At 38.7% G+C, this 461,505-nt stretch overlaps 12 protein-coding genes and 1 long non-coding RNA gene across 24 annotated transcripts; 6 read left to right on the top strand and 7 right to left on the bottom strand.

Moving 5' to 3' along the window:
• Positions 1-91,577: 91,577 nt before the first annotated feature.
• Positions 91,578-96,623, top strand: tm4sf5 (transmembrane 4 L six family member 5). The gene is made up of 5 exons (XM_084107651.1): positions 91,578-92,336; positions 93,850-93,930; positions 94,394-94,539; positions 94,758-94,950; positions 95,959-96,623. The coding sequence occupies exons 1-5, from the start codon at positions 92,166-92,168 to the stop codon at positions 95,974-95,976; spliced, it is 609 nt and encodes a 202-aa protein (XP_083963777.1). The 5' UTR covers positions 91,578-92,165; the 3' UTR covers positions 95,977-96,623.
• A 5,642-nt stretch (positions 96,624-102,265) lies between these two features.
• LOC311078681 (uncharacterized protein) lies at positions 102,266-110,222 on the top strand. The gene is made up of 3 exons (XM_084107650.1): positions 102,266-102,411; positions 107,337-107,435; positions 108,879-110,222. Exons 2-3 carry the CDS (start codon positions 107,354-107,356, stop codon positions 109,049-109,051), a joined length of 255 nt encoding a protein of 84 aa, XP_083963776.1. The 5' UTR covers positions 102,266-102,411; positions 107,337-107,353; the 3' UTR covers positions 109,052-110,222.
• Positions 110,223-110,601: 379 nt separating this feature from the next.
• On the bottom strand, positions 110,602-118,971 carry mettl3 (methyltransferase like 3). 2 transcript variants are annotated; one of them, XM_084110271.1, is made up of 11 exons: positions 118,241-118,971; positions 117,707-117,894; positions 116,391-116,846; positions 116,132-116,307; positions 114,274-114,487; positions 113,069-113,256; positions 112,487-112,525; positions 112,272-112,380; positions 111,812-111,877; positions 110,940-111,052; positions 110,602-110,826 (listed from the first exon to the last, which is right to left on the bottom strand). In XM_084110271.1, exons 1-11 carry the CDS (start codon positions 118,341-118,343, stop codon positions 110,715-110,717), a joined length of 1,764 nt encoding a protein of 587 aa, XP_083966397.1. In that variant the 5' UTR covers positions 118,344-118,971; the 3' UTR covers positions 110,602-110,714. The 2 variants fall into 2 exon arrangements, with proteins under 2 accessions (XP_083966397.1, XP_083966396.1); XM_084110270.1 differs by having other exon boundaries at positions 117,707-117,897; positions 118,241-118,952.
• Positions 118,703-121,707, top strand: pop7 (POP7 homolog, ribonuclease P/MRP subunit). 2 transcript variants are annotated; one of them, XR_014605566.1, is made up of 3 exons: positions 118,709-118,821; positions 119,889-120,435; positions 120,499-121,707. XR_014605566.1 is itself a non-coding variant. In XM_084110284.1 (2 exons), the coding sequence occupies exon 2, from the start codon at positions 119,898-119,900 to the stop codon at positions 120,342-120,344; it is 447 nt and encodes a 148-aa protein (XP_083966410.1). In that variant the 5' UTR covers positions 118,703-118,821; positions 119,889-119,897; the 3' UTR covers positions 120,345-121,707. The 2 variants fall into 2 exon arrangements, 1 of the variants encoding a protein (XP_083966410.1); XM_084110284.1 differs by having other exon boundaries at positions 118,703-118,821; positions 119,889-121,707.
• A 109-nt stretch (positions 121,708-121,816) lies between these two features.
• epoa (erythropoietin a) lies at positions 121,817-142,739 on the bottom strand. Of its 3 annotated transcripts, none has more exons than XM_084110283.1 (5): positions 142,395-142,739; positions 126,792-126,922; positions 126,567-126,653; positions 126,276-126,440; positions 121,817-123,354 (listed from the first exon to the last, which is right to left on the bottom strand). In XM_084110283.1, the coding sequence occupies exons 2-5, from the start codon at positions 126,900-126,902 to the stop codon at positions 123,202-123,204; spliced, it is 516 nt and encodes a 171-aa protein (XP_083966409.1). In that variant the 5' UTR covers positions 126,903-126,922; positions 142,395-142,739; the 3' UTR covers positions 121,817-123,201. The 3 variants fall into 3 exon arrangements, with proteins under 3 accessions (XP_083966409.1, XP_083966408.1, XP_083966407.1); XM_084110282.1 differs by lacking the exon at positions 142,395-142,739 and adding an exon at positions 132,396-132,504; XM_084110281.1 differs by lacking the exon at positions 142,395-142,739 and adding an exon at positions 131,974-132,418.
• Positions 142,740-143,534: 795 nt separating this feature from the next.
• ufsp1 (UFM1-specific peptidase 1) lies at positions 143,535-144,495 on the top strand. The gene has a single exon (XM_084110410.1). It carries the CDS (start codon positions 143,625-143,627, stop codon positions 144,360-144,362), a length of 738 nt encoding a protein of 245 aa, XP_083966536.1. The 5' UTR covers positions 143,535-143,624; the 3' UTR covers positions 144,363-144,495.
• A 543-nt stretch (positions 144,496-145,038) lies between these two features.
• On the bottom strand, positions 145,039-148,162 carry LOC311078725 (endonuclease domain-containing 1 protein-like). The gene is made up of 2 exons (XM_084107701.1): positions 147,712-148,162; positions 145,039-146,436 (listed from the first exon to the last, which is right to left on the bottom strand). Exons 1-2 carry the CDS (start codon positions 148,027-148,029, stop codon positions 145,855-145,857), a joined length of 900 nt encoding a protein of 299 aa, XP_083963827.1. The 5' UTR covers positions 148,030-148,162; the 3' UTR covers positions 145,039-145,854.
• Positions 148,163-155,599: 7,437 nt separating this feature from the next.
• On the bottom strand, positions 155,600-156,993 carry LOC311079355. Its single transcript, XR_014605396.1, has 3 exons — positions 156,522-156,993; positions 156,224-156,255; positions 155,600-156,067 (listed from the first exon to the last, which is right to left on the bottom strand). It is a non-coding gene; the product is annotated as an uncharacterized lncRNA (long non-coding RNA).
• Positions 156,994-158,590: 1,597 nt separating this feature from the next.
• Positions 158,591-163,953, bottom strand: LOC311080356 (endonuclease domain-containing 1 protein-like). Of its 6 annotated transcripts, XM_084110276.1 has the most exons (5): positions 163,804-163,949; positions 163,422-163,523; positions 163,221-163,324; positions 162,369-162,616; positions 158,591-160,011 (listed from the first exon to the last, which is right to left on the bottom strand). In XM_084110276.1, exons 4-5 carry the CDS (start codon positions 162,552-162,554, stop codon positions 159,412-159,414), a joined length of 786 nt encoding a protein of 261 aa, XP_083966402.1. In that variant the 5' UTR covers positions 162,555-162,616; positions 163,221-163,324; positions 163,422-163,523; positions 163,804-163,949; the 3' UTR covers positions 158,591-159,411. The 6 variants fall into 6 exon arrangements, with proteins under 6 accessions (XP_083966402.1, XP_083966401.1, XP_083966404.1 ...); XM_084110275.1 differs by having other exon boundaries at positions 163,221-163,523; XM_084110278.1 differs by lacking the exon at positions 163,221-163,324.
• A 213-nt stretch (positions 163,954-164,166) lies between these two features.
• Positions 164,167-178,002, top strand: LOC311080352 (interferon-induced very large GTPase 1-like). Of its 2 annotated transcripts, none has more exons than XM_084110266.1 (6): positions 164,167-164,261; positions 164,729-164,788; positions 164,948-165,047; positions 171,800-172,060; positions 172,168-172,428; positions 172,561-178,002. In XM_084110266.1, exons 2-6 carry the CDS (start codon positions 164,765-164,767, stop codon positions 177,246-177,248), a joined length of 5,334 nt encoding a protein of 1,777 aa, XP_083966392.1. In that variant the 5' UTR covers positions 164,167-164,261; positions 164,729-164,764; the 3' UTR covers positions 177,249-178,002. The 2 variants fall into 2 exon arrangements, with proteins under 2 accessions (XP_083966392.1, XP_083966393.1); XM_084110267.1 differs by having other exon boundaries at positions 164,205-164,261; positions 164,740-164,788.
• An 11,334-nt stretch (positions 178,003-189,336) lies between these two features.
• On the bottom strand, positions 189,337-192,983 carry LOC311080357 (endonuclease domain-containing 1 protein-like). The gene is made up of 2 exons (XM_084110279.1): positions 192,345-192,983; positions 189,337-190,414 (listed from the first exon to the last, which is right to left on the bottom strand). Exons 1-2 carry the CDS (start codon positions 192,636-192,638, stop codon positions 189,848-189,850), a joined length of 861 nt encoding a protein of 286 aa, XP_083966405.1. The 5' UTR covers positions 192,639-192,983; the 3' UTR covers positions 189,337-189,847.
• Positions 192,984-197,909: 4,926 nt separating this feature from the next.
• Positions 197,910-222,089, top strand: LOC311079890 (interferon-induced very large GTPase 1-like; the record flags this gene model as incomplete). Its single annotated transcript, XM_084109612.1, has 6 exons — positions 197,910-197,933; positions 204,707-204,996; positions 215,436-215,500; positions 216,441-216,701; positions 216,805-217,065; positions 217,183-222,089. The coding sequence occupies 6 exons, from the start codon at positions 197,910-197,912 to the stop codon at positions 221,874-221,876; spliced, it is 5,595 nt and encodes a 1,864-aa protein (XP_083965738.1). The 3' UTR covers positions 221,877-222,089.
• Positions 222,090-231,494: 9,405 nt separating this feature from the next.
• Positions 231,495-438,697, bottom strand: nlgn2a (neuroligin 2a). Of its 2 annotated transcripts, XM_084110269.1 has the most exons (10): positions 437,840-438,697; positions 427,206-427,262; positions 349,535-350,351; positions 332,480-332,533; positions 300,631-300,780; positions 243,395-243,580; positions 240,451-240,716; positions 238,230-238,389; positions 237,448-237,814; positions 231,495-236,240 (listed from the first exon to the last, which is right to left on the bottom strand). In XM_084110269.1, exons 3-10 carry the CDS (start codon positions 350,004-350,006, stop codon positions 235,409-235,411), a joined length of 2,487 nt encoding a protein of 828 aa, XP_083966395.1. In that variant the 5' UTR covers positions 350,007-350,351; positions 427,206-427,262; positions 437,840-438,697; the 3' UTR covers positions 231,495-235,408. The 2 variants fall into 2 exon arrangements, with proteins under 2 accessions (XP_083966395.1, XP_083966394.1); XM_084110268.1 differs by lacking the exon at positions 427,206-427,262.
• Positions 438,698-461,505: the final 22,808 nt, after the last annotated feature.

The raw sequence follows: 461,505 nt of genomic DNA, 5'->3' as shown, positions 1-461,505 counted from the left end.
ATCAAATGCCAAGACTGTCCAGGATTTAATCAGTTGAACAAATCACCCTTTAGTCGACTAAAATATCATCTGCCACCATAATGAAGACCACGTTGATCTGCTCAAAAGATCTTCCTCCAGCAGTGTATCCCTCAACCACAAGCACAGCAGGAACAGGGTCTTGAAAGAAAGAACGGACACGATGTTGCCAGATCCACAGTCTCAGTCTCAGCAAAACTCTCGTCTCGTCTCGTACAGCAGAGCGATCCTGTCCAGAGCCACACTGTATAAAAGAAAACGCACAGTTAATCTGACTTCTCTTTGATGATCCGCAACCAAACAACTCAGGGACACAAAAAGTACAAAAGAAGAGTTTTTGTCCTCAAAAGGATCTGACAATACGGTGTACACAAGTTATGGATGCACACAAGTAAACTTAGACTTGTTGAATTTCAACTAGAAATACTGTTGTGTAATTCTTCTTTCAAAAGTTTACTTGAAATATAAAATATTAAAACGTAACTTAGCAATATTCAATGTAACTAATATTTTATGTAACTGTAGATAAATTCACAATTGATTATGTTATTTGTCAGATTATTTAAACCACTATATTGTGGAAAAGGCGACTTCTTGATTAAATCCTATAACATTAGGGCTTTTCCTACAACACACTACAATCTTTTGTCCCTGGTACATATCAATACATTACCTTCAATAATAACAACATCCATATTATATATAGTACACGATGCCATCAAGAACAATGACAAAATGTAACAATGACAATCATGCAGCAACACATTTCTTCATATAACCAGGCACAATCACAGCAGTTTGGTGATTCACCACATGTTTTTGTAGCTGGGAATACTGTTACATCAACGCCCCCCTTTCGATTCTTCATACGAATGAAATTTAAGCATATGATCTCATAAATTTGCTTTATAAAGGCAACCTAAACATGATTCAATAACAAAAACTAAAATAAAGTGCATTTTGAGTGCAATGCTCTGTTCCAATAGAAGAAGATAAACTCAATCTCACTAAGCACAAATCATTTCTATTATTGTACCAGTAAATCAGGGGAGAGCGCGAACGCAGTCCCCCACTACCAGAAATTATGCAGTCGAGATTCCCACATTTGGGGAATTCGCAGGGGTCAGCACAACCGGAGTGCAATGGCTGAGCCTCGCCCTGGGTGAACCACCTTCATGATCATGGTGTCTCCCCTGCCAGGTAAGTATGAGTTCTACACGCTCCCTGTAGGGGAGACACTGAAGGCAACATCATTCTCAACCACGGTGAGGCGTCACTTCACTACACATGGTTCATCACAATCTATTCTAAACCCTCAATCTATTCTCTAAACTCTGGATCTTGTTAAATCATCAGTCCTGTTGTTTTTACAGTCGTACCGTTTATAGACCCTTTTTGCAATGACATCACAATTATGGAGGCTGGAGGCAAAACAAGGGGAAAACTGGAGGCAGTCAATACAAACCAGCACAGATTCGGCTACATAAGGAGCACAAAATGTCATCTTGTTCATGGTTCATCAAGTCAAGTCACCTTTATTTATATAGCACTTTTTACAATACAGATTGTATCAAAGCAGCTTCACAGTGATAACATGAAAATAATACAACAAAGTTTGTTTCTAGAAGATTGATCATCGTTAGGGGTGTAAGGGTTCACAAAATTCACGGTTTGGTTCAATACGATACACTTGTGTCACGGTTCGGTATGTTTTCGATACAGCAAAAAGAAAGAAATGCCGGAGAATTTTTTTTTTTTTTTTAAACTAACAAAGTATGATATATATATATTTTTTACTTTGAGCAATGATGAAGCTATAATAGACTCTTCTTAGGAGCATATAAAACAAAACAGCTCCTTGGAAAAAATGAAATGTAGCCTACTATTGTAGTAGTTATAAACAAAGGTCTATTTTAGTTCAGATTAACATTTGAGGGCATACATTTTATTCATAATGTCAAAATAAAACCAACTTAATGTTACTTGAAAGCATTATAGCCTACTATTCCTGCCAAACTTCCATGGATGCAGCTAGTGTTACTACAGTAAATCCATGGTGAATGTTGCAGATCTGTGGACACTGGATAGTTCATTCATGGCACAATGTTTCTTCCTGGTTTCCACGCGCTGTTTGATCCATTAATAACAGAGAAATGTGAATGTTTCTCACTAGATCTCGCAGCGATGTTATTACTTCTGTGGTGAATTCAAATTATTTCTTTACTGGATCTCTTAGCGCTGTGTAATAACTAGGGATGCAACGAAACCATTATTTCAGAACCGATCCGATCCGATACCAAAGATTCTGAGTATCGGCCGATACCGATCCGTACCGATACCAGCGCAGTTTTTTTAATCAAGTAGAATTTCTATAACTCGGTGTTGAACTGATAATAAGAACTGAAAAAAAGAAAAACAACAACAAAAAATATATGATCATAATCTGACATAAATGCTATTATAAACTAGATTAGTGGATAATTCAGCAGTAAAATTTAGTCTAGAAAAATCACGAGCGCACAATAATTGTATAAAATTTGAACATTTAGTGAAAAAAAAAAAAATGTTTAGTGGGTAACAAATTAGAGACAATAAGTGTAACACTAAATCTGGTCAAACTTTACACATTGCTCTTTGTATTGTTGTAAAATACATTCATGAAAAACAACAACAAAAATAAAAAATATAAATTATTTTATAGCCTGCAATAAAATTGAGACATTTTTTAAATGTATAGCACAGCTGTTTAATGAGGTAGCAACATAATAGATAGGACAGAACAAGAACGGCTATTAATAATCTTTCATTGCGTCACTGCATTATGATATGAAAGGCTCCAATATAGTGCGGCACAAAGCGCTTATGCGCATCCCGAGCGCAGAATGATGCGCTTTAAGCAACATGAGTCACAGCGCGCAGCGCGTCGAGTCCGCATTGAAAAGTCTAAAGCACAAAGAAAATACATATTGATGCGTAGTGTATTATACAGTATCTATCTATGCAATAGTCTATTCAGCATTTTCTTTTAACAGTTTTAAATTTCAGTTACTGTGCACGTGAAGAACAAATAGTGCTCTGACTTTACTCCAGTGTTGTGATCTAACAGACACCCGTAGAAAGTAACATGATTAAGGTACAGCAATAAAGTCCAGCAAGATAAAGTTGTTTTATGCGAAACCATAGACCTTTATCTACAGATCAAGTATAATAATAGTAACATTGAATCATCTTGGAGAGAGTTTCATCGTGTTAACTGTCGTAACCGAACGCGACGCGCTGTTTGAATGCTGAATGGAGAATGACTGACAGCGCAGCTGAGGGAAACGTTTACGTGATCTTGAATTTAACGACTTAAATATTCATTTGTACCTCACATTATACTATATAATGGCTTCAGAACACTTATAATATTGTGCACGAAAACTTATGGTGCTTTATAATGTTTGTGTGCCTTTTGTGGGGCTTAACAATAACACTGAATAGTATACGCACAATATCGGATTTGGATCGGCCTTGTCTGACCGATACCCGATCCGCCAAAAATGGCAGTATCGGAGCCGATACCGATACTGAGTATCGGATCGGTGCATCCCTAGTAATAACAGTGTTGCTTGATCAAGATCGGCTCGCGCTGCACTGGTCCAAACTGATAAACGGTCCGTCAACCACACAATAACGAGTAGCTCAGTTTCGTTTCGCCCATTTGATGTTGAACAATGTTGTGTTCGCGCCGGCGTGTCTTACATTATGAGCGCGCTTGCCACATGCGACCCGCATACATTTGAAATAACGAAATTTTGGTCGGCTGGAAAAATGGTCCAATGAACCGTTCGGTTTGAAAATGCGTACCGAACACCGAACCGAATGGTTCAATACGAATACGCGTACCGTTACACCCCTAGTCATCGTCCACCTTAAGTAAGGCAGATCATCACGATACCCTCAATCTATACTCTAAAGTCTAAATCATCAGTCATTGTCGTTTTTACAGTCGTACTGTCTAGGCTGACTGTTGACAATTAGACCTTCTGATTGGCCGAGAGTCTACATTCCCTGAACACTCGACTGTAGATCTCTCTACCAATCATACAGAAGATTTGACTTGATTCCACCAATCAGACAAAAGACACGTTTTGCATGTGAAACGGTGTAGTTACCGCATCTGCCAGCAGGGGAAAATGGGACTAATAAGCCAAATTGTGACCCACTGCTTTTGCACACAAAAGTTTATCATTGAATAAAACCTACTGTTTAACATGCAGTTAAAAAAGATAATGCTACATAGTGATGTTGCAGACTTTGTAACTATTAAGCAAGCATCCCAAACCTAATCATCATTCAACCTTTACTCGTATACTATATGATCACCAACAACACATTTAAAACACCCATACACACCAACATACACTACTTCTATTAATCTCTACTGTCACACAATGCTAAATACAATTCTTTCATTAACTACTTTAGGGGGGTGCACCGTTCCCGGAAGTACTGCAATACCGGGTCGATGCGTGGAGTGGACGGAGCAAGCCCCTATTCCATCTCCCTGATCCAAAAATCAATTTAATATATGGTGCCCGGGTAGGGCACGTATCAGATATTAAACTGATAAGAACAGATACTACACTTGATCTTAGCCAAAAGGCCGAGAAGCGATACCCACAAATGGTCACCAGTAGCAACTGCACTCTTTGAAACACCAAATCTGATGATGGTGAGTATTTATTTATATTTATTTATTTCTCAATTGTTAACAATACTCAGATAAGGATTAAAGGGTCATAAACCCCCCTTACTTTAGCACCGGTCGTTCACACCTCAGATTTGAAAAAGGCTGAAGAAATGTGTGTAGAAAGCTGTGGTGAGGGGGGGAGGGGAGGGGACAGTATGATGGGGGGAGGGGTTCAAGACAATAACACAACTCAATAGACCTGCAACACACTCACTACAGACATGAAAGAACATTAAAATGTGATTAGAGATAAAGATAAAACAGTGGGGGTTTGGGTTGGGTACTACGGGTTATTTCTCCGCCCAAGTAGCAGTGCTTCGCCTTCTGAGAATATAGTTCCCAGTATGTATAGGGTTAGAAGATGGCTGTCTCTCATGTGACCTTGTTATTTGTACACGTTGTGACTATACAAATCACAACATGTAAATAGGAAAATGTTGGCGTTATTTTGTCACTTATTGGGAGCAATGTGCTAGCTGGAGCCGTTTACCGCCAGTCTTTGTGCTAAGCTAGGCTAGCGGTGAGAAGCACGGAGATGAAAAGGGTATGTATGGACTTATCAAACTCTGGGGGATACGGTGAATAAGCTAAAGTCCCCAAAAGTCGGCGTGTTCCTTTAAGTATAAACCGATCGACTCAGCTAGATTTTTGCCCCTTACTCTGATTTCTCGCGGCATTTAAAACACATTAACCCGCGTTCTTTGGGCTTATTGAAGTGCGCATATGTGAAGTGCATCCAGACAGAGAGAGCACTGGTAGGAGGACATTTATCGCAAACTCTGACTCATTCTTGACCCAAGAAATTATTAAAACTTGTTCTCATCTCGTGCAGAAGTACAGTCAAAATGCTGCATCTGTAACGGCATGAGAGGATATTGTGTGTCCTTAAATTTCCCGTTGACATGTTGAAATAGTCAGATTCAAAAATGATTAGGATCTTTTTTCTTACCCCACTATACCGGGAAATAACCTGATTTAGCCTATTAATAAACATTCCACCTTTGCTAGCAAAATAAAAAAAGATTCTCATATATAAACCGAAGTAATAAAACAAGCAAATTAATGAGTAAATAAGCAAGTTAATAATCAAATAAGTTAGCCCCGCCCCCCCTCACGATAATATCTTGTATCGCCGATCTCACAGGCTGACGACAGGACGATATGAAAATGGAGCATATCGCCCAACACTACTGTGAAGCTGCTTTGATACAATCTGTATTGTAAAAAGCGCTATATAAATAAAGGTGACTTGACAAGGCTCGGCTGAGCAGCGATGGGCAACGCTAAATTAAGCTTCACTTCATAGAGATCAATAGCATTGATTTAATGCACTGACGCCATTCATGGGAAATACCCTTAAATGTTGAACGGATGATACCACAAAGATTTCGCTTTTCTTGGATATGGCAAAGCCTTTTTCTCTTTTTTTTTCATGAATCTATGACTGTACCTGAAGGACAAAGGAAATCGCACACGTTTAGGCTTGTTAAGTGCAAATCCACGGAGCCTCTGTACAAATCACAGTGATAAACGGTCGTGTGTTATCATCAACTTATTTAACATTTAATTCACATGCACAGTGTGTAAAACAAGGGGGTCATACCCTTATGAAAAAAATAGAAGAAAAAAAAAACGTGAATATTGCGGTTGCTTGCATTCCTCTATTAATGCCCGTTGGTAGTACTGTAACTGTTGTTTAGTGTTAAATTAATGTAGTTGGGTTAGGTGGCTTAGGTTTTATTGTGAATTTATGTAAATTTGTTGTTTTTGTATTTACTTATATACTTAAGTATATAATTAAACTTTTAATATATTGTTCAATTTAAAAAAATAATTCTCAATAAAAAAGCCGTTCTTTAATGTTACCCACTGTCATTTCTCATTTTGTGGCTCTTTGATTTTTAAAAGCATCGGTTCAGGCACTGGTAGTTTTAAAAGTATTGATTTGGCACCAGAATTGTAAAAAACCCAAACGATACCCAACACTAGTGGGGTCACACTAGATTTAAAAAATGTGACCATATATTAAGAAAAACTCTTAAGCACCTTCTTTATCAGAAAAACATTTACTTCCCGCCCCTTCTACTTTGAATGTTTAGTTTTTTATTATTATCTTGATTCTTTTGTTTAATAGAATAATCCACTGTGTCATCAAGTCCATGTCAGAGATACTACTGTACCAATTCATAAATTAAAAAGAAAGATTAATTTTGAGAGCATCACAGCCTTCAAATAAATGAAGTAACTCATTAGAAAATGTGCACATTTCATTTCTATTATTGTACCAGTAAATCAGGGGAGAGCGCGAACGCAGTCCCCCACTACCAGAAATTATGCAGTCGAGATTCCCACATTTGGGGAATTCGCAGGGGTCAGCACAACCGGAGTGCAATGGCTGAGCCTCACCCTGGGTGAACCACCTTCATGATCATGGTGTCTCCCCTGCCAGGTAAGTATGAGTTGTACACGTTCCCTGTAGGGGCGCCACTGAAGGCAACATCGTTCTCAACCATGGTGAGGCGTCACTTCACTACACATGGTTCATCACAATCTATTCTAAACCCTCAATCTATTCTCTAAACTCTGGATCTTGTTAAATCATCAGTCATGTTGTTTTTACAGTCGTACCGTTTCTAGACCCTTTTTGCAATGACATCACAATTATGGAGGCTGGAGGCAAAACAAGGGGAAAACTGGAGGCAGTCAATACAAACCAGCACAGATTCGGCTACATAAGGAGCACAAAATGTCATCTTGTTCATGGTTCATCAAGTCAAGTCACCTTTATTTATATAGCACTTTTTACAATACAGATTGTATCAAAGCAGCTTCACAGTGATAACATGAAAATAATACAACAAAGTTTGTTTCTAGAAGATTGATCATCGTTAGGGGTGTAAGGGTTCACAAAATTCACGGTTCGGTTCAATACGATACACTTGTGTCACGGTTCGGTACGTTTTCGATACAGCAAAAAGAAATGCCAGAGTTTTTTTTTTTTTTTAACTAACAAAGTATGATATATATATTTTTTTTACTTTGAGCAATGATGAAGCTATAATAGACTCTTCTTAGGAGCATATAAAACAAAACAGCTCCTTGGAAAAAATGAAATGTAGCCTACTATTGTAGTAGTTATAAACAAAGGTCTATTTTAGTTCAGATTAACATTTGAGGGCATACATTTTATTCATAATGTCAAAATAAAACCAACGTAATGTTACTTGAAAGCATTATAGCCTACTATTCCTGCCAAACTTCCATGGATGCAGCTAGTGTTACTACAGTAAATCCATGGTGAATGTTGCAGATCTGTGGACACTGGATAGTTCATTCATGGCACAATGTTTCTTCCTGGTTTCCATGCGCTGTTTGATCCATTAATAACAGAGAAATGTGAATGTTTCTCACTAGATCTCGCAGCGATGTTATTACTTCTGTGGTGAATTCAAATTATTTCTTTACTGGATCTCTTAGCGCTGTGTAATAACAGTGTTGCTTGATCAAGATCGGCTCGCGCTGCACTGGTCCAAACTGATAAACGGTCCGTCAACCACACAATAACGAGTAGCTCAGTTTCGTTTCGCCCATTTGATGTTGAACAATGTTGTGTTCGCGCCGGCGTGTCTTACATTATGAGCGCGCTTGCCACATGCGACCCGCATACATTTGAAATAACGAAATTTTGGTCGGCTGGAAAAATGGTCCAATGAACCGTTTGGTTTGAAAATGCGTACCGAACACCGAACCGAACGGTTCAATACGAATACGCGTACCGTTACACCCCTAGTCATCGTCCACCTTAAGTAAGGCAGATCATCACGATACCCTCAATCTATACTCTAAAGTCTAAATCATCAGTCATTGTCGTTTTTACAGTCGTACTGTCTAGGCTGACTGTTGACAATTAGACCTTCTGATTGGCCGAGAGTCTACATTCCCTGAACACTCGACTGTAGATCTCTCTACCAATCATACAGAAGATTTGACTTGATTCCACCAATCAGACAAGAGACACGTTTTGCATGTGAAACGGTGCAGTTACCGCATCTGCCAGCAGGGGAAAATGGGACTAATAAGCCAAATTGTGACCCACTGCTTTTGCACACAAAAGTTTATCATTGAATAAAACCTACTGTTTAACATGCAGTTAAAAAAGATAATGCTACATAGTGATGTTGCAGACTTTGTAACTATTAAGCAAGCATCCCAAACCTAATCATCATTCAACCTTTACTCGTATACTATATGATCACCAACAACACATTTAAAACACCCATACACACCAACATACACTACTTCTATTAATCTCTACTGTCACACAATGCTAAATACAATTCTTTCATTAACTACTTTAGGGGGGTGCACCGTTCCCGGAAGTACTGCAATACCGGGTCGATGCGTGGAGTGGACAGAGCAAGCCCCTATTCCATCTCCCTGATCCAAAAATCAATTTAATATATGGTGCCCGGGTAGGGCACGTATCAGATATTAAACTGATAAGAACAGATACTACACTTGATCTTAGCCAAAAGGCCGAGAAGCGATACCCACAAATGGTCACCAGTAGCAACTGCACTCTTTGAAACACCAAATCTGATGATGGTGAGTATTTATTTATATTTATTTATTTCTCAATTGTTAACATTACTCAGATAAGGATTAAAGGGTCATAAACCCCCCTTACTTTAGCACCGGTCGTTCACACCTCAGATTTGAAAAAGGCTGAAGAAATGTGTGTAGAAAGCTGTGGTGAGGGGGGGAGGGGACAGTATGATGGGGGGAGGGGTTCAAGACAATAACACAACTCAATAGACCTGCAACACCCTCACTACAGACATGAAAGAACATTAAAATGTGATTAGAGATAAAGATAAAACAGTGGGGGTTTGGGTTGGGTACTACGGGTTATTTCTCCGCCCAAGTAGCAGTGCTTCGCCTTCTGAGAATATAGTTCCCAGTATGTATAGGGTTAGAAGATGGCTGTCTCTCATGTGACCTTGTTATTTGTACACGCTGTGACTATACAAATCACAACATGTAAATAGGAAAATGTTGGCGTTATTTTGTCACTTATTGGGAGCAATGTGCTAGCTGGAGCCGTTTACCGCCAGTCTTTGTGCTAAGCTAGGCTAGCGGTGGGTGCGTCAGACAGAATTACGGCACGCACGGAGATGAAAAGGGTATGTATGGGCTTATCAAACTCTGGGGGATACGGTGAATAAGCTAAAGTCCCCAAAAGTCGGCGTGTTCCTTTAAGTATAAACCGATCGACTCAGCTAGATTTTTGCCCCTTACTCTGATTTCTCGTGGCATTTAAAACACATTAACCCGCGTTCTTTGGGCTTATTGAAGTGCGCATATGTGAAGTGCATCCAGACAGAGAGAGCACTGGTAGGAGGACATTTATCGCAAACTCTGACTCATTCTTGACCCAAGAAATTATTAAAACTTGTTCTCATCTCGTGCAGAAGTACAGTCAAAATGCTGCATCTGTAACGGCATGAGAGGATATTGTGTGTCCTTAAATTTCCCGTTGACATGTTGAAATAGTCAGATTCAAAAATGATTAGGATCTTTTTGTTTACCCCACTATACCGGGAAATTGTTTACCCCACTATACCTGATTTAGCCTATTAATAAACATTCCACCTTTGCTAGCAAAATAGAAAAAGATTCTCATATATAAACCAAAGTAATAAAACAAGCAAATTAATGAGTAAATAAGCAAGTTAATAATCAAATAAGTTAGCCCCGCCCCCCCTCACGATAATATCTTGTATCGCCGATCTCACAGGCTGACGACAGGACGATATGAAAATGGAGCATATCGCCCAACACTACTGTGAAGCTGCTTTGATACAATCTGTATTGTAAAAAGTGCTATATAAATAAAGGTGACTTGACAAGGCTCGGCTGAGCAGCGATGGGCAACGCTAAATTAAGCTTCACTTCATAGAGATCAATAGCATTGATTTAATGCACTGACGCCATTCATGGGAAATACCCTTAAATGTTGAACGGATGATACCACAAAGATTTCGCTTTTCTTGGATATGGCAAAGCCTTTTTCTCTTTTTTTTTTTCATGAATCTATGACTTGACCTGAAGGACAAAGGAAATCGCACACGTTTAGGCTTGCAAATCCACGGAGCCTCTGTACAAATCACAGTGATAAACGGTCGTGTGTTATCATTATCAACTTATTAGGGCCCAAGCCCTGAAAGGGCGAAGGCCCTATTGTTTTCGGTAGGATTATTATTATTATTAGGGCCCAAGCCCTGAAAGGGCGAAGGCCCTATTGTTTTCGGTAGGATTATTATTATTAGGGCCCAAGCCCTGAAAGGGCGAAGGCCCTATTGTTTTCGGTAGGATTATTATTATTATTATTATTATTTTGTCAACCTTTCGGGCACTTTTGGGGCCCTTAACATGCTCGAAAACTCTTGAAATTTTGCACACACGTCAGAACCCGCGGCCATCAGGGCCGGACTGAAGCTGGTACCCGGGCGTGGCAGGGGGGCTCGACAGCGCCCCCTGGAACGGGATCCAAACACGTGTCCATAAATCAAACACGCTTGCATGTAATAATATGAAACTCGGTACACATATAGATCTCATTGGGCCGAACAACTTTCGTGCTCTAAGTTTTACGCCAGCCAAACAGGAAGTTGGCTATTTAGCGTTGTTTGGAAACGCATGCTGTGGAATTTAATGTACTCCTCCTAGGGAATTCATCGATTCGCCTCCAAACTCGGTGTGCATGAAGTCAAGACATTGAGGATGCTAAATTGCGGACGGATTTTTGATATCTCGAACGGTTTGGCCGTGGCGAGGAAACAAATTTATGGCGAAAACATGAAACAGGAAGTGTGTTATAACTTCTGCATACATTAACTGATCTTGATGAAACTTCAGCAGTGTGTTCGTTGTAAGAGGCCGATCACATGGATGTGACTATTGTGAGTCAAAGTTATAGCGCCACCAACAGGCAGCAGGAAGTACATCACTTTCAAAATGCTTTGAAATCAGTGTCTTATTTTTACCCGATTTGCTTCAAACTTTATGCGTACAATGTAGACACACGGCAGATGTAAACCTGTGAAAGGATTATTGATATCTTAGATACTGTTGCCGTGGCAACGCATCAAACTTTAATATTATTTTTTGATGCTTTTGAGACTCTTAACATACTTGAAATTGCATGAAACTCAACAGACACATCACATTTATTAGCCCGTAGACATGTGCAAAGTTTCAGAAACGGGCGTGGTGGAATGGCTCAGTAGCGCCACCTTTAGTCAAAAATGGGGGCTTAGTTTTTCCTAGAATCACAAAACTTGGTATGTGTATTGTTCTCATCAAGACGGACAACTTTCTAATTTACATGAACCATCTCCGACCAACAGGAAGAGAGATATTTTGGTTTGAATGTGGATTTTCTGAAGAATTTTCTCTCCCTCTCTCTGTGTCTGTGTGTGTGTGAGGGGAGGGGGGGATTTGACTATTGCTTTTATATTGTTAATCAAGGTTTCAGGGGCTTTTGGGGTCCTTAACGTGCTCAAAAACTCTTGAAACTTTGCACACAGGTCAGAACCCACGGCCATCAGGGCCGGGCTGAAGCTGGTACCCGGGCGTGGCTGGGGGGCTCAACAGCGCCCCCTTGAACGGGGTTCTAAAACTTGATCCATATATCAAACACGCTCGCATGAATTAATATGAAACTCGGTACACATATAGATCTCATCGGGCCGAACAACTTTACCCCGGTCAAGTTTTACGCCAGCCCAACAGGAAGTCGGCTATTATGGGTTGTTTGGAAAACGCTTGCTGTGGAATGTGAAATACTCCTCCTAGAAAATTCACCGTGTCCCCTTCAAACTCGGTGTGCATGTAGTCAAGACTTTGAGGATGCTAAATTGCGGACGGATTTTTGATATCTCGAACGGTTTGGCTGTGGCGAGGAATCGAATTTATGGCGAGAAAAGAGAAACACGGAAGTGGAATAACTTCTGCATACATTAACTGATCTTGATGAAACTTCAGCAGTGTGTTCGTGGTAAGAGGCCGATCAGATGGATGTAGCTATTGTGAGTCAAAGTTATAGCGCCACCAACTGGCAGCAGGAAGTGTGTCACTTTCAACATGCTTTTGACAAAAGTGGGGGGGTTAGTTTTAACTACAGTAAAGAAAAAACAGTTTGTATATTGTTCTCATCAAGCCGGACAACTTTCTAATTTACATTCAATAGCTCTGGCCATCAGGAAGTCAGATATTTTGGTCTGAATGTGAATTTTTTTGCAAAATCAGCCTCTGAATTTTTAGCCACTCCTCTTAAACTATTTATTTTATTCGTACCAAACTTTTTCAACATGATGAAACTACATTAAATATGCTAAATTGTGAATGGATAATAAATATCTCAAATGGTTTTGCTATGGCGAGGGATTAAAGTAATGTCCAAAAAGGAAACACTAAAAATCTTCTAAAAATGTAATTATATACCATTTATTTCTATATAAAAGAATACAAATATCACAACTAAACCCATTTTATTCTGTTTTTGCAATTCAAGAAGAATGAAAAAGTTAAAACAGGCTATTTAGTGCTATTTGGTTCAACAAAAAAGCAAACATAGGGCTATACTGCCCTCTTGTGTCCAAAAGGACATCAAAATAGTATATAAAACTTTTTACCAGGTAGGCCAATATTGTATTTAAATATACATTTATTAGGTATGTGTCTGAGGATATTTTCCCACCGGTTAATCGACGTGTGACACGAGTGGGTGCTTTTAAATCGCTAATATAATAGTGAAAGAAAAATAATGATAATGTTGCACACACAAATCACACACATGTGGGAAAGAATGATGCTTTTAAACAACACTAAACCGCCATTAGGTGTCGCCAGGCATCCATCTTAATAAGCGAGTCATTGATTCATTCGTTCAAACGATTCGTTCGAATGAGTCGATCATGATTAAGACAGATGTTTATGGATTGATCATTCAATCTTTGAGTCAACCGATTCGTTAAAAATGCTGAATCGTTCAGTTATGAGAAAACACGTGATGGTTCTGCCGTGATCTTTGTTTAACTATTTTCGCTGCTGAAACAGAACAAAAACAGTCAACATTGAATCTAAAATGTAAGTGACTTAATTGTAACTGTTTATTAACCTGTTGTATGAAATCTAGGGGTGGGAGAAAAAATGTATTCTTAGATGCATCGCGATGCGGACGTGGACGATTCTGAATCGATTCACAAATGTCAAAAAATCGATTCTCTAAAAAAATATTTTTCTAATAACGTAATATTGACGGAAGGCAAAAGGCGGAACTCTAAGCGGACGTGCGTGCAGTCTGTGGCGCGCACATAACAGAGAAGTTTCTTCTGCTCACCAAGGCTGCATTTATTTGATTAAAAATACAAACAAAAACAGTAATATTGTAAAATATTATTCCAATTTAAAACGGCTGCTTTCTATTTTAATATATTTTAAACTGTTATTTATTCCTGTGATCAAAGCTGAGTTTTCAGCATCATTACTCCAGTCGTCACTGTCACATGATCCTTCAGAAATTATTCTAATATGATGATTGATACTCAAGAAACATTCATTATTATTTTAAATGTCGAAAACAGTTGTGTACAGTCTTTGATGAATAGAAAGTTCAAAAGAACAGCATTTATCTGAAATCTAAAGCTTTTGTAACGTTAAACACTACCGCTCAAAAGTTTTGGGTTAGTAATAATTACAATTTTATTTTTGGGGGAAATAAATAAAATAAATCAGTACTTTTATTTATGAAGGATGAGTTAAACTGATCAACAGTTACAGTAAAGACATTTATAATGTTAAAAATATATATATTTGAAATATATGCTGTTCTTTTGAACTTAACATTCATCAAAGCATTTTGAAAAAAAAAATCTGTACACAACTGTTTTCAACATTGAAAATAATAATGAATATTTATTGAGCATCAATCATCATATTAGTATGATTTCTGAAGGATCATGTGACACTGAAGACTGGAGTAATGATGCTGAAAACTCAACTTTGATCACAGAAATTAATTACTATGTAAAATATTTAAAAATTGAAAACAGCTGTTTTAAATTGGAATAATATTTCACAATATTACTGTTTTTGTTTGTATTTTTAATCAATAAATGCAGCCTTGGTGAGCAGAAGAGACTTCTCCTAAAAACATTAAAAATCTTACTGACCCCAAACTTTTGAACAATAATATATATATATATATATATATATATATATATATATATATATATATATATATATATATACACACACACATATGTATGTATGTATGTATGTATGTATGTATGTATGTATATATGTATATATATATATATATATATATATATATATATATATATATATATATATATATATATATATATATATAGCTGCGAGCAGCGATGGAGGGCCCAAGCCGGCGGTACCGCCACCCCGGTGCCTTTAGGTAACTAAAGGCACCGGGGTTGCGGTGCCACCGGCTTGGGCCCGTAATCGCTGCTCGCAGCTATATTTATTATTATTTTTTTGTCAACCTTTCGGGCACTTTTGGGGCCCTTAACATGCTCGAAAACTCTTGAAACTTTGCACACGGGTCAGAACCCGCGGCCATCAGGGCCGGGCTGAAGCTGGTACCCGGGCATGGCAGGGGGGCTCGACAGCGCCCCCTGGAATGGTGTCCGAAAACTTGGTTCATATATCAAACACGCTTGCATGAATTAGTATGAAACTCGGTACACATATAGATCTCATCGGGCCGAACAACGTTCGTGCTCTAAGTTTTACACCAGCCAAACAGGAAGTCGGCTATTATGGGTTGTTTGGAAACGCATGCTGTGGAATTTGAAATACTCCTCCTAGGCAATTCTACCTATTGCCACAAAACTCGGTGTGCATGAAGTCAAGACATTGAGGACGCTAAATTGCGGACGGATTTTTGATATCTCGAACGGTTTGGCCGTGGCGAGGAAACAAATTTATGGCGAGAAAAGAGAGACACGAAGTGTTATAACGTCTGCATACATTAACTGATCTTAAATGAAACTTCAGCAGTGTGTTCGTGGTAAGAGGCCGATCAGATGGATGTAACTATTGTGAGTCAAAGTTATAGCGCCACCAACTGGCAGCAGGAAGTGTGTCACTTTCAACATGCTTTTGACAAAAGTGGGGAGGTTAGTTTTAAATACAGTAAAAAAAAATTAGTTTGTATATTGTTCTCATCATGCCGGACAACTTTCTAATTTACATTCATTAGCTCCGGCCATCAGGAAGTCAGATATTTTGAATGTGGATTTCTTTGCAAAATCGGCCTCTGAATTTTTACCCACTCCTCTCACATACACACACACACACACACACACACACACACACACACAGACACACACACACACACACACGCACACACACACACACACACACACACACACAGACACACAGACACATGCACACACACACATATTCCAACATTGCAATCTTGACATCACAGCCTGTTCATTATAGCTTTAATAAAATATAATAATAAAATAGTCAACCTAACATATAAAAATTACACTGCTCTGTTTAAATAGTCAGTAGTACAATTTATATGATTCATGGTAAACACCGCCCACTGTGATGTTTCCAAGCACATTTTTGCGCGTGTGAAGAAGATTATATTGGAACACAAGTGAAGTACAAAGGCTATAAGTGTAGGCCTATCATAAAATCAGAATAAGGTAAGACAAGTAATATTTTTTGTCTTTTTATATATATATATATATATATATATATATATATATATATATATATATATATATATATATATATATATATATATATATATATATATATATTAGGGCTGTAACGGTACGTGTATTCGTACCGAACCGTTTTGGTACAGGGCTTTCGGTTCGGTGCACGTGTGTACCGAATGACTGAATGCAATATTTTGTGTGCGGAACATAGGTACATTTTCGTGTTTCCACACGAACATATTAAGTGGCGGAAGTCTCCGCGTTCAGCGCAAATCCCGCCCTGCAGCTGATTCTAATGTTTTTTCCTATTAGACATTCTCTGGTTTTACCAGTGTTTTACCCGTCGTCACTGTAACCTAAACCAATGAAATAGACTGCAGGGCGAAAAAAAGCTTTTCCGCTTCGTGTGCGCGCCGCCGCACTCTCCGTTCCGTGGTGTGTGTGTCGACGACCCGCTGCGCTCTCTGCTCAATGTTCGAGTCCCTGTTTGCGCTTTGCGTTCTGCTCTGTCGTTAACGGCCCAAACACTTCAATCATGTACCGATCACGCACTGGAAAAGCAAAGTCCGCTCAAATAAGGTGACATTTCTCAGTAGTAACTAGACTTCTGTTTGCTGAGCAGCTGGTATAGTCATGCTGGCAACAATGGTAAAATGACCTGCTCTGATCACATGCTCTGGTAATAATAGCTTTGGACTATATTTTATTTTGATAATGATTAAAAAAGTGAAAAAAAAATCTTAAATTGATTATGTTGATTGATTATTGAAAAATAATAATACATTAATATATTTGTTTAATATTATTTTAATATAGGGCTATTTTCTGTTCCTGCACTGTAATCATAGTTATTTATTTATATTTTTCATTATATTTTATTATGTGATATTGGTTTGAGACTGAGAGTATTTTATTTAGTGGAGAACTTTGCAGCAGTATTTTATTTCTTTTTTTATTTTATATCTATTTTATTAAAAAGTGTTTAAAAAAGTGTAAACAACTTGTAAAAAAAAATTATAGTAATAAACAACCTGCAGTTTAATGTTTGCATTTCTTTCCCTTACTGTACCGAAAATAAACCGAACCGTGACTTTAAAACCGAGGTACGTACCGAACCGTGATTTTTGTGTACCGTTACACCCCTAATATATATATATATATATATATATATATATATATAGCTGCGAGCAGCGATGAAGGGCCAAAGCCGGCGGCACTGCCACCCCGGTGCCTTTAGGTAACTAAAGGCACCGGGGTTGCGGTGCCACCGGCTTGGGCCCGTAATCGCTGCTCGCAGCTATATTTATTATTATTATTTTGTCAACCTTTCGGCCACTTTTGGGGCCCTTAACATGCTCGAAAACTCTTGAAATTTTGCACACAGGTCAGAACCCGCGGCCATCAGGGCCGGACTGAAGCTGGTACCCGGGCGTGGCAGGGGGGCTCGACAGCGCCCCCTGGAACGGGATCCGAACACTTGTCCATAAATCAGACACGCTTGCATGTAATAATATGAAACTCGGTACACATATAGAACTCATCGGGCCGAACAACTTTCGTGCTCTAAGTTTTACGCCAGCCCAACAGGAAGTCGGCTATTTAGGGTTGTTTGGAAACGCATGCTGTGGAATTTAATGTACTCCTCCTAGGGAATTCATCGATTCGCCTCCAAACTCGGTGTGCATGAAGTCAAGACATTGAGGATGCTAAATTGCGGACGGATTTTTGATATCTCGAACGGTTTGGCCGTGGCGAGGAAACGAATTTATGGCGAAAAAATGAAACAGGAAGTGTGTTATAACTTCTGCATACATTAACTGATCTTGATGAAACTTCAGCAGTGTGTTCGTTGTAAGAGGCCGATCGCACAGATGTGACTATTGTGAGTCAAAGTTATAGCGCCACCAACAGGCAGCAGGAAGTACATCACTATTAAAATGCTTTGAAATCACTGTCTTATTTTTACCAGATTTGCTTCAAACTTTATGTGTACAATGTAGACACACGGCAGATGTAAACCTGTGAAAGGATTATTGATATCTTAGATACTGTTGCCGTGGCAACGCATCAAACTTTAATATTCTTTTTTTATGCTTTTGAGACTCTTAACATACTTGAAATTGCATGAAACTCGACAGACACATCACATTTATTATCCAGTAGACATGTGCAAAGTTTCAGAAACGGGCGTGGTGAGGGGCTCAGTAGCGCCACCTTTAGTCATAAGTGGGGGTGTTAGTTTTATCAACAGCAACAAAACTTGGTATGTGTATTGTTCTCATCAAGACGGACAACTTTCTAATTTACATGAACCATCTCTGACCAACAGGAAGAGAGATATTTTGGTTTGAATGTGGATTTTCTGAAGAATTTTCTCTCCCTCTCTGTGTCTGTGTGTGTGTGAGGGGAGGGGGGGATTTGACTATTGCTTTTATATTGTTAATCAAGGTTTCAGGGGCTTTTGGGGTCCTTAACGTGCTCAAAAACTCTTGAAACTTTGCACACAGGTCAGAACCCACGGCCATCAGGGCCGGGCTGAAGCTGGGACCCGGGCGTGGCTGGGGGGCTCAACAGCGCCCCCTTGAACGGGGTTCTAAAACTTGATCCATATATCAAACACGCTCGCATGAATTAATATGAAACTCGGTACACATATAGATCTCATCGGGCCGAACAACTTTACCCCCGTCAAGTTTTACGCCAGCCCAACAGGAAGTCGGCTATTATGGGTTGTTTGGAAAACGCTTGCTGTGGAATGTGAAATACTCCTCCTAGAAAATTCACCGTGCCCCCTTCAAACTCGGTGTGGATGTAGTCAAGACATTGAGGATGCTAAATTGCGGACGGATTTTTGATATCTCGAACGGTTTGGCTGTGGCGAGGAATCGAATTTATGGCGAGAAAAGAGAAACACGGAAGTGGAATAACTTCTGCATACATTAACTGATCTTGATGAAACTTCAGCAGTGTGTTCGTGGTAAGAGGCTGATCAGATGGATGTAGCTATTGTGAGTCAAAGTTATAGCGCCACCAACTGGCAGCAGGAAGTGTGTCACTTTCAACATGCTTTTGACAAAAGTGGGGGGGTTAGTTTTAACTACAGTAAAGAAAAAATAGTTTGTATATTGTTCTCATCAAGCCGGACAACTTTCTAATTTACATTCAATAGCTCTGGCCATCAGGAAGTCAGATATTTTGGTCTGAATGTGGATTTTTTTGCAAAATCAGCCTCTGAATTTTTAGCCACTCCTCTTAAACTATTTATTTTATTCGTACCAAACTTTTTCAACATGATGAAACTACATTAAATATGCTAAATTGTGAATGGATAATAAATATCTCAAACGGTTTTGCTATGGCGAGGGATTAAATAATGTCCAAAAAGGAAACACTAAAAATCTTCTAAAAATGTAATTATATACCATTTATTTCTATATAAAAGTATACAAATATCACAACTAAACCCATTTTATTCTGTTTTTGCAATTCAAGAAGAATGAAAAAGTTAAAACAGGCTATTTAGTGCTATTTGGTTCAACAAAAAAGCAAACATAGGGCTATACTGCCCTCTTGTGTCCAAAAGGACATCAAAATAGTATATAAAACTTTTTACCAGGTAGGCCAATATTGTATTTAAATATACATGTATTAGGTATGTGTCTGAGGATATTTTCCCACCGGTTAATCGACGTGTGACACTAGTGGGTGCTTTTAAATCGCTAATATAATAGTGTAAGAAAAATAATGATAATGTTGCACACACAAATCACACACATGTGGGAAAGAATGATGCTTTTAAACAACACTAAACCGCCATTAGGTGTCGCCAGGCATCCATCTTAATAAGCGAGTCATTGATTCATTCGTTCAAACGATTCGTTCGAATGAGTCGATCATGATTAAGACAGATGTTTATGGATTGATCATTCAATCTTTGAGTCAACCGATTCGTTAAAAATGCTGAATCGTTCAGTTATGAGAAAACACGTGATGCGTGATGGTTCTGCCGTGATCTTTGTTTAACTATTTTCGCTGCTGAAACAGAACAAAAACAGTCAACATTGCATCTAAAATGTAAGTGACTTAATTGTAACTGTTTATTAACCTGTTGTATGAAATCTAGGGGTGGGAGAAAAAATTTATTCTTAGATGCATCGCGATGCGGACGTGGACGATTCTGAATCGATTCACAAATGTCAAAAAATCGATTCTCTAAAAAAATATTTTTCTAATAACGTAATATTGACGGAAGGCAAAAGGCGGAACTCTAAGCGGACGTGCGTGCAGTCTGTGGCGCGCACATAACAGAGAAGTTTCTTCTGCTCACCAAGGCTGCATTTATTTGATTAAAAATACAAACAAAAACAGTAATATTGTAAAATATTATTCCAATTTAAAACAGCTGCTTTCTATTTTAATATATTTTAAACTGTTATTTATTCCTGTGATCAAAGCTGAGTTTTCAGCATCATTACTCCAGTCGTCACTGTCACATGATCCTTCAGAAATTATTCTAATATGATGATTGATACTCAAGAAACATTCATTATTATTTTAAATGTCGAAAACAGTTGTGTACAGTCTTTGATGAATAGAAAGTTCAAAAGAACAGCATTTATCTGAAATCTAAAGCTTTTGTAACGTTAAACACTACCGCTCAAAAGTTTTGGGTTAGTAATAATTAAAATTTTATTTTTTGGGGAAATAAATAAAATAAATCAGTACTTTTATTTATGAAGGATGAGTTAAACTGATCAACAGTTACAGTAAAGACATTTATAATGTTAAAAATATATATATTTGAAATATATGCTGTTCTTTTGAACTTTACATTCATCAAAGCATTTTGAAAAAAAAAAAAATCTGTACACAACTGTTTTCAACATTGAAAATAATAAAGAATATTTATTGAGCATCAATCATCATATTAGTATGATTTCTGAAGGATCATGTGACACTGAAGACTGGAGTAATGATGCTGAAAACTCAATTTTGATCACAGAAATGAATTACTATGTAAAATATTTAAAAATTGAAAACAGCTGTTTTAAATTGGAATAATATTTCACAATATTACTGTTTTTGTTTGTATTTTTAATCAATAAATGCAGCCTTGGTGAGCAGAAGAGACTTCTCCTAAAAACATTAAAAATCTTACTGACCCCAAACTTTTGAACAATAATATATATATATATATATATATATACATATATACATATATATGTATGTGTGTGTATGTATGTATATATATATATATAAATATAGCTGCGAGCAGCGATGGAGGGCCAAAGCCGGCGGTACCGCCACCCCGGTGCCTTTAGGTAACTAAAGGCACCGGGGTTGCGGTGCCACCGGCTTGGGCCCGTAATCGCTGCTCGCAGCTATATATATTTTTTTTTTTTTCTATTATTTTTCTTTCGCCTTTTTGCCACTTTTGGGGCCCTTAACATGCTCAAAAACTCTTGAATTTTTGCACACGGGTCAGAACCCGCGGCCATCAGGGCCGGACTGAAGCTGGTACCCGGGCGTGGCAGGGGGGCTCGACAGCGCCCCCTGGAATGGTGTCCGAAAACTTGGTCCATAAATCAAACACACTTGCATGTAATAATATGAAACTCAGTACACATATAGATCTCATCGGGCCGAACAACTTTCGTGCTCTAAGTTTTACAAAAGCCCAACAGGAAGTCAACTATTATGGGTTGTTTGAAAAACGCATCCTCTGGAATTTGAAATACTCCTCCTAGAAAATTCGTCCAATCGCCTCCAAACTCGGTCAGCATGAAGTCAAGACATTGAGGATGAAAAATTGCCAGGGGATTTTTGATATCTCGAACGGTTTGGCCGTGGCGAGGAAACGAATTTATGGCGAATAAGGGACACAGGAAGTGTGTTATAACTTCTGCATACATTAACTGATCTTGATTAAACTTCAGCAGTGTGTTCGTTGTAAGAGGCCGATCACATTGATGTGACTATTGTGAGTCAAAGTTATAGCGCCACCAACTGGCAGCAGGAAGTGTGTCACTTTCAAAATGCTTTGAAATCACTCTCTTATTTTTACCCGATTTGCTTCAAAATTTATGTGTATAATGTAGACACACGGCAGATGTAGACCTGTGAAAGGATTATTGATATCTTAGATACTGTTGCCATGGCAACACATCAAACTTTAATATTCTTTTTTGATGTTTTTGAGACTCTTAGCATGCTTGAAATTGGATGAAACTCGACAGACACATCACATTTATTAGCCAGTAGACATGTGCAAAGTTTCAGAAACGGGTGTGGTGGAATGGCTCACTAGTGCCACCTTTAGTCAAAAATGGGGGCTTAGTTTTTCCTAGAATCACAAAACTTGGTACGTATATTGTTCTCATCAAGCCGGACAACTTTCTAATTTATACTCCTTAGCTCCGACCAACAGAAAGTCAGATATTTTGGTTTGAAAGAGGATTTTCTCCCTCTCTCTCTGCCTCTAGCCTACGTCTCTGTGTGTGTGTAGGGGGGTGGGGGTGGGGGATTTGTCTATTCCATTTAATCTTAGTTTTTCAAGGTTTCAGGGGCTTTTGGGGTCCTTAACATGCTCAAAAACTCTTGAAACTTTGCACACAGTTCAGAACCCACGGCCATCAGTGCCGGGCTGAAGCTGGTAACCGGGCGTGGCAGGGGGGCTCAACAGCGCCCCCTTGAACACGGTCTGAAAACTTGGTCCATATATCAAACACACTTGCATGAATTAATATGAAACTCGGTACACATATAGATCTCATCGGGCCGAACAACTTCCGCACTCTAAGTTATTAGCTCCGTCCAACAGGAAGTCAGCTATTATGTGTTGTTTGGAGAACGTTTGCTATGGAATTTGAAACACTCCTCCTAGAAAATTAATTAAATCGCCACCAAACTCTGTGTGCATGAAGTCAAGACATTGAGGATTCTAAATTGCGGACGGATTTTTGATATCTCGAACGGTTTGGCCGTGGTGTGGAAACGCATTTATGGCGAGAAAAGAGAAACACGAAGTGGTATAACTTCTGCATACATTAACTGATCTTGATGAAACTTCAGCAGTGTGTTGGTGGTAAGAGGCCGATCAGATGGATGTAACTATTGTGAGTCAAAGTTATAGCGCCACCAACTGGTAGCAGGAAGTGTGTCACTTTCAAAATGTTTTTGACAAAAGTGGGGGGGTTAGGTTTACCCACAATTATAAAAATCAGTAAGTATATTGGTCTCATCGAGTCGGACAATTTTCTAATTTACAATCATTAGCTCTGACCAAGAGGAAGTCAGATATTTTGGTTTGAATGTGGATTTATTTGCAAATTCAGCCTCTGCATTTTTACCCACTCCTGCTAAGTGGTTTATTTTATTCACACCAAACTTTTTCAACATGATGAAAATACATTAAAGATGCTAAATTGTGAACGGATATTGAATATCTCAAACGGTTTTGGTATGGCGAGGGATTAAATTAATGTCAAAAAGGAAGCAGGAAACATCTCATAACTTCTAAAAATGTAATTATGCACCATTTATTTTTATATAAAATTATACAAATATTAGAACTAAACCCATTTTATTCTGTTTTTGCAATTCAAGAAGTATGAAAAAGTTATGAACAGGCTATTTAGTGCTATTTGGTTCAACACAAAAAGCAAACATAGGGCTATACTGCCCTCTTGTGTCCAAAAGGATATCAAAATAGTATATAAAACGTTTTACTAGGTAGGCCTATTGTATTTAAATATAAATTTATTAGGTATATGACTGTGAGGATATTTTCCCATTGGTTAATCGATGTGTGACACGAGCGGGTGCTTTTAAATCGCTAATATAAAAGTGAAAGTAAAGACGTCCGCACAGACATTGATAATGGTGCACACACGTTGGAAAGAATGATACTTTTAAACATAACACTAAACCGCCATTAGGTGTCGCCAGGCGATCGTCTTAATGAGCGAGTCATTAATTAATTCGTTCAAACGATTCGTTCGAATGACTGAGTCATTCATGATTGAGACAGATGTTTATGGATTGGTCATTGAATCTTTGAGTCAACCGATTCGTTCAAAATGCTGAATCATTCAGTAATGAGAAAACAAGTTGCTGTGAGATGCGCGATGGTTCTGCTGTGATCTTTGTTTAACTATTTTTGCTGCTGAAACAGAACAAAAACAGTCAATATTGCATCTAAAATGTAAGTGACTTAATTGTAACTGTTTATTAACCTGTTGTATGAAATCAATGTCACAGTTTCAATCGTGATTGTATTCAGGAAATAGTTGCCTACTCGTCAAGTGAGGTTGCTTAACTCTATCATATGTTATAAAATATATAAAAACTCCATATTTGTAATTTTTATAGTCAGTATGTTGTTAACTGGGTTGCTTTTTTGTGTGCTGCGCTCATTTGTTTACAATTCTCCTGGAGAAGCTGCATGAGCCTCAGCAGTGCAACCTTGTTACCATTGATCAGTAATACATTTATTATTAACTGCTGATTGCAACTTAAAATGAATGCAATGAAATTAGAATAATCTCTCGTTTTAGTGATTCCCAAGTTATTTTTTTGTTATTGACGTTCTAATCAGGATATACTCTGGTCGGGCAAGTAAAATTCTCTTTCAGGTAGGCCTATTGTATTTATATATAAATATATTAGGGATGTGACTGTGATAAAATTTTCCCACCGGTTAATCGACGTGTGACACCGCTGAGGGCTTTTAAATCGCTAACTATAGTATACTATATACTAGTAAAATACAGACGTCCGCACAGACATTGATAATGGTGCGGAGTAGAGCGAGCATTTTCAATGTATTCCTATGGATGTAGGAATTAACTAAAACATTTTATTTATGTTTTTGTGTCCACTGTTCAACCGCAACCGCGTTACACACACACACACACATTCCAGAATTGCAATCTTGACATCGCAGCCTGTTTATTATAGCCCTAATACAATATAATAATAAAAATAGTCAACCTAACATAAACGAATTACACTGCTCTGTTTAAATAGTCAGTAGTACAATTTGTATCATTCACAGTAAGCAGAGCTCCACTGTGATGTTTCCAAGCACATTTTTGCGCGTGTGAAGAGGATGATTTTTTTCCATCGATATTGGAACACGAGTGAAGTACAAAGCCTATAATAAAGAATAGTTTAGCATCCAAATACATCGCAAATATTGAAACTTTTTGATTCTAATGAGAGGGTTACGTGAGACCAACACTGCTTACTTTTGTTTTTATTTGTACATTAAATTTAAAGGATTTGTTGTGGAATATTTTGAGTGTATCATAAAATCAGAATAAGGTAAGACAAGTAATATTTTCTGTCTTATATATATATGTGTGTGTGTGTGTGTGTGTGTGTGTGTGTGTGTATATATATATATATATATATATATATATATATATTTACATTTACATTTACATTTAGTCATTTGGCAGACGCTTTTATCCAAAGCGACTTACAAAGCAGGACTAGATTAAGCGAATCATCATGAAGAGGCAAAAACCAAAGCTACGCAAGGAGTGCTCAAGATACAAAGTTCAGGCATTATTCAGAGTAGCATAAGCCCGATAAGTGAGGTTTTTAGAGGGAAAGGGGAGGGTTTTTTTTTTTTTTTTTTTTTTTTATGTGGTTAAGTGCTCACGGAAGAGATGGGTTTTCAGATGCTTTTTGAAGGTTGTCAGGGATTCAGCATTCCGGATGAGGGAGGGGAGAGTGTTCCACCAGCATGGAACTGTGAATGAGAATGTTCTGGAAAGTGATTTTGTGGCTCTCTGCGATGGAACCACGAGACGTCGCTCGTTGACTGATCGTAGGCGTCTGGTAGGGATGTAGACTCGTAGGAATGAGTTAAAGTAGGAGGGAGCTGAGCCTGTGATAGATCGGTAAGCAAGCGTCAATGCCTTGAACTTGATGCGAGCAGCGAGAGGTAGCCAGTGCAGAGAGATGAACAGAGGAGTGACGTGGGCCCTCTTGGGCTCGTTGAAGACAAGACGAGCTGCAGCATTCTGGATCATCTGTAGAGGTTTAGTTGCACTTGAAGGAAGACCGGCCAGAAGAGCATTGCAGTAGTCAAGCCTAGAAATTACCAGGGCCTGGACGAGAAGTTGTGTTGCATGCTCAGTTAGGAAAGGCCTGATCTTCCTGATGTTGTGCAGTGCAAACCTGCATGATCGAGCTGTCTTTGAAATGTGATCTGTGAAGGTCAGCTGGTCATCAAATGTTACTCCAAGATTTCGGACCGTCCTTGATGGGGTGATTGAAGATGAATCTAGCTGGATAGTGAAGTCGTGCTGTAGAGATGGATTGGCAGGGAGGACGAGAAGCTCAGTCTTTGGCAGGTTGAGCTGTAGGTGATGTTCCTTCATCCATGCCGAGATGTCCGCCAGACAGCTTGAGACCCGTGCAGCTACTGTGGGATCATCTGGTTGAAATGAGAGGAAGAGCTGTGTGTCATCAGCATAGCAGTGGTAGGAGAAGCCGTGCGCTTGTATGATGTGTCCCAGTGATGTGGTGTAGATGGAGAAGAGGAGGGGTCCAAGAACTGAACCCTGGGGAACCCCTGTGGTCAGCTGATGCGATCTGGATAGCTCGCCTCTCCATGCGACCTTGAAGGACCTACCTGTGAGATAGGACTCAAACCAGTGGAGTGAAGTACCTGTGATGCCCAGTGATGAGAGGCTGGACAGAAGGATCTGATGATTCACAGTGTCGAAGGCAGCAGACAGATCCAGGAGAATGAGGACTGAAGATTTGGAAGCAGCTTTTGCGATCCGTAGGGCTTCTGTGACTGATAGTAGTGCAGTCTCAGTAGAATGGCCTTTCTTGAAGCCGGATTGGTTGACATCCAGCTGGTTGTTTCGAGACAAGAAGGATGTTACTTGGTTGAAAACAGCTCTTTCAAGTGTCTTTGCAATAAATGGTAGGAGGGAGATGGGTCTGTAATTCTCTACAGTTGATGTGTTTAGTGTTGGTTTTTTAAGCAGTGGAGTAACCCGAGCTTGCTTGAATGCTGTAGGGAAGGTGCCAGTATGGAGGGATGAGTTTATGATGTGTGTGAGTGCTGGTAGAAGTGTCGGAGAGATGGCTTGTAGAAGGTGCGAGGGGATGGGGTCTAGAGGACAGGTGGTAGGATGACTGGAGAGGAGAAGTGTAGATACTTCTTCCTCGGTTAGCGGAGAAAAGGAGGACAGAGGGACATTGGCTGAGGAAGGGGTCGGTCTGGGTTCCTGTGTGTGTGGAGCCGAGAACTGACTGCTGATAGTTGTAGTTTTGTTGGTGAAGAAGTTCGCAAAATCGTCAGCAGTTACGGAGGAGGTGGGTGGTGGTGGAGGTGGACAGAGGAGAGAGTTGAATGTCTTGAAAAGTACTCGTGTGTTGGAGGAGCTGTTGATCTTGTTGTGGAAGTATGAAGATTTTGCAGCATGAACATCTACAGAAAAGGAAGAGAGGAGAGATTGATACATACCCAGGTCAGATGCGTCTTTTGATTTGCGCCATTTCCTCTCCGCTGCCCTGAGTTCAGTCCGGTGTTCACGAAGAACCTCAGATAACCAGTGGTTGGAGGGAGTAGCGCGTGCTGGCCTGGAGGAGAGAGGGCAGATAGTGTCTAGAGAAGAGGTTAGAGTGGAGCATAAGGTATCCGTTGCGGTATTCACATCCAGAGATGAGAATTGTGAGGGTGGGGGAAGAGAAGATGACACGGCAGAGGAAAGGTGTGAGGGAGAGAGTGAGCGCAGGTTTCGCCTGAAAGTGACTGGAGGTGGGGTTGGAGGTGCAGGGGTAGAGAGTTGTAGACTGAAAGTAATGAGGAAATGATCTGAAACATGGAGAGGTCTCACCAAGATGTTCTCTGTGGTGCAGTTGCGTGTGTAAACCAGGTCCAGTTGGTTGCCTGATTTGTGAGTACCTGTGGTGATGAGTCGTGTGAGATCGAAGGAGGCTAGGAGGGAGATGAAGTCTGCTGCATGCGGCTTTTCGAGATGGATGTTGAAGTCACCGAAGACTAGGAGTGGGGTGCCGTCCTCAGGGAAAGTGGACAGCAGCACATCCAGCTCATCCACAAAGTTACCCAGCTGACCTGGGGGACGATAAATGACTACAATATGGATCTTAATGGGAGTTGTAAGTGTAATAGCATGATATTCAAATGAGTTGTTGTTGCATAGAGAAGAGAGCGTGGAGTATTTGTAATTGTTAGAAACGAGGAGCCCTGTACCCCCACCCCTCCCAGACTGGCGAGGGGAGTGAGAGAAGGAGAAATTGTTAGAGAGAGCAGCGGGGGTTGCTGAGTCTTCTGGCCGGATCCAGGTCTCAGTCAAGCCTAAGATATTAATAGAAGAATGAGATGCAAAGGCTGGAATGAAGTCAGCTTTATTGACTGCTGACTGACAATTCCATAGACCCACGGAAAGAGAGAGAGGAGTGTGTGAGGATGAGAGAATGGGACGCAGATTGGCAGTATTGCGCTGCCTTTTGCACGTGATGAAAGGGCGTTGCCGAGAGATAACAGGAATGTATTGAAGGCACATGTTGATTAAGGTGAACAATAAGATAAAAAGAGTGAAGGAAAAAGGGAAAAGGAGATACTTAAGTGCCTTTCTGGTGTCCTTGCTCGGTGGAGTCGCGCAGGTAGAGTCGCTGGTCTTTACCCGAGTCGGTCTTCACACGAGGAGGCTGAACACGAGAGCTGAACGCTTCCGCTGACGCTTCCGCGACAGCGCGCAAATTACACAGATATACAGATAATGCTTTCACCGCTTGAGTGAGTACAGCTGTTTCTCTCGGGCAATTAAGTCTGAATAGCGTGAGAATGCGCTGAATCGAAACTCTTCAATAGCAAAGGCTTAAGTGCAAACTAGAAAGCAATATTAATTTTCACTCGCGGCTTCTGTTTAATGTAGCAGCGCGTCTAATTAAAATACAGAATTATGTGAAACTAAAAATACAAAATGAACAGAGAATCGAAGAAGGGCTTACCTGGACTAAAATACAGCACTAAAATAACAGAACAACAGAGAGATCCAGAAAAACACACTTGCGCGCTCTTGCCGTGTCTCTTATGATGAACGCTGGTCCTGGCGAATGAACTGAAGCTTCCTTATTTATATCTATTCGTACAGATGCTGTTTCTCTCGGGCAATTAAGTCTGAATAGCGTGAGAATGCGCTGAATCGAAACTCTTCAATAGCAAAGGCTTAAGTGCAAACTAGAAAGCAATATTAATTTTCACTCGCGGCTTCTGTTTAATGTAGCAGCGCGTCTAATTAAAATACAGAATTATGTGAAACTAAAAATACAAAATGAACAGAGAATCGAAGAAGGGCTTACCTGGACTAAAATACAGCACTAAAATAACAGAACAACAGAGAGATCCAGAAAAACACACTTGCGCGCTCTTGCCGTGTCTCTTATGATGAACGCTGGTCCTGGCGAATGAACTGAAGCTTCCTTATTTATATCTATTCGTACAGATGCTGTTTCTCTCGGGCAATTAAGTCTGAATAGCGTGAGAATGCGCTGAATCGAAACTCTTCAATAGCAAAGGCTTAAGTGCAAACTAGAAAGCAATATTAATTTTCACTCGCGGCTTCTGTTTAATGTAGCAGCGCGTCTAATTAAAATACAGAATTATGTGAAACTAAAAATACAAAATGAACAGAGAATCGAAGAAGGGCTTACCTGGACTAAAATACAGCACTAAAATAACAGAACAACAGAGAGATCCAGAAAAACACACTTGCGCGCTCTTGCCGTGTCTCTTATGATGAACGCTGGTCCTGGCGAATGAACTGAAGCTTCGTTATTTATATCTATTCGTACAGATGCTGTTTCTCTCGGGCAATTAAGTCTGAATAGCGTGAGAATGCGCTGAATCGAAACTCTTCAATAGCGAAGGCTTAAGTGCAAACTAGAAAGCAATATTAATTTTCACTCGCGGCTTCTGTTTAATGTAGCAGCGCGTCTAATTAAAATACAGAATTATGTGAAACTAAAAATACAAAATGAACAGAGAATCGAAGAAGGGCTTACCTGGACTAAAATACAGCACTAAAATAACAGAACAACAGAGAGATCCAGAAAAACACACTTGCGCGCTCTTGCCGTGTCTCTTATGATGAACGCTGGTCCTGGCGAATGAACTGAAGCTTCCTTATTTATATCTATTCGTACAGATGCTGTTTCTCTCGGGCAATTAAGTCTGAATAGCGTGAGAATGCGCTGAATCGAAACTCTTCAATAGCGAAGGCTTAAGTGCAAACTAGAAAGCAATATTAATTTTCACTCGCGGCTTCTGTTTAATGTAGCAGCGCGTCTAATTAAAATACAGAATTATGTGAAACTAAAAATACAAAATGAACAGAGAATCGAAGAAGGGCTTACCTGGACTAAAATACAGCACTAAAATAACAGAACAACAGAGAGATCCAGAAAAACACACTTGCGCGCTCTTGCCGTGTCTCTTATGATGAACGCTGGTCCTGGCGAATGAACTGAAGCTTCCTTATTTATATCTATTCGTACAGATGCTGTTTCTCTCGGGCAATTAAGTCTGAATAGCGTGAGAATGCGCTGAATCGAAACTCTTCAATAGCAAAGGCTTAAGTGCAAACTAGAAAGCAATATTAATTTTCACTCGCGGCTTCTGTTTAATGTAGCAGCGCGTCTAATTAAAATACAGAATTATGTGAAACTAAAAATACAAAATGAACAGAGAATCGAAGAAGGGCTTACCTGGACTAAAATACAGCACTAAAATAACAGAACAACAGAGAGATCCAGAAAAACACACTTGCGCGCTCTTGCCGTGTCTCTTATGATGAACGCTGGTCCTGGCGAATGAACTGAAGCTTCCTTATTAAATATAGCTGCGAGCAGCGATGGAGGGCCAAAGCCGGCGGCACCGCCATCCCCTTGTGCCTTTAGGTAACTAAAGGCACCGGGGTTGCGGTGCCACCGGCTTGGGCCCGTAATCGCTGCTCGCAGCTATATTTTAACATTTAATTCACATGCACAGTGTGTAAAACAAGGGGGTCATACCCTTATGAAAAAAATAGAAGAAAAAAAAAAACGTGAATATTGCGGTTGCTTGCATTCCTCTATTAATGCCTGTTGGTAGTACTGTAACTGTTATTTAGTGTTAAATTAATGTAGTTGGGTTAGGTGGCTTAGGTTTTATTGTGAATTTATGTAAATTTGTTGTTTTTGTATTTACTTATATACTTAAGTATATAATTAAACTTTTAATATATTGTTCAATTTAAAAAAATAATTCTCAATAAAAAAGCCGTTCTTTAATGTTACCCACTGTCATTTTGTGGCTCTTTGATTTTTAAAAGCATCGGTTCAGGCACTGGTACTGTTTTAAAAGTATTGATTTGGCACCAGAATTGTAAAAAACCCAAACGATACCCAACACTAGTGGGGTCACACTAGATTTAAAAAATGTGACCATATAAGAAAAACTCTTAAGCACCTTCTTTATCAGAAAAACATTTACTTCCCGCCCCTTCTACTTTGAATGTTTAGTTTTTTATTATTATCTTGATTCTTGTGTTTAATAGAATAATCCACTGTGTCATCAAGTCCATGTCAGAGATACTACTGTACCAATTCATAAATTAAAAAGAAAGATGAATTTTGAGAGCATCACAGCCTTCAAATAAATGAAGTAACTCATTAGAAAATGTGCACATTTCATTTCTATTATTGTACCAGTTATCAGGGGAGAGCGCGAACGCAGTCCCCCACTACCAGAAATTATGCAGTCGAGATTCCCACATTTGGGGAATTCGCAGGGGTCAGCACAACCGGAGTGCAATGGCTGAGCCTCGCCCTGGGTGAACCACCTTCATGATCATGGTGTCTCCCCTGCCAGGTAAGTATGAGTTGTACACGTTCCCTGTAGGGGCGCCACTGAAGGCAACATCATTCTCAACCACGGTGAGGCGTCACTTCACTACACATGGTTCATCACAATCTATTCTAAACCCTCAATCTATTCTCTAAACTCTGGATCTTGTTAAATCATCAGTCATGTTGTTTTTACAGTCGTACCGTTTATAGACCCTTTTTGCAATGACATCACAATTATGGAGGCTGGAGGCAAAACAAGGGGAAAACTGGAGGCAGTCAATACAAACCAGCACAGATTCGGCTACATAAGGAGCACAAAATGTCATCTTGCTCATGGTTCATCAAGTCAAGTCACCTTTATTTATATTAGGGATGTCCCGATCCGATCACGTGATCGGAAATCGGGCCCGATCACGTGGTTTCAGACTCGATCGGAATCGGACGTTACCTCCCGATCAGGACTCGGATATATATGTATATATATTCTCATTATTATTTAACACATCTATAGTTATGCGGTGGCACAGAGTTACGCCGGTTTCACACTGCACGCGTTAGCAGAGCCAAGCAGCGCAGGAGCAGTGCGTATGGTGAGCAGGAGCAGGACACGCGCGTTTTGCTTTCACACTGGCAGCGTTTGTCACGCGCGGCTAAACCGCGGGTTGTATACAGACAGAGTAGCCTACTCTATAATGGATAAGTTGGCATTGCTTTATTTCGTTTTCAAATACATTTAAGAGAAAATACTTGTCAAGAAGCTTATTTTATTAATAATTTCATAAATATAACTTTTGGTTCATCTTTGTTTTTATTGTTCTGGCAAAAAGTTTGTTTTTGGACATTTGTTTTCTTTTTAAATTGATGTTGGTCATTTGATCGACTGTTTAAAACACAATAGATATCATCAATGCACTTTTTGGATAAAACTGCTGTGTATTTTGGCCATGATCAATGCATATCACTTTTAATTCAGCGTAAGCGGCGCAGCAAAAATAGACTCTGCGCCGAAACTATCGCGGCACTGCTGCTTCTGCTCTGCTCCTGCTACGCGCTGCCGCGCCGCCTCTGCGTGCGGTGTGAATGCTCTAATCCGTTAACATGAGCGGCGAAAAAAATACGCGCTGCACGCTCTGCTAACGCGTGCAGTGTGAAACCGGCGAGTGCAGTTCCTAAAAGCACATTACTGGCTTTGCAAACACTGTGGCACTTTATTTTTTTATTTGTTTACATGCCTGCTGGTTGTTTTAAGTTGAGGTGCTATTTGTTTATATATTAGACTTTTTTTTATATTTACTGTTGCACTAAAGTCCAAAAGTGAAGAATTTATGTTATTTATTACTTGATTGTTCAAGCTACCTCACAGAAGTGCTCTGTTTGTTAACAGAGTTGTTGAATGTTAAAATAAGGTGAATTAAATAAAAAATAAGGAACATCCTGGATCTGTTTTTTGCTCTTCTTTATTCTTTTTTTATGTGCAGAAAACGCGCGCATGCTAGAAACAGAACCGACGCCTATTTTTCACGCGACACGCACGCGTGTTGGAAGCGTTTCCTGGCAAAACAGAATAGGAAAAGATGTTCATGTTTCTATGTAATTTTGACACGAATACATATTAATGAATGACATTTTGATGTTTGAAAGTTTTGACATAAATACAATAAATGTAATTAAAAAAAATATGATCGATTTTCAAATATTGCACCTCTCAATACAGAACGAATTATTCTGTAGCCTATTTTGCCGTCAACACTGCCGACGTTGTCTTTGCTGCTATATATTTATGTTTAACATGAAGTATAGGCCTTCCACAACTCTCTCCCCACATGTCAAATATATCACCAATGAGGCTTATCATATGTTACCAATATTAAACATTGTTTAATATAATCGCTGTTCATATTTTTATTCAAAGTTCAGAATCAAGATAAAGCTCTTATGTTTCTTATGATAAATAAGATAATGCTGCTAAATTGATAAAATATTTCATATTTTGTTCAAATGTTTAATATATCTGCTGTTCATATGTTCATTTATTAGTGTGTTATATGATTAGATTGTTGTCCCGGTTTTAAAATAAAGCACAGCAATGATATTTGAGAGTGTTTCTCCCTTTTCAGGAAAAGTATCGAAAAAGTATCGAAATCGCAATACTTGACTTGGTATCGGTATCGAAACAATAATTTTGGTATCGTGACAACACTAGGTGTAAGGGTTCACAAAATTCACGGTTCGGTTCAATACGATACACTTGTGTCACGGTTCGGTACGTTTTCGATACAGCAAAAAGAAAGAAATGCCAGAGAATTTTTTTTATTTTTAACTAACAAAGTATGATATATATATATTTTTTACTTTGAGCAATGATGAAGCTATAATAGACTCTTCTTAGGAGCATATAAAACAAAACAGCTCCTTGGAAAAAATGAAATGTAGCCTACTATTGTAGTAGTTATAAACAAAGGTCTATTTTAGTTCAGATTAACATTTGAGGGCATCAATTTTATTCATAATGTCAAAATAAAACCAACGTAATGTTACTTGAAAGCATTATAGCCTACTATTCCTGCCAAACTTCCATGGATGCAGCTAGTGTTACTACAGTAAATCCATGGTGAATGTTGCAGATCTGTGGACACTGGATAGTTCATTCATGGCACAATGTTTCTTCCTGGTTTCCATGCGCTGTTTGATCCATTAATAACAGAGAAATGTGAATGTTTCTCACTAGATCTCGCAGCGATGTTATTACTTCTGTGGTGAATTCAAATTATTTCTTTACTGGATCTCTTAGCGCTGTGTAATAACAGTGTTGCTTGATCAAGATCAGCTCGCGCTGCACTGGTCCAAACTGATAAACGGTCCGTCAACCACACAATAATGAGTAGCTCAGTTTCGTTTCGGCCATTTGATGTTGAACAATGTTGTGTTCGCGCCGGCGTGTCTTACATTATGAGCGCGCTTGTCACATGCGACCCGCATACATTTGAAATAACGAAATTTTGATCGGCTGGAAAAATGGTCCAATGAACCGTTTGGTTTGAAAATGCGTACCGAACACCGAACCGAACGGTTCAATACGAATACGCGTACCGTTACACCCCTAGTCATCGTCCACCTTAAGTAAGGCAGATCATCACGATACCCTCAATCTATACTCTAAAGTCTAAATCATCAGTCATTGTCGTTTTTACAGTCGTACTGTCTAGGCTGACTGTTGACAATTAGACCTTCTGATTGGCCGAGAGTCTACATTCCCTGAACACTCGACTGTAGATCTCTCTACCAATCATACAGAAGATTTGACTTGATTCCACCAATCAGACAAGAGACACGTTTTGCATGTGAAACGGTGCAGTTACCGCATCTGCCAGCAGGGGAAAATGGGACTAATAAGCCAAATTGTGACCCACTGCTTTTGCACACAAAAGTTTATCATTGAATAAAACCTACTGTTTAACATGCAGTTAAAAAAGATAATGCTACATAGTGATGTTGCAGACTTTGTAACTATTAAGCAAGCATCCCAAACCTAATCATCATTCAACCTTTACTCGTATACTATATGATCACCAACAACACATTTAAAACACCCATACACACCAACATACACTACTTCTATTAATCTCTACTGTCACACAATGCTAAATACAATTCTTTCATTAACTACTTTAGGGGGGTGCACCGTTCCCGGAAGTACTGCAATACCGGGTCGATGCGTGGAGTGGACGGAGCAAGCCCCTATTCCATCTCCCTGATCCAAAAATCAATTTAATATATGGTGCCCGGGTAGGGCACGTATCAGATATTAAACTGATAAGAACAGATACTACACTTGATCTTAGCCAAAAGGCCGAGAAGCGATACCCACAAATGGTCACCAGTAGCAACTGCACTCTTTGAAACACCAAATCTGATGATGGTGAGTATTTATTTATATTTATTTATTTCTCAATTGTTAACATTACTCAGATAAGGATTAAAGGGTCATAAACCCCCCTTACTTTAGCACCGGTCGTTCACACCTCAGATTTGAAAAAGGCTGAAGAAATGTGTGTAGAAAGCTGTGGTGAGGGGGGGAGGGGACAGTATGATGGGGGGAGGGGTTCAAGACAATAACACAACTCAATAGACCTGCAACACCCTCACTACAGACATGAAAGAACATTAAAATGTGATTAGAGATAAAGATAAAACAGTGGGGGTTTGGGTTGGGTACTACGGGTTATTTCTCCGTCCAAGTAGCAGTGCTTCGCCTTCTGAGAATATAGTTCCCAGTATGTATAGGGTTAGAAGATGGCTGTCTCTCATGTGACCTTGTTATTTGTACACGCTGTGACTATACAAATCACAACATGTAAATAGGAAAATGTTGGCGTTATTTTGTCACTTATTGGGAGCAATGTGCTAGCTGGAGCCGTTTACCGCCAGTCTTTGTGCTAAGCTAGGCTAGCGGTGGGTGCGTCAGACAGAATTACGGCACGCACGGAGATGAAAAAGGGTATGTATGGGCTTATCAAACTCTGGGGGATACGGTGAATAAGCTAAAGTCCCCAAAAGTCGGCGTGTTCCTTTAAGTATAAACCGATCGACTCAGCTAGATTTTTGCCCCTTACTCTGATTTCTCGCGGCATTTAAAACACATTAACCCGCGTTCTTTGGGCTTATTGAAGTGCGCATATGTGAAGTGCATCCAGACAGAGAGAGCACTGGTAGGAGGACATTTATCGCAAACTCTGACTCTTTCTTGACCCAAGAAATTATTAAAACTTGTTCTCATCTCGTGCAGAAGTACAGTCAAAATGCTGCATCTGTAACGGCATGAGAGGATATTGTGTGTCCTTAAATTTCCCGTTGACATGTTGAAATAGTCAGATTCAAAAATGATTAGGATCTTTTTGTTTACCCCACTATACCGGGAAATAACCTGATTTAGCCTATTAATAAACATTCCACCTTTGCTAGCAAAATAGAAAAAGATTCTCATATATAAACCAAAGTAATAAAACAAAGCAAATTAATGAGTAAATAAGCAAGTTAATAATCAAATAAGTTAGCCCCGCCCCCCCTCACGATAATATCTTGTATCGCCGATCTCACAGGCTGACGACAGGACGATATGAAAATGGAGCATATCGCCCAACACTACTGTGAAGCTGCTTTGATACAATCTGTATTGTAAAAAGCGCTATATAAATAAAGGTGACTTGACAAGGCTCGGCTGAGCAGCGATGGGCAACGCTAAATTAAGCTTCACTTCATAGAGATCAATAGCATTGATTTAATGCACTGACGCCATTCATGGGAAATACCCTTAAATGTTGAACGGATGATACCACAAAGATTTCGCTTTTCTTGGATATGGCAAAGCCTTTTTCTCTTTTTTTTTTCATGAATCTATGACTTGACCTGAAGGACAAAGAAAATCGCACACGTTTAGGCTTGTTAAGTGCAAATCCACGGAGCCTCTGTACAAATCACAGTGATAAACGGTCGTGTGTTATCATTATCAACTTATTTAACATTTAATTCACATGCACAGTGTGTAAAACAAGGGGGTCATACCCTTATGAAAAAAATAGAAGAAAAAAAAAACGTGAATATTGCGGTTGCTTGCATTCCTCTATTAATGCCTGTTGGTAGTACTGTAACTGTTATTTAGTGTTAAATTAATGTAGTTGGGTTAGGTGGCTTAGGTTTTATTGTGAATTTATGTAAATTTGTTGTTTTTGTATTTACTTATATACTTAAGTATATAATTAAACTTTTAATATATTGTTCAATTTAAAAAAATAATTCTCAATAAAAAAGCTGTTCTTTAATGTTACCCACTGTCATTTTGTGGCTCTTTGATTTTTAAAAGCATCGGTTCAGGCACTGGTACTGTTGTAAAAGTATTGATTTGGCACCAGAATTGTAAAAAACCCAAACGATACCCAACACTAGTGGGGTCACACTAGATTTAAAAAATGTGACCATATAAGAAAAACTCTTAAGCACCTTCTTTATCAGAAAAACATTTACTTCCCGCCCCTTCTACTTTGAATGTTTTGTTTTTTATTATTATCTTGATTCTTGTGTTTAATAGAATAATCCACTGTGTCATCAAGTCCATGTCAGAGATACTACTGTACCAATTCATAAATTAAAAAGAAAGATGAATTTTGAGAGCATCACAGCCTTCAAATAAATGAAGTAACTCATTAGAAAATGTGCACATTTCATTTCTATTATTGTACCAGTTATCAGGGGAGAGCGCGAACGCAGTCCCCCACTACCAGAAATTATGCAGTCGAGATTCCCACATTTGGGGAATTCGCAGGGGTCAGCACAACCGGAGTGCAATGGCTGAGCCTCGCCCTGGGTGAACCACCTTCATGATCATGGTGTCTCCCCTGCCAGGTAAGTATGAGTTCTACACGTTCCCTGTAGGGGCGCCACTGAAGGCAACATCGTTCTCAACCACGGTGAGGCGTCACTTCACTACACATGGTTCATCATCACAATCTATTCTAACACCCGTTTCACACATACTCTGTGTGCAGTGTGTATGCGGTGCAGGAGCAGCACGCACTGTAGTGCTTTCACATATGCTGCATTTGCACGGCTGAGCTGTACCACAAACACATACTCACTATTTTTATTTCAAATCCATAAGTTATCAGCAACTTTTATTAAAAAAATGTTTTGTCAGCATTGCGATTCTCTTTGTACACATATACACTCTTTAATAGAAGTATTCACGTTTAAACACAATTTTAACAACGTATTATTTAATGTATTAGGCTACTTCTATATAGACTTATATATTAAGTTGCTCAAGCAAGTGGTAAAACATTTAACCATGTACTTGTATTAAAATCGCAAACATTTTAAATTAAAACTTAAAATTGACAAAAACAGCCGACTCTCATGCCTTTTCTTTTGCATTTAAATTTTAATACAATAAATCTTGCATGTCACAAAGAACTTGTTTTTCCACCTCCACGAATGAGACGAGTGTTGTTGTGCTGCGGAGCGAGGCGAAAGTATAAACAAGGCTTTACAAAAAAAGCCGTGCACACCGCCAAGCGAAATGGGGTCTTGTGCACCCAACGCGCACGACCGCCCACACCGCAATGACGTAATTTTTGCCGCGCGCACCTTCGCGCTTGTGCGGACCAGGGGGGCAATCATTCGGAAAAAAATTTAAGCTTCCTCGGGCGCCGCCATTGATTAGCAGACCATCACCTGCTGTTAGCATTCCATTAGCCGCGTTTCCACTGTCGGGCCAGTGCGAGCCAGGGCTTTAAACGGGCCGTGCCGGGCTAATAGCCTCGGGCTAATAGCACCAGGCCTGCATTTCCACTGTCGGGCCAGAAGCTCCACAGCGCTTCACTAAAACACGCCCACAACACGCCTCTCTGGAACAACGTCACACTAACCCATCATTTCACCAACAAATGGAAGTTTTATCAGAAAACTAACCAGAAATCACTGGAAACAGCGTTGAAAACAAACATGATAAAAGCGGCCGTTTGCTGGCATTTTTGTTTTGTTTACTTGAATATTTAAAACCCAAGGATCGATGTTTTACCACAGGTTTACAATAAAAAGTGATACATTGATCATAATGAATTAATTTATGTCAAAATTGCACATTAGTCACTCAGAAATAAATTACCGTTAGGTCTATTTCACAAAAGAAAGAGGACACACTTCTTCAGTCGCGTCTGTTTCTTTATCTGGTAGTTACAGGACATATTTACATCACATTTAGAAAGAATGATCATTTCTACAAATATATGCCATACGACCTGGAGCTTTAGCACTCTCTCGACTCCCATACAGATATTTTCAGTCAGAGAAACAGAGGAAGCTCCCGAAAAAAAAGTTGCTTTATTTTATGATAGTCCGGTATAAAGAGACGAGACGTAGGCTACTGACAGATAAAATAAAAACATGACTGTGATAGCCTTTAATATTGGTCTGATTTCTTCAAGCATTCACTATGTTTTTTTTACTATGCGTATCTTCAAGCGTTTACCATGTTTACTATGGTAACGGTTAGCGCGCATAGTCTTTTGCATCACAAACAGAAGGCATTCAAAGCTGGCCCGCTTTGGCCCAAGGTATTCGACGGGCCAGAAATCCTGGCCGTTGGCCCAGAGTAAGCCCCGCTCAAGCCCCGGAAGTGACAGAGGAAACGCGACTGGCCCTGGCACACACTAGCACGGCCCGGCCCTGGCCCGACAGTAGAAACGCGGCTATTGACTCCCATTCATTTTGGCGTCACTTTGACAGCGAATAACTTTACATCTGAGGCGTTTAAAGACTCAATTTTTCCATTATTTATTTCTAAAGAAACACAAAAATGTATAAAAGGCTCCATTACCTTGTATCTTACATTATGGCCCCGTAGAAGCCGTTTTTGTAAAAATAGGCTAACGATTGCGTCATAACCACGCGACTCTGTCACACAGTAGAGAAATTACCGTATGGACAGGAGGAGAAGCTCGCGGGCAATCGGGGGGACGTGGAGGCAAAATGACAAAATAATTAATCAGAATACTTATAAGTTTCTCCTGCTCCTAGCTCATGGACACCTCCTACTCACACTCTTCGTCTCTGCAAGTTTCGGAAGGGAATGATTCAGATTTCTCTTGGCACAGCTACTAGAAGACAGACGGGCTGCTCACGTCACATCTACGTCGTCAAGCTCAGTTTGAGTCTGCGCAGTATGGTCAGCCATCAGGAAGAGAGAGCTTCTAATTGACTTCACTTTTCTCTGTTGAATCCAATGGGGTCACTGTGTCCATTTATTTTACTGTCTATGGTGCAGACGCGTCGAGTATAAACCTAGCTTAAGAAATTGCCAAAACTGCATAGCGCCACTTTAAAGCATGGGTGTCGGAACCACTGTATATGGGTGGGACAAGACCCACAGTGCATATGTTTGTTCACTTTTCAGAGCGCCGTCAGTCAAATCCATTCCACTTGAGGAATGCCCTAATAAATTAAACTCCATTCCAAGTTTTAGCCACAGCGTTGATTTCCACGCTGCTGCTTAAATCCATTCCACTTGGCTCATTCAGTGTTGCCAACTTAGCACCTTTGTCGCTATTTTTAGCGACTTTTCAGACCCCTTTAGCGATTTTTTTTTAAAAAAGCGACTAGCGACAAATCTAGCTACTTTTTTGACAAACCTCAGTAACCTCCAAATGTTGCCAGCACAGTCCTGCGAGCGCGAGGTTTGTGTTCTCCTTGCCGTCACACACCTCTCTCTGCGTCTACCCTGTTCAGTGAATGGCTGAGAGAGGAGCAGCAGCACGGAACAGATGTGAATAGGGCTGCACGATTAATCCTATTTTAATCGCGATAACGATATCTGCCTCTCTCGATTAATAAAAAAAAAATCGTCGCTCGTTTTTAATCCTGAAAACGCTTTTTTATTAGACATTTGCATTATCTTGCATTGTAAACAAGTCCCCACTAGCATTGATGTTTGTGGTTGCCAGATCTGAATAGCTTAAATCTCCCGAATTATCCAAACAGAGCTTTTCTCTTACATTTTATGCCCGCCGTGTTTTACTTAATCGGTGCAATCTGGCAACCCAGCGCGCGTGCTCTACACTGCGGAAAAAGCACTGATCTCCACAGCGATATTCTGTTTGCATGAAATTGTTATACAGCCAGTCTGTTTCTTATCAAGCGACTTGTGCTGTTTGTGTGACTAAATCTGTTTCTAAATGAGTTTCACTGTTCTATTTTTTGAAGTTTAAGTTTTCATTTAAGTTTAAGTTTAAGTTTTTACCAGTTTTCATGATGTGTCGTGAATCAGTTGAAAACGACAGCCACTGCCCGTTTTCAGTGTGTATCAACAAGTAAGTTAACGTTAGACTATTTTTCTTTGCAGTACGAATTTGCTGAGCGATCTAGGTCTGTACTTTGTCTCATTTTCAACCGAAATGTGTCGCTTAGAAGATCGAATGTGAAGACGCATCACAAAGCGCTCATCTAACGTTAAATCATGCCATTTGTATTGACTTGCTGTCTGAGGAAGTTGTAGTTGGTTAAATGAAGTCTGATGGTTTGAAATTAACACCCACTGTCAAATCACTGGCCAATTTGGCATGTTATGTTTACTCACTTTGCTGGGGAAATTCGTGTAAACCAAATCTGCTTGGATTTTGCACAAATACTCGTGCAAAACCGTTAATTGTCTCTTCTCTTTCTCTGCAGTTTCTCAAATGAGAATAATCGTGATTAATTATCACGATTATAATTTTGAGCAAAATAATCGTGATTATCATTTTAGCCATTATCGTGCAGCCCTAGACGTGAATGAGCAGTGTTGTTTCCACGGACTTATCACTTATCTTTTGTTTTATATTTAAAGAATTTAGTTTGACCATTTTATTTTATTACTTGTGCTTATCACTTGTAATACTCACTATCACAGTGCTTTAGTTCACCCAGTTCCCGAACTCTCTCAATTCAGATAATTTTACACATATAAAAAAATAGTCATTCAAGCTCTACTCATTCTATTGTCTGACAAAAAAAATATAGTAAATGAGAACAGCTTTATTGGACATTCGGTTATATTATATTATATTATGTTAAAATACAGTATGTGAGCATGATTTTAATGAGAAAAAACATTAGGCAGGCAGAACGCAAGTACGCCGCGATGACGTCATGAATATGCTAATTGACATATTACGTCATCTAGCGACATTTAGCGACTTTTAGGGGAGGCGTTAGCTACTTTCCTTTGAAAATAGTTGGCAACACTGGGCTCATTCAGAGTCGCACCAAACCCTTACTTTCCAGGCTAGACTGTTCAAACATTACAATGCTCATAACTTTCGGTAACTCTATAGGGACGTCCAGCGTGACGTCACGCCATTTGGAGCAGCCATCTTGACGGAATAGAAGATGCTAAACCGCTGGTGATAATACAGCTCGTCGCGAAATATTCATCTCTATCATGCCCGAGCGATGCTGTGATACCGATCGCCTGCTAAGCTTTTGTATGCACCTGAGAGTCCTGCTGTCAGACTGTCTAAAATGGATAGTTTGTTCACAGGGGCGCAAGACGACGTAAATATGCATCTGATGAGTTTTATCGAGTTGATGTCAATAGCACGCGCTCTCTATAGGCATATTCATATTTTGCCGCTATGTGAAAAAATCCAGCAAAATGCGCCGACGCGTTTGTCGACCCCAGAGGATTAACTTTAGCCTAACCATAAATTGTGATTAAAATATATATATGATCACTCACATCAAGACGCCGCTGCGGTGGTGGAGTCCATGCAGGAGGAGCAGCGTTTGGCACTGCGTCGCTTTTCAGCGCGAGCTGTGTGGAGAAGCCAATTTCCACCTCTATTGCGTTGGAAAAGCAATTCCGCGTAAAATGCAGGTTTTACACTCACGGTCTTCCAGGCCAAGTGCATGCAAACACTGGCGCCTAATTTCCAAGTCTGCTGGAAAGCTATGCGGTCCAGCAGTGCTGTTGCACCCAGCAACACTACACCTACCACTGTACTAAATACAGATAAATCTACGCTAGCTCATCCAAGGGCGTGGTGAGCTCGTACCAAGGGAGGGCGTGGTGAGCTGGAACCTGCCTACGTCACGCAGTACCGCTTACGTCACGCAGTACCGCAACATCCAATAGGAAAATTCAACTGCAGTAGCCACCGTTCAACCTGAAGAGGGCAGCACTCAGACGTTTTTACACCATATATTGTAGAATTAAAACACTTTATACCCAAATGTCAAAAAAGTTACTCGAATCAATGAACAGCACTAATAAAGCCCCATACTTACAGATCATTAACTAAAAAAAGTTGGTTTAGGGTTTAGTTACCCTTTAACATCGTTACAGGCACCTCGCGAGCATTCATTAATTCAACTATTTTAAAAGACTGGAATAAACACCAGCACACCCAAGCAATCTTTTTTTATAGTCAATTTAATTAAAAAATGTAAACCCAACAGGTATGAAATGTCAGAAAGAGAAAAAAAACTGTTAATGGGAAGATGAGCTGCAGCTTAGTGGATAAATATATTTAGCCTATTTTTATTCAGATTGCACAGTTGGAAAGAAAATATATTTATAGGAACATTTCAGCAGGCTCAAGATAATTAATACAGTGACCATTATTCATTATTTTAATCAATTCGCAGCCATAAAACATGTGATAATCCGCATTCTCATGTATGTAGGTGCGCTGAAGTATTCCGTCAAAATGGCTGACACTCGGCTAGGGGTCACGTGACTGGGAGATCCCTATATCAGGGGTGCCCAACCCTGCACAGTTCATCTCCAACCCTAATCAAACACACCTGCCTTTAATTTTCAAGTGATCCTGAAGACCTTAATTGGTTGCTTCAGGTGTGTTTGATTAGGGTTGGAGATGAACTGTGCAGGACAGTCGATATATAAACTCTATATTAGAAATACACAGTTTCTTACTGCAAGTGGCGCATAATGGCTATTGACAAATCGTTAGCGAGCGCAAACATCAACATGTTGCTTCTACAATAATGTGTATCGAACCTCTGCCCTCGTCGGGGAAAAAGTACTCAGCCTAAAATCAGCTTTACCGTGTCCTCTTCTATAATACTGAATGTTACATTTGACAAGAAATGCCAGCAAACATTAGAGAGAGTTGTAGCCTAAATTTAACAAGTAATAAAATCCAAATCATCATCACAAAGAATTGCATCATCCCATAATCGATGCGTCGTTTCAGCGGAATATGGCGACGACTGGCAACAAAACCAACTAAATTTAATGTAAGACGACGCATCATGACAGCAATAAGACCAAAACACGTTAGTGACAGACACTTACACATATGTTGATAATAAATCATATCAATTAAATGCATTTAACAGACCGTATTATGATTTGGGGGGAAAATTTTACTTGTGCAGAATTGCAGCAAATGTGCATGGTTGCTAAGCTAGTAAATTTACAGACTGATCAGTAAGTTATAACGTTAATTCTGCAAAATAACCGTTTTCTCCTCAACTAAAGCTGGACATATAAAACATTGGCAGCCAGAATAAATTAGTCACGTAACATTTTAAATAACTTACCCAAACAGCAAACACCTCCAAAGCTTTAGCTTCTTGGCTGATGCTGTGATCCAGTGGAATCGCTTATAACGGCTGTGGTTGAAATGCTTTAAAAAGCTTTGGCTTTCAGCACAAAATTAAGCTCTTGAGTAGGTCTTCCTTTAAAAGTTAAATAAAATATTAAGTTAATCGTCAATCTTGAAAACGGCGTGGATAATAAACAAGCAAAGATGTCATCCTCCATGTTGCTTGCAGTTTTCAAAGCGAATAGCGTTATTTTATGTGTTTTTTCCCCGATCGAGTTCCTCACAGCGGGCGGATCTTGTCATAAACTTAATAGTGATATCAAGCCCCACCCATTTAGAGGAGCGCTATGATTGGTCAATTTTCCTGTCATTTGAAATTAGTCTCTTGTTGCCACGCTGGACCACCAATCACAGCGCTGAACGCAGACAAATACTATTATGGAGAAAACGGACCTCTTAAAAGTTACAACTTTCACACTACTAAATATTCTGTATAATAATCTAGTTGGAATAAAATAGCAGACCGACTTACTGATTCAGTAAACTCGTTTATCCGAATATTATGTGTATGAATTATTTGGTGGTGGCTCATCAGCACGAACCTCATTAACTTGTCGACACATGCATTTAAATTTCAGTGTACCTTGAGATGTCACACCAGTAATCCACCATCAACAGGCCATATTATTGTTACTAGCCTTTCTTCTGCCCCCTGAGCATCTATTATATTCATAAATGCCTATGGTTTCGGTGCAGGGGCGGCGTTTGCTTATGGCAGTTCTCTTACGAGAGTTCTCTCGTACTGCGTTTTATCAAAACGCTACGGGAAAAGTCTCTTTTCACGAAACACTGAAGCAAAAATTATCCTTTAATTTTCATATATGTAAAACGCGTTGCGGCAGCAGCAGACAGCTGAAGCAAGACGGCTTGTCCGCTCATTGGCTGCTCTGCGGCAACTGCATAAGCCTATCGAGCGCAGGCTGATGCAACATCAGACCAATGAGGGCGCTTCGCGCCCTCCTCGCCACTTCCCGCCGAGACGGGCGTGGCTTACCTCTATAAAAGGAGCTCGAGAAGGCTGATTCACTTCATTTTAATCTCTTCAGCGAAGCGCACGCATCGCTGGATCACGAGGAAGCACGCGTCGTCTGATGCAAGCACTTCAGCGGGACGAGCCCTTGAAGCCGCTGGCCAACGCCGCCTTCTACCGCCGTACCTGCTGCGCTTTCCGACGCCATATCCTTTACATTCTTGTTCTTGTGTTTGTGTGTGTGTGTGTTCGCTTTGCAACACACACCCCTAAAAGAGCTGCGTCTTTTTCAAGATGCCTTCTCATGCAGCGCTCGCGCTCGCTGACGGCGAACGCCTTCACTCCGAGCCAATTGCCTACGGTGACTCTGAGGACTCACCGGGCATCCTTCCGAGGCTGCCCTTCCTGGAAGCGGATGGCGGGATTAGTTTTTCTTTACGTTACAAGAAAAGCTACCCTGCCTCTGCACGCGTCATTCACCGGCGAAGGAGAAAAGAGTGTTCTTAGTCCCACCGTTGGTCGGTCTGACCTCTTTTCTCTCACATTTCTCAGTTCCCTGTTCGGCGACTGGAAATATTATTGCAGCAAGTGACGCCGCTTTCAAAGCCTGTATCCCCCTGTGGCTCAGTGGTGGAATTATAGGTTCTCCACGCGGGAGACCGGGGTTCGGATCCCGGTCTAGCGGCATATATATTTATGCCGCCAATGCTTGCTCTGTAAGTCCCCTGAAGGCGACTGCAGAGATGCATTTTGCAGCCAGCGAGCGCGTAGTACCCGCTTGCCTGCAACCGAACACCGTTTCTACGGTTCCCGCGCGTCACTGGCGAAAGGAGAATGGAGTGTTTTCAGCCCCGCTGAAACTGGGCGATTTCCGCTCTTCTCACATTCTGGCATTTTGCAGGCGTCTGAAAATGCAAATCACTCTGTCTGTTCCCCGAGAGGCAACTGCAGACGTGTTTTTTGCTGGCCACGAGCACGTGGTACATGCCTGCAAGCAAACGCCAGTGTGGATAATACTCGCGCTGACTTTGTCTATATATCTTCACTGTGGTCCAGTGGCAGATTCTTAGACTTGCGCGCGGGCGATCGGAGGTTCGAACCCCAGGCCGGCCGGCAGAAAATATTTATGCCGCCGAATGCAAATCACTCTGTTTGTTCCCCGAGAGGCAACTGCAGACGTGTTTTTTGCTGGCCACGAGCACATGGTACATGCCTGCAAGCAAACGCCAGTGCGGATAATACTCGCGCTGACTTTGTCTATGTATCTTCACTGTGGTCCAGTGGTAGATTCTTAGACTTGCGCGCGGGGAATCGGAGGTTCGAACCCCAGGCCGGCCGGCAGAAAATATTTATGCCGCCGAATGCAAATCACTCTGTTTGTTCCCCGAGAGACAACTGCAGACGTGTTTTTTGCTGCCCACGAGCACGGCCGATGATGCTATATGTGTAGAGAAGATGCCCACTGCTAGTGCCCATCCCTACACACTAGCACAGCCCTTCACACAGGGCCCGCGCTCATATATTCGACTCGGGTCGATCACGCACGCAACATAGTGAACGTGCCCACTGCCTAGTGCCCACAAACACTATGTTCTGCATGCCTTGTGGTTTCTGTAAAGACGAAACCTGTGTGCATTCACTCTGCTCAGACAGACAGTGCACTCATTGCAGTAACTGTGCCCGCTCTCCCGCGCCCACACTTACTCACGGTATTTCTGGTGTCCCGGCCACGGCCGATGGTGCTATAAATGTAGTGTCGATGCCCACTTCTCAGTGCCCATCCCTACACACAAGCACAGCCCTGCACTTAGGGCTCGCGCAAATAAAATCGACTCAGGTCGATTGCGCTCCCCACATAGTAAAAGTGCCCACTACTCAGTGCCCACGAACACTATGTCTATCAGATCACAGGCTCTCTGTAAAAACGAGACCTATGAGCGCGCGCGCTGCTTACACAGGCAGCGCGCCCAAAGCAGTAAATGTGTCCGCTCCCAGCCCACATCTACTCGCACACATGAGTCCCACGGGACTCGCGCAGCCCTCCCTCACTCAGCCAAGCACTGTTGTAAGGTCGAGGACGAGCGCTCCGCCCGCTGTATTAAGCGCGCCCCCCGCCTCAAATGCCGCAGGCATAACGCCTACGTTTGTGAGCCCCGTAGCACCTCTGTCGCACGGCGAACAGAGCGCGCTCTGTATCCGGCCCTTAGCCAACCATGCAGATGCATGGGCAGCGCTTCCAGGGGTTTCGGACTGGGTCTTAGGCATTATAAAGAGAGGCTTCTCGCTACAGTTTTTTCGACGCCCTCCGCGCTTCACAGCGCGCGTCGAAACTTCGGTACCGCTGAAAGTAGCACACCTACTTCGCGCCGAAATATCAAAACTGATAAGCAAAGGGGCGATAGAGCTTATTCCCCGAGATCAAAGCGAACAGGGGATATACAGCAGATACTTTCTAGTCCCCAAAAAGGACGGCGGTATCAGACCCATTCTGGATCTAAGACGACTGAACAGAGTGTTAGTGAAACGCCGTTTCAAAATGCTCACGACCAGCAAAATTCTCGCGCATGTTCGCCGGGAAGACTGGTTCATGTCGATAGATCTGAAGGACGCGTATTTTCAAATACAGATAGCGTCACATCACAGGCGATTCTTGAGATTCGCCTTCGAGGGTCAGACATACCAGTATACAGTCCTGCCTTTCGGCTTGTCCCTGGCACCTCGTACATTTACGAAATGCATGGATGCAGCGCTCGCTCCTCTCAGACTCAGAGGCATGCGAGTGCTGAACTACTTGGACGACTGGTTGATCCTAGCCCAATCACGATCTCAGCTCGTAGAGCACAGAGCCATTTTACTCGATCACCTCGAGAATCTTGGTATCACGGTCAATTGGGCGAAGAGTTCACTGAACCCCAGTCAAACGATTTCGTTTCTGGGTATAGTTCTGGACTCACAGTCTATGACAGCGCAGCTGTCGCCACAGCGTGTGCTGAACATTCAGCGCGCGGCGAAGTCTTTCCGCCGCGGCGCTTTCACCCCGCTCAGGAAATTTCAAAGGATGCTGGGTCTCATGGCCTCAGCATCGTCAGTTCTCCGGCTGGGCTTGCTCCGCATGCGCCCGCTGCAGTTCTGGTTGAAAGCGCGGGTACCGCGCAGAGCGTGGGTGTCCGGTCAATTACGCCTCAAGGTCAATCAGGACTGTGTCACAGCCCTGGTGCCTTGGATGGCGAACGACTGGTACCAATCAGGTGTAAGCCTGGGGACTTCCTCGAGGGTTAGGATGGTGTCGACGGACGCATCCACCTCGGGATGGGGAGCGCTGCTCGAGGGCAGACCGTTCTTCGGCCTATGGTCGGAACGAGAAAAGCTCCAACACATAAACTGCCTAGAAATGCTGGCAGTGCACAATGCGCTGACGCGTTTTTGTCCCCACATCAAGGACCAACACGTCATAGTCCGTTCGGACAACATGGCTGTGGTGTCCTACATAAATCGCCAGGGCGGTCTGAATTCCATATCCCTGTACAGGCTGGCGAAACGCCTCCTACTATGGGCTCAGCACAACTTACGCTCGCTGAGAGCAGTGCATGTACCCGGGCTTCTGAATGTGGGCCCGGACAGACTGTCCAGGAACAACGTTCCTACAGGCGAATGGTCTCTACACCCACAAACAGTCCGGCTGTTGTGGGAGAGATTCGGCAAAGCGGAGGTGGACCTATTCGCGTCCCACGAAAACGCTCACTGCCCCGCATTCTTTTCAAAGACCGACAGCGCGCTGTCCCAAAGGTGGCCGCGCTGCCCGCTATACGCTTTTCCCCCCGTTTCCCTCCTGCCACAGGTGTTGGAACGGGTCAGGAAAACAAAATGCCCAGTGCTGCTTGTAGCACCGTTCTGGAAGAACCAGGCATGGTTCCCAGTTCTGATGCAGTTAGCAGACATCGCTCCATGGCCAGTGCCGTTGAGGAGAGATCTCCTCTCGCAGGCCAGGGGCTCGATTTGGCACCCACACCCGGAACTGTGGTCCCTTCATGTGTGGGCGCTCAACGGATACCCGTTGGTCTCGCAGAGGGAGTCATGAATACCATCACTGAGGCTAGAGCGCCGTCGACCAGGCGGCTCTACGCTTCAAAGTGGTCGGTTTTCTCCAGCTGGTGTACAGCTCGGAGCCTTTCACCCCTCGAATGTGAGGTAGCGGAGGTTCTCTCCTTCCTACAAGAGCTGTTGGATAAGGGCAGATCCCCTTCCACGCTCAAAGTGTATGTGGCGGCTATTTCAGCGTTCTCCGGTTCAACGCTGGGTCAGTCACTGGGAAGGAATGATTTAGTCATCCGCTTCCTCAGGGGAGCTAGGAGACTGAATCCACCCAGACCTCCTTCAGTCCCTATGTGGGACCTTTCTACGGTCCTGGCGGCCATGAAAGGTGCCCCTTTCGAGCCTATCCAGTCTATCAGCCTCAAACATTTGTCTTTCAAAACAGTGTTTTTGATGGCTCTCGCTTCAGTGAAGCGCATAGGCGATCTGCACGCGCTCTCTGTGAGCCCGACGTGCTTGGAGTTTGGTCCTAATGACTCTAAAGTCATACTCAAACCTAAGCACGGCTATGTGCCGAAATCCCTCAACACGCCTTTTCGGGCTCAGGTTATTTCCCTGGCTGCCCTGTCGGCGTCGAGTGAGGAAGGGGACTCGAGTTTTCTTTGCCCTGTTAGGGCTTTAAGAACTTATATGTTCCGCTCTGCTGCCTTCAGACAGACAGAGCAGCTCTTTGTCTCGTTCAGCGGACGTTCCAAAGGAACGGCTGTTTCGAAACAGAGTCTATCCAGATGGATAGTTGACGCCATAGCGCTGGCTTATACTGCCAAGGGCATTCAATGCCCGTTGGGAGTCAGAGCGCACTCTACGAGAGGCGTTGCCTCCTCGTGGGCTTGGTCCAGCGGGATTTCCTTACAGGATATATGTACGGCGGCAGGCTGGGCCTCTCCGTCTACATTTATCAGGTTTTATACCTAGAGGTTCCCGCCTTACAGGCTAAGCTTTTGTCGGTGTAATCTATTTACAGGCGCAACGCGCTACCGACTATACTGGGCAGAACTGTGTAAGACCCACGTTTTCCCACATTAGTGCAGGCTCCCTACCCTGGCTATGTGATGTCATATTCGCGTCTGTGGACATGTCTATATAAGGACGGAGGAAACCCCTCCTGTCTTTAGACTCTCCCTGTGAGGTCATGTTAAGCCTGCGGACGCTACAGTATAGGGAATTAAGGCTCCCCCCCTTATTCCCTGACTCTGTGTGAGTCTATCTGGTGATTATGCACTGTATGCCTGAAATAGCTTCCGGTGATCAGTGTTTTTATCCCAGCACGCACGGCGTTTTGCAAGGGGTTCCCGTAGCGTTTTGATAAAACGCAGTACGAGAGAACTCTCGTAAGAGAACGTACTCGGTTACTAACGTAACCTCGGTTCTCTCTAGAAGAGGGAACGAGTACTGCGTTCCCTTGCCGTGCGTTTGGTTCACTCTGGTTCGCTTCGGCGATCAAAATCAAGTGAATCAGCCTTCTCGAGCTCCTTTTATAGAGGTAAGCCACGCCCGTCTCGGCGGGAAGTGGCGAGGAGGGCGCGAAGCGCCCTCATTGGTCTGATGTTGCATCAGCCTGCGCTCGATAGGCTTATGCAGTTGCCGCAGAGCAGCCAATGAGCGGACAAGCCGTCTTGCTTCAGCTGTCTGCTGCTGCCGCAACGCGTTTTACATATATGAAAATTAAAGGATAATTTTTGCTTCAGTGTTTCGTGAAAAGAGACTTTTCCCGTAGCGTTTTGATAAAACGCAGTACTCGTTCCCTCTTCTAGAGAGAACCGAGGTTACGTTAGTAACCGAGTACGTTTTTCTTTTCAGACTGTGGCGAGGGAGGCGTGGTTCAGCGAGGTCTGCGACGGGAGAGAGAGAGTGGCGAGACGAGCGGCGGTATGTCAAGTGCAAAATGACTTACACCTGTGTCTCGTTGCAGTAATTGGCGTGGGGAGACCAGTATATAAGCCAGACTGGAACCAGCCATCGAGGAGAGAGGGCTGAGGACTTGTGGGACCGTGAACTCTGAGCGAGAAAGACGAATGCTGCCGAGTGATTTGAACTGTTGAATGAGTATTTGAGTTTGACGCGCATGTGGCGCGATTAATTGTTATACGAGTTTATTTAATAAAATACCCACGAGCCTCAGCCAGCCGACCCCGGTCTCCTTCCTTCTCACACTCACAAAACAAGGGAATTACAACACAGACTTTGTGACTTTTCCTACTCTTGCTATACTTCATACTTCAGTGCAATAAAATTGCTTTCAAATTTGTTCTTATAATATTAATTTGATAATAAATCCAAAGGCAAAACACGCGATAAGTGACCATTCACGATGAGCGCTGCTCTTATGATCTTAACGCCAACTTCTCTGATTGGATCCCACTTCAGAAAAAAACGTGTTTTTATTATTATTTTTTCGATTTATTTATTTCGATTATTTTTTTTATTATTTCGACAACGTCGAAAACACAATGGCAGATTTTAAATGAACACAAATGTATACATTATTGCAAAAGTATTATAAAAAAAATTGTGCGGAGTGAGTGTGCACGCAGTTTATTGCATCACTTAATCGCGAGTCTTTTTGATTAGCTAGCTGTCAGATACTGAGTAAAAATGAAAAGAAACAGGCCTATTCAATCTTTCCTGGATGTTTTTTAAACGAATAAATTAAATAATAGCAATCAGGAGAATGGAAGCAGCCAAAAAAAAAAAAAAAAAAAAAGTGGTTACACTTAAAAGTGCAAAACTGCACTGCAACAAAAGGTAAGGCATGTGTTTTTATATTTAATGCTGTTCACTGTTAGTTTTAATTATTAGTGTAATAGAGTTAATAGTGCATCGTGCATTTTGTTTGGTATAGTGTGAGGTATATCGTTCGGTAATGTCGTTGTTCTATGTAGGCCTATGCCCAGAGGGAATGCCATACTCTTGGTTTTTGTGAAACGCCGCCACTTTTTCGGTGTGTTTTTCTTTTCATCTTTGCAAAAGATTCTATAATTTTTTTTAAATCTTTAATCTATGTAATTGCAGTGGGGTTGACAAGCACTGAGCAGAACTTTCTAAACAACCTCTAGGAAGAAAATACACAATCACTGGACAGGAGCTTCCCTTAATTATCTGTTCTCCATCCACCAGTGTATGATGTATCTATGGACAGAAAGGATTTGAGAACCACACCTTTCAGGAGATGTGGGATCTCTACAGCCAGTATTGTGTGCAGAAGGACGGCCAGATGATTTCAGCAGAAGTCAGAGAACACATGCTTTGACAGGAACACGGTCCAGGATAAAAAGACGGCTTGTGAGGAAGGTCGGTGTGGGCAATATCTTGGCACTAGGGCTGATGATATGTTTCCACTATGTTTTGTGCTCGTCATTAAAGTAAATACAATTTCTCTGTCTTCAGCTAAAAGGAAATGTCATCCCATCACCTCGACACCAACAGAGGTGCAGTACCTCGACCAGATTAATCTGATCTTTGGGAAGTACAACGGCCAAAGTTTTAAATGGCTGGTGGAAAATGATGTAGGCTACATTAAGTAAGTATGTTGCACTAAACAATCAAAATTTTCATGATTTATTTTTCCATAAATTAATTATCTTACTTGATATTTTAGTGTCCTAGATCTTCACATCAAAGAATGCCCCCAGCCTGACAGAAAACTGAGCCATGGCGACTGGATGAAGGATCTCCTGCTGAGATATGTGCAGATATTTCCACAGGTCTCCCGCCACCACAAGATAAATGTGGACAGGGCCATTTATGGGCAGGGCTGCTTCAGGTCGTTCACGTTCCTGAAGATGTGGCAGTGGTACAGCATGCACAAGACCCTTCAGGCTGACCCGCAAGCTGGGACCGACCATGAGTGAAAAATGGCACAGCAGGCGCACTGGTGATGAAGGAGGACATCACCGCCAAGTCACTGAAGCGCTTCAGGCGGTACATTCTTGACAAAGAGGCAAGTTGCTTAAGGTGCCTTTAGTAGAAATCACAGTGCAACACTTCACCTGTACTTCACAAGAAACCTCCACAGGACAGGGCCGGCTCGTGCTCATCAGGGTCCAAAGTTGATGGCGTTTGGGCGGATGACGCTCTGCTGGTGGAAGCTCTCGCCTCCTTTGAAGGTATAGCCTTTCAGTTTAGTAATGTTTTGAATTATTAATGTGATCACAGCATGATATGATTATGCATTATTATAACCATGATCTGATTATGCATTATTACAATCATACAACAAAACAAACAAACAAGGAAAATATAAACATACAAAAGTTAAGGACTGGTGAGCTAACTAATCTAAACTACAACTCAGTTAAAACTTTCCAAACTCCCGAGAAAAATAATAAACACAAAAGGGTCTTCCGGGTCAGCTTACTTACCTAGGCTTTCCCTCTATTCTAATATAACTAAACAAACAAAAACTCACCATCCTGTACAAACGAAAAGAAAAACAAACTCCAAAACCACCAACAGGTTTCCTGAGGCTTTCTTGAGCTCCTAAATAGGCAGAGGCCGCAGGGAATAATCATCATTATAATTATATTATTATTGGAGTGAGAATGTGTAGACATTTTTGTCTCCTGAGTGTAACTATTTTGTGTACTTAGTGTAAAACAGATTTATTAAAGGAATTGGGGGGGAAATAGTAAAATTCAAATAAAAATACACACTTGCACCAAAATTTCTGCAGTTGGCATTAACACAGGCAACATGATAAATAAAAAAAACAACAACTGTAAAATACATTTCCATAAGGACGCACAAGGGTTAATACTCCTAAGCTCATCATGGCCTCTTGTATTTGTCACGGTAAAAATATTTTCTCCCCGTGTGAATCATTATGATGATTATAACACTACAGGTTTCCTACAGGTGTGTTTAACATGGATCCATTGTTGCCCACCTTGAGCATTTTAGACAAGTGTGCCACAAAATAGGCAACAATGCCTTCTTAAGGCTTCAAAGGAGGCCAAGGCACAGGCATCTCGCAACACATGCTTTGACAGGAACACGGTCCAGGATGAAAAGACGGTTTGTGAGGAAGGTCGGTGTGGGCAATATTTAAGCACTAGGGCTGATGCGTTTCCACCCTATGTTTTGTGCTCGTCATTAAAGTAAATACAATTTCTCTGTCTTCAGCTAAAAGGAAATGTCATCCCATCACCTCGACACCAACAGAGGTGCAGTACCTCGGCCAGATTAATCTATTCTTTGGGAAGTACAACGGCCAAAGTTTTAAATGGCTGGTGGAAAATGATGTAGGCTACATTAAGTAAGTATGTTGAACTAAATGGAATCAAAATTTTCATTTGTTTTTCCATAAATTAATTATCTTACTTGATATTTTAGTGTCCTACATCTTCACATTAAAGAACGCCGCCAGCCTGAAAGAAAACCGAGCCATGGCGACTGGATGAAGGATCTCCTGCTGAGATATGTGCAGATATTTCCACAGGTCTCCCGCCACCACAAGATAAATGTGGACAGGGCTTAAGGCAACAAAGGAGGCCAAGGCATATCAACCGTCCCAAACCACAGACGACAGCGAGCTGATGGACGAGAAGGCGGCTTACAACAAAGGTAATACCTTGACATTAGGGTCATAGATGTTTTTTCCACCTTATATTTCCACCGCAGTCATGATAACCTACTGTTGTGCACTAGAGCGTCTGTGCTTGCGTGTTATCGAAGGCCTAACAATTTCTGGGTCAACTGATTATCACGTTTGGGAAGTACAATGGCTAAAGTTTCAAATGGCTGGTGGAAAATGATGTTGGATACATTAAGTAGTAAGTATGTTGCACTAAACAGAATCAAACTATGTTTAGTATGTTTTTCATGAATTAATTATGCTTTGTCATATTTTAGTGTCCTTGATCGCCACGTCAAAGAGATCCGCCAACCAGAGAGAAGAGCCATCAATGACGAGTCGGTAAAGGATTACCTCCTAAAATATGTGCAGCCATTCCCTCTGGTCTCCTGCCATCTTGAGATGCATGTAGACAGGGCCATTTACGGACAAGACCGCTTCAGGTCTTTCACGTATCAAGAGATGTGACAGTGGTACAGTCTGCACAAGCGCCTTCAAGCTGACCCTCAAGTGACCACGAGCGAAAGATGGCTCAGGAGGCGTACTGCTCTATTAGACAGTGGCTTGTCATGAAGGAGGACGACATCACCACCAAGACCCTGAAACGCTTCAGGCAGTACATTCTCGATAGAGAGGTAGGTTAAGGTGACTTCCGGTGACAGCTGTGATTGTTACAACACATGCTATGTAAATACAAACTTCAAAGCTGAAACTCCCCTGTAACAAAAAGCTGTTCAGAAAAATAGCGAAACAAATCGCAATGGCCAGGGCAAGAAAAAGAGAAAATCAATTGGAAAAAGTAACCAAAACAAACAAGGAAAATGGAAACATACAAAAGTTAAGGACTGGTGAGCTAACTAATCTAAACTACTACTAGTTAAAACTTTCCTAACTCCCGAGAAAAATAAACACAAAAGGGTCTTCCGGGTCAGCTTACTTACCTAGACTTTTCCTCTATTCTAATATAACTAAAACAAAAACTCACCATCCTGTACAAACGAAAAGAAAAACAAAACCACCAACAGGTTTCCTTATAGGCCGAGGTGAAGCGCCACCAGCAGCTCTTAAATAGGTGGAGGCCGCAGGTGTTGGGGAAAAATCATTATATTATATTGGAGTGAGAATGTATTTTACTGTTTTGACATCTCAAAGGTTGAGCTGGACAGTTGGGTGTGCCTGAGAAAATGCTGGAATTGAATGGCATTTCACCAGCTGAGTCCCATGGGTAAAGGACGACACAGAGAGAGGGCTCTTCTATCATGACAGTACCAGTGCAAAGAAGAGGCGACGGGTAATGAAATCAGACCGAATGTGGTTTTACCCTCCTGAACATGTTAGCAAAGTGTCTGAATACATTTTGGTCCCAAGTTTATAAATTTTACTGGTAGTCCACTGTATGAAGAATGTTTGGGTATAATGTGTCATAGCTGATGTAACAATGTGTAACAAAATGTAACAATGACAATCATGCAGCAACACATTTCTTCATATAACCAGGCACAATCACAGCAGTTTGGTGATTCACCACATGTTTTTGTAGCTGGATGAAATGAATGAAATTTAAGCATATGATTTCATAAATTTGCTTTATAAATGCAACTTAAACATGATTCAATAACAAAACCTTAATTAAATAAAAGTGCGTTTTGAGTGTAATGCTCTGTTTCAATAGTTCAAGATACACTCACTCTAAACACAATTTCTATTATTGTACCAGTTAATCAGGGGAGAGCGCGAACGCAGTCCCCCACTACCAGAAATTATGCAGTCGAGATTCCCACATTTGGGGAATTCGCGCGACGTGCAATGTCTACGTTGACCGTAGACAGTTACGGCCCGTCATTGGCCCAGAGTCTACGTTCACTGTAGACTCTGGGCCAATCGGAGAGCCGAACTGTCTACGGTCAGCCGGCGAACCGTCATTGGCCCAGAGTCTACGTTCACTGTAGACTCTGGGCCAATCGGAGAGCCGAACTGTCTACGGTCAATCGGCGAGCGTAGACTACCAATCAGAGCGAACAAGTGATGGAGAGCGGAATAAGACTTTTCAGAATTTGAAGGTAAGTGACAATGATATATTATCGTGTAAAAAAATGACAAATATGATTGTATTACGTCAAAGTACAAGCTAAACGTGATGCATGACTATACTTAACTATTTATTACGTGATGTGTGAGAACGAGGCGTCCGCCAGCATTACCGTTTCTGTTAATTCTGTTAACTTAGATTGCAGTCTTTTGATCGTATTACTTTGTTATTCATTCTATATGTTAGATTGCAGTCTTTGATTGTATTACGTTGTTATTCATTCTATATGTTAGATCGCATTCTTCGATTGTATGACTTACTACTGACACGCCCAATTTCCATAAATGAACACCTTGTAAAAAAAAATAATGATTAGCTCACACAAGGTAAACAATAATAAACGCCTGCAAGGGTGCAAGGGTGTGTAGGATTACAAATGTAAGAATATGTTTAAGATCTGCTGATCCTACATGCTTATATAATATCACATGAAAAGTTGCTGCCCTTCCTCTCCCAGTCTGTGAGCCCCTCGTCCACGCAGCCCATATTGCCTGCTGGTCAGGCGTCCATCCCGGTCACTCCGCTTGTACCCATCAGGCCAGCTGTTCAGCCAGCCTCTGGACAGAACCCTGTGGTAGGAACGTCGCGGTCTCGATCAACACAGTACAAGAGGAAGCTGGCAGATCATCCCACAGGGCTGGGGGTTAAGCTGACGAGGGCGCAGCATCTCCCAACCTGCAGGGTGTGCGGGCAAACAATCCAGGGACACAAAAAGTACAAAAGAAAGACATATTGCCCTTCGATCAACCGTTCAGCCTCCAAGGGACTGGAGAACAGAGTATTTAAAAACTACGAACATTTTGTCTCTGTTGTGGACGGATTAGAGGAGTGAATGGCTGGCCCGTTGTAAATAGTGTATATAGTTCTTGTGTACAAGTTACATGTATATCTTCACAATGTATGCGTAAAAGGTTTACATTGCTTTTATTGAAATAGTTTTATCATTCAAAAGTGTCATGTGTACAAGTTACATGTGTATATCTTCACAATGTATGCGTAAAAGGCTTACATTGCTTTTATTGAATATTTGTTTTATCATTCAAAAGTGTCGTGTACAAGTTACATGTGTATATCTTCACAATGTATGCGTAAAAGGTTTACATTGCTTTTATTGAAATTGTTTTATCATTCAAAAGTGCATAAAAGGTTTACATTGCTTTTATTGAAATTATTTTAGCATTCAAACGTGCATAAAAGGTTTACATTGCTTTTATTGAAAATATTTTTTATTTATTATTATATATATATATATATATATATATATATATATATATATATATATATATATATATATATGTAAGGAATAATTGACGACAGGCCGTTGAATTATTAGAAAAATAATGCACACCCGAGGTGGTAATGCGGTCACGACGCGAAGCGGAGTGGCCGTTACACCTCGGTGTGCATTATTTTTCTAATAATTCAACGGCCTGAAGTCAATTATTCCGCTTATACTACAGTTACCACACCTCGAAACATTGTTCAGATTATGTATTTCAAGACTTTTGTAAAGTTTTGTCATTAAAACGCTCTTGTATGTAGGACTAATTTCTTACGCATCTAGTCCAATGCCTCCGTTGCTAATTCCAAAACGTCATTTTAGAGTTAGTAACGGAGGTTTGAGCCACTGATAGCAGACTAAAGCTGGGGACACACGACTAGCTGACACATTCTCTGACTGTTTTCATCGCAGCAGCAGATTTTAAACACGACTTTGAACACAGACTGAACGCGCTGAACACGCGTTTGGACATGATCAGTCATAAGTATCAAATTACATAACCGGCCTTAGTGTGTCCCCGGCTTTATGCAGTTATTAATGCAGCAGTTATAGAGAGAGATGTTGCAATAATGAGACAGAAAAGCATTTGCGTCAATATTATTATTTATTTATTAATTTAATTCGTTTTAATTAATTCGTTCATTCTTCTTTTTTTTTTCATTGACAGATGGCAGTAGACTATAGCCAAATAAATGAAACACAAAGCCCAAGTGGGCCTATCAATAATTATTTATTTGTTATTATCTGCAATAAAAATCCGTACTGCAGGACTATCCATTTATTTAGCCTATATTCAGTTTAATTTTCTATTTATTATAATATAGATAGGACTATATACTTTATTTATTAAAATTAAACTGCATGTTTCTATTGATTGTGAAGCTAGACATTGAAAATTGCAGATCAAGCGCATGGGGCTGCATGTTTTTTTCTTGTTATGAATTGTATCCTATTTTCCGTTATTACAGTTAACTACGCGAAGTGATATGGAACTGTAATGCGGTCAAGACCTGCCTGGAACTACTTTAGCCGTGCGTTTCCCTGAAAATAATGCACACCTTAGAACGTTCGTCAACCAATCAGATTCAAGCATTCAACGGCCCTGTAGTATAAATATATATATATATATATATATATATATATTCTTAATATATTCTATGTAACTAAATAAAGTGATCATTTGTTTTATTGTTAAAAAGTGTCCTTTTATTTATATGAATGAGGCAACTTTTGAATAATTACATCAAATCAAACTTCCATCATCATTGTAAAGGAACAACTACATGCTTCTATTAAATAATGAACATCCACAGTAAACTTATGTAAATACTTTATTGGTGGGGAAAATTGGGGTTCATAGAAAATGAATCATAATATTAGTTTATATAATTGTACAATAACGCAATCACAATGAATAATTAAGTTACTAAATTACTTAAGTTCATGTAACATGAATATACAAGTAAAGGAGTGATATTTACATATTAACCGTATTTCATAATCAGTTGAAATGATCATCTTAGACATAATTGAAAGGATGACATCATCATAATACGTAGTATTGGTGATATCATTAGTCGGGGATTCCATCGCTCAGTCATTGGTCGGGGATTCCATCGCTCACGTGGAGACCTAGAATGTAAACAGAACAAAACCATGTGATCAGTCGTGGATTACCATCCAATCAATTGCACTACAGGGGTGGACAAAGCCCAGATTGTATCAAAGCAGCTTCATAGTGATAACATGAAAATAATACAACAAAGTTTGTTTCTAGAAGATTGCGTCATCGTCCACCTTAAGTAAGGCAGATCATCACAATATACTCTAAACCAGGGATAGGCAACTCCAGTCCTGGAGGGCCACTGTCCTGCAGAGTTTAGCTACAACCCTAATTAAACACACCTGAACAAGGCAATCAATGTTTTCAGGATTACTAGATAGATACAGGCAGGTGAGTTTTATCAGGGCTGAAGCTAAACTCAGTGGCCCTCCAGGACCGAAGTTGCCTATCCCTGCTCTAAACCCTATCTATAAATCTATACTCTAAAGTCTAAATCATCAGTCATTGTCGTTTTTACAGTCGTACTGTCTAGGCTGACTGTTGACAATTAGACCTTCTGATTGGCCGAGAGTCTACATTCCCTGAACACTCGACTGTAGATCTCTCTACCAATCATACAGAAGATTTGACTCGATTCCACCAGTCAGACAAGAGACACGTTTTGCATGTTAAACGGTGCAGTTACCGCATCTGCCAGCAGGGGAAAATGGGACTAATAAGCCAAATTGTGACCCACTGCTTTTGCACACAAAAGTTTATCATTGAATAAAACCTACTGTTTAACATGCAGTTAAAAAAGATAATGCTACATAGTGATGTTGCAGACTTTGTAACTATTAAGCAAGCATCCCAAACCTAATCATCATTCTACCTTTACTCGTATACTATATGATCACCAACAACACATTTAAAACACCCATACACACCAACATACACTACTTCTATTAATCTCTACTGTCACACAATGCTAAATACAATTCTGTCATTAACCACTTTAGGGGGGTGCACCGTTCCCGGAAGTACTGCAATACCGGGTCGATGCGTGGAGTGGACGGAGCAAGCCCCTATTCCATCTCCCTGATCCAAAAATCAATTTAATATATGGTGCCCGGGTAGGGCACGTATCAGATATTAAACTGATAAGAACAGATACTACACTTGATCTTAGCCAAAAGGCCGAGAAGCGATACCCACAAATGGTCAGCAGTAGCAACTGCACTCTTTGAAACACCAAATCTGATGATGGTAAGGTTTTTTATTTTGCTCAAGTTCTTGTATAGCATGTAATTGTTAACATTACTCATAAGGCTTAAAGGCTAATAAAACCTCTCTTACTTTAGCACCGGTCGTTCACAGCTCAGATTTGAAAAAGGCTGAAGAAATGTGTGTAGAAAGCTGTGGTGAGGGGGGGAGGGGAGGGGACAGTATGATGGGGGGAGGGGTTCAAGACAAGAACACAACTCAAAAGACCTGCGTGACTCACTACAGACATGAAAGAACATTCAAAGGTGATTAGAGGCAAAAATAAAACAGTGGGGGCTTGGGTTGGGTACTGAAACCCAGAGCCAACATGGCCGGTATTAGGGCTGCACGATTAAATCGCAATGAAACCGCACGCAATTTGGCAAAGGCTGCGATTATTTTATGCACAGCTTGTCAATGCAGCACAGATGATCAGTAGTAAATGCTGCTCCATCTGAACGGCAGAGGGCGTATCATGCAGACACGCCAAATATGCCATAAGAAAAAATTACTATTGATTTTTTGGTTTTTATTGGTAAAGTATGTGTTCAACTTTTTTCTCCTATTCTTCCGTTATCCTGAATGGCAGCGCAGCTGAAAGGTTTGCTTGAGCGGCACCCTCTACTGTACACGCATGAATTTGCATTTCCTTCAGCCTGAGGCTTAAAGTCCCCGTGAACCGGAAGTTGCAAACGACTTTTCTCCAGTGTTATGACGTATTTCCCAGTGAAAAGGAATATTGAACAGAGGGCAGGGTTTTACTCTAGCGCTCCTCCTCTCCATCTCTGCTCATAGCAGACTAACGGTTTGAGGGGAGTGGTTAAGCGTTGCCCAAACCAATTCCTCAAACCTACGTCATCAGAGAAGGTCCTCCAATGCAGAGGGGAGGGGCATTTTCAGATTTTGATTAAAGATTACCATGGTAAATTTTTTTTTTTTTAAATATTTTCTTGCACGGATTAATTGTTCACCACAAGACTAGTAATATGCGCTAACAAAGTAAATAGGGTCAATTTTGATTTCATGGGGACTTTAATATTTCACTTTTGGTGTGAAAGTCTTTACATCTGCCCCAAAATATAACTTTGTTATAAAAAAAACAAGCCCAGTCCAGGTAAAAAAATAAATAAATGTACGCAAGGGTAACGTAATGCATTACTTTTCTAAAAAAGTAACTAAGTAACGCAATTAGTTACTTTTAAGGGAGTTACGCAATATTGTAATGCATTACTTTTCAAAGTAACTTTCCCTAACACTGCCTACCCTGGGTGTTGAGTCATCATCGCACTTAATTATTTTATTTTTTTGTATTTTACTTTTTTTTTTTTTACAGATAATGTTCAATTAAATACACACAAGCACAGGCATAAAAGACACAAGCATAACGTAAACAGTTGGGAGTTAGATTTTAATTGCAAGTGCTTATAGTGATACTTCTCTTATGTGGTATAGGCTATAAGTTACAGTTAACTGTGCTAGCTGGATGACATTACTCAAACAGAACATTAGCCACGTCAGCCAGGGCTTTAAACGGGCCGTGACAGGCTAATAGCCTCAGGCCTGTAACACCAGGCCCAAAATCTGCTGCGTTTCCACTGTCGGGCCAGAAGCTGTGTAGCGCTTTACTAAAACACGCCTCTCTGGAACAATGTCACACAAACCCATCTTTTCACCAACAAATGGAAGTTTTATCAGAAAACTAATCAGAAAGAAATCACTGGAAACAGCATGATCACAAAACAAACATGATAAAAGCGATTGTTTGCTGGCATTTGTGTTGTTCACTTGAATATTTAAAACCCACCAAGGATCGATGTTTTACCACAGGTTTACAATAAAAAGTGATACATTGATCATAATGAATTAATTTGTGTCAAAATTGCACATTAGTCACATAGAAATAAAGTGGTTTACCATTAGGTCTATTTCACAAACGAAAGAAAGCACACTTATTCAGTCAAGGCCGTTTCTGTTTAGGCCTATTTGGTAGTTACAGGACATATTTACATCACATTTAGAAAGAACGATAATTTCCACAAATATGCTACCAAAAATACGACCTGATGAGCTTTAGCACTCTCTCCCAATAGGCTAGTTATATTTTCAGTCAGAGAAACAGAGGAAGCTCCCGAAAAAAAAGTTGCTTTATTTTATGATAGTCCGGTATAAAGAGACGAGACGTAGGCTACTGACAGATAAAATAATAACATGATTGTGATAGCCATTATGATTTGTCTGATTTCTTCAAGCGTTCATATTTACCATGTTTACTATGGTAATGGTTAGCGTGCATAGGGTTTAATATTTTTTGCATCGGTTATAAATATTTCTACCTTATACGGTGATCAGAGTCCACATTGGATCACAAACAGAAGGCATTCAAACATGAAAGTGAGTTTTGAGGTAAATTATTTTAAAAGACTTTAATGTAAGTCTTTTAAGTCTTACACACAAAGTTTTTGTAGAGAATGTAATTGTTAAGGCTTAAAGGGTCATAAACCTCCCTTTAGCACCAGTTGTTCACACCTCAGATTTGAAAAAGGCTGAAGAAATGTGTGTAGAAAGCTGCTGGGGGGGGGGGGGGGTCTCAGTTTGTGATATCAATGTAACAATTCAGAAAGGTGGGAACGAAGCACAAGAGAATAAACTGAGTGACTAACCCAATGCAAGGTTTATTAGAAACCAGAAACCAGATTAGACCAATAAACACAACAATTGAAAAAAACCTATGAAAGTGGGGAAAATAAACCTTGAGTTCACACAGTATTTTCAAAAGATGTATTTGTAACATCAACTCTTGTAACTGTATGCAAACCATAGCTCTTTTGTGGAACACTTCTCATGACAAACACCTGACTGGTCAGACAGTTTACCCGTGATTACGGAGTGCTTGATTTGATGCACCAGAGCAAGTCCTTCAAACACAGAGTGTCAGTACTAGGGGTGTGCACTGTGCACGAATATTCGATCTGTAATTATTATTCGAAAAATAAAATACTAATTGAATTTTACTATGTTGCTTTGCTGGCCGTAAATGCTGTGAATCCATGATAAATCCAAGCACTAGCTAAAAGTTATAATTAAATGCACTGGGTGGCGCTGTGGAGCGTGTTTGATTGTATTTGATCACAAAATGTCATTGTCTGCCTTGTGAAGTTTGGAATTACTTGGATGAAAATGATCTTACTAAATGATATTACAAACTGGAATTACTTTTAATCAAATTAATTAATGATACTGAGTTATCATAATATCACCACCACAATGAGAAATCACATGAAATCCAAACACCAGTCGAATGTGATGACAGCTGGCCATCACTGCATTCACTACAGGTAAGAGCAGCTGCTAATAGCCTATAGCTATGTTTGTAGTGTTTATAATGTTTGTAGTACGCCTGCCTACATTATAACATTTAGCTTTATTTACCAGTATTATTTCTGAATGCTATAAAATGCCATTTATAATTGACTTATCTGGGGGGGTTTTCCTCTCAAAAACAAACAAAAAAATATTTGTAGTGTATTTTTTAAGCAAACAGCAAATGATACTAGACTATTAATTGGTTAAGATTCTTACTGTCGGTTAACCGGTTAATTAGCATCCCCGTATATATAGCTAGACACTAGTCTACTGTTACACTACATACTAGTTTACCTCACACTAGTTTACTGTTACACTACACACTACAGTTTACTACTACTACTACTACATTACATAGGCTACTACAGTTTATGGTTACACTACAGTTTACTGTTACACTACACACTACAGTTTACTGCTACACTACAGTTTACTGCTACACTACAGTTTACTGCTACACTACAGTTTACTGCTACACTACACACAGTTTACTGCTACACTACACACAGTTTACTGCTACACTACACACAGTTTACTGCTACACTACACACAGTTTACTGCTACACTACACACAGTTTACTGCTACACTACACACAGTTTACTGCTACACTACACACAGTTTACTGCTACACTACACACAGTTTACTGCTACACTACACACAGTTTACTGCTACACTACACACAGTTTACTGCTACACTACAGTTTACTGCTACACTACAGTTTACTGCTACACTACACACAGTTTACTACTACACTACAGTTTACTGCTACACTACACACAGTTTACTGCTACACTACACACAGTTTACTGCTACACTACACACAGTTTACTGCTACACTACATAGGCTACTCCAGTTTACTGCTACACTACAGTTTACTGCTACACTACACACAGTTTACTGCTACACTACATAGGCTACTCCAGTTCAAGAAGAGTGGAGGTAAGTGAAAATATATCTGTGCTAAACTTAAACTTAGCCTTTATCTCAAACACTGGAGAGTAAAATCTGACATTTTATTATGTTTTAAGCTGAGAGTAAGTGCAAAGCAATCGTGATCTCAGAGAAGATTTGAAAGTACGTATGCAACACAATATTTAGCAAACAAAACAACCTCTAGCACACACAAAGAAATACCATCATATAAATAAATTCTATTATTAGACCAGTATATCAGGGGAGAGCGCGAACGCAGTCCCCCACTACCAGAAATTATGCAGTCGAGATTCCCACATTTGGGGAATTCGCAGGGGTCAGCACAACCGGAGTGCAATGGCTGAGCCTCGCCCTGGGTGAACCACCTTCATGATCATGGTGTCTCCCCTGCCAGGTAAGTATGAGTTGTACACGTTCCCTGTAGGGGCGCCACTGAAGGCAACATCATTCTCAACCACGGTGAGGCGTTACTTCACTACACATGGTTCATCATCATGATCTATTCTAAACCCTCAATCTATACTCTAAACTTTGGATCTTTTTAAATCATCAGTCATGTTGTTTTACCAGTTGTACTGTCTAGGCTGACTGTTGACAATGAGACCTTCCGACTGGCCGAGTCTCTACATTCCCTGAACACTCGACTGTAGATCTCTCTACCAATCATAGAGAAGATTTGACTCGACTCCACCAATCAGGCAAGAGACACGTTTTGCATGTGAAATGGTGCAGTTACAGCATCTGCCAGCAGGGGAAAAGAGGACTAATCAAATTGTGAAACTGCTTTTGCACACAACAGTTTATCATTGAATAAAACCTACAGTTTCACTTGAAAAAAGATGATAGTCGGCTGCATCATTACACAACACATACTATATACTAGTAAAGGTAGAATGATGATTATACTTGGAATGGGACGCTTGCTTAATATTTACTAAATTCTATGATCACTCACAACAATTTTAAACATCTATACACAACAACATACACTACTTCTATTAAACTCTACTGTCACACAAGACTTAGCTCATTTCTATCATTAACCACTTTAGGGGGGTGCACCGTTCCCGGAAGTACTGCAATACCGGGTCGATGCGTGGAGTGGACGGAGCAAGCCCCTATTCCATCTCCCTGATCCAAAAATCAATTTAATATATGGTGCCCGGGTAGGGCACGTATCAGATATTAAACTGATAAGAACAGATACTACACTTGATCTTAGCCAAAAGGCCGAGAAGCGATACCCACAAATGGTCACCAGTAGCAACTGCACTCTTCGAAACAGCAAATCTGATGATGGTAAGCTTTTTTTTCTTTTTTTCTGTTTTTGTAGAGAATGTAATAGTTAACATTACTCAGATAAGGCTTAGGCTAAAGGGTCATAAACCCCCCCTTACTTTAGCACCGGTTGTTCACACCTCAGATTTGAAAAAGGCTGAAGAAATGTTTGGTGGGGGGTGGGGGACAGTATGATGGGGGAGGGGTACAAGACAACTCAATAGACGTGTGTCACACTCACTACAGACACAAAAGAACATAAAAATGTAAAGCCCCTTTCACACAGCGCGATGATCCCCTTCTGTGTGAACGCAAACACGACCCGGCATTGATGCTGGCATCGATGTCGGGTTGGGGACCTAGTAACATTGCCGTGTTCAGTCCCGGAACGCACGCTGTGTGAACAAAAGCCGTAATAATGCCGTGTCGTAGTGATGACGCTGAAGCCGGGACTGTTCGCCAGCTGTGAAACGGTACGTAATGCGCAAGTTTATGATCAAATCAGAGAAGAAAAAAAAAAAGCACAAGTGTGGTTTCTCGAGAGAGAAATCGCAGCTCATAAGCAAACTTAAGACGGCTTTTTACGGGTTTACGGCTTTTTACGTACTCTGATTCCGGAAAATCACTGGCAGTGTGAATGAACCAAAATAAAACTAACCCGGGTCAAATCCCAGGTCACTTTATCCGTGTATTTGACAGAATCTCTGTGTGAAAGGGGCTTAAGTGAAACAGAGTTGGGGACATACTTTTAAAAATAGGACCATATTATGACAAACTCTTAAACACTTTCTTTATCAGAGAAACAATACTTTCATCCATCAAAAACAAATCAAATAAGTTTTTTAAACTATATACTAGGGGTGGGAGAAAAAAATAATAGATGCATCACGTTTCTCTCTCCAACGATTCTGGATCAATTCTGAAATTATCAGAACCGATCCAGAATCTTTGGAGAGAGAATAAATTTTTTTCTGAGCTTAGTTATTAATGCCTGTCTATTTTTCCACTCATGAATTTTGTCTTTAAGGATTTAGTGTGAGGTAAACTAGTATGTAGTGTAACAGTAGACTGGTGTCTAGCTATATATACGGGGATGCTAATTAACCGGTTAACCGACAGTAAGAATCTTAACCATTGTTTACTCGCTCTAGATTACTCGCTGGATGTTTCTTGTTTTTCGACATCACTTGCGCGATTAAAAACATTGTGTGAAAAGGAGTGTCTTCACACACATCATCCTCAACAACAACAAAATTTCTAAACATAACGCGAATTTTCCGCTCGAGTTGAAATTTTTCAACTTGGTCGGAAGACGCGATTGAGGCGAATAGAGCGTTTGCGTCATTCGCGCCGCCTGGTGCGAATTCGTGTCTATTCGTGTCTTTGCATTGACTTTGTATGTAATCTACTCGTGCAAATAATTAAATTCACGTTTGGTGTGAACACGCCATAACAGTAAACTGTAGTGTAACAGTAAACATGGTAACACTAACAGTAAAGTAAACTAGTGTAACGGTAAACTGGAGTGTGTGTAGTTAACCATAAACTGTAGTGTAACAGTAAACTAGTGTGAGGTAAACTGTAGTGTAGCAGTAAACTAGTGTGTAGTGTAAAAGTAAACTGTAGTGTATAGTGTAAAAGTAAACTGTAGTGTGTAGTAAACTGTAGTGTTTAGTGTAAAAGTAAATTGTAGTCTGTAGTGTAACAGTAAACTGTAGTGTGTAGTGTAACAGTAAACTGTAGTGTGTAGTGTAACAGTAAACTGTAGTGTGAAGTGTAACAGTAAACTGTAGTGTGAAGTGTAACAGTAAACTGTAGTGTGTAGTGTAACAGTAAACTGTAGTGTGTAGTGTAACAGTAAACTGTAGTGTGTAGTGTAACAGTAAACTGTAGTGTGTAGTGTAACAGTAAGCTGTAGTGTGTAGTGTAACAGTAAACTGTAGTGTGTAGTGTAAAAGTAACCTGTAGTGTGTAGTGTAACAGTAAACTGTAGTGTGTAGTGTAACAGTAAACTGTAGTGTGAAGTGTAAAAGTAAACTGTAGTGTGTAGTGTAACAGTAAACTGTAGTATGTAGTGTAACAGTAAACTAACAGTAAACTGTAGTGTGTAGTGTAACAGTAAACTGTAGTGTGACAGTAAACTGTAGTGTGTAGTGTAACAGTAAACTGTAGTGTGTAGTGTGACAGTAAACTGTAGTGTGTAGTGTGACAGTAAACTGTAGTGTGTAGTGTAACAGTAAACTGTAGTGTAACAGTAAACTGTAGTGTGTAGTGTAACAGTAAACTGTAGTGTGTAGTGTAACAGTAAACTGTAGTGTGTAGTTTAACAGTAAACTGTAGTGAAGTGTAAAAGTAAACTGTAGTGTGTAGTGTAACAGTAAACTGTAGTGTGTGGTGTAACAGTAAACTAGTGTGTGTAGTGTAACAGTAAACTGTAGTGTAAAAGTAAATTGTAGTGTGTAGTGTAACAGTAAACTGTAGTGTGTAGTGTAACAGTAAACTGTAGTGTGTAGTGTAAAAGTAAACTGTAGTGTGTAGTGTAACAGTAAACTGTAGTGTGTAGTGTAACAGTAAACTGTAGTGTAACAGTAAACTGTAGTGTGAAGTGTAAAAGTAAACTGTAGTGTGTAGTGTAACAGTAAACTGTAGTGTGTAGTGTAACAGTAAACTGTAGTGTGAAGTGTAAAAGTAAACTGTAGTGTGAAGTGTAACAGTAAACTGTAGTGTGTAGTGTAACAGTAAACTGTAGTGTGTAGTGTAACAGTAAACTGTAGTGTGTAGTGTAACAGTAAACTGTAGTGTGAAGTGTAAAAGTAAACTGTAGTGTGAAGTGTAAAAGTAAACTGTAGTGTGTAGTGTAACAGTAAACTGTAGTGTGTAGTGTAACAGTAAACTGTAGTGTGAAGTGTAAAAGTAAACTGTAGTGTGTAGTGTAACAGTAAACTGTAGTGTGTAGTGTAACAGTAAACTGTAGTGTGTGGTGTAACAGTAAACTGTAGTGTGTGTGTAGTGTAACAGTAAACTGTAGTGTAAAAGTAAATTGTAGTGTGTAGTGTAACAGTAAACTGTAGTGTGTAGTGTAACAGTAAACTGTAGTGTGTAGTGTAAAAGTAAACTGTAGTGTGTAGTGTAACAGTAAACTGTAGTGTGAAGTGTAAAAGTAAACTGTAGTGTAACAGTAAACTGTAGTGTGTAGTGTAACAGTAAACTGTAGTGTGTAGTGTAACAGTAAACTGTAGTGTGTAGTGTAACAGTAAACTGTAGTGTGTAGTGTAACAGTAAACTGTAGTGTGTAGTGTAACAGTAAACTGTAGTGTGAAGTGTAAAAGTAAACAGTAGTGTAACAGTAAACTGTAGTGTGTAGTGTAACAGTAAACTGTAGTGTAAAAGTAAATTGTAGTGTGTAGTGTAACAGTAAACTGTAGTGTGTAGTGTAACAGTAAACTGTAGTGTGTAGTGTAAAAGTAAACTGTAGTGTGTAGTGTAACAGTAAACTGTAGTGTGTAGTGTAACAGTAAACTGTAGTGTAACAGTAAACTGTAGTGTGTAGTGTAACAGTAAACTGTAGTGTGTAGTGTAACAGTAAACTGTAGTGTGTAGTGTGACAGTAAACTGTAGTGTGTAGTTTAACAGTAAACTGTAGTGAAGTGTAAAAGTAAACTGTAGTGTGTAGTGTAACAGTAAACTGTAGTGTGTGGTGTAACAGTAAACTGTAGTGTGTAGTGTAACAGTAAACTGTAGTGTAAAAGTAAATTGTAGTGTGTAGTGTAACAGTAAACTGTAGTGTGTAGTGTAACAGTAAACTGTAGTGTGTAGTGTAAAAGTAAACTGTAGTGTGTAGTGTAACAGTAAACTGTAGTGTGTAGTGTAACAGTAAACTGTAGTGTAACAGTGTAACAGTAAACTGTAGTGTGTAGTGTAACAGTAAACTGTAGTGTAACAGTAAACTGTAGTGTGAAGTGTAACAGTAAACTGTAGTGTGTAGTGTAACAGTAAACTGTAGTGTGTAGTGTAACAGTAAACTGTAGTGTGTAGTGTAACAGTAAACTGTAGTGTGAAGTGTAAAAGTAAACTGTAGTGTGTAGTGTAACAGTAAACTGTAGTGTGTAGTGTAACAGTAAACTGTAGTGTGTAGTGTAACAGTAAACTGTAGTGTGTAGTGTAACAGTAAACTGTAGTGTGTAGTGTAACAGTAAACTGTAGTGTGAAGTGTAAAAGTGTAACAGTAAACTGTAGTGTGTAGTGTAACAGTAAACTGTAGTGTGAAGTGTAAAAGTAAACTGTAGTGTGAAGTGTAAAAGTAAACTGTAGTGTGAAGTGTAAAAGTAAACTGTAGTGTGTAGTGTAACAGTAAACTGTAGTGTGTAGTGTAACAGTAAACTGTAGTGTGTAGTGTAACAGTAAACTGTAGTGTAACAGTAAACTGTATTGTAGTGTAACAGTAAACTGTAGTGTGTAGTAAACTGTAGTGTGTAGTGTAACAGTAAACTGTAGTGTGTAGTGTAACAGTAAACTGTAGTGTGTAACAGTAAACTGTAGTGTGTAACAGTAAACTGTAGTGTGTAGTGTAACAGTAAACTGTAGTGTGTAGTGTAACAGTAAACTGTAGTGTAACAGTAAACTGTAGTGTGTAACAGTAAACTGTAGTGTGTAGTGTAACAGTAAATTGTAGTGTGTAGTGTATCAGTAAATTGTAGTGTGTAGTGTAACAGTAAACTGTAGTGTGAAGTGTAAAAGTAACCTGTAGTGTAACAGTAAACTGTAGTGTGAAGTGTAAAAGTAAACTGTAGTGTAACAGTAAACTGTAGTGTGTAGTGTAACAGTAAACTGTAGTGTGTAGTGTAACAGTAAACTGTAGTGTAAAAGTAAACTAGTGTGTAGTGTAACAGTAAACTGTAGTGTGTAGTGTAACAGTAAACTGTAGTGTGTAGTGTAACAGTAAACTGTAGTGTAAAAGTAAACTAGTGTGTAGTGTAACAGTAAACTGTAGTGTGTAGTGTAACAGTAAACTGTAGTGTGTAGTGTAACAGTAAACTGTAGTGTAAAAGTAAACTAGTGTGTAGTGTAAAAGTATACTGTAGTGTGTAGTGTAACAGTAAACTAGTGTGAAGTGTAACAGTAAACTGTAGTGTGTAGTGTAACAGTAAACTAGTGTGAGGTAAACTGTAGTGTAGCAGTAAACTAGTGTGAGGTAAACTAGTATGTAGTGTAACAGTAAACTGTAGTCTGTAGCGTAACATTTACATTTACGCATTTGACAGAGGCTTTTATCCAAAGCGACTTGCATTGCATTTCAGTACAAATTTTACATTCTTATCAGTTCTGGCTTTCCCTGGGAATCGAACCCATGACCTTGGCGTTGCAAGCGCCAACTGTCTACTGTTTCAACTTGAGCGGAACAGTAAACTGTAGTGTGAAGTAAACTAGTATGTAGTGTAGCTGTAGTGTGTAGTGTAACAGTAAACTGTAGTGTAATGGTGTGTTCACACCAAACGCGAAGTGTATATTTGCATCGCTTTACTCGCTCTAGATTACTCGCTGGATGTTTCTTGTTTTTCGCATCACTCGCGCGATTAACAACGTCGCGTGAAAAGGAGTGTCTTCACACACAACAACAACAACAAAATTTCTAAGCATCATGCGAATTTTCCGCTTGAGTTGAAATTTTTCAACTTGGTCGGAAGACGCGATTGAGGCGAATATCGAGCGTTTGCGTCATTCGCGCCGCCTGGTGCAAATTCGTGTCTATTCGTGTCTTTGCATTGACTTTGTATGTAATCTACTCACGCAAATAATTAAATTCACGTTTAGTGTGAACACGCCATAACAGTAAACCAGTGTGAAGTAAACTTTAGTGGAACAGTAAACCATAGTGTTTGAAGTAAACTGTAGTGTAGCAGTAAACTGTAGTGTAACAGTAAACATGGTAACAGTAAAGTAAACTAGTGTAAAAGTAAAGTAAACTAGTGTAACAGTAAACCAGTGTGAAGAAAACTTTAGTGTAACAGTAAACTGTAGTGTAAACATTGTAACAGTAAAGTAAACTAGTGTAACAGTTAGGGGTGTGCCATATCATACCGTCCACGATAATACCGCTATAAATTTTTACATGATAAAAAAAGTGTCATATCGCGATATTACTGATATAGCGAAGCAATGACGTATGGCACATTACGTTCCCTAGCACGCACAACAACACCACCTGTCTGAGCGTGAGAGCAGCAAGTCAGCCTCCAATGACTATCAAATCAATCATTTTAAAACTTTCGCCAAGACGCAATTTTACCAAACGCGCGAGTTCTCTCTCACTCTCAAAATGGGTTGCACAAGTCAAGCGTCGATACCCCACTCTTGTGTTTAGCAATCAGGACATGACGGAATTGTCTTTTGTCACTTGCATCGTAACTAAAGTTTATCATTTTCACTTCTTTTTAAGTCTTAATCAGTTTAAACATTTGCGATTTTAAACTATTCAGTACTCTCGCGCGCTCTGTTTACTCTGCGTGTATACATACAGTAAAGCCGTCTCTCAAACAGCTCGCGAGTAACAAAAGTCCTTTTTGCGGATTATATCGCTTTAACGGGGGAAAAAACACGCAAAATTGGGTAAAAATTCCGGTCATGGTTAGTATATTCATAAACAGTCGGTTATGTCTGAAATAAGCATAAAACGCATGTGACAGTGTGACAGACAGTATAATGAAAACCGTAATGGATCCGGGCACTAACTCTAAAAGTGACAGCAGCCATATGTGTCTGTCATTAATGTTGTCGTCAAAACAACAAAAGATAGCTTTCATTGTAAGGAATCAGAATTAATAGTCTATGTAATTAATTTAGTCAGGACTCAGGACTATCAGTGTTATTTTACATTTGATTACCCATTCAGTTTCTGTAGCATTTCTGAATACTAGTGTTAGACCTACCCAAAAACTTTTCTCTTTATTTGTATCTTTATTATTTTGTATGTATATTTTTGCTACTTTATCAATTTAATTCAAAGATTGAAATCAAGCTTCCTTGTGTTGTGTAAACTCTTAAAAACAAAATTACCCAATTGTAAAAACACAATGAGTGAGCAAACATTTAGGTGAGATAAATGTAATAAAAAAAAATTGTCTACATTTCATTAGCGCAAATATTCTTGAAATATCGTGATATAATTTTAAGGCTATATCGCCCACCCCTAGTAACAGTAAAGTAAACTAGTGTAACAGTAAACCAGTGTGAAGAAAACTTTAGTGTAACAGTAAACTGTAGTGTAACAGTAAACATGGTAACAGTAAAGTAAACTAGTGTAACAGTAAATCAGTGTGAAGTAAACTTTAGTGTAACAGTAAACTGGAGTGTGTGTAGTTAACCGTAAATTGTAGTGTGAAGAGTAAATTGTAGTGTACATTACAATTGTACCGTAAATTGTAGTGTAACAGTAAACTAGTGTGTAGTGTAAAAGTAAACTGCAGTGTGAAGTGTAACAGTAAACTGTAGTGTAACAGTAAATTGTAGTGTGTGTAGTGTAACAGCACACTGTAGTGTAACAGTAAACTAGTATGTAGTGTAACAGTAGACTAGTGTCTAGCTATATATACGGGGATGCTAATTAACCAGTTAACCGACAGTAAGAATCTTAACCAATTAATAGTCTAGTATCATTTGCCGCTTGCTTAAAAAATACACAACAAATATTTTTTGTTTGTTTTTGAGATGGATAAGAATACAGATAAGAGTACATTTACATTTATGCATTTAGCAGACGCTTTCATCATTTAGGACATCATTCAAAACTGCAAAGTAGGGATGCAAATTATCGATTAATTAATTAATCATTAATTGATTGACCTTATCGATCGATTAACGATTAACTGATAAGCGGCTATTTTCCTGAGAATGTAAATTTCTCACGGTATCAATAGTGTCTTTAACATAAAAAGCTAAATATTGCTTATAGGCTACTGAATAAAAATGCATGTTATATTGCTCAATTGATGTTTTATTGTAACAGTTGGGATACGGTACAGATAATGGCATTTATGTAGTTTAACAAAAATGATCTACAGAAAATTAAAATACATAAAAAATAATTGTGCACTGGCTCACCTGTTGCATGTGAAACATTAAGCAACATAAAATAAATTTTAAATAAAAATCTACATGGGTAGGCTTAGCCTACAATATTAAGCCTACATATAATAATCTATCTGGTAAACTACTTGAATGAAAAACTTGAAACATTAGCAGCAGCAGCACTTATAATCCCCCTTGGTCTGAGAAAGGTAACAGTAAGATTACTAGACCTGTAAACTTCAAATATAGAACTGAACACAACTTAAATCATCCCTGAGGAAGGTGACAGTAAAATTAGAGGGCGTCCGACTCCCTCGTTTACACTGTCAGTGAAATGTGACCAAATTCCGATTTTTTGCTCACATGTAAGTAACACAGATCCGATGTGTTCTATGACAGTGTAAACAGGAAAAAAACGCATGCATTCGGATATCGAGATCAGTTTCAGGCCTCATTCATACGTGGAAATAAATCGGATATGTGCCAATGCAACTGTCATGTAAACAGGCAGATCGGATTTTCTGAGGCATTAGGCAACGTCTCCACGGTTTAATGACGAGAGAAACCCACGCGCATCTGCAAAGGGACGGATGACCCGACGAAACGTTGTGTCGTCGTAGGAGAGGAATGTGGACAAACGTTGACACAACATATTGTTGTACACAACAAAATTTCGGACCCACTGCTCCTCGTTAAAGCCAATATTTAAAGCCAGTATGCTCCGACCAGTCCTGAGATCTCTCTCACACACAATAACTGAAGCATATGCGCAATGGTGGCACTTTTCGTCCTCCTTCGCCTCGAATTTGAATTGCTCCCACACTCCACTCCGTTTTGACCGCCTCATGTTTGGTTTCTTTTTTGCCGCCTCAGGTTTGTGTCGGGTCTCTCGCCGCTCGCGAGAATCTCGTGTCACGTTCGCAATGTTCAATTAGCCGACAATTAATTTATTTGAGTAAATTCTTGTTGACAATTAATCGATAATCCGTTTCCATCCCTACTGCAAAGTGTTTACTTTTATTTCTGTATACTCTAGGGGTGTGACGAGGCACTTGGCTCACGAGAAGAGACACTAGATTGGTTACTGTTACACTACATACTAGTTTACTTCACATTAGTTTACTGTTACACTACATACTAGTTTACTTCACACTAGTTTACTGTTACACTACATACATTACATTATGTATGTAGTGTAATGTACAAACACTCTTTACATTAGTTTACTGTTACACTACATACTACAGTTTACTATTACACTAATTTACTGTCACTACAGTTTACTGTTACACTACATACTAGTTTACTTCACATTAGTTTACTGTTACACTACACACTAGTTTACTGTTACACTACACACTAGTTTACTGCTACACTACACACTAGTTTACTGTTACACTACACACTTGTTTACTTCACACTAGTTTACTGTTACACTACAAACTAGTTTACTGTTACACAACACACTGCAGTTTACTGCTACACTATATACTAGTTTACTTCACACTACATTTTACTTTTACACTACAAACTAGTTTACTTTACACTACAGTTTACTTTTACACTACACACTACAAACTAGTTTACTTTACACTACAGTTTACTGTGCGTCAAATACGCTGTGCATCCCCTAAGATCAGAAATATTTTATTAAAATATAGCATTTCAAACTTAATATACACTTAGTGTACTAAGCTGGGAGTAAGTGCAAAGCAATTGTGATCTCAGAGATAATTTTAAAGTACGTGTGCAACACAACAAACTCCAGCAAACACACACACACAGAGAAATACCATTACATTGAATAATCTACATTTCAATTCTATTATTGAACCAATAAATCAGGGGAGAGCGCGAACGCAGTCCCCCACTACCAGAAATTATGCAGTCGAGATTCCCACATTTGGGGAATTCGCAGGGGTCAGCACAACCGGAGTGCAATGGCTGAGCCTCGCCCTGGGTGAACCACCTTCATGATCATGGTGTCTCCCCTGCCAGGTAAGTATGAGTTCTACACAGTCCCTGTAGGGGCGCCACTGAAGGCAACATCATTCTCAACCACGGTGAGACGTTACTACGAAGTCCATTAAATTCAAAACAATCGATCAGGTTTCCAAAGTCCCTTTCAAGAAAAGTCTGTTTACTCAGCAGCCATATTTGCAACATCTCCGGGGAGCTATTTTGAGAAGGACCTGGAGCATCCTGAAGAAGGGGGCGGGGCTACACATGTCGCTCCACCCCATACTTACTCTGATTGGCTTGGCCGTCTTTCATAGGCATACACAAGAAATGCGTTCGGAGCAGTCTTCACTTTAATGCACAGCACAGACAATACAACATTGGCCTACATCCCGCATTTGGCAAGAGAAATGAATTATGAAATGCTGATTTGCGGTGGACATAAATCCTATACTTAAACTAAAGTAGAGAAACATTTATAAAGTATTACTCCGGTAAAAGTAAGGTTTCTAATTCGACAGAAGACCAACCTAAAATAGGTAAGAGCTCAGTCTGACATTGTTATGAATTATTAGGAGAATTATTAGGGGGGAAAGGCACCCAGTTTTGCTTGCCTTTTTGTGAGATTATTAGATAGATTTTTTATTTTTTTTTTAAACCACAGAAATAACCTATATAATAATCCCATATCATTTTGTGGAATAGATAAATTGATGTGTTTTTACTTTGGTTACCATTCTTCACTATGTTTTTTTCGCGTCTTTGCATTGACTTTGTATGTAATCTACTCACGCAAATAATTAAATTCGCGTTTAGTGTGAACACGCCATAACAGTAAACCAATGTGAAGTAAACTTTAGTGTAAAGGTAAACTGGAGTGTGTGAAGTAAACTGTAGTGTAGCAGTAAACTGTAGTGTAACAGTAAACATGGTAACAGTAAAGTAAACTAGTGTAAAAGTAAAGTAAACTAGTGTAACAGTAAACCAGTGTGAAGTAAACTTTAGTGTAACGGTAAACTAGTGTGAGGTAAACTGTAGTGTAACAGTAAACTGTAGTGTGTAGTGTAACAGTAAACTGTAGTGTGTAGTGTAACAGTAAACTGTAGTGTGTAGTGTAACAGTAAACTGTAGTGTAACATTAAACTGTAGTGTAGCAGTAAACTAGTGTGAGGTAAACTAGTATGTAGTGTAACAGTAAACTGTAGTCTGTAGTGTAACATTTACATTTACGCATTTGACAGAGGCTTTTATCCAAAGCGACTTACATTGCATTTCAAGGTACACATTTTACATTCTTATCAGTTCTGGCTTTCCCTGGGAATCGAACCCATGACCTTGGCGTTGCAAGCACCAACTCTCTACTGTTTCAACTTGAGCGGAACAGTAAACTGTAGTGTGAAGTAAACTAGTATGTAGTGTAGCTGTAGGGCAATTCCACGCAAAACTGTCACATCCATAACGCCAACACAATGCCATGGTATTTAGTTGGCGTTATGGATGTGACAGTTTTGCGCGGAATTGCCCTGTAGTGTGTTGTGTAACAGTAAACTGTAGTGTGTTGTGTAACAGTAAACTGTAGTGTAAAGGTGTGTTCACACCAAACGCGAAGTGTATATTCGCATCGCTTTACTCGCTCTAGATTACTCGCTGGATGTTTCTTGTTTTTCACATCACTCGCGCGATTAACAACGTCGCGTGAAAAGGAGTGTCTTCACGCACATTAACAACAACAAAATTTCTAAGCATCATGCGAATTTTCCGCTCAAGTTGAAATTTTTCAACTTGGTCAGAAGACGCGATTGAGGCGAATATCGAGCATTTGCGTCATTCGCGCCGCCTGGTGCAAATTCGTGTCTATTTGTGTCTTTGCATTGACTTTGTATGTAATCTACTTGCGCAAATAATTAAATTCGCGTTTGGTGTGAACACGCCATAACAGTAAACCAGTGTGAAGTAAACTGTAGTGTAACAGTAAACATGGTAACAGTAAAGTAAACTAGTGTAACAGTAAACTAGTGTAACAGTAAATCAGTGTGAAGTAAACTTTAGTGTAACAGTAAACAGGGTAACAGTAAAGTAAACTAGTGTAACAGTAAATCAGTGTGAAGTAAACTTTAGTGTAACAGTAAACTGTAGTGTGAAGTAAACTGTAGTGTAACAGTAAATTAGTGTGAGGTAAACTTTAGTGTAACAGTAAACTGTAGTGTGAAGTAAACTGTAGTGTAAAAGTAAACTGTAGTGTGTACAAACTAGTTTACACAACAGTTTACTGTTACACAACACACTAGTTTACTGTTACACTTCACACTAGTTTACTTCACACTACAGTTTACTGTTACATTACATACTACAGTTTACTGTTACACTTAATACTACAGTTTAATGTCACTACAGTTTACTGTTACACTACACACTAGTTTACTTCATACTACAGTTTACTGTGCGTCAAATACACTGTGCGTCAAATACGCTGTGCATCCCCTGAGATCAAAAATATTTTATTAAAATATAGCGTTTCAAACACAATGTACACTTATAAGTGTACTAAGCTGGGAGTAAGTGCAAAGCAATTGTGATCTCAGAGATAATTTAAAGTACGTGTGCAACACAACAAACTCCAGCAAACACACACACACAGAGAAATACCATTACATTGAACAATCTACATTTCAATTCTATTATTGAACCAATAAATCAGGGGAGAGCGCGAACGCAGTCCCCCACTACCAGAAATTATGCAGTCGAGATTCCCACATTTGGGGAATTCGCAGGGGTCAGCACAACCGGAGTGCAATGGCTGAGCCTCGCCCTGGGTGAACCACCTTCATGATCATGGTGTCTCCCCTGCCAGGTAAGTATGAGTTCTACACGCTCCCTGTAGGGGAGACACTGAAGGCAACATCATTCTCAACCACGGTGAGACGTTACTACGAAGTCCATTTAATTCAAAGCAATCGATCAGGTTTCCAAAGTCCCTTTCAAGAAAAGTCTGTTTACTCAGCAGCCATATTTGCAACGTCTCCGGGGAGCTATTTTGAGAAGGACCTGGAGCATCCTGAAGAAGGGGGCGGGGCTACACGTGTCGCTCCACCCCATACTTACTCTGATTGGCTTGGCCGTCTTTCATAGGCATACACAAGAAATGCGTTCGGAGCAGTCTTCACTTTAATGCACAGCACAGACAATACAACATTGGCCTACATCCCGCATTTGGCAAGAGAAATGAATTATGAAATGTTTATCCACGGTGGACACAAACCCTGTACTTAAACTAAAGTAGAGAAACACTAATTAAGTATTACTCCGGTAAAAGTAAGGTTTCTAATTCGACAGAAGACCAACCTAAAATAGGTTAGAGCTTAGTCTGACATTGTTATGAATTATTAGGAGCAAACTTGATCTAAGAATATCAGAGGGGAAAAAATAGCACCCCCTTTTGCTTGCCTTTTTTGTGAGATTATTGGATTTTTTTTTTTTTTAAACCACAAAAATAACCTATATAATAATCCCATATTATTTTGTGGAATAGATACATTGATGTGCTTTTACTTTGGTTACCATTCTTCACGATTTTTTTTGGTTTAATATATTTATTTATTTTTACTTTCAACAAAGAAATTAATTTCCTGGACATACTTAAAAAAAAGTTTACTTCATCTTTATACACAGATTCAGATTCTTTAGTGCCATGTCAGCATTCAAAGCTATTTTCATGGCAAAAATTAAATTACAAAAATACAAATATCAACAGCAAGTCATATTATACAAGAGTTTTTAAATTAACATGATAAAAAAATCCAAAACCTTTTCAGGCATAATCTTACTAAATAAGTCCTTAAGTGAGGTAACTTCATAAAAAGAGCATTCTACTTGTATTAAGTCCAGGACAATCTAATAAAACGTGTTACAGAGAGGGGAATCTTACAAAACATGCATAAAGTTGGGTCTTCACCTTTAAGCAAAAAAGCATGGGTCAAACCTGTATGAGCTATACGACATCCGGTGTAGACCACTTGATCAAGTCTAGTTTTAAGAGTGATAAATAGTCTGTTTGTAATTTCCGGATGAGTGTCATATAGCTTATTATTCTTGCACATATTCCACTCTTCTTGCCACTTATTTAATATGTATCGATTAATAATCGGTCTAATATCTGAGGGAGGAATCTGACATTCATTAACCTCCTGATTAAGAGCTTCATTAGCAGCTGCATCAGCTCGTTAATTTCCTGAAAGTCCAACATGGCCTGGAACCCAGCAAAAGATAATACTGAAGAACTGATTTAGTAGATAATCCACTTTGGTTAAGATGCAGTCCACTAAAGGATGATCAATGTTTAAAGCGTCCATTGCTTGAAGGCAAGATTTCGAGTCTGTAAAAATGATAGAATCCTTTTATGTATTTTCAATATGTTCCAAAGCTAAAAGTAAAGCACGTGCTTCAGCAGAGAAAATTGAGCACTGTTTTTCATCTTTATGTACAAAACCAACAACTAGAAATATACTGTTACATGCCAATAGTTTTCAGCCTGTTTCTTTAAAGGGATACTCCACTTCTTTTGGAAATAGGCTCATTTTACAACTCCCCCAGAGTTAAACAGTTGAGTTTTACAGTTTTCGAATCCATTCAGCCGATCTCTGGGTCTGGCAGTACCACTTTTAGCATAGCTTAGCATAGATCATTGAATCGGACATGACCATTAGCATCTCTCTCAAAAAAAATGACTAAGACCGACGGAAAATGAAAAGTTCCTAGCCATTTCAGCCTAGAAAAATATCGCAAGTTACTTTTTTCTGTCCGTCTTGGTACACGATGTAACTACAGAAGAGTCAAGTTTTAGATAGGAAAAATATCGAAACTCTTTGGTCATTTTTTGAGAGAGATGCTAATGGTCATGTCCGATTCAATGATCTATGCTAAGCTATGCTAAAATTCGAAAACGGTAAAACTCAACTGTTTAACTCTGGGGGAGTTGTAAAATGAGCCCATTTCCAAAAAAAGTGGAGTATCCCTTTAAAAAGAAGTTTACCAATAAGTCAACACACAAGAATAAAACGTATTTGTGAGGATAGTGATGAATATGAGACAAAAAACCCCCATCAAATTATATTAAATTTTAAAGATAGAAATAAGGAAAAGTGGCTCTCACAAGCAGAACAAAAGGTACAAGCTAGAAGTCGTGAAGATTGTCTACATTCTAATGAAAGTACGAAGATATCATCAAGGTCAGGTCTTATACTGTACAACATATGCACCAAAAACTTTCAATATAAATAAGGTGGTAAAAAAATACTGACATATTCTGCAGGATGACCCATTCCTAAAATATACATTTAAAGATGTATATTCACTTATTGCTTACAAAAGAGCAATAAATATCATGGACAAACTAGTTAGAGGCTGTTGCCCAAAGAAGTCTTTAACCAAGACTGTCACAGCAAAAAACCTAAATGTGGCAATTGCATTAACTGCCAATATATCAAAAATATTAAAAGTTATGACCATCCCATAAAAACAATCTAAATATTACAAGCTTCATCACATGTAATACAAAAAAAAGAAAAAGGCATACATTTAATACAACACCCTTGCAAAAGTTTATGTCAGAGAAACATCTCATCATTTAAGGGATTGTATCACTGAACACAGGAGTTCAATTAAAAGAGTTTTTTTAAACTATATTTGTACATTCATATTAAGAGATATTAAAATGCATAAATGTATTTTTTTTTTCTTTTGTCATTGTACCTTTTATTTTGTTTTTGTTTTTGTATCAACATGTTGATTAGAAATTTACCATAAAAACAGAGGCTATATTGGCCTGAGGGTTGTTCCATAAAAGACGCTTAGAAAAGCGGGGATTAAACTCCAAAACCGGACTTGAATGAGCCTAACAAATAAGTTGACATGAGCCTAACAACATATTGAAGTTCACGCAATCTCACTAATTTGATCCAGGTTTATCTAGTCTAGATAATTGCGTGTGCACGCGTTTCTTAAGCAGCCCTAGAGGTCGATCGTGGATCAAATCGATCCACCATCAAACAGCATATATTTTGTGCTGTTTTATGCGTTTGTGACATGGTTTTTTTTTCCCCTCAGTGCAAAACTTACATTTTACAGTTATATTCTCCATCTGTAAATGTTAGAAAGTCATGCAAATGTATCCATTTTGCTGCTAATCTTCATATTGAACGAGCGCTGCTGCGCGTATGCGCGCCAAATAGGAGCGCAATAATTATGACTAAAATATACATTTTGCTTGGAAAATTAATATGCGATATTTTATAACACTAGAAATATCTTCTAATTATAATAATTTATCTTTAGGATGTTGGATAAGTTGCCGTAAACTTCTAGCGAACAGAAGTACTTCAGTGAACAGAAGTAGCCTAATTTTTTAAGAAACTAAATATATAAAGATACAAAATATAGTTTTGGGTATAGGACCTATGCTACTTAATAAAGATTATGTATACTTATTTAGAATGCTGAGAATTACAGCTTTTAATGCAATCATTTTTTGGAGAAAGCAAGAATCCCCAGTTTTAAATGAGTGGTTAGATTTAGTTTCTAAAGTACACTATGGAGAGGATAACATGAAATTAAGAGCAAATGTATACATTTTGAAAAGATATGTGCAACTCTAAAATCAAAGAATATTCCATAAAATAAAGGAATATATATTAGCCTACATAACTACATTTTTATATAACCCTCCCTCCCTTTTATTTCTAGTTATATGTTATTTTATTTATTTACTTATTTAATACTGAATATTTGATATTCAAATAATATTACTTGAATAATTAGGAATTATGTGTCATTATAAGAGTTTGATATAAATATGTGAATGTAAAATTTTTATTAATATTTATTTATTGTTTTTTGTCTTTTCCCCCTTAAATCATATGTAAAAGTGTCTAACTATGTACTTTTTGGTTATTGTTCTAATCATGTGTTTTTTAGGCTCTGTGTTGGTGGGTATTATCACAAAAGAAAAAAAGTAGAAGGAAAAATAAGGAATATTTATTGGGGGAAAATATGATGTCTTTAAAGGAACTGTCAACTTGTATAATTGTGTTAAATGTAATTATTTATTTTTAATTTTGTGATTTTAACTTCTGCTTTAAAAAGCTTTTTTTTAGATTGTGTTCTAATGTTCTTCTAATAATCATAAACATGTACTACAGCTGCCAAACAAAACCAGAGAGAAATGTATTCATAAATCTTTAAAACAATCTAATTAAATCTTGGGCACAAAACATTCAGCCAGTAAAAAAAGAAAACCTGTAGTATCCATCCATCCATCCATCCATCCACATACATACATATACACATACACATACACATACATATACATATACATATATACATATACATATACATACACATATACATACACATATACATACACATATACATACACATATACATACACATACACATACACATACACATATACATATACATATACATACACATACACATACATACACATACACATACACATATATATATACACATATATATATATACATATACACATATATATATATACACATATATATATATATATATATACATACATACATACATACATATATATATATATATGTCTAATTTATCATTGTAGCCTTAATTAAGTTGATTTTCTGTATACTGTGTATTTATTTTTGGACTAATAGTGGTTAATAAAGTCCAATAATGGTATGAGAGAGTGTCAGTGGTAATATCATTGTGTTCTTGTCGGTCAGTGTTAGAGGATCTGTGTAACAGCTGAGGCTTAGCCTGACAGTTAGCCTGCCCTGGACCAGACTAGTTTCCCAGCATAAGTTGCCAGGGTAACTGAGTTTGAACTATTTTAAGTTTTCTTTATGAAACAGAATCCACCGACAATAAGTCTGACTAACCAAAATAAGCCTGGCTTGTATTCTAATCTTGTTTTATGGAACAACCCTCTGATATGTGATCACTCACTTGACATGTGATTGTGATTGGTGGATGCCACACCACCTGACTTTTTCCTTGGTTATCCATAAGTGTGAATTTTGTCCTTGTTTGTATTTAAATGAGCTTTTGTGCAACAGTAATCTTTTAGCACTGATGAAGGCCTGTGCGGCGAAACGCGTTGGCAAAATAAAGAGCAAAATCTTTTCAGCTCCATTTTATGACTATTTTGATCTCTCCATTTTGCAAGTGTTGCTGGTATTGTCCCAAAAATTATCATTAAATGACAAAATTATGTATGAACTGGATTTAAGTGAGCACTCAGATGAAAGCATAAACAAGTAGCATGACATTTAAAATTATTTTCTCTCCCTGTATGCGAGATGCCGTACAATAATAAACTGAACCGGGATCAACAAAAGTGTATTTAAGGTATGCTATATTAGTTTAAAACAATAGCATTACAGTATATTAAATTACAGTATAGCCTACAAGTTAAGTGGCTCATAATTACAAATATAAAGAGGATAATAAATTAATTGGAAAATGGAAAAAGTAATTAGTAAAACAGCTATTGGCGTTTTTGCGATCAGATATTGTAGGTCCTTTTCTCACTGATTCCAGAAAGAAGGGTTATTGCTGTTACAGCGACAGGCAAAAGTCCTAAAGATGTCAGAGGCAATAATGAAAAAACTACCGAAGCACCAGAGCATAAATTTCACCGTTCTGTTAAAGGGGTAGTTCACCTAAAAAAAATGACAAATCTGTCTTTAATTACTGACCCTCATGTCTTTCCAAACCCGTAAGACTTTCGTTCATCTTCGGAACACAAATGTTGATGAATTGTGAATAAAATATTTGATATAAGATTTGCGAATAAAAGTCTAAATTCAATCTGTTCATCATATTAAGCAATCAAGTCTCTCGAGAAAATTTGGACTAAACCACTCAATTCATGTGGATTAGTTTTACAATCTCTTTATGAACTTTTTGAAATGTCAGTCAAAGTGTCCGTTGTGTAGCTGTCAACAGAGGGACAGAAACCTCTCAGATTTCATCAAAAAGATCTTAATTTGTGTTTCGAAGATGAACGAAAGTCTTACGGGTTTGGAACAACATGAGGGTGAGTAATTAATGACAGAATTGTATATGTTTGGGTGAATTAACCCTTTAAGTCTGAATTAAAATGTAGTAGTCTGATTTTTATGAAGTGACAGTTCTATATGAAGTGACTGTAGCTCAGCTTTATCCATCATCATTCACACGAATTGAGCTACAACTGATCTGGGCATTGTGTGCATGACTTAACTAACTTTCATTAAAGTATAATGAAAAATTGTATTGATAAAACCTGAACTTCCCAACAAACAAACAAAAACAAACAGGACAATGTTTTGGGTGAACTGTCCCTTTAAAGGACTCGCTTGCAGAAGCACGTGACAAGCAGACGTCTCTTCCTGGTTGCTCACACACACACGGCCACTAAAAAAAGCATAACCTATTTCGAGGAAATCTAGTAGTGTCCGATTGTACAACTACACATTCAGCAGACACATTATTCAAAACGACTCACAGGAGCGACATAACAAGCGACAGTATCTTGCGAAGTGATAAAATACAACATTATTCAGAGAAATACAAGTTAGATACAGAAAGAACCAGCGTGTGGCGTTTCGAACGTTTAGAATCAAAGAGTAATTTAGCGAAATAATTAGATCAATTGATTCGAAGCTTTGATAAGCATCGTTTCTCCCAACTCTAACGCGAAACATATTCAAAAAACAAATGATCTATAGATTGAAATACGAAACAATAGCAACACAATTACATGTAAGCTCAAAATATTCTATCTTTTCACCACTTTAGGGGGGTGCACCGTTCCCGGAAGTACTGCAATACCGGGTCGATGCGTGGAGTGGACGGAGCAAGCCCCTATTCCATCTCCCTGATCCAAAAATCAATTTAATATATGGTGCCCGGGTAGGGCACGTATCAGATATTAAACTGATAAGAACAGATACTACACTTGATCTTAGCCAAAAGGCCGAGAAGCGATACCCACAAATGGTCACCCGTAGCAACCAGATTCTTTGAAACAGCAAACATGACGACGGTGAGTATTTATTTATTTAAATTCTAAACGTATTTGTGTCCAAAATATAAAAGAGTACACAGTTATTATATAAACACTTGATCATATCACGTAGTTACAACGTAATGATAGTTTCTTCAATGAGACAAGAGCGAGCGGACATGCTAATGAGGTGCTAGTTCTCCAATCAGAAACCTGGATACTTGAGCGCTTTGATAATGGATAATTTTAAGTTTTTTTAAAAAATGAATCGCAAACGTATCAAATGGAGATGAAAATAGCTTACCTTAAGACAATGACAGCAGAGGTAACATTCCCAGAATCTATAAAGTTAATGTAAAACATTGCCTGCAGTTACGGTCTGCCCCCCAGTGGACAAATCAAGAAATGCAACTGCCTTCACAAAAGCTCCACATTGACTAGGCCTGCCTATACTATGAAACCCATGTATATAACACATAACATTCATAATACTTTGAAAGGGGAATACCTTTGTACACAACAAGCTATAACTAACTAAATAAGAACAGATATCGTGACTTTTTTTCTGATGATAAACAAGGCACATTTCCCCCCAACCGTTTTGACATAGCATCAATAAACATTGCAAACATTTCGCCTGAAGTTCACATTCACGTTAACGTTACATGCACACAGCCAGCCCATTCAACAACTTTCAAGTCAGAATATTCAGAAAAGTAACGTTACTCAACTGTATGTTTTCCTCGCACAAAATGTTATGAGCCTAATCATCGACGCTACTAATTATAATCGGACCCGCAGGCCATGTCACATACATCAACTCATTGGCTATATTTTATCTCAAATAACGCAATATAGACAACATCCCGATGTAAATAACGTTACATAACGTTTCGTTTTGAAAGTTGAAACAACGTGTATATGTTGAATTTCACAAGTAACGCTATCCAGTTAACATGTTAGGCCTAACTTGTTAACTGGATAGCGTTAACTTACATGTAAAATTCAAATAGCAATTAGCAACGCCAAAAACAACCGATTGAGAACAAACCGTTGACAAAACATGTCAAATTACATTTGATCTCGATTAATGTTAAACAAAATGTTTTAAATTACTCACCTTGCTTCCATTCCGAGCTGTAACACTTGTTAAACTACGCATACGATGCAAACCCTCACGCGACCGCTGCTCAAGTGCGCCCCATAATGACGCGTTACAAATTTACGTGATATGTAACGCGACCAGTAAGGTCAAATATTTCCAGTTTCCACTTACTTTAGAATCCAAAAGATTGGTGTAGCCTACTGTTATGTTATTAAAAAATATTTTATGTAATGTTTATAAATTAACCAGCCCAGAAAAATGTAAAATAAAATTATTATTGTAGAATCAACATGTTGATGTTTGCGCTCGCTAGCGATTTGTCAATAGACCTTACGCGCCACTCGCAGCCATCTTAGAATTTTGTCTTTGAACTTCCGTTTTTGCGGTTGGTCTGTATATTTCTATGGTATCGCTGTCGAAGAGTAATTAGTTGGTGAAGCAGAGTTAGGCTACTTATTAGAGTTAACGAAAGTTATCAGGAGCATTATGTTTGAAACGGATCTCATAACACATTTCAGTAGACCAGGAAGATTTTAAAACGAGCGGTTCATTCATAAAGGCTGATTTATATTTTTTTGTATAATATAAAAAATATGTAGGCTACACGTAAGTTTTCATTAATACTTCTGCGTCATTATCCACGTTGACTTGCAATTACACATGTAGAGGGAGCATGTGAAACCTGATGGAGGGGTATAGCAGTCTAATCACAGCGCTTGCAGTCCGCGTAGAATTGATGCGTTATTACATTTTTGGAGAGGTGCATGTCAGAGTGCGCATAGGCTACGCGTGCTACACACTGCCTACAACGTTGCTACGGTGTGAGTTCGTTAAATTGGGCTTAAATCAGTTAAATTGGGCTTAAATCCGTAAGATCTTACCTTCATGCTGTGGAAATACAAACAGGAAGACAGAACACAATGGGTCTCATTCATGAAACACGAGCAGAACGAATTTTTGTGTAAATCGTGTGTAAAGTGGTTCTGGCGTAAATTTTCGGATTCATTAAAATGTTCGTATTTCCCAAATGTTAGTTGGTACGAAAGAAATCTACACCTGCTCCCAGCCACGCGTAAATAGTACGTTTAACATCCGAACGTTTTGCTCATTAATAAACTGCATTTTAATTCAACGTAATCGGGTACATATTTACACAGCATTTTGAAAAAGTATTATATATAGTAATTACATACGGTTTTTCTTTTTACTTGTATTACGAGAGCCAGTAATAGCATCTGCAAACGGAACACAAGTCCACAAGTTTTTTTTATTTTTTTATATTCAAGCTGTTTTTTTTTTGTTTGTTTTTTTACAAGTCCGCAAGTTACAAGTGTTGCAGTCAAGCTTCATGTCGAACCATTTTCTTTTCACTTCTGGGACTGTTCGATTAAAAGATGAAACTCCATTAACTGCATCTGTAATATGCTGCCAAGCATTTTTACCTAAAGCATGTAGCCTATTACCTAAAAAAATCCTTTTTTTTTAGGACCTGATACGCCACTATGTACGCTTGAAAATAAAATGTGGCGTTTTGAATGAACTTCTGATAATAAAACTTCAATTTCTGCATCTGAGAAATTTCTCTTCTTCATTCGCTTTTTTTTTTTTTTTTCTTCCAAAATTATACATGTAATAATACAATAGCATTCGCTTTTGAGAAGACATGTTGAAATCCTTCGTTTCGTGTCATAATATGATGCCCATATATAGCTGTCAGTCGGTTTTAATTGGCGGGATTTATGGTAATTGAGAATGAGCGTGCACGCGCGTCCCATTTACGAGTGATTGGAATTCATTAACCCACACACACATTTCACTATCAAATCTGACGTTTACGAAGTATTTGTGAATCAGGAGAAGAATTTTCGGGAATGTCTCTTTACGCGCAAATCACTCACATATTTACTCGTATATTTACGAATGTTTCATGAATGAGACCCAATGAGTGCAGCAGTGAAAAGGGGCGGGGGTTCATGCAGTCACCACAACATAAGCCATGTTCCCATCACCCTTATGCACATTTTGAAGTAACGCATCAGCAACTTGTGATGGAAACGGCAAATTTCAAAAACAAAAAAATACCGTCATTCACAAAAAACAACAACTTATGCTGGCTTGAGGTGGTTTTTGACTTGTGCGAAAAAGAATTAATTTGAATAATGGAAGATGGAAACGCATTTGCCAAATAAATTCTGACGTTGTGAACATTAAACCCACGTGACTAATCGGCTGTTTCCGTTGATGATCTTTTATTTACTGTTGGTTACTTGTTACTGATACCACCATCATCCGCTCAAAGCTACTTAATGGAAATTTTTTTGCGAACTTTGAAAAGATTTGCTTCACATTTGGATGTAAACCCAGCTATTGTCTTTGACCCAAACCAATGTGTTTTAGTTATTATAACTGAAGACAAACTTGTCTTATACATGTGACAGTATTTCTTTTATATTCATATTCCATGCAACTTGTCTGAAAAGGAAATATTATTTGGTATATTTTATAAAAATATTATACTGGTCAGTATTTTCAAGTTTTTCACTGTTTCAATACAACCTTTAAGGGTAAAGAACAACTTTAAGGGTTATTCCAACAAACAGTTAATTTATTTATTTAAACGTTTTAATCATGCTTGTTATACATCAGTAAAGATGGTCAAATGAATGAAGGAGAAATTACGAGTAGAAATATCACTGGCCTTACAATAACCCAATAAATGTGGTCATATAGTTGCCATTTATAACACAAGATGTTATGAAATAGGCTGTAAAACAGGGCCTTGTTGTTCTGTCATGGCTTTACTGTAACTCTTGTCTTCACATTGATCAACCAGACTCAAGCCACTTATCACACATTAGTAGTGATCTATAAAGCAGAAACTTCATCCACTGCCCACATTTGTGCTAACAGACCATAAATGGCACTGATAAAAGCACTGTAAATATTGTCAAGTCTCAAAGGGCATTCGGTGGTATCAGTCAGAGTCTGAGCCGCGCTGAGAACAACACAACCTTTGACAATTTCTCTTGATTTTGAATTTTAATACAGATTCATCACAATGTGTACTGGAAAGTGTGCGCGATTAGTGGGACTAATACTTCTACCCTCGGCTTTTTTGTGTATAATAGCCAATATACTTTTATTCTTCCCTAATGGGGAAAACCTGAAATCTAACGAGATTTCCCTGCAGGTCTGGCTTATGGGAGGTGTTCTTGGTGGAGGACTATTTGTGAGTATTCAGTCTTTCTGGATTTGATGGTCATATCATTTATGTGTTGATTAAACTTGGCTTTTTCCTGAGAAAACTCATTTGGAATTTATAGGAACTTAGTCAAATGAATAGAACTGACTTATGGTGAATTCAGGTTGATTGGGACACTTTTTCCCAGTCATCTCAATGGCAAAATGTGTCCCACTCAACCTGAATTCACCCCTATGTTTTAGACAGGACATCAGATACATCAAACACACTGACTACAGGCCTCTGTGCATATGTGCCATTTTCTTTGGCATAACGATCGATAAAGAGAAATAGAATTGTTGAATAATTTGTGTGTTATTATAAGAAACTGCACTGTAGTTAGGGAAATGTATCTGAATAAAGGAACCTTTGATTTGAGGAACAAGGATGTGGCGATTAAGTACTATTATTAGAAACAAGAGCCTATTACGCATGCAGAGCTTCACTGCCCACACCCTGAAAAATTGGTTTATTGACATTGTAACATCCTGGATATGACCATAATGGATTAATCCGGAGTAAAGTTACATACTCTGTTCACATCAATCAAGCAATAATTGCATTTACACAGGATCATGATGTGTGCAGATAGAAATGTTACAGAAAATGGTTTGGACTGAGTTTGATGTGTAAGTTAGTGCATTTTGGCGCGAGAAAACACTTAAACTCTTAAAAATAAAGGTTCCAAAATGGAGTTTTCTCTGCGATGTCATAGAAGAGCAATTTTGGGTGAATAGTTCTTAAAGGGACAGTTCATCCAAAAATAAAGATTCTGTCATTATTTACAACTCACCGTCAAGTTGTTCTAAACCTGTATGTTTTTCTTTGTTCTGTTGAACACGAAAGAATATATTTTGAAGATGATGGTAACCAATTAGTTGCTGGCCCCTATTGATTTTTTTTCTTGCATACTATGGAAGTCAATGGTGGGTGAGTAAATGATCACAATTTTTTTTATTTTTGGGTATACTGTCTCTTTAAGAACTGTTCGCCCAAAATTGCTCTTGTATGACATCGCTGTGAAAACCCCATTTTGGAACCTTTATTTTTAATAATTTAAGTGTTTTCACCCACAAAATGAACTAAATTACATTTCAAACTCACTCCTAATTTTCTGTAATATTTGTATTTGCACATAGCATGAGCCTGTGACCTTTTCTTATAAGATTTTAATAATTAAAAGAACCCTTTTCTGTAAAGAACCTTTTGTGCAATGTAAAGATTCAATGCATGGTAAAGGTTCTTCAAGGTACTTATTTCAAAGAACCAAAATAAGTAGATTTTGATTTGCTTAATGATTAGACAATGGTGTACTTTCTTGAGTGCAGGTCGCCTCATATATAAATATATATATTTAAGCCAGAATGTAAGTATACACTAAGATATGATAATTGTATCATTAAGAGATACAAACACTCTTTAAAACTGCTTTACAGCTAATCTTCTGACCTTGACGTCACAGTTAATGATAAGGAAATTTCCACTCACTTTCATTCATCAGATGATGTGTCCAAGCTGCTCAGCCATCAGAGCCGGGGGCAAAGGCTGCTGTGGGGCAGGTTGCTGTGGAAACCGTTGCCGTGTAAGTAAAATATGTAAAATAACTATCACATTTAATATTCATCAGTATTATTGATCTGCCTGCATTGACACCATTATATGAGAACTGAACTTAGCTGGACGATGACATCATGGTTGCCTCCAGAGTGGATATATATATATATATATATATAAATGTAAATGAACTAAATTAATAACTTTTTCACAACAAAAATGAACCATCACTGAACTTACTTAAGCTGGACTATGATGCTATTTTCCTCTAGACACAAGCTCTGTTGCATTATTTTCCTGTTATCTCTGTAAAGCTGCTTTAAAACAATCTTTATTGTAAAAAGCGCTATATATAAATAAAGGTGACTTGACTTGACTATCATTCACAACAAGAAACTCACTATAGAGGAGATGTACAATGTGAAAATATTTCCAGCATAATAAGGCTATTTTGATTGTTCACAATTTCATGCTGTTTTTGTTTTGTACAGATGCTGAATTCTGTTTTCTCGTCTGTATTTGGCATTATTGGGTCGGCCTACTGTGGTTGTGTTGCCATTGCAGCACTGGCTGTTGGGCCAAAATGCCAAGTGGTGAAGGACGGAGATTGGGAATATCCCTTTGAGAATAAACCAGAGTAAGAACACTTAAAACCTAAAAGAAAAATCAAACGAATGCAATGGAGTAACTTTAGTTGTTAATATAGATAATTATAATACTACAGTCAGCAGGTTTAATGTGATTTTAAAGTCACTCAAGGGAAAATTGCAGTTGATTGTGTGTCCACTAGATGAGGCCCTTCTCCTGCACTCCATCTAAAGCTCCTTCTCTCTTCTTTCCGTCTCGCTGTAACAGGAACAGCAGCAGTTACCTGGTGGATCAGACTCAATGGTCCAAATGTGTGTTTCCCGAGAATATGGTTCTCTGGCACATTGTGCTGTTCTCCATACTTCTGGGTCTGGCTCTGCTACAGATGATACTCTGTGTCATTCAGGTCGTGAACGGATGCGTGGGCTGCCTCTGTGGAGACTGCCGAAAAAGAAAATCGGTACATTTTACATAAACATTGAAAAAGCATTTACATTAACATAAATAAAAAATAAATAAATAAAAAAGTTATACAGAATGTAATTTCTTGAGACAAAATAGAGAAACCCTTTTTTTACAGGAATTATTCAAATTATTATAATATAACCAGTATTATAACCAGTGTTGGGGAAAGTTACTTTTAAAAGTAATGCGTTACAATATTGTGTTACTCCCTTTACAGTAACACATTTTTTTCGTTACTTTTTATGGAAAGTAATATGTTACGTTACTTTGCTATACTTTTCCTCAACTGGGCTGGTGAGAAAAAGTAACAAAAGTTATATTTTTGGCAAATGTAAAGGGTCTTTCACGACAACATTCAGCAATGAAAACAAAAAATAAACATGTGATGTAAAATCACAATCATTTTTGTTTATTAGTATGGTTGAATTGGATAATCGAATGTCAGCGGCAAAGACATTAAAGTGAGATTAAATTCATAAAGTATATGTTTCATTTAACATATAATTATTGCAGATTTGTGTAATATTCTGAGTTTGCACTTCACTGTTTTTAGCCATTTTGAGGAATGCTGAATCTATTTTTGTGCAGGTGAGATGAGTAAATGCTCACATTTAGTCTGGAACATACAGTAACTATCATGTTCACACACAACGCCTCTTACTCATGATTTCACTCAACATGTACAGGAGAGCTGTCAGTCAATAAACAGGAAAACAAAGTAACTTGCATTACTCATTTGAAAAACTCAGATAAATGTATTTAATATACAGTTTGAGTAATCAGTTATTTTCTTAACTGATAAAAAGTAATCGATTACGTAACTCGTGTTACCCCTAACACTGATTACAAACGGTTACCATTTAAGTCTTTGAGGTCAATCAAAAACAGACAAATCCAAACCTTTAAGACCTCTGAAATAATGACCTCTTCAACACTGAAATAATTAGATGTGTTTTTCATATATTGGGCTTTGAGACTGATCTCTTTTCTCTGTGTACAACAGGATGAAGGAGGTCTGTGAGATCTGCCGAGGAGGGAATTACAACATCAATAAACAAAACAACGATCTTGATCTGGAATAACAGGACAAGAGCTTTCACACAGACTGCTTATAAATAATGCAATAAGCATCTCTAAAAAGGGTTGTTGTGTGTAAATTTAACCTTATTTTAACTTTATTCTGTATTTTTCTAGTACTATTGTAGCAGTAAATTATAACTGTCAATCAATTAAAAAACTAATTAAATCACGTTTTCTGTAATTAATCGCACCTAATATTAACATTTGTAATATATATATTTTATTGCATTACATAATTTCACACTGAATCTCCAAATAGAAAAACATAAAGACGGTATATTTTAAATATTTGTTTAATGGCATCTTTTACTGAATGAAGGCCAGTATGATTGCTACTGATGTCTCTTTTAAATGGATTATTTTCTCCATTTCTTGGGTTGAAATGAGCAAATTTTATTGGTTTTGTTGTTTTTGACCCATGTAATCTTTTGTATTTAAAATATCAAGCTCAAAACTACCATGATTTTGATAGAAATTGTGTGGAAATTCTTTTATTAAAACAAAAACGTATGCATTTTGGATAACAAATCAGGTCCTAATGATCCAAAGCAACTGTCTTTCACAATAAACATGATTTGCTGAAATGTATTATGCTTCTCTCATGACCCATACAACTTAGTTTGGTGGCATAAATTATTAACTTAAAATGAGCAATGTCTATCTTTAGACTTGGCATCAGATTGCATGAGAATAAGATTTCCTTTACAGGTTACAAAAATACCCATGAGTGTTTTCTTTTTCTGGTATATTTGGCAGGAGGCATCAAGTTTGTTTCCATTGCATTTGGGTTGAGACTCTGACAGCATGTGTTGGCTGTTTTCCCATTTGCTTTTTAAATGCTTTGATAAAGCCAACATGTTCAATTTTGCTTTCCATCTCAACATCTGTGCCATTCTCTATATTCTTTAAAATCACTGCTTTCTCTGTTGTTACCCTATTGTGACACCGGATCAAACCGGATTTTGCAGCACAGCAAAAACTGTAGGTCAGTCCCCCCTGTTGGTGGAGGCCAGATTTGCAGCTGAGACAACATTCATACATTGAAACCAGGGAATGTTGGTCCATTCTCAAAAAGAGCGTGAGATTCTTTCACAGCGCTCAACAATGTCTACTGTTATTTGCATATGAATATAAAGTCTATAGACCCTGTGTTCACGTTGTAACCACAGCAGTCCTCCACTCTAATTTCCACGTAATCCTGTAGCTGCACAAACACCCATTTGAAGCCCAAGATAGGATAAAGGCTGGAGAATCTCAAAACCAGCTTACAGATTTGATGTAGACATACTACACATGCCTCAGCCACAAGTGGGGAGAGGCAACAGCATGTCCTAGTACATATTACTACGTCAGCTTAATGTATAGACAACCTGTTCAAACCAGCCAGAGTGTTCCAGGAAAGGATGTTCTGTTCTTATGGCCACAGAGATCATGCATGTAAACACACGCACACATGCACACATGCACACTCAGACACAGCCCTATAATAATTGCATGACATTTTTGTTTCACATATAATTAGACAAAAAAGGGAAGGAAGCGGTTGTACTAAAAGCTTTGTCACGGACCCATCCAGACTAATTCAATGACCGTCCACCAATTAGACACAGAGAACAGACACAAAACACTAATCAACCTCAACAATGGGCCCAGACAATAGCAGACCAGAAAAGCGCTGGATCAGAGCTTGTGAACCGATGTTACGGAATTCAATAAAGTACACTATGTAACTTTTGGCCCTCTAGCGGTTAAAAAACAAAACTGCATGCATTTTGCAGAGGAACATTGTTTTGGTTGTGCTTCGGCTCTGTGTGACTGTGCGGATGAATATGATTATACTGCTCATAAAACATTCACTATAGGTTTCAGAGATATAACCAGTTTAGATGGAAAGGATCTCAAGCTGACTAGCTAAAGTCGTCACTGTATCTTTACCCGTTAATACACACGGCACTTCCTTGAAAATAAATTCGAGGCCAGCGCTACAACAACCATAATGAAATGAGCCTTCACAATAGATAATGCTTTACAATGAGCTCTGTTGGAGAGAAACAAATCTGAGCGCATTTATCTGTTCAATAAAATACCTTACTCACCTGATGAGTAATAAAAACACCGTAATCTCTGCATCGCTTTTACAACATTTCAAATCCTTCAGTTCTTGCCATCTCCAAAAAGCCAAGTCAATGTTGATTTCTTGTTTTATGATTCTTCGAGCTCTTCCCTACAAGTTGGAGATTTAGCTGCTCCATTTCAACTTTTCTCACTTGTTGTGAAACTAACCTGTCACTCTCACACCAGACCCACGTCAAAGTAGCCGGAGCAACTTCTCTCTATTTACGGATGTGACAAAGACGTACGGGCGAGTGACGTATGTACGCATTTTCCCGCGAAAACCACCTCGACATGGTCTAAAATATGAACAATTATAATAGGCTTACCATAGTAAATCAGGGTAGGACAAGAAGAATTTATGATGTATTGACTTCATTTTCATTTTGAACAAAAAAGTTACATTTAAATTTACCATTTACTCCATTAATCCTGATGACATTAAAGAGGATTTGTCTAAGTATGTCTCTAAGAATGCAACATACATGCACAAACTTGGATCGCAATCCTGATGGATCAATGCATGTTTTTCTCAGTATGACTCATTAACTAAAATGACAAGTAACATCTGTGAATTTAGGAATTTGACGCTGACTTGTGAGCTCACACACGCCCCAGGGAATAATGTGTGAAGGGGAGGTGGATTGTTGACATGAAAAGAAAAAATTGGAGGGGCGGTTTTGGGGAGGGGGTATTTTAGTTGAGAACAGGGTGGGAAAACTGGTCAGAAGCGATCTGAGCTGGATTAGGGCAGATATTCTGTGCACTGAAGCCATGCAACAGCTCTCAGCCTCAGACGTCATGCCCACGGACCGTTGGCTGAATGCATAAGGCACACAAAACTGGAAACACTTAAGGAGTTTCGAAGTCGTCATCTGATTGGTTGAATTCTTCAGGATGTCTGGGAGACGTGTGTGTCGCGTTCTTAACGGTCCGCCTGGAAACATAGATGCCGGGAAGCCAAACCCCCTCATGGAAGAAGAACGCCGCCGTGTTTGCAACCAAATGCAACTAAAATACAACTAAATGCTGGATTTTGAAAAGTATGTGAAGTATGTAAAGTTCGCAGCATAGACTCTTTAAAACACGTCCAAGAGTTTTACACACTGGTCTGTTAGGGACATCGACGTTACGCCTCTAAACATGACGCTGAACAACAAAAACTGTGATTGGTTGCTTAACGTGTCAGTCAGACGGCTTCTAGCCCCTTGGCCAATGAAAGCTGCGATGGAGTCCAGACCTTCTGCCATCGTCAGTCTGAAGGTCTGGCTACGTGAGATAGGCAACAGCATGCGTGTAAGCTCTGCAGGAGAGAGTAAACACTCATGAAATCACTCATCTTCCTCTGAGAGTGTGTATGTGCCAACTCAAAGACAACCCTCAGGCGTTTCATTTGTTTTTAGGTTTCTGCAGGTTTTTGTCATTCTGTTATATTCACACTTTTGTTAAATGCTTGTGCTTTCCTAAAAAACTTAAGCACAATTTTTTTTTCTTCACTATAGCTTATTTACCTGTCATGGTATTTTGAAAGTGAGTATCTATCAGTGATTCTTTCCACTGAATAAAGATACATCTTGCTGCTCTATTCCTGTACTACAGTTGATGGCATTGATCTAAGTAATTCATCTTCTCTCAGTGCCACACAGAACAAAGAGAGTTGATTAGATTTGGCTACACCATCAACATTAAAGGTGGAAACACCATGGAAAACCTGACATAATAGTTAGAATATATGGCACATATGGCATTTTTTCTTCCCCCCAACCATTAATAATGAATCTTAATTATTTACTGTAATACGGACTTATAGAAAATAACAGCCTTGCATGCTTTCAGCAAATAACAGATTATAAGTCAAATCAAATATTAAAAGTTGTAATCCATAATTAATTTACATAAACAGAAACAGTTTCTTTGCTTGCCCCATGCATGCATGATATAATGCACTGCTGTCTGTAATTGTGACCTTGATTGTTTCATCTCACTTCTGTGATAGTTTGCACAGTTGCTATTCCTAGCCTGTGATATCTGACCTCAACAACACCATTTCATTAAACAGCCTGCACGAGGGCCAAAGAATCGCTCATGAGGTATCAGTCAAATCCCAGTTTAAACATGTTCTTTACTTGCGGGAGCAAGGTTTTCATAGGTTTAGGATTCAAAAGCCAAGCATTTTTGTAGGTGTGCAGGTGCTTGACTCCCTTTTTCAAATGAACAAAGTTATAAAAGGATATTTGGTTTTAAAAGTGAGGAAGGAGAGAGTAATATAACAGAAATTATTTAAATTCTCAGTTTGTTAAAACCTTATTCCGGTCTGAGATCAGTTTTCATCTGGATCTGGGTACTTTGTTATATAAAAGCTTAAAATGAAAACTAATGAGTGATTTATCCCACTCTTTCAGGCACTGGGTTACAATTCACTGTCTGCTATGTGTCGGGTCGAAACGTTGCACATTTTAATAAACTGATTTTTGGAAGCAGCAGTGACAGTGTGCCCATTTTTGTTCACTCTAGTGCTTTTTTGATCGCGCACCTGCCTAAGATTTTTTTTTGATGTGCGCATACTTTGAATGCTTATGTGTGTCAGTCACTGAAAATGCTTCAGTTCAGATCTGCAAAATTCTTCTTCACACACCTTCCTTGTCAAAGTTAGGAAAAAAGGGGAGGAGTTAAACAGGAGAAACAGGAGAAACAGGTGAGACGAGAGAGAGAGAGAGAGAGAGAGAGAGAGAGAGAGAGAGAGAGAGAGAGAGAGAGAGAGAGAGAGAGAGAGAGAGAGAGAGAGATAATTAAATATGGAACATAAAATTGGCTTCATTCAGAGAGAATTTTTTTTTGGGCCAAGTCAAAAACAATGAGGATTTTAATTGCTTGGTTTTTTTGGAGTGTGTTCTAAAGGGGATTGAGTTCAGAGTGCAGATCAGACCTCAGCTAATGAACCGAAGAAATAAAATCCACCACAACTCATAAAACAATTTTCTGCTGTCCGATTTGGACGTTACACAATGAGAATTCAAAGAAAAATCTCAGGGTTTATTTACCCTTTTAACACTGTTCCTGAGTCAGCCTCCACACTAACGGCTTCAGAGCTATAGGACAAACTCAGACTGCTCTCTGATCAGTGGCAAACAGATTAATGCTATTGGTACCAAGTCGCACAATACTAATGACCATCAATGGGGGGCCTTGGCCTTCAACCCAGACTGTGCAGCAGACTTGCTGTTCAGAATTCTAATCCGTTTCTCCTTTGGAATTGGCCTCTGTAAATTTCCACTGGTGAAAACAGCAAACAGGCTGTCAAAACGAATAAGGGCGTAAATACACATTTCCCGGTATGCTGGTATGCGTTTCTTGAAAGTGTAAAGATGAGCTTTTTTAACTCATAAGAATTTTCCATGCTATAGGCTACTATAGCCTATATAGATATATGATCCGAAGTATAGTGTTAAAATTAACACTTTAAGTGTTAATTTGACACTGCGTTTTTTACTGTGATTTAAATTAGATTTAGATTCGGAGTGTTCAGTGATGCTGGGTGTCTGAATTTAAGAGCACTGATGCCTAAACGTGTAGTTAAAAAAATAAAAATGGCCAAGAGTTATGATCTAAGATGTTTGTAAAAAAAATGTCTAAACAATTTAAAAATTATTATAAATCCAAAACACTAAAACATCATAATGGCTGTGAGGGCAGTTTGTGCATTACAACATTTAAAGTATAGGCTATACAGTATGAGAGAAAAACGAGGGGAGGTGAATATTCTCTCAATGACTTCTGAATGCATGAATGTGTGAAGTGTCACTACAGCACAAAGGATATTCAAAAGAACTATAATCCCATCTATTGCTATCATTTGGGTTTGTATTTCTTTACATGTCCACTAATTAAATTAATCATGCATGTGGTTGAAAAATATATAGCATTTGCAATTTTCCTTGCACGTGTGACACCTCTATATAGTTTCATGAATCGATCCTGAAAAGTGAGAATGTTTCCCCATGCGTTCCTGGAGACCTGCCAGCACACTATAGCAAACTGAGTGAAAGAGGAGGAGGAGGAGGAGGAGGCAGGGCGTGCTGCTCAGATAAGCTATTTAAAGCTGAACGTTCAGTGTGCTCAAAACTAAAAGCTTTCCATGTTGTCATACTGAACGGGTTCTGCCATCGCCAGTGAACTGTCAGCGAGTTGGAGAACTATCGTAAGTCACTTGCAATTTGAAGAATTGTCTGCGTGACAGCGACAAAGTTCGTGCAAGAACCAATCGGTGAGTCCAGTTGATTACGTTATTTTTTATTAACATTATTTTAAAAACACCGAAATAGCGTACAAATTCCAAAGTAAATTCACAGTCATATAAGGGTAAACACAGACACACTGAAGGTGTGTGTCAAAAGTGGGAGTGTCAGTCTCACAATACTGTCAAACTTCAACTTGCTTCAGGGACTGCAGGTTTGTCATTTTAAAGGAAAAACAACGTAAAAGCCTGGCCTGATAATTAGTTTAAATGTATAGGCTAGCTATATTAAATTTAACAGACAATAACCATAATTTTACTGTTAAACTACTTGTAATGTGCAGTATAGCCTAATAATATATATTGCTTTCGACAATAATACACTTTTACAGTAACATTTTTAAAAGTGTGTTTACAAAATATGAGTCACTTTGTATTTCACAATGAAAGCTGTTTATTTTTTATAATTATTCATCTACAGAGTGCTACATTTGCTACATACATGTTGTTTAGGTAAGCTACTGCTTTGTTTTGTCTTTGTAGGTAACACTGCATTGCCTGTGTTTATTATTGCATATAAAGTCTAATTTTGATTAATAGGTCTATTCATTCATCACGTGACCTTATATTTGATCATCTATTTTATTTACGGGAACCAAAATAAATCGTTTACAAGACAATTTTGGCAATCACAGCTTCTATTTATTTTTTAACAGTATAGCTTATAAAAAAGATTCACAGAAAATCTGACAGGTTGAATTCCCTGAGGGTTAAATTCATTATTAAAACAATAAATCAATCCACGAACTCTTTGTCATTCAGGCAGCATTACATTTGCTCGTTAGACGTTTATTCATCACTTGGCACACTACTTAACAGCAAAGAAGGTGCTCAGGTAGGCTAGTCCTATCTTACTTTTCCCTTAAAGAGATTTACTTTTCTCCTGAACTCTGGCTGATCTCTTGCAATGAGATTTTATGTAACGTAGCTTACTTTCCAGCGAATGATGCGTCTGGACCAAGAATAGCCTTGATGTTTGCATATGGAAATCATCAGAGATTTTGTAAACATTCTTTAATAATTAATAATTGATATGCTTTCGCCTGTACACAGTCCCCTCTCCCCCCATCGCCCGAGTGGACCACCGCGTGCCCCGAGCCGAGCGTCACGTACTGCACATACACACAAAATACTCAATGGGAAAGCGCGTGTGCGCGGGCACGCGGGGGGTGGGGTGCACTAATAAAAATAAAGGTTCCAAAAGGGGGGTTTCGCAGTGATGCCAACTTGCCAAGAACCGTTTTTGGTTCTACAAAGAACCTTTTAGTGAAACGTTCTAAAAAGAATGTTTTTATTATTGTGAAGAACATTTTAATAATCTAAAGAACCGTTTCTCACTATAAAAAACCTTTTGTGGAATGGAAAGGTTCTTCATGAAACCATCAACGCCAATAAAGAACCTTTATTTTTAAGAGTGTGGGGGTTGACAGAAATCAAAATCACAAAATTAAATAAGAAAATGAAGATCCTTCACTCAAATGTATGATGATCCTGCATGGCAAGAACCTAAATCACAGCAACTTCAATCAAGTCTTAAACCCCTATTTTTAATATATATTTTTTTATTTACCATTTTTGGTTCCCCAATTAATTAGGGATCAGTTCTTAAAATATATCTTATAGTGTGAAGAACATTTTCCCTTTTCCTCTATAAATAACCCTTTGTGCACTGGAAAGATCCCATGAATGTTGAAGGTTCGTCATGGAACCATCCCAATAAAAAAAAAAAAAAAAAAAACTTTTTTTCTTTTTTTTTTAAAGAGTGCAGGCCAAGAAAAGGGCTGTCAGCCTCTTATTATATTCTTACACCATTTAAGTAATACAGATACTGACACAAATATATTTACAAAAAAATATTATGATTACCTAATTTATTCAATTAAAGCTTATAGTTTTATATCTGTAAAAAGTACAACTAAATTGCAGTATTAATGTGTAAACCTGTGGCGGGATTTTAAATAAGTGTGAATGCACTTGTTATCCTTTTCTTCTTTAACCTTGAGGAAAAACTTTAATGAACACACAAGCTTGTTGAGAAAAAAGACAGATTTTGATGGTCCACTTTAGACATTCTCCTAAATAACTAAGTAACTTTGCAACAACATGTTAACTAACTCTAATTATTATTAGTAGACTGTCTACTTAAAATCTGCTAACACTTTATTTTGATGCTTCACCAACAGACATTATATAAGTAACTTTGCATCTACATGTCAACTTATTCTACTAACCCTAACCTTACAGACCACTAGTCTACTAACACTCTAATGATAGTTAGCTGAGATGTAGTTTCAAAGTTACTAGTAGATTTTCTTAAGTGGACCATCACAGTATAGAGGAACCAAAAGGCAATATGTGGTTGTAATAATTAAAAAAAGGCATTCAAATAAACCTCTGGAATTCTACGCAATTCCGAGAATACTCTGCGATTTCAAGAAAAATGCTGTTGTGCTCTAATCAATGAGAGATGAGACTGACAGCCTTGGTTTGTTTCTGGGGGTGTATAATTGGATGTGTGCATAGTGTCTCATTCTCAGAAAAGACTCTCAGATGGAGGTAAAGAGGAATGAAGAAGTGTCGTAACTAGAGATTACCAAACCATTTTAAGCAGCAGTCCTCAGAGTGTGCTTAACCTATAAAAGACAAAACACAGGCATACAGATACACAAACACATGGCTCGCAATGTTTAGTAAATGACATGGAGAGGTCCATCATGTTAGGCCACAAGTCTAGATTAAACACCCTATAAGGATGTGTATGTGTTTGCATCTGCTTTGTAGGACATGTATACAAGTGCATGTCCAAGTCACAAGCAAACAACTTAAAATTGTACAAGTCTTGCGTCATTTCTGGGTCTCCAGGCAAGAACCTTTCCAAAAATAAGAATTTTCTCCATTCTAATGCCTCCTCACCCTCTTTTTTTACCAAACATTTTTCTGGGCCTTGTCACTAATGCATTTTGCCAGAAAATGAACACACAAAGAACTAAGAAAAAAAACAAAACTGAAATTCCCCCGACGTGCCCTTCCACATTAATTATGTTTTGCGTGAGTTATGAACAGGACTGAGAGGAGAAAAGAAAAGAGAGGAATGGTTACGGATAAATGCATATCGTATGATTGGCACAAGACGTAATGGAAAAGTGTATGTCTGTGTGCGCGCCTTTACTGGAACAAAGGGAAATTTAATAAAAATAACATTCACCTTTGCTGTTCAGCATCAGTATTGGAAAATATTTTGGACAAAATGTTCTCCACAAACGCTCAGAGGTTCTTGGGTTCTTGATGAAAACCATCTGAGGTAGTATAAAAGATTATGAAGAGGTTATTTCGACATAATTTGGCATACGCGCATAATTTCATCAGCAGTCTTTATGCCTATAACGAAAAGAAGACATTTTTGCTGAAACCTGAAAAACTGAATTAAACGCTGAGTGAAACCAAACTATTCTTTCTTATCATTTTGACTCTTTAAATTAAAATCTGAAGATATAAAACTGCAAAATGATCATAACTCAAATTCAAACATTAGCAGTGGCTAAGTGCATTTAATCTGAATTTTGTCCTCAAGCATATAGATAGACTTAATAAGCTGACAAGTTAATAAGTTAATAACAAGTTAATAAGCTGAACGAAAACATGCAGATTTCCAATGATTTATGAGTTCATAAATCATATAGGGGAGGGTTGGGTGGGAACAGAGTTATGCATGACAGTAAACGTCCATATTTCTGTGGCGTGTGGTGACATGGTTTTGTGACAGTCGTTCTATTAGTTCATTATGTTTCTGTGTGAGAGACATGCAGCTGGATGGAAAACATCTTTCTGCCCTGCATTGCATTGGATGCTTGACAACTATGATCCAATGACCTATTACACAAGCTCTGTTGTAGCTTGTGATCCCACATCCCATTCAGCGTGTCTTTTTTGTTGTTGTGCAAACTTGCACCCAAGAATATTATGCAGGTCGGCCACTATAATGTTCCTTATTACATTGGTTTCTGGAGCAGACAGAATTCATAGAGCATATAAGAAGTGTAAAAGCCAAGTCATTAAAAATTAACCATTAACCCTGTATACTACAAACCAAAGGCCATGCAAAACCATGGAAAAAAGCTGATAAGAGATGCATTGGCCACTCAGTCACATAAAGCTCTTGAGATGTGTTTGTTTTTGTCTTTGGCTATAGGTTCTGATAAAAGTTAACTGAGCCGTACAACTAAACCCTCTGTAAACTCTCATATTCAACAACTGCACGGTGCATCACTTCAAACATGAGTTTATTAACAAACTATTGGTGCGTTCAAGTCGTGTCGAAAATATTGTATTTATGAGTTTATGCACAAATTCAAAACAGAAACTGCCATTATAAAGCTTGGAAGAGCCAGGACATTTTTGAATATAACGTCTGAAAGAAGAATGTCATATAGGATGGCCATAGGGCGAGTAAATCATGGGGTGATTTTAATTTTTGGGTGAACTGTCCTTTTAAAAGTGATTTACAAACTGCCTATCATTACAAAATACCCGTCTCCATCAGGGAACTTGACCTGGCGCATAATTCCCAATCAAGGATTTATTAGATCGGATGTCTCCGGTCAATCTATCCAATGACGTCGCTCTATGGGATTAGAGATTGAGTTGAAGTCTGCATGCACACACGGCTGTAATGAGATTATGTATAAAACCCATGGTCACTGGGGAGTTTTAGAAAACTAATAAACACAACAAACTGCAACTGTTTACAGAACAGTACAAGAAAGGAAAATTGCAATCGACATTTTCCCACTGCTGGTTCAGAAAGAAATGCTATTAGGTTGGGTTGTTATGAATGATAGAGTAAAGTCTGCAGGCAAGGGCTGGTTTGTCTAACAGGTGTTTCTCTTGTCTTTTAGCGCCACCTGCTGGTGAAATGGGTGTAAAAATGCTGCAGTGCTTCCCCTTCTACAGACGCTGCAAGGAGAGGTGCAAAAGACAGTGCCCTCCTGAGACGGGTGAGATTTATCATTATCAAACTTCATAATGCCAAATTGTACTTGAGAATGGGCAAATGATAAACTGGTAGCTTAAAATACAAGCAGTGAAAACAGTGTTTTCTAAAGTGAAGTGTAAACCTGAAAAACACACATAGCAAAAACAACTTCATTAGGCTACAAGTTCCAGTGTCACTTGGGTAAATGACTTGTATCTGATTTTATTACTCGCACTGAATGTAGGCTCAAAGATGCACTAGTTTTGAACACCAGTGAAAAACAAGAAACAGTTGATTTGTGAGGAGAGCAATCACGTTTATTTTCTAAAATCGATAAAAAAAGTGAACACCTCAATGTTGCAATAAATCAAGGTCGACACAAAGCTTCTTAAACGTCGACTACAAACACTCAAGTCTTAGTAAAGAGCTAAAAAAGGGCAATATCCTTAGAAAAGTTCTCTTTAATATAACGGATAAATAATTAATGTTCAGTAAAATTAAATGGTCAGAGCCTACTTACACTGGACGTGCTGGTTTCGGTTTCAGTCGTGTCCTCATCTGATATATGAAACACTTGCTAATGCACTCACATTCGCATAGAGCAGCCTTGTTGACACGTTTGGGTAATCGAGATATAATACCTCAAATGCCTGGTAGATGGCGATGTCGCTTCTTTTGTAGATGAAATAAGCTGCTGCAGAAAAGATTAAAGGGATAGTTCACCAAAAAAATTAAATTCTGTCATTATTTACTGACCCTCGTGTCGTTTCAAACCCGTAAGACTTTCGTTCATCTTCAGAACACAAATGAAAATCTTTTTGATTAAATCTGAGTTTTCTGTCCCTCCGTTGACAGCTACGCAACTATGCTTCAAAAAGTTCATAAAGAGATTGTAAAACTAATCCATATGAAAGTTTAGTCCAAATTTTCTGAAGACACTCGATCGCTTTATATGATGAACAGATTGAATTTAGGCTTTTTCCACATATAAACATTCATCAACTCACACATCAGTTGTGGAAAAGGGAAGCTCAAGCATGTTCGCTTGATGTGTGAGAACCAATCAAGCAGGTTCGGTTGAGCTTCTGTTTATGTTCGCTGATCAATGTTAATACGTGAATAAAAGACTAAATTAAATCTGTTCATCATATAAAGTGATCGAGTCTCTTCAGAAAATTTGTACTAATCCGCTCAAATCATGTGGATTATTTTTACGATCTCTTCATGAAATTTTGAAGCATCAAATTGGTAGTTGCGTAGCTGTCAATGGAGGGACAGAAAGATCTCAGATTTCATCAAAAAGATCATAATTTGTGTTCCGAAGATGAACGAAAGTCTTACGAGTTTGGAACAACATGAGGGTGATCGAGTAATTAATGACAGAATTTTCATTTTTGGGTGAATTAACCCTTTACGTTCCATTCATGTTTTCTAACTTATATTTAATTTCTACTTGTGTGTTCAGTAGTAGCAAGTGAAGAGCTGAAGCCTCGGTTGACCTCAACCACCTCTTGGGGCAGTGAAGGGGACAGCGCCAGCAGTCCAACTTGCCCACAGGCCTATTTTTCCCACAAGGCTCGGCTCTCGCTTCGGCACCAGATGGATAGCAACATCAATGCAGTGGACGCCACATACTAACTTTCTTCTGCAAGTGATCCCTGGAGAATCCTTGAAAGCAAACCAGATTTACCGCCCCAGTCCAGTTTAAATCCCTCATTGGAGATTGTTTGAGGGGAACTGGAGGACGAGCCATTAGTAGGAACGAGCAGCATGAGAGTTTGGACACTCACGAGCGTCAGCTGTATGCATTGTAACAATGTCAAGATAATAAGTGTTTGATGTTCTCTAACAGTAACGGTACAGCTGAGTGTAATTTGGTAAAGGGGGAAATTGTGAAACACATTTTTAGGGGCAACGTTTACATGATCACCAAGTGCTTTTTTGTTTTGTTTAGCCTGTAGCATCTGCCCTCCACCATCTCTGCTATATATGCATCTACACTATCTGAACTGGATGCTTCTGGTTGGTTTTTATCAGAGGAGACTCTGATATCTTGAGGCAATTGAGGGTTTTGAGCCTCAGGAATTTGTTTAGCAGATTATTTTGCCTCATCAAATGTCAAATTTAACCACGCTTTGCCTCGTTGATTATAAAGTCAGTGCACTGTAAAAGCAACTGAATGTTTTTTTCTTTCACATAAACGGAAAGGTTTCTAAAGCTTATTTTGCTTTCTATGCAAGTTCCATTTTCTAGCCCTTATCAAGCTGTTCATTTTTATGATGTATAGATTTCAGGACTTTCTGAAACAGACCCCGTCATAAACCCATTTTGTTTGAAAAGTGTTTGTTTCTATGTAGCGTAAAACTAATGTATAATTATAAAGTTTTTCCATTTTCAACATTTTTAAAAGGTTTTCTCATTGCATGTATAAAACCAGTCGAGTGAATGGTGAAGATGTTTGTCATTGCTTCTGTTTCAACATGTTTGAATAACAGGTTTTAGATTGTGCATTTGGCCATCTTCACTTTATCATGTGCACGTATTAACATTTGTGTTTTTGTTAGATGTTAAATATGTATTTGTACACCCTAACCCAGAAAAAGAACAGAAGACATGTTACACCTCTGAAGTCACAATTAATATGAAAGATATTTTTGTATGTTTTGTATGAAACAATGTGTAAATACATTTTCTAAAGAAATAACAATTGTAATGAGTAAAAAGACAGCAACTAAACTAAATTATAATAGAATAAAAACACCACATGTACTTTTGCTTTCATTGATGATTGTAAAACAATAAAACTGTCAAAAAGAAACAAGTTGTTTTATGCTATTCTTTCAGAAAAGTTGTCTTGAAGTCACCATAATTCAAATTCATAATCTTTAATCAAACTTCCCCTCCTTTTGACAATATTTCTTCTCTGATGATGCGTTTACTGGAACGAGGGAGGGGCAACCTGTCACTCACAAGAGATCGACCAATCGCAAACCACAATTATTCAATGATCCAATCAATTCCTGAGGGACAAAATCAAGCCCCGTCCTACATTTTTTCTTGTATAAGACAATAATTTACTTGGATGTAGTCACAATAGGGAAGAAAAGACTGTCGGAACTTCCATTTCATGCCGACTTTAAAGAATTATCTGTGAAATTAATCAATCTGTAAGGAAAGACAACTAAAAATGTGGTTCAGCATTTTTATTGAAAAAAGCAAAGTGGTACAAAAATTCCTTTCAGTCTTGAATCCTGTGGCAGAGTTCATCCAGCAGCTGTACATTCTCTCACTAGTCCAGTCCTCACATGTTTTTAGGTTTGCAAATGACTCCGTCGGGGTAGCGCTTTTTAAAACGTGCCACTACTTCAGGGTCTAAAAGGTGAATACCGTCCAACTGATTACCAAGAGTTACCCTGGAAAACAAACAAGAAAGATAACAAGTGAGTTAGTAAGGAAGACAACAGCACATCTGATAACACTTATAAGTGATTTGGAAATCAAGAAAGCTCCTGAATGTCCGACTCACCAGTTGGGCTGCACATTGTGTGGTCTACCAAACAATTCAATCTTTCTTGTGCCCGGAGACAAACGCTCAATCATTCCATAGATTTCATCTGGTTTATGACTTGTGGAGCGGACCTTTTGTGTAGACGGATGAAACAGATAATTTAGTGTACTGATCATCACAGACTTTTAAAGTGACCCTAATATGCTTTTTCAAATATTACCTTTCATGCAGTGAGTAATATTGCTTTATAACAAAGTTATTGTCTCCTAAATTAAATAATCGATTCTGATCTGCTGAAACGAGTCGTTAGCAATTCAAGTCTCACTTCCTGTTACAAACCTACGTAACAATGTAACACATTTGCATAATGCCAGTCTATGGTGTTCATTGGCTGCCCGTGAACAGCGTCTACTTTGACCCTCAAACACTGTAGTTGTAGCTGAGACTGGAAGAGTTTGGTTTGTGTTGTTCATGTCGAGAAGACGCTGTTTTCAGCGCTGAGAATCCACTTTGATGCACTTTATAAAAAACAAGGACTCGCACTGGAATCGATACGGAAAAACCGACGCCATCGTTATTGTTCGGATATTCAGATATGATAATGGGTGTTTAGTTTCTGACATGCGCTCGACCAATCACAACAGACTGGACCGTCTGACCAATCAGAGCAGAGTAGACTTTTGGAAAGGAGGGATTTAGAGAGACTGAATCTTTGAGAAATGTGGTGATGTACAGTGTATATTATGAGAAAATGAAAGTGTTTTTTGACCTTGGATGCATGTAAACCTGTTGTAGGAGACTCTAAAACAAAATTAGGAACCTTTAAAATAGCATAATAGGGGCACTTTAAATTCATCACTGCTTTATCAGTAATATTGGTTATGACTGACCTCTGCCACTATAACATCACAATCAAGACCTCTGTTAAAACCTTGTGGGTTTCCTTTTACTCCCACCTGAACAAACAAACAGAAGAGATCAAAGAGATTAAATTGATCAAAAGCATCAAAGACTGACATTGCAACAAAAACACATCACTGTTTTCAGCATAGATAATCAGAAATGTTTCTTGAGCAGCAAATCATCATATTAGCATGATTTCTGAAGGGTCATGTGACCCTGAAGGCTGGAGTAATGATGCTGAAAATTCAGCTTTGATCACAGGAATAAATTACATTTTAAAATATCTTAATAATATTTCACAATATTACTGTTTTTACTGTGTTTTTGATCAAATAAATGCAGTCTTGGTGAGCAGAACGGAGTCCTTTCAAAAATATTTTACCGACCTCAAAAAAAATCTTCCTGACCCCAAACGTTTTGAACTGTAGTGTATATTCTCACACGTACCAAGCAATGCTCTTTGCCGTGATTCAGCCAATGTCCAGTCCTTCCGGTACGAATGATCCTCTGAAGCTGGTTAGTCTTCACCCAGATAATCTCATCCACACGCTCATAGCTGATTGAGTGACAGAAACAGATTAAAAGATTTTGTTTACTGATTTAGTTCCATTTAAAGAGATCACCATATCACTTCACATTTTTCCACATGTAGAATCTCCTACCCCCATAGGCTCAGACACTCTCTGCCCAGCTCCATAGCTCTGTGAAGACAGAACATAAACTATTGTTGACCTGCATTTGGATCGTTGCCAAGCATTACATCACCTCCTTTCAAACCGTTCAGATCATTTATTCATACATAACATACATTAAGCTCTTTTAAGAAACGTTTTAAGAAATTGCTTATCATGTCTTAGTGTTAGATGCGAATCAGGGTATAGTCTTGTTTTACATGTTGTTTTAAATTGTTTGTTGTATATTGTATTATTTGTGTTTTTCTTGTCTTTTACTCTGTTAGCACGTTGGGTGTGAGAAAAGCGCATTAAAAAATAAAATGTATTATTATTATTAACTCCTCTTATGGCATGCATACGATAATGAAAAATGTATTTAGACTCAGTTTAATCAAGTGTGCAGAGTTGTTGAAAGCTGTTGTAACTCTGATATATCAAATTCATCTATGCTATGATCACTACTTTTTGTATTCAGGTTTACCTTTATTTAGTGACGCGACATGGTTTGATTACACCGAGATAAAAGTGTCTCAAGAAGCTTTGTGTGCCCCGATCCCCCAGAGCCCGTACCTTCCTGTCACCCAGAGGAAGAGGAAACCGTCATCCTGCAGAATAGGAATGTTGAGTTTCCTCATCTCGTCGTCTGTGAGCGTTCCGTAGGGAAGCTCCATGTGAATGTCCCACGGCGGGTCGGCCATCACCACTGCAAACTTCCCCAGGATGGACACATCCAGATAACGGATGTCACAGCAAATCCACTGAGATAAGGTCAAAGGGCATGGATCGGTTATACACTACCGCTCAAAAGTTTGAGGTCGCTACGATTTTTTTAATGCTTTTGAAAGTCTGATCAAAACTACAGTAATATTGTGAAATATTATTACAATGGAAAAGAACTGTTTTCTATTTTAATATATTTTGAAATATAACTTCATCATCATTACTGCAGTCTTCAGTGTCACATGATCCTTCAGAAATCATTCTAATATGCTGATTTGCTGCTTACGAAACTTTTCTGATTATTATCAATGTTGAAAACAGTTGTGCTGATTAATATGTTTGTGTAAATGTTTTAATTTTTCAGGATTCATTGTTAAATAGACCCCAAACCTATGAATGTTGGTCTACACTACTTTTCAAAGATTTGAGGTTAGTAAGATTAAAATGTTTTTTTTATTTTTTTTTTTTATTCAGCAAGGATGCATTACATTTATCCAAAGTGAGAGTAAAGATTTCTATGTCAAATAAATGCTGATCTTTCTATTAATCAAAGAATCCTGAAAAAATCTGTCACAATTTCCACAAAAATATTAATCAGCACAACTGTTTTCAACATTGATAATAATGAAAACTCAGCTTTGATCACAGAAATAAATTATATTTTTAAAAATACATCAATATTTTAAACTGTCCTTACTGTATTAAACTCAAATAAATGCAGCCTGAGCATAAGAGACCTCTTTCGAAAACATTAAATGATTACATAATCTTACCAACCACAAAGTTTTGAACTATAGTGTGTCTTAAAATAAAAATGCAGTTTTAACCATTGAAATCAAAATAAATAATTTTTTGAATTTGCGGATAAATACGAGAACAAGCAAATGTGCAATAGAAGAGGCTCTGAAAGCAATTACAGATTAGAAACACATCAAGAGACTAAGCCTAATTCTATATTACTATATTATATTGGTTTTGGGGATTTTCAGTTTCAAATCAATTTTATTATAGCTTGACAGAAGCAGTGGAACAGGGCAATTTGTCCGATACTGTACCTGTGAAGGAAACAGCTTGCCAACGTTGCTGTCTTCCTCGGTGGAGTGCAGTCCGAGCTCAGCGGCCCCAGCCTGCAGGACCAGGGCATCACCCTCGGCCTCAGGAGGACTGTCAATCTCATAGTGCACATATTTACAAGTGTCCATGTGGAAACAAGTATTCAGGAAGGAGCAGTCGCCCAGGCTTTCGTCTGTGTGTTTGTTGATGATTCGCCTAGGAAAGTCACATCATAATGAGCAGGGCTTTTACAGGTTTTATAAAGGTACATTCGAAGGGTTCACCCTAAAATGAAAAATCGTAATTTACTCACCCTGGTGTTGTTCTAATGCAGTATGTCTTTCTTTCTTTTTCAGACCACAAAAGGAGACATTTTTAAACATTTCCTCCTCACACTTGTCCATATACGCATCCAAATACAGAAACGCTCTGCAAATAATCAACAAGCATGTCCCAGCCAGGTTAGTCACTTGTTGTGAGTATTTGCAGCGTTTCTGTATTTGGTTGAGCTCTCTTGGCCACCGTAGGATTTTCATTAAACAGTATATTCAATTTTGGTTTGTTTTTCACCGAACCCTATCGTAAACCCCCAGAACACTTGGAATATATGGCATTTGTCGCATTAGACCATTCTGTGATACTTTTGCGTCTCTTCTTAAAAGCTTGACGCTGATTGCTATTCACTGCCATTATATAGACGAGAGGGACTTTTTTTTTTATTCTCCTTTTGTGGTCCGAAAAAGAAAAAACATAATACGGCATTAGAACAAAACCAGGGTGAGTTAACGATGACCAAATTTTCATTTTATGTTGAACTAACCCTTTAAGACTATTTAAAAGACCTTTTTAAGACCATGCGAAGACATTTTAATTGAATAAACTGAAGTGAACACAATGTCAATATGTTCTCTAAATGTAAATGTCTTGGGAGAAACGCATTGAGCTGTATTAGCAACACTTCAGACTTTGCAAAAAACAACTTACAACAAATATCCGTTACTATTCAATTTATTTTACAAAAAAGTAGCTTGAATTGCTCTGCTTCCAACCACTAGAATATGGAAATAAATTTTACATGAAACTATTACAAAATGACATAAAATATGAAGTCTTGTTTTCTGTGAAATTGATCAAATCAGTTCATGATTAAAAAACAAAAAACAAATATCTGCTAATGTGCTCAGAAAAATCAACATAATTCAAAGGGAATTTTTCATAACTCACTGGCAGATATTTGCTCTTGTTTTAAGAATAAACTCACTACATTGTGTTCAATTTTTCAAGACTTCATTTTACATTTGCATCTTGATTCAAAGATGTTTAGATATTTGTTTTGGAAAACAGGACAACAAATACTGAGGAAGATTTTTGCAATGCATGCAACATTTAATACCACATCTTTATGAATTTAAGACTTTCTGCACTGATTTAAGACCTTTTTTAGGCCTTAATTTGTGTAAGGGTGAATTAGGCCCGCAGAAACCCTGTCAACAAATAAAAAGGCAAAAAAAAAAAAAATAGTGTTCAGATCCTATTATTGTTTAATAAAAAAAAAACAAAAAAAACATGATTATTATGATTACTATTATCTCTAAATTTATTAAAACTATTATTTTACTTTCATTTATATAAAATGTATATGGCGTTTAGTTATTTACATTTATGCATTAAGCAGACGCTGTTATCCAAAGTGACTTACACAAAAGTGTAAGAGCCAATAATAACAGTAATATACAATGCCAGGTTTATTAGACAACTAGATTAGGAAGCAAGAGGAGAAATGCAGAGAAGAAATAGAATTTGTGTGAGTGTGTGCATTGTTGTTTATTATGGTTTAATACTGCGTGAGTGTGAACTGACCTGAAGTGCAGCTTGGTGCAGGGCTGTGGTGTGTCCCCCGACTGCACACACTCTTCTTTAGTCCCGTAATCACAGAACTCCTGCACTTGAGCTCTGCCTCGCGAGCGAAACTTCTCCACGATCGACTGTTCCTTCGCTGAACTGGTGTTCAAAAGCTCTAGGATCTCTTGGCTCACCTGACGCACAAGCATGCATACATAAGACTCCACATACATACAAATAGTCAAAGCTTGAGTGATTTGCTACTTAGGTATTATGCCTTTTTGCTTTGCTGTTCCTTAGTGGACTGCTGGCTCAGTAGACTCTCGATCTCCATGTCCAGGTGAGAAGCTTGCACTTTATTGCTCCGCCCTTTTTTCTCAGGTCCGCCCCCCCCGAGCCCAGAGGATCCGGTTAGCTGGGAGTTTGAGGCAGGAGCCAGTGAGATAGAGGACTTCTTGGGAGGGGAAGATGGAGCTTGAAGCAAAGGGGAGGAGCCTGGGGCTCTTTTTTGATGAATGATGTCATCTCCTTTTCTTTTAACGGCGGTTCTTTGCGGCTGGGCTGCGCTGCCAATCATAGCCCAGAGTTTGGTGTGGTCGACAGAAGTGACGAGGGTGGATGAGGAAGAGGACGAGGAGGCAGCGATGGATGGCTGACGAACTTCGATTAGCTCTTGAGCAGAAAATTTGAGGAGGAGACTTTGGATGCAGGCATGGGAAACTGCAGACTCAGACTGTGTAAATAAGGAAGAGTGAGAGGGAAGAATTAAAGAAGAACACAGGCCCTGTTTACACCTGTTATAAAGATGAGTTTTGGTCGATCGAATCACAAGCGGACGACGCTAAAAACTGGTGTAAACGGGCTCTAAAACGTTTTGAGTTTGTCCACTTTCCACCACTTCCAGAGGGAGTCGAAAACACATTCGACCGGATTGCTCTCGTAGTGTAAACACTCATGTGGACGAATGTGTTCAAACAGCCACAAAAGACTGTCTACTCTCCGTCTGCTGACCTGATGCGTAACATTATGGGAAGCGGCTAGACAGACGGGATTTAAACTTTGTCGGCTGGAGACCCAAGTTTGGTTTGGAGATCAAAAACGTACCAAGCACAACGTTCTCTCACCATTCCTGATTTCTAACACACACTCACAGCGTTCGGCTGATCTTGTGACTGTCAGAGCAGAAACTAAAGCTGATGCTTTCCAAATGTTTTTCCATCGTCTCCGGTCATGATCATATGTAAATTCTGAAAAAGATCTGAAAAAGCCCATACATTTACCACCCATAGACCCTTCCCTCGAGGAAATCAGGACAGAAGTGGTTGAAAGTGAACAAAAGAGACACCAGGTGTAAACGTATATGTGTCTTCATCGTCTACTTGTGATCCGATCTACCAAAACGTATCTTAATACCAGGAGTAAACAGGGCCATAGAAACACAATTACACAGATATAAGTGTGTCTGGAGCATTCACAATAAAATGTGTGACTCAATTTATGTTTCTCATAATCCATATACTTCACAGTTCTGACAACTTTACTATTTTTCTAAAATGTGGAAAACAAAAACAAAAGCACGTTCACAGCTCTTACAGTGTTTAGTTGGTTGGTGATTGCTAGGGAATCAGTAGGCAGAGAAAGACTCAGCTCGGACAGGTATCCCAGCAGTCTCTTCTCTAGTTCTGGATCGGGAGGCTGTTCATCTTCCACCTGTGGAGGACTCTGGAGAGCTGGTCCGGGACTGTCGCTCCTCACAGATCCACCCTCAACACCTCCAACCTCTGCTAAAATAAAAACCAGAACTAAATGCATATACAGTAGGTGGCACCATATACTCACCAATTCACTTACTGCAGAAATAATGGTTGAAACCTGGTTCATTCTTTCTTTGACACACATTCAAATTCTCAATTAGTTTTTTTTTAACATCACTTATTCTGTTCTGACAGAATCCTGTGTGTTCAGCACTTAAAGGCAAGCAAATAAAGCTGATTGTATCAACATCAACGTGGTAACTCTCATCACATTTCTGGATAGTTATATTTTATTAACAAGTAAATCAAATACCACTTAAGACACAGTTAATCGTTTTGCAGATCTCACAGCATGTAAAGTTAGTCAACACACCAGTGCCCAGCTGAGTTGGGTCTTTTCTTCTCCTCTGCAGCCTCTCTCGCAGGGAATCCAGCTGCTTTTTGTGCGCCTGGATGTGACTCCATGTGTCCGACATGGTTTAAATGAAACTAGATAAACAGTGAATTAAAAAGACCTTACAAACGAAACAGATTTCATTGAGTTTAGTTTACGTCTAGTAATCCAACGCTGAGTGACTGCACTAGTCATACACACTACGCGGATGAACTGGATAAATTTCAAAATAAAAGACACTCACAACGCAATATTCCCCATTTAGTAATGATTAGTTTCATACTGGTACGGAGACAAATATAACCTTTTTTATACGTGTTTATTTTATTTTTATAGTAATTTATAACTATAAAGTACACGGAATAAGCAAATATATTATTTTCAAAAACAGGATAGTATTATGTAAACAAACAGAACGGCTTTAAGTATCAGTTCCTGTGTGAGAAGCGAGAGGACTTCCGGTACATGAGGAGAGACAGACCCGCCGAAACGAAGATCAGTTTATTTACCAGCTATTTAGCGTAGAGCTGAAAAACAACAACAAGCTATTCTAATTCAAGGTACGATTCACAATCAAAAAAACAAAACGACAATATAATTGTATGTAGCATATCGATTAATCCGTAATGCTAAAAAACATACACTCAAAACATACAGAACGAACAGTGTATAGATTCACAAACGAAAGACTCGTATGAGTCGGCTCGTGTTCAGTGAGTCAGTAACATACAGCGCGACTAGCCGAGTCCGATTCCGGAATGAATTATTCATACGTGCCGGTTCTTTTTAATGAATAAAAACCGTACAGCGCGAATTAAGGGCTGCGTCCGAAATCGCATACTTGAGTATGTACTTATTTTGAATAATTTAGTAATTACTTCAGGACCGCTAAAAAAAAGTGTTCTATCATGTAGTATGAATGTGTGTAGTATGAATGTAATCTGGATGTACTACATTCGCCATGTTGTCATTATTATGTGACCTATCAGCATCAGTTCCCTTGCTTCACTGTCATTCACAAATCTTCTTCTGTGGCCTCATGGGATAGTGAAGTATCCATCCTTCAGAATCTCACCAGAAGTAGTTGGTCATCTGGGTACTTTTCGTCTAATCTTTTATGAGTAGGCCTACTATGAATTCGGACATACTTTTGTCACATACTGTGTTTCCCTACTATATAGTAGGGAAGTATGCGATTTCGGATGCAGCCGTGTAGTACATCATGGATTTGCGTTTTAGTTCGTTTAGTTCAAATAAAAAACACAATTATTCAGAGCTTTATTTATATCAGAGTGGGTCGAGTTGGACCGGTTAAATTTGGTGCCGTGACCAGGATGGGAGTGAGGTTTAGGAGGGTGAGTGTACCGGACATAGGCCAGTATGAGCTGTGTGTGTGTAAACCTCACTCCCCTGATCTCAAGAGGTGCGCTAGCTACTTACACTAGCGGCTGTGGTCTTTAGCTACCTTGTTAGCGTGCCCACCTCCCATGCTGGTTCGAGTCCCCTCGAGTTGGACCAGTTACACAATGCCAGTATGCACACAAATGTCTTCTGTGTCACTCTGTGAAGAAATCACCATTAAACATTGATTAACACGTCTGATTCTCTTTGTACATCGCTTTTCCAGTGATTTGTCATGGCCGAGCCACGCAGCCCAGTGTCCGCTTCTGTACCCCACATTCCGATGGTGCTGCCCGCCCCTGAGGGCTCGTCTCTTGAGATGGACCCGATGGAGTACACCCTCCGCAAGCGTCTGCCTCGCAAACTGCCCAAACGACGGAACGACATCTACGTCAATATGAAAACAGACTTCAAGGCCCAGCTGGCGAGATGTCAGAAACTTCTGGACGCTCATAGGGAAATCTGCATCCACGGTCTGGGACTGGCTATCAACCGGGCCATTAACATCGCCCTACAGCTTCAGACGTCCAGCCAGGGTGCGCTGCAACTGGCCGCCAACACATCCACCGTAGAGCTCATCGACGACCTGGAGCCCGAGGATCCAGATGAAGCTGGAGAGCCGCTTACACGCACCCGTAATAACTCGGCCATCCACATCAAGGTGTTTTATCCCAACCCGTAGAGCCAGGATCAGTATCAGTTATCAACACAATAAATGGGAAATTCAAAGACTTCATAAACATTAATTGTAAAGTTTGTGGTGTGCTTTAAAGGCGTTGTCTGTTTTATTTGGTACGTGTTTTGGTCCGGTTCAGACTGAAGCTAAAACTATTAAGCCTTGCATTTGAGTTTGCATATGAACTTTATTGCTTTGGTGTACCAAGAAGTAACAAGGGAATGTGCCATTTCATATGTTTCCACTTTCAGAAACAGTTTATGTATTTATTTGTGTGTGTGTGTGTGTGTGTATACTAATGACCATGCAGCAGTTGTGCTGGCAAGTAAAAAGACATTGTTGGACCTTCCTGCCTTTTCCCCCCTCTTCCTGTATACATTATACCTACATTTATCAAAGATAAAGTCATGTGCTCCTTCCTGCAAAAAAATCAATAATAATAATAATATCTATGAAAAAGTTCAGTCAGGATTCTGGTCCCATTATAGCACAGAAACTGCACTCGTTAAAATGACAAATTACTTCTAGCTTCTGACCAAGGCAGCATCCCACTTAATCTTAGTGCTGTGTTTGACATTATACATCAAGACGTACTCTTAGATCGATTACTGTTATCATTTTGTTTATTTCAATGGAGAATTATCCAAGTTGACATCAGTAAATTATGGAGTGCCACAAGGGTCTGTTTTAGGCCCTCTGCTATTTTCAATATACACTCTTGGTAATATTATTAGAAAACATGGAATTATTTTCCACTATGCCGATGATTACGACCAGATGAAATCTCTAAATTATGTGTTTACTGGATGACCAGTAATTTTCTTCTATTAAATTCGGATAAGACTGAAGTATTACTTATTGGACCAAAAACCTGTACAGAGAATCTTACAGAATACAATTTGCATCTAGAAGGATGTACTGTTACTTCATCCTCTACAGTTAAAGAACTGGGTGTTATATTAGACAGCAACTTGTCTTTCGATAATCATATTTCAAATGTTACAAAAACAGCCTTCCACTTCAGAAACATTGCTAAGCTATGGCACGTTACCTGTTTCTGATGCAGAAAAGCTAGTTTCTGACAAATTTTCAATATATTGTAATCATTACGATCACAACTTGTAATAATTGCTTTAATGAGCTCATTGTTTCTGCCTAAATGAATACATGATGTTAGTTAACTGCATGATTTGTATTATCTTATTAACTGTACATTTTTGACATATGGACATTTCGTTGACAGTCACCTCTGATAACAAATGACTCTAAATTGTAATGTAGAAACATGTATTTTCCAGTGAAGCTGCTTTGAAATTATATGTATTGTGAAAAGTGTTATACAAATAAATTTGAATTGAATTGAATACAAGGATACCTGATAGCTGTTGGCTGACCAGTAATAGATAAGATCTTCTTTCAAAAAGTATTACTCAAAGTGTTTGTCCAGCCATTCTTGACCAGACTATAAAAGAGCAGAAATTGTGGTGGTAAGGCGAAAAGAATGACACAAACTGTGTTCAAAAATATTTAGTGGTGTGACTAAATTCCTTCAGAGGAAACAGCATGACAAAAATGCAATACTTATACTCCAGTTACGGCTTAGGCATAATGTATGCCTATATTCACTCTATCATAGCTATAAAAAAGTACTTGCATTCACATCAAATTCACCTTGGAAATTGATGTATTTACAGAATGGTGAGCAGTGTATTCTCAGCAGAGATGCTTCATAAGACGAAAAGAAAAACTTCCTCTCTCCTTGTTTTTAGCTAAGAATAATACTTTGTATTTGAATACCAAATAACATTGTGATGAAAGAACCACACAACAGCAAAATAACAGGAAAAAACATCTACAAACATACTTTGTTGCACCCAGACAGTGACTGACTGACAGATGTAAAAAAAACAACAGGCTATTTATGAAAAACACAAACAAGTTAAACAGAAAAAGAAACAAAATGTCAACCTTACGATTATTTCCCAAAGGAAAGTATGCAGCGTTGAGCGTGAAGTGGAAGTAATCTAGGATGTTCGTCATACACTAATCAATATTTTTCCTGGCACCAGCGTTATCTGTACAAGGCCGCGCTCATCGGCGTAATTCAGACATGAGCAAACGCAGAGCCTCATCAGCTCTCTCACGAAAGCTTTCAATTCCCCCGACACAAGCAGCAATCTAGTCCTTCTTCCTGTTCACCCCAACTGACCCGTAAGAATTCAGCATTACAACCTTCCTCCCCTGACATTTAAAACATTCCCTGCAGCATTCTCAAAAAGTCACACACACATACACACGGAAATGAATATAAAACCTACAGTGCATAATTAATATTGATAAATAGTCTTCTCAATCAACAGTTCATCGTTTGGAGGTGCTTGAGGCCATAGTGGATGGAGGAAGAGAGGTTTTCTCTTGAATAGCTTCAGAGAAGAACCTGCAAAAGCCAGTGATTCCAGCTCTAGGAAATATATATATAATCTATATAAATAATGACAATTTCATAAGCAATACAAAACACGTTTAAAGAGTCCCAGATAACCCTTCCCAGTCGAGTTGGGAAAGTTGCATCAGTCATATGGGGAAAGAGGAGTGATTTCTTGCAGTTTTATGATGTCTTCTGATTGATTTTTGCCGGGTAACGCAGGTGGGTTTGCAAATGCTCGACACACAGTGAGTAGACAGCCATTGGGGGCGCTTAGCATTCTGGGGGATGTATTCTTTTCCCTTTTTGAGTAAATCTTTCAAAGTGCTACAACTCCCAGTCATTCAAACTTCGGCGACATATCCTTTGTAATAGTCCATATCCTGCCTCCTGATATGAGGAGCTTCAATTAGTTTGACTCTTGCCCTGAATTGTGTATCAGCTGACACCTTGATGGCAGACAGGTGCACTGGCCAGCAGAAGACGCACTTTTCCCCGCAGGAAGTTGACGTGGATCTGAAACAGCTCTGAGATTGAGGATACTTTCTGCGTCTCCTTGTCTTCTCCACCACTGGTTGGAGGTACATATTCCTGAGAGACAGAGAGAAATGAAAGCGTAAATAAACGTATACAGTGTAACTCAAATCAGGGTTATTATCAGTTGCTAAAACTATTAAAGCATTTCTGTTAATTGAAATAAAGCTGAAATAAAATAAAATATAAATAATAGTTGGAAAAACTTGGATTAAACGAAAATTTAAAATGTTGCCTTTAAGGGACTCCTATTATGCTTTTTAATAATACTTTCTTTAGTGTTTAATGTTGCTGTTTGAGCATAAAAAAGGACAAAAGCACAAAGTCCCTCCAGCGGGAGTTATATCTATATCAGTGTCACTGTTTCTGAACTCCCTGAAACGACTCCATTGTAGTCTTGAGTTTTCTTCCAGGAACGAACACGTCACAATATTCCTCATTTAGATAATTCCCACCCCAAGGCATACGCAGAATAAAGGGACGAGGCCGGGTTGAGTTAGTTATTAGTGTGTTGAAACTAGCATTGGCATTTCCTAAACACATTTAAGCACACTGCACTTTTCAGAAGGAGGAGCTTCATAGAGACAGGAACTAAATAGAGCGTTACTGACAGACTGGAAAAAGAGGAGCCGCAACAATGGAGAATATGTGAAAAACAAGGTGTTTTTAAACATTCAAGCAATGAAAACCTCTTCTAATAGAGCCCAGAAACAAAATCAAGACGTTGTAAAAGGGTATAATAGGTCCTCTTTAAGTTGAAGCACTAAAATGATTAACTGGAAATAAATAAAAACTAAAACTAAAATAAACTAAAATAAAAATAAACCAAAATAGGTTAAAATTTTTTTTAAAAAAATGCCAAAAGCATATAACGAAATTACTAAAAAATTAAGCAAAACATTTGCATGAAAAGTAAAATTCTATTATTAATATTATAAAACTATAATAAAATTAAAATAATACTGACTCAAATATTCTGTGACAGTTTTAAATTTTAGACATTCAAGATTTTAAATTTTAAGCAATCTTTCTGTATTCACTGTAAGAAAAGTGTAAGAGGTACTGGTAATTTCCTGCCAGAATATTTTTCATTAAGTTTATGTACATTTCCTTTAACCATAAAACACAACACAATACAATGAGTAATTAAAAAATTTGCACACACACACAAAACAAAAAAATAAATCCGGACAAATTCCTTCATATAAAGACAGTACCGTTTTACAGTACAGTTGGACCCTATTTTTACAGACTTCCTAGAGTATAGTCCCACAGTTGCTGCTTGTTTTTATGTAACACTATGACACAATCAAAGTGACGAACATGCTCTCTTCCTGAAGCTGACATAAGTTTGTAGTACACTGCACTTGATTAGCATAACATCCATTTTCCTGTTCCCGTAGCTTGAGTAGTAGAGCATGACATGACGCAAGCAATCAAAGCCAAGGTCGTGGGGTTTGATTCCCAGGGAACAGGCAAGCTGATGAAATGTAGATGTAATGTATGCATATTGAATCAAACGTATAGCTTGAATGGACTGTACAGTATGTTGCTTTGGAAAATACATCTGCCAAATGCAAATTCAGTTCTAAGTGTATTATCCTAACCGTTACACTAATGAAGAATGTAATTTCCAAAACTAACAGTACCGTTCAAATGTTTGGGGTCAGTAAGATTTGTTTTTATTTTTTGGTGTTTTTGCCTTTATTAGGATAGGACAGTAGCAAAGGTGGGAGAGAGAGAGGGGTGACGGGATCGGGAAAGGTCCACGAGCCGGGACTCGAACTCTGGTTGCCTGAAGCACAACGGCGCTACATGTTGGCGCACTTGCCCACAAGGCTATCGGCACCGACTGTTTTGTTGTTTTGAAAGAAATTAATACTTTAATTCTGCAAGGACATATTCATTTGATCAAAAGTTGCATTTGATCAAGATTTCTATTTCAAACAAGTGTTGTTCTTTTGAACTCTGTTCATCAAAGAACCTAGAAAACTAATTTTTCTAACCACAACAGTTTTCAACATCGATAATTATTCTTGAGCATCAAATCAGCATATGAGAATAATTTCTGAAGGATCATGTGACACTGAAGACTGGAGTAATAATGCTGAAAATTCAGCTTTGATCACAGGAATAACTTACATTTTAAAGTATATTCAAATAGAAAACAGTTATTTTAAATTGTAATAACCCTAGGGGAAAACAAATATACTAAAATGTATTTAAAATACATTTATTTTATACTAAGTATACTACAAATACGTTTACATATTTATGTAAATTCCCTGCCATTAACCTTTCGGTACACTAAATTGGTATACTTAAAGTCTGCTAAATTTTGTATACACTTAATGCAGTTTAGTTATCCGGGAATAGGTCCAACTAAAGAAATACTTAAGTATATTTGATTGTGCTAAAGTGCAACTATTGCAAATACTTTAGGTGAACTTTAAATATCTTGCATTTAAAGATTGATAGTATACAGAGATCATACTATCCTTCCTAATAGTGATATTAAAACAGGCTTAATATTAATAAATGTGCATTGAGAAGTGCTCCAAGTAAAGTTTAATTATAATATTTATGTCAGTCATTCTCAAGCAATATGTCAGTAAACATGTTAATGGTTTGTAGTATACTTAGTATGAAATAAATGTATTTTATTAGGATACGACAGTAGGAAATGTCAATGTGGTCCATGAACTGTTTATTCCACCAACATTCTTCTAAAAATCTGATGACAGAATTTTCTTTTTTAAGTGAACTATTGCTTTAAAGATACATGCACGAAGAAAGCATGTTTTTCCTTCCACTCAAAAATGGGCATTAACAACATGATATAATAAATGATCTGTGGGGTATTTTGAGCTGAAACTTCACAGACACATACTGGGAAAACCTGAGACTTATATTACACCTTGTAAAAAGAATCTAATAAATGTGGCCTTGGTGAGCAGAAGAGACTCTGTGTAACTCACCGGTATGCTGAGACTTCGCAGCACTTGTCTGATGCTGACAATGTTTCTAATAGTGGCATCTATGTTGGATTGTATCACGTCAGTCTGATTAAATGCCTGTAATGAGCTGATGGCCTCGTTCAGCACGTGAATGCCTGACTGGACCTCCTGAGCTTGCTCCTCTATCTGAAGCGACATACAGAAGAGAGGAATATTAATGCAGTGTTAAACATGTTATTTATTATGGTATTGATTTTGGAAATGACTATATTATATTATATTATCTTCACAACAGTAGCTTCAAGTAATTACATTCATCGCTTCCCAGACATCAAAATCAACTCTGGTCAGAGGAACAGTGAAGTTTGTTGCACTGCTGCAATCATCCTTACAAGCTCTCTGCAATAACAAGAACATTCACACGCTGAGAATTAGCTTGACACTGTGTAAGATTAAAATTGCACACATGGAACGCAAGAAAGTGTCCCATGTGAAATTCTAATGAACAGCTTTAGCCGTCATGTGAATGTCACTCACCATAGCAGCTTCTGCATCCCATGCCTCCTTAATGTAGTGGTCGAGGACGCGCAGGTCGCAGATGGGGCGTAATGGGGAGGACAGGCCTGGACGGGTCCACTCCAGCACCATCAGCAGTAAGGCAAAGAGTCCTGACACACACAGAACAGATGAAGATCAGTTATAAACCAATTCAATCTTTAGATGAGATTAAAAAAAAGCCAGCACTTTTACACTTATACTCTCTAGCAAGAGACTATAGCATTCAAGTCAGGACAAACAGATTCCAGGGGTGCGTTTCCCAAAAACTTCGTTAGCCAACTAGGTTACCAACACAGTTGAGCAATTTGGCGTTTCACGAAACCATAGTACCAAAAAACATTCGCAAACGTACGTAGTCGGAACAACAGCTCTTGATCTGTGGTTAGAAGCATAGTTTCTTGTTAAAATGACATATGGAAACTTGGGCACAATAAGAAAGCTTACATTCAGTACACCCATATCTTTCATCCCATTTAAATATGTATGTAGATTTTAATCTATATATTTTAGCATGTCAACAATCAGCACTGTTTTTTTAAGGAGTGCACATGTGACGTTGAGGGAACCCAAATCAAACATCAACTAAAGCAAAATGACAAACATGCATTCATACTTGGTTACCAAGTTTTAGTTCTAATTACTAAAGTTCTTTCATTAAATAGTGCTTGATTATCATAATATAATGCTTGATTGACTGATGTTAAGAGCTGTGGCATAGGGGTTTCACAGTATGACTAATTTTATTTCACGGTAACGATATATTTCACAATATATTTATTTATATATGTAGTTATTCTTGAAAAATCAACAAAATAGCTTTGTATAATAAATAAACCCAAATACTTTAGAAATGAGAAGTACTTCACCTTGTTTGACTTTTCTTTTTCTTTTCTTTGGTAAATTATTTCTTTGGTAAACTATTTTGATTGCTAAATATAGTAAACAAAACACACTGATCAACTTTTAGATGAACTGCCCCCAACTGATTGATATTAAATACAACTCATTGGTGCAATTAAACTTTAAATAAAGTGTTGCTGAATAATTTTTCAATCTCATGTTATTGCTTTACTTCATCCATCAGCTTATAATTTCTGAATATTTTATAATGAACTATTCTATTCATAATAAATTACTTCCTTTTAATTTTGTAGGATATTAGTAATACTAGTTTGTGTTCCCCGGTACATTTTTGCCATGTCTTGCCTAAACCGTAGCCTACGGGTGCTGCACTGCTCTAGTTGGGTGCTGCGCCTTTCCCCCCGAAAATATCACGTTAACAACAACCCTTTAGAAAACGTAATTCCTTTGTGGATCCTCTTGATCTGCTTTCTCCATGTTTCTTTGACAAATATCAGTCTCACACACACTGCACGTGAGTTAACCACGCCCACTTATTTGCATGTCGCGGTATACACAGAATAAAAAAATCTGTTACGGTTGACATTTTCTACCGGGGTAACGATATATATACCGTCACACCGCCCAACCCTTTGGAATTTTATATATATAGTACATCAGTCTAAAAAATGTAATAGCCAATGGCGATTCTATTGCCAAGGTGTGTGTAGAGGGTTGTATAGACGCCAGCAGTGACTTCAAGACTCTTAAGGCAAATTCACAGAGCATCGACAGACACAGATCAACGGCACCGTCACTTCTCAGACATGACAAAACCCGACAAATGGTGATTCAACGTTCAATCAGTGAAAACAAGTGCCAACCAACAGCAACAGCCGCAGACAGGGGAAAAACACTGATCCCACAAAGTGTCAGTTGCTGGTGGTCATCGTCTGTGGAATGGCCTTTAAAGGCAAATTCACACCGCACCGACAGACGAGGACAATCCCGAGATTACACTACGCCACTTCTCTGAAAGACACCAACAGATGCCATTATTTTCATGATGTGTGTGCAGTAAATAGCCATCTGTAAATAAACAAACCAATGTAAAACATTACTGGGGCAAACAAGTCAATAAATAAGACCCGTAACCAACATTTTGACCTGTAAAAGAGGTCAAGATTTAAGCAACTGAAAAAAGAAGAAGAAGAAGAAGAAGAAGAAGAAGAAGAAGAAAAAATCATCAGGAAAAAGACAACACCCACACAACGCTCGACTATTCTGTCTATCTGGAATAAAGAGACGGATTACACAGAAAGAGTGTTTGTGTGTGTCTGGTCTTTAATCCTCTATCACATGCGTGTCAGAAACCTAGCGTCTGAGTCAAAGCAAAAATGAAATGATAAAAATACATATTTGCAGTGGCAACAAATTGTAATTCTAATCTTTTCCTATCGTCCCTCTCTTTACTCTGCCGAGCTCAAGCCTTGAGGCTCGACATTGCTTGTCCACTTTTAGGGCAGATAAGCACTGAGTGAATAAGGATTCATCCTATGCAGCTGGCCATGTGATTGAACAACATTTATTTCTTATTGGAACATTTTTGAATGCACTCTTTCAGCTTTAGCAGGCTATGACGCAACAGGACTCTGATCAAAGCGGATGTACCCTCTGGAGATGCTCTGATCTTGAGCACATGAAACACTCAAGGTTGGGCCAAAATTTTGAGTAGAATGTCAATGATCAGAATTTTCTTTCTTTTCTTTGCGAGTTTTTCTGCTGGCCTCAGCTTGACAAATCACTTTACTGCTGATCTTGGCAGAGAATGGCGTCTTGTCACGAAAGCAACAGAGGTTCTGTTGACAGCATGACCTATGGAAAAACCAAGAACTCACTGTAGAAACACAGAGTGTGTCTGAATGCTGCAGAACGCACGTCCACCAAGTAATCAGCCAATCCCTAACAGCTACATTTCATCTGACCAAGCCTCCAACATTTTACAGTCTCGTAATTTAATTACATGTAGCCACTTCTCCCATAGCTAAACATATGGATATTATCTCTGTAAACAGACATGTCCATCTTTCATTCAGTTAAAGTGACCCAGCAACGACGAGGTGCTGTTGCAGGCCCCCCATACACATTTGTTTTAGTCACACTATAAAAGTTAGGACTCAGTGGGAGTCAGTTTACCGAGGCTGCATTTATTTGATCAAAAAAATATAGTAAAAAGTAAAAACGTAATGTTGCATTGTATATTACAATTTAAAACAACTGTTTTCTATCTTAATATATTTATGTTGGCTTGAGAAAGTAAACTAAATTTAAACAGTATCTCCTTCTAGGAATTTCAAGCTACAACCACCCAAACTCGGGTCAGGCCTGTTCTGACTTGGGTTGCTATTTATTTTCTAAATGATCAGACTTACGATTTTCATTAATCGGACGATCAAAAATGTTATAAAACTTTCAAACAAGGCTTTGTCAAGCCAACATAAAAGTTTGTCCCAACGAACTTTACTGACCCCAAACTTTTGAACAGTAGTGTACACAGTACACACTATTAGTGGGTTATCATATACAAATTTAAAGGAATAGTTCACTTTAAAATGAAAATTCTGTCATCATATACTCACCCTCATGTTGTTTCAAACCTGTATGAATTTTTTTTTCTTCTGCTGAACAGAAAGGAAGATATTTAGAAGAATGTCAGTAACCAGGCAGTTTCTGGGTCCCATTGACTTCCATAGTAGGAAAAAAATATACTATGGAAGTCAATGGGACCCAGAAACTGTCTGGTTACTGACATTCTTCTAAATATCTTCCTTTCTGTTCAGCAGAAGAAAGAAATTCATACAGGTTTGAAACAACATGAGAGTGAGTATATGATGACAGAATTTTCATTTTAAAGTGAACTATCCCTTTGTGAGTTATAAAATGTAATAAAAAAGTCTAAATAATTGTCAATAAGAGTGAAATCAATATAATTGAGAATTTTAGTTTAAGAGGAGGAATGAAGGAAGTTGATTATGTTTTCAAGGGGCTACTTAAATTACAACAGTTAAGCCATGAAAACACTAATTATTCACTCGTTTATAGGGCCTTAGATTTAAACAGCCAGAGGCAAGAGGTTGAGTTAAAGAGAATCTCTCAATGGAGAATGTGCTAACTCTCCATATCCTTGCACAAACACAAGGCTTATATACCTCACTGAATGACTAAAGGATAGCAACAGAAAGAGGGAGAGAGACTATATCACATGCCTTACTCTCCAGCAGAGGGAACCGCCAACTACACCGAGTGTCTAAGGGCTTGAAGTTAGGATCATAGCCAATGTTAAAGGTAACAGGGGAAGTACCAACACTAAATGCCAACAAGTAGAGTCTATTTTTTGCCTTGCAAGAGAGAGCACTGTCAAAGTGGTGACTTTTACCCTTGGTAAAAACCAAGGACCTTGACCTAAATATGTAAATTCGATTTTGTTCATTAAATACATTGACTGTGTGAACACTTCATTAAAATAATAATATTTCATTAAATTGGACTTCGGCTATGGAAATTCATTGATGCAATTGTACAGGAAACTACAATTAAACCTAGAATGGTTTAATTACAATCTACAATGGTACAATCTACAATGGTTCTTAAAAATTAAATATCGTATATATACATTTTTTTGTGTACATTTCCCTTCTTGCAGGGAAAACCACTAGAGAAGCCATTTGTGAACATCCGATCTGTCTACAAGCTTTTTTTTCTGCAAAGTCACTCTCATTTTCAGAATGAATTTGCTAGTCTATTCTCAACTTCTGATGATGCAGCACTTTTACACAGAGTCACAGAGTGAGTCAGCTCTCGTTGTAATGTAAAGCTCATGCTTGTAAAGATGCCAGGTCATGCATGGGAAATTCCAACACAAATTCATTACAAGAAATACTGATAGCTCAAAACAACCCCCTTTCTGAATAATACCTTTCATGTTTAACAATTAAAATGCAATTTGATTGATCAATAGGAGAATATGAGCATTTGAATTACATTTTTTTTTTATTTCGTATTATAATTCCAGTGATGATTTGCTCCACCATTCAATTCACTTTCACTTACATGCTCACTTTCGTAGTTTCAAATTATTAACAATACCAGTAAAAAAAAAGAAAAAAAAGAAGAAGTTTTTTTTGGTCTATATTTGTATTTTGTCCTATGCACTGATAAACAGTAAACGATTAACGAATTAACGATTAACAAAAACACTGATTTCCACTTGTTGCTAAGCGCACATGTAAAGCCAAATTTTGTAAAAGCGTAAGGATCTTACCTGAACCGTGAAACATTCGCAAAGCAACTTGGCATTTTTCAAACACATGATTAAAAATGACAAATATCGCGCAAAGACAGCTCGACTGGTGGCGCAAAAGACATGGAGAGACTGGAGCACAGACGCATCCAGCCCTGCGCGCTGCTTCAAGTCCTCTGTGGGACGCACACGCGATCAAATACAATGACACCGTCCCTTCCCAGGAGGCACGTACTCAGATCAGTCAGGCTTATTGGCAAGCTTTCTATGAATGTAAATGCCCCCTCTCTCCACGAAAGCGATTAAGCAGAAAAGGTGGAATGCTCTCACTAATGTCAGAGGTGGAGAATGGACCAGTCATCCACGAGACAGCTACAAAATGTTGAAGCTCAGGTAGAAAAAAAAGAAAAAGAAAAAAGGCTGAGGTCGTTGAATTTACTCACTGGTTATCTGCATCTCAGAATCCAGTCCTCACAGGATCCTCTCCGTTTTGTCCATAGCTCCGTCTATAGCCCGTTAATTGCAACCAAAGCTTTTTAAGGTATTGTCAGCACTCATCGGTTCCGTAATGCTTAGCTATTTATTTATTTTCAATCCATGACTTTGAAAATAAAAAATTAAATATAACAGTCTCGTGATACTTATCAGATCAACTTCCTGTTTTGGAAGGAATTAGTCTTTCATTGTTACTCACATAATATCTGGTTTCTCAAAGTAGTCTACAAAATAAACAGTGTACTAAAAAGGGCTTCCTCTCAATGCAATTTCTACAATGATCTTTTAACTGCATTTTCCACTTGGCATACTTCCAGGTAAGGTGGTAATACAAAGAAATGAAACAATAGTCACAATTATGTACCCCATTTATGCTTTGTATTAAAGGTTGGTAATTTTGTTCAGGGATCAGGGAGGCAGATCTTCATATTCATAAGAAGAAGGTCCTGTCCACATCGTTCCAAAGTTTGGGATCAGGAAGATGTTTTAATGTTTTTGAAAGAAGTCTCTTCTGCTCACGTAGGCTGTGTTTATTTTATCCAAAATATTGTGAAATATTATTACAATTTAAAATCACCGTTTTCTATTTGAATGTCTTTTAAAATGTAATTTATTCCTGTGATCAAAGCTGAATATTCAGCATTATTACTCAAGTCCTTAGTGTGATCCTTCAGAAATCCTTATAATATGCTGATTTGATGCTCAAGAAACATTTCTTATTATTATCAAGTTTGAAAACAGTTGTGTACCATTTTTTTCAAGATTCTTTGATGAATAAAGTTCAAAAGAACAGCATCTGAAATAGAAAGCTTTTGTAACATTATAAATGTCTTTACTGTCACTTTTGATCAATTTTATACAGGGGGACTATCTTCACATAAATTAAAAAGCCAAAAACCCAAGAATTAAATCTAAATGGGTAACATTCAGGAAAAAAAACAACAAAGAAAAACATTCAGGGAAAGTTGTTTTGTGACTATAAAAAAAAAGAAAAAAGAAAAAAGGGGGATAAATTAAAGTTTATCCTAATCCTGGATATATATTAGCGGTCACCTCACCTGTGGGACATTTCTTCCAGAATCCCTTCACCACATCAACTCCATTTCTTAAATGTATATTAATTAAGTACCAGGAGAACTTAAACATCACCCTCCATTGTGAACAGCAAAATCTGTTTACTTTTACCACTCTCCAGGATTAGGCTTTAGGAATCAATAAAATCTGTGCTGATCAAGTCAATCTAATTTGCAGACCGAATTTTGAATTTCTCAAAGTTGTTTCAGATGCCATTTGGAGTTTAACATGAATGGAAAAACATTATAAATCCTTAAATCTTACAAGGTTTGTCAGTGTGAAAAGTTTTCTACAATCTAAGATCAATATATATATATATATATATATATCATTTATTTTTGGCATTTTGCCTTTCTTGGGATAGTATAGATAGACAGGGAGTGAAGTGGGAGAGAGAGGGGGACAGGAAACGTCCACAAGCTGGGACTCGAACTCAAGTCACCCAAAGCACAACCGCTCCACGTGTCAGAGCGCTGCCCACGGGGCTATTGGCTCCGACAGCAATAAATATTAAACTTCAGATGTGTTTAGTAGCTGGCACAGAATAGTGTAATCCAGGAAGATACGAGTCTATCCAGGAAAACATATTAGGTCTCTGGGAAGACAGAGAGTGTCCAGAGTTCAAAGATCCTGATTTTATCCTGAGGGATCAATAAAGTTTATCTATACATATCTAGAGGGCATTCAAAACAGAATCTCTATGTATTTTGTCTACTACTTGCAGCCAAAATTGGCTGAATTAAAATTATGTTCATGCTGAGTCAATTGGAAGTTCCCTTTTAGTGTCTCCATAGTTTAATTGGTTACTTTTATCTTGCATGCTCTTTCAACCAGGTCTGTTTGTTGAAGGGCGACAGGGCTGGATAGAGGTTGTTTGGGCAACAGTTGTACAATGTATATATTAGGATATGAGGCCCAGCTTCTCTCAGTTCTAAGGATAGTCAATATGAAAACCTCTCTATATGTATAAATGTTTTCCAAATATAGGAATATTTTATGGTTAACAAAATACATTATGAATAATGTAATATGAATTATTTCATATATCATATTATGAAATAAATGTTTTTCTCCAAAACACGTTGGCCACAATTATTGGCATCCCTAAAATGTTTTATGAGTAAAATATCTCTTAAGTACATTCCCATTCATATTTACATTTTTTTAGCACACCAGGGTGACTAGGAACATGAAATTGTCCAGCCATGACTTATATTGTCCAGTATGTAAATATGAGGAAACACAAAGGTAAAATTCCCTTAATCATTCATCACAATGTGTAAAACCAAAGAATATAGTTCTGATGTGCAGCAAAAGACAGCTAAGAAAATAGCTAAAGCATTGAACATTATCATTTCCACCATCAGGGCATTAAAGGGATAGTTCACCCAAAGATGAAATTTACCCCATGATTTACTCACCCTCAAGCCATCCTAGGTGTATATGACATTCTTCTTTCAGACGAACACAACCGGAGTTATATTAAAAAATGTCCCGGCTCTTCCAAGCTTTATAATGCCCCATCAGTCCATACCCCAAAAACCCATTTGTTCGGAAGCTCTAGGAATGGAATCAGTTCAGTCCGCACCCCACAGAACCTCGAGTTTAATTACACATCAAACTCACTACTCCACCACAGACCCAAGTCATCAAATCAAATCAAGTATATTTGTATAGCGCTTTTCACAATACAGATTGTATCAAAGCAGCTTCACAGTATTAAATTAAAATAAAATAATACAACAAGGTTTGTTTCTAGTGGAATTTATTGATTGATAAAATAAAATTAAATATCCCCAAAATATCCCCAACTGAGCAAGCCAAAGGCAACAGCATCATCAGCATGGGAACTAAAGATGTTACAAATCTGCCTGCAAGAGGATGCTTGTCTATATTGTCTTAATGCAAGGCGAAGAGGAGAGTTTGAGTGGCCAAAGACTCTCCAAGGATCACAGCTGGAGGACTGCAGTTAAGTCAAATTAGTTTGAAAAAAAGTCTCAAAAAGTCTAAAAAAAAATGTTTTTTTTTTCAAACAGCACCTACATCACCAAATGTTGTTTGGAGGGTTTCAAGAAAAAAAAAAAATCCTCTGCTCTCATTCAAAAACAAACTCCAGCAAATTCATTAGCCAGACACTACTGGACCTTCAACCAGGACTGGGTTCTATGGTCAGATGAAAATAAATAAATAACCTTTTGGCAGCAAACACACTTTGCTTTGGTGCAAAGAAGGATAAATAGTACCCCATGCCCACTATTAAATATAGTGATTGATCTTTGATATTGTGGACCTATTTTTCTGCCCGAGGTCCTGGTCAATTCTGACAATCACTCTATGTACTGATGTGCCAAAACATTATGACCGGCTGATATGCTGTTGGTCCTCTACATGCTGCCAAACAGCGCCAACCCACTGATGGATCGAACTTGTTGAGGCTCAATTGGATTGAGACCTGGGGAATTTGGAGGCCAGGGGAACACCTTGAACTCTTCATTCCTGATCGTGTGGCAGGGTCATTATCCTGCTGAAAGAGGCCACTTCCTCGGAAACACCATTGTCATGAAGGGTTCTTCAACAATGTTTAAGTATGTGGCACGTGTCAAATTTACATCCACATGATTTCCCAGCAGAACATTGCTCAGAGCATTGCACTCCTTCCACTTTCTTGTTTTCATCACACAGTACATCCTGGTGCCCTCACTTCCCCACTTAGACGACGCACACGTTCACAGCCATCTACACGATGTTCAAGAAAACAGGATTCATCGGACCAGGTGATCTTTAAGGTCACAAAACTCTGGGCTTTTGATAGTACCTAGAATATCTAAGTCCACTAAAGGAGGCAGAGCATTTTCACATTTGGCTCTGAAACATTAAACTCTGGAAAAGCCTTCCTGATAATGTTCGGGGCTCAGACTCGCTCTCCCAGTTTAAATCTAGATTGAAGTCAATCCTGTGAAGACTTCAGATGACGCAAACTCTGAATCAACATGCACCAATGCTACATTTTTCTAAATGTCATAATCATTTGTTAATAAACAAGTTTTCATTACTTCAGTGAGCTCATTGTTTCTGCATGAAATTATTACGTTTAAATTAATACCCTTTTCGCTAACTGTGATTTTGTATATGTACATTTCTGAAATAACTTAGACAGTTTCCTCTGATAACAGATCACTCTAAATCGTAATGTGGACTCATGCATTTTCTGTAAAGCTGCTTTGAAATGGTGTGTATTGTGAAAAGCGCTATACAAATAACCGTGAATTGAATTGAACTGAATCTTCTTCCACTGATCCAAGGTCCAGTTCTGATACTTGCGTGCCCATAGTAGGTGCTTTCAACGGTGGACAGGGGTCATCATAGCAGAGTCCTGCATGTGGCCGGCTACCTGACGGGTGAACCGCTAATCTTTGATGTAACGGGTGAAATAATATTTACGTTGTCATTTGCGGTGCGGGTGTGGGTCGGGAATCAATAGGCACAGGCGGACTCTGGGTCCAATAACCAAGACTATTCCGACTCAATTCGGTACTCATTGATAGGCAGCTGCTTTTAAACGCTCCCATAATTAGATAGATAGATAGATAGATAGATAGATAGATAGATAGATAGATAGATAGATAGATAGATAGATAGATAGATAGACTATTCAGAAAAGCCTAAAGCCTTGGAGTCATTGTGTTATCTGTCATGGCTCTGCAGTTCACAAAAATGGTTCACACAATTTGGATATCGCTGTATATTATTTCCTCTGTTTTAGTAAACATCACAATAATAAAGTGATTGGATACACATAGACAAGATCTGTATTGCCTACAGACACTGTGTTTGTTGTCATAGCTAGAAATCTTTCGGAATCACTTGTCGTCTTGTTTGATCAAACCACTGTTTGCTCTGCCTGAGCCAAACCGAGAGCAGGGAGAGACAAGGTACGTGCTGTGGAACATGTGTCATGGATGAGGAGGGGGAAAGGGGGGGGCAGTCCCGGCATAGTGACTCCGAGGCTTGGACCCTGTCATTGATTTTGCCATGATTCAAAAAGAGAGGGGGGTTATGTGTGGGAGGAAGACCCAAGGACACCCCCCCTCCCCTTTACTAGTAAACAAAGACAGCCAGAATTTGGCAATGCAAAGAAAGAGAGAGAGTGTGAGAATTAGAGGGAGATCTGCATAGTAAATAGAGAATGACTATGCGTCCACTGTCTTGATTCCTGAATGGGACGAGAGCCAGATCAGGCTCCTTGTTTAAGGTCCAGTGGCGCGCCACAAGACAGGAAACTCACATGAAAGAATGGGGGACGGGGACGTCGGAGCCACTAAGGTGGCCTGTCGGAAGTTATTGTTTCTGAATAAGAAGCATCCAAAATAATCGTGAGTTCATGGGGTAGCGCTTTCTTTGTTACAAGACAAACTGTTTGCTCACCCCCACACACACACACACACACACTGGTTTCCATGTTTTATGGGGACTTCCCATAGATGTAATGGTTTTTATACTGTACAAACTGTATATTCTGTCCCCTTGCACTAACCCTGCCCCTAAACCTACCCATCACCGAAAACTTTCTAGAATTTTTTTGATTTTCATAGCATACTTCATTTAGTATGATTTATAAGCTATTTTCCTCATGTGAACCAAAAAAGTCCCCATAAGGTCAAAATTTACTGGTATTTCTATCCTTGTCCCCATAGAATACCACGCATGCACACACACACACACACACACACACACACACACATACATACACACACACATACATACACACACACATACATACACACACACACACACACAGTATTTAAAAAGTTGGTGTCAGTTTTTTTTTTTCTTTCTTTGGAAAGGGATTAATACTTTTATTCAACAAGGATGCGTTAATTTAATCGCAAGTGACAGTAAATACATTTATAATGCTACAAAAGATTTTCAAATACATTTTGCTCTTTTGAATTTTCTATTCATCAAAGAATCCTGAAAAAATGTCTCTTCTCACAAAAATATGAAGCAATACAACACTGATAATAATAACTCTTGAGCGCCAAATCAGCATATTAATCTCAATTTAATTCACATATTTGTAGAGCGCTTTTCACAATACACATCGTTTCAAAGCAGCTTTACAGAAAATGCATGAGTCCACATTTCAATTTAGAGTGATCTGTTATCAGAGGAAACTGTCTAAGTTATGTATTTCAGAAATGAACATACAAATCAGGCTTGGAATGGTTTCTGAAGGATCATGTGATACTGAAGACTAATGAAGATTAATGATGCTGAAAATTCAGCTTTGCATCACAGAAATAAATTACATTTTAAAATATATTAAAATAGAAAACAGTTATTTTAACTTTTAACTTTTTTACTGTATCTTTGATAAAATAAAAGCTGTGGTAAGCATAACAATATTTAAAAAAAACGTACAGACCCAATTTTTAACAGTACTGTGTCTGTGAGTGTGTGCGCGCTCACAGCACATTGTTATCCCATTTTCTATCCCAACTTTAATGCATCACTCCAAAGCATTATGTTAATGTATTGCTGTCAAAGGGATAGATACAAATGTGAAGGTCTTTCTCCGTTTCAACATAAGGGTTTGCAGGCCAAAAGAGAAAAGCTGCAGATGATCTTTGGCAGCGTTCACACACACACACACACACACACACACACACACACACACACACACACACACACACACACACACACACACACACACACACACACACACACACACACACACACACACACACACACACACACACACACACACACACACAGCCTGCTGCTCGAAACAACCTGATCATTTCAGGAAGACCCCTTCCTCCCACCCTGGACCCTGCTACCCACCCCTTCATCTTCAGCTATAAATATCACTCTGCTCTTTCCTAGGTGTGGGGATTTTAATAGACTGGAAAGAGCTTCATCAACTGATACAATCTGCACTTTACAATGATAAGACGGACAGCTTTTACTGGCTGAAGAATACTGGGATATTTCTAGCTTTGGCCTTTGCTCTCTCCAGCAGAAAGGAATAGAAATCTTTGTTACCTTTGACACTTCCATTAAAATGATTTTTTTAAATGAATTTAATTCATTCAAATGGCTTCTTCAATAAATTTTAGTGTAATTTCAAACAACCTCCATATCATTCACATCTTAACAGATTTCTTTCCCAATGCCTATGATTAGCCTTTTCTACAACTCTACTGGTTATAATTAAAATGCTATAAGATAGTTTTGCTCCAGCAATTGTTAAACAGCCACTGGATCAAACTTTTTTTATAAACTCTCAGTTAGAAAGTTAGTCACATAGCGTACATTTCCTTCAACACCAATAAACATATGGTTAAGAACATTTTAAAATTAGTTGATAGGCTTGTGTGTAATGCACCACCACTGACATGGTTATTGTTGTTAGATTAGTACTCCTTGTTCCGCCGTTGCATATTATTAACAGCAGATGCATACTAATCATGTCACTATGCCAAATTCACAGTTAAACCATTCAGAGTATTACCGACAGCCAGCCAACGGACAAAAAGAAATCCTGAGGTCATTTCATGAATGAAGACAGCGGTACAACTGCTGAAGTTAACCGAGAAACCAATAATGCAGTTACAAGTGTCTTACATAACATTTCATAAATGTTCATTATACACATCAACAAAAATGTTACACCTGTGAGCTTAGTAAGGTTTTGGCAACAGACTGTTTCAAAAAAACGTTTTGGCAACACCTAAATGAATAATTCTATATGCTTTTTTTATTTAACTATTTGCATGCTATTCTTAAGCATTAAAAAATGCACACATATTGTCAACGAAATCTCAGAAAAGGACCCAACAAGAAAAATTTGAATGCAATGACTTTGCCAGCCTCCACTCACCTATAGTTATCCGTACAGTCTTGTGTCCCGCTTGAATCATAGCTACATACACACAAACAGTTTGACCTCTTTAAATACAGGGTTTTATTTTTCCATCCTAACCACAGTATTTTGCATCAGGGACTTTGATGCAAGTTTTTAAATGTCTTCCATATCCAGATTTGTGTCTGATCTTAAGTGTTCATCTTTAGTCTATCTCAAGTCAAAACATTCAATTTCAGGCCAGCATTCACATTTCCCTTATCATGCATTGTTTATCGTAGTCTATTCTTTGACCTTGTGATCTGTTTTCATGCATGCTATCTACCTGCTTAGTCTTGACCTTGTTTTAGTAATGGTTTAAACCCCTTTGGTTTCAATGAATCTTATATCCATCCACAGATGCCATTGTTATAACCAGGGCTTGACATTAACTTTTTTTGCTCACCAGCTACTGTGACTAGTGGTTCTCCAAAGTTACTAGCCACTCAGCATTTTCACTGGCCACAATTTTGACATGGGGCAAAACTGCCATATAGATATTTTTAATATTATCTCATTATTTGGCAGCCGGTATATTAGGCTGCTATCACTTTAATTCCTGACGCATGGATCCATTATACCATTACACATGCATTTTCTTTCTTAATCTCAACTGTTTACGTTCACTTAAAACATAACTGACTGTATTCACGTGAATACTTGCCAAGACCGTTTAAGCAGCGAGAAAGAACTCTATTTAGTACTGAGAGTTGGCTTTATGTGCGCGCACTTTGAGTGTGAGCACAAAATCTACGGGTATGAGTAAAATAATGTGTAATATGCGCAATCTCACGCCGAAATTCAAGCCCTGTAACACCAACAATACTCATCCGGAGCAAATGAAATGAGTGAGTGAGGGGAGGCGGGTATGTGTGTAACTCGCTGTCGAAGAGATGAGAGAGAGCGAGAAAGCGCAGCTGATATCGTCTATCTATTCTGCAGAAAATGAGTATTAAGCGTTTCATATATTTCAGTATCGATATGTATCGAAAAATGTATCTCTTTGACAACACTACATTGCACTTAGTTTATTATTTCAGATGCCTTTGTAAAGACTACAAAATAAAAATAAAAATAAAAATAAAAATGAAAATGTTATATATAAAATTCAACCCGCCAAAGTGGATAGTAGGAGTGACTGAAATCCACCAGCATTTGGTGAGTGTCAATGTCAAGCTCTGTTTACAAGAGAGAAAATGCTTACTGCTAAATATATGATTGTTAATGTTTCAAGAATTATCTGAGTATCAGATTTTTCCTTAATTTCCAGCATTTTTCCAATATTTGGTTGCTGAATTGTACCGTTTCTAAATCCAGCTTCATTTCTTTGTAAAACAAGTCATTTCATTTAATGATTAAATGAAAAAATGGCCTTCTCGTATGTACAGTGCCTCAGAAAAATGCAAGGACTAATCCTACATAATAGGTCAAAAACAATGTGTTTACCAAACCACTTGTTTATACTCATACAGGTTGTTTTCTTTTCCTTGACAATGGCATCCAGTCTACCCAGAGATATTTTGGGGTTTGTTTCTGCTTTGGGACCATTATTGACAGAGTGATGCATAATAATAGTCTACTCTTTCTGCCACCAGTGTCGTTTCTCTGGTTGCATATGTTTTTGTTTATGTTTATGTTCACGTGTATGGGAAATGGACAGTTGGAGGATGACTCTATTTCTGTCCATTTGGAAACAACTTAGAAAAACAAAAAGACTGTAACCTCCAAGATTGTTTAGAGATCATGTGTCTTGAATAATGCGGTTAAAAACAATGTATTTGACATCTTATTTGTTCCCCTTGTTGTGTGGCTTATCTTCCTAACCTTATTCAAGACACATGATCTCTAGTCTAAACAATCATGATGCATTACAACAAATCAGATGCAATACTCAACCTAGGTTGGCATTTATTGCACAACCAAATTGTCTCGTTAATTAACATATGTAGCCTAATAGAACGTAGCTTACCTTATTCATAGCCTTGGCCAAAGTTTGCAGTTCACTCCACAGCCAAAGTTAAATGTGTCTAGGATATACTTCCAGAACACTGGCTCCCTCTGCTGATGGTTAGCGCTACAAACGCTTGAGGCAATAATGGTGCCTGCATAATTAGGGCAGCCTTTTGTTAAACATACAAAAGAAAAAAGAAAAAAAAAAAGAAAAGAAAAAAAGAGCAGAAATGTCATCCAGACCATCAAAAACTTAAAATAGAAAATTAACAATAAATATGAGATGCATAATATGATATACGCAGAAGAAATAATATTTTTGCCAAGTTGTGCGAACTTACAATCTGAATCTGAACCTACAATGAACCTTCAATCTGAACATACAATCTGTATGATACAAAATTCATATTTCTTTTGATGAATTGTTCAAAAAGAAAAAAAGCCTTCTTTGTAAATACTACTCTACGTCCGTGTTTCCTTATTTGATAATAACTGAAGATTCATAAATCTAAATTAGCTGTGGCCTATCGTTGTGTTTGACCCTTTTCACATTTCTGAGTTTCTCAGAAGCAGAAGTTGTCATAGCTGGGTAAACTTTAATGAGAGAATAATTACTACATGAATAAAACATAAATCAATGAGAGAATTACATTTTATATTTTTCATGTTCCCACTTGCTCAAATACCAAAATGTAAAATTCCCAATAGTGTTTTCACAACAAAAGAGGAAAAAATAAATAAAGAGAGATTGATAACAGCAGTCAGAAGAGAGAGAACTTTACCTTCAAAGCCGGTGTAGGCCTATTAGAAACACCCTCACATCGGCGTTAATTAGTTTTTTTTGTAATTTGATGCAAAGTAGGCTATTAAAAACGTAGGCTACAAACTTTGCAGGATTATCGATGCTGATGACTGTTACGCGTCATCACAGTCTGTGAAAAGGCAAGGGTCCAATGTCCAAATTCAAAACCGTTTTAATTTAAAACGTTGTCTCGTCTTAAAGAGCCAACAGTACTTTTTTAGTTTTACAATACTCAGTTTTGTATTTATATACGCTATTAATTTATTTAATGTTCATTATTATTACCCTTATTGTGTGTAAAACAGAAAAGACTGAGGCGGAACTGTTTCCGCACGAGCTCATACACCACAGGGAAGACTTTCGGAGATGGACGTTTGTTACAAGATGCCATAATCACATACGTTCATTCGTCTTGTAAAATATCGTAGCTTATACACATGTACTTCCATGGAAGAGACCGAGAAAACTGAGTGTATAGATTGGGGTGGACATGTTTGTGGACAAATAACAGCCAACAACGAAACATGGGATAATATGTTAGTAAAGAATGCTCATGATGGACTACCTCAGCCGTCTTCAGACTGTGACAGATGCTCAGTGATATCAGGAGACTGTCTCTATTATCATTATGGTTGTGATGGCAAGGACGACAGAGGCTGGGGTTGTGGATATAGGACTATTCAGACCATGTCTTCATGGTTGTGTCTTAATCAACCTCAGAGTGTGAGCCTTAGGCGCAGACACCCACCTAGTCTTCCTGAAATACAACAAACTTTGGTGGAAATAGGGGACAAACCTGATTCATTCATGGGATCCAGGGAGTGGATAGGGACATTTGAGGCCAGTCTTGTTCTTGACCAGCTCTATGATGTTCCCTGCCGCATAGTGCATGTGCGGTACGGAAAGGAGCTTGATCAAACCGTTGAGGATCTTCACAACCACTTTCTTACCCGTGGGTCACCTGTTATGATGGGAGGAGACAGGGATAATTCCTCTAAGGGGATCTTAGGTGTGTGCACCGGTAAACAGGAGAGTTATCTGCTTGTTATGGACCCTCACTACTTTGGCTGTCCCTTGGATAAAAACTCTGTGCAAAGGCACGGTTGGGTTTCATGGAAACCAGTTGCTTCTATGGATCAGTGTTCTTTCTATAATCTTTGCCTGCCTCTTAGTGCCAAGAAGTGACTGTTTCTTGTTAGATTCTGAAAAAATAAATTTTCATTGTCTGTAGTAACCTGTATGTGAGGATTTTTACAGATGTCATACTGTGACTGACTACATTTACATAATTTGTAATTTTTCTGTTTGACCTCATCATGTGAATAAATTATCTAAATGAAAATGTAATGACTTCCATGATAATTTTTTTCTTGCATTATCATGCACTTCAAAGATAATTTGAATACCAAACCATGATAACGAACTGATAAATGAACCACATGGGACACTACGTTTTATTACTACATTTTATTTCAATTTTTTTTCTCTCACAGCTGAGACTCTTATAACAGCATCTTGATGTTTGTCTCACTGTTTTGCTTACATTTATAGCCATTTATTATTTTTAAATTATCCAAAATGTGACTTAGTTTCACATGGAGGCTATAAAGCATACTAACATACTGATTCTAAAGAAAAAGATCAAAACATAAATGAGGCCCAGTTTCTTTGCTTAAATGTTTAGCACATAGATATTGTTAATCTCAAAAAAGCAGTTTGAACTACTTTGTCCCCAAGGAATAGATGAGTACATCATTGTCATATATACAGTATATATATATATATATATATATATATATATATATATATATACAGTATATATATATATATATATATATACATTTTGTAATGTGTGGATATATATTACAGGGTTTCTGCGAGTTTTAAAAAGTATTATTTTTTTTTATTTCTCACTTGCACAAATTAAGGCCTTAAGACAGTCTTAAATCAGAGCAGAAAGTCTTAAATTCATAAAGTCATGGCAATAAATGTTGCATGCATTATAAAAAGTGAAGATCTTCCTCAGTATTTTAGTCCTGTTTTCCAATACAAATATTTAAAGAAGTTTAAATCAAGACACATTTACTTGGGATGCAAATGTAAAATGAAGTCTTGAAAAATGTGAGTTTATGCTTAAAACAAGACCAAATCAAAACTTTTCAATTAAGCTGATTTTTCTGAGCCCGGTGGGAAATATTTGTTCTTGTTTTAGTCATAAACTTCATTTTAATCAATTTCACAGAGACTGACATCTGAAGTAAATTTATCCTGATTTAGGAATCTTTAGATATTTGTAATGGAAATAAAGACATAAATACTGAAGGAAAACATAACTTTTTTGCAGTATGATCAGAAGGTACAGTAAAAGTTATTTCCATATTGTAGTGGTTTTGAGCATAACAATTCAAGCTTTTTTTTTTTAGTAAAATGAATTAAAAAGTAAGGGATATCTGTTGGAAGTTGTATTTTCAAACTCTGAAGTGTTGCTAATACAACTCACATGGACATTTAGAGAACATATTGATGTATTGTGTTCCCTTCAATTTACTCCTATAATATTCTTTACTTGGTCTTAAAAAGGTCTTAAGTTTACCTTCATAAAACCTGCAGAAACCCTGTACGATATCTTGAAATAATAATGATTTAACCTGGGGCAAGGCCTTCATTCAGTGAATCCTTACAAGTCTGGCACACAGTCATTGTAAAAGATCTGGAAGTTCTTGTCCACCTCCATTTTGCCCTTGAGAAACTTCTCCAGATTCTTGATGGGAACCTCCACTATGTGGTTGTTCACACGATCATTGAGGCCATAGGCACCAAACGCCGGGAACTTGTACCGCTCTGAGTAGGGAGCGTTGTGATCGTAATCCGTGCAGCAATAGGCCGTCCACACGAACTCTGGGATGGCGACACGATCTTGGTTCTCACGTCGAATCATGTTACCTGATGTTGTGACCCCAGTGATAAGATAAGCCTTTCCGTGGCAGTAGTTGTTGAGGCGTTTGCGGGTAACCTCTACCTGTGTGCTCCAGGGACCAAAACTGAACTCTCTTATCAGGGGAACCACATTGGTCAAGGTGTAGGTGGCGGCCTTGTCCAGCGGGTCTACCTGATGCTCATCTGGGTTCAGTTGGCCACGTTCATACTGGACCACGTCGGCGTAGTCTTCTAACACAGCCTGCGTGTCTTCAAAGTTTTTGTGCATGAAGGTGGACTGGGGGAAGGGTTCCATGTTACTGCTTCCTTTATCAGTTGCCAGCTGTGAAAAATAAGAAACACAGGTGATGTAGATCTAACATATGTAATCCCTCCGGTCCTACTCACCCCACTCCGAGCGGGACTCGAACCGGCATGTCCGGCGCGCTCACAAGGTCTCTCTAATGGCGCTTTTCCACTGCATGGTACAGCTCGACTCGGCTCGCTTTACTTTAGCTCGGTTTGCTTTTCCACTGCAGTTTAGTACAGCTTCAACGTGGGTGGGATTATAGACTGATTGCGCCAAATCCAAATGACGCAAATCGAATGACACTGGTAGTGACGATTCTCTCTGACCACTCAGTGATCTGCAGTGTTTACACGTCACATTATAGTATCGTACGGGCGGCTCGCTTGGAACCTCAACTGAGGTGGTACTAAAAAAAGTACTAGGTGTTAGGTACTGTTCACAGTGGAAAACTCCCCAAAAGTGAGCCGTACCAAGATCAGGGGAGTGAGGTTTTCATGCACAGCTCTTACTAGCTGGCCCTAAACCTCACTCCCTACCAGGTCACGGCACTAATGTAACCCTACATTGCCCCGCTCCGAGAGGGATTCGATCCGGCATGGGAGGCGGGCGAGCTAACAAGGACGCTAAAGGCCACAACAACGATTCGAGATTTAGAGACCTATAGGCATGAAGAGAAAGAAGACTAAACCCCCTTGCCAATTGTTATGATTACAATTAACTAAAACCCAGATCACATTCATAGAAGAGCCTCTAAAGGGACATGGTGATGGAAAACAAATATGAGATGGGAGGAAAAAAAAATATTTCGATTTTTGCGTTCTTTCGCAAAACTTTGCATCCCCCTGAAAACTTTTTGAGTTGTGAGGGAACGCAAAACTTTTAAAATACATTTTCTCTCCATTCTCATATTTTTCCATCACTGTGTTCCTGTAGGGGCTCCGTACATTCACACATTTCAGAAGATAAACATTTTGTTTTGAAACAGATTTAATATATATATATATATATACTGCTTTTTATATTAACATATTTAAAAATGTAATTTATTCCTGTGATCAAAGCTGTATTTTCAGCATCATTACTCCAGTCTTCAGTGTCACATGATCCTTCAGAAATCATTCTAATATGATGATTTGCTGCTCAAGAAACATTTTTTTGAAACTATTATTATAGTTGTTGAAAACAATTGTGCTGATTAACATTTTCATGCGTTATATGAAAGAAGACACAGGAAAGTCCTAAGAACAGTCACTTTTGATCAGTTTCATACAGAGGTTACTGAAAATGCTATTCTTAGCACACACTCACCTGTGGTTCAAACATCCAGGGAACGTCTACCCGCTTCTCCCCATCTGATTTCTTGAAGATGTATGCTGAATAGATGGGGATGTGTTTTTGGGGGTTGTAGAAGGTGATGAAGCGAGGCTCGTCCACAAACCGCTGGCAGATCTTTTTTAGAGAAGTACTGAGGTAACCTCGTGGCGGAGTGCCCATATAAAGAAAATCCTTACAGCGCTCGACGTGGGAGAAGTCCTCCACCACTCCAGCTTGTGATCTTAATATCAAGCACGTCAGTGGGATCAACAAGGATCCAAACCAGAACCCGCAATTGACCATGAGCTTCATGTTGTTTTAAAGAGCTTAAACTGTTGTCTTTCTTCTCTGTGAAATGTTCTTTGGACTGATGTAAGTAGGAGAGTAACACAGCAAAGACTTTCAGGAAAAAACGTTGCTCCTTTTTCTGTGACTGGCTTATTCGCTGTCTCCAGTCGACTGTCTTTATCTCGTTTAAAATCGACTCTTCACTGGTAGGTGGAGAATAAAATGAGAGCCATTGAAAATGCTAAGACAGAGTACAAAGTACATGCAAAACCATGTTCAGAGAGTCTGATCTATAAAACTTGAATGTAAAGCATATTGATAAGACAAACTTCAGTGTGCCTTTATCCTCGTCTACATGCAAATCAGGAAGGTAAATTTGCTCAGTGCTGGCCTAATGTTCACTGGCTAATGTTATAGTCAGACAGCACTGAGCCTAAATAAGACGTGATGGAAAAATGAATTTTAATTTAACTGACGTCTACTTTTAGACAAACGTTTGATGCAATGAAACACTTAATCTACGCAAGCACAGTGAAAAGAATAAACTATACTCGGGGACTTTTCCTTGTTCTCCTTTCAGTACAAAATGTCAGCAGTTACTCTACAAATACCATCAAACAATAACAATAGAGCAGACTTTAACTTTATGAGTACTCACCTGTGAATTGTGTAAAAAATCCAACAATTTGAGTAATTAAAAACATATATATATTCAGTTTTCCAGCATCTTTTGCATATTTTAACCCTTTCCAGCAGTGACTGTATGATTTTGATCCATCTTTTCACACTGAGGACAATTGAGGGACTGAAACACAACTATTAAAAAAAGTTCAAACATTCTGTAATGATTTAGTAGCCTAAATCAACATTAGAATAACATACTGATATTCTAACATTTCATCATGTTGAGCTATATAACAATGATTTGTTTTATGTACATTTGCTCACCTCTACATTTGCGCATCTCTGTCAAGTCGAAGTTTGTCACGGATGTCGAGCTTTCGGCTTCTCGAAAACGCCACGCTGATATTGAGCATCGTTTTATTTCTCCTTTTGTTCCAAAGTCTGCTGGCCATGGTCCATAATGTTTGAACGAAACAACAACAGCGTGAGCATGCCGCTAGACGTAATGCAGTTGTCCACGTCTGTCGCCATGGTTACTATGGCAGTATGAGCGGAAACCAGGGATAACGCGGACATTACGTCATTGACAGGTCGATAATTGTACAGGGACGAGACATTATTTAAAACTGGAATTTCTCTGAAATTAAAAATCTTTGGGAACTTTTGGGATATTGTAAGTACTCAACTACAGGAAATATATCACACTGTGCAAAAATCTTACATATTATAGCTTTAATGCATTGTGTTTTATTTCTGGAGCATCAGTGAATCTTTGATCCTTTTTTAATAGTTGTTTTTGAGTCTCTCAGTTGTCCTCTGTGTGAAAAGATGGATCTCAAAATCATACAGTCACTGCTGGAAACGGTTTAAATATGCAAAAGATGCTGGAAAACTGAAGAATTTTTAGGGCCTGGAGGATTTTTCTGAAGAGCATTGGGCAGTTTAACTGCTAAGGACAAACAAAGGACTCAAGAACAACCATCACAAAACAAAAAAAAACGCTTTGGATCATCCATGTAATGACACACAGTATTAAGAATCAAGGGTATGTAAACTTTTGAACGGGATCCTTTTTATAAATTCAGCTAATTTGTTGTTGTCTTGTGGATGTAAACATCTTTTATGTAAAATATCTTATTCAGGACAGTACTAAATAAAAAATAACATGCATTTTGTATTATCTCTCTTATTTTGTTCAAATTATTCACATTTTCACAGATTCTGCAAGGGGTTCACAAACGTGCCAGCACCACTTTATATATGTATATATGTATATATATATATATATATATATATATATATATATATATATATATATATAAATATATATATATATATATATATATATAATATATATATATATATATATATATATATATATATATATATATATATATATATAAAACCAAAGAGACATTTTAATGGTCTACAGTGAGGCAGGATAAGAATGGAAATGATCCACAAAGAGTATGACAAAATCTGATATGTGACTTTATTCGCTTCTCAGGTAGAGTCTGCTGTAAAGGTAACACAAATATGTTCTTAGAATGTTTTGCTAACATTCCCCTTAAGTTTTGAAAATGTTATTTCTGAATGTTTTTTTTTTAACATTCGAAACTTCCATTTTAATGTATTAAAGTTTTTTTCCTTGGTTTATGTGAACGTTAAAGGAACATTCCATTCTATCATTTTGAAAATGTTATGAAAATGTTATTTCTGAAAGTTTTCTGAATGTTCAAAACATCCGTTTTTTAACGTATTAAAGGTGCAGTAAGTGATTTCTGAGAAACACTGTTGATACTGTACACTGTAAACCCGGATAAGTAGAATTTACTTAAAAAAACCAAGGTAACTCGTTGCCTTAAAATTTTTAAGTAATGAAGCATTAGTTGAATAAGTGAAATGGACTACGTTCAATGTACTTAAGCCCATAATGGAATGGAATAGAACATTTAAGTTGAATGTACTTATAACCGAGTTAAAGTAACTGAAGATACTTAGTTTAAACAATCATCCTCCACCCATTTATTTAACTCAGCTTGTTAAGTAAGCATTACTCCATTACCAATTCAACTAAATTGTATATTCTAACGTACCCAACTTAACTTTTAGCTCCTGAAACTCAAAATATCTTTCAATAAATAGAGCCATGTAAAATATTTTGCCATTGCCAGCCACATACTGTATTTTTACAGCACTAGCACAGTAAAAAGCATTTATAGTACTCCACTGGAATTACCAAATACAGTATATACCACATACTTTTACAATATTAAACTTGTATACAGCAATAAATTGTATTTTACAGGGAATGCTGCTTTTATAATTACATAATTAAAATATTATATGTTAAGGTTTCATAAGAGTAGCCATACTAGGAAAAAGAAAACAACATTTTCTGGGTTTTAAAACATTTATTTTGGTTAAAAGCAAAGATCAGAAAATTGCCTTCTGTGAACATGTTGGCTGAATTTTTTTTAAACATAAAATGCAATTTTAACACTTTAACAACAAACAGGTAACACTTAGCGCTTAATTAAAGGGATAGTTCATCCAAAAATTTTAATTAGCCCATGATTTACTCACCCTCAAGTCATCCTTGGTCTATACGACATTCTTCTTTCAGACGAATACAATTGGAGCTATATTAAAAATGCCCTGGCTCTTCCACGCTTTATAATGGCAGTGAATTGCTGTTTCTGTTCTGAAGTCCATAAAAGTGCAAAGGAAATCCCATTCAAAGTCTGCAAGTTTTCGCAGAAGTGAGGAAACCTGTAGGCTTTCTGTGGTGTTCTTGTTTTGCACAACTTGGCCAGCTTTCTTTGAAGTTACTTGTCCTTTCTTTGTTTTTGATCCACGTTCAGGATTGATGTGAAGAAAGCGTCTAAAAGGCTGAAAAGAAAGAAAAAAAAACAATGAAATATTATGGACTGAGTTTATATATTTTGACAGAGATAGACAGCACAAAAGATGTGTAAATAAAAACCAGATATCGGTTTTAACGACTAGTTTGTTTGGATAAAACTGAACAACATGAAAAAAAAAGCAATGTTGGATGTTGTGATCAATAACTGATATTTTTTCTGCCCGGGTTAAAATACATCAACTCAATGTGTCTGTTTACATGTGCACTGTCATAATAAATACTACTAACTAAACTTTTGAAAGTGGGGTTGCCAGATTTAAAGTTTTATTCTACAACTTTTGTCTACTCATCACCCAGCTCATTAACAATATCATCCCCTCATCAGGTCCCATCAGAGTATCAGTGGAAAGGCAGCCATAGACTCTCAGTTTATGTAGAGCACACATTGCCAGAATCCAGCCCAAACCTTTGTGACAGAAATAATTTAACTTTAATTGCAAGCCTTGCAATGTGAATTGCATACATGACTACATGATAATGTTAAACATGATATTTACCAGACTAAAATGCATGTTTGCACCCAAAAATGAAAATTCTGTCATTATTACTCACCCTCAAGACTTTCGTTCATCTTCGGGACACAAATTAAGATATTTTTGATGAAATCTGGGAGGTTTCTGTCCCTCCATTGACATCAATGTCATTGCAACTGTCAAAGCCCAGAAAGGTGGTAAAAACATCAGTAAATAGTACATATAACTACAGTGGTTCAACCTTAATATTATGAAGTGACGAGAATACTTTTTGTGTGCAAAATAACCCCAAAATAACGACATTGTTGAATAATCTCTTCTTTTCCATGTCATTCTCCTACACTGTTGACGTAGTGCAAGCCAGTGCAGCGCTTATGGGTTCTATATCAGAATGTAGGCTCACTATTGGCTAGCTCTTGGGTCATCACACACGACCAGAGTTGGCCAATAATAAGCCTACGTTCTGACGTAGAACCCAGAAGCGCTGCACTGGCTTTTTTTCAAGGCTTGCACCTAGAAATCTAAAACAGGGTTTACATTCTCGAGCCACCAGACACATCCGTTTTGTGCAGATTAGTGGGCCGGAACGCGTTAAAGTATAACTCTTGCCAAAATGCAACCTCTTTTTGTTAATCTACCCGAGGCAAACTTTCGTTTAAAAGCATAATTAGGATGGAAACGCCAATTTTAAGTTTGACCGTATTTTCGTTTTCGGTCAAATTGCCTTTTGAATGTGAGTGCTTGGGGCACGACTATTATAGCATCAAAAATAGCTATTTTTAAAACACTAAGAAGGCTCGACACAACATGAAACTTTACTGGAAGTGTCACCAGGGGCTCTACACATGAACTCCAGCATTGAGAACATTGTTTGTTTACACAGTTTACTAAAAAGAAAGATTTTGAACAACTCACTGATGCTGTCCGCCGGCATTTTGACGGTCAAAAATAGTCTAATAAATTTATTCTAGAGCTGCTGTAAAGCCTAAACAATCTATGTTACTGTACTTTCCTATTATCACTGTACAGCTGCTTTGAAACAATCTATATTGTTAAAGCACTATATAAATGAAGGTGACTTGACACTGTTTACACTACGTCAACAGCGTAGGAGAATGACGAGAAAGAGTAGAGATTGTTGAATAATGACGTTATTTTGTTTTTGTGCACAAAAGATATTCTCATCGCTTCATAATATTAAGGTTGCACCACTGTAGTTACATAGATTATTTAAACGATGTTTTGACTACCTTTCTGGGCCTTGAAAGTTGCAAAGACGTTGCTGTCTATGGGTGGTTCAGAAACCTCTCAGATTTCATCAAAAATATCTTAATTTGTGTTCTGAAGATGAACGAAGGTCTTACAGGTTTGGAAGAATTGGTTAGTAATTAATGACAGAATTTTCACTAATCATTTAACTGAAAACAACTTGCACTGACATATCTTAAAAAATGTGACTGCCACTGTTTTGTCTCAAGATGCACACCAGTAATGTTTTTTTTTTATTAGACATTTTTATAAAAGCTGCTTAAATATCCTAATTTTATTAAGGCCTAGACCTGGCTTAAGCTAAGCCCAGTATGGAAACCATGGCCATATTGTTTATACCAGTAGTCAGCTTAATAAATACTGTCAAGACAAGTCACAATTCAGTCCAATATTTATATGCAGTGTTTCCCCTACCATTATATAAGGGGGGCGCCCCGCCCTCCTAACGGCTCCCCCCGCCCCCCTTGAAGGTCAAGTCAATTTGATTTGATTTTCTTTATAGCGCCAGATTAAATGTTTTTATTTTATTACAAAAACTAAATAGCCCTTAAGTAATATGTTATTTATCTTATTTCCACGATGACATGTCTTTTCTGTATGTGTTTGCGCGTTTACAATTATCCAATGAGTGCGCAAGCGCGCACACTCACACACAAACAAACACTTGCGTCAAATACAGATGAGCGCTAGCGGACAGAGAGCGCGCGGCGGGAAATATGTCGCTGAACTGAAGATGGCAACACTCGCTCTACTGCGAGTAGCAGCCGGAGTAGCTCTCCTGCTCCAAGTCTACGCCCGTTTCACACATATTTCGTTTGCAGTGTGTATGCGGAGAGTAATGTTTTCCGTACCCATGTTTACAGAGCTTTCACACTGCACGCGGATGCAGTCCGTCGATGATCGATCCGTTCCAGTTGCGGTGCGTATACAGCAGTGCAGCGATCGTTTCCGCACCGAGTCTACTTTTGCCGTTTATATACTGTCTATGATTTTTGCTGTTCTGCAAACGCTGAATTAAAGTGACAGCGCATGTTTCGTGGTCAAAATGAACACATATTGACCTGAAAATGTAGTCATTTCACCATAAGTGCGATTAATTAAATAAAATGTATGTATTTATACCATAAATTTATTTAATTAAATACTATTTTTTTTCATTTTAAGACCGGGGTAAAGCAAGGAAAACTACAATTTACCTCAACAAGGCGACATAATGACATTCGTGGAGGTGGAAAAACAAGTTCTTTGTGACATGCAAGATTTATTGTATTAAAATTGAAATGCAAAAGATTTTAATATAAATACATGGTTAAATATTTTACCACTTGCTTGAGCAACTTAATATATAATTATATAGAAGTAATGCATTGAATAATACATTGTTTAAATTGTGTTTAAACGTGAACGCGCGTTCACAGCAGTGCTGTGTCTGACAGGATTATTCTCTCCAATAAATGCATCATAGAAATAAAAACTTCTCACAAAAAAGCCCATTTAAAATTTGTTTGTCATAAATGTATTAACTAACATTAACGAACAATGAATGAGCAATATATTTGTTAGTATTTATAAATCTTTTTTTAGTTGTTAGTTAAAAAATAAAAATATTTAAGCTCTGGTCCATTAATATTAACAAATACTTCTATAAATTTAACAAAGGTTATTTGGAAAAGTCAATTTTAAAAAGATTTAAATATGTTTATTTAATTTTTTTAAAGAGATATCTTATGTTAACATTTTTTTTAAACATTTGTGTTTTATGTTAACTTTTACATAGCATTACCCTCCCAGACAGCCAATTAATGTGATAGATAGATAGATAGATAGATAGATAGATAGTGTCTGTGTCAATTTTCCCCAACCAACCAACCAACCAACCAACCCCCCCCCCCCCCCCCCCCCCCCCCCAAACCTGTAAACCTAGGGGAAACACTGATATGAATGGCAAATATGTCAATGACTAACCTCTGAACAAACTCAAGGTGCTGCCTCTTCCTGGTACTGCAAGCTGAAGTTATAGGAGGAGGCAAACAGCGCTGCCAGGCCAGTGATGAAGATGCTGTGATCCTTTCCACACACACCTTGACCTTACAAACGTAATATCCAGCACTGGTTGCTTAGAGATTGACCTGTAATTGAAAAAATAAAAATAAAAATTAATTAATAAATAATATTAATAATTAAAATAACTAGTGTGAGTTTCACTGTGGTTCGATGTAGTTGTCTATTCATATTTTTATGAATTAAATTTTTCACCTAAACATTAAAATTGATTAGGGTTAGAACGTTAAAAGCACTGGCATATTATTTTGCTTGTTTTAAGCATAAACTCACTTAATTTTGACTTATTCTTTCAGAAAACAAGACAATTTTTACTTGTCTATTAAATGCTTCTTCATGTAAGAATTTTAGATATCTGGACTGGAAACAAGAAAAAAACACTAATTAAGAAAAACATATTTTGCAGTGGGGTGAGTAAATGATGGCTTTTCATTTTAGATTAAAACTACCCAATGTTTACATACCAAGCAATATAAAGTGTGGACTCTCTGGCAAGTGTAGATTGCTGGATATCAGCTTTGCAAATTCCTGAAACAATTTTTAAAAAGGACAGCACAGCCATGATCAACAAAACCAAAACATAAAACATATTACAGATTAATGAGATTTGTTGAATAATCTCTACTTATCTGCTTTAAGGATAACACCGTCTAACTTCTCTTTGAATGGTGGGAGTAGTTGTAGGACCATGGCGTGGCAATCAGGAATACTACATTTAAAAACAACATTAGGAACATGGATTTTCTTGTGCTAGCAAAATTCTGACAACGATTCAAAAGCACGATCACATAACTGACAGCATTATTTCTTTATTTTTTTACCACATAGATAGACTATAACTGTAACACTACTTAAAAGCACTTACATTAGCACTGGATTGTCATCAGATTGCAAAGCCTGAAACGAAAAAAATATATGCATATATATATATCAAAAGCGTGTCATGCAAATAACATGGTAAATGCATAGACTGTAAAAAATAGGGTAAATGTTGCCTATTAGGCTATGTGAAATGTCGAAGTTAACGTTAACTGTTACAGTTACTTGGTAAACAACAGAGTGAATGCTTGCGAGGCCGCGGTACAAACCGCGTTCGCAAAATCAAACCAAATACGTGGAAACAATGTAGAAATGCGAACGCAAAAATATATATACTGGCTTACCGTATCACTCAGTTGAACAATTTTCCCATCTTCTCAAACTCTAAATCCCACTTATCGTTACAGGCACAGGTTAGATTATTCAGATGATTCTTCCATCCATCTTCATGTAACGTTAATGTCGTCCATTTTCTGCTGCGCCTCAGGCAACTAACTGTTAGCTACTGTTTGAAACACGAACCGAAGCTCACAAAATCTTAAAAATTGCTCACAGATTCGCAGACACTGTTTATCTTGATAGGCTAACATGAATGATTATTCTGTTCAGTTGAATGAATCTCGCTGACAAATCAAGTTTGCCTGTAGTAGTGTCTGCTCGCGTCACATTTGAACTGAATTGAGCGCGAAAGAAATCAATCCCACAATGCAATACCTTTTCAGTATGATACTGTATTACGAATTTATCGGGTTGAAAACAGAAATGTGCTGTATATTTACAGCTGTTCTGTAAAAGATACAGCCTAATACTAGCTGTATTATGGAAATGCACTACAATTCTGTAGGAAATTAGCAGTAAATTTACAAATGGTTACAGTGGACACAACAATAACGTCCAGAAATCACGAACTTACCCGTGACTCCATCTGGAAAATAATTCGCGATTTCGTATTTTGTTTTTGACCCTCTGAACATACTGTTGGACAGGCAAAACTTGGTGATATTAAGTTGTTTGAGCTCAAACACATAATTACAATAAGATAGGCCATTAAAAAGTACAGTTTACTCAGAATTCATAATTAATGTAAAGAAATGACACATGTTTAAGTAATACAAACTCAGTTTGTTTGAGTAGAAACTACTGATTGGACTTAAAAACTCAATTACAATAAGAAAGGACAAGAAAAAGTTCAGCTTAATCAGAATTAACAAGTAATGTCAATAAATTAGACACATTTAAGTAATATGAACTCAATCTCTTTGAGTTGAATCAAAATCTGGGTTTACAGTGTATTTGAAATCACCAAAATAAACACGCCCCTACCTAAAAGGATCACACCCCTATCTTGATAGCTCCGCCCCCAAATTCACAAACACACTATGCAACACAGGCACCTCCCCCTAATGAGTGTATACGCCCCTTACTGCTGATTGGCTACAAGTGTGTTTTGGTGCTCAGTCCGATCCACTTTCAACAGCGTTTATGAAAATCACTTACTGCACCTTCAATAATGTTTTTTTCTTGGTTTATGTGAACGTTATAGGAACATTACATTCTATCATATTGAGAATGTTATGAAAACGTTATTTCTGAATGTTTTCTGAACGTTCTCTCAATGTTATGACAATGTTCATCAAAGTAAAATAGCATTGTAAGGACATGAAGGTGTTAGGGGTTAACAGTTTAGGACCCAAGGAGCAGAAGTTTGAAAGAAGACCTGGAGTCAGAATTATAATAAATTGAAGAAAAGTTTTACTGAAGATAGTTTGCAGTTTCATCAGCAGAAGTTCAGCTTCAAGCAGTTATACCCTACACCACACACACACACACACACACACACACACACACACACACACACACACACACACACACACACACACACACACACACACACAGCAGTTATACCCTACACAAGGTCTAAGCTACGTCATTGCTTACAGGCTGAATGATTCTGATTGGCTAAGAAATAGATAACACAGTAATTTTCCACACATATACAGATAGACTGAAGCATATCTCTATAGATTATGCAGCTGACACTCAGACCCTGAAGTTAGGCTCGTCGTGACCTTCCAGGTCGCAGATCTGGGTTGCTGGGCGCCAACATGTCCAGAACAACAACTCAGTCAATCTCCAATAATGCCAGTGGTTCCTTAACTTGTAACCAAGAAGACTAACACACACACCACCGACACACAGCTTCCTCAAGGTTGGATTTGGCCAGGCTCTAACTATAGACTGGAGTCTCGTCTCTAAACATCAAGATAATGCGTTCTTTCTCAAGGAGAGCTACACTTTAGTCTAAGTAAGGCTTTAACAAAGAAATGGTCCCTTAAACTATTGGCTTCAACGACCCCTATACAGTATGTTTTAACATGTTGAAGACCTTTCTCAAACACAATACATTTCCCTATTTCATTTCTTGAAGCCGGGTTAAATAAGCAAGCACTGTTACTGCATTCAGATATCAAATACAGACATTAAAGAATACATGAAAAGAACATTTAAGTAATCACACTGGTAACTTCTATAACAAAGTAAAATCTCCAGAGAAGTAATTCAACTCATTTGATATTTAGAAGGAAAAATATTGATTAATACCTTGATTATAATCACTCATTACATATATATTTAAGCAGCAGTGCTTTCCAATCCACCCTGTTCAAAGGTTTTCTCTTTACATTACAAGAAAATTCATTAAGTACAAATTACGAACAAAGTATGAACGTTCTCAGAACGTTTTATGATAACATTATGAAAACATTCAGAAAATAAAAATAACATTATAAGGATGTTCCCGAGAACGTTATTCTAAGAACGTTTTCTCAACATTATGAGAACGTATATTAACTATTAATAAGAATGCTATGTTCCATAAACACTATTTTAAAACTTTTTGTCCTAACATTTACATAACTTTTAAAGAACATTAGAGAAAATGATGGCAATGTTCTGGGTTTGTACTGGCTGACTAATTTTATTTAATTTAATTACATTTATAACTATATGATAGTCCAAACTATTACAGCACATGGTAAAAGCACATAGGTTTCAATTATTAAACCTTTATCCGTCTTTGCTCAGCACTCATAGCAGAACTCCCTGGAAGCCACAATTACTAGACATTTTTCCTTATACTTTTTAGTTTATTTATATAATTATCTTGCCTGGTTCTTGCATTTACTACATGCACAGATGCACACACAAATCCAGAGTTCACAAATTCGCTTTCATTTACTTCCCATTGGTATGCGTATTTTCTGAAACGCAGTCCTTGAAAAAGATGCTCACGCTTTTGTCCATGTCAGTCTGACTTTTCAGAAAGGTCTCTAAAGCCTTCAAAGGCACTTCTGTAACACTGTGTCCCACTATCTCATTTAAAGCATGTGCTGCGTAAGTGGGAAACATGTACCGTACTTCATAGGGAGAGTTTCGATCAAAGCGTGGGCAGCAATAAGCCGACCACAAGTGCTTCGGGACAGCCATGCGTTCCTCACTTCCTCTTCGGATGGTCACCCCCGATACGGTCACCCCAGTCACCACATAGGCCGTCCCACGGCAGAAGTTATTCAGGCGGCGCCGCACCATATCAATATATGTGGCCCATGGGCCCTCCAAAAGGTCTGTGATCTGAGGAACCACATTTGTGAGTGTATAGGTAGCTGCTTTGTCTTGGTTGTCGGCCTGGTGCTGGTCAGGGTTGAGTGAGCCTCGCACGAACTCCACTGCATCAACATAGTCTGCCAGCACTGCCTGGCTCTCCTCAAGCAGTTGGTCCGTTTCACCACTAGAGGGCAAGACTCTCATGTTCCCGCTTTCATCCGCAGAAACCAGCTATGGAAGGCAAAAGAACAAGAAATCAGAAATCATATAGGAACTCATATTATCAGAATATTTAACAGAATATCTGTTAAATATTCTGACAGAATATCAGAATATTTAAACAGTATAATTTGGTTTTATGTTATGAGCAGTGCTGAGTAGATTACGTACAAATTATAGTCGGTTACTGATTCCAAATTATTACATAACACATTTAAGGTATTGACTGCTTTTCGATTACTTTTTGATTACTTTTGACCTAACTCGTTTATCAAATTGATTTGAATAGGATAATCTTGTACCGTATTGATATATAAATACAAAGAGAAAGAAAATATATTCCATTCTTTGTTATCAATAACATGAAGTACATTATTACGTCAGGGTTTTCCTGACAGGGGTTCATGAGTTTAATGAAAAGCTAGAAAGTTATTAAATCATACAATTTTTAAATTAAAGTAAATTATTTTAAAATAGAGACAAATCAAAATAAAACACTTACTAAAAATTATAAAAAAGATAAATATTTTATTTGTTTACCTGCATGTCATGTGACCATTAATTGACATCAGAGAACCATGAAATATATATAAATATATTATTTATTTGTATTAACAATTTTATTATTGACCTAACTTATTAACTTAAAATTTCAGGGGGTGCTTCAAGTAAATATATTAGGTCAAAGAGGTTCAGACCTCAAAAAGGATGCAGGCATCTCTGGATTGCATGTAAATATGAAATGACGTGAATTTGTGCATTTTAATGTGAATGTTTGAACATTCTTAAGAATGTCCGCAATAATATAAGCCAGCTGGAAAACTTCCGGTGAAATGCGCTGCACTGACTGACAGCTTCTGTGATTATACAGCGAGTGCGTGTTGCTCTCTTTAACTCATTTGCATTTTGAAGAGACTGTTTTTCATGAGACTTTGTAAGTAGCCTACTTCATACTTCACCTTGACAAAATGTGTTTATAAACCTAGAGATTTTATTACATTTAATATTTATTCAAAAGCAAAACGTGTGGAAAAAATATTACAGGAAATTGCTAATATGAGCCAGAGCCCGTCTACGGAGAGCCTTGGCACTCCCTATTAGCCCCATTGTATCGATCTTGGTTGCAGTTCCATTAGAATTCCACTGGAGGTGATCGCGGGCGAGTGCAGACTGAATGGGAGTCTATGGGGCTAGGCGGCTAAATGTGTATCTTTCACCCGATTGCCGTTGAGATTTTATTGTAGGTTTTGCAAGTTCAACATGGGTTATAGGTCGAAAGTTGAATGAACGAGTACTTATGTCCTTTCGATTTCTTACAGGTTGAGTTGTTGTTTCCCATAACACGCTAGCATTCTGCTAATGAACGCTGATTGGTCAGCGAAGGACTGATTACGACCAGAGATACCGCTTGATGGTATCGTGGCATCCGAAGCGGGACCAGAAACAAACAAAACAAAACTCTTCTAGCACGTGTATTTACCTGTGTCAGCTGTGTTGTCGATGCCTCGAGAGAAAAGAAAGTGCAGAGCGCGAAAGCACCAAAGTGACTGAAGGATTGCCGTAAAGCTGTATGTCTGGTCGTACGATGTGTATGATGTCATTGACATTTTAAAAGACTTTTTAAAGCAAATAAGTGACTCTAAAAAATCTAACACCCAGCAATGTGTAATTTCTTTGCATCTCCTTTCGAATACAACATTCAAATTACTAGACAAAAAATGATATCCTGAGAAAAGTGGATTTTGAGGGGTATTTCGCCATTGACCTCCATTCATTCTGCACTCGCCTGCGAGCGCCCCCGCATGGACAGAGACGTGTTACTGCAGCCAGTCCAGAAACCGGAAGTAAGCAGAGAGAGCCAATTCTCTTCCTATTAGACATTCTCTGTATGAGCCAAAAAAAAGCCTCTCTGCTGCCATCTACTGGTTATATTGGTAATTAATGTCTTTTTTATTTTTAAATAAAACTGTTTTCTATCAAATGTTTTACAAATGGGGACAATCTCAGAAGAGTGAACAAATAATGTTTTTGGTCATCACATTAAAAACAACATTTGAAGTGCTGGAAAAATGTTGCATGCATGTGTCCAATTACAGACACCGTGTTTCTTATTCCAACGTTCCCAGTAGCTTTGTCTTTATTGCAATTAATAAAACTGGTTTATTGACAAGTTATAAGTGTGATAACTGCATTAAATATAAATACAACATTAAAAAGTCAACCATTACAGCAAGAATGACAGCTAACAGGTCACTGGAAATGCCCAAGCTGGCTTATCGAAAACCAGGAAATAACTGTGCATATGGTCAATTAAATTTTTTTTTTTTTAATAAAAAGTATTGAGATAAAACTAAGGGTATCTGCTATACCTGTGGTTCATACATCCAGGGTGTGTCCATCCTCCTCTGTCCATCTGACTTTTTAAAGGTGTACGCTGAATAAAGTGCCAGCCGGCGACTGCTGTCGTACAGGGTGGCATAACGTAGTTTATCTCCGTAGCGTTGGCATATCCTCTTCAGATTCCCCCCTCGGATACCTGTGGGTGCTGTGTGCATATAGAAGAACTGACTGCACTCCTTAAAGCTGTCAGAGACTGTGCCGCCTGCCAGACGCAAACCTGTCAATAGAAGAAGTCTGAAGATAAAAACCTTACAAAGAGCCATCAGAGATTGAGAAGTTAAGAAGTTATCGGTGTCTATAACAAAATTTCCAGTTTTTTAAAGGCAAAGACACGCCGAACCATCTGTTCTTCCATGGTTTTCCAAGCCAGACTGATAACACGGAAGAGTGAAAGTCACCATATGCAAAGCATCACCTCTCTTAGCCTGCATATGTGCAGGCGTATTTGATCACTATAACACTGGGAGGTTTCAAAAAACAGAATGAATGATGAATGAATGAATGAATGATCGATCACAAATTCAGCTCATCAATCTAAATATTTAGTTTAAAACAGATGAACAATTGACAGTTCTATGGATGTTTTGCCCTCCATCCATGTATATTTATGACTACACGCATGGTATTTTTAAACTATTACATTTTCTACGCTCTTATACTCAGTAGCCTACATCTAATAAAAATAATAGTAATAAAATATTAATAATAATATAAATGAAGTGTAGGAAATATAAGCTGACTACACCACCTCCGGAGGAGCCCCCACACAGATCACAAAAAAAAAAAAAAAAATATATATATATATATATATATATACGGACCATCAAATGTTCAAACGTGTCAATAATAAAATTCACAGAAGTAGGAAATAGCTCTCCTCAAGACTGCAAGAGGGTCAGGCCTGCTCTTATGGACCTCCCGCCACCTGTAAGAGACAGAAGAAGAAAACAGAAGAAAACCCACAGCATACACCGCAATTAGGAAGTAACCTTTTCAGTGCCAAAAAAAAAAACAGTGCAAACCTTCTAGTACACACCACACAGCAGTGCCACACCACCCAAATCACCTCCACCGAAGGAGGTTTAGTGTCAATGCAGGCCCGGACCCTACAAAGTCACTGAGCACTGTAACACACAAAAAGAGGAGAGCAACAGAAACAAAAAGCAAATGACAAACAATATTTAATATAATCACATTAATCATCAATATCAAAATTATTTCTTTTCAATAAAAATAAATTATTTAAGAGAAGTAAAACCTCTTAAATAATCAGCCTATATGAAAGGGTACAGAGGCTGCACAACATCAAACACGCAAGAACTGCAGAAACCACAATCTGTTCCTATAGGAACAGATACAACAACCATTATGCTAGGTCTTGATCATATGACTAGCCACCTGCACCTGAAACTGATTGCTGGCCAGTCTCCTCCCACATAAATAAAAAGGTTTTGTCGTTCCCGTTGCACATTCCTATTCGGGATTTACCAAGAAATGCCACATAGCCCTTCTCGTTTAAGTTTCGTTTTAGCGTAATTCATAGTTTCATTTTTAGTGTTAGGACCAAACCACTGAAAATGTGTTGTGGTTGCGTTTCTGCACAAATTTAAGGCGTAGCCTACAACCTTAGGTTAATGAGGAGAAAATTAAATTGTAAGCAAACGTAAGTATTCTTAAAGCGCTTAAAATAACAGGGTATAAACGCTATCGCAAAATAGACTAGTTGTCTAAATGGTTTAGTCTGGTGAGTCACTCACTTTTTTAGGGTATAAATTTGTTTAGAGTTCCCGCCCCGTCAAAAGAAGATCTGGAGTTACGACTTTAATGCAGAGGTTTTCCTCAACTTGATAAGTGGATAAGTTGTAAGTAATAATCGATACGATTTGCTGAATCACCGTCTTTATTTGCCTATAGTGTTATTTGTTATTGTGAAAACCAAGAATTGGTTAATCTCGTAATGATAATTCATGCGAGTGCAAGAATAGCGGTCTGTTTTAAAACTATATATCTTCGTTACCCGCTTAGTTCAAACTGTTTGATAGTAGGCTACTGATTTATCCCTGGTGGTTAAGTTATATTTGTCGTTTAAGAAATTATTTTTGTGGTTGTGTTTATTACACAACATTTTTTCGTGATTCAGTCAATTTCTGGTTGTAATTTCACATACATCACATTATAGAAGTAAATGGTTTGCATATAGAAATTTACCAAATCATTAAGAAAGCTTTAATTCCAAAATACAGTGTGAGATTGTTTAATGTAATTTTGAAATGAAGCCACCATTTTAATCACCCTACTGAATCATATTATGTAATTAAATCTGCAACAGATTTCTTATAGGAGTCTCAATCAACTCACAAGAAAAATGGACTGCCCCAGCGAGGATGAAGTAAGCAAGCACCACTTTTTCTTTCTTTCATAAGGCAGATTTATTTGCAAATAAAGCGATTTACATAGAGAATTGCAATTCGCATTTATTTAGTCAAATTTAGTCTTGACAGACCTGAGTTTGCATGTTACTAATTCTTGAAAAACTTTCAAAATCAAGGAATTTGAAGACGCTTGTGAACACCTTGAAGACCAACAACAAACAGGAGCATGTGCTGTTGAGTCCTATCACAAGGAAGATGATTCCAAGTTACAACAAGGTAATACAGTTATTTGTATCAGTTATACATGTATGCATCTTTGTGCACAATAATGATTTTGGAATGTTGGCCACAATTTAAATGAACATGTTTACCTTATACAACAGGTAAACGCATATAAATGGCCTTTATCATTACAACAGGCCTTATCCACAGCAGCAGCGCCAACTTTGATTTTTAACAAGAATGAAAGCGAGGCTGTGAGGGATAGACATAGGCCTACATCTCTTCAGTGGGTTGTACTGCTATTTCAATAACAGTACAAACAGTTGTTTTTTAATTGTTCTGCTGACGAAAAACTGCAAACATATCTTTCCAGGAAATTTCAGTAGACAAAAAAACTCCAGGAAAAATGAGCTGTGGAAAATTCTAAGTGATCTAGGAGCTTTATACAGCTTTTTACAGCAGATGCCATTGAAAACATGGTTAGTCTGTCCCTCACAGCCTCACTTTCATTCATGTCATGGCAATGCTCTGAATAAGGTCTATAGTTTGTTTTAAATGTGGATTTATTGTCAAGAAGTTGATACCATTTTTAATACTTTCTGACTGCATCAAAATGATCCTGTTCCCTTTCAACAACGGTTCACTCGACATTGTGTCAGATCGCGGATGGCATTGAGTTGGAGAAGGGCTGCCACTAACTAATCTGTAGATTAATTTTTTCGATTAGTTGATTAATCGGATGAAAATTTGTAAAAATGATTATACATTAAAAATTATTATTTTTGAATTAATTATTTAATTTTAATCCATTATTTTAAACAATGTTATTTCACATCCTGCGATTCCTGCCCAATGCTGTCCTCCAGACAACGTATAATATAAAGCCTTTGAAAACCAATATAGTGAATATAGGCTATGTTATACATCATTAGCATAAAGGGTTAAAATACAACGTATAATATAAAGCCTTTGAAAACAAATATAGTGAATATAGGCTATGCTATACATCATTAGCATAAAAGGTTAAAATATAAACATTACATTCTAAATCTAACTGGTTGCTTACTATTTTAAAGCAGAAATTAAAACGACTAAATAAAAAGTTATTTTTAAAAAAAAGCACAAAATGTTAACTTATATGAGGTATGAGGAACACATATTCTGAGGATTCACTCTTCTGAACATAGTAATTATATTACATTAATGGGCTATACCAACAATAGTGCCTTTACAGTTCCTGCTCTCAAAAAAATTGATTACTTCTGTTACATGTATATTTTTAAACCTTAAAGGGATAGTTCACTTTGAAATTAAATTTTGGTATGTTTTAGCTTACCTCAAGGGCATCCAAGATGTAGGTGTCTTTTTTTCCGCAGTAGTTTCAATTTTGATATTTTTAGGTCAAACCGTTCTTGTCTGTCAGTCATATAATGCAGGTTTATGGTCACTATCTCAAAGAGCATGCACAGAGAAGTCCAAATTAAACAATTCCCCATCGTAAGTACACATTGATGGCCTAAGACACGAGTATTTATAGCGTTTTTACCTCTTGTACACAACCACATCCAAGTGATCTGAGAGCGTGCGCGCTTCCGGCGCTTTCTTCTTCTTCTTGTTTTTTTTTATTTTTTTTTATGGCGGATCGCAAACAAATATGTGCATTACCGCCACCTATCTCAGAAATGTACCATTGACACTATCAACGGACATAAATGGACCATTGACACTATCAACCGACATAATCGACATAAGTTTAATTTGGACTTCACTGTGCATGCTCTTTGAGATAGTGACCATAAACCTGCATTATATTACTGACAGACAAGAACGGTTTGACCTAAAAATATCAAAATTGAAACTACTGCGGAAACAAAGACACCTACATCTTGGATGCCCTTGAGGTAAGCTAAAACATACCAAAATTTAATTTCAAAGTGAACTATCCCTTTAATTTCTAACAAACAATATTTTAGCAAAATGTGTATTTTACTTTGGCGTGCATGCGCCCACAGGCGCTCATTCATTGAAGTCTGTGAAGTTTAACAAGACGCTTGTTGTCAGAATATGCTAAATGAAATGCTCGCAAGACTTTCTAGCAGGACTGTCAATAGTGATCATTTTGGTAATCGTGTAATATGTCGATTATTTTAATGATTAAGCGAGTAATCAGATATTTTTTTGTGTGGTAATAAAAATAGACGTAAGCAAAGACATAAGCCTTTAAAATGACTTAAAATGCATAACGAGGTAATTATATTATATACTTATAGTAATATATACTCCAAATAAAGTAATCATATGGTTTCATAGAACATCACTGTCAAAATACATAATAAACACAATATAAACAATACATTATGTATTATAACAAATGCCCGCAGAGGGCGCCAGCAGCCTGATGTTATTGCACTTTACAGCAGATCAAATCCATGTTTAATTTTGGCCAAACAACATGTAATATTTGCCCGTTTCTTTGATAAAAATGCTACAGCCACTGTAATTTTTTGAAAAAGATTATACATACATACATGCATACATACATCTTCTTCCGCTTATCCGGGGCCGAGTCGCGGGGGCAGCAGTCTAAGCAGAGATGCCCAGACTTCCCTCTCCCTAGACACCCACAGCTCATGACCATAGGTGAGAGTAGGAACGTAGATTGACCGGTAAATCGAGAGCTTCGCCTTGCAGCTCAGCTCTTTCTTCACCATGACAGACCGGTACATCAACCGCATTACTTCAGAAGCTGCACCGATCCGTCTGTCAATCTCCCATTCCATCCTTCCCTCACTCGTGAACAAGACCCCAAGATACTCCTCCACTTGAGGCAGGAACTCTCCACCAACCTGAAGTGGGCATGCCACCCTTTTCTGACTGAGAACCATGGCCTCGGATTTGGAGGTGCTGATTCTCATCCCAGCCGCTTTACACTCGGCTGCAAACCGCCCCAGTGAACGCTGAAGGTCCTGGTCTGATGGGGCCAACACGACAACATCATCCGCAAAAAGCAGAGACGAAATCGTGTGGTCCCCAAACCTGACACCCTCCGGCCACTGGCTGCGCCTAGAAATTCTGTCCATAAAAATTATGAACAGAACTAGTGACAAAGGGCAGCCCTGCCGGAGTCCAACATGCACCGGGAAACAGTCTGACTTATTGCCGGCAATGCAAACCAAGCTCCTGCTCCGGTCGTACAGGGACCGGACAGCCTTTCGCAAAGGGCCCCTGACCCCATACTCCCAGAGCACCCTCCACAGGATGCCGCGAGGGACACGGTCGAATGCCTTCTCCAAATCCACAAAGCACATGTGCACTGGTTGGGCAAACTCCCATGAACCCTCCAGCACCCTGGAGAGGGTATAGAGCTGGTCCAGTGTTCTACGACCGGGACGGAAACTGCACTGTTCCTCCTGAATCCGAGGTTCTACTATCGGCCGTATTCTCCTCTCCAGTACCCTGGCATAGACTTTCCCGGGGAGGCTGAAAAGTGTGATCCCCCTGTAGTTGGAACACACCCTCCGGTCCCCCTTCTTAACCCTCTGAGGTCTGAGCTGTTTTCTGGGCCCTGGAGGTGTTCTGACATGCTCTGACATTTCTGGTTATTTCTGTTACTTGTGACATTTTCATGGCTAAAGTCTAATTACACTGTATTCAGCACAAACTCTGCTACAATAATATATCAGCAGCATGTATGTAAAAGTTTGTAGTTTTGAGATAATGACATTTATGCGTGGTTTGTGAAAATACAAAAAAAATTCTCACTGAAATAAGGCCATGAAACCCATACTGATTATTTCTTCACAAGACTTTTGAAAATTGTATGACGTAGCCTAGAATATTTGCTGCAAAACTATGTGAAAATCACCCTGACTGCTCATTCAGATAAGACAATATATTGATTTAAAAATTTTACGACGTGTTTTGTGTTAGAAAGCTTTATGCGCAAGCTCATTAATATGTAAGCTTTTCTCACCTAAGAAAGACAAAGAACCTCCCCTAACGGCCCTATTAGGAGCTATCAGGCCCTGTCATTCTGAGCAACCTTGCACAATACTGTAAATGAGGAGATTTAAAAAAGAATGGCTTTTAAATTGTTTGGATTTATTTACAACACAACATAATCCAAAGATACACAACAAATGCCAAAAAAGCACTTCAAAGACAGAGACCTTTGTGCCATTCCTAAAAACATTGTACATACCTTTCATTTCCAAGATTTTCACTTTACCGTGTTCACGTACAGAGACTCATGTGAATGTTGAAGTCCTCAGTGGCATCTGGGCCCTGAAAAAAAAAAAGTGAACATACTGATATCAAGAGAAAGGCCTGCACGATTTTGGAAATAAATATTAGATTTTTCTGGTTAAAATTGCTTTTTAAAATTCACAGAATACACACACACACACACACAAATGTTTCCAACAATATATAATATAATGATGAACACCAGGTTTGTTGTGCCTGTAGGCATAAGGTATATGCGCAGTGCCAGATAAAATAATAATAACAATAAATAACCTATAGCAGTATAAATCTTCCAAAAGATTTCAGTAACAACTAAGCTAGAGAAAAATATATTGATTATCATGTTACTTAAAATGTTTCCATCCGTTATGATGATATGAAATGAGATAATAATAAAAACATGAAGCCGTTTGGTGCGTTTTGCTTTCATCCAAAATATGATGTGTACATTCAAACGCGATCGCGCAGGAAAATATGATACATTCAAACGCGATCGCTATCAAAAATATGATACATTCAAACGCGATCGCTATCAAAAATATGATGCATTCAAACGCGATCGCGCTCAAATATAAAACATTATGGTTACCATATACATATCTACGTTTGAGCAGATATCCACAAACACAGTAACAGTAAACACGGGTCTAAATATTATAATATTCCCCATATATCTAGCAACAGTTCAACTGCAACGTGACATTTATGCAACAATAACAAACTAATATGTAAGAATTTCTTACCTTACACCTTTCTTGTCTTCAAATCGCGTTCTTTTTCTTCTGAGGTAGCCTAAATCCAATGTAAGCTCAGGCACGTCTTTCAAACTCGACGAAAAGTGAAGTGAAGTGTTTTGTTGTTGAGGTAATGAGCGAGACGCGGTCCATGTGGAGATTTGCATGTGAATATCTTTTGCCTTATCCCTGGCTGCTTTAGATACGGGGGAGTGGTCAATCCCTGTGGAGGATTCCGCCACCCTGCTGCAGAGCAGGCCAGATGATTCCTAGCCCGGACTGGACTCCGAGCTCATCCGAGTCCTGTCCAAGACCATTGAGGAGCTGGGTTTGGACTGATTGGCTCCAAGCCCTCATGCAGCCGCCTCAATTATTGATCAGGTTGGGGCATGGTGTGCAATGGCAAGGTCAACGTTCGGAACCTGGTCTGGTCTGAAGCTCCACTGGCACATCAGCTGTCTGGAGATGATGGTGGTGCAGCTGGTGTAAGGCCTTTTTGCCAGACTTGAGAGACCACCATGTCCTGGTCCAGTCGGACAACATGACAGTGGTCGCATACATAAACCACCAAGGAGGCCTGAGATCGCACCCTCTGAACAGACTGGTGAGACTCCTCCTCTGGGCACAGTACAACCTTCGGTCAGGGCAGTACATGTGCCGGGCAGGCTGAACCAGGGTGTGGACATGCTTTCCCAGAGTGGTGTGACTCTAGGGGAATGGAGACTTCACCCCCAGATGGTTCAGATGATCTGGAGTGTCTGTGGGCAGGCGTAAGTGGAACCCTTCGCCTCGAAGGAGATCACTCACTGTCTAATATTTTTCCCAATGTAGCAATATTTTTCTCTCGAGAGCGCCTGTATGCCTTTCCACCAGTGGCCCTGCTCCCACAGGTCATCAACCAGATCAGAGAGGACATACATGCTGAGTCCCAATTCGCATACTATCCGTCCTAAATAGTATGCGAAACTAGAATTAGTACGTCCCAAATCGTAGTATGTTGAAATGAGTGTTCCAAAGATACCCGGATGGTCTACTATTTCCGGTTAGAATTCGAAGTGCAGATCAATGCACACTCTAACGGCTAATATTGCCCACAACATATTTATGTCCCAGAACGTGCATACTCTTTTGCTACACACTCAAAAGTATGTACTTTTTCCTCACAAAAAAAGTACATACTTTTAGGTCGTAGTATAAGTAGGCGAATTGGGACTCAGCAACAGTCATAGGGTTAGACTATGGTTTGCTGGATGCCAACAACTTTATTAAATATTTAAGTGCATCACACTCCACTGGAGAGTGGTGCTTATCTATGGTACATATCTTTCCGACTTCCATTACGGATTGCCACCCAGCCAAAGTTTTTTCCCTGTACCAAGCACAACTGCCAGTAATAACCCCTGTCCAGTCTGCTCACTTTGTTAATGCCATCAAGCTTCCATCCCTGGGCTAGGCTCGCAGGGCCTCTTTTCTGCCTTATGGGCTGGGACATTCCTGCACTAATAATACAGTGTTGTTGGATTGCGTTCCCCATAGCATCAGCTATTGACGAAATGTCGAGTGAACCGTTACGTAACTGTTTGGTTACTAACTTAACCGTGGTTATGGTAGTAACGGAAACATTTTCTTTCTTAATACACATTTTTGGTCTTATTTTGCATAACGCATCAGTGCACATTATTACAAAAGAAAATTTTTTCCCTTGTCATCTGACATGCAGAGATTGCATTAGTGAATGCATATTTATACAGATAAATCAGTCACTACTGACAGTACTTTTTAATACTCTTTCCAGAAGTTGAAAATGTATACTTATTGTTTCCACAGACGTTCCTGCACCAAGTGGAATTTTAGTGCAGCTTATTGGGACCAGTTCTGTTACTCTTGCTTGGGAAAGCCCAGACAATATATCTACATTTGAGTTGACCTACTATGATACCGCCGCTACAAAGACCTCTACTATCACCACAAATGACAAAGCCATAGAGGTGGAAGATCTATGTCCAGGAACTGAATACACTTTCACCCTTGTTTCAATATCAGACAATGAAAAACGAAGTGTGGGAGTTGAAGTGACTGCATGCACCAGTAATTATCTTTCTGTCTATCCATGCAGTATGAATCTAGAATTGTATGACAATGTGTCTTTGAAATTGAAAAAAGAATTAACAACATAAATGTTTTCATGATTGCAGGGCCAGTCCCACCTGAAAATTTCAAGGTTGAGGGTGTAGGCACAACATCAGTTACTCTTATTTGGGATGCATCTGGCTGTGAGGAGAACAAGTTTCATGTTGTTTGCAGCCACAATGGAAAAATCATTCAGGAAGAGATAAAAGAATCAGGAACTGTGGTTTTCTGTGACCTAATTCCTGGTAAGAAGTACTCTTTTCACATTACAAAAGTTATTCCAAATGGCAACAGAAGCAAAGAAGCTGTCACATATGCTCAAACCAGTAAGTATAATATAGCAAACTTCACAACATACATTTACATGCCTCATTTAATTTGATACATTTTTTAAATTGTGAAATGAGGAGAAACAAAATGAGGAGAAACAATTGATGTAATGCTTACTTTTTCAACAGAAACAAACATCCAAAGCCTTTTACATGATTTGGGGTTGGAGCAATACTACCCGAACAAACTCTCACTCAGCGATGTGCTACAGATTGACAAAAGGTCAGTGACAGATGAGCCAGCCATGTCTCTGTCATCTTTGCCATGGCTGTTCCTGAAGAAACTGATGATGGTGAATGTGACTGCAAGAAGTGTCAAATATTCATCAGATGAGATTGAGGATTTGCAAAGCTTAGATTTGTACAATGACACATTGGATTTTCTGAATGATCAGAATAGCAGTGTAAACCCTTTAGATATAGTGACTGCCCTGTTTCTTTGTGCAGATGGTTTTCTACAACAGGAAATGGTCTCGAAAATGTCAATGTGTCAGTTCTCTGTTCCTTTACTTATTCCAAAGTGTGACACACAACAATGCATGTACATGCTTTGGGCCATGAGAGATATTGTGAAAAAATTTAGACCTCATTCCTTGTTAGACTCAAAAGGTTTTGTGGAGGACAGAATTGTTCACTCTGAGTTCCCCCTAGTGTCCTTTGTTAGACTTGGTGACTGCAGCATTTCTAAATCTCAGATCTTAAACAAATTGCTCAGCAATCCCCAACAATATCATGACACTTTTGTACATCATGACATGGACTGCGGAGACATTCCAAGAAAGATATCAGATGGATTAGTGGAGATGGGTTGGTATCTACCTTGTGGAAACAAAAACATTGATGTTTTTCCTGAACCTGTGGCTGTTGCAAACTTGAGAGGTGACATCCAGACCTTTGAAACACAGTACTCTTTCTTATGCCAGACCTCCACTGCAGTTTTTGTGTTCTTTGACAATCTGGACACAAACTACAAGTTACTTACCAACCAACATGCTAAAGCACAGTTTTTTTTAGTGGGCAATGTGCAAAGTAAAACAATTGATTTAGAGCAGCTGAAAAGGACCGCATCTGAAATGAGTTTGAAGAAAAACAACATCATTCTGAAGAACAATCAAAACGATGCAAATTTTGTCAAAAATCTGCATTCTGTAGTAAATCACATAATTAATAATCATGGCAAAAAAGCTTGTCTGGAGGAAATGGACACTATAGCACATGAACTCGGAATTCAAGTTGATGAAGACATTCAAGATTGCCAGAAAGCAAAAAATAATGCACATGTCTTAACGACAAATATAAAGGAAACACTGCAGTTCAAGAAAGATCAGCTCCCCCTTCAAGGTCAAATCTGGAAAGATTTAGCAAAACTGGAAAAAGAGGAATGCAGACTCCGGAAAGCTGGTAATCAAAACATAGAGACATACAAGAGTGATCTCCAGATAAAAAAAAATGAACTCAGGAAACAACAAAGTAAATATGACATCTCAGAGGCAATGACCTGCTTTGTTAGTGCACTAAGTTCGAGCCAGGAGAGGCCCTACTTCTTGAAGTGGATGCGGATGAACCTTGACAATCTCTCGCGAAAAAGCCTCTCAAGCCTCCGTGAGCAGTACAAAGAAAAGTGTCAGAAATTTTCAGAAAATAAAGAGGAAATCGCACAGCTTGACCAACAGATTTCTAACAGTTCTTTAGGAATAGAGCACTTTCTGCGAGAAATGGGCCAACTCTATGAAGCCGCAGTGTCACTTCCAGAAAACGTAGAATCCCGTCAACAAATGCTACACTTACCTCGGCTATGTGCTGAGCTGATGTTGGATGGCTTTCCTCTGGAACTGGTTGATGGAGATGCATCAAATATTCCTCTCAGATGGGTGAGCGATGTGCTTCTGTATCTGAACTCTTTGGTGCAGCCCAACAATAAAATCATGGTGGTCACAGTTTTAGGAGTCCAGAGCACAGGGAAGTCCACCTTGCTGAACACCATGTTTGGAGTTCAGTTTGCCGTCAGCAGTGGAAGATGCACCAGAGGAGCTTTTATGCAGCTGATCAAAGTCACAGAGGATATCAAGAAAGAACTTGGTTGTGATTATTTAGTGATAATTGACACTGAAGGTCTGAAATCACCTGAACTAGCAAAACTAGATGATAGTCATGAACATGACAATGAATTAGCCACACTTGTTGTTGGATTGAGTGATATCACAATCATCAACATCGCAATGGAGAATTCCACAGAGATGAAGGACATTTTGCAGATTGTAGTCCATGCTTTCATCAGAATGAAGGAAATAGGTAAAAAACCCAAGTGTCTGTTCGTCCACCAAAATGTTGCTGATGTATCAGCCCATGACAAGAACATGAGAGATCGAAAGCTTCTGCTGGAGCAACTGAATGAGATGACAGAAGCGGCAGCTAAAATGGAGAACAAGGAGGAGTATAAAAAGTTCAGTGATGTGATTGAGTATGATCCAGAGACTTGCAACTGGTATATCCCTGGGCTCTGGCATGGAAATCCTCCAATGGCACCAGTGAACGCTGGCTACTCCGAGGCTGTCTATGACCTTAAAAGGAACATGATTGATGTAATAGGAAAATGCAAAAACAAAACATCTGGAAACAACCTAAAAGAATTTTTGGAGTGGACAAAAAGCTTATGGAATGCAGTCAAATATGAAAACTTTATATTTAGCTTTAGGAACAGCTTGGTGGCTGATGCATACATGAGACTGTGCACAGAATTCCACGAATGGGAATGGTCTTTCAAGAAGCATATGCACTCTTGGTCAACTCAAGCTGAAACCAGAGTGTCAAATTTCGAGACATTCAAACTGAAATCAGACAAATCAGATCTGAAAGATCTTTTATGCAAACTGAAACGAGAAGCTGTCTCAAAGCTTGACACCTTGGAAAAGGCCACAATGGAAAATCTGTCCAAATACTTTGAACAAACAGAGGGTCATGTCTACCTTGTGGAAAAGTACAAAGAAGACTTTGTGAGCAGCATAAAATGTCTCAGGAGAGAAATTGAGAGCTCTTTGCTGATGCATCTCGAGGCAACAGTGGACATTAGGAGAGGAATGAATAATCTGGACAACATCAAGAAAACATTCACTGACACTATGGAGAAAAAAGTGCTGGGTCTACTGGAGGAGTTACGCAAAAACAACAGCTCAAAGAGTGATGCACAAATGACTGACAAAGAGCTTGATGGATTCTTTGAACGAATATGGCAGGACACCATAAATGAGCTTTCATTTACTGGACTGAAGAAAAAAAATATATTCGATTTTGTTTTCAGACAACTTCGAGAAAACATGAAACAGAAAGGCAGTTATGTTGCAGAGCAATTAATGAGAGAAAAACTGGTGAATTGTGGAACAGGGGTGTTCCAAATCACTAAAGAAATCTGGTTCAAAAGGTGGATTAAACGTATGTTCAATGACAACTCTGCAATGGACCTACAACATTTAGCAGATAATATCATTCAGACATGCTCTCAGTTTGTCCTGGACACAACTTCACAGCATTCAGATTACCATGACACCTACATTCAGGAGATCCTACACATGATTGATGACAGATTAATGTCCAACAAGAATACAAGGGTTTCAGAGGAATTTGAACTGTCCCTGAAATTGTACATTTGTGGGTTTTCTGCAAGAACATTTCAAGACATGCATGAATGTTTCATAAAGGAGAATGACCCACGTAGATGCCTTGATCAGTTTAAAGACAAATATCGCAATGATTTCAAGGACCTGTTTCATGATCGCGATCAGTGTCAGAGAAAGGCAGAAGAATTCACTAAACTGTGCTTGATGCCTGCAGTTGAGACATTCATCTACAGCTCCTTGGGTCCAGACATCATTGACAAAATGCTTCAGGGTAAAAATGCTTTTCAGTTTAGCACTCGTGCATTTTTTCAGTACTCACTCTTAAAGGAACTTGTGAATGAAGATAAGTTTGAACAGTATGTAAAATACATCAGCTCATATGAGCGTTTTGTTAAGGGCTGGATATTAGATCAAATCACCGAACAGTTTTCAAACGAACATGAAGTGTTTGAGTTGGAGGAAGGTCACCTTAGAGGAATCACTAAGGAGATATTAGAAGCTGTCAAAATGGCACTGAATGAGACGTGTGAAGATGGTATCAAAGGATTCATACATTGCATATGCAAGAAGCTTGAACAAAAGCTAATAATTCCCAAAGGTGCTCTAGAAACAGTGATGGTCCTAAACAATGCATCTCAAGAGCCATTTGCTGACTGGCTAACCAAATCTGTAGAGGAGATGGAACAGACACTGAAGGAACAACTGAAGAAAGTCGACATACAGGGCAAACTCCACAAACTCAAGATTAAACCCCAGGATGAGCTCTTCAAGAGAGTGTTTGGATGTGGGAAACAGTGTCCATTCTGCAGTGCTCCATGTGAGGCTGGTGGAGAAGCTCACACTGAACACTGTGCTTCCGTACACAGACCACAGGGACTCGGTCGATACAGATATGAAAACAATGAAAAATTAGTGGCTAACATCTGCTCAACGAATGTCCACAGTGAAGCAGTGTTTAGGTGTCTCCAGACTAATTATAACTCTCATCCTTGCAAAAGATACAGAGAAATCTTTCCTGAGTGGCACATCCCAGCAGACGCTAGCATACAGGCCTCAGATTACTGGAAATATGTGATGGCCCGGTTCAACGCTAAGTTTGCTGAAGAGTACAATGCTCGCCCTGCTGATGTACCCTTGATGTGGAAATCTATCACAAAGAAACAAGCAGAGGACAGTTTAAAAGAGTCTTTTAGCATCAAATAAACAATTATTCCATTTCACAATTATTGATTCAGCATTTTGGCAGCACTCTCACACTCAGCCTACAAAATAAACACAAAATATGCATTGATAACATATGACCATCTCCAAAACACATGACTGCTTAGTAACACTATTGATTACTTGCAAAAGGTTTCAGCTGACTTCCAGTAACCATTGATACTGCTTGCACTTGGGAATGGGAATATGGGTTAATCATTTAAAAGGTGAGATACAGTTTAACTAGGTGAAAGAAAAATAAAAGATATATGCAATGTGCAACAACATGGTGAAATGTTTTTTTTTGTGTATAATTTTACTGTTTATTTGATAAAAGATTTTCCTTTTTGTTGTCAAAATAATCAAATTTTAATTGTTTATATCTTTATGATGATATTCTACAGAAAATATACTGCATGAATACTTTTACTTTTAAGAATTCTAAAACAATAAAAAAAATATTGTTTTAAATATATAGATATTGATATTAATGTTATTGTGGTTTTAAGGTACTACTTAATGTAACCAGTTAAACAAACCTCTGCTTTGGAATGAAGTGCTTGCTAAATAAATAAATGTAAATGCAAATGTGATTTCAGCAGATGTGTTTTATCAAATGCAGCCTATAGAGCTACACGATTAACTGTTGAAAGATCCGGACGTTTTTACTTCTAAATTTAAATTTTCTGTAAAGTTGCTTTAAAACAGTATGTATTGTGAAAAGTGCCATACAAATAAACTTGAATTGAAATGACAATGATTTAGCAACTGTAGGTTTATTTACTCTTTGGCCCTGTTTACACCCGCTATTAAGTCGATCGGATCACAAGTAGACAAGGGAGACACCCCCCTCCCCCCCGCGCTTCAGAATTATATTTGTGTGTTACAAACGTTCAAATAATTATGTTAAAAATAGGATAAAAGTTAAAGGGGACATATAATGGTACATGCACTTTTACAAGTTGATTGTACTGAAATGTGTGTTGGCAGTGCCTGTACACAACCATCATAAAATGATAAAAATCCATCCAGTGTTTTTTTTTAATCTCCTTGTATATTTTACATTCTCTGAAATCAAGCCATTCAATTTTGTGACGTCACAAAATCGACGCCCCTCCCACGATTGTGATTGACAGCAGCGTTCAACACAGACCTGTCCTCGCTCGTGAGCGAGCTGTCTGTCATCATAGTGCATGGTTGATATGCTGGAGAAGAATAGCATCTAAGCGATTGTGGCGTTCTGTTCTTGGGTGTAATAAGGAACACAGCAGTCATTTTGATGTTTTGGTGGAATATTCCCAAAGCATTGACGTGGGGATTCCCCACGATCAACGTCCATGCTTTCATGTTTGCGCGAATCATTTCACACCAGACAGCTTTACAAAGAGGGTCAGTAAAGCTGGTTTTGCTAAGGCCCCGTCCACACTACTGCGTTTTCGTTTAGAAACGGAGAATTAAAACGAATACGATCTCCGTCCACACCAGCGTTTTAGCTGCGTATTAGAATTGATTTCCGTCCACATTAAAACGACTGAAAACGCGGATCACGTGACCATTCACCAATACTGGGCATGCGCGTGCCGGTGTAAACAGGAAATGGATTGACTATTCCTCAGATCTGATGAAGAAGAAAGTACATTACCGCTGCACACGATAATTGTCAAAGATCGATAGAATAATAGCTTGCCTCCGGCGCATGTAGGCAGTTATAGCATTGTAAAATGCAGAATTTAGGGAAGGAAGGGAAGGATTCGCCATGACCGATGGCACCCAATCATAGAGCCGAGCGTGAGCTTCTGCGTCATCGTTTCTAAAGTCCTCCGTTTTGACCCGTCCAGACTAAACCGAAAAACGGGTAGGCAGCGTTTCTAAACTTCTCCGTTTTGGGTCTCCGTTTTTGTCGTTTTAGTGTGGACGGGAGGTGCAAATGTAGCAAAAGGTCTCCATTTTTAAACGAAAACGGAGTAGTGTGGACTGGGCCTATAAGAAGCTGTTCCTGAAAATAGGATCGGTACCAACTATTCGTGTTCCTGCTGCACCTCCAGAAGAAGAAGTGAGTGTAACGTTTTATTAACCTTTATATTAATATTTATATTAATCTTTGCAAATCGCTTGCTGCACTCTTCAAGATGAATGCGGCTGTTTACACTCAGGGTACATTACGCCATGTTTTCTATGTACGATGTTCTCAATATAATTCATAATCCCACGTTTATAATGAACAACGCGTTATTGTATTGGTTATTGTGTTAGAAACAGTGTACGCACAGAACAGAGGGGCGGGGTGAGCAAAACTCATTATCATTTAAAGACGCATGCGCTTAAACGGCGTGCTGAAAGCTGTTTTTGACCAGGTAAAATGAGTGTTTTCTTACAATACTAATGAGAATTTTTAATTAAAGTATATTACAAACTTTTAATTTAGACCCTAAAGAATCATATTAGCTTGTACAAAAATGGCATTATATGCTCCTTTAATAGCTCTGATCTGACATGACGTAATGTCTATGGTGGAGATGTAAATAGATTAAATGACATTTTGAAAGTAATTTTAATAAGGGTACATTTACATGACAATGATGTAATGCAAATAGTTTTCTTAGCATATTTCATGTACAGACGACGGCCGCTAAAATTCACTAAGAGGGCTTTTACACGACACCGTTTTCAACTAAAAAATTTTAGATGTTAAACAACTGGCGTTTTGGGGGCCTCAAAACAAACTATAGAAAACCGGTTTGAAAGTGCAAGTTTTTGAAAACGATATCGTTATTGTATCCGTGTTAACTACAAAAATGCAAATTTGTGAAAACAGTGACGTCACACACAACTACTGGCTGGACATCGATCTGGCCCGATGAGGATCATTTTGACAACGTTGTCGCCTGTATGTGAAAACACAAAGGAAAAACTTTTCTGTTTTTAGTACATCGTTGTCGTGTAAACGCACCTAATTCTCATCCCTTTCTTAACAACCATTGACAGAAGTGCTATTTCCTACGCTGCATTTTAGTGTAAACCATAGACTAAAAAAAAAAAAAATAATGGATGTAGTGTCCGTGAAAAAGTGGGCGGAGCCGGCCGTCGCCATATTGGCCGCGCATCACTACCGGATAACAGGATAAAAGTCCCGGATAAAAAATTCACCCCCTTCACAGTCATCATGAAGGGCAAAATTAGATTTCACGAGTTCACATCTACATATAATCATTACGGTAAAGGTTTGCGTATTTGGCGTGCTGTCCGGGTGGAGGGCTCCGAGCTCGGAATTTCTGCCCGAACCCAGAGTACTCCCCCCGTTGGTAAGAGTAGATGGAACTAGAAGTGAGGAGATGGAACTAAAAGTGAAGAGATGGGGTGGAGGTGGGATGCTGATAAACTGTCAAGGAACAGAGGTCGGTTCTGCTGTTATTTATCTTGTCCTGAGTTGATTACTGATTGATCTCCACTTGTGCTAATTGGGTTAATTATCTGCACCTGCTCCTCCCGAACCTTGTTAATAAAACATCATATATAGACCAAAACTACTTTTTGTACCAGGCTTTAAACATATTTTTCTGCTGTAAAGTTGGGCATTTTAACATGGGGGTCTATGGGATTGACTCTCTTTTGCAGCCGGTCTCTAGCGGCCAGTCGATGAATTGCAGTTTAAGTCACTTCTGTGTTGGATTCAAGAGAGAGACAGGAAGGTTGCCGCTTGGTGTAGACATGGCCGAGGATCACTTACCAATCTTAATAAAGATAAAGATTGAATTAATTCTGATCCTTAATCTTGATTGGCTGAGCAGTGTTCCAAAAGATTTTTCAGGGACTCTTTCTGCAGGTTACATCATTACGCCAGTAGGTGGCGACAAGTGACTCTGTCTTAATAACACTTTATAATAACATTTTCTCCATCAACTCTCAATTTTTCTTTCATAACAACTCTTCTCCATCAACCTTGCTTCTCATTTGCACTTGCGACACAAACGAATCACCAGTGATGGGTGGAGAATAGCCGAACATGTTGATCTCCTGACCATTCTGTTGTCCATCAAGGTTGCTGTTGGAAATTACACTTCAAGTACAGCAATAATGCAGTTAATTAATGCACTACTTGAGTCATTTAGATGATTAGTAATTTCATTAAAAGGAAACAGAGTCTGATGTCTGGCTATGAATTTCTTTAATGTTCCCCAGATCAGAGTCACAGCATACAGTGTGTAATAACTTCTAAATAAAGAGAAATATCATCACCTTATTTATATATTTTTACCTTTGCTTTTTTAAAATCCATTATTAAACATGTTTATTCTTCATCAAATGTGGCGTTCTGATTCTGAACATATAGTAAAACAGGGCAACAGGTGTAAATTTGCTTTAGGACCCAGTAAAATGTTTATTTTGTTAGAGAAATAACATGTGCTTCATTTATTCAGTAATCTTTAAACCACCAGGCTTGACATATTGAGACCCTCTTGCGCTCTTTATGCCATCTTTATTTTGGCATTCATTTACTAGACGCTTAATTCATTAACAATAGTATATACTTAAGTGTAGTAAAATGTGATCACAAAATAATACTTTTCACCTATTAGATATTTAATGAAGTCCTGGTTGCATTTTGGTAAGAATGTAATGCTACAACAATTTCATGGCAGATGAAATACTTCTCATAACCACCAGGGTTTCCAGTGCTTCCAGTCCATATCTCCATATTAAAGATTTCTATCTGAAATGAACAGCTGGTCATACTTGTGCAGAAATATGAGTGACATTGATATGCTACATGATACACCATCTCTATGCTCAAATACAAGAGCAATAAATCTCCTCTATCCACAAATCCCAAAACTAAATGAAGCAGCAGAAAGTGAATTTAACCTCCAAACGAATGGGATTCATCAATTTTGCTGGTGGCTGAATTACAACTTGCACCTGTTGTCCTGGTCACAAAGTATCTTATATTTCATTCGACCAGAAAAAAAAAAAAAAAAAACAAAGGGGGGAAAAACATTAAACAAACAAGTAACTGAATATTTACAAATATTTTCAGTTGATTTGTTCTCACACTTAAAAATGTACAGTTAAATTCTATTATCCTCCTCTCACTGTACGCCTACCGAAGACCCAATGAATGGCTCGTAATGGATGTAGAGTCTTTATTCTGGATGTACCACAACATCACACTCTAGTGGTTGAGCGTACAAAACCAAATAAGAAAAATAACAAGAGTCTCAACTCATCTCTTAAAACAGTATTGATTATTAGAATTGAGGTTGTTTTGTACGCAGCTCTAGTCAACTCCTCATAGTTTGTTTAAAATGGAGTTTAGATATAACTACAACCACACAAAAGTCCACAGATGGTACATATCCACAGGTCCAGTCTAGACTCCCAGTAACAACCCAAGTTTGTTACAGTCTCCCGTTGTTTAGTGTCCAGTTGTTGCTGTCGTCCATTGGGCTGTTAGTCCACAACACAGAATAAAGTCCTGTTTTTATGACACACTAAACCTCCAGTATGCTCCCTCAGCTTGAGTCTGTTCATGTTTTAATACGGCATACTGGCATTAGTTCTTGCGCCGTGATGATGGTCCTGTGTTTGGCTGAGAGAAATATTGTGAGCCTCTCAGACTCGACACACTGAGCCAACAGTGAGACAAACACAAACCGTCATCCTCCCGTGACAGACAGCAGTGGCAGAAAAGTAAGACTAACAAGGCATGAACAGAAGAGAAGTGATCGTGTTAATCCCGCAGTGATTCTGAGCCATTCGTTCTTTAAAGCAACACTAAGTAGGATTTTTTACCTTCAAATAATGTTTCCAAAATCGTTTCAGTGGTTCATCAAGTCATGACAGGGTGAAAGGCACTTATGCCACCGCTTTTCGGTCCTTTATCTGGTATATCCACGTTATGTAAGATTGCCAGATCGGGTCGCGTTTCTGTAGTTCTAATGAGACATAAGAAAACTACAAATTTGACTTGCTTTACGGCAAGCGTTCGTCTCGGTTACTAACGTACCCTCGGTTCCCCTACGGGAAAGCCCCTTTTCTCGAGAAGATTGAAGCCAAAATTATCCTATAATTTGTAATAATTTAAAACGCACTTGCTGCAGCAGCAGACCTAAGCGAGGCGGCTTAGCGCTCTTATTGGCTGGTCTGTGGCAACTGCTGCAACCTATGGAGAGCCCGCCAAAACGGGTGTGGCCGAGGCTATATAAACTGCGCCCTACCATAGGTGCTTTGTTTTCATCGACTGAAGCGATAACGTACTAGAGCACAAGCACAGCAAGGTTACGCAACACTCGTTCCCTCATCTCAGGGAACCGAGGTTACGGTAGTAACCGAGACGTTCCTTTTCGAGAGTACTCTCGTGTTGCGTAAGCCTTAGCTTACGCTACGGGAACCCTATGTAAAACGCTGTGCATGCTTGTTTTTAATACACTGCATGTTTTGCTAACTATTTCTCATTTTTCAATTGCTGATCTGAGCTTACAAATGCACTTCCAGAGTTTTCATTTACACTTCTGAAGTTTTCGTTTACGCTCCCTGAGTTTTCGTTCGCCGTTCTGAAAACATTTCTCTCGTGGGGGTGGGGCTAGTAGCAGTGTGTTCTCATTGGCTACTGAGTTTTTGATTGACAGCTTCTTGACCTGGAAGTGAAGACGTCAGTGGTGGTGTTTATGTGTGGATGTGAGCGTCTGTAATCACAGCTTTCTATTTCATTTTAGTGATATTAAGTTTATATCTGTATTTATTTGCTGATACACTATATTGTTGAGATGATTTCTTATAGAAGGAATAGTACAGACGAATGATATCATTATCATTAGTCATCGTCGCTATATCAGGATACTGGATAACGTTAGCCTACTCATGGTAAGTCTGATTTTTTTTTCCATTAATACTATACTAATACTATTTATAATACAGTACTGGCTTTTTTCAGGTGGAGAGGCATTTTAGAGCTCAGTGAGAGCCCATAACATTATACAGCTGTTATGTCTTGACACAGCTTGTTAGTCCAATCATTACATGACTTGTTTATCTACATTCGGTTACAGTCTTCGATTAGATCATATTTGCTTCGATTAGATCATATTTACCCCCAGCCACCCCAAAAAATATTGGGCTGATGCCATAGGACCAGAGCGCTGTCAATCACTGCCTGATTCAACTTTGGCAATGTAAAGCCTTTTTTACCATGCCAATAAAGCTATTTAAACCTGAATTTCTCAATTGCTGATTAATTTGCGATGCAGAGTTTTTGAAAGAGGAGAGACACGACTTGACCACAGAACATGTCTCTGTTCGTAATATGTAAACACTCAATTATTTCAATTACAATTACAAGCATCGCCCTGGTTGCAATATTTATTCTGATTACTTTTGTGTGATAAAGATGACTGATAAAGATATTATATGTAGCTAGAATGAGTAACAAAATGCTTTTTCTGTGTCCATATTTGACTAATAATAATGAAAAAAAGTGCACTTCAAATGAACATTTCTAAGAAAAATGTTTAATCTTTAATAGTCTTTAATAATAAATATATGTCCAAATTAAACTTAACTTAATTACTTAACACATGCAAGTAATTATGACTGAAAACATCCAGCAACTGGGGAATACACAGCCATGGATATATGTTTATATATAGGGCTATACAGCCATCTACTGGTTACACAACTGTATTACAGATGATAAATGCTGCTTGACTCTGAGGTAAATATTTAGTACTGTAAAATCCCTTAAATATAGATATAATAAATATTTTAAGTCTGCAACTTGTTACTGTATGTGGGAGTTCAAAGCAGTTTGTATTGTTAGATTATAATACATTTCCTCTCATTTTCCAGGGAGCGGAGCAACTTTTCCATAAACAAAATTCTGATGCTGACACAGGATGGAGTGATACTACCAGAGATCCACTGTCCCTGTCAGACAATAATCTTACTTTGTTCAGACACATCACCTTTGAATGACTGGGATCTTGATCTTCAGACACCTGATTTATTTTAATATAAACTAGCAAATATTTCAATTTCCTCTAGATTAAAACAAACACAGTTCACAAGTACACAAGAGGTTGCACTTTATTCTTATTAGTCTATGCTGATCTTGGATTAGCATACCAACAGCATATGAATGTTGAGGGGATAGTTCACCCAAAAATACAATTCTCTCTTATTTTACTCACCCTCATGCTGTCCCAGATGCATTTTACTTTCTTTCTACAGATAAACACAAATTAAGATTATAAGGAAAGTAATCCATCTCTGCGAGTCCTAAAGACGCTTTAAAAACCACACACAGTGACCGTGACGGTAATCCATGCGACCTCAGTGGATGAATCAATGCCTTCTGAAGTCAAACAACAGGCTAGATAAGAAAAATACTAATAATATGACTGTTTTAACTATTAAAAATAATTTCTGACCAACTGTCTTACATACATGGGTTACAATCCACTTGTATTATATGGACTCACAGAGATGGATTATTTCCTTAAAAATCTTTGTCTATTTTTATGTGAAGAAGGCATGACATGTGAAGAAGGCATGAGGCATGAGTAAATGATGAGAGAATCCTCATGTTTTGGGTGGACTATCCTTGTACTGCTTGTAGTCACTGCTTGCTATTGTACTGCAACAGGAACTGCTCAAAGAATCATTGCAACATTTAAAATGTATATGAATTTTTAATATGTATTCTGTATTTGTAATTGTGCACGTTGTATGTATATGATGATAATACTGTGCATTACATGTACAGTATAGTATGCAGTTAATGTTTTGTGGATTCTGGTCTTTCCGGTCACAACATAATTGCATCCAAGACCTTCACTCTGATACTTGTGTATATGCTTTAGTGACAATAAAGAATGTACATTTATTTGAATTCATATTTTCAGTTACATTTATTTAACTGGCTGTATAAATCACAATTGAAACGGTTGATGATTGTTAAAATATATTTACAATTTTAAATGTTAGAAGATAGTGTTAATTAAACTATTCATTAAAAAATGATCAATTAAAAAAAAAAAAAAATGGCAACAAGAACATTCTTTGTGTGACGTAATGAAATGCCCTTTGAGGTCTGTATCTGACGGCAAGGCAAGGCAAGGCAAGGCAAGTTTATTTATATAGCACATTTCATACACAATGGCAATTCAAAGTGCTTTACATAGAAGAAATTAAAATAATAAAAAGAAATAAGATTAATTAAAACAGTTTAGAAAAATAAAATACAGTACAGTACAAACAGTCGGACGAACATTGGCACAGTGCTCATTCAGTAAATGCATAGCTAAACAGAAGTGTTTTGAGTCTGGATTTGAATGTGACTACTGTAGGAGCACGTCTGATCTCCTCTGGAAGCTGGTTCCAGCTGCGGCTGGCATAATAGCTAAAAGCGGACTCGCCATGTTTAGAGTGAACCCTTGGTATTTCTAGCTGATATGATCCTAATGATCTGAGTGATCTGTTGGGTTTATATTCAGTGAGCATATCTGCAATGTATTGAGGTCCTAGGCCATTGAATGATACCAGTAATAATATTTTAAAATCATTTCTAAATCTAACTGGGAGCCAGTGTAAAGACCTGAGGACTGGTGTGATATGTTCATATTTTCTGGTTCTGCTCAGAATCCTGGCGGCAGCGTTCTGTATGAGCTGCAACTGTCTTATGGTCTTTTTTGGGAAGGCCAGTGAGGAGTCCATTACAATAATCCACCCTGCTGGTGATGAAAGCATGCACAAGTTTCTCTAAGTCTTGTCTGGAAACAAAGCATCTAATTCTTGCAATGTTTTTCAGATGATAGTATGCTGATTTAGTTATTGCTTTGACATGACTCCTGAAACTAAGGTCTGTTTCTAGTGTCACCAAGATTCCTGACTTGATTTTTAGTTGTTTGACCCCTAGAGTGAAGGTATGCGTTCACCTTGAGAACTTCATCTTTGTTTCCAAACGCAATGACTTCAGTTTTGTCTTTGTTTAATTGAAGAAAGTTGACACATCCAACTGTTGACTTCATCAATGCATTGGCACAGGGAGTCAATGGGGCTGTAATCGTTAGGCGATAGGGCTAAGTAGAGCTGTGTGTCGTCTGCATAGCTGTGGTAAGCAATTTCGTCTTTCTCATTATTTGGCTCATTGGGAGCATATACAGGTTGAACAGGAGTGGCGCAAGAATCGAGCCTTGAGGGACTCCGCATGTCATGGATGTCCACTCAGACTTATGGTCTATATACTCACATAATAACCTCTCCCATCTAAGTATGACCTGAACCATTTTAGGACTATCCCAGAAAGCCCCACCCAGTTTTCCAGCCTGTCAAGAAGTATGTTATGATCGACAGTGTCAAATGCAGCACTGAGGTCGAGTAGTACCAGCACTGATCATTTTTCTGAATCAGTATTTAAGCGAATATCGTTTATTATCTTTATGAGCGCTGTCTCTGTGCTGTGGTGCGGTCGGAAACCAGATTGAAATTGTCAAAGTATCCATTCGAGCTTAAGAATTTGTTCAGCTGATTGAAGACAACTTTTTCAATGATCTTGCCTATGAAAGGAAGATTTGAGATCGGCCTATAGTTGCTTAATACGGTCTTATCCAGATTGCTCTTTTTCAGGAGGGGCTTGACAACTGCAGTTTTCAGGGAGTTTGGAAAACTCCCAGAGAGAAGTGAGGCATTTACCACTTCTAGAAGATCTGCTTCTAAACTGTTTAACACACTTTTGAAAAAAGATGTGGGAAGTGTGTCGAGGGCGCATGTTGATGTTTTAAGGTGCTGTACGGTTTCTTCCAAAATTTTGCCATCAGTTTCTTTGAAATCAGACATAGTAACTACTTTCTCAGGTGGTTTGATCTGTCTGACCCCAGGGCAACTCAAGGATGTGCTGATCACCTTTCTGATATTATTGATTTTCTCAGAGAAGAAAGAAGCAAACTCACTGCACTTGTTGTCTGAGAGCATTTCACTGGGAATCTGGCTTGGGGGGGTTTGTCAATCTCTCTACAGTAGCAAAAAGAGTGCGTGTGTTGTTTAAATTGCTGTTTATAATATTTGAGAAGAAAGTCTGTCTAGCTTTGCCTAGTTCCATATTGAAAGCATGAAGGCTGTCTTTGTAGATGTTATAATGGACTACAAGTTTTGTCTTCCGCCACATGCGCTCTGCTTTTCTGCATTGTCTTTTCATATTTTGCACTGCTGTTGAGTTTATCCAAGGTGCTTTCTGTCTGCTCTTCTTCCTGACTTTAACAGGAGCAATATCATCAATTACCCTTTTAACTTTTGAGTTAAAAGAATCAAGGAGAAAATCGACAGAGTCTGCAGATATGCTTGGTGTTAAGGATATAGCCTTCATAAATAGTACACTAGTGTTCTCATTTAAGCATCTCTTCTTGACAGACACAGATCTATCTTCAGTGGCAGGAGAGATCAATATATCAAAGAAAATACCGAAATGATCAGACAGTGCTACATCCTTAATAACAATCGATGAAATGTTTAGACCCTTACTGATAGACTGAATAGATCTCTTGTGCTCCTAAAAGCTTCTGCCGACTAAGTAGCAGCAGGTAAATACAGATAAAATAAAAAAACAAACATAATTTAATATCACTAAAATGAAATAGAAAGTTGCGATTACATACGCTCACATCCACACATAAACACACCACTGACATCTTCACTTGCAGGTCAAGAAGCTGTCAATCAAAAACTCAGTAGCCAATGAGAACACACTGCTACTAGCCCCGCCCCCACGAGAGAAATGTGTCAGAACGGCGAATGAAAACTTCAGAAGCGTAAGCGAAAACTCTGGAAGCGCATTTGTAAGTTCAGATCAGCGATTGAAAAATGAGAAATAGTTAGCAAAACATGCAGTGTATTAAAAACGAAGTCAAAAAATTTGCCTGCGATTTATTCCTTTTCAGTTTCAGAGATAATTTATTTAGTTTCAATTTATATTTTCATTAGTTTCTTGAAAAGCTACGTTCATTATTATTGGCACAAGAATAACTCCATATTACGTTCAAATTACAAACAAAGTATGAACGTTCTCAGAACGTATTATGATAACATTATGAAAACATTCAGAAAATAAAAATAACATTATAAGGATGTTCCGATAATGTTATTCTAAGAACGTTTTCTCAACATTATGAGAACATATATTAACTATTAATAACATTATAAGAATGCTATGTTCCATAAACACTATTTTAAAACTTTTTGTCCTAACATTTACATATCTTTTAAAAAACATTAGTGGAAATTATGGCAATGTTCTGGGTTTGTACTGGCTGACTAATTTAATTTAATTTAATTTATAACTATATGATAGTCCAAACTATTACAGCACATGGTAAGAGCACATAGGTTTCAATTATTAAACCTTTATCTGTCTTTGCTCAGCTCTCATACCAGAACTTCCTGGAAGCCACAATTACTAGACATTTTTCTTTATACTTATTTTTTCTTTATTAGTTTATTTATATAATTATCTTGCCTGGTTCTTGCATTTACTACATGCACAGATGCACACACAAATCCAGAGTTCACAAATTCGCTTTCATTCACTTCCCATTGGTATGCGTATTTTCTGAGACTCAGTCCTTGAAAAAGATGCTCACGCTTTTGTCCATGTCAGTCTGACTTTTCAGAAAGGTCTCTAAAGCCTTCAAAGGCACTTCTGTAACACTGTGTCCCACTATCTCATTTAAAGCATGTGCTGCGTAAGTGGGAAACATGTACCGTACTTCATAGGGAGAGTTTCGATCAAAGCGGGGGCAGCAATAAGCCGACCACAAGTGCTTCGGGACAGCCATGCGTTCCTCACTTCCTCTTCGGACGGTCACCCCCGATACGGTCACCCCGGTCACCACATAGGCCGTCCCACGGCAGAAGTTATTCAGGCGGCGCCGCACCATATCAAAATATGTGGCCCATGGGCCCTCCAAAAGGTCTGTGATCTGAGGAACCACATTTGTGAGTGTATAGGTAGCTGCTTTGTCTTGGTTGTCGGCCTGGTGCTGGTCAGGGTTGAGTGAGCCTCGCACGAACTCCACTGCATCAACATAGTCTGCCAGCACTGCCTGGCTCTCCTCAAGCAGTTGATCCGTTTCACCACTAGAGGGCAAGACTCTCATGTTCCCGCTTTCATCCGCAGAAACCAGCTATGGAAGGCAAAAGAACAAGAAATCAGAAACCATATAGGAACTCATATTGACAGAATATCAGAATATTTAAACAGTATAATTTGGTTTTATGTTATGAGCAGTGTTGAGTAGATTACGAACAATTATAGTCAGTTACTGATTCCAAATTACATAACGTAATCCATTACATTACACATTTAAGGTATTGACTACTTTTTGATTATATTATTTATTTGTATTAACATAATTTTATTATTGACCTAACTTATTAACTTAAAATTTCAGGGGGTGCTTCAAGTAAATATATTAGGTCAAAGAGGTTCAGACCTCAAAAAGGATGCAGGCATCCCTGGATTGCATGTAAATATGAAATGACGTGAAATGCGCTGCACTGACTGACAGCTTCTGTGATTATAAAGGGAGTGCGCGTTGCTCTCTTTAACTCATTTGCATTTTGAAGAAAAGTTATTGTTTTTCATGAGACTTTGTAAGTAGCCTACTTCATACTTCACCTTGACAAAATGTTTATAAACCTAGGGATTTATTATTTTTAATATTTATTCAAAAGCGAAAAGTGTGGAAAAAATATTACCGGAAATTGCTAATATGAGCCGAAAAAAGAAATGCCTCTCTGCTGCCATCTACTGATTATAGTGGTAATTCATGTCTTTTTTTATTTTTAAAGGGGGGGTGAAACACTCAGTTTCAGTCAATCTCATGTTAATTTTGAGTACCTATAGAGTAGTTTTGCATCCTTCATATCTCCAAAAAGTCTTTAGTTTTATTATATTTATAAAAGAAAGATAGGCTGTACCGAGTCTTTCCGGAAAAAAACGAGCGGCTTGAGGCGTGCCGTGTGGGCGGTGCTTAGGCGCTGATAGCTAACAACACACAGACATTTGAAGCAGTTTGTCTATGAGTTTTACTCACCGCCTGCGGTTCCAACGCACGACCGTGAACCTTTATCGTTGGGACTGCTATATCCGGTGTCGAACTGGGCCTTGTTTATAAAACAATCATCGTCGAAATGCAGGGAACAGACAAAGTCCTGTGACTGCAGCGAGCACAGTGCTTAGATGAGGTACTGCTTTCGCTCTCTCGCTCTGGGGTGCGTTTCCCGAAAGCATCGTTGGCCAACTATGGTCAAAAGTTCATCGCAATGTCCATTGAACTCTATTGGTAACGACGGAACTTGCGACCATAGTTGGCTAACGATGCTTTCGGGAAACGCACCCCTGGTCTATGGGTGCGCGCGCGCCCTTCCGGGAGAAGAGCCCTTAGGACCGTATATGGAAATTCCGCCCCATCTGACGTCACACAGGCCCATACTCGAAAAAAACTTTCCGAAACTTGTGACAAACTGGAAGGAGTATTTTTGGTACAGAAATACTCCATCAAACCTACAACTTAATTTTTGAAAGTTCGTCCATGGAAATCCAACTCTTTAACAGTGTAAAAATGTATGCAGTATGCATGAAATAGCATTTCACCCCCCCCCTTTAAATAAAACTGTTTTCTATCAAATGTTGTATTTCCTACATCTTAAAATGTTCGGTTTTACAAATATGGACAATCTCAGAAGAGTGAACAAATAATGCTTTTGGTCATCACATTAAAAACAACATTTGAAGTGCTGGAAAAATGTTGCATGCATGTGTCCAATTACAGACACCGTGTTTCTTATTCCAACGTTCCCAGTAGCTTTGTCTTTATTGCAATTAATAAAACTGGTTTATTGACAAGTTATAAGTGTGATAACTGCATTAAATATAAATACAACATTAAAAATTGATGGTTTTGTGTCGATGTACAGCAAGAATGACAGCTAACAGGTCACTGGAAATAATCCCAAGCTGGCTTATCGAAAACCAGGAAGTAACTGTGCATATGGTCAATTAATTTTTTTTAATAAAAAGTATTGAGATAAAACTAAGGGTATCTGCTATACCTGTGGTTCATACATCCAGGGTGTGTCCATCCTCCTCTGTCCATCTGACTTTTTAAAGGTGTACGCTGAATAAAGTGCCAGCCGGCGACTGCTGTCGTACAGAGTGGCATAACGTAGTTTATCTCCGTAGCGTTGGCATATCCTCTTCAGATTCCCCCCTCGGATACCTGTGGGTGCTGTGTGCATATAGAAGAACTGACTGCACTCCTTAAAGCTGTCAGAGACTGTGCCGCCTGCCAGACGCAAGCCTGTAAATAGAAGAAGTCTGAAGATAAAAACCTTACAAAGAGCCATCAGAGATTGAGAAGTTGAGAAGTTATCGGTGTCTATAACAAAATTTCCAGTTTTTTAAAGGCAAAGACACACCGAACCATCTGTTCTTCCATGCTGTTCCAAGCCAGACTGATAACATGGAAGAGTGAAAGTCACCATATGCAAAGCATCACCTCTCTTAGCCTGCATATGTGCAGGCGTATTTGATCACTGTAACACTGGGAGGTTTCGAAAAATAGAATTAATGATGAATGAATGAATGAATGAATGATCGTTCACAAATTCAGTTCATCAAGGAAATGGCAATCAGAGTATGTTTATTGAAATAAAACTAAATATTTAGTTTAAAACAGATGAACAATTAACAGTTCTTGTTTTTCCCTCCATCCATGTATATTTATGACTACACATGGCATTTTTAAACTTTATTACATTTTCTACGCTCTTATACTATACTCTTACATCTAATAAAAAATAAAATAAAAATCAATCAATCAATCAATAAATAAATAAATAAATAAATAATAATAATATAAATAATAATATGTAGTGTATATTATAAGCTGACTAAGCCACCTCCAGTGCCACAACACCCAAATCACCTCCACCGAAGGAGGTTTAGTGTCGATGCAGGCCCGGACCCTACAAAGTCACTGAGCACTGTAACACACAAAAAGAGGAGAGCAACAGAAACAAAAAGCAAATGACAAACAATATTTAATATAATCACATTAATCATCAATATCAAATCAAAGAAAAACTATAAACCACAATATAAAACTTAAATATACAAGAAACAGTGGCTGGTCTGGCCCTTAGCGAAAGTACAACTGCAGCAGTTACCCAATCTCAGCTCTTAATCCCCAAACATGATTAATAAAAGTTATTAGCTACGTTAATATTCAGCATTCCAACACGGCCGTCAGCCCATTGAAGGTACCGCAGCAATAAATATTTGTCTACCCCGCTTCCCAGACAGAGAATAAAAACCTCTTAAATAATCAGCCTATATGAACAGAGGCTGCACGTCGAGCACAACATCAAACACGCAAGAACTGCAGAAACCACAATCTGTTGCTACAAGTTGCTATTTATAATTTAAAAAATAAAAATAAAAAATCTATATGTAGCTGCTGTTTCTAAATAATTTCTGCATTTCCTCAATGTTATATAACTTTTTAGAGAACTAACAGGCTAGAGTAGGATATTCATAAGATGGGGCAGAGGGCATGCCCCCGAACCCCCCTAGAGGGACAGAGGGCAACTTAGTAGTGGATTCATCACTGTGAAGTATAGTTCAATTTTATTAATAAATTACAATTTTGTACTTATTTCATGAACTATCACTCGTTCCTCACTCATTACATGGCACAGTTATTGGTTTTTGTTGTTGTTGTTGTTTTTTGGTTCCAAAATTGTTGCTGCATCTGCATACCCCTGTAAAACTGGGTAGTTGCGCCCTAGATATCATGCTAGGTCTTGATCATATGACTTAGCCACCTGCACTGATTACTGGCTAGTCTCCTCCCTCCCACAAAAATAAAAAGGTTTTTGTCGTTCCTGTTGCACAGTCCTATTCGGGATTTACCAAGAAATGCCACATAGTCCTTCTCTGCGACTTTCAAAGGCAGAGGTTTTCCTCCACTTGATGAGTGGATAAGTTGTAAGTAATAATCGATATTTGCTGAATCACCGTCTTTATTTGCCAAGTGTTATTTGTTATTGTGAAAACCAAGAATTGGTTAATCTCGTAATGATAATTCATGCGAGAGCAAGAATAGCGGTTTGTTTTAAAACTATCTTCGTTACCCGCATTAGTTCAAACTGTTTGATAGGTAGGCTACTGATTTATCCCTGGTGGTGGTGAAGTTATATTTGTCGTTTAAGAAATTATTTTTGTGGTTGTGTTTATTACACAACATTTTTTTCGTGATTCAGACAATTTCTGGTTGTAATTCACATAGGGCTACATCACATTATAGAAGTAAAATGGTTTGCAAATAGAAATTTACCAAATCATTAAAGGACAAGTTCGGTATTTTACACTAAAGCCCTGTTTTCAGATCGTTTCTGATGAAATAGAACGGTTAAGATTGAAATTTGCTAAAGTTAGCCTACTAGCAAACCAAAAATTCTCGGGCTAGCAGCATGTGTCCAAATTTCAATCTTAACCGTTCTGTTTCATCAGAAACGATCTGAAAACAGGGCTTTAAGTGTAAAATACCGAACTTGTCCTTTAAGAAAGCTTTAAATCCAAAATACAGTGTGAGATTCATCTTAGCAAAGAATGCCATATTAAGTGCTGCTCAGGGTATAAAATCTCGGTGCTCTTTGGTTGTTTGGGATAATTAAGCTCTAAGAACATAGGAACTTCAAGGCACTCGAAGTAAGTTTAAAAAAGTTAAAAAGTCTTTATTATATTCATGGGTTAAACGTTCAAATTGGTGAAAGATCCACCTACGCGTTGCGGCTTTACATGCCCTCGTCAGGGTGTGTGTAACAGACAACAGCTCAGGTTCATTAGTTAATTAGTCGATTACAAACACCTGAGGGTTGTTCCATAAAAGATGCTAAGAAAAGCGGGGATTAAACTCTAAAACCCGACTTGAATAAACCTAACAAATAAGTTGGGGCTAAAGCGGTTTCATAAAAGGTAATTGAAGTTCACGCAATCCCACTAATTTGATCCAGGTTTATCTAGTCTAGATAACTGCGTGTGTCCACGCGTTTCTTAAGCAGCCCTAGGTCGAGCATAATCAAATCGATCCACCATCAAACAGCATTTATTTTGTGCTGTTTTGAGACATGGTGTTTGCAAAACTTACATTTCATAGGAATATTCTCCATCTGTAAATCTTAGAAAGTCGTGAAAATATTTCCATTTTGCTGCTAAACTTCACATTGAACGAGCGCTGCTGCGCGCATGCGCGCCAAATAGGAGCGCAATAATTCTGACCATTTTGCTTGGAAAATTAATAGGCTATGCGATATTTTATAACACCAGAAATATCTTCTAATTATAATAATTTATCTTTAGGATAAGTTGCAGTGAACTTACAGCTCATTAAACATATATTTTATACTTAAAAAAACAAATAATTCAGGTAAGAATTTAAGAAACCAAATATAATAAAGATACAAAATATAGTTTTGGATTAAGGACCTAAGCTACTTAACAAAGATGACTTATGCTTATTTTGAATGCTGAGAATTACAGCTTTTAAAGCAATAATTGTTTTTTTTTTTTTTTTGAGAAAGCAAGAATGTTTGGTTTTAGTTTATACAGTACATTATGGAGAGGATAACGTGAAATTAAGAGCAAAAGTATACATTTTGAAAAGATGTTGAACTCTAAAATTAAAGAATATTCCATAAAATAAAGGAATACATATTAGCCTACATTAACTATTAAAATATTTGTTTAACTAAATAACTATTTGTATAATTATGTTAAATGTGATATATATTTTATATATATATATATATATATATAAAAAAGTGGAGTATCCCTTTAAAATGTAGTCTGTGCTTTCGTAATTATTTATTTTAAATTTTGTGATTTTAACTTCTGCTTTAATAAGCTTTTTTTTTTTTTTTTAGATTGTAATGTTCTAAAGTTCTTCTAATAACCATGTACTACAGCTGCCAAATAAAACCAGAGAGAAATGTATTCATAAATCTTTAAAACTATCTAATTAAATCTTAAATCTATATATATATATAATGGTATGACAGAGTGTCAGTCATTGTGTTCCTATTGGTCATGTTAGGATCTGTGTAACAGCTGAGGCTTAGCCTGACAGTTAGCCTGCCCTGGACCAGGCTAGTTTCCCAGCATATGTTGCCAGAGTAACTGAGTTCGAACTATTTTAAGTTTGCTTTATGAAACCGAATCAACCGACAATAAGTCTGACTAACCAAAATAAGCCTGGCTTTGTATTCTAATCTTGTTTTGTGGAACAACCCTCAGCTCACTCTGTGTAAGGAGACCTAAAGAGAGAATATATATTAATATATATGTATGTATGTGTATATGTTTGTTACCGGCAAAGTGTGTAATCCGGCATTCTATAGAATGCCTAGGCAATGTATAGAATTCCTGATGTTTTTTGCAAAAAATACATTACCTAGGCATTCTATAGAATGCCGGATTACACACTTTGCCGTGTGTGTGTATATATATATATATATATATATATATATATATATATATATATATATATATATATATATATATATATATATATATATATATATATATATATATATATATATATATAATAATTATTTTTTTTTTTTTTACAAAGAGCATATCCAACACAATACACAGCCAAATCAAATAACACACACACACACACACAAAAAAAAAATTAAAATTTTTTTTTTAATAATAATAAAAAACAAACAAAAAAACACTAGGCTACACCTATACCAATATCATAATTACCAATAAAGCATGCAGGTCACAATGCACAAAACAATTGTATATATTCAATAACTTCTTTTTTTATAAGTCAAATTACATAAGTCGAAATTCAAAAATCAAACAATGTATACATCATACAATGCACAGCACAACCCACCACTAAAAAAAAATAAATCTATTGACTTTGTGCCATTTTTGTAAAATAGATTTTTTTTTTTTTTGTGGTGGGTTGTGCTGTGTATTGTATGATGTATACATTGTTTGATTTTTTTATATTTTGACTTATGCAATTTGATTTATAAAAATGTTATTGAATATATACAATATTGTTTTGTGCATTTTGACCTGCATACTTTATTGGTAATTATGATATTGGCATAGGTGTAGTGTTTTTTTCTAATTTTTTTATTATTTTTTTAAATATTTTTTTATAAATTTATTTATTTTTTGTTATTTGATTCGGCTGTGTATCGTGTTGGATATGCTCTTTGTAAATTTTTTCTTTTTTCTTTCTTTAGGTCTCCTTGCACAGAGTGACCATGTAATTTGACTAATTAACTGCTGTTAAAAATGAACCTGAGCTGTTGTTTGTTACACACACCCTGACGTAGGCATGTAAAGCCGCAACGCGTAGGTGGATCTGTCACCAATTTGAACGTTTAAGCCATGGATATAATAAAGGCTTTTTAACTTTTTCAACTTACTTCGAGTGCCTTGGAGTTCCTTCTTACAGTGTGAGATTATTTAATGTAATTTTGAAATGAAGCCACCATTTTAATCACCCTACTGAATCATATTTATAGCCTACTATGTAATTAAATCAGCATCAGATTTCTTATAGGAGTCTCAATCAACTCACAAGAAAAATGGACTGCCCCAGTGAGGATGAAGTAAGCACCACTTTTTCTTTCTTTCATAAGGCTTATTTAGACATAGTTGCAGACAATTAGCATTTTATTTAGTCTTGACAGACCTGAGTTTGCATGTTACTAATTCTTGAAAAACTTTCAAAATCAAGGAATTTGAAGACACAGATGAACACCTTGAAGACCAACAACAAACAGGAGCATGTGCTGTTGTGTCATATCACAAGGAAGATGTTTCCAAGTTACAACAAGGTAATACAGTTATGTATCTTTGTGCACAATAATGATTTTGGAATGTTGGCCACAATTTAAATGAACATGTTTACCTTATACAACAGGTAAACACATATAAATGGCCTTTATCATTACAACAGGCCTTATCCACAGCAGCAGCGCCAACTTTGATTTTTAACGGGAATGAAAGCGAGGCTCTGAGGGATAGACATAGGCCTACATCTCTTCAGTGGGTTGTACTGCTATTTCAATAACAGTAAACATAGTTGTTTTTTAATTGTTCTGCTGATGAAAAACTGCAAACATATCTTTCAAGGAAATTTCAGTTGACAAAAAAAACTCCAGGAAAAATGAGCTGTGGAAAATAAGTGATCTAGGAGCTTTATACAGCTTTTTACAGCGGATGCCATTGAAAACATGGTTAGTCTGTCCCTCACAGCCTCGCTTTCATTCATGTCATGCCGATGCTCTGAATAAGGTCTATAGTTTGTTTTAAATGTGGATTTATTGCCAATGTCAAGAAGTTGATACAATTTTTTTTTAATACTTTCTGATTGCATCAAAATGATCCTGTTCCCTTTCAATAATGGTTCACTCAACATTGTGTCAGATCGCGGATGGCACAGAGTTGGAGAAGGGCAGTAACTAACTAATCTGTAGATTGATTAGTCGATTAATCGGATGAAAATTTGTAAAAATGATTAAACATTAAAAATGATTATTTTTGAATTGATAATTTAATTTTAATCCATTATTTTAAACAATGTTATTTCACACCCTGTCCAATGCTGTCCTCCAAACAATGTATAATATAAAGCCTTTGAAAACAAATATAGTGAATATAGGCTAGGCTATACATCATTAGCATAAAGGGTTAAAATACAAACATTACATTCTAAATCTAACTGGTTGCTTACTATTTTAAAGCAGAAATTAAAACGACTAAATAAAAAATGATTAAAAAAAGCATAAAATGTTAACTTGTATGAGGTATGAGGAACACACATTCTGAGGATTCACTCTTCTGAACATAGTAATTATATTACATTAATGGGCTATACCAACAATGCCTTTACTGTTCCTGCTCTCAAAAAATTTGATTACTTCTGTTACATGTATATTTTTAAACCTTAATTTCTAACAAACAATATTTTGGCGCTCATTCATTGAAGTCTGTGAAGTTTAACAAGACGCTTGTCAGAATATACTAAATGAAATGCTCTCAAGACTTTCTAGCAGGACTGTCAATAGTGATCATTTTGGTAATCGTGTAATATGTCGATTATTTTAATGATTAATCTAGTAATCAGATATTTTTTTGTGTGGTAATAAAAATATACGTAAGCAAAGACATAAGCCTTTAAAATAACTTAAAATACATAACAAGGAAATTATATTGTATACTTCTAGTAATATATACTTCAAATAAAGTATCAAAAGCAAGTAGTCATATGGTTTCATAGAACATCAGTCAAAATACAAAATATACACAATATAAATAAGACATTACTGTATGTATTATAACAAATGCAGGGCGCCAGCAGTCTGGTGTTATTGCACTTTACAGCAGATCAAATGCATGTTTAATTTTGTCCAAACGACATGTAATTTAATATTTGCCAGTTTCTTTATGACAAAAATGCTACAGCCACTCTAATTTCTTGAAAAAGAATATGTGGACATCAAAACTCAAGACAGTTTAAACTTTTATTTTGAAATCGTGATGAACAGTGCACATATTTATGGAAGTAAAATAATGTGAAATGTTTTTGAAACAAAGCATGTTGAATTGCACTACCTTGAAAAAAATATGCATTGCATTAACCCTGCTTGCATTTTAATGCATTGTATTTTTAGGGCTTGCATTTTTATGGGCTGAAATTCATCATGGTTGAATATTTAAGCTGTGAATATTTCAATTTAAAACATCTCAAACACAATTTAATAATCCATATTCACCTTTCATATTTCACTTCCAAAATATTTAAACTGTTTAAAAATACAATTTATAATATTCAACAGGCAATTTAAGGTCCATTTTATTTCACTTTGCAAATTCGCTTCCACAAATAACGTGGTTAAAATTTGACAGTAAATTCAACTTTGCCATCCTGGAACTGCAGGAAAAGCAGTAGATTGCCGAGCATACTCTCCATCTGCTGTTAGTCGACCTCACCAGCTGCTGTTAGTCGACCTCACCAGCAGATGGTGCAAAAGCGCGTGTTTACGAAGACCAGAGCAACAGTTTAAGCAAGCAATTAATTTATAAAATGAAAATGATTATCTGGGTCAGTATATGTGGAAAAGATGATAGATACAAAAGTTGTATGTTTCATTCAATAACTTCATTGTTACTTTCCTTGTGTAGCCTACATGTTATCAGCTTTCTCTACCATGAACAGGATTATAATCGGTTTCCCTCAATACCTCATACTCAAGGATTCCCTTCCGTCGGGACAAAATGCTTAACGTAGCTTAATGGACTAATACAGTGATATAAAAGACCAAACTCGCACCTTATTTGGGAAGTAGGCTACTATAGGCTGCTACAGGCAAGCAGAATGTGAATTTAAAGCGCAAAGTTTAATGCTGAGCGTTTCCCAACGATATGCTGGCATAAATCAACACTTGATCATTAATACTCGCTCTCTCTCGCTCTCTTTTTCTCTCTCTCGCTCAAATTAATTATAGGTAGGACACTGGAAATCTGGCAAATAGATGTTTTAGTAATGGAAATTATATACATAAAAAAAAATCTTGAGCTCAAACTTGACTTTTGACCACTATTTTAAAGTTACTGTACTCTGTCTTTTTATTGTCAGCAAAAAGTGAGAAGTCATGCCAAGGCAAAAGGCAGTAACTTCCACATTATCAATATTGCTGATCACCATTAACAAAATCATTATAGTAACACCTGTATAAAATCTAGTGATCATGGCATTTATTTTGTATGATTTACAATTATTTATAGCCATCTACTTATTGCTATCTTGTGCTTTGGTTGCATTCTGATGGCATTATTAATACATTTGACATGACAAAATACCTCCATAGATATATTCAATTCAAATCAAATTTATTTGTATAGCGCTTTTCACAATACACATTGTTTCAAAGCAGCTTTACAGAAAGTGCATTTCAGAAATGTACATAGAAAAATAAAATTAGTTAATCATGTATTCATTTATGGCATAACATCGCTGGCGTTGAGTCATCTCTTCATAGGCGTCGAGTCGTCTCTTCACGGGTGTTGGTGCTTCTGAAGTCTCCATGAGAGGCTGGATACAAACTGGAGCTGACAAACTCTATTTAGCGTCCCGAGATGATAACAGAAAAGCAGATGGGAAATAATTAGCATAGCTGCTGTTCATAATATTAATGCATTTGATTCGATTTAACTGTAGTGTAAAAGGTAATCATTATGTGAATGCTTGGCTAAAGAGATGCGTCTTTAATCTAGTTTTAAACTGGGACAGCGAGTCTGAACCTTGATCAATATCAAGAAGACTATTCCAGAGTTTAGGAGCTAAATGTGAAAACGCCCTCCCTCCTTTAGTGGACTTGGATATCCTAGGAATGACCAGAAGCCTCGAATTTAGTGATCTTAAAGAGCGCGATGGATTGTATGGCGATAGAAGATCCGTTAAATACACTGGAGCTAAACCATTTAGGGCTTTATAGGTCAGTAGCAATACTTTGTAATTGATACAGGACTTAATAGGTAACCAATGTAGAGATGATAAAATTGGTGTTATATGATCATATTTTCTTGACCTAGTAAGAACTCTAGCAGCTGCATTTTGGACTAACTGTAGCTTGTTTGAGGATGCAGGACAACCAGCTAAAAAAGCATTACAATAATCTAGTCTCGAGGTCATGAATGCATGAACTAACTTTTCTGCATCAGAAACCGATAGCATGTTATGTAGCTTAGCAATGTTTCTAAGGTGGAAAAAGGCTGTTCTTGTAACGTATGAAATATGATTTTCGAAAGACAAGTTGCGGTCTAATATAACACCCAGGTCTTTTAGTGTAGTGGATAAAGTAACAGGACATCCTTATAAATTAAAGTTGTATTGCAAGAGGTTTTGTGGGCAGTTTTTTGGACCAATAAGTAATACCTCTGTTTTATCTGAATTTAATAGCAGAAAATGACATGTCATCCAGTATTTTATATCTTTAACACGCTCTTAATTTAGCGTTTTCATCTGGTCGTGATGAAATATATAATTGAGTGTCATCAGCATAACAGTGGAAACTAATTCCATGTTTTCTTATTACCAAGTGGTAGCATATATATTGAGAATAGCAGAGGGCCTAACACAGATCCGGCACTCGATAGCTTACTGACGTTATCTTCGTTTTTTTTTCCATTTTTTTTTTTTCATTTAAACAGACAAAATGGTAACGGTCTGATAAGTACGATCTAAACCAGTTTAATGCCTGTCCCTGAACACCAGTGTAATTTTGTAGTCGATCTAGGAGTATTTTGTGATCTATAGTGTCGAACGCAGCGCTAAGATTGAGTAAAACTAGTATTGAGATACAGCCTTGGACAGAAGCTAGAAATAAATCATTTGTAATTTTAACAAGTGCAGTTTCTGTGCTATGATGCGGGCTGAATCCTGACTAAAACTTTTCATAGATATCATTTTCTTGCAAGATTGAGCGGACACAACTTTTTCTAGTATTTTAGACATGAATGGAAGATTTGAAATGGGTCTGTAATTTGCTAGGTTATGATCTAATTGTGGTTTCTTAATGAGAGGTTTTATAACTGCCAACTTGAATATTCTTGGAACATGACCTAAAGATAAAGACGAGTTAATAATATTGAGAAGAGGCTCTTCCACTACAGGTAACACTTCTTTCAATAGTTTAGTGGGTATTGGATCTAATAAACATGTTGTTGGTTTAGATGCAATGATAAGTTTATTTAGCTCTTCCTGTCCTATAGTTGTAAAGCGGTGTAGTTGTTCTTGAGGGGCGATAATTGAGGCTGAATCATAAGACACCATTAAAGATTGTACATTTACAATTGTGTTTCTGATGCTTTCTATTTTCTTAGTGATGAAATTCATAAAATCATTACTACTAAACTGTAACGGAATATTTTGCTCAGGTGATGTCTGTTTATTTGTTAGTCTAGCCACGGTGTTAAATAAAAACCTTGGATTATTTTGGTTATTTTCTATTAATTTGCGGAGATGTTCAGCCCTGGCTGCTTTTAGGGCCTTTTTATAATGTGACATACTGTCTTTCCACGCGATTCTAAAAACCTCTAAATTAGTTTGTTTCCATTTACGCTCTAAATTATGGGTTTCTCTCTTGATAACATGCGTAGCACTGTTGTACCATGGTGCTTTAGTTTTCTCTAACCTTTTTTAATCTAATTGGTGCAACAATTTCTAATGTACTAGAAAAAATGGTGCTCATAGTGCTAGTCATTTCCTCTCGTTCATCTGTTTGTTTGGGTTCACTGAGCAGCTGAGATAGATCAGGTAAGCTATTTGAGAATCTATCTATAGTGGTTGGAAGGATTGTTCTGCCTGGTCGATAACGTGGTGCAACATGACAAATTTCAGCATGTAAGTTACCATGTAATGGTCAGTGACATCATCACTTTGCGGTATAATATCTATATCGGTTGGATTGGTTCCATGTGATATAATTAAATCTAGTGTATGATTAAGACGATGAGTGGGACCAGTGACGTTTTGCTTGACCCCAAAGGAGTTTAATAAATCTGTAAACGCAGCCCCTAACGCATCATTTGTGTTATCTATGTGTATGTTAAAATCTCCGACAATTAATGCTTTATCGCTATTGACCAATAGATCTGAGAGAAAGTCTGCAAACTCTTATAGGAAATCAGCATAGGGCCCTGGAGGTCTATATACAGTAGCCAAGGCTAGAGATAATAGGGATTTATTTCTTAATGTAAGAGCGTAACATTTAGCACAAGTACTTCAAACGAATTAAACCTGTGACCTGTTTTCTGAGTAACATTAAGAATATCTCTATAGATTGTTGCAACGCCGCTGCCACGACCAATCAGACGGGGCTCATGCTTATAACAGTATCCTGGGGGAGTAGACACATTAAGACTGAAATAATCATTTGGTTTAAGCCAGGTTTCAGTAAGGCAAGGTACATCGAAACTATTATCTGTGACCATTTCATTTACAATAACCGCCTTAGGTGTGAGCGATCTAATGTTTAGAAGACCTAGCTTTAGAAATTGTTTTTGTTCACTAATATTGAGATTTTCTGGTTTAATCACAATTCGATTTTTTTCCCTAGATCCTACAGTAGATTTAATGTTTGATTTAACCATTTCATGGTAGGTGCACTGTATATTTTCCTGCTTTTTTGTTCTTTGCCAATCACACCTATGATTGTGAGAGCATGAGTCTCGCCTCGCTGCACTCGCGGAACGCCTTCAAGGGAAGCGACTCCACCCCTCATGCTCCCCCGTTCTCATCCCCCTCTCACAAGCCTAAAAGGAAGAAGCAGCGGAGCTCTTGTCGGCCTAGATCCCACGTGCCTCACGCTCCCCACAGCAACAGGATTCCCCGGTACTCTTCATCTGCAAAGACCAGTGCCCCTCTTCCAGTGCAAGCAGCATTGCCTTGTTTGGTGGTTCTGAGGAAGATGACAGCGATGATGCCTTATCCCTGGCTGCTTCAGATACTGGGGAGTGGTCAATCCCTGTGGAGGATTCTGCCACCCTGCTGCAGAGCAGGCCATATGATTCCCAGTCTGGACTGGACTCAAGTTCATCCGAGCAATTATTGATTCCTGCAGCCAGGGTGCTGCCAATGGGCCAGCGACCAGCTCAGTTCTCCTGGATGTACACGATGAGCTGACTAAGTCATGGCGTGCCCCCTATTTGGCTCACGTCCACTCATCAGTTTTGTCCACCTCTGTTGATGGCGTGGAGCAGAAGGGGTATGAGAACCCCGCCGGAAGAGGCTGTCACTACGAACCTCTATCCACCTCGGCTGAAATAAAGCTGCCCATCTCTCTAACCCCTGCAGGGAAACATCAACCCTGGCGGCCAGGGCTTACACGGCAGCCTGCCACCTTGAGCGCAACCTTTGGCTTATTGGCTCGGCCGTGGACAGCTTTGCAGAACGCTTCACTGCGGCTCATAAGTCAAGTCAACTTCATTTATATAGCACTTTTAACAATGTGGACTGTTTCAAAGAAGCATTACAGAGATAAACGTATAATTTAAGGTAACATTGTTTTGGCTTTATAGCGGTTCTTTTAATAAAGTTATTTTCCAGCTAAAATTAGTTTTGATTCGCTTCCGTCGCAACGATCATTTGTTATTAAATTAGGAGCCGCTAAGATGACACCATTCTACACAGACTTTAACGCGAACCTGTGAGAAACGCTGATGGCGTTCACATGCGCATTAAGATTTGGTTTAGTTATGTGCGTTTGAATATATTTGCGCAGGTTTGTAATTCCCGGTTCCAGCTGACCTAATCTATGCAGCTTAACATTGAATTATAGAAGTCTATAATGTATTGTGTATGCTAGGTCAAAGAGATGTGTTTTTAATCTTGCTTTGAACTGACAGAGTGTGTCTGCTTCCCGGACAATGGTAGGAAGACTGTTCCAAAGTTTTGGTGCTAAATAGGAAAAGGATCTACCACCAGCAGTCGATTTTGATATTCTCTGTATTATTAACTGGCTGGAATTTTGAGATCGCAATAGACGTGAAGGACTATAATGCGTTAAGAGCTTGCTCAAGTACTGCGGAGCTAAACCATTTAGTGCTTTGTAAGTAATCAGCAATATTTTGAAATTTATACAATGTTTAATTAGGAGCCAATGCAGTGTTGACAGAACCGAGCTAATATGGTCATACTTCCTGGTTCTGGTAAGAACTCAAGCTGCTGCATTTTGAACTAGCTGTAGTTTGTTTATTAAGCGTGCAGGGCAACCACCCATGATAGCATTACAATAATCTAGCCTTGATGTCATGAGTGTATGAATTAATTGTTCCGCATTTGTCATTGAGAGCATATGGTGTAATTTAGATATATTTTTAAGATGGAAAAATGCGGTTTTACAGATACTAGACACGTGACTTTCAAATAAAAGATTGGTATCAAAGAGCACACCCAGGTTCCCCACATCAAGCACACCCACATCCCCATCCCCAGCACACCCACATCAAGTGTTCGACAGTATTCTAGGTTATTACGTGAGGATTTTTTTTTTTTTTGTCCAGTAATTAGAATCTGTTTTTTCAGAATTTAGTAGTAGAAAAATTGAGTCATCCAATTTTTTTATATCAGCTATGCCTTCCGTTAGTTTTGTGAATTGGTAAGTTTCGTTAGCCTGGATGCCAGCCGAACTTAGCCCTGCCCACAAAATTTTTAGGTCGGGAAGTTCGGTCTGGACTCAATCCGTTGAGGAGCTATTATGCCCTAACAAAAATTGTTCGGACCAATCAAATTGCCAGGGCGGGGTTTATATGATGACGGACAGATGAGCAACATAATCATCTACGTCACCAACGAGCGCTTGGGTTGAATTTGTTATGACTGCCGCTGGAAAATTGAGATTTCACGAGTTCACAATTACAAATAAGTCAGATAGAATAAATACATTTGACGTGCTGTCCGAGGAGAGGCTCTGGGCTCGGTATTCGGCCCGAACCCAAAGTAGTTTAAGTAAAGTAACTTTGTTTATGAAACATTATGTGTAGATTCCGCCATCGCGTCTGTTATAGAAGATATCGACAGCGCATTAATTTTAAAAGAGGAACAGAGAACCGCGATCAAGGCATATGTCGATCGGAAACATGAATGAAAACTTACTCCGTTGCTCTGATTGGTTGTAGGTCTATCCATTTGAGTGCGGAGGCATTTTCCTTCCTGATTTGGTTTAAACACCCCATAATCAAAGCTCAATGGAGCAGTATCAGACTCATATTCTGACTAGAATCTGAGTATGACGACGTCAGGCTAAAGTTTCGTTAGGTTTTGAAGAAATATACAGCTGAGTATCATCAGCATAACGGTGAAAGCTAATTCCATGTTTCCTAATGATATCTCCTAATGGTAGCATGTACAGTGTTAGGGATGTCCCGATCCCACTTTTTCACTTCCGATATGATACCGATGCCGCAGCTTTGGCTATTTGCCGCTTCCAATATCAATCCGATATTTTTATTTTATTCTTGAACTAATACTACTAATAATAAAATATATGGAAGCACTTTGCTCAATTAGCCACATACAAACATCTCATTCAAATGGAGAACAAATGCTTCTCCTGTGTATATAGTCCACAACAACAGTTGATAATGAAAGACTGCCACCCTTTATTCAAAAGACCTTGAGATATGTTTGGTAATTGTACCTGAATGAATTTAAAACTAATTTGCTATATTTCAAATCAATATATTTGTTTCCTTAAAATTTTAATTAACTTTAACTTTATTCTCATCTGAATTATAAATTTATTTCTGTATAAAATAATACTACCATTAAAAACATTTGATTTTCTTTTTTAATCAATGTAGAATGTGTAATTTAAAAATAAACAGATTAGTGCTCTGTTTTAGGACAATAAATGAAAACCAATGCAATATGATGAATGTACAAAAGATGAGATTTTTGCTTTTAAACAGCATGTGTGTGTGTGTGTGTGTTTGTGTGTGTGGTTTTGGTTGGGTGACAGTTGTAGGTTACAGTTTGACAAGAGTTTACAGTTTGACAAAAGCACAATGTTGTGTTTTGCACAAATAAGTAGGCTAAACACTTTTTTTGCAGTTTTAACGATGTCCTGCATGAACAAAATGACGGAGTCTGTTTTTGTTTCCACTGTTCGATCGCGCCCATGCCTCTCTCTCCCTCTCTCACACTCACACACACACACACACACTCCAGCATTGCAATCTTGACATCGCAGCCTGTTCATTTTGCTGCGTTCACACCAAACGCGAATAGAGTGTCAAATTCGCGTCTAGTTCGGTGCTTAAAGTTTGAATCCATTCGCGCGTATAATAATGCGAGTGTTTGAAGCGAAATAGACGCGTGTTCAGAGCTAAGGCGGGGCTACAGACAGGGGCACTGCTAAGGATTTTGGGCCCCATGAAAAGAATCTTGACAGGGCCCCCAACACAGCTGAGACTTTTTTCATATTAATTTACATAAAATCATGCGCTTTTATGGTATTTTGACTTTCATTCTCATATATTTAGGTCAATCAGACAATTGAACTCCATCCCATGTCCACACACGTAATTTGTCCTCTGTAATACTGCACTACTTCAGTACTGTATAATGTATATACTGTGCATAGCTGTACATGTGTCATATAGTGTATTCACATATATTTATTTGTATGTACTGTACATATTTGTACTGTACACTGGCAATGACAAAGTTAATCTAATCTAACCTAATATTTTTAACATGACAGTTGAAGTGTAACGGAAACACTGAGCACTCTTAATACAATGAAATGTATTTATATTTATTTGCTTCAACACTGATACTGAAATTTCAAAATAAAACTTCAATTTAAAAAACAGGAATTACAATCTGTGGTGAAAAAAAAATCTCAGCAAGAAAACACCACCATAAAACAAAATGGCCATATAAAATTTCTAATAATTTAAGCAGAACTTGCATAATATACTAAAGCAAAGCCTTTCTTGAGACATTGTAGACCTCAAGTTTTTTATCAGTTTTAATTTGCTGAATGCCCTCTCCCCACCAGCAACAGTCACTGGCAGTGTGCTAAATAAACGCAAAGCAATGCACACTTCTCCAAAGATGCTTTGCAGCTGCAGCTTACAAATAGCATTTAGGAGTTCAAGAGGTGACGGGTTAGGGGGGAAGTTGGAAGCATATACACGGTTTAGGTGTCTTACTTGATTTTCAAAATCAGGAGTTAGATCACGGGAATACTTAGTGATCAGTGGTTGGCACACAGAAGAGATTTTGTCCTCACTAATCTGCCCAACTTTCAGAACCGCATAAAACTCGTTCACAATATCAGCAATTCTCTGGAACCTAGTGTCTAAGTCACTGATGATACTATCCATAGCAGTGTAAAACACAGTATTCCGAAACTGTTTCTGAATCTTCCTGAGTTGTCTCCTTCACAGGTTTCATCATGGAATCTTTCTTTTCTTCTTGCGACTGCACTCCTTGCTTAGCTAGAGAAGCTCATGTTACTCCTCAGTTATCAACTTTGCCTCAGCTAGGAGAGACCCCCATGCATCTCTCAGAGACTGCATCTCTTCTGTCAAGGCTCTGATATTGGCTGCCTCTGTCAAGTGAGATTTTCCCTGACTGGAGAATAACATTCCTGTCATCAATGCTTTGCAGTACTTTCAGCCAGATGGTGAGAAGAATAGCATCAAATGACATGAAGTATTTTCTGAGACCATTAGCATCTGATCTTGCTTCATTGGTGAGACTGCAAGTCATTAGTATGCTATCAAGTGCATTGATGACAGAAGATAGGTGCTTTGCCACAGGTTAAACAGCCTCAATCCTTGCACTCCAGCGAGTATCAGATAGCTGATGCAATGAGCAACCTGTTTGCTCTTTGTAGATTGCCCAGCGCTCTGGGCTGCTACTTACAAATGTGTACAGGCGATTTATGCAGCCAAAAAAGGTGGATACATCTGGACTTGATTGTGCAGCATGTATGCCGACAAGATTTAATGTATGAGAGGCACAAGGTGAATAAGTAGCTAGCTTGTTTTTCCTCAGTATTTCAGCTTGGACTCCCTTTACCTTCCCTGACATATTTGCCCCATTGTCATATCCCTGTCCTCTGCAATCACTGATGTCAATCCCATGCTCACAAAGAACAGACTCAATCATCTCTGCTATCTCACTCCCTGTCTTTTTGTAAAAATCCTTGAATTCAAGGAACCTCTCAGTGATCTCCCACTCGTCTTTTTCTTTGTCATATTTGACATACCGTAGTACCACCACGTTTTGCTCTGTATGGGAAATGTCTGGTGTGGCATCGGCGATGACCGCATAATAGATGGCATCCACCCTTTCCTGTAGAATTCTTTTCAGAACTCGTCTGCCACATAAGTTGATGAACTCATTTTGACTTTCAGAGCTAAGATAATGTGTTAGCCTGGTTTGTTTTCCTTCTTTTTGTTTTTGTTTGTTGTCCCTGATTTTTTTGAAAGTGCTCTTTCAGCAGAGGATCATAATGTGACAAAAGCTCCAGTGTGCCTAGGAAATTGCCATTATGAATGTCATCTAAGTCGCTTGTTTTGCCTCTGAAAGGCAGGTTTCTTGAGGCCAGGTGTAGGGTAACATCTAACAGTCTCTCCAGGATGGCCCTATTTTTCTCAATTTCTGTTTGGAACTCCCTGTTTAACAGAGAGTCTACCTTTATCTTGTAAAACAGATCTTTGCAGATTTTTCCATCTTAAGTATCTTAACTATTTTGAGCCTTGTTAGTGGTATTAACTAGCGATTTACTTTTACTTACTCTGTGCCCCATATACTAGCGTTATAAGCTAATCTGTTTTTAGAGATAAAACTCTTTACATTCGATTATCATGAAAACGTATTCCAGAGAACGATCGACTCAGTAACCATGTGTTAATTACCCCTAGGTTCATTTTTCACCGGAATTGTCCTTTAAAGGGATACTCAACTTTAAAATGAAAATTCTGTCATCATATACTCACCCTCATGTTGTTTCAAACCTGTATGAATTTCTTTCTTTTGCTGAACAGAAAGAAAGATATTTAGAAGAATGTCAGTAACCAGACAGTTTTTGGTACCATTGATTTTTTTCCTACTATGGAAGTCAATGGTACCAAAATCTGTCTGGTTACTGACATTTTTCTAAATATCTTTCTTTCTGTTCAGCAGAAGAAGGAAATTCATACAGGTTTGAAACATGAGGGTGAGTATATGATGACAGAATTTATTTTAAAGTGAACTATCCCTTTAAACCTTTACCAGCACCAACATTAAACAGGACCATATGCTTACTCCAGCATTACAGTGAATCTAAGTTTGTCTAAAAAAAACAAACAAAAAAAACTGAAGAACTCCAAAAGCACAAAAACCAAAATTGTCACCCAATTTTTTAAGCTGTTGGAAAGTGCTGTTTATGTCAATGTCCCAGATGCTCTCCAGAGTACATGTGAATGGAAATGTTTCAAAGATGCAGGAAAGTCAGAAAAAATGCCTTGAGGATAAAAACAAAAACACAGAAAATTTGTTTATAATACAGATCCAGTCCATTATTATATTTGGCTCAATTGAATGAAAGAGATAGATCTACAGTTGTGCTTCAAAGTTGATATACACCTTGTACTATCTGCAAAATGTTAATTAATAATAGGGACCACAAAAATGTATGTTTTATTTGTATTTAGTACTACCCTGATGAAGCAGTTTATTCTGCAAGGTGTATGTAAACTTTTGACTGTTAACTGTTGATGAATGTGTGATGTGATTGATTACCTCAGTCACCAGGGCCACATCGTAGAAAGCTGGGCAAGGTTCCTTCTATTTCCCACAAACACCAGGATTCCACTGACTACGCCATCTTTACTGACACTGGGCTTAAAGTGATTAAAAATAGAGAACCTTTTTATTGCTACTTTACAGGGAATTAAGCATAACTTTATCAATTACACAAATATAGATATATGACCCATGCAAACCCAGGACCAATGCAAATTAAGAAAGGTATTCTTACATTTTAAGCTTGCCCCACATAGCTATCTTCATGAAGGATGTTCCCAGTTGACAGCAATGCTGCAAGCCGCCTTCCTTTGGTTTGTTACCTATAAAATATATGATGATTATAGGGGTAAATGCACAGGTGGGAATGTATTACTTGCACATGCAAAAGATTCAAAGCATTTAAAAGCTAAAGGGATAGTTAGTGACTTGAAAGTAGTGTTTTAGCTTGATCAGGATGTGCTGTCATGATAAATCTTGTAACATCACCTCATCAATACAGGTCTGTGATTCCACATCGCTTGCACTGTATCTCCAATAACAAATATGAACTGATCCTGCAAAATGAATGTTTAAATCCAGATAAACACAAATATATTCCATATTCCAAAACAAATAGTAATTGAACAACTCTTTAAATACAAAATGAATTTGAACACATTACAAGCATTTTTTCTAGAGGTGGGTTATATATTAAATATTTATGGTGGTTATAAGATTGATTATTTGTATTAAATGTAAACGTCTTCGAGTGTTACAGTATTGGATCAGCATTCAGCAAATTTTTAGTTGTTTAAAATAATTTAAAGTCGGTTTAGTTAAAAAAAATAATCAGCAACCAAATTCCTCGAACACGACCACACACGCCTTCCTCACATTACAATGTAAGACATTATTAGAATGCAATCATATATAAATTATTGAAAACATGATTAATTCACCTCCCGAGTCTGAGTTTATAATATCTGCGATTAAAATGCACTCAGCAACTGACATGTTACGGTGAAAAAAAAATAACTAAAGAAAGCATCAAGATATACTTACTTGACTGATTATTTGCAGGATAACGTCTCATCTGCAAACAAACATCCAAACGTGGTGCTCCTTTTGTTCTCTTGTTTGGCTAGCTTCAGTATATCATCACGCATCGCAAACGGATCGCAAAACATAGCGCATTTTTCAAACTCTAGTGAAGTAGTGCGTCATAATGACGTAGTATTTCTCGCGCATGCGCATTAAACATTCATATATCATGCATGGTTAAATGTTATTTCAGCTTTTCTGTTTAAGTTGAAGTTGTTCTAACTCTTTGTGTTAAACTCTAAGTTCACAAAACTTTACTCATTAACCTAACTAAAAGTCAATCTTTTTTTTCAGTGTAGTGTGATTAAAATTAAATGCATTTTAACTGAATTTAAATGCAAATTCATTTTGTTTACATTTGTTTAACTTTTGCTCGCAATTAATACAATTAAATGTTTAATTGACTTAGAACAACATAATGATATTGAAAGTATTATGTTCACAGATGTAAAGTAGCTACAACACATTACTATTAGGCTCCTCTCATATATTACATTTTATTTTCAAATATTATGCAGAAAGCTGACACTAGTTGAGTTCATAGAGCAAGGGCTGGTGATAAAAATGTCAATAAGTTGTACTGGATTATACTGTATAAGCAGATGTATTGGAAAAATACATTTCAACTGCTTAATGCACACAGTATATATTATAGACAAAACACATTTAAAATACATTAACAAATTAATTTGACAACACACTTGAGTTGGAATTAAAATCAATTATTTTCCATGTTTTCCATTAAAACTGTTATTTTATTTAGTATATATTAGTCAATACATCAAAAATAAATTTCCTTTAACTTATAACTTTAACTTTAATAAATTTAAAACACTATAAATCATAATTATTTAAAATGTATGTTTAAGTAAAACTTGCAACTTACGTGTGTTTATAAATATTGTCATGAGTGTTCTTTAAGTAACATTTAATTAGACATTTATTAAATAGTGCATTTGTAAAAAGTGCACTTAAGTGTGTTTATAAAAATTATGATGAAAGTGTACTTTAAGTTAAGCTTAATTAGACATTATTACAAAGTGCATTTTTAAAAAGTCTACTTAAGTGTGTTAAGAAATATTGTGATGAAAGTGTACTTTAAATTAAACTTAATTAGACATTATTACAAAGTGCATTTTTAAAAATGCACTTAAGTGTGTTTATAAATATTGTGATGAAAGAGTACTTTAAGTTAAACTTAATTAGATATTATTACAAAGTGCATTCGTAAAAAGTGCACTTAAGTGTTTATAAATATTATAAGTGTACTTTAAGAAACTTAATTAGACATTATTACAAAGTGCATTTTTAAAAAGTGTATTTAAGTGTGTTAAGAAATATTGTGATGAAAGTGTACTTAAAATTAAACTTAGATATTATTACAAAGTGCATTTTTAAAAAGTGTATTTAAGTGTGTTTATAAATATTGTGATGAAAGTGTACTTTCTTTGTTAAGCTTAATTAGACATTATTACAAAGTGCATTTTTAAAAATGCACTTAAGTGTGTTTATAAATATTGTGATGAAAGTGTATTCCCTTTAAGTACACTTAAGTGGTCTTTAAATTTAATTTTATTATTATCTGCAAGTGCACTTTTCAAAAAGTATACTTTTATTATTTTAAGCACACAACAAGTGCGCTTTCAATACAATTAAGCACACTTCTTTTTCACAAGGGGACACCACCGAGACAGCCAGCGATTCAGTGAACACAATCTACTATCTCATCACTACTGCGAACAGGAAGGGGGGCAGAGCAAATTACAGTGCTTGACATCATACTTGCGAGTTCACACACCTTTAATATTAATTTTGGTGATCTCCGGAAGAGAAGGCTAAGCTAAAGCGTGTGACATGAAGTGCAGGTGACAATAACAGGACAAGACATTACTCACCGTGTTTGTTGACTGATTCTTACTCACCTGAGCTTTTTATGAACTCAAAGACACGAGCACGCGAGATAAAAAAATAAAAATAAATAAAAATAGCTGAGCGCACAGGTGGCGTGTTAACAGGCTAGCGAATTACTAGCATGTTGTGCTAGTAGCAGCGGAAGCTAGCGATGTCAGGTTAATCTGAGATGTTGGGTAAGCTGTATTTAGTAGTATAAACAACTAGAAATTGTAGTAAATGATGGTTCAAAACAAAAATACGAGGCAAGACGAAGCTTACAGCACTGACGCAAACAAACTCGCAGCAGGCGGCGAGGCAGACAGGAGCAATCGATCAGTGATCGAAACTAATCCTGTTCTTGAGGTTCGCCTTCAAAGGTGTGGCTTCCCAGTTTACCGTTCTATCAGTCGGACTGTCACTGGCACCCTTCACAAAATGGATGTGGCACTCTCCCCCCTGAGACAGAAGATGGTACGCATCCTTACCTCAACGACTAACTTATGGCCGGTTGAGGGATGAGCTATGTCACTTTGAGTGTATGGGCTTCAGAATCAACCTGGTGAAAAGCTTGCTTTTACCCAGCCAGCGAATATGTTTCCTGCTTGCGACATTCGACTCTGCCCAGATGCAGAGCTGGCGGTTGCCGGAGCGTTCTCTGAAAATTCAGTGACTCAGGGAATCATTCAAATCTTTCTTTCACTGTTTCCCTGTACAGTGAAAACCGGGATTCATCCGTGAAGGGAACATCTCACCAAAGTGCCAGACTTGAGACGGTTTCTGACAATCTGTGCAGAAATTCTTTGGTTATGCAAACTGATTGTTGCAGCATCTGTCCGGGTGGCTGGTCTCAGACGATCTTGGAGGTGAAGATGCTGGATGTGGAGGTCCTGGGTTGGTGTTGTTACTCGTGGTCTGCGGTTGTGAGGCCGGTTGGATGTACTGCCAAATTCTCTGAGACGACTTTGGGGACGGCTTATGGTTGAGAAATGAACATTCAATTCACGTGCAACAGCTCTGGTGGAAATTCCTGCAGTCAGCATGCCAATTGCACGCTCCCTCAAAACTTGACATCTGTGGCATCGTGCTGTGTGATAAAACCGCTCATTTTAGAGTGGCCTTTTATTGTGGCCAGCCTAAGGCACACCTGTGCAATAATCATGCTGTCTAATCAGCATCTTGATATGCCACACCTGTGAGGTGGATGGATTATCTCGGCACAGGAGAAGTGCTCACTAATGCAGATTTAGACAGATTTGAGAACAATATTTGAGAGAAATGGGCCTTTTGTGTGCATAGAAAGTCTTAGATCTTGAGTTCAGCTCATGAAAAATGGGGGCAAAAACAAAAGTGTTGCTTTTATTACTTTGTATATTGCTGACTTCCATTGCGGATTGCCTCCCAACCCAAGTTATTTCCCTGGAGCAAGCACTACTGCCAGTAATGCAATTGGATTGGAGCCTCCATCCCTGGGCCTGGCTTACAGGGCCCCTTTTTTGCCTTATGGGCTGGGACATTCCTGCACTAATAATTCAGTGTTTTTGGATTGCATTCCCCATAGCATCAGCTACTGACGAAATGTCGAGTGAACCGTTATATGTAACCGAGGTTACGGTGGTAACGGAAACATTTTCTTTAATACATTTTTGGTCTTATTTTGCATAATGCATTAGTGCACATTATTACAAAAGAAAAAAAATGCCCTTGTCATCTGACATGCAGAGATAACTGAGCATTAGTGAATGCATATTTATACCGATAAACCAATCACTACTTGCAGTACTTTTTAATACTCTTTCCAGAAGTTGAAAATGTATGCTGCTTGTTTCCACAGATGTTCCTGCACCAAGTGAAATTTTAGTGCAGCTTATTGGGACCAGTTCTGTTACTCTTGCTTGGGATAGCCCAGACTATATTTCTACATTTGAGCTGACCTACTATGATACCGCCGCTACAAAGACCTCTACTGTCACCACAAATGACACAGCCATAGAGGTGGAGGATCTATGTCCAGGAACTGAATACACTTTCACCCTTGTTTCAATATCAGACAATGAAAAACGAAGTGTGGGAGTTGAAGTGACTGCATGCACCAGTAATTATCTTTCTGTCTATCCATGCAGTATGAATCTAGAATTGTTTGACAATGTGTCTTTGAAATTGAAAAAGAACTAACAACATTGTTTTCATGATTGCAGGGCCAGTCCCACCTGAAAATTTCAAGGTTGAAAGTGTAGGCACAACATCAGTTACTCTTATTTGGGATGCATCTGGCTGTGAGGAGAACAAGTTTCATGTTGTTTGCAGCCACAATGGAAAAATCATTAAGGAAGAGATAAAAGAATCAAGAACTGTGGTTTTCTGTGACCTAATTCCTGGAAAGAAGTACTCTTTTCACATTACAAAAGTTCTTCCAAATGGCAACAGAAGCAAAGAAGCTGTCACATATGCTCAAACCAGTAAGTATAATATAGCAAACTTCACAACAAACACTTAAATGCCTAATTTTATTTGATATTTTTTTTAAATTGTGAAATGAGGAGAAACAATTGATGAAATGCTTGCTTTTTCAACAGAAACAAACATCCAGAGCCTTTTACATGATTTGGGGTTGGAGCAGTACTACCCGAACAAACTCTCACTCAGCGATGTGCTACAGATTGACAAAAGGTCAGTGACAGATGAGCCAGCCATGTCTCTGTCATCTTTGCCATGGCTGTTCCTGAAGAAACTGATGATGGTGAATGTGACTGCAAGAAGTGTCAAATATTCATCAGATGAGATTGAAGACTGGTCAAACTTAGATATTTACAATGATCCATTAGATTTTTTTAAAGATCAGAACAGCAGTGTGAACCCGTTAGACATAGTGACCGCCCTTTTTCTTTGTTCAGATTGTTTCCTTCAACAGGAAATGGTCTCGAAAATGTCAATGTGTCAGTTCTCTGTTCCTTTACTTCTTCCAAAGTGTGATACACAACAGTGCATGTACATGCTTTGGGCCATGAGAGATATTGTAAAAAAATTTAGACCTCATTCCTTGTCAGACCCAAAAGGTTTTGTGGAGGAAAGAATTGTTCACTCTGAGCTCCCCCTAGTGTCCTTTGTTAGACTTGGTGACTGCAGCATTTCTAAATCTCAGATCTTAAACAAATTGCTCAGCAATCCCCAACAATATCATGACACTTTTGTACATCATGACATGGACTGCGGAGACATTCCAAGAAAGATATCAGATGGATTAGTGGAGATGGGTTGGTATCTACCTTGTGGAAAGAAAAACATTGATGTTTTTCCTGAACCTGTGGCTGTTGCAAACTTGAGAGGTGACATCAGGACCTTTGAAACACAGTACTCTTTCTTATGCCAGACCTCCACTGCAGTTTTTGTGTTCTTTGACAATCTGGACACAAACTACAAGTTACTCACCAACCAACATGCTAAAGCACAGTTTTTTTTAGTGGGCAATGTGCAAAGCAAAGCATTTAATGTGGATCAGCTGAAAAGGACCGCATCTGAAATGAGTTTGAAGAAAAACAACATCATTCTGAAGAACAATCAAAACGATGCAAATTTTGTCAAAAATCTGCATTCTGTGGTAAATCACATAATAAATAATTATCCAGCAAAAGCTTGTCTGGAGGAAATGGACACTATAGCACATGAACTCGGAATTCAAGTTGATGAAGACGTTCAAGATTGCCAGAAAGCAAAAAATAATGCACATGTCTTAACGACAAATATAAAGGAAACACTGCAGTTCAAGAAAGATCAGCTCCCCCTTCAAGGTCAAATCTGGAAAGATTTAGCAAAACTGGAAAAAGAGGAATGCAGACTCCGGAAAGCTGGTAATCAAAACATAGAGACATACAAGAGTGATCTCCAGATTAAAAAGCTTGAACTCAGGAAACAACAAAGTGAATATGACATCTCAGAGGCAATGACCTGCTTTGTTAGTGCACTAAGTTCGAGCCAGGAGAAGCCCTACTTCTTGAAGTGGATGCGGATGAACCTAGACAATCTCTCGCGAAAAAGCCTCTCAAGCCTCCGTGAGCAGTACAAAGAAAAGTGTCAGAAATTTTCAGAAAACAAAGAGGAAATCGCACAGCTTGACCAACAGATCTCTAACAGTTCTTTAGGAATAGAGCACTTTCTGCGAGAAATGGGCCAACTCTATGAAGCCACAGTGTCACTTCCAGAAAACTCGCCCGTTCCCGAATCCCGTCAACAAATTCTACACTTGCCTCGGCTATGTGCTGAACTGATGTTGGATGGCTTTCCTCTGGAACTGGTTGATGGAGATGCATCAAATATTCCTCTCAGATGGGTGAGTGATGTGCTTCTGTATTTGAACTCTTTGATGCAGCCCAACAATAAAATCATGGTGGTCACAGTTTTAGGAGTCCAGAGCACAGGGAAGTCCACCTTGCTGAACACCATGTTTGGAGTTCAGTTTGCCGTCAGCAGTGGAAGATGCACCAGAGGAGCTTTTATGCAGCTGATCAAAGTCACAGAGGACATCAAGAAAGAACTTGGTTGTGATTACTTAGTGATAATTGACACTGAAGGTCTGAAATCACCTGAACTGGCAAAACTAGATGACAGCCATGAGCATGACAATGAATTAGCTACACTTGTTGTGGGATTGAGTGATATCACAATCATCAACATCGCAATGGAGAATTCCACAGAGATGAAGGACATTTTGCAGATTGTAGTCCATGCTTTCATCAGAATGAAGGAAATGGGTAAAAAACCCAAGTGTCTGTTCGTCCACCAAAATGTTGCTGATGTATCAGCCCATGACAAGAACATGAGAGATCGAAAGCTTCTGCTGGAGCAACTGAATGAGATGACAGAAGCGGCAGCTAAAATGGAAAACAAGGAGTATAAAAAGTTCAGTGATGTGATTGAGTATGATCCAGAGACTTGCAACTGGTATATCCCTGGGCTCTGGCATGGAAATCCTCCAATGGCACCAGTGAACGCTGGCTACTCCGAGGCTGTCTATGACCTTAAAAAGAGCATGATGGAAGTAATTGGAAAATGCAAAAACAAAACATCTGGAAACAATATAACAGAATTTTTGGAGTGGACAAAAAGCTTATGGAATGCAGTCAAATATGAAAACTTCATATTTAGCTTTAGGAACAGCTTGGTGGCTGATGCATACGTGAGACTGTGCACAGAATTCCACGAATGGGAATGGTCTTTTAAGAAGCAAATGCACTCTTGGTCAACTCAAGCTGAAACAAGAGTGTCAAATTTTGAGACATTCAAACTAAAATCAGACAAATCAGATCTGAAAGATCTCTTATGCAAACTGAAACGAGAAGCTGTCACAAAGCTTGACACCTTGGAAAAGACCACAAAGGAAAATCTGTCCAAATACTTTGAACAAACAGAGGGTCATGTCTACCTTGTGGAAAAATACAAAGAAGTCTTTGTGAGCAGCGTAAAATGTCTCAGGAGGGAAACTGAGAGCTCTTTGCTGATGCATCTCGAGGCAACAGTGGACATTAGGAGAGGAATGAATAAAGTGGATAACATCAAGAAAACATTCACTGATACAATGGAGAAAAAAGTGCTGGGTCTACTGGAGGAGTTACGCAAAAACAACCGCACAAAGAGTGATGCACAAACAACTGAGAAAGAGCTTGATGGATTCTTTGAACAAATATGGCAAGACACCATAAATGAGCTGTCATTTACTGGACTGAAGAAAAGACAAATATATGATTGTGTTTTCAGGCAACTTCGAGAAAACATGAAACAGAAAGGCAGTTATGTTGCAGAGCAATTAATGACAGTAAAACTGATGAATTGTGGAATAGGAGTGTTCAAAATCAATAAAGAAATCTGGTACAAAAGGTGGTTTAAACTTATGTTCAATGACAACTCTGCAATGGACCTACAACATTTAGCTGAAAATATCATTCAGACATGCTCTCAGTTTGTCCTGGACAAGAGAGAGAGACGTTTAGATTACCATGACACCTACATTCAGGAAATCCTACGCATGATTGATGACAGATTAATGTCCAACAAGAATACAGGGTTTTCAGAAGAATTTGAACTGTCCCTAAAATTGCACATTTGTGGGTCTTCTGCAAGAACATTTCAATACATGCATGAGTGTTTCATCAAGGAGAATGACCCACGCAGATGCCTTAATCAGTTTAAAGACAAATATCGCAATGATTTCAAGGACCTGTTTCATGATCGCGATCAGTGTCAGAGAAAGGCAGAAGAATTCACTAAACTGTGCTTGATGCCTGCAGTTGAGACATTCATCTACAGCTCCTTGGGTCCAGACATCGTTGACAAAATGCTTCAGGGTAAAAATGCATTTCAGTTCAGCACTCGTGCATTTTTCCAGTATTCACTCTTAAAGGAACTTGTGAATGAAGATAAGTTTGAACAGTATGTAAAATACATCAGCTCATATGAGCGTTTTGTTAAGGACTGGATATTAGATCAAATCACCAAACAGTTTTCAAACGGACATGAAGTGTTTGAGTTGGAGGAAGGTCACCTTAGAGGAATCACTAAGGAGATATTAGAAGCCGTCAAAATGGCACTGAATGAGACGTGTGAAGATGGTATCAAAGGATTCATACATTGCATATGCAAGAAGCTTGAACAAAAGCTAATAATTTCCAAAGATGCTCTAGAAACAGTGATGGTCCTAAACAATGCATCTCAAGAGCCATTTGCTGACTGGCTAACCAAATCTGTAAAGGAGATGGAACAGACACTGAAGGAACATCTGAAGAAAGTCGACATACAGGGCAAACTACGCAAACTCAAGATTAAACCCCAGGATGAGCTCTTCAAGAGAGTGTTTGGATGTGGGAAACAGTGTCCATTCTGCAAAGCTCCATGTGAGGCTGGTGGAGAAGCTCACTCTGAACACTGTGCTTCCGTACACAGACCACAGGGACTCGGTCGATCCAGATATGAAATCAATGAAAAATTAGTGGCTAACATCTGCTCAACAGATGTCCACAGTGAAGCAAAGTTTAAGTGTTTCCAGACTAATAATAACTATCATCCTTACAAAAGATACAGAGAAATCTTTCCTGAGTGGCACATCCCAGCAGACGCTAGCATACAGGCCTCAGATTACTGGAAATATGTGATGGCCCGGTTCAACGCTAAGTTTGCTGAAGAGTACAATGCTCGCCCTGCTGATGTACCCTTGATGTGGAAATCTATCACAAAGCAACAAGCAGAGAACAGTTTAAAAGAGTCTTTTAGCATCAAATAAACAATTGTTCCATTTCACAATTATAGATTCAGCATTTTGGCAGCACTCTCACATATGACCATCTTCAAAACAAATGAGTGCTTAGTAACACAATTGATTACTTGCAAAAGGTTTCAGCTGACTTCCAGTAACCATTAATACTGCTTGCACTTGGGAATGGGAATATGGGTTAATCATTTAAAAGGTGAGATGTTTAACTAGGTGAAAGAAAAATAAAAGATATATGCAATGTGCAACAACATGGTGAAATGTTTTTTTTCTTTTTCTTTTTTGTATATCATTTTACTGTTTATTTGATAAAAGATTTTCATTTTTGTTGTCAAAATAATCAAATTTTAATGTTTATCTTTATGATGATATTCTACAGAAAATATACTGCATGAATACTTTTATGTGAAGAATTCTAAAGCAAAAAAATATATATTTAAAGGTTTAAATATATACACTCTAAAAAATAATTCGGTGGCTTAGTAAATATTACAGAAATATATAACTTTATTAACTTAATAAAATCTCTGAATATTGTTTACTTGATTGTTTGAGTTAAACATGCCAAAATGATTGAGTAAAAATCCAACAGTTAATTTTATCTAAAATTTACAGATATATTTAAGTTTTTTTTTTTCAATAAAATGATTTAGTATTTGACTAACTATTTCTTTGTAATACACTTAATATATTTGTGAAATTTCTATAAAAATATTTGAGAATGTTGAATTAAACTGATCTGTTTCAAGAAACAAAACAATTACTCAATTCAAATCGATATTATTAATATATTTAACACTCTTAAGAAATTGACCTATGGCTAAGCCACGCCCCCTCCACTCACTCAGACAAACCGTCAACATTCGGTAACAGGCGCTGTGGCCAGTGTCACAGTAGGAGACATTTCACAGGAGGCAATTGATGATTTTTGGAGACAGAAAGATTATATATCATCTCAAAGTCACCAAAAGGGCCTTAACTATGCATTGGAGGGTTATATTAATCATATTTTATTTTGAGAAGGTGCTTCAGAAGGTGCAAAAGCTTTCATTTTGAGAAATGCTTCAGCTCCAGAAAAAGATTTAACATTACAGGTCAGTGTGTAAACGTTATAGTTTGGTGATATTTCGCTTCAAACGCTCGAATTTGACGCTCTATTCGCGTTTGGTGTGAACGCAGCATGATGAACAGGCTGCGATGTCAAGATTGCAATGCTGGAGTGTGTGTGTGTGTGTGTATGTGTCAGAGAGAGAGAGAGAGGCGCGGGCGCGATCGAACAGTGGAAACATAAAAACATACTCCATTTTGTTCATACAGGACATCATTAATACTGCAAAGTGTTTAGCCTACTTATATTTGTGTAAAACACAACAATGTGCTTTTGTCAAACTGTACTCTTGTCAAACTGCAACGCAGCTAGAAGGCTAACGTTACTTTAGAGATGTTAAAGATAACGTTCAAATATGTTGTTGACTTACCTTAGAACAGATGTAGACATCCTTGTTTAATTTATCCACGTTTAGTTGGTGTTGTGGTCTAAGTTACCGCATAAATTAATCCAGAGCAGACACTTCTCGGTTGAGATGTGGTTTGGGAAACGGTAAAAAATACACACCGTCGCACAGCCTCTCAGGATACCTAGTGTTGGAGTTGAATGTACCCCATGCACACCGTTTGACCATTTTAAACTTAAAATGACAAGAAAAAACAGATAAAAACGAATGAAAACTGACCAACTGCAATGCATTTCAATGGACGTGGAAGCAGAGAATGTCCGAGTGTATTGGGTTAGCTATGCGCACTTTGATTGGCTCATCGCGTTTGGGGGCGTGGCTTAGCCATAGGTCAATTGAGTAAGTTTACTCAATTAAAACAATTCACCCCTCCCCCACCCCCTGACGTGATGACAACTGGATGGTTAAGTGAGGGCGGGCTGTTTGAACACTCCTGTCTCCAGAACAATTCAGGTTTGTGTGCGTTTCATTTTATCTATACAATCATTACTGTGCTTTAAATCATTTTATTTAATGCACAACAACATACAGAGGCGTAATTCGACACCTTTTCACGTGATTGAAACGCCTTGCATAAACACACAACTTTATTCCTAATTATAATGAATATAATTGATTTAGATGATAAAATGTCCTCAGAACTGTCACTTTTTGTTTATTGGCAGGTTGAGTCAGTCGCTCGCAGTATCTTTCTGCTGTGATGAGTGAAATGCAGGACGGCGGTCTGAAGTTGGAAGTTCACCCGCAGAGCGCGAGTCCGTCTCCGGCACTAGAACCAGCGCTGATAACAGACTGGTTGATTACACTTGAATTAGGCTACCTAAATGTTTCATTTTTACTTCTAAAATGTTAAATGAGTTTAAATGTAGGCAATATTGTATACATGTTAAAAACAGTGTAAAATATGCTGTATTGTTGTACTCATCGAAAATAAAGGTCAATGTCATGTATACTGGTGGTTGTATGGAATACTATTTTACAAAGGTTTAGAGAAAATAAAAAGTTACTCATAAATCACTCATAAATAAAAAGTTAATATTACTCATTAATATTGTTTTTTTAAACATTTAAATGTTAATTATTATTGCCTTTATTGTCATTGCATATAACAACGAAATTTAAATTGCACTTCCCATGGTGGTAACACATAATATGACAAAACTACTGTACATTAATACATAAATACATTATAAGAGAGAACAGATAACATAATAAAATAGCTAAAATATAGTCATTAAAAAAAAAATGCAGAGCAGTCTAAATGCTCATGAGTTCAGGAATTTTATAGCATTTGGATAAAAACTATTCAAAAGTCTTGAGGTGCGACCCCGGAAAGATCTGTAGCGCCTTCCAGATGGCAACAAAATGAAGAGGCCGTGACCTGGATGGGAACAGTCCTGAATTATATTTTTTGCCCGCTGCATGCATCTGGTGTGATATATGTCCATGAGTGAGGGGAGCTGTGTGTGAATTATATTTTGTGCTGATTTCCTTACTCTGTCCAGCGCTTTTTTGTCAGCAGCGGTGCAGCTACTAAACCACACCAGAATATCGTGTGAGATTATACTTTGGACAGAACAGTTGTAAAAGGATAAAAGCAATTTCTGGGAGAGGTTAATTTTGTTGAGTGACCTGAGAAAGTACAGTCGCTGCTGAGCTTTCTTCACAAGGGCTGTAGTGTTGGTTGCCCAGGTGATGTCCTGTGAAATGTATGTCCCAAGGAATTTGAAGTCCTTAACCCTCTCCACAATTTCTCCATTAATGTAGATGGGGCAAGGTCAATCTTCTTCCTGCGGAAGTCTACCACCACCTCTTTGGTCTTAGAGGCGTTGAGAGACAGGTTGTTGGTGGAGCACCAGGCGGAGAGTTTTTGGATTTCATCCCTGTAGGCGGACTCATCATTGTTGTGAATAAGTCCAACTACAGTGGTGTCATCTGCAAACTTGATAATAGTATTACTTTCATGAACTGGGGTGCAGTCGTGAGTGTATAAAATGTAGAGTAAGGGGCTCAACACACAACCCTGGGGTGCCCCAGTGCTGAGTGTGAGAACAGATGAAAGTTGCGAGCCCAGACGAACTGACTGGGGACGATCTGTAAGGAAGTCATGGATCCATCTGCAGATGTTTGAGCTGATGCCCAGTCCATGTAGCTTGGACACCAGTCTACCAGGAATGATGCAATTAAACGCAGAACTAAAATCCACAAACAACAGTCTTGCATAGGTGCCAGGATGTTCAAGGTGGGTCAGCACACAGTGCAGGGCTGTGTTGATGGCGTCAGCGGTTGACCTGTTTGCTTTATAGGCAAACTGGTGCTGATCCAGTGTGGAGGGGAGGGAAGCTTTTATGTGTTTTAGCAGCAGTCTTTCAAAGCACTTCATAACAGTGGAAGTGAGGGCCACTGGTCTATAGTTACTCACAGCTGATTTTTTCGGGATCGGCACAATGATAGCAGATTTAAGGCACTTGGGAATGGAACAGGTAGACAGAGAGAGGTTAAAGATGGAAGTGAATACCCCAGCCAGCTGATCTGCGCAATCCCTCAACACTCTCCCAGGGATCCCGTCGGGTCCGGCAGCCTTCCTGGGGTTCACGCCAAGAAATGCCCTCCTGACCTCCTCTTCTCTCAAGGAGAATGTCGGGGCATCTTCTCTGGGCAAGAGTATTATTGGTCCGGCCGATGTTGACTCAGTCCCATTCGCCTCAAAGCGCGCAAAGAAATGATTGAGCTCCTCGGCCAGATTGCTGCTGGTACTTGGGCTTGGGTCTTTTGAACCCTTAAAGTTCGTGAGGTGTTGTATTCCCTGCCAAACGCGCCGGGGATCCCCTTCGTCAAAGTGCTCCTCTATCTTCCTCCTGTAGGCCACTTTTGCTTCCTTGATGCCTGTCTTTAATTTGGATCTGGCGGTGCTGTATAATTCCGTATCTCCAGACTTAAAGGCTTTATCACGTTTTTCCAGCAGCAGCTTGACCTCCCTGTTCATCCATGGTTTATTGTTTTGATAACATTTGACCTGTCTTTCAACAGTGACATTATCAATGCAGGTCTTAATGTAGTGCAAAACAGTGCAGGTGTAATCTTCAAGACTCTGCTGTGAGAAAAGTGCCCAGTCCGTGCGCTCAAAACAGTCTTGCAATTGTGGAATAGCACTAGCAGGCCACAGTTTTGTTAGTTTCACAGTGTGCACGGATCTCTTAAACACAGGTCTGTACGCTGGTGTGAGAAAGAGGGTCAAATGGTCAGACTGCCCTAAATGGGGGTGAGCTGAGACCTTGTATGCCTCTCTGATATTACTATAAACATGATCCAGAGTATTATCACCTCTGGTTGGACATGTTACATACTGATGAAATTTGGGAAGTACAGTACACAGGTTAGCATGATTAAAGTCCCCTGCCACAATAAAGATTCCATCCGGGTGGGTGGATTGCAGTCTATTCATACTAGTTTGCAAGATGTCCATAGCTACATTAGCATTAGCGCTAGGTGGAATATAAACAGCCATGATAAAAACAACAGTGAACTCACGCGGCAAGTAGAAGGGCCGGCATCTCAGTGTGACAAACTCCACATCTGGTGAGCAGTGTCTTTCAGTCACTGTAGCATCGGTGCTCCAGCTGTTGTTAGAGTAGATGCAGAGCCCCCCTCCTTTGCTCTTTCTGGAGTTGCCGGTTCTGTCGGCCCGGTGTGCTGTACGACCCGCTAGTATAATAGCTTCATCCGGAATCCCAGAGTGCAGCCACGTCTCTGTGATTACTACCAGCGAGCAGTCTTTAGCGTAACTGTTTGCCTCGATGATCATCGCCAGCTCATCCATTTTGTTGCATAGCGATCTGGCGTTGGACACAAAAAGGCTGGGCAGCGCGGGCCTGTGTGGTGCCCTCCTTAGCCGGACTCTAATCCCGGCTCTGCGGCCTCGCTTCTGTCGTCGATCTCTGCGCCGCCTCCTGCGTCTATCTCCTGGGGTAATAATCCACTTGCTCCCCGCTGGTCGCGCGATCTCCGGTGGTAAATATTCAAAGTTGTAAGTTTTGCTTAGAACTAATTCACCATACAGTGTCCCAATCTTTAAAAGTTCCTGTCGATTAATTGTCCAGGTGTTTGTAGACACGGACGTAAACAAAACAAACAAACACAACAACATAGGGAAGAGCAAAGCCGCTGCAGTTCCCTGCGCCGCCATCTTGGATTTTAATTTTTTAAGAGCAAATGTATGGGATAAATTATTTCTACTCAATTTTATTTGTTAATGTACCAGATGCAGTTACTCAGATTTACTTAATTTTTTTACTTGCATTTACTCAATTCATACAGTATATGTCATTGATTTCACAGCTTTAAAATGTACTAAATTTTTTTGAGTGTAAAAATGTTTCACCAAAAAAAAAAGTAAATAATAGTGGGCCTAATAACTTTTTACAGTGTATAAATATATTGATATTAATGTAACCAGTTAAACAAACCTCTGCTTTGGAATAAAGTGCTTGGAAAATAAATAAATGTAAATGCAAATATGATTTTAGCAAATGTGTTTTATCAAATGCAGCCTATAAAGCTACACGATTAATTGTTGAAAGATCCGGACGTTTTTACTCATAAATTACATTTTCTGTTAAGTTGCTTTAAAACAACTGAAAAGTGCCATACAAATAAACTTGAATTGAAATGACAATGATTTAGCATTTTATGGTTTATTTACTCTTTGGCCCTGTTTACACATGCAATTAAGATGCGTTTTGGTCGATCGGATCACAAGTAGGCAAAGGAGACACATTCCCGGTCTTAGACATGTAGCCTATACGATCCAGGGACAGATTAATGTACAATACCCCCCCCCGCGCTTCAGAATTATATTTGTGTGTTACAAACGTTCAAATAAGACGTTAAAAATGGGATAAAAGATAATAGCTCTGATCTGACATGATGTAATGTCTATAGAGTTGTAAATAGATTAAATGACATTTTGAAAGTAATTTTAATAAGGGTACGTTTACATGACAATGATTTACTAAAATCCAAATATTTTTCTTAGCATTTCGTGTACAGATGATTGCCACAAAAATTCACCAAGAGGGCTTTTGCACGACACCGTTTTCAACCAAAAACTTTTTAGACGTTTTGGCCGTTTATTAAAACAACAATGGCATTTTTGAGGGCCTCAAAACAAACTATAGAAAACTGTTTTGAAAGTGCAAGTTTTTGAAAACGATATCGTTATTGTATCCGTGTAAAGTACAAAAATGCGAATTTGTGAAAACAGTGACGTCACGCACAACTACTGGCTGGACAGTGAAGGGGGTGGATTGGAATCCACTGCTGCTTCAATGTATATGTAATGAGTGATTATAATCAAGGTATCAATCAATGCTTTTCCTTCTTAATATCAAATGAGTTGATTGACTTCTCTGGAGATTTTATTTTGTTATAGAAGTTACCAGTGTGATTACTGAAATGTTCTTTTCATATATTCATTAATGTCTGTATTTGATATTTGAATGCAGTAACAGTGCTTGCCTATTTATCCCAGCTTCCAGAAATTAAATAGGGACTGGTTTTGTGTTTGAGAAAGGTCTTCAACATGTTAAAACATAGGGGTCATTGAAGTATATAGTTTAAGGTACCATTTGACAGTTAAATCCTATAGTTTCCATTTAGAATAAAGTATCCTATCCTGAGAGAAAGAACTTGTTATCTTGATGTTTTGAGACGAGACTCCTGTTTATAGTTAGAGCCTGGCCATTTCCAACCTTGGAAAAGATGTGTGTCGGGTGTGTGTGTTAAGTCTTCTTGGTTACAGGTTAAAGAACCACTGGCATTGTTGGAGATTGACTGAGTTGTTGTTCGAGACATGCTGGCACCCAGCAACCCAAATCTGCGACCTGGAAGGTCACGACGTGCCTAACTTCAGGGTCCGAGTGTCAGCGGCATAATCTATGGAGATATGCTTCTGTCTATCTGTATATGTGTGGAAAATTACTATGTTTATCAATTTCTTGGCCAATCAGAATCATTCAGCCTGTAAGCAATGACGTAGCTTAGACCTTGGAAATGGTATAACTGCTGTGATCTTTGTAACTGTAAGCGGGGCGGCCTACGAACTCCTGTGTGAGTCTTGAAGCTGACTTCTGCTGATGAAACTGCAAACTATTTTCAGTAAAACTTTTCTTCAATTTTTTTATAATTCTGACTCCGGGTCTTCTTTTCAAACATCTGGTCCATGGGTCCTAAACTGTTAACCCCATGGGTCCTAAACTGTTAACCCCTAACAACAGCGATCTGGCCCGATGAGGATCATTCTGACAACGTTGTCGCCTGTACGTGAAAACACTGTAGAATTACAAATTTAAGAATATGTTTTAGATCTGCGGATCCTACTCCCTTACATAACATCACATAAGAAAACTAAACGTTGAACTGTGTGTGAATGTTATCTAGTCTTAGTTCTCGTGACCATGTGTTGTTTATACCATTTGGGGGGTGCCATTATCTCAGTTGGGGGTAATTGCCTCTATTGTTTTTAGATGATTAGATTCAGTGGTCTCTTAAGGCAGGGTGACTTTCAAGGACTGCCCACTGAATGCCTATAAAGATACCATGTAAAGTTACTTTAGATTAGACTTTGGTGACTGCAGCTACCGACAGCTCGTGATCTCAATAAAGAATCCTGCTGAAGAAACAACCAAGTCTCCTGGTCTTCGATTCTGAGTTTACAACAACACAAAGAAAAAACTTTTCTGTTTTTAGTACATTTTAGTTGTCGTGTAAACACCTAATTCTCACCTCTTTCTCAACAACCATTGACAGAAGTGCTATTTTTTTTTTGGATTTCCTACGCTACATTTTAGTGTAAACCATAGACTCAAAAAAAAAGAAAAAAAGAAAGAAAAAAGGATGTAGTGTCCGTGACAAAGTGGGCGGAGCCGGCCGTCGCCATCTTGGATACATCATCACTCCCGGATAAAAGAAAATGGGCAGCGAGGCGGATTAGCTGAGGAGACGTGACGCTAAAGCCTGTTTTATACTTCTGCGTCGGACCTACGCTGAAGCCTCTACACTGTAGGCAACGCGTTGGTTTTCATTCATACTTCTGCGTCGTTGTCCACGTTGACACTTGCAGAGGGAGCATGTGAAACCCGAGGGAGGGGTTCTAGCAGACCAATCACAGTGCTTGTGTCCGTGTAGAGTTGACGCGGTTACATTTTTGGAGAAGTGCACGTCAGGGTACGCCGAAGGGTACGCGCGCTACACACAGCCTACGACGTAGCTATGGCGTGAGTTCGACGCAGAAGTATAAAACAGGCTTAACAGACAGCAGACAAACAGCTAGTAGTGACAGCAGCGGCAATCCACCTGTCACTCAAGTGGCCACACCCTTAATTATGCAGAACTTTAATGCTTGATATAATTTAAATGGATGAGTTATAAAAAAAATTCACCCCCTTCACAGTTGTCATGAAGGGCAAAATTAGCTATATAGACCAAAACCACTTTTTGCACCAGGCTGTAAACATATTTTTCTGCTGTAAAGTTGGGCATTTTAACGTGGGGGTCTATGGGATTGACTTTATTTTGCAGCCGGTCTCTAGCGACCAGTCGATGAATTGCAGTAGTCACTTCCGTGTTGGATTCAAGAGAGAGACAGGAAGGTTGCCGCTTGGTGTAGACATGGCCGCGGATCACTTACCAATCTTATTAAAGATAAAGATTGAATTAATTCTGATCCTTAATCTTGATTGGCTGAGCAGTGTTCCAAAAGTGATTTTTCAGGGACTCATTCTGCAGGTTACGTCATTACGCCAGTAGGTGGCGACAAGTGACTCTGTCTTAATAACACTTTTTCTCCATCAACTCTCAATTTTTCTTTCATAACAACTCTTCTCCATCAACCTTGCTGCTCATTTGCACTTGTGACACAAACGAATCACCAGTGATGGGTGGAGAATAGCCGAACATGTTGATCTCCTGACCATTCTGTTGTCCATCAAGGTTGCTGTTGGAAATTACACTTCAAGTACAGCAATTGAATGCAGTTAATTAATGCACTACTGTACTTCCAAATAAATGAGTCATTTAGATGATTAGTAATTTGATTAAAAGGAAACAGAGTCTGATGTCTGGCTATGAATTTCTTTAATGTTCCCCAGATCAGAGTCACAGCATACAGTGTGTAATAACTTCTAAATAAAGAGAAATATCATCACCTTATTTATATATTTTTACCTTTGCTTTTTTAAAATCCATTATTAACATGTTTATTCTTCATCAAATGTGGCGTTCTGATTCTGAACATATAGTAAAACAGGGCAACAGGTGTAAATTTGCTTTAGGACCCAGTGAAATGTTTATTTTGTTAGAGAAATAACATGTGCTTCATTTATTCAGTAATCTTTAAACCACCAGGCTTGACATATTGAGAACCCTCTTGCGCTCTTTATGCCATCTTTATTTTGGCATTCATTTACTAGACGCTTAATTCATTAACAATAGTATATACTTAAGTCTAGTAAAATGTGATCACAAAATAATACTTTTCACCTATTTTAGATATTTAATGAAGTCCTGGTTGCATTTTGGTAAGAATGTAATGCTACAACAATTTCATGGCAGATGAAATACTTCTCATAACCACCAGGGTTTCCAGTGTTTCCAGTCCATATCTCCATATTAAAGATTTCTATCTGAAATGAACAGCTGGTCATACTTGTGCAGAAATATGATTGACATTGATATGCTACATGATACACCATCTCTATGCTCAAATACAAGAGCAATAAATCTCCTCTATCCACAAATCCCAAAACTAAATGAAGCAGCAGAAAGTGAATTTAACCTCCAACGAATGGGATTCATCAATTTTGCTGGTGGCTGAATTACAACTTGCACCTGTTGTCCTGGTCACAAAGTATCTTATATTTCATTCGACCAGAAAAAAACAAAACAAAAACAAAGGGGGGAAAAACATTAAACAAACAAGTAACTGAATATTTACAAATATTTTCAGTTGATTTGTTCTCACACTTAAAAATGTACAGTTAAATTCTATTATCCTCCTCTCACTGTACGCCTACTGAAGACCCAATGAATGGCTCGTAATGGATGTAGAGTCTTTATTCTGGATGTACCACAACATCACACTCTAGTGGTTGAGCGTACAAAACCAAACAAGAAAAATAACAAGAGTCTCAACTCATCTCTTAAAACAGTATTGATTATTAGAATTGAGGTTGTTTTGTACGCAGCTCTAGTCAACTCCTCATAGTTTGTTTAAAATGGAGTTTAGATATAACTACAACCACACAAAAGTCCACAGATGGTACATATCCACAGGTCCAGTCTAGACTCCCAGTAACAACCCAAGCTTGTTACAGTCTCCCGTTGTTTAGTGTCCAGTTGTTGCTGTCGTCCATTGGGCTGTTAGTCCACAACACAGAATAAAGTCCTGTTTTTATGACACACTAAACCTCCAGTATGCTCCCTCAGCTTGAGTCTGTTCATGTTTTACGGCATACTGGCATTAGTTCTTGCTCCGTGATGATGGTCCTGTTTGGCTGAGAGAAATATTGTGAGCCTCTCAGACTCGACACACTGAGCCAACAGTGAGACAAACACAAACCATCATCCTCCCGTGACACAGACAGCAGTGGCAGAAAAATAAGACTAACAAGGCATGAACAGAAGAGAAGTGATCGTGTTAATCCCGCAGTGATTTTGAGCCATTCGTTCTTTAACCTGAACATGAAACAATCATGTAAAATTTGTTTATATAGATCTGGTTCGCCGCAACCTCTATTTGCTGTGCTTGTCATAACCAAAAAGGTCAAGTGTGCACTGCAGTGCAGACAGATGTGTGATATGTAGAGATGTGGGTAAACACACCAAACTGATATTATGAGGTGCTTCTAGCCTCTTCCTATAGCACAACATACAACTGTTTTGTATGTAAAGGTTTTCATGAAGGAATGACAGAGGGCCACAGATCTGATTTTTGTGTTATGAAGATTGAAGCTTTCTCTTTCTTTGTGCCTCTCTGACCCTGTTTACACCTGATATTAAGATGCGTTTTAGCCGATCGAATCACAAGTGGATGATGCTAAATACGGGAGTAAACGGGGTCTAATACGTTTTCAGCTTGTCCACTTTCCACCACTTCCAGAGGTATTTAAAAAACATTGAAAAATGTACCATGTTCTTTCTCCATTCCTGATTTCTAACACACACTCACAGCGTTCGGCTGATTTTCTTTTTTTTCCAGAGCAGAAACTAAAGCTGATGCTCTCCGTATGTTTTTCTGTCGTCTCCGAGTGCGTTCATATGTGAATTGCACAAGCTTATTTTGTCCATTAGATCGAAAGATCTGAAACACATTTACCCGGCCATAGACCCTCCCCTCGAGGAAATCAGGACAGAAGTGGTTGAAAGTGGACAAAAGAGACGGATTAAAACATCAGTAAACGGGAAAGTGTCTCCCTCGTCTACTTGTGATCCGACTGATCTTATTACCAAGTGTAAACAGGTACTCTGTCACAAATACTCTTTATCTCACACATTTACATTAACACAAATGTACAGGGCACCTGGCAAGAGACATATTGGCAAGAAAACACTCTTCATGTGTGTACACACACCAATACACAAAAAAGATGCTGATTAAACTGGGTTGTCAAATACCAAATGATGTAGAACCAAAAGAGCAAGGACAGAGATAGAACAAGAGAGGCCGAGACAGAGAGAGAGATGAGCTGAGGCCATCATTTGTATTTGTCCCTGTGAAAAGTAATATTAATAAAAGCTGAATATTGGTCACAGGCCCATGAAAGAGATGCAAAGCTACATATGCATTCGCCATTTGCAGTATTTATGCAACAGTCCGGACCATCACAGATGTCTCTTAGAGCACTACATGGTTGATGGTCAAATAATAGCACCAACAACTATATATATATATATATATATATATATATATATATATATATATATATATATATATATATATATATATATATATATATAAAACCATTTGAAAGAATATTGCCAATAGATCTCTTTCTGGATGTGTCCTATAGAGTGGTCAGACTGAGGAGGACGTAACAGTTTGAGTAATGCTGATGAAAACACCACTGGGGAGAAGTTTCTGCAACCATTTTAAGCAAGCAAAGTTAAAAAAAAAAATGCAAATAAGCAAAATGCTGTGGGAGTTTACAGCTCAGTGTCCTTCTTGGTGCTTTAAAATATGTCATGCATAGATCCCCCATAGCAATCCATGTAAATATATATTTATATCATTCTTTTATATATTTGTCTTTATATTTATACATACAAAAAATCTTCCTAAGAAACAACACGTTGCCAAATCAAATATGTGTGATAAAATGACAGGGCACGGCAAGAGAAAAAGAGAGTAGGTTGGCACTTTTTGCGTCTGTCAGACGCTGTGATTTTCTCTCATTCCCTGTGTCTCTTGTTACAAGGTATGATCTAATACTTGACACAAGACTGCAGGTAAACACAACATATCCAGCTTCTGTCTTATCGAATGCCCCTACGATTCATGTAAAACATAATCCAAGGACACAGATCACATTCGGACAGAGCGTTTCGCTGGTAATGGAATAACAAAGAAGGATGGTAAAAAGAAAAGATGGATGAAATCTGCACTCTGCCAATTTAGTGGGAAAATGATTCATCATTTCCCCTCGTGACATCAGATCAGCTTAGTCAATCATCGACGCCCCTCCTTTTTAAGGACATTGTGGAAAAACAAACAGCAAGTTGAATCGAGTACGAGGCCGATGGCTCGTCACGGCCGGCCGAATCTGTTGCTCACCGTAGAGTCTATAAACAGAGCTCCTCTAGTGTGTACAACTTCTACCAAACCGTTGATTTAGTCCATAAGAACGCCAACAGGATTCGCTGTCGCCGTTCTTGGCAGCGTAACCGAGAGCATCTGAAGTTCAGGATCTTGAAAAGGGGGACAGAGAGAGAAAACTGGATACGTATGAGAGCTAGTCCTCTCGTTCGGTGGCGCTACTATACACGTGTGGTGGAGTGAGGGTGGGGTAAGGTGTTGTTGTGCCCGGTGGTTGTGGGGAAGGTGTTGAAGGCATGGAGCGGTTGCATGCCGGTGATGGTGCTAGGAATCATGGTGATAGTATTAGGGGTCATGAGCGGGACATCGTCGGGCGCCCGCCTCAGCGCCAGCGTGTAGTCGGGAGGGCACGCGGGACGTAAAATATCATGCGGTCGCAATGGCTCCATGTCGTGGTGGGAGTCGTGCTCCGAGTGCTTCATTTGCAAGGACATGATCTCTTCCTCCTGGCTGTGTGCCAAGTCATTAGAGGGAACGCCTCGTTGCGGAGACAACCGGTGCCGTCGCATCTCGTGCCGTTTGTCACGTTTGTAGTAAAGCGCGGCGAAGGCAAGGATGTTGAGGAAGAGGAGCGACGCACCGACAGCGACCGTCACGCTCAGTTCTGTCGAGTAATCCCGGGTGTCGCTCGGGAAGGGAGGGAAGCGAGGCGGCTCTGAACTATCGGCGTCCGGCTCTGAAGGGAAGGTTGGGATGGGATGGCGTGTTGTACGGGGTCCCGTACCCTTCCGGTCTGGGATTCGGGCGGTACCCGGAGGGAGTCGGGTTGTGGCGGTGCTGAAGACCTCCTCGTGAAGGTTGTGGAGGTGAGGAACCAGTTCCAGCCAGAAGGCAACCTTATTTGCTCGGTAGTTGTCCCGGATGCGAGGCTTCAGGCCAATGTGGAGATACTGCTTGTCTTTAGAGTTGAACTTGGTCCAGATCACTTCCTCAAAGCGGTTGGGCTTGGTGTGGATGAACTTGGTGTCCTGAGGAACAGGCAAGTTGGGATCCCTAGAGACAAGAGATATCTTTTGTCAAAAGGGTATTTTAATGTGTTACACACCGAGGATGTGAGACATTCAGAGCCAAATTGTAAATGCTTTTGAAATTCTCAAAACACTATCAAATTGCAATTTTATAACTGGATAGATCATTGGAATTTGATTTAGGGCGATAAATTGATATACATCTATACGATCTGGTGCAATTCGCTTAAAAGTCTGCAGGTTCTGCTTGAATAAGTGGCACAGGTCTTTATGACAAAATGGCAAAATTAAGACAGCTAGATAGGCAAACAAACAGACAGACACACAGACAGAAAGATAGACAGACAGAGAAACACACAGACAGATAGAGATAGACAGACAGATAGATGGATAGACAGACAGATAGATAGACAGACAGATAGACAGACAGACAGATAGATAGATAGATAGATGGATAGACAGACAGATAGACAGACAGACAGACAGATAGATGGATAGACAGATAGATAGACAGACAGATAGACAGACAGACAGACAGATAGATGGATAGACAGACAGATAGACAGACAGACAGATAGATGGACAGACAGATAGATGGATAGACAGACAGACAGACAGATAGACAGACAGACAGATAGATAGATGGATAGACAGACAGATAGACAGACAGACAGATAGATGGATAGACAGACAGACAGATAGATGGACAGACAGATAGATGGATAGACAGACAGACAGACAGATAGATAGATAGATGGATAGACAGACAGACAGATATATAGATGGATAGACAGACAGACAGACAGATAGACAGACAGATAGATAGATAGATGGATAGACAGACAGACAGATAGATAGATAGATAGATAGATAGATAGATAGATAGATAGATAGATAGATAGATAGATAGATGGATAGACAGACAGATAGATGGATAGACAGACAGATAGATGGATAGATAGATAGATAGATAGATAGATAGATAGATAGATAGATAGATAGATAGACAGATGGATAGATAGATAGATGGATAGACAGACAGACAGACAGACAGACAGACAGATAGATAGATAGATAGATAGATAGATAGATAGATAGATAGACAGATAGATGGACAGAAACACAGCCATACATATAGATAGATAGATAGATAGATATTTTTAAAACTAGAAAAATTCTAAAATTCTAAAAAATAGAATTTAAAAACTAATAAAACTAGAAAAAAACCCCACCCGGTCTTGGCAAAGTTGGTCCAGTAGGTCATGACCACAGCGCTGAGCATGACATCATTCTTGGAAAAGTTGCAAGGGAAGAGGTCAGTTGCTCCGATCATGGGCACGCCGAACACGTACGGTATCTCGTCCCCGTGAGCCGCGTCTGCCCACTCGGGTCGGGTCTCGGTCTGGCAGTGGTGGTAGAACGTGTAGAAGTACACAGGAGACTGATAGTCCGCGTGGAGTTTGGCAGTAGCGATGGCTGGCGCCACCCACTGGTGATCAGTGAATAATGCCAGGAGAGTCTTGCGCCGCATTTCCCCATTGTCTCGGTCCGCCCAGTCTGTGTACATGAACTTAATAGTCTCCCTCAGGATGTCTTTACCTACAAAAACACAGAGAGTAATTACAGTGAAGAAAAAGCAGACAAGAAAATACTGCCTGGGGGCAGACGGGAATAAAGTAGAAAGTAGGGAAACATGTCATGTCAATGAATGCATGTTATTTAAAATATATGTCACATCCAAAGGAACTTTAAATACCAGGTATAAAATCTTCCATTTGACAAGCATGTCACATAAAATATGGCCATTGCTTGTCTTATATCGCCCTCTGGTGGAACAAGTTAACAACAGCACCAAACCAAGAGGAAGCAGTTTACATAGTACAACAGTAACAGAAATGTAATGTTATATTGCCCCTCAGTATAGGCTTTAATTTCATGTTTTATATCAGAACATTAGTTTTTTCACAATTTAATATGAAGTCATATCTTGATATTACCTCAGAAAAGAGCCTACCTTTAGGGTATCCATAGAGGTTATCCACAAAGTTGGAGATTGTGTAGTCGAAGGCTGCAGCTGAGATCCCCTCTTCACTCTCAGTGCCTCCATCATCCACAAACTTCAGACCCTCGCCTTGATTTACACCAATCAGAAGGTCGTAGTTCAAGAACTCCCCCTAGTGGAGAAAGAATTTTACCTCCAGATTGATACCTGATTGTTTCACTATATTAGCGAGGACACTGAACAGACTTTCATTGATTTTATATCAGGATAATGATATTTACTATGGCCTAACCCAAGCCCTACCTAAACCTTCCCATCACAGAAACGTGCAGAACACCAGCTTTAAATAAAACATGATTTGGTTGATTTATAAGCCTTTTTTTAAACTAGTGAAGACCAGTACAATTTCCTCACTAATATCCATTAATATTAATACTTTATCTTCTCTTCTATTCTATATATATATATATATATATATATATATATATATGGTCACAGCACTTACATATTGTCGTCCTATTGTTAGTTTAACTGCTTCTGTTCTCCTCATTTGTAAGTCGCTTTGGATAAAAGTGTTTTATATATATATAGTACAGGTCAAAAGTTTGGAAACATTACTATTTTTAATGTTTTTGAAAGAAGTTTCTTCTGCTCATCAAACCTGCATTTATTTGATCAAAAATACAGAAAAAAATGTAATATTGTGATATATTATTACAATTTAAAATAATTGGTTTTCAATTTATTATACTTTAAATTATCATTTATTTCTGTGATGCAAAGCTGAATTTTCAGGATCATTACTCCAGTCTATCACATGATCCTTTAGAAATCATTCTAATGATTTAATGATGATTCATTATGAAAGTTGGAAACAGCTCTGCTGCTTAATATTTTTTCATAACCTGTGATACTTTTTTAGGATACTTTGATGAATAAAAAGTAAAAAAAAAAGAAAAAAAAAAAAAGAAGCAAATTTTTTAAAAATAGAAATCTTTTGTAACAACAATATACACTACTGGTCAGTAATTTGGGGTCAGTAATTTCTTTCTTTTTTTTAAATAAATCAATACTTTTTTTCAGCAAGGATGTGTTAAATTGATAAAAAGTGATATTAAAGAAGATTTATATTATTAGAAAATATTTTTTTATTTTGAATAAATGCAGTTCTTTTTAACCTTTTATTCATCAAATATATGAGGCAGCAGAACTGTTTCCAACACTCATAATAAATCAGAATATTAGAATGATTTCTAAAGGATCATGTGATAGACTGGGTGTCACATGTGACACTGAAGACTGGAGTAATGATGCTGAAAATTCAGCTTTGCATCACAGAAATAAATGATCATTTAAAGTATAATAAATTGAAAACCAATTATTTTAAATTGTAATAATATATCACAATATTACATTTTTATTTTTATTTTTGATCAAATAAATGCAGGCTTGATGAGCAGAATAAACTTCTTTCAAAAACATTAAAAATAGTACTGTTTCCAAACTTTTGACCTGTACTGTATATATATATATATATATATATATACACACACTCTTCAATTAAGAGGAACTTGTCTATCTCCTAGAATGAACAAAATCTTAGTTTTAAAGGGTAGATTTCAAATGCAAATTATTTGAGGCTTGTTGCCTACCTAGACTTTTTAAATTTCTAACTTTAAAACATTTATAAAATGTGTTAACGTAATTTTTATATGTGGATATGATCGAAATGCAGAGCAGCAGCATATATATATATATTTTTTTTTTACATTTAAAAAAAAGCCATTTTATATTTAGTTTTATGAATTCAAAGTTAATTGATCTGATAAGCTTTTTGTTTTTCTGCAAAAAGTAAAAAATGTCATTACCATCACATCATCACCATTATACAAAATATCAAAATGACTACATCACTTTTTTAAAAAGATTTTAGTGGCCTTAATTGAATCACCTACATATGTGACATCACTGTATAACCTAATTCTGCATATCAAAAGCATATGATTTTCACAGAACATAGTAGATCTGATAAGGCTCTATTTAAAATCTTGAGTTTAAAGCCTCACTAAGATCTGGTTAAAAAAAAAGGTAGTTTGGGTGGTTAACTGAACAACCTAATCCTTTTCTTGGAAAGTGGCGATTCACCATGGAAATGGAAAATGTGTAATGATAAACTAAGCTGAATGCAAATGAATGCAACCACCAACACAAGTGAGAGTGATCTGAAAATCACCTGCTGCATCAGGATCTCGGGGTCGTCTGGCACAACGTCTCCGTCCATCACGGGTCCAAACGCAATATGGTAGCGGGCCGGCTGGATGTCCTGGTCCACCAACTCTCTGAAATTTTTCCTGCGGAGACAGTCCACCAGGTCTGCGGTCTCCCCATATGTGCATCCCACTTTCCGGGCCAGAATCTTGGTGTACTTCAGGGGCTGGTAGCTGATGGACCAGCTGGAGATCGCTGAACCACTCTGAGCAATGGCTCTCTGAAACAGGCCTGTGTGCGAGGAGCGATAGCAAGCTGTTAACTACATACAACAAAGCCTGGATACATATTAAACCCGCTTTACATATTATGGATAGTTGATGCATGTCCATTAATTTTTTTTTTTTTTTTTTTACGTAAAATGTTTAGTTTGAAATGCATTAGAATTTTTAATAGTACAAATATCTCATGTAATGGTCTCACAATTAATATGGGGTCATAAAACGGGATGCTAACTAATTATAATTAGCTAAATGTAACTTAATTTAACACTTTCCCCGCCAGCAATAAAAAAAATAAATAAAAAAAAAGCCAGCGCCAGCATTTTTTTGAATCAATTTCACACAACTTTCTTGGCCACCAGAATATTTAGTTGTCTGAATATCTGAACATTCAATTAAATAAAATTCACATTTATTTGTATAGCACTTTTCACAATACATATCGTTTCAAAGCAGCTTTACAGAAAATGCCTGTATTGTAAACATGCTAACATGTCATATATCAAAAGAAAGAACAGAGCCTCTGCTTTTAAACAACAAACAACAAAACCCGTTTTATTCTAGCTTGCATTCTTTTGTAATCAACACTTGAATGTGGGTAAGTTTCATAAATAAGCAACATTTTGAACAAAAAAGCTGAGAAAATTGCATTTTTGTCAAATATGTCCGAATCGGATTGAGAACGATGATCAAAACACAGATGGAGTAGATCGAGTTCATCAACACCCCCAGTAACACACCGCAGTAACATTAGTAACATCGCTTATTCTTCGCCTGTGTTTTAATCCAGAGATCAGAAGATGAAGATGCGCAATAGCGCCCCCTACCGTATAACAGTAATAACATGGATTGCGGGGAATGCCAGGGAAAGAGTTAAATTAGTTTTAAAATGAGTTAATTTGTCACACTGAAGGACTTGTCAATTTTCCAGAAGTATTTCATGTCAACTCATTTAACAGAGATATGATGGTGTACGGTTATTTAAATGCTGTTGTGTTTTCAGTATCTCCAGCTTGTTAATGGGATGGAATTATTTTGATGTCAATTCCAATAGAGCTCAGCACAGTGTCAGCTGGAATTGCATCAAAGAAAAAACACAGAGAGAAAAGAAGAAAAAAAAAAAAGAATATGAAGACTTGGTTTGGCACAAACAACCCTTTTCTGTGATTATTGAGTAAACGTTGTGCAAATTCCATCTTGCGTTAATAACAGTAAATCTAGTATTTTCTTGTTGCCCTTTCTCTTACAAACACTTAACAAACAAAGCCTTTTTCTTTCTCTCAAGAGAAGAATAGAAACATATTACCGAAGGGCTCTTCTTCTCCTTGTTCTGCCCTCCTTCCTCTCTTTCTGTCTTTTTAATTAATGAAGAGCATGTTACCTTTCCCAGGGAAATCGATACGGAGCTACTGTAGCTTTCTCTGCTAACACGCCTGTGCTTTCCTCTTTACCCAGCTCCTTCAAACAGGCACACTAACACAGATTTACTTTACATATTTATTTAAGTGGTGCTCAAAAAAGTTCATTTCTTTCTTTGCTCCACTTCAGTGAACTTGATCTGTTCTCTTAAAGGGAATCTTAACATTTACCCACAAAAGCTCGTCTTTATTTGTTTATCTCTTCCCTGTTTCTGTTGGCTTAAGATGGCATGACTGTTTTCTCCAGGGATAACAACTGTCATGACTTACCTGGTGTGACTGACAGATGAGGGCTGGAGGACTGATGTTAGGTGAGGATGACAGTGATGATGATGATGAAGATGGTGTGGGTGAAGGTGGGCTTTTTTGACGAGCATTGCAAAGAACAGAGTTGGACAGGGCGGTGAGACATTTTGTGAGGTAACACACACACACACACACGCACGCACACACACGCACACACACACACGCACGTTTACCTAGCTATCTAAATGGTTTTTATACTGTACAAACTGTATATTCTGTCCTCTTCCACTAACCGTACCCTAAACACACACACACACACACACACACACACACACACACACACACACACACACACACACACACACACACACACACACACACTCACAAACACTACCCCTACCCCTAAACCTACCCATCACACACACACACACACACACACACACACACACACACACACACACACACACACACACACACACACACACACACACACACACACTAACAGGCGCACACATCTTTGTGGGGACTCTCCATAGACTTAATGGTCTTTATACTGTACAAACTGTATATTCTATCTCCTTACACTAACCCTACCCCTAAACCTACCCATCACAGAAAACTTTCTGCATTTTTACATTTTCAAAAAAATATAATTTAGTATGTTTATTAACCCATTTCCCTCATGGGGACCGCTGGCTGGTCCCCACAATGGAGGTGATCTCAGGTTTTACCATCCTTGTGGGGACATTTGGTTCCCACAATGTAATATAAACCAAAACACACACACACACACACACACACACACACACACACACACACACACACACACACACTCACAAACACTACCCCTACCCCTACCCCTAAACCTACCCATCACACACACACACACACACACACACACACACACACACACACACACACACACACACACACACACACACACACACACACACACACAGTATTAGTCTGTTAAAACATTAACATGCATGTACACACACACACACACACACACGTCTTTTCGTACCCTCGGAGTGGTGGGACAGGATGAGTAGGTTCACACACGACGCTCCGGCCCCAGAGCCAAAGATAGTGATGCGTTCGGGGTCGCCACCGAAGTGTCCGATATTCTCGTTCAGCCAACGCAGCGCCTGGATCTGATCCAGAAGACCATAGTTCCCTTTGGCAGACTGATCTCCTGTGCTGAGAAAACCTGCAGTTCAGAGAAGGAGAAGAGGAAAATTACAGATCAGTGTTGTAACTGTTAACTAAAACTATTAAACTAAAATCGTAATAGTAATTAAAATACAGCTGATATAAAATAAAATATAAACATTTCCAGGGTTCTTAGAAGTGTGCAAGTCGTCATAGTTGTTTAAACTCCTATAGTACTGAACGGGAGGATGACAGCAAATATAATTGTTGTATTCCCATTTGCTCCAATAGCAAAAGAAGAAATACATGATAGTGTTCCAAGACTTTCCAAAAGAGGGGGAAATATAGAGGGATTGATTGCGGCAGTCAGAAGAGAGAAAGATGTCACATTTGCCGTCACTCCCTCAGCCGTTGTATTAGAAACACCTTCACAGCAACGTTCTTTCTTTTTTTTGTGGTAATTTACTGCCACGGTAATATAACACAAAGTATAGCATCATAAATATAATTTGAAAAACTTTACTAGATTTGCGGTGTTGATACCTGTGGAAACGCATAATCACAGTCTGTGAAAAGAGTGCATTAGATGAGGAATTTAAAGTGCCCCTGTTATGCTATTTTAAAGATTCCTAATTTTGTTTTGGAGTCTCCTACAACAGGTTTACATGCATCAGGTCAAAAAACACTTAATATACACATAATATACACTGTACATCACCACATTTCTCAAAGATTCAGTCTCTCCCTTCTTCAGCGCTTGATACACAGCGATACGAACAGTAACGATGGCGTTGGTTTTACCGTATCGATTCCAGTGCGAGTCCTCGTTAAAACTTAAACCAAAATTAAAACGAAGACTGGAAGTTTAAAAATAAAAGCTAACTCATACTATAATAGAATATAAATAATACTATAACCTGATTGAGAGTTATATCTGCAATAATGCCATCATTCTGGCATTGTTTAGCAGTAAATCATCTATAAAACTGAAGTGAACTGCTGGACAGAAGCACGGTAAAGAAGAGAAGAAGAAAGCATGAATAATGGTGGACTAAAAAAAACCCACAAAAACATGTGATTTGGCAATTAACGACTGATCTTATTTAGTCAGATGTCTGCAGCTTATAACAGCAGTGTAAGAATGAAGCCTAGAGTTTATGTGTGGCAGAATAAAATACAGAGAAGAAGAAGAAAGAGTGAGAGAATGAGTGGGTGCTCTAATTTGGAAAAACTGTTTCATCTGCCTCCAAGTCACCAGGAACTTTACTGATCAAAGTCTGACACGCACACACACACACACACACACACACACACACACACACACACACACACACACACACACACACACACACACACACACACACACACACACGGAAGCATATGATAATATCTCCAGAGCGCATGTAAAAATATTCCACTGGAAATAAAATGGATTTGTCGAAAACCAAATGCATTGCTGCTTTATTGCCAGGCTGTTTGGGGATGCAGTCGTGTAAGACAGTTCTGGGAGGGAATTATACCGAATCCTACATAACCAGTTATATCCAATCGTAATTTTAACACAGACTTTGTTCAGGCATTTTAAAATTTCAGATGCTGGTTAGTCCAGTTATGCCGTCCCATCACGCAAAGTCACGTCTTTTTTTGAAGCGCATACATTAATTTATTTGATAGATGTGTTTCCATCATAGTTTGTGTATGTTTTCTAGATAACAAAATGTATCCGCCTCAATTGAGCACATACATTTTTTTAATGCGCATTTCTAGAATTGATTTGCATCTTGGTGTTTCCATCCAGCATTTTTTATGCAATATTCCAAACTGTGCATTAAAAACAGATGAAAACACTAAAGAAGGCAGTGCGCCTTCACCATAACGGTGCATAAAAACATTCATGTTTTTGAAAGAAGTCTCTTATGTTCACCAAGGCTGCATTTGTTATTAAAGATAAAAACTGTAATATTGTTAAATACTATTAAAATAAGGGTTTCTATTTTAATATTTTAAAATATCATTTATTCCTGTGATCAAAGCTGTATTTTCAGCATCATTACTCCAGTCTTCAGTGTCACATGATCCTTCAGAAATCATTCTAATATGATGATTTGCTGCTCAAGAAACATTACTTATTATTATTATCAATGTTGTACAGTTGTGCTGCTTCATATATTTGTGGAAACTGTTCTTCTGGAATCTATGATGAATAAAAAGTTCAAAAGAACAGCATTTATTTGAAATAGAATATTTTATAACATGTTAATGTCTTTACTGTCACTTTTGATCCATTACATGTGTCCTTGCTGAATAAAATCTTTCAAAAATAAATACAAATTACATTCATTCTGACCCTAAATTTGGAACGGTAGAGTATAAACTAATTTACAGCTTTCTACCACTTTGTCAGAGATTATTATTATAGGCTAGAAAGAATGAGAAGTACTGAGCCGATGAAGGAGTCTCAGTAGAGAGGATGTTACGCAAACATTGAACTGCCTTCCTACATCCATATACCGCCTGTGAAAGTGCATCTTTCAGCTTTCAGACGGCTGTATTCTCACTTCTCAAAAGTACATGAGCACAGAACTCTTCTTACTCTTCTCACCTGCGACCTTTCTGCTGGATTTCTGTGAATATCATCAGACTCCCTGAATTCATAAGTGATGTGTGACAGTCTGAGGTTGAGGAGATAAGAGAGGTTAGATTATGGTTGTGGAAGGACAGTTAACAACGTAGATTTATCTATCACACACACATTTTATTCACAATATTTCACCTTGTTTTTCAGTATTGTCCTTGCAGGTTGATGTTTATGTTTTCAGGATCGATTAGAAGATTTACTAGCTGTCAAAGTCTACGTTCCCAGTGCCAGTTTTTGGGATTGACAATCGCATTTACTTTAGTGACAGTGACTATATATAGCCATATATCTGGGTGGAGAACGGAGCATTTGAGTCACGCAGAACTCAAAACTGACGAGAGCCGTTCCGGTGGAGAACAGTGACTGGATCTGAAACCTTCACACGACACACAGCTCATATCTCCATCGCTGTAAGTTACCGAAAGCGAAAACAGCCATGAAAACCCGCAACACACGGTAGACTCGTGTTTGTAAAAAAAATTTGTTTAATTTTTTTAATTTACAAGTTTTTGCATGGAGATTTTTTTTTTTTTGGGATTAACAGTTTTTATTGATTCTCAGAAACTTTCCAGAAAACAACACAATACATCTGTACAGAATCAACATGCATCTGCATGCAGATTTTTTAGGTAAATTTAACATATGGAATTAAGTAAAATCTAATTAAGTAAGTTGAGTAAAATTAAAGAAAATAAGTAATTTTAACTTGGCCAGTTAAAGTTTGTTGAGTCATTTCTACTTTTTACTTCACAATACTCTGTTTCAAGCACATTTTCTCAAACAATATATCAGTGAATTAAGTCACGCTTTTAAAGTGAGTGCTTTACTATCTAAGTAAATAATACAGTAGATATTGTGTAGACGTCATATCTATATAATAGAAGTAAAGTGGTATTGACCCGAACTCAGAGACCTCAATACTTGGTACACAAAAACAGTGACATTCGTCGGATCATTTTTTAGTATGAATGTGTCATTTTGAGTAGAAACAAAATAGCAAGTTATGAAAGCTAACAACAAAAGCAATAATAAAACAGTGTAAACACAGCTGGAAAACCTTATTAATTATTCATGCCCCAGTGCATGATGGGAACACCAGTATCAGAAAGTTGAGTAGGTTTTACTTCATTTTATAACGTTGATATTTACGCTTTTCATTTTTATCAGTGTATGATGTGACAGATAACTAGTTCTCCAGTCCGAGTATGCGGTTGTGAGTCCTGAAAAGTTACGGGTGTTCGGTCACAAGGTTGTCACTCCGTTAAATAACCGTACTGTGTGTGTGAACCGATCCTACTCAAATACAGGAGTCCTACATCAACCCCAAAGTTAAACACACATCATAAATCTGTTGTGTCTTCATGAAAACGACCCCTGACACAATTTTGTCCAATTCTTTATTGAAAGAGCCATCATGCCTTTGTTATTTGCATAATTCCTTTAGTAAATTGGGTGCTAAAACAACTCAAACAGTGAAATAAAATGTTTGAGTGAAATAAATGGTGCGAACAGCGGGACACACTTCATTCCTAGTGAATTGCTCCCAAAGTGTGCCATTATTATGACAATTTTTAATCAATTCCAGCCCCCTCAATACACTGCTGGCATGCAGTCCACATCCACACACAGAATGCGGAGAGAGATATTTGGATTATTCCTCAAAGAGCATCAAACTAGACTGTGCGAAAACGTCACATCAAAGAGCGTCAGCTACAGAAATGAGATTGTCTGCGGCTGTTAAGATTTATTTCGTCAGCTATAGTAGATTTCTCACCGCAGTCAAACGATTTGCAAGTACAATGCAACCTCTTGCTCAAACATGTCCGTTGGCCTCAAATCTCTCTGTGAAAGTTAAAATAACAAAGTTAAATTGTTTTTTGGCCTGAGTTTTGTGAGCAGCCATTAAAACCACCACGGTCATTACTGAGATTTCACCCCCTAACATCTTCAGCTTCAGATTTATCTTCATTATCATTATTTCTGGGCTCTGTCAGCCACATTATCCTGGAGAACTCTGTGTGTGTGTGTGTGTGTGTGTGTGTGTGTACTGCCATCAGTAGTTATACGACTCTGTAAAATTGCCTCTAAAAGAATCCTCAGCAGAAATTTGGAATGGAAAATAAGATCCCACTTTTCTGATTAGCTTTGTGTGTGTGTGTGTGTGTGTGTGTGTGTGTGTGTGTGTGTGTGTGTGTGTGCGTGTGTGTGTGTGTGTGTGTGTGTGTGTGTGTGTGTGTACATGTGCACAATGGCTGAACCACACTGAAGACCTTAGGTGACATTTCCCATAATGGCTTTAAAGAGATCATTTGCTTTTACAATCCAGCACAACCATTAATTTTATATAACCATAACGTTAAATTATACATATTCTGTCTTTTGACACTTGTTGAGCATTTTCTAAATGCCTGGATTTAAGCAGAAAAAAAATCATGTATTGACTGATGGGTTATTTATACAGTAATTTTTCATGTTATCATCAGTTATATGATTAACATATTTGATAAAATAGTAAACTCACCATTTCTAAAGATGCAAATCATTTCATTTAAAATTTTATTTCCACAATATCATAACTAAATGAACATGGGGTGAATTTTTAAATCATTTTTATTCTACTTTGAGCAGATGTTTCTGTATTTGCCATATCCTCGGGTGCTACAATATGAAACTTCTGACATGGAAAAACTGACGATTCATTAAGAAATATTACAGGTGTTCCTTAATTTCTCCCTTTCTCTCATTGAAATGCTTCAAACAAAACATGTTTTCTTGGGCTTTTTCAGTTTGTTAATCAATTTATCACTTAATGCCACTTTCCATTAGTCTTTTGTAATCTCCCTTTAAATAGGCCAGTTCCTTTGAGCACATCCTCCTTCAGGAAAGGACAACATTATGCCAGGCGGTAAAGCAACAGCGTAAACTCTAAGTATTAGTGATACATTTGGTCTGTTAACTCTTAAACACTCCTTTCTTTCTGATACAACCACTCAGTATAAAAATACCTAAAAAAATATATTAAAAAATCAAGCCATCACCGTTACGCAAGCGAACTCTCCATCACTCACAAAGCCATGTCTAACTTTCATCCTGTCAGATTCCATTCTGTTCGGCATCCTGCAGTTTTCTTGTAAGTTTTAAAGTTTAATAAATTAATAAAGAGGCTGAAGCTTAACCAGGGCATATTTTCAAAAGTCTGTTGTAGCCTTTCACAGAAATTCCTCCTTGACTCAAGAACATTCAGTTTTTCAAAAGTTAGAGTTTTAAAGACACCGCATAACAAAAAATGACCCATATCTTGCCTCCTACACTCTTAAAAGTGAAGGTTCTTTACTGGCATCTGTGGTTCCAAGAACCTTTAACATCCATGAAAACTTTCCATTCCATAAAAGGTTCTTTATAGTGGAAAAGGTTCTTTAGATTTTTAAAATGTTCTTCAAACTAAGGAAAAATGGTTCTTTTAGGAACTCTTTAGAGGACCAAAAATGGTTCTTCCTTGGCATTGTTGGAAGCTTGTTTCCGCCACAGAATAAAACATATTAAAAGATAATTGCGACTTTATCTCAATTGCGAGATATAAACTCACAATTGCAGGAAATAAACTCGCAATTTCCTCAGAAAGGAAAAAAAAGACTAATTTCCTCAGAATTGCGAGTTTATATCTCACAATTCTGAATTTATAACACGCAATTGCAACTTTATATCATGCAAATCTGACTTTATATCTCACAATTGTGTTCTAAAGTCAGAATTGCAAGAAATAAACATGCAATTTTGAGGAAAAAAAGTCAGATTTGCGAGTTTATTTCGCGCAATTGCGACTTTATATCACGCAATTGTGAGAAAAAAAGTCAGAATTGCGAGATAAAAAGTCGCAATTACCTTTTTATTTTTTATTCTGTGGCGGAAACAAGCTTCCATACATTGCTGCAAAAAACAATAACAAAAAATAAAAATTGTACTCCACAAACTGACTCCACATGTTTGCATGTGCATTGAAATGGTGATATAAATGCCGATGTAAAAACAATGTACCTAAACAATTATTTCAAAATGATGAGTAATTTGGTCAGCAGTAATGCACTGTGACTTTTTAAATTCACAACATACTGTGTGGCAGTGGGTATTTATGTGTGTTTCTTGCTATTATATGTGTAGTTGTTCACAGTTTTCTGCTATAATTCCCACTGTGCTTGTAGGGACAAGAATGAGAAAGCCACACACACACACACACACACACGAGAGAACAGATGGAGGAGACTGCTATAGAAACTGTTTTCTGAAAGTAAGCAGATGTGTAGCTGGGATATAATAAGCTGGGATCTCTTTCATATTCTTTTGCTTTCTATTCCTCTGTTTGATTCTTTTTCTTTCTCTTTTTTGCTCACTCCCTCTTCCATTTGCTGTGCCCTCACACACTCCACTGGTCCTCCTGCCCAGGGTAATTGGGGGTGAAATAGGGGTGACACTGGGCATTTGTAGTCCAGCAGTGCATCACACACACACACACACACACACACACACACACACACACACACACACACACACACACACACACACACACACACACCTCCACAGGTGCTCTAAATGCCAGTGGGGCCGCCACGGTCTGTGTGCAATATCAGGGCTTTAGAAAAGAGTAAAGGCATAATGTATTTAAACACACACTCCAGGTAACAAAAAAGATGTATTTAAACACAGTGTGCCAGACTAGCACTGCTCGAGAACAGCTGCGCTCGCTGTATTAGTGGCGTGTGAATGTGTGCCATTCAGAACTGAATTGAGAATGCCATTTAAATTTCAGTTCAGCTCCTGAATTTGGATGGAGATAAATGCAGAACTGCAGTTCATATTTGAATGCAAGAAAGTGAATAAAATGATTTGAAGTAGAATAGCAAACTTTCTAAAGTCAAACTTTAAATATTTGGCCTGACAAAGCTTGGTTTAAAAGTTTAAAAACCCTTGAAGTTGGAGGTTTATAGGCAGAAAAACTTAAATGTATAGATACAGATAGATAGATAGATAGATAGATAGATAGATAGATTTCATTTTCTGCCTAAACCTTCAACTTCAAGGGTTTTAAACATTATTCTAAACTTTTTCAGACAGACAGACAGAGATCTGCCTGCAAAAACTTGAACTTCAAGGGTTTTAAACAGCAACTTTTGTGACTCAGTAAATCAAATACATTTTATTTTGAGATGAGAGGACCGTGGGTGGAACTGAGGATGGTTAATGGTTAATAATTAACATTCTGGCTCCTTTGTGTTTAACAGATGGCGCTTGATCCATAAATACCATCTCTTAACATCCTGACTCTGTCTTTCTCCGTCTCCTCTGAACTTTTGTGCATTACTGTCACATTTTGTTGGGCGATGTGAGAGACTGACCCCGTGTGACCGCTTCCCTGAGAGTGTGTCCGCGCTCCATCATGCTTCAGTGCTTCAGCGGTCACATGACCTCCTGCGATCCCACGCTGCGTTTCCTCCCACAGCGCAGAACTTCCCCACCTCTTTCTCTTCACTTTCACGGCACTCAGGCCAACAGTGGCTCCAGCACTCAAACACATCTCTCCCCACTCATACCCTCTCACTCTCTCCCCTGCTTTCTTGCCTTGCAGCATAATTAAAAAATGCAAATCATATGATAAACTACAATTCATTTAGATGCTGCAGATTGTGGCCGTTTGTGTCGAATCGAATGTGGAGAATATTTGAATAAATCTGTCTGATATCAGCTGTGTGTGCTGATAAGCATGAAATGAAGAGGGCCAGGAATACGAGGCTACATCTGTTTGGTGTAAAAAGGTGGAGGATCTGGAAAGTCAAATGGTCAGAACTAGGGGTGTAACGGTACACAGAAGTCATGGTTCGGCACATACCTCGGCTTTGGGGTCACCCTTCAGTACGAGTTTGGTACATTCGGTACAAAGTTCAATATTACGCTTTTTCAAGAAATCACGGAAAGATGAGCTTGAAGGAGAAAAAGTGGCATCTGCAACTGAGCCTACTTCACCTTTCCTCGAGGAGACAGCGAGTGAAGCGGCACCAGAGGCTTCCCATTTCCAGGACGCACATATTTCATCACTGGACTTCCACGACACAAATCGGCACAATGCCAAATGATTTTGTCTCATTATAACAGCGGAAACAACTTAAAATACTCCATCATGTATGGCAGGGCTTTTCAACTGACGGCCCACCAATCATCACCACCCTCCCTCCTCCTCTTTTCCTGGAGGTGCGGCTAATTTAGTTTGATACTCGCTCCGATTGACCTGAGAAACGTTTTACGCGCGAATATTTCAGCAGATATTATGCGTGTCCTGTATTTCTGTGGACTGAACCAGCAAAACCAATCATTTGTGAATTAATCATTCTTTTGGTTCGATTCTTTCTAAACGTGCTTGCATAACGGTCTGAAACTTTTCGGATTTGTTCGGACCGCTCCGTCACTGAATCATCTGAAGTGGTTTCTCGGTCAGGACAGTAACAATAAATTGTGCTGTTTTCAGTTGTTTCACTAGTTGTTTCAGCACGTTTGCGTTTACTCCCGGTCCCGGACACAGGGCCGTCGCTAGTGGGGTGAAAGGTGGTGACAATTATAGGGGCCCCCGCTGCCCAGGGGGCCCCACAAAATCCAGCAGTTATACTATATAGGCCCCTGTTGTATAAATAATTATAATATTTATATTAGTCGCATGCCTGAGATTCAAATGAAAACCAGAAAAATATGCAATTTGGTTAAATATTTTTTCCAAATATCTGCTTCTCTTACCTCCCTAAAAATGGTTTAGTCCGATCTAAAGTATTTATTAATTATTCAGTCAGTGACAAACATCAGATGGACCCAATCAAATTGTAAGTCCCACCCCAGCTCGTGAACAGAACCAATCAGAGTTGAGGGGTACCAGAAACGCCATGAAAAGAAGGAGAGGGAGGCCAGGAGAGTTGTTGTATCCCAGTCGATCAATACGTTCTTAAAGACAGGTTGCATTGTTATTTCGCTTGGAATAAGAAAACTACCGTCGACTAAAGCCTGCCGGCCGGGTACTGTCACTTTTCTTTATCGCTGCGCACCACAATCGACCGAATGATTACATGGTCAAAATTCCTCTTTTTACACTGATGTACATAGAGTTAAAAAATGTACACGAGTCACGACGCACTGCATTATGCACCTGACCTGCTGGCTGATGAAGTATTTATTACATCAAGAAAACACGAATACAACACACTGCACTTGGATGAATACATTTATTAGCTTTATTTAATAATATATTACCAGTTCCATATTATCTTTATTAAAAAATAAGACAATAAATGATTTTATTTTTTAAATTTGACTGCATTCTTGTCCATTTCTAATTGTTTACTTTTTGATTTATGAATTATAACAGACTGATGGGAAAAAAAACATTATTTTGCTGTTACTTTTTTAAAATTGGTTTTATTTTTATTCAACAATTTCTTGCTTTTTGTTAGTTTTTATTAGTTGTAATTTTTATATAAACATTTCACTTTTAAAATAAAGGTTTTACAACAACATCACCATCTTCTGTTATATTTGGGCCTCCATGCTCATCTATTTACAGTATATGATATTGGTGGAGGGTGGTGGGGGCCCACATCAATATTTTTTCAGGGGGCCCCGAATCCTCTAGCTACGGCCCTGCCCGGACACTAATATTAAACAGCGTTGCGACAACCAGTGGGAAGCGTTTCAGTTTGACAGACACCTCTCTGTTACAAACCACAAATCACTCGATGATTTAACTAGTATTAAATCGGATGAAACAGCCTCAACATTCCCAACAAAACTGATGGGGAAAGCAGGAGAAACATTGTGCCATGAATGAAATTAGAAGACTTTAAATCCCCTTATCACCGCCCTTACAAACATTTACCATGAATGTACTGTAGTAATTTACCATGGGTTGGGCAGAAATGTGGAATATTTATATTGAATACTATGTTATAGTCATTTATATTGCATTCGATTTATTGGGTAGGAAGGTGCTAAAGAGTGCATATTAGTCCCTCAAAGGTACATATTGGTACCAAAAGTGTACATATTAGTTACAAAAGTGTACATATTAGTACCTAAATGGTACATATTAGAACCCTTTTGAAGGGTACTGTCCCAGTGACAGCTTTTGTACCTTTTTTTTCTGAGAGTATAGAGCAGAAGGTGCGTATAGTTTTTAACCTGTGTTTAGGAAAATTTTCATTTAAGCATAACAAGTATAAATAAAATAATTTTATTTCTTACCAATAGCTATGAGCTTGTATAATTAATTTATTTGTTCTATGGAAAATATACACGGCTGTAAATTATCATGTTTTTATTTTTTATCTTATATATCTGCATACTGTTGGGTACCACATTTCAAAGTAGAAATACAATACTTTTTTAGGTTTACTTTAGCTTATTTATTGAAACTGTTAGGTAACCACTGTTATGCTATACCCCCAAACCAACCCACCACCTCAACTTTTCCATTTGATAAACCGGCCCTCGAATGAAGCTAGTTGAATAGCCCTGATCTATGGTCATACAGATAAGACATAGTAAGTCATCATTCGAAAGGGTCACTCACAATAAAAACAAAACATTGTGCTTTTGTAAAATAAAGAAACAATCAAGATGCCGCTTTCTGCCGTCCCAGTTTCCGTGACAGTTCGGGACGAATACATGTATCTTTACACCCCTAGTCAGAACTTTATTGACATTAAGGTGAAACTGTCAGGAAAAGTCTGGGTTATATTCAATACCTAAAATCATAGACGATTTCTAGAATTCAAGAATCGAATAAGAATTAATTAAATTTTTTTAATGAAACCTACATTTAGGACTATTAGGATTGTTTTGCATTAACATTTCTCATTACCATAATGGGACCCGATTTAAATTAAAGCAGTATAACAAATACTACCATGATGTATTCATTTTATTTTATTTTAATTTCTTTCATTCTCACATTACATTAATGATAATATGAGAACAAGAATTATTTTGCATCGCAGTAATGAGGATTTGAGGGGAAAATATATAGGCTTTATTTTATTTAAACAAAATATAATTTCTAAGTTCTGTCTTTTGATTTAGAAATGAAAATCTACCTGGACATTTCTTTTTAAAGGTTCCACGACTTTGCCCATTCTTTACATGCACTGTGCCAGTGGTCCATCAACACACCCACAATCTTATATAAAGCCATATAACCCTGCTCTGTCTGTCTCTAAATTCCTCCTTTCTTTGCCCTGAAAAAAACCTGCCAGTCAAAAATGCCAGTGGTTCAATGATGGAAGTGAAAGGACTCATGCATTCATAACTCGCTCGCACTATAAATAAATGAATACAATAAATTATACATTAATGTCATAATGTTTTTTCTTCATTATTGGGAATATTTCAGCAGGGAAAGAGAGAGAGAGAGAGAGAGAGAGAGAGAGAGAGAGAGAGAGAGAGAGAGAGAGAGAGAGAGAGAGAGAGAGAGAGAGAGAGAGAGAGAAAGAGAGAGAGAGAGAGAGTGAGATGCACTCGCACACAATGCCTGGACTCCTGTTGAGCCTTTCAAAATTCACAAAATTTCATAATATTTTGCAACTGACTGACATTTATAAATGATTATCTATAAAAACAAATGGCTCATAAATACAGATTAGAATCGCACAATATTTCTATGGTAATACTTTACATTGTCAAACTAGATGAGAAAGAATCTGCTTAGCAGGGAGAAAATGTGCTAGACGATAAAGATTCTGACAAAGAACTGCCTGGTTAGACAGGAAGATCGACATGTAAATCTGTGTTTATCTGAAATAAATGATACCACAATAATAGACTGATGTGGAAAAAAAAAATCAATTTAAATTGCGGCACAGAAGTCGGAACGGTTGCACATAAAATGTCCTAAAAATAGTGGACAGCACCACAACAAACTTGTAGCCAATCAGCAGTAGGTCCTGCTCAAACATGCTCTATTAACGGTACTTTACCAGTAAAAACTGTGTGTGAAAGGGCCTACAGTACAGACTTTACTCTATAGGTGAAGGAGACTGTCAAGAGAAAGAGAGACCGAATTTGCATAAACTTTAGGAAGTTTTTTAAGAGTGTTTTTTCAAAAAAAATTTCAATGTTTTTCCTGTCTCTCTATTCTGCAGCGCAGGGTTTGTATAGTTTGGCTTCTGGGAGACACTTGAGTTTTTGTGTTGATCCACTGTGTGTGTAGGGAACAACGCAATGCACCAGGTGCTACCTAAAAACACACCGTTATACACACTTTCTGTCTCTATTTCTAACAGACAAACAGAAGCAATCTAATACAGACACACTCTTTCAAAGACTAACCACAATCTTTTCAGGATCGACAGCGACACACAATAATACTAGTATCTGTGTGTGAGTGTAAGAATGAGACCTTTAACTTCAGTTATACTTTTTCAATATTTAGACATTCTACCAACTTTAAGTAACTTTGTAACTACATGCCACTAATTGTCATTACAGGATTAGTAGACTGATATGGTTAGTAGAATAAGACAAGTAGTTGTAAAGAGTGTCTGTTGGAGGAGCTTCAAAATAAAATGTTAGCAGATATTAAGCAGAGAGTCTATTAATACTCTAATGAGTACTTGTTAGCGGCACATATGAGGTGTTTTTGGGTGTTTCTCCCTCATATCTGCTTCAAGGTCTTGATCAATTGTGGCATTTCTTAATCCAGTATTCCTGTAATACTTTTGTCTTTTATAAGTTTAATGAAAAACTTTGTTTTGTCTTCTGTCCAAACATACCGTCTACGTCATACCATCTACGTCAGGTGACCTGTAAATGCGAAAAAACTGTTTCCATTGCAGTTTTGCTAAATATTCCTTTTTCGAATTGCCTGGAAAACCACCTCATGCGAGCGTAATTTTATTTTATTTTTTACGTGTTTTCATTGGGCCTATTTTCAATTCGCAATTTCAATTTGAGCAGTTTGAAGGGTAATGAAAACACAACTAGTGAAATATCAGTAACTGTAAAGTAATAGTATCAGTGCCATAATGGTAACAATGATGCAACAGTAACACTGCCAGATACATTTCCGGGAAAAAAGGGATGAGTAAGAGATGGAAAATGCAGAGGCTCACTGGGAGAATGACAAGAAGAACACACAGGGAGGAAGAGACAGACAGACAGAAAGAAAGAGATGTTCTCATATTTATTTGATGATGGAGCAGAGGCTTTTACTGGCAGGTGTAAAGAGCCCTCTCCTCTGTTAGAGAAATAGCCCCGGACAGACAAAGAGCTAAAAACATTCATCTCTCTTCATACAGCACACACACACACACACACACACAGACACAGACACAGACAGACAGACAGACAGACAGACAGACAGACAGACAGACAGACAGACAGACAGACAGACAGACAGACAGACAGACACACACACACACACACACACACACACACACACAGACACAGACACAGACACAGACACAGACACAGACAGACAGACAGACAGACAGACAGACAGACACACACACACACACACACACACACACACAGACACAGACACAGACACAGACAGACAGACAGACAGACACACAGACAGACAGACAGACAGACAGACAGACACACAGACAGACAGACAGACAGACAGACAGACAGACAGACACACACACACACACACACAGCTCAAACTCTTCTCATGCGATGTGCCATAGTGTTGTCCGGATACTGGAGTTTCCAACTTCGATATGATACCTTAAAAAATATTGATATTTAATACAATTTTTGAAACCACAGAGAGGAAGAAGATAGTAAGATAAGAACAAATAAACAAATTGCAAACAATAGCAAAAATAAATACAAGAGACAAAGAATAGAATAAAGAGACAAAAAAAAATATGGCTTTAGGTTTTTCAGGTGGGTCTAACAGTAGTATTCATGTAAGAAATACTACAGAAATGAAAGTAATCAAATGTAAAATAACACAGGATACTTTTCATTGTAAAAATTAAACACAGATTAATGCTTTAAAGTTAGAATTAAAGTTACAAAAGTTATTCAGTCAAGAGCAGCGAGTGATATTCTCTTCAGACAGCAGCAGGTTTATTAGGCTGCTGTCACTTTAAGAGCTTATGCACGGATCCAATATACTGATACACAACATACGTTTTCTTTCTCAACTATTTACGTTCTCTATTTACCTCAATACTCGGCAAGACTGGCATTTTGATTTCATTTTGTATGTATTTGTAACAATAGGAGAGAGTGAGCCAATCAGCAGTAGGGGGAGTGTCCACACATGATGGGGAAGAGAGAGAATGAGCCAATCAGCAGTAGGGGGCGTGTCCACACATGATGGGGAAGAGAGAGAGTGAGCCAATCAGCAGTAGGGGGCGGATCCAATCATGATGGGGGATGAGAGTGAGCCAATCAGCAGTAGGGGGCGTGTCCACTCATGATGGGGGATTAGAGAGAGCGAGCCAATCAGCAGTAGGGGGCGGGTCCACTCATGATGGGGGTGTGTTTGTTTGGGTTGATTTCCAAATATCAACAGTGTTTCTCAGAAATCGTTTACTGCATCTTTAAAGGTGAATGACAGAGACACAACGCCAGCAGGGGTCACTCATACTACATTAAATACAATATAAACAGTAATACATAATACATGGAACCGGTTTGACAGTATATTGTTTGTTTATATTGCTAAGGGTGTTGCGCAGTGATACAAGGTTCTGTTAGATGAAGTGGTCATAGCCAATCAGCATCAAGGACCGGAAATGAAAGCTTTAGTATAAGTAGACTCAATTGTTACATCACTTATTACCTTTTCATCTATCCAATCGTGTTCTAATACTTGTAGTATAAAAGATCGGTACTTACACATGTCTGAGTTCGCAGATGCTGACGCCTACATTCACCTCCATCCTCCCCACCACCACCAGGATGGTCCCTTCCCCTCCATCCTCCTCACTACCACCAGGACGGTCCCTTCCCATACCTCCTTCCCACCACCACCAGGATGGTCCCTTCCCATACCTCCCCGGGGGTCGGCTGCGCCCCTGTCTTCATCCTCAGGCAGGAAATGCAGATTCCTACCCTCGGATTACGAGCTACGGACGGGGCATACGCCAAAGAACTTTATATCATAATACTTGCTTGCTGAGCTGTTAATAAATGCATACTTTTTACGTTATTTTGCCTCTCGAGTCTTTCTGGTAGAACTACTTGTTTTATAATAAGAGTTCCACTGTTGCTGAAAGGCCAGTCATGGCAGCCACAGTTCACTGTTGCCTGGCAACCTTCCAAAGCTGCCGCAAAGAGACTTGCCTGTTCTGTGACGAGACAATTCTTGTCTGTCTACATCTGTCTCTGTCCTTTTCTCTGTGAGTGTGTGTGTTTGTGCAATACATGTTCCTCTCTAGAATGGCAAACGTGTGTGATTGTATGACTGTGTTTGTTGGACCCTTTGTTTGTCATGAATTTGCAGCTTCAGGTAAGCAGCACATACCTAAAGAGATAACAGAGGAGATTTAGAAAGAGTGATGGAAAACATGGAGAAAGATTCATCAAGATGGAGGAAAGAGTAAATGTGATGAGCGGTCGGTCCGCAGGAAGACGGCACCATGGGCGATTGAAATAGACAAAGATAAACACAGAAAACAAAGAATGAGGGAAACAGGGGGAGACTAAAATACACAAAACGTGATAAACATCATGATGGAGAGGGAAGGAAAGAGTAAATAAAAAAAGGACTATAGCTGGGTTCACATATTTTTATGAGAATATTGGGATATAGCATTAAAATTGCAAGATGAAATCACCAAGATGTGAATTCAATTTCCAAAATGCACTTAAAAATTTATACAGCAAGTTGAAGTGGATCACATAAACTATAATGAAAAAAATAAAAAATAAAAAAAAATAAATATATATATATATATAATAAATTAATCTTAGTGTGACTTTGCCTCAGCTTGTCCTGTAATAATTCCAGCAACAACAGAAAAAAAAAAAGTTACTCTGGTTATTATGAAATGCTAGAGCCAGAGCCAAAACAAATATTCTTATAAATTATTATTATTACTACAAACATTTATGTAACAAATTCTTAAAATAATTTATTTGAATTAATTTATTTAAATCGATATATTTATTTTAAATTAAGTCAAAATGATTTACTACAAAAAAATTAACCGCTGGGAGTGGGCGATATGACATTTTATTTCACAATATATCACAATATAGTCATTTTGTGTTGTTTTATCTAATTTCTGTTATTAAAAATAGGAAAAAAAGAAGCAAATTACAAACAATAGGACAAATACAATATAACAAAAATATGAATTAAACAAATGAAGTTTTTCAGGTACAATAGGTTTATTAAACATGTAGCCTAGTTAGAATTAGTACAGAAATGTAATAATCAAATGTATTCTTATTAAAGCTAAAACAAGTGATTCAGTCAAGAGCAGTACGTTATTTTCTCTTTTGTTTGATTCACATTAATGACAAAGAGCAGCAGCAGTTATTTTAGGCTGCTGTCACTTTAAGACCAAACGCACGGATCCATTATACTGATACACACAACTGTTTACTTTCACTTGAGACATAACCGGCTGCGTTTACATGAATTCTCCACACGATGGCCATTTTTACATAATTGCGTGTGTATTCGACCATTCAAGCGCAATAAGACGTGAACTGAATTCGCGATCGCATGCTGAGAGACGCGGCTTTCTGCGCACCGCTTATTGTTTATTGTGCTTAATAACACTAAATTCAGCTTTCTGCGAGCGCACTTTGGCGGTGTGCCAGTCAGCACGAGCACTGCACCGGATATTTTGCACTTATAACTTTTTAACATCCCGCTTCTTATATTCTCATTCAAGCATTTCATCACTCTGCAGTGTCAATAGTGCTATATATTTAGATAATCACGATATAGCAAAATCTCTAACAATAGACATTTCGATGTACATCCTCATGCCACCCAACCCTAATAACCGCAAGCCATTTATTATCTAAAAGAACAAACTTGGCACAAACTTGGATGGAAACACAGTGTGCGTCTCAGTCGGCTCCCTAGTTCAGTAGTCAGGGCACTGATCAGGGAGTCGGCCATTTTAGAAGTTGTCTCAATCGCAAAATCCTTCTAGTGCACTGAAGCGTTCATTCCCTAAAAACTCCCACAATGCACCATGAAAATAAGGGAGCATTGATGCACACTATGTTCCCTTAACGGAAGTTCTGAAGCACAAAACAATCACATGAGCCAACTCACACATAATGACGCAATTAATGTTAAAAAACAAACCGTTTTTCAATTATATTTCAGCATAAACATACATCACTAGACAGGTAATGAACATAATCTATCATTTATAATTAATTTACAGCTGAAATGTAATGTAACTATCAAAGTGTTTTATCATAATGTACTTTTAAATAACAAACAAATAATGTCAGAAAGATGTGTGTGATGATCTTGTTCATAAATGCCAGAAGAGACGTTGTCATGTCACTATCAGTGTCCCGATTGTGTAGTGAGCCAGGGTCCTTACTGTCCTTACCAGTGCCTGCATTTCTGTGCATTATACACTGTTTCACGAACGAGGGAGCTGATTGAGACGCACCCCTAGTGATGTAAATGACAAGCAAGAAACTCCACAGTAAAGATTCTGGCATGGATTACTATAGTAAAAACTGAGCATCACAAATGCTGCTCCTAGATAACTAAATCTGTGAGTCTGTGACACCATTCTGGGTAGTTTTTAGGATTTGACAGACAGTGCGTGTGTGTGTGTGTGTGTGTGTGTCTTTCTCTTTCTCTTGAGCTCCATCTATCATTCTCCACACACACACACACACACACACACACACACACACACACACACACACACACACACACACACACAGAATAATATTGCATTTCGAAATGATGGATCTCACTTCATGCTTTATAAAACCCACAACCTCTTCTTTATGAAAATTAAAAATTCAACATTTTTCCCATCAATCTAATATTTCAAACCAGAGACTCATTACTTCGCTAATTAGTACTGTGAATATCTCATTTTCACAAAAATATTAAATCACGCTCTGATTGTAATGAGAAAATTATGATACGATCATTAAATATGCTGATGGTACTGATTATTCCAGGATTAAAAAGGCTTCATATGTTCAATACCCAATCAATGTGTGTGTGAGAGAGAGAGCAATATGGACGCATTCATCATCCCTGCTCCTTATATGCGTGTGTACACATCTTACAGCACTATCAGAAACAGCTTTATTGGTATTATTATTATTAGCTGTAAGCTAGTGAATATGCATCTCAGTGCTGAGCTGAAATGGCAGGTTCGGGATGAATAGCTGGAGATTGGCGGCCATGATCTTATCTTGCCTCCTAATTACCATGCTGAAGTCAGACAGCCTCATCCAGCCAATGGCATCGCAGCCTGCCTCATCATATTCATAAGCTGATTTGAATATGGATTAATTTATGAAAAGGCTAAAAATCCCCAGGCCTCAGCTCATCGGTCTTAAATGCTGACTTGCTAGAAGTGATTCCAGTTGACGCATTAACAACTTCTTAGTCAGTCGTGTTGAAAAGCAGCCACAATGCATTTCATTACATACCTCTGTGTTTGTGATACTCAGTGAGAGTAATGCCGACTGACAGGTTTGTAGGAGGCTCAGTAATTCAGTGCTTTAACAAAATTGGAAAAAAAGCAAGTGACAGTTCGATCATCACTGTGAAGGCAGGAGCACTCGAACATGAACTCCATAGATATTCAGTAAACATGTCAATTTCTTTCAAACATTTGCGGTTAATCATGCCAATTTTGTAGAGTACTGCAATCCACTTTTGAGAAGTTGGATAAGATGAGTAAGTGGTTATGTGTGTGTATGTGTGACAATCTCTCTATAAATCTTCCTTGCCCACCAGCTTGCTGATGCCACCACATTATGAGCTGCTGATAATGGAAGTTGGATTGCAAAGATTTCTCCCTCTCTTTTTGTCATCCTATTCCACTTTTTACAGTTGTTTGATAATCTTTTTCGGCTTTCTCTCACGCTATCATCCATCAAGCGATAAGTAAATCTCAAGCACATCTCAATTCTCTCAAACTGTGCATCAAGGGCATCTTTGACACTGAGACAACATTTCAGTAACATCTACATTGCATAGACTAACATGCCTCAGTCTTAAACAATGGACTCAACAGTTCTGAGGAGTATGTGTGTGTTGCCATGTGTTGATAAGAGAGAAACACACTGTGCTGAATAATATCTTATCTGTAATGCCAACGGGAGGAAAGAAAAAGACCAAATGCTCTGATTAGTTACTGCAGACTTTTGTACAGCAACAGCCTCCAACTCCAGGCCTCTGCCATTACAGAATGGAACAGAGAGAAAATGAAATGGAAAAAGAAACAAAAGAGGAACAAAAATGAATGCAGAGTCTAACAATAAGAGTAAAATGTGGAAAATGGGGAAGAATGAGACATAAAAAAGCAAATGAGGCAAGTTAATGAGTTGGACCAGTCATGGTTGCCCTCAGACAAAGAGGAAGTTGCAGTGGTTTATGCAAATGCTGGTAATAAGACAGACATTGATTTATCCATACGTGGAGGGGCTCTGCCCTGACATGCTCATTCCTCATTGAACTTCTGTCAGAGACTTCAGGGACGTTGCAAATGAGCGATATTGCGGCGAGTCATAATTCACTTCACACCGAGAGTTGACCCGGAGCATATGTAGCATGCAGATAATCACAGGTAATGCAATTTTTAATTTGATTTGTGCAGAGGAAACACTGGTTTCTGGCTTATCTAGAAGAATCAAAGACTTACTATGCACAGAGCCGCGGTTAAAAGAACTTCAAAGCGATCGACAAATATCAAACACGCGGACTCAAATCATTAGGGGGAAAAACGCTTTAATCGAATAGGTGCTGATGTGTGATATTTTAGCCCTGACTCCGCAGCCCCTTAGGTGTCTTTTGGTAAATAAATCACAAGTTTAATCCCATCTTCACAAGAGCAGCTAAGATCTTTCCGAGCCAAATGAAGGCTCGTGTCCTGCCGGGGGTCCCAAACTTCAGATGGGTGAGTTTTCACATGCTTGGTTGACCCGTTCTGCCTCAAGGGATACATGTGCATCTCTGGCCCTGTTTACACCTGGTATTTAGATGAGTTTTGGTCGATCGGATCACAAGTAGACGAGGGACCCTTACGGAACAAAAATATAATGCGATATATTACATAATACATTTCCATATTTGGGAAACTAGTGCTTATATTTTTCAATATACTGCAATATATGCATTGACATGTATGGCTATATATTAATGAATATAAAATATTTATTAAATGAAGACAAAAATAGCGTTACATGTTATATTTACAAAGTTTTATCCTTTATTGTGTACATTTATCTCATATACAGGTACTAACCACTTTTCTGATGCCCTGAAACGGTCAGTTTCATATTTGACTTTCTTATGTGGATTCTCAATTGAAATACCAGTTTCTACCACAGTTTCTACCTACTCTTAAAAAGTATTTGTTGTTGGTTCAGTCTGAAAATTCCTTATTTCTTAAATAAGCAATTAGAGACCATACATTTGTTGGGACATGGTGTTAAACATTTCAGACAAAAATGAAAAATCTTTCATCGTTTGAAAAATCAGTGTGGTCCAAAACCCCATTGACTTCCAAAGTGTGGACAAATTTTATTTATTTCCCCCTCAAAATATCTTCTTTTGTGTTCCACAGAACAAAGATATGGGTTTGGAACAAGATGAGGGTGAGTAAATGACAGAATTTTTGTCCTTGCATTTAGTCATCAAAGGCAAAAATGCACCTTCTCCTGAGACCAGTGCTCATAAATACTCCAAGTGATAGATTCTCACTGAACCTTTAAATAATAGATGTACTAATTGCATTTTTGAGCTTATAATTTCATATGTGCTATCACCTACTAAGTGTTACCCGGGCGGTGGTATTTAAACTGGCACAGCCCATTTGCACATGACATTGTGTGAGCGCCCGATTTGGTTCTAAGAAATGAGATGTGGATGACAGCAAGCTAATGAGAGAAACATCTGGGATTTGAGAGTGTGAAAGGGAAACTCTTGTTCTCTTCATAGGGTTCGATTGCCGGTCTCTGCCAAAATAGCACACTCCATCTGGACCGAGCTGTCAGCCAGGATGAACCAATGTGTTTGTAGAGGAAGAGTCGGTGTGAGAGAGGATATCCAGTAAAGTGTTGTTGAATTAAATATGTGAAGCTAATCATTTAAAACCTGTTAAAATTACCATTTAATAAAGGAGCTACATTTTCTTGAAATGAACGACACTTACATTGCAAGTTAGTCAGACACTTGCAAATGCACAATATAAAGAGTATATATAGAGGGTGTCCCCAAAATTAGGCTACATACTGCCCATGTAAAAAAAAAAAAAAAAAAAAGTATAGCTGTTTGGATTTAATTAGGCAAATGCTTAAGAGTCTATGACTGGATCATTATTTCAGTGATTATGATGTTTCTAGCATGTTATATATTTGGCAACAGTTCTTCTAACTCTAATTGATGGAGTGTGTAGCTTTCATTTCTTAACCATGCAGGAAGACACATCATGGCCATATTCCAGGATGACAATGTCAGGATTCATCAGGCTCAAACTGTGAAAGAATTGTTAGGAGGATCATGAAGAATCAGTTTCACACATAAATTGGCACCACTGAGTCCAGACCTAAAATTCACAGTTCTTTCATAAATGAACTAAAATTGTGTCCATTTAAGAATAACTAGTTCTTCCAGTGTTTCATCATCAGACTCGCACTTGGATTGATATGGTAAAATCGAGGCTGTCTTTACAGTGTGTAAATCGCTGAGCTTTAGGAAGCCTCCAGAGCTGAAATGCAGTTATGGTAAAAAGGCGTTTTGTTTCCGACAAGTGTTGTAAGCGGTAGACCAATCATAACAGACAGGGCCGTCTGACCAATCAGAGCAGAGTAGGCCATGTAGTGACTGAGACAGATTATATTTTACAAATAACCCATAATATCCCTCACCCAACAAGCAAACCATGGGCTAGAGTTAACTGCAAGTAACACACAGACAGAACCTTTCGGTTACAGGACACATTAAAGGTTGTATCAGCGATTGTGGGTGACGTCACTTCTGTTTGTGTTTGAAGCGAGATCCCAAACAAACCAAGTTAGCTCGCCCCTCCCTCCCGTTTCGTGCATAATGTCGCCTACGTTAGCTAGAGCTACCCAAGTTTAGTCGAGCTTCGCTCATATTTTTTCAAGAAGGATATTTTCACACACAGTTCACATCCAAACAAGTCAGCACTAGCAGCTACTCATCTGTCCAGAAGAAACAGTGCAACCTCGGCGTCCGATTTAAGAAATTTCAGTTCTTTAAGTTCTCTCCACCTTTCAAAAGCCTTCCCGATAACTATTCGTGTCTTGGAATAAACATGATGGTATTCCCTCGCCCTAATCCTCCTCCTCCTCTTGGGGATTCACTCAACCATGTTCAATTTGTCTTGTTCGTTGATAGACGCTGGCTTCTTCTTCAGCTCCGACTTCACGTGCAGCCGTCACCGTGCACGAGCGCAAAACCTCACAACACCCACCCCCTGTCGGTGATTGGTTGGAACACTTTATCTTGGTTTTGAGTGGTTGGTGAAACCAATTGTTTTTGTGTGCAGATCTCAGAGCCTAGGCTGCCTACAGAGACGCGTTTTTTTGACGGCCTGCTTATGGGGTGGGCAGCTAGCGGATCGTTAGGAAAGATTAGATCAGGGGTGCCCAATCCTGCTCCTGCCGATCGACTGTCCTGCACAGTTCATCTCCAACCCTAATCAAACACACCTGCCTTTAATTTTCAAGTGATCCTGAAGACCTTAATTGGTTGCTTCAGGTGTGTTTGATTAGGGTTAGAGATGAACTGTGCAGGACAGTCGATCGGCAGGAGCAGGATTGGGCACCCCTGGATTAGATGAATGTGATCATTTATGTTTGGGCCTTTTTTGGGCCTGAAATCGCTGATACAACCTTTAAGAGTGATAAGACTGTTTATGTCTGTTTATGAAAATTCTCTTTTCTCTTAACTTAATTCTCATTGAAAAGTACAAATAAACTCTTTTAAACCTATATAACCACTTGATAAGTGTGTAAACATGTTTCCAATTTTCCCATCTCATGATTTTCCTTTAATAGGGATGCAGATATTCCTTTCCTAAGTATTAATTCAAACTCTTTTGGATTAATGTTTCAGAATTGCATACTATGATTTACTAAGATCACGTGTAGCATGTTTGGTCTCTATGAACTCCAATTTTCGTTCATTTACATTACATTTTTCAAACTCCGTGGCACATTAAGTATCTTGAAAGTTGTTCTCTTAAACACCCAATCAAATAACACATGCAAATACTCTGCTAGAACAAAAGATTCTTCAACACCTCCAGAGGGTGTGACATCTTCACACTTTAAAAGATCACTGATCACAAAATCACCCAGTTTTTTCTGAGAAATCCTAATGTGAAGATAATGCTGAGCTAGAAGTCTTCGAAGGACCCATGAGTTTGTGCCAGGCTGCGGCCTCGTCCTTCCATTCACCAAAGATCCTCTGACTCCAACTGGTTCTCTCTCATCAAGACAACATCAGCAAAGATCAACTGGAGCCTCAGTAAACTGCATCAGGACACTTCTATTCAAATGGGCGAGACAAACAAGTATCAAACTTAAGTCTCATTATTTGATACATTAAGTATCACTACCCTTTTTTTCAGAAGGGTGTGTTAGAACTAAACTGATGGTTTGCTCAAGGCTGTTGATCTGCTGAATTTCAAACAACGCAATAACTTCTTGCTTTCCTGTATTCTGCTTCAGCTCTCTTTCCACTGCTAAACTGTATGCATGTATGTGTGTGTATGTTAGAATAGTTTAGTTAATATAGTTAATAAAGTCTTGTTTGTATCATACTCAAGGTTGTTTTGCTCATAACTGGAGTCGCTAATCATGCAGATTTTGGCTACATGCTCTGAGTAGTACTGTACAGTGAGAAAGATATATTTCCCACACCCCGGAAATTAACATTTCTTAGAATTAATAAACAATTAACACTCAGTGTTTGCTGGACAAACAGGTTAATTGATTGTAATATTAATTCTGCTACATTAAGTTAATTCTATTAGCCAATCTAAACAGCCAATCACAACAGACTGGATCATCTGACCAATCAGAGCAGAGTAGGCCAATCACAACAGACTGGGCCATCTGACCAATCAGAGCAGAGTAGACTGCCGTAAAGGAGGGGTTTAGGGACACTGAATCTTTGGATGAGTCGTTTGAGAATCATTGAAAAATGAGGTGATGTACAATGTATATTATGAGAAAATGAAAGTGTTTTTTAATCTTTGATGCATGTAAACCTATTGTAAAAGACTCCAAAACAAAATTAGGAACCTTTACAACAACATAATAGGGGCACTTTAATATAGTTTACATTTACAACAAAAAGCTGAAAGTTATCAAAAAATGAGCTCAACTCAAAAAACCCAAAAAACAGGAAAGAACTGAATTTGCATATGATTTTGAAAATGTGGGGTTTTGGATGTCAAAACGTAAATAGACATGAACACTATAATGCTGGTAAAGACATTTACACGGAGAGCAAAACTAGAGTAATGGGCAAAAAATCAGTGCTTTGCTTTAACCTTTCTTGATTAAATAATACAGTTTAAGGTGCTTACATGATCTTACATGTTGGGTTAATCACTAAGCTCGGGTATGCAAATACCTTCAAAAGCACAACGTTGTTTTTCTACAGTAATCAAAGCTGCTCAGAGTGATTTCCAAGGGACATTATGTCTCCAGATATGAATGCAAGGAACATGTTGTGCGAAATAAAAGACCATTTCAGAAGCAATCTGTGAAATTTTTTTCACTTTAATGTCAGAAATGTGCATTCCTTCGATTAAAAATGTAAAAAAACATTGTAAAAATGTATTCCCGCTGCTCATTTGGTTCACACATTCCTCTACTACAACCTCTTCTTTTCATGGCTGTTTGACAGTGAACAACCCTGGGAATTTGCCCCCATTTTCCCAGGAAAGCATTTCTCTGGCATGTCTTTTAGCGGTTGCTCAATACCACATAATCCACATTGAAAAACCTCTAGGTTGAGAGGCCAAACAAATTCCCTGTTATCAGCGTTATTATTAGTAGTAGCAATAATGTGGAAATAATTACGGAAAGCATGCCCCCAACCCCCTCCCGCTCCACTGGGTAGCAACTTGAATTAATAAAGAGAAAATTAAATCTCCTGCTTTCGTATAGGCGAACAGACAGCGTCGAATACATGCTAGGCTTTTTCTCCATGGTAACCATTTAAGAACGATGAATCTATGGAAAGCCGTTTGTCTCTCTCTCTCATTTTTTTCTCTCTCTCTTTCGCCTGTTCGGCCGTCTTAATCGCTCTGTTCATCCATGGAAGGATTCATAATTAATGGCCATTATAATTGTAGAAGGAGAGAAGGAAAGAGGGAATGGGAGTGCAGTAATGAGGAGGGGAGAGAAAAGAGTGCAGCCTCAACACTTCTTGCCAGTTCTAAATATGGATCTAGCACACATATTCACAGAGACGTGAATAAACAAGCGTTGTGCGTCTGGAGATTAAAAACATAGGGCAAAATGCAGGATCAATAGATCACACATACATAAACAAAAATACCTTAATTTACCACATATAACTATGTATAAAAAACACATATCAGAACCCATTGAGCGAAGAGAAAAACATGTACACAGAAGCAATGCATACAAAGCATACATATGTTTTTCTCTATGAAATGGTCAGTTAAAAGGACTATTACTTTTTCTACACTGAATAAAAAACATCGAAACAATTTACTATGATGAACAATATTCATCTGATGCATTTGTAGCCTTTATTTATCTTATAGTGTGAATAAAGGAATTCATTCATAAAGGTGTCCTAAACTGCATTTTAATTTTTTTTCATAATGTTCTCTGAGGTCCACTTACAATATTATCAAGCTTTTTACATCAAAAAGCATCCTAAATTGGAAGTGATAAGCTATTTTCTATCCTGTTTTTGATGGATGTGTCGCAATCAAGACTTGGAAGTAAACGCCCACTGCTATGATTGGGTAACAGTTTCGCCATTACACGTGTGGAATTACACGTTTTGAAACCTTCCGATGCTGAAAAATGGACATGTGTGAATCGGTGGGCGGGGCTAAAGAGGAAATGATGTAGAAGTGGGCGTCGATCTTCTGCAGAGGTGGTCTTTTATCATACTATAAGTTTGGTTGACAAACTCCAAAACTTTTCTGAGCTTGGTTTCAATAAAAGCTTTTTTTTTGGACTAATGAGGAAGTTTTGAGTTCTGAAACTTACAGGATATTTTTATAGCACAATGACCTCTTATATGTCAAAAAATATAGGATTTTTTCCCCATCAATTAATGACCTCTTTCATATGTGCTTAAATGATACTTGATGATTCATAATTAGTTTTAATATTTAGTAAAATATTCATTCATAGTTGTCCTGGATACAAATATTTTCCTGTATATTTTCTCTACACTGCTGCCTTTTAGAGAATAGTGCAATGGAGAGCACACATTTAAACACTTCTGAGGTGCCCACCTCACCTGGCGGAGTGAATGTGTCCAGCATGAACAAAGCATAATTCTCTAGAACACAAAAGAAAAATGTATTATAGATATATAATATATATATATAACATGACAAAGACCGATGATTTTTTTAACACTGCTCCTGAACATTATAACCTCAACGTTTGTCTGTACGCTGGACATTTTACGGAGAACAGCTTCTAGAAGAGAGTACAGGCTATCCGCACAAAAGCTTCTCCTGAAAGACGGAGCCATTCTCATTTTGTCGGGGCAATCTGTTGTTTATGGATCAAGACTTGTATGTTTCAACCAAACTGGGGAGAGTGGAGCTGTAATAATGTAAAATATGTGAAAAATAGTGTGTTTTTTGAACAATCAAGCATGAAAACATTCTAGTACACCCCAAAAACAAAATCAAGACTTCGTAAAAGGGCATAATATGACCCCTTTAACCCCTTGCCTCGCAGGGATCACTGGTGATCCCAGATCTCAGATTGTTCATTGTTTTTGAGCTTATTTATCTCTCTATTAGTAATTGCTAGAGTATTTCTGAGTAGTTCATAGTAAACTGTCAAGTGTCAGCTTTTAAATGATACCTTGGTTTTGTGTATAGTCAGAAGGACTCATTAGCAACAACCATTTTATTATGGGTATGTCATATTGCACTCGATTCTCAAATGGGGGGTGACAGGTAAGGGGTTTTAAATGGTGTTAGGATTTTTTCAGTAGTCTCTTCATTTTTTGGGTCATGTCCCTACTGCCATAGCCAAAACAACACTCAGGTTAGACCACCCTTCACTCTCTGCAGCTCTCTTACTCCTGTCTCATTAGATGTGAATTCAGATACACTTCTCTAACCTGATCCAGCTGCTGATAAAGTCGTTGTGCTCTACAGGTGCTCTACATCTCAACAGTTCATTCTGACCTTCTATCCAATCTGCCAATAACATCTCTCAGTCTCTCAAAAATAAGATGACATGCCCTTTTTTTCGGAAGTTTATACATTTATTTCTGTCATGACAACTTTCTGTGAGTTTGGCATAGTAATAGATATGACATTGTTAATGTGTTTGGTCTTGCCGGAGTAGATCTGCTACACTGCTGCTTGCTACTGGCAAAACATACACGACACGCTGCTGTGAGCAAGACATGCTGCTGCTGTATAAGCACATGTGAATCACTCCGTAGCAGATCCATACAGGTGGAGCTGGGGAAGGTGGAGGGTCTCTGAAAGCGCACTGCAAACGATAGGCAAGTGTTTGAGCAGTGAGCTCATTGGCTACTGATACAGCGGGAACCAATCAGCTGCCCTACAGAGAATGATGTGATTGCAAGCAAATTGGGTTAAAGACCTATCAGCCTGCACCATCTAGAGTTTCATGACATAACTTTGTATTAAAGGGATAAAAAAAAAGCGAATCAGCGCACAAACACAGAGATTCTCAGTGGGATGGGAAAAAGCATTTGAAAAGAGACCTCAAACAAACAGGACATTCTGTGCAGAATCAAATGTTACAATTGAAAATAAAAAAAAATTGTTTCTGGGTCCTGCACCAGAAACTGCCATTGAGATGAATGAGAATGCAAACACACAGCTCTCCAGATACTATAGGCTTCCTTGGAAATTACCATACAAAACATCATCATGGCTGTGAGGTCGGGGGCAACTGTGACACTAGTTATTAAGTAAAATGGGATGAGTGAATGGGAGAATTGACTCTGTAAAATATGTAATGAACATCATTTCATTAATTATCTAGTTGAAGACAGTTTTGGCTCATCAGCTGATTAGCATATTTCAGTGAAAAGGGTTAAACTCATTCCACATAATTACAGTGTAAGACCTGTGAATAAGCCCATATTATACCTGACAGACAAAATTACCACACAAAGGTGAAAACTATTTTGCAATAAGCACTGAATCAATGATTTCATTAATCTAGTGTGCAATGATTTTTTGTCTTGTACTTTACAGTTACAGTTGCCCCCCAAACGCAGTTAAAATCACTCTTGCTTATTCTTATAGCAAAGATGGCAGGTTCAAAGTATCTAGAGTTAAGAGAATAAGTGTATTGTAGAGTGTGTGTGTAAGACAGCGCATTTAAAGAGAATAATTTAGTACCTTGCTGCTTTTGCTACTGTAATTGTCAGGTTAGTGAGAACAGGAGTTGACAGATGGTACAAAGAACAAAGGTGATACAGACCTGATTTTTTAATAATTCAGTAAGCCAGCTTTAAACCTCCAAAGCAGCTAAATTCACACAAATTATCCAGTGATAACACAAGCATCTAAACCTGAACGCTGAACGCAGACACGGGTGTGTGTTCCAAATCGATTGGTTCCCTCAGGGCTCCGAAGGCAATCATAAGGTGGTGAATGGCAACCCCAGCACTTTGCAAACCCGTCCAATTCACTTTCGTCAATCACCTCGGCACACTCTTTCTCTTTCTCCGCGTATTTATGTCCAATCACAGGGGACACACAGGTGGCATAAGAATCGAAATGCACGGTCACAACCAGGTCGCTGTGACTTAATAACTTTGTTCAAGTACAACAAAACCATCTGCCCTTTTAACCTATTTTCTGTCTCTCTCTTTCTCTCGGTTTCCCTCCTGGAGTGAGATAACCATCGATATAAAGCACTTTTACCTATCATCCTTCAGTGATATGATTGGCTTTATTGATTTTCTAGGACATCATGCTGGTAAGCTTGTTAACTTGTCAGAAAACATTTATGCAAGTACAAAAACACGAGAGAATGCACATACTCGTGAAGTGATGAGAAATGAATATGCCACTTTAAATAGCCTTTATCCTAGTTTATTAGCCACAGCAAAGTCTCCAAAGCTGGTGGCTAAGTTCATGTTTCAGATCATGTCAAAGCAGCAATAAAATGTGGAAAAAAAGCTAACATTTATTTATTTGGTGAAATCATGCTAAAAAAAATAGTTTTGCTCATTAATTCATAAAATATTTAGGCTAGATCATTACCATTGTTCCTCAAACATCTCAATTGATGTGTTTAATTAAGTTCACAAAGGACGATGTTAAGTTCATAACACTCAGACTGTATAATAATGAAGGCATGTAATAACTGTAAGAATAAAATATTAACACACTATAATGTCAATGAATTTCATGTTTTTAGGCTAATGTTTTAGGCTAACTTTCTCCTCAGAGGGACAGGCTTTACTCACAACATTAGAATATATGTTCACGCAGCAAACAAAACACAATTTATATGGAAAATGTAATTAAATTAAAGCTAGGGTGTGTAGTTTTGTAGAGCAATAGCAAGCTAGCTTTGAAAGCATATGATCCCACCCTCCCTTCAGAGCTTCTCCAAAACACATGAATGTGAATCTGCAGTCAAATGCTCAGAACTTGCAGGGTGTTACAAAGACCACTTAAATGTGAAAAGCTCAAGGAAAATTGTATTTCTCATGCCATGACCCCTTTAACTTGGAATTTCTCATAACAGTTGTGGATAAAGCACTGTTTCCATTCCAACAAAATCATCATTTCCTGAGACACTGGTGCAAAGTATCAGTAATAAAAATGGAAGTTGCTGCATAAATGTGGTAGTGGTGAACAAAAAGTTCAGGTGATTGAAACAGATGAAAAAGGTACAATTCTGAAGAGCACATTAATGCAGGACAGATTTAGTCTCTGTGTGTGTGTGTGTCTGCACACCTGCTGTCACTCATTCTAAGTGAATATGAAGGCCAGGACTAAACAGCGGCTAATGGAAGCTGACGAGAAAAAGCTTACTGCTGTCTGAACCAGCTAGTAACACACACACACACTTGGAATGCGTCTTGGTTCAATAGAGATTAGCCTTTATGCAGGAACAGTATTTGCACATGGTTATAACACTAGCAGCCTGTGAGGGTGAGAATCTACAGCAGGCCTGTGAGAGTCACAGAGGTGTGAGAGAGGTGCCAGAGGGACCACGAGTGTTATAAAACAGTGTAAATGTGAAAAAAAAGTTATCGATGAATCAGAGTAAAAGTACACTCCTGACACATCTCTCACCGGGATTAATTTTCATAAAACGAACACTTCATTTTTGTTATGTGCACATTAAAATGTATAAACCGTTTATGGCTTCATCATTTAACTTTGGTACTTTTAAAATCCCTTTTATACATCTTATTTTTTCAGCCAGACAGAGTTTCAGCCTTAAAGCACGAAAAGTGTTACGATCACTGATCCGAGACATGGCTGAAGATCCGAATCCAGTCATTTATAATCCAAAGGTTTATTAGGGTTGTCCAAAGAGTAGTCAAAAGCAGGCAAAGGTCCAAACATACAGAGATCAAGATAATCCAACCCAGGGTTAAAATACAAACATTCTTTTGTCTTCAGAAGACAAGAACGCAGGATCCAGGACAAGAATACAGGAGCTCAGACACAGATACATTCTAGCAAAACTACACAAAGAAGAGACCACTTAAATAAGCCAGAGAGAGCAAACAAGTGTGCTGAATGAAGCCATAATGAGTCCAGGCAAAGGATTGTGGGGAATGTAGTCCTTAATAATAACACAGAGCCAAAAGGAGTGTCCCCTGGAGGATGTGACCAAAATCATTATAAATATGTGAATATAGTTTGTATTAAATATTACATTTATACAGCTATGATAATCTAAACCATGAGTGAACTATACACACACTGTAAAAAAGTACAAACTTGGATGTTTAAGTCATTTCAACTTAAATTACAATAAAAACTGACTTTAAAAAATGTCTTGTATAACCTCTAAAAAAGTAGAATATTGCTTGACTTATTTTAGTTAATGCAATGCAAAATATGTTGTCATAACTTATTGATCATATAATATTTTACACTGTACACTGATTTATCATCACAACATTTTTTTCTTTTGTCAAATCAACTTAGATAATTTATGTGGTTCAGATAACATAATATTTTGAGTTTCTGTTGATTAAACCAATCTCCATTATATTATCTCAAAAGGTTACTTACTTTTTTAAGTTTTACCAACAATAATCATTTTTTACAGTATAGTTCTCTCTCATTTATGTCTTAGGGACACTGGTGATAACATACTTATGATGCTAGTGATAAAGTTACCCAATGACAACATTAGTTACTCTTAGCAAAACAAAGAACACTGACAGTTTATTCCAAAAATGTTAAAATGAAATATCATTTCAATCATGACAACTCTGAATACTTTTAGCAAGTTAATGTATTTGGCCGAGGCGGAGTAGATCTGCTGCGTTGCTGCTGCTGTTGTTGATTATTGCTGCTGCAGAGCAAGTATGGACATGACAGACACACACACTTCTGTGATCAAGTAAGATATGCTACAGCTGCATAAACAGACATGCATAAATCCCGTGGCAGATCTAGGCAGGTGGAGCTGGGGGAGGTAGAGGGTTTCAGAGGAACTCAGGACTAGCTTACAGCAAACAATGAACCAGACTATTTAAATGTTGAGCAAGCAATCTCATTATATATATATATCCCCTATCTGCGCCCTCTAGAGTTTCATGACTGGACTATATTGTCTAGATCAGGGGTTTTCAAACTGTGGATCGCGACCCATTTGTGGGTCGCAGATTGGGAAGAAGTGGGTCGAGTTGTCACTATTGGCTGCAGCTAAATTTACGTTTCATGAATGACACACACATACAAAAAGGTTGCACGATGTACCAACGTTAAATAGAAATCGCTATATTGCTTAGTGTGATTTTAATTTGATAAGTATGTCAGCATTGTGTTTCATGACAAGCGTTCATTAAGCGGTTCGGTGTGCATTATTAACAAGAAGAAACTCGTTTACTCCAATCACTGATCTGCATTCTGCATGAGATCGCATTACACCGGAGAATTCAAATGTCACGAAAGGCTGATTCAGGTCTGGGCTGCGTTTCCCAAAAGCATCGTGAGCTGAGTTGATTGTAGAGACCATTGGTGGCAATTGTTCTACGATCTACTTAGGCATACGATGCTTTCGAGAAACGCATTCATCTCTGTCGTCTGTTCAACACAGCACTGTTGTCTTTCAGAGATATGGTCGTCGCAAGAGTGCGTTGTTTGTGTTACCTCGCATGCATTTTGATATCTACCAACACATAAGGAAAATGTAGGATTGAAAATAATCCAAGATATTTGAAATGAACAAAGATATTTGCTTGACTGTTTTCCACCCCCTCTTTCCCCAATGACCATTTGGAGTTCCTAAAGGCACAGAGGGGCTGATAGCGATCTAGGCTTGTAGGCCAAGATGTGTGTACTTCGGGGGTCGATGAATTGTCACACCTTTAGTACAATGGGGGAAGTTGTAGTTATCTGATTGGCCAGCTTGAATGTCTCACATTTGGGTCTTAGTCACATGGTCAGGGAAAGGATAAAAGAAGACTGTAACTGTTGTACTGGCTATTGATGCTCTGTCTTTTTTGATTCTCAGGCCCTTGTTATCTAAACCCTCTTCTTTCTCTCTCTCTCTCTCTCTCTCTGGTAACATTTTACATATATGCTGGGTACAATTAATGGTAATGGTAAAGTTATTATCATCTCATTATCATTATCATCTATTCTGTAATTATTTTAAATGTAACCCCAACCATATATTGTCATTAAACCCTTTCAATAACAAATAATGTGCTAACTAGCTTTAATTTGCTATTGACTTTGAAGTGCTACCTATTGCAATACAATATCACTCTCTCTATAGCAACGCTCTCCCACATATTAAGCTATTGTAACTGCGCTTATTTCCGTCGTTGGTATAAGTGGCAGTGGGTGGTAATAGACAAGAAATGTACAGTTTTCTACCACCTTGCTGACAACGTTTCTTTAGTCATTCGGCAGTCTTGCAGCCTGAACCCCTGCAGGAAATCAACCCTTACAATATATGTAAAAAGTATTTCACATGTACACATGCGAGCACAAAAGCGTTTTCTGCACTGAACAACACGATGAGTTTAACAACACTCGCAGCATTAATATTAATACTGAAATTCTAGGTCCTGGGCCTACTGTCAAATAAAATTATTAGTCGATTTAAAAAAAATATATATTCTGATTTTTGTCATATCAAACCTTTGGTTAAGATTAAGCTTGCTTAATCTTTTTCATTTCTTTAAATTTGTTCTGCCATATAGTTAAATCAGTTGAGGCAGCAGACAAAATCTACTCAGTATTCTTCACATTATTTCAACAGCCATTAGGCTGCTATTTTAATTCTCAATGTTCTGCCTCCCACCCCACATTCATGCTTTAAAATGATTTTGGTGAGTCTTGAGATTCAGATTGAGATTGAGATTATTCTTGTCTAGGTGGGTCCTGGAATAGAAAAGTTTGGGAACCCCTGCTTTAGATGTTAGCTGTCGTCTAATAAAATACATAATTTGTGATGTGGTCGAAATGACACTTGTTGGTTTATAAGAATTACAATTGAAAGTAATATAGTCTACATTTTTTAATTCTGTAGTGATGCATGCATGTCTGCTTTTGAAAATTGATTGATAGACAAATTAAACTAGTGAGAGAGAGAAATCTGTGTTTTAAGAGAGATTATTAAGTCTGCATGGCCAAAAGTTGCCATAGGTGTAGAAACACCCATAAGTAAGGAGAGATGGAGAGAGAGAGAGAGACATAGATGAATGAATCTGGGGTTTAGGGATGTTAGCCACTGAAAACAAAGGGGATAAAGCAACGCGAAAGGTGAAAGGGAATGACAAACTGGTGAGACGGGAGGAGAGCAAAAGGAGACAGATGCTGCTGTGGTGATTTGGATAGACGGATGGCTATTAATGTTTGAGACGAGGGTAACGGAAGTAAAGCAGACAATGAGAGGATGATGGATGAGGAGGAGGAGTGGGACGGAAAAGTACAACAAGCGGAGAGAGAGAGAGAGCATGAACAACACGGTTTCCTGGTGAGGGACAGTGAAAGAGAGAGAGAGTGTGTTGTGAATGTACTCTGACAGGCTGTCATAACAGCCACAGGCCTGGACCTGTCAGGGCAGAGTGCACAGAAAAGAAGGATAGAGGGAAGGAATGAGCGAAGGATGGAGCCAGAACTCCTGAGACTACATGATACTGTTCTGACTGGTCAGTAAACACGTCCTGCCCTTGTCATGAAATCTGTTCAGCTGTTGAGCTTGAGCGAATTTCCTGTGAGGTATTCATTGTGGACTGATCTCTTGACTGGGAAAAAAGCATAATGTTCCTGATTACCATCTTTAATAAAGCTTGGGTAGTATGAGTGTCATCAGTCAAAACGGTGATGATGCTCACGAAATTACCTCATTTATTATTCAGCTCTCTGGAATACTTTATTCTGATTGGTCAATCACTGAGGGGTTCCATCCCTCAATAAAAACAAAATGGCAAGAAACAGAAAGAGTTGGGTGAGGAAAATAGAAAACATGTTACATTGTTGATAAATACTCTTATTTATGGGGCTCTATGTAGAATTCAGAAAGCCTTGTTATTAGTGACACCGGTGGCCGTTGAGTGAACTACAGCCAGCAACTTGTCACTCGTGCTCGGACTCATGCACACGTAACGTACAAGAGAACGTGATTCAATGACCCGAAATACGATACACAGCAAAGTTATTTTTTGTTCTTTGCTTAGAAGTAAAAAGAAGTTGTAAATATCTTTGCTGTGATATACTGTTAACAAACATGCCGACGCCGTTCACGCCGCTGAGAGTGACGTTTAGATGAATATATAAATATGTTCTGCACACTTTCCTCTCAATTACAAAATAAACACACAACAACAACGACAGTGGTGAGAAAACATCAGTTCAGAAAGCATCTGATCATAGTGATGTGGAAATGTTCACACAAGCTCTGCAATTCACCGACATCATGTCGACAGATGAAGTTATTAAAATTGATTATAAAGTATATTTGAGTCTATAGACTATATAGATCTGGCTATGTGAGACTATAGTTTGAATCAATCCCTTTTCTTTGCATGACTCATTGACATTACAGTACAGAATGGCTCTTTCAGCATTATCATGAACATTGTATAAGCATTCGCTTCATGTGTCATTGAACAGAAGAGAGGCTCTCGGGAGCGTAAACGAAACGTCTCATCCTTTTGATTTTTCTGGCAAAAACAAACGAGTCCTTCTCATTAAAATGAGTCAACAGGCTTTCATAGACAACCTAGGAATTAGGGGAACGTCTAATTTTTTAATTTTCGTTACAAGCTGTTCACACATTGTCAATAAAAAAGCTATTAAAGGTGCAGTGTGTAAAATTTATGAGGATCTATTGTCAGAAATGCATGATAATATAGATAACTATGTTTTGAGTGGTGTATACTGAACCGTTATGTTTTTATTACATTAGAATGAGCCATTTCTATCCACATACACCGCGGGTTCCCTTACACGTTAAGTCGCCATTTTGAGCCGCCATGTTTCTACAGTAGCCCTAAACGGACAAACTTCTCTACAGAGTGCGTTTCTCCACTCTGTTGTTTTTCTTCTTCTTCGTTTGTGTTTTTAGAGGCAACTTGCACCGTCACTGTGTTGAAGTAGCACAAAGAAGTAGTAGTAGTAGTAGTAAAGTTAGTTAAACTCCTTGACCAGCGTAGCTATTTACTATTAGCTATAACTTAGCTGCTTCACTACTCTTACCTTGTACTAACTAGCATGCAAATAAACTAGCTAAAGTCAGCAAATAAAACACTGACACAATGATGAACAAGTAACAATAATATTCGCAATAACATATCATTTTACTGAATAATTAAATAAATATACTTTCTTATTTTATCTTTGTAAAGAAACCTCGTTGCTTGACTGGCTACTCTCTGCTGTCTCAGACGACGATATGTTTGTCCTTTTTTGGCCACCGTAGTTTCTTCGAAAGGGAGGGGTGAGCGGTGGGCTGAGCCGTTGGTTGCGCAACCAAACTGCAAGATGCCGCTGAAATGTACACACTGCGCCTTTAATACATGAACATTCTTACAGAAAACTATGACATCACTGGCTAACTGTACATTATTCCTAATGGATATCGCAATCTAATTTATTTTTAAACAGCTTTTGTCAGGGTTGTGTGTGTGTGTTAGTGTGAGAAACATGTCTTAAGCAGACCTCTTCTTCTGTATACTGATTGCTACATTGTTTTCAACCTATCATTCTGGCTAAAGTTTATGAAAGAATTTTCATTTTATGGTGATTGCATGAGTGGACAATAAGGTGTTTGATCAAATTATTCTCAGCAGGAGATTTCTGTTCTGTGACTCACCCTACATGAAGTGATTTATACACAGTAAGTGGCGACATTAACACTTCTACAGTTTTCAGTTTACTTTTTATAAAATACTAAGTACTAAAAGTATATACTGCACAGGTGATGGTTAAGTACATACTTTTAAGTATGTTACATACAACCCAGTCATTAAATTGCCTCTTGGCTCGACCCTAGATGAAAGGTAATGTCTGAACTGGATAAAGAAAATCCACTTGAAATATACTGTAAAAATGATTTTTGTATGTAAAACATTTATTTTCTTTTGTCAAAAAACTTAGATAATTTATGTGGTTCAGAATCAGATAACATAATTAAGTTTATGTTGAGTTAATGCAATGATCTAATTAACTTAATTAACTTAAAATTAGAAGGCAACCAGGTTACTTATTTTTTTTTTAAGTTAAAGCAACAATACTTTTTTTTACAGTGTAGTGAACCATCAGGGTAAAATACTATTTAATATACAGTAAATATTGATCATATTTGCAATTAACTAATCTGAATCTAAATACAACTAAAACTCAAGACTTGGATTGTATTAGATGCATGCTGCCATGAGCTATTTCTTACAGTGCAGACAAAATCTGCAACAACAAAAAAAGTTCACACCCTTGCGACCGCAAATGCTGACAGTCACTTCCAGCAGTACAGATTAAATTTAGGATTATAAAAATAAAAAGTTTAGGATGGATTAGAACAAGAAATTCCTCACACTCAAAGCAGAAACATTACCACAAGACTAAAGCCGCTTTTCCATCGTCGGGCCAAACCGTTCTCGTTTCTTAACCATTCCATTCCGTGCCGATCCGGCCCAGCCGATCCGGATAAGGATTCGTTTTCCACTGTGGAGTTGATAACGGAGCTCTTTGGAATGTAATGCGTCAGTTGTTGCCTTGGTAATGCAAAAGTTTACAGACATGAGATGTAAATGGCGACCGAGTAATCTATCCACTGACCTACAAAATCCCAGGACTGACAGTGGCGGATGTAGAAATGAAGTTCACCAATTAAATGTGCCAAGTTGATTTGAGCCCTTTAAGGTGAGACACTACAGGCAAAAACACTCTTATTTTCATGCATGTCAATTTTGAGATTTGGAAGTGTTTTTTCAGACTAGTGGACAGAAAACATCCAAAATACACTTTTAAGTGAATCTTTTATAGCATTTTATCCACTTCAGTAGCACTAACATACACTAACATATATTCTGAAGTTTTTTACAGAGGGGTTTGTTCATATAAAATTTGCCTGATTTTATACAACATTTTATTCCTAAAAATGGTGAAAATATATTTTATTCTGGCTGTTGACAGTATTTTCTGATTTATGGAGTCTTATGGACTAAGTATTTTGAACCTGGCTTTATTCAATGTTCAGATTTTTGTTCTAGAAATGTATGCATATTCGTGCATATTTAATTAGATAATGCCTCATTTACATATTTAAACATAACATTTCAGAAAACTTGTTTTTGCAATTCTTAATGTAATCAATCACCTGAGGAAGTATGTGTTTAGTTTTTTTTACCCTATTCACCTGGGGTTTCTTGACATAAATGTTTGACAGGAATGATTGCTCCATCAAATTACTATGTAATAAAAATATAGTTTTATGTAAAAAAATAACTTGATGTGCTATTGAAACCAAAATACATTTTGTATCGACTTTATCCATTTATCAAAACAATAAAATAACAAAATAAATTCTTTGTGCATAGCCTAATTAATATTCATATGGCATTTAGTGACATCACAACCAGCATGTCTGTGAACCGTCCCACACTTTTTGAAATAAAGTGACACCAAAGGCATTACCTATTCAGGTTCAGCATAAGGTAATCCCACAAAATGACAACATTAGTTTAGAGTGACAGTTCTCGGTTGACACACACTGTAATTTTCTTCACACGAGTAATTTCAACAGTATTGTTGAAGTGAAGTGCTGGGTGCCAACTCCCAGCTCCATATTGAATAATACATCATATGAATTTATACATATTTAAAAAGTATGCTAGAAAGCAAATACAGCGTGAAGCAGCGAAATGCTTAATGAAATGAAACTAGTGTGTAGATACGAATGAGAATGACAAACTGATTTGACAAAACTGAATGAAATTGAAAAACTGATTGTGCAAATGTATGTATGTATAGAATGAGAGATGGAAGAAAGATGAGGTAGAGCTACATCTTTAATCCAGCACAGTACAGAGTGCCACATAGTTATAAAATGTTTCAAATGAGACAGCTAAGAAGATGCGAAGCAATATTTCTGTAATTTCCCCCTTCCCTTCTTCAAGGGTATTTCAGTCCCACGCATCTTAAGCTGCATGCACTTCTTTGATTTGATCTGTAACTGTTCTGCTGGTCCCGCGTTCCACGTGAGAAGTTCAATATTTGGTGCAAATCCAGAATGATTAAACAAAAGCAAACGCCGGTGGGAAGGAAAAGACGCTGAGGCTCCTCAATCCAAGGACTGCAGCCAAACTGTCAGCTTGCAGGAGAGTGTCTTAATTGGACTCACACAAACACACAGTCAGCCAGGACTCCAGTGTCTCCAGTTATCAAAGTCTCTTATCTCAGGTTATGCTTTTGGACTTTTCAGGATGTAATTTTATCTAACTCAGATATTACAAATTTCCTTGAATCAATTTAAAAACACACACACACACACACACACACACACACACACACACACACACACACACACACACACACACACACACACACACACACACACACACACACACACACACACACACACACACACACACACACGCACACACACACACACACACACACACAGTCTTTTTAGAGCTTCTTTACAGTAGAATTGAATTCTATTTGCATCACTGATTCTGTTGTTTTCTTGTTGATCACTGTAAAGCTGTAAAGTTTATTACGCTTCAAAATAGGAAGCTTTAGATACTACAGTTCAAAACATAGCTGCCAACTTTTGAGTTTTGCTTGGAGTGAGATTTTTGTTTGTTGTTTTTTTATATCATAAGTAACCTGCTCTGTCTAGTCTGTCGGTCTCCGTGTCCTCTTTGCTTCGCGATTTTTCTGTGCGTGAGAAAATGGATGTGTGGCGTGAAAGCGTGTGAAAAGTGTCAATTGCGTGTGTCTCACGGTGAATGCGTGAGAGTTGGCAGCTATGGTTCAAAATGGAGATAAAATGTCACTTTATGGTTATCACACTTTGAGGAATATGTTTATCGTTAATGAACTACCTGTAGCCTACGCACACACATACTGAAACTGGAAAACACCATGTACTGTAGCAGCAATAATCATTCCTTATTCTTTTTGGGCAAAGATTTGACTTGGATTTCAATTGTTTACTAAAAGTTCTTGCACAATAAAAAAACAAAAACAAAACTGTGTTGCTCCGTATTTCTTTTGCTCTTAAAGGGAAAGCCAGTCCGTAAAGGCTTTTGAAGGCAGTTCAATAGTAAAACAGAGCAAACCATTACAGAATAAACAGGGGGAGCTTAACGAATTTAAATATCTACAAATTTAAATATACTCAAACATTTATGCTTTTTGTGTTAAATTTTTATTATTCAAACATAATATAAAATATTTTTATTATTAATTAATTAATTATTGTAATAATTTTGTGTGAACAAGTGTGAACAAGGCTGTGATTACATGATGACTTCTTTTCATATAAAAGAAGTTTATATTTCTTTTCTTTTCATATTTTATATATTTATCATGAGTAAACACAGCTCAGGGTGCTATCCTCAGTGGAGGGGAACGTTCCAGAATAAAGCAGACAGTTTGCTGCACGTTAATTGATTTAGAACACTTGAATATCGTACACTGATCAATCAACAAAATGAATTGACTATTTGCAGTGCTCTTCTAGATAAAGCTAAATTGAATTAAAGCGGCTTCTCCAATAAAACGCATCCCTAGACGGCAAACCTATGGATCAAATGCCACTTGCAACCTTCATGAGTCAGGGTGCCAGGGTTGAACACCATTCAGAATTGAATTTAGAATGCCCTTTAAATTCCAATTCAATTCAATGTAAATTTTAATTGAGTTTTAAATGAGGTAGAAACCGGGTTGCAGAATTCAAATTCAACATTCAAATACAGGCAGATAGATAGATAGATAGATAGATAGATAGATAGATAGATAGATAGATAGATAGATAGATAGATAGATAGATAGATAGAGCTTCACGACGAGCAGAGGCGGCTTGAATAATCCCAATTAGAGGAAGAGGAATTATAAAGAAAACAAATGAGATACGACCGGATTTATAAAGCCAAACATCTCATTGCTGATTCTACCCGTTCTCTGTCTCCTTTAAACTGTTTGTATGCAGAAGCCGTAAGCGAGAATTCATTATCAAAAAAGCTACTCTGTCTGCATTAAGGATGGGGAAAACAAACACATGTTGATTTCAAATCATATACTTGTGTTTCTAGCACCGTTCCGACCAATCCCGCATGGACACGGGGGCTCCCGAACACCTGATTGGCTCAGCACTAGAAGTGTGCAGCTTCCAAAGGCTTCCATTAGTTTCCGACTTCTTGCCAAGACTTACTGCTGTTAGATACTTTAGAGCAGTCTGGAGGAGAACGCCTTGCTGAGCACCGCGAACTGAAGAGGAGGGTTTGGGTGTAAACACGTCCCCCCCCCCCCAAAACAAATCCTGCTTCTATAGAAAAGCATCGCTGGAATAAATAAGTACTGATAATAGCCGTGGAGGTCTTTGTCTCTGTTCAGCGGAGTGTGTAAGGTTTATTAAACACAGACAGTGGAATGAAAGGAGACTGGCAGAGATATCAGCGTCCCCTGAGAAAACACGCTGACAGGAAATGGGCTGCTTCCCCAGAATGCACCAGTTAATTGGTTAATGAGTTAATGAGTTAATTAGCATGAAGCAGCTTGCAAACGTGAAATTTTGCACCAAATGAAGGGTACGTGCGCGAGGGCACATGGGTATGCAGCCGTACATGTTTAAACACACGCAATATGGCATATGCAAACCTGATTACGCCAAATTGCAGCCTGAAATGAACCTTAAACCACCCCCTCTATCACCATATGCTGCTTCCCATCAGTCATCCATGCGGTATGTGTGTGTGTGTGTTTAACCTGCAGTAATTGCGGCTTTGTGCAGTTCTTTCCGATTTAATTTGCATGCGAGGAAAATGGGAGCTGAGGGAGGGGCGGCAGCTGATCTCCACAGTCATGACCTTAGAGAGAGAGAGAGATGGAGGATACAAAGGCAAAAGGCCAAGAAAAACTGAGGGACAAGAAAACCGACATTTCCGGATGAGTTTATAAATCTAAATGGGTGGTTAAAATGAAATAATTTTGGGGAGTTGACATGGGATATTTGGACTTTTTAAGATTCCTTTGTCACAGTGCAGGCAAAAGGTGGCATATACTTACACATTCATATAATTAATAAGCTAAAATATTCATGGAAATGTCATGTGTCAATCACCAAACGATGTCGGGTAGAAACCTTGCATCTCCAAAAACTCTTCTTTGCAGAAAATGGAATTTTTAAATAATTAAACACTGCGTTGTCAAGGTTGATATTGTGCCTTTATGTAAGGTCAGACACTTGCATGTGGCATTATATTATTAACATTTGACCAAAAATCTCAAATGGAGTTACACGTTTTTTTTACCAGCGAAAATTAGAGAATAATGGACACGCGTGTTTTGTAAGTGCCTCACATTATGTTTTCACTAACTTACAGGTTATAAAGTGTATTGTAGCAATGTAGGCGCTCAGTTTTTTTTCTGTCATTTGACCAAAATCTCATGTTATAAAAGACGAAGTGCTTCGCACACACTATTTAAGACAGTATTGGCTATGACTCAATGACAAATACAGACTAAGACACTCTTCTCTGCTCCTTAAATACATAAAACATTAGCCATTACATATACTCTCTCTATATATATATATATATACAGTGTTTCTTGAGTAAAAGAAAACGCTGTACGTTTACAAATAAACAGTGGATGTTAGTTAATACATTAACTAGAGTTGTGAACAACTATAGAAACTTTTCCTAAGTCTGATATAAAAAAAGCTTCAAAATAATACCATATACTGTAGCTATCACACGTTTCAGGGAACTTTGAATACAGAGCATGAGTCATGGCACTTTTATGAGGATTTTGTGTCACTGTGGAGCTTGACAGACTCAGTCCTCATTCACTTTCATTCTATGAAAAAGAGCGGCAAGGATATACTTTAAAAATAAACCTATTGTGTTCCACGAAGAAGAGAAAGTCATGCAGGTTTGGAACAACTTTAGGGTGAGTAAATGACAGAATTTTCACTTTTTGAGTGTAAAAAGGCTTATGAATTATGATAAAAATATGAATTGTTTAATAACTCTTTTTGTCAAAAGTTTTGCATAAAAAGTGTTATATTTCTTTAAAGGTCCAATGTGTGATATTTCTATTGATCTATTGACAGAAATGCAATATAAGATCCATAACTATGTTTTCAGTGGTGTATAAAGAACTTACTTAATGAACCGTTATGTTTGTATTACCTTAGAATGAGTCATTTATATCTACATAACCGCGGGCACCCCCTTCTATGAAGGTCGACATATCGTGACGTCATGTTTCTACCGTAGCCGACAGCGAACAAACAGCGCTACAGAGCGCGTTTCGTCACTAACTTGAATGAGACGCAGCAGAAAAAGACGCAGCAGAATATGGTCCCTGACTCTGCAAACGTGGAGAAAAACATACAACTACAAACACAGAGGTTTTTCAGATTTTCTGTAGCGATGTTCTCTTTATATGTTTCTTTGAGGCTTTAGCCACTGCCTACAACGGTCTGGAAACCGAAAGTAACTCACTCCTGATAAACGTTGACTCTTTGAATTCTTGCACCCGTGATCAACACAAGTCGACATAACTATGACTAAATGTTTGCTTGGAAGTATTTCATACTAAAGCAAAGCGGTATTTGACTCTGGAAAGCTTATCCACAGCAGATGGTGGGAGTGGCCTTGGATGACAACATGCCCAGTGCATTATGGGTGTTGAAGTTTTACTACTTATTTATCAAAAAGGAAGACAACAGCTTTTTTTCTCTGTTTTCTCTAGCACAGATTAAATTTTTTCGCCTTTCTACTGTATAGGCCGCAAGTTTTATTGAAAGCCCATTTTGCCAGCGGTGAAGTATCACTTTATGTCTCCAATTACTGTCTCGGTCACTGTACACATCACTGATAAAAGACTGTCTACTGATTCTCTAATGCGTTTTCAGCATATGCAGCGTAATGGAAAGAAGAGAAAACTTCATCCCTGTTTCTTCCTCTCCTGTTCTTCCATTCCCCTTGTGTTGTAAATCCTTTCTTATCTTTCACACAAATACATCCATATTTTATTAACGCTTTCCCCCTTCATTTATTCATCTGTATCCCTGTCTCTTTAGTTAGGCAGGGGCGGCCCTCAGCTGTCAATCAATCTGGTCACACTAGCCAGTGGTCACATCCTCCACCTGTCCTTCAGCTTATGCAAATGAGTCTGACAGCCATTATCAATGTCACAGACGCCGCCCCGTGTGTATGTGTGGTTAAAATGCTACAGAGACATTCAAACACCTCACACACAGAAAAGAGAAGAGACAAGTCGAGAAGAAAAGAGCAGCAAGAATCCTGAAAAAATCCCAGTTGTGCTGTCCAGAAAGGATTTGACCAGAGGCCATAGTCGACCTACAATGCAGTCAGTGTGCACTAGAAAGGGAATAGAGAAACATCAAGACCTCTTAACTTCTATGCAGGACATCCAGCCACAGACCACAGCCGTTCATAATCTGGATTCTGAAACTACATAAAGAAAAGTAATTCCAGAAGCTTGGGCAGAAGCCATATTTATTTAAATGCAAATGAAAAAGGGGCTGTAAGTGATAGACTGTACTGTTGTGTATACCTTCACTCAAAAAATGATTTGTTCTTAATTAAACGAATCCAATAAAATTGATGCAAACATTTCCACACACTTAATAGAAGATTCTTCAACTTGACTTCCATTAATGTAAATGTAAAATAATGTTTGACTTAATTAAAGTTCTTGTAATGGAAACTTAACTGAATAAGTAAACTCTACTGATAACTATTAGCCTACAGCACACATACATGTGCTAACATAACTAGCAAAAGCTCTACCCTATATAATAATACCCTACATAATAATCTTGTTCAAACAAACTAACAAACAAATAAATAAAAGAGACTTAACTTCAACATTTACTGTCCTTATACAAATGTAAACTGGGAAAAGATCATATAATTATAATTTTCAAATATAATATAACTTAATTTTTAAATATTTTGATTGAAATGTAACAAAATATTAAGCACATCTAAAAAATATAATCAGAGTCAAATACTAATTTCTTTTCATGAAATAAGCTAATAGATGTATTTTTTAAAGATTTTTTTAGCCATTTAATGACATGGATAAAAAAAAAAAAGTAAATTATTTTAATGTTTCTTGAAGTTCACTTATAATGTTAATAAAGTTTTTTGCAAAATGCTCCGAACAAACATATGATCCGCCAACGCGATCCGGGACGCCATTATAATAAACCATCCACTTGTTTTCCGACACTTGGATCCTTCTGAAGTCTCTACAGAGACACAGATGAGCTGTTAAAACAAGCGAACGTTCTTCCACTCGTCCATCAGTCCTGTCGTCGACAGACTCAAGTGCGTGAAGTACGTCAGAAACTGAACGCGCATCTGTAAACTGTATCAGTGTAGACAGCGTCAGTGATTATAATGGGTTTTGACATGACGCTCACATTAAGCGACTGAACGCCAGTGGGCGGAGCCTATGAGGAGATGATCTTGATGAATAGTTTGTCTCTCTTGATAAAAACGGAATAACTCTGAGAGTTTCTGGTGAGTAATGGAAGGAACTGACAGAACGGAGACATAAAATGATACGTATAAAAACAGAGCTGGAGTATTGTTTTAGGATCTGTGTTGATTCTATATGCTAATACATGTACAAAATCCCAATCCGACAGAGAGCTGAATTCAACCGTCAGTCAAACTCAAGAGATGGCTGATACATATGGGCCTGTGTGTCCTTCTGTACCCACTTAAAATCCACGTTTGTAATTCCCACAGGTTAAAGCACCTGTCAGGTGGAAGACTCCAGCATCCGAACACAGACTCGCTCTATAAGCACAAAAGTTGTGTCAGCTGTTTGAAGCAAAGTTGCTCAAATCCGAGTGGATTCTCTCCTGTCTGTCAGAAGCTTGAGGAAACTTATCTCCAACTATAATGGAGCCGTAAGTTTTCAAGAAGTTATAGGAAATGTGTCTAAGGTGTAATACATCCATCAGTGGCGTTACTCTTTTTTAAAACTGGCTGAAGGGAATGGGAGAGAAAATACAGTTTTGGTGTGTCAAACAAGTGTGTGACTGGAAGGAAACTTCTGATGAGGGAAAATTAAGAAGGAACAACCAAATAAATGGATGAAACAAATGAAGAGAAATGAACGTGTGTCTTGCATAACCAGTAATGTGTTTGTTTGTGTGTGTGTGTGTGTGTGTGTGTGTGTGTGTGTGCAGTAGTGCAACTCACTGCTTCAAGATCAGACAACTTATTAATGTCATCCTTCCATCTTCTGTCTCCTTCATTATTTTTTCTCCCTGATCTTTGAGTCTTGCTTTTTTCCCCATCTCTTCCACAGACTCGGAGTCAAGAGGCTTCTGCTTATCTGTTCTGCCTTGGGTTGCTATGGAAACTGCCCGGACGGTCAGGATTTGGAGTTCGGCTCTTCGTTCACGTCTTAATATCTCCCTCAACCTTGTCAGGACACACGCTCACACGTAAATAAGACCCCCGCAGATAACTATCAGTGAATGTCATCACTCTTCACAAACGTCTATTTATTCATTACATGTTAGTCTGTGTGTGTCAAACAGCAGCAGATTTCTTCAACAGCACTAAAATTGTAGTTATAAACATGCAACACAATTTCAATCTCTCTTTCTCCTTTAACCTGTAGTGAATCTCATAAAAAAAACATGTCCAGGCTATATTTCAGCTCAAAATTAAACTAAATAAACTGTTTTGCTTAAGGAAAACACACTCCCATAGAGCGACATGATTCTGGATACAGTGAGAATCATGATTTTTTACTTTCAAACAAAATAACATGTCATTTACTAGAGGTTCTGACAAAATGTTAATTGCTGCAGTCTATTTAAAATGTTTAATTAATCGGAATAAATTATTTTAAAAGTGAATGATTCAATGACTCACTCGTAAATACTTCACTAGTTTCATTACTGATGAATCAGCATTTTTGAACAAATCTCTTAAATCAATGATTCAATTACAAATAATTTTTTTTAAGTCACTTGTCACCATGCTGTAACTTTTATCCCAGTGCTTCTGTGATAATCTGAATTACTGTAACACAGAAATACTGAGACTGTGTGGTTGAAAAGACAGTTTGTGAAGCTGTTTCACACTGTACATGACAACTGCTCTCTCTGTGCCAACGCAGATCTGAATGTTCACTGTGATCGACGTACTTGTCAAAGGTTTAACAGACAGACGAATCGTTGACAAGAATAAGATCACGTGTGTGTTTGAATCGAGATCTCAATCGTTTAATGAGCAGCTTAATCTCCCAGTTGTCATTACCATGATGCAAAAGAAAATCGCATATTGTTTAAAATAACGTTTTATTATTTACATAAAAAAAAAAGCAGTGGCAGTATTTTTACACTTCTGATTTTTAAAAAAGTATTTGAAATCATTAAAAAATACTGTATTAGAGCAGGTTTACACACGTTTTTGCTGTTGAGAACACGAGACGCAGGTTGGAATGAAAAACGAGGTCAAGGTCTAGAGACATTTCCTTTAAATTTTTTACAATTTTAACTTAGAACACCATGTCATGCAAAACACGCAAGCGCATCGGTTACACACATCCATCTAGTGTGTGTTTACACTGAAAAACAATGGAAATGTAGTGGAATGGAAAAACATGTTCGGGTCCCTTACGGTAATGAAGTTCCTTTTTGGGAATAACAAAACCACTATGCAAATATATCTATTTTCTTTTTTCTTTGATTTTATGGTAAAATGTGACCCTAAAATGATTTCCAGAGATTCAGCCTCTTATGATTATTTTCAGTACTGTAAAGGTACTACAAAATACCACAGTAATTAACCATAATGTATCCCTTGTAAAGTACTGTATGACTACCATATTTAATATGATACTCCACATGATACTTCAAAGACTACCATGTTTTAAAAGAAATATCTCCCTATAAATATATCTTTTCAAATGTCCTTTAAATCTATTCTTTCCACTCTCCTCCTTCAAAAACACTGACTTTAATTTCACTGTTACATTTTATATTTTCTCCATCTCTCTTTCTGTCTCTCTCTTAATGACTTCGTGAGCACCTGACATATCAATCACATGTTTTGCAGAATTTCCTTTTTCAGAATACACTCCAGACCAAAGTCAGATAAACAGAAATGAGAGAAAGATCTGAAAAACAGCAGACGAACAAGAACAAAGAACAAGAGTGAAAGCTAGAATCAAATATCTACTCGATTTCAGAGATGTGTTTTTTGTATAGATCTTCTGCAATGTGATGGTTGGGGTCGAGACACCGTTTTCACTGTCAGCCAGAAAGATGCAGTGCAAGTGTTAAGCCTAAATCATCACCTCCATGGCAACCACTGTCACGGTAACGGCTGGGGGGGCGCATGACTGTGTTGGGGAATATGAAAATGGCACTTCTACCTGCAGCTCAGCAGAGGAAAAACAGAGTATACCAGGAGGGGAAAAGATGTATGAACAAGTGATTGTGTCAAGGCAATGATGAATGCTGGTGTTGTCTACTGTCGCAGGGTAAAGACAGGAAGAACTACCTGAAAAGCTAAAGAGAGGGTAAGACGTGTGTGTAAATAAGGAATTTATAACTATCTCCCTTCACCCGGGATTGAAGTATGAGACCGCCTGGATCTAATTGAAATTACATTATGTAACACTTCATTATAAGGTTCAATTGGCAACCACTAGTTAAAGTGTAAATTGCAGGTTAAATTTTTCACGAAGATAATGCAATGTGTTTATTAAACATAAAGATAAGAACCGCCCACCATTGTTTTTTATACCAAAATGCTGAATATAATATGAAAAGTTGGCACTTTTAACAGTGGTTTTAACCGCTCCCGCTCCCTTCCACTAGATGGGGCGTGACGTCATAAGAGGAACTCACTAGTAGAGTTACCGGCATAGTCAATAGCTATAGATGCCTTACATAACTACAGAAAAGTTGGTTGTATGTTTTATTTGATAAAAAAATTATGGATAAAATAACTCAACTGTAAACATACTCGTGTGTGCTGACTTCAAGAGGAACGTGATCCTGCCTGAAATGAGAATAAGCTATTCGCAAAACAAACGGGTTCAGGCACCGGGTTCAGGCACGTCAGATCAGCCGGTCGCAGGTCGAGCTGTTCCACTAAACTCCAAAACGCGTTCACCTCACGGCAGCACATACTCTCCACTGCTGATTCAATTGGGTGGCATAGCCCATACAAACACAGTGATGGGGACATCGATCTCTCTTTTTCTTTTCTGACAATAAACATCGCTAATTAAATCGTGAGAAATTGATAAAGCGTGGATTGAGGAAGGGTATTACATGACGTCTGAGGCGTCGATGAGACTAGCGATTGGTGCCTGTGCAGTGTGTGCATCTCTACAGCTCTGATTTGGACTGACACCATGTAAGTAAATAATGTCTTCAGTCCTTGCTATTCTACATGACGGCAAACTTTTGAAAAGACTGGCTTGTTCCCTTATATTATCCGGGTTAAGTTTGCACCAGGCTAGCCTAGACTAGCTCTAACGTAGCTACTCACCAGGACACCTGGCCAACCCTCCACTCATTCTCCTCACACCAAGCATTAATAACTCTTTGAGTGCCATGGGTCCTGGCAATTTCCTCCCCTCTCTCACGTCTGACCGGTTAAAAATTTTAGGGCTGTGGTCCATAAAGAATTTGATGGTTTCACACATCCTCAGTCGTTCTCCATATAGCCATAATACAGTAGGAATCTAGCAGAGTATGGGTTGGGAGTTCCTCTTATGACGTCATCACCAGTTACTGAAAAAACACGCAACCTTTGAAGAAACCCCAATAAATGTTATTTTAACGCATTTTAAGACAGAAATAATTAAATATATACATATAGAGCACTTTAATTTACACATTAATTGGCTGTGGTGGTTAACCTGCAACTTACACTTTAATGCTTTAAGTATCATGAACTAACATTTTTTTAATTTTTTTTACTGCATTTCTTAAGTTAGTTAATTTAGGTCTAGGGGTATGACTGGTGCGAAAGGTCCCAGGTTCAAATCCCGGATGAACCCCCAATTTATTACGTTCCTATATGTATGTATACGTACTTGATCGTATGGTGCCACCACCGTGCAACACACACCCGGGTCTGATCAACCCGTGGTGGGCCAACCCCGGCAGAGGGTGTCTTGTGATAAGTGGCCGAAACACCCAATGAGGTCGGGCACACAACTGAAGATGTGTCGCACTGGTGGCACCATGAGATCAGTGCCAAATTTCACCCCACCCAAGATGACATCCCCATTCAATTGTTGTGCTGAAAGTTAGGGATCTTTAACAACCAGTCCTAGTAAGAATCCTATATATATATATATATATATATATTATAACGAATTGAAACTTTTTGGAAAGTGTTAACAATTACTTTATTGACTCATTGTAATTTAAAAGTGCTGCCTATGCAATGTGAATACAGCTATTTAAGATATATCAGAATAGAGTGAAAATGTATTAATTCAAAGTTTGTGATGGGCCATAACACAATAATTGCATGGATTATTCATATTTACTGTATACGCACAGGAGAACTTCTGACGGAAAAAATACGCCTAATTCACAACACGTGCGTGTACGCACATGGATTTGTAAACATCGTTCAAACGTCAACGAATTTAGAGTATTCTAAGTGACGCACGGTTATAAATTTGCATAAAACACACCCAAACATGTCCATATAAGGGCTTTCCACACATGCTTTCCTTTCGTCGCTCTCAGCAAACATGACGCTCTCTAAAGACGTGTTCTCGCCTGAGAACGGCCAGTAAGATCCTCGAGCAAAGAGTGCTTCAAACTCAATAAACACCTTTATACAGACGTCTGATTAGCCAGCTGTACATATGCGTATCTCCGTCTTTATGCAGAAGAACCTTGCAGCTCGAACTATAACACACATTTTCTTACTCTTTTACTGTATATATACAGTAGGCTAAATGTATGCGTGTATAAAATAATGAAATATATTTAGGATGAAATATGTATAAAATTACATCTTAACACATTTATAAGACCACCCAGAGTATGTGATTTTTGCGCACATGTGGTGTCAGCTCAATTTTTTTTGGTAAATTTAGATTTTTTTATTTTTATTGATGAATCATAATTTGTTTTGTGAATATATTCGTACACAGATTTCACACACAAATCCATGTGTACACGTGGTAAGTGAATGAGACCCAATGTCTGTAACATAAGATCTTTGGCATCTATAAAGTACATAAAAAAATAAAGACAAAAAAATAAGACAAATTTCAATTCCACCAAACTTCATCAAACTGAATTGGATAATTTTTACATATTATTCATATTCCGAATTGAGAATTTTAAATGAGTAAAAAAATTAAATAAATAGAGCTTAATAAAACATTTTGTATAAATCTTAATGGAACAAGGGAATGGACCATTTAGCTTATCTGATTCGTATTCATAAATTCAAATCCATTCAGATTTATACAAAATGTTTTATTGAGCTCTACTTTTTTCTTTACTCATTTAAAATTCTTAATCTATAATATGAATAATATGTAAGAATTATTCAATTTAATGGAATTTTACTATACGATTGAAATCCGTAAATCTTAGTGTATTAAAAATACCTTCCAATGGCTTATAAAATCTTCAAATGACCCACACAACCTTCAAATGACCCGTGCAACCATGCAACCTTTAAAGGTATGAATTATGCATCTTCCTAAAGTCTAAAAATGAAATTGAATTCTTTCAGTTGGATGTGTGGTGTGACTGTAAATTGAATCCATAACTCTAATGAGCAAAGCATCTGTGTCTGAACGAGTGACAGCCTGTGAGCAGGCCAATGGTTTTATCTAAATTATAGTTTGAGTCACGTCACTCATTCTCATTTCAGATGATAGAGGATCTGCAGTTCCTTCGCCTCAGTGCTCATATTGCCGGCTCATGATAGAAGCTGACAGTGGAGAGGAAGGGCCAGTGCATGATGAGATGTGCTGATGTTAATTGTGTCCTGTCACTGCTGCTGTAAATCCTGCAGCACACACACACATTTCTCCTGTGTGGAGACTAGCATGCATCAGGTGTCCTTGTGGTATGGCACGACTCAAACATAAGGACTTCAATTAAAGCTTGCCTTGCCAGTAGCAACACTATAGGCTACTGAGAAAGCTATGGGGCAATATCTTTATGCACACCACCATTCAAACGATTCGGATCGAAGATTTTTTAATGTTTTTGAAACAAGTCTCGTACAATGTAATTTATTCCTGTGATCAAAGCTGAATTTTCAGCATCATTACTCCAGTCTTCAGTGTCAAATGATCCTTCAGAAATCATTCTAATATGCTGATTTATTCTGATTATTATCAATGTTCAATATTAATATTTTTGTGGAAACTCTCAGGATTTTTTTAATGAATAGAAAGTAAAAAGAACAGCATTTATTTGTAACATTATAAATGTCTTTACTGTCAATTGAACGCATCCTTCCTATAAAAAAATCTAACTGACCTCAACATTTTGATCATTACCTCAGATGATATAATTTATTATTACGATCAGAGCGGTATTGATCTGGCACAAAATACATTAAGGATCTCAATAAGGGAAACAGTATTAAACTTTTAGGCTAATCAACTAATCAAACTAGAAAGCACTCTAAATTCTGTAACCGAGTTGAAAAATGTGATGACCAACAAGGTTTACCTGAAAATTGTGCTAAAATAAAGATCAGCTTCAAATGAATCTGTGATGGATTTTAGTGAATCTGTCTGTCCAGACAAAAAGCTATCATACAATGAGAATCACCAAATTTACACAAACTGTTTCACAAAAAGTGAACCACTTGATTTACATGAACCAAATTGAGTGATTTGCTAAACTGAAGAGAAATTCAGATTTCTCAACACATACACATCACTACACTACAACACTACATACATTGTGCCCCTATTGGTTTTTTGAATATTACCTGTGTGATATAACTGTTTGTGAATGTAAAAGGTCTGCAAAGTTGCATGACAAATTAAGTTATTGTCTTTTAAAAGAAAGAATTATTACAACTTCCTGTTATACAACTACGTAAAAATGTAACTCATTTGCATAAAGCCAGTCTATGATGTTCATTGGCTGCCCGTGAACAGCGTCTACTTTGACCCTCAAACACTGTAGATGTAGCTGAGACTGGAAGAGTTTGGTTTGTGTTGTTTTCAGCGCTGAGAATCCACTTTGATGCTCTTCAAAAGAACGAGGACTCGCACTGGAATCTATACGGAAAAATCTGACGCCATCGTGTTTTTTGATCTTGGATGCATGTAAACCTATTGTAGGAGACTCCAAAACAAAATCAAGAGCCTTTAACATAGCATAACAGGGGATCTTTGAATTAACAGGTCACCGCTGAGGCCACTGCGTCTTCACTGCTCAATCACACCAGAATGACATTTCTCATCAATAATTTAGAAACACATACTCTCTTTCTCTCTGCCTCAATTTAAATTCCTTGCGCTTTGCATTATATCTAGAGGGGGAAAGTCTTGAGTCTATGAGAAGACAAACAGACAGTGAGAGAAAGACATTCACAAACAAATATAAGCACTCTCTTTTGCATGGCAGAAAGAACTGAGCCGAGAGGCTGACATCTCTAAGCTTCGCTATCTGCACTAAGCTTCGAACCCGAGTACATAAGGCACTAATACGCCAGAGAAAGCCACTCCCAGGGCCTTCGAAGAATCTGAGTCAGCCTGCGTCCCTTCAGCGGGATCTGTGTGTATATTACAAGCATTACCAATACAAACTGGCACCAACTATTTTGCAGTTTAGTAGTAATGCTTTGAAAATCGCAAGTGGCTTTCTTTTTTATTCCCTTTTGGTTTTTTTAATTTTTACATTAAGCACAAATCTAAAGGCCGCTTTATCCCCGCTCTGGGCAGTGTTAAAGTAAGAAATGGAAAAATGTATTTCTAACTGCCATGGCCCAATAAAACTGTCAGAGCCAACGCTAATCTGCATGAATATATCACTCTTCAATATTTCGCTCTTGTAAAATAATAAAAGAAGGAAAGAGAGAGGAAATGAGAAAGGATTTAGCGCTTATAACTCAAAAACGCTCTTGTAAGACCTCAGATTACCCCTGACTACTTCTCTAACTATTCGCATTCAGCTTTGCAGTCAAAACTAATGAAGAAACTCTGACTAATGACAATAGCAGGCAGGTTCCCCGAAGAGCTATTCTGATCCAGGATTCACTTTAAGTGACTCATATATTAAGAGCAATTAAGCAGAAATGGACCTTTAGCCTGTAGTTGGTGCACTATGGGATTCGGTGATGCTCTTTTCTATAGAAAATCAATGATGCAATTCACCCAGATTTAACCATTAACTCAAAGTTAACTATCTTGACCAGGCTGCTAAAAGTGACCTCACATTAATGTTGTAGTTGAAAACAATGCCTTGCAGTTACAAGCCATAATATACCGGGTTCAAATCAATATATTTCCCCATCTCATTCCCTCTTCTCCACATAATTTCTAGTCATTGCCCATACTATCCACTGTGGTAAATTTTCCCTCAAATTAATCGGTGAATTGGTTCGTTTAGACAAATGTTATGCTTGTTGTATATGAATTGATTCACACATCATGAACCATTTGATTCACATAAACAGTCCCAATGAAGTGATTCAAACATCATAAACCACTTGATTCAAATGAACTGATTCACTAAACTGAATCCCAAAGATGTGTGCACACATGATTTAAAAAGTACATAAATACATAAATAAGAGTAGATACAGCCTGATCGCAGATAATCACAAAGGATGTGTTCACACTTGGCATGTTTGGTTGGATTAAAACGAACCCTGGTGTGATTGCTCTGTTAGTGCGGTTCATTTGAATAACTGTGAGCGTTTCCATCCGAACCTTGGTGCCACCAAACAATCGGACCGAGACTCTGAAAAGATGAGTCTCGGTCTGCTTCCAAACGAACTCTGAGAACTCGTGAAGAGCTTATAAAATGTGTAAAGGAGTCAAAACAGCGACAAGAATCCCTTCGTCACACACACACACAGATCTGCTATGAGGAGACACGGTTCTGATGCCTGTACCGAACTGTGATGGGCAACACCATGACTAGATATGCTTGAGCATTCTGTTCTTTTTAGGGTCACATCTTGTGACATCACGTCCTGTTTTTGGTTCGTTTACATGTCTTTGGTCTAGCCTGGAAATCCAGACCTAAATCTGAAAGATTAATGGTCTGGCGTCGACTAATGAAATTCGAGGGGCGGCACCAAGCATGCATTTGAAAATCTCACTGCACGCAATTGGATAACACTACGACCAATCACAACAAGCCCCATACGCTTAGCTACCAGCGGAGCTAACTGGTAGATTATACTCTTGCCGTATCCGGTCGGCAAAACAGCAAAAACGCCCTTCTTGCAAAGGAACGATTCGAGCGCCGTCTTCTGTTCCTCTTTTAGATAAAAAGCCAAGTCTAACTCGTTCATTGTAGCGGCCAAAGCCGTTTCAAACAACTGGTGTTCATCCATAGCCATCTTGCAATGTTTACTAATGACTTCGACGTCACAGCGCTGTCGTCATCTGTTTAGCTCGCCTCTGGCCCGCCTATATCAGATAACCCGATGTGATTGGTGCAGCTCGGATACAAGGGCATATTTAATGAGCATCATTACTCGACACCAGAGTAACTCGCTTAGCAAATTCAACTTGTGCTCTCGCGAGAACTCTGGATTACCAGGGTATCTCTGGTTCGTGTTGCGTTCATATTTCAGTCGAACCGCACCAGAATTCGTTTGAAAGCGGACGAGACTCATTTTTTCAGCATCACGCTCCGCTTGTTTGGTGGCATCAGGGTTCAGATAACAGCATTCACACTTATTCAAATGAACCGCACTAACAGAGAAATCGCACCAGAGTTTGTTTTAATCTAACCAAACATGACAAGTGTGAACACACCCTAAAAGTATTATTTTCTTTTTTTTTGGTCCGGACCAAAACAACCAAGAGAACTGAACTACAAGAGTGAACAAACACTAAATGATCCTCCATAAATGTCCTCGTGTGACTCCAGACCTGCATGAAGAATTAATGGGGAAGAAATTGAAGTGCACTTACCCAGAACTCCCAGCCTATAGTTCATGGTGACAACAATGACATTGCCATATGCCGCAAGCACGCTGGCATCAAACATGTTTCCGGTTCCTTCCATATAAGAGCCACCGTGAATGAACAGCATGACAGGTTTCTTCCTGCGGTCACGGATGTCTGAAAAAAAGTCACAACGAGGAGAAAGACAGGGTTGTGTAAGTGAAAACTACAGAAAGATTTGAGTCACTTTGTGAAGCTACTTGATTTTTATCTGAGTATGATGGTTGGATCCTTTTGAAAGTAAATAGCTGGTCGTTAGGTCACTTTTGACACTAATAAGCTCTTACTCTTTAAGATATAACAACACATACACACTCACACACACCGAGACAGATGCAGAGGCAGCTGCAATGGAGCGTCGCTATAGTAACTGCCTCAATTTGATTTCCCAATCTACCCAACAGAGGCCATTCCATCAAAGTGACTCGCTCCCATTGACTGTTGCCATGGAGATCTATTACACAGACACACATACGTTCACTTTTCGCACCCCTTGACACCTTCAATCACCACCTGAATCTCAGTCGATTTCATTAAAGCAGATAAACTGATAAAGTCAGGTGCTCCGAGATGCAGCAGGAGTGAACACACACACACACGAATCTAAAGCGTTTCTAGAGTAGAGCATCAAACAGACAGTCCGTCATGAAGGATTTCGGACTTCACCCATAAAACACACACAGACATGTGCTGTCATACATGACTGGACAGACACACAGTTGCTGTCACATGCACACACTTTTGACATATGTGATTCCAAGTTTCACTTGATACACACATTTATTTCAATCATGGTCAAACCAGAACACTTTTCCAAAATAAAATTAAATGAATGATAAGTTCTGTGAAACTGCATCTGTGAAAAACATTTATCAGACACATTCTGATAAATAAAACTATACATTGATAAAACTAAAGAAAGATAGATAGAAAATCTAACACAATATAGAGAAAGATAGATTGAATGATAAAATGATTGAACGATCGATAGAGAGATAATAGGTTTCTATTTTAGTATGAGAAAAACACTTAGGCCATACTGTGTGAACTGCTTCCTTTCTTATGTTCTCTTCTGACTCCTAAAGTCACTACCAGGACATGTAATCTTCGATCACATGGGCAAATCATGTATGATATCCCACGAACGCGAACTGTTTTCGGTGAAAGTGCCTTTAAAGTTTTTGCACCTTTTTCCTGGTATAAACTGCAGAATCAGCTAAAATTTGACTATTTCCCGACAATGACACAGTTTAAAATAATTAGGATAACGGACTATTTGAGTACTAAATGCACATGTGCTGTTACTGAGCGCTGCTGGTGATGATGTTGAGATGATGTTAAAGTCGACATGAAATCAAAACTGACCCTATTTACTTTGTTAGCGCATATTACTAGTCTTGTGGTGAACAATTAATCCGTGCAAGTTAATACACAGAATTTTTTTTGCCGTGGTAATCTAATCAAAATCTGAAAAGTTACTTCCAGTCTGGAATGGCGTTCCTTCTCTGATGACGTCAGTTTAACGGCTTGGGTTGAAAACGCTAAACCACTCTCCTCAAACCGTTAGTCTGAGCAGAGATGGAGAGGAGGAGTACTAAAGTAAAACCCTGCCCGCTGTTCAATATTCCCTTTCACTTGGAAATACGTCACAACACTGGAGAAAAGTCGTTTGCAAGTTCCGGTTCACGGGGACTTTAAATTGTCAGCTGTCTTTTTCTGTCAAATGTCTGTATATATATATATTTTTTAAAATATGGAACTACTATTCTGCTGTCTTGGCCAGGACTCCCTTGAAAATGAGATTTTGAATCTCAATAGGATTATTTCCTAGTAAAATAAAGGTACATAAAATAAATAAAAAAGATAGATAGATAGATAGATAGAAAAACCGATGGATGATTGGATAAATAGACAAACAGACAGACAGACTGACCAATAGAAATGATAGATAGACTAAACATAGATAGAAAGAACAATATAGATATAGATAGAATGATTGAACAACGATATATAATGATAGACGACAGACAGATAGATAGAAAAAACAATATTGAATGATAAATAGAATGACAGACAGACAGACATATATATATGTATATATATATATATATATAGATATATAGATAGATAGATAGATAGATAATACTAAAGATAGATAGAAAGAACAATATACATATAGATAGAATGAAAGAACGATAAATAGAACAGCAGACAGACAGACAGATGGATAGATAATAGATAATAAATAGATATTTCCATCTACATAAAATTTAAGTCTCCATACTTTAGAACTGCACCGATCACAAAAACAAGATGACACATTATGAATTTGCTGCTCATAGTTTTTATTAACTCTCCAATTACATTTTCTTATTTACCTCTGTTTATTGATTGACAAGTGTTAATTTTGCCCTGCAGGAGACGTCTCTCAAACTCTCTATCTCTACTGTAGACCTGTGTGCATTTCTAACCTGTTTTAGCTCTTTTTCCTCATTGTCTCACTCTAACACTTTTAATATATTCATTTCAAGTCTAAATATGTTCTGTCTTAAAACCACCAAACATCCTGTTCTTTTATTTGGCCCCCTGGTGTCCTCGCGTCCTCAGATAAAAACACCACAAACACACCGTAAAATGGGCGAACAAAGCGAGGGCGGGCAGGTCTGTGTGCACACTGAGAAACGGAGGGAGAGAAAGAAAGACACGGAGATTAGAAGGGAGGAAACGGGGGCCGATATTGAGGGAAAATAGGAGAGAGCGTGAAAGGGAATAATCCAAAAAAAACAAAAAAACAAACAAAGAAACACACACACTCAGATAGAGAGGCCCACAGGAGCTTCTGCTCACCTCTGATCCTCTCATGCAGAGTGGAGACAATGGTGTGATTAGAAACAAACTTGTGTTTACTGCTCAGCGCGTTCACATGTGTGTGGGTGGTGAACCCACAAACACACACACATTGTGCCATTACGTCCCTCTGATGGTGGGAAGCCTCTATCTCTTGTGTGAACTTAATTAGCTCTGAATCCATTAGACACAGCCACATAGACAATTCCTTCCTCCATTCTCCTGTCACCCGCATCCAATTAAACTGCTGCTAAAACACAATGGCGTATTCCTCACTTGAGACAGTCCGGCCCGAAAGGCTGGCTACCAAACGCCAGCAGAGCTAGTGCTTGAACATCTTGTGTTTACTAGAGCAAACTCAAAAAAAGTTTTGCTTTTTAGAACATGTAAATGTGAAATTTGTTTTTTTTTTGTGGTTTTGTACAGAATTTTTTATTTACAGACACTATAGACAGATAGAAAGAAAGAAAGAAAGAAAGAAAGAAAGAAAGAAAGATGATCGATAGATAGATAGAACAATAGATAGATAGATAGATAGATAGATAGATAGATAGAACGATAGAACGATAGATAGATAGATAGATAGATAGAACGATAGAACGATAGATAGATGGATGGATGAGATAGAAAGAAAGATGATAGAAAGAAAGATGATGGATGGATGGATGGATGGATGGATGGATGGATAGATAGATAGAACTCACTAGCTTTCACAGCTGATTTTCTTCAGTCTGTGAATCACAGCATTACACTGTATGAAAGATAGAAATAATGAAAGAGAGAGAGAGAGAGAGAGAGAGAGAGAGAGAGAGAGAGAGAGAGAGAGAGAGAGAGAGAGAGAGAGAGAGAGAGGGAGACAGAAAGAGATTAGGAGGGAGCTTTTGGTGTGGGTTTGAAAGAGCAGAAAACAGGGCATTCAAGAGACTGACAATCAAGACGGAGTCAGAGTCTCTTACACACGGATCAATATCATAAAGAGCACTCAGACAGAGAAAAATATTGCTCCAATGTACATGGAGTCTGTAGTAGAGATATATATATATATGAATACTTCATTTTGTCTGTAAGTGCACATATGCAGGCAAAACACATTCATTATTATATATCAAACATTCACATGTAAAAGACCTTCAGAAGGTTCTATCATTTCTTCACCCTCATGCTGTCTACACAACTACACTAGACATCGACTTATGCATGTCAAGCTGCTCATTTAAGCACTGTGTGTGTGTGTGTGTGTGTGTGTGTGTGTGTGTGTGTGTGTGTGTGTGTGTGTGTGAGGGAAAGTTCAAGACAGAAGAATCCCGAATCACATTCCTGATACTAAAGAGGGAGGGAGGGGATCAAATATAGAGAAGAAGAGAGAGAAGGGTGGAATAAAGACCTCCTTATCCCCTCATCCCGACGCCCTCATCATACATCCACAGAAACAAGAGAACTATTCATCGCATTTTTGATCTCCTACATTTAGATTTATGGACTCCATCACTTCTTTTCACTTTTGTTTTCACTCATTCCTCTTTCCTTTCCATTATTTATCAGTATTCACATCATCCTCCCCCGTCTTATCTCTAGAAATACCTAAATATAATTTACTTAAAAAAATGAAATTTCTGTCATTATTTACTCACTTTTATGCTTTTATATTTTTCTGTGGAATATGCAAGGAGAATTTTCACACTCCTCTATTACAGTTATTGGTCAAGCTTCATGTCTGGCAGGAAACAACCGAAGTGACTGTTTTTGAACCCCCCTCAGAGTGTGCGAGTGTGACACTGAGCCGTGTGCTCGCTGGAGACCGCTGCGCCCCGAGGCACCGAGGGTGGCGGGGTTGGCAGAACAGGCCCCTGAACGGCTCGTCTTTTTTGCCTTTTTTCACCTTTGTTGCCATTGGCTTTTGGCTTGCTTAGTTGGGGACATTCAATTTAACATTAAATTTAATATTCAACAATAATATTGATCTGCCTGCATATGAGAACTGAACTGAGCTGGATGATGACATCATGGTTTTCTCCAGAGCGGCTGTATATATATATATATATATATATATATAAATGAACTAAATTAATAACTTTTTTACAACAAAAATGAAACATCACTGAACTTACTTAAGCTGGACTGTGACAGTTTTTTTCTGGAAACAAACTTTGTTGCATTATTTTCCCATTATTTATAGTTATCTCTGTAAAGCTGCTTTGAAACAATCTGTATTGTAAAAAGTGCTATATAAATAAATGTGACTTGACTTGACTTGACTGAGGGCACCGAGGTGGAGTGGGCACCGAATACGGAGTTGAACACCGCTCCACCCCGGTCGGGGCTCCCTCGGAGGTCTGACACCAGTGGCGTCAGGACCATTCTTTGGACGAAGCCTTTTTCGCAGGGACAACGGTCCTCAGATCCATCTTCTGCTTCAAAGGCTGAGAATGCCATCCCGGTCCCCAATCTTTCTCAGGGGGAGCACGGGAAACGACACTCTATCCTGCACAAGGAGTTTGTTAATGGCTGGGGCTGCTCCGACCAGCAGCCTCCCATTTACGCCTTACCCACCAGCGCCATAGTAGTTCTAAACGGCCTGGAGGGTAATGCCGAGCCTTAAGGGGAGCCTTAAGCCGTGACAGGACTGATAGCTCGCAAGCGTCTGTTCTGCCTTTGGCATCGGCCCATATCCAAGCTCTTTCAGCCCCCTTTATTAAAATATATATTTTGAAAACTGAAAAACCGAGCTGAAAGGGTTTGATCCGCGATCTCGAATTTTATTAGTGGAGATAGGGAAAGACTGGAAGACCCTGACATGGAAGTTATAAACTCCAAAAACGCTCCGGTTACGACTGTAACCTCGGTTCCCTGAAGAGGGAACGAGCGTTGCGTCGAGTTTGACGCTATGGGAACGCTTTGCGTGATGACGTCTTGAAGCACATGTAAAATCAGTCCAATGGTGTAGCGGGACGTCAGAGGCGGGTGACGTCACGTACCAGGAAGCTATAAAAGCCGGCCTGAAGCAGGAAACAACAGCTTAGTAAAGTCTGAAGTCGTGCTGACAGGCATGAAGGAGATATGGCAAGGTGACGCAACGCTCGTTCCCTCTTCAGGGAACCGAGGTTACAGTCGTAACCGGAGCGTTCCCTTTCAAGGGAACTCGCGTTGCGTCGAGTTTGACGCTATGGGAACGTCTATACCAACGCCTCCATAGCTACAAATGTCTGTCCTGTGTGAAATCATAAAGAGCAGCACTAGGATGACAAAACATGAGACCCTGGAGCAGAGTCTAGATCCAGAGAGTAGAACCTGACGAAAGTGTGCGGTGAGGACCAGCCTGCCGCATCACAACCGTCCTGTAACGAAACTCCTGATATAAGGGCCTTAGAGGCCGCCATACTCCTCGTAGAGTGCGACCGGACAGCCAAAGGAGAAGGCTGTCCAGCCGCCTCATAAGCAAGTGAGATAGTCTCAACCACCCACTGCTCATCCTTTGCTTAGACACTGGACCTCCCTTGTTAGGGGAGCAAAAGTCACTTTTACGCCACAGGGCAGCTCTGTGGACATACGCGTCTAACACCCGAACAGGGCAAAGCAAATTATTAGCCTCCTGGTCCGATTTCGAAAGGGAGGAGGACCTCCAAGTGCCACGAGGGAAACGAGATACCAAAGGGGTCTTTCCCCACAGACATTCCACCCAAAGGAATGTGGTAAGCACCTATGGCCGCCACATAAACCTTTAAGGTGGACGGGGTCAGACCTGCAGTGAACCGGTCCTGCAGGAACTCCAGAACTGTACCAATTGGGCAGTTGACTGGATCCAACCGACGGTCACTACACAAAGAGGTGAATACTCTCCAGTTCAGGGCATAAAGTTTCCTCGTGGAGGGAGCTCTGGACTGTAGAATGGTCTCAACAACCTCAGTTGAGAGACCTGACTCTATGAGCTGGGCCCCCTCAGAGGCCAAGCCCACAGGTTCCACAGTTCTGGGCGGGGGTGAAATATCGAGCCCTCCGCCTGGGACAGAAGGTCCCTCCTGACGGGTAGCTCCAGAGGAGGCCCGTCGAGGAGTGACACAAAATCGGGAAACCATACTCTGCCCGGCCAGCGCGGGGCTATAAGAAGCAGGCAAACCCGGTCCCTGCGAACTCTCTCCAGAACTCCCGGGAGCAGAGCAACTGGGGGAAAAGCGTACAGACGTAGCCTCGGCCACGTCTGCACCATAGCATCCAGTCCAAAGGAGCTGGATGCGTGAGGGAGAACCAAAGTGGACAGTGAGACGTCTCTCGAGACGCAAACAGACCCACTTAAAAATTCCATATCAGCTCCACCACCTCGGGGGTGGAGCCACCATTCCCCGGGCCTCGGCCCCTGTCTCGACAGAGTGTCTGCTCCTAAATTCTGGACCCCGGGGATGTAGGCTGCCTGAGTGACAGCAACTTCCCCCGGGACCACAAGAGGATATGGCGTGCCAGCGCAAACCCCCTTGATATAGGCGACTACCGACGTGTTGTCCGTATGTACTACACATGGTGTCCCCTGAGACCTGTGATAAAGCTCCTCAGAGCCCGGAAGACAGCTAACATCTCTAGGCGATTGATAGCCAGGAACGATGATGGTCTTCCCACAGACCTTGAGATGAGCGACCCTCAGGATCGCTCCCCAACCCGTGAGGGAAGCATCCGTCGTTAGCAGTTTGCGACGACAAGGAGCTCCCCGCACTGGGTCCTGGGACAGGAACCAAGGTTTCTTCCACATAACCAAGGCACGTAGGCATCACCGCGTGACCTTGATTGTGCGAAATGGGTTGCCCCTCGGGGAAAAACCCTCTGGTCCTGAGCCACCACTGCAGGGGCCTCATGTGCAGCAGTCCAAAAGGTATCCCGTTGGAAGCTGCTGCCATGAGACCCAACAGTCTCTGGAACTGTTTGACAGTGAGTAGCTGGCCTAGCTTTACACTTCTCACAGCTGCCAGGATCGAAGCGTGGCGATGACAGGCGCGCCTGCATCGACACTGAATCCCAAACCACGCCTAAAAAAGTGGTCCTCTGGAGTGGAGAAAGCACACTCTTCTTGGCGTTCAGCCGTAACCCCAACTCTTTCATATGGGCGAGAACAACATCTCGATGTTGAACCGCCATCTAATGCGACTGAGCTAAAATCAACCAATCGTCGATGTAGTTCGTGATGCGAATACCCCGGAGGCGCAGAGGCGCCAGAGCTGCATCCACGCATTTGGTGAAAGTGCGGGGTGATAAAGCCAGGCCGAATGGAAGAACTCGATATTGGTATGCTTTGCCCCCGAAAGCAAACCTCAGGAACTTCCAATGTCACGGACGGATGGAAATATGCGTCCTTGAGGTCTATCGTGACAAACCAGTCCTCGGACTAATCTGTGGCACGACTGTCTCAATGTTAACATTTTGAACTTGAGCTGCATGACCACTCGAAGACCTAAAATGGGACGCAATCCCCCGTCCTACTTTGGAACTATGAAGTACCGGCTGTAAAACCCGGTTTCCCTGTTGGAGGGAGGTACATATTCTATGGCCCCTTTCTCTAACAGAGTGTTTACTTCCTGTTCCATAACCAGAACCTGCTCGGGGCCCACCACTGTGGGCAGGACCCCCATAAACCGCGGTGGGCGTTACTAGAATTGTATCTAATACCCTTTTTCCACGGTCTGCAGGACCCAACGAGAAACATTTGACAGTAGCTTCCACGCTGTCAAAGATTCTACTAGAGGTACCAGTCTCTCGAGACTGGTTTCTGGATTTTGTTGCTGTTGAGTAGTCGGTTCGTCGCCCTGTAACGGCGCACCGGCAGGGAACGACCAAACAGACTGCTCTAGCACCCTCCTCAGAGGGGGCGGGCATCCCGAGGCCACTACGTTTCCGGGTGGACCTTGAGATATGTGCTCGCCGGAGACCGCTGCGCCCTGTAACACCGGAGGCGGCAGGGTTGGCAGAACGGTCCCCTGAGGGCACCGAAGAGAGACGGCACCGTATTTTTCTCCTGCTGTTGAGCAGTCGGTTCGTCGCCCTGTAACGGCGCACCGGCAGGGAACGACCAAACAGACTGCTCTAGCACCCTCCTCAGAGGGGGCGGGCATCCCGAGGCCACTACGTTTCCGGGTGGACCTTGAGATATGTGCTCGCCGGAGACCGCTGCGCCCTGTAACGCCGGAGGCGGCAGGGTTGGCAGAACGGTCCCCTGAGGGCACCGAAGAGAGACGGGCACCGTATTATTCTCCTGCTGTTGAGCAGTCGGTTCGTCGCCCTGTAACAGCGCACCGGCAGGGAACGACCAAACAGACTGCTCTAGCACCCTCCTCAGAGGGGGCGGGCATCCCGAGGCCACTACGTTTCCGGGTGGACCTTGAGATATGTGCTCGCCGGAGACCACTGCGCCCTGTAACGCCGGAGGCGGCAGGGTTGGCAGAACGGTCCCCTGAGGGCACCGAAGAGAGACGGGCACCGTGAAAAGAGGTGTTAACCGCTCTGCTTCGGGGGGACTACCCTCATTTGTCCTGAGCCCTCAGACATCAGGACTTTTTCCCCAGCAGCCTTCTTGGCGGTAATAACGGTCCGCAGATCCGTTTTACCCCTCGAGGACTGCTGGGTTTGAGAGCGCCCTCCGTGTCCCCGAGATTTTTGTGGGGGAGCACGGGAGGAAACGCTCTGTATCTGAGTGGCGCGGTGCTCAGCGCTCTTTTTAGAGGAGTGAGGCTGCTCCCGCTCAGCAGCCTCATAGAAAGAACGGCGGGGGAGAAGTTTCTGAAGTGCAGCTGCCTGTTTTGAAGTTTCTTGCGACTTCGCTACAGCACTATTAACTGCGTCTCCAAATAACCCTTGCGTGGATACTCGTGCATCTAAAAGAACATGTTTTTCTTTGTCCTTTATGCGCAGTTCAGATACCGTATCAGCACTAATACCCCCGCCCTCCTAAAAATCACCCAATAACTCAGCCTGGTAAGCCTGCATTATGGACATTGTATGTAAACACGCTGCAGCTTGACCGGCGGCGGCATAAGCTTTATGGAAGTGCAGGAGCCTTCAGAGAAGATGCCGTTGCTGGAGAGAGATAGCTCGCGAGCGTCTCTTCCACCTTCGGCATCTCCCCATAACCATGTTCTCTTTATAATAGTGAATGGATGAATAGTGAGATGTTTGTGCAGTATACACTCAATATGACACTGGTTTCGCCCACGATCTCGACACCTCGGTGTGGAGATCGGGGAAAAACGGCAGGCTCCTGCGCTGGGGCTGCGCACGAGATGGCAGGAAGCGTTCGTCGAGCTTACTTTTCGAACGAACGTCCTGCCTATCTACTGGCCACTCAATTCAACAGCTCTAGTAATGACATCGAGCAGTTCCTCAAACGCATGAGACTGAGGTGGCGAATCCTCAGACTCAGCTACAATACTCACAACATCCAACTCCTCAGAGCTGGATAGTTGCAGTACTGGTACCTCTATCGGGGGGGAAGGAACCGCAGCGCGTGCTTCCACACCCTGATAAGAGGCACTGGATCTATCAGACGGATGCTGAGATAAGGCAGAGCCCGTCTCAACATCCACTGATAAATCCATCTGTGAACCCCAGGTCTGAGATCGACGCCGTGCCTCGGCAGCGGCGGGACCCGAGCCCTGGGGAGCGTGGTCGGGATTGAACCGAGCCAAGCGGGATCGGAGCGTACGCAATGGAAGCGCACAGCAATGCACACAGTCACCACCCTCGAGTGCTGACTGGGCGTGCTCCTCTCCCAAACAAACAACACAAAGAGTGTGTGTGTCACCTCCCGTTAAATAACGCGGGCAGGGATGGACACACACTCTAAACTGCTGCTCGCTCGCCATACTGAATATATATATATATGATATAGACAGACAACACCAAATATACAGACAGATTTCACACAGAGCGCAACTGAAGACTCAGAAAGCTGTTGTTTCCTGCTTCAGGCCGGCTTTTATAGCTTCCTGGTACGTGACGTCACCCGCCTCTGACGTCCCGCTACACCATTGGACTGATTTTACATGTGCTTCAAGACGTCATCACGCAAAGCGTTCCCATAGCGTCAAACTCGACGCAACGCGAGTTCCCTTGAAAGGGAACTCAATGTACACAGGGGATTGAGATGGCAAATCTTCAATTTCCCCCAACTCGATGCTCAGAACATCCATCTCCTTGGAGGTGGACAGCCGCAGCACCGTATTATGCCATTTAATTCCTCAAAATTAAATGTAGCCAACTTATTAAATTACTCAAAATTAAATGCAGTAAAAGATCAACCAGACAAGTCAACACGGTCTGGATGAAAGGCTGAACTTATACATTAATCTAACTACTGAAAGTCAGATAAGCATTCATCATTTAATTCCTAAAAATGAAATGCTGCCAACTTGTTTAATTCCTCAAAATTAAACACAGTAAAAGATCAACCAGACAAGTCCACATGTCTGGATGAAAGGCTGAACTATATTAAAATAGTTTCAAAATACAATAAAAGAATCATAAATGCATAGCTTGCAATACAATATGTACTCTTAATCTATGCATTGCCTCAGCCACTTTTCAGATTCTTATTGCATAACCCCTCCGCGAGATCCATTTGTGAACCCCACTATACCAGCTTCCGTGCTGCCTCGGCAACAACAGGGCTGGTACTGCGAGGAACGCAAGCCTGAACTCCCTCCTCAACGAGTGACAGGCGGGAACGGAGCGAGTAAAGCAAAAGTAACTCGCAATGCTCATAGTCAGCACCCTCGAGTGCTGACAGATCATGCTCCGTTCCAAACAAACAACACATAAATCGTGTGTACGATCTAAAGTTTTGTTTGCTCGCCATAATATCTATGCCTGTGACTGATTATTTTTTTTATTTTTTTGACAGACAACAATAAATAAGACAGACAGTATGAACACAGAGCGCTTGCTGAGGCACAGAAGCTGACGCTGGTCAGACCGGGTGTGCTTTTATCCTTTCCTGGTCGTGATGTCATCCGCCCGTAACGCTCACTCTCGCCATTGGCCTAGTTGACACAAGTGCTTCAGACGCAATCACGCAGGGGCGTTCCCAAAGCGTCATCGACGCAGCGCGAGTTCCCTCGAAAGGGAAGTTCACCCCTTACGCATGCAACCACGTCTGTCAAAACCTAAGCTGGCTGATATAACACACTCAAGGCCATCAATCACTCAGTACTTGCTGGCTAAGAAATAAATAATTATTACCTTACGATCCATCTGTTTTCAAATCCACATCATTTGAATATCACGACATTGATGTGATATACCTGAAAATAACGTGCACAATACACTGTAGTATTTACGAGAAGCAGAGGTCCAGCGAGTCACACATTCCTGGAAAACACACACTACCTGAGCGGCTTCAGCTGTTGTCTGTCAGAGATGATAACGTGCATATTTTCAACATTATTTTCTTGACTGATCTTCTTTTCATAACTTTGCCAATAGATGAACTGTTAAATGAGTGATCTTGAGATGAGTCCCAAGTAGTCGTCCAGGTTGACTCTCATATGCTGATGTAACATATGTTATAAACTTGACAGGTGTTTTGTTTTTTAACCCTCTGAGGTCGACAAACGCGCGGGCGCGTTTTGCTGGATTTTCTCCACATTGTAGCACTATAAACATAAATTACTCCGTCATTTATGGTCATACAGAAAAAAGAAATATAAAAAAAGAATCTGTGATATTTCTACTTTTGTATGTGTCCACTTACAATCAAATCAAAACATTGTGCTTTTGTAAAATAAAGAAAATAAACAGGGTGTGCGTTCTGCCTCTCCGTCGCGGTGAACTTTTTTTTCTTGAGCACGTCTATAAACTGAAACAAAACTCAGCGAATACTTGTCACACATTTATGAGCCATATACCTTTATAAACATTTAAGTGTGTACTTTTAAATGATCGGATTCAAACTGAAAACAAATATTCTCTGTTTAAGTAATTTGTATAAAACCAACAAGATGTCCAGCTTCTCAAACGCTTGCTCATTATTTTTTTAATTTACCACGCCCACTCGCGCAAAAGATATTCACATGCAAATCTCCACATGGAACGCGATCGCGCTCATTAGGCCTACCTCAAAAACAAAACACCAAAACACTTTACAAGTCTCTGCTTTTAGACGCGCCTGAGCTTACATTGGATTTACATCAAAAGAAGAAGAACGCGATTTGAAGACAAGAAAGATGTAAGGTAAGAAATTCTTACATATTAGTTTGCTATTGTTGCATAAATTTCACATTGCAGTTGAACTGTTGCTAGATATATGGTGAATATTATAATATTTAGACCCGTGTTTACTGTTACTGTGTTTGTGGATATCTGCTCAAACGTAGATATGTATATGGTAACCATAATGTTTTATATTTGAGCGCGATCGCGCTTGAATGTATCATATTTTGCAGCGCGATCGCGTTTGAATGTATCATATTTTGCAGCGTGATCGTGTTTGAAAAGCAAACGGCTTCATGTTTTTACTATTATCTCATTTCATATCATCATAACGAATGGAAACATTTGAAGTAACATGATAATCAATATATTTTTCTCTAGCTTAGTTGTTACTGAAATCTTTTGGAAGATTTATATCCAGCACTGCGCATAGCTTATGCCTACAAGGCACAACAAACCTGGTGTTCATTATATTATATATTGTTGGAAACATTTGTGTGTGTGTGTGTGTGTGTGTATTCTGTGAATTTTAAAAAGCAATTTTAACCAGAAAAATCTGATATAAATAAAATAAATAAAATGTATTCCCAAAATCGTGCAGGCCTTTCTCTTGATATCAGTATGTTCACTTCTTTTTTTTCAGGGCCCAGATGCCACTGAGGACTTCAGTGAACATGAACATGGTAAAGTGAAAATCAAACACCTTGGAAATGAAAGGTATGTACAATGTTTTTAGGAATGGCACAAAGGTCTCTGTCTTTGGATCATTGTTTTCAATAAGTGCTTTTTTGGCATTTGTTGTGTGTATCTTTGGACTATGTTGTGTTGTAAATAAATCCAAACAATTTAAAAGCCATTCTTTTTTAAATGTCCTCATTTACAGTATTGTGCAAGGTTGCCCAGAATGACAGGGCCTGATAGCTCCTAATAGGGCCGTTAGGGGAGGGTCTTTGTCTTTCTCAGGTGTGAAAACAATACATATTAATGACCTCCGCATAAAGCTTTTTCACACAAAACACGTCGTAAAATTTTTAAATCAATATATTGTCTTATCTGAATGAGCAGTCAGGGTGATTTTCACATAGTTTTAGAGCAAATATTCTAGGCTACGTGATACAATTTTCAAAAGTCTTGTGAAGAAATAATCAGTATGGGTTTCATGGCCTTATTTCAGTGAGATTTTTTTTTTGTATTTTCACAAACCACGCATAAATGTCATTATCTCAAAACTACAAACTTTTACATACATGCTGCTGATATATTATCGTAGCAGAGTTTGTGCTGAATACAGTGTAATTAGACTTTAGCCATGAAAATGTCACAAGTAACAGAAATAACCAGAAATGTCAGAGCATGTCAGAACACCACCAGGGCCCAGAAAACAGCTCAGACCTCAGAGGGTTAAATAAAATGTTGTTTTGATTACTATCTTCTCAGTTTAAAATATTAAGGCAATTCTCAAAGTTTGATAAAACGTTTAATTTTCCAGTAAAAAATAATAAAATTTTACATGATTTCCTATTTTTAATTACCCTGTAGCAGATTTTGACATTCTACCGAAGTCAAACTATAGCTTTTTTGAGGAATGGACCTAAAATGTAAAGGGATAGTTCACCCAAAAAATGAAAAGTCTGTCATCATTTCAGTTTCTTTCTTCTGTTGAACAAAAAAGAAGATATTTTTCAAGAATGTTTGTAATCAGACAGTTGATGATAGTCATTGACTTAATAAATACTAAAAAATAATATGGAAGTCAATGGCTATTGCAACTGTTTGATTACCAACATTCTTCAAAATATATTTGAATTGGAATATAGAGCACAAATCATATGGACCACATTTATGTTACTTTGATTTTTGGTCATTTTTTGGAGCTTGACAGATGTGGTTACAAAATCCCTTTAAATCTTTCTCATACTATCACTCTGGACCCTTTCTCTCTCTCTTTCTCTCTCTCTCTCTCTCTCTCTCTCTCTCTCTTTCTCCTTGACTTCTTACAGGGCTTCCGAAATGGCACGCTTAAATTGAGCTGACTTGATTTGATTTTATTTAAAGAGGATCAATTATTGAGATATAGTCGCGTAGAAGTAGTTCAGCCGTGAACAACAACCGTACACACACACACACCCGAATCGACCACTCATGAACTCAAAAAAGCACATCGTTTTTCAATTTCTTTCTTGCTCATTATTTTTCCCCCTCATTCTTCTTTCCCCCACTCCCTCTTTTCTCACTCTCCCTTAAACCCTCACTCTTGTTTATTTCAGGATAATGGCAAGACCAACAATAATAGACTGGACTCTCCTGGCAGTGGTTGTGGGAATGTGTATGTTTGTGTGTGTGGAGAGGGGGTCCTAATTTAACCTTGTTAAGTCCCTGTCTCCTCTTTCTCCATAACTTGCCCCGTGTAATTGTCTGTGAATTGTGGGGAATCTGAATGGCGGGCCGCTTGACTGGACGAGGTTCATTAGGCCTATCTCTGTCCTCGTCTCATTTAGATCACAGAGAACTGCTGTGAAGAAGAGTTCTGCTGTCTGAGAGCGCTGAACCAGAGAAAACACAGCGTCTTCTTCAAGCCTGTGATTGGAGCACACGTCCATTTACTCTCAGGATTCAAGGAGACAAATGTTTCAGAGAAAACTTCTTTATGTGCTGTTGGTTAGACGGTCTTTATCATGACAAACGATTGGCAATATAAAGACTTTGTCTGCCGCCTTTACTTTCGGTTTGTGTTTATTAATTATAGTCTTTAAACGTTCGCCGGTTCCCGCCTTTTCCTTCCCTGATCCTTTAACATTGTTAAAGGTGCACAGAATGGACCGAAAGTCCATTCAGAAAGATGGCTTTTTAATTGCCTTTTAAATCATGGCATTTTTTATGCAAGTGTTGTCTTGAGTCAAAGTGCGTTACCTGTGTTAGTTTATGACCGGCAAACTTTGCTGAATATTGGACTTCTGGCAGATGGACAAACACACCAGTCATTGTTGGGTGCTTGAGGGATTCCTCCGCCACTATTGGCGTCTGTGCCGCCTTACCTCTGTCGGGGACAACGTTTGCCGCCGGGAAAGAAACGACGAAAGCGCAGAGGGAAAAGAGGTGGCTTCGCGGCTAAGCTCAAACTTGCCCTTGGGAGTAACCGGAGGAATACATCATTCTCGCTTTGTGAGATGGCGCTCCCTGGAACCATTATACAACTGGAATGTCCCAATTTTCCCTACTTCTTCTGGATCGCTGCAACTGTTCCGTTCTCCGCGTTTACAACATGGTGGGGTGAGATTGTGTAATATTAAACCACTACGTCGGACAATGCAATCGGATGAGGATATAATAAAACTGAGGATCGGTTTGATCAACGCGAGGTCAGTGATGAATAAGACATTTATATTAAATGACTTTTTTATTGCACATGGCCTAGATTTTGTTTATTACTGAGACGTGGATTACAAGTGGGGACATGAGTCCTTTCTCTGAGCTCATACCACGGGACTGTACGTTTTTTAATACCCCTTGTTCATCGGGTCGAGGAGGAGGACTGGTTATATAGGACTGGTATATTCAAAGAACGTCTATGTAACCCTCGTTCCCTGAAGGAGGGAACGGAGATGTAGTCGACGTGTCGACTGATTGGGATCACGCTAGGGAGCCTGTCATCTTCGAGTATTGAAAAAACGAGCCAATGGCCAATGGACAATGGACAAAACATTGACATGTTTTTCGCTGAGGAGTCGAGCGGGCCCCGGTCAGCGGTGGTACAGCAATAGTTGTGGGGGACTACGTCTCTTACATAAGTAACCGAGACATTCCCTTTCAGTCGGTCACATTCGACGTAGTCGACGTCTTGACTGATTGCGATCCTACTAAGATGCCACTAATGCTGCCACCTTCCAGTGCGGATATAGGACAGGGCTTAGGCCAGGAAAGTCACTGCTGTTCCACAGGACCACTGGGAAAGCGTACCTTTCGTTGGAAGGCAAATGCTGCGGATGCCACATCCTGCACGAAGGAGGTAACGTGGAGAAACACATATGGACTGAGCGAATTAGCGAACAGTACAACATATGGCATGTCACTGAGGTGGCTCCAGCCTATAACAGGGGGGAGACACAACCGGTCAGTGACGGCAGAGCAGGCTCTGCCAAGGGAAGACACGGGCTCGTCGCAGGGAGTCAAAACCATGGAAGAATACACATATGGAATCGTCGTAGGGATCACAACATATGGACCCCACCTAACACAAGTTACACAAGCATACAAGTGATAGGTCTAGCATCGGATGCTCCGCCACGTCCAACACCGACGGGGTGAGGAGGAGCTCAACAGGGTTCGAAGAGGGAACTCAACTGGAGCAAAATGGCGCAGCAAGTCAACACTACAAACTGGACTAAGGTGAAGCTGGCTTCGTGTGAAGGGACCCCACGCAAGCAACCGGCTCGACACATAAGCTAATTTCTTAGCGAATGTGCTTGAGTTACTCTTCTCCAGTTTACCTGAAGACCCAGCTGGCTATGTAGCACTCGAAGGGAGGGACTTGTACTGAGACTTCGACCCCTAAACGCAAGACACAGGATGGCCCGTGTTTACAGAGGAGTGGATATCTGAAGTACGCATCCTTCAGGTCCCACGCTGCAGACCATTCACAGGGATGAGCATTAGTAATGCATACTGTGTTGTAACTTGAACGGAGGCTTGAAAAAGGGCCCGAATCAAGCACACAGATCCCTGATGGTCTGACTCACTATAGTTTGAGTACAATGAAGAACAGGCCTCACTTGGAAGCCTATCTTCATATCGGCTGGAGGAACGGCTCGATCGCAACCTTCGCCAGTAGGAAGCGACGACTGCACACGCGGCAGACACAATTCGGAACACAGATGTGTAACAAATAGTGCTGCACATGGGCGGGTACCGGATGAACTGAATCGTCTTTAGCCGAGTCAGATGATACAAGAACCAGCTGAGTCGGTTGGGAGCACCTTTCAGTGCTACAACGGACCAACACAGGGGGCCCAAGGTATTAGAGACGTACTCAGAGGCAGCGGGCTAGAGAACAGGGACCCAGCTCGGAAGGCCTGAAGGCGGCCCGAAGCAGGGTCTGAGTGATTAACACCTGTCTCAAGTTTTTGTAGCGACAGAGAGTGCGCGAGAAGGCATGACCGGGTCCTCGAACGCACTCAATGCCAGCCTAATGAAGCCGAGTCTGTTGGTACGGGGGAACTGCTGGATCAGCCAGGAGCACCATGCAGGGGAACCACGGATACCACAGACTTCTAGGCAAAAAACAGGGACCCAGCTTGGAAGGCCCAAAGGCGGCCTGAAGTGTGTAGTGTGACTCTTACCTGTCTGTTCATGGCGGCAGAGAGTGCGTGAGAAGGCGTGACCAGGTCCTCGAACTGCACCCAACTGCCGACTGGCGATACAAGAGGTAGCTGAGGGGTGCAAGGCTTTACAGGGTCGCACACCGCCAGTCTGGCCCTCTTTGAACCCAGAAACAGAGGAAACTGCTTTTTCTTTGAAGTGTGGGTACCGCCGGCTCCGCTGTTTTTGGGCGCCAGTGGCGGAACAGTCACACACACACAACAAAGACTCCACCCGGCCCTCCACCAGGTGGAGGGAGTGGATCGGACCAACTCCAAGAGCATTGTCCTCCATCCCTGAGTGACCGGCTCAGGAACGCTTTCGCTTGCCAGCGCCTAGAGCGGGCTGGACGCCCCTACTGTGGCTGGCTCCAAGCTGAGGCTTAGGTGAAGGCTGCTGCAGAGGCCCAGCGGGAGTGGGAGCGGCGGTAGGAGGACGCCCTCGGTGACGAGCAGGCAGAGGAACTGCCACCGGCGGGGTGGAGGCAGCAGCGAACCGCCAGGGCAGGATATGGCGGAAGTCCTCCATCTGCGCTTGGGCAGAAGAGAACTATTGGGCGCAGCTCTCCACTGCCTCGCCGATCAGCCCAACCTGGTGAATTGGGGAGACCAGGACCTTGTCCGCATCCGCCATATCACCCAGGCTGAGCCAACGATGGCGCTCCTGGACAACTAAGGTGGACATCGCCAGACTGATCGTGCACGCCATGACACTCCTGTCCCGGAGGGCGAGGTCAGATGCGGTGCGGAGCTCACCTATGAGCGCACAGTCTGGGCTACCCTCGTGCATGTCCATGAGTGCCCTGGCCTGATAGACCTGTAGCAGCGACATGGCACGCAAGAGGAGGCTGTTTGCCCACAGGTTTTGTAAGTTCTACCCGTCAGAACGGACGAGAACTCACAGGCTTTAAGGGGGAAACGAGGGGCCCCCGTCCAAAAGGCAGCGACAGACCGCTCCATTGGAGGGATAGCCTCGCAATCCTTCACCGCTCCTCCGTCAAGGGTAGTGAGGGGTGAAAAGCTATTCAGGCAGTTTCTGGCAGAGAAAGGTGCCGTCCAAGACCTGGTAAGCTCTCCATGCACTTCGGGAAAGAAAGGCACTGGGGCGGCGAGCTGAGAACCAGCGTGGTCCGTCTCGAGACACCAATCAACCAACCGAGACTGTTCGGGACACAGTGGAGGATTCCACTCGAGCCCATCAGCCTCGGCGGCCCGTTTCAGCTTAGCTGACGTTTCTGGATCTGACTCGGGCAACGTTACACTCCCAGAGGGAGATAACACAGCCGAGTCATCATTTCCAGAGGTCAGCTCACCCTCCGATGCTGCAACCGACATCCTGTACCCTTGAAAAAGACGCAAACACACCTGTGTTGCTCTTTCAGGAAACGGGACCCATCACCAATGCCGGAGCACACAGGGGAATGACCGCGGCACTGAACAGTTAACTGAAACAGTGAAGCACTCACTTTTCCGCCCTCTAACCAGCCATCAACAACATAGAAATTTGATGCTGTTAAAATAGCAGTTGAGAGCTCAAAGCTTGTGATCCACCACTGCACTCGCGCTGTAGAACCAGCAGCACTGGGAGAGTCTTCCTAGAAGAACACCGACACACTCGCTCGTTGTAAACAACAGTACTCTTCAGAGACATCGAGACCGATCGGCTCCGAAGCGAAAGACAACTGGTGCGTGCATCCACTTCCGTATTTATACCCGCGCTGTGGGGCGGGGCGTGTGATGCGATTCACGGACGCCAATGTCCATTGGCTCGTTTTTACAATACTCGAAGATGACAGGCTACCTAGCGAGATCCCAATCAGTCGACACATCGACTACGTCGAACGTGACTGACTGAAAGGGAAGTTTGATTGCAGATTAATAGCAACGGAAGAATTTGGATCGTTTGAATGAGAACTGTTGATACTAGACATTGGTAGTCCAGTTGCCATTGCTATTATTTATAGGCCTCCAAAAGCACAGAAAAAATGTATTAATGAATTTGGGGACTTTTTAGGAGGTTTGTTTTCAAAATTGTATAGATTGCTAATTTTAGGTGATTTTAATATACATGTCTGCTGCCTAGAAAATGTGATGACGAAGGACTTTTTAAACTTTTTTTTAAACGATTCTTTTGATTTAACCCAATTAGTTAAGGGTCCGACTCATATGTACGGCCATACTTTAGATATGGTATTAACACATGGTCTCTCTACCAAAGATTTAGAATTAAATGACCATGTTATCTCGGACCTCAAACCTATATTGTTTAATATTCCTGTTTCATGCTGTTTGTCAATCCTGTGAAATCTCTGCAATGCTTTCGCAGTTTTTCATCGATGACTGGTACAGAATTTATCACAAAGTTTAATGAGGTGTGTAGGGTGTCTGACTCTGTTTTTCAGGATATGGGTGTTGATGAGCCCTTGTATTGGTTGCATTCAACTTGTAAAGATGTGTTAGATGCAGTGGCTCTTCAAAACACTAAACAGCGAAAAGTTAGGCCTGATCCGTGGTTAAATGATAAGATAAGAGGTCTTAGACAAATCTGTATGCAGGCAGAGAGAAAGTGGAAGAAAAATAAGTTACAAATTTATTATGACATCTTTAAGGAAGCGCAAATTTTTTTTTCAGAGGACTGTAAAATCAGCCAAATGGAAGTATTTTGTTGAGTTAATAGGTCGTTATTTAATATTATAAATACAGTTGTAAACCCTCCTATATTAAATCTAGATTCGACCCCATTGATATGCGAGAACTTTCTTAATTCATTTAAAACTAGGATTGAGAATCTTAGAGGAATTATCCCACAAATGAGCAGTGACTTTTTAGGCCTTGTAGACTGCAGTTTTTAATCAATTTTAACTCATTACATTTCAGCGGCTGCGGGAAATTGTAATCAGGCTGAAACCTACCGGGTCAGTTATAGATATGGTTCCTCCATGGTTTTTAAAAGAAAACATTGAGGTTATTGGACCTAGTATTCTTCAGATTGTGAATAAAAGATTAGATACACGTATTTTTCCTAGCATGCTGAAACAGGCCTTTGTGCAACCTGTATTAAAAAACCCCAATTTAGATCCAACTGACTTGACTCATTTCAGACCGCTCTCTCATCTTTCATTTATGTAAATGTTTTTTTTTGAAAAAGTGGTGTTTAATCAACTACATTTTTACTTAGAACAGAATAAGATTGGTGAAGTTTACCAGTCTGGTTTTAAGAAACATCATTCCACAGAGACTGCCCTTGTAAAAGTGTTCAATGATTTACTGATGACAGTGGATGCTGGTGATTCAGCAGTGTTAGTTTTATTAGACCTAACTGCAGCTTTTGATACAATAGATCACACGGTACTGCTTTCGCGGCTAGAGGAGTATGTAGGGATTCAGGGGAAGGCCCTAAATTGGTTTAAGTCATACATGACTGCTAGAAGCATGGCAGTAAGTTTTGGCTCGTATACATCGAGATTGACATCACTTATATGTGGTGTGCCACAAGGCTCTATCCTGGCCCCAATGCTTTTTTCGCTTTATATGCTCCGGTTGGAAGACATTTTCAAGAAGTATGACATCGCATTTCATTGCTATGCAGATGACTTGCAAATATATATCGTTAATAAACGGAAATAGCTTGGAACCTCTAATGTCCTGCCTGTCTGATCTTAAATCATGGCTGGCGTCTAACTTTTTATATCTCAATGAAAATAAGACAGAGGTTGTAGTGTTCGGCCCCAGAGGAACCAGGGTTGCAGCAGAGTTAAATTTCGGCCGACTTTCGGCCCACTCAGACTGTCATTATATGTTAAAGAACGTGTTAAAAACTTGGGTGTTTATATTGATAGCTCCCTGAAGTTGAATGCACAGATAAATCATGTGGTAAAGTCAAGTTTTTTTTCATCTGAGAAATCTGGCTAAGATGAAATCATGTCTGATGTATAAGAGCCTTGAAATTGCAATCCATGCTCATATATCACATAAAGACTTGATTATTGTAATTCTTTATATAAGGGTATTAGTCAAGCTTCTATTCTACGGCTGCAAAAGGTTCAAAACGCTGCAGCGAGATTATTAACGAATATTAAAAAACGTGAAAACATCACTCCGTCCTTGGTCTCTTTACATTGGCTCCCTGTACAATATAGGATTGATTTAAAACTTATTTTATTGGTGTATAAATCTCTTCATGGCCTTGCACCGACTTATTTATCAGATCTGTTAATGGAGTATCAGACAGGAAGAACTTTGAGATCATCAACTCAAAATTTGCTGAAAATTCCAAGGACCAAGTCAAGCCAGAAAGGGGATTGTGCATTTGGGGTAGTAGCGAAAAGACTTTGGAATAGCTTACCATTGCATGTTAGGGAAGCTGACTATATTCTATAAGCTGATATATATATTCTATACATTTTTAGCAGCTAGAATGATGCTAGAAATTAATTTTATAGGCAAATAAAAGTGCCTATATATGAATTTCTTTACATCATTTAAATGAGTCACATTTTGTGACTTTTAAAACTATAATAATAATATAAAATAAAAAATAATCTAACATCAAACATACCATATTGCAAAATTGATTTCTAAAATTTTATTGTACTTTTTAAAAAAAACCCTGTATTCTCACTTTTAATAATGGACTATACAAATCAATACGCCATGTTCACAGTATGTCCTTCAGAAAGAGCTGGAACATCTCTATAATTCATAAGGGGTCTTTTGAGAATAATGAAAGAAAGCCTGAAGGAGTGAGCGACGCCAAGCGTGGGAGCAACACAATCTCTCTAGTTGCGCCCCAGCATATTTATTCCTAATCAATACATTTGAATGTTAGAGAAGTTGCGAGTACACTGTTGTTTCCCTCTTTGAAAATGTCTATTGAACAGCTCACTGGTGGAATACAAACATGAATTATTCTATTAAAGTGTCACTGGGATTTGATCAACACTAGCTCTCTCTCTCTCTCTCTCTCTCTCTCTCTCTCTCTCACACACACACAGATATCTGACATAAGTAGGACATTCCTCTGTTTCTCTCTCTCTACTGTAATGATTGTCTATATACAGTAAGTGATTCTCTCCTTTTATTCTGTTATTTCTACCTTAATGTTCCTGCCAGGACATTTATACATTTTTCCAGTTCAACATTTTTGTTCCCTCTCGATAGATTTTTTTCAGCTTATATCCCCTACTCTAGAAAAAGAGCAAGCAGTAGATCTTGTTTTGTGCTGTAATGTGTAGGTGATGTGATGTGTGTGTGTGTGTGTGTGTGTGTGTGTGTGTTCTGGTGCTGTGAGGCTCAGCGCTCGGGACGAGGGATCATGGAAGTACGGCACTAATGCTAATCAAACAGAACATGCGAATAGTTAGACGTCAGCACACATCAATGCCTACAGGGCAAATACACCACACACACACACACACACACACACACACACACACACACACACACACACACAAGGAAAGGAGTAATACAGTGTGTGTAGTAGGACAGGGAAACGCAGGACGCATGAAATTCAAATTCTGTTCGATCATACAAATAAGCTGAAAATTATTTTCATATTAGCTTATAACTGATAAATGGAGGATATTAACTATTGTGTATTACTATACATAATAAATACACTAAAACTAAAACTAAGTGAATCTAGGTATTATAACAGTATGACAATAATATTCATTTTGACGTGCTAAAGCTTACATTTTGCAATTTAGCAACTTTAATAAATTTTTAGTATTTTTTTCAAGTATTGTTTTTAATCATTTTGTTTTTAAAGACTGAGTGCCTTACAAATGAAAGTTGGAGTTATGAGACACCATATACATGTGTGTCCAGTCTCAAAACTGCAACTGTATCTCTTGCATTTGTGATTTTATTTCTCACAATTTCAACTTAAAGGAGCCGTATGTAAGATTGTGGCCAAAACTGGTACTGCAATCACTTTCAAATTACTGTAGAGCAGTGTATCCCCTCCCCCTCCCCCCTGACTCGAGGTTGCCAGATATGCTGCAGGATCCAGCAGGAACGTTTGTAGCTGCAGCTGTGGTAAGTAGAGCAGAGCTGGCAACCCGGATGCCGAAACACTACTGACTTCGTGATTGGTAGATAGGTGGAGGGTGGCGCTTCAGGCCAAAACACAACATGACAACATCAACATCATTTGAGGACTGCAACTTCACTTTTAAATGACAATATCCTGGCTGGACTACTGTTGTCAGTGATATAAGTATTTGAAATTAACATGATTTATTAATGTCTAGTGACATATCAGGGCCATTTTATGATTAATTGAAATACATTTCTTACATACAGCTCCTTTAATGTATCATTTGGGATTTAATTTCTAATTAAAATTGCTTAAAATCTCAAAATTAAAATGAATTAAAATTGCAATAAGTTGGTCTTGCAGGACCACAATCTGTCCTTGAAAAGAGATCTGAAAATTTGTTTAGAAAAACCGAGAAAGAGAGAGAGAGAGAGTGAGGGATCGGCAAAGTGCAGGAGAACATGACGGATCGCTCTCTTGGTGATTCCAGCTCAGCACCTTCATCAGACACAGCATGAGTGCGCGAACACACGCACGCACGCACGCACACACACACACACACACACACACACACACACACACACGTACACAGTCTGTGTCAGACAATCAAACCCAACGTGTCTGCGTGTGTGTGTGAGTTCAGGGCGACAGCAAATCTATTGCTAGCAGGAGTGTGTCGGCAGTTCTGTGGCACAGTGCTAATGATGAATGTGTGTGCAGTTCTGAACACTGTAGAGGTTACAGAACATATCACCAGTGTCAACAAAAGTTAGTTTTCAGGAGTCTCAGCTTAAACTATGAGACTTATTATATAGCCTATATTCAATGCATAAACATTTTGCTATATATTGACAGTATAAGGTTTAGATGTTAAATATAAAAAAAAATATTATCAATTAGGCCTAAATCAGGATGCCCCTTATCACTGTCCTGCTCAAATTCACAGCACTTCAGGTCTTTTCACCAGTGTTGTTAACTACAACTAAATCTAAAATTATTAAAAATGTTTTCCATATTTGAAATCAAATATTAGATGAAAAACTTAAACTTAAAAAATTTAAATTATAAATGTTGCCTTAGCATTAAAACTTAAACTACTTAAAGGGGTCTTTAATCTTTTGCCTTAATCTTTTGACATATAAGAGGTTTTGTAACATTACAATTCATAAAGAAGAAACATAATTAATATTTGTCATAAAAAATTGTTTTATGTTTAAATAATTTAAAATTGTGTTAACAATTTTTTTACACATTTAAATTAAAACTCACATTCACTAACATTGAAAAGAAGGGGTCAAGATTGTACTTTTTATTTTTTTAAAGAAATTAATACTTTTATTCAGCAGGGAGATATTAAATTCATCAAATGTGTCAATGAAGACATCAAAGATAAAAAAAAAATCCTGAAAAAATGAACACAACTGTTTTCAACATTAATAATAATAATATCAGAAAATCTGCATATTAGAATGATTTCTGAAGGATCATGTGACTCTGAAGACTGGAGTATCGATTCTGAAAATTCAGTTTTGATCACATGAATAAATTACAGTTTACAATACATTAAAATAGAAAACAATTATTTTAAATTGTAAATATATTTCACAATATTACAGTTTTACTGTATTTTTGATCAAATAAATGCAGCCTTGCTGAGCATGAGAGAACATTTAAAACATATTACAGACCCCAAACCTTTGAACGGTAGTGTATTTATATATCTATTTTTAGATATTTATGTTAGGTAAAGTTAATGGCCAGCAAATTGTGGCGAGAAGTAAAGATACGACTGCTATCAAATGCGCAACCCCTTTATGACCAACCCAGAAACCAAAATAAATCTCTGTGGTGTTGTGTGTTGACAAAAACAATCTAGTTTTGTTATGCTAAACTACACAAAGTTGTGCTGCCGCAGTCTGGTTGAAGCATGTTAATTCCCTCAACCAATCAGACCCTGATTGCTGCAGGCGCACTAGTTTTGTTAGTGCTAATCAGTTTGTAAATCAGGGTAACCATCCATGAAAGACCTGTTCAGGAACCAGTGAAGAACAACTTCTAAACGATACAGCTTTATTGAAATTTAGCAGTAAACTGTGAGCTTAGGCCGAATTCTTATTTATCAGTGCCTGTAACAGTTAGTGGTCAGCAATTATGGCCTTTATATGGTCTACAAAGCAGAGAGCTGGAAAATGCTGGTATATTCAGTATCATCAAATTGTACACTACTGTTTAAAAATTTAGTGTAATTTATTCCAGTGATCAAAGCTGAATTTTCAGCATCATTACTCCAGTCTTCAGTGTCACACGATCCTTCAGAAATTAGTCTAAAATGCTGATTTGTTGCTCAAGAAACATTTCTTATTATTATCAATGTTAAAAACAGTTGTGTATCCGGGTAATTTTCACTGTTATTCGAATACTATGACTGCATCCGAACTGAAATGATTCAACCCCCACTGAAAATCAGGTTTATTGGCTAAATTTACAGATTTTCAGCTGTTTGCAATGAACAAATCAAACAAAAGTAATTGAAATAGCTCAACACAACAAATGTTTCAAGTGGTTTCCCCAAATTCAACTGAAAATGCAACTTTTAATGACTTCTGCAGTCTCAAAATTATTCAACTCCTTCATGGGAAGCATCTTTAGTACTTAGAATATAACACCCTTTCGCTGTTATGACCTGCTGCAATCGAGATGTAGAACCAGACACCAGCTTCTGGCAGCGTTTCTGAGGAATCTGAGTCCAGTCCTCATGAGCATTGGCCTACAGTTCAGTAATATTCTTGGGTTTGCATCCTGCAACCACCTTCTTCAAATCCCACCAGAGATTTTCTATTCAAGTCTGGTGACTGTGATGCCACTGTAGGATCTTCCAGGACTTCTTCTGTAACCAAGCCTTGGTGGAATCTGAGGTATGCTTGGGATCATTGTCCTGTTGGAAGGTCCAATGATGCTCAAGCTTCAGCTTCCTCACTGACGGCATGACGTTTTCTCCTAGGATTTCCTGATACTTCAATGAATCCATCTTGCCTTCCACACGCTGCTGGTTTCCAGTGCCAGAGGATGTAAAGAGCATCACAAGCACCACCACGGTTAACTGTAGGCAGAGGGTTCTTTCCAGCATATGCTTCATTCTTCTTCATCCAGACATCCTGATCCATAGAGCAAGAAATTTCTGTTTTGCTTCATCAAAAAATGTTTTGTTTCATCACTCCACAGAACATCCCAAAACTTCTGTGGCTTATTTATATGATTTTGAGCAAATTGGAGCCGACTTTTCTTGTGCTTTTGGGTCAGTAGTGGTGTAGTCTTGGAGTTCTGGCCTTCCTGAGCAAGCTGAAACCCCAGTGCCTGTTGCCATCAAGTCTTGCAGCAGGTCTTTTGCAGTCACTCAAGGGTTTTTCTGAACCTGCCTTCTCAGAAATCTGGTTGCAGCCGTTGAAAGCGTCCTTTTTCTGCCCCGTCCAGGTAGAGTAACCACTGTTCCTTAACTTTGAACTTGCGAACTATGCTTCCAACGGTTTCTCTAGGAATATTTAGTGCCTTTGCTACCTTTTTGTATCCTGTTCCTTGTTTGTGAAGGGTGATGATATCTTCTCTTAACTTTTTGGTTCATTCTTTTGACCATATGTCTAACATGACACTCAACAAACCTTGCCTGTTAAGATATTTCATGTGTTCTAGCTCAAGCACACCTGGTGCAACTTATGAAGCCCTTGATTATTTGCATCAGGTGTGCTTGAGACAACACCAGTTTTGCAGATTTGTGCTGTTGTGAGGGATCATATTCAGGGGGTTGAATTCATTTTGAGACTGCAGAAGTCATTAAAAGTTGCATTTTCAGTTGAATTTGGGGAAACCACTTCAATTTCAATTACTTTTGTTTGATTTGTTCCTTGCAAACAGTGGAAAGTCTGTAAATTTAGCCAATAAACCTGATTTGCAATGGGGGTTGAACAATTTTGATTACAACTGTATAGGGTAGGTGAAAAATTCACAGTACTTGTAGACAAAAGCACCCGGATGACCTACTACTTCTGGTGAGATCCTGAAGTGTGCGTATGATGGACCACAGGAGAGGATTTGTGAATGACAGGGAAGCGACGCAATTGATGCTGGTAGGTCACATGATAATGACAACATGGCGGATGTAGTACGTCCAGATTACATTCATACTATACACATTCTTACTATATGGAATGCACTTTTTAGCCGTCGTAAAGTAATTACTTATTTAAAATAAGTACCTACTCAAGAGAATATGCGATTTCGGACGCAGCCTCAGTATTCGGACATATTACCAAAGTCTATAGATATAGAAAGGCGGTTCACTCCTATTACTTATGAATGGGAGAAACTGCAACAATATGGCGAAATACATCCCGCCTTCTAAGAGCCAATCGCTGATTGGTAAAGTTATAGCGTCACTGCGGACATTGTGACAGGCGACGCAATAAGGAGGGTCGTTTCACTGGTTAAAGTTGCGAATTTCTCTGGATTTAAACCTTGTTGGAAACATTTGGAATAATGTAAGTACACAAGTTGACATAATATATAACACTGTGCTAGTGGTTTTTGGATATTTTAATGCAAAAATCGTTCATATTGTGCCTTTAATTCATGCAGGAACAACAAAATATCTAAAAACAAATGATCAAATTGATGAATCAACCTGGTCAATACATTGATTTATCATTAATAAAACAATGGATCTCCAAACCGAAATTGTACCAACATTCATTTTGCTCTGTTACACGTCTCATATATACTAAAAGGAAAGACCCTGTGTGCGGTGAGCCGTGAACATCATAACCCCTAAACAGATTGCTTGTATCGGAGCAGTTTAGGGCTGTTGTGGACGGGGATGAGGAGTCCACAGATTCAGGGTCCTACAGCCTTCGATTTGTTCAATCCACCTGATCTGGACTGAGGTGTTGATAGAGTGGTGTTGAGTATGAGGTTGTGCTCGACACTGTCTGGCTGAACAATTTCTAAAGTGACACAGACGGAGAGTGAAAGGCGTAAATTTCAAGTGTGTGAGTGTGTGTTCGCGTTGATAATGATGTGACACGCAGCCTGAATAATGAGCTGGGCTCAGGTGGACACACACCTCTGTCTCGACACCCACCCTTTGGATGAAGCGTACACTAATCACACACACACTCACTCACTGACTCACTCACTCAGACACACACGCACAAACCCGCGCTCAGACGTCACTCTTTATCTCAATCCTGTTTTCAGCAGCTTAACAGTACCATGCTCACAAATAGCATTTCCTATAAACACCTGACAAACACTTGCATACATTTATCTTTCTATATGAGGACATAACTCTATTGTTAGTACAAAACATATAAACATATATATATATATATATATACAAAACATATATATATATATATATATATATATATATATGCAAAATATTCCTCATTTGATGAATTAATCGATTAATTATAAGAGGTGGATCGTAATGAACTACATTTATTCTGTTACACTTGAGTACATTTTGGGAAAATGTGTACTTTTAAGAGTAGATGTGAGTACTTCCACTTTAACTTGAGCACATTTCTAATGAAAAAACTGCACTTTTACTTTGATACGCTTGGCGACGTTCCTTTCGTTACTTTATTTTAATGCAATACATGCTAAGAAATGCATAGTTTATTCCGAGCACAAGGTCAACTTTTTCTGGGGCAATGAGCAATGTTCAATTCACAAATGAATCACTCTTTTGAGTTAATTCTGTTCAAAGACTTCATCAAATAAGTTGGCAAAACTGTGTAAATTGGTTTGAGAAATAGTCAGGAAATTTAAGAACATCAAGAGCATTGGATGAAGTTGAAAGCAAATCTGCAGATGAATCCTATTGTTTGCAAGCGATGAAGATCTTTATTAGTTGAACATCTGCGTATGCTGTCTGTGAACGATTCAGGTATAGATACATTCGATTTCATTTTTTATACACTTAAAACATTTTACAATCAAACAGATTATTACGCTATGGACACGATACCACTACTACAAAGTACGACATATTAGGTCACAAGCTTAAGCTAAGTGTGTGTGTGTGTGTGTGTGTATGCAATTATATAAATACATATACAATTATATAAGTACATATACAATTATATAAGTACATATACAATTATATAAGTATATATATATATACATACACTGTAGTGACTATCTACTTTTACTTATTTCTATAAGTAATTATACTGAAAATTATATAAAATAAATACAAATTAATTTAGAAAAATATGTACTTATATAATTGCACACACACAAACACACACTCCATATATGTGTGTAATATGACAAAATATTCCTCCTTATTTGGTAAAACACATCCTAAATAAATAAAAAGTATATACTTATATAAAATGTATATCAATTATTATTAGTACTTATATAATACTTTATTTATTGACAGACAGATGGACATCTACACTCTATCTTTGTGGCTGACCTTCATCCCAGATATTTTACTCTCCACTCTTATCATCATCATAATGTATGAATAAAGTCATAATAGTTAAAGAGTCCATAATTCAGTTCCAGTGATGCCACAAGCTTTCAATGACCCAACCAGCAGTTTACCAATGCAATAATGCAAACCAACGAGTGTCAAATTGCATGAAAAACAAGGATATTTTTCAGAGCTTTTTCAATCCCATCTTTTCACATTCCCAAAGAACTATAGGTAAAAACAGCAAGACTGAGAGGGAAGAAGAAAAAGAAGAAGAAGAAAAAACAAAAACATCTTTGGTAAACACAAGAAGGAACATCAGGGCAAAAACACACATTGCTCTCAAGAAAGGAGTTCAAAAAAATGAACATTAATAGCAATCTCCCAGATAAAAGATGACAACATGTGCTGATCCATGTGTGTGTATCTGTGTTTTTCCAGCTTTCCTCCGCATCCTGATTTATTGGCTGGTCTTTACCACCGCATCCAGAGAACTATTCACACTGACAAAACACAGTGAAAACACCTCTGTCTTGGTGAGAGTTGGAGATAAGTTTATAGCCTAATAATCGCTCAGAGTCTTGAAAAACATCATAAAGCAACTGCTGTAAAATTGTGCTTCAGACAGCAGTACGGGGTATTACACTTCAAAACCTTTGTTTCTTCTCATTTAATGAAGATACAGTGCTTTTTCTGCCATCATCTTCAACTTTCGGAAGTCGCGCGTCTCTTTCCAAAGTCAAACGAGAAAGTTTCACCTCGTCCCACACAGACATACACACACATATATGCACATGTGGTTCCTTCATATACTCTTCATCACTACCAAAGAAAGGCTGTTTGCTTTTTAATTTGCCAAAAAAGACTTAAAAAACAAAAAGACAAGAAAAAAGGAAAAACATGCAACAAAAATACCTTCATCTCGTGGCCGGTTCAGTGTTGATTCATCGTGTTTTTTTGTGAGTGGACCTAGGGTTAAGACAAAAAGGAGGGAAAAAGAGAAAAGAGAAAATTCAAAAAAAGATTACTGTGGCAAGAGAAAAATCAAAAAAAGAAAACAAGAAAGAGCAAAAAACAAGAAATCAGCAAGAGGTTATTGTTCTCATTCTTTCTTTTCAAAAGGTGACAAAAAAAGAAAAGCAAAGGCAAACAACAAAAAGCATCATAAACACAGAATATCAAGAAAGACACAAATCGGCTACAAGATCAAAGTAGTTTAATGTTAGATCTGGGAATATTCTCTCTCGCCATTGTTCTGCTGTTCTTTAACACCAGCTTCACTCGATGCCGTTCCGACGGCTTGTTTGGCTTCCGGGGATGAAGTCAAAATCAATGTGGAGGAATCAGGAATTAATCTCTGAGGTATGAAAAACAAGAATTCCCATTCCCACCCGAGTCCTCCTCCCTCCTCTCGCTCCGGTCAAGCTATCATCCGCCTCGCTTTGAAAGTGTGAGAGGTGGTAGAGAAGAGGACCTGAGGGAAGGTGGGCATAACACACCAGGCACGTGTTCTCACACACACACACACACACACACGGCTCAAACAGCCTCTAGGGAAACGGGAACAGAGGGTGCTGTGCTCGCACATACACACACAGTGTTGACACTGTTGTCTTTGTGTGTAAACTGGGAGTTTAGCCTTTCTATACATACACAGCACAAAAATAAAACTGTAACACCATCTCAAATTAATAAGCTCTTTTTTAATGTTCTGAAACACTAGCGAACTCATTTCATCAGACTGAGACCAAAATGAAAATCTAGGATCTAATTTAAAGGGGTCATGACATGAAAAATCGAATTGACCTTGATCCTTTGACTTGTAAAAATGCTGCAAGTTTCATAGTTTAAAATGTCCTCATTATAAACAAAGCATTTATTTAATCAAGCTCCAAAAACGGTTAGTTTTGATACTGCAGGATTTGTGACGTCACACGGGCAAATTCATTTGCATATGACTGCCTCCAGAGCAAGACATCGATGAAGAGTTCCACATCATCTCCTCATAGGCTCCGCCCACTGGCGTTCAGTTGCTTAACGGCTGACATTTTCCTAAACAAACATATAACCCATTATAATCACTGACGCTGTCTACACTGATACAGTTTACAGATGTGTGTTCAGTTTCTGACACTTGAGTCTGTCGACAACAGGACAGATGGACAAATGAAAGAAAGTTTGCTTTGTCTCGTCCAGTTTAAACTGATCATCTGTGTCTCTGTACAAACTTCAGAAGGAATAAGTGAATGGTTTATTTTAACGTCGTCCCAGATCACTTCGGATGATTATATGTTTGTTCGGAGCATTTTGTTTAGTGAACGAGGCTCAGTGTAATGAAGAGTTCACAAAGAAACTTTTGTTGAAAGATGAAGCAGCGACTGTATTGAATCTGACAGAAGCTGCAGCACAAACTGTAAGTAAATGATTTTATAATGCTTTTTTATGTAAAGTAGAGTTTTATATCGATCATGTTTTCAAAACACTTAATGGTCGTTGATACTGTTTCCTATGCAGTGACGTTAGCCAATCATAACAGTGGCCGTTTACTGACAAGCCTTAAAGGAGCCGTGCCTTAAAAACTGATCATTTCAGACAGAGGCTCAGAATGAAGGTTGAAAATAATAATTTTTCCGCACAGATTTGTTTTTTGTACAAAAAAAACCTCAACATGTTTAATAACCCCATTAAACCTGGAAATAAAAAGAAAATGTTAGGATTTTAAAAGATTTAATCAAATAATGTTTTTCTAATTAATTTAATTGGTTTACGCTCACAAAATAATTGATAGAAAAATTTAATTCAATTAAAAAATCAGGTTTCTGAATTCCACAGGGTAATAAACAGGTGCAGATAGGAGTGGAAGAGTAGAAAGGAGTGTAACCTCATGAAACAAATCATTTTTGTCAGAGAATGCATTATAAAGATATTTTTAGACCCTTTTTAGACTTCTTTCTGTGTGGGCTGACCTGGAAAATGCCTGTCAAAGAGAGAAAGACAGTGAAAGAGAGAGATACATGCAGAAAAATAATGAAGAGGTCTCTCTACTGGACATGGCCGTCCTTACTTGACATTTAAGAAGAAAAAGAGTGCATGTATGTGTGAGAGAAAGACAGATCAGATCAGTCTTGCTCCAGAAGACATGGAGAGTAAAAACAGGGGACAATGTGTGTATTCGCTGACCGAGGGAAATATCTTGTCAATCAAACAGACAAGAGAGAAAGTCTGGCCAGAAAGGAGTTTAGAGATGAGTCCACTATGGCTCCCCGTCCAGCGATGACAGGATGGGGCGCTTGGTGTCAAAAGGTACTCTGACGGAGAGGAAAACCAAACGACAGGATGTTGAATGAGACTCAACTGTGTGTGAACATTAAAAAGGAGGGAGTGTTTTATACCATTTTAATTATATATTTATGTACGTAATCATATTTGAATAAAGGTAATTTTTCCTAGGCCGTACATCACTTTTGGCCATTACTATGTGTGAATATTTGTGTTGGTGTGTATGTATATATAGTTTTTTATATTGATATTACTTTACTGCTCAGTTAATTTAATTTTCAGCATCATTACTCCAGTCTTCAGTGTCACATGAACACTCAAAATTCATTCTAATATGATGATTTGCTAATTGGAAACCATGGTAATTTTCAGATTTTAATTTTTCAGAATTCTTTGATGAATAGCAAGTTCAAAAGAACAACACTTATTTTAAATAGAAATCTTTTGTAACATTATTAATATCTGTACTGTCACTTTTAAATTTGATGCATGCTTGCTGAACAAAAGTATTAATTTCTGAAAAGTAAAATCTTACTGACCCCAAAACATTTGAACAGTAGTGTGTGTGTGTATATATATATATATATGTATATATATATATATATATATAATCAGTCTATATATATAATTTTTGTCTCAGGTTGGCCCTTCAACCTTCCAAAATCAATTTCATCCATTTCAAGAGGCTCATTTCTACTTTCCACTCACTGATTTCTACCTGGATGGAGATATTACTCCCAAATTCATCCTCGACCGTCCCTTTCCTCTCTCATATTCATTTTCTCTCTCCTCGGCTGCATCCAATTTTTTATGTTTTTTTGATCATCTGTTCTCATCATTTCTCTCCGCATAACCTCTTTTTCCAAGCCTGCCTTCTCTCTTCTCTCTTTGGTGAAGTGCTTATGTAATCTATTATTTCAGCCCCAGTTCCTGGTTGTGACCTTGCTCTGCCCTCTGGCCTTTAACAGGGCAGAAAAACACCAGCAGGGTGAGAATCTGCACACGTGACGCTCTTCTGCACATCTGCTTTAACAATACAGCCAGTGATGCATGCATCTGAGTGTGTGTGCATGTGGTTATTGAGATGTTTGTGATATGAAGGTTTGTGTATATCATTATGCATGGGTGTGTTTTTATGTGAAACTGGGCTTTAATCGATACTTGTGCATCTGAGTGTGTGTACGTGTGTATACATAACTGAAAGTAAATGCTTTCACCTCATCAGCAGATGCCAGTGGAATTACACACTCCCTCAGTGTTAGATGTCAGGGCTCGTAATCAGGCCGACCACAGGTGTCTGTGGACCGGAGCGCTCTAGCAGAAATGTACCCTCTCCTCTGATATCCCAAACGGGGGGATATGAGTTCAATCTGCTACCTGTGGCTCACCCTCTTTACAGAAATACGATTCAGAAAATCAGCTTGAAAGAGGAATGAGATAGCCAGATGGCTTCCACCTGATGTTTTCATGCCTCTCAGCTTCTCCTGAGTGGAAATGGGTAGAAATTAGAGCGCCGATAGAAAGAGAGCACCCAAGTGACTTTGATAGACTGGATATAATTGAGCTCTATTTAACAGCATTAAAGATGCCTGGCCGACCTGGTGTGTGAAGTGTGTTTCTATTATACGACGTGGGGAGATGTAAATTGGAATTAGCATTAGAGGCATTTCTATTAAACTGAGTATTGCTGCAGTCCAGCATGGATCTGTAATGATTTCGGGGGTTTATGCGCTTTGGGCGCAAACCTCGTATCTCAAAAAACACTACATTTCAGGAACTGGGGAAAAAACCCCTGCATTCTATAAACAATTAAACACTGCGTTGTCAAAGTTGACAATGAGGTTTTATGTAAGGTCAAACACTTGCATGTGATATTATTTATATTATTAACATTTGACCAAAATCAAGCTCAGTGGACTCTCAGTTGAACACAAAACATACAGTACATGTTTTGTCCATCATTAGAACGGCTGCATCTGAGGCAGTACGTGCATCGCATTATGTTTTCATCAACTTACAGGTTATAAAGTTAGTTTTTTCTGTCATTCGTCATGATGTTATAAAAGACGAAGTGCTTCGCACAGGCTATTGTAAACAATATTGGCTATGACTCGATGACAAATACCAGACTAAGACACTCTCCACTCCTCAAATACATAAAACATTAGCCTTTGTTGTTTCTTGAGCATAAAGAAAGCGATGTACTTATTCAAAGAACCAGTTATTTATTTACCATTGCATTACAAACAAGCAGAGACGCTTGCAGCTGCAAAACTGCGTGCAGCACTTCATTCACTATCGAAGGGGGCGGAGTTATGAGGTTTGACTGACAGTTTGAGGATCCAACGGAGTTATAAGGTTTAGTCACAGGCTCTTTTTAATACTTTTCATTGGTTAAATATTTGCAAAACCCGCAGACAGATGTAAAAGGTGACCAAAAGTAATTATTTGAATTGATTGAATGTTTGCTATACATATCAGAAAAGAGGCCAAATGAATGTGAGTTTGATCAAATAAAGCTATCCCTCAACAGCTACTGCATTTGACCCTTGGTTAACATTATGTAATAACATGCACAGCCTAAGCCAGGGTTCCTCAATCCTGGTCATGGAGAGCCAGTTTTCTGCAGACTTTAGTTTCAACTCTAATTAAAAGCACCTGAATATCAACTAATCATAGTCTTTGGTTTGACTTAATTACAGCTAGGTGTGTTGGAGCACGATTGGAATTAAGTTATGCATCCGAAAGCTGAAAAATTCTGCAGCATTTGGAGGTAGGAAGGCGACAAGCCACGTCCGAGTCTTATGATCGTGTCACGTCCCATCTACTGAGATCCCTTCAGCTGATCGATTTTTGAAGGCAGCATTGATTTATCCTTCGCTGCCTATAATATCCCACTATCCTCTGTGTGCTCAATGCTCAGCTTGAGCTAAAATATAAAAGCAAGAATTAGTATTGCAGTAATTAGATATCACCAAAGCTCTCTCTGTTTTGTAGTAGATTATTAGAGCGTTATGCTGCCTGTCTGAAATTAGTTTCAGAAGTTCGTTTTGTGTGCAAAATCATTGCCAGGGCAGCGAGACAACACAACGCATCCTCTGTGGGAAAGTGTCTGGATAAACACATGGTCCTGTATGATTATCATATTCATATGTTATGATTTTTCTGCATAGCAGTGGTTCTCAAACAATGGGGCTGCAGGATGGATTCAAAGTATTTAAATAATAAATTAGTATTAATATAATCAAACTGTGAATCACTGTTGTAACACCGTTATATTATAATCGTGGTAGTGTCCAAAAAGCCACAGAACTGCCATGGAACAACGTCCAAAAAACCACGGTAATATTATACATTTATAGCGTGAAAGAGAGCACAAGTGAGAAATAGAGAAAAAGAGGAGTGGAAGAGGATGAAATGAAAGTGGAAGGAGTGTTTGGTGTAGATAGAGAGAAAGAGAGGGAGGTACACACAGAGATAAGGTGACTGGGATGGAGTGAATGTGTGAAAAGAGGAGTATTTGAACAGAGCAGAGCTGGATGGGATGACATTTAGGTGCGGTGCAGATGCAGACAGCATGAAGGTTAAAACTGTTTCCCCGGTAACCCCCGCCGCTCCGAATTAAAGCTGGGTCTCCAGAGAAACATGATGCCTGGCGAAAAATATCTGCCTGCTCAGTTATAAAGACTGCAGAGAACTGTCATAAGACTGACATCAGGCTCTTTAAATCCTGCATACAGCTGACATGAGCCAAGAGCCCATTATAATGCCTGTTCTAACATCATATCCTACGAACTAATGCACTTAAATGGTCCACCATTACAGAGATAATCCAAACTAAACTTTTCTTAACCAGTATTTTTCTTTACAGTCCCCCTGTAGTTAATCAGTTTATCCCTTAAAACTCATCTTTGATCACCAAAATGACATATTTAAAAAAAAAAAATCCTTGTAAAAGAAATCGTCATGCCTTAAAATAGCTTGAATGTAAGTCTACATTCTTGCCTCATTTAGTATACGTGGTTCTATGAATATGCAAATGAGCCCCGCCTCCACTCACTCACTCAGCTCAGAGATCCACTCGTTGACGATCACACGTTGACCTGATTGGTTACAAGGTAGTTTGTGACGTCAGAAACGCCAGCGATTTCAAAGCGTGTTTTTGAGACTGTCTTTGGTTCACTGCAGTTTCAAGGAGAAAATACTCAGCAATGGTGTTGCCTTATGAATTTGCACATGGTTTGTCTTAAAGCATAATAAAAACACCACATAGACTTAGAAACAACATTGATTTTCACCACAGGGGAAAAAGTAAAAATATATACACTGTAAAAAATAAAATAAATAAAGGCCACTGTGGTTGAAATAAAATGCCAGAAATTCACAGTAAAAATACTGTCTTCAGTTTTACAGGATGCCTGTATATAACTGTACATTTCATTAAGTGCTATAATGTTAGTATACCTACTTTAACTACCAAAATCTACTGCCTTAACCTAAAATGTACCGATAACACCCACCACAATAATGCAGGTGGCACAATAGAAAGCCACATGCCAAATAAGTGACCTGTTCATAAAACATGACCAATACTCATATATAGACGGTGTACAGGGTCATAAACACAAACAGAAAACACCATCAGGGTAACACACAACACCACAATAATATAATAAACATTAACTAAATAACATTATGTTAAATACTTTTACTGTTTTTTTTTACCGTAAATTATATTCATGGTTTTACTGGCAAAAACCATACATTTGACAATATTGTACTCTAAAATTAAATTAAATATAATGTGATGTTAAACCACTCACAAATTTTCACTGTATATGGTAAAGTAACTTACAGTTGACCAATTAACAGAATTAACAGTTGACGGTATCCATTGACTTACAGAGTATGGAAAAAAATACTTTGTAACTCGATGGGGCACATCAACTGTTTGGATACTGACATTCTTCAAAACATCATCTTCTGTGTTCAGCAGACGAAAGACATTCACACAGGTTTGGAACAACTTGAGGGTGAGTAAATGACAGAATTTTCATTTTTGGGTGAACTATCCCTTTAAGACAGGGGTGTCCAAACCTGCTTCCTGCAGTATTCAGCTCCAAACTGCTCCATCACACCTGCCTGGAAGTGTCTAGTGATCCAGAAAGCCTTGATTAGCTGGTTCAGGTGTGTTTAATTATGAAGGCCCTCCAGGAGCAGGACTGGACATCCCTGAGTTAAGTCAAATCTGAAGGAAACAGCTGTTAGGACAAGCTCAAAGCCACTTTTACCTCAATGTGGCAACACATGGAATACTCCTCACATTACACATCATCAAAATATGAGGTTTGTGTTTTTGCATCAGTGAGATGCAAAGACTTGTCTCGAATAACCAGACCTTCAGACTGACGGCAGAAGGTCTGGACTCCATCACAGCTTTCATTGGCCAAGGACCGCCCAGAGGCCGTCTGACTGACACGTAAAGCAACCAATCACAGTTTGTTTTGTTCATGTTAATGGGCGTGAAAATGTAATGTTGATATCTCTACAATAACAGACGTATTTTAACTTTACATGCTTCACATACTTCTGAAAATCCAGCGTTTAGTTGATCCTGATAAGCGCTCATTGTCACTTGTAAAGACGACGATGTTCTTCTTCCATGAGGGGGTTTGGCTTCACGGCATCTTTGTTTCCAGGCGGACCGTTAAGAACGCGACACACGCATCTCCCGGAAATCCTGTAGAATTTAACCAATCAGATGACGAATTGGAAACTCCTGAAGTGTTTCCAATTTTCAGTGCCATTTGCATCAGACGTTCAGCCAACGGTCTGTGTGTGTGACGTCTGAAGCTGAGACTATTCAAAGACTCACCTGTGCAGGGAAAATTACTAAAAATACAGTAGATAAATAAGTCTTGGGACAAATATGTATTTTTCAATGTAAATAATGCAAAATACAAATAGCTTCAAGTAAATATTAATCAAATATAATAATTAATAAAGAAATACATATATGTATGGCTGTAAAAATGTCATTTAATATTAATATTTTAGGTAACATTTATGAGAGATAAAAGTGCCATCACGATTCATTTTTAATTAACAATTTTGAAAAAGATTCTTTGCATTTCAATTAAATAGTACTGTGGTATGACAAATTAATATGCTGGAGCACAAATTTTCCATGTAAAGTCTCAATTAATATGAGATTCTTATTTCGGCACGCATAATAATTCTAAAAGAATAAGAAAAAGGCTGTCGGTTGTAATCATATAGTGTATTGGAGTGCAAAAACAATCATAACTCTACAATAATGGTTTGTGACAGCAAAGGCAAACACTCCATTGTGACTTATGAGGCCTATTAATGACTTTTATGTGTGTCTGCAAGAGATTGTGTGTATGAGTGCACACATGACAGATGCATGCTAATCTTGCTGATTTAATGTAATCTAGCTCATTTTAAGTGACTATTGTTTTCCCCCTTTTCTCGCTGATGTTGCCGTAATCCTGTTAAAACACGCAAAAGATGCCGCTAATCACCTGGATCAACATAGAACGTCACTGTCACTGAGCGTGTTCCACCACGCCATCATCCTCTTCTCTTCTCTTCTCTTCTCTTCTCTTCTCTTCTCTTCTCTTCTCTTCTCTTCTCTTCTCTTCTCTTCTCTTCTCTTCTCTTCTCTTCTCCTTCTCCTTCTCCTTCTCCTTCTCCTTCTCCTTCTCTTTCTCTTCTCTCATCTTGCTCTTCTCCTGGTGTGTCCCCAACAACTCTTTCAAAACCTCCATTCAAAAGAAATCTACAGATTCTCCCACAAAATAAGCATAGAAAATGATTCTCGTCTGGGCCTACCAATGGGAAATGTAGGCAATCTTTTTTTTCACACTCTTAAAGGTGCAGTAAGCGATTTCTGAAAAATGCTGTCGAAAAGTGGATTGGACCGAGCACACTTCTAGCCAATCAGAAGTAGGGTGCGTGTCCACTCATAATGGGGAGGAGAGAGAGTGAGTAAGATTTGAAGAAAGACTGTAGAAAGAGAGATGGCTGAGAGACATTACAAAAGAGAAAGCTCAGAGGAATATCACTGGGAAAAGAAGGGTTATGATCAGGCAAGAGCTTTAGGACCTGCGTTAATAGAAGATCTGAAAATGGACGCTGAGGTCACGTTGTTTCTGCTCCATACGTGAGTAACATTGGCTTTGCTCTGTTTCACAGAACCAAGATATGCTGTTGTTGTAATGTTAGCTATAGTAACAGGACAGTCTGAGTGTCATTGTTTGTCTGGAGCTGCTGTCGACTAACAGCGAACTCTTGCTTGTATTTACTGTACGTTTGTTCTTCCTTGACGTTTGTTTGTCAGATTCACTTTATTTTTGATAAAGCATTATCTTGTTTCGCTTCAGCTATGATATAGAGACATCGCCTTTTGCATTGTGTGTTGGTGCGTTTTGGGGGCGGAGCAATGAAGGGAGGGGTGTGTTTGTTTGGGCTAATTTCAAATATCAACTGTGTTTTTCAGAAATCGCTTACTGTGCCTTTAAAATAAGATATAAGGTCAGACTAGTTCACTCTTCACATACTCTTAAAACTTCCAATCGTCTTTGTTTCCCCCTTATTCCATCTTTCTCCCCATTGCTCTTTCCTTCTTTGCCTCTCCCACAGCTTCTACTTCCACATTCATCTTTCTCCGAAGCACCAGGAGAGGTACAAGCCCTGTGTGTGTGTGTGTGTGTGTGTGTGTGTGTGTGTGTGTGTGTCTGTTTTTGAATCTAATTTGCATTCACAGCCACTTGCTGCCTAAGCTGCAGCAGGCACTGAAGAGACAGCCCTTTGAGCTACACGGATTGCGAGAGCAGGGGAGAAAGAGAAGAAACAAGTGAGAAAGAAAGCAGCAGGAGGAGAGAGAGAAAGAGCCTGAGAGGAAAGAGAGAACGAATGAGAGGGCAATGGCTCTGTGTGTGTGCGTACATGCGCGTGTATGTTTCCATGTTCCTCTATGAGCGAGAGTAAAGACACAGGGTGGCATTTTTGAAGCCTGTTACCACCCAAGACAAAAAAAGAGCCCTTTAAGTAGTCCTTTAAAGGTGCAGTAAGGTTTACGATCAGGCAAGAATCTGGAGAGACCTTAAAGTCCCCCTGTGGTGAAAATCCAGCTTTTAATGTTGTTTGTCTATGTGGGTGTTTAATATGATTTAAGACAAACCATGTGCAAATTCATAAGTCGACACCATTGCTGAGTATTTTCTCATTAAAACTGCAGTGAACCAAAGACAGTCTCAAAAACACGGTTTGAAATCGCTGGTGTTTCTGACGTCACAAACTACCTTGTAACCAATCAGGTCAACGAGTGATCGTCAACGAGTGGATCTCTGAGCTGGTGTGAGTGAGTGGAGGCGGGGCTCATTTGCATATTCATAGAACCGCGTATACTAAATGAGGCAAGGGTGTCGAGTTACATTCAAGCTATTTTAAGACATGAAGAAATTTTTTTTCAAGGAACTTTTTCATGCACTTTTAGCGGACTTTTGGTTGGTTAATATTAGCCGTCAATCACTCCCTTTCACTGCGCTCCGTTGTCTCTCTCCTAAATTTTTGTTGGTGCTTCTAACTTTTTGAAGTTGGGTGCACCAGTACTACCAAGTAAAAATGTTAATTTCGAGACCTGATATTCGCAAACTGGAATGCTGACTTGTTTGCTAAACTGAACAGCCAATCAGAGTTCTCTCTCTCACCGTTTCAACATGCTCAATCGGCCAAACATCCCTAAAAAGGGTTCCTACAAGTGCCGACGGTGCAGAACACACCACAAAAACTGGGCCAGGCGATGCTCAATGACTTTGGCCGGCTTGGTGGGTGATTAGTCCTGAAAACAGCTTCTTTAGAGACCTAATCTATACATGTTTATTAATGGGATCCATTCATTCACAGTACTTTCTGTAACAGTCCCAGAAGTCAGCGGGATCTTTAGCAAGCTCAATAGCCTGCAACTGTACAAACACCTCCAATGACAACTGATGTCAAAACAATTAGCTTGTTAGCATGTGAGGGGACTTTCGTGTGTTGCAAAGAGAAGGAGAAATAAAGCATGGCACGACCCGGCACAATGCACCATCTGCACAACAACGGCCTACGTCAAGACACACACACACACACACACACACACACACACACCCCTAATAACTTTCTCTCAAGTGCTTCTCTCTTCTGTGGCTATAAATAGAGTGTGTGGCAGAGCTCTTGCTAATTCCTTCATTGAGAGTCTAGTGGTAACGCAGAAGGACGCACACACACACACACACACACACACGGCTCTGACGCGCTGCCTGACAGCTACACGCAGGAAGAGCTGCGGGGTTGCTAAGGCGACCCCTTCCCCTGCCAAACCCTCATTCTGTGTCAGCGTTATCTATCCATACATATCTTCTCTCATCTCCTTCCCTCACCATTTCCCCTCCATTTCCCTGCATCTATTTCTCTTCTATTTCAACCCTCTCATTTATTCAGTCTGGCTTTTGCTGTATATTCTTGTGCTTTACATCTTTATTACTTATGACTCAACTTATTCTCTTTCTTGTGTCCATCATCAGCTGTTATCTCATTCTTTTAATTGAGTATTTGTTATTCTCCTGAGCTGACAGCCTTACAGACACATTCATTAACACACACTTCCTCCCCAAATTCTCATGGCACAGCAGTCTTAACAATATAACAATTCTGCTCTGGCATTTACACACACACACGCACACACACACACACACACCTCAGCTGGAAAGCTACCAATTTGTTCTCATTATTTGGCAATAAAAACTCTACGCTAAGAAACTGACCTCGGCTGATTTCATTGGTTTGATCTTGCTGCAAAATTGAAGCCTTCCTTTAGTTTTCATTGAGTGAAAAGAGGGAAACACGAAAGAAAAGAACAAGCTACAGTAGCTCAGGCTAAATGGTTCTTTTCTCTCAAAACATTCATTTGGTCATAATATGACAATGATGCCATTGCTAAAAGCAGCCTACCTCCGAGTTACTTTTCTTCACCCGTTCTGTTTAAAGTCAAAATCTCAAACACTCCAGCTGTAGCCTGTAAACTTCTGTTTGGAATATTTGTTTTTGTCGTGTGTCGCAGAGCTGTTTTCGTTGCGTCTCGTCTTCTAACACTTCAAAGGGGCCTGGAAACGGTCCGTCTATATTAAGAATACCTTGGAGCTTGCAGGAGCTAATTAAAAAACGCCCTCCACACCAACGCTCAGGTGCTCCGGAGCCGTTTTGATTTCCCTCCCATAGAAAAAAACAAGAGTGGCGTTCAAATTTCGTCCTTTGTTCAAGAGCTCCCTTCTTCCATTTTTCATTTCTACCTCGACGGCCTTTTTGGATACTTCAATATATGGAATGTTATTGTAGCTCCTTTAATGCAGAATCATTTTATCCATTCAGATTTGATTTGCTTTTCGTTTTACTTCAGTAAAATTTCAAAATTCTGTAGGCTTTGTTTTCTGTCTTGGTCAATTCGATCTGACAGTGAAGAGTTAGTAAAAGGCTGGCGACATTAACATGTCTGTGTCAGTATTAAGTGGGCTGCGAAGTGCACAGTCATGCTAAAACACAACCCATCAGTCCTGCTCACACATGCCTCTGATTGACCATCCGCCTCCAGGCTTCAATCAACCCCCACAGGATCCTGATACTTTCTTCCCACCGGACAAGAGCAAGAGGAAATGACAGAAGCAATTATAAAAATGTAGGCTTAAAAAAATAAATAAAGATTATCTATTGTTGCAGAAGGCAAATGACTACTGCAGAAAATGGCATATTCAAAAGTTTGGGGTCAGTTTGTTTTATTTATATTTTTTCATTCCCCAAGGATGAATTAAATTGATCAACAGAGTAAATGCTTCTACACTGTTGCAAAAACATTTCTGTTCCAAATAAATGCTGTTCTTTTGAAAATTCTATTCATGAAGGAATCCTGAAAAATGCAAACACATAGTAAGCAACCATTTCAACATTGATTCAATTATTATATGATTATTATATTATAAAAATATTTTATATTAATTATAATTTTTATATAATTTTATAAAATTATATTATAATAGGATCATGTGACACTGAAGACTGGAGTAATGATGCTGAAAATTCAGCTTTGATCACAGGAATTAAAACATTTAATTTAAAAAAGTATTAAAACAGAGAACAGTTTATAAGAATTTATAATATATATATATTTTTTTTTTACTGTATTTCTGATCAAATAAAATGTAGCCTTGGTGAACATAAGAGACATATAATTAAATTCCATTCTGTACCAACATAAAAAGCACATATCGTGGCATCAAAAAATGAAGAATTCTGCTTTAGTTTGCTCTAAAACAGGCTGTAACAGATGACGCTACATATAGTCAGAGGAACAAGAACAAAAGAGAGATAAATAATGAGACTATATACTGCAGTATAAGTTGCCTGGGGCAGTGGGGGGCCAAGATGGTCCCCAAGTAAGTGATGAAGAAGCTTTGATCTCCTGTCCACCCCCTCTTCTAACTCTAGCATGGATCAACTGCAGCACAGCGTGCATACACTTCTGTAACAGAGCAAATCTGTACATCTGCACTGCAGTCCTATATATATATATATATATATATATATATATATATATATATATATATGTGTGTGTATATATATATACATACACATACATACATACATACATACATACATGCATATATATATATATATATATATATATATATATATATACACATGCATATATATATGAACTGTACATCCGCCATTGTCACCGCATGTTAATGAACTCTTATGTGCAAAGAAAACTAATCTCTGCACAAGTTTTATTTTTTATTATTCTATTTATTTTGTACTTTTCTAACACCAGAGATGCTTTTCAGTTTTGTAGCTGATTGTGACCAAATACCTTTTTATGAATTTTTTATCAGCCCTACAAAACTATGACCTATGCAGGAGTGCATTCAGTTTACTGCTTAGTGCTTAATACACTAAAGAAAGCTGTACTGTACAAACTAGGAGACTAAATGCCGCCAGGTGGAACAAACTGTAATTTGCACTACTGTCTGTTCAAAACAAGTGAAAAGAAACCTAGCATTGGGAATTTGTTGCTTTTTCCTGTTGTACCAAACTCGTATTGAACCGTGACCCTAAAACCGAGGTACATACTGAACCGTGACTCTGTACTGTTACACCCCTACGACTTTGATGCGCAGGATTGCAAGTCGGCTCGTGAGAGACTGGGTGGATTAAATGGAATTTGGGAAAATGGGAACTGGCACATTTGGGAATCCAGGAATCGACAGATTTGCAGGGGGCTTTGTGAAAGACACATGGTGCACAGAAAGAGATAATGTGGGATGAAAATGAGTGTTGGAAGACAGAATGAGAGAGAAAAGGAAAAAGGGAAGAAGAAAAAGAAACAAGAAAATAACACTGGCATCTTTGCTTTGAACACGCGCTCACATGCCTATGTTCGGTTTGACTGCAATGTGCTGCAGTGTGCGGATGTGCCATGAGGCATCATACACTGTGGAAGCCACTATGGGCCAGATTTACTAAACAGGGCAAATTAGCGTGGGAGTGCAATTCCAAAAAAAGCGCCGATGGGAAAGGAAAAGTTCTGCACATGATCTACTGATGGCAAATTAAAGAATACAGACACAGTAGATCATTTCCATAATGACCAATGCAGTCTATCAAATTACTGTACTGTTTAAAACATGCTTTTTGGGGTGTTAAATAATGGTGCAAATACCAGTAAATTGACTAGCGCAAACCTTAGTAAATCACCTTGCTTGATTCATTTAAATACTCTCTTCCCATAAATTTTGTGTCTGAAAGGGAAACTCCTAAAAATGCATTTACAATAAAAAAGCGCCTTATCAGCACTAATGTTTCACTGCGTGTCATTAGTAAATCCTTCATTTAATTTGGTCTTATGCATTTGGTTTGTGTAGTGAACATACTGAGGTACAGTAATAAGCTTGATGACTTTTTCCTCATTAACACGAGTTGAAAATTACAAAGCACTCTTTGTAAACACAAAACACCTACACTGAATACCAAAAGAGGTAAAAACTGAAGAGGCAAAAGGGGCTCTGAGATAGCAAATTACTGCTGATGTCAATAATTTGTTTCTCTGGGCAACTTGGCGGCTGGAACCTTAATTGCGAGAGAAAAACACCTCCTTCGAAATCAGCTCTTTCCATCCTCTGAGAGTATCTGTCCACTTTGCTCTCTCTCAAAAGTAAAAAAAAAAAAAAAAGACCACAAAAAAAAAAGGACTGGAAGAGGAGAAGAAAAAAAGACACATGTTGATGGGTTTTACCTCGGCCTAAAAAGTCAGTCACTTATTTGGTTTGTTAACTCCATCAATTTACCGCAATTTGTCGTAAATGTATGCCTTATACTGGAGCATAAGTAATTTCCCAGAACGCTTTAGTCTTTCCAGCTGGCCTCACTCATAAAGTGAATCATAGGGTAAACTAATCCTGACAAGTCCTGATCCAGAGTGCAGTGGACTGATCATAACTGGTAGAAGGCAAGGACATGTCCTTAGTCAACGTCTAGTAAAACTGCACTGTAGTTCAAAGGCAAAAACTGACGTTTCATTTGCACTGTATGGCACTTTGTAGTGTTAAAGAGGTAGTTCAGCCAAAAAATTTTTATCGGTCATTATTTACTCATCCTCATGGAGTTTCAAACCTGTATGACTTTCTTTTTTTGAACAATGTTTCTATCCATAGAGTGAAAGTCAATGGGGTCCAAAACAACACAGAACCCCACTGACTTCATTGTATGGACAAAACAACACTAAAATCTTCTTTTGTTTTCCACAGAAGAATGTCAGTCATACAATTTTGTAACAACAGTAAAGTGTAATGAGTAAAGAAGACAATTTTCATTTTTGGGTGATCTATATTTAAGTATTGTGGTATGTACTATGAAGCACCCCATGCAATGCTATTCTATAGTATCCATTACTGTATAGAGTGCAACAGTCGGGTTCTGGAAGTAAAAACCCCCATTCATTTTCTCCATAGGGGAAATGATTTTTAAATGATAACTTATAACCTTTAGAACTACAGTGATCAACGAGGTTGTTAATTGATGGTTTATGCTATTGTTGAAGCCATCAGCCTGCATTGTTTTAAAATATTTTTTAAAATAATTGTTTAACAGTGGAATACCTAGTGGAATAAACTACATTACCCATGATTCAGCGAAAAAAAATCTCAACCAATCAAACAATCGAAACAAGCAGGTCGCGCCAAAATAACTATTTAAACTGGCACTGCGAATGTCGTAATCGAGTCAGTCTCTGTACGCCCTCAAACTACTACGTGCATATTTTGCAACTATATTGTTTCTATCAATAGTTTTATATGTGTCTATTGTTTTTTTTATTCCGCAGTGTCTAATGGGACTGTAGATATTTCCCTCATTAAAGCTGTCTTTTTTGCTTCTGATTAAAGTTTGTAATGTGGTTTACCTCGTAGCTGGTTGGTTTGGTTCATGGCTTATATAACAAATACATTTTTTTTTTTTAAAACCCCTAAGGAAAAAATACTTCCGGAACCAAGGCCGCTGAAAAGGTGGGCAGGAACTGTTGCACTTTATTCCCCTATCATAACCATAATGCTTAGCTGTGTTGTGTCAGACACTCACCATCCTCTGTGGGCACATAGATGTTGAGGTAGAGACAGTCTTCACTCTGATTCTGAATGTAGGTGGCAGCCACATCCAAGCTGTCAGTAAACCACACAGGCAGCATTATCTCGGGCAAAACGCCATGCACGTTCTGCGGGCAAACAGGGGCGAACTGTGTAGCGTTACGCACTTCCTGCCAGGACCCGGGAGCTTCTGGGGGCTGAAAGCGACGGTCTCCTATTGGCGCTGTGGCATAGGGGATGCCCAGGTACTGTTCCACGGGACCCAGGATCTCGTTGTTAAGATCTTTTTTAATCCCACGCAATTTGCCATAGTTTGTGGTGACGGTGGGATATTTGGTGCCAGGATCAATGCGCTGGCATGATGTCAAGGCGATCCACAGTGCCAACCAGAGAAGAGTAATTGCATGGGTGGCCTCCGAATTGCGGGCATGGCCCAAATCCCGTTTACAGGCATGGAGCGGAAACATGACTGTCTCGTTCTTTCCTTCTTCGCTTCGCTTGTTTATTGGCGTCCGCTTTGCTTGGTACCCGGTGAAGGGCAAAGGAAAGTTAAACTATTGTAACAGAATACAAAAAAGTGGTCCTGCCAGTGGTCCTGTTTGATTTGGTCTTTCAGGGAGCAAGAAAAGGGAGGACAGGAATGGGGGGACAGTGGAAGGGTTGGGGTGGACGAGGGGCTGAGGTTGTGCTCAGCCCTGGTGAGTTATCGTGGAAATGCAATAGAGAGTAAGAGAGGAAAGTCTGTTACGTTCCATCTCCCTGAGCCGTCCTCATGGGGTCAGTTAAAGAGGTCACGCAGATGACTGCTGGTCCTGTCAAGAACAACAAAAAGAGTAAGGGTTAGTCATCAAAGCTTCATTTACCAAATGCTACCCTTTGAATACACATGTCAACCACATGAATTTGTACCATGTTGAATGCTGCAACCTGGATTAAAGGGATAGTTCACCAAAAAATACAAATCCTATCATCATTTACTCCCATCTCATTCCAAACCGAGACTTTTGAGATTTTTTCTAGTCGACTAGTAGTCGCTCATTTAAGCTAATTAAGTCGATTAATCGCACATTTATATACATTAAGTAAGGGATAATGTATAGCGAGGCGGTTGTTATAGCGAATACAACCATTTGACACAAAATATTGATTTAAAAAGGAGTTTATTGATTTAAAAACGATTGTATTGCTTCCGCTAAAGAAAATAGTCCGTTCCGTCTCTACGGTTAGAATCCTGCGTCCATAGCAACGCTCTGTTTTTCATGGCAACGGTGTGTTATACTTAGCAGTGTGTTATTCTACATTAGAATTCAACCAAGCCATGTAATAAATTACTTGAATATATACTTCTTACTTTTATTCTAAACCTTTAATATAGGCGTAATATGATTATACCGCGCTCTAGCGAAGCACTAACTTTTCACCAGCAAAAGCAATTATTATAAATGTGTAGAAAAAATAGCAAGGAAACATTTTAATTATTTAATAAACTAGTGTTTTCTGAGTCAGCTGACTCGTCATCTCTGCAGTGTAGTGAACGCGCCTATAGAGAGAAATCAATCGTTCATACCCTCTGAATAAACGGTGAGAAGTATTACCTCGGGTATCCAGCGTTCGTTTCGACAACATTGTCTTACTTCCTTTGAAGTTGCGGTGAAAAAGACTAGGTGTTGTTCTTATTCCACTATATTGACTACGTCAGCTAAATTCACTGTTAGATTATTAGATTGATTACACTAGCTTCACTCAAAACATAGCATGCTGAGGACATCTGCTGGTTAAAGCCGTGTAAATGCAACAAGAACAGCAAAAACATGTTCAATGATGTTGTACACACTTTGAAACCACAGAGCGTGATATTAGAATAAACAAACCGTTATCGGTCGTTGGTGTGGACGCAAATATAGTTATCGTTATAGTTATCGTTCTTGGTGTGAACGGCCCTTTACTCTTATCTGTATAATGAAGGAGTATTTTAAGTTGTTTCCGGTGTTATCAAGAGAAAATGCAAGTGATCACGCCAGATAATACTTTAGCTTCAACACTCTGCACAAACATGGATATGTGCATAATAATAGCTCATATTTATCTAGGTTAACGTAAGAGCGAGTGGCCAAGTAAAGTTGTTACTACTAACATGTTTCAAATGATAAGCCATATTTGAGGTTGATGGATGGCAAATGTTTGGATTTCCTGCTCAACATACTGTAATTACCACACGGACCCGCCTAGAGTTGTCAAAAAGTACCAACTTCCATACCAGTCGGTACTGAAATTAAAAAAAATGTGACGCTGTGAGCGCTGTTGAGCGGAATCGTAAACACCTCTGATTGGCCATTGTGTTCACACGCTCATTGGATATGTCTGTGACTGGATACAATGATCAGCGCTTCAAAAACACGTTTTAAATATACATCAATGACACTCTTCACCAAGCGCTTACACAGATACACACGGCGTTTGAAAGCAGGTCCGCTGATAGATGCCTGCGTGTGCTTTCAAACACTCCCACTCCCGCTTTCAGAACACTTTAAAACACTTCCGTGTGCTCTCAAACGCTCCTGTGCATTGATCATTGTAGCCAATCACAGACAAATCCGATGAGCGCAAGAATACAAAGGCAAATCAGAAGTGTTTACGATTCCGTCAGCATCGCTCACAGCATCACAACATTAAAATGTTAGTACCGACCTGGTACTGAAGTTCGTACTTTTGACAACTCTAGACCCGCCATTAATGATCTGTCCCTCACGGACTGTGTGTATATTTTGAAGAATGTAGAATGAAATTCAATGGTTGTTTTGGATCCCACTGATGCAAAATCCAGTCATTTCAAGTTGGTCACGTGAATTAGCCGTGTTGATCAACAGAAAGCTGCTTGGTTTGAAAGTGACTTCTGTGTGAGTGGTGATCTCATTCACCAGATCTCATTTTTAGGTAAACTATCCTATTAAGTGTCTTGCTCACAATGGTGATAACTGAAGGATTCCCAGGAGATTTGAAAAGTAGCCAAACAAGCATTTCGTTTCCAGCCCAGATCATTGCATTTGAGATAGAAAACTAAAAAAATCTTTAACACTTCCCATCAAATATTAATGTTTCTCCACGTTTATATGTAGCTTAAAAATTCAGTGACTCAGCAGTTTTAGTGCTTGCCATTGGGTTCTTCATCTAAGCCCTGGAAAAAAGCAATACTGCAGGCGAATGACAGCTCAGATGACTCGTTCAGAGCATTATGAGGATCCAATAAGACAGCGACAGGGAGACAGTGATGTAAAGAAAAACATCTCAAAACACCCACACAAAGAGCCTCTATCAGTCAGTTGTGACTAACAAACTAAAAATAGATGTTTTAGCTCTCACATCCTGAATGAAATCATCTGTGCGGATATGAAGTCTAATTAAGAACCAACGCATTTCGCCGTGAACGCATCTTTTGTTTTTTAAAGCCTCTAATCGCCTGAGAGAGCTGATTGATGCTTTAAAACTTTTGATGTTCATTTGAAATGGTGTTAGCATTTAGCCAAGAGCGCCTAGCTTAGACGCCTAAGCATTTTAACGGGTAGCTAAAACAGAGGACAGAGATTTATGTGACGTGAATGGATTTAATGTGGTTTTAGATTTGAAGTCTGGACAAAATGAAGGGGGCAAAATGTCAAGCCTACGCAGTGAACTTTAAAACTAACACTTGAGATGACAGCAATGTCATACATAACACCAAACGAATGACACAAATAGGTGCGGACCAGAGACATTATAAAAGGTAGAAGGAACTGGATGAGAAATTGTTACACTCAGTATGGCTACTGTAGAAATTGATTTTGCATTGTCATGTCATAATTTCCTGTGGCTCCACAGTGATTAGTCATTAGCATATATACACCTCAGGTGATTGGCTTAAAAAAGAAAAAAGAAAAAGCAACAGCCACTGAGAGGAATGGGAATGCTAACAGAGAGCTGTCTCCAGGTATTACAGACCACCTTGGTGCAGTAAATGTGAATGGCAAGCTATTTAAAAGCAAAACAATGCTTCCTCATCATCATCATCATCACCATCATCGTTAATGCGGCAACGATCATCATGCCGGATGGACTCCTCCAGTGATATTACTTTATCACCATCCTATAATAGTCTCATTTAATGTGGCCATTAGCGTTTCTAGTGCAGAGCTATCGCCGCGTGTGTGTCTGTCTTTTTGTTATGCCAATAAAGCTATCTGGATATGAGAACTATGGATTGGAGAGAGGAAAAAACAGAATGAGAAAGATAAAGGAACAGAGAGAGAAAACAAGACAGTAGGTATTTCGCATAGGGGCCTGTACAGGCACTAGCGCTTTAAATACGGATAAATGCTATAAAAATGCAATAGCAGTAAATCCCTCAGTAGTCTATATGTAGTGTGGAATTTAAGAAGGTCATACATAAATGGGAAAGGAATAAAACATCTGAGCTGCCTTTTACCTTTTATTATCACACTATAATTCTTCCCACTTTCTCTCAGAATAATTCAAGACTCTGTGCTGTGCTTAGTTTGCCTCCGTTCCCCACCCTTATGTAAATGAAGTTCAATGAAGAGAAAATGTTGCATAAACATACTTGCGCTTTGCAGGGGGGCCCTAGCCTGGAAATCCAGACCTAAATCTGAAAGATTAATGGTCTGGCATCGACTAATGAAATTCGGCCAGCTCGAGGGGTGGCCCCAAACATGCATTTGAAAATCTCACTGCACGCAATTGGATAACACTACGACCAATCACAACAAGCCCCATACGCTTAGCTACCAGCGGAGCTAACTGGTAGATTAGACTCTTGCCGTATCCGGTCGGCAAAACAGCAAAAACGTCCTTCTTGCAAAGGAACGATTCGAGCGCCGTCTTCTGTTCCTCTTTTAGATAAAAAGCCAAGTCTAACTCGTTCATTGTAGCGGCCAAAGCCGTTTCAAACAACTGGTGTTCATCCATAGCCATCTTGCAATGTTTACTAATGACTTTGACGTCACAGCGCTGTCGTCATCTGTTTAGCTCGCCTCTGGCCCGCCTATATCAGATAACCCGATGTGATTGGTGCAGCTCGGATACAAGGGCATATTTAATGAGCATCATTACTCGACGCCAGAGTGACTCGCTGAGCAAATTCAACTTGTGCTCTCGCGAGAACTCTGGATTTCCAGGGTAGGGGGGCCCCGCAAGCACAGTATAACATCTGACAGGACAGGTATTTATTTCTTAACAAGTTACGAAAATAGCGTTAGAATAATGACACTAAAATATAGCCTTACAACATCTCATCTGAGAGCAGATCCTGAATCAGGACAACACGTTTTTCTCAGGTACTCTTTGACAGAAGAGTCAACAGCTTTCACACGTGTCTTTCAAAATAAAAGTCATACATCAGAAAAACATTTAGAATACATTTTGTTGTTGTTGTTGTTTCTTTGACTGCACACAGCGTGAACCACCGGTTGAAAAACACTAAAAGATATGTGTAATGCCAGACTACACAATATTTTTGTCCGTTACGTGTCAGATTATGCTATTTTGACTCCTAAATTTTTGCTGTCGTGGACAAGAAACACTTTGCTTCTCAACCAATCATCGCTTGCCGTATTTAACGATGTTCGTGATGTCACAAAGGCGGCAGAACTAGCGACAGACTTCACAAAAACGTGATTATACAATGATTGTATAGTCTAATGCTAATTCCAGAACTCATCGGGTTGCTGAAGTGCCTCTGCTATCGTTCACCAGCATTTATCTTTTTTCACTCTGTCGTGGTCGACCCTCGAGGAAACATCATAAAGGCAGGAGTATTGTTGCCATAACTCCACGAATCTTTCCTCCATTGCATAATTCCTCCTAGCAGCACCAATACCATCGTCTCTCTCTCTCGTTTCGGCATGTTTGAAAGCTGTGAACGGAAGAGCTTCTGAGCTCCTATTGGTCAACGCCACAGATGTGAGGGAACTCGTCGTGGAAGACTGAAAAAAAATTAAATGCTAGTCTATCTGTCATGAAGTATCGCAGATGCGTCATCGGTTGTCGTCCACTATGAAACACTATACGAGATGAAACGATCGATTCTTGCATTTCGACGCCCATTGTCTTTTACAAATCACCACGACATCCTATGTCAAACGAATCATGCCAAAATCGGATTGATCTTGTGTGGTCTGAACCGGCATAAGCATTTAGACTTTGTATGCAACAAAGAGTGTCTTATTCCCGTCATGAAGTACATGTTCATGTCCCTATAATTTAATATGACTAAATATATTAGAAAAAAATACTATACAATAAAAAAATACTATCCAAAATATTATCCAAAATATATTTTTGGATAAAATAACATTTTTATGTTTATTCATTAACATTTCAATATTATAAAAAAATAACAAAATATATGTATATTATGCAAATAACTTTTGTATGTGATAAATGTTGACTAAATTATTAAAATATTAGCTAAAACAGCATTCAATTAATACACACACAGCAATATATATACATATATATATATATATATATATATATATATAGTATCAAATTAAATTTTTTAAAAACACAATTTACTTACAAACTTTATTGATTCATAAAATATTATTATTTATAAAATATTACTAAGATATAAAATCAAAATATCTCAACCTTAAAACATCACACGCACAGTCATTTTTCAAGTTACAGAATTCAGAACACTGTAAATAAAACTGTAAAGCATCTCTCTCTATATTATCCCTCCTGTAATTCGTCACTTTATCGTCTCTCTGTCTCTCTCTCTCTCTCTGTGTGTGTGTGCGTGTGTGTTCTGTGGAGTGTAAAATAGAAGAGGATGACTCTGGGGCTCTGAAGGGAGTCTTGGGACCATTGACAGGATTCTCTGGCTGTTCTTTAATTAAACCTTAGAGACCAAACACACTGCACAACACTCACACACACAGTCGCACACCAAACAAATTCTCCTTAAACAATAACACACCCGAATTGATCAGGAGGAAAGGAGTGACGAGTGAAAAACACTGGAGAGCATGAGACAGATTAAGAAAAACAACATGAGAGAGATTAGAGATGGAAAGGAACGGAGAGAGTAAGCTTCTGGTCAGCGTTTGGAAACTAACTAAAAGACGCGACGCTAATAACTAAACTACGTTCTCAGTAGCGTGACCGAAGTTTGGCTGTTTTCAAAATTGGGTAGCTTTTCAACTAACAAGCTCTTTTTTTTTCTGCTAGCAGTGCAGCACAACATCACTGTTTTCATGTCATACTGTGTTGGGCAAACAGCCTTTCAACCGAACAAGCCGAGGCAATAAACTCATTCCCTCAGAATCTCTCATGCTGGGGTGTCGGATTCATTTCGTTCGATTGCTTCTCACTCATCAGTTTTTGCAGCAAAATAAATATTTAGATACTTCTGTTTAGCATTATATTTTCAAATCAGTTCCTGTATTTTTGCCATTTCTATTACCTTTGTTTTGTATACATTTATACTTGTTTTTATACCAGTTGTGGTTGAATAAAAGCAACTAAATTTTCTATTTGTTTTCCAATTTCTATCTTTGTTTTTTTAATTCCTGACAAATTAATTATACACTCATCATTCACAATTACTACTAACAACAATGTACTGTAAACAGCAACATGACGAGACATCAATACTTAAGTAATTAACCATAAAGTAATATAGGAGGCTAATTGCACTGACTGACTGTTTACGGGTTGCCAAGCAACAGCTTACCAGCTCATCCAAACATCATTTAGAATCAGAATTATGCATTTTATAATCCATTTGCAATTCCATCAACAGTTAAAATATTGTAATATTTGAAATGTATCAAACATCCAACAAACTGCAACGCAGTTCACTCTTTTAAATGGCACAACCTCGGACTGGAATCTTCTCCAGACTAAGGTGAAGCTAAAAAATTGGTGTCTTGTAGTCAATTTAAAATTGTATGAAATAATATTTAGAGTAGATTAATGGTGTGTCATTATTTTTTTTAATGTTGTAACTTTGATGTATAATTGTATATGCAAACTCAGTTGCCTATCTTGACCAAAACACTCCTGTGAAAGAGATTTTAATCTCAGTGAGTTAAATAAAGGTAATTATTATCATTTATTATTATTTACTCAAACATGCAACAAAACTGCAAATTCCAGTGCTCACATACACATATTCATATTCAACAAAGATATGTTTGTATAATACTTTGGTAGATTAATACCAGTGTTATTTTATTATTGTGTATATCCCATTATAATATTTATTAAATTGACATTTTTATATGTTCAGTGTTTATTTTAAATACATTTTTAGTAATTGTGTCATTTTTATTCACTTGTTGTTTTAAACATTTCTATTTACAGCGGGTACGGAAAGTATTCAGACCCCCTTAAATTTTTCACTCTTTGTTATATTGCTGCTAAAATCATTTAAGTTCATTTTTTTTCCTCATTATTGTACACACAGCACCCCATATTGACAGAAAAACACAGAATTGTTGACATTTTTGCACATTTATTAAAAAAGAAAAACTGAAATATCACATGGTCATAAGTATTCAGACCCTTTGCTCAGTATTTAGTAGAAGCACCCTTTTGATCTAATACAGCCATGAGTCTTTTTGGGAAAGATGCAACAAGTTTTTCACACCTGGATTTGGGTATCCTCTGCCATTCCTCCTTGCAGATCCTCTCCAGTTCTGTCAGATTGGATGGTAAACGTTGGTGGACAGCCATTTTCAGGTCTCTCCAGAGATGCTCAATTGGGTTTAAGTCAGGGCTCTGGCTGGGCCATTCAAGAACAGTCACGGAGTTGTTGTGAAGCCACTCCTTTGTTATTTTAGCTGTGTGCTCAGGGTCATTGTCTTGTTGGAAGGTGAACCTTCGGCCCAGTCTGAGGTCCAGAGCACTCTTCGAAGGTTTTCGTCCAGGATATCCCTGTACTTGGCCGCATTCATCTTTCCCTCGACTGCAACCAGTCGTCCTGTCCCTGCAGCTGAAAAACAGCCCCACAGCATGATGCTGCCACCACCATGCTTCACTGTTGAGACTGTATTGGACAGGTGATGAGCAGTGCCTGGTTTTCTCCACACATACCGCTTCTCATCAGACCAGAGAATCTTATTTATCACCATCTTGGAGTCCTTCAGGTGTGCTTTCATGTGTCTTGCACTGAGGAGAGGCTTCCGTCTGGCCACTCTGCCATAAAGCCCCGACTGGTGGATGGCTGCAGTGATGGTTGACTTACTACAACTTTCTCCCATCTCCTGACTGCATCTCTGGAGCTCAGCCACAGTGATCTTTGGGTTCTTCTTTACCTCTCTCACCAAGGCTCTTCTCCCCCGATAGCTCAGTTTGGCCGGACGGCCAGCTCTAGGAAGGGTTCTGGTCGTCCCAAACGTCTTCCATTTAAGGATTATGGAGGCTACTGTGCTCTTAGGAACCTTAAGTGCAGCAGAAATTTTTTTGTAACCTTGGCCAGATCTGTGCCTTGCCACAATTCTGTCTCTTCAGGCAGTTCCTTTGACCTCATGATTCTCATTTGCTCTGACATGAACTGTGAGCTGTAAGGTCTTATATAGATAGGTGTGTGGATTTCCTAATCAAGTCCAATCAGTATAATCAAACACAGCTGGACTCAAATGAAGGTGTAGAACCATCTCATGGATGATCAGAAGAAATGGACAGCACCTGAGTTAAATATATGAGCGTCACAGCAAAGGGTCTGAATACTTATGACCATGTGATATTTCAGTTTTTCTTTTTTAATAAATGTGCAAAAATGTCAACAATTCTGTGTTTTTCTGTCAATATGGGGTGCTGTGTGTACAATAATGAGGAAAAAAAATGAACTTAAATGATTTTAGCAAATGGCTGCAATATAACAAAGAGTGAAAAATTTAAGGGGGTCTGAATACTTTCCGTACCCGCTGTAGCTTTATTATTATTACTTTAGTTTTAGATATTTTAGTTTTTCAGATAGTTGGCAGGTATTTTATTTTTTTCATCTAATATTTACATTTTAATTTATTTAAGAATTTTTTAATATATATATATATATATATATATATATATATATATATATATATATATATATAATATTTTTTTTTTTAACACTGGTTACATACAACCAAACAGACTGTACTTGTCTGAATGTCATTGTCCATACAATGAAAGCCAAAGGGATCTAATGTTTTTTTTGTGTTTGCAGAAAAGCCATACAGGTCTAGAATGAAATCAGCAAATGATGACAGCCAATATTCAATTATAGAAAATGTCATCTGATCCATATTTTTGGTGAATAAATGGCCCTTTTGGGTGAACGCTGCCCGATTTTATCCACCATTTGACCTGAAGGCAGCATTTGCTTCACTTCTTCAGTCGTGGAGCTTGACTACAGTATTTAACTAGTTTGTAGGAATAGCTTTTAGCTTCAAAACTAGCTTTCCTCTACTGTTCATGATGAATGCAGAAGAACCTCTGGTCCTCTGGCTCATAACCCCGCTGAACTGCTGCATTTACCCTCTGACAGTTCATCACATATGTCAATCAACTCCCATGTGATGTCTTTCCCACATATCCATCTGCTACCCCGTTCCACGCTGATCTAGAGTCAGTCGCCGCAGTAATTAAGGCTTATGTCAGACTAATGAGCTTGTCACCTCCCTGATCGTGAGCCAGTGTGTGCTGTGTTTAACCAGAGGACTGGATGGGTCCAGCAGCAGCTGATGCCCCCGCAGCCGGGGCAAGAAGAGAAGAAGAGCGCCAGGACCGGAGCGGGCACAAAGTTGGCATGAGCAGCGGGGGGGCGGGGGCGCTTAGGTTGTTCGGGTCTTAATTGTTTGATTGGCATTGTTACAAGACTTTAATTGGCCAGTTGTGGCCGTGCTGTGCGCCCTCCGGGTGTGATGGAAAATGATGAATAGGAGAAATAAGCAGACAGAGAGACGCAGATGGACAAAACAGGCTATGAGTGAGAAAATGGGGAAGAGAGATAGAGAAACACACACTCCAAGCCTCTACACACACATTGGCAGTAGAATCGTCATTGGCTAGTACATTATTAGTACTATTTTTAGTACTATTTTATATGATTCAACCAAATCAGCTTATCTTTGTAAAATGGCACAGCTTTTTAAATATCTGAACGTACACTCTTAGCATCAGTCAATCAAGCATTATATTATGATATTATGACAATCAAGCACTATTTAATGATAGAACATTAGTAATTAGAACTAAAACTTGGTAACCATGTATGAATGCATATTTGTCATTTTAACTGAACTAAGGACTGGTGGTGGTGGTGCTTAAGATATTGTTGGTCATTCAGTGTTTCTGTAAAAAAAAATAGATATAGTAATAGGTAATAGTAATTATTATTAAAAGATAATAATACTACTAAGTCTACTACTAATAACAAAATACAACGCACTAAAGATTGATGAGCTGCAGGGTTCATGAATATTAATCACGTTGTCAGTGTTCGCCCAAACTGATTTGCTGAAATCAAAACAGGGACGGTAATAGATGAGCGCCAGCCAATGAGATTGCCGTTTGTGCATTAGCTCCGCCCACTACCGGAGAAACCGACACATCTTCAGCTTGTTCTTAAAAGCTGAATAATCCCAAACCAACCGTTATCCATTATTTTGAGAGAAAAATACAACAAAGAATATCATTTACATGTAGCGCTTCTTTAAAAAATACAGAATGCTGCTGCAAGAATGCTTAAGGCAGCCAAGAAATTTGAGTCAATTACTCCGTTTTTAAAATCGTTGCCGAAATAAAATTATCTGTAAGTCTATCTATCTAAATCTAAGTATCTTTATCTATTACTTGTTTTTAAGGCGTTACACAATTGTGCTCCTTCTTTTCTATCTAGTATGCTGCCATTTTATAATCCATCTAGATCTTTGAGATCTGAAAATCAAAATCTTCTCTCAGTTGTCAGAACAAAATAAAAACATAAGGGGCGACAGAGCGTTTTCCCGTGTCGGACCCAAACTTTGGGATGATCTATCTCTTTCTGTAAGGTCAGTGAAGTCACTACCGATATTTGCGCCGATGTTAAAAGCACATCTTTTAAAAACTTCCTGGGCATCTTTCTTCATGATGGGTGTTTGATCATGACCTTGTCTATGTTTTGTGCATTTTTGTTTTATTTTTTTTATTTCTCTCTCTGTACTCTTATTTTTGTGGGTTTTTTTTAGTGTTTGTGAAGCACTTTGGGCATCAGCTGTTGATGGGTTGATATTGCATTTTTAATAACACTTCTTAATATCAAGCACATCCTCTTTATTACTCATTCGTCCATGTTTCTTTATCACTCTAACATGTCAATAACTCTTGCCCACTAAAATAGAAAATAGAAAAGGTTATAAACCGCTATAGAAAAGGTTAAATCGATTCACACTTTGTATCATCATGACAATATATATATTGTCATATCACCCAGTCCAAGCAAACAGTAATGCTCAAACACATTTGACTAGCTAGTCGATGAAACCAACAACCGATTAACTATCAAGACTGACTGGCTAACGCAATTTTTTGCCCTTGCCAGTGCTCTTTTATAAGTTAACTAAAGGCAAATCTGAATGACTTTCCATTTGAACCTTAATCAACAAGTAGAATCGACCATGACATCCACACCGTATCTTATTCCTTATTAATGCAGACAATTTGCTTATCCAATGCTAGGTTGAGTCATATATAGCTGCAGATCACGTGCATGACAGTTGGGGTCGGGGGGCTGAACTAGTTGATACAGGAAATAGTATTTTGTATGCATGTGTCTGAAATACTGTCTATAACGCCTCTGAAGTGGTTGCGCAGTCAGTGGACGCAGGCACCAGGCCTGTGCGTGTCTGAGACAGCGGCGAGTGTCAAAGGAGGACGGATGTGTGCCGGGGCGGTTCTGAGACGCGCCCTCATTCAGACCCTCTGGGAGATGACAGCGGTTACGGTGTGTGTGAGTGAGTGTGTGTGTCAGACAGCCAACTGATAGCAGAGCTGCTGACGGCCAGGTCAAACGACATTCACAACCTGCCGCTACCTTCTCCCGCCACTTTATCTCATTTCTGTCCCCCTTATCCGTACATTGATCTGTGAATAAAAGACAGCAGGTGGATGATAGGCTGAAAGCACTAAAATCAAGAGAGAGCTATAATTATCACTAAAAGTAACATATAATACAAGCATTAATCTTAAAGCTTCCATGTAGTCAATAACTGTATCCCTTAAAACTCATCTTTGATCCCCAAAATGACATATTTAAACGTTTTTTCCTTTGGCATGAAATTTCTTCATGCCTTAAAATAGCTTGAATGTAACTCTAAACCCTTGCCTCATTTAGTATACGTGGTTATATGAATATGCAAATTAGCCCCGCCTCCACTCACTCACTCAGCTCAGAGATCCACTCGTTGACGATCACACGTTGATCTGATTGGTTACAAGGTAGCTTGTGATGTCAGAAACACCAGAGATTTCAGACTGTCTTTGGTTCACTGCAGTTTTAAGGAGAAAATACTCAGCAATGGTGTTGACTTATGAATTTGCATATGGTTTGTCTTAAAGCGTATTAAAAACACCACATAGACTTAGAAACAACATTAAAAGCTGGATTTTTACCACAGGGGGACTTTAAATTATCTTCTTTTTTTCCCCAGCTATTTCTAGAGTCTTTTGTTACTTCTTTATGTACTGTATGCACAGCACAACTGTATTTAATACTGATAATAATCAGAAATATTTCTTAAGCATCAAATCATCATATTAGAATGATTTCTGAAGGATCATGTGATGCTTTGATCACAGGAATAAATTACATTAAAAAAAATATTAAAATGGAAAACAGTTCAATTGTAATGTCACAATATTACTGTTTTTACTAAGACTTTGTTCAAAAACAAAAAAAATCATACAGTTGTAGAGTGATATTTTATTATTACACAGATTTTTCTTCATTGATTGAACACAGTAAAAAAATGTTTTACCTCTCTAAAGCCATTCATACGCGAGATGCTTGTTTTATATGCTGTCAATACATTAATAATTTACATTTCGATGTTTATGTAATCATATATAGAAAAAATGACAAGAATTTACTAGAACATCACTTTACTGTATGTACGATTATTAATGAAATCACATTCCCCCTAGTTTTTGTGCACCCAACCACAAAAATAAAACTAATGTCTAAGATATTTAACACAAATGTACAGTCATCTGTCTTGCATTAATAAGTACATTAATATGAAACAACTTATAGTTTAGGAGACAGTTTGAGGGGAAATTTTTGAGAGAGAATTAGCCTCTAATCCCACTCACCATTCAAAGTCTGTTTCCCATTTATTTCCCACATGCAGTCTAGAGAGAAAGAGATGAGGAGGATAACCTTAGTCCAGTCACAGGACACACGCACATAAACAACTGGAATGAATGAGTGGTCACAGTCCACCAGAGCACAAAATTGGAAACAATAGAAGAGGAAGAGTTAAAAGCAAATATTTACAGGGGTTTAATGTGGGCCAGGACACGGTCTCTCCGTGAAGGGTCAGCGGGAGTCAGCGCTGTGCTAATTAGCCAGAACCGTTACTCGCCGAAACACTCATATCAGCTTAATCACGGCCTGATGAAATGTGTGTGCCGACATTAAACTGTCATTAGGTTTGTAGCCTTTTTACTGCATTAAAAATACCGACACCAGCACAGCATCAACTAAAAACGGCCATAATTTCTCCTCATTAATATTTAAAAGCATGTGAGGCTGTAACCGTTGCATATTAAACACATGTGCTGTTCACAGCGCCAACACCCTCTGGCCAATCAGAACGCATTCTCAAACTCATAACGAGAACAGAGAGAGAGAGAGAGAGAGAGAGAGAGAGAGAGAGACCAGTGGAAAGAGATAACAAGATCAGCCAAAAGAGAATCTCATCCCAATCACTCTTACATAAAATCAGTGATAAATGGATTTTCGTGTGTCAGAGAGCAGGAGCGTGTGAGCAAGCCACTGTTTAGGCCCCAGGGTAGCTCACAGCCTGAGTCCTTTATTAAAGATGAACGACCAAGTTTGTGTATGACTATGTAAGTGTGTCTGTATCCATGCAGTTTTAAGTGAACATATATGCAAAACTGCGCCGTAAAATATGGTTATGTCGTTTCGTGGGGCTTTTCAATCATTTGGTGGCTGATGCTTTCTTTTTTCTTCCCCTTATTTCTTTCTTTCTCTCTCTCTCTATCAGTCAGATGGTATGAAAAGTGAACAGAAATTGATGCAAAATAATGTTGCTCATGTATCAAGCAGTGCTGCTGCAGTCAGTACTGTGCTAGACTCAGTCTCACATTGTGTCCTAACTACGTGCTGACAGGTATAATGCTGGGCAAAGCAAAAATCAGCCAATTAGAACATACAGTTCAAGTTTTAAGTAAATTAATACTTTTATTCAACACTCAAAATAACAGGAAATAATTCTTGAGCAGTGAGCAATGATTTCTGAAGGATCATGTGACACTGAAGACTGGAGGAATGATGCTGAAAATTCAGCTTTGCATTACAGCAAAACATTACATTTGAAAAATATCTAAAAATACATTTTACAACAGAAAATCGCCGATGTAGAACCCGCTTCGTATTGTTACAGTGTCGGTAGTATATGTAAATGAACAATGTTTACTCGTTCTCTGTGTTTCCTTTTGACAGCTCCAGGGCGGCTTTCGTCAAAACTACAGATTATACTTCTGCATTTTTGTATCCTCGCCCACAGACAGTCGATCAACAGAGGGTTATTAACAGAACGGTTACTGTAAGACTAGGTTTATCGTTGAAAATTGTATCGTACTTTGTCTACAGCATTATGGTAAAACATTAACACTAAGGCAACAGCTTTCATACTTAATGCGAACTTTCAGAGCCCAAATGTCACATTCTTAGACAGCATTTAAGCAGTAAAGAGGACTGGTCATAGAAATTCAGAGCCTGCAAAGCTAGAATCACTCAAGCGACACTGATGTGCACTACACCCTCAGCAACAGCATAATCAGGGCAACACTTTCTTCATCCTCCTTCTTTTCCTCTTCTCTACATCTATGGGACTGCTATCAAAGCAACGTAAAAGCTATGAAAACACACCCCCAACCATAAATCTTTGCTAAGTGTGTGTGTGTTTGTATCCCTACATTTACATGCACATGTATACAATGCATTAGGCAGATGCTTTTATCCAAAGGGGCTTGCATTGCATACATCATATCTGTTCATGGATTTCCTGAAAATCTAGTGGCATGTCTCTTCTTCATACTGTAGTTCTGTTTCTACATCTAGTGGGTCGTCTCGCCACCTACATAGAGAGCTACCTAACAATGGCAGTGTCCTAACTGGAATAGAACATTATATAGACAAGAACTGTGTCATAAAATAGCAGTTCACAAGCAAAGTCCATGGGAGACTTGATTCACAGATGATTTCAATACAGACGACCTTATATTCTAACTAATACGTAAAAAGCTCAAGCTTACTAAAGACAAATAAACAGTGAGTAAACAAATAAGAACAATGAAACTATTTACAAGCAATAGGACAAATGAATACAATAGAACAAAGTTACACATGAAATAAAGAGTTCTTTTATTTTATCAGGTAGGTTTATCTACTGGTAAGAAATACTACATAAATTAAATAATGTAATCATATCAAATAAAACACTGCACAGTCTTCATGTATATATATATATATATATATATAATGATTTTTTTATCAAAGTTACAAAAGTATTCTGTGTGCACTCAAATTGAATTGAATTCTGTGTGCAACTGAATTGTCTTTTGCATATTATTGCACTTGAACGAGGCTTAAAAACACATAAAAAGGATCTATTTTTATTATGATGAAACACTACAATGTCACGTGAACTTACTTGCAACAGAAACGATAATCCAAAATGTATACTGGTTGTCAAATGTGTTTGTTTTTACTGGGCTTGTCGTAATGTTCTATGCGATTGGATTCTCAGTGAAGTACAAATGCGAAGTTGCCTTAGAATTTGGCAAAATGAGGTGTTTTAAGCATAATTAAGTTTCAACAGTCTAGAGGTTGGAAGCATGCCTACGAGGCCTTGAAATGCTGCCTTCGAAGGCTCTCGCTAGGTCTTGGAAAAGAGCTTATTTGTCAGGTTCCTCCATCTATCCTCTCTAATGCTGTTGGCTCTTGGTTTTCCCTCCACACTTTTTCACTTCATTCCTCTTCATCCATCAATACACACCTTCTGATTCACCCTCCATTTCCGCACAGTAACAGCTGCCGCAACACAAATTAATTACCATGGCCAATGACGATTACTGGACGGACCTAAAGCTGAGGCAGGAGACAGACTTGGGCAGCGAACATTAGACTGGAGGTGTGTGTGTGTGTGTGTGTGCCCGTGGCAAAGGAAAAGCACAGCAGTGGCACCAGCAGCACATTAAGCCAGAGATCCTATTTATGACGCCAAATGATGGCCAGCGTATTCTGCTCTGAGCACTTCACAGGATAAAACAGTATTCGGGGAACCAAAGCATCCATTCCAAAAGCACCAGTTTAATCTCAATCTAAATAACTAGAAAACTGAGTTCAGCATTCATAAAGCTCTTTGTATACATGTCAAGGTTTACCTACGGTATAGGTAAGCTGTTCCATGTGTTCATATTCATATTCAAAAATACTGATGCTTGGAGTCAATTGTTTTAATTTTTGATAAATTAATGAAACTTGCCAAATTGTGCGGACATAATTTTTGGCTAGGCTGTCATACAAAGAAAGTATGAACACAGAAATTACGAGCCAACAAAATATTAATAACTGATTATGTTGTAGTCAGTGTATGCTTTTTATTTCTGTATGCATTTTTTGTATAGCAAAATAAAACCTTTAATTTGCCTTTTTTTTTTTTTTTGCCAATAATTTTTTGTCAGATAAATACCTTAGCCAAGTTTAGTGTTTTGGTTTTCCTTTTATATTAAAATATTTAAAACATATTTTAATAACTTAATAATGGTTTAATCGAAAAGTGAAAAGTATAGTATAGTATAGTATAGTATAGTATAGTATAGTATAGTATAGTACAGTACAGTATAGTATAGTATAGTATAGTACAGTATGTATATATATATATATATATATATATATATATATATATATATATATATATATATATATATATACACACACACACACACACACACAATGTATTTCACTCTTAGTTTATCAGTTTTGAACATGTAATCATTCATCTTTTACCATCATTACCATCTTTTAGAAAAAAATATATTATATAACTGAATAAATGAATAAACAGCATTGCCTGGGACAGGGAATATCCTCTTTGTCATACCTTTTTTATAACTATAAAATGTCAATTTACAAATAGTTGGTTTTCCAAACCAACTATGCAGAAATTAGTTGTTCAATGTTTCGTCAATTTCATCACAGTTTATGGAAGAGGAAACAGGCCACTAGAAGAAAAATAAATCACAAAACTCATTTTTTGCCATCTGTATGAAATGAAGTCCTGCCTTGAAATTCAAAAAGCCAATTTAGAATGTAGGCATCGGTCTGTTTGCTCTACAACACATTTAGCATTAGCTGGACTGGATTTGCATTCGTGATTTGACAAACAGTTTTGGTGATTTTGGTCTTTATCCCATTAAAGTAGGAGGAAGCCATCCTTGTGTGACAAGAAACTAGTTGCCAAGATGACTGTTGAGTGAAGTGACTTACTCTCAAAAGGACTTCATATAAATAAATCAACCAGTTATTCTGTTTCACCCCTGTACTCCCGGCAGGTAGAAATAAAGCCCAACGACATCCGCGGGATAATGTTTTCACATATGTGCCTGTAAATGGAACACACACACATGAATAATTACAGCTGGCATCATGAATCTCAACATATGCATGCAAACTCTTCCACGACATCATGCCTGAACGCACAAACCGAAACATTTTCATGTGTGGCGAGATATCACAGCTCTCATGGTGACATGAGCAGGTGTTTGACGGAGCTTTAAACGTTCATTGCTCTCAACAGAAGAACAGTAGCTCTTCATCAGTCCATCAATGTCTTCGTCACGTCTATCTCTCTATCGCTCCATCACAGCTTCTGCTACAGAGCCAGAGAGAATCAAGCAGCCACCCCACCAGCACTTGTCCTAGTTACATACATCTGCTAACGGGATGATCACAGGGCGCTCGCTAACGAAACAACGACCTCGCTCAACTGGCGGAGCACAGCTTTTTAGCTCAAATCCTGCAGTGCAGTAAAAAACATTTGGGAAGCAGTAAAAGTCAATTAGTAGATGTTAGAACTATAATATTAGGCTAAAATATTAATGCCTGTGATCCTTCAGAAATCATTCTAATACGCTGATTTGGTGCTAAAGAAACATTTCTTATTATGATCAATGGTGAAAACGGTTATGATGCTTAAAGACCCCCTTTGGTAAGGTAACACGAAGAACGAGTAAACATCGTTTTTCACATGTACAAAACAGGTTAAAAATCAGAGAAGTCACACATTAACCAAGATGAACAAATGTGTGAAAAAGATATCCATTAATTCATGATACCTAATTTAGAATGAAGCACACGTTAACTGTGCAAATGATAATGTTTACAACATTGCTTTAAAGCGTTTGGAATCACAAAATCATAATCCCCATTATAAGCATAAAACTTGCCACCCATGGTGACAGGCTTATGTTCAAAGTTATGTAAAAACAAACGATATATTGACTTCTTAAACCCGACAAATGTCTTATTATGAATTACCTTCATTCAAACTGTTCTCATCAAATATTTATGTATGTGATTACAATTAATTAGAGTAATCAGCATATGCTGGTTAATGATATGCTGAATTGAAACTGTTAATCGATTGACGGCTCTAATTAAAACAAAAACATCTCGTAAATAAACTAAACAGAAAGAGTAAGAGGCAAAGACAGCGTCATTTCGCTCCAGTTTGCAAACAGCGGAGGTTGTGTTTCAAGAACGAGGGCCGCTAGGCTGCCTCGGGACAGTCATGGTTGGGTTGCGTCGTCATCGAGGGGTTTGAGCCAATATTAATTATGCCAGTCTAGGCTTGGACCAGTCGGTCTCTCAACGCCACTGCAATGGATGATAACCACTATGGCAAACTTCCACATGGCCATGACCTTTGCCCCAATCATGCCTGCCAGAAGCCTGGAAGTAAACAAGCAAAGTGTGTGTGTGTGTGTGTGTTTGTGTGGCACTGGGGATGCCATCGTCATACATCTAGACATCATATAATTTCTTCACTCAATCTGACACTGAATAATATTCATGCCAGCACATGTGTGCATATGGATGTGTGATAAAGGGAGGGGAGAGATGGCTCATCTTTTTGACATGTTTTTAGATATTCCGCCAGCCTTTTCGGCCACCAGAGAGTGTTAGTTTGTGCTATCGACTGTCACTAGCGAGAACACAATCCCACAGTAATCAACACAGACGCACACAAACACACAACGCGGGTCTACAGCATGACGAGGCGCACTGTATTACTCATCTAATGACTTTAACAGAGGTCACTCCTCAGAGTCTTGTCATATATTAAACAAAAATTCATCTTAATAATCTTTAACACTGTGTGATAATGTAAGACAAGACAATGATAATTTTTTTGGGCAGGACATTAGATACAGTATATCTTTATCAACAGCCAGACAGATCACTGCAGCACTCGAGACCATATACCACAGGATTCATAAACTGTGCAAACTTCAGAAGGTTTTGATTGATGGATCCAAATTTTCAGCTTTTTTAGTGTGTAATGTTTCTGTTTGAGCATGAAAAAGGTCTGCAAAGTTAAAAAGCAAAGTTATTTTCTATATCAGTGTCACTGTTTCTGAACTCCCTGAAACGCCTCCATTGTAGTCTTGAGTTTTATTCCGGGAACGAACACGTTACAGTATTCCTCATTTAACTCTTTCCCCGCCAGTGTTTCTGAAAAAATGTTACCATACAGCGCCAGCATTTTTGATAATTTTCACAACAGTCTCATGGCCCCCCAGAATATTTTGCTGTATGAATATATGAACATGTGATATATCAAAAGAAATAACAGAGCCTCTGCATTTAAACGTTTTATTCTAGCTTCATGCATTCTTTTTTTATCAACCCTTAAATAAAGGGATGAGGCCTGGTTGAGTTAGTTAGTAGTGTATTGAAACTCGCGGTTATGGTAAGGGGCGTGGCATTTCCCAAACACGTTGTAAGCGTTGACCAATCACAACACACTGCTCCAGCCGACCAATCAGAGCACACTGTGCTTTTCAGAAGGAGGGGCTTCATAGAGACAGGACTAAACAGAGCGTTACTCACAGACTGGGAAAAGAGGAGCTGCAACAATGGAGAATATGTGAAAAATAATGTGTTTTTAAACATTCAACCATGAAAAACTATTCTAGTAGATCCAAAGACAAAATCAAGACTTCTTTAAATGGAGAGAGAAAAAATAAATCTAAATGCCACTCACTGTATTAAAATGACACAAGACACAAAATTCTGCCATCAAAAGTCTGAGAATTCAATATGAACTCAAATATTTCTCAGCTAATTTTTCCAAAAACAAATGATCTGAGCGAGGCTGTCCTCATTACTTGTATAGCTCTAACTCTTACTGTCAACACAGTTGTTTTTACTTTTATCTCATCAAAAGATATTTAGTAAAAACATCTGAGAAAAAGCTGATACTGAAGGTGTGTAATTTTGGCACCACTAGATTGGGAAATGCAAAAATAATGACAGATTTAACAATAAACTGATTTCCCAAACACGTCTTCCATTCACGAGAAAGCTTTTTAGCGCTAAAGTGCGCTCCTTTTAATGACAAATATCTGAGACCTCCATTAAGTCTGACATGATTTGTTGCAAGCATTTTTTATTTTAAGTAAAGAGCTTTATATGCCTTATCCGGACGGTACTAGTTTTCCCCGAGGAGTTCAGGTTAATTTGTACTTCACAGATGTACTTTGTGATTTTAATTCCAGCCGAATCTAATGTGTCTGTCATTTACTTACACAACCTCAGTAAAAATTACAGTGCAAATTGCCACTGTTACTCAGCTATAACCCAGAGGTCCTCTGAGAAATCTAAAACCATTCGTACAGGAATGTCTGTGAATGCGGTACATTCATTTTTCACAATGTTTCTACTACTTTGACCTTCACTGAATGCAGTAATGAAATTTCATTATGAACCTTCATTATGTATTTATAACTTTTGGCCAATTTTTAAGCATTTTAATTAATTCTTTCCCTTATTTACATATGTAATAATAATAATATCACATAAAAAATCTTTTAAAATAGGTTTCATGATGCATCCAGAGCACATGACCTTTGATTCACAGCCCACATTCAACAGACAATACCACTTTAACACAACAACAGAGATTCCAATCACGTCCAAATCAGCAGATCACGGACGTCTTGTTAATAACTTAAATGTGGTGTGGGAAATTAATCCTGTCTGAATGGCGCTCACTGTGAGAGTCATTGAGATTCTCTGAGTGTTTGTCCTATGTGGGGTGTCATCTCACTTAGATTTTAATATCAGTAAGGTAATTTTCAGTTAAAAGGGGTTGCGATAGTGAACTCACACAGTGTGGAGTGAGGAGGATTTACTGTGACCTGGTGTGTGACTGTGCCACGGTGTCTCATAACTCTTGTGACCTGGCTGCTGGTGTGGCGCTTCAGTTTCTGCTGGGATCAAATGCTCACAGTAAACGGTCTATTAACCAGCACAGGATGGGCCAACACACAAACACACACGCTCTCTCATATCCTCCATCTTTACTGCGACACATACACCTTCCACACACACATTCCATTTCTCATCTGATTAATATTCTGGCGCCCACGTATTCTCACACCCCACCTCTGCGCATGCACACACACACACACACACACACACACACACACCCATATAGACTTAAATTACACACTTGTGTGAAGCCATATTAGCTTTGATTATGGAAATGTATGCAGAGAGAGAGGCATGCCAGTGTCATCTCACTATCTCTGAGCCAAGCAATGTGTGGATGTGAAGTGTACAAACAGACTCTATCTCCCACACACACGCATGAGGCTAAATGACAGACAGCAGCCTTTTTATTAGTGCTTGTGACACATCTGATAAATGGACTTCTTTATGTGAGTGGAAGGTTGGCAGGTACTTGTGTGTGTGAGTCTGTGTATGCGATTCAACATGAAGCAAGGAAACGTCATGCCAACAAAACAGTCATTGTAATAAATTCATTAGTTCATGTTCCTTAAAAATAACCTTTACAAAATAGAGTAGCCACACAAACATGTTATCTTTAAATTGAACATTCTAAATATTTAAAATAATTAAAATTACATTTTATGTACAAAGGTGTTGATTTAATGTTTTAAATAATTATTAGAAATGTTAAATTAATTAATTAATGAAGAGGACCCAACATGCATTATTTATTTATTTAAAATTCTATAAATGGTATAAAAAATATTATATAATATTAAAGATTACATTTTAGATTTCAACCAAATACATACATACATACACACATTTCATATAGTAGTATTTGTTTATTTTTAATGCAATTTCTAGAAATGTTGTAGAACTTGTAGAAAATAGAAGTAGACATTTTGTGCGAATTTGTCACATTCCTCTTTTATAATTTCACAGTATTCTAACATAAAATACACTTGAGAGATGTCATAATGCAAATTCAACATTTAATGACGTTCTTTATCCGTTAGAATATTTAAAATGTTTCTTAAAAATCTCCTTTCAGAAATAGAACATAGGCACCTGTTTCAAATAACCACACACACACACACACACACACACACACACACACACACACACACACACACACACACACACACACACACACACACACACGCCTGAGGACTGCTAACACACGCTGAGTGTGATCCATACACACATACTCACACATTAACACACGCCCATGATGTGAATACAAAGCAAGCACACACTTTTAGATAAACCTACAAAATCCAAATGAACACATTCCGCCTCTGATAATGTTCTTTCTGCTGCTGACCAAAACATCATCATGACAAATTAAGCTCGGTAACGACCTCTGCCTTTCTAATGATCCTGAAACCAACCAGAGAAACCATCTGACGCCTCTGTGTGCGTGTAACCTTGGTCACGGATCAATAATAACAGTCTAATTGTTATAAATTGTGCTGTATTTGTGTGATGATGCCTTTTTCACAGATCAGTAATAAGGACAGACTCTAATTGCTATTACTATTTGTCTCTTTGTGTGTGTGTTTCTGACCTTGCGATACCTCTAGCGGGAAATTGCTCGGAAAAATCCTCCGAATTTAGCTTTTGTTGCCTTTAAGCTCTTCAGAACTGTGCTGCATTATTTATCATTTAAAATTTCTCTTTTTATTTATACTTGTACTTATTTATTTGAATCCATTTAAATTCACTTACTATTTTCCTTTATTTATGATCTTATTTTACTGTACTGTATGGAGGTTGTTAATAAGATTTTTCTTTATTATGCCTGGGTAAAGAATTGTGATGTAAAAGCATGTAAAAAATGTGCTTATAAAAGTAAACTTTCATTGCCTTAACTAGCAAGAGTTCTTTTGTCCACAGGCTTCATCAGAATCACCATGCTGGCCAGCCAGCATCACCATCAGCATATGTTAGACCAGCACTAAACCAGTATAAACCAGTCATAACATACAGTATACACACGTTCAGAAGATTGGCTTTCAATTCCTGAGTGTGAATGTGATTTGAATTCCCACATGAAGTTGAATTTGAATAAGTGGAATAGGAATTTACTGAATAGTAATTACAAATGTCTATAGGTGGCATTTCAAACATGGTGATGGCAATCCATCTATCCATTCATCCATCCACATACATACCTACCTGTCCATCCATCCACATACATACCTACCTGTCCATCCATCCATCCATCCATCCACACACATACATACCTACCTATCCATCCATCCATCCATCCATCCCTACCTGTCCATCCATCCATCCATCCATCCATCCCTACCTGTCCATCCATCCATCCATCCATATACCTACCTACCTGTCCATCCATCCATCCATCCATCCATCCATCCCTACCTGTCCATCCATCCATCCATCCATATACCTACCTACCTGTCCATCCATCCATCCATCCATCCATCCACATGCCTACCTGTCCATCCGTCCATCCATCCACATGCCTACCTACCTACCTGTCCATCCGTCCATCCATCCATCCATCCATCCATCCCTACCTGTCCATCCATCCATCCATCCATATACCTACCTACCTGTCCATCCATCCATCCATCCATCCATCCATCCACATGCCTACCTACCTACCTGTCCATCCATCCATCCATCCATCCATCCATCCATCCATCCATATACCTACCTACCTGTCCATCCATCCATCCATCCATCCATCCATCCATCTACCTGTCCATCCATCCATCCATCCATCCATCCATATACCTACCTACCTGTCCATCCATCCATCCATCCACATACATACCTACCTGTCCATCAATCCATCCATCCATCCATATACCTACCTACCTGTCCATCCATCCGTCCATCCATCCATCCATCCATCCATCCATCCATCCATCCATCCATCCATCCATCCATCCAACGTCCTCCCTGTCCACCCACCTGTCCATCTATTCAAGCTAAAGTTGTTCAAACTTCAAGATCTTTAACTTTTTTTAACAAAACTTTCAAACAAAGCTTTGTCAAGCTTACATTCAAAGTTTGCCTTGACAAAATCTGCTTTTCTAGAGACAGTAAATTACAGTTTTTCATTTTAAAATCATTTTAATTCTGCTACCTTACATTCTAATTTGAATTGCAACTCTGCATTCAGTGACTTAATTCAAATTAAATTAGCATTTTAAGAATTAGCATTTTAGGAATTAAATCTGATTTTAAAAGTTGAATTCTTAATTCAATTCTGAATTTTCTACAAGCTTGGCTCATACACACTCACACTCACACTCACACACACAAGTACTGTACATGACTGCACAGTCCAAACGTCTGAAAACTATGGCAACTGCCCTCAGCAACAGACCACAATGCATCAGAACAGATGTTACATGTCAAAACAGGCCTGCGTCAAAACTGTAAACTAACCGTTGAAGTTACTCGAGCATTTTATGGTCCAAGCGTCCATTTGTAGATGCTAGTCACTGAAAGTATAGAAATGTGACCTGGAGCAGTACAAGAAACACAATTTAACATGGCTAGACTGCAAGAGCCCCTATTATATGATTTTAAAGGTTCCTAATTTTGTTTTGGAGTCTCCTACAATAGCTTTTCATGCATCAAAGGTCAAAACACTTTCATTTTCTCATAATATACATTGTACATCACCTCATTTCCCAAAGAGTCTGAAAAAGGTCTGTTCGAAGATTCAGTCTCTCTAAACCCCTCCTTTCTGAGAGCAGCTTCTGCTCTGATTGGTCAGATGGTCCAGTCTGTTGTGATTGGTCTACAACTTACAGCGCATGTTGAAAACCAAACACCCATAATCATATCTGAATTTCAGCCCTGGATCTTCCTCAGCTCTTGATAAACAGCGATACGAACAGTAACGATGGCGTTGGTTTTACCGTATCAATTCTAGTGCGAGTCCTCGCTCTTTTGAAGTGCATCAAAGTGGATTCTCAGCGCTGAAAACAGCGTCTTCTCGACATGAACAACACGAATCAAACTCTTCCAGTCTCAGCTACAACTACAGTGTTTGAGGGTCAAAGTAGACGCTGTTCACAGGCAGCCAATGAAGACCATAGACTGCCTTATGCAAATTTGTTACGTAGGTTTGTAACAGGAAGTGAGACTGGAATTACTGAAGACTCATTTCAGAGGTTCAGAATCGATTCTTTAGGAGACAATAACTTTATCAAATTTTCAGACCTTTCACCTTCCCAAACAGCTATATTACACACTGCATGAAAGGTATTTCTCTCTCTCTCTCTCTCTCTCTCTCTCTCTCTCTCTCTCTCTCACACACACACACTCAATAATATACCCGCCTTTCAGTCATAAACGCACTCAGAGTTATTAAGTTCTAAGCTCGTCGTCTCCCCTGACCCTGCAAATCTTTCGAAATACCGCGGCGGGACCCTCTCTAGTCTCCGGTGGTAACTGAGATATAAAAACCCAAGCTTGCGTGACACTTATCGCTGCCTCCTAACAAAGTTTTTTCAGCTGAGTGCATGGGGAAAGAGAGGGATATGGCACTTCCGATCAATAAAGACATCTGTTTATTAGATAGAGCGACGCTGTGACATGGTTTAGCTGGGGAGTGCAGCGCTGGGGTGTAATATTATAGATGTTCCCCTGCTGAGAGCTGACAAGACACACGGTGGCCCGGAGTTATATGAGCACTGCAAATTTATTCAGTTAGAGAACATGCAGGGAGAGATGGAGAGAGAGAGAGAGAGGGAGAGAGGGAGAGAGGGAGAGAGAATGGATGAGGCTGAGAAAGAGAAGATATTGGGTATTGGCAAAACTACAGCAAACTTTTATATGAGCTTGTAAGAGTTAAGTCAAAAATCTTGTAAGAGTTGAGTCAAAAATCTGGGCTGAATACAAGGCTCCCTGCACCTTTTGACCAGTGTATTTTCATATTTTCAGTGTATAATGCCTTTAAAATAGCATAATACACTTTAATATAATTTAATGGACCTGCAATATGAACTAACAGTCACAAAGATGAATAAACTCTGTAACAAATGTACTTCACATTGTTAGTTAAGGCATTAAGTAACATTAATTAATGGGACCTTATTGTAAAGTGTTACCAAATATTTAAAAATATAATTTATTCCTGTGATGCAAAGCTGTATTTTCAGTCTTCAGTGTCACATGATCCTTCAGAAATCATTCTAATATCCTGATTTGCTGCTCAAGAAACATTTCTCATTATTATCAATGTTGAAAACAGTTGTGCAGCTATTTTTTTTTTTTGTGGAAGCAAAAAGTTCAAAAGGACAGCAATTTTTTTGAAAAAAATAAATCTTTTATAAAATCTTACTGACCCCAATCTTTTGAACACTGAACAGTAGTGTGCATCCCTGGTCACGTAACAGTATAAATCCTGCTCCTATAAATGAAATGAAGACCAGATCGGTTACAAACATCCTTGAAAACCGGCTTGTCTAAACTCAGCGTCAAATATAATTATTGTGTGAGAAATTCTAAGACAGCATCTATTAAATGCCCTTTCTACAGCAGAGTTTGACATTTTGGCTTCCGGCAGCCATGAAACAAAACAGAGAACTCCATTCATAGAAACCAACTTCTGACACCAGACCTAAAAAGTAAGCATTACATTCACAGAGGGCAACTTCTGGCAGAGACCTGGCATGTATTGTATAGCGATGCCGTTGTGGTCCGCTCATGCCAAACGGCTGGGAGAATTCCCACTGGATTTGGACTGGAAAATAAGAGGCGGCATCATTGAGACAAATGCACAGTGCTGTTCAGATGCAGGCGGCCATAGATCACAGTGCTTGTGGCTGTTTTATCTACTGTGATATTATATTAAACTAAATCAAAGGCATACGCACAAGCAAGCCCTCGTGTAATGAAATGCAAGCCTGTGCATCGGCTTTAATGACGTTTGTTCGTCAGCTAGCGAATTGGTGCAAAAGCGTATGTGTTTTTTTCTAAATCGGTATCTGAAGATGGCCTATTTCAAGAGAAGCACAAGACGCTACTCTCTAAATATTTTCTTTTCCCTCAAGATCCTGTCTGAACACAACTTGTGAATGTCATTACAAACACTCCGTCTACACAGTATTAAAATATCTCTCCCTCTCTCAGGCTTTCTTCCTGATTCATGGCGGAGTACACAAAGACAAGAACTTCAGTTGTTTATAGCAGGGCAACTTCCTCAGAAATAATGAGCTACCATAAATTTTAAGTCTCTCCAGAAACTTGTGAAAAAATTAAATAAAATATAACCACCTAAAAAAAAAAAAAAAAAACTGCACAAAGCACTCAAGATGGCAACATGTCCGTAATTTGAGCGTCTCAGGGAACGGGTGTGATTTACAAACCCATTTGGCTGTACTTTTACACGGGCGACTGATTTTAGTTTTTGACAGGATTCCGGCATTGATCGGGAAATTGAAAAAATGCAAAAACGTAAGGAGTGCTTCGATGAATTGTAACTATAATCCACTGAGATGCCGTTGATGTACAGATGCTTCAGAGTTATGCAATTATAATAGCTAAATGCATAATCATTGAGCTCCTGGGTAATGGGGAGTCCTGATATAGTCTTTAGACTCTGTGCGTGTGTGTGTGTGTGTGTGTGTGTAAATGTCTTCTGACGGCTTGTTTTCTCAGCGGTCGCACAAAAGATCCATTGCTCTGACCGTGCAGACAGGGGGTGGCCATGGCAACACAGCCATTAAAGACCCATTGAAGAAAATGCCACAAAGTACGGGAAAACACATAAACACATGCGCACACGCACACAAACTAGCCACCAGAGCATTTAGAGAAAAAAAAAAAAACACATCAAAATTTTGTGTGCACATAGTTCACACAAACACACAAGCCTTAAAGGTGCTCTAGGTAACTTTTTAACCTTAACTGAACAGCTTTGGAGTCAGTGGAATGGTTCTATTACTTATTTCGAGTTGAATGGTGGTGGTTTCGCACCCCCCTGGTGCCCGCGAGCGGAAAAAACTCACTTGCAACTTTGTGCCGGCGGGTCGGCGTCAGGGAGTATCACGTGATATCAGGTCTCGCGATGTAACGAATTGCTTGACGGCACTGCACACGTACACGCCCCCATTCAAGCACCGGCTAGCTATAAGCAAAGGGCAACAATAGATTGAGTTATGGCTGAGGCTGTAAAAAAGATGCAGAAAGCTAGGAAATCTTTGTCGGAGGACCAATGAAAGAGGAAACGGGAGACTGACCGAGCAAGAAGTCAGACTCGAGTAAATATCGGACCGGCTTTTTCAGAATGGCGAGAACTGAGAGAAACAGAAGCCTGCAAAACGAATGCTGATCCTGCTGTTGCACTTGTAAGTATCTTTGGAATAAACTGTGTTTAATATTTAAATTTCAAGTAATTGCGACCTCAGGATGTTTGCTATTGTCTGTAAAGGTTTTTATTATGATCGCTGTCTGTTACGGGCTTACTAGTACGCTAGATACTATAACTTTGATGTTAGCATTGTCATTAGCAAACACGTTTGATTTCTGTAGTTGTTTGGCCGTTCATCTGTCGGTTTTATTTGTGTAACTTACACTTTTATTTTATGTCACTAAGTCAACGCGTCTGATAATAGGCAATAAACATGTTGCACATATCATGATCGAGCTAGAAAAAACGTTCTGATGTTTTCTTAGACAAGCAAAGGTAAACCGTCATTCTACCAGATTAAAGGGGTGGTAAAACGCCTTTTTTCGAAGGCTTGATTGTGTTTGTGGGGTTCACTGTAATATGTGTTCATGCTTCGTTTTTAAAAATCCGCATTATTTTTCACATATTTAACCATTATTCTACACTGCTCTGTCCCTCCTTGTAAAAACGGTCTGATGATTCCGGGTTCTATGAAGCCCCGCCCTCAAAAATACGCAATGGGCTCAGATTGGTTAGCTGGCCCAGTGTGTTGTGATTCGCTAACCGGCAAGTGCACGTTGTTTCGGAAACGCCCCTTACCCTTACCGGTAGTTTGTGCTAAAGTAAACAACGGCGTTAATATTCCCATACCAGTTTGAGCAGAACCTGTTCAAGAACGGCTGTTAAAGGACGTTTCAGAAAGGTATGTTTTTTATTTTTTTTAAATGCAGATCTATTGTGATCACTATATGACACTGACTGTTACTTTTGTATATTTAAAACGATTGTAGCTAAATATCTGTCGCCAGAACTATTAACCCAATACGAACACTAAACATTGGCTTTACAACAGTAGCCAAATCAAACACAAACCATGTTTAGCATGCCTGTAGATAAACAATACATAAAAGCTATAATCAAAGAATAATTTACAGTGATCACTTATAAACGACAACAACCACGAACATTCCAAGTTCGCTGCGCTGATGATATTAAACACAAGTTTGTATGTGTTTGTCAGTATGAATTAGCATTTAACAAACTGGTTTGTGGAGACAAACTGCGTTGTCTTTCGTTTACTTCCTCGCTACAACGTACAATTAACAATACGAACTATTACAGGAAAACACATCAACGAAAAAATCATACTTACAGGTTGTTGGTCGTAAACAACAGCTTCCGTTTTTAAAGTTGGAACTGCTCCATGTTTCAGGACAAGCCGTTTGCGAATCCTACATTGTAACTCGTGTAGATTGAGGAAGCTTTCCTCCGGAAAATGTGCAACATTTGGATAATAATTATGAGGGACCGGGTTAAAAATAAATTGTAACCGTCCTTAGGAAGACACAAAGTGGACCTGCAATCTGGGTGAAAATAACAGCGTTTAGATGGCATAGCGGCAATGACACTCCAGTACCACAACAACTCTTCTCCAAAGCAACATAAAATGGCCTCGCCCCCTTTATGTATTGTGTTCCCAGAGGAGGGGTTTATGTAAATATTGGGCTTAGTGATGTCAGCAAGCCCACAGGAATGTCGTGTAGTCCCTATCGGCTGTTTCTGTAGTTCTTAGAAATTGATTTCTTTAAAAGCAAATATCTCCCTTTGCTTTAAACTTTGAACGTTGTAACTTTGCAGATGTTGTTTATACTCAAACAGCAACATTACACACTAACTAAAGTTAGAAAAGTGAAATCGTGTTTTACCACCCCTTTAACTTATAGACCTTACTAATATAACTTTAGACAAATATTAGCCTCCAATATATATATATATATATATATATATATATATATATATATATATATATATATATATATTTATTTATGCTCATGCCCATTCTCCCAAAAACAAACAAACACCAAAGCAGTAGTTCGCCTCGTTCATATCGTTCGTTCCCGGTAAAAATAATAGTATGCATGACAACACAATAAAATAAAAAAAATAAAAAAAATCACCATCATTTGGAAAGAAAATATTGCTTTACTTGCCTCGGTAGACCTAACTGGTTTTGAAATAGCCTGTTCCTCTGCTCAGCTGGGTTGACAGCTGATCAGCTCGGTTGCTCGTGGCGAGGGGGGGAGGGACAACAGTTCGTTTTTACAACAGAGTGTTTGAAAGCATTTACTACCAGACACTAGGGGGAGCTTCGTAGAGAAAAAACACTCAGACTTGCCTGGTGTCCCTTTAACCCTTTTAATGGATTAAAAAACACACCTGATGCATTCCCGGGTCTGTTTACGCCTCCCTGTGGAACGTAAGCCTATAAAACAGACATAACTTATTTTTTTCATCTAAACTCATATGGTATCTGATCAGTAACTTCTCATTAATGTGGGTTAACAGAATGTGCAAAAATGTTAAAGTTTTGAATGTTACCATGTTTTTACCATGCTATTACTTCATTTACCCCCTTTTATTATTTAAAAAAATCATTATATGAAGTTTATAAGAATATATAATATGATAATTCCCAGGATGAACTCCAATGACTTCAATGGATGTAATACAATTCCTTTGAACTTATAACTCATCACTGCTCAAAACAGACTAAATTTATGAAAACGACACATTCTTTTTCTAACTTCCATATACTTATTTGAAAAACTATAATTAAGCCATAATTAATAATTAATAAGCCAGTGTAGACCCCTTGGCTTCAGCCCATGCACACACACAAACATACTTACAAACCCCATTTGGTTGCTACCAGAGAGAGTGAATGATGATAAAAGTGTGCATGTGTACATTCAAAGCACTCTCTTTCACTCCACTCCTCTGCATTCAGCTCTTTCCCTACATCTTTCTTTCTCTTCATTAGAGACTCTACAGTATCTTACCATTTATTCTCTCGCTTTCATCTGGTCTGATCTCTGGCGTGTTTGATAGCAATGTATTGTGGTAGATCACAAACGTCTCTTATCACAGAGATGTGTGTGATGTCATACATGAGTGCAAAAATATATGGACACCCCCGGGATGTGTCTCTGTACAGTGTGTGTGCGCGCATGTATTGAAGGCTTGGCAGTGACTCTTTCACAGAGTTCATTGTTTTCAAAAGGTATGGTCACAAATAGACATAGCACAGCTTTGCTTGAAATAGAAGAGCAGTCTTAAATAAAAGATGTCAGAGGAGCAGGCTCATGTGTGTGTGGATGCAATGGGGTTCAAAAGACTGAAGCTATTAGCGAAAATGCTTCCATGGCCACGTTCACACAGCAGCCGAACACGGTTGTCAGTCCTGTATTTGAGTCGGTTACGTTCACACACAGTACGGTTATTTACTGGAGTGACAACCGTATTCTATGACCGAACTCACACCGGTAAATTTTCAGGACTCACAACCGCATTCTCGGAAAACCCGCACTGTGTGAACAACTAGTTATCCGTCACTTCATACAAAGCGAGAGAGACGTTCTGGGCTGCACAGACGTGTGTCTAGTGTGTGTTGCGGGTTTTCATGGGTATTTTCGCTTTCGGAAATTATAACAATTTGCTTCAGTGCAGCAGAGATTGATCCAAAGAGCATCTTGTGCTTCAGAAAAAGCTGGAACATCTGACCATCTTTACAAAGCAGTCACAAAATTACTTATTTGATTAGTCATCTAGAAATAGTGCACAATCTTAAATGTTTGCCATTCATTTTATGCTACCCTAAAATACAAAAAATAATAATAAAAGAAAAAAGTTCCAAAATTACCAGATTATTACCATTATTACCACAAAAAGTTGCATTATGAGATATAAGTCATCACAATTCACATTATGTCATCACATTATGAGAATAAAGTAATAAGGAAAGTAACATCAAAATGGATATTCCTGTAAAAAAAATAACTTTTATACAAGGAGGCCAATTGAGCTAAAAATAAATAAATAAATAGTATACAGAAAAGTATAATGAATATGTTAGTATTTTATAAACTAAAATTTTGAGTAAATATAGTTTTTATACACCAAAAACTAACTGTTCACGTATCGTGGACGTCATGCAACAGTGGAGTCAGATTGCATAAAGTCTGATTTCTGTAACCTGCTAGTATATCTGTTCTATTTTTGGAAATATGTTATGAATTGTCTTAAATTGTAATAAAACAGAAATTTAACAAATATATCAACATAAATAACCATTCAAAATGACATATTACAGCATTAAATGGCAACTTTACACATACATACTGAGACACATTTGGATTTTGCCTTCCAAACAGGGACAGCAAAGGTCAAGCACTCAGTGCAGAATAATGGAGAATATCCCAGAGGACGGTGGAAGTGACAGAGACAGCAGTGATGACGAGTATGTGTCAGCAAAGACCAGCCCTTTTACGCCTTTGTTGCATGGTGTCCACATACGTGGAAGGTTTAATAATTTTTAAATAAAAATGAATTTTGTAAAAATGAAAATGGATTTAAATGTTAGGATCATATTAAAGTAATAATACATTTTTTTTTTTTTTTTTTTAAATCTAGATAATGTTTTTCCATAATTCATGCATGAAAATCACTTACTGCCAAAACAACAACATAATCCAGGGAGAAACACAATTTATAAAATTGTATTTTGTTCTTAAAACGTATTATGAGATTATTCTGTTACAACTTATTACAACTTTACTCTCAAAGTCCTTTTTTTTTTTTTTACGTGACTCTACAACATTGTCATAATAATTTGCAATCTAAAAACTGGTTTAAATTCCATTGAATCCCAGATTTTCAATGTGGACTTTTGAACCCTACTGTATGTTTGTATGCAGTCTTGTATGTAAGTATGTAGATGCGGGTCTATGGGTGAAGGATGCATCGCTATATGCAAAGAAACCCTGTAAACAACATTCCTGCCTTTCTCAAACACACACACACACACACACACACACACACACACACACACACACACACACACATTCTATTTCATCTTTTTATTTGAAGCACTGCTCTGCGTGGAGCTCTATACATGTTGAGTAAACTAATAAGTAATAACTGCATTCCTTTTCCCCCCCTTTAATTCTTTGTTTTGTTTCTTTGCTTAAAGGTCAAAACTGCAATAGCGCTCTAAAAATTGAGTCTATATTATTTTCTCAGAGGAAAAAAAAAGAACAAAAATGAGACGGAGAGAATAACATCAGGCCGCAGAAAAAAAGGAAAGACAATGTCAATTCAGAATTGTTTGAATATCTGAGCCTGTCGACAGTGGCTCTGGGACGCAGTGAGCACCCTTGAACCGGCCGTCATTCTGTAGTGCATACTCAAGGAAGCACGTTTAAGCATACTTCAGTGTAAGGGAGAGTAACTGGGAGTGTGTGAGGGGGAGAAAGGAACAGGGCAGGCTGTTGATTACAGCTTCTGATCGCTGAAGTGTTCTTAATAAACCCGTCACTGTCTCTGCAGCACTAATACACCAGATCTTCTCTTCTTTCATTTCCAGCAGGATGAGGACAGCAGCGTGCATGCTTGTGTGCTTGAGAATGTGACAGAGAAAAAGAGGGATTTATGGGAAAGTCTGTGAGCATAACACCTGCCGGAGAGCAAAAAAAACTTCCATAAAGACTTCCATATTGAGCACTAGAACGAACACACACACACACACACACACACACAGATGTAGCAGCCATTTTAAAAGTAGGGAAACACATCTGTCTGAAGCAATGGCCGTCACATGATGTCATATCCGGGAACCACGAGAGAAAACTACAGCAGTGACTATTTAAATCAATTAAATCTGCATTTGCTACAGTTAAAGGGATACTTCACCTCTGGAAAGATGAATGTGTATTTAAAATGGGTCATTTATGTAGAAGAAATGTGAAATTATTTTTCAATTTGGAGCTTTCTAGACTGATGTATTTTTGGCTTATGTGGATGAAAGACAACAACTCCCAGAATGCACTTGCTTCGCTGCCCTAGGAGGCCACTCCCAAGCCACGCCTACCGGTAAGAGAGCGCAGCAGTTAAACAACAAGTCTAGGCTACTAGTGAGTCTCCCCGGGATTTCGAGATTGCCCAAAATGTCCGGGATTCGGCTTTTGCATTCTACAGTCGCCATTCATTATGTTTACTGTGGCGAGCAGGACGAGGCTGAGGGCTGCGGGAGAACGATGAGAGGCCGGTGGCGTGATTACCAATGAGCAGGTCGCGCTGCAGTCAAAGACGCACCATCTGTGAGACGCACCGGTCTCGTATCTCTCACGGAGGGGCAAGGATTTTCTTAGCAATGTTAAAACGCACATCAACCGATCACTTGTTTAGCGTTCATGTAAACACTACATTCAGATTCACCAATCGGAATGAATTCAGTTAGATTGAAACAAAGGTGTGCATGTAAACAATGAATGGCGACTGTAGAAAGCAAAAGCCGAAACCCGGACATTTTGGACGATCTCGACGGCCGGACATGTCCGGGAAAAAGAGGATGGTAACCCCTACTACTCAGCTTTCTCCACAGAACAAGAGCCTGCTAGCTTAGCTTCCAAAGAAAGATGGCTTACACTGTGTACATTCTGTGAGTGATATCCCACCCTCTACGGGCGGGTTGAAAACATGCGGGACAGCCCCTACTACTGGCTGTAGTCTTTAGCCTCTGGCCAAAAAATCCTCCGATGACGCAAAATGGCGATTTTTGCGTCATGTGAGGATTTTTTCCAGACAAAAAATACATAAATCTCTCTTCTCAGGGGGATGTGAGGGTGGAAAGCACGGTAATTTGAAAATACTACAGGTTTTCTACTAATACAAAGCTCAATGCTAAATCCTGAAGTATCCCTTTAAATAAATCAGCCATTCCTTTAAGTCAACATTAAATTATTTTGATTTCATACATGTCTCATTTTGCATGATTCATTAGTGCACAAAAAGGGGAAAAAATGACTTTGTAATCTTTAATGAAAATGTAATCATTTAAGTCCGCCTTTTTTTGTTGGGGTCACAAAGTCCTCTTATTTTTGAAACCCCTCCTTCAACCATCTGTCATAGAAACCATTTTTCAATCAATTCCTGATGGATAAAATGATATATATTTGATACAATATAATGTATCACAAACCAAAACTGAAAATTCTGTCATCATTTACTCACCCTCATGTTGTCCCAAAACTGTACGATCGTGTTTCTTGTTATATTTTTAGAAATGCTTTTTTCTTTTATAATTTAGTTTTTTTTTCCCCAATGTTATTTGGTGCCTAACATTCTTCAAAATATTTTTGTGTATACATTCGATATTCTGCAGAAGAAAGTCATACAGGCTTAGAACAACACACATTTTTCATTTTTGAATTGAGTATCCCTCGAATGCCTTTCCCACACCAGCAGAAGAACACAGAAATAATAATAAACCAGGAACTGGTATAAAAACAGCTTAATGGATTTAGATCACGACAAGTTACCTGCTTAAAGAAGTAATAAGAACCAGTCAAACTGAACTAATATATCCTCACAAACAGACATTATAACCTAAAGCTGAAGTGTGTAATTTGTTTTACGTTAAAATGCTTTCTTCTGTCCTAGCTTAATATGCAGAGACAACTATGCTACTTGTACGATGATTCCCCAGAAATGTGTGAACTCTATTTTGATCGCTTTCGTTAGACATCAGTGTTTATATCCTAACTATAAACCTTTTCCCCAGTATTTCTGAGAAAATGTGAACGTTTGTAACAGAAATACTGATAGTGTGTGGTTGTGTTTGTGAAGCTGTTTCATTCTGTACATGACAACTGCTCTCTCTGGCTCAGTGGCAGTGCCAATGCCAACACAGATCTGAATGTTCGCTGTGATCGGACTTGTCAAAGGTTTAATAGACAGGCGAATCGCTCTCATATAGGGAGAAGATCGCATGGGTGTCTGAATTGAGATCGCAGTCTTTTAAAAATATGAATAAATACTATAATAGTATATAAACAATATTAAAATAACACTGATCTTAAAGGGGTCATAGACTGGATTATTTTATTATTTTATAATGTGTCCTGGGGTGCCCTTATAATGTTAGTATGATTTTAACATCAAAAATTGTCATAATTTATAAATAAAAGGCATTTTTCCAAGCCTGATTTTAGCCTCTGATTTGAATGCTCTGTTTTAAGGGGCGTGTCTGTGTGAGACTTCAGTGTAAACGCCCACTGCTGTGATTGGCTGCTGTGAGACTTCAGTGTAAATGCCCACTGCTGTGATTGGCTGCTGTGAGTCTTCAGTGTAAACGCCCACTGATGTGATTGGCTAACATGAGTCTTCAGTGTAAACGCCCACTGCTGTGATTGGCTGCTGTGAGTCTTCAGTGTAAACGCCCACTGCTGTGATTGGCTGACGTGTTTGCATATGAAATAGCTAGTATTACATGTGGAACTCTCTCTAAAACTATTACTACGTTTTTACTAGTGAAAAGTATTGATCATAATGATCTATTCCCATCACATGAAAGGTTGCAGTGATGAGCATTGAGCAGATGACAGACAGTCTGTTGATCGCGTATGAAATTACACCTCTGGCTTTCACCAAATAACAATGCAAACACGATGTAAATACTGTTTGATTGACAGCTTGGGCAATTGGAAAGGGAGCGTTCTTTGATCGCTTTCTTTATATATTTTAATCACAGTTTAAATAAGATTATTTTCATCCTATTAAGAGAAACGACGTGAAGTTGATTGTTTAGTCACTGGCTTGATTTACTGATGCATAAACAGTATTGAACCATATTTTAAGATAATCTGTCTAAACTTGAATAATTACATCAGAAATCACTGATCACAGATCAGGCATTAGAATAAACATGACTACTTAGATGTTAGTGGCGTTTCTGGCAGATCCATATCGTAAAAGTCCTAGCATTAGGATCGTTTGGAAGGTAATGGTATTGATTCTGTATCAATCTTTTCTCATTCTGTCACTGTTCACTAACGCTCCAGTGGGCGGGGCCAAAGCTGAAGTGTGACGTCACAAGTCTCCACTTTTTAGATCCTGTCGTTTATTGGCCTTGGTTTCAATAAAAGCAGTTTTTGGAATAACAAGAAAGTTTTGAGTTTTGAAACTTGCAGGGTATTTTTATAGTATAACGAACTCTTAACTGTCAAAGGATCAAGGAACATTTGAATTCTCATTCTATGACCCCTTTAAGTTGAAATCGTGCAGAGTGCCACAAATAGTGCGTTGGACAGCACATCACATCTCACACACACACACACACACACACACACACACACACATATAACTCACCTTATATTTCGATTGCTGAATTATTTTGCACCTTTTCCTTTCTAAATATAACAGTGAGAGGAAAAGGCTCTTAACAAAACACACCCTTCCTCTGACTATTTGTCCTGCTCTTTCTCTCTCTCTGTTGCCATCATCCATTTTCTCTCTATTTCACACACTCTCTCTTTCACCTGCAGCAGCAGATGCGTCTTTACTCATCTCCATTTCTGAGCGACTGGTCCTCCTCTCTATTTTTAGGCCTTCATGCCCCCCCTCCGTTCAACTCCCTCTCTATTCCGTCAGACGTTTCTCCTGAGCCACAGCGTGGTCGATGAAACACCCCTGTGCACACGGATATTAGGACACACACAAACACACACACACACACACACACACCTTGCAGAGCTGAAGGGGAGGAAGGCACCTCTCTAGAACTCATCTGAGCTTTTTAGGAGCCAGGCAGAGGAGAGCTGAGATTAAAGGAAGAGACAGGTAACAGTTTTTGAGAAGGTACTCAGGAAAAGGAAAATGGAAACAGAATGGAAGGGCAACATTAGGACAGTTTCTATGTTATCCTTCAGATTTGGCCCTGGAGCCAAAGATTCATCTACAATCTCTGCGAGTGAGTCTTGCTCTGTAAAGAAGCACTAACTGGATGGCCAGTGCCATTTAAAATAATTTAAGTCACACTGAATCAAAAGAAACATTGTCATACAGAGTAAACGGATGATTTCCAGATGGAAGAAGTGTTGTAAAACTAAGTTGAAATAATGCGGGCTGACGGCTTCAGCAGAAGCAAAAACTATCGTTTAACAACCTCGAAGCTCACAGTAAGGTTGTCTTTAAAGGTTTATAATTTGTCGTTAAAAATCAACTTACAGAACCAGAAAGTTACACCCTATACTGAGCAATATAATCTGGACAGTCATGGTAAAGTAGACCCAGGGGCGTTTCCTCTGAGGAGGCAAGGGCGGCAGTGCCTCCTTAAAACAATAGAAAAATAAAACAACACAAATATTATGAAATATGACATCAAATGTGTATGAATCACTCGTTTTTCCTAAAGTAGCACTGTCCAAGAGCGACACCGGCAGGAAAAGTTACAGCGGGACGGCGCGTCTCTCTTGCCTCCCCTGAGCCCACTGACTTTTAACAGACCCCCAAAAGCGTGCGGTGAGTTTGATGGGGGGTAATTGAGAATGAATGGGGAAAAGTCACGAGAGGAGGCAATGCCTCCATCGCGCTATGATTGGTTATGATCGACTATGATTTGTTCATGCGATAAATCCCACCTCTCATTTTCATGCTCGTTTCACATCCACATTTCAATGTGAGTGAAAAAATGAAGGTACTAATGGAAGACTAAGTAAAATGTAAGTAAACAACTCACCCACTTAGATATCAAGCTTTATGTCACAATCAAACTTTTCAAACTAGTCTGAAAACATAATCTGTGTGCTTTTTTAAGTGAGAAATAAGCTTGGTGTAATTAAAGGTACATCACGTCTGTGACCATCATGACACCTGCAGTGTTTACCGAGCATTGATGACTAATGATCTGAAAACAAGTTGACTGTTGAAAATAATAGCTGAACATCAGTTCACAAATAAAATATAGATGTAATCTGAAATTAGTTGCTGCAATGAGTTCTTATAGTTATTTTTTGTGTGGAATGAATGTACTGTAAAACTGCTTAAAACACTAACTTAATGAGATTTATACTTTTAATAAATAGAAAATTAATTATATTGTTAATGTAAAAATACAAAATAGAAATGCATTTTTCTATTTTTAAATGCAAAATGTGTCAACATTGAGTATAACTGGGACATGAATTTCAGAGCACCACTGCACGCCACTGAATAGACCTTAGTCAGGGTAATGCCATATTTAATTTTTGACAGGAATGAAAATGAGGCTGTGAGGGATGAGTACCGAGTGTTCAACATACCGTACTGTTGTTTAACAACACATTGATTGTTCAGCTGATGAAATATCTTTCCAAAATAATTTCAGTAGACATAAAATGATTTTTAAAGTTGTGAGCTTTGAAAATGATATGTGATCTAGGACCTTTATACAGAGAATGCCATTGTAAAGACTGCAAGTCTATCCCTCACAGCCTTGCTTTCATTTGCACTATAAACAATATTGTGCCTATACCTATGGTATAAGGAAGAAGCAGAAACTGTATCAATAAGGGTCAGAAATTGCCAAACTGTTCCTGGCCAGCAACACCTGTAGCCTTTCAAAAGATCCCAACGATAGAAACGAGCAAACTGACCAAGTCTGACATTAACTATTTGAGTAGCACATTTCAGCATGGATGGTTTTGTGAACCCGTCACAATATAAATCTGACTTTGCAATAGTACAAGGTGTTTCCAAATAAACTGGGTCCGACCGCAAGCCTGCGAGTTAGGGTTGTGCTTTCACTTCATTTTGAATGTTTCACCTACATGTCTACTAGCTCTCATTAGAGTGTTAGTAGAGTATTAGTAGACTGGTAGGGTTAGAATAAGCTGACATGTAGTTGCAAAGCTACTTATAGTCAGTAGAATGTTCAAAAGGGACCATCAAAATATAGTGTCACCAAGGATTGTTACTGATCTTGGTGCACTAACCCATGACGAACATTATAAGTGATCTTCCAGAGAAATACCATAATATAATATAATATAATATAATATAATATAATATAATATAATATAATATAATATAATATAATATAATATAATATAATATAATATAATTTTAACTTTAAAGTACCCCTATTATGCTATTTCAAACATTCCTAATTTTGTTTTAGAGTCTCCTACAACAGGTTTACATGCATCCAAGGTCAAAAAAACACTTTAAATCTTTCATAATGTACATTGCAGCATCAGCTCTTTTCTCACAGTGTCTGAAACGGCTCGATAAAGGATTCAGTCTCTCTGAATCTCTTCTTTCCGAGAGCTTCCTCTGCTCTGATTGGTCAGATGGTCCAGTCTATTGTGATTGGTCTACCACATACAGTGTGCGTCAGAAACCAAACGCCTATAATCATATCTGAATTTCAGCTCTGGATCTTCCTCAGCACTTGATAAACAGCGATACGAACAGTAACAATGGTGTTGGTTTTACCGTATCAATTCCAGTGTGAGTCCTCGCTCAGATTTATTACATTGTTATGTAGGTTTGTAACAGGAAGTGAGACTGGAATTACTGAAGACTCATTTCAGCAAATCAGAATCGATTCTTTCTTTTAGGAGACAATAACTTTATTTACTGTGCACTTTGATCTTTGCAAAGCACTTGAACGGTAATATTCAAAAAACACAGATTTCACATCATCATTGGGAAAACCCATTCAGTGGCAGTGAGATTAACACACAGTGATCTTTACTGTAGTGCCACAGGAAGGGAATGTGTGACAGTGTGGTGATGTTAAAATTTATGCAGATTTATGTAAATGATCTCACATTCATGAGTCGTGACATTTTGGGCTTGTTTTGCACCATGCGGCTCTGAGTAAAGGGGGAATGGAAGCCAATTTGGGCTTAATTCTAATTATGACTCATGTGCTCAAGCTGAGCTGCGAGGGCACACTTACAATAACGCAGAGCCGTAACCAAGTCCTGGCTTTACAAAGCGCAAGTCAGACTCAAGTAGAAGAGCTCCTACCAAATAACTGGTTTAATGTGTCCAAAATAATCAAAACAAATTAAAATTTCTTGTTGATCAAATCTCTATCACCAGATGGAGATTTGATAATTTCAAATGTCACGATATTTGACTGAAAATCAATTCTTAGGAGTTAAGTTCTTAGGAGGAAAATATACGCAGGTTCGGTTGAGCTTCTGTTTATGTTTGCTGATGAATATTTATATGTAAATAAAAGGCTAAATTTAATCTGTTCATCATATAAAGTGATTGAGTCTCTTCAGAAAGTTTTACGATTTTAGTTTTATGATCTCTTTATAAACTTTTTGAAGCGTCAAAGTGTCAGTTGCGTAGCTGTCAATGGAGGGACAGAAACCTCTCAGATTTCATAAAAAATATCTTCATTCATGTTCTGAAGATGAATGAAAGTCTTACAGCCTTGGAACGACATGAGGGTGAGTAATTAATGACAGAATTTTCATTTTTGGGTGAACTAACAATTTAACCTTTAACTGCGCCATTTATTTGTACACATTTCACCAGCCAATTAACTAAAGACATTAACACAAAAAATCTGTGCTAAACACAATTGGCACCACATATCATTAAAAAAAAAAATGTACACATACATTCTTCCAATTGCGGTAGACAAATATCATTGAGTGTTTGTACTGAAAAAGAATGACAGTGACTTAAAGGACAAATCAAGTGAAAAATGAACCTAGGGTTAATTAACACATGGTTACCGAGTCGATCGTTCCCTGCGATGCGTTTTCATGAAAATCGAATGTATAGAGTTTTATCTTTAAAAACAGATTAGCTCATAACACTAGTATATAGGGCATAGAGTAAGTAAAAGTAAATCGCTAGTTAATACCACTAACAAGGCTCAAAATAGCCTCACACTAACACGGTAACATAATGAGGGTCCCTACATGCAAACCGAAGCATTGAGAACTTTGTAAGTGTACAGACAGTTTAATAAGAAGATACTTTATAAAGACAGTACATTACGCGTTGACATGCAGGAGCCATCTTGGAAAACAGTCTCGACTAATCGATTTTCACTCCAGAAGCACTAGTCTCTGTTGCGTTCAATTTTTTTATTTATTATTATTTGTATTTATTTTTCTCTGTTACGTTTCTGTTACGACCATATGAGATTCCAAGTCACAGTTCATATCACTTAGCACGGCGTTCGTTGCTCGATTAGTCGAGACTGTTTTCCAAGATGGCTCCTGCATGTCAACGCGTAATGTACTGTCTTTATAAAGTATCTTCTTATTAAACTGTCTGTACACTTACAAAGTTCTCAATGCTTCGGTTTGTATGTAAGGACCCTCATTATGTTACCGTGTTAGTGTGAGGCTATTTTGAGCCTTGTTAGTGGTATTAACTAGCGATTTACTTTTACTTACTCTATGCCCCATATACTACTGTTATGAGCTAATCTGTTTTTAAAGATAAAACTCTATACATTCAATTTTCATGAAAACGCATCGCAGGGAACGATCGACTCGGTAACCATGTGTTAATTAACCCTAGGTTCATTTTTCACTTGATTTGTCCTTTAATGTAAATAATTGAGCCGCAGTAATATTTAAGCACATTGAATGTCTGTCTAAACTGGATTGGGAGTGGTTAATGAATAAGATGTGTGTTCATTAGTTCAAATACAGTAATGTTTAGTGAATTGTCTCTAAAAATTCATGAATGTTAACAGAAAATATAAACAAACGCAACATTGCAAGTGTTAATAAATGTGTAGGCAGGTAGTCACTGGTAAATTGACTTGACTTTAAATGTGTGACTTGAATTTGACGTCCTACTTGTCAATATAACTCAAATCCAACATTCAATTATCCTCTAAGCTCGTTCAGACAAAACAGCTGCAATAGCAAAATTCACTGTGACAATTGTTTGTTTGAGATTACACTGTTTGAGATTCATCAGTTGGTTTTTGTCCCAGAAGCTCCTCTTTCCGCTACATTATTTCCCAGACTTACATCGACCATTCTACCATCAATCTACAAGAGCATTTATCTTATATAAGCACATAGCTTCATTTTAGCAGGATTTGGCAGATGGTGGACAAAAGAGTGTGTGAGCTAATCTGTGGAAAAAACAGGCCTTATCCCAAGTGATGAAAGATCCATTAAATAGTGTTTCTAGGATGACACCGTCAAAATAGCCAGCAGTCAACAATATAGAGAGAATAATGTGTTAGCGTCTGTTAGAGCTGCAACACATTTCAATTCCATCTATCTCTTTCTTTCTCCACACTTGTTTAAAACACCATGCTTTCAATGATTTTATTTTTTCCTACTTTGTATTCCCTCTCTTTTCTCTTTAATCACTTTTTTCCACAGCTCTCTTGGCACTGACCACTTTGCACGGTAAAGAGAAGGGGAGGAAAAGATGACAGAAAGAAAAGAAAAAAAACAAAATGTGTGAGAAAAATGACAGGTCACATGAACAAATGGAAGAGGTGGAAGGAAAAGGAGGAATTATACTGGACAATGAAGTAGGAATAAAGCAACAATACTAGTATTTTTTATTTATTTATTAAAAAATAGGTCATGCAAAGTGAATGTACAATAAACAAAATGAAAACATGGATTTGTATCAAAATATCAGAATTGTCCATTAGACCTTGCAGTGTTAATGCAGCCTTTAAGACATGCCTCTATTTACAATATCATAAATATTAATCAACAATACTAACAATAATACAAAAGAGAAAACCAATCACTGCAATATTTACTTAACTGTGAAATGCTTAACTAATAGTTGAGCTACATAGAATTGTTTTTATTCATTATTATTAACTTTTTATAAAAAATTATAATAATACTTATAATGTATGCACATTATATTTATGCAAATTAATTGTTAACTTAACTAACAACAAGTATAATTATCATTATTATTGATGTTATAATTATTATTATTATTCATTTAATTAAATAAAACCGTTTAAAATAGTAAATTAGTTGCTATTAAATATTGGTATTGAATCATTACATTTCACTGGTATTGGTATCGACTCACCAGTGAAACTTCATGGCAACCTAGAAAAGAGATAAAATGACACAGGAGAAAAGGAGAAAAGAAAGAAATGGATGAGAACGTTAGTTTTTTCTCTCTTTTTTTATTTATTGAAAATGATCAAAATTAAAAAGATTTGGATTCCATGCACAGAAAGAGTTGGAGAAAGTGAGTGAAAAAAAAAGAGAGAGAGAAAAAGCCTACAGCCAAAAAAAAAAAAAAACCCATAAAAGGTGGAGGCCTGCAGTGATGCCTCCATAGTAACAGGCTGTTCTGATTGAAACCACACCTCTGAGCGCTGGCTGCTGACTCAATATGACTGGAAGAATAATCAGTCCACGCTCTCGATTGCATTACTGAAAAAGCACTGGCTAAATCATCGTGTGAGGGAGAGAGACGGAGGAATGACAGGTGCTGACAGACAGAATGACAGAATGAATGAGAAATACAAACATGAGGAGAGATATCAAACAAAGAGAAAATAACTTGTGGTCAAATGCCTCAGTTTTGGCCCTTAAATTATGGGCTGTTGAGCTATTTTGATTACACATTGAATATAACTGATCCTGGGTTAGTAATTAACATTCTTATTTGCATACTTCAGTGTCAGGAATTTTCTTTGTAAGGGGCAATATTTCCATATTAGGGCAATTTTCACCATTGGATTTCAATAGGCTAGGTGCACGTGGCCGCCATTTTGGATTTCGGATCAGCGAGTGTGTGGTTAGACACTTCCGGTTTCGCATTACGCCCAGTGCAGGGAGCCAGAGAAAGCCGAAATTTATCTTTTATAGTTGTTTATAGAATCAATTATCACTTAAAATACTACTAAGATCCATATTACTATCACACAAGCCAATGGCAATTAAATGCACGGATGCATAGTCAGATTAATGAATGAAATACAACTGTTCACGAACAGAAGATTGTATTTGACTCTGACATGCTGCATACACATACGCAATGACAATTATGCCTACTGTAAATATAGAGTTACAACTACGATCAGAGTTGTTTGCATAAAATGCACCGTGAACATTCACACGTTTGTCCTGTGATAGGCTACAATCACTGTCTATGGCTATACAATTCGCTCTGTGCACGGCGACCGTTCGAACTTGAGTGTGTTGGCCAGCACACCCAGTGAAAACTAACGGTGATCTGACAGTGAGAGCGAGAGACAACACAGGGTTGTCACAGTGTCTGGTTTGAGTTCCCTGGGTCACCACTAGATGTCCTCCTTCCCCACGGTGTCTGTCACATTCTGAACTACATTCCCCACGATCCTTGTTCTTCCTTCTCCTCCTCTGTTTCGGGACCACCGAAACTGGGACCACCAGACTCGGGACCACCGGCACTGGGACCACCGGACTCGGGACCACCGGCACTGGGACCATCGGCACTGGAACCACCTCCCTGGCAATTCTCTCCTGATGACGAATAAGACCATCGCCACCATCGCCTCAAAACTGACCCGATCAAATGCTGATCGGATCAGCCAGTCCATCGGTTCGTCGAGCGCATGATTGAATAAGTCCTTACGAGCCTCCTCGCCAAGATTCAGCCCCTCAGCTGCGCTACAGAACCTCTGACTGAACTCTCTCACCTCCGTCCCCTGCTGACGGAGGGAGACAAGCTCCTTAAATCGGAGAATCCGCTCCCGTTGCGGACAGGAGACTGGTTGCGCCCCTTTTCTCCGCTGAGTCCTCATGTGGTCGGTACGTTATGTCACGGCAGGATAAATACAAGGACTCCGTGACACATATTAAAACAGACAGGGTTATATACACAGGGAAATGACAATGCTAATGGGGAATTGGCTGAGTGGAATGATTAGTGACAAGGGACAGCTGAGTGCAATGAAGAACAAGGATTGTGGGGAATGTAGTTCAGAATGTGACAGACACCGTGGGGAAGGAGGCCATCTAGTGGTGACCCAGGGAACTCAAACCAGACACTGTGACAAGGGTGTCCGCGGATCCTTAAAAAGTCTTAAATTAGATTTTGTAAATTTAAGGCCTTAAAAAGTGTTATTTTTTACTTATGAAACGTCTTCAATTTTCGATGGCAATTTGACTTACACATATCTAAATGTTTTCCAAATTAGAACCATCTAATTAGCGTACTTTTTTATTTATTATTCTATCTATGTGGATTTGCTTGTTCACGTGACATTACGCGTCACATTCGCGTCAGCATTAGGTCCGTTTCCTGCACGCGAAACAGGTGGAGAGAAGGAGAAGCGAGTTGGTAAATGTCAGTTCAATTCTAAGTTCATTCTTTATGTGCGTATATGCGATGTGTATTGACCTATTATGATAGTGTGATCATTGTTTTAACGATGTACGAGGCACATCTGCGAGCTGACATCGCCTTAGTCTCTCGTCTTTCACTGCGTGATGTGTACGATTATAGGTATGTTCCCAAATGAGTTTTTGTCTTATATTTATATAATATTATGTTGTCATCATAGGCCTACAATATCATATCAGCAAGAGTTCCGTTTTCCCATGCACAATTGCAAATGTGATTATTTATTTTATATAACAGTTAAATTAGCAATAAATTAACATTGTGAGTTAAATTTTATAAACAATATTGTCAATTTTGTTTGTTTTCCCTTTATTTCGCTGACGAGAATTTCAAAATGAAGCCATAGCAGAGTCTCAATGCAACAGACAGCGAAGTTTTTTTGACTGGAATCCGCGTTTTGAACGAATGAATTTAATGATTCAATGAACAATCACTTGCTTCTTTCCCGAATGAATCAGCCGTTTGAACAAATCGGTTGAATGAATGACTCCCTCAACTCACTTATTAAGACAGTGACTTGCCGCCACCTACTGGCAGTTTTAGTTTCACATTTAGAGTACCTTTTAATTAGAACATTAAAATTAGAAATCAGTTCATATTTAACAATCTCATAGCTTTATTTATGCAATTGTAAATGCAGTGTAAATATATTAATGCCAGATCTGATGCCACTTCTGTGTCACCTCTGAACTGCAAAGATGGATTTTTATTTAATGATTTAATTTGACTGGTAACAGTTCTAATAGAATTTAATTTGAATGTTAGAATTTGACATAAAAGGTGATGCATACAACTACAAATGTCCATATATAGGTGAAAATCCCCTGGAACTCAATTTAAGATGTCAAATATTACCCCTTAATAAAAAATGCTAATTTCTGTCACTGCTGTGAACTGACCACTGCATAGAATATGAAAAATATTAATATCTCTGTCAGTCAGCTGTCAACAAGAGGCCTAAACCAGCCATGGCACCAAGCACAAAAACACAATCAGTAAAATGTTATCTAATTATTATCAACAAAACTCTGAAAATACCGATCAAGACATACACTCATTACATATATACATTAAATGTTGAAGAACAAGTAAAAATACAATGAATATTTAGCAAAATGCTTCTCTCAAGTTATTTTTCTAGCTGACTATCGACTTTATGGACATTGAATGGCTTTTCTGAGGTAAATGTAGCATTATTTTACATTGTTTACAAGCTGTTTTATTGACTTTATTGTCTTTCTGTGGTACAAATCAACATCGGTTCATCAAAATGAGAATCAATTTAAATCCGAGAAATCAATATTTTTACCCAGCCCTGTAAACAGTATAGACAGACCGATACATAGGAATCTCAAGACTAAGATAATTATTCAGTAAGAACCTTGAAATCTTCTCTCACTGTCAATTTTTTTTTTTAGAGTTTTCATAAGCCCTATTCGCACGGGATAAGTATTACCTGTTGACCTCTAGTCATTTGTAATAATTGCGGAGGTTGTCTGTGATCTTAATCCCGTGCGAATCGGCCATGTCTGTAATTTGTAAAGTAAAAATTCCCCAGCAAATGACCTACCATATTTCACCGAACACTGAGGTCCTGTGATAATATTAGTCCCGTGCGAATCGGCATCACTGTCATCAAGGTTTTTGTTTCCTGTGCGCCTTTATCAATCTTTCGTGAAGAACTGAGGCTGCGTTGGAGTGTTTTGATAGTATTTTGGGTGCTGGGTCATATCGCTATAGGCTACACCATACAACTATACAATTTGCAGAAAGAGAAAGCTGAAAACCATGATTAGATGGAGATGGATGACATGTATAGCAGCATGCGGTAAGGAACATTCCTCTGTTTATGATATATCATACAGCTAGACCTATATCGACAAGACATTTCCAAGCAATAGCCTATCGACATCATATCCGGGAGATAAGTCAGTAAATTCAAGTAAAATCACAGGCTTATCCCGTGTGAATGCGCCATACGAAATTCACGAGATGTGGTTGGGTAATTTCTAAATCACACAAGGTCCCCAGATAATACTAATCCAGTGCGAATAGGGCTAAAGAAGAAAAGGACTACATCCCATCTAAAGACCTTAAAATAACAAGGCTGCAAACAGTTGATGTAATTCAACCTGTCCTTCTTTGGGAAAAGGCCCATCAAAGAGACGTTTTAAGCACTATCCTCCACGAGGGTTTGGAGAGGATGGTTTCCAGAGGAACGGATGTCAATTGGTCATAATTATCATCACTGCTAGAGAGGATAAATACCCACTTCTCAACGTTTCACCCCACCTGTCATCTTAACCTACCCCCCCGGTCCATTGGAAACCTCACACTCGGAGGAAGCGAGAGCGCTTTGAAGAGACCATTGAGAAGCCCTTCAGGACAGAGTGGAAGAGCTCTGATCATGCGCTGTTTAAAACAGGAGACGTTCGTGAAAGGAGGAAAGTGACTGCTAGGTCAAGCAGCTGCAGTTATCAGCAAATTGAAATAAATGTAATCTAATTATATTTTATTTAATAAGTGAACTTGCATATATTTCATGGAAGTACTGGTTCACAAATGAGATCTCTTAAAGGGATAGTTCAGACAAAAATGTAAATTCTGTCATCATTTGCTCATCCTCATGTTGTTCCAAACCTGTATGAGTTTTTTTCCTTCTGTTGAACACAAAAGAAGATATTTTAACCAGACAGTTGCCAACATTCTTTAAAATATCTTCTTTTGTGTATACATATCTTAACTATTTCTTCAACACTCTAAAACGTTGTTAGTTACACGGTGTTTGGTAGATTTGAGTAACTCACAGCTGAGTTCAGTTTCACCTACAGTAGAAATGATGCAATTCCTCACAAACTACCCAGGCTGCTGGGTTATAGAAACCCAGTGCTGGTTTGTCAAACTGGATTAAACCGGATTGGTTTTCAACATCATTTCGTCTCCTGGTGATCTTTCTGAAGAACTTTAAGGTTTGTACTCACTTGACCCAAAAACAAAAACAAAATCTGTAGTTTCACTTTTTAAAATTAAATTTCTGTCTTTTGCTCCGCTAACATTATTTCACATTTGCTAGGTTTGCTCGACCGAGCGAGAGATGAGACGCAACGCATTTCCACACAACCAGGGTTAAAATCAGCAAGCACTGCCTTAATGGGAGCTATGCTGTTGAACCAGAATAGACAGTTAATACTGTACTGGTGGCAGTTTTCTTCTTCCCACAGAAAGAAATAATTTATATTAATTAAATAAATATATAAATAACATTTGCTGCAAGAAAAAATGGAAATAGGCTAATAATTTATGAGGTAAAATTAGCCCAGCTTTTAGTCAATATGAGCTGATATTGGGTTAAAGTGTGGAACCCAACCTGCTGGGTTACTTTGACCCATCATGTTCCGTCCAATATTTACCCAGCGCTGGGTTGCCAAATGGGTTGTTTTAGACAAAAAGAACAGCAAATGGAGACTATTGCTTAAGTGAAGACCAAAATAATCTTGTCTCTCGAGTTTTAAAACATTTACATTTATTCATTTAGCAGACGCTTTTATCCAAAGCGACTTACAAATGAAAACAATAGAGGCAGTGAAACTAACAATAGGACAACAATATGCAAGTGCTATGACCCTTCCCAGTTTAATCAAATGCAGTACTTTTTTTTTTTTTTTTGAAGATAATAGATATAGAATAGATGATAAAGTGTTAGTATTAATGGATCAGTTGTTGCTGAAATAGATGCGTCTTCAGCCGTTTCTTGAAAATGGCCACGGACTCATCCGCTCTGGTTGAGTTGGGTCATTCCTCCAGCAGGGAACAGACCAGGAGAAGGTCAGAGAAAGAGATTTTGTGCCTCTTTGAGATGGCACCACAAGACGGCGTTCACTTGCAGAGCGCAAGTTTCTGGATGGCACATAAGTCTGAAGTAAAGAGTTTAGGCAAAAGGGAGCAGAGCCAGTGGTTGTTCTGTAAGCAAACATCAGTGACTTGAATCTGATGCGAGCGGCAACTGGAAACCAGTGCAGTTTTGTGAGGAGAGGAGTGACGTGCTCTCTTCGGCTCATTAAAGACCATATTATGAGTTACACTGTCCACATTCATTTAATAGTTCTATATTCTCTATTCTTACAATACTGCTCAAAAGTTTGCAGTTGGTAAGATTTTTTTTTTATGTTTTGGAAAAGTCTCTTATGCTCACCAAAATTGTAATACATTTTAAAATGTAATGGCAAAATATTATCGACGTTGAAAACAGTTATGCTGATTAATATTTTTGTGGAAACCCTGATCAATTTTTTTCCACTATTCTCTGATGAATAAAAAATTTAAATTAACAGCATTTATTTGAATTGTTTTGTAACAATACAAGTCTTTACTGTCACTTTTGATCACCTTGCTGAATAAAAATATTGGTCACACTTTAGATTAGTGTCCAATTCTCACTATTAACTATGACTTTTGCCATAGTTGCCTTAAAATAGCTTGAACGTAACTCTACACCTCATTTAGTATACGTGGATCTATGAATATGCAAATGAGCCCCGCCTCCACTCACTCACAGCAGCTCAGAGATCCACTCGTTGACGATCACACGTTGACCTGATTGGTTCCAAGGTAGTTTGTGACGTCAGAAACACCAGCGTTTTCAAAGCGTGTTTTTGAGACTGTCTTTGGTTCAGAGAAGAGAAAATACTCAGTAATGGTGTTGACTGTTGATTTATGAATTTGCACACGGTTAAAAGCATATTAAAAACACCACATAGACATATAAACAACATTAAAAACCTGATTTCCACCACAGGGGGACTTTAAGTTTAGGCATTGGGCAGGATTAAGGGATGTAGAATATGGTCATGCAAAATAAGGCATTAATATGTGCTTTATAAGTAATAATAAACAGTCAATATCCTAGTAATATGCGTGCTAATAAGAAACTAGTGAGAATTGGACCCTAAATTAAAGTGTTACCAAAGTATTCATATCTTACTGACCCCAAACTTTTGACTGGTATTGTATGTCCTGCCTATTTTCCTATCATTGCATTTAAAATGTATAATTTTTTTTTACAAGAGAACTCTGAGACAAAGTTGATATGACCTCAATGAGAGACACCGCTGAGCAATACACTTTTCCTCAGGTGTTCTAAGTCTAGTTCGTGGAACATTTTCTTCTTTTCTTCTCATTCTGTATATTAATTGACTCCACTGATATGGACAAAACACACCTCCTGACTTCACTTTTGAAAAAAAGCCAGGCAAGTTTTGCTCCCCTATCTTGCATTACAAGAGTAAATTTAGTCGGACGCAGAGCTATGCTTAATTGAGTCATGATTGTATCGACTCGGTTCCCATGGCTTCTGGTCTACCTGTGGATAACTGAGAGCTGTGACCTCGATGCTGCAATCTCTGTTGCTCCCACATGGCAAAATCTTCAGAATACAAGATGAAGCTACAGTTTAGATCAAAAGAATGTGCACAATAGGGAGTGAGAAAATGAAAAAGGTATCGAGAGACAATGGGGAGAGGTCTTTTTTATTTCCTCTGGCGCCATATGTGTCATCGTCTCATCAAAACCTCATAAAGAATTACGGGGAACAGCTAATTAATTTAATGGCTTTTCTTGCATCACTTGAAATACCCCCAATGCACAAAAAGCTACTAAAAGTTTATATGTCTAATAAAGTAATGATAATAACTGTCTCAGGAACAAAAGATCAGTTATACTTAATGTTATTTCAATCAAATACCATAAAAGTCATGATCATTTTTGTGTAATAAAAAATACAAATCTGATATGCTCTGCACATGAATTAAAAGCTATTTCTCAGCCAGTGCTGCTCAAGAAGACAGCAGTCGGTCTACTTCCACTCCAGAGACATCATGACTCCAAGACTTTGTTGACTGCTCAAGCGCTCTGTTTAATTGATGAATTGATGAGGAAGAGTGGTGAGATTAATTGTGTAGCTCTGAATGGGGAATCAATCATCAACGATTAGGTTTTCACATCTGCAGGAGCTAAACCAATACTATTTTTTGTGAAACATTTTACATTGTATGCACATTGCATACAATGGCCCCCAAATGTATTTGGACACACTGTTAAAAATCCATGAATGTCCCTTTATAACAGTGCAATGTCACTTATACTGTTCAAAAGTTTGGGGTCAGGGATTTTTTCCCCTTCTATACTGCATTTTTTTATTTTTTTATTTATAAAAATACAGTAAAATGTCAAAGTAATATTGTGAAATATTATTATAATTTAAAATAGCTTTTCAATGGAAACATTTCTAATTATTATTATTACAGTTAGAAATATCAAATCAAATCAAATCAAGTATATTTGTATAGCGCTTTTCACAATACAGATTGTATCAAAGCAGCTTCACAGTATTAAATTAAAATAAAATAATACAACAAGGTTTGTTTCTAGTGGAATTTATTGATTGATAAAATAAAATTAAATATCCCCAAAATATCCCCATTAGTTATGAAATAGTTATGCTGCTTATTATTTTTGAGGAAACCATGATATATTATTTTTCAGGATGAATCGAAAGTTCAAAAGAACCTTTTGGAATAAAAATATGAATTTGTTAAACAAATATTACTGACCCCAAAAATTCTAACAGTATGTATATGTCAATTAGTTGGATATTTTGTTGTCAAATAGTATTAAATGCCATTAAATTAAATTAAATTAAATTCAATTCAAATTTGTGGAAGTGTGTCTTAAGTGGCCAAATACTTTTTGGGGCCTAATATTTTTTGGAGCATCTTGCACAGCTAAAAATTCTTGACTGGTTATTAAATTGCATGACAACACCATAATTTAAATAATTACAATTCATCAGGAATTCAGGATATAAGGGTTCTGGCCTTTGCATCTACATTATTTGCTCAGTTCTATGTGCACTGCCCCTGTCAGGTTACAATGGATCAACAAAGCCCCTAGTCCCACTCTGACGGTCACCGGTTTCAAAATAAGCAGGGGTGGATGTTAATATCAAGATGAAGCCCTGTGCATGAAACCATTATTACCACACAGGACAATTCAAATTCATATTATTCCTTAAAAACAAGGCGTATTTCTACAAGACAAGCTTGCCTTATGAGGTACCTGACAGCTATGAGATCCTGAGAGAAATGATATATATTAAAAACAGATTGTGTACAATAAACTCTGACGCAGCGAATAATCACACACGCTATTAGTCGTTTGGATTGGGCATAACAGATTTCCTTATCCTGAGCAATTTTGTAAGAGCCATTGTGTGAAAGTCGACTTCAAAGCACAGCTCGACACAAAACCTGCATTAACCAAAGGCTGAACTCGGAAACTTAAAATAACATTCCAGCTGACAAAATGGCCATTTTTAAGGCTTAGTACTGGATAGTCTATATTCTTTCTATATAAAATTTATGATCACGACTGTAGGCTCTCTCTTGCGGCCAAGGTCAAGTCTGAGAGGCTATAAACAACAGGAATGAGAGGAGGGAACCGTGGAAAATGGACTTGTGAGGAAGGGGGTTCATGTAACAATTGATGGCGATTCAAACTTCTCTCGTCTCATTTCCCCAGATCGCTCATGAATAACCCCCAGTGCCACAGACCCGATTACCTCACATCTTTCTCTCTCTCCATCTCACCTCCCTCTACTCTTCATTTTGTAGCGTCCCCGTCTCTTTTATCATCTCTTTCTCTAGCTGTCTTTCATTTGCAGGTTCGTTCTCACAACCCTTTATTCCGTTTCCCTCTTTCAACATATTTCTCTTTTCCTCCTTTCAGCTCTCTCCCCACAATCCTTTATTCATTACCGTATAACACCCCACTTGTAACCTTCAGCTTCATATCTCCCTCTCTCTTTCTCCTCATTTTATATTCTCTTTCTGCACACTTCTTTCCCCTTTTCAATCCCCCTCTCTCTCTCTCTCTCTCTCTCTCTCTCTCTCTCTCTGTACAGGTCATGGTAAAGGGGGTATAATCCTTTCCCATTCCACCTCCACATTTACTTCCATTCTCTAATAGCTGAAACCAATCCTCTACGCACCAACCCAATTTAAATTCATATGCAATCCACTCTACCACCCTGGGAAACCAGCTTCCTTAAAAACCATTTGACCAATGTAATTTTTAAAAAATTAGACACAAATAACATGAAGCCTTTGGCGTATTCAGACTGATGAAATTTAAACAGTTTATCGCAGTGAGTAGGAGAATTTTGATGCTAATTTAGTGTGTGTGATTCATTTATTGGTGGGCCTCTCTACGGTGCGTTACCACTGGAGGCCTGATATGCTCAAGCTATTAGCAAGTTACAATCCTGAATAGCTCTTGGAAAAACTAAAACAACCTCAGGGGGTGGCATTTACTTTAGCATGATTCAACAATTGATCTGTGAAGTGAATTGCCATTTTGTGTCAATTCTCTTATGCGGCAACAGTTTCTCTATGCTAAATGTCTTCTCCTGTGCTCTCCAGACTACTAAACTCGAGGACTACACCACTTCTCGATGGGTATTTCAAAACAATGAGTGAGGACAAAGATAAACATCAAATAAAATACCAAGAAACACTTAACAGCTTTTAAAACAGGGGTCACAAACTCAAATTGCCTTACCTTAATCTCCATTAAGAGCCTGTTGAACAGGTCTTTTTTTTTACAATCATAAGCACTAACTTTATACAGTACTAATGACATCTCAGATTGTAATATACTCCTATCACTGCATACATCCAGTGTGGAAAAGAATTGTGTCCAAAAACATTCCCTATTCACTGTATAGAGCACTATAGCACTGTTTCTATCCAAAGCTGCGAATTTAACCTGTGCACAAAATTGTAATATCGCATAAAACATTTGCAAATAAAGCACCGTTTCCATCCTATGGGCCCTATTTTAACGATCTGAAACGCAAGTATCAAGTGCGAAACGCAAGTAACTTTGTGGGCGGGTCTTGGGTGCTGTTGCTATTATACCGGCGAGATAAATGATTCTTGCGCCCGACGCAAATCTAAAATGGGTTGGTCTGAAGTAGCTACATTACTCATAGGTGTGGTTTGGGCGTAACGTGAAATAAACCAATCAGAGCGACATCTCACATTCCCTTTAAGAGCAGGCGCGCTTGTTCCATGGCGGGTTGCTATTATAACGGCGGATTTGCCAGGCACACGCCAGGAGCGGTTCACAGCCGAGGAGACCGACGTTCTCATCAGGGCCGTAAAACACAGAGAAGTGACATTGTATGGGGATGGGAGAAACCCACCCAAATTAGCTTCGATTAAACAGGCGTATAATAATTTGGGTCAATGTGTAAGCTAGATTTATGCCTATTTTTTCACATCTTCATGGACACAACAATGATTTCCCTCGTGTGTTAATATATTTCCTTGTAATAATGTATGATTTTCTAGAAATGAGAACTGCTGCATCTGTGTGTAGATGAGATAAGCAAAGTGCATGCACGTTGTGCACACACTACATTGATTATGGCCAAGCATGCGCCCTTAAAATAGCATATGAATAACATGCGCAACACGCCACTGACTTTAGACTAGGTTCTTCCTGGTCAGTGGCGGAATTGTTTTCTAAACCTGCAAAATAGCACCAGGGAACGTTTGCGCTGGAACACGCCTCCTCTTTTCGCTGAACCGTCCCCGGGAGCGCAAATGCATTTCCTAGTTTACCGACGTGCGTCTGTGGAGGGAAAAGTCCGCTGTGCGCAGGTGCAAAATAGGAGTGATACATGCTTCGGTGTACAAAGTCAATTGCGCTGGGTGCAAGATAGGGCCCTATGTATTCAAGAGAACAAAATCATCACTTCCTGGGAAATGATCTGTAATAAAACTGGAAGTTGCTGCAGTCGGGGCTCTTTTAACCTACATTGTAAATGACTTGCGTCTCAGAGCATGCGAACGAAACGTAATAAGTGCTGTCATGTTATCTTGCGTTTGAAGGTAGATGTTTGGGAACTCAATCGTGTGAGACGCTTCTGGGAGAGAATTAAACCAAATCATTCTGATGACAGATTGGCTCAGGCCTTTCAGAATAACTAAAGCAACATTTGAGATGCTGAAACACGATTGGTCCACTAGTTAGTCCAGTTATCCAATCACATCCACTGTTGAGGCAAAGTTACGTAAGTTTTTTGCTGTGCATTGAGGGATTTATTCAGTAAATGTGTTTCTATCATAGTTTATGTGCATGTCTTCTTATCGGATAAAAACATTATCTGAGTCCCCCCCCCCACCACCACCGTAGGCTGATAGATTGAGTCTTACATTTTTTTTTTTCAGCACGAGTTAACCAGAGAAAACCTGACGATACTGAAAGCAAGGAGAACAAGAGTAAGACAGGCTGGTGAAAGTAAAGTAACAGCAGTGCCATGGAGAAACACATATAGTCAATTTCAGCACTGACTTTGACACTGATAATTCATTAGCAAAATGTGATGAAATGTGACATTATGGTGGCAAACTTTCATTCCATTACACAGATCGTACCACCACAAACAACAGAGGGCGCCTTCCCTCAAGTTCCTTTAACCATGTGTGACATTACAGTCGCCTTGCCCTGATGATCACGCAAGCAAACATATTCCCCACTTATGTGACAGATCTTTGATTTCATAATTGTATTTGACTGCTAAATTGAATGTAATCTCAGACTAGAAAGAGCACAAAATAAAACAAAAAAACTAAATAGCACAACAAGTGCAGACTGATTCATGAACAAATGACTCTTATGAGCCAGTTCTATTAATGACAGAACATATCAATAGTGCAATAAAAACAATAGACTAATCCTGATATAAAAGCAAATGGCATGGAGTGCACTGTACAAACAAAACAACAGTCCTGATATAAAAACAAATGTGTGTCACAAAAATACTCTGAATGTATGGGTTCTCTGGGGCATCGCATGCTATTTTGTCTGCATGTGTTTACCTGTACCTAAAATAGTTTCCAAAAGCCACCGTCTCCCACTTTCTAAACTACAGGTGTTCGACGATACCAGGGCATGATTTTGTGTGTGTGTGTGTGTGTGTGTGTGTTTAAATGAAAGCGCTCTCCCAACACATGGTCTACTTGACCTACATGCTTGAACTGAAAATACCTTAATGGTGTTATTTTTGCTTTGATTGGCAGGTGCATTTAGCCAGAGTAGCTTGAAAAAATAAAATAAAATAAGAGAGACGTGTATAATTAGTGCCAATCAACCGCAGGCGAATCATCATGTGCTTGTCAAACTGTTAATTTTCCCAAACTATTCAGATGCCCTAGCTAGCATGCAATGGGAATAACACCTGTGTCACTAAACAATTATTGCATAGTCAACCGCAGGGCTCGACATTAAGCCTTTTCATGTGATTGTCCTTTGGACAAGTAAATCTGTCATTCACTTGTCCGAGTAAAAAAGTTGCTTGTCCGGAATTTTTGTGCGTGTGTGTGTGTGCTGTAAATATAATTTATTATGAAGAAATATTCTCATCTGTGTTCAATCAGCTCTGATATATTTAAATCTGCATATTGTCATATCTGCACCTTTAAAGAGCATTTCCCCCCCTAATCTTATTAAATGTATGCTTCATCTTTCGTTTTAAATGTTTAAATTTGATCAATAAATTAAATTAGAATAGCCTAATAAGATAATATAGGGCTGTTGTTACCCTAGGTAGGGCTGATCAAATTAAATCATTTACACTGAAAATTTACAACTGCATTAAATAATGTTATGAGATTGTTTTAAATATTTTTGAATATACAAATATGAAACGTTGGAAAGAATGATACATTTAAACATGAAAGTAAACCGCCAGTAGGAGGTGGCAGGCGACCGTCTTAATGAGCGAGTCATTGAGTCATTCATTCAAATGATTCGTTCAAACAACAGATTCATTCGAGAATGAGACAGATGTTTAGGAATGGGTCATTGAATCTTTGACTCAGCCAATTCGTTCAAAACGCTGAATCATTCAGTAATGAAACACGGTTAAGTGTTGCTGTGAGATGCGTTACGGTTCTGCTGTGATCTTTGTTTGGAACTATTTTCGCGGCTGAAACAGAACAAAAACAGTCAATATTGTGTCTAAAATGTAAGTGACTTAATTTGAACTGTTTATTGAACTGTTGTATGAAAGCAATGTCACATTTTCAGTCGTGATGGTATTCAGGAAAACGGCACTCGTCGTGTGAGGTTGCTAAACTGTATCATGTTAAAAATATTAAAACACATTTTGAATTTTAGCACTGGCAGTATGTTGTTAACTGAGTTTAAACTGAGTTTACATTTGTTTGGATTTCTCGAGAGGCTGCGCGAGCCTCAACAGCGCAACCTTGTTACCGTCAGTAATACATTTATTATCCACTATTGATCGCAACTTACAATAAATATAATACAATCAGAATCATTCTCTCATTTTAGTGATTCCCTAGTTATTTTTTTGTTATTGACGTTTAATCAGGCTACTTGTCCGGTCGGGCAAGTAAAATTCTCTTTTACTTGTCCCTTCAAAAAATCCACTTGTCCCGGACAAGCGTTAATGTCGAGCCCTGGTCAACCGCATAGATGTTTAAAATGCCCTTGAGGGTGTGTGAGCGAGTTTGCATGCAGGTCGGGTTTTATGAAGCCTGTGTAAGGCTGTGTGTCCACCTAAGCATTTTTTCAATTGTTTTCGATGGGAGTGCCACGCATTTTAAAACGTTAGCAGCGTGTTCAACACAACACACATCACATCAGCTGTCCAATCACAGTGGAGGAGGGACAGGACAAATATCACACCGACCAATGTTCACATCCTACAACGACAACAGAAGGCAACAAGCAGCACAACAACTGAACAAAATCATCCAAAACAAGGGCCAGAGAAATTCTTTGTGTCGACATTTTTACATTCAGAAACAAACTATATCTGCGAAATCAAATATCATTAACATATTCTTTATCAAAGCGTCTCAACTGAAAAAAACATGGCGCTGCCAAAGCGTTCCCAAGTACTTGCAGCCAGGCATCTTCAGAAGAGCGTCTGCCATTTTCAGCTGGCTAGAAACGCTTTGGTCAACACACGGACTAAGCGATTTCCAAGAGTAAATATATGCTAATGTGTCCAACTGCATGCATTCTGCATGTGTATTTTGCCGCAACAAACTACATTTGGCATGCATTGTGTATTTGTACTTCTGCCCGGAAGATTATGTTTACATTTACATTTATATTCTTAGAAAGTGCTTTCTTAATAAAAAACCCATCTCTCCTCCCCCCCCTTTTCATTCATTTTCTAAAGCTCTCACTCCAGGGTGCCAGTCGTTTTTCTTCATCAAAGTGCTGGGCTGTTTACTCTTTGTAGGGTGTGCTGATGTTGAGTATAATGGGACATGCGGCCCGTGCGATTATATGGCAACACACACTCGCTCCATCACTGACACGCACTGGATGACAGATGAGACGCCCGCCTGGGAGCGCTCCTTTACCCACAATCCCTCGCTCTGAGCTGAAGGGTTGACAGCCCTGCCTTGAGTGTCCATATCGGCCGGTGGAAAGAGGCCAGAGTGCTGTGTGGAAGTTCCTGAAAGTACACGCGTGTTAGCGTGTGCCTCTTAGGTCAGTGATGTTAAGCCGGTGTGATTGTGAATATGGAGCAGTGAGGGAACGACAAGCTGGGGTAAAAATAGAAAAGGAGAACTTCAGGCTAAATACACCGCGATGGAATGTAGTTAATGCTGTAAAGGTAATGTAAGAGAGATCAGAAATAGTTTATACAATTTTTAAATACAACATAAATGTGCTTTATGTTTATTTTTATTTAATAATACTAAGTATGTTCATGCACTGACAGTCAAAAGTTCGGAATAATAAAAAATACAGTAAAAACAGTAATATTATTACATTTTAAAATAACTATATTCGTATATTTTTAAAATGTAATTTATTGTAATTGTAATTTATTATCTGTGATCAAAGATGAATTTTCAGCATCATTACTCCAGTCTCATTTATTATCAGTTATTATTGGTGCTCAGTTATTAGTACTGGTTCTTATTATTATCAATTTAAAACAAAATCGTTTTTTGATGCTTAATATTACATTATAAATGTAAATAGATGGTAGTGTATCACGGTTTCCACAAAATATTAAGCAGCACTGTTTTCATCATTGATAATAATCAGAAATGATTCTTGAGTAGCAAATTAGCATATTAGAATGATCTAATTAATTCTGAAGGATATTGTGACACTGAAGACTGGATAAATTTAGCTTTGATCAATAAATAAATTTAAATAAATATAAATAGAAAAGTTGTTTTAAATTGTAATAATATTTCACAATATTACCGTTTTACTGTATTTTTGATCAAATAAATGCAGCCTTGGTGAGCAGAAGAGACTTCTTTCAAAATTATTAAAAGATCTTAATTATATCAATCCATCTATGTTACATTGTTGTCATATTATGACATACTTTGCAACAGTTTTACATTAAATGTAAAAAATATGGGATGTATTACCAAAATTGTAGTAATACCATCATTATAGTATTCATTTGCAATTATTTATCCAACAATAACAAAACAAGCCATTTTTGGAGCATGATTTAATAAATGCTGTGTTTATAATGAAGAGGATGTTTCAAGTTCTGAAACTTATAGGATGTTTTAATCGTCCAAAGACCTCTTACATGTCAAAATATCAAGGTCAATTTGATTCCTCATGTCATGACCCCTTTAAAGAAAAAAACATGGAGAACCAAACTAGATTTTATCCTTGAAGAATCAATTTAAATGTAAAAAAGGGCATTCCATCCCAGAATGTGAGCAAATAACTATTTGGCTGTTGGTTAATATTATCCAATAGCCCCTAGTGATGTCAGCGGAAAAATAAAGTAATACATAAATATTTTTCTCCCTTTAGAATAGCATGCAACCATGACTCACACACAATAGGACCAGAAATGTGATAAGAAAGTGCATATCTGCTTTTGATTGCATATCGACTCTATAAAGTTGTTTTTTTTTAAAAACAATTGTCCTTGCTAGACGATTTGACCAAAGTGAAATAACACCTTTTCTCCGCCTCAATATCATCAGGATTTCAGTCTTTTATAACAATCCACTTTACCTTTGGGAATATTATTTTTCACAGTCACATTTAATCTTATTCCAGTGTGTTTTTCATTTGACAGCAATGTGCTATAATCCTGTCCCTGGCTGGCGGTCTGTAATACAGATTCATGTGAGCAAATGAAACTTCACTGTCCAATGCCCCGCAGTACAATACAGCATCACATTCATACATCATTACATTGACTGCTTCTAGTGAAGAAATAAAGACAGAAAGCAGCATGTGTACACACAGCAGAATGGAAGTTGTCTCGTAAAGTTAAGCTCTCATGGGACGACCAGTGTCTCAAATTTTTATGTTGTAGGTGGCAGTTTTGGGTTGGTTCCCATTAAGCCCCCTCAGTGGGGACTGTCTACAAATTTAGCATTGTCCTGTGACTAACAGCCTGTCTGCCATATGTTCATATTCACCTTCTACCTGATCCTCAGATACAGGCCTCCCGCTGCCAAACAGAACTACAGTAATACCATGTGTGCTTCTCGGGAATAACCACGTCTATTTTAATACAATCTACATAATATTGTTGAAATGTCTGAGTAGCCATTTGATTATAAATAACATGATTACAGCTCAAAAAGCCACCCTTAAAGGAGAACTCCGGTCAATTTTAACATTGAGTTCACGCGCATAGGTTTAGTTACCCATGATCACGAGCGTGAACTCGACAATCGACTACTATGGACTTCGACCGAAAACAGGATGTAAATACAGGTATGTGCGCTGGCTGAAATAACATCATTTTTATTAATATCTTTCACATCTACTGCAGTCAGATTCACCCGTGTTCACTCTGAAGGAATCACTCACATTGTCTGTGCACTTGTAATGACACATCAAGGATGATAACCCTTGTGCATTGTTTAAATTTACTACCTTTCGTTATGTTAGTGGCTGAAAACAGCCACTACTTTAAACTGCTGTAAAAATGTATCAGATAAATATTTTTTTCAATTTTTTTTGCATAAATCTATTAATCAACCTCAGTCCTGCTCAAAAATACTAAATGTTTAAAAAAAATTCAGGATTTTAACTCTTTAATTGCCAAATTCGTAAATGATGTCACTGATTTGGGGGAAAAAAAACACAAAATGACTAATTTTCAATATAAAATGTGATTGTGGACTGGATTTTTTTTAACCTTTTATCACAGTCTTGGACATGTCAAAGATTAGAAACAACATTGGTTTTGATGCATTGTTAGTTTTTGTGCAGCATGAGATTTTAACTTTTTCTCCCTCATTTACTGTTCGTGGCTGTTTTTGCCCCATTGACTTCCATTATAACCACATTTTTTGATTGCAAAGCCATGACACCATATAATCATGCATTTTTGATTGTTGGTGGTTTTCCCTGTTGGGAAGAGGTAAAATTTGTAATTTTTACTGTTGATAACTAGGTGGAACCATTAACCCTTTAGATAGGCCTGTGCAAAAAAAAAGCTTAGTTTCTGGCTTTTACATGGAGTATTATGGAGTTTATATGGAGTATAAAAGCATAATAAAGTGTGTGTGTGTGTGTGTGTGTGTGTGTGTGTGTGTGTGTGTGTGTGTGTGTGTGTGTGTGAACTCACCTTGATGCATCTGAGAAAATCAAAATATGCACCTCAGCTCTCAGAACTACATGGAGTAAACAAAAACAAAGTAAGTGTATTTATGCATCTGCTGCCTTTTGATGGTGAGAAATGCAGACTAAACAAAAACAAAGCAAGTGGATTTAAACGCGTGCATGCAAGCCTGCTGCTCATTTGATGGTGAGAAGAGCAGCAAGCAACATGAGAAAGGGCTTGACTTGTAGTGAAGTTTTAGAGATGATTATGCAGCCTGACCCCTCCAGCGAGCTGCATGATGTATCGTCTTCCCCCTCTGACACCACAGACTCAGGAGAGTCAGATCCTGATTTGGATGTGGCACCCTCATCATCCTCTCTAGCTTCCACTGAAGGCAAGGAGGATTCGGAGGATCCTGGATCTGGGTGGATTGGGAGAAACGGCGAAGTGTGGTTTTCCACTAACGCGGAGACAACTCCCTTTCTTCAGCCTGCCAGAGGCGTGACTCCAGGGCCGACGCGCTATGCCATCGCAAAGGTCCAGAACATGGATTCCGTGTTCAATCTGTTTTTTATGGAGGAGATGATTGACCTCATTGTCAGCATGACTTGCGTCAACACATACATGTTTGTACAGTCATACAAACATGTATGACTATGCTTTGTGATGGCATAGCGCGTCGGCCCTGGAGTCACGCCTCTGGCAGGCTGAAGAAAGGGAGTTGTCTCCGCGTTAGTGGAAAACCACACTTCGCCGTTTCTCCCAATCTACCCAGATCCAGGATCCTCCGAATCCTCCTCGCCTTCAGTGGAAGCTACATCCAAATCAGGATCTGACTCTCCTAAGTCTGTGGTGTCAGAGGGGGAAGACGATACATCATGCAGCTCGCTGGAGGGGTCAGGCTGCATAATCATCTCTAAAACTTCACTACAAGTCAAGCCCTTTCTCATGTTGCTTGCTACTCTTCTCACCATCAAATGAGCAGCAGGCTTGCATGCACGCGTTTAAATCCACTTGCTTTGTTTTTGTTTAGTCTGCATTTCTCACCATCAAAAGGCAGCAGATGCATAAATACACTTACTTTGTTTTTGTTTACTCCATGTAGTTCTGAGAGCTGAGGTGCATATTTTGATTTTCTCAGACGCATCAAGGTGAGTTCACACACACACACACACACACACACACACACACACACACACAAACACACACTTTATTATGCTATTATACTCCATATAAACTCCATATAACTCCATGTAAAAGCCAGAAACTAAGCTTTTTTTTTGCACAGGCCTATCTAAAGGGTTAATGGTGCCACCTGGTTATCAACAGTAAAAATTACAAATTTTACCTCTTCCCAACAGGGAAAACCACCAACAATCAAAAATGCATAATTATATGGTGTCATGACTTTGCAATCAAAAAATGTGGTTATAATGGAAGTCAATGGGGCAAAAACAGCCACGAACAGTAAATGAGGGAGAAAAAGTTAAAATCTGATGCTGCACAAAAACTAACAATGCATCAAAACCAATGTTGTTTCTAATCTTTGACATGTCCAAGACTGTGATAAAAGGTAAAAAAAAATCCAGTCCACAATCACATTTTATATTGAAAATGAGTCATTTTGTGTGTGTTTTTTCCCAAATCAGTGACATCATTTACGAATTTGGCAATTAAAGAGTTAAAATCCTGAATTTTTTTTAAACATTTAGTATTTTTGAGCAGGACTGAGGTTGATTAATAGATTTATGCAAAAAAAATTGAAAAAAATATTTATCTGATATATTTTTACAGCAGTTTAAAGTAGTGGATGTTTTCAGCCACAAACATAACGAAAGGGTAGTAAATTTGCCCACAGTGTACTGTTGAGTTTTTGAAAAATTTCAAAGCATTTTCCCAAAATATGAGTCAAAATAAGATTTGTCACCAAAAATCATTCTATTTGCTGAAACACAGAGAAAGTTATGGCCAAATTTAGACTAAAAAATACCCCATAGTGGATGAAAACATCCCCAACAGCACATAAGGGTTAAGAGGCTAAAAGCAGGTTTAAGACTTGCCCTATTGAAGTCAACAGGGTGCAAATTTTAAAAAGAGGGTAACACGGTGTAGGCAACACCAATTTTTGTCGTTGTTCTCTGTATTGACAGCACTCCAAATTTACAAAAAAAATGTTAAAATTGACCGGAGTTCTCCTTTAAAGTCCATACTATTTATGTACTGTATAGACACACTTATGGTGCTTTTCCACTGCATGGTACGGCTCGGTTCGGCTCGGTACGGTTCGACTCGGCACGGAACGGTTCGGCTCGCTTCGCTTTTCCACTACGTGGTACGACTCGACTCGCTACGGCACGGTTCGGTTCGCTTTAGCTCGGTTGCTTTTCCACTGCAGTTAGTACCGCTTCAAAGTGGGTGGGACTGATCGTTTGCCGTCTCTACTGCCATGATATCATCATATTAAATGCACATTTTTCATTCCGTGTTTCCCCATCCACTCCTCGGCAACCAACGAGAGGAACGTCTGCACCTCGTCCACTGACCACGATTCAGCCATTTCTTTTTTCGAAGTTTATACTCTTTTTTTTCTTTTTTTTTAAAAAGCAAATACTTTTAAAACAGGCGCTACAGCGCTGGCTGTTGTCTACTGGCTATTTAAATCTAGCGGGTTTAGTGTCTCGTGTCGTAAATACAATGACGCTGGTAGTGATGATTCTGTCTGACCAATCAGTGATCTGCAGTGTTTTCACGTCACATTTTAGTATCGGTACGGTACGCTTGGAACCTCAACAGAGGTGGTACCATTTAAAGCGAGCCGAAGCGAGCCGTACCGTACCGTACCATGCAGTGGAAATGCGCCAAAAGTGAGCCGTACCGTACCGAGCCGTACCGTACCATGCAGTGGAAAAGCGCCAATATACTGTCTACAAGTTTGGTGCCTCCAAGAGTTTTTAAATTTTTTGAAAGAAGGCTCTTCAAGGCTACATTTCTTTTATCAAAAATACAGTAAAAACAGTAATATTGTGAAATATTACTACAATTTAAAATAGCTGTTTTCTATGTGAATATATCTTAAAATGTAATTTATTCCAGTGATCAAAGCTGAATTTTCAGCATCAGTAATCCAGTCTTCAGTGTCACATGATCCTTCAGAAATCATTAAAATATGCTGATTTGCTGCTCAAGAATTATTTCTGATTTTTATCAATATTGAAAACATTTTTGCAGATTAATATTTATGTTGAAACAGTGATAAATAATTTCAGGACTCTTTAATGAATAGAAAGTTCCAAATTTAAAATAGAAATCTTTTGTACCTTTATAAATGTCTTTTGATTAGTTTGATCCTTGTTGACCAAAACTTAAAATGGTAATCCCAAACTTTAAATGGTAGGGAGGGATGTGATTTTATCCACTGGGAGATGAAAATGGTCTTTTCATGCCACAGCCAGGATTGAGCAAAATTCAGGATTGAAGAATTTTAAATTGAAATGATTTCACCACATATCAAAAGGAAGTCGAATTAAAATTTGAACTGGAGGGTAATTTGGAATTTAAAATGTCATGCAAAAACACAGATAATGTTTAAATGTAGGGTAGGTAATGTTTTCATTAGCCCTTTTTGTTATACTGGTTGAAACTCTCTTCACATCCTGATAGCAATCAATAAGAGAAGTGGTCTAAATATCTATAAATTTTTTTTTACATAAAATATATTAAAATAAATATCTTCTGTGGAAGTCTCATGTCCAAGAAAATGTTCGTCCAATCATTGCATTCAGTTCGATAGCAATCAATAAGAGAAGTGGTCTAAATATCTATAAAAATTTTTTTACATAAAATATATTAAAATAAATATCTTCTGTGGAAGTCTCATGTCCAAGAAAATGTTCGTCCAATCATTGCATTCAGTTCGATTCAATCACGCATTTAAACGCGGTTGTCAGTCCTGAAACTTCGCATTGTACTTAGCAGCATGAAAAACTAAACTTGTATTTAGATTGTGGATGAGTAATAAACAGGAAGCAAGAGAAGGGCCTCCCTTTATAATCACTAAGGCTGTCAGTCTCTAAAGCACAAACTCACTGAATTCTGCACTCTCGCGAAAACTCGGGTTATATATAAAAAGCAGTCTTACTTGTACAATGAATCACTAACAACACATTGTTATAATGTAAGGATTGGCGAACGTGCGGCTCATATTGAACAAAACAAATTCTTGTGCGTTTTTAGCTGTGTTAAGCTGACTTACACGCGCTCAACGGATATGATTGTGATTGGCTACAATGCTCAACGCTTGTAAAAACACACTGTAAACAGAAACCTTTTATGCTCAGAAAATGCTCGAACAAACACGAATGAGAGCATCTGAAAGCAGCGTCTATTAGTGAGTACCAAATATACCTGGTACCCGGTACTACAGAACTGCTGGTACCATCAACTTTTGTAGTACCGACTGGTACCGGTACGTTTGACTACCCTATTTCTTACATTCAAATATGAATTGCAATCAACTCAGAAATTAGAAGTCAGAAATTGAAAGACATTCCCAATTCATTTCTGAATGGTGGTTGGGCACACCAGCCATAGCACGTGCTTGCAGAAATATCTCTGCAGATCTGTGGGAAAGATCTCAACCTTTTGGCCTTTTCAACAGCAGTCAGCAATCTAGTAATGGAGGGAGAGTGGCCCAGATGTAGCCTCGGCAGTAAACAAGAATGAAAGAGTGAACAGTACTCCCCAGAGACATAGGCAACTCTCCAGGCATTTAGCACGGGCTTCAGAAGGGCACATGAAAGGGAGAGAGATGAAGAGAGAGGGGATGAGGAAGATAGAGAAAATGAGAATCAGGTTAACTGACAGACAGAGAAGCTGAAATAGGCTTTACTAAAGCAATCCTCAACAACCTGACAGCCTCATTCACAGCATCTAAGATGGATTGTTGCACCGTGTCCTAACCAGATGCGACGTGACAAGTTCCAGAAACAAGTCATTTGTCTGTCCTCACTGGAAGCGAAGGTGCTGCACGATGCAATATAATCACTGGCAATCAGAACAAGTTTAATGTTCAATATGCAATAGAGCAGTGGATCTCAAATGGATCGGCCATTGGACATTTTCCCATGGTTATTAGGGGTGTAACGATATTCAAACCGAACAGAATAACGCCTCGGTTACTGACGTAACCTCGGTTCCCTGAGATGAGGGAATGAGTATTGCGTAAGGCTAGCTTACGCTATGGGAAAACTCCTTTTCTCAAGAATATTGAAGCAAAATTTTTAAAACGGAGTGCAGCTGCACAGCAGACACATAGATGATCGACTAGCGCGGTCATTGGCTCCGCTGCGGCAACTTCACAAACCTATGGCGAGGCGGCTAAGCCAATCGGGCTGCTTCGCACCCTGGCGCGTCAGAGCCCGCCAGAATGGGCGTGGCTTATAGCTATAAGCACTCATTCAGCCATGGAATTCAGGTTTAAATCGACTGAAGCGATTCCCTGATCGAAGCACAGTAGCACGGCAGGTTACGCAATACTCGTTCCCTCATCTCAGGGAACCGAGGTTACGTTAGTAACCGAGACTTTCGCTTTCGAGAGGTCTCTCGTATTGCGTAAGGCTAGCTTACGCTATGGGAACCCCGATCAGAACGCTGTGCATGCTTAAAACTTCGCTCCATCCTATCGCCAAGGGCAGGATCAGGGTTTTTCCTGGCTCAAAATGAGGCGGAGGTGGTAAAATCCTAATAATGTATTTTAATAATAAGATAATTAAATTAGTATTTTTTGTAGATCATCATATAGCCTAATGTGTTTCCCACATTTTTTTTGTAATAACCTGTGCTCTGAACGGAGTAGAGAGCACTTTAGGAACATAACCATGCCTTGGCTTAAGGACGACTCTGGAGTCGTTAGGCCCAAACTCAAGGCAGGAAGTGCTTACTGAGAGCGCTTGCAAATCGCCCACTCGCTTGACTGAAGCTAGTGCCAGTAAGAGAGCGGTTTTAAGCGACAGAGGCTCAGGTCCGCAGACTGAAGCAACTCGAATGGGGCACCCTTCATGGCTTCCAGGACCGTGGAGAGGTCCCAGATAGGCACAGAGGGGGGTCAAGGAAGGTTTAACCTTCTTGCCCTTTTAAGGAAGTGCACAACGAGGTTGTTTCTTTCTAGTGATTGCCCAGCCACAAGATCGTGATTTGCGTGAGGATTTGTTTGGTTTTCAGCATCCTGAACGGGCGCTTTGTTCAGGTGTCTGAGGTCTAGGATGGGCCTGAGGCCGCCATTTTCTTGGGAACGAGGAAGTAGCGACTGTAAAAGCCGGACACGCTTTGTGCTCCACAGCCCCTTTTTCTAACAGTTTAGACAATTCGGTGCGAAGGACGTGCGCCATATCGCTTCTCTGCGAGCAAACTGTAGCGAGTAGCCTCGTTTTATTATATTCAACACCCATTCTGATATACCGGGGATGGCCTCCCAGGCCTTGGCCCGCATAGCTAGGGGTTTAAAGATGTCTGGGTACGGGCCGCTCTGTGATAGGGACCCGGCCGCCCAGCCACCTTGTGCTTGTAATACTGTGGGAACAGCGCTTATGTGCAGGGGTGCGTACTTTATAGTGGGCACACAACCTACATTCATCACATCTCCAGCACGAGCTGGAGGGAGGACTGATACTGCGGGAACAGTTTTCATGTGTAGGGGTGCGTACTTCTTAGTGGGCACACAACCTACATTTATTACATCTCCAGCGCGAGCTGGAGGGAGAACTGATACTGTGGTGACAGTGTTTATGTGTAGGGGTGCGTACTTCATAGTGGGCACACAAACTACATTACACTTCCAGCGTGAGTTGCAGGAAAGCTTGATACTGTGGGAACAGTGCTTTTGTGCAGGGGTGCGTACTTTATAGTGGGCACACAACCTACATTTATTGCACTCCCTGCGTGAGCTGGAGGAAAGCGTGGTACTGTGGGAACAGTGCTTGTGTGTAGGGCTGCGTACTTTATAGTAGGCACGTGACCTACATATGTTATATCTCCAGCGTGAGCTGGAGGGGCATTTAGAACATCTCCAGCGTGAGCTAGAGGAGGAACTGAGTGGAATCTGGGGACGGGTCGCTTCGTGATAGGGGCCCGGCCGCCCAGCTGCTTTGCGCTTGTGTTACTGTGGAAACAGTGCTCATATGCAGGGGTGCACACTTTGTAGTGGGCACCGCCTACATTTAGAACATCTCCAGTTAGTGCATCTGCATCTGGTTACACTGTGTAAAATAACATCATGAGTTTTCCACTGTGTGGCTCTAGAAAGGTGAGAGACTGAACACAACTAAAAGCTGTGATGCTGACTTCATTTGACAGATTTCATTTAGCTTCTTTGCCCCTGCCATAAATCAACCAGGTGGAAATGTGCACACCCAGTGTATGGTGTTGATTTGCTTTTTCTTGTATATGCCAGAACCCACCTATGGCTAAGACAAAACATCCATACGCGACAGTAGTGGTTCTCAACCTGTCTGCTCTGATGAGGTTGAGGACAGAAGGGGGAAACAATGCTCAACGCAAGTAATAAAATGTAGCTAATCATACAATCATTCATAGTTATATAATATCATTTACATATGCATTTGGGAGACCCAAATTTAAACAAAAATGCTTTACATACACTACATCTCAAAAGTTTGGGGTTAGTTAGATTTTTTAAATGTTTTTTTTTTAAGTAGCCTCTTATACTCAACAAGGCTGCTTTTATTTGATCAAAAATACAGTTAAAAGAGTGATATTGCAAAACAGTATTAAAGATGTGTTCTATTGTAATATTAATATGCAATTTATTCATGATCAAAGCTGAATTTTCAGCATCATTACGTCAGTCTTCAGTGTCACATGATCCTCTTTCAGCATTATCCTGAACATTGTATTTTAATAATTTGTATCATGTGTCATTGAACAGAAGAGAGGCTCTCGGGAGCGTAAACTCATCCTTTGGATTGTTCCGGCAAACCCGACCCAAGTCCAAAAATCAGTATTGGTTTTCATAAACAATCTTGGAAGTCAGGGAAGGTCTCGTTTTTTAAAGATTCATTACAAGCTGTTCACACATTGGCAATACAAAAAGATTCTTAAATATAGCCCTTTAACTTCCAACAATATAAAAAACATATGGGAGGGGTACAAAACATCTGTAATCTCAATAATAAGGAGGAAAAACAACTAAGTCTATTTGTTGTGTAAGCGTGGCGTAACACACTCAATAACTGAACAACTGCTCCTTGGAGTCACAAAATTATCAATGAGTGAGGCAACTCAATTAGCTTTCATTGAACCGCCCTCATTTGTACACCAGATAAAATCCTTCTGCAGGAGAAAGGAGAGAAAAAAATGAACAAAAAAAAAATCCAGCATATGCACTACAGCAAGGTAATACAAATGATTTGGATGCCTGACTCATTATATTTCCCTCATCAAACTACGATAAACGACACCCAATGTCATTGCGAGATTTCCCTCGCAAAGCTGAACAAAATAACTCATCCATACATCACAGCAACACTGTCATATATTCAGCTTATTAGAGATATGGTAAAATGAACATGCTAATGTGCTTCACAGTGCTGCACTCCCCTCTGAGGACGCCTGAGCGCTAAACCCAGAGTTCGGTGGCTCAGGGAGGCCTCGTCCCACTAAATCATGTCTGCTGATTGCCCCCACAGACACATGTTCGTGGTCCTGATCCATTTAGCAACCGGCTTGGCTCATTAGGTTCTGACACAGCCTGTATGTGTGTGTGTGTGTTGCGCGTGTGTGTGTGTGTGTGTGTGTGAAGAATATGCTAATGGTTAAGTGGGAAGTGGGCTGGATTGGGAAATGGGATACCAGTCTATCCTAATTAGACTGAAGCTCAAACCTCAAACCCCCCATCCCAGCGGAAGAAATAAATGGAAACATTGCTGATTAACCTTTTATGGCCCCGCAGGAAAGTGCATGCATCTACAAACAGCAAACAAGGTTTTAAAAAGACAATAAGAAAAGGTTAAGGAAGTGAAAAATGTCCCCCGGTCCATTAAAAATGACACATCTGTGGTTAAACGCAGTGGTTTGAGTCCTGTCTATTGAATTACAAGGAAGAATGGATGAAGTAGCAAGTAGGAGGCTTAGAAAGCCCTTCTCTGGAGGTCTAATTTATGAGCATGCTGATCAATGGTTAATTAAGCAGAGAGAGACTGAGCAGCGTGAATGAGAGAAGAGGGGTGAAAGAGCAAAGAAAAGCTGCAAGAATGAGGGGTGGTCATGGGAAATGTAGTCTTCTACAATTACAACATTGTTTACATGGGCAGTATTGGCACTGGAATTAATATGAAAGCAGTTGACATTTCATCTGACGGCTTCAAGAGGGGCTTACAAATGATTCATTATGTCTGAAAGCTCTGAGATTGCCACCTCTATTTCCTTTCATCTCTGTGTGATTAACTAACAAGGAATTATATTTTAAGGTTTCAATCATTCAAATGGGCAAAAGGTGTGTGAGAAAGAAAGAAAAACCTTCCCCCCAAAAAACAAGATCAATACAAAGATGTTTCCATCATTATGTTATGTAATAACATATTGATTATTACATATTACAATATAAATAATTTCTATATTTAATTAAAAAAAATTAAATATAGGTCAAACCAGTATAGAACTATCGCTGCAGGTTATAACTTTGGCACCACTATGATTTAAAATAATTTAAGGACGCAATCACAATGGGCTGGATATTTTACAATGTAGAAAAAGAGAGCGGGATCTTGTGATTCCTCTTTCTCTAGATGAAAGGCATGATTTGCAAGGAATCTGTCCTCATCGACTAACTTATATAAATGACCGGATTGTTAATTACGTTCTAAACTGCCATCAGGCGTTGACGCCACCGGAAGTGTTCGGGCGGCTATCTTACCATTCCCTACCGACTGTAAAGTATCCACTGGAGGCAAGTTGAGAGATGAGAACCCAAGTGCAGTTTATTATAAACAAAACCAAACATGAAACAAAAACATGGCGTGGCATGAAAACTCAAAACAAGACATGATCATGAACAGGACTCACAACAGTGGTTACAGGAGACAATACTTGACAAAGACACATGGCAAACATGAGGGCTTAAATACACACAAGACTAATGACTAGACAAGGGACACCTGTGAATAATGAAACAATGAACCAATGACAACATGACACATCAGACAAGGGAACACATGGCAGGATCACATGACTTGACAAGGAAACATGACGTGAACAAACCCAAAAACAAAACCGTGACACCGACAGAGAGCATCATTAGCCGCGTTTCCATTACCCTTCAAATTGTGCAAATTGAAAATACGCCAAATGGAAACACGTCAATTTTGCAAAAACTCCCATATATCGCAAAAAGGTTTTTACACTCGCATGAGGTGTTTTTTCAGGCAATTAAAAAAATATATTTTTCCCAAAAAACTGCACAAGTCGATCATTCTTTAAAGATGATGCAGTATGTTTGGACAGAAGACGAGACAGAGTTCTTTATTAAACTCATAAACGACAAAAGTATTATGGAAATACTGGATTCTAAAACAACAAAGAAATGCCACAAAAAGACCTTGAAGCAGATATGAGGGAGAAACATCCAAAAACACCTCGGATAACACGCCACGACTCCTTCCATTAAAAATAATGGCTAGTGCGGTGGCTGAGATATACTTAAACCTACTAACATCCGATAAGTAGACTTATCGCGAGACGCTTTAGTCGCATAACATCAGTTAATGGAAAAGCTGTCATTTCGCAACAGTTTTTTATCGACATTTAGAAAATATCGCACAAGTTTTTCGCAAATCTGTAATGGAAACGCAGCTATTGATTTACAGCCAAAACAATGACCTAAAATAACCCGATTTGTAGTGTTTCAGTCTCACAGGATTAGTTTTACTATAAATGTATGTAAATAAATTGTTACTTCAGATATTATCTGTAATGTTTAAAGGGAGAATCCTGCTGACTGGCATTTATTTCTCTGATCATAATTTTCCTTCTTGGTTCCCAAAAAATGTCCCTGGATTTGGAACTTGAGGAAGGTAGTTTAATCTTGTATCACCCCGTCTCTGGTGTCATATGGGATTGCACAAGAGACATCCCACTTCACTGGGTTATGCCCATGTGCTGTGAACAAAAAAAGCTGCAACATATTATGTGCCTATCCCATGAGCCTGTCAGTGAGTGACATTAACATCCTCCACTGCCCAGCAAGGTGTTAACGTGTCTATGTCTCTGATGCAGCACAGTTTGTCCCAAAAGACTGTCGCTCTGAAATTGGTGGTGCTGAAAGAACAACCTGCAATATCTGATGCACCACAACCAACTGCCAGGTGCCCATTATTCTAGAGCGGGTAAATGGCTTTTCATTGAGTGGGGGGGCTGGCAGGCTTTGTTGCCTTTTTTAAGAGAGGTGCTTGCTAATGATAATGTGCTTCCCCCTCCAAAGTAATTACATTTACATTTTCACCTCTCCATTACACTTTCACTTCTCCATTACACTGTGCCTCGTTTACAAAACAAAATGCTCTCTGACGTGTTCCGGGACGCCATTAAAATAAACCACCAACTTGTTTCTGAAACTGGGATCCTTCCGAAGTCTCTACAGAGACCCAAGCGAGCTGTTTAAACTGGACGAGACAAAGCGAACGTTCTTTCACTCGTCCATCTGTCCTGTTGTCGACAGAATCAAGTGTCAGAAACTGAACATACATCTGTAAACTGTATCAGTGTAGACAGCGTCAGTGATTATAATGGGTTCTATGTTTTTGACATGACGCTCACATCCAGTGTAGAAAAATGTCAGCCGTTAAGCGACTGAATGCCAGTGGGCGGAGCCTATGAGGAGATGATGTGGAACTCTTCATCGATGTCTTGCTCTGGAGGCAGTCATATGCAAATGTATTTGCCCGTGTGATGTCACAAATCCCTCAATATCAAAACAAGCTGTTTTTGAAGCTTGGTTAAATAAATGATTTGATAATAATGATGAGGATGTTTTGAGCAATAAAACTTGCAGGATGTTTTTATGGTACAAAGGATCAAGGTAAATTTAATTTCGCATGTCATGACCCCTTTAAAAAATCCAACAGAATTCCATTGATATTTAAGGGAGGACAGAATATCATAGAAACTTAGGGGTTGGGCTCTTTTGATTTTGGCCAATAACCACCAAGAAACTGCCCAGAATTCCCTACTCTACCAGCTAGCAACATATTAAAAATCAACCAACCAACCAGAATCTCGTAACAACAACATAGAAATGCTCTGGTAACCACTCACAACTCTCTAGGAGTTTTGCTCATTGTCTCTAGAATGTAAAGAAAATGTAATCCATAGTATATTGAAGGGGAGAAAAGGGTGGATGTAATTAGGAAACACTGCATGCTAGATTCAAACTTGAATTATCTACATAAGCACCAGAGCTTTGTGTGTCAAAGCAAATGTACAAACAGCGAGAGCACGACAAATGGCTCTTTTTAATATTTACTAAATTCAGTAACTATTGACATTGCAATTAATACACTATACTTACAACTAGACTCTATGGAGTGAAGTGACTATGGGAACCTTTAACATGATGCCAACTCAACTATACAAGCACTCACCGTATCCGCCCATCTTTTTCCGCTTTCTGTTCTTTTTTTCTGAATGATTGATTCAGCCTTGAGGGAAAGAAAGAGCCTACTGATTAATGAATCTTGAAAAAGCCACTGTTTCACGTGAAAAATGGCAGCGCACCAAACCCAACGCCCAGTGCTTAAAAAGGAGGAAGAGACGAACAGCTCGACAAGCACAATCGGCCAAGAAAACCGTGTTATGCTTTCTTTTCTTTTTTTTTTGTTGGGGACTTGAGCTCACCTAATTCCCTCCCTCCTATTTTCTCTCTGAATCCTACCCTCCGTCTCTTTTGCTCAGTCTTGGCTCGGTGTGGATTTTTTCACCATTGATTGTGGCAGTAAAAAGAATGAACAAAAAGGGGGAAACAAAAAAACACTGGCAATCGCTCACTATTCTCTCCTCTCATTCTTATGGCAGAGAAATAATTCACCCTAAATCAAAAGAAAAAAGAAAATTATATTTTAGTGCCTTTTAAAAATATAATCACTTTTTTATTATTGCTTACATAATTTAAAATTAAATATAATAAATATTTATATAAAATATTATATCTTATAAACAATTGAAAATCCTCCTTTTGTCAAGTCACAATTTTAAAATACTTGTGCTTTTATCACTGTACAGCAAAGTAATTTTGTTATTATCAGCATAAATACAATGCAACAAATACTATGTTACTAAGTTACAATTTCAATCATTACTTTTGCAATTGCAAAAACTCTTATGTACCTAATGTACATTTTGCAAAAGATCTATTTTGATCTTAGCATGAAATATGACAGACAATGTTCTTGACAAGACCCAATGGCCATAAAGAATAGCCACACACTGTATTAGAGTCTGAAAGAAAGTAAGAGAGAGAAATGGGGGAATAAAAGCGTGCTTTCAGAAAGAGTACATAGTGCATCCGGGCTTGAGTGCAGATCCTTGATTCCATCCTCTCTAGTACTTTCACTTTAGGCTCAACCAATACACCTGCTGCACTGATCTAGGACCAGCTGCTGGGCTCTAATATTGACACGGGTCAAGTGGCCAACTCTGCACTGCAGAGGAGTATTTGGACCAGCAGGGCTTTACTGAAGAAGAAAAAAAGAAATTGAGAGAGAGAGAGAGAGAGAGAGAGAGAGGGGGGGGGGGGGGAGAACGGAAGAGAGAGAGAGAGAGAGAGAGAGAGAGAGAGAGAGAGGGGCTCTAGCCATCACATCATCCTCCCAAAGTGCAGCACTGCAGCGCTCAGTCCTCAATGCCTCCGTCACCCTCCTTAACCTACATAACCAGCCAGCCAGAGACACACAGGCATGTCCTCAGCGTGGAAATGCCTCTAGACGTGGAGGAAGAAAGAGCGGGGAAGCTAACAGAATGAAATGGAACAGAATCTGAGAAATTATACAAACATCTGTATGCATGTCAACATTATGTTGGGTATCACCAACTACCTCATCATACTATACTTCCGCCATATTCGCTTATTAAGCAGACCTGCTTTAATAACGGAACTGTTGAAAATGACATCAGATAAACACAGAAATAAATTAGAATATTGCTAATAGTATCCGAGGTGCAATACTGTGAGAAGAACCAGAATATATCAAGAAATATATTGCGAAAAATCAACCCTATTTAGTTTATAATTGTCTTTTTTTCATCATAAGTAATATGAGCTTTGAAATTACTTTTTGTTTAGCATCACCTTATTTTTAAACCCATGTCTGCCAGATTGTTTTCACAATTCAATCAGATCACAATCCTGTTTGACTCAGAAATATGCCTGATTATTAAAGTAAAGCAAAAATGGCATTGCATGTTGATGTTAGGAGGGAGACAGAAGGCTGGGGAGAAACATAATTATAGAAAATAATAATAATAATAACAGACAGAATAGGGGCTTTCTCACCAGGTAGTTAAAGGAACTCGACACCAGGACGGTCCGCCGAGAACTTTTATTTTCCCCTGGGGTCATTTTCCTGGTCGCATTCACACCGGCAGTGGGAACTCTGGAGTGACATAAGCCGGCCAACTGCGCGACATTCAACAACCTCAACTGGAGGATGGACAACGCTGTGATCAGAGCTGTGTTTTTGTTGTGCGATTAAAAGAGCAAAAGGGAGGGCTAAGAGACGAAAATTCGCTTTCTGTATGTTAGTTTGTGGAGTACGTTTATGTAAACTGTGTGTTTATGCTGCTTTTTACACGGGTTTTGCATGGCATGCGTTCGGCCAATAAACGTACACTTACAGTGAGGAAAATAAGTATTTGAACACCCTGCTATTTTGCAAGTTCTCCCACTTGGAAATCATGGAGGGGTCTGAAATTGTCATTGTAGGTGCATGTCCACTGTGAGAGACATAATCTTAAAAAAAAATCCAGAAATCACAATGTATGATTTTTTAACAATTTATTTGTATGATACAGCTGCAAATAAGTATTTGAACACCTGTCTATCAGCTAGAATTCTGACCCTCAAAGACCTGTTAGTCTGCCTTTAAAATGTCCACCTCCACTCCATTTATTATCCTAAATTAGATGCACCTGTTTGAGGTCGTTAGCTGCATAAAGACACCTGTCCACCCCATACAATCAGTAAGAATCCAACTACTAACATGGCCAAGACCAAAGAGCTGTCCAAAGACACTAGAGACAAAATTGTACACCTCCACAAGGCTGGAAAGGGCTACGGGGAAATTGCCAAGCAGCTTGGTGAAAAAAGGTCCACTGTTGGAGCAATCATTAGAAAATGGAAGAAGCTAAACATGACTGTCAATCTCCCTCGGACTGGGGCTCCATGCAAGATCTCACCTCGTGGGGTCTCAATGATCCTAAGAAAGGTGAAAAATCAGCCCAGAACTACACGGGAGGAGCTGGTCAATGACCTGAAAAGAGCTGGGACCACCGTTTCCAAGGTTACTGTTGGTAATACACTAAGACGTCATGGTTTGAAATCATGCATGGCACGGAAGGTTCCCCTGCTTAAACCAGCACATGTCAAGGCCCGTCTTAAGTTTGCCAATGACCATTTGGATGATCCAGAGGAGTCATGGGAGAAAGTCATGTGGTCAGATGAGACCAAAATAGAACTTTTCGGTCAAAATTCCACTAAACGTGTTTGGAGGAAGAAGAATGATGAGTACCATCCCAAGAACACCATCCCTACTGTGAAGCATGGGGGTGGTAGCATCATGCTTTGGGGGTGTTTTTCTGCACATGGGACAGGGCGACTGCACTGTATTAAGGAGAGGATGACCGGGGCCATGTATTGCGAGATTTTGGGGAACAACCTCCTTCCCTCAGTTAGAGCATTGAAGATGGGTCGAGGCTGGGTCTTCCAACATGACAATGACCCGAAGCACACAGCCAGGATAACCAAGGAGTGGCTCTGTAAGAAGCATATCAAGGTTCTGGCGTGGCCTAGCCAGTCTCCAGACCTAAACCCAATAGAGAATCTTTGGAGGGAGCTCAAACTCTGTGTTTCTCAGCGACAGCCCAGAAACCTGACTGATCTAGAGAAGATCTGTGTGGAGGAGTGGGCCAAAATCCCTCCTGCAGTGTGTGCAAACCTGGTGAAAAACTACAGGAAACGTTTGACCTCTGTAATTGCAAACAAAGGCTACTGTACCAAATATTAACATTGATTTTCTCAGGTGTTCAAATACTTATTTGCAGCTGTATCATACAAATAAATAGTTAAAAAATCATATATTGTGATTTCTGGATTTTTTTTTTAGATTATGTCTCTCACAGTGGACATGCACCTACGATGACAATTTCAGACCCCTCCATGATTTCTAAGTGGGAGAACTTGCAAAATAGCAGGGTGTTCAAATACTTATTTTCCTCACTGTACATCACTGGTAGTTCCTGTTGTGCTTGGTTAGACACTACTCTGAAGTAGCTCATTTAGGCCCTGTTTACTCCTGGTATTAAGATGAGTTTTGGTCGATCGGATCACAAGTAGACGAGGGAGACACATTCCCGTTTACTGGTGTTTTAATCCGTCTCTTTTGCCCACTTTCAACCACTTCTGTCCTGATTTCTTCGACGGGAGGGTCTATGGGCGGGAAATGTATGTTTTTTTTTTTTTTTTTTAGATCTTTCGATCTAATGGACAAAATAAGCTTGCGCAATTTACATATGAACACGACAGGAGACGACGGAAAAACACACAGAGATCATCAGCTTTAGTTTCTGCTCTGACAGTCACAAGATCAGCCGAACGCTGTGAGTGTGTGTTAGAAATCAGGAATGGTGAGAGAACGTTGTGCTTGTAAGTTTTTGATCTTCAAACCAAACTTGGGTCTCCAGCCGACAAAGTTTAAATCCCGTCTGTCTAGCCGCTTCCCACAATGTTACGCATGAGGTCAGTAGACAGAGAGAAGAAGTCTTTTGTGGCTGTTTGAACACATTCGACCACATGAGCGTTAAAACTAAGCAATCCGGTCGAATGCATCTTCAAATTCCTCTGGAAGTGGTGGAAAGTGGACAAGCTCAAAACGTTTTACACCTGTATTTAGTGTCGTCCACTTGTGATCTGATCAACCAAAACGCATCTTAATACCAGGTGTAAACAGGGCCCCCCCCAAAAGGCGCTGCTTTAGCTAAAATCGTTACTAGCTCCTGTGGTGCAGGTACTTCTGCCAATAGTAATAGGAACTATGGAAACGTTCCTCCGGTGCGAAATCCCCTCATGTTGAGTGCTTCATTATTGCAACCTGCCTGTGATGGTCGGTTGTCATATCACTGGCTATTATGATGTTAGCACTTACTGTGTGCTGTCTAACGCCTATTAGACATTAACATTCAGGCAAGGGCACAGATAGACCCAGGCACCAAGAGCAGACAGTAAAACACACACATACAAACACACCGCTATCTGAACAAACACCCTGATTGGACAGAGACATAAAGAGAGAGAAAAATCAAGAAAAGGGGGTATTAAAGGGGGTACAATATCTTGATATTATGGTGTCCATCAGACTGATGCAACCAATTTAGCATCAACACTCAAAATATATCTGTTTCCCAGAATTCACAGTTTTACCAGGAGTAGCCAGGACCCACTTGCCATAAGAGCAGCCATTTGGCTTAATAGTCTCATTCTGTGTGTGTGTGTGTGTGTGTGTGTTAACAAAACAGGAAGGAAATGGTGCAATAGCCCACTCAATTCATTTCATCCCGTGAATGCATTGCATGAATTCCATTCGAGGATAGACTAGCAACAAACACTTCTATTTATATCCCTGAAATTTGACGGAATATGATTGCAGATATAAAGTGTCTGTGTGTGTGTGTGTGTGTGTGTGTGTGTGTGTGTGCGTGTCTTACATAATAAATATACTAATCTAGCTGAGCGTCATCGTGCAATGCGGATTTACTCAAATCCCCTGAACAGCAGGAAGAGGAAATCAGGCCATAGACGAGCAGTGACCTTGCTGCGCTGGTCACGTGATGCATGCCGGTGACTAAACAGAATATCAATGCAGATCGATGCGTTTAGGAGATATCTCTATCGATACCTCAGCGACACCTATGAGTTCAACCTGCAATGATTTCCATTAGATGGATGGATAGAATTAACAAACAGCAGATGATGAATTAAACACTCCATTTTAAACAGATTTCTAAACATAAAAACAAGAAAAGCCACCTAACACCATCACCAACAGTGTTTATATTTTTAGATGCTTCTTATTAACACTGAATGAGTTCAACAGCGTCATGCCCTGGAAACCTGGGATCTGCTCCGGCTGCTTATCCGACCCATCAAACACACTCTGGGAGCTGACAAATCTGCCACAAAAAACTTGGAGTTAAAGGTGAAGTGTGTATTTTTTATGTCAAAACACTTCTATTCCAATGCAGAAACAGCTAAAAGTAAGCAATTTGTAGGTTGACTATGGGAGACGAGGTGGGCGGTAGGGATGTATGGAAATGTGCAACACATTTATAAATATATATTAGAGATGAAACAGTAACCGGTTTGGTGATAAACTATGTTTCATTTTTTAATTATCATTAAAGGCCCACTGAAGTGCCTTGAAACACGCAGCATTATTCAATGCGTTGAAGTAATTTCCACTGAAACAGGAAGACAGGGCGGGACATATCGAACAGCCCCTCCCCCTTTTAAAAATAGCCAATAGCGTTTCGTTTATATCAGCACGGCCAGAGCCGTTGAGCTCGTTAAAGCCGCATTTGACAGCTTTTGACAGCCACAGTCTAATAGATTCCCCTTTTAGATTTAATATGAAACTGTTACTAAAGCAAAACAGTGAACATAGTCATGCTTGTGTAGTTTGAAAAGTGTGTAATTATTGTGTTATCTCTTCACCACTTATTCTCTCCTCCTAAATGGCGCAAAAAATCTTACCGACCCCAAACTGGTTGTTTAACAGAATTCTGCAGGAAACGTGATTGGAAATGTATCATTTTGGAGAGCTGCTACACCTTTAAGTCCTGCATCCCAACAGGTGCCTCACACACCGAGGGATGTGAATGCGAGTGTGTGTAAGTCTATGTGTGTGTCCATTCATGTCTTTAATCCCCTTGGCCCTCTTCACTGGTCTGTTTTATAAAACAGATGCGTGAGTATACTTCACACACCACGATAGCCGTGTGTGTGTGAATGTGATTCTTTTGAGCATTTGACCTTCCTCTAACCTTAAAACGAGAGCCTATGAGAGAGAGATAAGTGAGGTGCTGTGAACAAAAAGAATAGAGCAATCTATCCGAGGGGGAGGGAGGGAAACACGCAAACCAGAAGAGACAGGAGGACCATCACACCCTGGTGAGGACACAGATCTCATTAAAATGGCTGCCGAGTGGTGACATGATGGCCAGCATTGACTTAAAGCTCTGAGATGCATGACCAGAGAGAATTCAGGATGTGAGGGAATCCTGCTTTTATCTCGTTCTCTTTCTCCCTCGATCTCTATCCCTTACATCCCAACATCACACAGCTCTAATCCAAGACCACTAAACACCTGGATAGGTTCTGTAGACGTAAGCCCCCTTCCTTCACACAACAGAAGCAGACAGAAATGACATGAACCAGGAGAAACCATCAAATCTGACCTTTTGACAGCCCTACCTTTTATCCCTCAGCTTAATTCAACCATGACAATACAACACACACTCACACACATACATCACAGCCTCATTCGAGCATAAACGAATCCGAGGAGCTGCTCTGAATGAACAGATTGTGGGCAAAGCGAACGAATGCTGAGGTAAACACGGCGTATTCAGTCCTAGTATTAGTACACAGAAATCAGTAACTATCAAATGAACACATGGAGATTCAAGAGCCTGGTGTCCAACTCCTTATCTGGCTCAGTTCAGCCCATCTGTTACAGGGTACGAGACCAGCACACACACACACACACACACTTCTGTGCGCATCTACACCCATATGTTTGGTCTCTCCATCTTGTGAGATCACAGAGTCTACACTCCATCAAGGCATCACACACATAAAACACATGCACACATGCTCGTATATCCTCCAACAATGTGGCCTCCTGCCTCCCTGTCTTTAATCAGTTCATTGAAATCAATTAGTGCTCATTGATCCGCTGCTTCTGCGTGAATAAACAAGACATGCTGTCTGGTGCTGCTAACACACACACACACACACAGCAAAAAGCTGAAATGGCACGTCTACATATTGCATCCAGAATACATTCTTGATTTTATTGAGTGCCATTTGAGTGCACAAAATGAGTAAAACTGACTAAAAATAACGATTACAAATACAACAAAATTTAGACTAAAGTTGAAGGATATTTTGGCCAAACCTTAAACCCCTACTGAAGAACTTTAGGATGATTTGGAAGAAACCCCTGCCCAAGATCAGCGCTTCACTGAGACTATGAATGGGAGCAAATCTCCACATCTATGTTCCAACGTCTAGTGGAAAGTCTAACGAAAAAGTTATAACAACAATGTAATGGTTAGCCTATGACATTATGTCAGTGAACACAAATGGGTGTTGTTCGGTATAAGCTACACACAGTTTAAAGTCTACGTTTTGCAGCAAGTGGAAAAATGAACATCTCGGCCATAGTAACCAATCAGTCCAACACAAGGACAGTCACACAGTTGCTCCCATCCATTATGCTGCTCCCAAATGACACAGTGAGCCCCATATCTGCTATTTGGGCCAGAGACAGAGAGAGAGAGATGGAGAGAGTGAGAGAGAGAGAGAGAGAGAGAGAGAGATGGAGAGAGAGAGAGAGAGAGAGAGAGAGAGAGAGAGAGAGAGATGGAGAGAGAGAGAGAGAGATCAGCATTCCCTGCTCACAGAACAGAGCGCTTCTGTCTCTTCTCAATTCTGCTATCCACTAGGTTTGAAATGGCCATACTAGGATAGCATATAAATGTGGCCCATTCTTTCAGACTATGTGTGTGTGCGTGCGTGTGTGCGTGTGTGTGTGTGTGTGTGTGTGTGTGTGTGTGGTAACTGCTGCTCTTGCTTCAACCTCTCCTCCCATCAGATGTTCGGCACATCAGTGAACCAGCGATTACTTGTCTTTGATATACGGTGAAAGGTTTATGTTCCTGTGTGTAAGTGTGTGTGTGTGTGTGTGTGTGTGTGTGTGTGTGTGTGTGTGTGTGTGTGTGTGTGTGTGTGTGTGTTGCAGGAGAACAGAGAAGGATGCTTGGGGCCGGAGTGATTCTTTGATAATCTCATTTTCATGCTTTATGACGTCAAAGCCCTTTCAAATATAACAAAAGAAATGAGACAATATATTGTTGATATTTCAAATACGTGTATAGGGGAGACTGGGCAGTGTTGCAACACCATCAATTTAACAAATTATTCATGGACTAGAATAGATGGGATGACATCACTACACATGATCACACCCTCCCTAAGTGACAGTAAAATATTTATGTCTCTGTCTACAAATATAAAGGACCAATTTTGATTTTATTTCAGTTAGCCTAAAAGCTAGTTTGATTTGCATTGAGAGATGATCTTATGGAAAGTACCCCATGCCAATCTCTAGGTATGGTGAAGGCTATGTGATGATGTGGGGCTATTTTAATTCCAAAGGCCAAGGGAACTTTATCAGGATGCATAGTATCCTAAATTTTTTTTTTTTTAAATACTTAAAAATAAAAATCTGCCTACCTCTATGGGAATTTAACATAGGGGTGTACTCACTTATGCACCATGTATTTTAAGGAAGAACATTTATTTATTTACGATACATTATTCATTCACAAAGAAAATTGGTGTCCTTAAAGGTTGGATTTTTCCTAATTTTTTAAATTAAGGCATTAAGTTCAATTTCCAAAATATGATTTTTTATTCCTCTTTTTAGTCAACTTTAGCATGGGTGTATTCACTTATGCATTGCACTGTATATATATATATATATATATATATATATATATATATATATATATATATATATATATATATATATGTTTAAGCCATCATCAGATTAAAAACAGCAAGCTGTAATCGGAGCCAAATTCAGAAAAGTATTTAAAAAAAAAAAGCTGACAGTGTCATCTTTATGGGCCCAGTAAAGTACAGTTCACCCTGATATATATATATATATGTGAAGACTTCAGATGCAAAAGCCTCTAAGTGCCATCTGAAATTTTCTTCTAAAATTAGCATTTTTTTCAAGGTTGTATGTTTAAGTTCAGTAATTTCACTTTAATTACAATTAATAGGTCATTTTCATTGCCATTAAAGTGAAATAACTGAACATAAACATACAAGCTTGATAAAAATTATCATTCTAGAAGGAAATTTCAGATGGCACTTAGAGGCTTTTGCATCTTAAGTCTTCATATATATATAAGTCTTCATATATATATATATATATCAGGGTGAACTGTAATTTACTGGGCCCATAAAGATGACACTGTCAGCTTTTTTTTTTTAAATACTTTTCTGAATTTGGCTCCGATTACAGCTTGCTGTTTTTAATCTGATGATGGCTTAAACATATATATATATATATATATATATATATATATATATATATATATATATATATATATATATATAATATAAACAGTATTTGATCACAAATCCATGGCAAAAAAAGTCCATGTTTTCTGTTGGTGTTACAACTCAGTGGGGTTGGTATACTCTTTGCAATAGACATTAATTTTACTGTCATTTTACAATTTTCTATATTAGTTTAAGTTTGGGAATATTACATCAAAGTTTGAGACATAGCCTAATGCTAAAAAAAAAAAAGTGTGACAACAGTGTCTGGTTTCTTACAGAACTGAGGGGGAATAGGGATAAGCATGAAACTGAATCTGCTTTGGCCAATAAGAGAAAAGAAAACACTAAAGCATGATTAATGCGTATATTAAAATGGGTCAATATGCACGTTTATTTCCCGACACACACAATCATATGATACACGCGACAGCACCATCCGCGCGTGCACGTTTTGCCCCAATTGAAACGCGCGGGGATGAAGCTTTTCGGAAAAGGGTTCAGAACAGGTTGCAGCACCACACAGTTTAAACAGCAAAACATGGTCATTTAATTCCCTTTATACCAACAACATTTTATGCACTATTCCAACTGACCCTGCTTGACTATAAAACAGCCTAGCTGTTAATAAATTAACCATAGAAATACCTTTACCTGGCTGGGAATGAGCCGCAGGCAGAAATCCGAGGTCTGTGTATTGATGATCTATGGGTATTTCCCTGTGTTGTCAGTCGTTGGTCAGCGCAATTCCATCAGCCTGAGCTCGGAATAAACCACACGATTCTCCGTTGTCCAAGAACAGCAGCAAATGTTTCACGGTTTCTCCCGACAACACCCCGACATAACACACATTCACAGAAAACGATTTCAAAAGTGAAGAATCGTGCACGCGCGTCGCTCCATCAACGGAACGTCTACGTAAATGAAGTCTAGTTGGATTTGTCCGTTGAAAAGCTTGTTTAAAAAACGTAAGTCAGCTTCTCCCTTAATAGCGCATATGGAGAGGAAAAACACGAAATAAACACGAATTCACTTCTATGACCTGTTTTCCCCTCTATGTGTCTAAGCAAGACTCTCTTTCGTGATATTTGACGGTTTTCCGGCTACAAACGCCGATTTGACGCGCTGACTTTGGCAGCGAAGTCTCGAGTTTAATCTATCGGTCTCTCGAGCGTCTGATCCCGGCTACTGAAGGCGGTCATGGTGCTCACCGGCTCCGCTGTCGTTTTCCCGTGATTCCGGGAGCTTGTGCAACGGGAGAGATGAGATGCTGTGAGATTTTTGATTGCCCGTCTCTCTCTAGCGCTCTCTCTCTTGTGCGCGTTCACGCTCTCTGTGACGCTCTGTATCCAAGCTGGTCTGTCGCTGTGACAACGCGCGCATCCACACACACCACTCTCAGCATCCCTGCTGCATTCCTATGCGTTACATACAGCTCTGATGGACACACACACCACCAGTGGTGCTGCCAAAAACCAAGGCTGAATGTTATATATGATATGATACGTTTGATTTCTCTCCTTCCTCGCGCACGAGGTCATCCTCGGTTCTGCATCAGAATGACGTCAGGGCATTTTAAAGTGACAGAACCCCCTCTTGTTCACCATGATGACCCGATGTCAACCGCTGGATGATGGGGATCTTCTTTTACATCTTTGTTGGGCTAAGGCTTATCGGTTTGTTGTGCATCTTTGGTAAACGGTGCCATTTGTGCCTAAAAATTCAGGAACTAAAAAATAAATAGGAAAAAATACTATTTTTAATGTTTTTGAAGTCTCTTATGCTCATCAAGCCTCATTTATTTGATAAAAAAATACAGTAAAAACAGTAATATTGTGAAATGTTATTACAATTTAAAATAATGGTTTTCTATTTTAAATATAATTTATTCCTGTGATCAAAGCTGTATTTTCAGCATCATTACTCCAGTCTTCAGTGTCACATGATACTTCAGAAATCATTCTAATATGATGATTCGACACTCAGTTTTCATCAATGTTGGAAACAGATGCTTAATATTTTTTTGGAACCTGTGATATTTTTTTGAGGATTTATTGATGAATAAAAAGGACAGTATTTATTCAAAATGTGGAAATCTTTTCTAACATTTAACACATATTAGCTGAATAAAATAATCTCTCTCAAAAAGAAACATTTTTATTTTAAATTTATTTAAAATACTTTATGCTATTTTCTATTTTATAATCCATTAAAAAAAATGTAATAGTGATGAATGGGGGACATGAAAATTGCCTGATATTATGGTCAAGCACAAATTATTTCACAATATTCCACTACTCAACAGTCTTAATCAGTGCAGCAGTTTGATATTATTGATTTAATAACTTTAAATCACTGATTTTGCTCTAGTTGCACAAACTGCAGTACACTATAATCTCTACACTCACGAAACAAGGCAAATAAACACAAGTAAGCAAAAATCCCAGCACTTTTGTGGTAATAACCATTTTCTAATTCTGCTCTACAGAACGATGCGAGTCCATGGGCTTCAGTGAGACGCAGCTGAAACACATCCAGTTAGTTATACAGAAATAGATCTCATTTTATCCAGTCTCCAGACAACACTCAGGACATCTTAAACTCATGCAGACCGGACTCACCTTAACCTGAACTGAAGCTGAAGGCAGCAGGTGTGTCTAAATCTGTGAAAGCAGCGGAAACATCTGCTCTGGGCAGAGGAGGATTCATTCACAGCAGGAGGGAGACACTTTATTGGCCTGACTTGCAGCAGTTTCCCACCTTACAAGGCCATACACACTAGAAAACAACAGAGGCAGTTCCCCAAATGTTCCAGACGATTATTTATCTACAATCTCACAGTCAGAGTCAGCATGGCTTTACTGGAATAACTGTATACAACTATTATATTTACAACTACAAACTATTTAAAGAATTGACTTTTTTTTTTTTTTTTAAATGCACTCGTAATCTTTAATCAAAATAACTTCTCCCTCTTGCAGCGACTTCTCTTCTCTGATGATGTGTTTACTGGCACGAGGGCGGGGCAACCTGTCACTCACATGAGATCAACCAATAGCAAACCACAACCGTCCAATCAATTTCCCATGGACAAAATCAAGTCCCGCCCTACTTTTTTCTTGTTTGAAAAGCCGTTTCTCTCGGATATACTGTACGTCACAATAGGGAAGAAAAGACCATTGCAACCTCCGTTTCATGGCGACTTTAAAGGAACAACAGCATTTGTGGCATAATGTTGATTAGAACAAAAAAAAGTCCCCCTGTGGTGAAAATACAGCTTTTAATGTTGTTTATAGGTCTATGTAATGTTTTTAATATGATTTAAGTCAAACCATGTACATATTCGAAAGTCAACACCATTGCTGAGTATTTTCTCTTTAAAACTCCAAAGACAGTCTCAAAAATCCGTTATGAAATCGTTGTGGTTTTCTGACGTCACAAACTACCTTGTAACACATCAGGTCAATGTGCCGGTGAGCTTTAGCATATCATTAACTATGATCACTCTGAAGCAGGGGAGTCTCAAGAGAAGACAGGTTATCTCGGTATATTTTTCTGTTGATGTGAAAAATATCAATATAGATTTATATCAATTGCTAGATTTAGCAATATAGCGGGTGTATGATGTATATTACGTTCAGTGGCGGTTCTACATTGAATTACACCCTGGGCGAGACCCCCTTCGAGATTTCCCCTGATCCCCCCCATACCAACTGTCTCTCACGACGAGTCACGACCAAAAGTCAAGACTAAACCAATTCACCTTGGTGGTGGTGACCAAGTAATCGTTTTGTATTACCTATTTTTATTAGCCATTCAGACAATTCAGAAAAACAAAAATGTGCAGGAAATATAGAGGCCTGTATTTATAATATTATGAATGAAATGTGCGTTATTTGGAAGAAAGTCGAGGTGTGACTGACTTAGATAACTATATGGATCCCCCGTTCCCCCCCCTTGTCCGTTCCATTTGGGAGAGACCCAGAGGTGAACTGTCATCTGCGCCCGCGCCCGCGCCTCCACGCCCCCTCCTCCCCTTTCCCCTTCTCAAACAAACAGCTTCTGTGCACGGCATTTTCTCAGCAAGCAGGGGCGCCTGCAACTGCAGGGGGCGCAAATTTGCCAATTCCCCACACAGTGAAATGATAGATAATAGAAAACCGCTTCGTGGCGCAGATATTTTTTTTCTGCTCGTGCCGGCGGCGCCGCCCCCCCAAAAATGCCGCCCCGGGCGATTGCCCGGTTCGCCCGTGCCAAAAACCGCTACTGATTACGATGTCATGATGAACTATAAGCCTTTCTCCACTGACGTTCTGAGTTGTTCAAAGCGTTTCTGATTGTTAGAAGGCCGTCGTCTGACTCTGAGATGGCGAACGGGAACATGGTTTGTGTAACATTAGCAACACATTATTAGCTGTTTGAAAACATAGTCAAGCAAAAGGCTAATCATTAATTACCGTTATGTGTCCGACGTTGTAAAGAGCGACACCGTTGTGCAGCGTTTACCTCAGTAAAGGCGGGCATACACTGTGCGATTTTCGTCCGATTTTGAGCCGAATTCTGACTCGTGCGACTCTTTTTCGGGTCGGGCCGATTTTCAGCTTTGTCGTGCGTCGTTTGTCGTGCAGTGTTCGTGCAGTGTACAGGGGGAAAAGAGAGGCGATTAACCTCTCACGACCGGCAATCGGATGGTCGGATGAATTTCTGGCATGTTAGAAATTTTGGTCGCTCCTCGTGACTATATCGCACAGTTGAAGCAGAGCTACGAACCGATTGCCCTAAACTCAGTGTTTTTTCCCTCACTGCGCCTGAGCAAAAACAGTTTCATCTGCAGCAAAAAAAAAAAAAAAAAAAAAAAACGAAAAAAGGGAGATCTTAAAGTTCTGTAGTTCAAAGCTACAAATTACTGTTGCTTACCTCCAGTTCGTGTTGCAAAATGGATTAACCATTACCCACTTCTTCCAAGCCACCTGCGATGTAGGCTACACTTTGCCTCTTTTATTGTTAAAAAATGTTTTGGAAATAAAGCTGTTTTTAATTTTCATTGATGAATTATTGCAGTGTTCGGACATATTATAGACTGTTAATAATTAATTATATGTATATAATTCATTGTAATCGACCTAAATGTTTTAGACAATTTTTAATGCGGAGAAGTAAGCTTCTATGTAATATTTTATTATCCTCACAGCGCGTTGGTTATGCGGTGATGCGCTATGAAATTGTTGCGTGGCAATTTAATTATAGTAGCCTATCACTTTAATAGCCTATAGGCCTTCCCTAATAATAATAATAATAATAATAATAATAATAATAATAATAATAATAATAATAATAATAATACAATAATACTAGCCTACTAATAATTTAATATATAAATTGGAAATGCTAAATCTTCTTGATATTGATAGCTGATGCTTGTTTTGACAATATCTCTGGATAGGCTACATGATATCTTCCATAGGCGCAACCCGGCACGAGGATTTATCGCGCTGATTCGCGCATATTTCACACGTATAGTGTGAGCAGTCAAGTCGCAGCTCGACGTTCGGACCGTACAGTGTGAGCACATAAATCCTGAGCTTTGGCTTTACATCGCATGCGATCTACTCGTTCAGTGTGAGTAGGTTCCTTGCTGAAATCAAACAGACATCGCACAGTGTATGCCCGCCTTAAGTGGACTGAGCGAGTGGATCTCTGAGCTGGTGTGAGTGAGTGGAGGCGGGGCTCATTTGCATATTCATAGAACTGCATATACTAAATGAAGCAAGGGTGTAGAGTTACATTCAAGCTATTTTAAGGCATGAAGGATTTTCACAGGATTTTTATTTTTATTTTTTTAAATATGTCATTTTGGTGATCAAAGATGAGTTTTAAAGGATAAAATGATTGACTACAGGGGGACTTTAAAAAAGGGAGTTACGCATACAATGGAAGTGAATGGGGCCAATCCATACATTTTAAAATTCTCACTGTTTCATAGGCATATACAATATGTTTTGACATGATTTCAGTGTGAAAAAATTGCTTACTACCCTTTTCTGTGTGAAGTTATATTCTGTGTAAAACCATAATCCCTAAAACAACCGCAATATTATTTAAACAGCTTTACAGCTCAAACAATACATGTTTTAACAGAGAAATTTATGTTTTTACAAAATTACAAGTTTACATTTCTGCTTTTAAATCCTCCAAAATTCATCCTCATTTCCCTTTATGTAAGCGTGTCAACTTTTCCTTTTTTTAAGAAAACGAAGGATGTGCAAATTTTTTTTACATTTTTTTTTATGAACATTAACTCTCAAAGCTCTTTCTTCCAAAAATAGTTATGCTTGGTTTTTTTTTCTTTCTTTTTTCTTTTTTTTCTTTCAGAAGCTCGAATAACTTGGAAAAATGATGTTTTAACGGTTCTAAAAACCATCCGTCTCAATTGGCCTTTTTCTGGTCTTCTTTCAGTAATGACTGATTTGGCATTTTGCCAAAGTGTCTTTTAACAGTCATGCTGGCAGATAAGATAAGGGAAAACGTGGAGAACAAGGGAAAAAAATAAAAGATTGATTTAAGTGGGTGAATAGAACGGAGCAATTAGTTTGGGGAGAGGGAGTTGGACTATGACTGACGATACCACTCAAGATGGTGACAAGGAAGATACTGTCCGAGACAGAAACAAAGCTGCCCGACGTCCCCAAGACACATTACATTTATTTCACATGTCCACTGCACTAAGCCAAAGACTGAGAGTTCAGAGCTGGGGATGCTTGGCGATTCTCGGTGGATAAGAATCAGCCATCAAAGGTAACGGTTTACACCAGAGAGGACTGACATCAGTGCAGAGCCAGAGAGCCACACAACCTCTTTGATATTTGCAACACACAAACCAATGCACACACACACATTGCATACAAGTGCACACTGTTGGCCCTTTATGGGTCATCTGCAACAGGAGAGGATGCACATTACATAAAGAAATGTTCTGCAATGCCCTCTCTCTCTCTCTCTCTCTCTCTTATTTCGAGTGAGCGACGTTTGATCTGTCTTATTCTCAGTAAGTGACCAGCCAGAAGAATCTTTGAAGTGCATTATGAGACGAACTCCTGAAGTGCATTTTGAGTCAAACTCCTGGAGGCAGAGGGAGCTTTGTTTCACAAAGATGCTTCAAACATACATACAGATTGCGCACCTTCAACAATTCATCCACTCTCACACTAGCACTGTTCTTTTACAATCATCATTGCTCATGTGCTGTAATAAGCTACATTGACTTTATAGACAAATAGGACAGGATGTCATGATGATCTTCCGGGCTCAATATGTGTCAAAATATCATTTGCAACCCAATGAGGCATGTAAGCAAACTTTCTGATTGCTAAATAACTAAATTGTATATACATCGTTTAGCACATACAGGAACTCTCCACAATGCCCAATATTGTCTATGTGTGTGAATCTGTCATAATTTACCCCCAAAACCAAAACACCACATGAAACAGAAGTTGTGATAGTCTTTTCTTCCCTATTGTGATGTATGTGCTTCTCAAACTAGTAAAAATGTCGGACGGGACTTGATTTTGTCCATTGGGAATTGCAAAAGCAAACGTCACACATCCTCACTGTAGATGCGCGCACATTGTGGTGGCAGATGAACAGTGGTGACAAGTGGAGGAAAATGGTCGAGATTCACGGAATAAGAGAACAAATGTTTTTTTGTGCCTTTGGATGTCAGAATGCAAAAAAAGAGATGGTCTACATTTTTATAGAATGCAGACGTCAGTCTGAATTGTGAGATATAAACTCAAAATTAAAGGTGCCATGTGTCAGAATTGAGTTAAAAATATCCAAAAAATGAGCTACACGCATCAAAAGAATGAGAAGAAATAAGGGCAATGATGTCATAAAAAAAATGACAAGTTATAGTGCTGCAGAGATATCAACCTGAATTAGCATTAGCATTACTAGCCACGGCCCGACAGGTGTCGTAATACCAGTTTCGGCCATGGGAGGCGGTATGCGGGCAGCATAACCACCAGTCAAACATGCAATACACGAATAACTCGCAGGGCTTGTGGGTGTACTTGAACCTGATGTCAATCGTGTGGAAAGTAGCCTACTGCCCACTACTACATTCAAATAAAATATGATAAAAAAAAGGAACAGAACCAGACAACTAATGGACATGAAAGAAATGAGGTTCGACTCCGAACTTGCAACATTTCTTTTGGATTGGTAAGTAAGATGCTGTTAGTATTTCGTTAGAAGTTTGTTGTATATGTTTGTGTAGTTTTTTCAGGAAGTTATAACATAGAAATGTATCGAAGGCTGTTCGATAAACGTATATATAACGTACATAAATATAGTATTGTAATATAGTACACATATATAGCACAATCTCTATAGCTCTTTTTTTCTTGCCAACTACGTGACCTATATTATGTGTATTAAATGGCTTTCCTGAGGTAAATCTGACATAATTGTTCTCCAGCTATGTTATTGACCTCTTCACGCTGATAAAAAACACTGATTGGTCGATATTATGTATGAGGAATACATTTTGGTAAGTCGTAGCCTAGCCTACTGTCTCTTTCAACAGTGTTCGTGTTTTTTTACTATTAGTAGAGATGATCGGTTCACGTGCGCTAAGGGATCTGTCGTGTAACATTTACAAGCGCAAAAACGTAATAAAATTGACAGAATCTGAGAGCTGAGATTTTTTTATATCATAACTAACCTGCTCTGTCTAGTCTGTCGGTCTCCGTGTCCTCTTTGCTTCGCGATTTTTCTGTGCGTGAGAAAATTGATGTGTGGCGTGAGAGCGTGTGAAAAGTGTCAATTGCGTGTGTCTCATGGTGAATGCGTGAGAGTTGGCAGCTCTGGTTATGTTGGCGCTAGCTTGGTCAACATCAGCGAATGCTGTCTGTCAAATTAATGTAATTCAAACTAACAATAAAAATGTAATATGAACAAAACGAATATGAACATATTCACTGGTAAAGGTGAAGGGGAGTAGCTTGAAGATGTCATATTTTACCTTTTATAGCCTACTACAGTTGAATCAGATTGAATGCATTAATATCATGAACAGCAGCTACGCTAATTATTTCCCATCTGCTTTTCTGTTGTTATCTCGGGACGCTAGTCCCAAGGTAAATACAGATCGTCAGCTCCAGTTTGTATCCAGCCTCCCATTGAAACTACAGATGCCCCAACACCCGTGCAGAGACGACTCGAAGCCTGTGAAGAGACGACTCGAAGCCTGTGAAGAGACGACTCGAAGCCTGTGAAGAGACGACTCGACGCTGGCGATATGTTTATGCCCTAAATTAATACGTGATTAACTAACTGTATTTTTCTATGTACATTTCTGAAATGCACTTTCTGTAAAGCTGCTTTGAAACAATATGTATTGTGAAAAGCGCTATACAAATAAATTTGAATTAAATTGAAGTGAATATTTCAAAATCACTGTGAAGGTAGGGGCGGAGCATAGAGACTATGCCGTTTCTCGGTTGTTACTCTAGAGTAGACCAACTCACTTTCTGGAGGTATACTGCCCCCATCTGGTATGGAATGTGGAATATGAATTGATTTTTTGGTGGACATTACACAAGGCACCTTTAATGTTTTAATCCTTTTATTCCATGGCTTCCAAAGACTGCTACTGCCATTTTCTGCCACCTGTTTGGCTCCGCCCACAAAACACATCATCGCATTTACAAAATCTCATGTGAGTGATGGGTTGCCCCACCCTCACGCCAGTAAACCCGTCATCAGAGAAAAGTTATTTTAATAAACAAATTACGAGGCCGCATGAATTAAAAAATAAGTAAATAAATTCCATAAAAAAATAAGAATGGTCAATTTTGATTTCATGGTGACTAAGATTTTTGTGATGTTGTTGTTGGCATTATTATTTATTTATTTGCAATTTCCTGCAAATCAACTAAAATGTCATGCAAAACCATAAAAATATAATAATCACATCAATAATAATAAATAATAACACAAAATAGGCTTAATTTTCTCTATGCGAAATATTACATTTGATTTTGGTGTGAAATATGATAAATATTTTGTGAAATTTACTCATACTGTACACATAACGTTTTCAATCATTTTATATTTTAGAATAAAATAAAGGCCTTAATTTACATTCAGACCGGATGACATTTTGAATTGTGTATCGGTAATGAAATCACGGCTGTAATTATCATGCTGCTGGAAGAGAGAGGGGTCGGAGTGCAGGGTCAGCTACAGGTCACGACCCCTGGAGATGAGGTCAACAGCCATCAATGGCACGATGAGTTCAGGGTTTAAGAAAGATTAAATGACAGGCCTATTCGCGTACATGGGGCCAGGTTTTCTAACCACTTAGTCACTGCCAACCGCATTATATTTACCAAAAACAAAAGAGAGATCCTGTGAAAGCAGTCAGTTCTCCTACACACGGGGGAATTGTTTTTCTTTCTTTCAGTTTCAACAAGCAATGGCGCTCTGGAACAACACTCTCACCCCCGTGTCTGTCTATGTTCACCAGTCACGCTTCAAATGCCTCACAAATGCGATTGAGTCAAAACGTATGCAAGGAGGTGATGCCGTATCACACACACACACGCGCGCATATAAAGATCACACACCCAGACCTGCATGTGTTCAAATAAGTGAGCATCACACTTTCCCATCAACACTAAATTCTTCTTTACACCCCGGTGGTGGTGACGCATCCCAGAACGGTGGCGGTGGAAAATGCAATCTATCTTTAAACACGAACTTCATGAGGCTTTCATTACATTGCTGATGGCAAATTAGTTTTCGACTGACAATCCGACAGGTGAGCGGTGGGGTGGCACCTGTCGAAACTCAGAGCGTCTGAGAAGTATAACAGCATCTGTCAACATGCATTCAGGGCCGTGTGTGACGTTCTCAATGGAATTGAGTGTTTAATGAATGTAAATTGTGATAAAACTAGGAAGATGGCATGACATTAATATGACATAATACGGCAGCTCATGTCAGAGTTTTTGAGAGACAAGTTAATGAAGACTGGATTCATACTGAGTAAGGCCAATGTTATAATTAACCAGACTGTTGAACAAATGTAACACCTTTGTCAATGTTTAATTGTGTGTGTAACCGTGAGGTCCTTGTGATTTAACTGTGGAGTGTAATAATTACATCAGTGTTGTAGTCGAGACCAGCTCACTCGAGTCCGAGTCGAGACCAAGACCAGAGAGGGTCGAGTCCGAGTCAAGACCGAGACCAGAGAGGGTCGAGTCCGAGTCGAGACCGAGACCAAAGAGAGTCGAGTCCGAGTCCGAGTCGAGACCGAGACCAGAGAGGGTCGAGTCCGAGTCGAGACCGAGACCAAAGAGAGTCGAGTCGAGACCGAGACCAGAGAGAGTCGAGTCCGAGTCAAGTCGAGACCGAGACCAGAGAGGGTCGAGTCCGAGTCGAGACCGAGACCAGAGAGAGTCGAGACCGAGACCAGAGAGAGTCGAGTCCGAGTCAAGACCGAGACCAGAGAGGGTCGAGTCCGAGTCGAGACCGAGACCAAAGAGAGTCGAGTCCGAGTCCGAGTCGAGACCGAGACCAGAGAGGGTCGAGTCCGAGTCGAGACCGAGACCAAAGAGAGTCGAGTCCGAGTCGAGACCGAGACCAGAGAGGGTCGAGTCCGAGTCGAGACCGAGACCAGAGAGAGTCGAGTCCGAGTCGAGACCGAGACCAGAGAGAGTCGAGTCCGAGTCGAGACCGAGACCAGAGAGGGTCGAGACCGAGACCAAAGAGAGTCAAGTCCGAGTCGAGACCGAGACCAGAGAGGGTCGAGTCCGAGTCGAGGCCGAGACCAAAGAGAGTCGAGTCCGAGTCGAGACCGAGACCAAAGAGAGTCGAGTCCGAGTCGAGTCGAGACCGAGACCAGAGAGAGTCGAGTCCGAGTCGAGACCGAGACCAAAGAGAGTCGAGTCGAGTCGAGACCGAGACCAGAGAGGGTCGAGTCCGAGTCGAGTCGAGACCGAGACCAGAGAGAGTCGAGTCCGAGTCGAGTCGAGACCGAGACCAGAGAGAGTCGAGTCCGAGTCGAGTCGAGACCGAGACCAGAGAGAGTCGAGTCCGAGTCGAGTCGAGACCGAGACCAGAGAGAGTCGAGTCCGAGTCGAGTCGAGACCGAGACCAGAGAGAGTCGAGTCTGAGTCGAGTCGAGACCGAGACCAGAGAGAGTCGAGTCCGAGTCGAGTCGAGACCAGAGAGGTTGGATAACCTAAGGTTGGGTCTAAAAACCAGACCTAAAGATATCTATATAAGGCAGACATTTTCAATACATAGTTGAGCTAGAGGCTCCACATCACATCTGACCAGGCTCCTGCTGCATTTGCGTGGCGCGAACGTTAGTCTCAAGTCATGCGCAGTTGCGCACAAGAAAGTCAGCAATCATTGGACGTTTCAATCAAACAACAATTTAAAGAAATATTAACATACAGTAACAATCATGAAATATTTTGAATGGGACTCGAGTGGACTCGGGAATAAGTCAGAGTCCTAATATGTTCGAGTACGAGTCAATTCCGAGTCAAAATGCACACGAGTCCATGACAAGACCGAGACCATTAAAATATGGTCTCGAGACCGAGTCCGAGACCGAGTCCGAGTCTCGAGTACACAACACTGAATTACATTACATGTACGTTTGTATTACATGAGATTTTAAATGGTGCTTGCTTGTGCAAACCTCATTGTCATGATGCTAGAGTGTAAAATCTAAGCAATAGTCCTGCTATGTGATTGTGAATGTTTTCTGAGTTGTCAAGGGGAAACCAAAGTCATTCCATTAGCAGAAACAAATCTTACTTTCAGTGCCTGATAAAAAATCCTATAACTTTATGAATCATGTCAAGAGTCCTTAGTGTCTTTTAAAATGTTACTGTATTCGTATAAAAGCAGATCCTAGTCGAATTAAACTCAAAGGTCAAACTGACTTATTCATGACACTGGCTTGCGCGTTGGCAGAATGTAAATGTTATGTAGCTCTGCTTAAGTATGTTAAATAGAGATAAAAGCGTTTATACAAATAAAGTTTGTAGTAAAGAGTTTTTCTGATCGTTGTTCTGTGAGAATGAGTTAGAAATGTTAAAGGGGTCATCGGATGCAAAATTAACTTTTATATGGTGTTTGCATATAAAGGTGTCTTTGCAGTGTGTGGACACAACCATCATACAATGACAAAAATCCATTCACTCCTCTTTTTTTAATCCTCAAAAAGCCTAAACACTCTTAATTTGGATCATAATTTGGAATTACTGGAATTAATATTAGGAATTTCACTGTTTTAGATTTTTAGATTTTTCATATTGTAGAGAGTGTTCATTTATAAAATCAGGAAACTAGATGAGGTAAAATAAACCATGCGTATGAATTGACATTCTCTTGATTTGTGCTTACGTGAAAGTCGACACCATTGCTGAGTATGTTCTCCTTAAAACCGCAGTGAAACAAAGACAGTCTTAAAAACACGGCTTGAAATCGCTGGTGTTTCTGACGTCACAAACTACCTTGTAACCAATCAGATCAACGTGTGATCGTCAACCAGTGGATCTCTGAGCTACTGTGAATGAGTGGAGGCGGGGCTCATTTGCATATTCATAGAACCACGTATACTAAATGAGGCAAGGGTGTCGAGTTACATTCAAGCTATTTTAAAGCATGAAGTAATTTTTTTACGTCATTTTGGTGATCAAAGATGAGTTTCAAGGGATAAAATTATTGACAACAGGGGGACTTTAAAAGCTTGATTAAATTTATATAATTAATTAAGTTTAAGTTTATATAAATAAACTATTGATTAAGTTTATATAAATTTGTATTAAATCATAAAACAAAGAATCTAGAAAAAATGAATGGAGAAAATATAATTTAGGGAAAAATAAAACGGATTTCATGGGGCCCTAAATTAAAAGGTCGCAACTTGAGTTTAATTGCCCAGCCTGAACTGTTACTTCACACTTCACAATGTCCTGATGTTTATCCTGAGTTAGTTTCTTTGCTGCAATGTTGTTCCTGGACCAACAAAAAGTCCAGGAACACATCGTACTTGGCAGCGTTGCGGTCATCAATCTCTAGCCAGGTGAACACGTGTCTCCTCTCTGTCCTTCCTAAATCTTAGTTACATATCTCTAAGTTCTGTCATTCTGAGGCCAGTTGCACTAGCTTTAAACAAGCAGCCATCAGGTGTCGGTGAGCCAGTCGCACCTGGCAGGGTCCCAGGACAGTCACCACAGGCTAGAAAACTGTCCCCAGTCTCTCATTGTTCCTCTTTCTCGGCTTGCATGACAAGAAACAGATTCATAGCCTATAGCAGCACTAACAGGACGAGGTGGGACACGGTTCTGCAGTGCATGCGTGTGCGCGAGCCTTGGACTTTCCTGGCATCTGTTCATAATTGAAGCCCATGTGAGATCTGGCATGAGGAAAATAGACAGAGGAGGGGAGGGATGGGTACCGGATACATTCACCTGCCCTCAATGTACACTCACGGGGAAAAAGACAAGGATGGAAATGAAGAAATGTAGAGACGCACAGAGGAAATGAAAGCAGGAAGCTGGCAGAGAGATGCTGTAAATGGGGAGGAAGACAGGAAACGAAGAGAGGAAAAACAAATAGAAGAAAATCCTTTTTCATGGTCATTTTTCATACTGAATATGCGTATTTGTGAAACAGCGGGGTGCACAGCAGTTGTGATTTGTGAGTACTGGCATTCTACATACGAGCGATGTCTTGGTTTCTCAATGAGTTCCTGTGCAAAATGGTTTTAAGAGATGCTGAGATTTTTATTTGGGTAGGCCTGTGTCGTTTTCAGAAATTTTTCAAAAATAGGGGCGCAGATTAAGAGGGTAAGAAAATTAGACTCTTAAAAAAAGTCATGTCCAGCTCAAAGTAGATAAATAAAGCAGATAGTTGTGAGATACACAACGAAAGTCACGATGACATATAAAATCACAATTACAAGAAATAAAGTTGCAATTGTGAGATACAAAGTCACAATTTTGAAAAATAAAGAGATATAAAAGTTGCAATTATGATAAATAAAGACGCAATACTTAAACTTAAACAATACTTAAATACATAAACTCGTAAATGTGAGATACAAAGTTGCAATTGCAAGATATTAAGTTGCAATTACGAGAAATAAAGGCGCACTTGTGAGTCAAAATCGCGAGATATAAAGTTGCAATTACAAGAAATTAAATCATAATTGTACAATATATCGTTATATATAATAGAAACATACAATTATGAGATATAAACTGGAACTGTGAGATAAAAAAAAAATCACAATTATGAGTCGGACGCAATGGTGAAAAGTAAACTCGTAATTCTTAGTTATAAACTTGTAACTGAGATGTAAAGTAGCAATTGCAAGATATCAAGTCGTCATCAATGAATAAGTCACAATTGTGAGATATTAAGCTGTAATTTTGAGAAATTATGTTGCAATTGTGAGGCAAAATCGTAAGATATAAAGTTGCAATTACGAGAAATTAAGTCATAATTGTCATGTTTATGATTACGGCTTGAAATGAACACCTGCCAACGTCAAATCACTAGCCAATTTGGCGGGTTACTTATTTCTTTGAAAACAAATGCACATGACCAGCGGGAGAAGATGGGATGAGCCAACGAGTTTTGACGACAGTGTTGTCAAATATTTATTCCGAAGCTGTAGGGGGAGCTCTGTAGAGAAACCCACGAGCAAAAAGCGAGAAAACAGCGAAGAAGTCGGCAAAGCTGCATAATGCAGCTTTAACGTAATGTCACTTTGATCTATCTTTGTATGTACTGGCAGGGTAGAGTAGTGAGATACGAACGCTATGTGTTTACTGATGTATACGTTAGTTCATTGACAGATTGATGTTACAGCAAATGGTCATGAAAATCTTTTTACTTTAGCTTTTTACTGACCCTCGTTTATAAAGCAGTCTGGTGAGAAATTATTCGCTCAAACATGAAGGCATTGACGTTGATCGTGGGGAATATTCCCTTCGAAAACAAAACTCAGCCACTGCGTCTTCAGCGGTTCGGATATAGGAACATCAAAATGACTGCTGTGTTTGTTATTACACCCAAGAACAGAACACCACAATCGCTTAGATGCCATTCTGCTCCAGCGTATCAACAATGGCGGACTATGATGACAGCTCGCTCAGGGCGGGTCTGTGTTGAAACGCTGCTGTCAATCAACAATGGTGGGAGGGGCGTCCGACCGTGTGACGTCACATGGTCAGACGGCTCGATTTGAGACAGGGGAAAACATATAAGGAGATAAAAAAAAAAAAAACACTGGATGGATTTTTATCATTATATGATGGTTGTGCACAGGCACTGCCAACACACATTTCAGTACAATCTTCTTGTAAAAGTGCATGTACCATTATATGACCCCTTTAAAAGATTGAGCTTGGTCTGGTGATAGCCAGACTAGGAGATATGGGTTTCCATACTTAATTTTGTTTCTCATCTTCTATCTTCTTTTGTCTTGTTTTATGATTGGTTAGATATGTTTCCTGAAAAACAAAACAAAGAGATACTAATAAAGAATCAGATTTATTGCAGTGTGTAACTACACACAGTGTGTGAGTGTGCATTCCCATATGCACTTGACCTTCTACGTGAACAAGTGTGTGTGTGTGTGTGTGTGTGTGTGTGTGTGTGTGTGTGTGTGTGTGTGTGTGTGTACTGTGCATATGTGTGTCCGTGCACCTATGTTGGAGTATGTTCACACCCTCATGTGTATGTTCCCCTGCTGGGGAAGAATCCCTGGATCAATGAATTATTCATCATACATATCTTGTTAAAGAAAAAAAAAAATCAAGGCAGGAGGAAATATGGTTGTTTGGTATTTCCATGAAGGGAATTTTCTCCATAACAATTTTCTGAAGAAACAGGAAGCAAGAGTTTGAACACACCAGCAGTTTGAATGTAGGCCACCATGATTCTCCAACATACTGACTGATGCTAATCACAGTGACTGGTCTTGTCTACTGCTTTCGTTTCAGTATACGGATTCTGTACATTGTTTCAGTGTTTCTGACTTTGGTGTGTGTGTGTGTTTGTTCACACAGCTCCTCTTTAAATAGAGCACAATTTCACAGGTAATCAAGTCAGCTCATTCTTACATAGTGCTGATTCCTGTAATTATCCATAATCATTTATTTATTTGTTTATATAGTTAGTTATTTCAGCCAGAGCATTTGTAAGTCAGACGCATTCACAGAATATTAAAAAGGCAAATGAGAATTCAGAGTAGGCTAAATAATGAAGCAATGGCCTAAAATAAATCATGACATGATTTCAAGGTTGTGTTCGTTTCAATAGACAAAAAAGCAAAGGGATCCTTGCATAGAGGGATGAAAGGAAATGTGGATGATCTGAAGGGAAGAGAGACAAAAATATACAGAACAAACTGAGGTAAGACACATTCCCGTTTACTGGTGTTTTAAAGGTGCAATGTGTGATATTTCTGAGGATCTATTGACAGAAATGCAATATAAGATCCATAACTATGTTTTCAGTGGTGTATAAAGAACTTACTTAATGAACCGTTATGTTTGTATTACCTTAGAATGAGTCATTTATATCTACATAACCGCGGGCACCCCCTTCTATGAAGTTCGACATATCGTGACGTCATGTTTCTACCGTAGCCGACAGCGAACAAACAGCGCTACAGAGCGTGTTTGGTCACTAACTTGAATGAGAAGCAGCAGAAAAAGACGCAGCAGAATACTCAGGTTGTCCCTGACTCTGCAAACGTGGAGAAAAACATGCTGTCTGAATGACGCCTCGGACATCGTAACGTTAGCTATTTCCCCTTACCTAGCTGCTTTGATGCTCTTATCCATAGTTCTTATCTTATACTAACTAGCATGGAAACAGGCTATGGTAAAGTCAGTGAATAAAAGACTAACACAATGATGAACAAGTAAAAATAATCGCAATAACATGTGGTTTTACTGAATAATTAAGTAAATATAATTTAATATAAAATATAATATAATATAAAGAAACCTTATTGCTTGACTTGCTACTCTCTGCTGACTCAGACGACAACATTTTCCGATCCTACGTCGGCCGCCGTAGCTTCTCCTTAGAGTTTGCAATTTGAAGAATTGGCCTTGAGTGACTGACTGTTTGCAATTCGCAAATCTCACCACTAGATGCCACTAAAAATCACATACTGCACCTTTAATCCGTCTCTTTTGTCCACTTTCAACCACTTCTGTCATGATTTCTTCGAGGGGAGAGTCTATAAATGCATGTGTTTTTTCAGATCTTTCAATTTAATGGACGAAATAAGCTTGTGCAATTTACATATGAATGTGACCAGAGACGACAGAAAAACACACAGAGAACATCAGCTTTAGTTTCTGTTCTGACAGTCACAAGACCAGCCGAACGCTGTGAGTGTGTGTTAGAAATCAGGAATGGTGAGAGAACATTGTGCTTGGTATGTTTTTGATCTTCAAACCAAACTTGGGTCTCAAGTCGACAAAGTTTAAATCCCGTCTGTCTAGAGCTCTTCTCAATACTCATGAGGTCAGTAGACGGAGAGAAGACGGTCTTTTGTGGCTGTTTGAACACGTTCGATCACATGAGCGTTTAAACTACGAAAGCAATCCGGTTTGAATGCGTTTTCAACAATCTCTGGAAGTGGTGGAAAGTGGACAAGCTCGAAGAGTTTTACACCTGTATTTAGCGTCATCCACTTGTGATCCGATCAACCCAAATGCATCTTAATACCAGGTGTGAACAGAGCCTAAAAGACAGATGAGGTGAGATTAGTTCAAACCGAAATATCATTGGGCACCATAAACCATCATCCACCATAAGCACTCGGAGAACTCTTTACCATCCCACTTATCGCGGTGTCCTCTAAGATGTCAATATTTCTTTAAACAGAGCCCCAATCCCTCTGACTTTGCCCACCAGTTTCAGATATTTATCAAGCTACAGATATTACGGTTATCTTCAAATGTACTGTGCTGTGAATGCCAAATAGGATAATCTGCGTGTTGTACGACAGGATAATGTTATCACACATTGCGATATGTAATGTTATTTAAAGATATAAACTTGCATATGGCAATAAATGAACTGTGAAAATAATGACTGTCCAAACAGGTCGTCCCAAACTCACGCCATTGGTTGAGTGTCAAATCACTAAACAGTTGTGCCAATTTTTTATGCTAAAAGTCTTTTTCATTAAGCAGCTAATTCAGCCAAAACAGGTGTTATCTGTGGTGGTATAGCACTGTGACATGCATATTTAACTTGAGTCATTGTCATTCTTTTCAGCTCGTATCATTTCTATGTAAATGAGACTCATTATGGATTGTGTCTTGTTCACAAAAGTCAACGCCATTTGTCTGGCGCAATTGAAGTTATTAGTGCTTGCATAAAGGCAATGGAATTTCTTTAAAAGAGATGCTTCTGTACATTTTCTATTGATCATGGCAGCATTAATTCATAAAAATAAAATAAAAAAGAAGATCAAATGACATTGTGTAAGAGCAACTTGATTTGGCTACTAAACTTGTATTGCTGTTTCTTTGATTGAGAAGGGTAATTTTTTTTGAATGAATTTTTTTTTCTTTTTTTCTTTTGTCAACACTTCTCCATTAAAGATCAGAGTGAATCCACTTAGCTGTACTTCTACAATGATGATCAATTGGCTAAAATTATTAATTATTAATTTAAAGTAAAAGCTTTAAGGGTGTGGGACTGTTAAAGTACCCCTATTATGCTTTTTCAAATACATTTCATGCAGTTTAACTGTTTGGGAAGGTAAAAGGTCCGCTTAAAACTCAAAGTGCACGACAAATAAAGTTATTGTCTCCTAAAAGAAAGAATTGACTCTGAACTGCAGAAACAAGTCGTCAGTAATTCCAGTCTCTCTTCCTGATACAGTGTAACTCATTTGCATAATGCCAGTCTATGGTGTTCATTGGCTGACCGTGAACAGCGTCTACTTTGACCCTCAAACACTGTAATTGAAGCTGAGACTGGTGTAACTAACTCTAAGGAAAGAGTAAATAAGTAATAATTACTTTTGAACTTTATTTTATTAGTCTCCTCTGTTAATGCAATGAGTCCTTTATTTCCGCCTCCATAGTGGAACGTTAATTTCGCATCTAGAAAGGTGGGACTTGTTAGTGAGACGCACACACGGAAGAAAGGAGGAAAATTCTCATGTCGCTCTAAAACACTCTGAAATCGAAAAGTTCCAAAGAAAAGGAGGGTATAATTAAGCACCTAGCTGGAACGGGAACAAGGTATTGTGTTTAGTTTGTTTAATGTTTATGTGCATTAATATGTAGGTTAATTTATTCGACTTAAAGAAGTGTTTAAATGTGTATCACTTATGTCATGTGAAGTTATGTTAACATAAGCTTTTCAGCATTGTTAATATTAACTGAGGTAACGTTATAAAAGGGTTTTTATAAATGGCTATTTGTAATGTTGTTATATATTGTTATATATATACAATATATTGTTTAATGTGGCCTTCGGCTAATGTTTGAATTCGTAAGAGCTAATTTTATGTTATTTATCTGTTCTGTAGCTCTTACGGTGTTTCAAGAAGAAAAGGGTGTAAGAAAATAAAAGCCTTTTGAAATATCAGTACGCTTCACCATTGTCTGGCTGGGGTTTAGCTACAGTAAGAGCTTGACCCGCATCGATACTGACGACGTGTTGTCTACGGCGGGCCACGGAGGGTCTTCATGGCTCTGGCTACAGCTTCGGCTACATCTTGTCAGCATGGATTCATCAAGCTGCATCCTCACGCCTCGCGCCTGACCTACGTTGGACAGCGGTCTCACAGATTCGGTGCAATGGTCAAGTACAGCCTCATTCACGGACATTGATGCAGGATTGTGAGTATTAACCCACTATTATACAGTCGAGAGTACAGCAATAAGGCGAACAACGGATGAACGGCTTCTCGGACTGAACATTTAATATTTACTGGCTCAGCAACGAGAGAAAAAAAAAAAAAAAAAAAAAAAACACAACTGTGGTTACATTTGCACTCATGCCTGCGTGCATCCACATGGACTCTTTCTAATTAAGGACACATAGACATTTTTTTAATTTTTTTATTTTATTTTTTCGACTTTGCATTTATCCACTTAGTTAACTGTGTTTTTGAGGATTTCACATTTTCATTTCTTGCATTTTGGATTTAAGAACCTTGATAACTTTGTTTATTGTGGTATTTACACTGATAGTTATTACAGTTATTTGAGTGTCTATATGTAAATGCATATGTGCTTGCCATATGTGCTTGCCTCAGTTCATAAGGAGGGTTTTATTATATCTGCTAAGGGATCTTCTTCTGCCATTAGAGTTTAACATTTTTAGGTGATAATGTCAGAGTCAGGTAATGAGATAGAGGTGGAGGAGCAGATGGGTGGTTATCAGCATGAAGATTTACAAGGTGAAGCCCACATAATGGTAGACTCCTCAGAGAGACCTTGTCCGAAGGAAACAAATGAAGCTAAACAACGAAGTCTAACTGATCTCCAAGGCAAGCTTAACAAGGATGATAATGCTCTTGAAGGTCCAAGACGCTCTGAACGCACACGCCATCCTACCGAGAAGATGCGCGCACATCAATATGAAGAGGCCAAGAAAAAAGAGAAAAGGCTGTATGCCATGTACGAGCAGTGGAAGCTCCACACACGGAAGGCAAGAGATCAGCTAAAGACTTATATGTCAGAGAGTCAGCTCTGGCCTCTCATTGAAGAGCTTAAGAAAGACAAAGAAGACATAATGAACATTTATTATGAAATTCGAAATCTCACCACACCCTCCACCGACATAAGAAGAAGAGTTGACACATGTGAATCGGTGACCACAGAAATCATCAACATTGCCTACAGCAGAGCTATAGATGATGAAAGCGGGTTTAATGAGCAGCAGGAAAGACACCGCCTTCATGAACTGCTCCGCCATGACTATGCAAAGTCTGTCTATGGATCTGCAGCTTCTTTGATAAGTCACAGCCAGTCTGACCACTACTCCATAACTTCAGTCATGACAGCTAAACGTGCAGATGCTGCAGCTGAACTAGCAGTGAAAGAAGCAAATTATCAGATGCTGCTAGAGGAAGAAAGGCAAAAAGAATCCATAAGAGAGTTAGAGGAACAACAAAGCAAGGCTCTAGAGGCACAAAGGCGTGAGTGGGAGCGATTGCAGGCAGAGAAAGAGATACGGGCAGCTCAAGCCAAGTTGAAGATCTACGAAAAGGAGACAGAACACAAGGATGCTAACTATGTTAAAAAGGAAAGGAACATGGAAACAAAGAATGTGCCTGGATCTACGGTGCCCCTTTCTCAAGTTGCATCACCCTGTTATACAGACATTCCCTCTCTCGCTCAGATCCTTCAAGACAACATAGCCTTAAATAGGCTTCCTGTTCCTAAGCCATTTGTCTTTAATGGCAATCCCATACAATTCATTGAATGGAAGGCAGCATTCACCTCACTCATTGATCAAAGGGCAATCACACCAGCTGAAAAACTATACTACCTGAAAAAATACGTTGGTGGCCCAGCACGGCAGGTTTTAGATGGCAACTTCTACCGAAATGACAATGAAGCATACCAAGACGCATGGGACAAACTGAATCGTCGCTTTGGCCAGCCATTCACCATTCAGAAAGCATTCAGAGAGAAGCTCACCAACTGGCCGAGAATTCCATCAAAGGATGCTGAAGGACTGAGGCGCTTCTCAGATTTTCTGAATGCTTGTCAAGATGCCATGCCTTATGTCAAGGGTCTCGACATATTAAATGACTGGGAGGAGAATCGGAAGCTGGTTCACAAATTACCAGACTGGGCAGCTTTAAGCTGGAACCGACAAGTCACACAAAGCCTAAATGAAAATCAAGAATTCCCAAGTTTCAAGGAGTTTGCTAGATTCACGTCAAATGAAGCTGAGATTGCTTGCAATCCCATTACATCCTTGCATGCCCTTCATTCATTAGAGTCTATCACTGAGAAGAGATATCTCAGAGACGTGAAGAAAAACAAGGCTAGTGTTCTTACCACTCAAACAATTGTCTCTGACAATGAAAACCACAAGTCAGAACAGAGGAAGGTTAAGACTTCATGTATCCTTTGTCAAGATAATAGACACCAGCTTCATGCATGCTCCAAGTTCACTGAGATGGTGTTGGTTGAGCGACGCAACTACATAAAGGAGAAGAAACTCTGCTATGGATGCCTGAAACCCGGCCACAGCGTGAGAGACTGCCGTCATCGTCATTTTTGTGACCACTGTAAGGGAAAGCATCCTACAGCCCTGCATGATGATAACTATAAAAGAGAAAGGTCTACATCAGAACCAGAGACAAATCGAGGCGCTGCTGCAACATCACTCAATGTAGCAGGTGAAGGCTCATCAAACACATCAATGGTGATACCAGTCTGGGTTTCATCTAAAAATGATCCAACGGCTGAGAAACTTGTCTATGCACTACTTGACACTCAAAGCGACACTACGTTTATTGACCAAGAAGTGAGTGATGGTCTTAATGCTGACAAGTATCCAGTGAAACTGAAGTTGACGACTATGAGTGGTAAGGATACAGTGCTCACAAGCGAAGGTGTTTCTGGACTTCGTGTTAGAGGATATAGTTCCGCACTTCAAGTTGATCTTCCGGTCGCCTATACAAAGGACTGCATACCTGTTAACCGCTCTCACATTCCCACTTGTGAGACGGCTAAACAATGGAGTCATCTTGCAGAAATAGTGGATGAAATCCAACCACTGAAGGACTGTGTAGTAGGTCTTTTGATCGGCTACAACTGCTCAAGAGCTATGGCACCAAGGCAAGTCCTTTTAGGAGAAGATGAGGAACCCTACGCTGTAAGGACGGATTTAGGATGGAGTATTGTAGGGCGCTCACTACAAACCCATGATGCGTTGAGCACACATCATCTGTGGCACAGAATTACAGTTAAGGAGCTACCTCCGATAACTCATACTGACGTCATTCGCATTTTAGAGTCTGACTTCAAAGATGGCAGTGACGACAGCAAAATTGTGTCACAAGACGACATCACATTCCTCAACATACTGGATGAGGGAATAACGAAAAATATACATGGCCATTATGAGATGCCTCTGCCCTTCAAAACCAGACCCAGCTTGCCTGACAACAAAGGCTCAGCTATGACACGCCTCCTTCACCTTAAAAGGAAATTGCAACGGGATGAAAGATATAAGAAGCATTATGTTGAGTTCATGGAGGAGGTCATCGAAAACGGAGA

Source organism: Abramis brama (genome assembly GCF_963993115.1).
Source record: "Abramis brama genome assembly, chromosome: 3".
NCBI lineage: Eukaryota > Metazoa > Chordata > Actinopteri > Cypriniformes > Leuciscidae > Abramis > Abramis brama.
Note: the sequence above shows the minus strand (reverse complement) of the source record. Positions and strands in the feature narration are given on the sequence as shown.

Bases quoted from the DNA above. Each gene is read 5' to 3' on its own strand.
- mettl3 (XM_084110270.1), bottom strand. From the start codon at position 118,343: ATGTCGGACACATGGAGTCACATCCAGGCGCACAAAAAGCAGCTGGAT. The intron at 113,257-114,273 runs GTACAGTATCGG...ACCTTATCTCAG, and splicing joins GCAAGCTGTTTCCTTCACAG to TGGATTTGCTGTGACATCCG. The intron at 111,878-112,271 runs GTACGTGTGAGA...TTGTTTGTTCAG, and splicing joins ACGGCAAAGAGCATTGCTTG to GTGGGAGTAAAAGGAAACCC.
- LOC311078725 (XM_084107701.1), bottom strand. From the start codon at position 148,029: ATGAAGCTCATGGTCAATTGCGGGTTCTGGTTTGGATCCTTGTTGATC. The intron at 146,437-147,711 runs GTGAGTGTGTGC...TATTTTTCACAG, and splicing joins CCTGGATGTTTGAACCACAG to CTGGCAACTGATAAAGGAAG.
- epoa (XM_084110281.1), bottom strand. The intron at 126,654-126,791 runs GTGAGTGACATT...TTGTTATTGCAG, and splicing joins GGGATGCAGAAGCTGCTATG to AGAGCTTGTAAGGATGATTG. The intron at 126,441-126,566 runs GTAATTACTTGA...ATGTCGCTTCAG, and splicing joins ATGTCTGGGAAGCGATGAAT to ATAGAGGAGCAAGCTCAGGA.
- pop7 (XM_084110284.1), top strand. From the start codon at position 119,898: ATGGCCGAGCCACGCAGCCCAGTGTCCGCTTCTGTACCCCACATTCCG.
- ufsp1 (XM_084110410.1), top strand. From the start codon at position 143,625: ATGGAAGAGACCGAGAAAACTGAGTGTATAGATTGGGGTGGACATGTT.
- nlgn2a (XM_084110269.1), bottom strand. From the start codon at position 350,006: ATGTTTCCGCTCCATGCCTGTAAACGGGATTTGGGCCATGCCCGCAAT. The intron at 243,581-300,630 runs GTAAGTGCACTT...TCTGAACTGCAG, and splicing joins CTATAGGCTGGGAGTTCTGG to GTTTTCTCAGCACAGGAGAT. The intron at 238,390-240,450 runs GTGATTTTCAGA...TTTCTCCACTAG, and splicing joins CCGAGATCCTGATGCAGCAG to GGGGAGTTCTTGAACTACGA.
- LOC311078681 (XM_084107650.1), top strand. From the start codon at position 107,354: ATGGGTGTAAAAATGCTGCAGTGCTTCCCCTTCTACAGACGCTGCAAG. The intron at 107,436-108,878 runs GTGAGATTTATC...TTGTGTGTTCAG, and splicing joins ACAGTGCCCTCCTGAGACGG to TAGTAGCAAGTGAAGAGCTG.
- tm4sf5 (XM_084107651.1), top strand. From the start codon at position 92,166: ATGTGTACTGGAAAGTGTGCGCGATTAGTGGGACTAATACTTCTACCC. The intron at 92,337-93,849 runs GTGAGTATTCAG...TTCATTCATCAG, and splicing joins TTCTTGGTGGAGGACTATTT to ATGATGTGTCCAAGCTGCTC. The intron at 93,931-94,393 runs GTAAGTAAAATA...TGTTTTGTACAG, and splicing joins GCTGTGGAAACCGTTGCCGT to ATGCTGAATTCTGTTTTCTC.
- LOC311080356 (XM_084110273.1), bottom strand. From the start codon at position 162,662: ATGGCTCTTTGTAAGGTTTTTATCTTCAGACTTCTTCTATTGACAGGT. The intron at 160,012-162,368 runs GTATAGCAGATA...TGCCTTCCATAG, and splicing joins CCTGGATGTATGAACCACAG to CTGGTTTCTGCGGATGAAAG.
- LOC311080352 (XM_084110266.1), top strand. From the start codon at position 164,765: ATGGACTGCCCCAGCGAGGATGAA. The intron at 164,789-164,947 runs GTAAGCAAGCAC...TTCAAAATCAAG, and splicing joins ACTGCCCCAGCGAGGATGAA to GAATTTGAAGACGCTTGTGA. The intron at 172,061-172,167 runs GTAATTATCTTT...TCATGATTGCAG, and splicing joins TGAAGTGACTGCATGCACCA to GGCCAGTCCCACCTGAAAAT.
- LOC311080357 (XM_084110279.1), bottom strand. From the start codon at position 192,638: ATGGCTCTTTGTAAGGTTTTTATCTTCAGACTTCTTCTATTTACAGGC. The intron at 190,415-192,344 runs GTATAGCAGATA...TGCCTTCCATAG, and splicing joins CCTGGATGTATGAACCACAG to CTGGTTTCTGCGGATGAAAG.